Source organism: Delphinus delphis, chromosome 3 (assembly GCF_949987515.2).
Source record: "Delphinus delphis chromosome 3, mDelDel1.2, whole genome shotgun sequence".
Classification (NCBI taxonomy): domain Eukaryota; kingdom Metazoa; phylum Chordata; class Mammalia; order Artiodactyla; family Delphinidae; genus Delphinus; species Delphinus delphis.
In genome coordinates, this window is record NC_082685.1 from 107003586 (window position 1) to 107580301 (window position 576716).

General features: G+C 37.3%; 2 protein-coding genes, 1 long non-coding RNA gene and 2 other non-coding genes across 6 annotated transcripts; 2 read left to right on the plus strand and 3 right to left on the minus strand.

Annotated features, from left to right (window-relative positions):
- Positions 1-94079: 94079 nt before the first annotated feature.
- On the minus strand, positions 94080-355208 carry XRCC4 (X-ray repair cross complementing 4). 2 transcript variants are annotated; one of them, XM_060009195.1, is made up of 8 exons: positions 355171-355208; positions 327979-328127; positions 321020-321195; positions 239779-239945; positions 232425-232577; positions 231442-231539; positions 188654-188801; positions 94080-95086 (listed from the first exon to the last, which is right to left on the minus strand). In XM_060009195.1, the coding sequence occupies exons 2-8, from the start codon at positions 328115-328117 to the stop codon at positions 94975-94977; spliced, it is 993 nt and encodes a 330-aa protein (XP_059865178.1). In that variant the 5' UTR covers positions 328118-328127; positions 355171-355208; the 3' UTR covers positions 94080-94974. The 2 variants fall into 2 exon arrangements, with proteins under 2 accessions (XP_059865178.1, XP_059865177.1); XM_060009194.1 differs by lacking the exon at positions 94080-95086 and adding an exon at positions 132365-132930.
- Positions 355209-355357: 149 nt separating this feature from the next.
- Positions 355358-391759, plus strand: TMEM167A (transmembrane protein 167A). Its single transcript, XM_060009196.1, has 4 exons — positions 355358-355464; positions 375395-375504; positions 379888-379922; positions 387557-391759. Exons 1-4 carry the CDS (start codon positions 355462-355464, stop codon positions 387625-387627), a joined length of 219 nt encoding a protein of 72 aa, XP_059865179.1. The 5' UTR covers positions 355358-355461; the 3' UTR covers positions 387628-391759.
- LOC132423788 (small nucleolar RNA U109) lies at positions 377136-377270 on the plus strand. The gene has a single exon (XR_009519098.1). It is a non-coding gene; the product is annotated as a small nucleolar RNA U109 (small nucleolar RNA).
- LOC132423447 (uncharacterized) lies at positions 379932-384671 on the minus strand. The gene is made up of 3 exons (XR_009518995.1): positions 384646-384671; positions 384041-384151; positions 379932-383144 (listed from the first exon to the last, which is right to left on the minus strand). It is a non-coding gene; the product is annotated as an uncharacterized lncRNA (long non-coding RNA).
- A 129688-nt stretch (positions 391760-521447) lies between the features above and the next one.
- On the minus strand, positions 521448-521554 carry LOC132423728 (U6 spliceosomal RNA). Its single transcript, XR_009519050.1, has one exon. It is a non-coding gene; the product is annotated as a U6 spliceosomal RNA (small nuclear RNA).
- Between the last annotated feature and the right edge of the window lie 55162 nt (positions 521555-576716).

The window sequence follows — 576716 nt, forward strand, 5'->3', positions numbered from 1 at the left end:
GTGCTTCTTTCACCCTCCTCCATTTGATCTCAGTTGATATGCCCCATATCCCCTAGTGTGGTGGTCCCCTAGTCTGACAGGCCACCCTTGGGACACCAGCAAGGCAGCTTAGTGCAGCTACTTCCTGCTCTGTTACTTAGCCCATCAAAATACTCCAAACCCTGGTTCTTCCCAGACCACACAGTGGGAACACAGGCTACCCATGCCCTCTGTCCTTCCAATCACTTCTCTCCAAATATCTTTGCTCCTGTTCAGGTAGGTACAAGGATGAGCAACAAATCCACTTCCTATGCTGAGTTCCACTTCCTACAGACATCCTGAATTTCTGTGAATTATTCTCTTGTAGCCTCCTTTTTATTTCTCCCTTGAGGAGAAGAGAGAAAATAGACAACCCTCTACACACACACACACACACACACACACACACACACACACACACACACAGTGAAACACAGTATAGGTGGAAAGCAGTGTGAGAGATATCAGTGAGGTGAACAACAAGTTGTCAGGTTGTCCAGAGATGCAGCCATATGTATCTCATGGGTGAAAAAAAGATTTGCCTGCAAAGAAAGGAATTATAAAAGCCTTTCCTCCAGTCTCCTCTGCCATAGCCCCTTGGTTTTCTTTCTGTGCCCTTGTGTACCTGTGTGTGTTCATGAGCTTCATATCCCAGACCTTTATGTCTCATTTGAATAAAAACCTTCTAGGCATTCCAGAGATTAGGTAATCCCATACCAAATTCCAGAATTTCTTCTGATTCACAGCATTTTGGCAACTCCATGAAAGTAGAAGAGCTCTTCCTCTGGTTCAGCAGTACAGGAAGAGGAACACTGCCAAGCTCCTGAATTCAAAGGGCAGGTGTTTGATGTAGGGAAGCAACGGGAAGGTAGTAGTGATCTCAGTTCAGACTCAGGCAAGGTAAATAGGTTCCCGACATGTCAAGTAGTTTCTGATCTGTTTCAGATAGAGGAATTTACTAAGCTTTAAGGTCTTAAAAGTTGAGTGACACATAGAATACAAGAAAGTTGCATAATGGAAAGACCATTAGAATCGAAGTCACCAGATGGGGGTGTACATCTCAGTTCTACTACTACGTACAAGTTTTGTAAACTTAAGGAAGCCAATTGACCTGCCCGAGTATTTTCACTGGCCATATGGGGATAACAATATCTATATAACAGAGGTGTTAACAAAAAGATTTGATGAGATAACAAAATAAAGCACCCAATAAAGTGGCCAGGCCACCACGTACAGCTGTGCACTATACAAGTGTCCAGCCAAGCGAATAAGCAGGGCTTGAAATAGCTCCCAAGGTCTGTTAGTTAAGCCACTGACCCAGCACAGGGCTACACAGGACAGGAGAAAGGGGCAAACTGTCTTCCACATCTGACACAAGCCTACCACTGAGACTTGTACCAAAGATTCTATCTTCCCACAGCTGGCACCTCTTTCTAATTTTCATAATGTCTGTAATACTTTAATAGCTACTAGATGAATGACTAAATGGAAGACTGTCTTGTAACGGGGGTGCTTAGGCTAATCTTCCCAGCCCTCCTTGAGAATAGCTCTCAATACATCCACAAGAGCAGGCTCCAAAAGAATGAATTAGGACTTCTGTGGTGGCGCAGTGGTTAAGAATCCGCCTGCCAATACAGGGGACACGGGTTCGAGCCCTGGTCCGGGAAGATCCCACATGCTGCGGAGCAACTAAGCCCATGTGCCACAACTACTGCGCCTGTGTGCTGCAACTACTGAAGGCTGCACACTTAGAGCCCGTGCTCCGCAACAAGAGAAGCCACCGCAATGAGAAGCCCACGCACCACAACGAAGAGTAGCCCCCGCTCGCCACAACTAAAGAAAGCCCACACGCAGCAACGAAGACCCAATGCAGCCAAAATTAATTAATTAATTAATTATTTTAAAAAAAGAATGAACTAGTCAAGGACCAGCTGCAGCTAGGTCAGCGTTTCTCAAGCTATATCTTGTGTCACTGCAAAAAATCATTTGGAATTTATAGCTCTGACACCAAAATCACAAGCAATAGCAGGAAGATGAAAACATGGAGCTGCACGACAATTGTGCTTAAAGAAAGTGAAAAGACAAGCCACAAATAGGAGACGATTTTTGCAAATCATCTGTCTTAGGGAACTTGTATCTAGAGTCTATAAAGTACTTTTACAACTCAATAAGAAAAAGACGAATAACCTAATTTTTAAAAATGAGCAGTGTCTGAATGGGTATTTCTCCAAAGAAGATATACAAATAATCAGCAAACACATGAAAAGATGCTGATTAACTATCAGGAAAATATTATTCAAAACCACAGTGAGATACTACTTCACACCCACTAAGATGGCTGGAATCAAAATGTCAGATAACAGGGCTTCCCTGGTGGCGCAGTGGTTGAGAGTCCGCCTGCCGATGAAGGGGACATGGGTTCGTGCCCCGGTTCGGAAAGATCCCACATGCCGCGGAGCGGCTGGGCCCGTGAGCCATGGCCGCTGAGCCTGCGCGTCCGGAGCCTGTGCTCCGCAACGGGAGAGGCCACAGCGGTGGAGAGGCCCGTGTACCGCAAAAAAAAAAAAAGAAAAAAGGAAAAAAAAATGTCACATAACAAGTGTTGGTGATATGTGCTGAAATTCAGAACCCTCACATTCCGGCACTGGGAATGTGAGATGGTGCAACCACTTTGGGAAATGGTCTGACTATTCCTCGGAAGGTTCAACATAAAGTTACTCATTTGCCCCAGAAACTTCACTCCTAGGTATATATCTGAGAGAAATGAAAACGTATGTCCACACAGAAACTTATAATCAAATGTTCGTAGAAGCATTATTCACAGTAGCCGGAAGTGGTAACAACCTACATGCCCATCAGCTGATGAGTGGATAAATGGTATATCCATTGGTATATCCATATAAAAGAATAGTATTCAAAAATAAAAAGGACTGAAGTACTGATATATGCATGTTACAACATGGATGGACTTTGAAAACATTACTCTAAGGGAAACAAGCCAGACACAAAAGATCACATAATGTATGCTTCCACTTACATGAAATGTCCAGAATAGGCAAATGTATATAGAGAGACTATAGACTAGTGCTTTGCCTAGGGCTGGGGAGTACGGGGAAATGGGGTTGACTGCTAATGGGTGTGGTGTTTCTTGTGGTAATGAAAATGTTATGGATTATGTTAGCACTGATGGATGCATAACTCTGTGAATACAATAAAAAGCATTTAATTGTACACTTTAAATGGGTGAGTTGTATGGTATATGAATTATATCTCAAAAGGTATTAACAAAAATGTATATTAAAAAATTACTTGTGATGCTTGTAAAATTGCAGGTGCCTGAGCCCTTCTTCAAACGCACTAAATTGGAATTTCTGTGAGTGAAATTCAGGAATGTCCAATATAAACAAGTACACTGGGTCATTCTCATTTGTATCAAGTTTGTCAACCACACAAAAAGTTTGTCCTACAGATGAATTGTATTATATCTGTGTTGCAGCTTTTGCTGGGAGATTTTTCCTTGTAATACACATACATTTGAAGTCCAACAGTTGAAAAATAGTTTGGACAAAATAAATCTCTTTTCTCAGTGTTAATAGTTAAAGGCGACTAAATGGAAGATACTGTCTTTCTAGTTTTCTTATTAGAGTGCTCAGTGATAAAAATTAAAGGTAATACAAGGAAAACCAAGGAAAATTTCAGTAATTCATGGAAGAAATTTCTATTACCATTGTCCCCACAATCAACCAAAATAAAGACAAGAAGGCTCTATAGAAGGTGTCCAAAGCTTGGGGGATCTAGCTTCTACTTGCCCCTGCACCATCAAGCACTGGGATGAGATTTCATCTCCCACATCTCAAATCTGGCCATTCTTTTTACAGTGTTTGCCAAATCAGAATAAAAGTTAGTGGTGAGGGATGTTAGTTTCAACTGCATGACACAATAAATATTAATATTAAAATTTTTCATATTAAAGATCTTTTACTCTTGGATTGTATAACTGTCTTTATATTTGTATAGAATGTTAGTATTTACAAAGTTACAAAGTTAGTGTTCACTAGTGACTTAATCCTTGAACTATCCCTGTGTAGTATATATGAAAGATAGTAACAGGCCCTCTGGCAGAGACTCCCAGTTGCTCCCTATGTTAAAAATGTACCCAGAATAAAAAAAGAAGAATTAAAAAAAGAGAAGAAAATGGTCAGAAGAACCTAGGGGCAAGACGGGAATAAAGATGCAGACCTACTAGAGAATGCACTTGAGGGTACGGGGAGGGGGAAGGGTAAGCTGGGACAAAGTGAGAGAGTGGCATGGACATATATACACTACCAAACGTAAAATAGATAGCTAGTGGGAAGTAGCCGCATAGCACAGGGAGATCAGCTTGGTGCTTTGTGACCACCTAGAGGGGTGGGATAGGGAGGGTGGGAGGGAGGGAGACGCAAGAGGGAGGACATATGTGAACATATGTATATGTATAACTGATTCACTTTGTTATAAAGCAGAAACTGACACACCATTGTAAAGCAATTATACTCTAATAAAGCTGTTAAAAAAAAAATGTACCCAGAATTAGTTTTAGTCAGGTATGGTAAGACTGCAGACATGGAAATGATTGTCATGAAGGAAGAAGTTTGTACTCACAGATCCCTAGAAATAGATGAACGGCATGCCCCACAGGGTCACCTGGAGAAGGACCAGGGATGGTCAAAAGCCAGAAGAGAAGCGAGAGCAGAACATGATCCAGAGCCTTTTATTATTATTATTATTATTATTATTATTATTATTATTATCATTATTATCATTATTTTGTGGGAGGTATGGACAAGACGGGGTAGGTTCACTGAGTAACTTTGGGGTTGGATGGTTTGAATAGTTTGACAGGCCCTGGGCTGTAGAGGTGGTCCCTAATTGTCCAGCCCCTGGCTCCGGGAAGATGTAGGGATTGTGTTAGCTTGGTGTGTGAGCATTTGATAAAAGAGATGGTTGAGGGTATGGGCTCTGGATTGGTTGGCTTCTGAATGGGAGGCGTGCTCTTTTTTAGGAATTAGCTAGCTCCAGGAGGAGTAGTCCCTCCAGGATCAAGGCCCCAAATACCAGAGTGTCAAGAACATAGAAAACAAGGAAATATAGTTGGTGTACTTCCTCCCCATCTAACTGTCCAATAAGTCACTCCTTCTTGCATAGCATACTTGGATTATCACTACTGGGAAAATGACAACATTTCCCAGAATCTCTTGCAATCACAAAGGACCGCATGACCAAATTCTGGCCAATGTGACAGGAGGGGAAATGATGTGAGCAAATTCTAGGACATGTCCTTCAAGGATGGCAACATGGCCCCTCTTCCCTCCTCCCTTCATCCTGCCGCCTGAAATGCAGATGTTGCAGTTAGCCTTCTTGGATCATGTGTATAGGACAACAGCCTAGGGATGGCAGAGAAGCAATGGAGAAGGAGCCTAGGACCTGTGACTCTGCTGTGACAGTGTTGATCTGCTTACATTCAGTTAATCAGATTGACCCATGAGAGAGAAATCAACTGATAGCTTGTTAAGTCACTAATTTTGAGCCTCTGTTACAAAGATTAAACCTGTATCCTAACGTAGATAGTTGAGCTGTGGTGTCCAGTTGTGCAAGCATCTTTCACACTGCACAGCGTACAGCCTCTGTGCTGCACATGGCACTCTAAATACAGTTCCATTTCTCCAATGAGGACAGCAAAGCTCAAGGAGGTTAGGGCACACCATTAGCAAATCTTAGACCCAAAGCCCTACAAGGATTATAGAATTGACAGAGGACAATGTGGTAGTTTCATTATAAAATAAAATATAGTAACACATCAACTTTCTTAGTCAAAAGATAAAAATATGTTAAGTACTAGAATTCACCATTTACCTACTTAGAAATAAAAGTAAGACATTTAAACAAAAATAGAGTTGGAGACAATTCTGCTGAATGTTGTTCAGCATGTTCAGAGGAGCAGGGTTATCTCCTTAAATTCGACAGCCAACATGACCGGCTGTGCACGGGGGCAGTTACGATGCCTGGATGTGTGGGTCTATCATTTGTATGCATTAAGATGGAAATTGAGCAGCCATATTTTACTTACATGTGTCAGTAAAGTGATTGCACTTCCCAAGATCCCTTTGTACTCATAATTACGTGATTTGTGAACCAAATGAGTGGTTTGAGGATGGAAATAGGTACATAGGAACTCCATTGGGGAGGTCCAATTTTGACATAAATGACTAGAGACTTTTTTATGAAAGAAAGATTAGATGTTGGATTCAAATTTAGTTTATTTAGAACATGTGATATTTGGGGATTCATTTATTTGAAGGGTTCAATTTGATTTTCAGTACTTAAAATTGTGCTTTAATTGGGAGATGTAGTTAAGTGATGATTGAAATAATTAATTTGTAACAAGAAAACAAGTATAAAATATTTTCATCAGTAGGATATATCATATCAACTCTGCAGCTGTAAGAAAAATAGTGTCAAAATTTTATATGCACTGTAACAATATTCTGCAATTATCTGCCAGTTGCTCTAAAACACACGTGTATAATAGTAGCAATTACAAAACTGAATTTTGGGGCTTCCCTGGTGGCGCAGTGGTTGAGAGTCCGCCTGCCGATGCAAAGGACATGGGTTCGTGTCCCGGTCCGCGAAGATCCCTCATGCCGCAGAGAGGCTGGGCCTGTGAGCCATGGCCGCTGGGCCTGTGCGTCTGGAGCCTGTGCTCCGCAATGGGAGAGGCCACAAGAGTGAGAGGTCCGCGTACCGCAAAACAAACAAACAAACAAAGAAACAAACTGAATTTCGCCTCCACAGACCTAAGAGATACTTTTCTAAAAACACCCTAAAATTCATAGTTTAATTTACAAGTTTTCCCCTTCCTTGAAAAGTCATATTTTTTTCCCTCTTGTTCAAGTACGTTTCATAGGAAATGAAATAGTCTTAAAAGCAAGCATTCTTTATTGATTCAGAACTTTTCCTACTCTAACTAGTTCTGTATTACTATAAGCAAAATACTACTATATCTCCTATGTCATAAGTTGTAATTAGTAGAAGTGCTTTCATATACTCTCATATTACTTGAAAATTAGCTTTGCGTTTTGTATGGCTGACATGGTTTCCAGTTCTTCCTGAGAGCAAGAAGCGAAGCAGGAGGGCCTGTGGCCTGAGGTGAAATCCCCTGGGAGTGCTGGCTTCATGTGGCTGGCATGGGGCAGTACTGTTAGCCATCTTGAAATAATGATTTTAGAACAATTTTAACCTAAAATGCTGGCTAAAGTTACATTCAAAAAGTTTGCAGCCAGAAGTAGTTTTTAAACTGAATGGGGCAACCACCATTAAGTTTGAAAAAGGATGTTCTTCTTGGTTAAGGTAAATGTACAAGGCTGGCATTGATTTCTTACTTCTGTTTTGGTGATAAGTCTAATCATTATACTATCTTCCTGTTATGGAAACCAAAATATTTTGTTTCCAGGAAAGTGTTTGGCTAAAAGATACAAAAGGTACTACAATCTCAGATGAGCTCTAAATTTCTTTCATTCATTCTCCAAACATGATTATGGTAGCGATAAAGAATAATAATGACAATAATAAAAATAACAGTAATAATGACCACCAACTGCTGAGTATTTAATATAAGCCAAGCATATCTTCATAATAATCTTGAAGAGTAGATATGATTACTCTAGCTTTACAGAAGGGAAACCTGAAGTTCAGAGGAAAAAGACACTACCTCAAGCAGTCAAGATACGACTGATCCCCCCCTGCTATGTCCATGTACAACATACCATATATGTCTCTATACAGTTTTTGGAGGAGATAGAGAAAGGGACTGAGGGCAGAGAGAGAAAGAGTGAGATTACAGCAAGCAAGCTCATATATGTCTTATGAGAGCATGACAGTGTGGATTTATTGTGACAAATTTTTTTTTATTCTCAGACCTGAGATACCATCAGGTCCAAAGCAAAACTTAATCTAGGAAAAGGTTACAACTGAATTTCCAAAGAATAAGTATTCTTTAACTTTCCCAGGAAGCTCTTACGGTCTAGATAGAGGGCCACTTTTTTCCCCTTTTTCTTTTCTAAACTGAAGCTGAACAGAACAGGGACTGCCCTATTCCCACCCTCTTAAAAAAAAAAAAAAAAGAGAGAGAAAGAAAAAAGAGAAAAAGGGAGGGAAGTGTGTGGCAAAACTGCTTATCACATTTAAGTGGCCTCAGACTTAGTTAAGTGCTCTGTAAATCCTTACCATCCCGGACGTAATGATAAACTCTATTCTGGGGACATATTATTTTGATTTTGATAATTTGTCTTCTGCCTCATTCAGTTTTATGCAAGAACACAGAAAAATCAATTGGTGTTTTGTTCCATTGCTTTTAGTCAATTAAATGCTTCTTTTTACCTTTTTTTTTTCTCCCTACCAAGCTTCAAAGTAACATGACGTGATAGCATCAGCCTTGGGTATTAGCCCTCACAGATAGAAATGTTCTTGAAATAAGCTCAATAGGACTTTCTGTAATAACTTATCCGTGTTCTCAGACTCCTATCAGTCCCTGAGGTAGTCATAATAAACATGAACTGAAGTTTCAAAATCTTCAGGAAATTCTGGCCTTAAAAAAAAACAAAAATAAAAAAACTGTCTTTGGAGGTTTCTTTAAAGTTAATGCAATGTTTACAAATTCAGGCAATAATCTATAAAAATAAAACCAGAAATTCTTTAAGAAGATAACTAAGAGACGTCCGTTTATATGGTACTAAAAATGATAGACTTAAAATTTTCCAACAAAAGTAAGACAGCAACTTCATAAGAATAAGACTCTGTAAGGGGAAAATGAGCATTAAAAGTTTGAGCATTTCAAGTGCTCCATTTTCCTAAAGAGAAAGTGGGATTTAGAAAAGTAGTTTATGACATTTTCATAAAAGTGTAAAGTTTGTAAAGCAGGTTTAATAAACATTAGTTCATTTATTAAAATATCTTTGAGGTGGTCTTGTTGCCATGTAAAATTTAGTTTACCAGAAAAAGTTTAGTCCAGACCCAAATTATTTTCATTTTACTGATATACCACTTAGAGATACCACGCACTGAGCAATCCTAGGTCACACATTGTGACCTGAAGTGTCTATCACAGCTAAACTCCTCAAGTTCATCTTTTTTTTTTTTTTCACATCTTGGCCACAAAGCACAATGGGTTTCATGTTTATTTCTGGAATTACTATAGCCTAATGGACACTCTTCATGTTCCAGAAATTTCCAACTCTAATATGGATGATTTTTCTTACAACAAATTGACTTAAAAATTAATTTCCTTGTGGCTTCTACCTTTGAAAACATCTGCTCTTTTATACCATTCTGCCTGCCTCATATGTTGTTTCTATAGCCTGTAAACTTCTTTTTCTGCTTCCCACCTTGGTTTATCTGGAAAAAACTGACCAAAATTTCAAGACCTAGATTAAGTTGATAGTGCTCCATGAAGTTTTTCTGAGGTAGTCCCACGCTCACCCCTACCCCACCCCTGCTGCCTCTCAGAAGAGGTAGCTACTATAAATTTTTTTAATTAATTAATTAATTAATTTATTTATTTATTTTCGGCTGCGTTGGGTCTTCGTTGCTGTGTGCAGGCTTTCTCTAGTTGCAGCGAGCGAGAGCTACTCTTTGTTGCAGTGCGCGGGCTTCTAATTGCGGTGGCATCTCTTGTTGTGGAGCACGGGCTCTAGGAGCACAGGCTTCAGTAGTTGTGGCACGGGGGCTCAGTAGTTGTGGCATGCGAGCTCTAGAGCACAGGCTCAGTAGTTGTGGTGCACGGGCTTAGTTGCTCCGCGGCATGTGGGATCTTCCCGGACCAGGGTTCGAACCTGTGTCCCCTGCATTGGCAGGCGGATTCTTAACCAGGGAATCTGCTACTATAAATTGTATGTACTTCCATTATTACATTTATCCCAGAAGGCTAAAATTCATGGGTTACATAACTATAAAGCAAGGATCATGGTTTTTTTGGTTGTTTGTTTTGTTTTATTTTGTTTTATACCTGTGTCCCAGATTTCTGGAGCAGCGTTTGACATCTAGATAACCTGAAAAATTATTTGGTGAAAAAAATGAATGATGAGAAAGAACATCTGATTTCTATTTCAGAGATTCTTTTGTTTCCTTCTCAGTTCTCAAAATGAAATAAATTCTTTAGTGCACCTATTTTGTCATTATTAAAAAATTATTCATAGACATATAAAGGTTGAAACAGCATAGACATATAAAGGTTGAAATGGGACTTCACCACTTTACTAGCCAAATAAACCTGGAAAAGTAAATTAATTCTACCGTCTCCCCAAAAGAGAAGTCTTCAATGTATTCATCTGTAAAATAGGGATTATAACCCTACTTACCTCATAGGGTTCTTGTGGGTATTGGAGGATATAACGTACACAAAGGACTTTGCCCAAGGCCCAGAACATGGGAACAATGACCAATTATCAGGCTAGCGTCTAACAATCTATTTTCATTTTTAAAATCTGAGAAGAAAATCCCTGCTTTCTGGCGACTCCCCTCTCCCTTCTCTCCCCCTCCTTCTCCTCCCCCTCCTCCAACAGCTTTATTGAAATATGAGTGACAAACATATTAATGTGTCCAGAATTGAAAAAGTGCTGCACCCAGTCAACTGTAAGGACTTACTAAATGAAGATGGGTAGCTTAGAAACCCAGTTACACATCAGCTAAACTGCAAGAGAGACCTCTAAGGACTTTTTCACTTTATTATGCTTTACATCTGATGCAGTTTATCAAGCAACTCTCATTAAATAGGGTTTGTAAAGAACCTTCTTGCCCTAGGTACTCTGGTGGCTGATTAACAGATCACATTATGCTTCGTGACTTTTCTGGTGTCAGCAGGGTGTTTTGTCTGTGAAGAGTAGATTTCCTAGCTTTGGGGAGTTAGGGCAAGTTAAATGCCACTCTCTGACAACTCAAAAGGAAGGTCAGCCCTGAGACGCTGTAATCTGAGTCACTGGTTATCATTTTCTGGGAAGTCACAGAGTGGAGAGTTCACGGACTTGTGGATCTGAGGGTTCTCGTTAGTGCACATTTTAAGTATCCATTCCCCTCATGTTATTCTTCCATCTTTATATTGTTTCAAATGAAAGCCAATTCAGAGGAGAAAATTATTCTAGCCTTTGGGTGAAACCACTGACATGCACATATCGGAGGTGGTGGCATGGAAAGTGGCAGCCTTCTGGGGCAAGTAAAATGGTTCCCAGAGGCTGAGCAACCTCTGGGGGAGCCTCTCAAGATGGTGAGTGTCCTGAAGCAAAGAGGAGGCCCTGACTACAAGGTGTTCATTTGTAATAAATCCCTCTAGTGCAGGTTCAGACTGGTGGTGGAACTGGGCAAGTGAAACACCCTCACTGTGTGTAAAAGGCCTGTAAATAAATGTGCCCACATTTCAAGAGTTTCGAACATGAACTTTTTGGATCCAAAGGCCCTGAGGTGAAGCAAAACAAAAACAATAGTGAAGAGTGAGAAAGAAGAGAAAGCTCAAGTGGTGTAGGCTGAAGTCTTTAAAAACTACAAAGTCAATGTTTTATCATAATTATTGAAAAATCAATTTACTATTTTCCCCCAATTTTTGTATTGTGGTAAGATACACATAACATAAAATTTACTATTTTAAATAACCATTTTAAGTGTACAGTTCAGTGGCATCAAGTACATTCACATTATTGTGCAACCATCACCACCATCCATCCCTAAAGCTCTTTTCATCTTCCAAAACCGAAATACTATACCTATTAAACAGTAACTTCTCATTCTTCTGTCCACCTTCCCCCTCCCCCCTGCCCTCCCGCCCCTGGAATCACCACTTTACTTTCTGTCTCTATGAATTTGACTATTCTGTGTATTTCACGTAAGTGAATGTCTGTCTTTATGCCAACTCCACACTATTTTGATTACTGTAGCTTTGTAGTAAGTTTTGAAAACAGGAAATATGATTCCTCTAGCTTTGTTCTTCCTTTTCAAGATTTTTTGGCTTCTTGGAGTCCTTGAGATTCTGTATGAATTTTACGATGGGTTTTTCTATTTTTGCAGAAAAAGGCATTGGGATTTTGATAGGGATTGCATTAAATCTGTAGGTTTCTTTGAGTAGCATTGACATCTTAGCAATATTAAGTTTTCCAATCTATGAACAAGGGATGTCTTTCCATTTATCTATCTTTCCTTTATTTCAGTAATGTTTTGTAGATTTCATTATACGAGTCCTTCACCTCCTTGGTTAAATTAATTCTTCAGTATTTTATTCTTTTTGATGCTATCATAAATAGAATTGCTTTCTTAATTTTTCTAGGATTGTTGTTAGTTTAGATACCAATGTTAACACCAAATATAGAAATAAAATAAGTATCTCTGGCCACAGAAATAACTTGAATCTAAAATAAGAGTCAATTCACAGAGCCAAGTAAAAGAAAACACCCTTAGATCCTCAGGTATTCCAGGTGGAAATAATCCAAGGTGATTAGTCTCTGTGTTGAGTGCCCCCTTCTTTCTTTACTTCTGAGGGTTATAATGATGGCTGGCTGGATGAATGGTTGGATGGAGGAAAAAGTATCTCTATATTTAGTAGATAGCACTCTTCAAAGTTTTTTTCCTAAGCCTGCTTTATCAACTTGAAATTGACCAAACTAATCTAATCATTTCCTCTAAAGATTTTAAGTCGTGTAAGCAGAGGTGGTTCACCATAAGAGATACATGTGTGGTAGGTAGCAGTAAGAAAAGCATACTTGTGGGGACTTCCCTGGTGGTGCAATGGTTAAGAATCTGCCTGCCAATGCAGGGGATACTGGTTCAACCCCTGGTCCGGGAAGATTCCACATGCCATGGAGCAACTAAGCCTGTGCACCACAACTACTGCTCCTGTGCTCTAGAGCCTGCAAGCCACAACTACTGAGCCCGCATGCCACAACTACTGAAGCCCACACACCTAGAGCCCATGCTCTGCAACAAGAGAAGCCACTGGAATGAGAAGCTTACGCACCACAACAAAGAGTAGCCCCCACTCGCTGCAGCTAGTGAAAGCCTGTGCACAGCAATGAAGATACACCCAAAAGTAAATAAATAAAATTAATAAATTTATTAAAAAGAAAAGCATACTTTAGGTGCATGAACAACTTGCATATAACCAGTACTGTGATGGTAAGTGTTTAACAATTGGCTCTCTGCAGAGGTGCAGGATCCCTGATTTATAGTGTTTCCCAATTTTCATGGCTTAAATACTCTCACTGTGGCCGATTTCGAGTTATCAGTGTGGTATCACTGAATGAGTTCCTGGGAAGAGGTGCACACAATTGGCCCTGTGATGATGGTACAAGCCAGATCCAGCTCACACATGGATACAACTGAACCACTGTTCCAATGTGAATAAGTTATACATTTTCTGCAAGAGATACAGCTTTCCCCTCTGACACGCTCCTGTTAAGGCACCTGCCTTCCTAATGCCCCCTATCTTGTTCTTATGGGTCTCCTAATGCTCTGCTATAAATCTCAAGTTTAAGCCCATACTCCTCACCTTCCTAATCTTTATATGCTATACTCTTGAAACAATCATTTAAAGAACATAAATAATAAATTATTATCTCGATACATATACTTTACAGGAAAATATTAATATAATTAAGAAAAGAAATATTACTAGTTATGCCACTCTTCAGAGATAAGCACTGCAAATTCTTTGATGCATAGCTTTCTAGACATTTTTATTTACATATATATGTATATATACATATTTTTTCATATGTACTTCATATATTTTAAGTGCATTAAATAACAATAATACTACACCTTATACAATGTTTTATGATTTTCTTACCTTCAAAAATATTGTAATTTTTAAAATGTTGAAATAACAGGGATATAGAATTAAAAGAAGAGGTTATATGGTAGAAAGCAGAGAATATAGTTTCCTAGAGCACTAATTCCGTTACCTATGTCTTGGAAAAAGGATTCTCTGATCCCATAAACATTAAATACTAACCTTCCTTTTGAAAATCCGTAATGTACTTTAGCATCTTAAGTATTCTGTAGTATGTTTTACTCAGTTTTCACCGAGTAAAATTATTTAAATACTAACATCATTAATATAAGAATATTTAGTAATACTAAATAACTAAAATAATTTGAAAAGAACTTATTTTTCATGCAAAACCAATTTCACTGAACATTTTTAAAAATGCTTTAAGCTTCTGTCTGGATGTACAGTGATTTAGTACTCAAGTCCTCTGCTATTGGTTATTTGCATAGTTCCAACTGGTGTCTGCTGAAACCAAAGCTGGGATGGACATTTCAGTACCAGGTAGCAAAGATGCACACATTTTACATTTCCCTCCAGAAGTTTACTTACTTAGTGCAACTGTTTCTCTGTGCCCTCAGAAACATCAGATAAAATATTACTTTTAATCGACACTAATCTGTCAGGTGATAAATAATGTTTATTCTCCTTTTAATAAGCACATCTTTGATTACTAGTCTCATACGTCACCTTTAGGCTCAACAGGTGAAAACTTTGTTACTGTTGTTGTTTAGGTTTGGTTTGATTTGTGGATTTGTTTGTTTTATGTATTTATTTATGTATTGGCAATTACCATTTTTACTACTAACATTTGTTAAGCGGGAATAAAAACCTGCTGGCTGCCTTACTAGAAACCTACATCACTGATATGGAGATAGCTAGAGCAAAGAGCTTGCAGTTATAGGAAAAGTAGAGACAAAAATGACTGCATTCCTGCATTCTGCTTTCAAACAAGATAGTTTCTTAAAGGAATTTAAAGAGAATACTACTATGCTTCAAAGTAGCTTAAATTACTGAAGAAATTATAAAGCTTTCTATTTAAAATTAATTAAAAAATTTTTTTTAATTTTCAAAAAATGTTAGAGTTTAGTAAACTAAACTCAATTAGTACTTGTGTTAATGGATAAAGGTTAATGTAAAAAAAAGCAGCTGAATTTTACCTTAAATGTTATAATATATAATTTATCTTCAAGAAACCTAGATGCCTTTTGAAAAACTTCGCAAAATATTTTTTTGGAAAACAATTTTGCTTGAAAATCATTGGTTCAGGCTGCTTATGTTTTATGCCTATTTTTTCTCTGTATTTTTCCTTAGGGTCTGTTTTTCTTAAATCTAACTTACTTTTCTACTTTAAAAACACTATCACTTAAAAGCTTCTTTATTTAATCCCTCAAAAATGGAGAGATACTTGGCATTTTTTATAAAAAACAAAGTCATGAAGTTGAAATTAGAGCAAACAAGTAGAAAGCTTATTTTAAAATGCATGGTCTTATTGAAATAAAGCTACCTTGAAGCTTGGTACTCTTTGCACATACTAGGTGCTTGTTTATTGGTGATTGCATGGGATAATGAATGAATTATGGATTTAGAGAAGAATGAAACAATAGTTTCATTCAAAATCTCTCACAGAAATCCCATGTTTCAAAATTTAAGTTATTGGTAAGATATAGACCTGCCACTGTAGTCAGCTTTATATGAGACCAATATTTTTTCAAATAAATTTTGAAGCTCCTAAAGTTGAGGTTTTATTTTAGTAAGAAAACAGTAGAACAAAATAAACTACACAAGTATTGTAATGTGTCTGTAAGACTGGTGGTAATATATGTCAGAGAATCCTATTCTAAAATAAAATTTAAAAATTGAGCGCAACTCCATGATAGACATCCTAAAAATTGACAAAGTACATGATAACAATATGACTGAACAATTTTAAATGGTTTTGTATTTTGCTGATCACAGTGGTCATACATATGTACAAGCCCTATTAACCAGCGACACTAGATGAGTTCCTAGATACCTCACTATAGATGAGTTCCTGGATACCTTCAAATATCTCTGTAATCTACAAATTGGCTATTATTATACATGCAGGAAACAGAAGATCAATTTATGTTTGAAGAGTCTAATATTATGTTTTCAAATGATACTCACAATATTTTTCTTCAACCTCTAGACAATTTTTCAGGTGGCTAAACGCCGGGTCCAATTGCTAATCTGTAAAATAACTCTCAATACACCATTTTCTATATATTTTCAGACTCAAGGATATCAAAAGATCTGAAAATTCTTCAGTTAAACACACACATATATATATATGCATACACATACACACAGTAACCTCACCCAAAAAGGTTTTATCTTGATTAACCTAGCATTTTCCAAACTTCTTGATGGTAAGCTCCCCAAGGACACAGACAATGTGTTCCTAGCACCTATCAAAGTTCCTGGCACATATAGATGTCAATAAGTATCAGCAGAATGAATGAATGGATGGATGGATGGATGAACAAATGAATGAAGTTTGGGAAACCGACAATTAAATTTGTTTGGTGCTCTACATAGGATATATTCATAAAAACATAATTCTAAAGTAAAATTTGTTTTGACATCTGAAACAACCCAATAATATTATGAGTATCCTTTGCAGCCTTCAAAGTCTAGTATAAGTCTGGCTTCCTTGAGGACTCTTTCTCCTATTACTCTAGTTGTCATCAATCTTCTCTGAAATTTTATAGCACTTTTAGTCTCTACCACATAATTTAGCACTGAATTATACACTGTCTTGTAGAATTCACTACAGCATGTTTGATTTATGACTATCTGACTTTGGCTGCCCACATTTCTGGTGCTTTGTGAATATAACCATCATATGATAACGAACATGCAGCACATAAATATGCCTCTCATTGCTAGTAACTACTGTATGATTACTAGCTGTACAGCCCTATATATTGATGCGGCTCATTTAAAACTATTATCTCATTTGGTTTCACAATAATGGTGCAGTTGACATGGGTGCAATTATCCCCATTTTACTGATGGAGAAACTAAGAACCAAAGAATTAATGTTCCAGTGATTAGATATTCATTAGATTATGGACTAAACCCCAGCATTTATGACATCTAAAGCCCATTTACTTGCTTCCTGGTCTGTTTTCTGACTTGCACAAGGTAAGCCTTGTTCTGACATTCAGAACCCATCCAGTTCTCCGGTCTTTTTGCCCTGCACAACTTTTATCGGAGACATTAGTTTCTAGACAATTAGTGGTTCAAGAGGCTGAGGAGAGAAAGCGAAAGAAAGAGGAAATAGAGAGAAACCCGAGGGAGGTAGAGAAAGGGAAAGATGCTGGGAAGCAGAGACCCAGACTGGAGGACTCTAGCCCTATCTGGCCAGCAGATGTTTTGCTTGGTCGTCACAGAGCATTTTTTTAAAAAGTGAATTCATTGCCAACTTTTAAAATGGCAAGTGTTCTCATCTATATTTCTGGCTTCTCTTGAAAATACAGACGAATGGCTAATTAGTTTCAAATTTCTGCATGGCGACAACTGGCTACAGCTGAGTAGTGGCTGCTGCCTCAAGACAGTGTGTGTGCCCTCTAGCTACCCCAGTCCCAACTCCTCTCTTATCTCACTCCAGGCAGCGTCACTCTTCCAGCCTCTTCAGGGATTTGCAGCTGTTTCTTCTATATTGTATTATCTTATCACTGTCTCTGATTTTCTATAGGTATCCTCAACTTTAATGGGTTTATTTTAATTATGCAATTCTAACCAGAGGACTACCTGAAGTCAAACTCTTTTTTAGCGGAATAAATCCATTCACTGAACAAATATTTATTGAGTGCCTACTATATACCTGGCATTGTTTAGGATTCAATGTCATTACTTCAGGATTGTATCTTGGATTTCCCTTAAATTGACTAATGATTATGATTACAAACAGTATCTGATAAAGAGTTAGTCTTATGACTAGGATACAAACGCTTTTAATTATACACATTCAGGATCAAATTTCGACAACGATTTGGTCATCAAATACAAGCATAGCTTTAAGGATTCCAAAATAATGAAGTAATGCTGTGGTAAATTAAAGGATTGGTTCGAATATTTTAAAGATTTGTGATCTGGTTTTCTCAACTGTGTTACAGATAATAAAAACAATACAATTTTTAAAATTAGGTTTGCCTCAAGAAGCCAGGCACACTTGGGTTTGAGAGTGACAGATGAGCCAAAGCTTACTCCCTAATTCCTTTAGGTGTTACCCAGAACTTAGAAAAAAAGAAAAGGTGAGAGCAAAGCAGATACACATGGATAAGTTTCTGTAAATCTTTTTTATCATCCCCACACGTCTCTTCAAAGATGCCATCACACTCCCCAGAGAAAATCTACTGAATTTCATTAATCCTATATGGCCATACCTTTAATTTCTGACTAATTATAGTAAAGGTCAGGCAGAATTTATGGTAAGTAAAATAAGACCATCGAAAGGTTTTATGTACTTGGTTACCATGTGTATTAAAATCTTGTGTCTGTCACAACAAATTACTACAAACTTAGTGGCTTAAAATAATAGAAATTTATTTTCTCACAATTATGGACGACAAGTCTGCAATCAAGTTGTTAGCCAGGCATCTCTCCCTCTGAAGGCTCTAGGAAGGGACCTTCCTTGCCTCTTCTAGCTTCTTGTGGTACCAGGGGTTCCTTGGTTTGTGGCTGTAAAATTTGAATATCTGCTTCTGTGTTCACATAAGCTTTTCCTCTGTGTCTGTGTCTTCTCTTCTTTCTCTTATAAGGATACTTGTCATAGGATTTAAGGCCCACCAGGGTAATCCAGGGTAATCTCACTTTAAGGTCCTTAAGTTAATTACACATGCAAAGACCCTTTTCTCCAAATAAGGTCACATTTCCAGGTTCTGGGGGTTAAGATGTGAACATATTTTTTTTTGTCAGTCCACCATCTGACAGAATATACCACATTTCACTGTTTGATCTCCTGATACACCTCTTAGAAACATTTATACCATACAGATATACTATTTATCCTTAATGTGGCTCTCATTTTAAATTCCATGAAGGGCTGAGCATCAAGTCCTTGGTCAACAACACAAGGCTTAATTCTGCCATGATTTCTATAGAAAAAATTAGATGTGATTTATGACATGGCTGCTCATCTGTCTTCCATGAATATTTAAATGTTAGTTCAACATTCAAATAATATTGTAAGCTCTGGGAATCCAAGCACAGTGCTTTATATTTATTTCTCTTTTCTACTCAACACCTAAGACAGCCTAACGCACACTGACAGATATTTATTGATTTCTTATCAATTAGTATATTCATTTTGACATCAGTCTTTTTCCCTGATCTCTGTAGAGATTTTGCTAAGAGTATGAATGTAGCAGAGGAACAAGAATAGCTTTTGTAGGACAGTATATTTTCCTTCGGGGGTCGGGTGTGAAAGCATGACCAAGACTAGCTCTAGGCTGATGATTTCTTCATTCCTCCCTCCACCCCCTACTGAGTCCTTTCTATTTGGTTATTTGGATTGACTTACATACCTGCTTCTAGAAAATACAGGTAAAAAGAGCAAGCCTGTAAAGTCTGTTCAAGAGCAAGTTACACGATCATGGCTTAGAAATTTTGACAAAATCATTTGATTGATTTAGTTAGGACTGAAGCTCTACAGGATTGCCACTGGGCAATATGTCTGTAGAACTCAGGGAGACTATTAATACCTTGGTTAGAACTGTTTGGAACGATTACCTTGAAAGGAAGGAAGGAAGTGGGTAAGGAGGGAGGGTGGAGAGAACTTTAGTTTGGATAGATATTAGGATCAATAGATAAGTTATTTTTAGGTTCAAAGAACTTCCAAGGTTTTTTTGAGACATAGTAAGAGATAAAAGAGAGAGAAATTAAACAAAAGTCTGTGGAGAAGTGAAGAAATTTTGCACTGGGTGGTTGGTTGTAGGAAACAGGAGTTAAATTCTCAGAAGGTCATGAGCTGGCTGGAGGTACTTAGTGGCAAAGAAAAACTAATGAAAAGGGGGAAAATGTGTTTGTGGAGAAATGTAGAGCCTTGTGTTGCAATTACAGTATGAATAGCTGGACAATCTGGGGCTGCTGGAAGAAATCATTAGCACTGGCTAAATGAATATGTTTCTGTTGCTAAAATAATTAAGTACCTTAGAGGCATCAGAAGCTGTGTTGAAGAGCTGTAGCAATTCTCTTGCTATTGCATTAATTAACTCAGACCACCCTCTCCTAAGCTTCTTTGAACCTCCACTGACAGAACTCATGGCTAATTTTTCCTAGATGGAGAAAGAAAAACTAGTGCAGTTGTATCCTTTTGTTCATTCTAAGCAGTGGTCACTTAGATTTCCTTAAGCTCAGTGAAAACATTATCCAGGTGAAGATTCCACTCCACACAGAAATAACTACTAATCCAAAGCCCTAAATTAGCCTCTGAATGGTCTTCCTTTAAACAAAAAAGCCTGTAAAACTCTGAGGCTTTGGTGATGAACTGGATGAAAAGTTGGGCTACCTATATAGTCCTTCTGCTTGGGAGACGTGTGAATTCTACTACCCCTTTTCTGCGTGTCTAGCCAAGGTGTCTTTGAATGCTCAAGGACTGTTTTCAAACCAAACTGATAAGGGACTAAAAAGATTCAGTCTGAGCTTGCTGGACATTATCTTTTTTCCCTAAAATGCCTACCACACTGTAACTATGAAACACAAATAGGTAAAAATTAAATCAAATATGGTCAAAATAAATACATTTTTCTTACCAAAATGAACGTGTCTTTTACTTTTTATTTTTAGAAAGCAAAAGCAGTTACAAGGTTGAGATGCATGTCAGGTGGAGGAAGGAGAAGCTATGGGTAGGATCCATCAGCCACAGAGAACAAAGCTCCCTCTTGTTCTGGTGGGGAGTGCACAGGCGAGGGACATGTCCACTAGGTGGCGATTCATCTCTTACATTAGTCCTAGGATGGAAGAACCTGTCTGCTAAGCACTGTGATGGGCGTGAGAAAGGTAAATATGGATTGTTTGCCATAAAAATCACTTTTCTATGAAAATCAGTTTTGAAGAATGGTGAGAACAATGCAGTTCCCCCTTTTAGGATGAAAATTGAGTACTATCATTATGGAAGATTTCATAATTAAGGTTCTGAGTATCAAGCACAGTTGAAGAATTTTGAAGCTGGACATCCCGATCATCATCCTCGTTTTGCAAGTGAAGACACTGAGAACCAAGGATATCAAATCTCTTGCCTAAGGTTATAGTATTAGATAGGGATTAGGCATGTCACTTGCAACATCCTGGTCCCGGTTAAAAGCTTTCGTCAACAAATGTACATATAGGCACATTAAGCTCTAGGCACAAAGCTAGATGCTGAGGGTGCAGAAATGGCACCTGTCTTAAATCAGCCCTTATAGTATAGCTGGAGAAACAAATAATCTCATGGCCATAAGAATACAGAGAGTGCGTTAAACAATGACCAGTGCCTGGTGCTTCGAACAGAATGTGTCATGTGACAAGGCAAAGGCAGGCCTTGAGAAAAGTGAGGCAAGGCTGAGGGTGTGGGAGAGGAGGTGAGTTCAGAAGTTGGTCAAGGACTCAAACAAAGGCAAAGGTAAGGCAGTTTGGTTAGAAATGTAAAACATAAGTGCCAGGGGTTAACAGCAAGGCTGTGCCGTAACTAGGCTAGCTGCAGGATCCATGTGGGAGTCAGATGCCACACAAGCCAAAGCCCAGGCAAGTGAGTAGAGACCAGGAAGATGGCATGAGGCAATCATGAAGGAAGCCAGAGGTTAGGCAAGGTGATGAGGAAAACACAAAAGCGAAGACGGGCAGCAGTTGATCAGGTAACCAGTAAGGATACAAGAATCTGGTGTGCAAATCAATTTTGTCCTAGTCAGGAAGCTTCTAATATGCTTTCTGCTGGGACAAGAAATAGTTCCAAGACGTGAGCAGCCCAGAATCTGCTGGAAAGCACACACAAGTAGGACTCCATTCATTCATTCATTCACTTATTCATTTATTCTTTCTGTTGTTCTTGATGAAGCTACATATACAGAGAGAGATTGAGTTTACTCCCCTAACAATTGCACCCAGCTACGGAGTTATCCTTATCAAAATTTAACAAACTTGGTATGCAAAATTTCAGAAATCTATGCTCATCTCAAAACATACAGGAGAAGATCTGGTAAAGAAGACGTGAGGAAAAGATATTATAGTAGGCACATGGCCTCTTTTGAAGAGAAGCTATCTTGGAATGCATTTGTGAAGAATCTCTAGCTGTGCGTGACCACATACCTGCTGCTAGAAACAATTTCCAATTGAGAGGAAGCATTGGGTCTGGGAAAGATGGAAGCAAGAACACCAAGTAAATTGTCTGTGAGAAAGACAAGTTCTTCCTTTACTCTAGAAAGTGAATGCCAGATCAGGCCAATATTAACCTACTCCTACACAAATTTTGCCTCCAGGCCTTATGATATTTACCTGTTTTCTCAGGCGCCCCTCCCCCCCAAAAGCTGTAGGTGGGTCTCAGATCCTAACAGCATAATTTCATCGTGAAGCAAAGTACCAGGAGGGTAGAGCTGAGTTTTCTGTTGGACGCTGACTGTATTCATTATCTCTAACTCCTAACTTGACATGTTTCACTCAAACCAAATACAAATCTTGGCTTATTGTTGGTTTGAATTTACCGTGTTCAAGTGAGTCTGGAATATGCCTCTTATCTGGGACGTGAATTTTTGAAGACATGATTTATGATGTTTTTATCCTCTGAAAACCTTATGGGATTATTTTAACGAACAACTCAATGTGTCACAAACCTTGGGAAGGGCCGGTGGGTTGCTGACATCGTTCTATTTCTTGACGTATGTGGTGGTTCCATGTTATTTTGTTTGTTTTATAATAATGTTATTTTATATATTATACTTTTCTTTATGTGTATTATATTTCATAGTAAAAGAAAAAGCTTAAAAAATGTTATGCTCTGTGTTTTTGAATCTGTGAGGCCCTTTAAGAAACAGAGAAGTGCTAATGAACCCAATAGACTTATTCACTGAGAACCACTGACAATGAAAAACTGGCTTCCAGCTGTATAATAACAATTTCTTTTATAGTTGCACTTTAAAAGTAAAGCATTTTAATGTATATTTCCACTTTCTTTTTAGTGACTCAAAAACACTTCACGAATATCTTTTTGCTTTTCTTGGCCTCCCGGTAACCAGATGAGGGGATGCTGGCCCAGTTAACTACATCATATAAATTAAGAAAATGAGAATTCTGAAATTAATTTTTTCATGTTTAAACTCTATCTTTGAACTCTCATTTCTTAGCTTTGCTTTCTCTCTGAGGAGGAGGGTGTACTTGGCATAGTGCTGCATGTCATTCATTCACCTCAGAAAAGTTAGCTGATGTCTCCAAAAGCATTTGTCCTTCTGTTAACTTACTCCAGGTGTGTTAGTGACAGAACATGAGACTTGGGGCTCAGGTGTATGTTCATTACAACACACTTGAGTTTTCAATCCTTCCCTGAACATTCTGCTAGATTAAACTGGCCTTCCTGTCTCCCTTTGTTAGACTGTGTATATATATCTCCTCTATATAATACTGGAAACAATCCTTGCGAGTCTTACACTGCCATGTTTAGATCCAATCAAAATTTGTGGTTTCTGTTTCAAACTGACCTGGAACCTTTGGTGTTTGGTCTTGTTTAATCTTGGCAAAGTTTTGTTTCCTGTTTCTAAGAATGAACTATTATTAGGCTCAAAGGCTTCTTGCCCATCTAATAGTTCTTAGAAAGCCAATTGTCATTGTGTGACTGAATCTAGTAGGTTAAACATTCATTTTAAGGAAATACAGCCTGGAAGAATCCAAAAAGAAACACAAAGCAAATGTACTTGACAAAAATCACTTGTATTTAACAAAAGTCTAAAACACTCAAAAATAGTTTATAATTTTACATACTTAAAATACTAGAGAAAACCCTAGTCCCTAATACTTACTTATAAAGTGTTTCACTGTCATAAAACTTTATGAAATAACTTTTATTTAGTTTATATAAAAAAGCTCAGGGTGGAAATCAGGATACATAGATCAAATTTTCTTCTGCCAATAATCAACTACTATGTAAAATTTGTTAACCTCTGCTACAAATTTGTTTAACATTTTTTGTACAGTAAGTTAGTAGATTTTTTTTTTCATTTGCACTTATTTAGTTACTTATTTAACATCTTTTTTGGAGTATAATTGCTTTACATTGTTGTGTTAGTTTCTGCTGTATAACAAAGTGAATCAGCTATACGTATATTTATATCCCCGTATCTCCTCTCTCTTACATCTCCCTCCCACCCTCCCTATCCCACCCCTCTAGGTGGTCACAAAGCACCAAGCTGATCTCCCTGTGCTATGCGGCTGCTTCCCACTAGCTATCTATTTTACATTTGGTAGTGTATATGTGTCCATGTCACTCCCTCACTTTGTCCCAGCTTACCCTTCCCCCTCCCCATGTCCTCAAGTCCATTCTCTACCTCTGCATCTTTATTCCTGTCCTGCCCCTAGGTTCTTCAGAACCATTTTTTTTATTTTTAATTTTTTTAGATTCCATATATATCTGTTAGCATAAGGTATTTGTTTTTCTCTTTCCGACTTACTTCACTCTGTATGACAGACTCTAGGTCCATCCACCTCACTACAAATAAATCAATTTCATTTCTTTTTAGAGCTGAGCAATATTCCATTGTATATATGTGCCACATCTTCTTTATCCATTCATCCGTCGATGGACACTTAGGTTGCTTCCATGTCCTGGCTATTGTAAACAGAGCTGCAATGAACATTGTGGTACATGACTCTTTTAGAATTATGGTTTTCTTAGGGTATATGCCCAGTAGTGGGATTGCTGGGTCATATGGTAGTTCTATTTTTAGTTTTTTAAGGAACCTCCATACTGTTCTCCATAGTGGCTGTATCAACTTACATTTCCACCAACAGTGCAAGATAGTTCCCTTTTCTCCACACCCTCTCCAGCATTTATTGTTTGTAGATTTTTTGATGATGGCCATTCTGACTGGTGTGAGGTGATACCTCATTGTAGTTTTGATTTGCATTTCTCCAGTGATTAGTATTGTTGAGCATCCTTTCATGTGTTTGCTGGCAATCTGTATAACTTCTTTGGAGAAATGTCCAGTTAGGTCTTCTGCACATTTTTTAACTGGATTGTTTTGGATTTTTTTTTTTTTTTTGATATTGAGCTTTATGAGCTGCTTGTATATTTTGGAGATGAATCCTTTGTCAGTTGCTTCATTTGCAAATATTTTCTCCCATTCTGAGAGTTGTCTTTTCGTCTTGTTTATGGTTTCCTCTGCTGTGCAAAAGCTTTTAAGTTTCATTAGGTCCCATTTTTTAATTTTTATTTTTATTTCCATTTCTCTAGGAGGTGGATGAAAAAGGACCTTGCTGTGATTTATGTCATAGAGTGTTCTGCCTATGTTTTCCTCTAAGAGATTTATAGTGCCTGACCTTACATTTAGGTCTTTAATCCATTTTTAGTTTATTTTTGTGTATGGTGTTAGGGAGTGTTCTACTTCATTCTTTTACATGTAGCTGTCCAGTTTTCCACTGGACAATAAGAACCACTTATTGAACAGGCGGCCTTTTCTCCATTGTATATTCTTGCCTCCTTTATCAAAAATAAGGTGACAATATGTGCATGGATTTATCTCTGGGCTTTCTATCCTGTTCCATTAATCTATATTTCCATTTTTGTGCCAGTACCATACAGTCTTGATTACTGTAGCTTTGTAGTATAGTCTGAAGTCTGGGAGCCTGATTCCTCCAGCTCCGTTTTTTTCCCTCAATATTGCTTTGGATATTTGGGGTCTTTGTGCTTCCATACAAATTGTAAAATTTCTTGTTCTAGTTCTATGAGAAATGACACTGGTAGCTTGATAGGGATTGCATTGAATCTGTAGATTGCTTTCGGTAGTATAGTCATTTTCACAATATTGATTTTTCCAATCCAAGAACATGGTATATCTAGCCATCTGTTTGTATCATATTTAATTTCTTTCATCAGTGTCTTATAGTTTTTTGCATACAGGTCTTTTGTCCCCTTAGGTAGGTTTATTCCTAGGTATTTTATTCTTTTTGCTGCAATGGTAAATGCAGATTTGTCTTTCAGATTTTTTATCATTCGTGTATAGGAATGAAAGAGATTTCTGTGCATTAATTTTGTATCCTGATACTTTACCAAAATCATTGATTAGCTCAAGTAGTTTTCTGGTAGAGTCTTTAGGATTCTCTATGTATAGTATCATGTCATCTGCAAACAGTGGCAGCTTTACTTCTTCTTTTCCAATTTGGATTCCTTTTATTTCTTTTTCTTCTCTGATTGCTGTGGCTAAAACTTCCGAAACTATGTTGAATAATAGTGGTGAGAGTGGGAATCTTGTCTTGTTCCTGATCTTAGAGGAAATGGTTTCAGTTTTTCACCATTGAGAACGATGTAGACTGTGGGTTTATCATATACGGCCTTTATTATGTTGGAGTAAGTTCCCTCTATGCCTACTTTCTGGAGCATTTTTATCATAAATGGGTGTTGAATTTGTCGAAAGATTTTCTGCATCTATTGAGATGATCATATGGTTTTTCTCCTTCAATTTGTTAATATGATTTATCACATTGATTGATTTGTGTAAAGAATCCTTGCATTCCTGGGATAAACCCCACTTGATCATGGTGTACTATCCTTGTAAGTTGCTGTTGGATTCTGTTTGCTAGTATTTTGTTTGCATCTATGTTCATCAGTGATATTGGCCTGTAGTTTTCCTTCTTTGTGACATCTTTGTCTGGTTTTGGTATCAGGGTGATGGTGGCCTCATAGAATGAGTTTGGGAGTGTTCCTCCCTCTGCTATATTTTGGAAGAGTTTGAGAAGGATAGCTGTTAGCTCTTCTGTAAATGTTTGAAAGAATTCACCTGTTAAGCCATCTGGTTCTGGGCTTTTGTTTGTTGAGAGATTTTTAATCACCATTCCAATTTCAGTGCTTGTGATTGGTCTGTTTATATTTTCTATTTCTTCCTGGTTCAGTCTCAGAAAGTTGTGCTTTTCTAAGAATTTGTCCATTTCTTCCAGGTTGTCCATTTTATTGGCATACAGTTGTTTGTAGTAATCTCTCATGATCCTCTGTATTTCTGCAGTGTCAGTTGTTACTTATCCTTTTTCTTTTCTAATTGTTGATTTGTCTTCTCCCTTTTTTCTTGATGAGTCTGGCTAATCGTTTATCATTTTTTTTATCTTCTCAAAGAACCACCTTTTAGTTTTATTCTCTTTGCAATCATTTCCTTCATTTCCTTTTCATTTATTTCTGATCTGATCTTTATGATTTCTTTCCTTCTGCTAACTTTGGGGTTTTTTGTTCTTCTTTCTCTAATTGCTTTAGGAGTAGATTAGGTTGTTTATCTGAGAGTTTTCTTGTTTCTTGAGGTAGGATTTTATTGCTATAAACTTCCCTCTTAGAACTGCTTTTGCTGCATCCCATAGCTTTTGGGTCGTTGTGTTGTCATTGTCATTTGTTTCTAGGTATTTCTTTACTTCCTCTTTGATTTCTTCAGTGACCTCTTGGTTATTTAGTAGTGTATTGTTTAGCCTCCATGTATTTGTATTTTTTACAGTTATTTTCCTATAATTGATATGTACTCTCATAGCGTTCTGGTCAGAAAAGATACTTGATATGATTTCAGTTTCCTTAAATTTACCAAGGCTTGACTTGTGACCCAAGGTATGATCTATCCTGGAGAATGTTCCATGAGCACTTGAGAAGAAAGTGTATTCTGTTGTTTTTGGATGGAATGTCATATAAATATCAGTTAAAGCCATCTTGTTTAATGTGTCATTTGAAGCTTGTGTTTCCTTATTTATTTTCATTTTGGTTGATCTGTCCATTGGTGAAAGTGGGGTGTTAAAGTCCCCTACTATGATTGTGTTACTGTCAATTTCCTCTTTTATGGCTGTTAGCATTTGTCTTATGTATTGAGGTGCTCCTATGTTGGGTGCATAAATATTTACTATTGTTATATCATCTTCTTGGATTGATCCTTTGATCATTATGTAGTGTCCTTCTTTGTCTCTTGCAATAGTCTTTATTTTAAATCTATTTTGTCTGATATAAGAATTGCTACTCCAGCTTTCTTTTGATTTCCATTTGCATGGAGTATCGTTTTCCACCCCCTCACTTTCAGTCTGTATGTGTCCCTAGGTCTGATGTGGGTCTCTTGTAGACAGCATATATACAGGTCTTGTTTTTGAATCCATTCAGCCAGTCTATGTCTCTTGGTTGGAGCATTTAATCCATTTACATTTGAGGTAATTATCAATATGTATGTTCCTATTACCATTTTCTTAATTGTTTTGGGTTTCTTATTGTAGGTCTTTTCCTTCCCTTGTGCTTCCTGCCTAGAGAAGTTCCATTAGCATTTGTTGTAAAGCTGGTCTGGTGGTGCTGAATTCTCTCAGCTTTTGCTTGACTGTAAAGTTTTAAATTTCTGTGTCAGATCTGAATGAGATCCTTGCTGGGTAGAGTAAACTTGGTTGTAGGTTTTTCCCTTTCATCACTTTAAATATGTCCTGCCACTCCCTTTTGGCTTGCAGAGTTTCTGCTGAAAGATCACCTGTTAACCTTATGGGGATGCCCTTGTATGTTATTTGTTGCTTTTCCCTTGTTGTTTTCAATATTTTTTCTTTGTATCTAATTTTTGATAGTTTGATTAATATGTGTCTTGTGTATTTTTCCTTGGATTTATCCTGTATGGGACTCTCTGTCATTCCTGAACTTGATTATTTCCTTTCCCATATTAGGGAAGTTTTCAACTATAATCTCTTCAAATATTTTCTCATTCCCTTTCTTTTTGTCTTCTTCTTCTGGGACCCCTATAATTCAAATGTTGGGGCATTTAATGTTGTCCTAGAAGTCTCTGAGACTTTCCTCAATTCTTTTCATTCCTTTTTCTTTATTCTGCTCTGTGGTAGTTATTTCCATTATTTTATGTTTCGGGTCACTTATCCATTCTTCTGCCTCAGTTATTCTGCAATTGATTCTTTCTAGAGAATTTTCAATTTCACTTATTGTGTTGTTCACCATTGTTTGTTTGCTCTTTAGTTCTTCTAGGTCCTTGTTAAATATTTCTTGTATTTTCATCATTCTATTTCCAAGATTTTGGATATCTTTACTATCATTATTCTGAATTCTTTTTCAGGTAGACTGCCTATTTCCTCTTCATTTGTTTGGTCTGGTGGGTCTTTAACTTGCTCCTTCATCTGCTGTGTATGTCTCTGTCTTCTCATTTTGCATAACTTACTGTCTTTGGGGTCTCCTTTTCGCAGGCTGTAAGTTCATAGTTCCCGTTGTTTTTTGTGTCTGCCCCCAGTGGTTAAGGTTGGTTCAGTGGGTTGTGTAGGCTTCCTGGTGGAGGGGACTGGTGCCTGTGTTCTGGTGGATGAGGTTGGATCTTGTCTTTCTGGTGGGTGGGACCACATCTGGTGGTGTGATTTGGGGTCTGTGGACTTATTATTTGGACATAATAAGTCTGTGGACTTATTATGATTTTAGGCAGCCTGTCTGTTAATGGGTGGGGTTGTGTTCCTGTCTTGTTAGTTGTTTGGTATGGGGTGTCTAGCACTGGAGCTTGCTGGTTATTGAGTGGAGCTGGGTCCTAGTGTTGAGTTGGAGATCTCTGGGAGCACTCTCACCAATTGATATTACATGGGGCTCGGAAATCTCTGGTGGTCCCATGTCCTGAACTTGCCTCTCCCACCTCAGAGGCTCAGGCCTGACAGCCAGCTGGAGCACCAAGACCCTGTCAGCCACATGGTTAGAGTTTGTCCTGTGGTTGTGGCTGCTGCAGTCCCTTCAGGAGCTCCCTGGCACCACGGGCATTCTGTGCATGTACCCGCAGGTGTTGGAATGGGGGATCATCCCCTGCCACACAGTTGGGACCCATCAGGACATTTTTTTTTTGTACCATAATTCTTTATTGAAAAGACTCATCCAATTTTTCCAATTTCTTCCAACATGAGAAGAAAGCAGAGGTGGTCCCTTTGGTAAAGCTCACAGAAAGTGTAAAGATGGCACAAATGTGAATGCACGGCATTATTCACCATGGAAAGTCATCCCCATTAGCCGTAAGAAGCCAGCCTGAGGCTTCATGCTTATTGTCACTGTCTCCCAGGGTGTGCTTGTCAAAGGTACATACTGTGATGCCAGATTCCTGAACCCCTGTCTTACACAAGTTTATTATATAATCATTCATTTTTAAAATGGATTTCATCTGCTTGAAATGAGTCTCAAGGAAGTCAAACAAATGGGTGTCACTCTTGTCTGTAGCCAGTTTTGTAGTTCCAGCAATAATAGATTCACACATTGTCTGGGTGTTATGCACAGTCCATTGTGATCAACCTGCTCTCCCATCATCAGGGCTGGCTTTATTGATATCTTGAGGCAAATGTGTCCACTTTTTGGTTCTGCAGTCCTGTGGTGCTTTGGGGCACCTGCAAGGAGGATGTGGTCACAATGGCAGGTAACTGAGAAGAGGTGGCTGCTGCTTAATCTGGGAGGTGTGGGCCCTTGGGGCAATTTGCAGAGAATGTAGTGGTAAAATGGGAGCATGGCTTGGAGTAGCTGATCAGGAGCAAGATCTAGGTTCCAGACACATACACTTGAAGAAGGAAACTACAGTCATCCTAGGCGTTTAGCATCTGTCAACTCACTAAATTTTTATGCTGTAGTTTCAATTGTCAGAAGACAATAATAGACTTCGTCTTCTGGTCATGATAGGGTACAAGAACCAAATAAATCCTTTCTTCTTAAACAATCAGAGAACATGACAAAACATGTGAAACAATAATTTTAAGACATTGGACAACAGGAATCAACATACCATTATCCCAGAGAAGGGCAAGAAAGGGGAGAGCTTATTTCCTGGAGGTAGTTTACAGGTTACAGCACAGTACAATGTGCAATGTGCAAAGCATGTTGGTTTCACTGAGTTCAGGAGATAGAGATCAGAGTTTAGGAAAGCCAAGGAGTTAGAATTCATGTGACAGAGTTAGTAGAGGAAGGAACTGCACAGAGAGAAAGCTCTGGATCTGCAGAAGGGTCCCCTTGAGTCTTAGGCTGAGGACCAATCTATATATAGCCATGGAAGGAAAACAAGATTCTAATTGTAAGGAAACATGAGACAACCAAAATTAAGGGACATTCTATGAAATAACATGCCTGTATTTTTCAAAGAGTCAAGGTCAAGAAAATGAAAGGAAGAGTGAAGAACTATTCGAGATGGAAGAAGTCTATAAAGAGATATAACAACTAAATGCAATGAATGATCCTGAACTGGATCCTGGAGCTCTGTGATGGTAAAAGGAAAAGTGGCAGGTGATACAGTCTCCTGGCACAAAGAGCCAACCATTCACCACTAGATTATCAATGACAAAAAGGCAGGAAGCATGTCAATCTTGTTCACTACTATATACCTGGTGACTAGCACCCCAAATGCTTTACATATATGTATAGGTCCTCAAGAAATAGTTTCTAAAATAAAGAATGAACAGCATATGTGAATGAATAGCATGTTATTGGCAGATTTTTAGATCTCTTGGTTGCCATTCCCATTTTCTGAACTTGGTTGGTCTCTCAGCCAGTTGTCATTTCCATGTCTTGAGCTGCTTGGTTCCCATAGAATTACAAGTGGGGAGAGTGTGTACTTGACCATTGCTACTCCTGCCACAGCCCTCTGCTTTCTCTCCCCCTAATGACTAAGCTTCTGACTTTCTTGCTCATAGTCACCCATGGACACACCCATAAGACTAAGAAATTCAATACAGTTCACAACCAGAAGAAAGTTCATTATCCCAAAAATAGCTGAGGTTTTTTCCATTGAGCCACTCTAGTTGCCATTCCTCCAAATTCCAATGCCTGCACTTTTCAAAGCCTTAGCCTGAAGAGCTGCATAATGACTTTTTTTTTGTTTGTTAAACAATAAGCCAGTTTGTTGGTACCTGATAAGGGCTACTGTTTCCTATAGCTGGTGGGACCATTTTGATTAACCTTAGTATCCTCTACCAGCACTGAACAGAGTGTCTTATACATGGTAGGCTCTTTTATTTATTTATTTTTTTCATATTTTAAAATAGACTTCATTTTTAGAGCAGTCATATGTTCACAACAAAATTGAGTGGAATATACAAAGAATTCCTTTTTATCCACTGAACCTACATGTTCAACCTCCCCCCACTATCCTCCCGCATATCCCCCACCAGAGTGGTACATTTTGTCATGGTACACTCTTTTTTTTTTTTTTGAATTAATTAATTTATTTTTGGCTGCGTTGGGTCTTCATTGTTGCTTGTGGGCTTTCTCTAGTTGCGGTGAGCGGGAGCTACTCTTCCTTGTGGTGCATGGGCTCCTCATTGCAGTGGCTTCTCTTGTTGGGGAGCATGGGCTCTAGGCACGCGGGCTTCAGTAGTTGTGGCTCACGGGCTCTAGAGCGCAGGCTCAGTAGTTGTGACACACAGGCTTAGTTGCTCCGTGGCATCTTCCCAGGCCAGGGATCGAACCCGTGTCCCCTGCATTGGCAGGCAGATTCTTAACCACTGCGCCACCAGGGAAGCCCAAAGTACACTCTTGATTATAAACACACACACACACACACACACACACACACACACGCACACGCACACACGCACGCACACACACACACACACACACACACACACACAGAATACATTTACTGTCCATGCATCACACTTCATAATAAAGACATTAATTGATCTTGTAGGTTTCGTGTCTGCAAAACAGAAGGTGGCTGGGGTTGATTAATGGAAGCCTTCACTATGCTTTATTTAATTGTGCTATGGTAAAGGAGTCTGTATCTCCAAGCGAACAGACAATTTATGCTTCATTAAATTCTCCTCTCGTCTTTGCACTTCAGGTACTTCGATTAGATGGCAGCTCTACTTTGAATGGCTCATTCAAGCATGACAAGATGCCAGTGAATATCTGGAGAAGCAATAGAATTAAAAGCACCCTTTACATCTGGAAGACACTACCTCTCACTTCTTATAACACTCCGTTGAACCCAGTAGTTCATAAATATTCATGAGTCTGAAAAAAAATACCTTAGATAAATGAACAAACACCACAGAATTTCTTGATGGGAGGCTCAACTAATGCTTCAAAATTAGAAAGTTATTTTTACAGAAGTGAAATGTTTGCCTCATCTGGCACATTTGAGAACAAGGTGGCTTAGAAATCTATTGATTTTTAATTACAGTATGCATAGAATATTAACCCTTCAGTGATTAAGTATGATCCACTAACATATAAAGCCTGCAATATGTAAAGTCTGAAGACTTTCTATTTTCTGAAATTGAATGATACATTGTATATTTGAATATTTTCTTTGAAATAAGTTTAATTTCAGTCCAAATATGAGCTATGTTTTAACTTTCATATATTGACTTGAATTTACAACAATAAGAAAGGTTTAAATATGTGGGGATAAAATTTTATATAAGTTCCTTTATCATCTTCATAGAGAACCGGATAGCCTGTAATTTTATCAGTGAAAAACTGAGAATCTTAAACTTGTTTCTCTTTGAAGACAAATAATAAAAGTATTACTGGTTCCTTTCAAAGTAAAAGCTTACAATATATTTAAGTTGTTTATATTCATGAGCCAACAAAGTCATGTAAAATGATTCTTCCAACTCTTTTCATTTCAGCAGACATAATCTTTAACCAAAATGTAGCCTTTATAACTGGATGTTCGTGCTCCTTTAAAAAAAAAAAGTTGCCATCTTCTCTGGGATTTCTGCATCACTTTCCATAGTGTCTGATAAAATGCCTTCCTTACTTTATTCTCCAACTTGCTGACATCCAAATGCCTTGGAAATAGAGCTAGGAGCTATTGCACTCTCTTTGCATTTATATTTTCTCTTTCCTGATGGAAACCAGGGGCTTTTAAAAGCAGCTTAATCACATTTCTCAGAGGTACAGGTTAATTCCAGAAGAAATTCAATGGAAATATGGAGACTTTCAGAGAAAAAAACGGAAAAAGCCAGAGACCAACTGAGATGGATATCAGTGATGTTCACGAGTTGAGCCCTACATGATGGATTTAATTATTCAGCAGCAACCTTACAATTTCACTGTCTTCCCTCTATGGCTGGGCAAATATTTTTTACGAAAATTGCCTTTTTAGTTTATTTACTATCTTCATGCCAAGAAGTCCTTTGAACTACTGCTGGTATTTGTCTCACCAAGACTCATCTCTTTCACTGGAGCCATGGCTCTCCCCCTTCCTGCCCCCACGCATACTTTCCTTAAACAAACATCCTTTAAAAAAAATAAATAAGCAAAGAAAATCTCTGCTCTCCATTTTTGTTTGACTTCCCACATATTGCTTTTAACTGTTCCCCAAACACAGATGGAAGACCTGTTTGGACTCTTCCACTGATGGCTTTTTCCAAGATCTCCCCTTTTTAAATATTATGATTTATTCTCCTGAAAAGAAATTGTCCCTTTCAGCGGTTTTCCCCCTCCCCAGGAATCGGTTATTTGTAACTTGCCATTTTGGAAGTAATAGCTCTCTGGGGACAAAGTGTACAAGGATGGAATGGCCAAGTGTATGGTTAAGAAACTTCACAATTTATGTTTCTCTCATTTGGCATCTCCTGAGTAAAGAGAAAGGGCTGAAGATGGAAGGAGACAAACCCACCAATAACCTCTGGTTGAAGGAAGGACACATACATGAAGAGGAAAAAAATGATTCCTTCACTTCTTTATCACCCCAAATTTTCTTGCTTTGCCACTGAGCCAGGAAGGGTGTGGCCACTGTGCTCTCAGGTGTGGGATTATTTCAGAGCACAGTTTGACCTTGTGCATGCAGGCATGTAGTAAGGACACTGTCAATTCACAATGACTCTTGGAAACCAAGATTGTTCTTCGCTGCGTGTGTGGGGAGGGCGGGGGTTGGGGGTAGGCAGACTTCTCTTTGTCACACAGAGCAAATACTTCCAACATGAGACCATATAAAAATCTATCTAGCATGATTTCAAAATGATATAAGGTTTTACTTAGAAAAGGAGAAGTATAATGTACAGGAAGAAGTACTCAAGAGATTATCGGGAACCTAAAAATTGATAAGAGTCTTGCACTTTGGATCTGTCACTATTAACCTCACCTGTCTTTATAAAATAAAAAGTTTCCTTAGAATCAGCTGTAGGTTTCCTTCTAATGTTAATATGTCAACAGATAGATACATAGGTCTACCTATATAAAGAGATAACTATTATATGTTGAGATATATATATAGAATTATACATAGGATAAGAATTATATATAATAGAGATTTCTATATATATAATAGAGATAGCTACACACATACATATATGTATGTGTATATATATATATATATATAGAGAGAGAGAGAGAGAGATGATCAATAAATCTAGTTTCACAGGATATAGTTTCTTGAATTAGCTTTCTACACACATGTGTGTGTGCAAGTATGTGTACCCTGTATTAGTGCGATTGTTCACCAAATATTTTTAGATTTCCTTCTTGTACACACAAGGTAGGACAGCATTTCCCCGTCCCTTTGAAGTGAGATGACACCATGTGACTTGCTTGGCCGGTGAAACGTGAGCAGAAGTGGTATGTTTCACGCCCAGGTGGAAATTTTGAGAGCCAGTGTTCACCTCATCATATTCCCTTCCAGCGGCTGTGGCAGCCGTAGAAGCATATAATGACACCAGGTCTCTGTCAGTCTGGCTTCCTGAGTGATCTGGAAGCAGACACTCCCAGCAGCCTGTGTTGGACATGCAGTGTCAGCAAGAAATGCATTTTTGCCTGACAAAACCACTGAGATATAAGTATTGTTTGTTACCACAGCATAACTTAGTCCAGAGGTTGGCATACTTTTTTGGTAAAAGGCCAGATAGCAAATATTCCACTTTTTATTTTTCTTAACAAGCCTTTAAAACAATTCTTAGTTCCAGACTACACAAAAATAAGCTGCAAACCAGATTTGGCCCTAGTTTTCCAATGCCCTTACCTAGCCTATGTTAAGTGTAAAAGGCATTTACTTCTCTCTGCATCAGTTTCTTCAACTGTAAAATAGAATACAACTGTCCTAACTATCCTCTCAGAGTTTCCTTAAGAGTAAAAAGAAGAAATGGAGAGGGGTTTATTTAGAAAAAAGTAGTATTTACACTATACAAAATGCTATTATTTCAATGAAAAGATTCAAAGTAAAACTTCCAAACAAAAATAGTTAAAAAGAAATAAGTTTTCTCCATTGTATCCTCTTTATTTTCATGTAGTTAACCTCTTTCAAATGGAGCCCTTTTGTACGGTGTGTTTTACATTTCCCCATGTGTGTTTTACAGAGCACTGGTCTGCTAAGATGCTACACACAGACACACACACACACACACACACACACACACACAGACACACAGACACACAGACACACAGGTTCTTCGGATAAATAAATTTAGGCAATCCTACATCCTGTGTCCATGGAATACTTATTATCCATAGAGTATTTACTATCCATGGAATACATATGACCTATCAATATCCAATGGAATTTCTATTCAGCCCAGCACACTCTGGGCAGCCTTACAATGCCTGTTAGTTCGTACTGAGCTCCTTGAAGTTAAGTCAGGGATTCCCCAACCCCCGGGCCATGGACTGGTACTGGTCCGTGGCCTGTTGGAATGGGGCTGCGCAGCAGGAGGCGAGCGGCAGCAAGCAAGGGAAGCTTCAGCTGCCGCTCCCCATGGCTCCCCATCTCTCCCCATCGCTCGCATTACTGCCTGAACCATCCCCCCTCCCCCATCCGTGGAACAATTGTCTTCCAGGAAACCGGTCTCTGGTTCCAAAAAGGTTAGGGACCGCTGAGTTAAATCATTGCTAGTATGACTGGTCAAAGCCTGAACTTATCCTGCTTCCCCAAGTTCTATGTTTCCCCAGCCTTATGGTTGAGATCTAGGTTTACAACATCTCTGGACAATTTGCATGCCACACTTGGGCTTGAACACCAGTTGTTGGCTATGGTAAAAATTAATTTCATGCTAAAGTCCAAAACTGCAACAAATGCAAGTTATCTTGGCTTTAAAAGAAACACTCAAGAGAAAGTGCTGGATGGGAGAGGAAGAGGAAAATTTTTGATTATTTGAGTTTTTATCTTTCCAGACAAATTATTTTATAAGAATCAAGAGAATCTGCAGTAGCACTTTCTGAAGAACTTCAGGCTTTTAAAAGCAGAGCTCTACAGAGATCTTGTCATCTGAGATTGACACCGGGTTGTTTCACTCTCTTGTGTGATAATCATCTTTATTTACTATGTTATTCAAACCTAATTCAGCATGCGGCCCTAGAATGAATAAGGAATATTTCCCATTTAGAATGGCATTAGAATGTTTTAAGTTAGCAAATCCAAGAAAGGGAGAATCGTGAGACAATAAAGAAATTTAAAGCTAAATTAAATATGCTTCAGATATACCATCTCTCTCTCTCTCTATATTATATATATATATTCATACATATATATACACATAATTTTATTATGTGACTGCAAAGAAACTTCAGAAATGTGTTAGTTATGCCAGAATAGATATTTCTACTTCAATTTTCATAGAATTATAGAATGTTACACACACGATGATTTTGGTAATTTTCCACAAGATACAACAGGGGAAAAAACGTGTTAGAGTATAAGGTTCACGGTAGTAAGTAGGGGTCTATCCTATGAAAAGAAATTGCCTCCAAATGATACAATGTGGAGTTCTTCATGCATCCCAATCTTTCCTGCACTGAATCAAAGTGCCAGGGTAATGGAAACTGGATTTGAAAGACCTGAACTCAAGTAAGAATTTTCCAACAAGTAATAGTGTGATGGGAGGAAAGTAACATAACCACTCTGAATTCTACTTATTCACCTAAAAATGCAGATAATGATCTCTCTCTCCCTGAGCCTGTTGCGAAGGTACTTCTAGATAATGTATACGGAAGTGTCTACATTGTTTTATTGGCATGTGTTACATTATGTGCTTAATAAATATAGATATGAATCTGGGTCAGTTCATATGTTTGAACCAAATTATCAATGATGTAAAATGCACAGATCCAACTTCCCCTTTCAAACCAAGACTATCGGGCAGGTGCTAAGGGGTGAAAATGTGTTTCCTAGCTGTGCTTGAGCTGCAAAAATTAACAGAAAGCCAGACTTAAACTTAAACTGTAATAAAAAATGTATTTTTTCCTTCAAGATGAAGTTCAAGGTGGTGTGGCCTTCAGGGCTGGTGGATTTAGCAACTTAAGAATGTCATCAGCGCTTCCCTGGTGGCGCAGTGGTTGAGAGTCCGCCTGCCGATGCAGGGGACACGGGTTCGTGCCCCGGTCCGGGAAGATCCCACATGCCGCGGAGCGGCTGGTCCCGTGAGCCATGGCCGCTGAGCCTGCGCGTCCGGAGCCTGTGCTCCGCAACAGGAGAGGCCACTACAGTGAGAGGCCCGCATACCGCAAAAAAAAAAAAAAAAAAAAAGAATGTCATCAAACATCCAGGTTCTTTCTCGTTCTTCTATCTTGTCCACAGTATTAACTTCATCCCACATCTCTTTCTCCAGTGGGAGTAAAGGCAGCTCCTCTCAACTGTAAGTCCCTCCATTGAGTCTGACTGGGCCAACTTAGGTCACTCATTCTTCAGCAAATGACAGCCAGGGGAATGCTGTATTCTGATTGGTTTAAGCACTGGTTCCTCAAGAAATGCTGGCAAGGAAGATGGGATTATTATAATTGGCTTAGTCAAATCAGAACCTGCCTCCAGAATTAGGGTCAGCTCCCAAACCACATGGCTGCTGCATGTAAGAGGGTCAATTACACTATCCCTGTAACCAGCTTTTTCTAAAAGACCTATATCGTTTTTTGATTAGCTTGATACAGTCACCATGCTGCTTTCAAATGCCAATAAACGATTCAATTTTGAGTTAGAAATTTATACTAATGTGATTTTTAACAGTATCTTCTCTTACTTGCTTTATCTAAACTAGTCATGTAAATTAGCCCAGATCATGCAAACAGGAAAGAAATTTAGCTTAGTTTGAGAGAAACCAGGCCATAGAAAAGAAGGAATTTTTCTTCCTAGTTAGGAATTATATACGAGTACTGCATTCCAAGACAGGGCTCTTCATCACCAACTGATGTGCCACAAGTGACACTGATGAGTAAGTTTTGACCACATAACAATTTTAGCCAGATGATATTTTAGGGTAAAAATCTGATATCTGAGTCATGGTTCTTCCACTTTCTGTGTGACCTTCAGCAAGTTACTTTACTCCTCTGGGCTCACTTTCCTGCAATGTAAAATGGAGTCAAAAATAGTACCTACCTCATAGGGTTGCTATGAGGATTAAATGACTTAATATGTGTAAGCGGCTTATGCAGGATGTAGAAGTAGGGAAGAAGTATTTGCTATTATTACCATATTACTATTATTATTATTATTCTAATTTAAGATGGTGAGCTATCTATTAAGGATGTTTTAGTCTAGACAAGAAAAATAAAAGTGGAGATAACTCTTTATATGTATTTTCAAGATTGTTATGAAGAATTTGCTTTTAACCAAACTATACTGCATTTTAGAAAACTATGATAAGATTTGTGGGAAACACAAATCTGGAAAGACATATTTCATGCAGAATGACGGAAACTCAGCACCTCATTTTGTATGCACCATGCGGCTATAAAACTCCCCAGAACATTCTCATGCCAAGTCCCAAAGTGCAGGAAAGAATCTGGTTTGTTTTAAATAGCATTTGAGTACAATTTTAATTGCCAGTTGTTCATGAATTTAGCTTGACTCTGAAAAATACAAAATTATCAAATCTCTTCTTCAACCTATTATGTTATAGAATAATTGTCCTTATGTGATTGATACTTTTGGAATATCCTTTTAATTCCAGTAGTTTTGAAAGCCTGTGAGTGATTTATGTTGTTCACCGATTATATGAATACAAATGTTATTCTAAAACATTTAAAAATAGTACTTAATCCAATTAATGATATAATGATAAAACAACTAGGACACTAACATAGGCTACTTTGTATAGTTTGCTCTAATGTTGAGCAAATGAGGCCAAAATTATCGATTCTATTTAAGTATGACATGGTCTAGTTTGAAAAGCTCTGTTCTATAATAAGTGCACTTCCAGGCAGCCTCCTGGGACTGCTGGCTTTGGAGGACACAAGAGAGACTAGGCAAGGGTGGGGACGCTAGAGCCTGAATCTATGCAACTGTTAGAAAGTAATTCAGAACTGTTCTTACAGATGATGGGTCAGTGAGTGGCATTATGAGTAATAATAATCATTACAATTGCAGGTTATTGAATACTTACACCTGCTAGACACAGTGATAGATGTTTTACAAAGTGTGTTTAATTTGATTTAATCTTCATAGCAATACAATGAAGGAGGTATTATTATCCCCTTTCCAAAGAAGAAGAACATGAAGCTTGGAGATTTAAAGAAGCTTGCTCATAATCACACAGCTAATAACTGGTAGAGCCATAGCAATACGTGGAAGAAATGCTTTTCTTCAGAGAACGATGTTGGAGGATGGACCTGCAGGGCAACTGCTGGGGCCACTGAGCTTACTAAAGCATTGATGCTGCTTTCCAATATTTTTTTAACTACACTCGATAGTTTTCAGACAACTGCATCAAAAGAAAAATTTTAAATATAGCAAAAATGCAAAAAAATCTCTGATTTTTTCTTTAAGGAGGAAGACTGGATAATGATAATAATAATTGGTATTATTCAGTACTTACTGTGGGTCAAGCACTGTTTAAACACATTTAATCCTCTTAATGACCTCAGGTATGAGATAGATATTATTTTACTCTCATCTTACAGATGAAGTAAATGAGGATAAAAAAGCTAAGTAATTTCCTCTAAGATCACACAACCAACCACCAAAAGGAAAAGCCAGGACTTAAGTAACCTCCATATAAGGACAAAAGCCCATGCTCTTACTGAGATATTACAATGACAAAAATAAACAGCAAAGAAATGCTTACATAATTTGGCGAGTTTGTGATAAAAATTGTACCAACTCTCTATTACTCCATCCAAAATTACCCTCCCTAATTTAGCTCTCAGAATCATTTATCAATGGTTTCATGGTATTATGCCTATAACGAAAGCCTCTGAGAAAATATAAATACTTCCTGGGATACAAACATGCAGGGAATGGAGTATACGAGTTCCTCACACATTTTGAATGGGATGCAGAGTCTCATCTAACTTGTTTTTCATCTAATTGGTGAAAAGTCATAATTGTGTTGATGCTTCCCTAAGGTACAGATGATCTGTATAAAATGCTTACATTTACTTACAGCATGTGTGCACTCAGCCATAAAAACAAAATGGAGAACAAATCAAATTAAATCTCATCATTTGTGCAAATACATGTCTCTTTGGTCGCACCTTCTTAATGAATAGTAGCTGACAAGCAACACAGCTAATAAGTTATTTTAATAGGGTGATGTAATGGCGTGTGAACTGTTACCTCCTGGGAGAGTGAGTGACAGATACCAGTTCTCATTACTGTGTAGATTAGTCTCAGAGAATTCATTAGTGCCCAGTGTGGCAGCTCTGTTGAGTGCCCTTAATTTGGAAAGAGAGACAGGAAGCCTCTGTGGCCAAGAAACTAAAGACGGATGATCTGGAATTGAAGGCTTTTAGGGCAAAGGACACTCCTGAGAAGGTGGCAGTTATTCACCTAGTTTTTCAGGCGATTGGTGACAGCTCTCTTCCCTGTAGTCTACATGGCTAAACACAAGGAACAACAGAGGACTGCTGGATTTCCCCTCGCATCTGAGAAGGCAGGTTTAATGCAGAATGTTTCAATGGTATCATACATTCATATGACTTATCTCCATGATAAATGACTTTTTAAATTTTACAGAATGACAGTGGGCAGAAGTAGCACATAAAAATGCAATTTATCAATAATCCTGATTTTTCCTTTTTAGGTAATGGTTTTAATCCTTTCCACCAAACCAAGCAAGCTTGGCATTGACTGAGTTAAAAATTCTATATGTGCAGTTTCTGCCACATGCTGCTAAAGATATTTCTTCGAACTAGCTTCATAACAAACACAATCTTCTGACTTCTGGGCAATTAAAGGTACCAACATAGCACTGTCATATATTGTTAAAAAGCTTTCAAAGTTTCTTGACTGCAACCCATAGTAAGAAATACGTTTTGCACACAATCAACATCCATATACATGTAGGCATTGCATAGGTAAAATTAATGTTTCAGGACATGTGATAAACTGTTATCTGTATTGCTCTATATGAACCTCTTCCTTTCATGTATACTATTCTATAGTACCCTAGTCTATTTTTTTAAATATTGTTTTTGTTTTTAACATCTTTATTGGAGTATAATTGCTTTACAGTGTTGTGTCAGTTTCTGCTGTATAACAAAGTGAATCAGCTATATGCATATGTATATCCCCATATCCCCTCCATCTTGCGTCTCCCTCCCACTCTCCTTATCCCACCCCTCTAGTTGGTCAAAAAGCACTGAGCTGATTTCCCTGTGCCATGCAGCTGCTTCCCACTAGCTACCTATTTTACATTTGGTAGTGTATATATGTCAATGTTACTCTCTTAGTTTGTCCCAGCTTACCCTTCCCCCTCCCGGTGTCCTCAAGTCCATTCTCTACGTCTGTGTCTTTATTCCTGTCCTGCGCCTAGGTTATTCAGAACCAAATTTTTTTTTAGATTCCATTTATATGTGTTAGTATATGGCATTTGTTTTTCTCTTTCTGACTTACTTCACTCTGTATGACAGACTCTAGGTCCATCCACCTCACTACAAATAACTCAATTTCGTTTCTTTTTAGAGCTGAGCAATATTCCATTGTATATATTGTGCCACATGTTCTTTAGCCATTCATCTGTCAATGGACACTTAGGTTGCTTCTATGTCCTGGTTATTGTAAATAGAGCTGCAATGAACATTGTGGTACATGACTCTTTTTGAATTATGGTTTTCTTAGGGTATATGCCCAGTAGTGGGATTGCTGGGTCATATGGTACTTCTATTTTTAGTTTTTTAAGGAACCTCCATACTGTTCTCCATAGTGACTGTATCAATTTACATTCCCACCAACAGTGCAAGAGGGTTCCCTTTTCTTCACACCCTCCAGCATTTACTGTTTGTGGATTTTTGGATGATGGCCATTCTGACTGGTGTGAGGTGATACCTCATTGTAGCTTTGATTTGCATTTCTCTAATAATTAGTGATGTTGAGCATTCTTTCATATGTTTGTTGGCCATCTGTATGTCTTCTTTGGAGAAATGTCTATTTAGGTCTTCTGCCCATTTTTGGATTGGGTTGTTTGTTTTTTTGATATTGAGCTGCATGCGCTGCTTGTAAATTTTGAAGATTAATCCTTTGTCAGTTGCTTCGTTTGCAAGTATTTTCTCCTATTCTTAGCATTGTCTTTTCGTCTTGTTTATGGTGTCCTTTACTGTGCAAAAGCTTTTAAGTTTCACTAGGTCCCATTTGTTTATTTTTGTTTTTACTTCCCTTTCTCTAAGAGGTGGGTCAAAAAGGATCTTGCTGTGATTTATGTCATAGAGTGTTCGGCCTATATTTTCCTCTAAGAGTTTTATAGTGTCTGGCCTTACATTTAGTCTTTAATCCATTTTGAGTTTATTTTTCTGTATGGTGTTAGGGAGTGTGCAAATTTCATCCTTTTACATGTACCTGTCCAGTTTTCCCAGAACCACTTATTGAAGAGACTGTCTTTTCTCCACTGTATATTCTTGCCTCCTTTATCAAAAATAAGGTGACCATAGGTGCATGGGTTTATCTCTGGGCTTTCTTTCCTGTTCCATTTATCTGTATTTCTATTTTTGTGCCAGTACCATACTGTCTTGATTACTATAGCTTTGTAGTATAGTCTGAAGTCCGGGAGCCTGATTCCTCCAGCTCCGTTTTTCTTTCTCAAGATTGTTTTGGCTATTCAGGGCCTTTTGTGTTTCCATACAAATTGTGCAATTTTTTTTTCTAGGTCTGTGAAAAATGCAATTGGGAGTTTGATAGGGATTGCATTGAATCTGTAGATTGCTTTGGGTAGTATAGTCATTTTCACAATGTTCATTCTTCCAATCCAAGAACATGGTATATCTCTCCATCTGTTTGTATCATCTTTAATTTCTTTCATCAGTGTCTTATATTTTTCCACATACAGGTCTTTTGTCATCTTTACTGTCATCACTCTGAATTGTTTTTCAGGTAGATTGCCTATTTCATCTTCATTTATTTGGTCTTGTAGGTTTTTACCTTGCTCCTTTGTCCGTAACAATTTTTTTTGTCATTTCATTGTTTTTTTTGATGGGTGGTGCTGTATTCCTGTCTTACTGGTTGTTTGGCCTGAGATGTCCAGCACTGGAGTTTGCAGGCAGTTGGATAGGCAGCTGGATAGGCAGTTGGTCTTAGTGCTGAGATGAAGACCTCCGGGAGGCCTCACTCTGATTGATATTCCCTGGGGCCTGAGGTTCTCAGTCTAGCAGTTTGGACTCAAGCTCCCACCATAGGAGCTTGGGCCTGACCTCCGGCCTGGGAACAAAGATCCCGCAAGCTTCATGGCACCATAAAAGAAAAAAAAAAAGGAAGAAAGAAAAAAAGGAGCAGTACAATATTAAAGAATAAAAAACAAAATAAAATTAGAAAGATAAAAAATATATTAGGAAATATAAAACTATAATTGAAACAATTGCAACAAGGTAAAATAAAACCACAACAGGAAAAAGAAAAAAAAAGGGGGGGGGGTGTGTGGAACAAGCCAGAAGGAGAGATCACTAACAAAGTATAAAAATAAAATAAAATTAGAAAAATGAAAGATTTATTAGGAAAAATAAAAATATTAAAGAATCAACAACAATGAATCAACAAGGTAAAACAGAACCCCAATCTAAAAGAGGAAAAAAGAAAAGAAAAAAAAAAAGCTTTGGCTATGGGGGCAGAGTTTAGGCAGGGGGTGGAACTTAGGCAGGGGCGGGGATTTGGGAGGGATGGGACCTAGGCAGGTGGGGGCGTGACGTTCAAGCATGGGGCGGGGCCTCTGCTTAGGACCTACACAGAAGGGGAGAGGTCGCGTGTTGAAAGAAGGATCTCTGGAGTGTGGAGTTCCGGAGTTTGGAGGTAGGGCCCTGAGTGAGGGTGTGTGGGTGGGGTTTAGTCCCAGCGTTGGAGGGTGTCTCCGAGTGTAGAGGTAGGGCCCTGGGTGGGTGGGTGTAGGGGCGGGACTTGGGCTCTGTGTGGCAGGAGGGAGGCTCCGAGGGCAGAGGATTAGGCCCGGGAGCCTAATAGGCGTCCCGTTGCCTAAGTGGACAGGGAAAGCACAGGCCTCATTCCCTTCCGTTCCTCCGCACCCCTCCCCCACTGTCTCCCCCAGGGTCTCCCCATCGCCGCTGGACCCCTAACCGTGGGTGGGTCCCGCTGGGTGTAGGAACTCCTTCCCTAACCCAGCCGCCCCTCAGGGGTGCCAGTCCTAGGGGTCCGGCCTTTACTTTTGCTCCCCCTCCCCTCCCTCCCACTCCCTCAGGACCTGTTCGGCTGGAGGGGGCCTAGGGGGGCAGAGGATCAGGCCCGGGATCTCAGCAGGTTCCTGGGGGTCCAAGTGGGCAGGGGAAACCTGGCCACGCTCCCTTTTGATCCTCTGACCTCCCAATGGTTCCCCAGTTTCCCCCTTCGGGTGTGGGATCCCTTCCCCTCTCCCAGCCGCCCGTCAGGGGCTCCAGTCCCGTCCCGCCTCCACTTCTCCTCCCCCTTCACTCCCCCCACGCCCCACGTCCTACCCGGGCTCTGGGGGTTCCTCCCATCCCCTTAGGTGTCCATGGTCCCCCACCGGTGCCTGGTATGTGCCCTAGTTGTGAGGAGATGTGAATTCTGTGTCCTCCTAGTACGCCATCTTGACTCTGCCCCCAAAGTTTGTTTTTTAAAAGTGCTGATTTTATGTTAAAAATTGATTTTACCACCTACCAATGGATCAAGATCTTCACTTTGAAAAACTGTATGAAAGAACCATATCTCAGGACAAAAGACCTTTTCATATTAATTTTTGTAAAAATAATAATTTATTTTTTGAGTGCTTATTAGAGGCCAGGCACTATGCCAGTGCTTCATAAAATTTCTTACTTAATTTACTCTCCACAACAGAGATAAAAGTAGATATTATTATTCTACTTCTCAGATGAAAAAAATCAAGCTCAGAGAGGTAATGAAAGTTGCTCCAGTTCACATAGCTGCTAAGTGGCAGAGCTATAATATTGACACATTGTAGAAATGCAATAAGTATTGATTGAATGAATAAACGAATGAATAAATTATGGTTGAGAATGAGGGCTCAAGCTGGCTGACTATTGACCATTGGGTGTATTAACAACTAATCCTCAGTGCAGTATTTCTTCTGGACCACAGTCTAATACTTTGGCTCTCAACTATCTCAAAATAAAAATAAAGCTTTTATCTAAAAATGCAAAAATTATTTCTTGATTGGGAGGGGTAATAATAAATAATAATAATGATACTACTGATGATGATTGTGGCTAACATTTATTGGTTACTTCGTATGGGCCAAGCACTACTCTAAGTGCTTTCACATGTTGGTATAAAATAATAGTAGCCACCCCACTAGGTTGTTATGAGGATTGAATTTATTTAATTCTTACATCAACCCTATGGGGTAAGTACTATTCTTATCTCTGTTTTATAGCTGAGGAGACTGAGGCACAGAAAGGTTAGGGACTTGCCCCAGAACATGAGCTAATAAAACTCAAGAAGTCTGTCACCAGAGTCTAAGCTCTTAACCTTTACTCCCTCCTGTAATCACTGGAGATCAGCTAAGTTCTTTCATCGCGAAAGCAAGGTTGATACTTTCCAAAGCAAATATAACAAGAAATGCTAAATGCTTTAATGGAGTGACCCATCCATTATGAGTCATTCTGCTCTCCTAACATATTCATGATTTCTTAATTTTAGAGAATTTTTCTGAAGGTTTGGATATGGCCCATATCACTCAGCACAAATATTAAAAATTATGATTTCAGAATATCTTATATTGTCATGCATTGGTATTTTATAAAGTTAGTGATAAAATATACCTTTTAAGGAATCAGTCATATTTTATTTTTAATAAAATCAAAATAAGAAATATTTGTGTAGTTAATAGCAATTCACTCTAAGACAGTGTTGGGGAGACAAAAACACACAGTCTCAAATATAATCATGGGTACTTTACTGGTGGAGAAATCTATGGTGGGACATTTCATTGACAGAATTTAAGGGATTAATATGAGCTTGAAGAACAAACCATTGTAAAGCCAGAAGCCAGGTCATAAGCTGATCCCATGAGCAAACAAGAGAACATAGCAAAGAAGAGTGGTCAGAAGACAAGTGTGCACTGCAGATCCTTCAAGCTATTTTGCAGTGAGAGTTTCTCCCTTTGGTTCCCAGATAATCTCCTAAATTAGTTGAAGCCTATGCACCCTACCACATAAACACAGTGGTAAAATCGGTTAGAAATTTTGTAGCACAGAATGCCAGTGCCTATACATACACACAACTTTCCTCTTCTACCTGGAACCAACACTAAACCGTACTTCCTGGCCTCTTGACATTCTGACCAATGAAACATGAGTAGAAGCCATGTGCCTGGTCTCTAACAACCTCTCTTGGGATCCTCCATTCTCATTCTCTTTCCTCATCCACCTGCTAGATGACACTAGGCAAGCTTGTGTTGAGGAAGGAAGCAAATTAGGTCCCTGATCAAGTGGGTGGGGCAGGGGCTCCCTGACAACCTGCATCAGAGAATGGCGAGAGTGAGAATAAGCTTTTACTTTATTAGGTCACTGGGATTTTAACAGCACCTAACATTATTTATCTGAACTAAAACAGTCCTGGAGTATGCACACTGGGGCGAATGCTGCATTTTAAATAAAGATAATGATTGGTATTTAGTGATGTGTGTTGGGGAAAATGGGTGTGTTATTTGTACACGTGACCTCACCTGCAAAGGGCTGGTTGATCCTGTTAAGAGTCATGACTGCTCCCAGCAACCACTCTGGCCCAGTAGTAGTCAGATTGGTTCTCTCTCCACTAAATCTGCTGGAACCTGCTGAGGGACCTGCTGCCCTCCTCTCAAGTCCCATGGACCTGTGACTCCTTAAAGACTCACGCGGTGGAGTCTGGGTAAACTACCTGAGTTCAATCCTGCTTTCACCTCTTAGTGGCTGTGTCACTTGGCAATTTGATTAACATCTCTGTGCTCATCTTTCTTATCTGTTAAGTCATTAAAATAATAATACCTATATCATAGAGTTGTTTTGAGGACTAAACAAGTTAAACAATATAAAGCATTTAAAAGAGTATCTGGCACATGGTATGCACTCAATCAATGTTAGTTATTACTGTTATTGTTTTTATCATAATACTTGAGTCATTCTTCCCCTCCTGCTTGGAATATTAAGCCTTATAACTCTTACATCTTTTCTAGGCAAAGGACCTTCTCTCACCTTTTCTTCTTCTCTCCATGTCTAGGGATGCTGGGAGGCAGTAATAAAGTTTTTCTTTTACTATAATTCTATTCTTTGAGTTCACTCTTCTATGTTCTCACACAGTCAGAAGGGAAGAATCTTGGTTTTTTTACTTTCAGACTTCTAAAAAAGAAACCTTTTTATTATTTTTTAAAATTTATTTTTGGCTGCTTTGGGTCTTCGTTGCTACGTGTGGGCTGTCTCTAGTTGTGGCAAGCAGGGGCTACTCTTCATTGCGGTATGTGGGCTTCTCATTGCAGTGGCTTCTCTTGTGGAGCACGGGCTCTAGGCGCACAGGCTTCAGTAGTTGTGGCGCACAGGCTTAGTTGCTCCACGGCATGTGGGATCTTCCCGGACCAGGGATCGAACCCGTGTCCCCTGCATTGGCAGGTGGATTCTTAACCACTGTGCCACCAAGGAAATCCCAAGAAAACTTTTAAATTTGAATTGGCTTAAGACACTCACAGGCAACAATAACTTGGAGGTGAGATCTGGGTCCAGGTGGATGTGTCTGTCCCCTTCCTGCTGCTGAAAGGGCATTTTTACAAGGCCCTGAGTCTGAGTTCAGATTTCTGTTGCCCAAGCCTACCCAGTCTTTGCCACATTTTTCAGTGTGCCTAGTTACAGTGGGAAGTTCAAGGCCAGTTTTCCTATCATGGTTGTAAGGAATGGGTAGCTCCATCATGAGCCAAGATTTTGGTTGAGGGGAGTGGCATTTATAATGAATTTTCACATATTAAGACATTCTTAATTTTTTTTCCAAATCCCTGGCAATAGGTAATGATTAATGCTTGAAAGGACATTGCTGCCCTTTCTCTTTCATTGGACACTTTATCATGGAGGCAGCCAGACTCGCTTATGAAGGTTAAAAAGTAATTATTGGCCAGAGTGTTTCAGTTCCATTTCTCTCCATTTCAAAAGTCAGTTAACTGTCCATAAGTTTAAAAACAGAACAGATGGGGTAGAAGCAGAGACCATGAATGTGACCAAAGGTACATGGTAACAACAAAGGGAACCTTGTCGATATTGGGATGACGATAATTGCTCAGACTTGCCCACACTGTCTGCACTGAGTCCATTGCTCACAGAAGATTAAAAAAAAAAAGAAAGAAAAAGAAAAGGAAAAGAAAAAAGAAAGCATAGATGCTCACTTGATTTTTAAAGCTTGAGTACAAATCATTATCTATTTGGTTTGTTTCATAAATTAAATCCCTGAAATATTTTATTAGTGATTTATAAGTGATGCATATTTTAAAATTAAGAACTTTTGTGAAAAAAAACTTGTCTTCAATGAGAGAGGAATAAATATTTTCACTTGGAAACACGATGCAGAGCTTTTTGTTTGCACTTCCCCCCCCAACCTTTTTTTTTTAAAGTGAAGGGGCAGGATTGCCAATAAAGAAAAATGATGAGTTGTAGGAGACTGAATACTAGGAAGTTAAATCAAAATACATATCTTTCAAAGCTTAAACAAAACACTTCTGTTTACCTTGTCTTTCTACCTAGTTTTCTGTTTTATACAATTAGACATGCTGAATCGAATTGCTCTTAGACTTCTTTTATAATAGCTTGAATGTTCTAATTGTACCAACATTATATTCACAAAATATAGCAGGTTTTTTTCATTATCCTTGGCTGCCAAGTATCTGAACTCCCTTCCTATATTCATCTATTATCTATTCATCATTAGACAAACTGAAAAAAGGCCAGACTCTCACTTTCCCAGTTTCTCTAAGCAAGATATAGGCATAAGACCTGACATCCACTAATCACATACATATGCCATATTTTGAATAGAAGGCTATTGATACAAAGCAGGAGCTCAGGGAATTCTTTCTAGAGTCAGTGACTATCGCAACAAGACTCCACTCCCAGGGCAGCAGGGACCATGGCTCCCTCTGGGTGAATCAGTGCCAGTGGTGTTGGCAGTTCAAACAGCAGAGAGAGCTATATGCTGGGGAGGTCAGTTTCACCACACCATTTGGGACAGTGCTTCTGGTTGTGTGGCCTTTAAGCCTGTTACTCCTATGATCTCAGCAAATCAATGAACTATCTGGTATCCTTTTTAAATCTTTTTCCTTGGAATTATCTTAGATTTACAAAGAGTTGCAAAAACAGTAAACAGAGCTTCCATATACCCTTCACTCAGCTTCCTCTAATATTAACATCTTACATAACAATGGTACATCTATCAACATTAACAATGGTGCAATACTATTACCTAACCTCTATTCGGGTTGCCTCCGTTTTTCCACTAGCGACTTTTTCTGTTTCAGGATACAATTCATGACACCACACTACATGCACTCATCCTGTCTCCTCAGTCTCCTCCAGTCTGTCACGGTTTCTTGGTCTTTCCTCATCTCTATGGCTGTGACACATTTGTGGTCAGGTATTTTGCAATATGCCCCTCTATCTGGCTTTGTCTGGTGTTTTTCTCTCATGATTAGACTGAGCTTATGGATCCTGGAAGAGGAGTCCACAGAAGTGATGTGCCTTCTCAATACATCACGTCAAGAGGTACAGGATTTGGGGACTTCCCTGGCGGTCCAGTGGTTAAGACTCCGTGCTTCCAATGCAAAGGGTGTGGGTTCAATCCCTGGTTGGGGAACCAAGATCCCACATGCTGCATGGCGCGGCCAAGAAAATATTTTTTAAAAAACGAGGCAGGGGCTTCCCTAGTGGCGCAGTGGTTGAGAGTCCGCCTGCTGATGCAGGGGACAAGGGTTTGTGCCCCGGTCCGGGAAGATCCCACATGCCGCGGAGCGGCTGGGCCCGTGAGCCATGGCCGCTGAGCCTGTGCGTCCGGAGCCTTAAAAAAAAAAAAAAAAAAAAAACGAGGTACAGGATTTTGATAGGTCTTATCACTGGCGATGTTGTTGACTGTGACATGCAGGTTAACCTAGTGTTTGTTACATATCTCCAATGTGAAGTTACTATTTTTCCCTTTCCATATTCTGTTTGTTAGAAGCAAGTCACCATGTTCAGCCAGAGGAGGATATTAAGTTTCAACTTCTTGAATTTGTGGACATATGTTAAAACCACCACAGTAATTAATAAATAAAGGAGATACTTTAAACTGATGCAAACATTTCATTCCTCCTTAAAGTTTCCACCCACTAATTTCGGCATTTGTCACTGGATCCTGCCTGCAGTGCAGGTACTGTGGTGTTCTAATGGTTAGATTCATTTGTCACACTCTGCATCCCATCCTGGGTTCTCTCAACATCCTGATTAATCCTTTTACACTTGCATACAGGTTGCACAGTGTACAGGTCTATGATTTTTGACAAATGCATGGAGTCATGCATCCAGCTCCACAGTGCCGCACCGACCGACTCCATGACCCTAAATTTCCCCGGGCTGCCACTTTACAGTTTCCCCATCCGTCCACCCAGAACCCCTGGAGATGGCTGATCTATCTCCTGATCCTATAGTTTTGCTTTTCCCAGAATGACATATAAGTGAAATCTTGACACTATATGCAGCCTTTTATGTATGGCTTCTTTCACTTAACAAAATGCAATTAAGATTCATACATGCTGTTGTGTGAATCAATAGTTTACATAAGAATTCTATTTTTCAACAGCGACCTGTCTTATGCTTTCTTCTGCAGGTCTGGAGTAGAGACATATTTTATTTGCTCAGTATTAGAAAATGCAGTATTCATTCATCTACTTGTTAAACTCCTCCTTTGGGCTCAGCACACTATGCTAAGACCTGGGAATTCATCAGTGAACAGGAAGGACTATGATATATTGTGATAACTGTATCAAGACAGCAAAACTATGCAGAGCCATGGAAGCATACTGAAGAGCTACCTCAGCCAGTCACGGCCCCAGCAGATTTCACAAAGGAAGTGACATCTTGGCTGAAGGATAAAGAAACGATAATAAGTAGGAGTTAAGAGGAGAAGTCACACAGAACAGGTAAGGGTGCAAATAGTTCCAGGCAATAGGGATTGCACTTTGAAAGGCCTATAAAACATGTGAGGAAATGAAGTATGTTCAGAAAAGTCAAAACCTGAAATTAGAATGAAGTGTCAGGGGCCCATCAGGAATAGCTGTGTATGCCACGTTAAAGTTTGTGGACTTTGTCCTCAGGTAAACTGCCTACAATAAGGCCTGGGAGTCCCAGCAGCTTTTGTCTCACCTGCTCCCAATCTTACCTCCATTTATCTTCCAATTTTTTAGTGTGAACCACAGGGAAATAGTAAACTTTGGAAATGTAGTAATTTTAATTTTCCTATTTTGAGGTTGAAGTGAACTTAGGAAGTTCCTTTGAAGCTCTGCTTTCCTTATACAGATGCAGACTCGCTTGTCCTAAGGGAGGAGATGATCAAGAGTTTGGATTCAGAACTGAAAACATGTTTTTCTTCGGGAAGGAAAGTAAACAAAAAACATGATGACAAAAGGTAAAACTCTGAATAAGATTAATGAGTTCATTGTGCTTCTGATAATAAGATTGGCTCGGAGAGCTGACTTATTTAGATTTTTTTTTTTTTCTGAAGCCAGTTCTATGGCCAAAGTCTGAATGTTTTCACTGTACACTGATAGACAGAGAGCTACAACTGAAAATGGAGTTTAAATATTGGATGTAGAGAGTTGATCTTGTTGTGCTTGAAATGTTTGTCTCTCTTCTTTTGTTTACTGACATGTAATTAACAGTATTAATGATTTAAAAGGAAAAAAAAGGCATTGTCAGACAGCTCTTCCTCCCTTGAAAAAGGTATTTCATGAACATTTTCCTCATTCAGTAAAAGAATCTGATTGGAGGTCCATTGACTATGCCATATAAAGAAGCACTCGGACTGCTAAGTAAAAAACATACAGTTGTTAGTAAAATTTAAAATTTCTACCAGAAATAGTCTTTTGAAAAAGAATCTGAGGAGGAAACCTTCAAGATGATGGAGGAGTGAGACATGGAGATCACCTTCCTCCCCACAAATACATCAGAAATACATCTACACGTGGAGCAACTCCTACGGAACACCTACTGAACGCTGGCAGAAGACCTCAGACCTCCCAAAAGGCAAGAAAGTCCCCACGTACCTGGGTAGGGCAAAAGAAAAAAGAATAAACAGAGACAAAACAATAGGGACGGGACCTGCACCAGTGGGAGGGAGCTGTGAAGGAGGAAAGGTTTCCACACACTAGGAGCCCTTTCGCAGGCGGAGACTGCGGGTGGCGGAGCGGGGAAGCTTCAGAGCCACAGAGGAGAGCGTAGCAACAGGGGTGCGGAGGGCAAAGCGGAGAGATTCCCGCACAGAGGAACGGTGCCGACCGACACTCATCAGCCCGAGAGGCTTGTCTGCTCACCCGCCGGGACAGGTGGGGGCTGGGAGCTGAGGCTCGGGCTTCGGAGCTTAGATCCCAGGGAGAGGACTGGGGTTGGTGGCGTGAACACAGCCTGAAGGGGGCTAGTGCACCACAGCTATATGGGAGGGAGTCCAGGAAGAAGTCTGGACCTGCCAAAGAGGCAAGAGACCATTGTTTCAGAGTGCACGAGGAGAGGGGATTCAGAGCACCGCCTAAATGACCTCCAGAGTTGGGCATGAGCCGCGGCTATCAGCGCAGACCCCAGAGATGGGCATGAGACGCTAAGCTGCTGCTGCTGCCACCAAGAAGCCTGTGAGCAAACACAGGTCACTATCCACACCTCCCCTCCCGGGAGCCTGTGCATCCTGCCACTGCCAGGGTCCTGTGATCCAGGGACAACTTCCCCGGGAGAACGCACGGTGCGCCTCAGGCTGGTGCAACGTCATGCCAGCCTCTGCCGCCGCAGGCTCGCCCCGCATCCGTACCCCTCCCGCCCCCCAGCCTGAGTGAGCCAGAGCCCCCTAATCAGTGGCTACTTTAACCCCGTCCTGTCTGAGTGAAGAACAGACGCCCTCAGGCAACCTACACACAGAGGTGGGGCCAAATCCAAAGCTGAACCCCAGGAGCTGTGCGAACAAAGAGAAAGGGAAATTTCTCCCAGCAGCCTCAGGAGCAGTGGATTAAATCTCCACAATCAACTTGATGTACCCTGCATCTGTGGAATACCTGAGTAGACAACGAATCATCCCAAAGTTGAGGCAGGGGAATTTGAGAGCAACCGTAGACTTGGAGTTTGCTTTCTGCATCTAATTTGTTCCTGGTTTTATGTTTACCTTAGTACTTAGAGTTTATTATCACTGGTAGATTTGTTTTTTCATTGGGTTGCTCTCTTCCTTTCTTTTTTTAATATATAGGCATATATATATATATTTTTTCCTTTTTCTCTTTTTGTGAGTGTGTGTGTGTATGCTTCTTTGTATGATTTTGTCTGTATAGCTTTGCTTTTACCATTTGTCCTAGGGTTCTATCGTTTTTTTTTTTTCTTAGTACACTTTTTAATGCTTGTTATCATTGGTAGATTTGTGTTTTGGTTTCGTTGCTCTCCTCTTCGTGTTTTTTTTTTTTTTCTTTCATTTAATTACATTTTAATCTTTTTATTTTTAATCATTCTTCCTTCCTTCCTTCCTTCCTTCCTTCCTTCCTTTCTTCTTTCTTTCTTTCTTTCTTTCTTTCTTTCTTTCTTTCTTTCTTTCTTTCCTTCCTTCCTCCCTCCCTCCCTCCCTCCCTCCCTCCCTTCCTTCCTTCCTTTCTCCCTTTTCTTCTGAGCCATGTGGCTGACAGGGTCTTGGTCCTCTGTCCAGGTGTCAGGCCTGTGACTCTGAGGTGGGAGAACCAAGTGGTGGACCAATGTCCGAGTTCAGGACATTGGTCCACCAGAGACCTCCCGGCTCCATGAAATATCAAACGGTGAAAGCTCTCCCAGGGATCTCCAGCTCTACTCAACAATGAGCAAGCTCCAATGCTGAACACCCCATGCAAAACAACTAGCAAGACAGGAACACAACCCCACCCACTAGCAGAGAGGCTGCCTAAAATCATAATAAGGTCACAGACCCCCCCAAAACACACCACTGGACGTGGTCCTGCCCACCAGAAAGACAAGATCCAGCCTCATCCACCAGAAGACAGGCACCAGTCCCCTCCACCAGGAAGCCTACACAACCCACTGAACCAACCTTAACCACTGGGGGCAGACACAAAAAACAATGGGAACTATGAACCTGCAGGCTGTGAAAAGGAGACCCAAAACACAGTAAGTTAAGCAAAATGAGAAGACAGAGAAATACGCAGCAGATGAAGGAGCAAGGTAAAAACCCACCAGACCAAACAAATGAGGAAATAGGCAGTCTACCTCAGGTAGACTTTTTCAAAAAGAATTCAGAGTAATGATAGTAAAGATGATCCAAAATCTTGGAAATAGAATGGAGAAAATACAAGAAACGTTTAACAAGGACCTAGAAGAACTAAAGAGCAAACAAATGATGATGAACAACACAATAAATGAAATTTAAAATTCTCTAGGGCTTCCCTGGTGGTGCAGTGGTTGAGAGTCTGCCTGCCGACGCAGGGGGCATGAGTTGGAGCCCTGGTCTGGGAAGATCCCACATGCCACGGAGCAACTGGGCCCGTGGGCCATGGCTGCTAAGCCTGCGCGTCCGGAGCCTGTGCTTCGCAGCGGGGGAGGCCACAACAGTGAGAGGCCCGTGTACCGCAAAAAAAAAAAAAAAAAAAAAATTCTCTAGAAGGAATCAATAGCAGAATAACTGAGGCAGAAGAATGGACAAGTGACCTGGACGATAAAATAGTGGAAATAACTACTGCAGAGCAGAATAAAGAAAAAAGAATGAAAAGAATTAAGGACAGTCTCAGAGACCTCTGGGACAATGTTAAACGCACCAACATTCAAATTATAGGGGTCCCAGAAGAAGAAGAGAAAAAGAAAGGGACTGAGAAAATATTTGAAGAGATTATAGTTGAAAACTTCCCTGATATGGGAAAAGAAATAGTCAATCAAGTCCAGGAAGCACAGAGAGTCTCATACAGGATAAATCAAAGGAAAAACATGCCAAAACACATATTAATCAAATTATCAAAAATTAAATACAAAGAAAAAATATTAAAAGCAGCAAGGGAGGAACAACAAATAATATACAAGGGAATCCCCATAAGGTCAACAGCTGATCTTTCAGCAGAAACTCTGCAAGCCAGAAGGGAGTGGCAGGACATATTTAAAGTGATGAAAGGGAAAAACCTACAACCAAGATTACTCTACCCAGCAAGGATCTCATTCAGATTTGATGGAGAAATTAAAACCTTTACAGACAAGCAAAAGCTAAGGGAATTCAGCACCACCAAACCAGCTTTACCACAAATGCTACAGAAACTTCTCTAGGCAGGAAGCACAAGAGAAGGAAAAGACCTACAATAAGAAACCCAAAACAATTAAGAAAATGGGAATAGGAACACACATATCGATAACTACCTTAAATGTAACTGGATTAAGTGCTCCAACCAAGAGACGTAGACTGGCTGAATGGATACAAAAACAAGACCCGTATATATGCTGTCTACAAGAGATCCACTTTAGACCTAGGGACACAAGCAGGCTGAAACTGAGAGGATAGAAAAAGATATTCCATGCAAATGGAAATCACAAGCAAGCTGGAGTAGCAATTCTCATGTAAGACAAAATAGACTTTAAAATAAAGACTATTGCAAGAGACAAAGAAGGACACTACATAATGATCAAGGGATCAATCCAAGAAGTTATAACAATAGTAAATATTTATGAACCCAACATAGGAGCACCTCAATACACAAGACAAATGCTAACAGCCATAAAAGGGGAAATTGACAGTAACACATTCATAGTAGGGGACTTTAACACCCCACTTTCACCAATGGACAGATCATCCATAATGAAATAAATAAGGAAACACAAGCTTTAAATGATACATTAAACAAGATGGACTTAATTGATATTTTTAGGGCATTCCATCCAAAACAACAGAATACACTTTCTTCACAAGTGCTCATGGAACATTCTCCAGGATAGATCATATCCTGGGTCACAAATCAAGCCTTGGTAAATTTAAGAAAACTGAAATTGTATCAAATATCTTTTCCGACCACAATGCTATGAGACTAGATATCAATTACAGGAAAACACCTGTAAGAAATACAAAAACACGGAGGCTAAACAACACACTACTAAATAACCAAGAGATCACTGAAGAAATCAAAGAGGAAATCAAACAATTCTTATAAACAAATGACAATGAAAACATGATGACCCAAAACCTATGGGATGGAGCAAAAGCAGTTCTAAGAGGGAAGTTTATAGCAATAAAATCCTACCTCAAGAACAAGAGACAACTCAAATAAACAACCTAACCTTACACCTAAAGCAATTAGAGAAAAAAGAACAAAAACCCCCAAAGTTAGCAGAAGGAAAGAAATCATAAAGATCAGATCAGAAATAAATGAAAAAGAAATGAAGGAAACAATAGCAAAGATCTATAAAACCAAAAGCTGGTTCTTTGAGAAGACAAAATAAATTGATAAACCATTAGCCAGACTCATCAAGAAAAAAAGGAAGAAGACTCAAATCAATAGAATTAGAAATGCAAAAGGAGAAGTAACAATTACACTGCAGAAATACAAAGAATCATGAGAGATTACTACAAGCATCTATATGCCAATAAAATGGACAACCTGGAAGAAATGGACAAATTCTTAGAAAAGCACAACCTTCCAAGACCAGGATGAAACAGAAAGTATAAGCAGACCAATTACAAGCACTGAAATTGAGACTGTGTTTAAAAATCTTCCAACAAACAAAAGCCCAGGACCAGAAGGCTTCACAGGCGAATTCTATCAAACATTTAGAGAAGAGATAACATCTATCCTTCTCAAACTCTTCCAAAATATAGCAGAGGGAGGAACATTTCCAAACTCATTCTATTAGGCCACCATCACCCTAATACCAAAACTAGACAAAGATGTCACAAAGAAAGAAAACTACAGGCCAATATCACTGATGAACATAGATGCAAAAATCCTCAACAAAACACTAGCATACAGAATCCAACAGCACATTAAAAGGATCATACACCATACGATCAAGTGGTGTTTATCCCAGGAATGCAAGGATTCTTTAATATATGCAAATCAACCAATGTGATAAACCATATTAACAAATTGAAGGAGAAAAACCATATGATCATCTCAATAGATGCAGAAAAAGCTTTCAACAAAATTCCACACCCATTTATGATAAAAACACCCCAGAAAATAGGTATAGAGGGAACTTACCTCAACATATCAAAGGCCATATATGATAAACCCACAGTCAACATTGTTCTCAGTGGTGGGGAAACTGAAATCATTTCCTCTAAGATCAGGAACAAGACAAGGTTGTCCACTCTCACGACTATTATTCAGCATAGTTTTGGAAGTTTTAGCCATAGTAATCAGAGAAGAAAAAGAAAAAATAGGAATTCAAATTGGAAAAGAAGAAGTAAAGCTGCTACTCTTTGCAGATGACATGATACTATACATAGAGAATCCTAAAGACTCTATCAGAAAACTACTAGAGCTAATCAATGAATTTGGTAAAGTAGCAGGATACAAAATTAATGCACAGAAATCTCTTGCATTCCTATACACGAATGATGAAAAATCTGAAAGAGAAATTAAGGAAACACTCTCAAGTACCACCGCAACAAAAAGGATAAAATACCTAGGAATAAACCTACCTAAGGAGACAAAAGACCTGTATGCAGAAAACTATAAGACACTGATGAAAGAAATTAAAGATGATACAAACAGATGGAGAGATAAACCATGTTCTTGGATTGGAAGAATCAACATTGTGAAAATGACTACTACCCAAAGCAATCTACAGATTCAATGCAATCCCTATCAAACTCCCAATGGCATTTTTCACAGACCTAGAAAAAAAAAATTGCACAATTTGTATGGAAACACAAAAGACACCAAATAGCCAAAGCAATCTTGAGAAAGGAAAATGGAGCTGGAGGAATCAGGCTCCTGGACTTCAGACTATACTACAAAGCTACAGAAATCAAGACAGTATGGTACTGGCACAAAAACAGAAACGTAGATTAATGGAACAGGATAGAAAGCCCAGAGATAAACCCATGCACTTTATGACATAAATCACAGCAAGATCCTTTTTGCCCCACGTCTTAGAGAAATGGAAATTTAAAAAAGTAAATAAACAAATGGGACCTAATGAAACTTCACAGCTTTTGCACAGAAAAGGAAACCATAAACAAGACAAAAAGACAACACTAAGAATGGGAGAAAATACTTGCAAAGGAAGCAACTGACAAAGGATTAATCTCCAAAATTTACAAGCAGTGCATGCAGTTCAATATCAAAAAAACAAACAACCCAATCCAAAAATGGGCAGAAGACCTAAGTAGACATTTCTCCAAAGAAGATATACAGATTGCCAACAAACACATGAAAGGATGCTATACACCACTAATTATTAGAGAAATGCAAATCAAAACTACAATGAGGTATCACCTCACACCAGTCAGAAAGGCCATCATCCACAAATCTACAAACAATAAATGCTGGAGAGGGTGTGGAGAAAAGGGGACCCTCTTGCACTGTTGGTGGGAATGTAAATTGTATGGAGATTCCTTAAAAAACTAAAAATACAACTACCACATGACCCAGCAATCCCATTACTGGACATATACCCTGAGAAAACCATAATTCAAAAAGAGTCATGTACCACAACGTTCATTGCAGCTCTATTTACAATAGCCAAGACATGGAAGCAACCTAAGTGTCTATCAAGAGATGAATGGATAAAGAAAATGTGGCACATACAGACAATGGAATATTACTTAGCCATAAAAGGAAATGTAGTGAGGTGGATGGACCTAGAGTCTGTCATACAGAGTGAAGTAAGTCAGAAAGAGAAAAACAAATACCATATGTTAACAGATATATATGGAATCTGAAATAAATAAAAAAGGTTCTGAAGAACTTAGGGGCAGGACAGGAATAAAGACGCAGATGTAGAGAATGGATTTGAGTACACGGGGAGGAGGAAGGGTAAGCTGTGACAAAGTGAGAGAGTGGCATGGACTTATATATACTACCGAACGTAAAATAGATAGCTAGTGAGAAGCAGCTGCATAGCACAGGGAGATCAGCTCAGTGCTTTGTGACCACCTAGAGGAGTGGGATAGGGAGGGTGGGAGGAAGGTGCAAGAGGGAGGGGATATGGGGATATATGTATATGTATAGCTGATTCACTTTGTTATAAAGCAGAAACTAACAGACCATTGTAAAGCGATTATACTGCAATAAAGATGTTTAACAAAATAAATAAAAATAAAAATGAATTTGAGAATGTTGTAACTCTGGCCAGCAATTTGGTCATCTTTCCCTATGATTGCCGTTGGTACTTATCTAGTGATATTGATCCAGATACTTCAAATAATGCAGCGTGGAGACAGAAAAATATATGTTGGATCAGCATTTAAACTCCCTCCCACAACCCCCCACACCTTCTTCCCCAGTGCCATTTACAACTCCATGTGGTAGATACTATTAGCATCCACATTTTACAGATGAAAGAAATGAGGCTTACAAAGGTTAAATAGTTGCCTTGGGTCACACATCTGGTAAGTGGGCATGAGCTGGGATTGAACCCAGATCCACTTGATTCCACATCTGTGGTACCCATGTGCAGTTTGCTATTTTCTTTTTCAAATTTGGAATTTCATTTGTCAGTCTTTTTAATAACTGTGTAGCCATCCACTACACATTCATAATTTGCTTAATCAGACTTCTACTGAGTTGCATTGAGGCTGTTGCCAGTTTCGTGCTATTACGAAAAAACACAACCATTAAATCCTTATACCTACTTCTTTTCCCATTTGTGCAAATGTACTTACAGGATAAATTCCTATGTATTGAGCAGAAAAAGCACAATATGGTCAATCGATTTTAAAATTTCTACATACTATAATAATGGAAACATTTAATCTGTTGATGGAAAACAATACTTCATGAGAGCCTTAATTCTTCTAGAAGTAGAAAATGTAGTTTTTCTTTTCTTTGTAGCTGTAGTCTATGTCTGATCCTAGAGAACATAAAGTCACCATGAAACCACAGTGTGTCGAAGAGAGTGGTACCTACTTGTTAAAAACATGTATGCCTTAGAGCCGAGATGCTGTGAATTTTTACTGAGGCTCCATTTGTTAGCTGTGTAACCTTGAACACATTATTACTATTTTCTAAGCCACAGTTTTTCATGTGAGATAGCCTAACCACCACTTTATATAAGGCTATTTTGATCATTATTTAAGAGAAGACAGGTAGAGCACTTAGCATCATACCTGGCACATAAAAAGTGGCCAATATGTATTCATTACTATTGTGTGTCTATTAATTCTGTATATTTATCTTTTGTGTGTGTGACAACACTTTTAGTATCCAAACCTCCACATGAGTTAATATGTTATTCATATTCATTCATTCAACAATATTTATTGAACACTTACTATGTACCAGGCACTGTTCTAGGTGTTGGGGATACAGTGTGCCCAGAGAAAGATGATTCATATTTAATAGCCATCCAAGTTCTATAGAAATCAGAATGTTTTAATGTACTTTTAACTTAAAAAATAACATCAATTAAAATATCCTGTGAAGCAGAATTTAAGACATTTAATTATAACTCTAAAGATTTGGTATTATTTTAAATTGATTTAGATTCTTCTTTAAAAATGAAAAATGACACTACTGTTTATGGGTCAGTGGCTAGTGGGAATCCTTTTTACACCTGCCTTGTGTCATTTATCTTGATCAGACACTAAATAAGCCATTTTTTAATAATAACGAGATCATTGTTTTATACCATGGTTCCTGGATTACCAAAGAATACAGCTTAACCTTTACTTTCATCTATCCACGTAGAAAAATAATATGTGATAGGGTTTCTGAATCCTATATTTCAATTCATCTGCTTTAAAAATATCAGTTGAACAAAAATATCAGTTACTATTGCAGAAAGTGGGAACTTAAATGTATATTTCACTAGAGATACACATTTTTGAAAATTCAGTAATTCAGTATCAAATAGGATATACGTTTCAGTATGTGTATGTATACATGTATACATTTTTTTACACCACCAGCAGTGGTATTTAGTGGATAAGCAGCAATCCTCTTATTGTTATTTAAGTCTCTGTGTACAGCTTGGAAAAGTTAGTAAGGGATCAAAGTCTGCCCCGAATGATGTCATAACAAGGTAATATGGAGTCTGATTATGTGAAAAGCTGGATATTTACACAAGGAGGTCAGAAACCAGCTGGCTACATATAAACTAAAGAAAAACCAACAAATGTCTTAAGACAGTTCTTATTCTTGATCTGCTAAGGACTTGCAAGCTTAGCAAAATTTTTTTAAGACCCAGATATTGAGAATGTTTTCTAAGTCAGCACAAATCCACTCAAAACTTTTGTTTGGTTTGCTACCCAAATTATCCTGGAGGCAATAAGAAAATTTATTTTCCCTTTGCATGACATTATTTAAAAATTATAATGTTGTTTTGAAAAACTGTAGCAACATTTTACCTCTAAGATTAAAAAAGAATTCTCTTAGATTCAATAAAACAACTTGGGGCTATTTTTGTATGTGTTTTGCTTTTATTCTACAGATCTGAACATTTATTCAAATTGGACTTAGTGCGGAAATTCAATTGATTACTCCGGACTAGCACCAGTATCGGAAGAAACACATATCTGAAAAGTCAGCTCTGATTGTTTGCCTTCTTTCCTCCCTCCCTCTCTCCTTCCTTCTTTCTTTCTTATTTTGCTTTTTTTCCTCATTTCCCTCCTTTCTTTACTTCTGGTCTCTCTCATTTACTTTTATCCCCCCTCCCCTTCTTTTTCATGACTAAAATATCAACAACCAATATCATGAAAGATTACTAAGTATATAAAAACTTGGGTCACTTATACTGCAAAAATCATTACTGAATTATTGAAACTATTTTACCTTCAGCAACTACATTCATTCTCTTCAAAAGATGGAAGCTGTATTCTAAACTGAGTAATGGATTATAGGAAGGAAAAGATGAACCAGAAATGTGATATTTCAGGGTTATTCCTTAAAAATAAAAGTGAGAAAAAATGAGAATGACAAACCAAAGCTGTATATTCAGGCCTAATAACAAGGATAGAAGTCGTCTAGGATCACAATTCTAATGTTAGATTGAAGATAAGATTTGTTAAGTTCTTTGATTCAAATATATCTAACTGCTATATTCATTCTAGGATACCTTTATCAATTTTTTTAAACTCTTGATTGCCAAGATTATTGCATACCATCTGATTTTTATAAGGTTAAAAAGCACTCAGTGTTGGTGTCTGGAGCCATTTGTATTAGAATGCTTAAAACACCACAAGAGAAGTCCCACACAGGTATGATCCATGGATTTTGCTGATTGAGATATACATTGTCTTATTGATGAACTTTAATATCTGGTAGAATATAAAAGCACTACAGAGCCACAGAGAGACTTTGACATTCACAGGAAACTCCTTTTCTGAACATTTGGTTTTAATAAACTTGAACTTTTTAACTTGCTTTAAATCTTTAACTCTTTCTTATACTTTCATAGATACTTCATCTGGCCAATCTTTTAAAATAAAAGAAAAATGATTAACAATCCCCTTTCAGCACAATATAATGTAGCAAAGGACCACAGCCTCAAGCGCCAAAAGCGCAAATACACAAATAGTAGTAAAACAATTGTGATGTAATGACCCACTTGTTTGTCACTGTGGCTCAGGATACACAGGTGGGGTCAAGATAAAACAGCTGTTAACACAAAGCTAAAATGTCAACTTACACTTGGGCTGGGCCATTTTGTCCAAAGCAATTAATGTCCTCCCTAGGCCCCCCACCTCTTATTTTCCCCAATGTCTACCTCTGCTTCCTGGTTCCTTGAAGTTAAAGCAATTTATGAAACACGATTTGTTCTTTGAAGATAATGAGTTTTACTACTTTACGTGAAAAAGGGCTAACTAGCTTTTGCTTCTTTTTCCCAAGACTGGACAGAACTGCAGAAGTCTCAGAAGATCCACACACTATTCAAAGATCTCCTACAGGGTTGTGAAGCCTTGACTTTCTCAGGAGAACGGAATTGCTCCCTTGGAAAATAAGGGATTTGTTTGCAGTACATGAGTCATTCACTCATAGTAAGCCCCAATGGAAGTTTTGTTTTATATTTTCAAATCAAAAGAACTCTGTCTTTTCCTCATAATTACAACAATATTTTGTGCTTACTCTATAAATATTAGAGAATCTAGAAAGGTAAGACGAGGTCTTAACTGTAGCTGTGCTAGGCATTACAACCATTTTGTTGCATACCCTTCTGTAATTTTTAATATGCATTCAAACACACAGAGTTGTTTACCAAAATACATCCTTTATATTGTGATGAAAAACACATAGCACAAAATTTACAATCTTAACCATTTTAAGTGTACAGTTTACTCACATCGTTTTGAAACAGATCTCCAGGACTTTTTCATCTTGCAGAACTAAAACTCTATATCCATGAATCATCAGCTCTCTCCCCAGCCCCTGGTAAGTACCACTCCCTGTTTCTATGAATCTGACTATTTTAGATACCTCATATAAATGCAATCATACAGTGTTTGTCTTTTTGTGAATGGCTTATTTCACTTAGCTTAATGTCTTCAGGTTCATCCATGTTACAGCATGTAAAGGAATTTCCTTCCTTTATAAGGCTGAATTTATTCCATTGTATGTATGTACCACTTTATGTTTATCCATTTACCCACTGATGGACACTTGGGTTGCTTCTACCTCTCAGCTATCATGAATAGTGCTGCTATAAATATGGGTGTGCAGTATTTATAGTTTAAAATTATGAACATTATAATGAACTTCTATGAACATAAATAATTGTATAATTGGTGAATTATTTTCTTAAGAAAATTCCTAGAAGTAGAATTGCTGAGTCAAAGGGTATATGCATGGAAAATTAACGTATATTTCAAAGTAATACATTCACAAGGTACAGCTCAAACATTACAAAATTTCTTACAATCAAAATAGTCGTGCTCTTTCCCATGCTTCCCCATCCTCAGCCCATTGACCAGATAGATCCAGAAGCAAATTTTCGAAATTGTTTTTTTTCCATTCTCTTGGTCAGTTACCACAGTCATTCTAGATCACTAGTTCTCAACCATAACTATACATTACAGCCACCTTAGAGGCTGTTAAAAAATTATTTATTTCTGGACTCTATCCCAGACCATTTAAAGCATAATCTCCTAAGGTGGGGTCTGGGCTTTGCCCCTTATTAAATAATATTTTTATTTTATTTTATTTATTTTTTTTGCAGTACACAGGCCTCTCACTGTTGTGGCCTCTCCCGTTGCGGAGCACAGGCTCCGGACCCGCAGGCTCAGCGGCCATGGCTCACAGGCCTAGCCGCTCCGCGGCATGTGGGATCTTCCCGGACCAGGACGCGAACCCGTGTCCCCTGCATCGGCAGGCGGACTCTCAACCACTGCACCACCAGGGAAGCCCTTAAATAATATTTAAAAAATCTTCCTAGGCAATTCTAATAATGCATAGACAAACCTGAGACTCACTGTTTTGGAGGAGTGCTATTCAAACTCTAACGTGCATATGAAACACTGATGGAACTTGTTAAAATGCAGATTCCATTTCAGTAGTTCTGCAGGAGGTCGGGGGTGGGAGGAGCTGAGGTTCGGCTTTTCTAATAGGTGATGTCAAAACCTCGGGTCTGAGCTTCCCTGGTGGCGCAGTGGTTGAGAGTCCGCCTGCCGATACAGGGGACACGGGTTCGTGCCCCGGTCCGCGAAGATCCCACATGCTGCGGAGCGGCTGGGCCCGTGAGCCATGGCCGCTGAGCCTGCGCTCCGCAACGGAAGAGACCACAACAGTGAGAGGCTCACGTACCGCAAAAAAAAAAAGCACACAAAAAAATACCTCTGGTCTGCAGACCACACTTCGGTGTATTGAGGAGCTAGATAATACGGATGTTCTTCTATTTAACTCCTTTCGACAATAGGCAGTGACTCCCTGAGTTAAAGACAGAGTTTGCTTCTTTTCATTCTCCCCTCTCACTTCCTTCTTTCAATGTTTGTTATATTATTACTTCTACTTCTACTATTGATTACTTCTGTAATTTTATTAGATAATATAACTAAATTCCAATTTCTTTCTCCTATATTGACAGTATTTCTTGATACTCAACCCCCCATTAAAAAACGAGATGATTAGAATCCTATTTTTCCTTCCATCTTTCCTCTCAGAAAAATTTTGTTCCATCTTTTGTTAGCTTTGCTTTGACATATAAATAATCCAGGTAGTTACTATTCTGTTCTCTCCTGGAACCACAGATAAATCTGCAGTTTTATGTCCTTAGGTTGTTTCTTAAAGCAGAAAACCAACAAACAGATTTGCTGGTGTCAGGCTTTAATGCAAAAACAGATCTACGCCATGTCAAGTGATGCACTAGGCTTCCAATGCCTTCTCCACGGGTCCTCGTTCAGGAATCTGGGCCACCCAAAGAATACTGTTCCTAGCATGAAGGTCCACTGATTCCTTAAAATCACAGCATTTAGGTTACTTCCTACTTTGATCAAGTACAATTTTTCCCCTGGAATTCCTATTATTTCCACCCCGACCCCATCCCTTTTGTTATTTGTCCTTTAGTTTTTCCACACTCTAAGTCATATTCGCTATTCCATGGATCGTCCCAGAAGCCTATCCCTGGGCTATGGTCTCACTCCCTGTGGCAACCTGGGACATCCCTTTACTCCTTTCCTGGGTCAGATCTATTGTTCCCCCCTTCCTAGGTTGCTGATCTGTTCTGCTGAAGCACTCTCAAGCAGCTTTGTAATAACTCATGACCTTTTTCTTCCTAGAAGCTTTTAGATTCTTCTTTTTAAGTATATTGTTCTGAAATTTCACCACAATGTGGCTAGGTGGGGGTCTTTTTTCATTCATTGGGTTAAACATTCAGTGGGCCATTTCAAACTAAAGAGTCTATCCTTCTTTGGCTCTGGTACGTATCTTTTTTATCATTTGCTTGGATCATTTCAACACTTCTTTGCCTCTCTCTCTCTTTCCAGGTGTTTATTGGTTGAACATAGGTCCTCTCAATTTGTTCCTCATGTTCTCCCTCTTTTGCTTGTTGTTTAATATTTTGCAAGATTTCTTTGATTTTTATTTTTCTAGTATCTCTACTAAATTTTTAATTTTGGCAATTACATTTTAAATTGCTAATACCTCTTCTCGTTCCCTCATTGTTCTATTTCTTGTTTTATAGATGTAATGCTTCCTTGAATCTTTTTGAGGACATAAGGATGATTTTTAAAGTCCTTTTTTGCTTTTGTGTTTTATAGAATTTGGTATTTCTCTTTTTATATTGCTAGTTCTCCTTACATTCTAGTGATTCCTCTCCGTCATTAAAAAAGGAGGCTTGGGTAGATGGAATAGATGTTTCTGCTTCTGTGTGAATAACACTGTTTTCCTAATGGGTGTCTTCCCTTCTGAAATTTCTTCCTAGGATGGCTCAGGCAGTGTTGACTGGTGAACTCTGATTGAGGATCAATGGAGTGAGGACTGGCTGTCAGGCTGAGTGCCTGCAAAATGCCCCAATGACAATGGCTTCCCTTTGAGGCACCAACAAATTTAGAAATGTTATCTTACACAGTTTGTTTAATTTTAGAGAGGAGTAATCATGTTTTGCCTGGGGGTAAAATGCTGGCCGCCTGCTCATGGTGTACATGTTGGAGATGGGGTGCTGACTGGAAGAATTCAGAACATATTCAGACCTTTAAGTAATCTCTCTCTTTTTAGCTCCATCTTTCACTCTCTCCTTCTGTTATGTCTGCTGACTCTGTACCAAAGGCATCTGGGGTTCCACGGCGCAGATTAGCTTTCTTCCTCTACGTACAGAGCTGACAGAGTCTCCTCCAAGCTGATGATTTCTCTGCCCTTTTCTTCTAATGGCCCCTGTGTATATTTTGTAGTCCTGAAGTTATTAAATATCTCACCCTTTAGTAACACAGACACACCCACATGCTCTCCTGTCTGTTGTGCCAGGCAGCTGCCTTTTTGCTTTGCTTTCAGCCATTATTCACCACTCCTCTGCTCTGCTCTCCATCACAGGGAAATGACTCCTGCAAATGACGTGTCCATGCCAACTGGCTTCCACCTAGGTTCAGCCAGCGGGAGACTGATGGGATGGATATTGGAGAGGAGGAAGAAGAGAGAAGGCAGGATATTTCTCTCTTCTCTTTCTGCCTTGGGCAATATCTCTAGAAGTGGCTACATATTTCCATCTTGTCCAATATGTCCTGACCCCAAGCAGCCCCTTTTCGCATGGTTCCAGCTCCTGCCACATAGTCCTGGCTCCTGGGCTCCAGGGGTAATAACTTCTTCTCTGGTCTTTCTAGTCCTGGTGCTGATAGTAGCACCCAATGTTGCTAATTTATCTGTTTTTTAAACATGTTCCTACACCTTCATAAATAGTTCCCCATGGTGAGTTCTCTCTATTGAACTCTTTGGCTCAACGTTTTCTGGCTGAATTCTGAGAGATACAGATATAAAGGGGATATTCTATTCTATATTTCCATACTTTTAATTCAATGAGGTCTTTGAAGAAATGGGAGACCAATGCATGTGTTCAGTCTGCCACCTTGAATTGGAAAATATACGCATTTTGAGGTTTTTGATACATATTGCTAATCTGCCTACTAAAGTGTATGAATCAAGTTACATTTCCACTAACAGTGTTATGACACCTGTATCCTGTCACCCTCAAAACACAGGGGATTGACACTTCCTTTTAATCATTGCATCCAACCTTTGTATGGGGGATCCAATAAAAATTTCAAGTTTACTTGGCTTAGAAGATCTCATATTCGTGTTGTGCTAACAGCTGGAAATGATCTCTGAGTAGATAGAGCCAATAATACTTGTCTAACATTTGATTCAAGATGGCTGGCCAAGTTATCAAGGAGCCCAGAATCCCTGCACTATGAGAAAGACACAGAAAGCAGCTTTTCCAGTGTCTGCTTCTTATATCTACAAGGGAGGAATTATTCTGGCTGTCTAGCAAAGTAAAATTCCCCTAAATAAATAAAATCATTGCTGAGATCCAAATTATCAATGCATGACTCAGAGAAGAGCGTGTCTCACAAAAGACTGAGTCAAAATCAACTCCTAATGTTCCTGCTTCCTAGCTTAGACATTTACTGGAAAAAGCTGTCTCCTCTCCACACAGGGATCTCACATAGATTCCCAACCAGAGGACTAAAAACAGAGTAAGAGTATTAGAAATAAGGGACTTCTGGGTTCCACTCACGGAGCAGCATCACAACTACAGCACTCACCGAAATTGTGTGGATATTTAAATCTGGAGTCTTGATTAGCCACATCTGGCCATGACTCAGTCCATTTTATAGCGCCTTTGAGGAATATTTTTATCTTCCCTGCAGTAATGCCCTCAATACGCGTCACCTGATCAGTTGCTGGTAGTCACTCCACCCAAGCAAGACCTCCTCTTGTGCCTCCCGTCTACATACAGAGCACACCGAGATATGATGTCATCAACTAACTGTGCTGCAAAGCACATAACTTACACTCTTTGGCCTCAGTTTTCTTATCAAATGAGGCTAAATGATCCTGTAACTTCTATCCAGATCAGAGCAGGAGCCATGATGGCTGGGAAATAGGTGTCTTCAGGAGAGCCATTCAGCCAGGGCCTTATATTCACAAAGGGCCTCAAATCTGGCCTTTTGATCTGCATTCCAAAAAAGGTTAGTTTATTTTTTATGTGTTTAAAGCATGCTTTTAAGTACTTAAAATGTGATACAATTTCTGCTATCCTGTTCTGGCATTTCTTCTTCTTCTTTTTTAATATTCCAGGAGACTCAAAAAAATGAAAGTGGCTCAGATCTCTCTTGACGCCTCAGAGGCCTGGGCCCTATTATTCAATGAGTCTGTTCACATCTCTCTCACTCTCCCTATGGTCTATGAACAGGTTACTGAAGGATGGAGAAGAGATTTGGTTTTAGGAAGTGATGAATTGGTGTTCTGACTAAACCCAAATGTTCTGGTGACTGCTGGGGTGGATCCCAGTAATTCTGCCAAGTTGGGATTAGCACCAGTGCTACTTTCCCTTGGTGGAAATTCAGCCCAAAACCATGGTTAATGAGAAATAAAGGGAATCCAGTGTGCAAGTGGACTTCAATGATAATAATCACCAGAAAGTTGTTTTCAGAGCTTCGAAGAAAGAAAAATGAAAAACCTCATCAAACACATTAACACACCATTTGTAATTTGCCTAATGGACATATTTGTTGAAAACTATTTCCAGTGAGACAGATGAAAAGCCAAAGTGGTCAATAGATTGGGCCAAATCAGGTACAAAAAATGTCTCTGAGGCCTCTTTTATTTCATTTCACCAAGATCTTCTACACATGTGGTTTCTCATCAGTCTTGTCCATTATAACCTGTTCTTTTGAACCCTGGGCATCAAGGTTAGGTTCACAAATTGGTTTACAAAATAACCATTTATTGCTTTCTATAGTCACAAAAGTTGTAAAAATGCTCTAAATGTATGTCTTACTTTATACCTGAGAGATTTAAATTTAATCCAGTTAGCTCCTTATTAAAGATGAGACACCAAAGCATTTAGTGTGACTAAAACATTCCATGTATGTTGTGCTTTTATGCAAACATAGGGTAAATTTTGGAAGTCACTTGGCTTTTTCAGTACACTAGAGTATCATGTAGGAAACAGCTACCAGGAGTCAACAGCCTATGGGGCAGGGTTCTGAAAAACTGGGTGCCTCTTGCTCTCTGCTAACTATTTGGCTCAAGCACGCAAACTAATTTGTCCATGCAAGACACCACTTCTAGCTTGCCACTTTTAAATAAAATCTGTTCTCTCAGTGTTCCTTACTGCTCAGCAAATACCTATCCCAACCCAATCCAATTCTTTGGTAATGGCTGAGGTGAAAGATAACAGTGACATCTTTATGTATTTCCAAGATCAACTTTGGCTATCTATTCTCAGCCCAAGTAGACACATGAGTACATCTTCTCAACGTTCCAGGTTATGTCAAAAGGCAAAGCATGTTTCGTGGATAACAAATGACATCTCTGTTTGTTTGTTTGTTTTTGGCCATGGTGTGTGGCATGTGGGATCTTAGTTCCCAGACCAGGGATGGAAACTGCACCCCCTGTAGTGGAAAAACGAAGTCTTAACCACTGGACCGCCAGGGAAGTCCTAGACATCTCTGTTTTATAAAAACTATTTCTCTGGGAAGTAAGGCATATTTTTTCCGGTTTCTGCAGATATCTGGAAATTCAGAGTCTCAAAGCACAAACAAAAGCAAAGACAAAAAACACAACAAACAACAACAAAAAAACTGAAAAATTTTCCACTTAGATGATATCCACCAACATAGAGATAGTAAGAAAAGCAAGTCCACTCTTTCTATAAGTGTATCATGCTATGTGGTTAATGAGCCCACAACCAGGCAAAGAGATGCTCTTCAGTACAAGCAAGGGTTTTCTGTCTGGCTGGAGTCTTGGACACTGGTGGGGAGTATTTGAAATTAAGTGATCTAAGAAATCACTTAGAAAATAAAAACTTCTGGAAAGCACTTTTGCACTGTGGATTAGGCTGTGACTACTGCCTCTGTACAGCATCTGCCTTATCCATGCTCAGACAAGAAGTACATATGAGCAGGTCTCGTTCTGGAGGAAGCTGCCTTCCAAAAAGAGGTTAAGTGGCTGGCTGGAGAGGAGAGAGCTAGGAAGCGGGAGAGCCAGGATTGGAACGTCAAAGTTAGTGGCTCCAGCCCATTTGATCCCACTGTGACGCTACCTCCACTCTGCTGAAAAAAAATTGTTGCTGGAATTATGGAACAGGCACTCACGCTATTTGCGATCATTCGGGGGAAATGTTCCCAGTTAGCAGTAAGAAACATTTACTTCTGCTGTGGAGGTCATCACGAATGGGGTATGGGATTAATTCGTTTTGGCAGCCATATCCTGGAGGGAAAGGGAGAGCCAGAATTATCTCACAGACAAATAGAAAGGAACAGTAAGTTTTACACCCACTGGCTTGAAAACGATAGCCAATTCCCCTTGTGACGTCTGCCTTGAGCTGAGTAATGCACTTGAGAACTGTTTTGCCAGCCACTCAGATCATAATCTTTAACCCCTTATATTAATGGAGCCTGTGACACTGTGGCATGGGAAAAATGATACACTGCCAGGTTAAAAACATGATGAAAAACTGCTTTTATCATTCTTCGTCACTTTCAGAGATGCTAGGGCCAATGCAAGTGGTAACAGCGTCTGCTAATGTGGCAGAAAGGGTCAAGTCAGAACTCACAGCCTTATGGCCATAACACTGACTTATTCTGGGTCCTCTTATTAAGGACGCTGGGTGATGAGTGGATTTTCTACCTTGTTAAACTGCTTCGTGCTCACAGATTAGTGTTCTGTGTCTCCTAGTAATCTATTTGCTTTGTGATAGGACAGGATCTCACAAACTTTGCTCTTGAATAACTCACATGGTTTTTGCTGTACTGTGAAACCACCAATATCTATATAATACTTTTCTTTAAATTGACCCACTTTTTCTACTATTTTAAAAGATTACATCACTACTGTAAATGGTTAGAGTATATTATTTGCCTTAAATAGGAGGTAGCTATAAAATATATAATGAATATAAAACAATGCTTTAAAGTTTAGGTAAATATTGTTACCTCGTGCTAAAAACGCTGAATGTGAGCCCTAGATACTCTCTCTGTCAAAAAGAAAGAAAGAAAAAGAAAGAAAGAAAGAAAGAAAGAAAGAAAGAAAGAAAGAAAGAAAGAAAGAAAGAAAGAAAAGAAAAGTGGAGAGAGGGCAGGGGACACTGTAAGGAAAGTCAAACACATGCCAGCACTAACTTAAGATCTCTTTTGTGTGATCAGAGGATTGAGAGAAAATTGATAAAGAAATCAGTTTTTCATTATAGGATTCAGAGTAATGATGCTGGTTCACTGTGCCATCTTGTGTGCTCTCTCAACTTGGGAAATACTGTAGGGAAGAGTTTTTCTAAAACTTGCCTTGATTGAAAGAGCATTTCTGCTGCTCAATTAGATGCTCGTGAGGAAGAGAATTTGAGACAACGTTGGGTGTTGCTTTTCCTCCACAGTCAATGCCACTTGACACACAATATGAATTATGTGCTCAGCTATTCGAGTAGTTTGTTCTCTTGGTGAGGAGGGGCAAATATATTTGAAACAAATAATGACTAAACAAATCAACGCTCAATGAAGGGTTCTTATCCAAGTATCTGGCCAGATGAAAGCACATAAGAAGTCCCTGGGCTCCTCTGCATGAATAATACACAAAACAGTGCTTCTTCTGGGAAAATCAGAAATGAGTCATGTCTGATAGAAGCAGCCCAGTGGGACCCAGGGCATGGCAAGCAGAAGGCAAGTAAAAGGAAGGTGGGATTTCTGATCCTACTTTTCTGCCCCTGGAAGTACTATCTGTGGTCAAAGGAGAGAAACCCTACTCAGACTCCTAAAGAATTGGCCTTTGGATGCTCTGATGGTGCAAGATCTGATGGTGTTTGCTGTGTTGAGTATGGACTAAGGTGGGCTTTAGCACAAAAGCATCCTGCAGAAGCAAAGACTGAATAAAACAATTTTTTTTGAATTTTATTTTATTTACTTTTTATATATACAGCGGTTCTTATTAGTTATCTATGTTATACATATTAGTGTATGTATGTCAATCCCAATCTCCCAATTCATCCCACCACCACCACCACTCCGCCCCGCCACTTTCCCCCCTTGGTGTCCATACGTTTGTGAATAAAACAAGTTTGTGTGTTGAAACATACTGCAAGTATTTTGAAGAACAGATTTTTATAAGGCCAACAATTTTTAAAATATTAAAGAACACATTTTGTCTCCTGTTTAAATCATCACCCAGTGGCTTTCTAGCAAATAACTATAACAAGAGGCCAACCTTTTTGAGTATGAGAACTGTATCATGCTATACATTATATTTTCAATGTCTACGATTTGAGAAAACACACAGTGATCAAAGGCTGCTATTAATTTAGCAAAGCAAGTAAGCAAATTGGTATTTTATTCAAAATTTCATCTATAGACATCTAAAAAAATAGTAGTGTGTGTGTATATGACATATTATTTATTTAGTCTACTATACTAACTGTGCATATGGATATATAGGCCCCTTACAATAAATTCTGCTACACCCAGGGGCCCAAGACCTACTGGTTGGGAACCACAGGGTAGGACAGGCTTATGACTGATGACAATGAGGAAAGCCTGGGGCACATCTGCCGGACTTCCATTGGTTTTATCATCATGACCCTCACACTTTCTTCCTGAAACCCTGTACTTGGATTTGTTTACTGAAAATATTTTTTGTATAAACTTCAACAAGTTGGTTATGACTTTCGCAGTGGAAACTTTTTTCTTTCATGCTAAAAAATGATTTGCGCTTTGAATAGAGACTTGAACAACTAGGAGAAAAGTTGTTTTAAATTCAAGATGTACCAGTCCACTACTGCATTTAACGATATGTTCTTCCTTAAGGCAGGTGGTGATACACGGTTGTTTGCTGCACGACTTTCCATACCTTTGTAGCATCTGTATTTAATAATAAATGAAAGCACAAGGATTTCCTGCATCTCAGTTAAAAAAAAAGAAAAAAAAAAGGGCTTCCCTGGTGGCGCAGTGGTTAAGAATCTGCCTGCCAATGCAGGGGACACAGTTCCAGCCTTGCTCTGGGAAGATCCCACATGCCGCGAAGCAACTAAGCCCGTGCACCACAGCTACTGAGCCTGCGCTCTGGATCCCGTGAGCCACAACTACTGAGCCTGCATGCCACAACTACTGAAGCCCGTGCGCCTACAGACTGTGCTCGGTAGCAAGAGAAGCCATTGCAATGAGAAGCCCGCGCACCACAACAAAGAGTAGCCCCCGCTCGCCGCAACCAGAGAAAGCCCGCGCGGCAACGAAGACCCAACGCAGCCAAGAATAAATTAATAAAATAAATAAATAAATAAATATATATATATATTATCACCACAGGCCAACAAAGTCTACCAATAACGTTCTTACTTGCTATACAAAGCAGCGCTAAGCAACACTGTAAACCTCTTTCTGAGTGCTTTATGGAATTTCAACTCATTTGTCTTAGCAAATGGCATCAGAACTTGGGATTCAAAATGTGCTTGTAGACTTTAGCTCAGTTGTGCTTCCATTCTTTTGTGGCTGCCTTGTGTGTGACCCTAAGGACAGTTCTGACTTTCTCACAGGCAGTTTATCCAGTCTTTCATGGGTATCTTCCTGCAGGTGCCCCCTCTCCCTCCTGCATCAACAGTGTCTCCTTACCATGGCACGACTTTCCAATAAACTTGTCTATATTTGCTGTCTACATGAATTCACGTCTTAGCCGGTTTCAACCCATTCTACTCTGACTTCTGTCCCTGTTGTCCCACTGAAAGTGCCCTTGTCATGATCACAAGCCACTTCCATATGAGCCCAAAGGTCACTTTTTGGTTCTCAGCTCACTTGCTTTCTAAGACTCATCTGACATGTTGACACTCTTTTGAATACCTAAGTTTGTATCAACTATACTCATTCATTTATTCATTCAGGAAGACTTGTTCTAAGTACAATGAATAGAACAGTGAGAAAGAAGGAGTGGGTTCTTGTCTTTATGAATGACAATGTGAGAGAGACAGAGAGGGAAATACACAGTTACAATAAAGTGTGCTCGATATTAATATTAGGGTGGGGAAAACACTGCGTTAAGAAAGGACTTATGGGCTTCCCTGGTGGCGCAGTGGTTGAGAGTCCGCCTGCCGATGCAGGGCTCACGGGTTCGTGCCCCGATCTGGGAAGATCACACATGCCGCGGAGTGGCTGGGCCCATGAGCCATGGCCGCTGAGCCTGTGCGTCCGGAGCCTGTGCTCCTCAACGGGAGAGGCCACAACAGTGAGAGGCCCGCGTACAGCAAAAAAAAAAAAAAAAAAAAAAAAAAAAAGAAAGGACTTATGAGGAATGCCTAATCAGGATGTAGATGGGCATGGAAACTTTCCTGAGGAAGTGAAATCTAATTCAGGACTTGAAAGATGAACAGGAGGGGAAGAGAATGGAGAAAGCGAAGTGAGAAAGGGGACCCAAGAGAAACAAAAGAGCAGATGAAGGGGCTTGGAGGTGAAGAGAGATTGTGGAGAGATGGAGTAGTTTAATGCCAGTCAAATGTAGGGTATTTTGGGGGAAAGGGTAACAAAGGCGGAATGATAAAAATGTCACCAGAGGGAAGAGGAATCATATGACAGCCCTTGTAAGACAATTTAAGAAGACTGGACTCTTTCATTTAAGGCAGTGGGGAGACACTGAAGAATGTTGAGCTGGAAAATGACTGAAGTGGAAGAAAGGATTGGAACGCGGCAAGGTTAGAGGAAGGAAGACTTGTTAGGAGTCTGTCGCATTGATCCAGGCAACAGATGGTGGTAGTATTCATGGAACAGAAAAAACATTACAAAGGAAGAAACAGCAAAATCTGGTGATTGGCTGGGGTCTAGGATAGGGAACAACATCTGGTCAGGGAGATGTAAGAGTCAATAATAATCCTGATAAGGTTGGTGCCTTTCACCCATCTGGAAAACACCCAAGTAGGAACAAGATGTGGCTAAAGGCAGAAGGGAGATTATGAGTTCCGTTGACACTCTTCACAAGCAGAGACACAGATAGGCAGTGGGGACCCTGAAAGATACTGGCTCTCCTCTGTCTCTTTCAAGTATAAGTAAAGGAAGGAGGAAATAATGATGATGTCTCTGTTCCTGGGACCCATCTCAGGGAGTACATCTGAGGGACCCAGGATGCATGATGTGGAGAGTGGGCATGACATGCTTCTAGGGGGAATCTACCTTTCTTCTAAGTGGGAGGACACTTCCCATGACAGTCAGACAGAAGCCACCGCTCAAGAGCCATGGCTTTGAGAATTGGGGTATCAGGACTCTGCAATGAGAATCAGATACTTAGTGCCAAAGCTCACATGACCTCATTGCCAAGTTCTCAGCAATATGCTTTAATAGGCTTCAGTGGTCATAGAGGGTAAGGAGTTTGGGGAAGTAGAAGCAGCCCTGAAATAGCTATAACCTGAGTGGGGGCTCTTGTCCTTTCTCAGGATCCTGGCAAGGTCTAAGCAATATATCCAGGTTTGGGATCAGCAAATCAGACCAAGGTGAAATGAGTCTAGACAGATTGGATGTATGGGAAGAAAAATATTAACTTTTCTCATCTTAGCTTTGTTGGCTTGTGAATTTTCTTTTGTATTTTAATGGCACAAACCATTTGCAGTGGAGGTCTTATTTCTTGCAAGATCATCGCTTGTGCAATCCTATCTGGAGCAATATGTAGAAGTGAAAGAAAAAATGAGGAAATGTATTTCAGTCACTTTGAAGAAATCATTCAAATTGCTAGATATTTGTTTAATGCCAATACCTTTCTAACACACTTAGTTGAAATACTGTGCTTTTCTGTGCTGTTAGCAGGACGAAAATGAAAGAATTCAAATATTGTGGTGCAAGGGGACCATTTTTCTGTTTTCAACATGAGTTTTCCAGTTCATGTTCCCATTACTTATCATCTATCACATCCTCTGTCTCTCTCCATGCTAATATTTTACACATAAAATATTTATTTATAATTATAAATATTTATATAAATATAAAATATTTTATAAATAAATATTTGTAATTTTATAAAATAAATATAAATATTTTAATAATATAAATATAAATATTTATAATTTTTACACATAAAATATTTCCAACATAACCTGCCTCGTCAACAGGCTATCAATACACCATTAATTGAGTGTATTTCACTCTTGGAAGTCTGTTAGGAACGCCCAGAAAAATTCTATTTAGCGTATGTTAAGAGTTGAAATTTCTTCTACAAATGAGCAAATTTCTTCTAAGTTAAGAACTGTGGCAGGAGCTACGGGATATGGGCTCATGGGTGACCTGAATTTCTATACACAGAGTCCGGTCAACTTCCTGACAAGGGTGGCCAACTCCCTTCTGCTGAATTACTCATTGTCAGCCACACCAGAGAGTGATTTAACTCAGTTTATAAGACTGTTCCACTATGCTCAGTGTTTAGTTAGTCACCAGGATCAGCTTTTGTTGGTCCCACATCATACAGTCTCCATCCTTCCTCTGTAACAGTTTTGGCCGCAATGGAAGTGGCATTTTAACACTAATAACCTGTACCCCTAATGCACCTATTCTTGTGCACCAGGCGCTGTTCTAAACGCTGTTTTACATGATCTCATTTAATCCTTAGAACCACCTGCAATGTGGGATTATTAGCTGCATTTTAGAAATAACAAAACTGAAGTTCAGGGAGAGGAAGACATTTCCCAAGGGTCATCCAGAACTGGGGTTTGAACTCAACTGTTTGACTCTTGAATCTGTCCCCTTAATCACTGGACCAATGGCTTGCAAATTTGTTCCCAAAGGATGAAAGGGCAGAGCTCCAGGATCCTATGCCAACCAAGCAACTCTTCTTTTGTTGTTTTATATACTGAGGTTCAATGTAGAGCTTATTGAAATAAGGGTCCACAGCCATGTTTTAAAAACAGTTTGAAGGGCCTGCATTGGCTCCGTTGTCTCTGGGCAGCATTTGAAGCAGTTCTACTGCACATGGAACCCAGAAGTGCCCGCATTGTGCACTTGAGGGCCACTAAATGATTGATGAAAAGAAAAACCCTACTGATTGGCTACAAAGCCTAAAATCTTACGTCAGTGACTCTGGGTTAGATCAACGAAGGCCTGTCAAACTGATCATATGACAAGACAAAGGGTAGCCCAGTACAAATTAACTCCCATCTATCTTTGGCATCAATTTATTAGCCACCTTGTCATTCAGGAATGTCCCAGGACAGGAGACATGGGCCGGTATATTTTGTTAGTGGGAAGGCCAGAGACAGTTACAACAGTGGGGACCCACTGAAGAGCTCATGAGAGATCAAGTGGGACAAATGAGGGAAAAGCTTTTTTTTTTTCTCTCCATAATGGGCTAGTCCCACATAGCAGAAATTAAAAAAAAAAAAAAAAAAGGTGGCTCTGATGCATTGCAGTTTATTTGAAAGGCAATTAATCAGATTTAATTTCTTAGTGGCCACTCTAAGAAACTACATGGCAAGTCTCTTTATAATTTTTCCTAATGACAGTTCTACAATTAGAAAAACATTATTGTCTTCCTTCTAGAGACAGCTATCATTTCCCAGTTCAGAAAAGATGTTGTGAGAATTTATTGTATGGCATGAAAACTTTTTGGAAGCAAAGCATCACTATTATCTAATAGATAAAGGAAGCCCAGATTATAGAGAAGTAATGTGTATAAACCACAAACACTCAGCAAATCAAATGCAATGGGATTTCCTGTATGTCTGTACTTCAAAGTTCTTGTACACCAAAAGGCAGAAGCTGAGGAATCTGCCACTTTGATGCTGCAAGTAATTTTTTATATCCCAAGAAGTGAGACCTAGAGCAGACAGATTTTTGATTCTGTGAAAAGCGATCCAATACGGCTTTCAGTTCTGAAAAGTAAAGGAAGTAACTACCCTCTGTTCTTCTTGGGGGAGAAATAATAACCTGGACTCAGACACTTAAACCCAGAGGTCCATTTAGTCACATAAATCAAATATAATCTAACAGACTTCTCTTTCTCTGAAGATACTTTTTGTGGTGGAGGAGGGCAGAATCCAGGGCAGAAAACTTTTCTTTTTCTTTATATAGATTTATGCTGCTTTACAATAGCATATTGTTTATTGTTAAGAAGACCCTCTCAGAGCATGCAGGTGTGTATGTGTGTGTGTGTGTTTGTGTACATAAATGCATGTGTTTATGTTTATGTTTATGTTTATGTTTATGTTACTGTTCCCATACAAGATCTTGTATCAGAGAATCTGAAGACTGCAGGGAAGTTGGGTATGTCTGAACGTGACATTTTATAAAAGATTTTTGATTGGGTTACAGATGTCCATACTTGGTGTAATAAACGACTCAACAGTCACAGTTTGGGAGAAATATACTGATATTGAAAAATTTGTCTGCTGAAGTATATAGATTAAGGCTGGTTTGGGTAGAGTATGGAGCTTCCCTTGGAGAATTAACACAATCATCCTGGAAAGAAACAGATCCTGGGATATGCAGTGATGGGCCAGGAAGCTGACATAAGATGACGAGATAAGACTAGGCACTTCTTTTTCCTTTGGGGCCTCAAGGTAATTGGGCCAGGAGGGGAGACATGTTAGAGGAGACTCCCATTGAGGGGGGTGCATATGTGTGTGCTGGAGGGTATGTGATGATAAGCTGGTTCTTGCAACATGGCCGCATGTCACTGGTGACTCCCTATAGGTCTGGCTATGGTAACTAAATTAGTCAGTGTGGTGTACTTCCCTTGCATAGTTGCCAACTTTTTAGGTTTTCAAGTAATCAGGGTTGTAGCATGGAATGACCACGAAATTTACCAGTATGGAATTCACTGGGGTCCTTGATAAAGACTTATTTAAAGTAACAGCCTGGTCTCTGCTGCACTGTGGGGAATCAAAGAAGGCTTGATGCCCCTTTTGGGGATGAAGCAATATGGTGGGGCAGTGGCAGTTTAAGGAAACTCATTCTAGGGAGATAAAGGAATGATCAGTGGCCCACAGAAAGAAGTGGGACCTAAAGCATGAGCCAGATAGTTGGCTGAAATGATAAATGGTGACCAGGGAGAACCTGTAGAGAGAAGAGCCCAACAGTCACATAAGGTGAAGGCTCAGATCTTTACTTTGGATATTTAAAGTTAATATGAACATGGCAGTGCAAATATCTCTTCAAGATAATGATTTCATTTTCTTTGGATACATACAGAAGTGGGATTCCTGGATCGTATGGCAGTTGTATTTATAATGTTTTGAAGAACCTCCATACTGTTTTCCATAATGGCCGAACCAGTTTACATTCTCACCAACAGTGCACAAAAGTTTCCTTTTTTCCACATGCTCACCAATACTTGTTATCTTTTACTTTTTTAAAAAAGAAATATTTATTTATTTGGCTGCACTGGGTCTTAGTTGAGGCACGTGGGATCTTCGTTGCTGCATGCAGGATTTTTAGTTGCGGCATGTGGGATCTAGTTCCCTGACCAGGGATTGAACCCCGGCCCCCTGCATTGGGAGGATGGACTCTTAGCCACTGGACCACCAGGGAAGTCCCTATCTTTTACTTTTTGATGATAGTCATTGTAATAGGTGTGAGGTGACATCTCATTACGGTTTTGATTTGCCTTTCTCTGATCATTAGTGTCGTTGAGCATCTCTTCTTATACCTGTTGGGCGTCTTACTTCTTGTTTGGAAAAATGTCTATTCAAGACCTTTGCCCATTTTAAAATATGGTTATTTGTTGTTTTTGCTATTGAGTTGTAGAAATTCCTTATATATTTTGGATATTAATCCCTTATCAGATGTATGACTTGCAAATACTTTCTCCCATTCCACAGGTTGCCTTTTCATTTTGTTGATGGTTCCCTTTGCTGTGCAGAAACTTTTTAGTTTGATGCAGTTCCACTTGTTTATTTTTGCTGTCTGTGCTATGATGTCAATTCCAAAAAAAAATTTCATTTCCAAGTCCAACATCAAGGAGCTTACCCCCTGTTTTCTTCTAGGAGTTTTATGGTCTCAGGGCATACTTTAAGTCTTTAATCCATTTTGAGTTGATTTTTGTGTATGGTGCAAGATAAGACTCCTTTCATTCTTTTGCATGTGGTAATCCAGTTTTCCCAACACCATTTATTAAAGAGACTATCTTTTCCCCATTGTGTATTCTTGGCATCTTTGTTGAAAATTAGTTCATTGAAGCATTATTAGTCACAGTAGCCAAAATATGGAAATAAAGTGTCTGTCAAAAGATGAATGAGTAAATAAAATGTGGTATATATATATACATATATATATATAGAATGGACTATTATTCAGCTTTTAAAAAGAAGGAAATGCTGCCATTTGCAACAATATGGATGAAACTGGAGGGCATTATGCTAAGTGAAATAAGCCAGACACAGAAAGATAAATATCATATGATCTTATTTATATGTGCAATCTAAAAAAAAAAGCCAAACTCACAGTAACAGAGAGTACGATGGTGGTTATAATAGGCTGGTGGGGGGCATGGAAGATATTGATCAAAAGGCACAAACTTTCAGTTTATAAGATATATAGTTCTAGAGACCTAATATACAGTTTGGTGACTATGGTTAATAATAGTTTTATATACTTGAAATTTGCTGAGAGTAGATCTTAAGTGTTCTCACTTGAGTTATTTTTTCTTAAGTTTAAGTTAGTTATAAGGAATCCAGTTACTCAGTTTTATTCTATTCAGATTTTTGTTATTATCTTGGCACTTTGGGTTATTTCTGAATAAAGCAATTGGTAATGAGTCTAGGAGATGGAGTTTATTGTTTTTGATGGGCACATTTCTCTAGTTTGTGAATTATGGACCAAAAATGGAATGGTAGCTCTGAAAATAAAATTCAGGCATAAAGAAGTTTGTTTTTAATCTTCATGTAGGACCCTATAACAGTGTAAGTGTCTCTACCTTCTTGGATTAAAGACATCATGCTTTCCCATGACACAAAATGGAAAATCATTCCACTGTTCCTGGCACAGCTTGGAACACACACCATGTGAAGGAGTCATAAAATATTTTACTTGTTTTATCTTACTTTTTCCTCTTGCTAGTTCCCTTTATTTTGGCAGGAGGTGGGATGTGATGACCTAAATTAGGCTTTTCCACATCTAATTCCCAGATTCTTGGACACCAGTTTTACTTTCCTACTTAAAGATATATGAACTTCCAAAAGTTACCCAGAAAGAGTTTCACCGAAGGCAAATGTCCTATCAGTTATAGCATGGTCTGAAACAATTTATTTGAATGGGATTTCCATTGCCTTTTAAGCAGATTGGTCACATGAAGCAAATTTACAGTACGGTAAGTGGTATTTCCTGAGGTGATGGATATCCCGTCTAATGGCCTCTGAGCACAATTCGCATAAACCATAATGCTTTTTGCACACAAGCCTGTAAATGCCCAGTGCAGATTTTACCAAATAAGCTTCCTTCTGCGTACAGGGTTCTAAAAGTCTAGGCAAGCAATTCAAACAAAATTGTGTTTGCCTCTCTTCACTTTTTTCTAAGTTTATACCCCTGGGTTTTTGTTAACATTTAAAAAAAGATATTTAAAACTGCACTTCAGCCACCTTGTAAAATGAAAGAGTACATTGTACAGGCACCAAAGGTACACATCAGTGCTTTTATCACATTCAGGGTCCTGCTCGGCTACACTAATTGGAAACATGTGTTGAAAATGCAAGACAGGATTTTCAGCTGTTCTCTAATTAAATGGAATAAAATAAGGACTAAGCCTCACATTTCTTTATAACAGGCTGCTGGGTTGTTCCATTAGCAGGACTGATGTGGGGACGCTGATACTTGCTTTAATATTTAAGACATTCTCAATGATTCTATGGTATGATTTAGCCACATTCATAGAAGGCCTGGTTGCAAATGCTTCTCTGATAAGGCGATAAAGGAAAGTGATAGAACACCTAATTATTTTCAAGTGCACTGGAAGATTGACTTGTGAAGATTTTCTATATTCTTATAAAGTTCAGTTACTGAGAACATCATCAGTGAGGTGGAAAAAGTACCTCTTCACGCACTTGCCCACTGAAATCTGTGCAGAAATAGTGGCCAAAATATGTATCTACTAGAAAGACAGTGAGAAATATTGTCTCAAGTTTTCTGTTGAAATTTGAAAACTAAATATAATTTGATTTTTCAAAAAGTGTTATTTCTGCCACTTTATATTTAGGGAAAAGGTACTCTATAGCTCTTCACTGTCCTGAGATCAGAATCCCAGGGAATAAAGGGTTAGTTCACAATGTCTCCTTCCAAGATTTAAGCCCCTCTTTCATGATGCTTTATGTTATTTAACATCCATTGAATGGCACCAGTGTATTGAAATCCACGCCCTCCTTCCCCCAGTGAGGTTTGGATCCAGAACAGGTACAAAGTGCTGAAGCCTTAGGAAATAAATGCGAATATTGCTTCCAATAGCGTGGTTACACCTACAGCCTCCAGGAAGAGGTGCAAGAAGTGAATTAATGAGGACAGCAACGGCAGCTCCTCCAAAGTTGTATACGAGCCGCATTCTGCAGGAAATGGGGATGTCAAAGCAGGGCTGGGAATGTTCAAGAAAGAGGCTAGTTGCACAAGAGGCTTAAAAATATCCTGAAATCACTCTGAGAGGAAATGATGAAACCATTTCTGCTTGTACCAAAGGCCTGGGCCCAGGCACTAGAAAGGGGTTCACTCTGTTGTGAGCGCGTCGTGTCGCTCTAACAGGAGACTCGCAACTTCCAAAGATTATCGGAAAGGTTTAATCTGTGGCGGTATGCAGTGGGTTTTGACAATTTTCCAGACAGACTGGGAATAGCATCATGGAGTTATACAAACCGCAAAGAGATGGGAGACCTCTGGGTGCCTGTGGTTATGCCCTTATGTGCTCCCTTTCAAAGTACAAATCTAATCAGGTCATCCCTTACTTCCCTTAAGATCCTTCTATAGCCGTTCACTCAAGTCAAAATCAATAGGTAGCCTGCACTACCCTCTCAGCCTCGTGCTTCATTTTTTCTCTCTCCCTTCACTGAAGTCTCAAGGCACAGAAGATGCCACACTCACCCGTTCCTCAGAGCCTCAGCCTCTGGATCCCTCAGCCAACTGGCAAGGCCAGAGTCATCCCAGAATTCAGCTCAAACTTCTTCTGTCTCCTCTTTCAAGTTTCCCTTGGCTACAGCCTCTTCTCCCTGTACTCTCCCAACAAAATAAGATCAGGCTGATTCTCCCTGTGCACTGAGCACACGGGGCACAGCTCTTTCACAGCACTTACCACACCCTGATTGTCTGTGTACAGCTCTGCCCCTTTTCTTAGTCTTGCCTTCCAGACACTGAGAGACAAAAGTGATGTCTTATTTATTTTTCTAGCCCCAGTACCTGGCAGAGTGCTTGGCACAAAGTGTTGAGTAGACATTTGATGAGTGAATGAACACATAACACGTTAGGACTTGTGTTCTAACTATAAGTGAGAACTGTGTGTAAACTTAAGGTACCATATCCTTGTTCAGAATCCAAATTTCAAATTCTTGAGTTTAATAAGATGACTGATACAAAGGATAGTAAAAGTGAAAGTACCACTGGGTTACTATCAGCAAAAGAAATTCAACACTGGCTGATTGTAGGCAGTTAGAAAGTTACTAAATGGTAGAAATGAACTTATTTACAAAACAGAAATAGAATTACAGATGTAGAAAACAATCTTAAGGTTACCCGGGGGGAAAGGGGAGGGAGGGATAAATTGGGAGACTGGGATTGACATATACACACTACTATATATAAAACATAACTAGTAAGGACGTACTGTATAGCACAGGGAACTCTACTCAGTACCCTGTAATGATCTATATGGGAAAAGAATCTAAAAAAGAGTGTGTGTATATATATATATATATATATATATATATATATATGTATAACTGATTCACTTTGCTGTACAGCAAAAAGTAACAAACATTGTAAATCAACTATACTCCAATAAAAATTTTTTTTAAATTATGAAAGTTACTGATGTCATGTATGACAGGTTAGAGCTGTAATAGGAAAAACAAAGAAATGCCTTTCAGGGACTTCCCTGGTGGCACAGTGGTTAAGAATCCACCTGCCAATGCAGGGGACATGGGTTCGAGCCCTGGTCCAGGAGGATCCCACATGCCTCAGAGCAACTAAGCCCATGCGCCACAACTACTGAGCCTGCGCTCTAGAGCATGCGAGCCACAACTACTTAGTCCATGTGCCACAACTACTGAAGCCCGCGTGCCTAGAGCCTGTGCTCCACAACAAGAGAAGCCACCGCAATGAGAAACCCGTGCACCACAACAGAGTAGCCCCTGCTCGCCACAACTAGAGAAAGCCCGCGCACAGCAATGAAGACCCAATGCAGCCAAAAATAAATAAATTAAATAAATAAATTTTAAAAAAAGAAATGCCCTTCAGAAATGTCAATATTTTATATAAAATTTCTCAAGAAAATACTAGTATTTGTTTTATTATATACTTTTTTTTCTCTCTCACCTTCCTCAAATGCCATAATTCTTACAGAATATAAAATTCTTATTAAACAAACATGGCCTTCAGATGATATATTGTTAAGTATGAAAATCTGTCTCCAAGTCAGAATTTTGACATTCTAATCATAAGGAAAGATAACCAGTTATGGCCGATACAGAAGAACTGCAATTTTATCTTTTGAGGGAGAGTATGAATAAATGAATTAATGAGTGAATACATGAACATACTTAAAGCTCTGGGATAGATTTTCTCTTCCTTAGAAAGCACTTGTACAGACACCTAAAGTGTTTTCCTCTGGAGTTCTTCATTTTTTATATTTCAGTGGCCACTCCACCTCCCTTCTGACAGTTACATTATTTCTTTAGATAGGTCAATACCTTCAATCAGGTCTTGCTTTGCCTAGAAGTCATGCCATCTTTTAAAAATGACATTGCAGGTATGGTACACAGTATTATTTTAACATTTAACACTAGGGAAAATGTAATATGAAAACATGTTCCCCGACTGATAGAAACAAGGAACAATTAAAAAAAAGAGATAATAGCTGAGTGGTTCTGCATGAGAAAATAAGAGGAATTGGGGGAAAGCTGAGAGGAGAGGAGAGGAGGGAGGAGAGAGGGAAGGGATGGATGGACAACGTGGCAGGAGGCTGGATCCAATGGAGACAAGTTGCCAATGGGAGATTCATGAGTGGGAAAGCCAGAAGACTTTAAAGAATAGAGTTATGGTAAAATCAAATGTAAGTGCTCATTTTGAGGTAAACTGCCTCTCTCTGACCCACACCTTCAATAAATTCTGCTATACACAGAGATTTCTCAGTCCTTTTGTCATGTAAATCAAAGGAAATGAAGTGAGTTCCATGGCTGAGTTGGCATGGATGGGAGAAAAAAGAAAATTGGGGTTGATAAAACATGAGGCTCAGCCCCACAGAATTCAGAGCAGAGGTAGCCATGAAAATAAATCCCGCAGGAATTCACAAAATTCTTGGGAAGAGCATCAGACTTTAGAACGGATCAGGGACAAGGAGCTTGAGCTAATAAATTTCAAAGAGAGGGTCAGTGTAACTGATAATCTGGTGGTGCATAACTGTGCTGATTCATTATGTGCAACACAACCATCATAAGACAGAACAACAGTAACAATCATACGATCTTCCATATGTGCTTCACTTACTGTGAAGCAGGCACTGTGCTAAATGCTTTATCTGCATTATCTTACTTAATTCTCAATGTATGGATAAGAAAGCTCAAGTTCAGAGAATTTGCCCAAGGTTAGACAGTTAACAGCTGGCAGACACAGAGGAGAAACCTGGCTCGAGTCCCCAAATTCACATTACTAATTCCTATTTATTCTATTATCAGGTTCTAGCCAGAAGACACCAGATTTTTGTTCCATGTATATACTGAAAGCTATTACAAATGCAAAATTGTCTTTGTTATTCTATGTGATTAGCTGTTTTAGTCAGCGCTTATCAAAATACAGTTATATAACAAACTATCCCAAATCTCAGTGGCTTTGAGTAGAAAGCAATTATTCTCATGCTCACAATCAGCATGGTTGACTATAGTTCAGTTTATCTAGATTGGGCTCAGATGGAAGGCTCTTCTCTAGGTTTCAGGGTAGTGAGCTTGGCTCCAGCTTGGCAATGAGTTCAATTCCACTCTGTATCTCATGAGGGGCCCAGGCAGGAAGGGTGGCAGCTACCCGGGGCGTGTCTGTCTCATGGCGGAGATCAGCATCTCCCAAAGCGAAAAGCAGAAACAATGTAATGCCTCTTAACTCCCAGGCTCAAAAACGTGTATATTGTTATTTCATCCACATTTTATCAGCCAAAGCAAGTCAACTGAGTGGTGGTGGTGAAGAGCAAAAATTTATTGACAATATTTTAACCTTTCATAGTAATCTAACTACTCCTCTGTAAACTTAGTTCCTCAGACAGATACATTATATCTCTTAGGGGAGTGGAACAAGATTGTTTCCAATATTATTTAGTAGGGGCTCTGGAAATTTTCACATGCTTGAATTCCCTAAATGTTTGCAAAGCATAAGGACAAAACGATCTCTTTCAAGCCTACTTCTCTCATCATCTCTACCACCATTTTGTCCCAGTAGGGATTCTAGAAGTCTCATGAGGTTTTCAATCGGATCACTTAATTTAGGAGAGGCCGGGAGGGAGGGAGAGAGAGAGAGAAAGAGAGAAAGAGAAAGAGAAAGGGGGGGGGAGGGAGAGGGAGAGAGGGAGAGAGAGGGAGAAGCCACTTTGCTGTACACCAGAAACTAACACAACATTGTAAATCAACTATACTTCAATAAAAAATAAATTTTAAAAAAAGTGTTTCAGGACTAACCTACATTCTATTTACTGGAACAGTGGCCACCAAAATTGCTCCTGCCATTAACAGGAACATCTACTGTCAAGAAGGAAATCTCTCTCTTTTTTCTGTAGAACCAAGAGCCTTTAGGGACAAAGAGACCCTTACTCAGAAAGCATAGCTCTCAGTGAGATTGTGAGATGAGAGTTTAGGATGAAGGGCCTCCAAAAGGGAGAAGAAAAACCAACATATGAACAATAAAATTCATATTGAATTTTATTCAAATAGAGGAGAGGAAAATCAAAAAGTGAGGATCATAGCTGGTAAATGAGAGGGTATGTGTATATTTGAAAGGGAGAAAATGAGTAAAAGGGAGGCTGGAGAGTGTTTTAGGTTGAGTAGGTAGAAGAGAGCTGGGAGACAGGACAGGAGATGGTGCTTGCCTGTCATGTATTTTCCAAGGTATCCTTTTCCAGTTATTAAAATAGAGGAAATCATTTCAGGTTTGAGCACAGAACACTTGCAAATGAAATCTGCCCTCCTGAGAAGCATTTACTAGAAGCTGTCAGATCAGCAGTGAAAAGTTTTAATTCAGACAATAGCTACACATGGATGCATGAATAGTTCTTTTGTGACTATATCATTCTCCCTTACAAAATGTGTTAACTACATACTTTTTTAAATTTCCTGATTTAAAGGTAAGTTCATGAGGGCTTTCATGAATTTAGATGTCAGCTATTTAATTTCATTTTATTAAAAAAGGATTCTATACAAATATAACTGAGTAAAAGAATGAGAGAGACACAAAAGAATGAGGGTTGGCTGCACCTCTGGGAAATGTCTGCTAAGGGGCCTACTGACTGGCCTTCCTTTCCCATTCCCAGATGCCCAGGAAGGGTTCCATGACCTGAAGTTTTCTGGAAGCCCATACCTTCCCAAGGAGGTGCCAGTTAGAACTGTGGAGCTCAATTCTCTCCGTATCTCTATTATATAACTTAGTTTCACACTCCTAAATGCTCCGGGCCGACATTCCTCCTGGGATACCTTTTAACTTGTCTTCTTCATTCGGATGATTCACAATTACAGACTTGGAAATTAACCTCACACCTGATCCCCCAGGACCCTCTGTACTCTCCTCTGACCTGGAAGACAGCTTCACCCTCAGCTGACTTTCCCCCAACCCCTACCCATTTCTCTTAAGCCCCCAACTGGATCCTTTATCTTCTATGGATCCTCACCCACAACTTTAAATTTTTTATCCTTCTCTTTAAGCCACTTATCCTACTACTCCTTGATATTATAGTTCACCATACAGCGGTTTCGAGCCCCAATCTCAACCCCACTCTCATATACTCACTCATATACTCCACTCTTGGAGAGCAGACCCCAAATTTCATGTCACTATAAACTCCACAGTAACAGAGCAGTTGTACTATTCATTGCCTCATCTAGTGCCCAGAACAGAGATTGACGCAAGCGCTTAACAAATATCTGGTGAATGGATGGATTTATCCTTAAATTCTCCACGTGGCTCAGTTCTGTATTCTGTGCATAACTAATCCCTTAAAAACATTTGTTGAAACAAACTTACCCAAGAGCTGCTTGGCTCCAAAACATGGGATCTAGTATTTTATAAATTTGAGTTATGCACCACTAAGAAAAAAGTTTTAAATAGTTTCTTGACCTTTTTTAAAACTACATAATAAAGATGTCTCTTCCTGGGATGGGATTTTTTTCTTCCATGAACTTCCCTAATGAAGCCTGACGCATACCATCTGATGCCAGGGTCAATCATTATAAATCTTAAGCTGAAAAAACCTTCAGAAATGCAATCACCTTGTTTTAGAAGTGAGGGCACCAAGATCAAAAAAGCCATGCTGCTAGTGGGAAGCTGCTGCGTAGCACAGGGAGATCAGCTCGATGCTCTGTGATGACCTAGAGGAGTGGGATAGGGAGGGTGGGAGGGAGGCTCAAGAGGGAGGGGATATGGGGATATATGTGTACGTATGGCTGATTCACTTTGTTGTGCAGCGGAAACTAACAGAATATTGTGAAGCAATTATATTCCAATGAAGGTATTAAATAAATAAATGAGAATAAAATCATATTCATAATCATTATCATCATCAAGAAAATAATTTAGAAAACAAAAAATGAATTGGTAGACTGAAACAAAATCATAACCATCACATCAAACTAATTGCTAATGGCCTAAACACCATCTACGGATAGAGATTAACAGAATGTGTTTTAAAAAAAAACTTAACTTTATGCTTACCACAATAGAACATAAAATATAGGTTAAAACTAAATTGACAGAAAAAGATGTACAATTCAAATAGTAATAATAATAATAAGGCTAGAGTCTTTATATTAACATCAAATAAAATCAATTTCAAAACAAAATACATTTCCAGAAATAATAATGCTGAAGATGTCAAAGGTATCTTAACTGAACAAATGTTTGAAATACAAGAAGCACCTGTCTGGTGGCAAGCCAGCATGTGTGCAGTCCTTAATAAGGAGTCCAGGCTTCTCCAGCCTTTCTATCTGTTCCAGAGGTTCTTCAACCAGCCAAGGGTGCTGGTCTCCTACCTAGGACCCAGGAACTGACACACCGGGTCTGTGGCTCTCAACCCACCCACTACCCAGAGAGGGTGCCCACCCAAACAATCTCCCTTTTTCTCTGAATCCCCTCACAGGAGCACAAGTCCTGACCCAATTGCTTTTCTTTCCATTTTTCCCAATTATGTGCATATCCATCTTATAGCCTTGGTTGTACAGGAGTCCTTATGCCAGCATAAGGACAATATGGCATAGTCTTTATGCCATCCTAGTATGTGTGATCTGGTTTCAATATAGTTTTTTTTTAATTGGAGTATGGTTGATTTAAAATGTGTGTTGGTTTATGCTGTGCAACAAAATGAGTCAGTTATATGTATACGTATATCCACTCTTTTTTAGATTCTGTTCCCATGTAGGTCATTACAGAGTATTTAGTAGAGTTCCCTGTGCTATGGGTAGATCTTTATTAGTTATCTATTTTATGTATGCGGGTTTCAATATAGTTTTGATTTGCATTTCCCTAATGAGTGATGAAGTTGTGCTTCTTTTCATGTGTTTCTTACAATTTTTTTATCTTCTTTGTAAACAAAACTATTCAAATCCTTTGGTAATTTTCCCACTTTACCAAGGTATAACTGGCAAATAAAATTGTATATATGTTAAAAAAAAAAAAGCCATGCTGCATTATAACTCAATTCTTGTGCCTTCCATTTCAGTGTCTTCCACAACAATCTATTTTAGACTATAGACAATGGAAAAATGTGGGAAAAAAATCATGGCATGGAATGATAGAATCTGGACATCTTAACCAAATCTATAGATATCTGTCTATAGAGGACAAGAACTTTAAAACCACAAGAGATAGAAAAGAGGAAACTACGATTATGGGCTTATTCTGTTCTGTTCTAACCAGCTGAATTAATCTGACACATAGCAGTGGTTGAAAAGATCCACTGCCCTGAAAAAATACAACTGACCCCTGAACAACATGGGGGATAGGGGTGCTGACCCTTCAGATAGTCGAAAATCTGAGTGTAATTTATAGTCAGCTCTTCTTATCTGTGGCTCCTCCATATCTTCAGATCCTCCATATCTGTAATTCTGCATCTGAAGACTCAACCAACTGCAGATTGTGTAGTACAATATTATTTACTATTGAAAAAAATCCGCTTATAAGTGGACCTGCATAGTTCAAACCTATGCTGTTCAAGGATCAACTGTACCATGAACTTTATAGATTCTCTTGTTATGATTACTTAGGAAACACTTTCCATATATCCCTTTCTCACCACTAGTGAGTTAACAGCCAAAATTCTGTTTTCTTCTTCTTCTCTTTCACTTAAAAAAAAATATATATATATACATATATATAACATATACATATATACATACATATATACACTGATGTATGCTAATTTTGGTTAGTCATTTGTGGTCTATTCATATGTGGTAGCATTATCTTGAGATTCTGGTACTTTATGTACACAATCTCCTTGGAAAGATCCAAGGTAAATCTTGGATTATATTAATTCATTATTATAGTGCATTTCCTAGGTGACTGAGTAGAATTTTATAATTATATTTCACATATTTATATTTACATTTAATTAAAATTTTTCCTCTTAAATGGAAGCTAGTATAGAAATAAAAATGCAGTAAAATTTCTATTTAAAATATTTTGTTGTTCTATTGACTTAATAAAATCCTATTTCTGATATAAACAATAATGTATAATTTCCTCCTCATTCTCTCTCTGTAGTCAAGCCTATGTGTAAACATTATGTATATTTATTTATAATTAATCACAAAAGGTAGTTGAGCTTTCTGAACAACTATTTCTTTGTATCAAATCATCAAGCTAAATTTCAATCTTTTAATGAGTTTCTTTTCAAAGTGATCTAGTAACTTAAAGAAACTAGATGATTTGAGGGGCTACTACGTGATAGACATGCATTTATTCCTTCAACAAACACTTACTAAGTCTCTATGAATCCGGCCCTGTCCTAGGTACTGGAAGGTAGAGAGATAAACCAGAGGGCCATGCCTCTGCTATGATGGGGCTTACTTTCTATAGGGAGACAGAGAAACGGGGGTGGGGGGGAGGGGGGAGTTGGGGAGAGAGAGAGAAAGAAAGAGAGAGAGGGAGAGGAGGGAAGGGAAGAGAAGAAAGGGAAGTATTTAAAGTTTGGAGATATTAGCATATAGATGGTATTTAAAACCACAGATAATCTAGGGAGACAATGTAAGTAATGAAAAGAAAAGTCTAAAGATTAAGCCCAGGACACTGAAACTTTTAACTGTTGGACAAGGAGAAGGACTCAGCCAAGAAGTCTAAAAAATTAGTGGCCAGAATGGAAGAGAAATACAAACAGCATATGTTACTGCAAAAGCCAAGTGAAGAAAATGTTTCTTAAGGAGAAGTGATTGGCTGTCAAATGTTTCCCTGAGAGGCTTAGTAAAATGAGGACTGAGAAAGGACCAACTAGCAACATGGTGGTCACTGTTAACTTGAGTGGCATGGAGGGAATGGATGTTCAGCTGGATAGAAGTGAATGAGAGGTCAGGAAGTAGAAACGATGAATATTTAAAAAACAAATCTGTGCCAGATGTAAATGGGGATAGATAAGTGGATATGAAAAGGTCCTTATCTTCAAAGAGGGCCCTTGTACCTATAAGATAAACCTTTTATCAACAATCTCTGAAAAACACTCTTTGATACAAAACAGGGTTACATTTATATTAATATATACTCTATAAAGACCTGTTACTATATTGCAGGAAAAAGTTTAACTAAATAACATCTTTTATTAAGGACACAAAATCTTCAATCAAAAGTTTTATCATCAGATTTTCAGGTTGTTTGTGTACAAACTAAAAATAGATTTTACACATCATTCCACAAATTAAAATGCTCAAACATCAGTGTTCAGAATATGACTATTCAAAAAAGAATTTGTAGACATTTTCTTTGTCCTATTTTCAAAATCTTCTGAGACAGAATAGATAGCTACTACATATAATATGTGTGAACTGAATAAGGTAAATGTGACCTTTGCAACAAAAAGGTCTGAGATTTTATCTAATTCTAGGCATGCTGAATGAATAGTTTAGAATAATGCACTACTGTCATCAAATCATATCTTCATATACATGTGTAATCCATTTTGCATAATGGTTTCAGCTCAGTGTGTATGTAATTACATTGTAAAGCACACTAAGAGCTGCTGCTGAGTTGAAATTTTTCTTTTGTCATTTAAGGAAATGAATAGAAAACACAGTCTTGTGAACATCAAAGTACTTTTTGAGACAATTAAATCTCATCAAAGAGGTCTCCTGGACTACTGTTTCTTAGAGTTTCTAAAGACATGTTTTCAGCTGGGCTGTGATCCTTTTTCAGCATCTCAGGTAGTGGAGGATCAAGCCTGGAGTAAAAAGAAAAATCAAGACAATTTTATTTTGAAAAACTACATACAGAGTAAAAGAAAATTAAGAGATACATAAGTGAAATAAAAGTTAAACCCTGCTTCCAAACTGCTGCATTAACATAAAGAGAGATGAAAGGCATTTAATTTCTTTAACTGCTTTGGAATTAATCTGCCTCTATTCTGAGCTAACGAAAATTCAAGGGCCTACAACAATATTCATAATTAAGGTCAAGAAATAAAATATCCTCTGTGCTGTACTTTTATGCCAAGATACTGAAGATTTCTCAAGCCATTTCTTTAATAATTCTATCACAATTTACACTTTCCTTCGGCTCCCTTAAGTTCTAACTATTAACATTCATTTGAATCTCAACAGCGGGAAGTTCTATCACATAAATTACTTTTAGTGGTCATTTGATTGTAAGTGTGTATATAATGACTTCACGTTTTTAGCAGTTGCTGATGAAATGCTGTTGGTCCATTCTTTTACTGAATCTACATATCTTCATTTAGTAAGTAAATTTATTCAGTTTCAGTACTGTAGTTACTACATCAATGGACTGATCTCTATATTCATGTAAATGTTCTCTGAGTCCTAGGATAAAAGGCATGATCACTAACGGATAATTGGTGTTTCAAAACTGGTGAGCTGGAGGGTAACAGAGCTCAGTCAGAAGAAGACCCTAGGAATGTATATTTATACCCTTGTATAAACCTGGTCTGAATCAACCCAGTAATACTCAGTAAAATGCCCATATTTCCAACTACAAAGGCAGAAGCATCATAGCAGTTTGGTACAGCTAAAAAAGAATAGGACTTGAGGGACCTCCCTGGTGGGTCAGTGGTTAAGAAACCACCTGCCAATGCAGGGGACACGGGTTTGATCCCTGGTCTGGGAAGACCCCACATGCCGTGGAACGACTAAGCCCGTGTGCCACAACTACTGAGCCTGTGCTCTAGAGTCCGTGAGCCACAACTACTGAGCCCGCATGCCACAACTACTGAAGCCCATGCGCCTAGAGCCCATGCTCCGCAACAAGAGAAGCCACCACAATGCACCGCCTGTGCACCACAACGAAGAGTAGTCTCTGCTCGACGCAACTAGAGAAAGCCTGCGCGCAGGGATGAAGACCCAACACAGCCACACACACACACAAAAAGAATAGGACTTGAAGTCAGGACACATAGGGTTTAAATCTAGGTCTACTTCTTATTAGCCATGTGACTTTAGGCAAGTCATTTAACCTAACCGGACTTCTGTTCTCTCACCTCAGAGGTGGTCTAAAGATTAAATGAGATGTTATAAATGAAAGTGCTTGTAAATTCCCATAAAACATTTGGAAAATATTATTATTAGCTCCTAATATTGCATAAATTACAAAAGAGCTCCTGCTAATAGTTTCTTTAATTTAAAAGACTAATCAACTAAAGATCCCCAAATGTTATGTTCAGATTATGAGTACTTCCAAAAGCCTGCACCCATACTTAGTTGCACAGATTATTAAAAATGAATCCACCACAGGGTCCTCCTTGGCCTCATGACTGCATACAATTAACCATGGTTGGCTGCTACTAGGCCTGGGACATGTTCTGTCTTATCCTGAGCAGGCCAAGTTCAGATAACATAACCCTCACAGGAATGCGGAGGTGCTATGCATTAATGCATTGTCAAGATGACAAGTACTACCCTCTGGGAGTTTCAATGCTAAAATTAACAATAAATACTGACATAATTACTGTAACATGTAATTAAATATCTAAAAATATATTCCATAGAAGGAGAAAATGATACAGTACAGAAGTATAATTATTACATGTATAAGTTTTCAATGTCAACTCAAAACACATTATACATCTTAGAATTGCTTTTTCTCCTCCTAGCAAAAGACAGAATTGAATTATTTCAATTAAAAAGCCAGATATGGAAAAACCTCTGTAATTTCATTCGTCGTCTAGACACTGTACAACCAGAACACAAAGAGTAATCAATTTAGTTAAAAAAAAATCAGCATATGACAAAAGGACCACTCTGAAGTGACAAGTCTGAAGGGAATAGATCCCTGGTTCTCCATTTAAGATTCCCATCTTTTTCTAAAGTCATGGGGAGCCTAAGATATAGATTTTGACTCTTTTGTTCTTAGTGTCTAGTACATAATAGGTGTTCAATGAAAGCTGTTCCATGAATGGAGATCATTGTTCTACAGCTTTCATATCTGTGGTAAGTCAACAGAGTAAATTTAAAACTCTCCCCACAACCAAAAAAATAGTTTAATCATTTTTATAAGTAATAAATGTTTATTGTAAGACTTTATAAAACTCCTGAAAAACATGAAGAAAGTTAAAATGTCCATCATCCTACTTTATATCATCTGTATTTTCATGTCTTATTTTTTACAAATATGAGATTATATATATAATTTTGCAGCTTGATGTCTTTACTCTAAAATATATTAGAAATGTCTTTGCATGTTGAAAAATATATTTAGATCTATACTCATTAATTTTAATTTGTTTATACTAAGAATACACTGATGACTATTTGGGTTGGTTCCATTTCTTAATGCTCTTATAAACAGCACAATGATCAATAACCTTATACCTATATCTTAGTATATTTATCATATTATTTTTTCACGAGCATGCTTATTCCAAGCATTCACGCTTAGAGGTGAAATTTGAAAGCAAATAACTCAGAAACCTGTACCTGAAGTCTTAATAGAAAGTGAGCTAAAGAAGCAACTTGAAACTTGGGAGTTCCTCTCTTTCTAACTAAGTTACAACCACTAGTTATGGACCACTATAAATTCTAAATCTTCCATGAAGACTTTTTTTTTTCCATTTTTTTTAAACTTTCCACATTGAAGCTGATTTTCATTTTCTCTAATCATTTAAAGTACCGAATGTCTGCACCCAATATTTCAATACTAGTTTTGCCTTTAATCAATATTTAAGTATGTACTATGATCAGGTCATTGTGTTAGGGAAATATAACAAATGTGATAAAGGTAACACATAATTTCTGCCCTAAGGAATCTTTCAGCCAAGCTTTTTACTTTCTCTAATTTTTTTCAAATATGTTTTTTCACCCTAAACATTTTATAAGTAGCTTTAAGGCAATGACTGTGTAATATAATTTGTTCACAGTGATATATCCCTTTAGGAATTTCTATAAGTATTACATCAGTATATAGGATTCAAGTAGACTTTTAGATAGTTTTTATGGACAACATGGTTCAAAAGGAAGAATCCTGAATCCAAGGTTAGGCAATCTTTATTTATGCTTCACAACATTAAGATTTTGGTCAGGTGGCAGCACCTTTCTGGATCTCTGTCTTGATTTAAGCTGTAGAAAGTTAAGGTTACTATAAATGATCTTGGAAGTTCTTTCAGTCCCTAAATTCTGAGACAGTTATACTCAAATAGACTACTTTGCAAAATACAGGCTCTCAATAAATACCTGTGGAATAAATGAAAAAAGGTGAATTAAAAAGGAAAGGTTAATGAGAGAATAAGAAATTGTCTTTGTAGAGTTAAAGGCTAAAGTATAAGGATTTTTCAAATAAAGTGAATAAATGAAACTTCTCCAGATGACAGCCTTATTAAAAAATGGCTTATAGTCTCGATAATTTGCAGAGAGTTTTATGTTTTATTACTCGATTTCACACTGCATTAAAACACACACACACACACACACACACACACACACACACACACTCTATAACTTGAATCAAAATTGCATTACCACCATCTAATTAACAGTAAATAGTGTAGATCAGAAGTTAGATTTGTCAAAAGTAATATCTCACCCTGGGAAAGTTTCTCTAAAATGTTAGAATGAATGATTGACTTCTAACTTACTGAGAGTTAAATTATCAGCATCTTTTACAATGATTATTTCCAGTTATTGGCTCATTTTGTAAAGACATTTTCTCAGCCACGTTTAATATTGGTATTACCATGGCTGGAGTATCAACCTTTTCTTATTTAAATGAGAATCATTAGTATTGTTTGGAGTGAATTACTTGCATTTTATAACATATTCTGAAAATAATATTTCTGAAAAATGTCAAGGTGCCAGTCTGAGCAGACTGAGAGGTCCAGGAAAAGGTGTAATGATTGATGGCACTGTGACACTTGAAAAATCATTTTCCTTTGACTATGACACAAACAATGGTTCTAAAGTCAAAAACCAAAAGTCAATTTGTATGTGGCTTAACTATATCTCTACCTACACATACAATTCAATTCCAGGTGAATTAAACATTTAAATGAGAAAAGGCAAAATTTTAAAGCATTTAGAAGAAAATGGAGGAGAATTTCTTTAGGATCTTAGGATAGAAAGTTTTTTTAAGGCGGAAAGTGAAACCATAAAGGTAAAGATAGATAAATTCAATTACATTAGAAGGATTAGAAGTAAGTACTCCTATTCATCAATAGACATCTTAAAGACAGTGAAAAGACAAGTCCCAAACTGAGAGGAAATACTGCAACATATGCTACTAACAAAGGATTATCTAAAGAATTCCTACAAACGATTTTTAAAACCCCAACATTATTAAAAAATATATGCCAAAGACTTCAGGAACTTCCAAGAAGAGGGAACAGTGAGGGCAAATAAGCATATGATAATTAGCTCAACTTCATTAGAAACCAAGAAAGTGCAAATAAAAACCAGTATGAAGTATTTTATACCAGATTAGCAAAAATGAAAATGTCCAACAATAGCAAAGATCACAGAGAACATGAAATGACAAGATGAATTACTACTGGCTGGAGTATAAACATTTGAAACTACTTTAGATAACAATTTGGCAATAACTGTCCATGTACATGAAGATTTATGTACTTATAACTAGGAATTCCACTTCTAGTTACATACTCCAGGAAATATTTGCATATGTGTGTCAGGAGATATGTGCACAAATGTTCACAGGTGCATTATTTATAATAGTGAAAAACTGAAAACTACCCAAATGTCTCTCCACAGGATGGGCAAGTAAATTATGGAATTTTCACACCATGGACTATGATGCAGCTACACACATGCACGAATCTCAAACATGATGGTGAGCAAAAAAGCAAGGCACAGGGCTTCCCTGGTGGCACAGTGGCTGAGAGTCCGCCTGCCGATGCAGGGGACACGGGTTCGTGCCCCGGTCCGGGAAGATCCCACATGCCGCAGAGCGGCTGGGCCCGTGAGCCATGGCCACTGAGCCTGCACGTCCGGAGCCTGTGCCCCGCAACGGGAGAGACCACAGCAGTGACAGGCCCACGTACCACAAAAAACAAAAACACAAACAAACAAACAAAAAAGCAAGGCACAAAATAATACACAATATGATTCTATTTACTTAAAGTCAAAAACATGCAAAACTATATAATATTACTCTTTGAACACTGATGTGTGTGTGTGTGTGTGTGTATCTGTGTATGTACATAATAGTTCTGGATCTTATTTGCTCTTCCAAGACAATGCTCTCAGATTTCTGAGTCTTGTAACTTTGGCAACTGTGAAGATGGTTTTACAGAAGGGGCAGGTTGAGTACTATGCATAAAGGGTTCCATTTCAGATATAACGGGTGACACTGAAGTGACCGCAGGATATCTAAATGGAGATAGATGTTGAGTAGGTAAATGCTTGTATAGATGTAGAGCTCAGGAGAGATGACTGGACTACATGTACAGAGATAGCAGTCACTACCATTACTACTGGCCACTAAAGACAAATGAGTTGAAGAGATCTTCAAATGAGTTGAAGAAACTCCCAGAGAGAGTCTACCAGAGAAAAAACGTTTAATATAGAATCCTGGGAAATGTTAAAATTACAGGGGCAGATGGAAAGAGAGAGAAATGAATAAAAGGAGACTGAAATAGAACGATTCAAGAGATATGGGGAGAACCAGGGAAGAGAGTTGTTGTGGCAGCCAAGAACCAAGTTTATTTTGTGTGCCCACAGCTTGTGCTACTCCCATTTGCCACCCAAATGCTGGCTTTCTATACAACTTTGACTGCTGAATCTGTAAACGCATGTTAGGTAAATTATTTTCACCCACTAAGAATTATCTGGAGCTGAGAAGAATAAGCTAGAAGGATGCTGCTATGCTTGTGATTCGTTACAGACAAGAAGAACAGGGAATGTTTTCTTTGGGAGGAAGAAAGTCTTAAACCCTTGGACTGCAGCCGTCAGAGCAAAAATCTAGCAAAATGGTCAATGGTCAACTCCTGCCTGGCCACCAAAGCAGAGCATTTTTAAGTAGCTCTTTCTCTCACATTAGGATAAAATATATTTTTTATATATATATATGTATATAGATAGATAGAGAGACAGAGTGGGAGAGAGAGACAGAGACAGATAGAGACAAAAAGAGAGAGAGAAAGAGAGCTTTGTTTTACTAGCAACTTCCCTGGCATCTATCCACCTCACCTCTGACTTTCCCCTGGGACTGGGGTAGAGGTCAGATGTGTGGCAAGAGATGAAGATGAGAGATGAGGTAAGGGCAATGTATTAGGAGAGAAACAGACCTGAACATTGGTTGAGACATACATTATTTGGTAATAATAAAAGCCAAATATCTAATGGTTTGTTTTTTAGGATGTAACAAATCAAACCTTCATCAAAATGACCACAAAAACAGCCAAGTCAGAGTATTATGTGCTTGTTACTATTAAATAACTAGACAGCTATCGAACTGGCCTTAACAGAGTTCTCATTATGGAACAAACTCAATTAGAGAAACACCTTTTAAATGGAAAAGTTATAAATAATGGGCTTAAAGATTTGACATCACCAACATTACCATTGTATTTTCAAATTAAATTTTAGTATTTAAAAAAATATTTGAACTTTGAATAAATGGGAAAATAGCTACACATTTCTAGTTGACCATATAAAAACCAAAAGCATCTCCTAAATAAATTAACAGACTGAAGTCATCAGGATTCAGTAAACAAGTGAATTCTAAACATTGTCTGGAATTCAATAGGCCTAGACAGCATTTCACTAGTCTGAGAAAATGAAAAGAAGTTGAAACTTTCTTTCTGGTAACCAAAATGGCAAATAAATAAATTGTGTTAGTTATTTTCAACTAAATTCCTAAATTTTTTTTAATGACTATTCTTTTGCTGTTTAACTTTATCAAGAACAAGAATAAAATAGAAATAGGCTTTTGAAATAAGTAATTTTGAATAAAACATAGAATAGAGAATTATGAAGAGTAAATATACAATGTTAAAATGCACTTACATGCTTTATAGATATTGGGAAAGAATAATTATAAAATTTCCCTGTAAAATATTCATATTATGGGTTTGAAAATAAGATTCTCTAGTTCTATCCAAGTTAACATTTAAAGTTACAAACATTAGGATCAATATGTCCATAATCCACAAGGATGCCAGAATTTATGTAGGAATTTCATAATAATAAATTGGAAGATTTTGTCATTCTTACTCTACTTTATTTAGATAAATAACATTACTGTGGTAATTCATTAGATCAGCAATATCAAAGCCCATACATGCTTTAAAAACTCAATACCTGAAAAACCCTATGTTAAACTTCCCGCATCCCTTACAAGTTTTGAAACGGTATAGGTGACATTTGCTACTGGTGATCTGTGCGCATAAAAGCAGAAAACTGTCATCTTAATAAAAAATTATTTTCCACAACTTTATTTTTAAGATAGGCCATTGCTCTTTGCTACTTGGTGTGCTACAAATGAAGCCTCCCTCACTAGATTAGAAGCTTCTCAAGTAGAATGACTCTGCTTTATACGACCTGGCTCATAAACGTTCCAATGATTGCATGTATTAATTAATGAACAAATGATTGAATGAATGAAGTAGACAGTATTAACAAGAAGCCTCAATAAAGTTAAGCAACCTGCCCAAAGCCACACAGCCAGTAAACATGAACGTGAGCAGGCAGGCAAGTCAACAGTGAAGCCAGGGTATTAGCCTAGGTTTCCCTCACTCCGAAATCCATACCCTTCTTACTATAGCAGTATATGGGAGTCACTAATTCTTATTTCTACTGCAGAGAAAGGTAACTTGGTGCTGTGCAGTGTGTCTGAAAAAGTAATTCCATGAGGCACTCTAAAAAATAAAATCTGCAGTCTAAAATGTTTGGAAAGTATTTATTTTTCTCCATTAAGTCCTCTAAGTGTTTCATGTGCATATTATACATTTAAAGCTATTAAAGTCATTCCATAAACTTGTTAAATTATTAAGTAAAACAAAAGCAAGGTGCAGGAGAGCGTGTGTAGAAAATTAGAGTGTATATATATATATATATATATACACACACACACACACACACACATAAATATATGTACAAATTTATATGTGTGTGTGTATGTGTGCATTTATATGTATATAGAATATCAGAATATCTCTGGAAGGATTCACAAGAAACCAGCAATGGCCGACTCTGGAGAGAGGAGTTTTGGCTGAAGGCCAGGGATAATTTTTGCTGGATAGTCTCTTAAACTGTTGAGATTAAAAAAACAATTTATACACAGATTATATCTTTTTAAAGTGCTTTAAGAAAAAAATAGCTTGTTTATCCTCAGTTTTACAAATGAATTTGGCAGTCAAAGCCTCTTTTCTCACTATCTCTCAATTACTAATATCCCAAGAAACAAGTGTTTCTAGAACAGCCTGCATTGCTTGCTTTCCTGAGAATATAATACCTACTAGCCTGCACCCAAAAATGTAGTGGTCCAATGAAGGAAAATAAAAACACAGAAAAAAAAAAAAAAAGAACTCTACTTCAGGCTACCAAGAGAAGTATAAAAAACATGGGCAGAAAATAATACCCAGCCATGGAGGTTAGTGACTTCTAATGAACCAGGAACCAGGAGTGATAGTTTCACCACAATGTGGAACCAGCTGTTGGTTTCCTGCTGCTGCTGTAACAAATTACCATAACATAGCAGCTTAAAACAACACAAATTCATTATCTTACAGTTCTGGAGGTCGGCAATCTGACCCACATCTCACTGGGCTAAAATGCAGGTGTTGGCAGAGCTGTGCTCCTCTCTGGAAGCTCTAGCGGAGAAACTTCCAGAGGCTACTCCCATCCTCTATCTTCAAAGCCAGCAATGGCAGGTGGACACCTTCTCACATCACATCACTCTGAGCCGGCTTCCTTTGTCACATCTTTCTCTGACTCTCCTTCTGCCTCTCTCTTCCTTTGTGATACAATGCACCCACCCGGATAATCTAGGATAATTTAGCTACTTTTATGGTCAGCTAATTAGCAACTTTAATCCATCTGCAACCTTAATGTCCTTTTGCCATGTGCTCTAACATAGTCTCAGGTTCCAGGAATTAAGACTTTGACATCCTTTTTTTGGTGGCAGGGGGTGGGGAATGCAGTATTCTGCCTACTGCTCCAGGCTTAACTTGGTTAGGGCTCAACTGTAATCTATCAGTTTAAATGTTTCAGGATCACTTAACAGAGAAACAGGCTTTGAGTAAGAGCAGGACCCACAAGGCCCAGAGTTAAAAGAAACCTTCAAGCTGGCTGGAGGAGGCATCTGCAAAGTCTGTGCAATATGACCTGAAACTCAAAAGAATCCACACTGGGGCTTCTTATCTAGAGAAGAACTGAACCAGAATCATTGAGATAGGCTGTCAACTACATCATCCATCACCTACCGTGTCTACTATTTACTGAGTGCTTACCGAGGGTCAGAGACTGTGCAAGATGCTTGGGATATAAAGTGAACAAACAAACGGTCCAAGGCAGAGGTAACCCTGAGCGGCTGAGCTCCCCTGAACATACACTAACTACAACCCTTGTCTAGGGGATAACACAGAGACTGTTTCACTATGACAGCTCTAACGAGTGAGGCTCCACAGACAATGCTACCTTCATGGGTGTGTTACTGTGCTGTCAGTCACCCAAGGCCACAAGCTTAGAGGGGCCTCATCCCTGCTTTAATGTTCTGTTGTCACTGTCTTGAAATTCTTAATAATTTTGAACAAAAGGGCTCTGCATTTTCATTTTACACTGGTCCTGCAAATTATTGTAGTGTGTCCAGACCACGCACTTTCAGTGACCTTCATACACCAGACCCAAACTGAACCTAAACAATTGCTCAATTGCTCACACTTATTCTGGACCAATAAACAATGGGATTTTTTTTTAAACTAATTATGTACTGATGTATGGACTCATTCTGTCCTATTCAGAATGGAGTTTTGATCCTTAATTAGCCTAACCACCAGTAAACCTCCTTCTTAACACTTGAAAAGCACTTGCTTTTTCTCTTCAGGGAAATACTTGGTGAATTTTTTCACTGGTAATTTTTTTTTTGACCTGTAAATAAATAAGAATGAATGTAGTTTCCCGGCAAATAAATACTCTGCTTTGTTAGGCTTCTCCTTCTCCTCCCTTGCCTTCTCTCTCTCTCTCTCTCTCTCTTAAAGCTCCACTGTCTTTTGTTTTATAGTAAAAGAATTCAGTTTCTATTTTAATTAACAGATTTTTCCATTATTTTAGTCCTTGCTAGTGGACTTGATTCTTAGTGTTCTCAAAACTACCCACTCTAATTAATTCCTTGGCTCGCAAAGCAGCAAACCTCTCATCAGTGCCATCCTGTGCTGTGGCCTACCTATCTCTTTCCCTTTTGATTTGTTGAGTATCAGTCTGCCCCAAATCCTTCCTGAATATTTTCCTAGCTTTTCATGGAATGGGTGACCAAGGATCATGTGGCAGTCAGACATTTTAAAGAAGACAGACTACTTTGTAACACCACCAACATCACAGAACTTTTAGATAAAATGAGTATCATATAACTGATACATAAAATGAACAAACAAAAAACATCTCTTCACAAAGCATACTAACTCAATGTGGTATTATTGGCAAATGTAAAGACAGTCTCTGCTCAAATTCTGGGAGATGTTCTGTCTTAAAGAAACATGCCAGAAAGGAGTCAGAGCACTGCAAGAAGGCAGATGGAAACAATCTACAAAATTCTGTGGATTTTGATTTTGAATTAAAAAGATTACATTTTTCAGTTGACTTTAAAAATATAACCAAAGTGTAAAGTAAAACCAAGTTGTATAGAATGTTTTTAAAACAAATCACTATACCTCACAACTGGTGGCAAGTCACTGTGAGATAAGGCAGTATAAGCCATGGAGGATTCAGTCTATATGCTCAGAATGACTGGAGAAAGACCTATCTAACCTTTTTGCCCTGGAAAAGTTTATTACATGTATGGTTTTATGATTTCAATAAAAGTTCAAATGTCACTACTAAACTGCAATCCAATCTACACAAAAAGATGTTGACTGCAGTTGTGTGTTATGTCTAGATAACTATCTTTACTAAGTGCACTATATACCTTTCTCATTGTGATATCTTTATGATTACATAAATTACCATTTTTTTCAAGATTTTTTACTGAACTAATGTTTATTTTGAGGAAGTAGAGTAAGTGCTACATATGGTTCCATTAGTGTATTAACTGGTACAGTTTGTTCTCATTCGTTTAAATGTCCCATTGCAATCTATGTCTTAAAAATAATATTATTTAGTCATAATTCTCCAAAATTCATAGTGGAGGAAGCTTTTACATGGCACTGAACTATAATTAACAAATGTAATGAGATCAGTGTCTTGTAAAGGCATTGGTTTGATTTGCCAAAATGCAGGACTGGCTGTAGCACTTAATTATTAAGGCTGGAACAGACACATTCAGTAAATAACTGATCAGCAATTTAAATAACCACTGTTACCTAACTGATCTTATTTTGCTACTATAAGAAGGCTATATATCTCAGCTTTGATCATCTGCCATCTGAACTGTACAATTATTGACATTTCTCCTTGCCTTTTATTGTTTTCTCCTTCAGCCCATCTTCCAACTGCTGCAAATGCTTTCTACAACACAAGTCTGATTATTACTTTGTACTCCTACAAGGCTGTAGTTGAAACTCCCTTGGCATAGCAAAAAAAAAAAAAAAAAAAAAAATCACAAAATTTCTAGCTTCATGTCTGCCTTTCTGGTTCTAGCTATCCAATGCTCTTCCACACCAAACTTCTTGTCATCCACCAAATGCATCATTCTGTCTTCATTGCCATTCTTTTCCATACAGTTCCCTCAGCTTGAGGACTCTTTCTCCTGCCTTCTTTACTTAGCAGGCTCCTACTCATCATTAAAAGCCAAGTTCAGATGTCACTGCTTCTGGGAAACCCTCCTAGGCAGAGGAATTAATTATCTCCTATTCTCCCATAGTACATCTTAAATCAAGCAGCTCTTTGTTCCTATACCTATTGCTGTGTAATAAACGACCCTAAACTTAGTGGCACAAAACAATGACAATTTTATTATGTTCATACTTTCCATGAATCTCACAGGGCACAGTGAGGATGGTTTGTCATTGTGCCATGGTATCCGGGCCTTAACTGGGGATACCAGAAAAACTGGGGCTGACATGATGGCTGGGAGCTGGAATCCTCTGAAAAGCTCATTCACTCATATCTGGTGCTTGGTTGGGAACCTTGAAAGAGTAGGACTGGCTCCTGGAGACTCTTCAGTGGCTTGGCTTCCTTACAGCCTGGCAGCCTAGGATAGTCAGACTTTTTACATGAAAGCTTAGGGCTGTAAGCATGAGGTGCCTTTGTTGACTTAGCCTCTCTGCAAATCACAGAGCATCACTTCTCCTGCATTCTACTGTTTACAAAAGAGTCAAAAGCCCACCTAGATACAAGGGGAGGGGATATAGAAACCACTTCTCAAAGGAAGGAATATCAACCTCAGACTTTAATTCTGCACATCTTTGTCACTTATATTGTAAGCAATCAGAGAACAAGGACTATGATTTAGAATTACCGCTTCTTTCAGAATCTGGCACAATTCCTAGAATAATGAACTATGTGCACTGAAACTGACTAAGAAGTGTCTTATTGAGGGTGTTTGCCTTTTTTCTCTAAGAGCTGAGTATGAAAAAGCTATAGCTAGTTTCATATACAATTTACACAGAATAAAAACCATTCCAGATCAGAAGGGCAACTATATAGATTTTTAGAAATACAATCACATAAAATTTATACTTCAGCAAGGAAATTTTAATTTCTGACAACTTTTGCTGGCCACTAGTTAGCTCACTTTCCATCATGAAGTAACTTATTTACTTTTCCAAGTAGTTTTGGATGTTTATAAATTTATATGCTTACAAGTTCACACAATACCATTAGTTTAGTTATACTCCACTTCACTGGAATGTTTGGGAAGGGAGATCTATGGTTAAATGAATGGTGTTTCAATCCTCATGGCTAAAAGCCTCACTAGCAAATGCTGGTCAACTTCTAAATAAACACACACTCAGAATCCAACTACTAGAAGGATCTAGGTAGTTGGATTTTCTATTAACTTAAGTTTCATTAAGTTATTATTATTATTACTTAAGCTTTAGGAGTGTTAGTTAATTTAAACCTCTTCTATCTGGTTATTGAGAAACAACAACAGTAAGAAGCAATCACACTTTCATTACTAATGCAAGTAAAAGTCAGAAGTGAAATAAAATCTTCATCTCCAAACATCCTTTATTCTGAGAAGAAACGTGACCCCTGTTAGCAACACGGAATTACCACCAACAATCTCACCTTCAATGACCAATGAAGAAAAAGAATCAGATTTCAAAAATCAGAAACCATAAACAGAAATTAAATGTTAAACCAAGAAATTCTAACACTTGTTTGGAATTAGGAAAGCTGTCACCCATAAATTCACATGCAGCCCCAAAAGACAACCATGAAAATTGAACAGGCTATAACCATGCATGGAAAATATTCAGCTAGATTCTACAGTCTGATCATAATTTCCCTTAAAATATATATAACCTCCAAAGTCCCCTCAAAATGTTACTAGGCCTCTGCGGATGGGTAATCAGAGAAAATCTTAAATCTTAATTCATTTAAATTGCTGTCTACAGTGCATTCTTTTACTGCTTTCTGTAAAAATAGGCCCACTTATCATACTGCAAAAGAAGAAAGATATTTGACATTTCCTAATCTATCACTGGACACTTTTCTATAACTAAGAAATTTGGAAGTGACTAGAAGGACCACCTAAAAATTCCATTTTTAAGAGTATTAAGTTTCCAGAAGGCAGGAACCATGCTTATCTTTGTATAGTTTAACCACATATAGGAGATTTACAACTTAGGAAAGAATTGTTCTTAATAGAGTTTGTTTTTAAACAAACTCAGGATACATTTTTTAGAAATGTTATACATAACAGATTTTCTCAGATCGTTCCACTAAGACTATTTAGCCTATGATATAGACAAACTATTAGAAAGTATTAATGATGAGAACTAGTGGTCAACATAATTATAAGAATCTGTTTTTCATACATTCCTTATTTCAAGCAATATTTTCTCAGTATAAGGCACTGTGCCAGCTTCTGAGATGAACAAATAAAACATAATCCCAGACTTTGAAAATCTCACAGTCCAGTTGAACAAAAATGTATTTGAATAATTAAATATAACATGTGTGATGAAGTATGTACAAAGTATTGATTTATAAGATTAAAAAAATATTTTACTTTCCAAATGTAGATGTCAGGAACACATCTGTGCTTATGGAAGGTTTATTTGTATTTGCAGTTGTACGCATAAAAATTAACATGTTACACATTTTGATGTTTACTACATGGTAATTTCCCATAACTCTTGAAGAGATACTTGATTATTAACGATTAAAAGTAATTTTTACTCACAATAGCAATAACTGTTTTCTTTCCTTAAGCAACTTTTCTCATAAAGAAAATGGAATTGATTGCTGTATCAGAACACTGAATATTTTTTTTTTTCTTTTTTCTTTTGTTTTTTGCAGTACGCGGGCCTCTCACGGTTGTGGCCTCTCCCGTTGCGGAGCACAGGCTCCAGACGCACAGGCCCAGCGGCCATGGCTCACGGGCCCAGCCGCTCTGCGGCATGTGGGATCTTCCCGGACTGGGGCACGAACCCGTGTCCCCTGAATCGGCAGGCGGGCTCTCAACTACTGCGCCACCAGGGAAGCCCAGAACACTGAATATTTAAGGGAAACATTTATTTATACTCATGAGAATTTTATTAAAATAATGATAGACACTATCCAGACAAACCCAATCCAAATAGCCAACATTTAGGTCGGATGGGGTTAAAAGGTTATTTCCACATCTGAATTTCCCTTATAGGTCCAAAATTCTAGTATTGTATTTTCAGGATAGAAGAGACTAGTGTAACTTTTAGGTTTCATCCAAAGTTATGAATCTAAATTTTCTGTATAACCTTCTCTCCCTAACTTATTTTGGGTGTTGAATCATAATAAAAAAAAATTCCTTAGCATGAAATTGTTACTTCTTAAACATTTGGTAAAAAGAAATAATGAAGTTTCCTAATCATTTCTTAAGAAGACTTAGACTTCAAATATAGAAATTCTAAAATCCTGTTAACAATCCTAGTAGATGCAAGCAACAAAAAATTATTTATTTGGGGGTATATAAAGTAATATGTATGCCTATTACAAAGACTTCAAAAATTTCATCAAAATAGAATAAAATAAAGATTATCCTCTGTCTATTCACCTGTTGATATTTTAGAATAAAATAAAGATATCCTCTGTCTATTCACCTGTTGATATTTAGTATATCTTTTTTGAATTTATATACATGATATTATATATACAAAGTCTTTTTAAAATAACTATACTATGAAAAGTACTTTTTATTATATTTTTCTTAAAAATTAATTGAGGAATACCTCTCTTTGTCAAGAATTATGGGTCCACATAATCATTTTTAATGGCCTCATAGTATTCCATCACACTGAGCTACCTTAAAATTATAACTAATCTTGATCCATAGACAAATACTAGAAATAATTTAAATACTTGTTATAAATTACATTTCAATGAACATCCTTAAATATACTCTTTCTAAGTAATGTTAAGACAACAGGTCTATTTAATTCTAATTGAAAATGGTTGACTATAGTTCCTGAAATTTCCTACTCTTAGGAATGCTCAGGGGAAAAGTACAGCTCACAACGAAGAAAGTAGCATATATGTGTTTTAACTACCTGGAAATTAAATTAATTTTAGATAAAAGTTCTATGTTAAGAACAAACACAGTAACAACACATATAAACCTGGAAAAAAATAGTGATTAAAACCTGGGAAAGTGGGACTTCCCTGGTGGCGCAGTGGTTAAGAATCCGCCTGCTGATACAGGGAACATGGGTTCGAGCCCTGGTCTGGTAAGATCCCACATGCCACGGAGCAACTAAGCCCATGTGCCACAACTACTGAGCCTGCACTCTAGAGCCCATGAGCCACAACTACTGAAGCCCATGCTCCTAAAGCCTGTGCTCTGCAACAAGAGAAGCCACCACAATGAGAAGCCCCTCACACTACAATGAAGAGTGGCCCCCGCTCACCGCAACTAGAGAAAGCCTGCGCGCGGCAATGAAGACACAATGCAGCCAAAAATAAATAAATAAATAAATTTATTAAAAAAAGAAAAAAAAAACCTGGGAAAGTGAAGAGAGTACTCATTAAAATAAAATAAATAAAATATTACCAACATAGAAAATAGTTAGAAATTCTTTATGTTTTTCATTGAAGACCACCCTCACTTTGCTTCTAAGTCAAAAGGTTTTGCTATTGGACTTCAGAGGTGGACTGCATAAATATTATATACTGACTGCTATTTTTATTTATTTTCCTTGGGGAAATTAGATTAGGTCATCTGACCTATTACAGAAGATAAGTGTTTTGTGTCTGCTAGTTGACGTGTGGGCCAAACTCTCTTTCTTAAACATGAAATAAATGGTTATTATCAATTTGGAGATAAGGCAAAGAGTTTTTTCACAGAATTCAGGGAGAGTCAGAGCATACAATGTTTCTGAGCCTCGTGTGCAGAGGATAAGTAAAAGGATAAAAAACAAAGGTGACAACTCATTGAAAAGTTTTTTATTCATTGAGATATTGATATTTTAATTCAAGTATACATAATCATGCTCTGATGTCACTCTGCCACATACGTAACTGAAGAGAATAATTTAAGACAGAAAAAGATAACTTTTTTAGAAGAGAAACTTGACCTTTCTTGGTACAAATAAGAATCCCACCTGGAAGTTTTAGATCTTCCAACACAGTCTGAAGCTGCCCTCCCTGTCTTGTTTTTTTTCAAATTCAATATTCAAAATTCTGTTGAAAGTCTATTCAAAGTTGCTAATCTATCACTGAGAAGAACAGCTAACACTTGTTAAATGTTCTCCTTATGCCAGGTACTGTGTTAAACTCCTGATTCATGTAATTGTCACGATAATCTTATGTCCTGTATGGTCTCTGTTTTCCAGATGGGAAACCAAAAGTTTAGATATTTGAGCAACTCACCCAAGTTCTCACAATTCATAAATGGCCAATGCAAGACTTGAACCCAGGCCTGCTGGCCTCCTCCATGCTTTTAACCAGTGCCTCTTTCCCTTTTTCCCTTTGCCTCAGATGTCTTTTCCTTCATTATTACATGCCCACATTCTACTTAATGTTGAAGGCTCAGCTAAAATTCTACACCTTCATGAAACTTGCCCTGAACTCTGCCTCTTTGAAATCTCATATCACGCATCACTACAGAATTATTCTAACATAAAGTAAACTAATTCTGCTCAAAAAAACATAGCTTTATGTGTTACCTGGTTAATTATAATGTGTGAAATTGAAAGCAGGGCCATTTACAGCAAATATTTCTTAAAGCGCAAAAAGGTGTTTACAGTCAGATTATAAGCTCTATTTTTCCTTAAAGTCCTTAACATCACCATCTTAATGGACAAATACTTAATAAACATTTGAGAGTGAATTATGCTTTACTGGACATTGTCTGCATAATAGTCAATTGACATGGTCACTGCCCTCTTTGACCTTAAAATCTAAAACAGATGTCATGGTATAAACAAACATAGAAAGAGATAAAGGTGCTCACATACATCTGTTCAACAATTGAAATACACTGCATGAAATATTTACATTATGTTCTAGTCACAGTGCAAGTGGGGTGTGTGTGTGTGTGTGTGTGTGTGTGTGTGTGTGTGTGTAGAAGGCTGAAGTGTTCATATTCAGGGTTGAGGTAAGGATTTTTCAAACGCAGGTTTTGTCTGTATAAGAAAGAAGGCAATGGCTCACATCTGGGAGACTGGGACTTTATTAGAAGAATACAGATGTCAATCACCACAGAATAACCACTGTACACATGTGAACCAGATGCTTCCATGTAAAATAACCCAGGGTGTTTCACAGATGAATCACTGAAAATGTAATTACACATTGGTCCTAGTTTATTGGTAACAGGTTCACTTATGTGGAAGCCATATGGTACTATCCATCCTGAAGTAGTGGAAAATACAAAAATGGGTACTTTGAGATGTTAAAATATAAACTCTTCTTCTGCTGCTTTGCTATATTATCCTTGTGGTGAGGTAAGTGATGATTATATGTGTTCAGTCAAATATCTTTGGGACAGATGTCTATTGCTGCATTTTATTAGTAAAGATTGTGCCAATAAAGTTTACATTATATCCTCTCCTTTTCAAAGGATTTTACTTCAACAGAAAATAAAATGTTTAGTGGCCGTACAACTCCTATAGATCTAATTAATGATTGTTAGGGTAAGTATTCATGTACAGTACCTCAGAATGTGAGCTCAGTATTAAACTACTACAAATGTTTTCTTTTGCATATAGTTTAAATGTTGATTCAATATATATGGATTCGTTGCAGATAAACAAAACCCATGTAAAAGCTGTCAGGAATCATCTATGTTTTACAACATTGATTCTCTGAGCTCCAAGGGTCACTAGTCTGTGTTTCATAAAGCTGTCTACCTATTTACATAATCGATTGCTTGTTTTCTTCATGTGTCAGAGCACCATCTGACAAGTAGAGATGGACCTCTCTAGTTAACAGCAAAGCCTTTTAAGAGTTTAATTTTCTTTTTCGAGGAGACACTTTAAAACAAAGAAAATCAGCATGCCAAAGTCTACTTCTATGGAACACTTTGGTTAGGAAACTATATACGAGGTGGGCACACAGCATCAAAGGTATCTAGAATATTGTACCCAACCATCCCTGTTGTAGTTTAAGGCTGAGGTAGAAACAGTTGTAAGTATTCTCAAATAACCTGGGCCCTTGGGACATAATACTGAGCTGTATTTTAATGCTTTAGCCCCAGGGTTTTCTTTTATTGTTTGACTACATAGTCAAAAATGTTCTGGCAGATTGATTTGCTTTGTCTTCCCCTTTCTCTCCAGCATCAAAAGGGAAAACTCAAACCTGTTACCTTAAATTACTCAGTGTTTTCAATAACTTAAAAATAGTTTTATGTAATATTTGATACATACTATATAAATACATATAAAAATCATCATAACAAATCAAACTAATGCATTGATACAGCTTAATTTAAGAATACAAAATTACCAATATTGTTACATCCAACATGCTCCTTCCCCAACCTTATCCCCTGGCCTCCCCACAGAGTTATAACTGTATCCTATATTATGTGTTAATCATTCCTTTGCCATAAAAGGAGAGTTTTATTACACATGTACAGATTCCTAAATAATGTATAAATCCTACTTTATTTTTGAGCTTTATAAAAATGGAATCACACTATTGCTAGCCTTCTGTGACTTGCTTCTTTCACTCAACATTAAGTAACTATGATTCCTCCATCTCATTCATTTCACTGTTGTATATTATATTGTGTGATTTTATATACATATGTATACATATTATAGTTGTGTATGTACACACATTATCTATCTATCTATCTATCTATCTATGTATCTAATACAAACAACACTGCTATGAACATTCGTATATGAAATTTTTAGAGCACATAATACTAGAATTTCTCTTTGGTAATATGTCTAGAATCTAAATTTCTAGGTCATACTGTATGTGAACGTTTTAACCTTTTTACAGAACAAATTGTTTTTCCAAGTGTTTGATCTAATTTTCATTCCTATTAGCAGTGTTTAAGAGTTCCTGTTGATCAATTCCTCTCCAACACTTGATACCGTCAGAACTTTAAATTTTTGCCAAAACGATGTTAAATGGTACCTCTCTGTAGCATGTTAAAAGAATTTTATTTTTGAGGTTGAAAGAAAAAGTTGAAGGAACAGTATTATTTGAAAATAAGTTGCCAATGTGTTGCCTCTGCTACCTCACTACTTTAGTGAGTATTTGGTGAGCACAAATGTCCTTGTAAACATTTTCCTACTTAACCACAATATAACCATAAAAATCAGAAAATCAGCACTGACACATTACTGCCATCTAATCCTCAGTCTCTATTTAGGTTCCAAGAGTCCCAACAATATCCTTTCTAACAAAAGGATCCAGTCCAAAATCACACATTACTTTAGTAATCACATCTCTTTAGACTCCTTTCTCAGTACCTCAGTCATTTCTTGAGGTAATTTTGACAATTATTGGCCAGTTATATTGTAGAATGTACTCAATTTGAATTTGCCTGATTTTTTTCTCGTGGTTTGATTCAAGTTATGGACCTTTGGCAGGACAATGACAGAAGTGCTGCTGTGCTCTTCTTATCGCATCTGCTCAGGTGGTGTATAATTTCAGTTTGTACCATTACTGATGCTGTTCACTTTGATCACAAGGTATTGTCTGCCATGCTTCTCTACTATAAAGTTTCTTGTTCCCCCTTTGTCATTAATGTGTTTTATGAAGCAATAATGAAGGTGACCATATTTTCATGTTTGAAAGCTATTTGTGCATATCTTCTCTGGAATGCTTGCTTAAGTCTTTGGTCCATTTTTCTAATGCTGCCTGCCTTTTACTTTGCTGATTTAGGAGGAGAACACAAATTCTTTTCCAATTATATAGGTTACAAATATTTTATCTCGGTATGTAGTTTGTCATTTTCCTTATGATATCTTTTGAACAGAAGCTCTTTATTTTAATGTGGTGAAATTAATATAGCTTTTCTTCTATGGGTTACACTCTTTCAGCCTTATTTAAGAAACTCTTCCTCCAGACCTTAAAAATATTCTCCTGTGTTTTCTTCCAAAATTTTAAACTATTGCCCTTTATATTCACATTTTTAATCCATTGGAAATTTATTTTCATGGAGGTGTGATGAGGGTATTAAATTTCATTATTTTTCAAAGAGAAAACCAACTGTCCTAGTAAATAGTTGATCTTTTCCCTAGTGAACTATATTACTACTTAGTCACATACAAAATCTGTATATAAGCATGAGTGTACTGTTAGACTCTAGTTTACACAACTGTCTATGTCAGTGTCAATATCATACTTTACTACTTACTCTTCTTCTATTACAAGTCACGATATTTGGTATAGAAAGTTCCCCCATTTTATTCTTCTTCAGCACTACTTTTGGCAATTCTTAGCCTTTTGTTCTTCTATGTAAATTTCAGAAACAACTTGCCAAAATTTTGTTGGGATATTAATTATAAATGTAGTGAATCTACAGGCAATTTTGAGAGAACTGAAATTTTTATGATAGTGAATCTTCCTATCCTTCAAAGTTTAAAATTTGCTCCACCTTTTAATAATTTAATCCTTGTTTTTTTTTTTTTTTTTTTTTTTTTTTTTTGCGGCACACGGGCCTCTCACTGTTGTGGCCTCTCCCGTTGCGGAGCACAGGCTCCGGACGCGCAGGCTCAGCGGCCATGGCTCACGGGACTAGCCGCTCCGCGGCATGTGGGATCTTCCCGGACCGGGGCACGAACCCGTGTCCCCTGCATTGCCAGGCGGACTCTCAACCACTGCGCCACCAGGGAAGCCCCTAATCATTGTGTTTTGAATTACATTTTCTAATTATTTTTTTTCTAATTATTTGATGCTAGTGTATAAAATTCAATTGTAGATTGCTTTTAGATTGTCTATGTAGTCAGTCATAGGAACTATGAGTATTGAAAACTTTCTTTCCAAGATTTATACATTTTATTTCTTTTTGTGCTCTACATGCACTGGCTAGGATCTCCAATACAATATTGAATTGAAGTAGTGATCGTGGGAATCTTGATCTGAAAAAATGCTTCTATTTCTCATGAGCTCTTGTTTAGGTATGTAAGGAAATTCCTATAAATCCTAATTTTCAAGGAAATGTTATGCTTGGGTGGTGAATTTCATTAAATTTCTATGCACCAATTGAGTTGATCATGTGTTTTTTCTCCTTTTATCTACTAATGTGATACATTATAATTATTCCTTCTGGAAATAAACCCAACTTTTTCATCATATATTTTTTATGCTTAAAATATGCATTGCTAGATTTAGTTTTCTAATACCAGTCAGGATTTTTCTTTTCCACCTATATTCAGCAATAATATGGGTCTGTAATTTTCTGTGTCGAGCTGTTACTTTTTTTTTTTGGTTCCAGAACTGAGGTTATCTTAGCTTTATAGAATGAGTTGGGAGTGTTCTCCCATTCACTTTGCCAGAAAAGTTTGATAATATTAAAATGACTCGTTCCTTGCAAAATCTGAGGACCTTCCTCCAGAGAAGATTTGTGTTTATTTCTAATGAGAGCAGGGGGTACCACCCCTGGGTGCTCAGGGCCTAATGTAGTCCTTCAGTGGCTGCATTCAATCAGCATGTTTATCTCAGGGCAGCACAGTTTTTCAGTTTGTTTACTGCTTGTAGCAAGGTGCCTGCTTTGGCTTCAGCTTGCTGTTTTGGTCTTGAAGATTCTTATAATTTTCATCTCATTTTTGCGTGCACTAGAAAAAATATGTATATTCATAATTCAGCATTTTACATTTTAGTGGATCTCAGAATGTCTAGTTTGCCATAATATCAGAGAAAGATCCAGCGATTTCAATTTGACAATAAGTAATGTCTTGTCATGGAAGAGGTACCTAGTTTGGAGTCAGATAAAGCTGGATTAAAATCTTGGATCTTCCACTTTAGTTATCATGTGATTTTGAGGAAGTCTGAACTTTTCTGAGCTTGTCTCCTCTTCAAATTGGGGACTAACCCCTACAAAATATAAATATAACTGATATTTACTGAACACTAGGAGTCAAACACTCTTACAGGTACTTATAGGTATTAACCCATTTAATCTTTACAACAGCCCTGTGAAGTAGTAGTATTATCATCACCTTTGCATAGTTGTGTAAAATTAAAGGGTGTTAAGTAACTTCCCAAGGCCATAAAACTAATAAGTGGAGGAGATAGGAGTCAAACCTAAAGTCTGACTCTGTTGTTAAAAAAAACACTGTGCTATAATTTGAAGCATTAAATCATGCAAATTACGTAAAAAGTTTGCCATGGTACTTGGCACATAATAAGTACTTTAAAATAATAGCCAAATAATAACAACAACAATAATAATATAATTAATAGTGGGAGAATTTATAAGGTGAATAGATAAATAATCATGATACATCCACATATGGAGTGCTACTTATTAAAAGCAATGAAATATTGACACAGTTCTACATGGAAGAATCTCAAAGGCATTATGCTACGTGAAAGAAGACAGACTCAAAAATGGCTACATACCACATGATTTTATATGACATTCCAGAAAAAGCAAATATTGGGACGGATCAGTGTTGCCAGGGCTAAGTGTGGGAAGACAGTACAGACTACAAACAGGCGTGAAGATACTTTTTGGGATGATGGAAATATTTCCTAGCTTTATTGTTTGTTTGTCAAAATTCATAGCACTATACAACTAAGAATCATGAATTTTACTTTATGGTAATTTTACCTCAATAAGCAAAACATACAAATTAAAAACAAGTAGCAATCTTTCCCCTGAAAGAGCATTTTCAAGCTATATTCACGATGAGCTTTTCATCTCTGATTAACATACAGAGTTATGCTGTTAATTATTTTAAAAATCTACTGATTAAAAAAATACAGTGTATTGTTAGTTGTGAAACACATATCCATGGAATAGCAATAAGAGTTCCTTACCAAGCCTCTGGTAATGGAGGAAAGTGATTAAGGAAAGGGGCTTGTTAGTTTCAAACTGTCAAGGGATGTTTAATATGTTTCTTCTTAAGATTTTCTATTTCTTTCTATACTCTTTAAGACATAGATTATGAGATGCTTTCTGGCAAGAATTACTTGCTATAAGACCAAACGAAATGTACAGTACTAAAAACTAATGTTATGCAATGACAAAATTACACTTGTCAAAGCCAAACTTCAAGAAATAAACCATATTGTAGTTCAAAATGGAAGAGTGGAAAACGTGGTATTAATAGAATATATAGATACAAAACGGATTTTCCCATAAAGAATATTAAATGTGAAATGGCTCACGCCTGGTTAGAAGGATTACTTAATTTATTTCAATCATACTTAAAAAATTAGACACAGATTCTATCATGAATAAATAAAATGGAATTTGGAGGAAAACTGCCTATTAGTAACAAGAGAATCTGGCTGAAAGCAAGTAAAGTCACAATTTCTAAAAGTACAATAAGCTCAACTATGTGGTAGTTTGATTATGAGGCAGAAACATTTCCAGCCTCACTGCAAAAAGGGAATATTGACTTTGGAATTAGATCGTAGTAGGGAATAGAATAGGAAATGCCTACATGTCAAGAAAGACTATTCTGTTCTACATTGTTCTAGGAAGCAACTTCATAAAAAAATCACCTGAAGGGCTCCCATCTTATCTGTGAAAGTAGCAAAAAGTGGGGAGAGATCCCATTATAGTTGATGACCCGGGACCAAATCAATCTTGTGAGTTCCCAATAATTCTATTTTCAAATGATTTTTAGTCTGTTTTTACAGAGTGGGTTTGTTTTTGAATTTAAATGGTGACAGTAGGTATATTATCTTGAGTCAATCAAAATCTTTACCATCTTAAGGTGACTACCTCATGTCAAATAGATCCCATTTACTAGAGCGTATTTTATTCTTCCTAGAATAATAAAAACTGTATTTTCCTTCTTCCAGCTGCATAAAAAGCTGCAGGGATAGCAAAAGCCAACCCCATCTTATGTACTTAAAAAAAAAAAAGCATTGATGCAGACATCTTACTGTTTCTCTCTTACATCTGTTAGGCTGGGGCAAGGATAAGACCTGTTAACATTCTAAATAAATTAACACAGTATCCCAAGTACAACTGTGACTTTTGTAAAATTCACATTGGTATATTGGCTGATTAAACTGGTAGTTACTTTTCAGCTTAGTTTCCCTATTATTGTCAAATGGTAACTAACTGAAATAATTTGTTGTCTAGAGACTAGCAGACTAAATAATTTTGGAATGACTGGTTTCCAGGCTTAGGTTGATGTGGATAGAAACCAGAGAGATAGAGACAGCATAAGACGATATTTTTTGTTAACAGAGTAGCTGACAGACATAACTTATGAAAAATCCTTGAAAATTAATGGAAAGGTATATGCCTTTGTAAACAGAGGATACTACCAATGTACATGAAACACTTGGGTATCTCATTACAAAACTAAGGGATAAGTATATTTTTAGGATAATCATAGAAGTCTTTTGTTTTGCAGTAAAATGAGAAGTAGAAATTGTAAAATATTTAAAATAAATTTTTTCTATAAGTGAATTTTAGCATATGTACTGTTCCTATAGGTTATCATACTATTATACTATTATCTTGATTATTTTTATAGGATATAGAGGAAAAAATGATACATACAGGAAAAAAATGAAACTATGCTCACAGAAATAATGAGAAAGAGGATTTCCTAGACTAAGCGCCATCCATTATTCTAGTTACTGTGCATATGATTAAAGTATTTTTAAAGTTGTATCAATGGGAAAGCTCTCTTGGACCACTGATTAAACAAAACAAAACAGAATATTGCCATCTAAATGAATTCTAATCTCCTTCTCAGTTCTGCTTCGATTTCCATTAATAGCAAAGTTGTTTAGACTGTATTGGAGGCAATTATCCCAGAAAACCCTCTGCCAAAATGAAATGTGAAATTAGACCTCCCTGAGTGGCTGAGTTTACAAATCTATTTTTGAGTGGGGTGTAGACATGTTTCATTTTACCTAGGGTTTGGGTCAGAGTCCCAGGAAGGTCTGGGGAGGGGTTGTGAGCTCCACGGCCCTCAGGTGAGCTGGAGATGCTGAGGAGGGGAGCAAACCTAGTGAATACGGCCAAACACTATTAAAAAAAATGTTTTCCCTAGTGTTTTGGGAAGTGCCAGTGTTTGGCTTCTTTCCCTACAGAATTAAAAAGTTTGATAATGCCTAATGCTGTGAAGGGTGTGGGAATGAAATTCTCAGTATCTAGTGATCAGCTAATCCAGTTTCTTGGCTCTGGGAAAATAACTAAAACCAACAGCTGCTTTTTAAATTTTACTTTTCTTGTCATCCCTGGATAATCTAATTGTCCTTTATATTATAATTTATCTGTCTTTACCTTGTTCTCACAGCCAAATCACTGATACCTGATGCACACTATAATAAATATCCACTTGATTTATGATCTCTTTTTGTTACCATTCTAATACTTAATCCAACTTTGAAAATAGATTTCAAAACTCATGCAGAGTCTGTTCAGTTTGCACAATTTCTAGAGGTCCGCAACACAGTATCAGGTGTTTTGTTCAGTCATCATCACTACTTCTATTGTTTAATTTTGACAAGAGAATACAAAGAAATGACCTCTCTCTACTTTTTACTTGGCCCAAAACTTCTAGGCAAACTTAATAATCCAAATAAAATGAAAGAAGATAAGAGAAAGATTTAATTAAAATTGTTGTTTTATTTTTACTACGATTTGAGTGGCTGGTGATTATTTGTATAACTAGAATAAATGATCTCTCTCTCCAACTGATCACACTACAACACTGTTGAGATGACTTTAATCAAAATTTCCATCTAATAACCTCTCTAAAACACCCAGCTACTAGCAATGACAGGAAATAATAATTATTCTTTACTTCTGTAACACTGGATTATTCCTTTATCTTATTTGTAGTATATATATTACTCTTTCCAAGAATGCTTCATACAGCCTTACGGCTCTTCTTTGATAAATATGACAACTAATCAAAATATTAAAAGTCAATGAAAATTACGTTAGCGCTTAGTATTTCCTGAAATAAAATATGCAATTCAAAATACGGTCTTGTATTATACAACTCACTGCACTTTTTTTGTTTTGCCATTTTGCACTCCTCTCTTTGTTTGGAAAACTCTTATTTTTACTTCAAGCCTCAGTCCAGATCTTCTAAGTAGCTTTATAAGAACTTGATCTGTCAGAGTTAGTGCTCCATGCCTGTCCTCCCACTTCCTTTCTCCCACATACCTCCCATAGCGCTCTCACTGCACAATAATTACTAGTTTTTGTGTCTGTCTCTCACTAAATGTTGAGTACCTCAGTATATTCATTTCTGGTGATTACTGCAACAAATTATCACAAACTTGATGATTAAAAACAATACACAATGGGGACTTCCCTGGTAGCACAGTGGTTAAGAATCCACCTGCCAATGCAGGGGACAGGGATTCGAGCCCTGGTCCGGGAGAATTCCACATGCCGTGGAGCAACTAAGCCCGTGCACCACAACTACTGAGCCTGCGCTCTAGAGCCCGTGAGCTGCAACTACTGAGCCCGCGTGCCACAACTACCGAATCCCACGTGCCTAGAGCCCCTGCTCTGCAACAAGAGAAGCCACTGCAATAAGTCCGCGCACCGCAACGAAGAGCAGCCCCTGCTCGCCACAACTAGAGAAAGCCCGTGCACTGCAATGAAGACCCAACGCAGCCAAAAACAAAACAAAACACAACACATTTATTCTCTCACAGTTCTGGAGTCGATAAGTCTAAAATCAGTATCACTGGGCCAAAATCAAGGGGTCAGGAGGGCTTAGCTCCCTCCATACTCACTAGGGAAGAATCTGGTCTTTGCTCCTTCCAGCTTATACGTGTTGCAGCATCCACTGGCTTGGAGGCACATCACCCCAGTCTCTGTCTCCACCGTCACACTGCTCTCTCTCCTTCTTTCTGTGTCAAATCTCCCTGTACTTCTATCTAAAAGAATATGTGTAATTGCATTTGGGTCCACCTCAATACTGTAGGATAATCGTTGGATAATCCCAAGATCCTTAACTTGATCACATGCACAAAGTCTGTGCCATGCTATATATGGTAACAGTCACATGTTCCAGGGATTAATATATGGACATCTTAGGGGGCAATTATTCAGTCTATCACACTCAGTGAGGGAGAGGTATCTTATTCATGTTGATACCTTCAGTCCTTAGTATATTACCTGGCGCAGAGTAAATGCTATATAATTGTTGCATAAACACATAATTTCACTGAGGTTTTAACTGTATATAAAGTCATGCAAAATTGTGAGTTTATAGTGTTCAGTAGAATTCAGTATTGAGAAAAACTGACTAGAGGCTTTCACAGGCTAATAGTAATGTTATTAGTGGCATTATATATTGAATAGCTGAATTTGTTTTATAATTAGGTTCCCATTTAATGTCTAACAACACTCAAAAACTATGCTGACATCAAATAGGAAAAAATTCTTCAACCAGAAAAATTTACAAATAATTAAATAACTGTTAAGTGTGACAGCACCAAACATATGATAAGAAATAGCTTACCAGTACAAGCTCACTATTTTTCTAATTAAAAATACAGTTCACATATTTGCAATTATTATCCTTAAAAGGGTTGTTTTATTTAAAAATCATACATACTAGGTAATGAACTATTAACTAACTCATAGAAGTCAATTGGATCTCTCAGAGATTAAATATGAATGCCACTGGTGAACATCTAATTGGTTTCCTGGTCTTCGTGCCATTTTGGTGTGACTTAATCATGAGTAATAAGGGAAAATATCACAACACATTACAGTTTCTTTACACCTTGATCAAGGATGATAAATGTCATGATAGAGGCCATTCTTCAGGGATCACTACATCTCTGCAATTACATTAATGTTCCTACCTGTATTCCACAATTCCAGTTAATGCCATGAAATAAGCCCTCTATACTTGTGCCTGTAAGGTAGACAGATCTAACTTACCCACATACTTTATACTATGAGGTATCAAGTTGTTTGTATGTTTGTTCTCCAAAGTGTACTTGAGATTAACAGCAATTTGAAAAATAAAAAAGTGAATATTGTTAACAAATATTTAATTATTGTTAACCTTATTAACAAATATTTGCTGTGGCTTAATAGAACATACCAAGCTACCAAGAAAATAATTTAATCTAAGTTTCTCTTTGTTAATAATATAAAAGTTTCCATGAAGGAGAAGGATCTAAAATCTCTGAAAGCACTTACTTTCAAAAGATTTGGGTATTTTGTTATACCCAAATTTTATATTTATTTGTTAAATATCTGATGAAATTTGTGGCAAATTCTGCAACTTGAAAAAAATGAAGTGAAACTGATATAAACTTATAGCACCCATAATGCTCAAAACTATTGTTTACTGAATATTGGAACAACAGTGTCCATTGAAAGCTGTTATCATTTACATCATTTAAATTGCTCCCTCTTTCAATTTTGGGTACAGAGAATCCAGACTATTACGCATAACAATCTTATCTGCAATTAAAACTCTTTTGTGCAATCAAATGATTTTCTTTCACTAGGTCAGATATTACCTAAAAATGGTGGTAACGGATAATTATCAGAGTATGGGACTATATTACTTTTATCCCTTTATTAGAGCAAGGGGTATGATTTATTTATTTGACTAATACAGTTTTTTTTTTGTTTTTAAACTGGTGTCTGCTATGTGCTAAGATCATCCTCTTTAAAGGAATATATATTAAAGTAACATCTACTAAAAGGAAAAGTCTACAGTGTTAGGAGATATTTGAAAATCAAAAGAGAGATATGTGGAGCAAAGATGTGATTAAACAATAATAATTTGATTGAGAATAGGATTTTATTTAAGATTATATTCTTGTCTAGACATAAGATGTCTAGCAATTCTTAACTCCTAAAGGTATTAGTAACAAATAACATACAAAAATCACTCTCCTTATGAAACTTAAATTTTAGGGAAAAAAAGAGGCAAATAAAATAAATTAGCATATGATATTTTAGAGAGTGAAATGTTCTATGGAGAAAAATTTAAAAAGGAAGTAGATTGGAAGTGTGATGGAATTACAATATCATATAGCACAATCAAAGATGAAGTTGAGATATGAGCTAAGGTGTGAAGGAGGAAGCAAGTCGATATGTAAAGGAAGAGCATTCTAGGCAGAGGAATGCTTGTGCAAAACGAAGCTACAACTGATGTGTCTGACGAATATGCAGGAGGCTGGTGTGGCTGGAGCAGAGTGAGCCCTAGAGAGAAGAGTAGATGAGCTCAGAGAGGTAAATGGGACAGACAGGTAAAAACTGGGGGGAAAACCAACATAAATATCCTGCAGTAGTAGACTTATTATATGTATCATGAGAACTCTGTACAATGAGATACTTTTAGAGTCTTACCAAGAATAGGTTAGATCTAAATGTGTTGGTATTAAAAGATCTCAATGGCCAGGGTAAGCACTGTACAATACCATGATCCTATTTGTGTATATTTACATGTGGTCTTTATGTCAGAAAAATGCTTTCCAAAAGGATACATAGGAAACGGTTAATAGCAGGAACCTTTAGACAGAAGATCCAGAAGTGGAGTGGAGTATGAGAGAGGTTTTTACTTTTCATTTTACACTTTTCTGTACTTTAAAAAAAACCATCTCTACATATTACTTTTACTCTAAAAATACAAGAAAAAGAGCTATTTGTGTATCTGCAGCATGGTCTCTTTTCAGTCAAACCTCATCAGCAGTTGAGGTAAGAGTTTTGCCTTTTGTAGTTTGGATGCCATCTCAGCATCCTTAAATGAATTTCACAAGTGTTCTTGTTTCCTAACTTCCTTTCTCAGAGCTTATTCCGATGATTTTACCAGGTCATAATAACTTCACTAAGAAAAATCAGTTCCTCAATTTCCTCTTGGCTACTTAGCAACAATGTCAGCCTTAGCACTTTCATTTCCATAACTTCTCCATGCTTACCTGTGTGCCAGCCAACTAGAATCACACATATGACTACATTCCCTCCTGCCTGCATCCTACAGATAAGCTAAGTCCTCAATCATCCAGAGGTGCATTTTCTACTCTTCTCAGAGAAAGTCTCTTCTTTCAAAACTCTCCTCCCACATGACGACTCTCTGAATTCATTCAGAACTTCCAAACACAATTTATCCTGTATTAACTATATGTACACATCAGTTCTGTTTCACATTAAGCATGCACTCTCTGAAAGAACAGGGACCAAGTCTTTCCTTTCCTTAGTATCTTCCTATCTTGACCTCATATGATACTCTGCACACAGATGTTCTGTTCATGTTGCTGCATTAATTGGCAATTTTATTAATTCACATTGCTTAGAAAGTACAGTTGACCCTTGAACAATGGGGAGTTAGGGGCGCAGACCCTCTGCATAGTCAAAATCCACCCCACAAATGCAGTTTTTCTCTATCTGCAAATTCAACCAACTGCGGATCACATAGTATTTACCATTGGAAAAAAACCCACATTTAAATGGACCCACGCAGTTTTAACTCATGCTGTTCAAAGGTCAACTGTAATTTTATAAAAGCATAGGGAATGATGGAGCCCAGAGTGGTCATGTAAATAATCTCAAAGCCTTTGTGGTAAATTCTGTGGATTTTTCTGCTCATCTTTCATTCATTCTCTTTCTAGGATAACTTTTTACTACTGCAGGAGCTGGAAAGCTAAAAACTGTATTTCTGTCTCCTTTGTAAAACTACTGAGATATCTAGAAGGTGAAAAGGCGGCAAAGGACACCGTCTTGACTTATTTTACTGTCCCCCCATACCCCCAAAAGCAAAGTCTTAATGGAAAGTTAAGGGGTGGTTTTTTTTTGTTTGTTTTTTTCCTGCAGCAGATTCCTGTGCCCATTTTTCGGCTGTGTGTCAAGAGGCAGTTGTGGCTGAGGTGACGGTCAGAATACAAGTTCCAGTGGCCATTCACCAATTTTAGGGTGTCATGCAGAGGAGGTTCCTGGCAACTGGATTAGAGTTATGGTAATGACTTCTTGTGTTCTCATGGCAGCGTGAGGTAGACCATTCTTGTAAGTCCACTAGAGCACAGTCCAGGTTTTCCAATGACTTTGTGTGTATTAATTTTCTGTGGCTAAATTATGACAAACTTGGTGGCCCACACAAGAGAAATTTATTCTCTTACAGTGTTAGAGGCCACAAGTCTGAAAGGAGTCTTACGGGGCTCAAATTAAGGTGTTGGCAGGACTAAGCTTCCTCCAGAGGCTCTAGAATAAATCCATTTCCTTGTCTTTTCCAGTGTATAGAAATACATTTCTTGTATTCCTTGGCTCATGTCCGCTTCCTGTGTGTTCAAAGTCAGCACCTTAGCATCTTCTCTGACTCTGCTTCCGTCACATAGCCTCCTTCTCCTCTGTCTGAAATATCCCTCTTCCTCCTCCTAAATAAGGACACTTGTAATTGTATTTAGGGCTCATCTGGACAATCCAGAATAATTTCTGCATCTAATTATCCTTAATTTAATCACAACTGCAAAATTCACTTGTCATATAGGATAATGTTCATGGGTTCTAGGGATTAGGACTTGGATGCCTTTGGGGACTATTATTCAGCCTACCACACTACGCCTTCCTCTTTCACATGTCACCACATGGGATAACACAGTCACAGGTTCCAGGCATTAGGAAGCTGACATCTTGGGATGGTGAGTGGGAAAAAGCATTATCCTACCTACCACAGAAAGGTATAGAACACATGTGAAAACATGATATAAAAATAATAAACTTTTGGGCTTCCCTGGTGGTACAGTGGTTGAGAATCTGCCTGCCAATGCAGGGGACACGGGTTTGAGCCCTGGTCTGGGAGGATCCCACATGCCGCGGAGCAACTGGGCCCGTGAGCCACAATTACTGAGTCTGCGCGTCTGGAGCCTATGCTCCGCAACAAGAGAGGCCGTGATAGTGAGAGGCCCATGCACCGTGATGAAGAGTGGCCCCCGCTTGCCACAACTGGAGAAAGCCCTCGTACAGAAACGAAGGCCCAACACAGCCAAAAATAAATTAATTAATTAAAAAAATAAAATAAAATAAAATAATAAACTTTTTAATGCTGCCAGGAGAATTTTTTTCTTTTACCACCTTCCCCACATCTGGCCCATCCTTCCTATTTAGCTTGGACTCCTGCTGCTCTACTAGATAAACCTCCTGCTAGAGCACATCAAGCGTCCACAGGTGGCCACATGAACTTCCCCCCTCTGGAAGGAGGTGGAATGGCCTCCTCCTTCCTCTCCCTAAAGCTCAATTCTCCCTCATTATTGCCAGGACCAACAGAAATCCTTCCCACTCCCTAAAATCTTCCCCCATCACTTCAGTTAGAGACAGTTTTAGGATCCTGTAATATTGCCTTTACCATGATAAGATTTATGACTGTGTGCAGTTATCTTCACATATGACCACATCTTTATCCTCAGAAGGAATGTGAGCTCCTGGACATCAGATACTCTAGTTTGCATTCACAGGCAGTTAATTATTTGTCATTCCTGAATACAGCAAAAGGAAATTCATGCTACTAAGCTTAAAAAACATGTTTACCTTTTTTAAACAGTGATTCCTCTCCCGTTGCGGAGCACAGGCTCCGGATGCATAGGCTCAGCGGCCATGGCTCACGGGCCTAGGCGCTCCGTGGCATGTCGGATCTTCCCGGACCGGGGCACAAACCCGTGTCCCCTGCATCGGCAGGTGGACTCTCAACCACTGCGCCACCAGGGAAGCCCAACAGTGATTTTTTTTTTAAACTGAGACATAACTGAATGTAACAGTGTATAAATTTGAGGTGTACAACATGGAGGTTTAATACATTTATTTATTAGCATATTCCTATTTTTATGTATACAGAATATGTGTATTTGTTCTCTAAACTTCCTATTACATAAACATTAGTTTTAAAATTCTTATTAATTTCCTGTGCTTTCACTTTGTACTTAGACCAGTCACCAACTGCAAAGAGATGACAGTAGATGAAATGTAAAAGTTCCTTTTTCCTAAATCCTTAATCCATTTGTGAAAAGACCCAAAATAATTCTTTCTGTTCAAAAAGCACAGAAAATCACATTCCTCTAAATATTAACAAAAGTAGCTTAACAGAGCATGGATAAAATTTCAATTTTAATATTTCAATGTTTGTAATTTAATGTGATCGCCATAAATAGCCATCTCAAAAGGGCAAATTACATTTTCTACGGATAATACTCTCTTAAGAGTTGATCTTACTATGCAAGAAATGAAAAGGATGGTTTCCATATCATGAATTCCTAAACATGGAACTTTGGACAACTCAAATCAGATTTGAGTATTGGGATAAAAATATTAATTGAAATAATTATGAATCAAGACTAAGCTACACAAAGATTTAATGATTATGAAAGTTAAAATTTAAAGAATGGCTTGTGGATTATACAAGAAGTAAAAGTCAGTTAGAAACATTTCATTTAAAAAACACAACTAGGATTCTATTTACTATTATTTTAAGTTTAGGAGATATTATTTAATAAGAACCTTTTTCTATTAGGTAACAAACATGCCAAATATTACAAGTACTTACATTTTCTCAGGATGTAAATAATTTTCAAAGAGAACTTTTGAATTAAGGACAAAAAACATGTTCAAAAGTGTGGAGGACTTTTGGCACTGACCCTTCTAAGGAAACCAGGTAATTATTCTGTAAAATGCCTGTATCCATATATTAAACAAGATCTCTATGTTCTCCAAAAGATAAATGGTTAAAAGTTGTCTATTTCTAGGGCTTCCCTGGTGGCGCAGTGGTTGAGAGTCCGCCTGCCGATGCAGGGGACACGGGTTTGTGCCCCGGTCCGGGAAGATCCCACATGCCGCGGAGTGGCTGGGCCCGTGAGCCGTGGCCGCTGAGCCTGCGCGTCCGGAGCCTCTGCTCCGCAACGGGAGAGGCCACAACAGTGAGAGGCCCGTGTACCGGAAAAAAAAAAAAGAAAAAGTTGTCTATTTCTATAATATATTAACTTCTTCCCACATACATATTTTTTCATTCAAATATCCCCTACCATATACTACTACTTCCATCCATGTGCCTATGCTTCTATCTATTCATCTATCCATGACATTTATGTCTATTACATTAAAGGAAATAAACTGCTTACAATAAGTCAATGCTTTCTTAGTAATCTGACTACACAAGGGTTTCTCACTGGACTCAAACTTCATTTTATTGGTGGAACTCCTTCTTCAAATGAAATCTTGTAGAAGTAATCTAACAAGAAAAACAGTAAAAAGTTAAACTGCTCTGGGAATGAGGGAGAGGAGGTAGGAGGAAGACCGTCTCATTTACCACCAGCTCCCTTGGTCCTCCAAAATATATCTGACAAATTTTTAGGGCTTCATGAAACACAGTTGGAAAGGGGGGAATATATAACATGCTTTAGTGAGACGCAAAGCATACTGTGTGTTTCATAAGGGCTTTCTTCACAAAAGTTAAAATATAAGGTTCAACCATTTATAGTTATTTGATCTGGAATTTTCTATCTGTAATTCCACATGGTTCTAGACAGGCAATCCTTTATAGCATGTACATGTAGTAAAGAACTGAATACATAACCACATAATGCCTCCTGGCCTTCACCTTACTTACACAGTTCTCTCAATCTTCCTGCTATGCCCTACATTTCAACTAAAAAAGAACTGCTAACTGCTTTCTGCCCCTCATGCATAGTTTTTGTTTTTCTATTCCTGTGCTTCTACATCTGTCATTCTCTGTTGGGATTCTGACTTGCCTTCACCATTCACAAACCCAGCTCTTTAACACTTTGGTATAAAGCTTCCTGATAGTCATGACTTTCAGTGTGCCCTCCACCCGGTCTATGACACCCTGCTTATGATTCTCTTAACAAATAAAAATATTTTCTTATAGTTTTCTTAAGATGTATGTTCTATTTTGCCTTGAAGTATAGATTTTGTGTACTTGTTCATCTCTCAGCTAAATTATAGCTATGTCCAGGGAGTTACATTAAGGAAAGCTGGTAGCCCCTCAGTGTTGAGTATAGTGTGAGATCTTTCAGAATTGCTTATGGAAGGGCCATAGATAGAAAAATTACCTATTCTCTACAACTCCTCCACTGCCCCCAAATGCCAAACAACTGGCAGAAACCATGTATAACCACTTTTTAGAAAAAAGTGAGTAAACATTACTAGTTTGAATTAATAAAATTAAAAATCCCATCCGAATTCCCTGAGTGCTTTTCGAATTCTTCCATTAGCAAAAAAGTGTGCTGGACTGAAATACTTTGGGAAAAAGTCTTGTACCTCTGTTCAATATCTGGCCAGGGTGAGGCTAGAATACATAACAGGGGGAGCGGGAATAAAGGAAACTGTGCTCTCCCTCTGGTGTAGTAATAGCCTTGAATCCCCAACACGAGTAATTCTGACTACTTACTGCCGCAGAAATAAGGTCTGACCAAAGCGTTGAACAATGAAATATTTTAGAGTTACAAAATTTCCCTTTCTCCTTTCCTCTGTTTTTTGTTGTGCTCTCTTCTCTGTTCTCTATTTTGTGCCTCACAATGGAAGAAAAGAAGGCACAAAGATGAGTCAGGATTTCCAGCCTCTGTGATAGAAACACTGGCTGAGCTGAAGCACTTCAGTGATGCAGATTCCTGTTGCCTAATCGGCCCTCTCACAGGAGTTGGGGAGGAATATTGCTGCTGTGGCTTTGCACGCATCATCCACTCGCCACCAGTGCCAGGTATTGTTGAAAATTCTAAACTATACAAAGTCTAAAACAACAATGGCTGGGAACTGTATCACTCCATTTCTATGACACTGACACTCTTTTGATCATAAAATTATTTTTGTTAACATAAAATCTTAAACATTTGGCACCCGAAGTCAATCTTAAGAGTCCACAATCTTAAGAGATTTACCTGATTACCTGAATGTTTTTAAGTTTGGCTCCGCTTTAAATTGTGACTATAAAGCCTAACATGGGAATTCAATAATCTGTGATTTCGTCTACTGAAATATTTTTCTTTACATGTCTAAAATGAGATGAACACAGAATGACAAATTAATCTTAAATAAATTTTAATGTGATGACAAATTCCATGGTTTTTAATAACTACTCATTTTCCTACTTCTTGGTCCTCATGAATATTTACTGATGTATAGATACAAGCACTGATTATGCAACAGCACATATAGGTATCATAACAACTCTTGATGAGGACCACATGGTTTCTGCTCACTAAGAATTTGCAGTCTTCTGTAGAAAATTCACTGGACTGTTCAGGGATAAAATTGGTATGGTTAATAGTTTTGAGTTTTTTCGGGATAACTGAGCACTAATGCAAAAGATGTTCGCTGAAAACTTTTGTGAAATACATCCTACTTTCCTGATTTAATTAATAGAGCCTGCAGATTAAAGTTTAATATCTCCATCATGTGATGATCCTGAGAATCAGTTCTCACTGCGTTGTGATCCTGAGAGATTATTCTGAAGCTCCTTGGACACTGTTATTTTAAAAATACTTAATATCATCTTTCTCTTTTTTAATTAATTCTGCTTGAATTTCTAATTATTAAGGCTTTGTATAATTAAGCTGTAGTTACAGTCAGGGAGTATAATATAAAGAGGGGGTACCTTGACCTGGGTCAAGAAAGTAGAGTTGACAATGCTCTGAGATCTCTGGGTAACCTAGAAAAAAGACCTTTGATTGCTGTGTCCATCCCCTGCTTTGGAAAGTGGCATCAACAGTATACTTCCCAGGACTATTGAAAGGGTAAAATAATAATAATGATAATAACAGTATAAATATATGGAAAATAAATGAAAGTAGGTTATAATTTTATTATTGTAAATCAGAATAATATGCTATAGTACAGACCCCACTAGCCAAGTATTTTACAACAATTTTATTTAGATAGACATTTCCCAATGAAATGGCTGAGAAAGTTGCTGTTTGCATAGAGGCTAAATTATGATGAATCCCTCCTTGCAGAACATATTGTTTAATGAACTTTTATTTTGATTTTCTTTGACAAATTTGGGTTAATTTCTCCAGAATAACCAACTTTTAAAAACGTATTACTCATATTAAGTTAAAAACTAAAATCAATAAGGCATACTATACTACTTATTTTATTAAATTATAGACATGCATGTCTTGTGAGTATAATTCTCTGATTTCTCACTATCTTATCTAAGAACATCGTGTGTTAGTTATTTTCTAAAATACTCCTATACTGATTGCTTTATGTTAAACAATTTACCATCTTATATTTGAGAACAGGTTGTATGTGTATGATTTTAGTTAGCAACAATGTTTTATTGCTGTGGACATGTATTATAAAAGTTATGGTAACAAAATCCATATTTACACAGTAAACCGTTTTTTCCAGGACAGACTGAATTACAGAGTAATCAAATTTATAGCATTTTGTTAATTTTTGTTAAGTTTTAAATAGGTAATATATATACTTGGTAAAAACTTTAAAAGGTACACAGTGGTACACAAGAAACAGATCTTCTCTTCATTTTTATACCTTCAGCCAATAACTCTCTCTAAGAACTAACTGCTATTATCAATTTCTTAGCTACACTTCCAGAGATAATTCTAATGAAACTGAGTTTTAATGCTTTTAGATTTATATATTAAACCAGTCTAAGTTAATGTGGTAGGCCATGGTATGTTGTAGGACAGAATTTTCCAAAGGGTGATTTTCAGAATTAAACTATAGACTTAGTTCACAATAAAGGTTTCAGTATTGGTGTGTTACCTGTAATAAATGTATCATACTAAAGCAAGATGTGAATAATAGAAGATGAGGGGGGGTATATATGGAAATACTCTGTACTATTTTCTCAATTTTTCTGTAAATCTAAATTAAAACTATTCTAAAAAATATAGTCCATCATAAAAAAAAAGTTCATTTGGGAGCTGAAGATTCCGTTCTAATAGGTTGCTGTTGTGAGGTCTTGGTCAGCTCAGTATAATGGTCTTCTCAGCTGCAAAATGATTAGTAAGGTTTGGGTTTTTTTCTTTTTTCCCCAATCACTATAAAATGTTCTCAGGATATGAATTAGTTAGAATTAGTTTATTTCCATGTTTGTTATTAATTCAGAAATTCAACTTCAGTTCAGTAATTCAATTTAATAAATATTTTTAGGTTGCTATATCATACCAACCAATCTGAGTGTGTCTTTAAAGGAAACAAAGTTTTTGTTTTCTGAAACAAAGGAAACATTACTCCTAGAGTTTTATCTAAATATCAATTTATGCAAAAATCTATAGTTTATGTGAAATTTTTACAGCAAAAAAGCAAAGGTAAATTTTCTCTAGACAATATCTAAATGATTATATATTTGGGAGGGCACTCAACTCTTGATTATCTGGTAGAAGATTAACTAAAGTAATAATTAATCATAAAGAGTACATTTGTAAAGAAATGAAAATTACTATGAATAAAACAACTATATACCAAAAGATATTTGTAGTAATAAATAAACGGTACAGAGCTATCTAAGATAGCCTGATAGACTAGGCCCTATCCCTCAGTTCATACAGCAGTATTTGTGGGGTACAGGCATACTTCAGAGATAATTGTGGACTGGGGTCCAGACCACTGCAATAAAGCGAATATCACAATAAAGCGAGTCACATGAAATTTTTGGTTTCCCAGTGCATATAAAAGTATGTTTACACTATATTGTAATGCTATTGCACACTACAATATAGTGTGCAACATTAAGTGTGCAATAGCATTATGTCTAAAAAATGCATATACTTTAATTAAAAATGCTTTATTATTAAAAAATGTTAACCATCATCTGAGCCTTCAGAGAGTCACAATCTTTTTGCTGGTGGAGTGTCTTGCCTTGATGCTGATGGCTGCTGACTCATCGGGTGGTGGTCACTGAAGGTTGGGGTGGCTGTGGCTATTTCTTAAAATAAGACAACAATGAAGCTTGCCACATCAATGACTCTTCCTTTCATGAACAATTTTTCTGTAGTATGCAATGCTATTTGATAGCATTTTACCCAGAGTAGAACTGCTTTCAAAGTTGGAGTCAATCCTCTCAAACCCTGCCATTGCTTTATTAAATAAGTTTGTGCAATATTTATTCTAAATCCTTTGTTGTCATTTCAACAATTTTCACAGCATCATCACTAGCACTAGATTCTATTTCAAAACACTTTCTTGCTCATCCATAATAAACAATTTCTCATCTGCTCAAGTTTTATCATGAGATTGCAACAATTCAGTCACATCTTCCACTTCTAGTTCTAGTTCTCTTGCTGTTTCCACTACACCAGCAGTTTCCTCCTCCACTGAAGTCTTTTGCCCCACAAAGTCATCCATGAGGGTTGGAATCAACCTGTTCCAAACTCCTGTGAATGTTGATATTTTGACCTCTTCCCATGAAACACAAATATGCTTAATGACATCTAGAATGGTGAATCCTTTCTAGAAGGTTTGCAACTTACTTTACCCAGATCCATCATAGGAATTACTCTTTATGGCAGCTATTGTCTTATGAAATGTATTTCTTAAATAATAAGACTCAAAAGTCAAAATGACTCCTTGATCCATGGGCTGCAGAATGGATGTTGTGTGAGCAGGCATGAATACAACATTAATCTCATTGTACATCTCCATCAGAGCTCTTGAACGACCAGGAGCATTGTCAACGACCAGTAATATTTTGAAAGGAATTTTTTTCTGAGCAGTAGGTCTCATCAGTGGGCTTAAAACAGTAAACCATATTGTCAGCAGATGTGCTATTATCCAGGCTTTGTTGTCCCATTTACAGAGCACAGGCAGAGTAGATTTAGCATAATTCTTAAGGGCCTTAGGATTTTCGGAATGGTAAATGAGCACTGGTTTCAAGTTAGTCACCAGCTGCACCAGCCTCTACCTAACAAGAGTCAGCCAATCCTTTGAAGCTTCGAAGCCAGGCATTGACTTCTCTTCTCTAGCTATGAAAGTCCGAATAGCATATTCTTCCAGTATAAGGCTATTTGGTCTACAATTAAAAATCTGTTGTTTAGTGTATACCCCATCATTAATCTTAACTAGATCTTCTGGATAACTTGTTGTAGCTTCTACATCAGCACTTGCTGCTTCACCTTGTACTTTTATGTTATGTAGGTGGCTTCTTTCCTTCAACCTCATGAACCAACTTCTGCTAGCTTCAAACTTTTCTTCTGCAGCTTCTTCACCTCTCTCGGCCTTCACAGAATTGAAGAGAGTTAGGGCCTTGCTCTGGATTAGGCTTTGGCTTAAGGGAATGTTGTGGCTGGTTTGATCTATCCAGACCACAAAAACCTTCTCCATATCAGCAGTAAGGCTGTTTTGCTTTCTTATCTTTCGTGTGTTTACTGGCATAGTGATTTTAATTTCCTTCAGGAACTTTCCCCTTTGCATTCACAGTGTGGCTAACTGTTTGGTACAGGAATCCTAGCTATCAGCCTATCTCTGCTTTTGACATGCCTTCCTCACTAAGCTTAATCATTTCTAGCTTCTGATTTACAGAAAGAGTAAGACTCTTTCTTTCACTTGAACACTTAGAGGCCATTGTAGGGTTATTAATTGGCCTAATTTCAACACTGTATTGTATCTCAGGGAATAGGGAGGCACAAGGAGAAGGAGAACGATGGGGGAATGGTTGGTGGGTGGAGCAGTGAGAACACACACAACACTTATCGATTAAGTTTGCTGTCTTACATAGGTGTGGTTCATGGCAGCCCCAAACAACTACTATAGTAACATCAAAGATCACTGATCATAGATCACAGTAACAAATATAATGATAATGAAAAAGTTCGAAATATTCTGAGAATTACCAAAATGTGACACAGAGTCATGAAGTGAGAAAATGCTATTGGAAAATGACTTGCTTGACACAGGGTTGGCACAAACCTTCGATTTGTAAAAAACAAAACAAAACAAAACAACAAAAAAACCCCACAATACTTGAGAAGTGTAATAAAGTGAAGCTCAATAAAACAAGGTATGCCTGTATTCTAACACCACTGAGCAAGAATTTTAGTTGAACTTCTAATTAAGGGTAGTAATGAAAGAGAAAGGAGGCATGTGTCTGCTTAATTCAAGACTCATAAATACAAGGATCTTTACTAAGAGTTGTTTAACAGCCCAGTACTTTTTTGGCAGATAATTTACATGGTCTTGAATCCAAGTACTTGTATTTCTTTTACACTTTTGGGTAACATCTGTGGACTGTGTTGAACTACTAGATTATTCATAAATTTGTTTTATGTCATATTGTTATTAGTTTTACAGTTTTGTATTAACCATGATTCTGGGTAGTCTGTGGTTTCCTTTCTATCTATTCGTCACCCCATTTATGCCAGTTAAACAAGGGTTGAATGTAGTTGAGTTCCAAGTAATTAGTTTTACTATATTCTCAAATTGTTTCCTGATTTGCCATGTGTCATCTGCAAATATTATCAGAGTTTTCCCTAATTATATTTGTAACCATTTTTTAACTTGAAGCTGCACTCAGTTGAATCATTCCCTCAAATCCTTTATTCATAGTTTACTCCACATAATATTAATTAAATATAAGTAGGGTATGTGGTATTCTTTGTCTCTCTAATTGAATTTTCTATTGTGTTATTTGTAGGTTTTTTTGCTGGATTATACTTGATTTTCACAAGTTATTGCAGTATAAAATTAAAGTTATTTTAATTGACCCATTCTTTAAAATTTGCCATGAAAATAATCTCTCTTTTTTACAATTTGGAAGTATAGTAGATTATTGCTGTTACTTATTTTCCTTATACTTTATATTATACTACCACAATAATAATCAAAGCTTTCTTATAAGAACATTCAGTCACCAGCCAACATTTATGTGATGTCTCCTATACTATGTAATAACTGTTCTTTCAAATGCATGTTTTGCTTTAATTTTACCCACAATGAGATATAGTTGAAACCTTTCTTCACACATAAATTTAAAAATATATATCCATCATTTTCCTTTACTGTTAGGGCAGCAATATATCAATAGATAAAGCATGGATTTTAGACTGTTACTCCCCAGGTTTGACTCCCTTTTATACCACTTATAATCTGTGATTCTCTGCATCTCAGTCTTCTCATGTATAACATGGGGATAAAAATACTAGGTATGTCATAGATTTAATGGAAGGATTAACTAAGGTAATGCATGTAAAGCACTTTGAAAAATTGCTACATTTTAAGTCCTTAATAGTATTAGCTATTATTATTTCTGCTGGTGTTATTTTTCAGCCTCCCAAGAACCCTTATGAGCTATTTCTCCTTGAATTAGGTCTTCCACAATTTGTTTTCTATTAAAGATGAAATTTGTGTGTCACAATAAGCTGCCTTATAGCCATCTGATTAACTTTACCCATTAAGTTATTCTGCTTATACCTTTAGTATAAATCTTGCTAAATTTTAGCTTATGAATTTGAACGATTGTTTCCAATATTTGAAAGGCTAGGTGTTTGCATAATATCTCTTGCTTAAAAGAACTAAACATGCTGGAGTGTGTGTGCGTGTGTGTGTGTGTGTGTGTGTGTGTGTGTATACACATATACATACATTTGTTATTTTTCTTAATAGCATTGGAGAGCTGATAAAGTACTAGGGAAATTATTAGAATACAATCTAAGGAAGGCAGGACCCTAGAGGGTTAAAATGCACTAAAGCCTTTTTTTGCCTGAGGACATTTACTGGAACTTTGTGACCCTAAGCTGCAGTTTTCACACAGTTGCGGGGCACAGGGGTACAGAGACAAAGCTTAGGGCTTGCCCAAAGAGGAGACCCTCCCCCATAGAAGTGGGTCACCCGAGATTCATTTAGTAACCACAAACCTACCCTTGGGTATATTTGCAGCTCAAATTAATGTGACTTGGGTAGTTTAAAAAACAAACAAACCAAACCAGACCCTCAATGGTGAATGTGTTAGCTGGATTGTGGTAATTCTTTCACAATATACACATATCATCATGTTGTACACTTTAAATACATTACACTTTCATTTGTCAATTATACCTCAATAAAACTGAAAAACAAACAAACAAAAACACCTCAAACCAGGTAGTTTAAAGTAGTTGAAGACCATTAGTGCCTCTTTGTGGCAGAAGCAATGACAAATATTTTTCAGAGAAAACACCTTTATACTAGGTCTCAAAGAACTCCTACCAGTAATTTTCTACGGAAAAATGAGTATCACACAGTAAAAAATTACTTCACTCATAAAGAAACAACACTTATGAACAAGAACAGTAGAAACAAGAACAACAGAAACTGGTTGCAAAGATTTCAAATATTAGAACTAACAGCAATAAAATAACAATGCTTACTAAATTTCAAGAAATAAAAGATACTCTTAAGAATAGTAACAGGAAACTATAAACAATGATAAAGCATGTTTGAAAGAGAACCACATACAATTTCTAGAAAGAAAAAATATAATACCTGAAATTCAAAATTCAATGGTCAGGCTTAACAGAGATTAGGCTTTCAGATATGAAGAGAGAATTAGTAACCTGAAACATGACTAGAAGGAATTATGCAGAATTCAGCATAGGAAGTCAAAGAAAGGTTAAGAGACATAGAAAATAGAGTAAGATGGCCTTACCTAAGTGTAATTTGAGTTCCAAAAGAAAGGGACAGAGAGAATAAGGCAGAAGAGATATTTGAAGAAATAATGACTGAGAAATTTTCGGAACCAATGAAAGTGACCAATCATTCTCCTTAAAAATCACAAATCACAAGCAAAATAACCAAAAAGAAATTCACACTTGGATGTACCAGAGTGAAACTTCAGAACACCAAAGACAAAGAGGTAATCTTAAAAGTAGCCAGTGAGAAAAGGCAGATTACCTCCCAAAGAGTGATTGTGAGACTGTCAGCAAATGTTCAGTTTCCCATGAAATTAAATCTTTAGCATGTTGAAAGAAAATAACTGCTAACCCAAATTCTAGCTCCAGTAGAATTTTCACAAGAGCAAAAGTCAAAGACATTTTTCAACCCACTAAAAACTGAGAAAATTTGCCTCTAGTAGAGTTTCATTAAAGGCAATTCTGAAGAATGTCTTTCAGATAAATGGAAAATAATCCCAGATAGTAGTTCTAAAATGCAAGTAGTTCTAAATCCAAGAAGGAAAATAAGAACAGTGACAGTTATAAATTTGTAGATAAATTTAAATGAGCACTGGCTATATAGATGAAATAATAAGAAGACTGTCTTTAAAAAAAAAAAGACAGAATTTAACTATCCTCAAATACATTAAAATAACATATAACTTTGTGGGATTTGGGTATTAAAGGAATTAAAGTTTAAAGGAATTCAAGTGTTCCAAATATTGTGTTCTCTGATGGGAGCAAAAGGGTATGTGATTGACTTCTACACTTTAGTAAGTTAAGAAAACATGTTGGAATTGTAGAGTAGCCACTAAAAGAAGAGAAACAGTATATTTACTCCAAAACAGTAAAAAGACAAAAGTTGAAAGACAAAAACTATCAGATGAGATTAAAAAAAAAAACAAAAACAAACAAAAAATGCAGTTAAATGCAGTATACCAGAGAGATTTCCAAAACATAAGGATATCTAAAGGTAGAAAGTAACAAAGATGGAAAAACATGTATACCAGGTAAATGCTAACAAAAAGAAAACTCGTGTGGTTATATTAATATCTTTTATTGAGATAAACAGCATTACTAGAAATAATGAGAGTGATTTTACAATAATTTAAAGATTCCATTTTTCAGGAAGATAAAACTATTTTATCTAATAACATAGACTCAGATTAACAACTACATAAGATATAGACAAGCTTATTATGGTAGTGAAAGATTTTAACACATCTCTTTTCATAGAATAACCAGAGGAAAATGGATGTGGATATAGATTTTAATAAGAAGATTAACAAGTTTGACCCACTGAACATATATAGAACACTTCACCCAACAAATGCAGACATATTCTCTTCTAGCACATATAGAACATTTATGGTGCCTAAGAAAATTTTCAACAAACTTCAAAGGACTGAATCCATATAACATGTGACCTAAACTCTGTCACTTATTAGCTTTGTGACATTGCTGAAGTTCTTTAGCCTTTCTGAGCTTCAGTCTCCTAACTTCAAAATGGGGTAACAATGGTATACGTCAGCTGTGTAACCAGAAACAGAAAGAGATGATGCACTGACGGGTCCTACACGCAATGAGAGATGGTTTAGATTTTAAAATAATGAACTTAAACAAGGAATGGCATGATTAGATATGTTTTAGAAAGATCATTTTGGCAGCAAGATGGAGAATGGCTTAGAGAAAGGGAAAACTAGAAGCAAGGTGATATGTTAGGAAAAATTATAATACATCAGATGAGAAATAATGAGGGCTTGAAGAGCGTGTGAAAGGACATATCTTCACAGATATTTATCTTCCTGTTTACAATTTCAGTGCCAAAGAGAACTAACAGAAACTAGGTCTACTAAATGTATAGCTATTACTTTAAAATTCTTTGGTGAATAACTGAAAATGTTAAAGCACATAATTTTTTCATTCATTATAAAGAGAGAATTTAAGACACAATCTTTAAGGCAAATGTCTCTATGACCTACACGGAAAAGCAACTGAGCTATGGTATATTTTATTTGTGTGTATATACATATATTATATAGATAACAGATATAGATTTATTTTTTAAGTAAGTCTCTTTTTAAAGTATTCTCTGATCTCACTCTTTAATATCGTCTAAAGTTTAATAATCCTCACTGTTAGGTATTTCTTCACAGCCAATCCCCCAAAGCAAACACTGCATATTTCTGTTACCTGCTATTAACAGATACTTAAAATACTTGCCTATTAATGTATTCGCTAAATAATCTTAGAAAACTCAAGAGAAAATATTTCTATGCACAGATTTTTGAGGCCATTCAGTTTGTTAACACAAATGAAGCGAATATTAAAGAAAACTCTATTTTCTTTATAATTTTCATTTACTTGGAATTTGGCTAACATATAAAAGTATATGTAATTTAAATTTGAGTAAGTGAAGTTAAAATTAGTCTGAATAATATGTCTGTGTAGCATAAGCATTCTATATGGAAGAGGTCCCCCCCAACTTAGTTTTGCTTTTGCTTTTTCTATCATGGACTCAAAGGCCATAAGTGGTAGGAAGCAAGATTTAAATTTAGGGGGAATAACAGTTGGCTAGTGTAAATGATAGTGCTGATATGGACAGCTATTGCAGAGAATGCCATTGTGGCATATCCTTGCTAGAAGAGTTCTCATTTCTCATAGTACCAAATTAATTTTCATCTGCATGTCCTATACAAGAGTGTCATAAAAGAAAATGAGATTCATTCAAAATGAAAGGGTGTGCTGAAATAAAGTGTCAGAATACGATGGATGGAACAGGCAAAGAGGTAGATGTGATTCCAAGCGATTTTACACATTGGTTCTGCCAATCATTTTGGAACTCTTCCAAACGTTACATCGAATAAAGTCAATCTCAAGAGAGATTTGTAATTTATATAATTTACACTTTGGCAAAAAGTAATGCTAAGTATCACTGCTGCTGCTATCTGGAAAGAAGAGCAGAGGGGCAAAAGGAGATCAAGGTCATGTTTATTTGCTACTTCTCTCTTATCTTCCACTGCAAAGCATCAAACTGTATCTTGAATCTGACAATACATCACCCCTTTCATCTTTCATCTGGATTAGAGCAGCCTTTTAACTGGTCTTCCAGAGTTCCACTTGGGACCACTTTCAATCAATCTACCATAGAGCAGAAAAAGTGATCTCACAATGTAAATCAAATAACAAAATTCACTGTTTAAAACCCTGCAAGTTTCCCAAAGCACAAAGAATAAAATCCAACCTCCCTTACTTTGGGCTCTAAGCTCTGCATGATCTGGCCTGCCTACCTCTCCGTGTGTGTGTGTGTGTGTGTGTGTGTGTGTGTGTGTGTGTGTGTGTTAAACTCCTGTGTATGTTACTACCCAACCGTGCGAGTTTCTATCCACCTTAGAACATTTGCATATACCCTTCTTTCTTCACGGAATACCTTACTTCTAAAAGCCTATTCCTATGTAAACAGATTATGTGCCTATGTAAACAGATTACATGAAGCTTAAATATTACCTGCCTCGAGTCTTTCCTGACCACGTATCTCAACTCCCTGTTTTTAGCATACATCATAATGTACGATTAGTTTTTATATTTGTCAACTTTTTACAAAGTTACTTTCCTAACATGGAAGCTCTATGATGACAGAGTGGTGTGTATCTTTTCTAATGGCATCTTTTTATGTACAATTTTTTATTACAGAAATGTAAGGTAGATTATTCTATAATAATCTTACATTATTCTAATGTAAGGCACATCATTGTTTTTTTTACTTTGAAATAATAGCACAGTGTATTAAAAAGTGTGTTCCATACTAATACATGACGTTTGATGAAAAAGTGGTCCTAAGTCAAACAATTCTTTGCAAGTGCTACAAACTATATGTTCTTCTTGAGGGTCCCCAATGCACATTAGGATATTGAAAGCTTCAAGAAGTAAAGGAATCCTTTTAGTTTTACTCAATCCATTGATTACTGTATTTGTAGATTCTGCAAATTCCTTTTTCATTTTCTTACTTAGTAGCATTTATTAACCTCTTGAGGTATTAGTGTTCAACATAAGAAACTTTGAGAAATGATCCTATAGAGTTCCAGGGAAGAACAGTTTGTTCATCGTCTTTTCTATTTACCTACCTAAATGTATTCAAGGATTTCATCATAGCACCAAATGGTTCTCCCCCAAACCCTCCTATTCTATAAAAATGTCTTTAAATGTCCTAAAAATGCCTTTAAAAGTTCTAAAACAATGTCAAGAGGTGGAAGAAAAGCATGATCACTAAAGCTAAGTAAATTTAGATGAACTAGTAATAAATCACTAATAATTTACGCATACCTAAAATTCAGGCCTAGATCCAGACTTTCCATTTTGTGTGTTTTATTTTCAAAACATGGTCCTTTAACCATAATTATGCAAGTTTTATTGTTATTGTTCTTCTTATTATTTTATTTATTTTTGTTTGTTTGTTTGTTTTCTTGTGATCCAATAAGGCAACCAGAAGTCCTCTCAGTTAATTCCTACAAAGCTATTCAGGTAGAATTTGCTGCTACTGGTAATCTCTGGGTATGGTTTTTATAGGCCACACATATTCTTTGAAGTAATGTAAGTGTTACTTGGATGTCCACTGCTCCTAAAACATTTTTGTTTAGCCAGTTCACTAGAAGTTTCACTGGTAGTCATAAATACTTGGAGTACATGACTTTTTATAGCATAATATAGTGAAGATAAATTTCCATTGGTGAAGCTATTTTTATTACTCCTTGAACTATTTTGGTTCAAAACACCAAAAATTTAAACCTTGAATTCAGTTATACTGAATCTTTGTTTTTGTTGTTCCCATTATCTTTTGATTATTTCTTTGGCACAAAATACTATTTGAGTAGAAAAAAATCTCTAAGTTTTGTCTCTGTAGTTAGGAACTTTTGTAGATATACATGCCATTGGTTAAGCACAAGTATGTCTGTTAGCCTAACAACAGATGGTGTAAATAGTCATGGTCATTTTTTTGTTGTTGTTATATTTTATTCTTTAGTCCACAGAGTGTTTAAAGTGTTATTTATACCTATTTATGATAAAAAGAGAAAAAGACAAAAGTTAAACATCTTTGACCATTTTGGAAAAGAGATATAAAGAGTTAAAGTTAGATACTAATGACATTATTAATATCTACAATTTTATAAGTGAAACCAACTTTAAAATATCTATACATTGGTTGCTTTTACAGTGTTAATTTAAAAGAAACTTTTGTAACCTACTCTGTTCAAAATAGCTTCTGTAGTTATAAATTCTTGTATATTCTAACCTTTTTCTTAGGTAATCTGATGTAAAATCACATTCATTCACTCATTTATTAATTCAAGAAATATCTCATGTTTGTCTAACACTCAAAGTACAAGTATCTTGCTAAGTGCCATGGAATACAGAAGGTGCCAGGGCACTATCTCAGCATTCAAGCAGCTTAAAAACCTAGTATGGAGGTAATTCACATACATAAATACCAGGCAAAATGGATTAAAAATTAGATGATGTACTTAATAGCCTACAAGCTCAAAGAGGAAAGATTGTACTCAGGATTTCCAGGAAAGTCTGGTAGAAGAGGTGACTTTTAAAGGCTAGAACTATAAAAGAAGTAGGAAATAAGAATTTTCAAGCAGAGAGTTTAGGCAAAACAAAAACATAAAAGTGAAGGGATGAGAAATATTTGCAGAATTTCAGTAAGTCTGATTTGAGAACAGTAACTGATAATAAATCATAGGGTAGTATTAGGAGATAAGATTGTGGAGGTTTGGTCATGAAAAAGGACATCATTTTCTTTGGGAGAGGAGGGAAGAAGCTATGGTGATATATAAGACAAATATGACTGGTGACAAATAATAAGGAGTGGAGAAGATCTTCTACTGGGTCCATGACTAGAGACAAAGTCGCTGATGTGGTGGGAATGTATCCATGGAAAGAACAGCTTAGTCAGATGACAAAAATGGAGATCCATATCTTTATTTACATTTTAAATTATAACTGTTAAATAAAATTACATTGAGCAAGAAATGGGCCAGTAATAAATCTCACTATTATTTCTATTGTTTATGACAATAGGAACTAATTCCAGTTCCTATAATATACTATATACTGAGTTTAAAAAGATCACTTTATCCTGTCACTAAATCTACAATAAAATAAAGACTTAAGTTCCTCTCTTTTCTAGTGAACTAAGAAAAATCCAAAATATACTTTTTGTCAGCTAGTCTAGAAAATAAACAAAAGACACACATTTGATGAAATTGTGAATTTATGAAAAAATAATTTCATTAATATGCAATTGATCAAACAACTAAACCAAAAATATAAAAGGTGGGGGGGAGGAAAGAAAGAATTGCTGGTCCATTAAGTTCACTGGGATGTTAACTAACCTGTAAGTATGAGAATAAAGAAAGAGTCCTGCTGTGTTTAACTTGCAGAGCTATAAATTATTTTATCTACAAAAATAAATCATTTCATTAACTTTGGAAATATGGTACAATTCAAACTTTCATTTCTATGAAATAAAATAATGCCACTTCATTACCATAAGGCAAACAGTGGGAAAGTCGAATACATATTTAAAGATTTACTTCAAATTAGATACTAGAGCTTAAGTTTGTGTCTAATGAATACCACAAAACACTCTGAATTCTTCAGCAGAAAAACATTTAGTCAATCCCAATTATTCTGGAGGATACTTACTAGAATTGGTAATAATTGTAAACAGAAAGCGCTCTCTGCAAGTGTTTTCCAAAATCCCATGAGACACTCCAGTAAAAGGTGTTTTAAATTCAAACACATTTGGGAAATGCTGATTCAATAAAGCTAACACGTAAACGTTCACTGTGAATCTCAGGGAAGGGCTATAGCCTGCAAAGTTTCCCCAAAGCAGATGACTAGGGAACCTCTTACTTGCCGGACAGTTCTTTTTTACTATTTCAAGGAACAAACTCTGAGATGCTGCTTTATGAGAAATGATGGGATTCAGTTTTCCCTACAAACTTTGGTAGTTTCGCTTAACCTTTCTTTACGTCTTATTCACAGAATGTCCTCAAGTCCCACATCTTGCCCTATACCTCAAATATATATAAATACACACACATACACACAATATATATGCCGCAGTTATACAAATACAAAATTTTAAATATGTATCTTTCATATCTATCTACCTATCAAAATTTACCCTCTCTGAGCAATGCCCCAGGATCCAGTTGTTTTCTCCTTCCCTTTCTCCCAAATCAAGTCTTAACACATAGTGCCTCTGAATCAGGTGTCATAGAAAAGCACGTAATTTGGCAGATAAAGTTGGCAATAATCAGGTGTACAGAAATTTTAAAAGCATAGGGCTATCTGTCTTAACCTAAAGAAATAAACCATAAACAGTAAATGAAGTTTGAAGGTGGATTAAGTCAGAGGGAAGATGTTCTATTCTGCTGATTCAACAACTATGCTACATAAGCATCTATCCACCTTGTTACGTGTAAGTCCAGTAACAAATTTTTATCCAAGGAAAGCACTGCTATTATTCTTTGGGAAAAGTATTTAAATTTCTCAATGTTCTTCTTCTACCCTTCCCAACACAAAAGAAAAAAACAGAGAAAGAAACAGAAAATACAGAAAGAAAGAAATAGAGAAAGAAAATTCAGGCACATTTTATAGGAAAATGACAAAACTTTTTTTTTTTTTTTGCGGTACGCGGGCCTCTCACTGTTGTGGCCTCTCCCGTTGAGGAGCACAGGCTCCGGACACACAGGCTCAGCAGCCGTGGCTCACGGGCCTAGCCGTTCCACAGCACGTGGGATCTTCCCGGACCGGGGCACGAACCTGTGTCCCCTGCATCGGCAGGTGGACTCTCAACCACTGCGCCACCAGGGAAGCCCCAAAACATTTTTTATACATATTTTATAAATTGTATAATTGCATAATCCTAGTGTGAACTGTGACGTAGAATTATATAATTTATGAGCTGAAACTACTCTTACTGATGACCTGATCCAAAAGTCTCACTTATGTATGAAATTTTAGAAGGAAGGAGAGGTGATAAATGAACTCAAAGTCACACAAACACATGGCCTAACCAGAGTTTAAAACCCAAATCTTTCAACTCTTTGTCCCCTAGGCTTTCCAATTCACCAGAGTGCCTCCCACATTTTTGTTTTGTTTTGCTTTTGAAAATCTTCACACATTGCAGAAAAATAAGATATAGTAATACATTTTGTGCTTGTATTCTATGTACTTACATATCTAAATATTAAAAGTTACCAACAATGTTTATTTTATTTCCTTTCTAAATTTATTCATATTCATCTGCTGATTTTGAAGTCTTGACAACACATGCATAACCTACCTAAGCTGAAACATGACAAAGTAATGATTTTTGTGAGTGTACATTTCTCCTTCAAAAGTGATACTATTATTGGGACTTCCCTGGTGGTCCAGTGGTAAAGAATCCGCCTTCCAGTGCAGGGGACGTGGGTTTGATCCCTGGTTGGGGAACTAGGATCCCACATGCTGCGGGGCAGCTAGGCCCGCATGCCACAACTGCTGAACTTGCATGCCACAACAGGAGAGACTGCGTACCGCAAACTACAGAGCCCGTGCACTCTGGAGCCTGCGTGCCACAACTAGAGAGAGAAAAACCACATGCCACAACTAGAGAGTAACCTGCACATCGCAACGAAGAGCCCGGGAGCCGCAACAAAAGATCCCGCGTGCCGCATCAAAGATCACAGGTGCTGCAGCTAAGACCCAACACAGCACCCCCCCCCGCAAAAAAGTGATACTGTTATTATCATGTCCAAAGAAAAGCACATCTTTACCGGCCAATATTCACAAGGGGTGGTAATTTTGTAGCATTCTACAAATTTCTGAATAGTGACTATTGACAAAAGGATAAAAATTCAATTTATTTAGATTAGAGAAAAGAAAACTGTAGAGAACTTAGACTTCTTTGTATTAATTTAGAAAATCCCTGAGCTCTCTAAGTTACTACATGAGCTCTTAAACAAGAAGTCACAAATAATGAAAAATTTCCTTTTATGCAAATAATAAGGTGAAACAGATTCTTCCCAACTATTTTTCAGTCAAGAAACTGCTAGCTTGAGCCTTAATAATGTGCTTTTTAAGTGTCCAAGTAATGAAGATTTATTTTTAGCAGAGAATCCTTATAAATCATATAGTACAGAATATAATCAGAGTACTTGTAATGTAGTTATCATGCAGTAAGTATTTATAAAATGAATGAAATACAGATAGACATTTAAGTTTTGACTTTCTTAAACAGAATTAATAAAAGTATCCACTTTATATATCATTCTTATATAATGTATACATAACCACATTTTTATAATTTCTCAATTGTTAAAGCTGAATTTAGTCAACAATATTTCAGTTCTCTGTTTTGGATTAAGTAAATTTAATGTATTACATAAGGGAGATGTCCAGTTTCATTTCTGATATGTAATGAGCTTGGAAGTCATCACTCCTATCCTTACAAATAAAGCTGAACAAACTGAAAATCAGTTTGTTGGACCAATCAGATAATTGAGATTGGAGAGCAAACCACCACCTCAAAATCTGGAGAGATAGGTTAATCCAGATTATCAAGGCTGAGATCTGTTTCCCTGGAGTTGAGGACCTGGGAGCCATAAATTGGTTAAATGGCAATACATTGCTGGAGGCTGAATGTAGACTAGCTGGAGATTAAGAAACTCCTGGGGGAGGGGGGGGGGCACAGTTTTGGGGAATCCCCACCCTTTCCTGGATTTTGCCTCCAGGAATCCCACCAGGTTCTCATAGTAAAGATCCAAGAAAGATCCTCTCCTGATTCTAGCAGGGGGGAGGGAATGAGTCATCTTTGTGAAATACACCCAGAGACTCTCTGTAGCAAAGGCCTACTCTCCAGGGAAAAAGACCTGATCTGAATTTCTTCCCACCTGGGGTAAGGATATTTCTCATGCTCCAGCCTCCCTCCCTTTCTTATTTCACTTAAGAGGAGAGGGGAAAAAAGAGCTATAACACCAGATAAACACTTGTGAAACTCACAGCCCCAAGACACAGGCCTGCTGAAAGACTGATATTTAATCATAAAAAGGTAGAATGCCTTTCTCCTACACCATACCATCACACCAATAGGGTTTCAGTAAAACACAGTTGATTAGAGTCGAAAGAGCTGGAAGATGCAGACTCTCTTTGAGGAGAAGTATTCAGGGAAGTCCAAAGATAAGAGGAGAGACAAAAACAAGGGCACCGGGGGAATCTGAAGCTTCTGACAATAAACATTAGATACTGCACAACTCCTAGCACAGTAACATAAATCCTCACATTAAAGTCCTCTTCAGCTCCTATTACTCAATACATGTTCAGCTTTCAACAAAAAATTACATGGCATGATAGACAGCAAGGAAAAAAAAACCGTGTTAAGAGTAAAAGCAAGCATCAGAACCTGACTGAGACATGGAATGGATGTTGGAATCATCACACAGAGAATTTAAAATAATTACAATGAACATGTTAAGGGTGCTAATGGAAAAAGTAGACAATTCGCAAGAACAGATGAACAATGTAAGCAGAGAGATGAAGACTCTAAGAAAAAAATCAAAATGTAATGCTAGAAATCAAAAGCACTATAATAGAAATGAAGAATATATTTGATGGGCTCATCAACAGACTGCACACAGCCAAGGGAAAAAAAAATCAGTGAGCTTGAAAACAGGTAAGCAGAAAGTACCAAAACTGAAATACGAAACATTAAAAGAATGAAGAATGACAGGATATCCAAGAACTATGGGACGATTTCAAAAAGTATAACATATAGAGGAAGCAGAGTAGAAGAAATATCTGAAGTACTAACGTCTGAGAATTTTTCAAAATTAAAGACAGAAAACAAGCCACATATCCAGGAAGCTCAGGAAATTCCAAACTAGACAAACACCAGAAAAAAAAAATAAAACAAAAAACATACACCTAGGCATATCATATTCAAATTGCAGAAAACTAAAGACAAAGAAAAAATCTTGAAAGAGGCAAAAGCAGGTAAGATATCTTACCTAGAGAGGAACAAGTAAAGAATTACAGTGGACTTCTCATCAGAAACCATGCAAACAAAAAGAAAGTGGAGTGAAATACTTAAAGTGTTGAAGAAAAAGCCAAAAACCTAAAAGTCTATATCTAGTGAAATTATCCTTCAAAATCAGAGAAAGAATGCTTTTCTCAGAAAACCATCAAAAAGATATAATAGACAACAAAACGTAATAATCCTAAGTGTGTATGCAGCTAATAACAGGGTCAAAATACAAGAAGCAAAACTGATAGACCTGAAAGGTGTAAAAGACAAATCCACTATTAGAGTTGGAGATTCAATACCCTTATTTGAGTAATTGACAGATCAAGCAGGCAGAAAATCAGTAAGGATACAGTGGGCCTGAATAGCACTATCAATCACCTTGATTTAAATGACATTTATAGAATCCTTCATCCAACAACAGCAGGATACACACTCTTCTCAAGCTCACAAGTAATATTCACAAAGATAGACCATCCACTGGGCTATAAAACATAGCCTAACACATTTAAAAGAACAGAAATCATACAAAGTATGTTCTTAAACCATAATGGAAATAAACTGGAAACCAGTAACAGAAACGTTACAGCTGGAAAATTCCAAAGTATTTGGAGGTTAAACAACATATTTCTAATTACTTCCAAACAACATACTTCTAAACACATAGGTCAAATAAAAAATCTCAAGAGAAATTTTAAAACTCTGAAGTAAATGAAAAGGAAAATACAACTTATTAAAATTTGTGGGAGGGATGAAAAGCAGTACTTAGAGGGAAATTTATAGCTTTGAATGCATATATTTGAAAAGAAGAAATATCTAAAATCAATAACCTAAGCTTCCATTTGAGGAGACAGAAGACTAACTTAAGCTTAAAACAACCAGAAGAAAGAAACAGTAAATATTAGAGCAAAAAACAATAAAATTGGAAACAAAATAGCAATAGAGAAAATCAATTAAACCAAAAGCTGTTTCGTGAAAAGATGAATAAAAATTATTACATTAGACAATGTATATGGAAGTACCTTGTAAACTGTAAATATTTTATATAATACTGAATTTATTCATTAATTTAAAATATGTCCAAATAAGAAAATTAAACATTTGGGGGAAAACTGAACATAGTACAGATGGTGAAAACACTGACAGCAATCCACAGTCTTTTGCGTTATTTATGGATGAGATATATCACAAGGATTTTATGATTAGATTCTAGACACCTGCCTGCACTTCCATCCTGAATCATCTATAAGATTAGCAAAGAAAACTATTTGCATTATAAAATGGTGTTGTAAGTTGTCAGGCTGAAATAATCAAACATCAACATTAATAAAATTTAACTCACCTTTATTTTACAACCCTTTGGATTAACTTTTGCAGAATAAGGTCTAGAGAGCTGTGCTATCTTCTCCCTGTTACCCTGGGATGTTGAGTTGTACATTGTTTGAAAACAGATTTCCTTGTCAGATGGATAAGCTTCTGCCAATAATTTTGCACTGAAGATTTTTCTTTTTCTTCCTCATATTGTCCCTGAAACCTTATGAATGGACTAAATACCAAATCCACTGACAGATCTAGTATGTATGCCTTTCATTTCCAATTGCCTATCTAAGAATGTGTTGACTAGAACTGTGTGTGTATACATACATATATTATGTATATACACACACAATTCATATATATACATATATATACATATGTGTGTATATATGTATGAATGAAAGTGTATATGTGTATGTATATGTGTACACACACACACACACACACACACACACACACACACGCACACCCCTCTCCAGTTGGTTCTGTTCCTCTGGAGAAGCTTGACTGACACAAAATTTTCTATTTGTTCATTTCTGCCTTAAGCTTCCCAGTGACACTGATGCAATGCTTAGGTCTTTGACATTTAGGACCAAGAAGATGGCTCATGTTCCTGGAATAATGATGTTCAATAACTTTTTATTTTCATCTGATCTAAGCAGCAATGGGAAAATACGTTTTCACATGATAAAAGCCCAAACAACGAATTCTGTTCTTAATTCCATCTTTACTACCAATTAAGAAATTTTTAAGGAAGCCGTCTTATAAGGGCTTCAAGATATATACTACACATTAGTATGTATTTGCAGTCTAGCTAAGAATAATAAAAACTTTCACCAAAACCTTGCAATGTTTTATGATCTAAATCAACAAATTTTTACAGTATGTGTTAAGTCGTTATGCTACATAGCTACAAATGTTAAACAATTATTTTCAAATAAAAATTACATAATAATAAAGAGAAACATTTATTATCATAAGATATACACTATGCTATGTGTTTTACATGGATTATCTCATTCAACATCAAAACAAGAGGAAAGAAACAAACAAAAAACTATAAGCTATGACCTCTTAATATGACCTTTAACAGAGACGAAAAAAGTTTAGTGATATGAAGTAATCTGCCTGAGGTCAAAAACGCTGGGAGCTCATGATTCTAAAGCCTGGGTTCTTAACTGCTATTTAACCAAGAAATGATTTTGAATGAATAGAATTCATTCCACCTTTCCAAACCAGTGACTGACTATGTGTTGACTTTGTTGTAGTTACTGAAGAACAGAGGTCAGTGGTACGCAATTCTTTTGAACAATTTCTAGGATAGGAATGTGACTAGCAGATAATCAGATTAGTATAAGTATCTGAAAATAGCATTTAATACAGTCTTTGAAGCAGAAAATGCCAGGAAAAGGTAATAGCAACTATCTTTCAACAGTTTAACTCATATCTGTTTAATTTATAGCAAACATCAAAATTAACAAGAAACTGATACGTGGCAAAAAACTGATTTTGATAGCAATATGTGTTCATTGGAACCTCATAGTTACCACTATAGAGTGAGATCTGCTATTAGGCAAGCTTATTTTGGAGTATACTATTTAGACATGGATCTATATCCTTACTTTGCCATATCCTTGGGAAAGTTCGCTTGGGAAAGCTCCCTGTACCTCAGTTTCTTCATGAGTTGAATGAGGATAACAAGACCTACCTTGCAAGACTGTTGTAAAGACTAGAGAGAATCTATGTAGTGAATGGTGAAAACACAGTAGGTGCTAAATAAATTATGGCTGCTGTTATTATTGCTATCATTATTACTGTTATCACAAATAAATGTAGAGGGTTGCCTGTATTATAAAGAGCAGATCTTGGAGAATCACTTCAGAGAGCCACTAAGTGAGGGTGAAGACCACAGTTGGCTGCTTTGGGCGTGGAATAGAGGTGACATGCTGTCAGACGGAAAAGCGAATGTGTGAGTCAGAAAGGTCAAAGAAGAACTGTAACAGGGAGCTTCTTTTAGAGATTTTAGGCATGAAGTTGATTAGTGGAGAAAGGATACTGAAATTCACACAGACAGACCAAGTCATAGTCCATTGGTCCCAAGAGTCACATTTAGGTTTCAGTCAGAGATGTGTGGTGGGCGCTAAATTATTCTAGAACCTCACCCAGCTATGGATATTCTCTTACTAACCAAGCATTAAGGGCTGGATCTGCTGCCTTTTCTGAAGGAACCCATGACAAGGTCAGGGGATATTTTTACATGAATCCCACTTCTGATTCAAGCAAACCTTGAAAAAGGTAATAGCGAGCTCCTGTGAAAAGTCATGTTTTTAAGTTCTTGTAAATCAGACGCTACATCCCAGGAGGGTGGAGAGAAGCGGAGGTAACCACAGTCCATGCCTCCGCCCCTCTGAATAAAGCCCAAAGGAATTACCCACAGGACCAGAAAAAGTTATACAGTGCAGAATTACAAGAACATACTCATGGTTCTCAGTGGGATTTATTACTTTCAATTTACCAAAGCTCTTGTGATGAAACAAACATCCCCCCTCACTTTGATTGATATTAATTTGTTGCACAATATAGCACCACAGCCAGTTTCTCTTTGTAGAGTATTTCCCAAAACTATGAACAAATCAGAATGATTCTGAAAAGATAGTTACTTTCCATTCCTTTGTTTTACAAAGAGATTCCAAAGAGAGCTTGATGACCTGTTTTTATTTACAAAACGTAGTAACTCCCCCACTTACCTCTCAATCTATCCCTTCTCTTTTCTGGTATAGTCCAATAACTCCCAGAATCCAACTCTACATTCTTTACAGTTTTTAACAATTATTTTAAATTCTACAAGTCATACACGAATGTACTTAGACTGTACTTTAGATAAGGCTAAAATCTCCTTTTAGATACTCACCCCCGCCCCCAATTCCAATCCCCATCTGCATCAGAGGTAGCCATTATTAACAGTGTATATGTAACCTTTCAAAACCTTTATTCATCAATAGAAAATACTTGCTATTTTCTGTTCTGTTTTTTACCAATTGCCATTATAAGGTATGCACAATCTTGCAACTTGCTTTTATTAAGTTGTAAGAAATTCTAGGGTACACATATTCATTTATGGAGGCTAAAAGATTAGTGGAAACAATGGTGGACACACAGCAGGTTCTAAGAACCTGTGCACAACCATGAAATTTTGGGTATGTTACTAACTCCACTATCCTCATTTCTGAATAATCTTCCATCTCCCTCTCTTACAGGTTTTGTGTAAAAACTAAATGAAGTAATATGTGTGTGTGCTTTAAAAGCTGTACAGTTTTATATATAAATAAAATGTGATTTCTTAAATATTATCTGGAAAATAAAATCAGGTAGTGCTACTATTCTAAAACTATACACTATAGGTATTTAACTCAAAATTTTAACCAAGAAGTGCCACAATACTGAAACATTTAGCTAGTGGCATAGCATTCCTAGCTTTGAATGCTCCATTGGAAGCATTACATCAAAGGTTTAATCATGAGAAAATAAATTTGCATGTAAGCTCAAGTTATTAAACTGTTTACAAATTTGATTCAATTTTTAATTCTGTGAGCTTCTGTGCTTGATTCCTAGAGTAAATGAACAGCAGCCCTAATGTATTAAAACAGTTAGAATAACTAAATCAGAAAACAGATTTGCAAAACTATGACATTTAAAAATATTTTAAAATTTATCCCAAATCTACTATTTTAGTAAAAACAACTGTGTAAATTATTTCAGTTTAAGTTTCAACTCTTTTTAGCAAAATACTCTTTATAAGATATAAGCCTGGAAGGTCTGCATTTTAAGCAAATTCAGACATTAAGATTCTTGGGGGAAATAGTTAAAAAAGAATGCACTACAAAGTCCCCCTCATTTCTAGTTTTTTTCAATAACAAACAATATCACCTTCACCTAAACTGAAAACTGCCATGTATTTGTTCTGTTTGCTTTTCATTATGAATTACTCACTTTTAGTGGGGAGGAGGGAGCTGGGGGTTCAGAGAAGGTTTTGGGGGAGTGATATGTTTTTCAACCTTTCCAATTTCCTTTATTTGAAGCACATTACTTCACACTATTTCTTCAGCATCTCCAAGTTCAAAGGGCTACCTAATTTTCACTGCTTAATATTAAAACAAAAAAGAACCATGGGCTCAACATCATTAATCATTAGAGAAGTGCAAATCAAAACTACAATGAGATATCATCTCACACCGGTCAGAATGGCCATCATCAAAAAATCTAGAAACAATAAATGCTGGAGAGGGTGTGGAGAAAAGGGAACACTCTTGCACTGTTGATGGAAATGTAAATTGATACAGCCACTATGGAGAACAGTATGGAGGTTCCTTAAAAAACTAAAAACAGAACTACCATATGACCCAGCAATCTCACTACTGGGCATATACCCTGAGAAAACCAGAATTCAAAAAGAGTCACGTACCAAAATGTTCATTGCAGCTCTATTTACAATAGCCAGGACAATGGAAGCAACCTAAGTGTCCATCAACAGATCAATGGATAAAGAAGATGTGGCACATATATACAATGGAATATTACTCAGCCATAAAAAGAAACGAAATTGAGTTATTTGTAGTGAGGTGGATGGACCTAGTGTGCGTCATACAGAGTGAAGTAAGTCAGAAAGAGAAAAAGAAATACTGTATGCTAACACATATATGGAGTCTAAGAAAAAAAAAATGGTCATGAAGAACCTAGGGGTAAGACGGGAATAAAGACACAGACCTACTAGAGAAGGGACTTGAGGATATGGGGAGGGGGAAGGGTAAGCTGTGACAAAGTGAGAGAGTGGCATGGACATATATGCACTACCAAATGTAAAACAGATAGCTAGTGGGAAGCAGCCGCATACCACAGGGAGATCAGCTCGGTGCTTTGTGACCACCTAGAGGGGTGGGATAGGGAGGGTGGGAGGGAGGGAGATGCAAGAGGGAAGAGATATGGGAACATATGTATATGTATAACTGATTCACTTTGTTATAAAGCAGAAACTAACATACCATTGTAAAGCAATTATACTCTAATAAAGATGTTAAAATAAATAAATAAATAATAAATAAATAAATAAAAGAATCACAAAGGGCTCCCAGAGGCACCTGGTTTGATTTGGAAAATGACTAAATTGGCAAACACACCTCTCAATGGGAGGTGTCACTATTGTCTCCAGCAGCCCTAGAAACGAAGTCCCAAACACACGGAGTCATAAAAAAAAAAAAAAAAGAACGGGAAAGTACCGACGTATATACATATATGTAAAAAATATTACATAAAGCCATAACATTTTGGGGGGTGTCAATGTGATCATAGCAAGATAACTCAGAGCTGAGTTAAGATCCTGAAACACAACTAAGTCAGAGTGATTTCCAAGTACATTCATGTCTGAGAAGGAAGGCAGGGCAGATGGAACATGTATCTAATGTCTACCTTTTAGATGCCAAGAGTGAAGGTGAACTGTAAGAATTATTTGAGGTCAATTTAATCCAACTCTAAATTATAAATCTAAGTGAGCATACACATTTAATGAGTTAGTGGAATAAAGTAGATTATAAAACTCTAATTGTATAAATCAGAACAATGAGTCATATGACAGTTTTAGGACCCATTTTAATGTTTTATAGTTTGTGCCAATTTTTCTAAATAGAGAAATTCTGACCACTGGTACTTCAAATTTTCACTCATAGGAAAAAGTAAGCAATAAAACAATGACAGATGCTCAGACTAGGTACACAAAAATGAGAGAAATGAAAATTATAACTATCCATTCTACAAATTAGGTGAACAGCAGAAAAAGCACATGGAATCTCAGAAGACCACAGGCTCCCAGCCCTAGCTTCAATATACTAAAACATTTTGGATCACAGTTTCTTCAAATATAAAATGAGGAGGTTGGACTATATCTTCAATGTTCTCTACAGCCTATGATATTTCATGGGAAAAATTTCATAATGGTAGTGGGTTTATAAAACCTATGATTTGAATGCCAAAAATGGTAACCTGGGAAATTTTAATGGCTTGTGGAATATTTATTGCTGTCAACTAATTCTTTTTTTCAAAAACCATTTTTTGGGGGTCTGGCTACAGAAATAATTACACGTTATCTGTAGGCAATGTGGAAAATAGAGACAAACCCAACTAAGAAAAAGAATGACCTATAATCACTACCCAAAGATAACCTGATCTGTTAACATACCTGTTTCCGTATCTATTGTTATATCAATTACTGTAATGTATTGAATCCAGTGGTTTTCAAATTTTTTTATGCGCAGAATCATTTTTTTCTAAAGAAAATCTCACATGTAACTTTAATATGTACAAGAAATGAAAGTGAAAATACTCTGAAATGGTGATGAAGGGCCAGGGTTTTTCTGAGGTGATTGTCAACACACTTCTATGGAGCCCTGTACTCAAACAAGTACTGCTTTAAAACCATTGACTTAATTTCCTAATGCTGGACATTTACACTATTTCTGTGGTTTTGTTTGTGTGTTTGTTTTTGCTTTTATAAATAACATTCAGATCTTTGTGCACAGTCATGGTTATTTCCTTAGGATAATTCCTGGAGGCTAAATTTCTGGATCAACTGGTTTTAAGGTATTTATTGTCATACCAGCTTATCCTAAGGATCACCCATTGTATATAGTATAATCGTAGGGATAATAAATTTTAGCATTGGAGGAGGTTAAGGTTTTGTACGTAGTCGGTGCTGTATGTATTTGATACTATTCCTAACAAGGATAATCGGCTTCGCAGGCTGCGAACAGCAGTAGGATGGTTGGTATTATGCTGGCTAAGGTAAAGTCTGAGTTTAGGATTATTAGGGTTGCCATGATGAATAGCGATAATATTATGCCTTCTAGACATAACAGTGAGGACATTAAGTGGGATCGATATATTAGCAGCCCTACAAGGGATATTGTGAAAGCCATAATAATATTTATGTACACTAAAGACACTTGGTAGTTATGAGTTTAGTCATAATCTAATGAGTCGAAATCATTTGTTTTATTTTAAACTAAATACCATATTCAATTCATTCTAGCCCCTTTTGAGTTCATTCATAGGCTGGGCTAATTGCCAATAATGAGATTAGAAGTAGAGCTATGGTAAGTATTGTTTTTAGATTATTTGTTTGAGTTGCCCAAGGGAGGGGCAGTAGGAGGGCAATTTCTTGGTCAAAGAGGGGGAATGTGGGCTTCCCTGGTGGCGCAGTGGTTGAGAGTCCGCCTGCCGATGCAGGGGACACGGGTTCGTGCCCCGGTCCGGGAGGATCCCACACGCCGCGGAGCGGCTGGGCCCGTGAGCCATGGCCGCTGAGCCTGCGCTCCGCAAAGGGAGAGGCCACAACGGTGAGAGGCCCGTGTACCGCAAAAAAAAAAAAAAGAGGGGTAATGTGATTGCTACTAGGAAAAATTTTATAGAAAAGGGCAGGTGGGCGTATCCTGTGGGGTCAAATCCACATTCATAGGGACTTATTTTTTCTGTTTTAAGTGTTTAGCTGAAGGAGTCAGAAGGCGATGAGTAAGAGCAACGAGGCGAGTGCTGTATTTGTTAGTAGCGTTATTATTAAGTTTCTTATTCTTTTTCGGAGTGTACCAAAACTAACTGATTGGAATTCAGTTGTACTAATTAATACTAAAAGAATTATGAGCCTCATCAATAGATGGATACGTAAAGGAATAGTCACACAACATCTACAAAATGTCAGTATCAAGCAGCGGCTTCAAAGCCGAAGTGGGGGTTGGATGTGAAGTGGAATTTTAATTGGCGCAGAAAACAGACAATAAGGAAGGTGGACCCAATGATTATGTGCAGTCCATGGAACCCTGTGGCATGAGGAAAGTTGATCCATATACTCCATCTGAGATTGTAAGTGGAGCTTCATAATACTCTGAGGCTTGTAGGAGTGTAAAATATACGCCCAGGGCAATTGTAATAAAGAGGGCTTGGAGTATGTGCTTGCGATTTCCTTCCGTAAGGCTGTGGCGGACTCAAGTAATAGACACGCCAGAGGCTAGTAGCACGGAAGTGTTGAGAAGCAGTACCTCTAGGGGGTTTAGAGGGCAAATGCCTGTTGGTGGCCAGCACCCACCTAATTCAGGAGTAGGGGCGAGGTTTGAGTAATAAAAGGCTCAAAAGAAGCTGGTAAAAAAGAGGACTTCTGAGACGATAAATAAGATTATCCCATATCGAAGCCCTTTTTGGACAATTGGTGTATGGTGGCCTTGGAAAGTGCTCTCTCGAATAACACCTCGCCACCACTGATATGTTGCTAGAGTATTAGTTAGTAGGTCTAATATTAGTAGTATTATTGAGTTGAAGTGGAATCACATGATTAGGCCCGATGTTATTAGGAGGGCTGAAAGGGCTCCTGTAAGGGGTCAAGGACTGGGCTTTACTATGTGGCATGTGTGGGTCTGGTGGGTCATTATTATTGTCATGCAGATAAAGGCTTACTAGGAGGGTAAACACATAGGCTTGAATTATAGCAACGGCAAATTCAAGGATAGTTAAGTAGGGTAAGAATGATGAATGTAATAAAAGCTGTGGTAGTGCTGATGCTGTGCTAAAGTTGTCCCTCCAATTAGATGTATTAATAAATGTCCTGCTGTAATATTGGCTGTTAATCGCACGACTAGTGCTACTGGTTGGATAAACAGGCTAATAGTTTCGATAATCACTAGTATGGGGATGGGGGGGAGGGTGTGCCTTGCGGCAAGAAGTGAGCTAGAGATATTTTTGTTCTGTTATGAAAACCTGTAATCACGGTGCCCGCTCATAGGGGAACTGCTACTCCTACATTTACTCAGAGTTGCGTGGTGGGTGGAAACGAGCGGGGAAGTAGTCCTAGAAGGTTGGTTGACCCAATAAATAAAATGAGTGATATTAGAATTAATGATCAAGCCTGTCCCTTGTGATTATGGGTGCTTATTATTTGTTTTGATGTAAGTTGGACTAGTCATTGTTGAAGGGAAATTATGTGATTATTAGTCATTTTGATGTTGGAAATAAAATACTTTTAAACATAATAATTAAAATAACTACAGGGAGGCCTATTATTGTTGGGGTTATGAAAGAGGCAAATAGATTTTCATTCATTTTGTTTCTCAAGAGGTGGACTGTTTTTATACTTTGGTGCGTGTTGATTCTGGGTTGGGGTAATAAGTGTACTTTGTGACTTTTAGTTGAAATATAATAAACAGTGTTAGAAACATAGATGAAATGGTAAGGAATCATGTTGATGTATCTAACTGTGGCATGCCATTAAGGAGAGTCTCAGCTCTCGGTTTTTAACTTAAAAGGTTAACGCTACCTAGCTTCTTAATGAGTTTAGAATATTGATGCGGATCATTTTTCGAAGTATTTTAAGGGTACTAATTCAAGGACAATTGGCATGAAGCTAAGGTTTGATACACAAATCTCTGAACACTGTCCGTAATACAAACCTGGTCGTATTGATATTAGGGTTGTTTGATTTAGGCGCCCTGGGATTGTGTCTGTTTTCAGGCCTAGGGAAGGTACGGCTCATGAGTGTAATACATCTTCAGAGGAGATCAGTATTCGGATTGTTATTTCTATGGGCAACACTACTGGGTTATCTACTTCTAGCAGTTGTAACTCCCCTGGTTTTAAATCTGATGCTGGGATTATATAGGAGTCAAAATTTAAGTCTCTGTAGTCAGTGTACTCATAACTTCAGTATCATTCGTGGCCTATAGTTTTTACAGTAAGAGACGGGTTGTTGATCTCATCTATCACGTACAGGATTCGCAACGATGGCAGGGCAATTAAAATCAAGATAATGGCCGGTAAGATGGTTCAGATGGTTTCTACTTCTTGTGCATCTATTGTGCTGGTATATGTTAGCTTAGCTGTTAGCACTAGTGAGATGATACAAAGAACCAGAGAGCTAATTAAGAAGACAATTATTAGTGTGTGGTTGTGAAAGTGTAGTAATTCTTCCATGATGGGTGATGTTGCGTCTTGAAACCCTAGTTGGAAAGGATATGCCATAGAGATATACAGAATTTCCACCTGTGACTTAACTTTGACAAAGTTACATAAAATTTTACTAATATCTCAATTATGGAGAAAGACATAGTGGTTATGATGTTGGCTTGAAACTGATAAAAGAGGGTTTGACTCCTTCCTTTCTTGACTATTTTAGACTGACGTTAAGTTGGCTCCTCAAATGTATGATATGGTGGAGGACATCCATTTAACCACTCTAAGTTTGTAGTAGTAAGTTCTACTGCTAGGACTTCTCGTTTGGATACGAATTCCTCTCAGATAATGAAAATTATCACCATGACAGCTGTTAATAAGATGAATGAGCCTATTGATGAGATAGTGTTTCATGTTGTATAGGCATCTGGGTAGTCGGAGTATCGTCGAGGTAAGCCAGATAGACCTAAAAAATGTTGTGGGAAGAAAGTTATGTTGACACTCACAAATATGATTACAAAGTGAATTTCTGCTCATGTTGAGTTGAATGTATATCCTAAGAATAGTGAGAATCAGTGCAGAAACCCTCCTGTGATAGCGAAAACAGCCCCCATTGAAAGTACATAGTGAAAATATGCGACTACATAGTAAGTATCATGAAAGACAATATCTAATGATGAGTTAGCTAGGACAATACCTGTTGGCCCACCGACTGTGAAAAGGAAGATGAAACCCAGGGCTCACATCATGGCTGGGGACCATTTAATGTTACCTCCATGGAGTGTTGCCAGTCAACTAAACACTTTCTCTCCTGTTGGGACAGCGATGATTATAGTGGCTGATGTAAACTATGCTCGTGTGTCAACATCTATACCCACTGTGAATATGTGGTGGGCTCATACAATGAACCCTAAGTATCCAATTGACATTATAGCTCATACCATACCCATGTACCTGAAAGGCTCTTTTTTTCCTGAGTAATAGGTTACAATGTGTGAAATCATTCCAAATCCGAGCAGGATTAAAATATATACTTCAGGGTGTCCAAAGAATCAAAACAGGTGTTGATATAAGATGGGATCTCCCCCTCCTGCAGGGTCAAAAAAGGTTGTGTTTAAGTTTCGGTCAATTAGCAGTATAGTGATTCCGGCTGCTAGTACAGGTAAGGATAATAGAAGTAATACTGCTGTGATTAATACTGATCATACAATAATGGTGTTTGATATTGGTTTATAGTGGTGGGTTTATATTAATAATAGTGGTGATAAAATTGATAGCCCCTAGAATTGAGGACACACCAGCTAAATGTAGGGAAAAAATAGTAAGGTCAACTGAAGCTCCTGCATGTGCTAAATTTCCAGCCAAGGGCGGATATACGGTTCAGCCTGTACCTGCACCAGCTTCAACTATTGACAATGCCAGCAACAATAAGAAAGGAGGAGGGAGTAGTCAAAAACTCATGTTATTCATATGGGGGAAAGCCATATCAGGTGCTCCAATTATTAGAGGCGTAGCCAGTTTCCGAAGCCACTGATCATAACGGGTATGACCATAAAGAAAATTATTACGAGTGCATGGGCTGTTACTACCACATTATAAATTTGGTCGTCTCCGAGCAGTGTTCCAGGCTGACCTAATTCAGCACGAATTAGTAGGCTCAGGCCTATACCTACTATTCCAGCTCAGGCACCAAATAGCAAATATAAACTACCAATGTCTTTGTGGTTGGTTGAGAATAATCAGCGGTTTTTGAACATAGGTAAAATGGCCAGAGTAGGCATTAGACTGTAAATCTAAAGACAGAGGTGATGTCCTCTTTTTGCCAAGCCCTGTGGTGTATTGTTCATATTGAATTGCAAATTCGAAGAAGCAGCTTCAACCCTGCAGGGGCTTCTCCCGCTGTTTTTTTTCCTGCTGCGGGAGAAGTAGATTGAAGCCAGTTGACTAGGGTATTTAGCTGTTAACTAAAAATTCTTGGGAGATGTATCCCTCCAATCTAGTGAGGATTAGCTTCATTAAAGTGTTTGATTTGCATTCAGTTGATGTAGGATATAGTCTTGCAATCCTTATTAGGCAGGAATTAAGTAAATTATACTTGCTTAGGGTTTTGAAGGCTCTTGGTCTGTTTTAACCTAAATTCCTATTCCAACACTGATAGTATTGGTGTGAGGGGCAGAAGTATTATGGATATTATGATCATAGTTGGTAGGAGGATTATTTGTTTTGTAGAGTCAAACTGTCATTTTATTTTCACGTTTTTTATGGAGGGGAACGTGGTCAGCACTGTGGAGTATGTGAGTCGCATGTAGAAGTACAGGTTAAGTAGTGCTGTGATGGCTATAAGTGTGGGTAAAATAATATTATTGTTTTTTGTTATTTCTTGAATAATTATTCATTTAGGCATGAATCCTGATAGTGGTGGCAGTCCCCCTATTGATAGTAGAGTGCCTAGGGTAAGGGTTGTGATAACAGGTGTTTTGTTTCATGTGTGTGACAGTGTAGTAGTGGCCGAGCTGTGAATAAATAATATGAATATAGTGAGGGTTATTATAGTGTAGATTACTAGGTTTAGAGTTGTTATAGTTGGGTTGTATAGTAAGACAGCTGTTATTCAACCTATGTGGGCGATTGATGAGTAAGCCATGATTTTTCGGAGTTGGGTTCGATTTAATCTACCTCACCCTCCGATTAGAATGGACGGTATGGATAGGGATAGTATTAGGTTTAGGTTGATTGATAGTGAGATTTGCTAAAGGATTGATAGAGGTGCAAGTTTTGGTCATGTCAATAGAATTAGTCCTGCCATTAACGGGATGCCTTGTGTTACCTCGGACACTGAAAAGTGAAAAGGGGATAGTCCTAGTTTTATGGCCAGGGCTACTGTTACTACTGTTGATGCTGTTGGGTTGAATATTTTTGTAATAGTTCATTGGCCGGAATATAGTAAGTTAATGATGACTGCTATTATAAGTAGCATGGATGTGGTAGCTTGTGTTAAGAAATATTTAGTGGAGGTTTCAATGGCTAATGGGTTAAAGTTTTTTTTTATTATAATGGGGATAATGGCTAGTATATTTATTTCGATCCAATTCAGGCTAGCAATACACCCAAACCAGTTGACACCAGGAGGAGGTACCCATTTTCTGTTCTGCTTTTAACAGTCACTAACCCATGTGTAACATTTGAATCAGATTCTATTTCTCTCTGACATAGTTCCTCTTCTTCCCTGTCTCTTCCTCATGATACCAAACAGGTTGCTGTTAAGGTTAAATAAGTGCCCTCTTCGAAGCACCAATAATTCGTTTTTGTTAAATGCCACCAGAGGCCCAATGGATTAGTCTTTTGCTTTCTTCGAACAATGATCAGTCAAGCAGTCAGCTTCTATATAGGAATGACCAACCAAAGCATACAGACCCCTCTGGAGGGGAATATCTTTGTTACTTGGTGCCTTAGGGCACAACATGCCTTACTTTAAGTCTTATTTGTTATATCTAAGCTTTGGTTAAAATCTATTCAAAGCAGCCTCTGACCCCAGATTCCCAAAAATGAACAGTATAAAGCAGATTTTCAAATAAGAAGAGAACCTGGCGATTATCTATGTTCTTCATTTTATAGATGATGATACTAAGGCCCACAGTGGCTTCCTAGAGCCCAAATTATGACACAAAGACAAATTATGCATTATCTCTGTCCCCAAGGAGTCGACCGCCTAGCGGGAATACCAACAAACAAATCAACAACACTATCCTGTGTGATAGATACTATGGGAGAATAAGGTAACGCAGGTACCTCAGAAGGATAGGTTGGAAGACTTTTCTGAAGAAGGCAACAGTTTTACTGTACTTTGAAGGAAGTGAATGGGCCAGTGAGATAAAGAAATAGAAAGGCAGTAGGGCCTTCTAGGCAAGGGTAAGCATAAAACTTTGGAAGAACTGGGAATAATTCAGTACTCTAAAGGATAAACCTTAAAAAGTGGCTGGAGAGGAGGACACTAGGGGGTCAAAATTTGAATGCACACAAGTTACATAAATGGGTGAAACTTCATGGATGAGGTCTCTGGTAAATTAATATCCTCTCTAAAGAGCAAATGTCAGTATAGCCAATTGTCACCATGTGAGGGGATAATCTTATAATCTGAAGAGAAGCCAGAAATCTTTTAATTTTTAAATCAGTGTTGGTACCAAATTTTAAAGAAAACATGGTACAAACAAGACCAAACACATATGTGAGTTGAATTTTGCTAATAGCCTGCCAGTTTACAACCTCAGGGCTAGAGAGTTAGGCCAGGAGCAGCTCATGAAAGGCTCTGTGTACTAAGCTGAGGGGTTTGGACTTTATCCTGAAAACTGTAGGGACTCATTAAAAGACTTGAAGTGATTAACATCTTAGAAGGGTCACTCTGGCAGCTGTGTGAAGTCTGGAAGGTTGCTATGTAACAAGTGCTTAAACCAAGGTGGTGACAGGGACACGGAAAGGAGGAGGCAGATTTGAAAGATGTTAAACAAGGCAAACAGTTTAGTAAATTACAGTTGAAACTTGAATGTAGGTCTCCTACTCCCTTGCTTGATATTCTTATAACTATACCAACATTGTAGGATGCCTTTTTGAGTAGAATACTATTTGGTTTGCAATTAATAAGTTACAGGGGAGATTCTTTGCAAACATTACCTTGAAACACCAGAATTTTTTCCTATAGATACTATTAGTATAGTGTAGGCAAACTCTACACTAAAGTAAACTCCAGGAAAGAGGATATACAGAGAAATCACGAGGAGATAGACAGTGGGCATAGACACTGACCGTGAATAAAGCCCATCTACCATGCTTCACTGGCTAACATTCTATGCCAGTTTACAACTGAACAATGGATGAAGATATTATTAAGTATTTGGTAAAGGAAAAGAAGGGACTATCTTACTGCATTCCTGCCTCAAAAATTCTATGACTAACAATTACTCAATTAATGAGTTTCTGGATCATCAGCATTGTGGTTAATCCCTGCACACTGAGTGCAAGTGAAGACTACAGCTTTAATTTGGTTAGTACATTTTTTAGTTCAATGAATAACGGAGCCAGACAACAAGCAAGTCAAGTGGAAAGTGAAGTCATTAGGTGGGGTGAAGTGATGTCAAATCTCTGAGTGTTTTCTCTCTTAACCTTCTGGATGGGAGCTGGACTCCATTTGTCTGACTGGCACAGATGAGTTTATAGAAGAGCATTTGTTAAATAGCTCTGTGAATAATAAAATCTACCCCTACTACCTGCTTGACAAAAAGCTGAAAATGCTGTATTTTTCTTTATTAAACAAGATATTAATTTGCAAAGCTGTTGAAGAATTTGATGTTTCCTAAAGTTTCCATATTACGCAATTACATTGGTACAGAGAGAAAATAAAACTTCCAAATCATAACATCTGGAATGATGTTATATATCTTTGAGTTTGTAATAATGTAGCTAAACAGTGGCTTATTGTGACCCTCTACTCTGTTCATGGCAAGGGTGTCAAAGTTTACTTCATGGGAGTGGTATTGAACTTTCAACCAATGTTGTCTTATGGTTATTTTTTTAAGCAGTACTGTGATGGTACTAAGAATATGCTATATGTAGACTAGACTCTGTATTCTATCGGTTGGAATAGGTTAGGTTACACCACAGTAGCAAATATCCCAATAAATCAGTGGCTTGAAACAACAAAGCTTTGATTTCTCGTTAGTGCCATACGTTCATCACGGGTAGCTTGGGGGCTCCACTCTGTGCTGTCCTCATTCTAGGACCTTGGATGACAGGGCAGTTAGCAGCATTGCCAGTCACCATGGCAGAAGGAAAGAAAGTTCTCCGGCTCAGAAATTACACATGACGCTCACTTTTAATCAAAACTTGCCAGTGAGAACTAGAATCACAGCTGCACTCAGCTATAGCTATGAAGTTCAATTTTACCATGTGCCCAGATGACAGAGAACTGGAAATATTTAGTGAACAGAACTAATGACTATCACAGTCACCCAAATAATTGGTCTATTATGGTTTCATGTATCTTTTTTTTCTCTACTTGGCTGGACTGTGAAGTTAGAACCTATGACTTAAAAGGCTCCCAACAAATTCTTTTGATCCAGTACATGAAGAGAACAGCTTGATTAAAGTGTGATTTCAATAAAGTAATTATGGCCTTTTGGAACTTTTCCCCCAATACTATATTTTAAAGTTCAGTTCTGATACAGTAAAGTTGCCAGAAATAGATAACAAAATTATTCAGATGAATTGCAAGCCCAGAAAGTAATCACCTGGCTATGCAAGCCAGGTGTAATCATAAAATAGATAATCAAAAATGGACTGAATTCATTTTTCCACAGATGTTACAATCTATTAAAGAATAAAGCCTGGAACTCTGACACTACAATATTATCTCTCTTTACCTTTACTGTATTTACTGTTTAAAGCTTCACATTAGGAACCACTCAAGCACTGCTGAAGAGAAACACTCTCTCATGCCAAGTGTTCTCACTTTAAGATCATAGCCATAAATCCCAAATATTTAGGACTCTCAAATCTTTATCTCCAGACCTCACTTCTTCCAGGAACTCCAGAATCATATATCTTGCTATCTCTGCTTTGATGTCTACTAAGTATTTTAAACATAACCTAGCCAAAACAGAACTTTTCATTTTTCTGCTCTGCAAATCTGCTTTCTTAGTCCTTCCTGTGTCTGAAAACAGCACCACTAACCTAGTTCCTCAAGCTAAAAGCATAGGAATCCTCCTGATTCCTCTCCATCCCTTATTCTTCTAAGTCAAACCTAGAAGCAAGTCCTGGCAACTTTACTGCTAAAGCATACCTGCGGTCTAAGAACGCCTCGCTCTTCCCCCAAATAGCCTGAGCCGTGACCGACTTTCTCCTGGACTACTGTAAAACGTCCTAGCTGATCTTCTGTTTTCACTAACCCCCACCTCTACATCCGTTTTCAACATAGTGGTCATAGCAATCTTTTAAACAAACATCAGACCATGACATTTCCCTCCTTAAAATCTCCCATTACACTGTGAATAAAATTTAAAGAATATCGGCCCTCAAAGCCCTGCATGATCTAACTGAATCCATTTGACTGACCACACAGTTATATTATCAATACATACCACTCCCTCGCTTTCGCCCTACATGGGCCCTCTTTTCTTCAGCATGCCAGGTTTGGCTCACCTTAGGGCCTTTGCATTACTTGTTTCCTCCCAGTCTTTGCAGCAATGTCTGCTTGTCATTCAGGTTCCGTTTTAAATATCAATTCCTCAGAAAGACCTTCCATGACCTCTTTATATAAAGAGGAACCATTTAATCACTATCTTTTACGTCACCCTCTTTTTTTTTTAAGACACCAATTGTACTTGAACATTTGTTACTTTTTTTTTTTTTTTTTGGCTGTGTTGGGTCTTCGTTGCTGTGCGTGAGCTTTCTCTAGTTGCGGCAAGCAGGGGCCACTCTTCACGTGGTGCGCGGGACTCTCACTATCGCGGCCTCTCTTGTTGCAGAGCACAGGCTCCAGACGCGCAGGCTCAGTAGTTGTGGCTCACCGGCCCAGCTGCTCCGCAGCATGTGGGATCTTCCCAGACCAGGGCTCGAACCCCTGTCCCCTGCATTAGCAGGCAGATTCTCAACCACTGTGCCACCAGGGAAGCCCACGTCACCCTCTTTTAATTATCTGCATATCTCTTGATTATTATCTGATGTGTCCTTGTTTGTTTATTGTTTGCTTATTTCACACCACTAGAATGTAACGTCAGCTATTTTGTGCTGTGCCATATCCTCTGTGACGAGACCAGTGCCTGGCTCATGCTAGGTACTGAGCAAATATCTGTTGAAAAGGTATTTATGATTTGAGTATGTACAAGGTACATGGTATCAGCAAGCAAGATACAAATGTTACATAACATAACACTTCTAAATTCATCTTTGGCCACTTTATAATTATTCTGGAATTTCCAGCGATAAAAATTATTAATTATAAATTATTAAACCTACTAATACATAAATTAAATGCTTTCATAGTATAATTTTATCACAAGTAGTTAACTTGGAAGACAATTTGTATTCAAACCTAGACAGTCAGACACTGAAAGGGAAAAAGAAAATGAACAAGAACCGAGTAGCAGTAGTAACCAATGCTGAGCATCTACCACGTGACTGGCACATTATATTAGTCCCCTCATCAATTTTAATGAGGTGGGTATTACTATTCCCACTTTAGGAATTAGAATATTAAGGCTCAGAATGATAAAGTATCTTGCCCCAAATCACACAGCATGGAACAGAGTTAGGATATTAATCTATCTCTAATTCTTTACTCCATGGCATGCCCTCAGAAGGCAGTTGCCTGGGGAGTCCTGACTGAGGAGCAGCAGCTGCTACAGCTGTAAAATTAGTGATCTCTCTCTCAAAGAGCTGATGGCTGGTAGACCTTTGTTGTTGTTGTTGTTGTTGTTTTTGCGGTACGCGGGCCTCTCACTGTTGTGGCCTCTCCCGTTGCGGAGCAACAGGCTCCAGACGCGCAGGCTCAGCGGCCATGGCTCACGGGCGCAGCCGCTCCGCGGCATGTGGGATCTTCCCGGACCGGGGCGCGAACCCGTGTCCCCTGCATCGGCAGGCGGACTCTCAACCACTGCGCCACCAGGGAAGCCCTGGTAGACCTTTTAATAGAGAGGGAACCACAGACGGGTGCAGAGCCTTCAGATAACGATCACATTTTACTGTATTCATTAACTTTATATTGTATGAAATTTTACATTTACGTTCAAGTGATACTGGTTCTCCATTTAAGATAAAGTGTAGCTTCTTCTTTAAATAAGCTTATTTAATTTAAAAAGTAAAGTGATTTAATCAATAATTAACTCATAGTGAAAGTGTTACCAAGAAGTGGCAAAACTCGTGGAAGGAGGCAGTGAAACTCAGATACAATGCAAATCCAAATGGTGGCCCATGCACAACTGAAGTTTAGGAAAGTCAAGGCATTCATACTTATCTTTTTAAATAGGTTTTCAAAAAAAAAATTAGTGACATCTGAAGAATAAAAGGTGTAACAGCAACGGAACATCCTATATTAACAGAAGTGTGGTGTCTCATTCTTCTCTGTATAGATCACACCACATCTGAAATATAAGGGGACTCTGGGAACACGACTTTAATGGAACACTGGCAAACTATACACGTTCAGTGAAAGGCAACCCCAACCAAGAGACTGCCCATGTAAAACCACGCTATACTTGGGGAGTGCTGATAAACTTAGGCTCTTCCAGTGTGCAGAGGAGAAAACTCAGAAGATGAAATGGTCTCCAAATTAAATGGAGTGATAGTTAGGGGTATGGGTTTTAATGGTATCTTAATGTGAAAATCATATTATCCTGAAAAACTCTTCGGAAAATATTATACTCCATCACGATATACCAATTTCAATTGGTCCAGCACCACGGGGTTCTCCTGCTATTTTGATAAATGGCTTTTTGTGAAGTAGTTATCTTGTGTTTAGTGGTCAGTTGTATGAAAAAGGTTTCTCTTTAGATGTGCTCCTCATATTATGGAAGGATAATGAGAAAACAGGGGATAAGAAGATATGTTTCCCACTTGACATCCACTCCTGGGCATGTTTGAGTAGAATGCCCCGAACTATTTAAATTGTTCTTTTTCCTCTCTCTCTCCTCCTCCCCTTTTTATGGTGGGAGAGGGGAATGGAGAGTGTATGTTGAATGTGCATAAGCTGTCATATAGTTGGAGAACACAACTCCACTATACTATATGAGTGACTTTAATGTAGAATATCTCATATGACACAGAAGGCAGAAGAAGTAGGGCTAACAGGTAGACATTGGCATGTGAAACAGGCTTTCATTTAAAGCAGTAAGACTTTTGTCCCACAAAATATTTATATAAAGGTTATGTGACCATATATTTTGGATTAGATAATAAATTCTATTCCAATACTAATACAATAATTATCTGAAGCAAGTGGGCAAAATGAAAATAAAATAGTAGGAAGAAAAGAATTACAGTCTGCTACTTTAGATCATGCACAATAGCGTCCCCTTCATTGCCTGAAATCCAAATGGGAGTGTAATAAGTAATAAATTTAAGAATCTTAGAGTAAATCAGTGATCTATGATATCTCTAAAGTTCAGACTGAATGAGTCACTGGATTGGATGTCTTATGGTTATAAATTATTTTAAATAAAGAACAGAATTACAATAACTATAAAGTTTAAAGAAAAGTGCAAAAGACAGTAGAAAACGAAATAAAATAATGTAAATGCCAAAAGAAACAAGATTTTTCAAAGTTTCAGGTGACTTTAACAAAAAGAAAATTTCAGGTGGGCTCACTGAAAAGACAAGGTATAATACTACCTCTGAAACATAATTCAGGAATACATTTGAGTCAGCAGTTGATTATAAAGGGCTAAATAAAATTCCTTCTGTTTTCCTATATGTAGCCTGTGTATATCTGTATTTTAAAAGTTGTTATATTATGTAGAAATTATCTTTTTAACTATATGACTTGGCTGCTAGCTCCTTGAGAAAAAGGAATGGTACAGTGCCTGGTACTCAATAAATGTGGGCCTGAATTCTGAGATGAGATATATATGACATATTAGCGAACACCACTGACCGGGTAACTTTAAGATTAGAGTTAGAAGATGATTTTTTTTAAATGACAGCATGTTTAAAGCATGAAAAATAATTATTAATAGCAAACTTCTGAAGGAGGATTTGGCAGATAAACACAAGACTCCAGACAACCAGAAAAATAAACTTTTAACCTTTACATATTATCATACTGAGATTCTTTCCCTCCCTTTTTCTTTTCTTCCCTTTTACTCCCTCTCCTTCTTCCTCTGACATTTGTTTCTTTCCAAAAATCTTTCCTTTCCTTTCCTTTTTTTTTTTAAGACATGCTTTTCTAAATTTTCAAAGACACATGCTATAGGACTTCAAAAAGGAATTGAAATTTGTGATGAGTTCAAGATTTCTCTTTTTCAACTAAGACTTCAGCCCCATGAAAGCAAGGACTCTGTTTTGTTCACTATTATATCACTGAAGACAGTGCCTGGCAAATATTAGGCCTTCAAATATTTGCGGAATAATTTTTTTATTAGAAAAACTATCTCCTCCAAAGAGTCCTGCTTTAAATATGGGACTTCCTACTGGTTCACTAATAGAAATTATCATTGTTTATAAATGTATTATAGAAAATGGTGGAAGACATTTCCACACTATGTATATACTATAGAGTATGTGCAGAGAGTTGAAAGAACAAGTGATATAAACATGAAATTCACAGATGATAGCATATTAGAGATAGATGATAAAAATGATGATAAATAGAAAAGAGTTAACATGTACTGAGTGCTAGTATTTGTGCCAGGCACTGTGCTAAGCATTTTACACGCACTATCTAAAAATTCTCACAAATCTAGGTAGGCACTATGATTACCCCTTTTTTTTACTGATAAGGAAATCAAAGCATATAAAGGTTGAGTGCGACGTCCACAAGCTGACAGGTAGTAAGTTGTGAAGCTAAAACACAGACCCAGGCAGTTGGATTTCAGAATCCATACTCTAAATCACTATAATATGGTGTTTCACTACATATAAAGTAAATCAAGATAATTTTGTCTGGTTAAGTCCTACATTTTTTAGAAAGAAAAACTAAGGCCAAGAAATGTTGAATAACTTGGTCAAGATCACTATTTTCTACTTGATTTGGTCATTAACAAAAGCATAACAACACATTCTCTTACTCCCTATATTAAATAAGCAAGCAAGCAAGCCTACAGCCCTCTCTGGCTACATCTCTACTAGTCTGCTCATTTTTAGAGCAAAACTCCTTCAAAGTTTTACCCATATTCTGTGTGTCTAATTCTCACCTCATTCCACTCTAATTAGTCATCTGTCTCAAAACTCCCCCTGAGACCCTGGTAGAGTCTCTGTCCTTATTGATTACTCAGTAGCAGTTGAGAGTTGATCTTTTCTTTTTGAAACATATTTTTAGCTTCTATTAAATCATAATCACCTCATCTTCTTCCTACGTAATAGTCCCCCTTTCTCAGAGCTTGGCCTCTCATTGGTGATATATGTAGAACCTAATCCCCAAATTCTGAAACAAACGTTCTAAAGGCTCAGTCATGGGTATCCTTTGTTCAGAATTTTCTCTGATCCCATGGTTTAAATACTAATTACAGTCAATCCTCATTATCCATGAATTCCAAATTCACCTACTAGCTAAAATTTACTTCCAACCTTCAAATCAATACTTAAAGTGTTCTCTCAGTCATTTGCAGACATGCACATGCATGGATCAGTGAAAAATTTGAGTCCCTGAAGTACATGTGCCCAGCTGAGGTGGAACAAGGTTAGCATCTTCCAGTTTCACCGCTCATACTTGTAAACACAAGTGTCCTTTTTGCAGTGTATTTAGTGCCTTTTTTTGCATTTTTGCGCTTTTTATTGCAGATTTTGCTTTTTTAAATGGCCCCCAAGCATAGAACTGGAGTGCTACCTAATGTTCCCAATCACAAGAAGGCTATGATGTTCCTTATAGGAGAAAATATGTGTGTTAGATAAGCTTCATTCAAGCATGAGTTATAGTGCTGTTGGCCATGAGTTCAATGTTAATAAATCAACAATATATATCAAATATGGTGTCTTTAAACAGAAATGTACATAAAACCAGGTTATGTATTGATTGGTTGGCAAAAATGTGACCAGAGGCTCCAGGAACTTAACCCTGTATTACCCCTAGAGACAATGACACAGTATTTGTTAATTCAGTGTCCCCAGCAACTTTATAGAACATAACTACTGTGAATGAGAATTGACTGTATATGCCTGTGTCCCCCAAATCTTTGTTAAACAAATGAATGAATCACACAATTAGTTCAAGTGGCAGGGGCAAGGTCATTCAGAGCATGATACTATTAAATGTAATATATTTTCTTATTTGCAGTCACTTATCTGCATGTCCATCCTGGGTTAACGGAAAAAAGGTAATAATTTTTCCTTTGTGTTACTGGTGCCTACCTCTAGTATTCATTTTAATTACGCATTCCAAATGTATCTGGACCTCATATCACATGGCCTCATTATCACACTGGATTGTAATTATTTACTGATCTGTTTCTGCAACTATATCATATCCTTCCAAAGGCGAAGTACCTGTTCTATCTTGTTTGGTGCTGTAGCCCTGCACCAGGCACAGTGCTTGATATATAATAGGTACTCCATTCCTATATTAAGGAGGATATAAAAGACAGAGGCCTATAACCATATCTAATGATAATCTGTAATGGTCAGTTTTCTTTCCTGTGCTGGGTTATTTTCCTCCTTTAGAAGTTACTGGTGTATGTTCCTAACAGTTTATATGGAAGACTCCAAAAGTATACTTTAGACCGAAAGACCATCTTATTACTCAGTAAGAATATGGAGATGTTCATTTGTCTTACTTGCACACATAGCAGTTGAAAACAAATGAAATATTTTCTTTAACGGTTTCTGTGCTTTATATGGTGCTATTTATTGCTTAACCAAAAATAAACCTCAATAAATTAAAAAGTATTATTTTCATGGTTTCTGAATATATAGGTCTGTTTGGCTTTATATCATTATCTCGTAACTTCATTAGTTTGCCAAATTCACTTGTGAGTACAATTCCTATTTTATCCCCTATAGTCTGGAAATTCCTACAAAGTCATATATCTTGGCCCTAGGCAAAACACTTTATAAAATCAGCACTATATCCATAACAGATTGTGACAGTGAAAAAGTTGATTTTCTCTGTCGTCCATAAGTAGAATATATCTCCAAGCAAGAAAAATCCCGTAACTTCAGACTGCAATGAAAGTACATGTCCAAAAGGAATACTTCCTGGGATTGGAGCTAACAAGAACCCCACCTACATCAAGGAAGGCTTTCAGAGGCTATAGTACACATTCCAGAATGACAACTTTTTTAAAAATGGGACTTGGACAACAACAAAAATAAATAATTTTTTAAAATGTGACTTGGACATAGTTTACTGATTAAAATACTTCCCTATATGCTAAAAATTAATTTTAAAAAAATTGAATAAAAAGAAGTAAATAATATAAAATTAGTGTAGTATATGTCTATATATTTGAGTGTACAAATATCCCAGCCTGACAAAGAAAACTTTTCCAGTCTTCTGGGAAGTCAATGCCCATGACCACCAAGTTTTGTTTATCCAGCTTTTGCGGTAGGCTGATTTTCTAAAGTAAGACAGATGACTTACTTTTATAAAGACAATGTTTAACAAATAGCTTTCAATAACTGATGAGGTTTCCCAGTTCTTCCATAGTAAGAGGATAGCAACCTTAAGTGTTTCTCAATCCATCCCTTCCCTTTTTTTCAATCACGCTCACACCTATAATCATTATTCTTCTTCAGATCATTCTTCCTGGACTACCGTAATATCCTAGCTTCACTGCCAATCTGTAAACATTCCCTCCATCAAATGTATGGTTTCCAAAGAAATGTTCCTAATATACTGTTCATTATGATATTCTTTGGCTAAAAATGTTTAACAGGTCCTTGCTGCTTTCATAAAAGAAGTCCAAATAAATCAGCTTAGCATTTAAGTACCAAATTCCATCTACCTCGCTAGTTTTATTCACATTTCTCTGCATCTCATGATAAGGTCACTGGTTCCCTATCTTCCAGACTCTTCCTCCACACATTTATTTATGCACTCTGTTCCTCTGACAGGAAGGCCCTTCTTAGTCAGGAGATATTTCATTTCTGTAACAAACAGACCCCAAAAGCACCATGGCTCAATCCAGCTAGACATTTATTTCTCTTTCACACAATAGTCTAAAGGTAGTGGGTAGTCCGTGGTGGATATGCTGCCCTGCCCCATGAGATTGTCCAGGGACCACAATTCTTCCTCTTTTTTTACTCTACCATCTCCTAGGATGTTTTCTTTAAATGCTTGGTAGAAGATGGGCTGAGAAGGGAGAAAGAGACAGGGTTGTCAAGAATGTATGTCAAATCATTTTATGGGCAAGATCCCCAAATTGTACATATCATTCCCATTCACATCCTATTGGCAAGGACTGTGTCACATGGCCATAACTCACTGCCAGGGAGGCTGGGAAATGTATCCTCTAGGCTGGGAGCCATGTGCCCTGTTAAAACATGCAGATGCATGGGATGGCAGAACGGGTTCTATTACTAAAAGAAAGAAGGGGAATTGGGAGCCTGGATTCAATTATCAGTTTCTGCATTATCTTTCTTCAGTTTTTGTCTATAGACACCCCCATTTACTTTACAAAGCTAAACTCAAATATCACCTTCCTCTAGCCAGTCTTCTCTGATCTTATCACATCAGCTTATTCCATTGTCCTCTGAATGGAATATCAACTCTCCCTTCTCTGAAATTTCAAACTTCTTGTACCTATTATGGAGTTTAGCACATTTTAGCTATATACATATTAAAGATAGTCTGTCAGGAAATATAATGTGGCCAAAAAGGAAAAGATAAATGTATACTATTGATTAATCTTCCTTCATTCTTTTATTTCCTATACAAAGATTGTAGAAGACACAGTCTTTATTCTGTATTTCTAGAAGTGGTGTATGCAGAAGACAGCATTCAATAATGCTGGTAATGATAACACTGCCTTATTCAATTCACTGATAAATTATAATTTAAGGAATTACTTAGAAACAAAATTATTGTAAAAGATTTTCAAGTAAACAATGTCTTAAAATTTTACTGAAAAAACTTTTAATAATGATGTTTAAACAAAGCATGTCTGTATTCTTTGTCCTTTCATAATGATTTACCAAAACTGAACAAAATCCTTGAATAATACTTATGAATAGTTATATACTTTTAGTTTATTTAGGTTTTCTGTTTGTTCATTTCTTGTTTCTTTATCCTCATATTCGATTTCCTTCACACAAGTTTAGAACATGAAACAGCCATTTTATTTCATTTCAGGATGTTTAATACAGAACAAATACCTACTTAACATTTAGTTATATATCATAGTAGATGATTTAAGTTATAGAATTTCACTGTTAAAATGTAAATTTTGAATACAGTATGCCAAATAATAAAAAATAAATGCACCTCTATTTCTTTCTTTGAATATTAAACTATAAATTATGAACAGGGAGTCACTTCCTTTGATTAATAACTCCTCTGACCAGGTATAATGAATATTTACACATTATTCTGTGTTGGTAGAGTACTTAAAATGCCTGAAATAATAATGATTATCAAGTGAAATTTGGAAAAATTTTATGTGAGAAAGTCTTTCAAGTGACAGAAATATAATATATATGAAATATGTGATAAATTCCCTTTACCTAAAACACAGAAAGATTATAACAGCTTCTTATTAAAATTGTTTTAAAACAGAAATCCAAGTCTGTCAGTAATTTGAAATCTAAATGCATGTAATAGCCTGAGGGAATTGTAGTACAGGTTGTTCCCAGGGTGAGCTATAAACATGGAAATACTCTATTTAAACATCTATGTAATCTCCATTGAAACATATTATTTTGAAATTATGTTAAAAAAGAACTTAAAATGCATGTACTTATAAGCCTAAACTTTGGACACATTTAATAATCATGCTTTAAAAGGCCATAAAGCTGTGGTTGATATTGAATATGTTTTTTAAAAATATTAATATTTTGTCCTTTCTGTATAGCTAAAAAAGTCCACTCAGGCAACCTGTATCTTAAAGTGTAACTGCTGATTTTATTGGCAAACCTATAATAATGCATATGATCAATCTTTACTTAATTATTTTGAGTTGCAAACACAACTAATAAATCATCTTTGAAATGCACTGACCATAATCAGTATATTCTGGAACAAGTCCAGGGGGCCATTAATCAAAACATGCAGCAAGGAAAGTGAGAGCCGCAGCCTGAAGAGTTAGGTAAACACACAGTGAAGTTAATAAAAACCTATCTCATTTTAAAACCACCACTGTGTTTACTTTTGCAACTAAGATAAACATTATGATAAAATTAAAGTTGTATAAAAAATGAGGTTTGCTAATGATGACCAAAGCAAATATATAGCAATTGCACATACATTTTATGTCCCTAATTTGACACTAGAGAAGTTTAAAGTTCAGTTACTAAAAACCTTCAAGAATTAGATATTTAAATCTGATAAATTATATTATCCATGAAAATTAAATACACACACGCACAGACACACACACACACACACACACACACACACACACACATCAAGTATGTTGCGGTTTAAATTAGAAAAAAAAAGCAATCAAGGTATAAACATGAAAATAGGTTCTTTTTGAAAGAAGAGGATGGTCAACTACCATATTCTAAATTGGCAGATGCAAATGAATAAACTGTAAAAAACGAGTAAATGTTTGAATGAGTTTGAAATTAAATTTTAAATGAAACAAAATGATAGAATACAAATGCATATATATAATGTAAATATCTATCTATTTATTTACTTACTTATTATCAACTGCTTTTAAAACCCGGTCTTCCAATTGTGTTATTTTCCTTCAATATAATCTTATTGACTGCTAATTGGAAGGAAAGAAGATTTGCTGAGAAAGGTATGGGCAATCCTCATTTCCATAAGAATTATGAGGAAAGGAAACACTACAGGTTTAAAAACTCCATAAACAAAGTTTCCTTTTCAGGAAGAGATTTCCAAGATTTAGCCAAAAGCCCTGGGAAAACAGTGCTTTAAAAATAACAGTGTATCACAGTCTTAGAGCTTCCTACTTCGATGGTGCTTTCATTCATGTGATCTCATCTGACCCTCACATACATGTTGAAAGGCAGGCAGGAGGTATTATTAAACCAGTCCTTGTACTCACAGAGCTGCAGTTCTATCTCTACTGTGATATTGTAGAAATTTTGAACAAACAGTCGAAAGTCACTGAATCTGATATTTACTCAGCTCTTAATTCACTGAGTTTCTGTAAGAATTGAATGAATTAAATGAATGAATTAAAGGAATTTAAGTGCTTAACACAACCCCTGGCGCACACTAATCGTATTAAATATTAGTTATTGAAGCAGTATAATAAAGTAGCTAAAAAGTATGGTTTTTGGAATAAGATGATCCTAGATTCAAAATCACAGATGTAGCATTGTCTTTGGGCAAGTTATCTAATCTCTCTAGAACTGAGCTTCCTAATCTATAAAATGGGTATAGTTTAGTGAGACATATAAAGGGCATATATAAAGGGTTTAGCACAGTATCTAGGACATAAGTATTCAGTGAATGTTAAATATTATCATTATTATTGATAGACGGATTTGATTAACTAATAACTTATGTAAATACAAAATATCATTAACAAAAATTAAAAGGCAAATGATAGTCTGGGTAAAACAAAATTAATACTCTTAGATATAAAGCAATAGGAGACAAAGACCTCCACTGAAAATCAGCTGAGGTTATGGATAGGTAATAAACAAAAGATGAAATGTCAATAATCAATAAATGCCAGAGAAGAAGGATGTCTCTAAAGGTTAGGTACAAAAATTAAACAATGAGATACTATTTATTGATTAAACGATTAAAATGACCTGGCAATGATCAGAATGAATTGGAAAATAAAAGAACAAAAGGCAAACACTGCTTGTGGGAGTACCAGCTATGATAGCTTTCTGGAGGAACTCTGTCAAAACATAACAAAGGACTAACAAGTACATATACCTAATAAGTACATTACTAACCTAGTAATTTCACTTTGGGGAATTCATACTAAGGAAACAATCAGTCATATGTGCAAATTTATGTACAAGTATATACAACATTCTTTGTGATAGTACAAATGTGGATAAGGCCTAAATGTACAGCATGGGAAATGGTTAAAGAAATTATGATACATTTACACAATGGGACACTATAAATATAAAATGATGTTGAAGCAATGTATCTATTAAAGTAGAAATATATATTTAAATATTAAAATAGCAGGCTACATCATAAACAGTATGAGCCTTGTTTTGCACGTAAAGTGTGGAAGAGAAGAGATCTGCAAATATACAGAATACCATGGTGTTAATAGCGGTGGTCTCCGTGTGGGTGGGATTATGCATTTCCTAGCTACCATTTTGTTTCTGTATACTTTCTGCTTTGGCGGGGGAGATAAGCATGCGGTGCTTTTACAATTGGGAAACAAAGAAAATGAACCTCATTTTATTGAGAAATAAATGGATTCCTTTAGTAGGTAAGTGGATAAACTGTGGTACATCCAGACAATGGATTACTATTCAGCTCCAGAAAGAAATGAGCTGTCAAACCATCAAATGATATGTAGGAAATTTAAGTGTATATTATTATTATTATTATTTTTTGCTGTACGCGGGCCTCTCACTGCTGTGGCCTCTCCCGTTGCAGAGCACAGGCTCCGGACGCGCAGCCTCAGCGGCCATGGCTCATGGGCCCAGCCGCTCTGCGGCATGTGGGATCTTCCCGGACCGGGGCACGAACCCATATCCCCGTGATCAGCAGGCGGACTCTCAACCACTGCGCCACCAGGGAAGCCCAGGTGTATATTAAGTGAAAGAATGCAATCTGAAAAGGCTGCATACTGTATGATTCCAACTATAACACATTCTGGTTAAGGCAAAACTATGGGGATATTTCAAAGATTGGTAGCTGCCAGAGGTTAAGGGGAAAGAGGGATAAATCGGTGGAGCACAGAGGACTTTTAGGGTAATGAAACAATTCAGTATAATACTACAATGGTGGATACTTGTCATTATATATATGTCCAAATCCATAGAATGTACAACACCAAGAGTGAACCTGTAAAATACGGATCTTGGGTGATAATGATTTGTCGAGGTAGGTTCATCAATTGTAATAAATGTACTATTTTGATGGGGGTTGCTGAGAGTGGGGAAGTTGTGCATGTGTGGGGACAGAGGTACATGGGTACTCTCTGTACTTTCCACTCAATTTTGCTGTGAACCTAAAACTACTCCAAAACATATATACAATGGAATATTACTCAGCCATAACAAGAAACAAAATTGAGTTATTTGTAGTGAGGTGGATGGACCTAGAGTCTGTCCTACAGACTGAAGTCAGAAAGAGAAAAACAAATACCGTATGCTAACACATATATATGGAATCTAAAAAAAAATGGTTCTGATGAACCTAGGGGCAGGACAGGAATAAAGACACAGATGAAGAGAATGGACTTGAGGACACGGGGAGGGGGAAGGGTAAGCTGGGATGAAGTGAGAGAGTAACACTGACATATATACACTATCAAATGTAAAATAGATAGCTAGTAGGAAGCAGCTATAGCACAGGGAGATCAGCTCCGTGCTTTGCAACCACCTAGAGGGGTGGGATAAGGAGGGTGGGAGGGAGACGCAAAAGGGAGGGGATATGGGGATATACATATGCATATAGCTGATTTAAACTCTATTTAAACTCTATTTGACTGCAATTGGGCTACAGTGGGGAAGTGGACTCTCTAGGACCCTGGAAGGCTCTGATAGACATGAGAACTTTGGTGCAGAGCCAGGAGAGCCTGATGTGTATAATTATTCCTCTAAACAAAAGTGCATGGATTGTGCAATTTCATCCAGGATGATGCTGTAAGCTTCTAGAATAAAAAGGAAAGACTGAGCTTTTCTGAGTCGAGGAAGATTATATCTTAAACAAATTGTATCAGTGGTGGCTGTGTAGTACCTCACCCCACTCCAAGGAGGTGAAGAAATACTATGCTAAGATGTGCTGCACCTTTTCCTGCTCTGTGTAGCCACATGGACTATAAGATTGTGCAACCTTGGCTAATTAAATCATGAACAACGTAGGGGTGCGTGAGTCCACATGTGCGTGCGGATTCACGTGTTGATTTACAACCTAACACTCACCTAAAATATTGCAGCTACACAACTACTTAATGGGACCATTTAAAGGTTGATTCAGAACACAGAGTTAAAACTTCTTCCTTACAGTTCAAGAAGCAACATCTGTGAAAAGTTATAATTTGATATTATTTTTAAGGTTGTTTGGAACAATGTGTTAGAACTCTGTGTTTTCAGAAGACATCCATCACAAAGAAGACTAAATCATGTCTGTGTGCCTCACACAAGAGATGTGAACCTATATATTTTTACTTGCTATCCTGCAGAAAGAAGGACTACATAAAAGTGTCTAAAGACTATACAAGTATTTTTTTGTACTTTTGGCCCAAACTATTTTAATGATTTTATCCTGTAGCTGAGATGATGTTGAACTCCTTCTTTTAGGGCTGTCGAATGTGTTCCAATCACTAGAATTCTCTTAGAAAATGACCCTGCTGCTCCCAGAAGGGCAGTTGGTCGGACAAGTAGGAGGTTTTCTAAGCAGTAGTATTGTGGGGAGATGGGGAGGAAGGTCCTATATACAAACTAACATTTTGTTCTTGAGATACATTTAATGCCTAAAACTCTATAATTATGGTTGAAAGGATCTTATATACTTAAAATCACTAATGTTTGAGAATTTTGAGAGTTCGTATCCCAAACTACGGCCCTAAAGAATGCTATCCCTTGGAATGTCACTAATCCCTTTTTGGGAGGGAGGAAAGCAGACTGCATGACAGTGCTATGCTTGAGTACTTTTGAAAAATGATTAAACAAGTCAAATGAATTATTTACTATGGATTTTTTTAGATCCTTTAACATATAAATCTCCAAGTTTTAGGGTTTGGAGCATAAGGGAGCGTGGTAGCTGTGGTATGCAGCAATTTCTTTTTTTGTTGAGAGGGCAATTTAGTTTTATTTATTTATTTTTAATTGGAGTATAGTTGCTTTACAATATTGTGTTAGTTTATACTGTACAGCAAAGTGAATCAGCTACACGTATACATATATTCCCTCTTTTTTGGATTTCCTTCTCATTCACAGACTGCATTCTACAGAATTATGTAAAAGGAGATCCTAATAGGTATCCCACAGAGGGTTTCATATTCAAATAAGTTTAGAAATTCCAATTGAATTTAAAAATTGCAATTTCTAAACTTATTTGAATATGAAATCCTCTGTGGGGTACCTATTAAGATCTCCTTCTATATAATTCTGTAGAATGCAGTCTGTGAATGTTACCATAAAGAATAAATTCTGTACTCAATATCATTTAACTTCAATAAACGTCTGAGCTTTCTTGCCCCCCACTATTCAAATCTCAGAGCTAGAGGCATTTTGTTCCACCTATATATTTAGCAGCTCCTTTGACCACAGAAGCTAATGCTTTTTCTAGTCAAGAGTCATTTAAGGAGGAGCTCAGAATTAAGTTAGAGTTGCTTGAGATTTGCGATAACCCTTGTTCCTGCTCCAATAAGAACTTCATATCCCGGTTTTGGTAACTAGGTCTGCACGGTGTAGCCCTGTGTTTGGCTCCTTGTCTTGGTCTCCAGTACAAACATGATTTGGTTGTAACTTGGGTTTGGCTCTCTTCTTGGCCACCTCTCCCAGGGTCTGGAGCCTTGATTCTAAGAGAAAGTTTTCATTTATAGGTCCCTTGTTCAGATACAAATTTCAGTATCTCTTAAAAAAGTAGTTTGCTTTTGATAAAGAAAATCTACAGAAATGAGAAACAGAACAGCCAAAAGAAGGTAAAGCAGAATTTGCAGGTAGGGAGAAATGAGCTGAAATAGTTGAAGGAGTAACAGACATTAAAGTATTGATTAAATCACTTAAACTGAGCATTTTGTTTATTGGCTGACTTTGTTAACTGGTTGCTAATTTCAACAGACTGGGACGTTGATTCAATTTAGACAAATAAGTAAATAATGACTGGATTAATCATTTTGTTAAAATAATCCAACTAGTCTCCCTAACCATAATGATTTCATGTCATACCAACAAAATGGTATTAATAGACTTTTATTATATTAGCTTTCTGAGGATGTTGAAAGAATTAATAAGAGCTCTTAAATTTAAAAAATTGAAATGAAAATTCTTCCTCAATTATTATGTTATATGATAAAGCATTAAAACTTTAAGCTGGGTGTCTAATAAAGCCCAAATATAGTGTTATTTAATTTAAATACATATTGTGTCATTGTATATATATATATATTTTTTTTTAAATTTACTTTTATTTGTTTATTTATTTTTGGCTGCATTGGGTCTTCATTGCTGCGCATGGGCTTTCTCTAGCTGCAGCCAGCAGGGACTACTGTTCGTTGCAGTGTACAGGCTCCTCACTGCAGTGACTTCTCTTGCTGCAGAGCATGGGCTCTAGGCACATGGGCTTCAGTAGTTGTGGCACATGGGCTCAGTAGTTGTGGCTCACGGGCTTTAAAGTGCAGGCTCAGTAGTTGTGGCGCCCAGGCTTAGCTGCTCCACAGCATGTGGGATCTTCCCGGACCAGGGCTTGAACCCGTGTCCCCTGCATTGGCCGGCGGATTCTTTTTTTTTCAATTTTTTTTTTTTTTTTTTTTTTTTTTTTGCGGTACGCGGGCCTCTCACTGTTGTGGCCTCTCCCGTTGCGGAGCACAGGCTCCAGACGTGCAGGCTCAGCAGCCCTGGCTCACGGGCCTAGCCACTCCGCGGCATGTGGGATCTTCCCGGACCGGGGCATGAACCCGTGTCCCCTCAACCACTGCGCCACCAGGGAAGCCCTGGCAGGCGGATTCTTAACCACTGCGCCACCAGGGAAGTCCATGCCATTGTATATTTATAGAAAGTGATTTTACATTGTTTACACTCAGAATTTTACTTGATGATATTAATAAAGTATATAAGGATGAAAATAAGTTCACAGTTTCTGTAGTCTTTGTCAGCTGGTTCATTTTGTTTAATATGTAGAATTAAAAGGACATACCAAACAACTCTGCAAATCATAATTTCAAGTAATGTAAGATAGTAAATAGCAAGGAATGTATAGTACATTGTTATGTTGAATAATAACTCTTAGTGTTGATGCTAGTTGACAGACAGGATGAGGGTTCCCCAAGTATAATCATATTGTGTGGATTGGTCACACTGAAATTTTTAATGAATATTTATCAATAGGTACCAGATTCAAGGATTTCAGAGTCTTACTAAAAGTGGGAGATCATCAAAGATCTAAAAATATTCCTGAAAAAAATTTATATTTACCAAAGAAAAAGGCAAAATGTCAGTACAATTCTGCACCCCAGGACTGCTAACACATGCCAATTTAGGCTATTATCCTTGTGAGTACTCTACGTAAGTTTCAGTATGTTTTCAATTTTCTAGTTTCCTGTATTTCAAAAGAATGAAAGTTTTACTACTGGGAATCCAAAACTGTACAACATTCAGCAGTTTGAAAGCAGAATTAAAAAATGAAAAAGAAAGGAAGGACGATAGTATTAGATAATTTTAAATGACTATATCTAAGAAGACACAATAATGACTAAAATATCAGAGATTTCTAGTCAATCTAATATTTTGATAACCCTTAAGAAGAGTCAAAAAGCAATATCAAAGGGTAGGGAAAACAAGAAGAAAAGTCCTCTGCGATGTGAGAACCAGAAATGCTATCATATACATGAGAAAAGGCTGAATTTTTAACAAGGGTCACACAGCCCAGCTTGGACTGGCCTCTGAGCAGCCTTCAGCCTCATCGCAAGCCCTCCCTTCCTTGCTCCCTCCACTGCCATCACCCTCACACAGTCCACCTCAGCGCATGTTTACAGGCTGTTTCCTCTGCCTAAATCTCTGCTCTCTACTCCACTACTGTACTCCTCATATCTATGTAATCGTATGAGTAATGTTTGTCTTCTCTCACGTAGACTAAGCTTTATGACATCAGGGACTGTGTCAAGTCTGCTCAGCATGTAAACATATGTTAAAAGAATGATACATGAATGAATGAATGAGGGAAAGCCATAGCTACAATTATTTTGTTCTCAACAAACAACAGTAACTACTGGGCATTTCCTTAGACAATGTGAAATCATGTGGTAGTCATACAATGAATGTAAATTCTACTGAGAGGCTACTGCAGGAGATACAGAGGAAATACCATTGTGAGCGACTGACAGAAATGTTTGAAATCCAGCATATGCTTAGAATTGAAAACAAGTAATGAAGTCAGGCTTCCTAGCTAAATTTAATGGGATATAATGGTTAATAAGCCATGGTAATGCAACTATAAACTCAAAACCCAATGATAAACAGACAACAAAACAATGCCACTATTAACTGTACAATGCAAACTTTTATGCAAGAAACTTGAAAACTCCCTCCTATCAGGTTCAGTTTCCTGAATGCATGGATTGTGCCTGTCTTGGCATCCTCATTGTCTATAACAGAATCCTAAAACTTCTTGCTCTCAGGATCCCTTTACACTTTCAAAAGTTCTTGAGGACCTCAAGAACTTTTATTCATGTGGACTGTATTTGCCATATTCAAAATAAAAACTGAGAAAAAACTTAAAATATGTATTAAATATTTTAAAAATAATAATAAACCGAGTATATGATAACATGAATAACATATTCTTTACAAAAATCATTATATTTCCCAAACAAAAAATCTTGCGAGGTCAATGTTTTGCAAATCTGTTGATGGCTGGCTTGAATGAAAACAGTTAGATTCTCATTAGCTTCTGCACTCAAACAGATATGACCTATTATTTTAATTAAAATATACGAAGAAAATCTGGCCTCACATAGCTATGGAACTGAAGAAGGGATGACCCTGTGGATCGTCACAAAGGGCCTTGGGAACCCTCAGATCCTCATTCCATACTTTGAATACCAGTGGTCTGTAATATCATCTGTCACAAGGCTATTGTTCAACTACCATTTGCTAAATTAATCAAAAGTTTAGAGAAAAAGAAATAAAATCTTAGGGTATATAGATATATATCTCACACACACGTACAAATGATTTGTACATTCATTTTGGATTCAACTGATAATATTCCGTATAAATGCAGACTGTTTTACTGCAATGAAATGTTAGTTATCCCAACACCTCAACATATGACAACTAAATTGGGATGTATACTGAAGGAGGGCAGTCTGAAGCAAAAAGTGAAAAACAGTGAAAATACAGTTTATAATTCCAAAATCTAATAGAAATAAATAGATTACTACAAAGAGATATTTTACTTGAAAAAATACCAAGCATAATCAAATCAAGTGGCTAAGTTGAATGTTCTATGAGTCTCTTTAAAGCAGTAAATTCGATCGAAGTTCTTTACTGAACACAAGCTGGATTCTAATGTTTTTAGTATCCTACATGCCATTTCTAATTAATCCATAAAAACCACAAGAAAAAAAATTTACTTATATTTTTAGCACTTCTGCTTTAAATATTAATAGGAATTACCCAAAAACCAGAGAATAAATTGATTCAAACATTTTACAATTTCCAAAATCATAATTTTTGTTCTTAAAAATAGCTGTAAGTAAATTCAGAAATAAAAATATAATTTTAAGATTATATATTAGATTTTTAAATGTCATCTCACTATTTGACAAAGAATAAAATGACTTACTTTTCCTTTTCTTGAAGCCGATGCTCCTGAGAAGCCACTTTAGGCTCTGTCCCAAGATTTTTTTGCATCCGCTGCCTCCTCTTTCTAGTTGGTGCAATATCAGTGACATCAGGACTTGAAATAATGGAATCATCTCTTCTTACAGCAGCTAAAATAAAATCACATAAAAATGTGACCAAACGAAATTATGCATATTTTGCATAATTTTTGAGCACGGTATCAACATTTGAAATATAGCAAAATTATTTTTTTTATTTATTCAGGTTTGGTGAAGTGAGCTAGTTAGATAGTATATAATACTTTAATACCAATATAAAATCTGAAGTATATTGTACACACGGAACAACTTGATCAAAATGGTCTTTGCCTATCTTGAGCAACAACCTTCTCAAATGCATAGATAAAACTGAATTAGAGGCACCTCTAAAAGGTGTTTGGTGGGGGGGATACTGCTATGGGAATAATGAATCAAACTGACAGCAAAACAGTAATTGTTAGCAGGAATGGGGACTTCTAGTGATCCAGAGATAATTTTCATAAACTTTTTAGCCAACTGTAGGGAATAAGCACAAGAAAAATGTAAGAAAATACTATCAGATGTCTCTAATGTGGCTAAACCATTAAATTACCCTGAAAAATGTTTGATATACATGAAACAGAAGCAACAATAGAAACAGGCTTGATTTATATTCCTTTATTCTCTATGAAAAACTTAATTGCCAAGAGCTTTAGGAGAGTTCAGAATATTCATTGTTCCATCCAATACACAGTATATTCTCTATAACACATGTTTCTGTAAAAGAGAAGAGCTCCTTTGCTATTGGTAAATCATGAACAATATCAGTATAATTTGGACTCTGGATGTCCTGTTGGTTCATATGATTTTTTTCCAGCTTGTTAATGTTTAAAAGTGATCAGGGGCAAGCTTTCACCCCAATTAAAGAGAAAAACCTTAGCAATGTATAAAGGCCTTAAAAAGTGGAGATGAGTGTCTAAAAATCCTATACAAGTCCATCCCGTTAGCACAAACAGGGGCTGGTTTAGTGGAGTCAAGAACCCTATACTTTTCAAAAGTTAAGCTCTCTGCTGAAGCTGCAATTATACCTAAAGAGCTGTGAAGACATTTCTCCCTGTATCTCAAATCAGATGTTTAATTTTGATGAAACTAGTGCAATCAAATGCATTCAATACCTCCTATCTCCTCCGTTTAAGAGGAAGTATGATGATGCAAAGGGTTGCCGACTGTGATGCTTGGTGCAAATGTTGTTAGAGATTTAATGGAGTTAATGTTTTGATTAGGATTGTAACTGGAGAAACTAACAACAACAATGTAAAGCTGCATAGACTTTAAGTGCTCTGCCCAAAACTTAACTTTTTTTCCCCATAAGCTCTATTAATTTTAGTGTGCTAATTTGCAGAGTGAGTAGTTGTTCAGGCACACATGTATCACATTCTAGAAGAAAAGTCTGCATTTTGAGTTCTCATTCTGTGCAGTCCAGGCTTCTCTGAGTGACCTGATATCACTTGGACACTACTGACCACTCTCTTGAAATGCTTCTTTTGATTTTTTTTCCCTGGAAATAACTACCATTTTTGAGAATGTATGTGCTAGACACTTTGCTATGGGTTTTATAAATATTATCTTATTAATCTTTAACCTTGTGAAGTACTTACTAACTTCATTTTATTTACAAGGAAACCAAGACTTTAGAGAGGTTAAGTAACTTGCCCAAATCACACAGCTTTTGCTTTTATATTTTATCATTATGACAATTAAAAAATATTTCTGCCTGGTAGGCAAATTACTTATTGATAAAATATTAACTGAATGTTCATCAAAGCATATTTTACTTTCCAAAGCTGCTTAAGTTATTAAGACATGTAAGTTCCATTAGATTTCTTATACATTATTTTATTAACCTCTAAAAATGTATTGGGAGTAAAGAAAGGTAAATAAAAAGGGGTTTTTTCTCTGAACGTATTCCAGCTGAATGATTCCCTGATTTTTATTAAGCTATGAGGTGACTAAGGAAGATAATTCTGATTTCTTACCCAGTCAGCTCTTACACGGGGTTTACTCAATCACATAAGCAATCAACAAAGTACAATCTTGTCTATGAATAAAACTAGCAAAATTATCAGAGTTAGAGGATGCTTCAACTGTAGATAGACTTGTAAAATGGAGAAAGATTGCATTTAATGACATGTTGGACATTTATGAGGGAAGAATGTTAAGTTTAAATTAAAAGGTAAGGTGAACTTTTAAAAAATAAAGTTACATAAAAGTTCTGCCATTCATTTCAAAACTCCGGATAACAACTTACGCATTGGCACCCAACAGGATATTTTATACATCAAATGGTTATATTATTTGTTATAATGCCTAGAATTTACTTTAAAATGCAATGTGATTAAAGGTGTGTATTAGTAAGAGTGTGGCATCTACTCAAGAATTACGGACCAGGAGTAGTTTTCTGGGATTCTAATAATAAAGTCTATATACTTGAGGGGGCTACTAGAGGCACTTATTTTATTTGCATCTCAATAACTGATGATTTACTAATTAGTATACTGAACGACAAAAATGTGTATCTATTGGTGAAAACAAGGTATGAAAATGTGCATGATGAATATTGCATATGAGCTCTCATGAGTAAAATTAAAGGCATTTAAGATACAAAAATTGGCTAAAGTATTTTAGAGATACTCCCCACCATTTTATGAACAGGCTATAAGAATCCAGCGAGGTTTGTTTACTCTTAGAGATGATGCCCTGTGCTAAATCTTCAAGTAGTTCTGTGTCTAGTTGTGAACTCTGGATGATTACTGTTGCCTGATGCCAGGAAAAATTGCCATTCCTACCTCAGGAATCTTTATATTTGTCAAAAGTGAACATTTTATATGAGGGGGTGACTGGAACACCTAAAAGGACACACAGCTGGAACTTCTTCAAGCTTATAGAACAAGTTCATGAATTATTTTGTCTTTACTTGTTAATAAATATTTAGCTGATAATTGTATATGTAGGAAAACCTAATCTGATAATTTATTATTATTCCTACAGTTTAAACTTCTTGGTGGCTACCATTATGTACCACAAAGAACTTAAGAGTTTTGTATAACCAAGAGTTTCACGTCAGTTTACGGCACCATTTTTATTCCTTTCTCTTTACAGTTACAGTGTAGCTCTCTGTAACACTGCCGTAAGGAAAAATGACTACCATATAAGCTTAATTACTGGTTAAACCAAATATATCTTTTCTGGTTTGTGTTTGCACCATGAGAAACAGTTTTCCCTTCAGTTTACTACATACATGCAATAGCGAATCATATTGTAATAGCTTCACTTAATATATATGTCTTTAACATGAAGTTTTGATAATAATTATACAGCCTTTTAAAAAAGGAAAACATTCCATCTTATCCTTTCCTCTTCACACTGCAATGCCAGTAACCAGGAAAATGAGGCGCTACTCCAAACATCTGGTACCTACGTGTTAAATTGCTCAGCTCGAGCATTCCTCAAATTTCAAGCCATCCCACCTCTCTCCACTACTTCTGCTGATGTTTGGTCCTCACATTCTATTTGGTCTCAAGGCTGTATACTTTATTTCTATTCTGACTCTGGATACCTTGAACAATGATTCTGGATCTTGAAACAAGCAAAGCTGTTTTATATACAAAAGAAGAGATCTGAACTATATCTACACAAAGCCAAATATGGAACTTCCAAAATGTCTATATTATTCATAACCCTAGATATTTTTAATGGTGACAAAGTTTTCACTTTCAAGTTTTGTATGCCATTTTTAAGGGAAAAAACCAATTCATATTAAGTTTACCAGGTAATACATACTCATTTTAGCTGTGAGGAAGAGTTTGAATATAGTTGGAAAGAATAACAAATGTTCAAAGGGTAATGAGAAGGAGTGTGGCCTGATTGGAGGAGTGTTCATGAGAGAAAAAGATGCAGGAAATGAGACTGGATAAGTATGGGCAGCAGGTAAAGAGAGGAAGGAAATTGAAGATAGAGAGACATGTTAAATAAATTTGCAAGCTTTCAAATCCAGGCAGAAGAGTATGAATCTGATATTGACAGGGGAGATTTTTTCTGAGATTCCACAACCAGAATTCTCAGTTTTTAATATTATCATCAGTCTCTTTGTCATAACAATGTGTCTTTCACCATTTCCAGGAAATTAAAAAAAGAAAAGAAAAGAGAAGAGAAGAAAAGAAAAGAAAGGAAAAGAAAAAAGAAAGAAAAGAAAAAACTATTGCCAATTAACTTACTACAGCTGAAATACTGATTGGCAGAGCTGTGGGATGAATTTCAAGTTCTAATTAGCTTCACTGCCTCTAGAAAATGGGGAATCTTCACACAAGCCTTGTTATTGTAAAACAAGGCTCCACAGAAAGCCACACTTCTTCTCATCTGACAGAAGAACTGTAGGAGTTTGGCAGCAGTAGTTCAGACATGAGAGGGGCAGAGTGTTGGCCTTCCTGGGTGCTCTCAATGTTGAAGTGAAATGACACTGTTGGCTAAACTGCCTAAGCCCCATGAGTTGAACTACCTGGTAAACTTAAGTCTCTGATGATTAAACACCTAAATATTGATATTTTAAAAAATCATTTTTCAGATTTATAATTAATTTTATTAGGAATTCTTTATTATCTCATATCTATGGATTTTTTTTCCTTCTTCATAATATACATATCTTCATATACACGAAGAGTCTATGGAACTGTAATGGAGATTGTCACCATTCTCCTTCTGGTCCCCCGCCAAACATATACACCTATCTCCAGCCCCCGAACCCACCTCCCTCCCACACAAAAAAATTAATGTCCTGAGACATGTTATTCATGGCAATGGCTCCTTAGCTCTTAAATTACTGAAAGAAGAAGGCTCTGATCTTCAGGTCCTTAGACCAGAAAAAAAATGTATGCTATTTACAACATGCCATATCGAAACAAAAAACTTTGAGTGGTTCCCCATCACCTATAAAATAAGGTCCTAAGATCCTAGTCCTACATTCAAATCTCCCTACAACATGACCCTCACCTGCCTCTCTGACCATACCTCCCACAAACCTTCTACCATAGAATATAAACTATTCCAAGGGCTCCAGGCTTCCTACATCTTCCTTTTTTGTTCCTTACTTTCCTTGTCTTAAATGTCTTCCAATCAGCACAGCCCATTTCAGTCATTTCAGTCACCCCTAGTAGTTCCAATCCATAGCAATCTCTCCTTTCTCTATAGGGCTTATAGCTTGAACCACTCATTTTCCACATACTATCTTGTATTGTTATTCTTTTTATATGTATCTCCTATTTCCCAAATAGATTATGAACACCCAACAGCTAGAGGCCATGCCTTATAGTTTGCTATATTCCTAATGTATTACCCAATAGTGTTATACATGAGAAATGTGATGACTTGAACTCTTATTTTGAAATGTGTATCTTATTTTTTTAATCAAAACTTATTTACTTATGGAACTCAAAAGAAGTATAGGGAAAAATCCAATCAGAAGACCTGGGTTGGGATCTTTATTTCTGCCATTTACCTTTGATGTATTACAGAATCTCTAAGTTCCTCTGTGAAAAAATGTATATTAACCATGATTACATGGGATAATATAAACTGTTTTATAAATCATAGTGTCAGAAATATTTGATATTGTCAGAAATATTTGATATTTTCAGAAATATTTGATATCAGCAATAAGTATTATTAACAAAATGTGTGTGTCCTTACAAAAGATCAAACTGAGATTCATTTTTTTTTTAATTTTAAATGTTTATTATTATTATTTTCTATTATATAAGTTTCAGGTATATAGCATTATAATTCAACACCTGTGTACTGAGATTCATTTAGGTGAATCTGAAGAACTTCCAGGCTATCTTCTATAGCTTCTTAGGCACATAAAAATTAAATTTAAAAAATTAAGATAAATTCATGGTTTTCCAAATTCAAAATAACCCAACTGTCACAGAACTATCATCTGTTATGAATATAGATCAGCCAGTCTGCTGTGGCTGTTTTTTGCTATTTTATTCATTTCATAAATGTTTATTAAGTGTTAGAATCAATAAGTCATTGTGTTTTCTTTTGAAAGATGTAAAATATTGAGGGGAAAAACCAAAATCCAAACCTTAAAATACTACCCTAAGTAAATCTGAAACTTCAAAAAACATACTCTTTCTTTCACCAAGGAAAATAACCAACCAATGTGCCTCTGTAGTTTGTCTTACTGACAGGTATAAAGATAAGCAAAAAAAGCTTAGATAAGGTTAGTCACACCATACTTCAATAAGCAGTATCTTAAAGTGACTTATCTTGAGGTAGTAAATTTCTAATCTGACCAAACAAGCAAACATTATTTTTCCCTCACCGTTCGTCAAACAGCCCTTTTCTAAATCTGTAATCAGTTTCTACCCAGCTTTCACAATCTAACCTGAATAACTGATGACCATCTTACACGGAAGGTCAATGCTCTAACCTATTATTAGCAATCACCAAATAAACTGATAATTAACATCGCACTAAACACTTAAAAGTGTATGTATGTGCGCACATCCATGTGCATACACTTTTCCAAAAGTCAGCACAGATGGGAGTCAGACTTAATGACAAACACTTACTGACACTAGGGTAACCCAAAAGGTCATCTTTGGAAATCCAATACTTTCAATGTCAGAGGCAGGGTGGGCCACTAAAGATAAAATACAGGCTTCAGAAGTGTTCACAGTGTAGAAAAAAATATAAGTTGAATGTACTAAGTTTTGTTCCATATCTACAAAACAATCCACTTAAAAATATATTTCTAAGAATTCTAATATCAAATGAACTCAGTTCTTGAAATCTTAAGGATTCATTTATTCTTTCACTTATTCAACAAATATTTATTGAGTAGTTTCTATGTGTCAGGCACTATCCCAAAGACACCATCACCATGTACTCAAAAAGTGTATAATTGAAAGGCAGAAAGACACAACTATTTTTGCAAGAAAACCATAACTTACACAAGCAATTATAAAGGCACGGATTTGAAAGTTCTAAGGTAGGCAGAACTTTCCAGCCTTTTACTATTTTTTCCAAATTAATCTGTGAAGCTTTAATTCCTCTTTTTTCATGATGAAACACCAATTATAACTTGATTTCTTATTCCAGGTTTTTGGTTTTATTATTTTTTTTCTTGTATAGGTATTTCTTTTGAAAGCATAATCGTTAGTATCAACCAGCTCTGAAGTAGGTTTCCCAAAGGAGAAAATCAAAAGACTAGCTCACTCTGAGCAACCTGATAAGAAAAGACTGGGTTTCAAAATTAAGTTTTAAGGATGTTCCAAAATGAACTCGAACAACATATCTGAACTGAAACTGTAAAATTACCTTTATAGGTAGTCCTTCATAAGTCCCCACAACATCCTTAGTAGATTTCATCATACTTTTAATAATTTATCTAATATTTATAAAACTCCATGAAGGCAGGGGCTGAGCTTGTCTAATTCACTGTTGGTATAAGACGGACGAGCATGGTCTCTAATACATAATAATTCCTCAATAAATATTAGTTGATAGGCATAAATTCTAAAGTATGAATAGAGTTAATAATAACTTTAAAAATATTATTTTAAATCTACATAAAATACTACACTATCGATTAGCTATGCCTGCTGCTGCCAGTCCAGTTAACATTAAGAAAATAAAAATATTAGTAGGGAAAAGCAGTTTATGAAAGAGCAACATTAGCCTTCAATTTATATTATTTTATGAATCAAAATAACAAACACTGGAAAGTCATTTTAATGGTTAATAAGCTTTCAGAAAACAAAACCACAATTTTTCAGCTTTCACCAGCTTTATGAAGGGGTCTCTGCCTATGACCTACATCATGCAATGTTTGGAGCCAACATAAAGCTTTCATTGTTGTACATGAGTCAGGTATGGACTTCTGTCAACTTAAGACATTTTTTTCCAGCATTTTCTTAATAGATTTAAAGCTTTTTAAAATTTTCATCCTCTTTTATGTTGGCCAACTTTTAATAAAACCTGGACATTTTACATAGCTTCAAGAGGATTTTATTGAACTAGTATAACTGAAAAAAATGGACAAAAATAAGTGAAATACAAAAACTAATGAAATGATACAGGGAATCTTCCAGTTTGTTTCTATTTTAATAATGTGTTACCATTATATTATCTTCAGTGACTCTAGGTGAACTGGTTAGAACTAGGACAAGATCACTAGTGTAACTAGCAAGTCAAAATAAAAAATGTTGACATTTTCTCTCTATTAATACCAACTTAATTTGCCTATTTCTGAGTAATTATTTGACTCTTTACAGTCATTATGAGTCAGGATGGAACTCAAAACCTTACCCTTGCCATTCCTGTTTCTGCTGAATCTGTACTCATCCTGAAAAATCATTCTTATACAATACTCGTAAGAAGTTTTTACTAAACTATTAGAGTTAGCATCAAAGCTGATATCCAAAAAAAGTAAGGATTTTTTTTGTGTTTCTATTGAATCAGTACCTGAACCAGAAGTTTTAAACAAACATTTTGTGCTGAGTCCACTCTAAGACAATAACATCAGCTTTTACTCAAATGATTTATGAACTCATTAAATTTACCTCTTTTTCCTCTGCTGGTGAACGGGATAGGTAAGAGTCATTAACCTGCAGCACAAACCCTTTCTTTGAATATTCACAGGGGTAAGAAGAAGAACTTGACTGTGGTTCTGTGACATGACAGACTTTCCCACTTCATTTTGCTAGTATTTGCTTAATCTTAGATTTAGAATAACTTTGATATTTGCACTTATTTAAACTCCTTTACAATAAGGTAAATGCCTCTCTGGTATCACTTAGCCAGTTTGGAGTAGTTGTATGAAGAAGCAAATATGAAGTTAAATTTCTGAGGTGTCCCTTGACAACTGTGGGATGCTTTTCAAAAGGGAGATCCCCAGATCTGTGGTGCTAGGCATGTTGTGCCAACTATCTTTCAAACCAAATGTGATTAAAGTAATACTTTCACTAAGAAGGATTAAGAAAAAATATGTGCCAAATGGTCAAATAACTAAGATAACGTTTACATGGAATTAGCAAAATACTTCACAAGGATCCTAAACCTGACTCTGTTAATCAACATCTTAATGATTTAGTGTAAATCCCGTAACAATTCTGTGAAGGTTTTTATTTTTAATCCACAAAATCAGGTGTGGAGAAGTTAGACCAAATAGTTATTTCCGGTGGAAAAAAAAATGCCCTGATTCTACAATTTAAGTTGTTATGCTTTTTAAAAATGATTACCTTAATATTATTTGGTAAGAAAAAGAAATGTGCTTTCAGACCATTTTGAAGCACTTTTAAGTTAGTTTGGGGTTAAATGTTTTAACCAAATGAGAAAGTTTTTCTTCAGAAATTTCATTTCCAAACATTTTACACTGTTTCATAATGCTTACAGAGTTTTAATTTTTCAATAAAAACCCTGTAAAGTGTTTATTTTTAAACAAATAATTTGTATATTCTTTCATCTTAATACTCAAAAGTAAACAAATAAGAGCAAAAAATATTTTAGGCATTGATTTGACAAAGAGAATAATACTTCAGAAATTTATTAGTTTATTATGAATCTATACTCCTCACGTTAGAATGTATACTCTTCACATGTTTATGAAGTTTGTCTTGCAATCATTTTCAACATGTTGCTCAGTAATGTGCAGTCTCAGGACAAAGCCTTCATAATGCCATTATCCCTACAACTTGCCAATAGCCAAACAATCATTCTTGATGCCTTCCAAAACTTCATCTTACACATCCAATCAGCACCTCCTAAAAAGTTCTTAAATTTGTCTAATAATTCTCTGCATCCCCAGTACGTCCATAATCTCTTACCTAGATTATTGCTATAGCTTATAAATGGCCAAAGCAGTTACACTTCATTCCCTACAAAACATCTAGGAGAATTGTTCTAAAAATACAAATTTGATCAAGTCATGTAATCTTCTACTGCCTTGAAGACAAAGATAAAATTCCTAATAAACTTTATTGTCTCCTACTTTTCCTGATTCAGCTTACTTTTACAGCCTTATTGAATTTTGTTTGATGTTCCATTCTACCTCTCTCTCTACTCCTGAATTCTGCACATGTGATCTTCTTCTAGGAATAGTGTTCCACCATCTACCACCCACTGGCTAACTCACACCCATCCTTGATATCTCAGTAAAGATATTACTCTGTCAGGAGGCCTTAGAAGTGTCAATTAGATATCCCTTCTATGTGCCTTCATAGTACGTTTTACTCCTTCTGTCACTGCAGTATAGAAGAGTGGTTAAGGTCACAGATGAAGGAAAATAGAGAAAAACTGTTTTGGGTTTTCCTAAGGAGAAGTAGATAAAGTGGGGTTAAATTTTATTGTAAAGTCAGTGAATAAGGCAAACAATCACAATTAAGCAAAACTACCCTTGAAAATTCCTTAAATTGTCCAATAAGTACAATAATACACAGTATATATAACTCTGTATGGTAATGTTCATGCAAAACTACTTAATGAATACCATAGTACATAGTTTCATAGAGAAATTACATTCAGAAAGAAAATTACCCCAGGTTTTCAATAATCTAAACACATCATCAATACAGAAAGATTCAATTCCTAGTTATTCTAGTTTAATGTCATTATCTTAACCTTCTATGAAAGATGTATCAGTTCTTCTGATGCTTCCTTATTCAGATTTCTTTATGGTTCCAAATTAATTTTTCATTGTTTTCTTTCCTGGGTCACATTATCACCTTATTTGCTTGGCTACCTAAATCAGTAATTACGGTTTCCTTGTCAATAGCCCCAAACTTTAAAGTTAGTCATACTTGTTCCTAGGTTTTTCACAATGGTATTTACTCTTGTCAGGCTTAATTATATCCACTACTGTAGACATATACTTGTTAAGTAGAATAGCAGGCAGGCAGCAGAACTATTTAAAAATGTGATTTTCTTCATTTGTAAAATCTATATTTATCTAGAAAATTTAGTTAAATAAGGTTAAATTAAGTATATATATGATGCCACTTCACTATAATTCATAAACGACTAGTCCAAATTTCAATCTTTCAAGGTATTTTAATCATGAAATGGGAAGTAGGGACATCATACCATAGTGGGCCTCACAGAGTTATGCGTCTTACTCTCCCTGAAATTCATAAAACAAGCTTTTGCACAGATGCACTTACCATAATGTTTAGTCAAAAATGAAAATGGACAAACTGTTACTATGAAGAGCTAGAAATTTTTAGGTATTATAATTTTGTATAAAATGAAAAAAATGATAAAACTACCAATATAAGTAATGTCTTTCCAATGATGTAAATGCTGTGTATTCCCACATTTTTTATGTTTATAATTAATGCAAAATAAACTGACATTTAGGAAAATAGTTCATCATGTTGCCTGGTATGTTGTAGGTGCTCAAAGTATCATTGTTGAATGAAAATATCACCAAGGAAAATACTGAAGATTTTATAAATAAACTCTAAAAGAGAGCAAACCTTTTGTAGTTAAACATAAACAAAGATAGCAAAATAAGCCATTACAGAATATTGAGTAGAGTTCCCTGTGCTATATGGGAAAAGAATCTAAAAAAGAGTGGATATATGCATAACTGATTCACTTTTCCATATACCTGAAACTAACACAGCATTGTAAATCAACTATACTCCAATAAAAATAATTTAAAAAAAATAACATAAAAGTTTGACTGATTTGTTTATCCATAAACATAACTTCTAAAAAAAAAAGCCTGTAATATTCATTATAAAGCAAACCCTGAATTCAAAACCTAATACATTAAACTACGGTTGGCATTTAATGCCCTTGTGGAGAATATTCTAACCTTGTACAAAAGAGTATATTATTTGTAAATAATGGTTACCAGACATCTTAGCCAAGAAACACAGTTACAGAGGGAAGTTACCATAACACAGCCGAGAAAGTACAGAAGCAGAAAAAAAGTCTGTACTTGTGTTGGTGTTTATTCAGATAGATAAATGGATCCATATCTATATAAATACATGTAGATTATACATAAATTAGAAAACCAAAAACTGTAAATGCCCTAAATAAAAGTGAGAAGTATTATGCCTAACCAAGGCCAAAGATAAAAAAAAAAATAACTGGGCAGAAACTTAGACAAATAACTTGATAGAGAAAATATAGAAACACGAGGGTGAAAGAAATGGAGACTTTCAAGAATGAGTATTCAACAGACAGTAACACATTTCTTGTTGGTCATATGATTATTGTAGATGACTATACAAAGAGGTTTAAACTCACTGTCTAAATAATTGCCATTGGATTTATTTTACCAATTCAAAGAGCAGAGGAAAAAAAGGTAAATGTAATGAGTTCATAAATCATTTGAGTAAAAGCTGATGTTTACTGTCTTAGAGTGGACTCAGCACAAAATGGTTGTTTAAACTTCTGGTTCAGGTACTGATTCAACAGAAACATAAAAAAAAATACTTACTATTTTTGGATATCATCTTTAATGCCAACTCTAATAGTTTAGTAAAAGTATCTTAGAGTATTGTATAAGAATGATTTTTCAGGATGAGTACAGATTCAGCAGAAACAGGAATGGCAAGGGTAAGGTTTTGAGTTCCATCCTGACTCATCATGACTGAAAAGAGTCAAATAATTACTCAGAAGTAGGCAAATTAAGTTGGTATTAATAGAGAGAAAATGTCAACATTTTTTATTCAGTAACCTTAATGCGTCCCCCTGCCCACAGTCATCCCTCTGGTGGGAATATTTCTCAGAATTAATGTAGTTTTAAGTCTGAATATTCCCACGCTTTTTTGTTTTATGTTTTTCTGGTATGTAGAATATACAAAAGAGTCCACCATAAAAGAATCCATAAATGAATTGGGAAACAACTCTATTTTAACATTCTGAAGATCTTAAACATATGAAGCTTGTATTTTCTGAAACTTGTAATTCTAAAACTTTATAGACTACATCCCCAACTTCCCTACTAAAACCTATTAACATATTGAGAAACTGGTGTTCTTTACAACATATTTGGAATGATATTATTGGAAGATTCCTATACAGGTGTAGCAATAGTATAAAAGATTACCTAGGGACCATACTTTCTTTAGGTGGTGGGTTGTTTTAAATCGTTTCCCATAACCACCAAAACTATCTTTTATAGCAGTAGCTCTCAACAGGAGGTGCATTTTATAATCCTCAGCACGTAAAAAATGTAAAACCCCAGCTCTCACCTGTTAAAAATTCTGATGCAATAAGTCATAGGTTATTACTTATGTTTTTGAAAAGTTTCAACAGGTGTTAATCCATTAGCACAATAGTGCTAATGATGAGTAACTCAAATACCAGTTACCAATGATAACTTCAGAGTAGAGTCAAAGAACCAAAGTTCGGGTGCTTTAAATCTTCTAGCAGATTTGTTATTGTCAATTCATAAATATTTCACATCTTAAAAAGAGTACATTTTTACACAGCAAAAGCAATTAGGCATGTGTTTCTTTGCTCACAATATACAATTCTTTCTTAGATATGTATGGTAATCTGTGAGCTATTAGAAGGGTAGTGACACAGAGAGTAGTTACCAGGCAGGAGAAAGATACATACCCACAAACTTTATCATCCAAATCAGATGTCTTAGACAATTTGAAATATATTTCTGTTCAAATATTTGGACAGCAAAGACCTTCTCCCCCTTTTTTGAGCCCTATAATATCAGCACAGAGTAGTTAAAAGTACACTAGATGTGAATTAGGAGATCACAGTTTAATCCTCAGCTAAGACACCATCTAATAGTGAAATTTAAAAAAATAACTCCACTAGTCCTAAATTTCCTAAGCTCAAAAATTATTGGGTTAGACTAGATCATTGTGTTCTAAGTGATCTAATTTCTAAGTCTAGGTCACTTTGTGTACTAACATTTAAATATATTGCAATATATATTGCAATAAATTCAAAAGTAGAAAACCAACTTTGAAAGGTCACATTTCTAAATTCTAATAAGACTATTAAATGAAAATGCATTATTGTTTTTAATCAAACAGAAACAAAATAATATTATGTAAGAAAATGGGAATGTATCTTAGTCTGTTAGGGCTGCTATAACAAAGTATGACAAACTGGGTAGCTCATAACAACAGATTTATTTCACACAGTTCTGGAGGCTAGTCAGATTGGTGAAGACTGCATTTTGCCAGTGTATCTGAATAATTGCCTCTAAATTCTGATTTTGCAAGATTGGTCAGATTCTGGTGAAGGCCCTGTTCTGGGTTGCATATTGCTGACTTTTTTCTCCTTCTTCACATGGTAGAAGGGGCAAGGGAGTTTTCTTGGGCCTCTTTTATAAGGGCACTAATCCCATTCATGAAGACTTCACCCTCATGACTTAATCAATTCCCAAAGCTCTCACTTCCAAACATTGGGCATTAGAATTTCAACATATGAATTTGGGGGGGACAAACATTGTGATCATAGCAGAATGCATATACTTTGCATTTACTGTTTATATAAGGAAGCACATAGGATCTACGATTGCTTACATAGAACACTGATAACAGTAGACTTTAAGACATATTAGCATATGAATAAATTAGCTATTATTTTAATAATAATGGCAAATACCTAGCTACATTATTCTAGTGTTTCATTTAGATTAACTCATTGAATCTCAACAACTCTATGAGATAGGCACTATTATCATCTTTATATTCCATATGAGAAATCACTCAAGAGACATTAAGTACCCAAGATCACAAAGCTAATAAATGGCTGAGCCAGTATACAGACTCCTGTAATTGTTCTTTATGGGTAAACTAATATAGATCATTAGTTAAATGTATATGTCATGAAAACCATGCATTAAATAGATACCAGCCTTTTATAAAATTGCCCTTAAAAAAAATTAATAGACACAATCTCTACCCATAAGGGATAATAATCTAGGAACAATGGAATAGAAAATAGAGATAAAAAAAAAAATCACCTTCCTTTCTTAACAGTTGGTACATTTTTTAAATGGTTTAAGCAGCAACTAGAAATTCTGTAAGGTTTAAAGTTTTCTCTTTTTTTTAAAGTGCATTCATATTGTATGTTGTCAAAACTTTTATGTTTTACTATTATTTTTTAATAGATCTTTATTGGAGTATAATTGCTTCACAATACTGTGTTAGTTTCTGTTGTACAACAAAGTGAATCAGTCATATGCATACATATATCCCCATATCCCCTCCCTCTTGAGCCTCCCTCCCACCCTCCCTATCCCACCCCTCTAGGTCATCGCAAAGCAATGAGCTGATCTCCCTGTGCTATGCTGCTGCTTCCCACTATAATCATTCAGGATTTAAGACCTTGCCAAGAGCTGGACCTTGGCTGCCAGTGTAACAACATAGATGTCAAGTCCATCATGACACTCAAAACAATTGCCTTGAATCCTGAATTTAGGGAAGTAGAAAGAACACAAGGAAAAATAAGAAATTAAATCATAAAGTATCAAAGTTGGGAAGGAGGATGGTATGAACACACCCTCATGCCATGCCTCTACAGTTACAGAAAATCAGGCTTTAGAGGCAATTATCCAGATACACTGGCAAAATGCAAATGTTATCTCTCAGGGAAGTAACTGGAACTTCTGCCTGATTACCCAGATCACTATCTCACCACTTTGGGAGACCTGGCCTCAAGGCTTTTTTTTTTCAGTAGATCACGGTAACACACAATAATATTAGATCCAAATTTATGTATTTATTTTTAAAATAAAGTCAGAAAGCAGGGAGGGGGAGAGAGAAACACAAAGGGTGAAGAGAGGATGGAGGAGAACGATCGGGAGGGAGAGAAGACAGACCAAGAAGGAAATATTTATTGAACCTCTATCTAAAATTAATTTATATGTTTTTCTTCACTGATCACATGAAATATTTTTAAATATCTCTCAATTATTTATTCTATCCATGTAATTTTAAGGTAAACAATCATTCATTTTAAATACAGATATCACCTAACATTTTAAAATTGGAAATTTAAATAAACTGGCACATTTTGACATTCATGAAAAAAACTTATACAGTCTTTCAAAAAGTAATTTGTGTAACTTTTCCTTATTTATTTTATATTTATTAATATGTTATTTCTATGATGACAATACAAATGATATTCTTAAGTTTCTAGTAGCTACATGTTTCTGTTTTGTTTACGTTTTTTGGACAATAAATTATTTTAAAATCTACTAACTCTAAGTTGTTATACTAAACATGATAGGTCCAAAGATCAATAAGGTCACTTCCTAGACTCCCTTCTTCAAGTCTACACGGCAACAGTTTAATTTCAAAATCTCTTGTTTCAGTAATTATAATAAAGAAAACAGGGCACCCTAATGATTTAAGCCATGAATAGTTTTTTATTACCAAAACACCTGTTGCTATTTCCAAACCTATTTTCCTTAAATACAGAAGAATGTTGACTTTGTTACCCAAGGACATCAAAAGCTAAGATAACAAACTTTCTTTAGTAGAACCATTCTCAGAACACTTCTCTCAACACAAGTGATTTTTACATGCTGCTCCTTCTCAGGATGGGGTTCCTATAAAGTGGTTTACATTAATGTTTCAAACTGGTGTGATTTATCTTTGATATGTTGCTAACATATAGCCATGTTTAACTTCTTCAACACAGTAGTAATATTAGTATTAATATATGAAACTGACCTCAGCAAAAAAATAACCTCTACAAAGCTGAATTTAATTTTATCATAACTCAGGTTAAAGGTGTTTTCAATTCCTTAGAAAGAAATAATTGGTTTCCATATTGGACAGTAGTTAATGCAGGACTATCCTTCCAGAAAAAAGGGAAATACAAGAGGTGAGCCCAGGACCACTCTGTCTTTCTGACTGGTGGCACTTTCCAGGCCGCAGCACAGGGAGGTAGATGGAACTCAAGTCGGGCATAATGATTTCACTCAACTGAAGAGGCAGAAATCAGAGTCTGGTGTCATTTAAATAGTTGGAACCTGCGGGGCTGGGTACTGAAAAAGAAATAACTGCCCCAAAAATGAGCCCCCACAAGGGTCACCTTAAGTTATTGGATGAATAACAAGCTGCAAGTGCAGACAGCAAGACTGTTGAGGCCCAGCAGAAAATAGCTGATGAGCCAAAGCTGTGAGCTGAATAGATACTCCAGATGTTAAACATATACTGAGAGATGTAGAACTTCTGACAGGCAGAGTAAAACACCACACTGAAAATGCTGAGCATTCAACGATACTCCTGAAATGTTTAAACCCACCTTAAGAAAGCTTAAAAAGAAAAGAGAAGGGTGAAACTTGTTTGCCAGAAAATTAACTGCCTGCCAGAACAAAACTCAACACTCTTTAAAGGAAGACAACAGATTCTAGACTCCCAACAACATAAAGATCGCAGCGCCTAGTATATAATAAAAAAAATTACTAAACATGTACAATAGGAAAATTTAATCCATAATAAGGAAGAAATAACTAATACTTAAAGTACATGATGAGGAGAGTTATATTCAGTTTTCTACTATATTCACCATCGTAAAATAGTACAATCTTTGGAATTTTAGAAAAATAATATCTTCAAATTACACCCATATTCCAAACATTTTAACTTTAGGTATTATCTCAAAAAGATACACTCTGAGAGCCTGCCTCCATCTGCCACATCCCTACTATCACGTACTCCCTGCTCTATTAATTTAGACTTTCTCAGTGTCTGGCATGAAGCAAGATGTAAGCTTTGCAGAGCTCTGAACATCAACTTTATGCTTGCATCTAGGGAGGCTGGTTAGGCTAACAAATTTAGCACATCCTCCTGTCTTGTTATTCCTTTCTCCACATCATTAAAATGTGCTTCCAATTTCCTAACTTATTGCTTCCTTTATCCTGCTGACATCAGTATTCAGGATCAATGCCCTATCTGTCAATATCTCTTTGCTAGCTCTCATTTTCATTAAATTGATCCACAATCCAGGTAACTATGTGCAGGAGATTACCTTTTTTTCATGATAAGAAACTCCTTGTTATGTACTGAATTGTGTCCCCCCCCAAATCCATATTTTTAGAGCCCTAATCCCCAATACATCTCAGAATGCTACTGATTTTAGAGATCAGCATTTAAAGAGGTAATTAAGGTTAAATGAGATTGTATGAGTGGCCCTAATACAAAATGACTGTTGTCCTTACAAGAAGAGAGATACCAGGGATACGCACACATAGAAAAAAGCCCACATGAGGACACAGCGAGATGGAAGCCACCTGCAAACAAGAGAGTAGAAACTAAACCTGCCGACACCTTGATCTGGGGCTTCCAGCCTCCAGAAATGTAAGAAAATAAATTTCTGTTGTTTAAGCCACCAGGCTTGCTATGGCAACCCTAGCAAACCAATACACTCCTGAATATATTTTCATTTTTTGCTGGAACATTCACTCAACCTTCTCATCATTGCAAAACTAACTTAATGACACTACATCCCTTAAAACATCATTCTTATCCCTCGAAGACAAGTGTATAACCAGAACACTTACCAACTACTGCTACTTCTAGACTATTACTCGAATACAACATCTCAGACTTTAAAGATAAGTTTGATTTTGAATGGAAACAATATACAAAGGTGGCGGGGGAGAGAGAGAGAGAGAGAGAGAGAGAGAGGTGTCTTGTTTGCAAATACAAACAGCCATGTGGTGTTACAGAAATTACTTTTTTTTTTTTTTTTTGCGGTACGGGGGCCTCTCACTGTTGTGGCCTCTTCTGTTGCGGAGCACAGGCTCCGGACGCGCAGGCCCAGCGGCCATGGCTCACGGGCCCAGCTGCTCCGCGGCATGTGAGATATTCCCAGACCGGGGCACGAACCCGTGTCCCCTGCATCGGCAGGCGAATTCTCAACCCCTGCGCCACCAGGGAAGCCCCAGAAATTACTTTAAGATACCCAGTTTCCTTGCTGACTGTCTGTGTAACCTTGGCAAACTACTTAATCTCACTGTGGATAATAACAGTACCTACTTCATACTGTTGTTGTAAGTTAAATATGTTAATATTTGTAAAGCACCTAGCCTGGCACATTAACTGTTATATAAGTGTTTGATATTATCAAAGGAAATGATTTTGGATGGGACTGCTAAGGGACTAAGTGTAGTGTGTGTGTGTGTGTGTGTGTGTGTGTGTGTGTGTGTGTGTGTCTACACACGTATACCGGTAAGTATAGTGTATGTATATATATGTAAATGTCTCACATATATATGAGACACTTGGAGGTAAATGAAGGTTGGATTCAAAAATAATTTTAAAAATAAGTAGAGCAAAACTGAAGGGTTTTTTGTTTGTTTGTTTGTTTTGCGGTACGTGGGCTTCTCATTGTTGTGGCTTCTCCCGTTGCGGAGCACAGGCTCCGGACGCGCAGGCTCAGCGGCCATGGCTCACGGACCCAGCCGCTCCGCGGCATGTGGGATCCTCCCGGACCGGGGCACGAACCCGTGTCCCCTGCATCGGCAGGCGGACTCTCAACCACTGCACCACCAGGGAAGCCCAACTGAAGGGTTTTTTAATTTATTTTCAGGTAAATGAGGATCAAACATTTTTACAATCTCAGAAGAAACTTAGTACAGGTGAGAGGAGAAGCATGAATGAAGCAAGACACTGAAAGAGATTAAGGAGGGCAAGTGTGTCTGGAGCAGAGTTTTTCAAACTGCAGGTTGTGACCCATTAGTAAGTTATAAAATAAATTAAGTGGGTGGTGTTCTGAATTTTTTTTTTTTTTTTTTTTTTTTTTTTGTGGCACGCAGGCCTCTCACTGTTGTGGCCTCTCTCTTTGCAGAGCACAGGCTCCGGACGCGCAGGCTCAGCAGCCATGGCTCACGGGCCTAGCCGCTCCGCGGCATGTGGAATCTTCCCAGATCGGGGCACGAACCCGTGTCCCTTGCATCAGCAGGCGGACTCTCAACCACTGCGCCACCAGGGAAGCCCGGTACTCAGATTTTTTACAACAAAATATCTTAGAGAATATCAGAGATCATAAGATATAACAAGCGTAAGTAGTGTTTCATAAAGTGTGTGTCAGCTTTACACACACATACAGACAAATGTGTTTACTCAGTTGAAATGTGAAATATATTCTTATTGTATAAGTAAAAGTTGAAAGACTTATTTTAGAGCATAAGGCATCTTTGAAAGAGATAGACTTTTCTTCTGAGGTGAGAAGAAAAAAGGGTCAGTGAACTGGCACTGGGAAAGTATTACTCTATTTCACAGAATTAATTCACATGTATATTATATTCATTACAAGAAAAACAGACTTGTGCTGTTTGGATTTTAAAATAAATAATATGAATCCAATGATTTAACAAATGTATTAACTTAAAAATCTTACAACTCAAATTTTTATTTTCTTTATTTTTTATTGCTGAATTTTAAACACAGTGAATGAATCACTCTTTGAAAGTCCTGTGGGACATTAACCAGATGTCAAATATAAAGATTGGTTTTCACACATCTGTATTACTTATTTTGGGTTACTTTAGAAACCCCTCAAAAATAATCTTTGTTTTTTCTGACAGTGCCCTTAGAGGGTAAGTTTCAGAGCTCTCAGTATCTCATGGTACTGGTTATCCCTAGAGACCTTGCCCACTTTCACAGCTTCAGAAACCACCTACACACAAAGGCACAAGCATCTACCATTGTGTGCTTTCTGGATACAGGATTCCAACTGTTTCCAGTATATTTTTGAAAAATCTGAGGTCTCGGGACTTCCCTGGTGGCACAGTGGTTAAGAATCCACCTATCAATGCAGGGGACACAGGTTTGATCCCTGGTCCAGGAAGATCCCACATGCCGTGGAGCAACTAAGCCCATGCGCCACAACTACTGAACCTGTGTTCTAGAGCCCATGAGCCACAACCGCTGAGCCTGCATGCCACAATTACTGAAGCCTAGAGCTCACGTGCCACAACTACTGATCCCATGCACCACAACTACTGAAGCCTGCGTGCTCTAGGGCCTGTGTGCCGCAACTACTGAGCCCGCGTGCTGCAACTACTGAAGCCCGTGTGCCTAGAACCTGTGCTCCACAATAAGAGAAGCCGCCACAAAGAGAAGCCCCCGCACCGCAACGAAAAGTAGCCCCCACTCACCACAACTGGAGAAAGCCCATGCGCGACAACGAAGACCCAACACAGCCAAAATATATATATATATATATATGAGGTCTCCCAAACATAAATTTAGTATGTGAAAATTTTAATTCATTAGTTTTGATTTCTAGCTTTACCATCTACCTACTAAATTACGATGGAAACCTAAAAGTCAGGATGCTCCCATTCGTGTGGAAGAAATCACCAAGTTCTGTCAAATTTTATCTCTGACAGCCTGCTGTCTCTCCCCCCTCTATTTTGGAGGACACCATTTTCTCTTGTTTTTATTCAGTACCCTTTTAATTCATCTCTGCCTTCTGGGTTTCCTCCTTCCGGTCCATCCTCCACACCACTCTAACCAGAGTTTTCTTTCTAAAATGTCAGTCTAATCCTAACACTCTCAGACTTTCTGTCCAGCTCACCTCTCACCACTCTGCCACACATGTTCGGAGCCAGTCACATACAACTTGTCTCCCTTCCTTGAATTTGTCCTACTCTTTTATTCTTCTTAAAACAAACAAGCAAAAAACAAAGTACCTTCATGCCTTTGCATATGTTGTTTTCTCTACCTGGAATGTCCTGTACTACCTTCTCAACCTTCTCACTCTTTAGTTTTACTCCTCACTCTTCAATATACAGCTCAAACCTCACCATCTCTGTAAACCATCCTCTTTACCTCAGGGCACTTTCTACATAGCATTTTAAACATTCATTCATTAATCATTCATTCACTTACCATATACTAAGTACCTTCTATGATGTACACTTGTTACTTTACATTGTAATTAACTGTTCCTTTCCTCAAATAGAAGTTAAACTCCTAAAAGGCAGAAACAACATCTTGTTCAATGTGGCATCCCTGGAGCCAGACATCAGGCCCAACACCTAACAGGCACTTTAACAAATGTTGAAGTAAATAAATTAATTTGATGCTTTCTAACACACTATTTTCTTCTCCCCAACAAAATTTAAAATTTTCTGAGAACAGAATCATTAGGCATTTAATTATTAATGACATAGTCTAGTGTGAACAGGAATTAAACAACTTTTATAAAGAGATACAAGCCTACTTAAGAGATGCCTGAAACTTGGAATCATTACATCTATTGGTGGTCTCTTAGCAACTAACTATTTCTGAAAGAAAAAGTTAACCCTATTTTGCCTAGTTTCTGTGCTTCAAAAATTCTGTATCTTAAAAAATTTTACATTTCCTAAGAAAATGGTTTAATTTTTTTTTTATTACTAATGAACCTGGGAGCCATATAGCTAAAAGGTATGATGTAAGCTTGCTTCTTTTATGAAGAATAAATTGACTCATGGAAAAATCAAACTTACTTCAACATCAGCAAAATCTCTCATGTAAATACAATTCTCTCTTATTTGCTCATATACACACATAGATGAATGCTTTGTGTCTACTGGCATTTATTAGTGTATATTATTTTATTTCATAGCTCATCCTTTAATATTTATCTTTGTGTTATTTAAAATCAATCTGCAAATTACAGAATTTGCTCAAGAAAGAGCTTTGTGAGCATTTAATAACATCTACTGATACAAATAAGCACTAAAAGATTATTAGCACACAGCAGCTTTGTCCAAATTCTGAAAGGCCCACAGGGATGAAGGCTCATTGTTTATCCTAACAATTTACATTTCTCTGAAGCCTGGCAGATCCTTTCCCAAAATCAAAAGTATTTGTTCAAGAGGCAAACTCTTATTTTCTGAGTACTGCCACTATAACTCTTCATAAATCTCATCAAATTCTACTAAGATTAAATTCCAGGAATATTTTTAATAAATATTTGAATTTCTAGAATGAATGCTATTGGCAACATTTTTTTTAGATATTTTTTGAAAATTTAAATAAAATATAATATTTAACAGTGGTACATCTTACCGTGACCACTACCAATAGTAATAGCGATATTAATAATAATGCTAGCTTCAGCTATTTTTTATTGAGTATTGATGGATACTATATTAAAGGTATAATAAATACTATATAAATATGTAAATCATAAAGATTTATTTAAAGAGGTTTAAATTTAAACCTTTTTGAACTTATAGTAGTCTCCATTAATCCCCTGCCCCGACTTAGCAATACAAATAAGGTAAAACATACATTTTCCTAGTGACATAGGAGAAACGTTCTAGCCCAGACTGATAAATTTTATACATTTTAAGTTTCCCCTTGATTATATTTCTAGATTATAATTTCTGATGGGAAGAATTATCAAATACCTTAGGACTTTCCAAAAATCAGATGGAGGGAAATAAAGCTGTGATTTCAGCAGTGAGTCACTTATATAATTCTTTTCAGAATTATTGGGATGGCAATAGGTAGAAGAAAACTTAGGAATACCCTTCTACCAAATGGCATTACATAGTTATCTCCTAGGCCACCACAGACTTTCCCTGACCTCATTATATTGTAGAACAAACAGTAGACTTTAAATGCATTGGAAAACCATAAATTTAGAGCTGGCTGAACTTCAGAGATTATCTAATTTTCTCCTTAAATTTTATAGAGGAGAAAAATGAGATGCAAGAGGCTAGCAAAAAATGCCTTGATGAGAGAACTAAGGTATTGGTAGCACTACAGTGGAATCCTAGGTTTCATAGTGCTGTAAATAATTGCGGTATAAATCACTCAATAATTATTATTGGTAACTAAAATTTTTTTTAATGGAAGTTATAGGAAATAAACGTTTCTCGATAATATATAAATTCAAGAGAGATCTGTGCTTTTCTGGGGAAGAATGAGTTGCCCCTAATGCAGCAGTCAGTAAGCAAAAAACCAATTATACTATACTAAATTAATGCTTCAAAAGTGATGTACAGTTGGTCTCACAGATTCAACCAACTGTGGATTAAAAATATTTGGCAAAACAATCCCAGAAAGCTCCAAAAAGCAAAACTTATTTGCTGCACCCTGGCGACTATTTATATAGCATTTATACTGCATTAGGCATTGTAAGTAATCCAGAGATGACTTATGGTATATGGGAGGATGTGCATAGGTTATACGCAAATACTATACCATTTTATATAAGGGACTGAGCATCCTTGGATTTTGGTATCCACCGGGGTCCTAGAACCAATACCCCACAGATACCGAGGAAGGACTCTAGTCAATTATTAACAACAGCAATAGTGCTGAAGATTAAGGAAGAGTAGAGGAGGCTTTTATTCTTTCTCTGGATTCACGTCCAGAGAAAATCAGAATTGAATCGGTTGGGTACTTCCATTTGCCTATTGCACAGACAGACACAGAACACATGGGTATGCAGGTCAAAGTTAGAGAAATAAGATTTATATTGACAATGGAATTATTCAACTATAAAGGGTTCTTTACAGATTGATCCTTTTATGCATCAAATTAAATAATAAATAATGTCTAAGTAACTGTTTATTTTCCAGTATAATAAATGTCAAAATAGCTTTCTGACTTCAATATTCTTTACATTAAATCTTGTCAGTTCACCCATATAAAATAAGATTTAACAACCAAATCTAGTTATTACTTGACAATAAAAGAACCTGAATAACAGAGTTAGTAATTAAAAAGCATAGACTTTGTTGTCAGCCACAAGTGAGTTCAAATTTTAGCTGTTTATCTTACTAAGTGAATGACCTTGGACAAATTACTTAACCTCTCTTGAATTGAGAGCTCTAAGGCCTAATATTGATTGTGGTCAAGATTAAATGAGATAAATTACGTAAAGCACACAGCATGGCATCCCAACAGAGCAGCACAAAATCAATGTTAGTTCACTTTCCCATTACTCTTTTGACCAGAAACTTACCAGACTCATTGACCTTGCTCTTGAACAGAATTTGATTAAAATAATCCTAGGTATCCTAATTTAGATATTAGAATGAAAGGGGCATAAAAGAGGTTATCTAGATGAATGTGGACAAAACTCCACATATTCAACCTCAAACTGTACGAGTAGTTTCAGATGAAAGTCCTAATGCTCTAATACCTAGTCTTTTGCACAACCACCTAAGAAACGGAACAGCTCAGCTACTGTTTGAATTTTTGGTTTGAGGCAATAGTTCTACTAAAGACTTTTGTGGAGCTCTCCCTAGTAAGATTTTTCATAGACCTTTTACAGAAATATTAGGACAATTCAGTGTGACAAAAAAATGTTGGTTACCCCTTAGGTACAAAGCACTATGCTGATGCTGGGAAGCAAGAGTAAACCATGGTATTATCCCTTTTCTTTAGGAGCTCATGTTCAGGCAAGTAGACCACTGATTAAATTGGTGGCATTGCTGAACATTTTAAAATTGATCAGGAATGCAGAAAATGTAAAAGGCTGATGTAGAATATTGCAACTTTTATGTGAAAATATTTTATGGAAGCATAATTAGTTTGCACTTTGGCTTTTAAAACATTTTAGGAAAGAACATATTTCATGGAAAGAAAAGAATAATGAAGAATAAAAGTTTTCTTTGGGGTGATGTCCAACAAAATAGAGATTTAAACCAAGCTGACCTGCAGATGAAAGAAGTGTATTTTGCAGGGAAAGTCATTAAAAACACCTTATAACACGTTGTAAAATCCAATAGCAGAGGGAATTGTGACTCATTTAAACTCTAACAAATGACGAATCCATGTAAGTGGGTCTCACAGGCAGTTTATAATCAATCATAGTCAATGAATCTGTGAGTAAGTGGCACAACAGCCAAAGAACAGAAAATGAATGGAGTCTTTTAGCTAAATTGATATAACACAATGTTTAAATAAGTGTTATGAAGCGTAGAGAAAAACAACTGAATAAACCATACTTTATCCTTCTGAAATAGGTAGGAAATTGCGCCAAATAAAAGTCATAACTGCTGGGCTTTGTTTAGCAATATTACGATGCTAAAATAAACTCTGAGGCAGTCCTGATATTATGCCAGGTAACAACAATAAAAGACCAAATTTGTGAAATTTTACTAATGACGTTTAAACAACATGACAGGTAAAATGAATTAAAAATAATAATCCAATGTAAACTGCATTTATTGTGTTCATGTCAAATATATTCAATTATACTGTAAAGGATGCATTCACCACTTTATAAACAAATTTAAAAATTCTATTTTGAGCAAGGCTCTGTGTTAGGTGATGCAGGAATAACAGAAAATTAACTCATCTACCTCTTAGAACACAGAACAAAGAGTATGGGAAACAAAGAAAAACGCTATCTCCTAAATGAAAGAGTAACATTGACAAGAATAATACTAGTCCATGTGCTCTAGAGAGTGCAAACACTTTCATATATATTATTGATACACGGCTTCCAGAATCCCTGCCTGATACAGAAGTAAGGGACATGTATCCTTATCCACAATAATAAAGGGAAGATTAGACATGAGCTCTCAGCTCACTGTCTAAATCTTTTCCATTAAAATAGGCTATGCTTCTCCTTATGAACATGTATTTTATTTACATGATGCTGACAATCAAATAAAGAAGTAGCACTAAAATGAGGTACCATCTAAAACATGTGGGTTGTTACCACTTATGTGATATTTAAATAAGCAGACAGAACAATACACAAGCAACCTTAGGCAAAAAGGAATTCTTACACGAGGGTGAATTTTCAGAATTCAAATGTCAAAATTTCCTTCTAAGTGAGCCACACAGATTAGTTCTTAAAGTATTTAATTTTTGGTTTTTAATTCTCTGGTCCTAAATAAGCATGAAGTGAATGAAGCAACACAAAGATGCTAATAAAGTGGCAGCACCTTCATCTTATGTTTTTAAAGCGACACACTTCTTATTCTGAGTTACCAAGTGACTGAGCTGCCAATCACACTATTTGTAACTTGAGCTATAAGAAACTGGCTTGAAAATAAAGGCTTTCCAACTGACAGCATGACTATGGGAGGTTCTCCATTTAACTATCAGATGCTATTTTTTTGTTTTGTTTATCTTTGAGTTTAAAATAAAATGTAAAAGAAAGGCTGTCACTTAAAAAGCAATTAAATTTTTTAAAGAAATGACTCATTATTGCTGATCTCCTTTGTAAGGGAAATTACAGCAAGTATAAAATACTTTGCACACCATGTTTTAAAGATATTGTTCACGTGAATTCTGACTCTAATGGTAGCAAAGTCTAATTTTATTTCGCTTTGGAAAGCTATACCATAATATAGCAGAGAAAGATCTCCTGTGATGTCTTGATCTGCAGTTGAAAAGTCATGAAAAGAAGCCTTCAGAGTTTTCAAGAAGAAAGTCACATTAATTAGCCTTTGAAATTAGTCTTTTTTATTAAGGAAAGTGCCAAGTGTTTTGTCAGGTAAACTAAACCTATTTGATATTTTTTAATCTCTCAAAAATTGATACTATTAAACTTTTTATTTTAAAAAGTAATATTACCTAACTTCATAATTTTGCACTTCCAAATCAAGTATGCTACAAATATGTCTATGAAAAAGAAAACCAATAAAAGTAAATAAAGATAAATGTACAGATCCTCTATTTCAGTAAACACATTAAAAACTTAATCTAGTATCAATGAAATTAATCCCAGTATAGGAAGGCAAATTAAAAAGTATATCAAATATTGTTATGCACTTTATTTAATTTTCAATAATCTCACGTTCTGTTGGAAATAAATTAACTTTCTAATCATTCAAATGGTAAAATGTGGAAAATAGTGCATGCTGTATTAAAAAGTGCATACTAATTACCATATTAAAGACTGAACAATTTAGAAGACACATGTTTAATTTTTATTAACTCAGTGTTTTCCAAACTTATCTGGTCACAAAACTCATTTTTAGCAAAAAATATGTTAATATTTCTTGCTAGAATAGTTTTAAGGGAATGAAGATCATTTGTCAGAAGATATTTCTCTAGTTCAAATTCATCTGCCTGTTAGTACTCAATTGCACCATTTCTTCCAAATAAAAACCATTACAAATGTATTCAAAGGAAGGCACTCTTCAGAATCCGTCACTGGCCTTTTGGGTCAACAATAATAGAATTATCCCTGAAATCCTATCACCAATTGTTAACACTACTGGCCTCAGCAGTTTTAATAACCTTGGAGTCACCAAAGTGATATATTGAAGAAAGAGTTCAGCCTGACTTGTATAATGTTAGTTAATGCATCTTGTAGTCATCACAATATTTGCCATCATAATGCCTAAGAGTATCATGGTATATGTCAAAGCCTCATATCAAGGCCAGCTCACACACCAAATTTTTTAAAAATTCCCATTTACATTGCAACACCATTCCTAGTTCCCTCCCAATGCCATAAAGCCCACCTCCAATGATAAAGAGTGGAGCATTACATCAAGAGACATGGAAAGGATGAACAATAGTGTTTAAATTCTGGAGTTGTTTCTGTTGATTTTAATTATCTTTTGCTGGGATTCAGTTAAGGTGCTAATTTGCACTTGACAAATCCTCTGCAAATCAAGCTGGTCTCTGTTTTTCTGCACCAAGGGAGCTGTAATATTTGGTTGAAACACACAGAATTGCCAGTATTTGGCTATTATTGACACACATAAATCCCATATTGCTAATATAGGGATGGTAAGGTGTATTGTGCCTAAATATATCTTAATCAAAAAAAGAGACTGTAAATGTTTAAGGTAAAGGAAAAAGCAGAATATCATAAAGGGCCTCATGGAAAAGAATGTAGCCAAAACTGATGACCTGAAAAACCAGCATCTAGGGCACTTCAGTTCTGAACATTTTTTTCTTTTTTTTAATGAAGGAAGTTAACCACCAAAGTTTACATGCTATAAATGAAAAATAAAACAACAATGAAAATCTTTCAAAATAGTGTTTTTTAAAATAGTGAAATGTAGATATCTATTATGAATGGATGCTCATTAATTATTGGCCAGCATCTAAAACCCTAGATGTGGACTCAACTTTTTAGCAACTGAGCACTGGTGATTTTATTATTCTTGAAAATATTATCAATAATTGCTTTTCAAGTGTTGGCTTAGACTAGAGATTAGTTTTACCTCTTTAAAACCTTTATTCAAGTCCTACTTCAGAAAGAAACTTTGGAAGCAGAAAAGTCCCTGGTTTTTGCTCTCGAGTTATTTATAATCAAGATGACATATCTAAAAGTAGTATCACAATGAGATTCAACATGAAACCAACGTTTGGTCTACCACATACATTCAAAATTATGAACAACAGACATACTTCATTGCAAAAATTGTTATACATTATTTCAATGATCACAGAACTGAGATTAAATAAAGAACTTTTTAATAAATAAAGCGCAGAGTTGTAAAGTATAGATACCCAGTTTCTTTCCTAGGAAATCCCTTGACCAATCCACTTCACCAAGCATGAAGGATTCCTGACAGTGGCATGGAAAATATAACGTTTTCAGGGATGACTCTTAGTTTTGCTTTTTTCCACGTCTAGCCAATAGCCATTCCACCATCCCTTCTTATCTGATTACAGATACACTTTTTGCTCACCTTCCACAGGGGAGCCTTAGGGATGAAGGCTTGACTAGTTAAGCCAATCATTGAAGGTATGTCATTCTCCCTACAAGTGATGGTTTCAGAAAAGGGTTTGTGGCAATTCTTTAAGAAGCCCTGAGAAGAAATGTACATAAACATATGATAGATATGCTGAAGCAATGACAGCCGTCTTGTATTTTACCACATGAAAGAAAAAGCCTGAAGAGAATAGAGTAGAAAGATAAAAAGAACTTGAGTTCTTGATGACAGTGTGGACATACTGAATTATCCAACCATGGAAATTCTTTATGTTCAAACTTGCTATTGAGATAATAAACTCCTTGTTGCTACCTAAAACTGAGTCTTTGTAATACTTGCAGCTGAAATCATCCCAACTGGAAAACAAGCTAATATCTGTTAGATTGTTAGACAACAATCTTGAAAATGCATGTCACAGAGCACAGTATTAACCAGAGAAAACCATATAGATAATTTAAGACAATTACTTCTTAATTATATGAACAGTTTACTACAAACCCATTTAGTATATGACAACAACATGCTTACTACTAGTTTCGGCACTTTTATATCATCAACGGAAAAAAAACACTTTCAAAGTACATTGCATACATCTTTCCTCAGTAAAACAATATGGGGCACACACATAATTGAATTTACTAAACAAATTATTTTTTAAAAATTACTACATTTGTTTTAGTTGCAAGACACTGAATGAACTAGGCGCCATGACGGACCACCACCTTCGAACAGCTAACAACCAAATGGAGAGAAACATATCTTCATAGTAGATTAAAATACCTCCCTAATTGACTCCTGATATAAAAGGGAGATAAGTAAAGAAGAAATTAACAAATATTGGAAATATTAATAAACAAAAGTGGATCAGTTGAAAATATTTAGGCTGGAGCACAGAAATCTGAAAGGATTGAAATTATGGAAAAGAACATAAGAAACGTGTGAAACATGGTGAAAACTCTAACATGTGGAAAACTCTAATATCAGTGTAATCGTATTCTCAGAAAGGGAGAAGGGAAAGAACAGGATAGGGTCAATATCTGAAAAATTACCAGCCAATAATTTTCTAAAACTGACAAAAGATGCCAAGCTGCCAATTCAAGAAGCTCTACGACTTCAAGCAGGAAAAATAAAAAGAAGACCACACACTTAGGTACATCGGAGAAAACTTGCTAAACACCAGAGCCATAGGATAAAATCAGCAAGAATAAAAAAAAAGATGTTAACTTCATAGGAGCATCAATATAACTAAGAGCTGACTCGTTTTACAAGGAGCAAAAGAAGCCAGAAGACAATGGAGCGGCATCTTCAAAGTGCTGAAGGAAAATCAACTGTCAACCTAGAAATCCATAACAGCAAAAATTCCTTAAAAAACTGAAGGCTTTCACAAAAACCACAACCAAGAGAATTTGTCAAAATCTGAAGTACACTAAAAGAAATATTAAAGGCAATTCTCTAAGTTGAAGAAAAATAATCTGGAATGAAAACAGAAAGCATAGAAAAGAATAAAGAACAAAGTAAAAGGTAAAGATATGGATAAACATAAATGAATATTAACTTTTCAAAGCTACAATAATACTTCATGAGGTCTAGAATATATGACAAATTCAAATACATGTTACAATAATGCAAAATAGTGATGCGGCTAAGTGGTAAAAGTGCCCTAAGTCCTAGCATTATCTAGGAAGTATGAAAGTTAAATTTACACTAGAATGTAATAGGTCAGAGATGTATGTTGCCACCTCTAGAGTAACCACTAAGACAAAGATACAAAAAAAAAAAATACAAGAATGCATAATTAACAAGTTAATGCACAATTAACAAGGGGGGAAGGTTAAATAATAAAAATAAACAAATAGTGTCTTAGTAGATCTAAATCTAAATATATAAGTAACTACTTGAACTATAAAGGGAGTAAACAAACCAATTTAAAAGACAAAGATTATCTGGGTAGATTTAAAAAACAACTATATATTGCTAACAAATGACAGATTTTAAATATATGAAAGGTTGAAAAAAATGGAAAAACATGAAAAAGATAAACCATTGTAAACAGCAAGGAAAAGAAAGTTATAGCTATACTATTATCAGACAAAGACAACTTTAAGGAAAGAAACATTACTAGACATAAGGAGAGATATTTCATAATGATAAGAAAAAGTCAATTCATCAGAGAGATAAAACAATTCTAAAATTTCTATCCACCAAATAATATATAAACAGCATATAGAATAAGTTTATACTTAAAACTATAAATCTATGTTTTTTTTAATGTCCATATGGACATTTGATAGTGTTACTTAATATTTATTTAGCACCTCTTTACCCAAGGCTTTTAAACAAGGACTGAGTATAAATCACCATTCTCCTGCCTTATTTGCTTTGCCATCAAATCATAACACAACTTCCAACAGAGACATGAACATTCCCATTCATCTTAATGGTGCATTAATGTCACCAAGCTATAGCTTTTCTAGTAGAATGTGTGCCCACTCTATTAAGTAAGAAGGAGGCCAAATATTCCATGCTTCCATTTTTAGGAGCCTTAAATTATTTTATAAAAATGAAGGCATCAAATATACTTGAATTTAAAATATGAAATCATACTCACAGAACTCTAAAATTTTAATTAGTGTTCTATTTACTGAACATGAAGAATTTTAGCACGGGAAGCGTTCTCAGAGATGAGCTCTGTGGTTAGATGCCTGTGTTAGAACCTCAGCTCCATAACTTATTAGGCTTGTTACACTGGGCAAGTTCTCTAATCTTTCTGTGCCTCAGTTCTCTCAGCTATGAAATGGTCATAATCACAGTACACACTCTGTAGGATTGTTATTAGATGTAAATGAAACAATGCATCTAAGAAACCTAGAATAGACTCTGGCACCCATTTATAAGGGCTATGAGTAAAATAACTATGAGTCTGTAGTCGTTGTGGTGGTGGTGATGATGCTACCAGTAATAATGGTAGTGGAGCCATAACAGAACAGTAATAGTAATAGAAGTAGATGTAGTAATGGTAGTGGTGGTGGTAGTGGTGATAGTAGTAGTAGTAGTAATGATATGATAGTTATGATAGATAGAAGAACTATTGTGATAGTCTTCATTGTCAGTATAACCACCAACTTCCAGGGGTCACACACTCAAATACTTCCAGAAATCATGCAAGTGATATCAATGAATGAACTAAGCCAGATCTAAGAGAAGTGTTGAGGACTACAGAAAACAGGAAACCTATGCCCTGTTTAAATGCATTCAAATTTATTATTTGAAACACTGACATCACTGAGGAAAAACAAAGTATGAGACCTAGATTGTAACAAGGATCAACAGTTTACAACCTCTGACTTAGTCCAAGTTATGCATTTAAATTTTTTTAAAAATATGGTTGTTAATATAGCTAGTCATTGTGCTTGAAAGTACCCTAAGTTTTTTTTGTTCTGTCATCCCCCAAGTTATAACCCTTCCCCTCTCCCCACAAAATCCTGAGTGCCAATAGGTATATATTTGCAGCTACTATTTCTCAGCATTCTTGAGCTTTACAAGGCTTGAATTTGGCACTTAGGGTCTCAGTTTGAGTATTTCTTTTGCCTACCCTACTTGTAACTGTTCTCTTTCACTGCATCATGCATTCAGACTCTGCTTAGCAAGCCTGCTGATATCCATCCTTCACACATCCCCAGGCCCTCAGAGTTAAGTCGCAGCAAATATCATTGTCAATGCTGGTGGGCTGGCAACATTCCAGAACCTCATCACTGGTAACCTTCTCTATCCTTTTGATCTTAAATATGGCTTATAGGTGATATTGATGAAATGGCTAAAGGAACCAGATGTGCTGTCTGTGGTAGAGATCCCTGTCACAGTCACAGAGAGACGAGAATCCTACATATTACAGTATAGACATTCAGCTGATTTAGAGATTGCTGATGCATTACACCCATTTGTCTTAACAGGGGTTTGCAGTTTTACAGCGCCAGTGAAAATGTTTAGCTTCATTTTTCTCGGTCAAATTGATAAATGTAATAAAATAGATTTCTGAAATCTGTTTTACTACAATGAATCCAAAAAACAGTGTAACACCTTTTGCGTTTATTAGGTGTTACAATACTCAATTACACCCACAATCATCTACACCCACCCAAAGGTCTCATGACTTACATTAAGAGCATCATAAAAACTTGGTAGTAAAATCTGACTTCTTTTTCACAATATTCTAAATCTGTTCTAGAGCCACAGAATCAGCCTGAGATGGAAGGTTTCTAAACATTAAGATCAAATAGATCTTACGTGTGTAAAATAGAGATACAATGTGAGTCACATAGAGAATTTTAAATTTCTTATTAGCCTTATTTTAAAAAGTAAAAAAGAAACAGATGAAGTTAAAAGTAATATTATATTTAACTAAATATATCTAAAATATTATTTTAATATATAATATCAAAATTTATTAGACATGTTACATTCTTTTTTCATACTAAATTTTTGAAATCCAGTGTGTGGTTTATCCTTACAGAACATTTCAGTTTGGACTAGCCACATTTCCACTGTTCGAAAGCTTCATGTGACTGATGGCTATTTTATTGAACAACGCAGCTCTAGACAAACCTCCAGTCCAATGTATTAATAGATGATGACTTAGCTTCTGTCTGAACACTGCTATTTTCTCTTCTTTTCATCTCAATTTCTCATTTATTCTAAGCTTAAGTTTCCTTTTAATGAGTCTTATTCCATCTTTTCTGGTTTAAACTCCGTTCTCCTAGGTCAATGGTTCTGAATCTTTTTTGGAACATGGTCCCCATTGAAAAGATAAAAAGTTTGGATCCTTGCTCCAGAAAAACGTACATTTCCATTGTTATGAGTTGAATTGTATCCCCCCCCAAGAAAGATATTTTAGAGTCCTAATCCCCAGTACCTAAGAATGTGACCTCACTTGGAGATAAGAGTATTTAGAGGTAATAAAGTCATGAGCTCAACTGTTTGGGCCCTAATCCAATATGATTGGTGTTCTTATTAAAAGAAGAAATTTAGACACAGGTATACATAGAGGGAAGATGATGTGAAGAGACACAGGGAGAAGATGGCCATTGACAAGCCAAGGAGAGAATTTTGGAATAGATTCTTCTCCCTCATGGCCCTCAGAAGGAACCAACCCTGTTGACATCTTGATTTCAGACTGCTAGTCTCCAGAACTTTAAGACAATTTATTTCTATTGTATAAGCTACCTAGTTTGTGGTACTTTGTTACAGTAGCCTTAGCAAACTAATACATGCATACATACATATAATTTTACATATAATTCCAAACGGCTCAAAGATCTCCCCACTAAACATTCTTTAAGAACCAGAGGTTGGGCTTCCCTGGTGGAGCCCTGGTTAAGAATCCGCCTGCCAATGCAGGGGACATGGGTTCGAGCCCTGGCCCGGGAAGATCCCACATGCTGCAGAGCAACTAAGCCCGTGCGCCACAACTACTGAGCCTGAGCTCTAGAGCCTGCGAGCCACAACTACTGAGCCCACGTGCCACAACTACTGAAGCCTACGTGCCTAGAGCCTGTGCTCCACAACAAGAGAAGCCACGACAATGACAAGCCCATGCACTGCAACGAAAAGTAGCCCCCGCTCACCACAACTAGAGAAAGCCCGCGCACAGCAACAAAGACCCAACACAGCCAAAAATAAATAAATTTATAAAAACAAAACAAAAACAAACAAGAAAAAGAACCAGAGGTTAAGAACTCACTTTGGATTGAACAAATTAAAAAGCATTTATGTAGTGTTTCTGTCACTTATTAACATTAATTATATCAACCAACATTTGTCCTAAGTTCATTCTCAGATCAGGCTTCTTATCACAAGAATGGTAAAATAACATTTTTAAACTACTCTCAGAATTCCTGCAAGTCACTGCATGTTCTAAGGTTTAATATGATTCTCATGGGTTATGCTACACTTTGAGACTATAACCTTATTTACATGATCTTCTGCTCATGTTTAGTACATGTCCTCTTAAAATTGGGACATACAGAAATATGGGAAAATATTTATTTTCTTTAGATACTTCCTTTTTTCTCACCTAATTCATATACGAGTCAAAACCATATAAAGCAGGGTTTCTCACTTGGGTTCCATAGAATAATAAAGCCCATTTTAAAAGTTCCTAAGGTTTTATAATTTTGCGATCTGTTTCACAATACATTCTATCCTTCATTGTTATGCATACTAACATATTAAAGACTAGGAGAGATTATGCAGGAAAGAAAAAAATTGTTTAAGTTAAATAAGTGACCACATAGTTTTCTCTCACATATGTATCACCCATTCACACATCATGTAGATGACTACTTACGTCAAGTTGCCATACTCTGTAAAATCCTAGTCATACATACTTGGAGAAAGATGGTATAAATGTAGCCACAGAGCAGGCTAACCTCACGTTATTTAGATTCACTGGCCCAACCCAGTTAGCCACTGTTGGCAAGATCATTACTGCCACCAACAACACTGTTGGATGTGGGTATCACCTTCCACTGATAATTAGGTGAGACCGATTTGGTCCAGGCATAACAGTTTCCAGTCCTCATGGCCTCCCAGGTCCTGACAGAACTCCATACCTATCAAGTTCAGGAAACAGAGGATGGGGGAACAGCAATGATAGTAGCTGGGGCAAGAACTCCACAGACTCCCAATTCTTACCTAAATTTCAGCAATTTTTTTAAGCATAAATACTTCTAATATTGCTGTTTGCTTTTTGCTCATTTCCAGAGCAATGAAGTATATGTTTATTTCTTTTTTGACAATTTTAGATACATAATTACTTTCGGAGGAGAGATTCTGCCAACCTTCTCATCACCCATAGCCAGAGACAAATATTCTTAACAGTATTTATTTTTGTCTCTCCAAGAACATAAAAAAATATAGAAATAGTTGCCTAGGAGGTTATATCAAAGTTATATTTTAATAGTGGGGTATAGAGAAGTTATCACAAATTTGCTAAGTACCTTTGGTACATTTGAGAGTTCTCGGGTAAATAAAATACTAAGTCAAAAACTAAAGCAATTAATATACACAGGGAGTGAGGTAAGTCAGACAGAGAAAGACAAATACTGTATGATCTCACTTATATGTGGAATCTAAAAAAGCCGAACTCATAAAAACAGAGTGGAATGATGGTTACTGGGGGCTGGGGGTAGGGAAATTGGGGAGTTGTTTAAGAGTACAAACTTGCAACTAGTAGATCAATAAATCCTGCAGATCTAATGCACAGCAGAGTGATTACAGTCAATAATACTGTATTATAAACTTCAAAGTTGCTAAGAGACTAGATCTTAAGTGTTCTCACCACAAAAAAGAAATGATAAATATGTGATGTGATAGAGGTGTTAGCTAACTCTTCGGTGGTAATCACATTGCAATTATAAATGTACCAAATCAACACATTGTACACCTTATACAATGTTATATGTCAATTATATCTTAATTTAAAAAAATATACAGAGGGATGACCTCAATAGAAATATGTACATTCTGGAATTTTCTCCACAAGCTTTACATCATAAAGCCTAGCTTGTTTAATCTAATGATATTGACTACCTCTATGGAAAATTTATGTATAAATAGGATCTTTCTTCTCTTTAGAAGAAAAAAATGTTCCCATTATTATATTGCATCAGTGGCAGTCTCTTTAGTGCTAGCAAAGTCCCAAGGGTTTTTACAATACCTCAAAAAGAAATGTGCAAATGTGGGCAATCTATTGTTACAGAAGGCAAATACTTTCTCATTCTTTTCTCCTGTGTGGCCAACAGTAATGTACTTAACATTTCTAGGCCTCTGTTTCCTCATCTGAAAAATGATGGGCTTGTACTAGAAGATCTAGAACTATATTAGATCTAGATTTCTCAAATATATGCCATCATTTCTCTGCAACGTTGCTTATGTATAAGAGCCCATGATCGCGGGGAAATACACTCAAATTGCTTTTCCAGTCTTGTGATAGGTTCTACTAAATCAAGCTTTTACTTAGAATTTGTAAACAAATGTGCCTATGATAAACAAGCTGGATAATATTTAGGGCATAGTCTGTGATTCCAAAGCTGAATTCTGAGTAATCTCTTTGGCAGGACATGCTGTTATCCCCTCTGTGAGTAGACATTCAGTGTTCAAAGCAACGAGCTCTTTGATACTTTGAAATTTTGGATTCTGTTCTATTTTTAAAAGCGACTATATCAGTATTCATCAACTGTTTGACATGGCCATTCATTTATATTCAAAAAGGCTATTCTATAATTACCCTTCCTTTCAGGAAGCCTACCAACTAAGAGAAGCCTGAATTACTGATAGCAGTTATACAGGGACCTTCCTGTTGGTTAAGAAGGAGGACTAATTAAACTAATGTGCTAAGTCTCGGGCTAATAATTATGCAGAAAAGTGGTAAGAAAGCTTATTTTATCAGTTTTTAGTGGTTGTGCACCTTTAATATGAAGCTAAGAAGGCTAAAACATTCTAGAATAAGTATATTTCTTATTTGAACTTTTGGTAAGGCTGATTTAATTGTTCTCTAAATGTTATAAATCTGTCAACTTCTAATAGAAATAACTATAATTTTAAAATACTGGTTATTCATTAAAATAATTTTAAATAATATTAAAAATAATTAATGACACGTTAAAATAAGTCCTCTTGTGGTGGCTAAGTAGGAGCCAATTAACCATATCTTTTCAAAATGCTTCACATAAAGATCCTATTTCTATAAAATAAACCCAATTTTTCCCTAAATATTCACATGCATTTTGAATTCTGTTAAGACTAAGAAGTGCTTTGTAATAATTGCCAAAATTCTTAGAACATTCATATAAATTTAAAAATTGTTTTCACATAATTCTACTTTTATTGCAGTATCAAAATGGTTATGAAACAATATAAAAATCTGCATAATCCTAAGTTATTTCTTAGGTTAGATCAGCTATTGTTGGGGCAAATGAAAGGCCACTTGCATGCACTGCTGCTTAGTGGCCTTTTGTCACTAAAATGCTATACCAATTACACTTATATCTCTGTATATTTTGGTGAGGTTCTGTTATTCAGTGGACCTAGCTCAACTTGAAGTTTCTCCACAGCGATGGACCTCAGGTATTACCTTGAATTGTAACTAAAGAAACAGAGGATTTCCTGTAGAGAAGGTTGTTTAATAATATCTATAATAACCCAATACGTTTCCATTGAATTAAAAAACAAAAACAACTTTGGAGGTAGGAGGAGTCCAGACTAACCAGGAAATCCTTAAAGCCACAAGGAGTTAATACCAACTAGATGAGAATGATAAGTGACCCATCCCCCTTTGTAATCCAGGAATTGAGCTATAAATAGGGAACACAGCAACTAGTTTATCTATCATAATCTTAATCTGAAACAAAGTGAATATCTATGAACTCTAGGGCTTTAGTATTCAGTCACAGTTTAGGAAATAAAGTCTGTAAAACAAGTGCTACCTCTCTAGAAATTCTGGAAATTAAGACATAGAGAAAGCAAATCTTACTAGAGAAAAACATAAAATGTAGTCGTGGGGTGGTATCGACTGCGATGTTCAAGTTTTGGAATACTTCAGAGATCTACTTTTAGCTAATAAACTGTTAGTGAATACTTCAAAGGTTTTTCTTAAACCTCTGAATATGGTGTAGTACATATGAACATGATGTCACTTATTGGACTGAACTACTTGTCATTAGTTATTTCCTCAACAATCCTAACGATGAGGGAAATTTAAAAACTTTGGAGGAAAAAGTAATAAAACAGATTGCTTATTCATAAAAATGTTACCTATCAGTGTCCTACAAACTACAATATCCCTTCCCTACTTCTGGGTATATGCATAAAAATTGTTTAGTGGTTCCACAATATTCATTCTAATCTTTTACTTGAATGAATATTGTGGAACCACTAAATGATTCTGGGCTCACTAAACCTCTTCATCATGCAGGAATGAGGTAATAATGTAAACAACTCATGAGGAAATCTGGTGATTTTAATAATTAATGATGAAAATATATTTATATAATAAAAATTACTATCAAGTTACAGATCTAGCCATTTAAAGAAATGGCTTTCTGAAAGATAAATGTATTAAATCCCATCGATTTGTTTTCCTCTAGTTTTTATTGTACAGAAAGCACACATGAACCCGCAGTATCTAAAATAAATTCATGTATTTACTTGTACTCTAAGAAGTTATTGTCAAGACAGCAGAATAAGGAAGAAATTCTCACTGCTGTACCCCAAACACATAGTAGTAATATATAAAATACCAAAAGACTAAACTGTGATTAAAAAAAAAAAAATCTCATGGACTAAGAATATATTTTGTCACCATAAAAGAATAGATTACAGAATCTGGTAAATTATGAGGCTGATTTTGTTGTTTAACATATATTTTTCCTCAGATCTATGGAATCTAGTGCTTAATGCAAAATTAAGCATTTTAGATCTAAGATTCACTTTTTTTTCCTTTAGCAAACCAGTTTCATGAACACTTCTTGCTGAAGCAGAGAGAAAAGAATAGTTAAAACTTCTAATAAAAATGCTCTTAATTCTTGACATAGAAAACTTGCCAAAAGCAAGTTAAATGGAAAAAAAAAAATTAGAATCAGAGACCTATGGTCAAATATGTTGTGAACTAGATATGAGTTAAAGAAAAAATTCCATGTAAAATATAGAAAAAATACGCAATGACTTAAACATTTTTGAAGAGAAATTTTGCCAAATTTAAAAGAGTACAATTATAACGTAAAGCTTTGCTTAAAAGAGACAACACATAAAGGACCCCATTCTCATATACCCATGTTTAACCGTATACTTTCTCTTCAAAAATAATTTTCATCTACATCAAAGTTTCGTGAGATACTCTGAATAGGGAACAAAATCAAAGGCCATTGTGTTTAATAAAAATTCAGAATGTTCAAATTGGAAAGAGTACAGATTCTCTTTCTTTGTGAACTTTCAATTACATCTGATTATTTTAAAAAAGGATTTCATTTTAAATGGGCCACAAATGTAAACCAAGCATAGCCTCCAAATGAAATTTTACTCTCACGTGCAAAATGAGAGTCTGTGTATGACTGACCCAATTCAAATCTAATTAGAATCAGATTAATCAATCAACTAATTTAATCAACAACAGAACGTTTCCATGAATGTAATTAGACACTTTCCTGTGTCTTTGCTCATTTATTCTACCTTCTTTCCTGTCATTAGGGGAAGTGCCCATGCTCCTAGCTAAATGAATCCTGCCGTTTGTGCATCTGATCCCATCTTATCTACTTAGAGACAGTATTCTAGCAATTCTTACCTCTGTCTACTGCCTGGACATTTTTTTCTCTCTCTCCTTATGTACTCCCATCAGTATGCAAACATGGCAGTATTTCTCTCATCTAAGAGAAAAAAAAAACCCTCTTGACCTCACTTCCCCATCGAGCTCTTGACCTGGGTCTTTCCTTTTTTTTTTTTTTTTTACAGTAAAACTTGTTAAAAGCATTGCTTATATTTGCTATCTCTTCTCCAATTCTCTCTTCTCATTCTTTTTGAGGCTCCTATTCTATTCCCCACCATTCCACTGAAAATGTTTTATTAAGAGCCCCAATAACATTTATATTGCTAAATACAGCAGTCAGTGCTCATCCTCATCTTCCTTGACCAATGTGCAGCATTCAACTCAGCTGATCACAGTCTCCTCCTTGAAACACTTTGTCGACTGGCTTTCAGGATACCACACCTACAATATTTGCTGCTCCCTCAGTCTTCTGCGTTGGTCTCCTCATCTTCCTGACCTCTGTGCACTCAAGTGCATCAGGGCTGAGTCCCTGGACCACTGCTCTTTTCGGTCTTCTCAAACTCCCTTGAGATCTCAGCCAGCTCTAAATACCATCTTATTTGTCAGCAGGAGCCCTCCCCCAAAGTCCCAATTTGTATATCCATCTCTCTACTCAATATCTCAGAATTAATGTTTCCAAAACTGAGTTCCAGCCCTTCCCCTCGCAGTCTCCCCCACCTTGCTAGGTCAACTGCACCTTTCAATAGTTCATTCCAAAAAGCTTACCATCACCGCTGTCTTTCTCTGATGACCCATACCCACTTCATCAGCAAATCCTGCTGCCTCTAAACATTTCTAGAATCTGCCCTTTGTTTACCACCTTCACTACTTTCACTCTCGTCTAAGGCCCTCTCATCCTTCAATCACTGTTGAACTAGCTTTCTGTCTATCTTCTGCAGTTATCATCCTATATTCTCAACACAACAGATTAATCCTGTTAAAACTTAAATCACATCATGCCACTTGACTAGTTAAAATTCTGTAACAGTTTCCAGTATCACTCAAATTGAAAACTGAAATCCATACAATGGCCTAGAAGACCTTATACATTATCTGGCCTCTTTGACCTCATCTCCTAATACTCCCTATCTTCATCTTTCCACTTTATGCATACTGCTCTCCATGCTATTACTTGAACACATCAGGCAAACTTCCACATCAGGGCGTTTGTACTTAACTGCTTTTTCTGCTTTCCCACAGGTAGACTTACACCTTTTCACCGAGGTCTTTTCTGGTGCCTTAGCTAAAATCACAACCCTCATCCCTATTCCCACCCTGACATTTTTTATCATCCTTCCCTGGTTTATTTTTCTCCTCAGCATTTATCACTAACATACTTTAATTTACTCATCTTGTTATTGTCTGTTTCCCTGGCTAGAATTTAAACTCCACAAAAGAGGAAATTTTCGTGTTTTGCTCTCTACTGCACAGAAGAGTTCCTGGTACATATCTGACATGAAGACATATCTTGCTTATCGTTTATGCATCTTTGTTTAATGAGGAATAGTATACCTTGATGTACGTGTGTGTGTATGTATATACATGTGCATGCTTGCTTGTTTTGTTGTTGCCAACGAGTTGCTGGATTTTATAATAAATATTAATTTTTAACATTAAGTAGTTGAGGTTTTAGACTAAAAACCCTAAAGAATGTGTGTAGAAAAAATTATTTTTGTAACATTTTTCTTTAAGGTTTATTATCATAATAAGTAATAAATAATAAGCCCAAGTGAGATGTTCAACAAAGGAAATAAATGTATTTACTTTACCTGGACTGGGATTAGGTGGGATTTCACTTTCCTCATCAGTACTTTCATCATAGATTGCATCTCTGTCAGTAGTCATTTCAGAACATGTTGGAGTTTCCCTAGAAACAGAGAGAGGCAGACTTATAAATTATTGGTTCATTCCTGGCTAGGTATCAAATTCACCAGTAAGTAATTATAGAAAATATCCCTGGAAAAACATTATAATTAAACAAATATATATTGAAATAGATATAATTAAGATGAAAGCACTTTAAAGACTATATGTTAACTCCTTAAGAACAAGTTTCTCTTTTACCTTATATAAATGTGGTTTAGTGCTCACTATAATTAATTCTTGAGTCAGTTTATTATCATTTATTATTTATCTATCAAATCACAATACTATTCTAAATTACCTTCTGTGGGTCACAGAGTAATCAGTACTTTACTGATCTCAAAGCAGTTCTGCCTTTCATTTGGTCTCCCCAAAACTCTGAGATGGGTACCTTTATTCTTATTACGAAGATATCCAAGTAAGGCACAGAGAGTTTAAGGATTGTCCAAGCCATACCACAGTCATAAGTCACCTATGATTCTTCCTTAAAAATCAAGTACATATTCACACTTAGAGTCACCTGATTCTAAAATTAAGCATTGCTTAGACATCGAGATTACAAATGTGTGCCCAACTCTATGGTTCTGCAGAAGATGAAAGCTTTTAATTAATATATTTCTTAGTGATGCCTAAGAATTAAATTAGTATTATTTAGGTAAATCTCATGGCAGTTTTATGATTTAAGTCTAGGTGTGACAGTTGGGCAGGCATGGAGAGATCATGTTGAGTATTCTCTAGTCCACTGCATCTAACAACCAGAGCATCCAACCCCAGACTATCAAATGATCTCATATTACTAAAAAGTTGGCATCTAACTTTCATTAAGTTTGGGAAGAAATTGCACTAAAATGTCTGCATCTGCCATCCCAAAACAGAAAGGTCAAAATACCTTTTATGCTCGATGTTCTTTTCCAGTTCTTGAACTTCATTTAACAATTTATTTAAGCTTCTGATCTTTGCTTTCTTCTCATTCAGCACCAGAATGAACCGTTTATAAAGATCAGTCTCCAAAGCTTCCTTAGCACTCACACATTTTTCAAATCTAAAATATAAACAAACAAATAAATAAATCATGCAGGTTTTGTTTTAGTATTCAATCTAATACTGAAGACAATTTCAAGAAAATTTTTCAAGAAAAATACAATTAAAACCATTTAAACATGTTTTCATTTATTTAAAGTTTTATATAGGTAAACAAATAATTAGAACTTATTGTTCATTAGCGTTTGTAGTTTACATACTGAGAAAAGGATAGAAATTGGAAACTGACAGCAAAAAAGCTTTTAAAACATCTAAATGCCTAAATGTAATAACTTATTCACATCTATGGTTTATTTCCAAAAGCACATATTTGTGGGAGAAATTTCAAACAAGAGTTACTATAGCCTATGTTTCTTGTACTTTGTTAATATTACTATAATAGCAACCATGATCTTGTTTTGTGATTAAGTGATTTACTTAATCAGTTCTCCCCAAATAGATTATGAACTGCTCCACAACAAGAACATGACATACCCAGTTGTATCTTATAACCCAGCAAACACACACACACACATACATATATTTATCCAACTTGAAATTTCCAAGGAGATTAATGAAACAGCAAATGTGAAACACTATACATTTTAAAGTTTAGATATATAAGACAAAACATAAAATTCTCTATCATTTATAATTCTTCCTACAATGTTCAAATGAGCTAACAAGAGACTGTACTAATTTTAATCTCTCAGATATATATAAAATAAAGAAGGCAAACTAGCAGAGGTTGTATATACTTGATATGTGCATACACACACACCATGAATAAACCTCTATTTTAAAGATTCAAATATAAATTATTTCATGTAATATATTCTTTTAAAAGGAGTTTAGCTCTGCCTGGTTTTCTCTTTACCATACTGTTAATTATACTTGTTGTTCTATACAGGTATTCTAGTATTTTCATTATATATATTATTTAACTATATATATTTTTCAGTGAAATAGAAACAAAAATGTCAAAATTTGATATACACGTCCTTATACTTTCAAGAGACTACCTAGCTAGAAATGCAAAGAATTAGGGCCTCTCATGGGATGAAAGGGAACATATGGCATTATATTTTCTGGGACCAATTACAGCAGTCTTATACCATAGTCATTGCCAAGGCTGTGAACTCCGTAAGGGCAGAGAGCATGTATGTTTTATTGGCTGCTTTATCCTCTGTGCCTAGCATAGTGTTTGGCATTCAACAGATGTTGAATAGCTATTTATCAGATAAATGAATGAAGTGAGCAAGTTAATATGGACATCTTATGAAGAAATGTAAAACCAGTGATTCTGAATATTATATTTTTCACTCCTTTAATAGCTATTCACTATTGTAACAGTAATATTTTTCATCTTCTTCAAGCTTCTAAAAAATTGTGATATTTAAGTGATGCACATAATGGTACAGCTAAAAGAGTTTAGGAATAGAAAGGAAGAAAATAAATGAAAGAGCGTAGGGATGCTTAATGCTTATGTTTTATAAAGAGGGAATCAATTACATTGCCTAAAAGGCTAATGGATTTAAAAATAAATAAATGTGACCAAAAGATGCATGAAAGTAAAATTAAAATGAAACCTGGGATGTGGGTCAGGGGAGAAAAACAAGACCAGGGGAAGTGATCAAAATTCCTCATCTTATAGCAGGGAGCACACAAGTAAATCTTAAATTTCAGAACATTAAGAAGCAGAGTGAATAAGTATATGTAGCAAATCACCAAAAGAATGAAAATAGAAATTCTAAAAATTAATTACCTCCAAGGGTAGGCTAAGGATAGAGGATTTTTAATTTCATACTCATCTGTACTTGATGAACATTTTATACAGGCTTAACTTTAATTTAAAAAATTGTTTATCCACTTGCAAAAAAAACTGTGATAAATATTAATATAGCAGTACCTCTATCATAAGCAAAGCTCTCTGAGAAAGAAGTACTCCAAAAGGTGTGGGGAAAAAAATAGAGCCAAAGTTGAGGAGAAGCTGCCAATATTGATCGCTTATTTTAAGCTGGGATATGTTACTGCATTTATATTTCAGATGCAAAGTGTTTGTAAACATTATATTCTTATTTTCTTGTACTATTTTCCAATGTAACACAAGTTTAAAAGATAACTAGAGGGCTTCCCTGGTGGCGCAGTGGTTGAGAGTCCGCCTGCCGATGCAGAAGACGCGGGTTCGTGCCCCGGTCCGGGAGGATCCCGCATGCCGAGGAGCGGCTGGGCCCGTGGGCCGTGGCCGCTGGGCCTGTGCGTCCGGAGCCTGTGCTCCGCGGCGGGAGAGGCCACGGCAGTGAGAGGCCCGCGTACCGCAAAAAAAAAAAAAAAGATAACTAGAACATACACCTGAGTGTACAATAATAAAATACTTTAAACATATACAAAGTAAAAATCAGTTATAAAAATTTACAATAAAAATCTTGTATAATAATTCAATATGTAAATCCATAACTATAGTAACCAATTAGTAACTTATCTGATTTAAAGGCATATTTAATTTCTATATAAATCACTTCAATAATTCTTGATTGAAAGATTATGTGTACTTATCAACTATCAAGCAAATTTCCAAACCTTTATTAAAATTAACATTTGGTATAACTCATGAATTAAAAATAGATATCAAAATGAAATACATCTTTTTTGTCTAAAGAATATTATTAATCTAAATAGATAGTGTCACGGCTACACTGTCAAAGGTAACAACATTTCTGTGATAGGAAAGCAAACTCAGTAGAATGCATGGCATTCTGTGAGTTAACCTTGCTTGGTTTTAGCAAAGCTTTAGGATTTTGTTACAACCAAACCTCTAATCATTAAACTGAATAACACTTCCTAGACAAAGCTGGGGAGTGGGGGTTGGCTAGGAAATAGTATTATTGTGAATAGTTTCAGGATATGAATTTACTCTTGATTATTAATGATTAACAAATTCAGAGAACTCTATCTTTTTATTTAATATTCAGTAACTAACAGGTACATACCATCCTCCCATCACATTTGTAATGCCATTCCTCCCTTACAGCATTATGATGTTACTATGCCTTCCATATTATTGATACTTGCCTCCTGCCAACCCTCCACGTCAAGAACTGAACAGGTATTAGTAAGTGAGACATACGGGATTCATTCCTAAGTTTAGCAATACTAAAGGAGAACTCACATACAACCAGATCAGACCACAGCTGGTCCAAGGATCATCTCTAAAGCAAAGCTCAAACCTGATGAAACCATAAATAACATCAAACAGGAAAGGCCTAATGATGCTTTATCCTTTTAACAGTGACTGGGACAACAGAACAATAAAGTTTAATTAGCAGCCTAGGACTGAGGTATCTAGGAACTCAGACCAAATGACAGTACTTAAAAAAAAAACAAAACACTAAACTAAAAGAGTAAAAACTAAATATGGAAAACACTGAATATTCAAATAAAATATTTCTGGATGGGAAAACAAAGAATTTAAGAATAAATGTCAAAAAAAAAACAACAAAAATGAGAGCAGAAACAAGGTAATTTCGTGGAGAAATAACATCCAAAATAAAAGAGTAAATGATAACCCAAAATAAAACAACAGCTATGTAAATGTGAACATGTGGTACTTAGAAACAGTGCAGTAATCCTTGTATTTACAGCTCTGATCAAATTTATATCCAGGTCAGGGTTGTGCAGCAAAAGAAAATCTTCACAGAGTTCAGAGGACAAAGAATGCTAAAAAGAAATGGAAAAGCAAGCAGTGGTAAAGAGATTTAATAAGCCTCTAAGTACTGAAGAAGATGGTAAACAGCTGTTCCTCATCCTTTCTGATGACAGAACAAGAGGAAATGGCCTTCAGTACACCATGAAGGACTCAGATTACCAATAGATGGAAGGAAGAATTTTCTGCCTGTGACTGTTCTTAAACAATGTAATGGGCTACCAACAGGAGTTGAAGATATCTCTTGAGGTCTTTAAAAATTGGACTAAATTCATCTGGCTATAATGTGATCCTAGCTTGAAGGCAGAGAGATGAAGTAGAAGAGCTTTCAAGGTCTCTTCTATTCTAATGATTCCATGAGTGTCAACCCAATTCAAAATGCTGAAAACTGCCTTCAATTATAGGTTTAATAACTATAACTCAGAGTAAAGCTAGAGAGTTTCTAACTTGATGTCTGAGTGCAAACAAAAGACCTATTCAGTAACGTGGAACTTGAGAGTTGTTATTTGAAACTAAATAGGAAAAACCAGTGAAATAAATATAGCTAATGACCTAAGGATTTACATACAATATTTCTAATGTCTTCTCCTTTATCTAAACTATACAGAATTAAATTAATCCAGTAATGTCACTTGTTTAAAATGGAGCTAAGACTGCAATTATTAAATAGCAAATAAAAGAATAACAGCAAATATATATGTTAAAAGTCTACATGTTAAAGCTCGTTCTTTTTACTCTTACTGTAATTCCTCACTCCTTACTCAAACCTTATTTATTCTCCACTGTCATCCCAAATGGAAACAGCTTTAGATTTGGCTCTGATTATAATAATGATACATATTTAAACACAAAAATATATGCAAAAAATACTCCCAAGAAGTAAAGGAAAATTTAATTCACAATTCTAGACACACACTATTATCATTTAATTTTCTCTTTCTAGATACTCTCTATCTGAAGACATATTTTACAAAAAAAAATGAGACACTCTTCATATTTTTGGAAATTCACATTTTGCCTCAACACATCATAAACATTTTCCATGGTATAAGCACCATGTATATGATTGCTTTTTGCTCATATAATATCCTAGTGTGTATTAAATATATTTCAGACCTATCTACCATAGCTTCTAAGGGAATTCTCAGCACCTATTTTGTGACCCACACCCCCACTCTCCCAGGCACACACAGTCTTGAAAAACGATAAGGAAGAAATGATTGGATCATGAATGGACACTGATATAAGACTAATCAGAACCAGCACGGAAACTGAACTGTGACCAGGCCTAATGAGAAGACCTCAACTCTACTATCTATGTGGTCAGTTACCTAACTCAGTATGTTTGTATCCTATTTCTAATCTCTCTAAAGACTCTTGATCAGTACTACTGCCTTATGGAAGCAGGAGCTGTAAATCCTTTGCTCATTTCCCAGTGTACTAAGGCTCTGGAGAGGGAACACTTCAGGAAATACTGCTTGGCCATGACCAAGGTGTATTTACAGCTCTTTAAAATGGCCACTTTCTGTATGATAGGAAAGAAAACCAAATTTGGAAAATAGATAAATCTACTAATCCAACATCTAGAATACAACCAAGAGCCTAGAATTCTCTGGAGTGGACTTTGTTTCCTCTGTTTGAAGGGCCACTCCAAGGGCACACATCTTCAATTCCTGAAGAAGATATGTGATCCAGTATTTACAAAAAAAAAAAGAATAGCTGGAGCATAATAAGACTGGTGATAAGCTACATGGCTATGCTTTTGATCAAATAGGTAACTTTTTGCCACAATAATACAAAAGAATTTTCTGGGTAATTCCGAAACAGTAAATCAAGCATCCGTGGGGCACATATTATATATACCCTCATACGCTGTTTTACAGCACAAGGTATATTTGTCTCCACTGTCTCATCTTTGTTCCCGGCTGCTTTCCATCCTATGGCAGTGGTGTTGAATACTGATGAGATAATACCTCTTTCAACCTCTTGCAGACATTTTAAAGCAATTTGCTCAAGTACCAAGTACCCAGTCTGCATTTTTGTGGGCAATTTGTGAATCAAATTTCCGATCATCCTGAGGGTATTTTGAGTTTTTAATATAATGGCTTATCACGACCAGGGTACGTCTCATTTCATTTGATTTATTTTGTATATAAAATAGAAAAACACACTCAAACTACTGATATGAGCCCCAAAACATGCTTTCTAGACCAAATATTTGGTATTAATTCATAAGAACATGAATTTTAAAGAGAAACGTTAAATTATTTTTCTGTATGGTTTCCTAACATTTATATAATTTTGATTTGGTCTAATTACTTTATATAATTGGAGATAAAAATTAATTCAGAACTAAAAGAAAATAAGATATTTTATTAATATAATAAATGAGAGCCAAATAGAACCAAGTTTTAGGTGATAGGTGTTAAGTTGATGCCTTGCATTAATTAATAAATATAAGTAAATGTATAGAAACAATATCCTCTAGTCAACCTCATTTTCACATACATATATTGATGATGAAAAAACCCTTCACGTTTTTCATGCACTCCCCCATATACTTACTAATGTCCATAAAGAACAATCTTAGTGAGTGCCCTAAAAAGATCCTAAATTGGATAAATGTTCTTATGTTTTAGAGCAACTGGTTTGAATGAAAGATAAAAAATCTACTTTACATACTGGATGTAATAATAATTATTATTATTTTATATATTCTACATAATTATTTCAAATGCTGCAATGTATATATATACAAATGCATGCATATTATATTAATATATCTTTATAGAGATACAAATATTCACAACATATATTTTATTTCCTTCAAACATCTTTTACATAATAGAGTAATACAGGCTACACCCTGGACCAGCCTAGGTTATGATATAGTTGAGAAAAATGCATAATTGAGAAGATAGGTCACTTTCTTCTTCATCGTTTAAAAGATAAGGAGCAAAATCAGGAAAATAAAGGCTTTTCAATGTCTTATCCAGTAGTAACAATTACTTCTTTTTAAAATGCTGATAGTATGAATTTTCAATCAATCAGCAAAAATAAGTCTTTATTAGGAACCAAAACACAAACTTCACCTGAAATAGATGCCATTCATAAAAAGATTCCAAATAAGGAATCAACTATGCTTATTTATATTTCATGTCTTTTTTATTCATTATTAATCTTATAATTTGAAGTCAATTAATCCTTATAAACATCAACTTCCTAAACTTTGATTAATATTAATGAGTTCTGATTCTCACTGTCCAATTACTCCTTATTGTTATTAGTTTGCCGGGGCCACCAAATACTAAGGACCTAAAAGTGTTAATGTACTCATATAATGTACAATAATGACCAATAATTTAGTTTAATCACATTAAGTAAAGGTACAATTAATGACAGATTTCATTTTAAATATATGCTAGTCTACATATATTATAAATGTATAAATCATTAACTTATAGCTACAATGATATAAAGAGCTTAGTGTTTTTATGATACAAGCACATTATGCACACACCGTCCTTGGACATCATTCCAGTCTCTCAGAAGCCTTTCATTTTCTTTCTGTAGGTGCTCATTTTTGGCTTGGTTTTCTGCAATGGTGTCCAGGCAACGACAAATAAGTTCTCTAATGACCTCAGCTGGGTTTGCAACTTTCTCTAGGTTGAAGGAACCAAGTCTGAACTAGGATGAAAGGAAAACATGATTAGCTTTGGGGGAGAATATCAAAATTGAGTGGTCCAGTTTTAAATACACATATTTTCTTCTGAGGGGAAAAAAGTTTAAGATTTAAATATAGCTCATTTACCAGATATAAATACAATGAACAAAATTACTGGGCAGCTTCCTACTTTTTTACTAAAGCTTATCAGATAAATCAACATATAACCTAAGAATAATTCTTTTTAAGTGGTAAGTCATTCTCCCACCTCCTAGCAGAAAAGAAAACAACATAAATACCATATAAGCATACTACCATCTGTTTGCTACTACCTAATTTAAGTCACTATGCTCAGAATAAGGAAAGAAATTATACATGAAGACTCTTTTTTTTTTTTTTTTGGCCATGTGGCATGCATGCAGGATCTTAGTTCCCTGACCAGGGATCAAACCCGTGCCCCCTGCAGTGGAAGCGCAGAGTCTTAACCACTGGACTGCCAGGGAAGTCCCTACATGAAGATTCTTAACTCTGGTTTCTGTTAGTACTGATAGTAAAATCAAATAACTGACAGAAGCTACCTGTGAAGAAAGAGAAAAATTTTTGTAATACCTAAGAAAAATACAGGGTTTTAAAAAACAGATAAAGGAGTAATGACTGTTACCAGGTTTATCAAAAACCAACAATTTATTACTATAAATTATAAATAATAATGTCACATGTCAAACTTGAGTACTTTTGCATAAAGGTAAGACATAAAAATATCTTAATTCCTCTGTGAGAGGGCACTACAAAATAAAACCGTGTAATAAAATTTTATTATAGTTAAGGAATTCTGAAAGGAACATAGGCTCTCCTCATTTGGTAGATAAAGATACTGAAACACAATGATTTACTAATAACTATAATATCCTTATTATTAAAATTAGAATTATTGTAACTAAAATAAGCTTTTAAATGACAATTATAATTATATAGCCACCATACCTTACAATTGAAGTATAACTCAAGCATAGCACAAATACAAATTAATCTAATCATCACCAAAATGGAACTATTATATCCATTTTATAGATTAGTAAAGTGAGGTTCAGAGTAGCTATCTAATATACTGAAGGAATAAAATCAAGATCCTACTATACTATCCTGTTACACTGTTTCCTGACATAAATGAGTATGGTAAACAAACAAGTAAGAGGAAGAATTAGGTTCAGAACCTACACATAATTCTGAAGAGAGATTTTAAAGGCATTAAGTAGGTAGCAAAATTGAGGGTACAAAAGGGTTTTTTTGGTTTTGTGTTGTTGTTTGTCTCCTGGATCAGTAATTTCTATTATGGCATTCACTAATAGGAATATTTCTAAAGTGTCTTGCCTGTAAAGGAGTATTTCTATAAATATGTTACATACAGATTGAGAAATATTTAATAGTGATTGATAATTCTGAGACAAATCACTGTTAGTCGATTTACAAATAAAACTAAAAGTCACTACAGTAAAAATCCAATGTTTGCAATCTGAGTGGCAATTTATAAAACATTTCAGTTAATTCCTATAATTTAGAATCATTTAGTTGTTTAACCCCACAGAGTAAACTTTTCTGGATGAATTATGTTTACCAATTTATTTTAAATTTTCAGATCGAAAACACAGGTAGATATTTTACTTAATATTTTAGAAACCCTGTGAAAAGACCTAAACACTGACAATTCCTAGGTGTTGAAAAACATTTATATATACTTGCTTAAAATGTAAAGGAAAACAAAGGATATTTATATTCTTGTATTATAGGCACACTTTAGAGGACTGAATAGTACTGGTTTAGTCACAAAGAAATTGAGTATGTATTTGTGTATTTTTTTTTTGAAATCTGAGGAGGTCACAATGTCTTCTTAATCCTTTAATTTGTTTTATCTGTTTTATCTCACCTCTTTCTCTTTCTTAACAAAAGAATGGGAATCAGATTAAGAAAAATTGTCCTTTATTTCAATATTTCAATGAGTACATCCAGTTGTGTAGATAGATATATAAAACCTAAATTAGAGCTTAATTCTAATTTTAATAGTAAAATTATTATTTTAAAATAGTATAATTATTATTATTAAACCTTTACCCAAAAAAGACTTGGAAAAATTCTAAGAATTTTGAACTTATTTCAGACTATTTGTCACATCTGATTTATTTCTCTTATACTTAGAATCAAATGGCCAAAAACATTTGCATATAAGTGCATATAATGAGTCCATTTAACAAGTATAAGTTTAAATAGGAAAGTTTTATCTATGTAAAGAATATATAAATTGAAAGTAAATTTGAGCACTAACCTTTTAAAGCTTCTCTTATGCAAACAAACATACAAAAATTAAGATTAGCTGTAGAATATTACTTCCTTGAGTCCATGCAGAAGAAAAATTAAGCTTATTTTATTTTTAGACAATAGATTACATTATCAGTAAAACATAAACCCACACTGTGATTTTGTATTCTCGCATTATCACAATTGTCAGGAAGCTTTGACTAAGATGGACATTTTTAGAAAGAAAAGAGTTTTTCATCACTTGGAAGTTTCAAAAATGCCAAATGGATAATGATCCATTATCCATTTCAAAGTGTGATATTCAGGATCACACGCTGATCCTGAATACAGTAATCAGTAAAATACAAATGCACAGATAAACACAAGTCTAGCCTCCTAACATTCTATTTTAGATGGCAAAAGAAAAAGGGAACAATTTTAAATCACTAATAACAAGAAACTTTTTTTTCAAAATATCATTCAAATCCTTACATCCGGACTTCCGGGAAGATGGCGGAAGAGTAAGACGCGGAGATCACCTTCCTCTCCACAGATACACCAGAAATACATCTACGCGTGGAACAACTCCTACGGAGCACCTACTGAACGCTGGCAGAAGACCTCAGACCTCCCAAAAGGCAAGGAACCCCCCACGTACCTGGTTAGGGCAAAAGAAAAAACTAAACAGAGACAAAAGGATAGGGACGGGTCCTGCACCAGCAGGAGAGAGCTGTGAAGGAGGAAAAGTGTCCACACACTAGGAAGCCCCTTCGCGGGTGGAGACTTCGGGAGGCGGAGTGGGGGAGCTTGGGAGCCGCGGAGGAGAGCACAGCAACAGGGGTGCGGAGGGCAAAGCGGGGAGATTCCAGCGCAGAGGATCGGGCCGACCGGCACTCACCAGCCAAGAGGCTTGTCTGCTCACCCGCTGGGGCGGGCGGGACTGGGAGCTGAGGCTCCGGCTTTTGTCGGAGCGCCGGGAGGGGACTGGGGTTGGCGGCGTGAACACAGCCTGCAGGGCGTTGGTGCGACGCGGCTGGCCGGGAGAGAGTCCGGGGAGGGGTCTGGACCTGCCGAAGAGGCAAGAGACTTTTACGTCCCTCTTTGTTACCTGGTGCACGAGGAGAGGGGATTAAGAACGCTGCTTGAGAGAGCTCCAGGGACGGGCGCGAGCCGCGGCTAAGAGTGCGGAGCCCAGAGACGGACATGGGACGCTAAGGCCGCTGCTGCCGCCGCCAGGAGGCCTGTGTGCGAACACAGGTCATTAGCCACACGCCCTTCCGGGGAGCCTGTGCAGCCCGCCACTGCCAGGGTCCCGGGATCCAGGGACGGCTCCCCCGGGAGAACGCACGGCGCGCCTCAGGCTGCAACGTCACGCCGGCCTCTGCCGCTGCAGGCCCACCTCGCACTCCGTGACCCTCCCTACCCCCCGGCCTGGGTGAGCCAGAGCCTCCGAATCAGCGGCTCCTTTAACCCCGTCCTGTCTGAGCAAAGAACAGACGCCCTCCGGCGACCTACACGCACAGGCGGGGCCAAATCCAAAGCTGAGCCCCTGGGAACTGTGAGAACAAAGAAGAGAAAGGGAAATCTCTCCCAGCAGCCTCAGAAGCAGCGGATTAAAGCTCCACAATCAACTTGATATACCCTGCATCTGTGGAATACCTGAATAGACAACGAATCATCCCAAATTAAGGAGCCCTGTGGATGAAAGGCTCTTGGTGCTGCAGCCAGGAGTCAGTGCTGTGCCTCTGAGGTGGGAGAGCCAACTTCAGGCCACTGGTCCACAAGAGGCCTCCCAGCTGCACATAATATCAAACAGCAAAAATCTCCGAGAGATCTCCATCTCAATGCCAGCACCCAGCTTCACTCAACGACCAGCAAGCTACAGTGCTGGACATCCTATGCCAAACAATTAGCAAGACAGGAACACAACCCCACCCATTAGCAGAGAGGCTGCCCAAAATCATAATAAGTCTACAGACACCCCAAAACACACCACCAGACGTGGACCTGCCCACCAGAAAGACAAGATCCAGCCTCATCCACCAGAACACAGGCACTAGTACCCTCCACCAGGAAGCCTACACAACCCACTGAACCAACCTTAGCCACTGGGGACAGACAAAAAACAACAGGAACTACGAACCTTCAGCCTGCAAAAAAGGAGACCCCAAACACAGTAAGATAAGCAAAATGAAAAGACAGAAAAACACACAGCAGATGAAGGAGCAAGATAAAAACCCACCAGACCTAACAAATGAAGAGGAAATAGGCAGTCTACCTGAAAAAGAATTCAGAATAATGATAGTAAGGTTGATCCGAAATCTTGGAGATAGAATGGACAATAGAATGGACAAATTGCAAGAATCAGTTAACAAGGACCTAGAAGAACTAAAGATGAAACAAGCAACGATGAACAACACAATAAATGAAATTAAAAGTACTCTAGATGGGATCAATAGCAGAATAACTGAGGCAGAAGAACGGATAAGTGACCTGGAAGATAAAATAGTGGAAATAACTACTGCAGAGCAGAATAAAGAAAAAAGAATGAAAAGAACTGAGGACAGTCTCAGAGACCTCTGGGACAACATTAAATGCACCAACATTCGAATTATAGGGGTTCCAGAAGAAGAAGAGAAAAAGAAAGGGACTGAGAAAATATTTGAAGAGATTATAGTTGAAAACTTCCCTAATATGGGAAAGGAATCAAGTCCAGGAAGCACAGAGAGTCCCATACAGGATAAATCCAAGGAGAAATACGCCAAGACACATATTAATCAAACTGTCAAAAATTAAATACAAAGGAAACATATTAAAAGCAGCAAGGGAAAAACAACAAATAACACACAAGGGAATCCCCATAAGGTTAACAGCTGATCTTTCAGCAGAAACTCTGCAAGCCAGAAGGGAGTGGCAGGACATATTGAAAGTGTTGAAGGAGAAAAACCTGCAACCAAGATTACTCTACCCAGCAAGGATCTCATTCAGATTTGATGGAGAAATTAAAACCTTTACAGACAAGCAAAAGCTGAGAGAGTTCAGCACCACCAAACCAGCTCTACAACAACTGCTAAAGGAACTTCTCTAGGCAAGAAACACAAAAGAAGGAAAGGACCTACAATAATGAACCCAAAACAATTAAGAAAATGGGAATAGGAACACACATATCGATAATTACCTTAAATGTAAATGGACTAAATGCTCCCACCAAAAGACACAGATTGGCTGAATGGATACAAATCCTTACATCCAAAATTCCAAAGGAGAATTCTTAAATTTCTTCTTGGCTATTTAGTATAGAATAAACTTAAAATGTCATTTCTTCTTAAGAGTAGGCAAGTATTTTTCAGTTTCTATTTTTTCTAATTATATTCACTAGTTTGGGGTCCTTTAACAGGCGTGAACATCTGTTATTCCAAACAATAAAAATAATCAAGAAGTATTTAAAACTCAATCCAAGAAAAATATTTAACTTGAGATATTCTGCTTATTTTGTAGAAAAATTCTGGAATGTATGAGAGAGTGAGTCTGCTGGACCATCCTGTCTGTATACACATGGTTCAGAGCCAAGGCAGGAAGCACCCTTCCACTCTCACTACCTCTGTTCCAGCCTGTCTACCTCATAGATGCAAGGGACCACACGCCCATGTGAACTGGACTTAGAGAAGGGCCTCAAATCAGGCCTAATGAATTGAGAAGCATGAAATATTTCTGTGCTCTAACTCTATATTCAGCCCATCTTTATACCATCCCTCAAATGAAGTGGCAACTTTAGAAAAGTATTGTTTTTAAAACTAGCAAATTCCAACAAAAGTTACACTGTATGTTTTTATCAATTTAAAAATCTTTTGCTTTAGTTTTTTGTTGGACATGTAAGGCTATTAACACAGATGTTCTTTATTAGTTCTGTAATTTCAAAATAATCTGCAATATGAAATCAGGACTTCAAATGGTACACCAGAGTCAGAAACCACAAATTAAAGACATTTTGAAAGTATATCTCTTCTTTAGAGACATGGGCAAAAATAAATTTCTCTTTTGTAGTTAGTTCTCAAGATCGTATGGAGAATTCAGTGTACACAAACCTATACTAAGCATCTCATTCAGTCTATAATCTAAGGTTTTAAGCTATGTTTTTATTTTTCCATGTAAAAAAAAGTTGAAAACAATTAACTTCTTAAATACTGGTAATCATAGTAGGTTGCACTAGTTGACTCTAAACTGTCATTATTTTAGCTAGCAAAACAGATAGCATCTTTGATCTGATCTGCATTAAAAATTCTCAATTTCAGAAAACTTATCCATTTTCTTTAGCCAGGCTTTTATTCTGGATACCTATCTGTCAATTCTTTAAATCCAAGATTAAATGCCACACCCCCTTACTCATCACTTCAAAGTCCAGAGCAAATTCTCTTAAAACTACTTTAGCCTACATTGGCTTCTCTGTTCTTGATACTTCAGAGTTTGTCTCACACAATTTTTCACTCAGTTTCATCCTCCCTATATTTTTCTCTTGTTTCAGAAATGCAGTCTTTTCCTTTAAATTTCTAGCTCTTTGAGGTCAGAGACCCTATCTTATGTCTTCCTTAGTCTCCACAGTGTCTTATACAGTTCTAGACATATATTAAGTGCTCAATAAAGACTTGAATTTTTTAAAATTGCAATGATCCTTATTAATAAGAGAATACAATTATAATGTGGCAGGGTAAAGGAAATAATTGGGACAGTGATTCTCTGAATACAAATTAAGAAATATTTTAATCTGTTTAAGGATGTAACCGTTTTATTTTATTGAATAGTATAATTTCAACCAAAAGGGCATGGTTTAAATATTGCATAATAGCTCTCAATACTGTGATAATATATAAGTTTAATAAAACCTAAAAAGATACTTTTTTTTTAAAGAATGTATAAAGTTATATATGTACTCAGTTATCAGGTTCTTTGGAGTGGCCAAACAGATAAAAGAGAATATATAGTATTGGTAAAATACACTAAATAAACACTAATTCCAGGGGAATTGTTTATGGCCATTCCACATGTTTCTGGGGATAGGAGGATTATCAAGGTGTGAGTTGATACTCTGCTTAGAATATATCAACTAACGAGCTGCATTTTGATACGTTATCAAAGTAGTCTAAATAACCTTACAAAATTAGTATTTGTTACTGTCCTGGGAACCAAGATGTAAAGGTAAAGGAAAAGGAGGAATAAAGATATCTTGATGTGATTCCTAGGCAATAATGGTCACACAGGAACTCCGTTCTTTTCAGTATGTGTTTTTAAATTTATTAGTATTAAAAAAAAGTTTAGCTGTGCCTAGATATGTATACACTAAAAAAGTAAAGCCTATTCATTATAGTGTGTAATACAGGATATTTTGTCTATTGTAGACAAATACATAGTTGTAAATATACCATTGTTGTAATACATAGTTGTAAAATTCTAGTAATAAAGGAAATCAGTCAAGTTATGTAGTAAAAAAGAAACTAAACTGTATTACTTTGGCCTAGTTATGTTAATCATCAACTGTAAGTATTCTGAATCAACTATTTCTTACTAAGGTCTTAGTATCATGAACTCTTTGGTTTTGTGACCTGCTGAAATGTTATTTTAGATTTAAATAAAAAATATTACAAATGAATCTTCTAAAACAGTGACATACCTAGGTTGATAACTGGTCACATTTAACTTCCAAGGTAGCTAGAACTGAGAAAAGAATACTGATAAGGACTTTCTAAGCAGATAAGAGAGCTTTATTGTGAGGCTATTAATCTCACCTTTCCAACTATTTTCTTGACCAAATTTCTTAAAGCTTATTTAAAAATGTTTAAATATCTCAAGATGATTATATGATCAAACAAGGCTCTGCATATGCAGAGTTGTAGATCTGTAGATCCTATAGGTTCTTACAATTAAAATGCAATCTTCTAAAAGTGAAAATACACTGAGCTCTAAATATAGGGCTAAAAATTATTAGATTTTAAGGACATGCTATATGCTTTAATATATTAAGTACCATCTAAGAATTATTTGGTATTCATAATTGCAAAATTCATTGGTGGGAGTCAGAGAACCCTTGAGAATGAAACACCCAAAGGTCCATGTGATAAGACTATCTCAGAAGTTACTTTTACTTTGAATGACTGTAAATGTTCTCCATTATGTCTTGAAATAGAGATGATGAGCCTTTTGGTTCATGGAAAATATAGTAAAAACTAGAAGACTTATCTGGTCTAATTAGGAGTTATAATTAACAATGAAAATTTTTACTATACATGGATTTAGAATCAACTAAAAGGCTTTTCCCACAGTTAACTGAATTGGGGGTAGTGGGGTAGGTAGAAGGCAGGGGTTGCCTATTATTTGCCTGTTACTTTAATTTTGATATTAGAAAAAGAAATATTGCCTTGGATTTCCTGACACTCTACTAGATCTCATAATACTCATCTAATCATATCTTCATAGTATGCTTCTCTGTCTTCCACTTACAGCCTAAATGGTAATATTTCTTGGAATGGTCCCTTGACCTACTTCTCTTTTTTCTCTGTAGAGTTTTAGGGTTATCCACAATCACAGCTTCCATTACAGATAAGCTGAAAACTGCCAAATGTGTATCTACGGGTGGTACCTCTCCTAAAGTCCAGACTTCTATAAACATTTAACTCATTTTTGGAGTGATGTCACCAGTATGTCCTATACAGACCTGAAACTTCAAATGCTAAGACAGAATTCATTGTCCATCCCTCTCACTACTAAACTAACTCCTCTCTGTACTTTCCATTAGACATTCATTCAGTTACACTTGGGTAGTCTAGTGGGTGAACATGGACAATTATCATAGCATTACAATATTAACTTTTTTTTCTCATACTAGTCTGAAAGCTGCAAAGGGATAGGGGCTACATATTACTCAAATTAGTATTCCCATTCTTACATGGTTAAACATAGAATGTATTCATTTATCAGACTTTCTGAGTATGACTATATGTTAAGCATTGGAGATACTGTTGTGAACAAGAAAATGTGTACACTCTCTTGGACCTTATATCTTAGTAGAGGAGGTTGATGATGCCAAATGATCAAATAATAATTTCACACAGTTGTAAATTCAATGAAGAAAATAAAATGAGTCATAAGATAGCTATTAGAGGGCAGAGTATGCTTAGATATAGTGGTCAGGGAACAAGTCCTTGCAAAATCTGAGGTAGAGAACAGAGATGAGATTGGAAAGGTAGACAGGAGAGTAGATCATATAGGATTTTGTAGGCCACAGTAACAAGTTCAGAACTTACTCTAACAAAAAGCCATCAGAAGATTACAGGCAGGAAAACAAGTGTTTACAGAGTACTCAGCATTTCCTCTAAGATTGCCCCCAATTATCCCAACCTCCTGGTACTCAGGCCCCATGTAATTCCCTCTCCTTGAGTGTGGGCAGGTCTCTGACTTGCTTCTAACCAAGAGAATATGGCAAAAGTGACACATATCAGAATTTCAGACAAACTAAAAACAAACAAAGAAGCATAAAAAATATACTAGGAATCTGGTTTGGAATTACACTCATTTTCAAGTTATTTTATAAGGAATTAACTTATTTCCAACATGAATTACAGTGTAATTTCTCCATTCAGGACCACTGGATTTCTTTATATAATCAAGAGGTTTTTTTATATCCTTTGGTTAAGTTTCTCATTGTTAATTTTTTGTTTCTTTTTTCATTTTTAAAAAAATTTTATTGAAGCATAGTTGATTTACAATGTCATATTAGTTCCAGATGTATAACATAGTGATTTGATATTTTTACAGATTATACTCCACTTAAAGTTATAATAAAATATTGACTGTATTCCCTGTGCTGTACATTATATCCTTGTATCTTATTTATTTTATACCTAGTAGTTTGTATCTCTTAATCCCATCTCCTGTCTTGCTCCTTCCCTCAATCCCTCTCTCCACTGGCAACCACTAGTTTGTTATCTGTATCTGTGAGTCTGTTTCTGTTTTGTTACATTCATTCATCTGTTTTATTTCTTAAATTCCACATTTAAGTGAACACATTTGGTATTTGTTTTTCTCTGTCTGATTTACTTCACTAAGCATAACATCCTCCAAGTCCATCCATGGTGTTGCAAATGGCAAAAATTCACTCTTTTTATGGCTGAGTAATATTCCTGTGTGTGTGTGTGTGTGTGTGTGTACCATATCTCCTTTACCCATTCATCTCTTGATGGAAACTTAAATTGCTTCCATATCCTGGTTATTGTAAATAATGCTGCTGTGAACACTGGGGTGCATATATCTTTTCAAATTAGTGTTTTCGTTTTCTTTGGATATACATCCAAGAGTAGAATTGCTGAATCAGATGGTAGGTCCATTTTTAGTTTATTGAGGAATGTATATACTCTTATATCCATAGTAGCTGTACCAATTGCTTATTTTTAAATCAAACTCCCTACACTGTAGCTGATAAGACTCCCAAATGATGTGTAGGTAGAAATATGAATGTAACTGCCTACTTAGTAGTCTTATTTTTTGTTATTTTGAATTCCTTGGTCATACCAAAAGGATTATATGGTATTTGGGAAAGTTAGCAATCTCTATTTCAGAATCTCAATACTGACATTTATTTGAAAGTGGGTCGTGAACAAGCAATTATAACCACTGTATTCAAAATAATGACTTATCCTATAAGACATTCATGAACACAATCTAAGGGCTGGGCATGAAGGATTTTAAAAATAAGCCACAACAGAAATAATACCAAACGGCACAAAAAACTCCACTCTCGAGTCAGTTTGAAATTGACTTGTCTTCTAAAAACGGTTGATTACTTTAACACAGTAGCATTCCAGAGTGGCTATGACAGAGAAAAATCTCACTGGGGCTGGGATCACTGTGTGCTGTTGCTTAGCTCCTAAGGCCTCATAGAAACAATAAGCAAGCCAACACTGGGGAAAAAAACACTTACAATATGATAAAATATCTACTATGAGAAACTTAGGAAATATATCTTAATAGGACATAGTACAAAATATCATGGACTATTTATTTCTGAATTTAAACCAGTTTACACTGTTTAGTAACAACTGCTTAGGTCTCTCTAACATTCTCTAGGAAAATTAAACGAAAACAACAGAATCTTACATTTTTTTCTGATTATGAATCCTGGACTTTCGTAGTTAAAAATTACAGAAACTTAAAGCCAACCTCCAACCTCCCAATCCCAAAGCACTGAACTATATATGTTTGATGAAACAGCTTGACTGGTTATAAGGCATTATATTGACATTAGAAATTTTTGGAAACAAACAAAGAAAATCATAAACACTTATTGTGTTAACTATAACTGCATTTCCTTAAAATCAGTTATCATAAACTAGTAAACTCAAAAGGGGTGATCTTTAAAAAGCCATAGAAGTACCAAGTATTTTAAAATCCTAGTTTAAATGAAATGATAAAATATAGGAATCCAGAAAAAATATGTCCATTTTTTGTTTGGTATATGAATTTCTTTCAAAAAAATTTCACAAAGTTTAATAACTGTCTTTTTAAACTATGGATTAAAAAATTCCATCTTGGCAGAATCAAGATGGCATACTAGGAGGACACGGAATTCGCGCCTCCTCACAACTAGGGCACCTACCAGGCACCAGTGGGGGACCACAGACATCTAAGGGGACGGGAAGAACTCCCAGAGTAGGTCCCCGGGTAGGACGTGGGGTGTGGGGGGAGTGAAGGGGGAGAAGAAGTGGAGGCGGGACGGGACTGGAGGCCCTGGGGGGTCGGCTGCGGGAAGGGAAGGGATCCCACACCCGAAGGGGGGAAATTGGGGAACAACTGGGAGGTCAGAGGATCAAAAGGGAGCGTGGCCAGGTTTCCCCTGCCCACTTGGACCCCCAGGAACCTGCTGAGATCCCGGGCCTGATCCTCTGCCCACCTAGGCTCCCTCCAGCCAAATGGGTCCTGAGGGAGTGGGAGGGAGGGGAAGGGGAGCAAAAGTAAAGGCCGGACCCCTAGGACTAGCACCTCTGAGGGGCGGCTGGGTTAGGGAAGGAGTTCCTACACCCAGCGGGACCCACCCACGGTTAGGGGTCCAGCGGCGACAGGGAGACCCTGGGGGAGACAGTGGGGGAGGGGTGCGGAGGAACGGAAGGGAATGGGGCCTGTGCTTTCCCTGTCCACTTAGGCAACGGGAAGCCTATTAGGCTCCCGGGCCTAATCCTCTGCCCTCGGAGCCTCCCTCCTGCCACACAGAGCCCAAGCCCCGCCCCTACAGCCACCCACCCAGGGCCCTACCTCTACACTCGGAGACACCCTCCAACGCTGGGCCTAAACCCCACCCACACACCCCCACCCGGGGCCCTACCTCCAAACTCCAGAACTCGGAACTCCACACTCCAAAGGCCCTCCTTTCAACATGCCACCTCTCCCCTTCTGTGTAGGTCCTAAGCAGAGACCCCACCCCACGGTCAACCATCACCCCTCCACCCGCCTAGGTCCTTTGCCACCCAAAACCCTGCCCCTGCCTAAGTTCCACCCCCTGCCTAAACTCTGCCCCTATAGCCAAGGCTTTTTTTTTTTCTTTCTTTTTTCCTCTTTTAGATTGGGGATCTGTTTTACCTTGTTGATTCATTGTTGTTGATTCTTTTATAAACCTTTCATTTTTCTAATTTTATTTTATTTTTATACTTTGTTAGTGATCTCTCCTTCTGGCTTGTTCTCCGCCCCCCACCCCCCACCTTATTTTTCTTTTTCCTGTTGTGGTTTTATCTTACCTTGTTGCAATCGTTTCAATTATAGTTTTACTTTTCTAATTTATTTTTTATCTTTCTAATTTTATTTTGTTTTTTATTCTTTGATATTGTACTGATCCTTTTTTTCTTCCTTTTTTTTTTTTTTTTTATGGTGCCATGAAGTTTGTGGGATCTTGGTTCCCAGGCCACAGGTGGGGCCCAGGCTCCTGTGGTGGGAGCTCGAGTCCAAACTGCTGGACTGAGAACCTCAGACCCCAGGGAATATCAATCAGAGTGAGGCCTCCCGGAGGCCCGCATCTCAGCACGAAGAGCCAGCTCTATACAACTGTCTGCAAACTCCAGCGCTGGATGTGTCAGGCCAAACAACCAGTAAGACAGGAATACAGCACCACCCATAAAAAAAAAGAAAGAAACGACAAAAAATTTTGTTTAGGACGAAGGAGCAAGATAAAAACCTATATGACCAAATAAATGAAGACAAAATAGGCAAACGGCCTGAAAAACAATTCAGAGTAATGATAGTAAAGATAATCCAAAATCTCAGAAACACAATATAGAAAACACAAGAAACTTTTAAGAAGGATCTAGTAGAACTAAAAAGCAAACAAGCAGTGATGAGCAACACAATTACTAAAATTAAAAATACTCTAGAAGGAATCAATAACAGAATAACTGAGCCAGAAGAACGGATAAGTGACCTGGAAGATAAAATGGTGGAAATAATTGCCAAGGAGCAGAATAAAGAAAAAAGAATGAAAAGAATTAAGGTCAGTCTCAGAGACGTCTGGGACAACATTAAATGCACCAACATTCAAATTCTAGGGGTCCCAGAACAAGAAGAGAAAAACAAAGGGTCTGAGAAAATACTTGAAGAGATTATAGTCGAAAACTCCCCTAATGTGGGAAAGGAAAGAGTCAATCAAGTCCAGGAAGCACAGAGAGTACCATACAGGATAAACCCAAACAGAAACACACCAAGACACATATTAATCAAACTATCAAAAATTAAATACAAAGGAAAAATATTAAAAGCAGCAAGGGAAAAGCAACAAATAACATACAAGGGAATCCCCATAATGTTAACAGCTGATCGTTCAGCAGAAACTCTGCAAGCCAGAAGCGAGTGGCAGGACATATTAAAAGTGATGAAAGGGAAAAACCTACAACCAAGATTACTCTACCCAGCAAGCATCTCATTCAGATTTGATGGAGAAATTAAAACCTTTACAGATAAGCAAAAACTAAGAGAACTCAGCATCACCAAACCAGCTTTACAGCAAATGCTGTAAATGAAATTAGAACACTCCCTAACATCATACACAAAAATAATCTCAAAACGGATTAAAGACCTAAATGTAAGGCCAGACACAATAAAACTCTTAGAGGAAAACACAGGCAGAACACTCTATGACATAAATCACACCAAGATCCTTTTTGACCCACCTCCCAGAGAAATGGTAATAAAAAAATAAACAAATGGGCCCTAATGAAACTTCAAAGCATTTCCACAGCAAAGGAAACCATAAACAAGACAAAAAGACAACCCTCAGAATGGGAGAAAATATTTGCAAATGAAGCAACCAACAGAGGATTAATCTCCAAAATATACAAGCAGCTCATGCAGCTTAATATCAAAAAAAAAAAAACAACAATGCAATCCAAAAATGGGCAGAAGACCTAAACAGACATTTCTGCAAAGAAGATATACAGATTGCCAACAAACACACAAAAAGATGCTCAACATCACCAGTTATTAGAGAAATGCAAATCAAAACTACAATGAGGTATCACCTCACACCAGTCAGAATGGCCATCATCAGAAAATAAACAAATAAATTGTGGAAAGGGTGTGGAGTAAAGGGAACCCTCTTGCACTGTTGGTGGAAATGTAAATTGGTACAGCCACTATGGAAAACAGTATGGAGGTTCCTTAAAAAATTAAAAATATAACTACCATATGACCCAGCAATCCCACTACTGGGCATATACCCTGAGAAAACCATAATTCAAAAAGAGTCATGTACCACAATGTTCATTGCAGCACTATCTGCAATAGCCAGGACGTGGAAGCAACCTAAGTGTCCATCGACAGTTGAATGGATAAAGAAGATTTGGCATACATATACAATGGAATATTACTCAGCCATAAAAGGAAACGAAATTGAGTTATTTGTAGGGAGGTGGATGGACCTAGAGTCTGTCATACACAGTGAAGTAAGGCAGAAAGAGAAAAACAAATACCATACGCTAGCACATATATATGGAATCTAAAAAAAAAAAAAAAAGGTTCTCACGAACCTAGGGGCAAGACAGGAATAAAGACACAGACGTAGATAATGGAGTTGAGGACACGGGGAGAGGGAAGGATAAGCTGGGACGAAGTGAGAGAGTGGCATGGACATATATACACTACCAAATGTAAAACAGATAGCCAGTGGGAAGCAGCTGCATGGTACAGGGAGATCAGCTCCGTGCTTTGCTACCACCTAGAGGGGTGGGATAAGGAGGGTGGGAGGGAGATGCAAGAGGGAGGGGATATGGGGATATATGTCTGCATATAGCTGATGCATTTTGTTATACAGCAGAAACTAACACAACATTGTAAAGCAATTATACTCCAATAAAGATGTTTAAAAAATAATAATAAAATAATTCTTCTGTCAGAATTTTCATCCAAATATATTTACTAAGAATCCTAACAAGCATACTTATTATAATTTAATGGCCAATTTCTAAAAACCAAATTCCAATCTAAAATATTTATATAGAAAACTAGTAATATTTACTTTGATTTATTTCTTTATTGACCTACAGACAAGATAAAAAGAAATTATTGGTCTAAAAAACATTTTAAATTTTTCAAGGTAGTTTTTTTTAGGTGATAATTACCTAATAGGAAAACTGCCTGTACAGTATAAAAATTAACAACTATTTTTAATGAGATTGAGAAGAACTGGAGAGTACAATGGATGGTAACCATGCATTTAATTGAATTTTCTCACAAAGAAAAATGTAATTAAAAGTTAACATTGAGATAGTTCTAGTTCAGCTAATAGCAAAGTAAGCTGTATTAGACTAAGCCCTCCTGGAGATAACAATTATAAACTCTGACGCCCCCCCCCCACCCTTCAGGAAAAAAAAAAAAGAACACCCAAGAAACAAAACTCTATTTCAAAGACTGAAGAATGACAGAAAGCAGGCAGCAACTAGAAAGTACTCAAATAGGGTGAGATCCATGTTTGTATGACTGTTCCTCACATGGCACTGTCCAGTCCTAGAGCTCATGTAGAACAAGTAGAGTCCTCTCTTCCTGACTTGAGGTGTCAAAGGATGGAATTCTGGGCTAAACAAACACACATACACACACATACACACACAAATAAGTAAACAGATGGAAAATAGGAGAGAAAATGAGAGGATCAGTACAGTACAGGATGAGTTAACATCCACATAATAGAATTAGCCAAAAGAGACAACAAAACAGAGAAGGAATTTAAAAAGCAGAAGAAATACATGAACTGAAAGATTTAAATTTCCAAATGGAAAGGGTCTACTAAGGTCCCAGCACATTTAATCAAAAGAGGACTCATAGCAAGGCACGGCATCATCAAATTTCAGAACATATGGGACAAAAAGAGAATCCTAAGAGATTACAGAGCAATAAAATAGGTTACTTGTGAATGAGTTATAAGGAATTAGAATGGCACCGGATTTCCATGGCAATGTTGGATACCAGAAGTCAATGAATTAATGTCCTCAAAATAATAAAGACATGTTCAGAGAATATGTTTCACCACTCAATGTGATGAAATAAATCAAATTATATTTCTCTGGGCTAATTGTAATAAATTCAGATTTTGAGCTCTGGATCTAAGACTAAAGTAGTACAAGGAATATATGAAATACAGTCAATAAGTTTCTGTAGAATTCTACATGAAAACTTGAAATTCAATTAAATATTCTTTCTTTAGTTCCTACCATGTATATGTACAAGGCAATCTACATTATGGAAAGATGAATCAGATAGAATATCTGCTTTACATAAATGTAAAGAGGGTAGTAGTATTTTATAAGGCCTACAATGTTAGTAGATTAATTTTAGAAAAATTGATACAAACTATAATACTACAACCATGAATTTTCAGCCATTAAAAGCTCAAAGTGTAAATGTAGCCAGACAAAAATGTCGAAATACTGCAGTAGTAAAATTACTGTTTTCAATGAAGTAATGTCATTACTAGATGAAATACCAAGTGTTTTGTGGTAATTATGTAAATAAGTCATGTTACATATAATAGCACCTAGCTGTTAGCAAATATTAAAACCAGAAACTTAGTTAAGTCCAAAAGAAATCAACTGCTTTGGCATATTGTAGTTCCACTTCTGTGAACTGTTTCTTATGAAGCAATCTCAAATGAGAACACTTACCCATTGCCAAAAATGTCCAAATGGTATCGCAGTTATTGTATTTTGACAATGTAGTAATCTCTATTCATTCAATGGGGTGCTAAGGGATGAATCTCTACAACTCAAGTGAGGGAGCAATGGAAGGGAGGGTGGCATTCTGAAAATACCGTGTATACTGAGATATATGGTTACATGAAAAGTCATAGCCAATGGGGAAATAATGTCAGACACAAAATGAATATTTCATAAAATTTTTAAAGAATAGTTTTTCTTTGTATGACTCAAAAGGTCAGATCAAAGGTTTATGTTTAGCTATGAGAAATGCTTTGGCACTTATTGTCATGGTTACAACATATTAAGGGAGAAAAAAAGCACTCCCCTTAATAAGCCAGTTCAGAAAACCACAGAACGTAGACTCTTTAAAAATTATCATGACTTAATTTTATAAATCAGTGTTTGGTTATAAATTGAAGAAGGAGGCCATAATGCCTGGTGTGCACATACAGAGCTCCTCATTGGAAAGGGAGCTCTGACAGGTTTATTTAATTTTTAAACTGGGTAAGTACACTTCTCAAGTTCATGACAAGCTTTTACAAGTTCATGCTTTGGATAAACTCAAATTTGCCACTGAAATATTGCTATCTGGGCCAATGCATAAGCCAAAGAAAGTTATATGGGGATGGCCAACTGCTTTTGAAATGACTTGACCTAAACTCTTCCCAAAGGGATTCTATATATTAAGTGACAGCAATCGTCACATTCCATGTTCCTTAGAATCACTACGGAAGTAGTAACTTTAAGCAAATAAATAGAAGATGTCTCCCATAAGGTTAGGTTGTTTTCCTAAACTGGACAGAGCTAATATTTCAGTTCATTGTACATTAGTCTCATAGGAAATAGAAACCAGGCATTATTGGGGGGCTAAAAAAGGCTATTTTTTATTCTGTCCTTGTCTTACCCTTAACCAAAATACTCTCATCCATATGGATATACCTAATATACTTCCACCCTCAAAGGTCATCTGTGTAGATCTCCTCTTAATGATTTTAAGTAATCTGGCCAACTTGACTCTGCAATCTAGAAAGATTTTCTGAACTTGAATAGCTACTGGAATAGCTATCTGAAATGTAAATTCCTATTTGTTTAGCATTTGTTTAACTGAGATTTTTACTTTTAACAACTCTGTATCTTAGCAGCAACTGTTTTTATTGAGTATAAATTCAAAGTCTACTTTACAATTTTGACGTTGTCAAATGTAACAATTAAATTGGTTTTAATAGCCATTTCTTAGACCCAAATGTGATATCAAAGATTGACAATTAGATGTGAATTCTGGTTTTTCTTAACACACTTCTTTCTTCCTATGTATATTTTCCTTTTGGCTGAAGCTAAAAATATGAAGAAAAACGGGATGTGTCACAAAATGGCTCTAAAATTTGAAATTCTCTTCTTTATGTTATCCGCATTCTTGGTACTTAAATTCCAGAACAAGATATACAAAATATAAATATTACTGTCTAGGATGAGGTTGCTTTACCAACAAGCTGTGACCTTGATCTTTGAACTTCAAAAATTTGAAATAATACTATCATCCAACCTGTTTACCCTAATTCCCAGGTAATTTATGAGTGACATTCAAAAAGAAAAAGAAAAACTACTATGTAACTTCAAAGAATTGTTCATTCTCACACTTTTAATCCAACAAACAGTTTAAAGGAATTTTTCACCAAATACTAATACATATATCAAAGGTACAAAGAAATAATACAGTGCTCCTGCCCACAAAGTGACTCTTATAAAAAGGTACCTGTTATATAGTATGAGAAGTGTTATTAAAGATGCTCATTAAGGGCTTCCCTGGTGGCACAGTGGTTGAGAGTCTGCCTGCCGATGCAGGGGACACGGGTTCATGCCCCGGTCCGGAAAGATCCCACATGCCGCGGAGCGGCTGGGCCCGTGAGCCATGGCCGCTGAGCCTGCGGGTCCGGAGCCTGTGCTCAGCAACAGGAGAGGCCACAACAGTGAGAGGCCCACGTACCGCAAAAAAAAAAAAAAAAATGCTCATTAAGATGCAAACTATCATATATAGAATGGATAAACAACAAGGTCCTACTATATAGCACAGGGAACTATATTCAATATCCTGTGATAAACCATAATGAAAAAGAATATAAAAAAGAATATATATATATATATATATATATATATACTGAATCACTTTGCTGTACAACAGAAATTAACACAACACTGTAAATCAACTATACTTCAATTTTTTTAAATGCTCATTATATTCAATGTTTTTCACAAGTTCATCAATCTCAGAATAGATGAGCACATTTTGGGGATTATAGTAGCAGTGTGAAATTTTAAGTATGATATCAATATATAGGACCATAATCAGACTCTCAATATCAAGATTGGCAACAGCTAGTGTGATGGTTAATTTTATGTGTCAATTTTATTTGGATGCCCAGAGAGCTGGTTAAACATTATTTCTGGGTGTGTCTCTAAGGGTGTTTCTGGAAGAGATTAGCATTTGAATTACTGAACTAAGTAAAATAGATTGCCCTCCCCATTGTGGGCGGGCACCATCCATACAGTTGCGGGCCAGAATAGAACAAAAAGGCAGAGGAAAGTTAAATTCACTCTCTACCTGACAACTTGAACTGCAACATGGATCTTTTCCTGCCCTTGATTCTCCTGGTTCTTAGGGCTTCAGACCTGGACTGGAAATTCAATATCAGCTCTCCAGCTATCAGGCCTTTAAACTACACCACCAGCTTTCCTGGGTGTCCAGAGAGTGAGACTTTTCAGCCTCCATACTTGTGTGACCCAATACCTTATGATATCTGTATCTATATAGATAGATACTTTATATAGGATATATATTTTTTTTCTCTGGAAAACTCTAATATAGGTAGTATTTCAGTCTTATAGTGCCTATGGTTATGTCCTAAAGATAACTCATTTCCTAAATTCCCCCACTGTGCCCTGATTATCTTTTGGCCAATTCAATTAAAAAAAAGAAAAACGTGAAGTGGGTAAGAACTACCTTTATCCAGGTTTTTGTTTTTTTTAATGAGTGTTGATTGAACATTATAAATAACAAAATAAAGAAATACTGAAACAATATCTAAAAATAAAACCAGAGAATATCGCAAATAATGACTGTTTTTGGAACATATGCAGAAAACAATTTCTTGTAGACAATTCACGTCATCACTGTGAACTACCATTGAAATAGGGAACGGTCCAGAATGTTTTCAACTTGTGAGATCAACACAAAAACAGGATCACAAAAAGAATTTGTTCACAATTTTACTGAGAGGGAGAAAAAGAGCAATGATGCAAATTTTTCCATTGTTTTTGTCTCATCAGTGAGTAACCTAGAGGAACCACCCTGTCTTGGATTAAATATGATTTCCCTCTCACTGCCAACAACAATCTATGATTCTTTTTAACATGAGTATCTACCTCTAATTCCATGCAAGTATGCTTCTGTGGGATACTGGAGAGAAAGATTTTTTTAAAGTAGTTCAATATGACATTTCTGAAAAACAGAACTAAAATCTGCAGAGACAAACTCTAACAAGAAAATTTAAGTACACAAAGCACTACAAACTTCATCCTTCTAGATTTATGTATGTTCAATAATCCCATTTACATTTCATGTTTTAATCAGTGGAAATTCTATTAATCACCTCCAATAACCAAAACCATCATTCTCAAAACACCTTAAAAAATCATAGTTTAAAATGCTCTTTAATGAATAGCAATGGTTAAGAAACCTACTTCGAAAAATTATAAATATTTATTGATGGATGTAAACAAAGAGAAAGCCTTTCAGTATCTTACAGAGAAAGGAACAAGAGCTAACTGGAAGCCCTATTTTCTCTATGTTCCGAACATAAAACACCGTCAGGGGAGTCCAAATTCCTATACTCCAATGAAAGTATAAAAGGAACAAGACATTGAAAATGTTGAAGGGTTTCCACCATCACTGCCACTATAACAGTATTACAATGGATTATTCTTTGTCAATCAAAATGACTCTACTGATTCACTTTTGGTAGACCATAAAGGTATGCTTTAAGATTTTCCAATAGTGCTAGAGAGCTGATACCTACTTTTGTCTGTATTGCCTTTTTAGCAATTTATATGGACACACAAAATCAGTATGTGTGAAACTACAAACAGCACCATTTAAATCAATTTCACTGAGTTTCTGGTATGTGTTAGAAATTGTTAGGGGCTGAGAGTGAAAGCATAAACAAAGCATACTTCCTGTCCTTATGGAAATCATAATCTGGCAGGAGAAACTGAAACGTAATCAGTCAACTAAGATTCAACATGATTTGAAAATTATGAATGGGATGATGTTACAAAAAATGATAAATACTAAGACATTTAGTCTTTATTCTCTAGGTCAGGGCTTGTAAAGTCACTGTCTTCAGGGGCTAGGCAGGTAAAGTAAATGAATAAAGTTGATGGGTTGGCAAAACTATACAGAGCATTTCCCACCTACAGGGGCAGCTACTAGTAATAATAGTGGAAGGAGTAGTTGCCTTGTAGAAATGTAGGCCAGACTACGCAGATTTCTAATTTTTCAAGAGATGCCAGAAATCCGTATTTTTAGGTATAAGCTCCTGATTTAAATTCTTGGAAACTCGTTTAAAGTGTTTTCTGCATATAAGGGCCAAACATAACCTGTCCATAGTCCATATGTGGTCCTCTGGTAAAGGCAACAAGGTGGGACTTCCACTGATTTTTAAGCAGAATAGTGTGATTAGATTTGCATTTTAGAATGTCCCTCTGGTAGTAGATGAGAGTAGGGAGGACCAGAGACAGAAAAATCAGCTGTTTGGACAAGTTCCTTCAAAAAAGATAGTGGACTTATACCTGAGCCACAGAAAAGTGCAGTCAGATTCACTTGAGTGAAGAGAACTGAGGACCAGGCAACATATAAGTTGAAGGGAAGGAGCAAATAGACAGGGAGAAATGAAAATACAAGAGTAAAGCTGAGTGTGAGGGTGAGAACACATGCAGGTCTAATAGAGTAAATTCAAGGAGGGGTGGGAAAGACCAGGAAGGAAGAATTTAAACTTCAAATAAAAAGTCTTCCTTTTCTGAAACTAGAGGAAGAAAAGAATACAGACACATATGAAGATGGAAAAAAGAAACTGAAGAAATACATACCTAACAGCCTCTATTATTTTAATGGTAGGCAGAATTCTAAGATGCACCTCAAGATTCCAGTCCTCTGGTGTACATGTTCTGTGTAATCCTCTCCTTTTGTATGTGAGAACTCGAGAATTTAATGAGATAGTCTCACCCATGATTAGGTTAGGTTATATAGCACAGCTGACTTTTAAAAAGACAGATTATGGGCTTCCCTGGTGGCGCGGTGGTTGGGAGTCTGCCTGCCGATGCGGGGGGCGCGGGTTCGTGCCCCGGTCCGGGAAGATCCCACGTGCCGCGGAGTGACTGGGCCCGTGAGCCACGGCCGCTGAGCCTGTGCGTCCGGAGCCTGTGCTCCGCAACGGGAGAGGCCGCGGCGGTGAGAGGCCCGCGTACCGCAAAATAAATAAATAAATAAATAAAATTAAAATAAATTAATTAAAAGACAGATTATTCTGGTGGGCCTGAGCAAAGCACATGAGCCCTCAAAATGGACTGGGATCTTTGTGAAGAGCAAGGAGTCAACTTGAAGGAAGTTCTCTGTTGCTGGATTTGAAGATGGAGGGAGCCATAAGAGTGGCTTCCTGGGGCTGAGAACAACCCTTGGCTAACAGCCAGCAAGGAAATAAATGCTGCCATCAACCACGTGAGCTTGGAAGAGGAATCTAAGCTCCAGGTGAAAATGCAGTTTGGCTGACACTGTGATTTCAGACTTGTGAGATCCTGAGCAGAGAACCCACTTGTGCCATGGCTGGACTTCTGACCTATAGAAACTGGGAGATAATGGATGGTGCTTTAAGCTGCTAAATTTGTGACAATCTGTTATATAACAATAGAAAACTAATGTACTTAGTATATAGAAAATACAGTGTTTTTGAATGAAACAACAGGGACTGCTTCAAGATAAGGCTGGTGCAACTACCATGAGTGAGTCAAGCTGAATTCATTTTCTAGCAACTTTGCTTTCATTGAGCTTTACCCAAATGTCCTATCAGGCACAAAATGATTCACTAGAATGAGAAATAACCTATGTTATATAAAATCTTAAGTTATATATCAGAGGAGTTGGACAGTTACAACTAGGTTTTCAGAATGCATTCCCATGAAAAGACTGGAGAAGAAAGCAGATGGATGCAGCAAACTCACAAGATACAAAATCACTATTTCACTGGTGGTTAACAAACATGAAAAATGTTATCAAGTGATTCCTGAGAATTTAACACTTTCAGAAGAGTCTAGCCATCATACTTGCTGAAAACAAGTATACCTTCAATTTTCTCCATTCAGTAAAATAAATGACGGTTCTAATAAAACTCTTTAAAAAATCATGTATGTATGACAAAAGATTAACATAAGTTTCATAAAATTATTTCAGAAAGCATTTCAATAATTACGGTAGAAATAACAGTTATGAAAGAATGATAGCATTATTGCAGTCCTGTTGGCATTTAATCACTTAGTCTTTTGAAATCACTCTGTTTACAGTCATACTTACTGTCTGGTTTCCACAGTAATAAACACACAGCCTGTTTATTTTAAATATTTCATCCTGAAATGAGAAAGATTTTTTTTTTCTCAAGCTTATCCTGCACACTAACCAAGATCCCAAGCCAAAAAGAACACAGGAGACCAAAAGTGGGAAAGACAAGTAAGATCCAATATGAACATTATCCAGTCTTTAGATGTAGAGAAGAAAAATGTCAAACTCCAGCTGTTCTGACTTCATAGAAGGATAGCCCAGATTGGCCTAGTCTTTGTCTCTTGAGGGAGACAAGCAGCCTGTGACACGATGTGTCCATTTTGTTCATTTTATGTTAGCAAGTACAGCACTCGCTTTGTGTTTCATAATCCTCTTGTAAAAGTTCAACTCTCTTTCCCTAAAGAGAACAAAACAATTCTCTCTAGATTAAAGGTGAAAGTCTACTCCAAATCAAGGAATATAAGAAAATCAATCTTTGAGAAAATAGTATTTAAAATTTAGAGTTGTCCTCATATGAACAGTTTCAAGGAGGTATTCTTTGCTATCCAGTCAGCATATATTCTAAACCACATTTAAACTTAGCCAAACAACATAAAATCATCCATAATTTTAAAAAGGAAATGAACTATGAAAAAATGACTATTTTACAAAAAATTAGAACATAAATCTGAAACATATTCTTTAAAAAAATGGAAGGATAAAACAGATGTTAAATGATAATGGGGAAATATTAAAAACAACTTACGTTTGGCAAATTTCAACTCTTAACTCAAAACAATCCAACACATCAAATAATCACACCCACTACCAGCCCCCTCAGATTCATCCCTCTTGGCTCTCTGACCAACCCCTACTCCAAGATGGACCTATGCTCTCTAAGTCAACTGTAGTGCAGTCATCCTGGATCTCCCTTCACCATCATCTTGAGGATTCTCTTTGTTGTACACCCTGCTTCTCAGATCATGTGGCATGAGTTGAAAGCTTGGCTCATCAATCTTCAATCATTGCTAAAATATGCGTTTAAAAACTATGCTAACTCTTTAGCTTCAAGTTCTGATATGCAGTGTTTTGGCTGCTGTTCAATTCTAAATATTACATAATCTTTCTTTAAATTGCTTCTCTGGCCCATGAATTTTCTTATATGTGTATGCTTTATATTTGTGGCAGAGACAATCTTTTCGTAATTAACTATTTATAGAAAACTAGAACTGCATGTTGATTCTCTAGTTTACCAGAGTCCTTTGTGGACTAGTACGTACTTAAATATTGTCATGCTTTAGTAAGATTGAAAAAAAGTGGGCTTCCCTGGTGGCGCAGTGGTTGAGAGTCCGCCTGCCGATGCAGGGGACACGGGTTCGTGCCCCGGTCCGGGAAGATCCCACATGCTGCGGAGCGGCTGGGTCCGTGAGCCATGGCCGCTGTGCCTGTGCCTCCAGAGCCTGTGCTCCGCAACGGGAGAGGCCACAACAGTGAAAGGCCCGTGTAACGCGGAAAAAAAAAAAAAAAGAAGAAAAAAAGTGTATATTCTCTAATGTTAGATAAAGGGATCTATTTATCCATCTACCCATTTAGATAGATCTATTTATCCATCTATCCATTTATCTATCTACTTATCTGCTTATCTATCCATCCACCCATCCACCCACCCATCCATCCATCCATCCATCCATCCATCCATCCGAGTAATCTTGTTAAAATACACTGTTCACGTCTTCTATTTTCTTGCTGTTTTCTCATATGCTTAATATATTGATTTTTGAGAGAGATGTTTTAGAAACTTTCAATATGATTTTGGATTTTTAAATTTCAACTTGTAACTGAGTCAATTGTTGCTTTATGTATTTTGAGATTATGTTGTCTGGTGAATATAGGTTCTCAGAATTATTATGTTTTCCTAGTTCTTCCCTATTCACAGCAACACTTATTGGCTTCAGGCACATTTTTGGTATAATAATAAAATTCCCTCATAAATTATATTTTGATTAATATTTGTCTAGTGTATTAATTTTATCATTCTTCTCAATCATTTTGATCCTTATGTTTTAGATGTCTTTCTTATAAACAGCATAAAGTTGGATTTTGCATTTTGTAGAATCTAAAATCTCTTTCAATAAGAGTTTATATTCACATAATTGATTTACCAATTTATTTCTACCATCTTACTTTGTTCCTCTATTTTCTATGTCTTTACGTTTCCTTTGCTCCATTTTATTATGTTTCATATTCCTTTAAAATATGCTTAATCACTTAAAATATGCTTAGTTTATATTACTTTTTTATATTATTTCATACTTCATGGTAATAACTGTCCTTTTTATTGTGGTTGCTGACTGTATCATGTTAGTCATGTTAGATGATTCATGTGGGCTGGAATTTTTTATTTTGAACTTGTCTTCAGAAGGGGTATTCTCTTCATAAGAGTCCCATCTGCATGGGCTTTGCACTAGCTTCTATATAGCTTAGCATTTGCTTTTGCAAGAGTTTGAGAAATTATTTATGACAATCTCTTGGCCTGAGATCCCTGTGCTGTGGGGACAGTATAAACTGATTCCATTCAGACATGTGCACAAGAGGCTCCCTCCCTTTTCACCCTTGCCCTGCCTCCCACAGTGAATTCCTAGTATCCTATCACCATGTAGACATTAAATTCAAGCCTCTAGAACTATACTGGCCAAATGACCTCTCTGGCCAATGCAGCATAACTCCAGCTTCAAGTTATCTTTTCATTTCTGTCCCCTGGAGATTTCACCCCTCTTTTCATGTCTCAGCATTTCTATGTACCTGGAATGGGATGGAGGCTCATATCATAGGTCAGTCCTAGAAATCCATATAACAATTTTCTGATCACTCACATTACTTTCATGAATATCATTCGGTATTTTATTGAGTGCTCAGCTCAGCACAAATGTGAATGACAAGAAGGTCATGTTCTCTGTCCACTTGTATTTACAAAAGGCCTATGGATTATGCATCATTGTCCTCAGCAATTTCAACATGCAGTATTACCACGATTCCAGTTTTTCTATCCAGGACATAAAATCCTCTAGTTCCATAGTGTCTTCTTCATAATATTTTAAGATAAATCTAATAAAATCAATTATGTCTAGAGATTGCCCTAATCATAAACATGTATATCACCTCAAGAAATGCTAGAGACTTCAAAAAGAATATCTCCTCACAGAAACTAATTTTACTTTCAGAGGTTATACCTATTTAGAAAGGAGGGTTATTTCATTATTCCCTGGATCAGGAAACTTTCACATTTGTTTTCATTTTGAATTGAAAAATGATAACTAATTCTGCATGTTTGTTCAAAGTTTTAAAGCTCTAGGATGTTATTTTATTGTATAATAGGATTATCTTAAACCCTTACCTAATCAGGTCATAGTTTCTTTAACATTTCACATTATTTAGAGCATTGAGAGAAAAACAATTTTAATTACTATTTAAAATTAATTAAACATATCAAAATAAACAGATCAGACGATACACTATCATAACTTATACGTCCTCCATAAAGCAAATTCATATTCCTAACAAGTTTTATATTGCTAGCTATAATTATGAGTTTACTCCTAATAATTTCTTACAGTCTTTAACAAAATAAAATCAATGTGATTCATAGATGCAGTCTTATTTAGCTTGGGAGAAGATATGAGAGATTGAAAGAATTTTTTTTTAACGGAAATACTTTAATATAATATGTTACATGCCCAAAATATATTCCAAAATGTAAAATTTTAAAATTTCCTGTCCTTAATCTCAGTACTATCTAAAAAGTAATGACTTTTGACTTTTCCAAAGAATAATCTATTGAAAATGTTACTGTAAAACATGTGTAACAAAAATTTCTCTGAAGAACAGCTTAAATATGTGAAATTCACTCACAGGCTCTGCTGACAGAATAAAATTAATTACTATATATTCTAGAATTTCAAATTCTACTTTAGAAAGTATAAAACTGAGATTTTTTTTTTTCTGTTTAGTAAATTCTTATATAGAGGTCACTAGAGTGGATAAGACTTCCAAACAGTTCAAATTTCTTTCTAAGAATCAGGTAATTTTTTAAAATTATCCTTTAAGTTAACCATCAGTAACTTTTGGTTTTGTCTCTGTTTTTGCTTTGTTTTGTTTAAGAACCTTAATGCCCTCTATTATACCATTTATTTACAAATTTCATACAAGACGACCTTTGACATGATGGTTAGATTTTCTAAGACCTTAGGAATTCACATTTACAAAACATAAACCTTTCTAATAGCTCCTAACATTTTCAAAGCCACACTGCTCTCAGGAGATGTGTTTCAGATATGTTTTGTTACAAGTTAAGAGCATTTTCAATATTCACCAAAATTTTCCTTCTGGTCTGATGACCATTTTTCCATAAAGACACAATGTTTTGGACACTTCAAAGGCTACCGTAACAAAATATCATATTATATGTGGATAAGTAGGCAACTCTCCCATCTAAGAATCTGTGATGCAAAATTAAAATTCATAGTTACAGAAAATTACTGATCATTTCTGTCCTGTCATAGACCCTTAGGGATTGCTCATGATTTGGATATTAAAGTTATAAATATTGGAAGCCTACTGATATAATTCATGATTTAACTTTTACCTTTGGTCTTCTCCCTGAGTTAATCTAAATTGCAATGCTTTATTTTGTTTTACAGTGCTCTGTCCACAGGTATACAAGTATAGCAATGTGTCCATTAAGATCATTTCATTAATGAAACGATCCCAAATTTGGCAATGCTGATGAGTAATGAGATATCAGTCAACATTAACAAATCAGTTTGCACAACTACAGGACAATCTAAAGAAAAATAACTTTATTTGGGACACTTCCTAACTCTATTTATTCAGTTATCTTTCTTTTTTTCACACTAATAAACAACTGAGAAACCCAATTGCTTGAAAATAAGCTACTATAAAAAGGACTGACACAGACCTGAGAGACTCCACAACAGCAGCACGGACTATTTCAAACAGTCACAGGTGTCCACCACATGACAGCTAGCATGTTGACCATGACGTGATGAAAGTCCTCTGTCCCCATTGTATTCGTCGTAAGGTGTGAGTGGCCATCTGTTCTCTATTTATGTTTCTAGAAACCCAGTAACTTTAGAGATGTCTTCACATGGGGAAAAAAGTGTATTAAAAACAAAAAGGAGAAAGCTATAAAATGTCCCAGTGGCAAAATGTGTGATACATTTTAGTAGGGATATAACCAAGAGTTAATCAAAAACCTTCCATATATTTCTTCCTTCGTCAATAAGCAAAGCAGCTGAAGAGGTGGTTGTGAGTTTACTGAAACTGGTAAACTCCATAAACTCCACTATTACAAATTGATTGTCATTAAAATAGAAATCCAAAGATAAGACAGGAAATAAAATGCAATTTAATTTAATTTTTTCCCCTAATTAACTAATGCTTAGCCAAGCAAAGTTCATATAGTTCATAGCTATTTAGTTAAAAATGACAACAGCAGGCAGGGTAACCCAACATAAGAGGGAATTAGCATCCTCACTGCAGAAAATAAATGAACTTAAATTATACATAAGCATTGGACTTCAATATCTACTCATAAAGACTGAATAAGATTTAAAGGCATATGCCAAACTAGAATTTAAGGTAAGAGTACAAAACAGTTGCTGGTATAAGTAAGCCAAAAGTAGCAAATTCATATGAAATTATGAGTCCACATTCAAGGACAATATAGAAAATATAGTCTACTTATTAAAGTTCTTTATACTTCTAATAGAAAAGAAAAATGAACAAATATGCTTAGTGAAGGAAAGAACAGTACTTCATGAGTAACCTGGAGCAATCCAGTGCTCTACTAGCATATAATTCTACTGAGGTTTAAAAAATTGCAACTGATTTGAATTGAAATAAAATAAATGGAAGTTGAGTATATTAATAAGTATTAAAGGGATTCCCTAGACTTCTTTAATCAGATACTGTTTTTATTCTTATCTATTAAAAGGTATAATTTGTAATCATAGGGACACTTTTTAAGGTCAAAAATTTCTTATTATTCATCCAATAAAAATAAAAATAACTGAGGGCACAATGGTCATTTACTAGCTATGTGCCTCTCTGTGTATCAGCTTCCTCATCTGTAAAATGGGGATGATAACAGTATCAACCAAGGGACTTCCCTGGTGGTCCAGTGGTTAAGATTCTGTGTCCCCAATGCAGGGGGCCCGGGTTCGATCCCTGGTCAGAGAACTAGATCCCACATGCCACAACTAAAAGCCCGCATGCTAAAAGATCCCGTGTGCCTCAACTAAGACCCCGTGCAGTCAAATAAATAAATAAATAAACAGTATCAACTGCATACAGTTGTTGTTATTTTTAAATTAGCTGACATAGCACTTATAACAATCCTAGCTCATATAAATGCTATATTAAGTGCCTGAAAAATGACAACTTATAGACTACCATGTGACAAATTTTAAAAATAACTGTTTCCAAGTAATCAAATTTATATTTGGTCTTCTTAAGTGGGGGGACAAAAGACATAGAGGTCTACACTATCTCTTATGCCACTGAGGTGATAGCAGTCTGTAAACAACCAAAAGATAAGACATGAAGATACCTTGAGAAGAAAAGCAGGAACACTCTAATGACAGGCAATCTGACTTCCTACATGAAAATGCCATCTGATTAGAATTCTGAAAGAACACTATCTGAAGTAATAATAAACAAAAGAACTTCACAGCATAATATAAACAAAAGTTATCAATCATCCTATATGGTACACTGGTGATAGCTGACTACACATACATAATATCTAATTTTGGTTATAAAAAATTTGATAACTTGGAACAAAGAGGCTATTACTAGAACATTTCAAGGAAGATACAAGTAAATGAAACAGAATTGATTAGACTACTTGCCAAATAGACACTGCACATACATAATTATAATTAATAATAATGCATCAAAGATCTATAGAATATGATTTATGTATTTGATCATGAATTTGAAAGCTGACTGCTGTACAATCACAAGCATAGGCTCCTTGAGCTTTTTCTTTTGTGTTCCCTGAAATAATTTAATATTCTCTGATTGATACAATTCAAATGGCATAGCCTATCATTAAAAGTTAGTCTTTTACAGGGCTCTCAGAAATGTAATTATTTAATAAGCTTAATTTTTTTCTTTAATTTCAGAAATAGGGTAAAATTTGGAAGATTCAGAGCCACTTCCACTTCTTTTTTATTTTTAAAATTTTAGCTCATGACATATTGAAAATGAGAAATATCAAACACAGTCTTAAATATAAGGAACTCTTCTAAATGTTTACATTTAACAAATTATTGATTTAACATAAAATTATGTGCCTTTATAACAGTTTAATATAAAATTCTATGCACTTCTAATCATAATAAAATCATGCATTTACAATAATAAACAGAAGCTCTGCAATATTCATAGTGCAATATAGGTGATATAATCTGACAATGGGACTCAAATTTTAAGAATTAAAAGAATATTATTTTTTTATCCTGTCAGGGTGTCTATGGAACTGTAGGTAAACTCTTATTTGAAAATGTCATCAAAAAGTCTAAGTTTGTCTAAAAATAGAGCTACCATACAACCCAGCAATACCACTACAGGGCATATACCCTGAGAAAACCATAATTCAAAATGAGTCATGTACCACAATGTTCACTACAGCTCTATTTACAATAGCCAGGACATGGAAGCAACCTAAGTGTCCATCCACAGATGAATGGATGAAGAAGATATGGAACATATACACAATGGAATATTACTCAGCCATAAAAAGAAACGAAATTGAGTTATTTGTAGTGAGGTGGATGGACCTAAAGTGGACCTAGAGACCGTCATACAGAGTGAAGTCAGTCAGAAAGAGAAAAACAAATACCATATGCTAACACATATATATGGAATCTAAAAAAAAACAAAAAATGGTTCTGAAGAACCCAGGGGCAGGACAGGAATAAAGACGCAGACGTAGAGAACAGACTTGAGGACACGGGGAGATGGAAGGGTAAGCTGGGATGAAGTGAGAGAGTGGCATGGACATATATACACTACCAAATGTAAAATAGATAGCTAGTGGGAAGCAACCGCATAGCACAGGGAGATCAGCTCAGTGCTTTGTGACCACCTAGAGGGGTGGGATAGGAAGGGTGGAAGGTAGATGCAAGAGAGAGGAAATATGGGGATGTATGTATATGTATAGCTGATTCACTTTGTTATAGAGTAGAAACTAACACCATTGTAAAGCAATTATACTCCAATAAAGATGTTAAAAAAAAATCTAAGTTTGTGACATATATACACTACTATATATAAAATAGATAACTAATAAGGACCTACTGTATAGCACAGGGAACTCTACTCAATACTTTGTCTTCTTCTCTTAATTTGGATGTCTGTGTCATATATCTTGGAGAAGTATATCTTTACTTGGAGAACTATATATATCTTTACTTGGAGAAGTAATGCAATTTGGTGAGCGGTATAAGAAAACTATGAAAGGAATGAACATAACTATATGAATTAAAAAATAAATACTTTATACTTTTTGCTCCATGTTGTACACACAAGATTAGTTCTTTATGATTATCATATTTTCTATTTCATAACTAAAGAAAAAAGCACAGTTTCTTTCAGCAAAACTGGGCAACATCCCCTTCTGTCTCCTACAATTAAAATCTATTACAGTTCTCCAGCTTAATATGCCAGTCTTATGAAAAAAAAAAATTGTGATATTCATTATGAGTCATAAAAGACAAACACCTAGTTGTCTTTGCCCATTCATAAATTACTTCCCCCTACCTTCCTCTTTTGTTTCTCAAAATTCATGATGACTTTACAGTAGTTGACATTACTATCATCTTTGCATGAAATAACTGTTATTTTGTGTATATTAGGTAAATTTCATTGGTTTATTTTTTTAAATACATTCAAGATAAAGTCTCTTTCACAGATTGGCAATGATTTTACATTAATTATCAATATAAAATCCTCATATTGCTTCTAGAATATAGATAATAATTCTTTCACAGTCTAGAAGATCTAATCCCTGTCATATGAGGGGTGGTTGTTTTTCTTAATTTATTAAAAAGAAAACAAGAATTCTTTTTAAATGGAAAAATAACTATTAGATCATCTAATCCATCTCCTGTCATGGATTTATTCCTAGCCCTGAAGCATGACAGATCGTTACAGAAGATGATGTCCTAGTCCTTTACTTGATAGAAATCCCATGGTTTCACAAATTTGAAGTTATTGAATAGTCAGCTTTTCTCAAGTTGTTTTCAAGAGATAAAAATCCCACATAAGCATTTAGATTTAGGGAGTGCTTCCTCAATACAATGAGATTATTATAGAGCAGTCATATCTTTATTTACAAAAACTTCCAAATTGCATTTGAATAAGCAAACTCTTCACCATACAATGTACTATCTACCTAAATGTAGGTTCTTGATAAACAGCTGATTGGATGGACAACAAATTTCAAAACAAAGATTGGTGTTTTCAATCACAGAATATCCAAAGTTTGGGGGTGTTGTGTTTTTCTTAACAGCTTTCATTCATGCACTAGTGGCCATTATCATAACTTTATTTATTAAAAATGTATTCATGTTCTTAAGTGTTCACAGCACAACTTTTATGTAAAAAAAATTTTAAATCTATACTTCTCAGACTAGGTTTTATATCGTATTAGAAGTATGTGGCTATGTCCAAGGAAGTGGGCACAGCAATCCACATATTCAACTGGCACATCAAGTGAACACTTAACTCAGGCATTCTGAGAGGTGGAATTTTTTATAAATATTTAAACTATCACAAGTACAATATGGAAGAGAATATTGAAGTCATGGGTATATTTTAATTCCATTTTTAACGAAAATAATGCACACATGTAATTTAAAAAGTCAAAGAGTTCTACAAGATTTATTCTGAAAAAGCCCCATTCCACTCCCACACCCAGATTCCAGCTCCACAGAAGCATCCCTTTTCATGCTTTTAGCTACTTTTCACAACTTGTCAATTTTAGCCATTCACTAATTATTTCCTTTATAGTCTTTCTTCAATCTCCTCACTATGCAAGATGTGAATTTAACTCTTTTTACCACTCTTCACCCCTAATTCATTTTCTCTGCTTCCACTCATTCACCACAGTTAAACTTTTCAATAAATCATTTCAGTGTTTACATAATGATGCAATGTATAAAACTGTTCACGGCTGAACTACATAATACACTATGTTTTATTATTTTCTTCCTTGTACAGCAACAGTTAACATGAACAACACAGGTTTGAAGTGCATGGGTCCACTTATATAGTACTATACAATCCAAGATTGGTTGAATCCAGGGATGCACAGCTGCAGATACAGAGGAACCAGGAATACAGAGGAACTGTGGATATAAAGGGCCAACTGTAAAATTCCGGGCAAATTTTTTGACTGGGCAGGAGGTCAGTGCCCCTGACTACCACACTGTTCAAGGGTCAACTTTATTTGTTTTCTCTGAATTAATTATTGCCTCATTTTTGCACCCGTATTCTACATGCTTATCACTAATTCATCCCCAAAGTCTCCAACAGAGTTATAAATGTCTCTCAACATGGACAACCATTAATTAGGCAATACATTTTCCCCTGGGTAAAACCTTCCTAAAGCCCACCATCATCTTGTCAACTCTCAGGTGGTTACTCCCTAAGGCTGAAACAAAGCAGTTATCCTGGGATTTCACCCCATCACCATCAACCTATCTTTCCCTTTGCTTCTCTCCTTGGATATCTATTTATGTAATTACCTGTATTTTCCTTCTTCCTTGGTGTACTCCCCTGTTTTAGTGAAACACACTCTTAAGAAACTTAATGAGAAGGAATTTTTGTTGGATAAAATTTCTGAGAGCTTGAATATCTGCAAGTATCCTTATTGACAACTGACAGTTTGGTTGGTTATGAAAGAATTCCCGGTTAAATATTATTGTCCCCCAAAATTTGGTCTACTTCTTGCTAGCTTCCAGTATTGCTATTGAGAATTACAAATATTTTCTCATTCCCAATGTTTAGTGTGTATTTATTCTATCTATTTTCTTCCTTTTCCAGATTTTTGGGAGTTCATCAATATATTACCAGTGCTTTGAAATTTCACAATGATATGTGAGCTGGTATGGGTCTTTTTACATTCATTGTGCTGGACACTTTCATATATGTTACATATGTCCCATGTATCCAACAAATATTCTTGTATTTTGTCTTTTAAAAATTAAATTCTTCTTTATCATTTTCCTCTTTATTTCTTTCTGGAACGCTTACTAGAGAATGCAATTTCTGGATTGATGATCAAATTTTCTTTCCTCTCCCATTTCATTCTCTTTTTCTTATAATTTTACTTCCTAGAAGACTGCCTTTGTTTATCTTCCACTATTCTAATATTTTTCTAAACTTATTTTAATTTCCCAGACCTTTGCCCTTTCTCTGACAGCTCTGTTTTAATAGCATATATCCTATCTTTGCCTTACTAATGCAAACTTCTCTTATTTATCTGAACATATTAATTATAAGTTATTAGAAATTTATTCTTTCCCCTTCAGTATCTCTGTTTATTCAAAGTTGTTTTATATTTTTTATTTGATTTGATCACTATGTTTTATATTACAGGATTTCCCCCAATATCTGGCAATCTTTGCTAGCCATCTGTATTTGACAGTGAAAAACTAAATCTCTGTATGGGGAGGTCTCTGTATAGTGTGGTCATGCAGAGACACTGTATTCAAAGACCGCCCCCCTACCTGCTGATATCTGAGAGTCTTTACTCTTGATCAGCTCATCCTTGTCCTTAGGAGTTATAAGACTGGCTGCTTACATTCTTGCAATTAAGCATGGGAAGGGAGCCTGTTCCCATTGTTCATTATGGAGACTTTCATTTAATCCTCATGTTTTTAGTAAAGTCACTCAACCTTTCTTCAGCTTTGTTTGGTATCTGTAAACCCAGATTTTTTTTTTTCTTCTGAGAATGAGAAGAGGGAAAATTAGGTGCATGGCTACCTGGGTGGTCTAAGGGTCCCTTATTAGCCTTAAACAAATTATCATGGTTTTAACACTGTTCTATACCCTTAGCTTTGGAGGTATATAACTGGTACCTCCAATTCCTGAGGCTTTCTGTTTAGGAGTCTGTTTGCCTCTGTAGCAACCTCTCCTAAAAGAATTAGACTCTTTTTCCATTCCACTTACTGAGTTACAAATCGTTTGTCTCCCATCTTCAAAAATTGTATAGATATTTCTCTTTTTTTAACATCTTTATTGCAGTATAATTGCTTTACATTGTTGTGTTAGTTTCTGCTGTATAACAAAGTGAATCAGCTATACATATACATATATCCCCATATCCCCTCCCTCTTGCATCTCCCTTCCACCCTCCCTACCCTACCCCTCTAGGTGGTCACAAAGCACTGAGCTGATCTATTTCTTACATATTCTCTGCTATTCTTCTTATCTTTGTGAATTTATACTGAGTTTCTGCCATGTTAACAGAAAGCATCATATGAAATATTTAAAGCAATACACTTCAAGGAAATTTTGCATTTATGCTAGCTAATAGGCCATACACCCAGTTCACTCCCTTTAGCCAAAAAGAATAATTGAATGGAAATGTTTGAGGAACAGTGGTTAAATAAACATAGTCTCTGACATTGAAAAACTAATGAAAAACATCTTTGGCAAAAGAGCAAAGGCAAAACAATGGAGCACAGACAGTTGGTTTCAACAAATCATGCTAGAATAACTGGATGTCCATATGAAAAAAAAAAAAAAAAAAACCTAGGCACAAACCTTATACACATCAGAAAAATTAACTCAAAGTGTGGATCATAGAACTATATGTATAGTGCAAAACTATAAAACTCCTAGAAGATAATATAGAAGAAAATTTAGATGACCTTAGGTACAGCAGGGAGTTTTTAGATACAACACCAAAGACACAATCCACCAAAGAAATAACTGATAAACTGAACTTCATTACAAAAAATTCTGTTCTGCAAAAGATAATTTCAAGAGAATAAAAAAACAAGCTACAGACTGGGAGAAAACATTTGCAAAGACAAATACGATGAAAGACTGTTAACCAAAATATACAATGAACCCTTAAAACTCAGTAATAAGAAAACAAACAACCCAATTTAAAAATAAGGGAAAGACCTTAACAGACACCTCACCAAAGAAGATATACAGATGGCAAATAAGCATATAAAAGATGTTCCACACCATATGTCATCAGGCAACCACAAAATAAAACAACAATGAGGTACCGCTACATACTTATCAGAAAGGACAAAATCTGGAACACTGACAATACCTAATGCTGACAGGACATAGAGCAACAGAAACTTTTTCATGAATGGTGGAATTGCAAAATGGTACCATCACCTTGGAAGAGAGTTTGGGGGTTTCTTACAAAACTAAACATACTCTTACCACACAATCTAGCAATTGCACTTTTTGGTATTTATTCAAAGGACTTGAAAACTTTATCTACAAAAAAACCCTGCACATAGATGTGTATAGCAACTTTATTCATAACTGCCAAAACTTGGAAACAACTAAGATGTCCTTCAGTAGGTGAATGAACAAACTGTAGTACATCCAGACAATGGAATAATATTTGGTGCTAAAAAGAAATGAGCTATCAAGCTGTGTAAAAGACATGAAGGAATCTTAAATGCATATTACTTAATTTAAAAAGCCAATCTGAAAGTCTACATACTGTATTATTCCAACTATGTGACATTCTGTAAAAAGCAAAACCATGGAAATAATAAAAAGATCAGTGGTTGCCAGGGACTGAAGTGGAGAGAAGGATAAGTAGGCAGAGGAACAGAGGATTTTAAGGCAGTGAAAACACTCTACATGATACTGTAATTGATGGATACATGTCATTATACATTAGTCCAAACCCACAAAATGTATAACACCAAGACTAAACCCTAACATAAACTATGGACTTTGGATGATAAATGATGTGTCAATGAAGGTTCATTGATGGTAACAAATGGCGTTGATCACTGAAGAGGCTGTACATGCGTGGGAATAGGGCTGTACATATAAGGAAAATCTCTAATTTCCTCTCAGTTTTGCTGTGACCCTACAGCTTCTCTAAAAATATTGATTAGAAAAATAAACAATTAAAGAAATAAGATAAACCAAATCTAGTTGTAACTGTAACCATGTAAAAGTCCAACAACTGGTTAATGGATAATCAAATTGTGGTATATGAAAGCAATAGAGTATTGTTCAACGATGAGATGGAATGAACTTCTGATACAGGCACCAATTGGATAAATCTCACAGATGGTATGCTGAGCAAAAGAAGCTGGTCGTATCAGGTTACATACTGTATGATTCTATTTACGTGAAGTGCAAGAACAAGCAAAATTGTTCCACCTTGAGAGAAATCAGAAGGGTGGCTGCCTGTAGGGGCTGGGGATTGACTGGATAGGGGCACAAGAAAACATTCTGAGGTGATGTTAAGGTTCTGTACTTTGATTGAGGTGGTGGTTACATAGGTGTATACATCTTCAAAAGGCATCAAACTGTACATTTAAAATCGGTGCATTTCACTGCATATAAATTTTATTAGAAAGAAAGGAAGAAAGAGAGAAAATACATATGTGTGTATATATATCTCCAGCTAGTTAAATAACCAAAAGTTTTGTCATAAGATTAGTGATATATTTCATATTGAAGATTATATCTACCTTAAAATAGGTTGTTTTACAATAATTAATATTTTACCAAATAAATACTGAGGATTTCGATTTTAGATATGTTTAAGACATAAATCTGAGAGATACTCCCTAGTTTCAACATTTCCTTGTTCAACTAATAAAAACTAATTTTTAAGTAAGATTCATCAATTTCTTAGACCTTTTCACTACCTAAAAGTATTATCTCACTAAGGAAATTAATTTGATGTATATGATAGTATTTCTCAGTTATGACTTTTGATTATTTTAAAAGTATATCATAATTCAAAAAGAGTCATGTACCAAAATGTTCATTGCAGCTCTATTTGCAATAGCCAGGAGATGGAAGCAACCTAAGTGTCCATCAACAGATGAATGGATAAAGAAGATGTGGCACATATACACAATGGAATATTACTCAGCCATAAAAAGAAACGAAATTGATTTATTTGTAATGAGGTGGATGGACCTAGAGTCTGGCATACAGAGTGAAGTAAGTCAGAAAGAGAAAAACAAATACGGTATGCTAACACATATATATGGAATCTAAGAAAAAAAAAGGTCATGAAGAACCTAGGGGTAAGATGGGAATAAAGACACAGACCTACTAGAGAATGGACTTGAGGATATGGGGAGGGGGAAGGGTAAGCTGTGACAAAGTGAGAGAGTGGCATGGACATATATACACTATCAAACGTAAAATAGATAGCTAGTGGGAAGCAGCCACATAGCACAGGGAGATCAGCTCGGTCGTTTGTGGCCACCTAGAGGGGTGGGATAGGGAGGGTGGGAGGGAGGGAGACACAAGAGGGAAGAGATATGGGAACATATGTATATGTATAACTGATTCACTTTGTTATAAAGCAGAAACTAACACATCATTGTAAAGCAATTATACTCCAATAAAGATGTAAAAAAAAAAGATGTTAAAAAAAAGTATATCACTGAGAATATATTAATATTTTAATGCTCACGAAATATTGTAACCTTTTAAAGAATAACTACCTAGCCTAAGTAATAAATGGCATGTTCACATGGTGGTGCTCAGTTTGCCTAACTTTTATTTTTTACATTTTATATGTTATTTCTTAATGCCAGTTCAGCACATTTTCATTTCCTTGTGAATAACCATTTTCACAAAGAAATAGTTTTATTACTTCATAATAGTTTTTGTTTATAACATTGTGGGTCGCAAAAAAACAAAATTGTTTTGAGTTATCAATTTATCAATTTTAGTCTCTCACTTAGTGACTTAACTTCCACAGAAAATCCTTTGCGGTATACAGGATTTGAATTTGTGCCTTGGGAAAGAAATTATTTTACATCACAAATTTGGGAAGCACAACAATGTAAATTCTTGAATACCAAGGATACACTCAGAGCTATAGGCCTTTAGTCAGTCTTCATCGAGAATTTTATCATTTAGTTTTAATGTTTTTATTAAGTTTTTCTAATTACACTAAAAACACTAAGATAATAGAATACACAGTTAGTTTTTTTAAACTACTCGTACCCCATATTATCCACGAAAAGAACAACGTTTAGAAAGATGAGACAAAAAGAAATCAAAGTGCATAAAACCCTCAGCCAGAAATAAGCTACTACATGAAATACATAATGTAAAGACATATACAGTAACTAGGACTGAGATGTCTGTTATGTAATTATTATTTACTCAACTATACAAAATGTACATTTCACACAAGCAAAAATACAACGGTAACTTATTTGTTCATTTATTTTAGATGATATTAGCACAAACTCATAATATAATTATATAATATAGTAATAATATGATTTCACAATACATACTCAAAATTAAATAACATTATGTATGCCTGTTTAGGAAACTTTCAGTAATTCTGCCGTAATCCCTTCTCTTCCATGTTTGTATTCCATGTATCAAAATAAGTATGAGTATTCCTAAATATAAAACATTCAAATAATTCAAAAAATAAAAGTTCTTACTTATTAAATAGCTGAAAAAGATCTATGAAACATACTATAAGTATACATAATTTAAAAACAATAATATGTACAAATTACTATTACTAGCATTTAGGTCCTCTAGAAACCTAAATTCAGTTCCTAAGACTCACATGTACTATGTGAATCATTCCATAAGACATTTTTTTGCTTTCTATACAATGAATAAATCACCTTGAAACAAATGTAAATATAGCAGTAGGGGCAAAAAAGAGGATGAGTAAAAGGAAAAAATAGAAGTGGCTTAAAGGGCATGACTAAAATAACAATATAAATCTGAACAAAGCAAAACATTTTCTTAAAGTGAAGTCTATCAAATGATGCAATAATCTCCCTAGGTATGCAATGAACGCCCCTTCACTTAAGCCTGATCACATCTGAGAACTAGCCCAGACAAAGCACTTGAGAAAATCCCATCTGGACCAGACCATTATTGGCCGGGGAATTGCTTTGATGAATGTCTTAAATTTTCAACTGTTTGTCATTCAAAAGGCAAAGAAGATAGGTTACATTCCCTGAAGAATATACTTGTAAATAAATGATGCTTGAAGACCTCATTTCAGAATGAAAGGTTATATCCTTTTCAGTTTGCCCTTCTAAAAATTTTGAAATAAAATAGTTAACAGTTCTCTGGCACTGAACATATTTCATTCACAACTGACCTATCAGTTATAATAACTTGTTTAATTTACTCTTCCATTTTAAAGCTACCAATTTCCAGAAAGCATTTAACTAATGAGAGTAAAATTAACATGTAAAAAAAATGAAGATTACAGTTCATATTGCCTGTATAAAGCTAGAGAAAAAACAGCTAAAAGTTTCAAACAAAATATCCTGTAAGTTCCTAGTTTTTAAATAATTTTTGAAAGAAATCGTTGTGTTAAAAACGAATTTTCTTAAGTTTTTCTTGGTACCAAAATGAATATTGACATTCAAATTGTGTAAATGATTTTAAAGCATTCTACATGCTAAATTACTATTAGTTAATCATATTCTAATCATGTCTATTCTTACAGCTTCAACAGCATTTTTAGGTGCATTTTTTGATGTATTAGAAAAAGGCCTAAACTATGATCATCTAAGAGCTGCTTCCTGATTTCAACTCTAAATAATTCTAGAATAGGCTAATTTAAAATGAATCTTCACCTGCTGGAATGAAATCCACTGAGGACAGAGTTAGAGACTCAATAAACATTTATTTTGTACTTTACATATAACTTATTAGTTTCCAATTTCACATCATGTAAGATCACATGAAACTAGTAAACTAGTAACTAGGCTAGTAAATACAACTGGCAGGTGACTGGTATGTATGGAGCAATGAATAGTTTTGTATACTACTTGCTTGAATATAAGAACTGAGGGAAAGGTGACAAAAGTAATATTCTGTTAACTGTCTAAAGGTGACAAAAGTAATATTTGTTAAAGTATTTTAATCCTTTCCCTCTTTAGAAATACATCAAAGTTCTCTTCAGAGTTTAATGAGGACTCCCCCAAGGAGGTCTGATCGAGAATCAAATCTTGAGCATACTTTTAGCAAGCAAGATCTGACAAGCTTTGTTTTTAGAAATTAAATTTTGAAGACTTTCTTTTTTAGAGCAATTTTAGGTTCACAGCAAAATTAAGAGGAAGGTACAGAAATTTCCCATTTACCCCCCCACACACATGCATCGCCTCCCCCATTATCAACATATTCAATTATCTGATGTACCACAGCTAATTTATCTATTCACCTACTGAGGGACATCTTGGTTGCTTCCAAGTTTTGGCAATTATAGATAAAACTGCTATAAACATCCCTGTTCACGTCTTTGTGTGGACATAAGTTTATAGCAGCTTTATTTATAGTTGCCAAGACTTGGAAGCAGCCAAGATGTCCTTCAGTAGGTGACTGGATAAATAAACTGTGGTAATTTAAATTTAAAACAAAGAAACAAACTGTTACTTTTCCAAATGTGTGATTATTATAATACTGGATATGCTTGTTTAAATTATATCCATTTTCTTCCTTGTTTCTCAGCCCTAAAGCTAAGAATTATTTGTTTTAAAGAATGCATGAAGGGCTAAAAAAGAGAATTCTGGATAAGTTGAGAACATCAGCAAGAGTACAGAATAAAATAACAGAGTGGTTTCTGGGTAGACCACATGCATCTGTCTGGATATATAAGAATCCATAAGACTGGGAATGATTAGAGATGAAGGGGGATGAAGACACAAGCCAAGTAACAGGCACCTTAAAGATTATGTGAAGAAGTTTGAGCCATATCCTGTAGGGGACCAAGAGGCACTTTGTAGTTACCTCGTGACTTATCCAGTTGATTTGTAAAGTTGGTACGTAAAGAAATCACTTACATAAAATAATCCTAGGGCTTCCCTGGTGGCGCAGTGGTTGGGAGTCTGCCTGCCGATGCAGGGGACACGGGTTCGTGCCCCGGTCCTGGAAGATCCCACATGCCGCGGAGTGGCTAGGCCCGTGAGCCATGGCCGCTGAGCCTGCGCGTCCAGAGCCTGCGCATCCGGAGCCTGTGCTCCGCACAGGAGAGGCCACAGCTGTGAAAGGCCAGCGTACAGCAAATAATAATAATAATAATCCTAAAAGTAACTCCATATTTTGTCTATAATTAAATATTTAATGAATATCTACTGTGACAGTCTCAAATAATGGGCTCCCCCAAATATATTCACTTCCTGATCCCTGGAACCTGTAAATATTAATTTATATGGCAAAATACGTGATTAAGTTAGAGGTCTTGAGAGAAAGAGCTTATCCTCCTTATAAGTGAGAGAGGGAGTTTACACACATACACATACACACACACACACACACACACACACACACACACACACGCACAAAGAAGGTAATATGAAGATGAGGCAGAAACTACAGTGATGTGGCCACAAGACAAGGAACAGCAGCTATAAAAGCAAGAAAAGGCAGATAAAATAATGTGAATGTATGTGAATGTCATTTAACTGCACACGTAAAAATGGTTAAGATGGTACATTTTATGTTACATGTATTTCACCATTTTTTTGTTGTTTTTGTTAACTCCTGCAATGTGATAATTCAGAACAGCCATATTCAGCACTCAGTGGTTTTCTCTGTGTAATTCCTTGTAAAGCATATTGGTTATCACATAGGGAACTAAGGCAGGGGACCATGCCAATGTTTGAGAAACTTTCTCTAGGAAGCTGCAGGAGGGGAAGCTAGTGGGACTAAGGCTTCCTGTGGTCAAGCAGGACACTTGAGAAGGGAAATGCCAGCTAGAGAGAGACATCTGAATTAAAGTCAGTTGTTCTTAACTGCAGCAATTTTGACCCTCAGGGACATTTAGCGATGCCTGGGGACATTTTTGGTTGTCATAACTGGGAAGTTGCTACTGGCATCTAGTGAGTAGACGTCAAAGATACTGCTAAACATCCTACAACAACAGCTCCCACCACCCCCACAGCAAAGAACTGTTTAGCCCAAAATGTCAGCAGTGCTTACTTAGGCTGAGAAACTCTGACACAGATGGAGGTAGTAAATGTATTTAGATGTTCATATGCAGATACAATAAAAGTTAAATTTCAAAAATATTAATGTTGATTTTAAAAGAATAGGTTTGCTGGCAAAAGACAACATAACAAGGTGTGTTTATTGAGGGTCTAGTGTGTGTCAGGTTTTGTTCTAGCTTCTGGAGTACCAACAAGACAAATTTCTTGTCCTCGTGGTATTTATGTTCTAGTTGGGAGGGTAGACCCCTAAGAACTGTGTACATTTCAGATAATAATTATAATAATAGCTCATAGTTAATTATGAACTAACTCATTTAATTCTCCCTATTAGCCTAAGAGATATGTGCTACTATAATCCCCACCTTATAAGACACTGAGGCATATAGAGGTAAGTAGCTCATCCAAGGTCCTAGAGCTGACAAACCCAATCTGACTTCTTTGAAGCATTTAAAATTGATCGTACAGTCAAACAGACTTTAGAGGTTAACTATGCTACATGATTTTTCACCACAAGTTTTTTTTCAACTGGAAAAACGAACAAACAAACAAAAAAACCCTGGGAGAGGCAAGGAAAGATTTTCCCCCAGAACCTCTAGAGGGAGTATGGCCCTGTCTACACAGACACCTTGATTTGGGGCCTCTGGCCTCCAGAACTGTGAGAGAATAAATTTGATTTAAGCCATCCAGCTTGTGGTAATTTGTTACAGCAGCCATAGGAAATTAATACCTACTATATGCAAAAACCTTGTATTGTAAAGTAGCAAGAAGATATCTACATATCTATATCTATGTATCTACCTATCTAACTATAAATTTTAGACACAGGCAAACGTGGAAAAGATAACAATTGTCTTCATAAAATTAAAACAATCATTAATGTGTATTTTACTTTTAAGAATAAACATAGTGTCTTGAAATTAGATTCAGAACTCTATGGAAAACATATATCATAATCATGACAGTATTTTCTTCACAAGGTAGCATTTTATGAGAATAGTATAGCCACTGACTGTCACAATTAGAGAAAATAAGATGAGAGACCAGAATGATATTTAGCATGCAGGTGGCTTTCTTCCTGGTATACCAGGTTTACCTGCTGTCAAAAAAGTGATATGTCAAGAACAAGAACTGTCACTGAACTGAATCCAAAAGTAATTATCTTTTCCTTTGTAGAAGGTTTACAGAAAATTTCATCAATGAAAAGTTTTTAAATGTATATTATTTTTTATCAAACTCTAAAAGCTGATGAACAGACATTATTCCCAAGAAAGCTATAAAGTCTTCAGTTAATATAAAAATGAAGGAAGCTATTTTCATTTTAGTTGTGCTTCTATTAACAACAATAAAAAAAACTTCATTTAAAACCAGTGACACACATTTTTCCATTTTGATTACCAAGGGTCTATGTGCACTGTTATTTCCGATTAATACATTTCTGCTGAAATTGCACCACTAGGGAAAAGTCAGGAACCCACTCAGAGAAAAAATTAAATGTCAGTACATAATAATGTAACCTGAATATGTGGTTTAATGTGGAATAAAAACAGTAAAGCTTTATAATACATATTCAGTTCAGTAGAAATTATCCAAACCCATACATAACTACAATATTTTCTATATGCATCGTTTCCCTTGCTAAAGCACTTTGTCACTACAGACACTAGGACTGATCCCAAGGAGTACTCCAAAATGGAGCTATAGTTAGCCAGGTAGTCACAGAACTACTTATAATTCCATAAGAATGGCTTAAAATTATTATTTTCTAAGCCTATATAGTACAAAACATACTAACTTATAACTAATATTTTATAGAAATTTTTATATGATATAATAGTTCTTGGTAACTAAAGTAATGAATTAGCTGTTACCAAACTATAAAAGATTGAAAATGTTAATTTCACTGCTGTTAATGATAGTTAAATATTGATTTCTAATTATTCAAATTAAAAAATATATATCCACGTTTAATTTTCAAGGAACTAAGAGATTCCCCCCCTTCCTAATTTAAACTTAATACCTAAGAATATTTACCTGTATATAGAAGTACAATTGTTCTAGGGCTTCAAACATATTTATTTTAAATGTTTTAAGTTTAAAAGAATGTTCTGGAAAGATCCATGTTCTTTTCTTCTTATTCAATTTTTAATGTTGAGAGAATTGTGGATTCGTATGCAGTTGTAGGAGTAGTACAAAGAGATCCTCTGTAGATTTTACCCAGTTTCCCAAATGGTAACATCTTGGAAAACCATTGTGCAACATCACAACCAGAAAACTGACACTGCTATACTCTACTCATCCAGATATCTACAGTTTTACATGTATTCATTTTTGTGTGTATATTAAGTTCTAAATATTGGTATTTATGTGTAGGTTCCTGTATCCATCACCAGAATCAAGAACACATTCCATTACCACAGTTTCTTCAACTATAAGAATCCTTCATGTTGCTCTGTCCCTAAACCCTGGCAACCACTAATCTGTTCTCCATCTCTATATTTTGTCATTTCAAGAATTTGATATAAATGGCATCATTTTGCAATTGGCCTTTTTCACTCAGCATAATTCCCTTTAGATTCATCCAAGTTGCTGTGTATAGGAATAGTTCATTCACTTTTATTGTTGAGTAGTACTCCATTTTAGATGTACCACAGTTTGTACAACCATTCACCAGTTGATGGACATATGGGCTGTTTCCAGTTTCTGGCTAAGAACATAGCTACTAGGACCATTATTGAACAGTTTTTGTGTAAAGATAAGTCTTCATCTCTCTGGGATAAATGTCCAGGAGTATCATTGGTAGGTCATGTGATAAGTGTATGTTTTGTTTTATAATAACCAGCCAAATTGTTTTCCAGAGTGACTGTGACAATTTATATGCACACAAGCCATGCACCTGATTGTTTTTCCACATCTTCTCCAGCATCAGCTACTGTCACTATTTCTTATTTGAGTCATTCTTATAGGTGTGCAGTGATATTTCATTGTGGTTTTAATTTGCATTTCCCTAATGGCTAATGATGTTGAACATCTTTTCATGTGCTTATTTACCACTTAAATATTTTCTTCAGTGAACAAAACAGTGAAATGTCTGTTCATATCTTTTATCCATTGTTATAATTTAATCATTTGGTTTTTTTTCTAATGCATTTTCAGAGTTCCTTATATATTCTAGACACTAGTCCTCTGTGGGAAATGTGGTTTGCAAATATTTTCTCCAGTCTATAGTTTGTCTTTTCATCCTCTTCACAGGTCTTTTGCAAAGCAAGTATTTTAAATTTTTTTAAGTTCCATTTTATCAATTTCTCCTTTCATGAATCATGCTTTTGGCACCAAGATTAAGAGCTTTTTACCTATACCTAGATCCCAAAAATATCCCAAAGATTTTTCCTTATGTCACCTTTTCTAAATATATATAGTCTTATGTTTTACATTTAAACCTGTGATCCATTTTGAGTTAATTTTTGTATAAGGTATGAGGTTTAGGTTGGGCTTCATTTTCTTGCCTATGGATGCTCCAGCACCATTTGTTGAAAAGGCTATCCTACCTCCATTTACGTGCTTTTGCACTTCTATCAAAATCAGTTGGGAAAAAAAAAAAAAAAAGGTGGGGGAGCAGTCCCAGGTGGCTGTAGTAGTTGCCACTTCACTTCTTTTCACCATCTTCCTCAAGGAGAGCCAGAGCAAAAAAAAAAAGTCTAATTTATGCTAATTTTAGATTAGCATAAATCTTAAACAATGATGCAAAGTGGAGCAAAGCCATCTTAATTACTATGCTCACCTCTTGAGGCACTTCCTGGTTCCCTGACCCACAGTTGACCGTTCCCTGATAATTCCTGCCTCAGGACTTTATATCTACTTTGATTACAACACTTAATGAATTAAAGTAAAATCATTTCTTGAAAACATCAATTATCATAATTGTGTGGGTCTTTCAGTGGTTCTCAATTCTGTTCCATTGATCTGTGTCTATGTCTCTGCCAATACCATACTGTATTGATTAGTGTAGCCTATAGCAAGCCTTCATATCAAGTAGAGTGATTCCTCTCACTTTATTCTTCCTTGTCAAGATTGTTTAGATATTCTAGGGTCTGTGCCTTTCCATTTGAATAAAATTTATAAATTTGACAGTGTCTATAGAAAACTTACTGCAATTTGATAGAAAGTGAATTAAATCTATGGATCAATTTGGGGAGAAATGAAATCTTTACTACGTAGAGTCTTCCAATCCATGAACATAATATATCTCTCCACTGATTTAGATCTTCTTTGATTTCTGATATAGATTCTATACATGTTTTAGTAAGTTTATACCTGAGTATTTCATTTTCTTTGGAACAACAGTGAATAGCATTATTTTTTATTTTAGTTCCTACATTTTTATTGTTTCAAAGTATTTTTTAACTGGCTTACATTTGATTGGGAAAATTGTTAAAGACTTTGAAATAGGCAAAGAGATACCTCCCAGTCTTTTCAATGGAATGCTGGATGTTCTCTAGAGAGCCTTCCAAGTTATCTGATTCTATAGAGGTGTACAAACATAACTGTCTTAGACAGGCTCTTTTATAATTTGGTAAGTTATAGAAAACTGACGGTGCTAATGATTTTGTACACAGAAATGAATTTTGTCTGGAACAAATACACTCATTTTCACCCACAGAAAATATGAATCTAAATATTACATTGCCCTATAAAATATTATGCAGTGTTATGTGGATTAGTAAATTTATTTCAGAATTACTGATTAAATATACATATATATAAAATATTCTCCTTTGAAATAGTTTTAACATAGGCTCCCTCATTAATTAATGAGTTAAGTAGAAATTTTTATGGGTTCATTTTATATTTATAGGAGAGTCATGATTTTTACATTTTGAAGGTATACTTTTAATAGATATAATAAAAACCAAAAGTATGTTTCATTTTACTAACCTGCATCTGAGGGAGTTTACTTTCCTTGCTAGAGTACGTAGATATAAATTTTTCACTCTACAATTGTCAAACTGTAAAACTGGCAAAATACCTAATGCAAAGGTCAGCAAACTTTTTCAGCTAAGGGTCAGATAGTAATATTTTAGCCTTTGAGGACAATGCAGTTCTCTGTTGCAATGATTTGTCTCAGCCATGTAGCACAAAAGCAGCCATAGACAATATGGAAACAAATCAGCATGGCTATATTACAATAAAACTTTATTTACAAAAACAGCAGACAGGCTGGATCTGGCCAACAGACTAGTTTAGCCACCCTGGCCTAGAGCATTGATTTAGAAAAGCAGTTCTCAATTTTTTTTTTCTAAAATAGCACCCATATTTACAAGCAAACCACTCTGCAGATCTATCACGGTTGAAATCTCTTGACTGTGGCATTGCCAGCTGCTTCCATGCAACACCCAGTTAGTTAATTACAGCGGTGCATCGGTTTCTCACAAGTGCTTCTGACTAATATGTCTAGATGCTCTGACAAAAACTGACTACTGATGATGATTATTTCATCTTCTGATGCCAATACAATTAAAAGGGTGATAAATCCTCTGAGTAAAGCATAGAAGACATTTTCAAGCCCACTGTATTGTTCATGGGAAACCACCAGTTCTCAAAAAGCAACAATGTTGTTTGTAACATAAAAATATGACATAGTTGGAATCCTGACTGTCCATGAAAAAATTCACAGTTTAGTGTGCAACTGAAAACTGTGGGTCTCAAAAACTATTTCAAAGGAACAGAGCAGTGCTCAAATAAACACTTCTCTATTTTTCAAAATTCCACATTTTAATTGAGCCAAAGATTGGTTAATGATCTCACATACTTATGCTACATATTGTGTATACATGGTCCACAACCTCAAATAAAGTAAAGCACAGCATTTTAGGAGGTAGGTTAAATATTTACAATACCTATGTCAACATACAGGGTGTTGTGGAAATACACAGAAGGAATAGAATTCAGACCTGTAAGAGAAGACGGGGTGGAGGTAAGATGGCTTGAGAAACCAAGGGGCATATGTTGATAAGTGTCAAAGTGCTGGCAGTTAGTCAGGATAAGGATAGTGAGAGAACTAGCAGCACCAGCAGAAAGAGTTTCTTCGTGAAAGTGGACAGGGAAAGTTGGAGAACACCAGATCATGAAGGGCCTCATATGCCATGATAAAAACTTTAGTTTTATCAGAAAACTTTGGAGAATTGTTAAAATATTTTAAGCAGGAAGGGGATACAGAATGTGTTACGACTAATAACAAATTATTTGGCTTTAAAAAGTCTTTATAAATTAGATGCACTTTAAATAACCAATGTAATTCTAGTTACTTTTCAAAAGTGTTTGTAGTTACATTCATGGGGAAATAGAAAAAGAAAACAGAAATGTAGCTATTGTTAACTTATTACTAGACCACTTTCACACACTATCAGAGAAATATTACTGTTCCCATTATAAGTAGGCTGAGGCATAGAAGTTTAGGAAAATGCCCTAGGCCACACACTGAGTGAATGGGCTGGTTTTGGTGACAGATAACAGGAGTTATCTATCACCAAAGCCCAAGCTCTTCTGATTACATATTGGCAACATTTTACACTTCTAGGTTCTCATTTCTCTTCCCTTAATCTACATGTATGTTTTTGTACCCGTACCATACCATTTTGATTACTGTACCTTTGTAGTGTAGTTTGAAATCACAGAATGTGATACCTTCAACTTTGTTCTTTCTGAAGATTACTTTAGCTATTCAGGATCTTTTTGTGGTTCCATACAAATTTTAGAATTATTTGTTCTAGTTCTGTGAAAAATGTTATGGGTATTTTGATAGGGACTATATTGAATCTGTAGACTGCTTTGGGTAGTATAAACATTTTAACAATATTGATTCATCCAATCCATGATCACAGTATATATTTCCATTTATCTGTGTCACCTCCAATTCCTTTCATCAATGTCTTATAGTTATCAGGGTACAGGTCTTTCACCTTCTTGGTTAAATTTATTCCTAGGCATTTTATTCTTTCGTTTTTTGTTTTTTGTGGGTTTTTTGCGGTACGCGGTCCTCTCACTGTTGTGGCCTCTCCCGTTGCGGAGCACAGGCTCCAGATGCACAGGCTCAGCAGCCATGGCTCACGGGCCTAGCCGCTCCGCGGCATGTGGGATCCTCCCAGACTGGGGCACGAACCCGTGTCCCCTGCATTGGCAGGCGGACTCTCAACCACTGCGTCACCAGGGAAGCCCCATTTTATTCTTTCTGATGCAATTATAAATGGGATTGTTTTCTGCATTTCTCATTCTAATAATTGTTAGTATATAGAAATGCAAGTTTTCTGTATCTTAATTTTAAACCCTTCAATTTTACTAAATTAATTTATTAGTTCAAATCATATCTTTGGTAGAGTCTTTGGTGTTTTTATGTACAGTGTCATGCCACCTGTAAACAGTAATAGTTTTACTTCTTCCTTTTCAATTTGGATGACTTTTACTTCTTTTACTTGCCTAACTGCTATGGTTAGGACTTCCAATACTATGTTGAATAAAAGTGGCAAGAGTGGGCATCTGCATCTTCTTCCTGATGTTAGAGGAAAACCTTAAAGCTTTTTACCACTGAGTGTATTAGCTATGGGTTTGTCATGTATGGCCTTTATTATCTTGAGTTATGTTTCTTCTATATCCACTTCGTTGAGAGTTTTTACCATGAATAGATGTTAAATTTTATCAAATGCTTTTTCTGCATCTATTCAGATGATGATATGACTTTTATCCTTCGTTTTGTTAATGTGGTATATCACGTTGACTGATTTGTGGATGTTGAACCATGCTTGCCTCCCTGGAATAAATCCCACTTGATCATGGTGGATGAGCTTTTTAATATATTGTTGAATTTGGTCTGCTAATATTTTGTTGAAGATTTTTGCATTCATTTCCATCAAGGATATTGGCCTGTAATTTTCTTTTTTTGTAGTGTCTTTGTCTGGTATTGGTATCAGGAATAATGCTGGCCTCATAAAATGAGTTTGGAAGTGTTCCTTCTTCTTCAATTTTTTGAAATAATTTGAGAAGGACAGATATTAACTCTTCTTTCAATGTTTGGTAAAATTCACCTGTGAAGCCATGTGAATCCGGACTTTGTTGGAGTTTTATTGATTACTGATTCAATTTCATTACTAATAATTGGTCTATTTGGATTTTTTACGTCTTCATGATTCAGTCTTGGAAACGTGTATGTTTCTAGGAATTTATCCATTTCTTTTAGGTTGTCTAATTTGTTGGCATATAATTGTTCATAGTATTCTCTTATGACCCTTTATATTTCTGTGGTGCTGACTGTAATTTCTTCTCTTTCATTTCTGATTTTATTTATTTGCATCTCTCTCTTTTTTTCTTGATAAGTCTGGCTAAAGGTCTGTCGATTTTATTTATCTTTTTAGACAACCAGCTCTTAGTTTCATTGATCTCTTTATTTTTTACTTTTAGTTTCTATTTCACTTATTCCACTCTGATCTTTATTATTTCCTTCCTTCTACTAACTTTGGGCTCTATCTGCTCTTCTTTTTCTAGTTCCTTTAAATATAAAGTTAGATTATTTCAGATTTTTCTTGTTTCTTGGGGTAGGCCAATATCACTATGAACTTCCTTCTTAGAACTGCTTTTACTGTGTCTCATAGATTTTGGAAAGTTGTGGTTCCATTTTCATTTGTCTCAAGGTATTCTTGATCTCTTTTATATCTTTGTTTACCCATTGACTATTCAGTGGCATGTTGCTTAGTCTCCATATTTTGTGTTTTTTCCAGTTTTTGTCTTGTAATTAATTTCTAGTTTCAAAGTGTTGTGGTTGGAAAAGATGCTTGATATGATTTCAGTCTTCTTAAATGTACTGAGACTTTTTTTGTGTGTGGCCTAAAGTGTGATCTATCCTGGAGAATACTCCACGTGCACTTGGAAAAAAATGAGTATTCTGCTGCTTTTGGATGGAATGCTCTGCATATATCTATTAAGTTAATCCCCTATAATGTGTTGATTAAGGCCAGTGCTTCCGTACTGATTTTCTGTCAGGATGATCTATCCATTGATGTAAAAGGGGTACTGAAGTTTCCTACTATTATATTGTTGTCTATTTCTTCCTTTATTTCTGTTCACACTTGCTTTATATGTTTAGTTCCTCCTATGTTGGGTGTATAAATGTTTACAAATTTTATATCCTCTTGTTGGACTGACCTCTTTATCATTATGCTGCTCTTCTATGTCTTTTCTTGCAGTCTTTGTTTTCAAGTCTATTTTCTATGACATAAGTATTAGCAAAGCAGCTTTCTTTTCATTTCCGTTTTTATGGAATACCTTTTTCTATCCCTTTACTTTCAGTCTGTTAGTGTCTTTAGGTTTGAAGCAAATCCCTTGTAGGCAGCAAATAGCAGGATCTTTTTTTTTTTAATCCATTCAACTACCCTATGTCTTTTGACTGGAGAATTTAGTCCATTTATATTTAAAGTAATTAGTGATAGGTTTGTACTTATTGCCATTTTATTAATTGTTTTCTGGCTGTTTTTTTAGCTCCTCTATGTTCCTTTCTTCTTGGAAACTTTTTATAAATACTTACCTTAGGCTATCACCACAAGCAATACTGTGAAGTTACATCATACACATACTTAAGATACACAAAATCAACTCTATGTGCTTATGTAAAAAAATACAAACAAATATTTTTGGTACAAAGCACCTAAACTAAAGGTAGCTTTTACTATTTTACCTGGTGGCCAGTGAAAGAAGCAGTAATATCTTTTATCACTAGAGGAAAAAACTGCCTATGCTGCACTTATTTTAGATAGTGCCATAGATGTTATACTTAAGACGAATTTAAAGGACTTTCAAGGGTAATTTTTACTACATTCAATTATTACCTTAGGAACTGACTTTAAAACTTAGCCCTCATTCAAGACTCCACTATAATTGTAACATAAATTACAATAATTTACACTAACTCATTTTCACTTAACTTACCACTCTCTACATTGAGGGCCATAGACAAACAAACCACTTAAAAAGTGCTATATGCGGGGCTTCCCTGGTGGCGCGTGGTTGAGAATCTTCCTGCCAATGCAGGGGACACGGGTTCGAGCCCTGGTCTGGGAAGATCCCACATGCTGCGGAGCAACTAGGCCCGTGAGCCACAACTACTGAGCCTGCGCGTCTGGAGCCTGTGCTCCGCAACAAGAGAGGCCGCGACAGCGAGAGGCCCGTGCACTGCGATGAAGAGTGGCCCCCGGGCTTCCCTGGTGGCACAATGGTTGAGTCCACCTGCCGATGCAGGGGACACGGGTTCGTACCCCGGTCTGGGAAGAGCCCACATGCCGTGGAGAGGCTGGGCCTGTGAGCCATGGCCGCTGAGCCTGTGCGTCCGGAGCCTGTGCTCCGCAATGGGAGAGGCCACAACAGTGAGAGGCCGTGTACCACAAAAAAAAAAAAAAAAAAAAGTGTGGCCCCCACTTGCCACAACTAGAGAAAGCCCTCGCACAGAAACGAAGACCCAACACAGCCAAAAGTAAATTAATTAATTTTTAAAAAATTAAAAATAAAAAAGTGCTATATGCTTATGTTTACATAAGAATGTTTATGTAGGAATTTTGTTTTTATTTTAAACAAATCTTATTTTAAAACTTCCTATATTAAAAAAACACACAAGCTCTATTTATATAATGACATATATTTCAATATAAAAAAATTCTCTTGACCAGCAGACTATGAATTATACAAACACCTAATTCCCTGAATAATTAGGTTTATGTTTATCATGAAAGTAACAATTCCAACCACACTAAATCCTAGAAATACTTCACACTAGTTTATAGCTGTGTGACAGAGCACAGAATAATTTTTGGAAAAAAATCATAGCACACAAGTCCAATAATCTTTCTCACTGTTCATATACCATCAGTGCGAGGACTTGTGTGTGTGTGTGTGTGTGTGTGTATGTATGTATTTATTGATTTTTTGCGGCACGCGGGCCTCTCACTGTTGTCGCCTCTCCCGTTGCAGAGCACAGGCTCCGGAGGTGCAGGCTCAGCGGCCATGGCTCACGGGCCCAGCTGCTCCGCGGCACGTGGGATCTTCCTGAACCGGGGCACGAACCTGTGTCCCCTGCATCGGCAGGCGGACTCCCAACCACTGCACCACCAGGGAAGCCCTTGTGTGTGTGTGTATTTATGTTAAACCCTCAGTAAGTAGTAATACTCACAAATATCTTCATTGTACCTATTTTTCTGTGACTAACGAAAACAAGTTCATCTTACAGCATGCCTTTTTCCCTTAATTGAGCAGTTAGTTAAATTACCTGAGAAACACTCTGAACTCCAAGTGACCTCTGCTATTCCAAACACTATATCCTTAGACCAGTTATACTACCACTCAAACCCTGACCTACCACATCATCCTTAGGAAGATTTAACACCAAGAGGATTCCCCTGCAAAGTAGAACACTTACTTCATTATGATAGATTGCTATGAATGTGCATCACTCAAGGACACCAAATAAAATTGTTATCAGAGAGACAACTGCTTTTTTAATATTCTCAAAAATCCCACTGTAGTGGCAAAACACAGAGACAGACAATACAAATATAATATTTTATGAAGAATGATAGCATTACATAGAAAGCTAGACATTATTTAAAATAATAAGATGTTTTCCATGCTAATATTTAAGAGAATAGCCACAATTTGAAGATTCAATTTACTTATCAGATTTTAGATTTATACGAAAGAAGATTCTTCCTATATTTTTTAATATAGAATATTAGCAGCTCAGGCACTTGGAAAGATTCATTTCTAAGTAATCACTAACTTAGATCAAGCACTAAGTCACAGAATCAGCAATGCTATTTGGGTAAGTGGCAGCAGTTTAAGCAGCCAATCCTCAATAAGCCCTCACTGGACTCTCTGTGGGTGGTCCATTTTGACACTGCCGTCAGTTTAGCCACAGTATACCAAACAAACTGTTACATTAATAGAAATAACAACATCCTCTGCTCACTCTACTCAAAACCCAAAAAAAGTGCTGCTATATAGAACATTTACAACCTGCCAGATAGCAGCTTAGAGGATTAGCATATCAGTGCATTTATAAATCAGTTCTAACAACATCTCTTTTGATGAAATATTACTTTGGTTGGGACTAAATATTTCAAAATACTGAATCACACAGAAATGCAACTTCTTTGATCACTGCTTCAAAAAATTAAAAGGAGAACAAGAATTATAATCAAGAATACTAAAAAATATTTGGAGTTTCTTGTTGTATTGAATAAATTATTCATTTTGCTTTCAAGCCGCCTTTAATCATTACACTGCTATTAAAGTATAACATGTGGGGCTTCCCTGGTGGCGCAGTGGTTGGGAGTCTGCCTGCTAATGCAGGGGACATGGGTTCGAGCCCTGGTCCGGGAGGATCCCACATGCCGCGGAGCAGCTAGGCCCACGAGCCACAGCTACTGAGCCTGCGCATCTGGAGCCTGTGCTCCGAAACAAGAGAGGCCGTGATAGTGACAGGCCCACGCACCGCGATGAAGAGTGGCCCCAACTTGCCACAACTAGAGAAAGCCCTCACACAGAAACGAAGACCCAACACAAAATAATTAATTAAAGTATAACATGTAACACAATGTAACATGCAATGACACATTCATTACACGTTTCCTATATCTCAAAAATAATAAAAATAAAAATATTGTAGACCAAGAATAAGGTAATATAACACATTTCAATGTGGTTCAGTCATTTGAAGAATACATGCTAACCCTGATTAACTAAACAGAACAAGAGCCCAACATAAACTCTATGAATACCAGAATACTATGTAAAGTGGATACTTTTCTCACATTTCAAGATCCATTAAAAAGAACCATCAATGGGTTGATCCAAATCTCTGCCTGGCTGCAGAAACCATTAGGAAATAAAAATATAAATCAATATGGTCATATTGATGTATCAACTATACGATCTGATAATTAAATACAAAATGCACTATATTTTAGTATTCTGATAATAGTAAATTTCTTGTTTTAGATAGGGCTATTCACTGTACAACACTGCAAAAATAAAATATCATAAACTCTTGTTTTTGCTGGTAGGAATTAAAGTTCTTACAGCTTGTTAAATATTCTGTTAAAAAGCATATCTATTTAGAGTACATTTAATACAATTTCGTTGCTATTTTCTTGTGTCTTTACTACAATTTCTTTATTATTATTGTACTGAATGTCCTAATTAAGCTATCTATTCCAGGGAAAGTCATTTATTCACTGATATCTTCACCCCTCACAGACCCAAAGTAAGTACCTAACACAAGGCATTATATAAAGCAGGCACTCAATAAGTATTTGTTTTTAAAAATGTAAAGTTACGGGCTTCCCTGGTGGCACAGTGGTTGAGTTCGCCTGCCGATGCAGGGGACACGGGTTCGTGCCCCGGTCTGGGAAGATCCCACATGCCGCGGAGCGGCTGGGCCAGTGGGCCCATGAGCCATGGCCGCTGAGCCTGTGCATCCGGAGCCTGTGCTCCGCAACGGGAGAGGCCACAACAGTGAGAGGCCCGCAAAAAAAAAAAAAAAAAAAAAAGTAAAGTTACATAAACATGTCTTTAAGGACTTGTTTTACATTCTCCTTTACTGGAAGCTGAAGATTGAGGCTATGAATAGATAAGTGATGTCAAATCTGGTTCAGATTCATATCATTACAGGATGTCCTCTAGTGAACCATGAAAGTAGCTCCAGAAGTATTCTGAAGAATAGAGCTCCAAGAAGCTCCCATCAATCAGAGATGGCACAAGGGAAGAGACTTTGAGTTAATTCAATTCCTCATTTCATAAACATTTAACTGAGGATCAAAAGTAAGCCAAAAAGGTTCAAGGCCACAGAGCAAGTAAGTGGTCCCATGTTAAAATATAAAATTACCTAAAAAGCAAGAAAGAAGAAACTACAAAGAAGATTAAGATGAACAGAAGAATTGCCACAAAATAGCAGCTTTTACTGAGTGCCTATCGTGTATCTGGTACGATGCTAAATAATTTTATACAATAATCTCATCTTAAACTCCCATCTGCCACATGAAATACGTATTAATTATCCACATTTTTTAAAGATAATGAAACTGAGATTCAGAGAGGTTAAGGAAGTTTTCAAAGGTCACAAGCGAGTGTAATATGTAGCCAGAATTTAAAGTCAGAACTATGTGACTTCATATCTGCTACCGTTAACCACTTTGTTTAATACTCTCTCTTCCAGCAAAAAAACTTTGATTTTCTGTTTTCCTGCAGTGCATTTCACAGTTACAACAAAATTAACCTTTTGTTTTTTCCTGTGACCAAAACTACAAAGCACACCTAAACATCTTAAATTCAGGCCTCTGGACTTAGGGTTGGAAACAGAAACAGAGAAGACTAAGAGAAATAATAGAAAACATCAAATTTAATTGTCACTTTCAATAACTGACATTCATTTGAAATTAGTTTGTTTTTTAGTAAGCATAATAAAAACACAAAGGATACTAATACTTATTGAATTCCTTCTATGAGCCAGGCACTATCCTGGGTGTTGGGAATACAATGATAAACAGTTCAAGTCCTTGATATCAAAAAATTATATAAAGAACATATAAAATTAATATCATAGTGTTTCCTCCTTTCCAGGAGTATTTTTACTATCAATTATAAACTTTTTAGAGGAATCCATTTTGTCACCCCAATGCAGACACGCATGTTAATAAAATAAAACCTAAAAGGCTTTCTTGATAATGACCACACAGTCAAATAGCCACTAGGAAAGGTAACTATGAGATCATATAAACTGTCCATCAGCCAATACATGACCTGGGCTGATTACTTGTTTTTCCTCTGACTTTTCCAATTCAGTTTGAAACAGCTCAGAGAAAGTCCCCTTGCCAGATTGTTTAGTCTCACAAATCTCACCATTAGATATTTTTTCCTGAGGTTCAGCCGAACTGGCCCTTTGCTTACTTTCATTTCATAACTCTTTTGAGTGTCAATACCAGCTGCTCACTTTCCCTGGAAATTGTCCACTTTTCAAATACAGGCATGACTTTAATTAGACAAGGCATAAACTAGGACAGCAGAGAGACTGATTCTAAGAAATTAGGCCAGAGCACCAATTTCTGAACAAGCGTAAAGTTCAACAATATAAACATACTTCTTTTGAAATATGGAGAAAAGCCACAAGACCATAAGGGACTGGAGAGCTCAAAAGCTAAGTACAGATCTCTACTTCTAGTCATGGTCAAATAGTTCCCATAAAACCAAACCTACCCTAGATAACAATTACACTCTGAATAAAATAGTTTAGGAAAAAGAAAAACAAAACTGAAGGCACAGGAAAGTGAACAAAAGCAGGCTGAATCTGGAAAAAAAGGGAATTGCACTGAATAAGATTCTCATTTTTATGGCCTGAGTTAGGACCCCAATCCCTGCCATGAAGAGCAGTTAAAATTTAATAGAAAACAGTAGTCTTACTCTCCTATAGAATTGAAGACAGAATCCAGGGAAACCACAGCAAGAAAGTAAGGGGAAGAATTCTGTAAAGGAGAGAACCAGAGAAGGGAAGCTCTAAATTCTATGGATAAACTGTTCAAGTCTCTTGCTAATCCTCAAAACAAGTATGTAAGAGAAAGATTCCAAGCAGCCTTCCTAAGGTTAAAAGAACTGACCTGAAATTTCAGCTAACACCCACCACATGGGAAACAGAATTTGAAGTTGGAGTACAGCCAAGTTAAATGACTTAAAAAACAAACAGGCAAAAAAAAATTCAATATTCTTCAAATGAGTCTAACAGAATCCACTTTCTATAATATATTGTTCACAATGTCCAGGACAAAATCTGAAAGTTCTCAACAAATGAAGAAACAAAAACATATTAAAAATAGAATACATACAATCAATGAAGATTGACATGAGTTTATCCAGATGTTGCAATTAGCAGACAAGGGTTTTAAGTCAGCCAATATAACTATGATCAAGGATTTAAAGTAAAATATGATGATAATAAATGAAAAAGCAGAGAATCTTAGCAGAGAAATAAAAGTTATAAAGAAGAACCTAAAGGAAATATTACAAATAAAAAATATTAAATTCAAAAACTACTGGATTGAATTGAAAAATGAGACAATGTACTTGAAGAAAGATCAATATAGATGACTGAATCTGAAGAACAGAAAGAAAAAGGATTTTTTAAATAAATAGAGCCTCAAGACCCTTTAACTGAAGTCTCAGAAGGAAAGAAGAAAGAGAATGACAGTAAATGAAACTTTTTTGAGAAATAATGGCCAGAATTTCTCAATTTTAGTGAAAGACATAAATTTACAGATTCAAGAAACTCAGGAACCCCTGTGAAGTAATTTTAAACTCCACTCCTAGGCATATCATGGTCAAATTGTTTAAAACCAAATATAAAGAGAAACTATTAAAAGAAGCCAGGAAAAAAACACATTATAAACAGGAGAACAATAATGCAAATGAATGCTAAATTCTCATCAGAAACAACAGATTGAAAAACAGAAAATTAACACACTGAAATTTCTAAAACAACAACAAAAGTCTATCTAGAATTCTTTGCCCAACGAAAAGATCTTCCAAAATTGAAGGCAAAATAAAGGCAACTGCAGATAAAATAAAACTAAGAGAACTCATTGTCAACAAACCTACACTACAAAAAATGCTACAGCAACATCTTTAGGCTAAAAGGAAATGATACCAGATAAGAATACAGATCAGCAGGAAGGAATAAGGAGCAAAAAGAAATGGTAAATATCTATCCCACAGTATAATGTTAAAATTTTTGCTTTTAGCAGTCTTATTTTTTTTTAATTAAGAGGAAAAGTTAATCAAGTTGAGTGAACTTGTAATATTAACTTATACTGAATATCTTTAGAACTAAGTAACAGCTATTCCCCCCCCAAAAAATTAAGTAACAGCTGTTTTACATTACATTTCTATATTTTCATTTAATTTAAATGTTCAACAGACTTTACTATACTTAAGTATAATGGTAAATTAAAAAAAAAAAAACACTAATAAAAGTGATTCTCCAAAACTCAAAACAGCACTGGAATAGGTAAACCATTTAATCTCTGAATCACCTTAACAAATAATCATACCTATTCCACAGGGTTATAAGGAGGCTGTAAAATGACATAAAAAAAGGTTGTCACTTTTCATCAAAAAGTATTCTGTCACCGATAACTATTTGAATCTCTATATTTAAGTGGCATGAAGTGTAAAAGATCACATGATATAAATGAAGTTGCATCCCAAATAGACAAACAAACCTATTGAAAAACAGTTACGTTAAACAGGATTTGTAAAAATTATTTGAACAAGTAATTTATCTGAAGGAGATTTTAATAATGTCTAACATTTAGCACTTAGAAATAAAAATAAAATCACAGCTGGGATCTCTAAATAACAATTTTGAAATAACATACAAGGGAAATGGGCATCTCAGGGATGTCATCTACCCAGTTGCCATGTACAGAATGAGCTATTTTACCAGTGTAATCAAAATTAATGATAATTTCTTTAAAAATATGGAAGCTTACCCAGACAAAACTTCAAAGATCCTTACAAACTTGGCAACATAAGCTCAGTATATACTGGCTGCATGTGGATGTGCAATTTGTCTTGCCATGACTCTTTCCATTTACTGCTGCTCCTTTAGCCAAGGCCCTCCCAACTTTACACCTGGAATATAGTGAATGCCTTAGAACTTTAATAAATCAATTCAATAAAAATTTGAGCACATTAACTACATCCAAAATTAAGAGACATTATATAGAGCATGGTAATTAGCCCACATGCTTTTGAAGTCACTAGCTCTGCCACTCACTAGCTATTTGGCTCCGAATTAAGTTATACACCACTGAACATTAGTTTCCTCATCCATAATAGTGAGAGAATAACAGGACCTATTTCATAAAATCATCAGGGTTGCATGTGGCATAATGTATGGCATACAGAGGTTATTCTCATTATTAAGCACAGTAAAAGAATGAAATATGACAATTACAATGTCCCAGACCTTATGCAGCTATAAACTGAACTCAATTCAGTGTAAATCGAATTACGAAATAATTCGATGACCTATAGGAATAACAAGAAAGGTGACACCAGTTTTGAAAAAAAAGGAGAAGGTAAGTGAAAACTTCTTGAAGAATAAGGCATTTCCACATACCCACAAAAATATGCACTTTTCATAAGATAGTATACGTAAGAGATATTTAGAGAATAACAAGGGCCTTACAGAGGTGATCAAAATATCTGATTCATTTCTGTCACAAAGAGATTGAAATAGCATTATTTTTTCAGCACAAGGCTATTAATATATTTATCTGTTTCAGATTAGTATTTTGGGAAGTTTAACACCAAAGAAGCACACTGACTGAATAAATCTCATTGCAACACTTTAAAAGAATACCCATACAAAGGGCTAATGCCTCTAACGCAGAAAGACTTCTTAACATTTCAAGTACAAAGGACCAAAATCCAACAGAAAAAAATGTAAAATACATGAACAGACCATATATTAAAAAAAGATATAAAAATGACCCATAAACATATAAAAAGGTGTTCGAATTCATTCAAAATTAGAGAAATGCAAATTAACACTGAGGTACCACTTTGTACCTATCAGACTGGAAAAAATTAAAAAGTTTAGCAGTACGTTCTGTTAGTGAGGCTCTGGGGAATTAGACATTTCATATGTTGCTGATGGTAATACAAACTGGTCCAACTCTTCTGGAGGGGAATTTGGCAATATCTAAGAAAACAATATATGCATTTATTTTCTAGCAATCACACATCTGGGAATTTACCCTGAAGAGAAACCCCCAACAATGCAAAAATACATAGATAATTCACTGCAGCACTGTCTGAATTGCAGAATACTGGAAACAACTTAGATGCTCATACATAGGAGAGAAGTTGAAAATTTTATATTACCACACTATGGAATACGAAGTGCCTGTAAAGATGAAAGAGGAAAATCTTTATGAATTGATGTGGAGTGATTTCCAGGACACGCTGTTATGTGAAAAAATAAAAAAATGCAAAAAAAAAAAGTGTTTACAGCATACTACACTTCATATAAGAAAGAATAAAATGTGAAAAAATATACATGCTCATTTGTACTAAAGAAATACGGGACATATAAACCAGAAACTAATGAGCTTGGTTACCTAGAGGAGCTACTGGGAACTTAATGAAAAAAGTATAGGAATGGGAAGAGGGTAGTAGGGATGAGGGAGAAGTAGCCCTTTTCTGAATATACCTTTGTATATAGCTGATTCTTGGCAATTGTTCACATCCCAAAAACCAAATAAATAATATCAATCAGAATGTGAGTTGAACCCAAAATGGAATAGGAACACTGAAGGGATGGGAAGGAACAAAACTAATTTAAGACATTCTGGAAAATCATATTTTAAATGTACATTGTAAGGATAAAGACAAAAAGAACTATATACAAATAGTGCACTATATTTAGAAAATTTGTTTTTCACTGGGATACAAGTAAACAATTCTGAAACTACTTTACATTTACACTAGGACTGAGTAAATAAGTAAACATATTGTGGATAATGAAAGCCAGACTTTTCACTGCCAGAGGAAGTGGCAAATAAGCAAGAGGGGAAGGCTAGAATAAACTCTGTGACACTGGGTTGAACGAAAGGTTTTTAACATATATACAAATGGAGAAATGCAGATGTGTGCACATATATTTATAAGTTTACACATGTATTTGCTAGCTCTGCTAGTCCACTGAGGGGACCCAGAAGCAATGGCACCGCAGTAGCAAGAAGCCCACCTAGTACCCACATGTTGATTATAAAATATAATCTTAAATAAAAGGAACTATTGCTCTTTGGATAAATGGTTGATTCCAGGGCTGAGTCAGGAAAGACAAGATGAGCCTGGTACATCTTGCGGTGCCAGAAAGTCAGGAAGGGCTCAAGGTAATGGAGACATATCTAAAAGACCTGAAAGTTGAAGAAGTTCCTAATGGCAAAATCGAGGACAATTTGAGCAATAAAATAAATAATGAGAGCAATTTAACCCATAGAATAAAATAAATGTACTGATAAGAGTACACACTCATATAAATAAATAATTGAATAAATAAATGGAAGAGAAGAAACAGCTTTTCCTTACAGTAGAATTCCAATTAATGAAGAATTCCAATTAATGAAGTAAGGGAATGATGAAACTAGAAAATCATAATTAGATATATCAGACTAATAACTGTTGGAGACAAAAATCATCAATGCATGTTAAAATTAGTGGGAAAAATTATGATGAAAAATAGGGTATTTGTATACTCTCAAAATTATTTAAACACAAGATACTTATTAACAACAAAAGGAAAAAATAGCAAGTTTACAGTGGAAAGAAACCTGGCAGACACTCCCTTAATCAAGTATTCAAAGTTAATATCACTAGTAATAATGCAGATAGATAACATGTACCTCATAATATGTTTCACTGAGAAGGATAGAGCATCATTTCTTTGATATTCTTGTAAAAATCCATAAATTCAACCTAACCATGAGAAAACATAAGACAAAATAACCAGCCAGTGTTCTTCAAAGGTAGGAAAACCAAGACTGAAGAACTTTCACAGACTAAAAGATAATGGAGACCATCAAATGCAATGTGAGACACTTGTATTCTGGACCAGGAAAAAAACTTTAGTGAGCATAATGAACTGAAATGTTCGTTTCTCCCCAAAATTCATACATTGAGGCCCTAACCCCTTCTAATGTGATGGTATTTGGAGGTGGGGTGTTTGGGAGGTAATTTGGTTTAGATGAATTCACAAGGGCAGGGCCCCCCTGATAGGATTAGTAACTTTATAAGAAGAGGAAGACATGTATACTCTAATATGTATAAAATAGATAACTAATAAGAACCTGCTGTATAAAAAAATAAAATAAAATAAAATTCGAAAAAAAAAAAAAAAGAAGAGGAAGAGATTAGAGCTAGCTCTCTGTCCACCACATAAGAATACAGCAAGAAGGCAGCCGACTGCAAGCCAGGAGGCAGGTTCTTCCCAAGAACTGAATCGGATGGTTCCTTGATCTTGGACTTCCCATCCTACAGAACTGTAAGAAATAAATTCCTGCTATGTAAGCCACCAGTCTATGGTATTTTGTTACAGAAGCCACGGCAGACTAAGAGTGGTAAAAATGGGAAAATTCAAATAAGATCTGTAGATTACTGTGTCAATGTTAATGTCCTGATTGTTAATAATTGTACCATGATTACATAAAATGTGAATATTAGGGAATATAGGATAAAGGATATACAGGAATTCTCCTTAGTATTTTTCCACTTTCTCTATAAGTCTAAAATTAAAGTATTAAAAAAGATAGCTGTCAAAAGATATAAACTGATCAAGAACCATAACAAATCAGGAAAAACATCATTATAATCCACCATTATGGTTCTAGTCACATGGGCATATCTCCACTATTGGACTGGTTTTGGATCATTTGTAGCCAGAAATATCACATCCTCTCCAGAAGTTGCACAAATAAAGCAATTAATCTTTAATTGTTATAATGGTATACCTTTTTAAACAATTATTTTTTTGCATGCTTCCAGTTTTGAATAAAATTATTTACTATGTGGCCAATTTTAATCAATGTATGTTATGCTACTATACCAGAAAATTCAACAGAGAAAATGAAGCTCTGGATCCACCAGTAAACTTACATCTGATAGAGCATACAGTATAACAATAACATGTGTTTAACAAGGCTTCTCTGAGGTCAAGGGAGTTCTAAGTCACTCCCAATTTTTTAATCTCCAGACACATTAAAAGTGAAATCAAGATTACAAAAATTATATAATCATATTTAAATTGATTTTATTTATAGTGTGCTTCAAATGATATAGCTTGAAATGGGATAAAATTTTAAACTGGCATAAAGAATGTCTGCTAAGACAATGTATAAACCCATTTATAGATAATATCAGAAGTATATGCTGGAGACCCTTCTGAATACAAGGCATCAACCTGATGGCCTCTTGGGACAGGTCACAAACCATACAATTCACAGTTAACAAAGATCTGCACACACGCATCAGTCTTACTGCCCACAGCCATAAACTCTGGGTGTTCTCATTATTAGCCTATTTGAACTCAGTTTTTTCATCATTTTTTTTTTAAATAAAGACAAATGACTTGCTGAAACCCATATAATTAGAAATAGATACAAGACTCAAGACAAGATCTCAAGTTCTTTCCATTATGCCACATTTCCTCTCAACAAAAAGGTCACTCCCAAGACACCCAGATTTGCTGGAATTTCAAACTCAGCTAAGACATGGTCACTGCCCTCAAGGATTTTACCGTATAATGGAAGAGACACCCAAGTAAATAATTAATAACAACGAATATTTATAAAGTGCCTATTATAAGCAAGAACTGTCCTAGAAAAAGTATACACACACACACACCTATACACTAATTCATTAAATCCTTACAATCACTAAGTCAGGTATTAGTATTATTTCTGAACTATAAGAGAAAAACTGAGGACAAACAACTGAATAAGCTGCCCACAGTCTGACACCTGAGATCCAAATCAAGTCATCAGGCAATGGGACGGTAGCATGTCCAGAATGGGTTACACAGGTGCAGTAGGCTATAAACTGTTTTAGTAGTGAATTTTTAAAGTATAAAAGTATAGCCTTTAAAAAATGTATAATAGTTTCAATGTCATTTGAACAGTATTTCTCTCTCTATAAACTTCCTAAATTCAATATTTTTTGAAGAGGTACATACAGCTATACTATACTGCATCTCTTCCAAACTTAACCACTGAAATATCCTAGGTGGTCTAATTATTACATTAGTTATGATTTTTTATCAACATTAAAGATTTCTGTTCTGCATTCATTTTTAAAATACCTAGTTTTAATATCAACTTAATTAGCAATTATGTTCCACAATTTTTCCTGCTAATACAAAAGTATGTACCGCCTTCACCATCATCATCACCACCTGATTTTAGATGTTCCTCAAATATTTTAGATTCTATTAATCTTCTCAATTGGTTATTTACCTACAATTTCAGGATAGTAACAGTCAATGAAAATCTGATTCTTGACTGAATTTCATAATAAACAGTTTTCTTCTAGAAATAAAAAAGCAATGCCTATCTAAGAAAACAAACAACTGAACGTAATTTGATTAAATTGATAAAGAAGACTGTAGGTCTTTATAGCTTCAGAAAATCAAGTTGTCAAAGTATAACTAATTTTAATTTTTTCTATGCAATAATTTAAAACAGTATTGAGAATGTAGGTGATTATAAAGCAATTATACTCCAATAAAGATGTTAAAAAAAAGAATGTAGGTGATCTAAAAATATTTTGCAAATTTAAAATTCTAAAGTGAGAATGTCAAAGGCCTAGAATCACCTTAAGTACTTTATCCTTAGTAGACTCAAATTTTAAATGATGATAACTTAATGACTTAGTTAAAGCTGGAGCATCATGAGAATTAAAAGAAAATCCAAATTCAAAAAAAGTAACTAAATAATGAAGATTATCACAACTCGGGTGCCTTGATAATCTTCTTCCTAACCTTAGTGTCTTAAGTGCATGGCATGAAGCAATGATACCTAGAAGACCATGCCATCCTACTCAGGAGGGAAATACCATCTCAAATTTTAAAAGTTTCTGTAGGGGCAAAATAAGTAACAAATCTAAGAGACATTATCACTACATGTGATCTAACTCAAGGTACTGTAATTGACAGACAAAGCTAACATGCTACACATAATCGCAAAATTCTTCATTTTATTACCCTGTGTAGAAAGAATGGGAATCAGATAAGGGAGTTGGAAGTATTTTACCTCAATAGGGTATAAAATTGGACCTAAAATAAATGTTCTGGTCCTCTTTAACAGAGCTTTAAAAGGCAAGACCCTAAGGATTACACTGTTCCAAAGTAACTTAAACTGTGTCCCAGAACAAAACAAAAGTTTATAGAAATACAAAAATATGCAGCACCAAGTAAGATTTACAATATTTGGCATCCAATCAAAGATTAGCAGCATGCAACAAAAAGAGAAAATATAACACAGAAAATATGATAGGGCAGAAAAATCTATCAATACCTATGCCAAAATAATACAGGTTACCAAATTAATGGACAAGGTCATTGAAAGTGACTATAATTTTATTCCATATATTCAAGAATGTAAAAGAAAGATTGTACATGGTAAGAAGAGTTAGAAAAGACATTAAATAGATGTGAATCAAACTTTGATGAAAATCACAATTTCTGAGATAAAAGATACAGTGAATGAAATTAACAGCATATTACACATAGCAAAAGAAACAGTGAATATGAAGACAGAGCAATAGAAACTATTCAAAAATAAAAATGGGGAGAAAAAAAAGAAAGGAAGAAAGAAAAGAGGATCAAGGAGCTACAGGACAAATTCAAGCAACATAATATACATGTATTGATATATATAATTGGAGTCTCCAAACAGGAAGGAAGGGAAACAGAAAAACTATTTGGATAATGACCAAATTTTGCCAAAACTGACTAAAAATATAAACTAACAGATCAAAGAGGCTCAATAAAGATAAAAAACTACACTAAGGCATATCATAATCAAATTGTTCAAAGACAGTGATAAAGAGAAAAATTTTAAAAGAAGCTGGAGAAAGAAGGCACATTGCTTAGATACGAACAATGACAACTGACTAGCCAGAAGACAATAGAGCAACATTTTTAAAGTACTGAAAGAAAAAGCTGTCAACTTAGAATTTTCTACTCAGTGAAAATATCTTTTAAAAAGAAGGGTGAAATACAGACTTTTGCAGATTCACAAAACCTGAAAGAATCCATCACAAGCAGACCTGCATGAAAAGAAACATTAAACAAAGTCCTTCTGACAGAACATAAATAATATTACATGGAAAACTGGATCTACGCAGAAAAATGAATTGCTCCAGAAGAGGTAAATTTGTGGGTAAATATAAAAGACTTTCAAAATATTTAAATCACTTTAAAAGACAACTCAGAATTCTGATTCTGGACAAGATGGAGATAGCTCATTACATTCTATTACTCTCACTAATTACAAACAAAAATCCTGAAAGACTTAAAGCAACTATTAAAAGATTCTTTAAGGTAGAGAAAAGAAAGCAGATTTACTAGGAACCTTGGAACTTGAGGAAAGACTTGGCAGAAAGTTCCCTGGTTGGTTTTGTTTTGTTGACTTTCATATATCCAACCTGGATATTAAAGAAGCCTGCAACATGAAAACACCAGTGGGTACAAATAAACAAAAAGAAAAACTACTTCTGTCTGGCCGTGGTAAGTAGAAGAGGGTAGCCAGGAAAGACAGAAGCCTTTTGCCTAAAACCCTTCCCCTCTCAGTTCAGGCTAAGAACCCAGAAGAAACATGCCTATCCCCATCCTGATCCCAATCCTGTACTAAAGACAGGAGGCTGTAGGTGGAGCCTCGTCTACCACCCTCACCCTGAACTCAGAAGGTGAAGTCCCTTCCTCTCTCTACTTGGGGCTGTGGCCATGGAAATGGTGGGCAGGGACTTAACATCCAGCCATTCTCACCCTGCACTAATCAGGTGGCACTCTTCTCTCCAGTACCACAGACATACACCATGATCAAGTATATTCCAGGAATGCAAGGCAAAAGCTCAATCTTTGTAATCCACCATATTAACAGTCTAAAAAAGGAAACTCATATGACCACGACTTGATACAGAAAAAAGCATTTAAGACAATTCAATATCTATCCATAATAAAACCATCAGCAAACTAAGAATAGAAAGAAATTTCCATAATCTGATAAAGAGCATTTGAAAAATAAAACTACAGCTAACAGCATACTTAATGGTGAAAGCCTGAATGCTTTCCCCCTAAAATGGGGCATAAGGCAAGGATTTCTGTTCTCACCACTAAAATTCCACATAGTAGTTTCATATCCTAGCCAGTGAAATAAGGCAAAGAGAGGAAATAAAAGGCATAAAGATTGGGGGGAAAAAAGGAAATAAAACTATACCCACTGGCAGACATTATTATATAAGTAAAAGATACCAACAAAACTACACACACACAATAAAACAACAACAACAAAACACTCCGGAACAAATAAGGAAATTTAGCAAGGTTGGGGATTATAAGGTCAACACAGAAAAATAAACTATATTTATATATGAGTAATGGAACTATTGGAAACTCAAATTTAAAAAAACAAAACCACTTATAATAATTCCAGAAAGACTGAAATAACTAGAAATAAATCTAACAAAACACGTACAGGATCTGTGTGCTAATAAACACTACAAAATACTGATGAAAGATATCAAAGAAAACCTAAAAAATACTGTGTTTATGGACAAGAAGACTCAATTGTTGTTTTTTTGTAAATAGAGTAAAGCTGCTTTTAAAATGTATTCGGAAAGGCAAAGAAACTAAATTATCTAAAACAACATTGAAAAAAAGAATAAAGTTAGAGGAATTACACAACCTAATTTTAAGGCTTATAATGTAGCTACAGTAATTATGCCAGTGTGGTACTGGTGGAGGGATATATACATAGATTCATGAAACAGAATACAGAGTCCAGAAATAGACCCACACAAGTACAGCCAATGAGTTTTAATAAAGGGGCAAAAGCAATTCAATGGAGAAAGGAGAGTCTTTTCAACTAATGGTCTTAGTTCAACTGGACATTCATATCCAAGAAAATGAACCTTAACCTAAACAAAAGTAACTCAAAACACATGATAGATCTAAATGTAAAACATGAAACTATAAAACTTTTTTAAAGAAAATCATGGAAAATCTTCATGACCTAGGGATAGGTAAAGAGTCCTTACACATGACACCAAAGAATAATCCATAAAAATTTTAAAAATCCAGAAATTGGACCATTCATCAAAAATAAAAACTTCTGCTCTACAAAAGACCCTATTAATAAAATGAACATACCAGGCTTCCCTGGTGGTGCAGCGGTTGAGAATCCGCCTGTCAATGCAGGGGACATGGGTTCGAGTTCTGGTCCGGGAAGATCCCACATGCCGTGGAGCAACTGGGCCTGTGCGCCACAACTACTGAGCCTGCGCTCTAGAGCCCATGAGCCACAACTACTGAAGCCTTCGCGCCCTAGGGCCGTGCTCTGCAACAGGAGAAGCTACCTCAGTGAGAGGCCCACGCACAGTAACGAAGACCCAATGCAGCCAAAAATAAATAAATAAATAAATTTTAAAAGAAAAAAAAAACCAAAAAAAACTCATTTCAACCTCCTAGAAACTTCTGGTTTCTTCTGCAATTTCTCTAAAAAAAAAAAAAAAGTGAACATACCAGTGATAGACTAGAAGATATTTGCAAATCACATATCTGATAAATAAATACAAACAATGCAACTAAAAACATGGGTAAAATTTGAAAAGACTCTTCACCAAGATGGTTATACAGATGTCAAATAAGCACATGAAACCAACATCCCCAGCCATTAGGGAAATAGAAATTAAAGCCACAATAAGATACCATACATACCATGCCTATTAGAATGGCTAAAATAAAAAATACGGACAACACTAAGTGCTGGAAAGAGTGTGGATCTTTCATACATTTCAGGTAGGAATATAAAATGGTACACCCACTTTGGAAAACAGTTTAGCAGTTTCTTTATAAAGGTAAACACATACTTGTCATACAAGCCAGTATTCCCAATCTTAGATATTTATCTTAAAGCAGAGACCAGCAAACTCTAAGAGGACCAAAAGTAAATATTTCAGTCATTGCACACCACAATGTCCTGTTGCAGCTATTCAACTTTGCCATTATAACACAAAAGCAGCCACAGACAATACACAAACAAATGGGCACACTTATGTCCCAGTAAAACTTTACCAAAATGGGCAGCCGATTTACAGGATATAGTTTGCCAATCTCTGCACTAGAGAAATGAGGACTTATATTCACACAGAAACCTATGCATGAATGTTTAAAGCAGCTTTGTAATAGCCAAAAAGTGGAAATGACACAAATGTTCTTAAGTCATTAATGGATGAACAAACTGATACAGTCATACAATGGACTACTCAGAAATAAATAAAAATAAATTATGATATTTGCAACAACTTGAATGTCTCTCAAGGGCATTATTATGCTCAGTGGGTGGGGGAAGCTAATCTCAAAAGGCTACATACTATATGATTTCATTAATGTAATATTCTTGAAATAACAAAAGCGCAGTGATGAAGAACAGATAAGTGGTTGCTGAGGGTTACCTTGGAGAGCCGGTACAACTATAAAGGGGTAGCACAAAGGAACAAAGAGGTTTCTTTGTGATAATAGAACAGTTCTGCACCCTGATTGTGGTAGTGGTTATATGAATCCATACATGTAATAAAATTCATATAATTATAAACACACAAAAATGAAACAAAAAAGCATAACAACAAAAAAACAGATTACTTGTAAAAAGTAGCAAAATCTGTATAAGGTTTGTAGTTTATAATATTGTGCCAATGTCAATTTCCTGCTCTTAATAATGTACTATGGTTATATATTGTTATCATTGGGGAACCCAGGTGCAGGGTATCCTGAACTCTATGTCTTATTTTTGAAACTTTTTGTGAGTCTAAAATTATTTCAAAATAGATTTTAAAAGTTAATTGGCTGTTAAAAACAAAAAGTATTACAATATATTGTGGAGTTTATAACATACATATCAACAGAAGTAAAATGTATGACCAAAATAACATAAAGGCTAAGAGAGGAAAAATGGATGCATAATGTGTGTGTGTATATATAATGTATATTGCTATAAGAGTTTTAAACTATCTGTAAAGCAGTATATCACTTCAAGGTAGACTGTGATAAGGTAAAGATACATGCTATAAACTCTAAAGCAAGTATTAAAATAGCGTAAAAATGAGTTATAAGCCAACCAAAAAGATTAGATAGTATCATAAAAAAATACTAAAGTAGGCCAAAAAAAGACACAATAAGAGAAACAAGGAAATAAGGTGAAACAGAAAGAGACAGCAGATTTTAAAACCATCATCAATAATTACATAAACTGTAAATGCCCTAAACACCCCAATTAAAAGACACAGATTGCCAGATTGGATTAAAAAAGCAAAATCCAACTATATATTTCTTAAAAGAAACCCAATTTAAATAAAGATAAAAATAGTCAAAAGCAGAAGGATGGAAAAAGATATGTCATGCTAACTCCTATCAAAAGAAAGCTGGAAGTGGATTTTAGATCAAAGAATTTTAAGTGTTAGAGGGTCATTTCATAATGATAAAGGGATCAAATCATCACGAGGACAAGACAAACCTTAATGTTTTGCACTTTATAACAAAGATTCAAAAATACATGAAGCAAGACCTGATTATGCTTCAAGGAGAATAAACCAATCCATAATTACAGTTACAGATTTGAATACATTCTCTGTCATTGGTGCAACAAGTAGATAGAAAATAAGCAAAAATATAGAAAACTTAAACAACAAGCTCAACCAACTTGATCTGACATTTATAGAACAATCCACCAAACAACAGCAGAATAAACATTTCTTTCAAGTGGTCAAAGACCACTGAACAAGAGAGACCATATTTGGAGCCTCAGTATAAGTCCAAATAAATTTAAAAGTTTAGTGGGTGCCTGGAACCTGGAGAGTAAGCAGGGTGAGGAAGAAAGGGGCTAATTGGGGATTGACCTCAAAGAGGCACAAAGGAACTGTCTAGAGTAATGAAAACTGAATTTTACATAGGTACATTCTATTTTATGTACACTACACCTAAACAACAAGAAAAATTTTACTTGATTTTGACAGAGACCTGGATTCTACCCTACCTGACTTACTACCTGTGCTTTCCTTAGGAACTTGCTTATGCTTTTAGCAACTGTTTCCTCACATACAGAGAGTGACGATGCCAACACCACATGATGAAGTGAGAGTACATGTTAACTGAAAAGGAGATTAACTGGAAAATAATAAGCAAATATTAATACTCAAAAGTTCTCTTAGAGCATAGTTTTTACATGCTACTTCCTACTTCTGTTTTTGCTCTAAGTTGTTTATTTTCTGAAAAATCCTGGAATAACTGAAAAAATTAAAATATAATGACTGAGGTGTTTCTTATAAAAGAAGAAAACACTTTAAATCAAAGCAGAGCAATATGAAAAAAGAAAAGGAAAATGAGTTCTCAAATACAAAACTGTATAACTAAAAATTAATTTTTTAAAGTAATAATTCTGAAGTCTTTTCCATGGCTTAACTACAAAACATATACTTTGAGCAGGACTTCTGCACCACTTACATTACTGATTTAGTTCCCACATTCCAAAAGGTCAGGAATTATAAAGCGTTTAATACAAAAATGGCAGACGTATACAAATATTTTTATCATAGAAATAAAGAATACTGCAATTTCTTTTTGAGGCATTCAAGCAACACATTTGCAACCCATACTCCCACAAACCTGAAAATCATTACTATTTTTGACAAACTCTTTGGCAGAGTACCATAACAAATGCTCCAATTCTGATATTTCATCTGGAAATACCCATTTGATTTCAAAGTCCCCCAAACCACAGGGACACATGGCAATAATATAGGATTTTAGACTGCTGTTTTTAAAAACAACTTTGAATGTTTGAGCTAACTTATTTTACTTCATTTTTATATATCTAAGAAATGTAAGTTAAATAAATATAGAGAGGTTGTTTGAACTTTTTTAACTTCCACTTAAAAAAAGTTATGACATATAGTAAGATACAAACTAACCTATACCTTACTATATGTTGGAACATTTTTTAAACAACTGAAACAATTATTTATAATGAAAATTCTAGAGAAAGACCCTTGTAACAATAAAAGTGAATCCTTCTAAATGACTGAATGACACTTCAATCTCTCCTAAAATGTAACATGCAGAGATTGCTCCTTGTTCCTCAATATCCACCTTCCCCTTTTTACACAGTAATGAAAATTTCTGGGCATAGGACACAGCTGAAGATCACACTTCACAGATTCCCTTGCAGCTAGGTGAACCCATGTGACAGTTCTGGACAATGGGATGCAAGCAAAAGTAATGCTTGCAATTTTACAGTGATAGTCAAAGAAAATGCATGTGTGCTTTATTTTCTCTTTAACTCAGTCTTGTTGCCTGAAAGGTGAGCATAACAGTAACAATGAGATAAAAACTCCCTGGGCCCCTGCATCATAAAACCATTGTATTAACCCAGGCCTGCCTATTCGGATCATTACATAAGAGAAAAGCAAACTTCCATGCTTTTTAAGTCATCAAATTTTCAGGCTAACTGTATCCGAAGCCAATATCTGCTGGTGGGGCAGGAGAGAGGAAGGGAAAGAAAATGCAAAAAGACTTTATTTTAATTCTAACAGAAACCTAAAGCAAATTTTCATGTATGCTTCTAGTGTGTGGGGGAGGGTGTGTATGTGTGCTTATCATGTTTAATTTTCTTTCAAACCTCATGGCTTTCCTTCATTAGGACTATTTTTAGAAACATAAAACTGCAGTATGTTAGATGACCTGGAATGAATCAAGAAATCACTTCAAAACTTTATAGATGAGAAAACAGATGTATGAGCAAGCTAAACTATGAACCCATGGTTACTCTTTTTTTTTTTTAATTTTTGAATTTTATTTTATTTATTTTTTGATACAGCAGGTTCTTATTAATCATCAATTTTATACACATCACTGTATACATGTCAATCCCAATCACCCAATTCAGCACACCACCACCACCACCCGACCCGTGGCTTACCCCCCTTGGTGTCCATACGTTTGTTCTCTACATCTGTGTCTCAAATTCTGCCCTGCAAACCAGTTCATCTGTACCATTTTTCTAGGTTCCACATACATGTGTTAATATACGATATTCGTTTTTCTCTCTCTGACTTTCTTCACTCTGTATGACAGTCTCTAGATCCATCCACGTCTCAACAAATGACTCAATTTCATTCTTTTTTATGGCTGAGTAATATTCCATTGTATATATGTACCACATCTTCTTTATCCATTCGTCTGTCCATGGGCATTTAGGTTGCTTCCATGACCTGGCTATTGTAAATAGTGCTGCAATGAACATTGGGGTGCATGTGTCTTTTTGAATTATGGTTTTCTCTGGGTATATGCCCAGTAGTGGGATTGCTGGGTCAGATGGTAATTCTATTTTTAGTTTTTTAAGGAACCTCCATACTGTTCTCCATAGTGGCTGTATCAATTTACATTCCCACCAACAGTGCAAGAGGGTTCCCTTTTCTCCACACCCTCTCCAGCATTTGTTGTCTGTAGATTTCTGATCATGCCCATTCTAACTGGTGTGAGGTGATACCTCATTGTAGTTTTGTTTGTTTGTTTGTTTTTGCGGTACGCAGGCCTCTCACTGTTGTGGCCTCTCCCGTTGCGGAGCACAGGCTCCGGACGCGCAGGTTCAGCGGCCATGGCTCACAGGCCTAGCTGCTCCGCGGCATGTGGGATCCTCCCAGACCGCGGCACGAACCCATGTCCCATGCATCGGCAGGCGGACTCTCAACCACCGCGCCACCAGGGAAGCCCCTCATTGTAGTTTTGATTTGCATTTCTCTAATAATTAGTGATGTTGAGCAGTTTTTCACGTGCTTCTTGGCCATCTGTATGTCTTCTTTGGAGAAATGTCTATTTAGGTCTTCTGCCCATTTTCGGATTGGGTTGTTTGTTTCTTTAATATTGAGCTGCATGAGCTGTTTATATATTTTGGAGATTAATCCCTTGTCCATTGATTTGTTTGCAAATATTTTCTCCCATTCTGAGGGTTGCCTTTTCATCTTGTTTATGGTTTCCTTTGCTGTGCAAAAGCTTTTAAGTTTCATAAGGTCCCATTTGTTTATTTTTGTTTTTATTTCCATTACTCTAGGAGGTGGGTCAAAAAAGATCTTGCTGTCATTATGTCAAAGAGTGTTCTTTCTATCTTTTCCTCTAAGAGTTTTATAGTGTCTGGTCTTAACATTTAGGTCTCGAATCCATTTTGAGTTTATTTTTGTGTATGGTGTTAGGGAGTGTTCTAATTTCATGCTTTTACATGTAGCTGTCCAGTTTTCCCAGCACCACTTATTGAAGAGACTGTCTTTTCTCCATTGTATATCTTTGCCTCCTTTGTCATAGATTAGTTGACCATAGGTGCATGGATTTATCTCTGGGCTTTCTATCTTGTTCCATTGATCTATGTTTCTGTTTTTGTACCAGTACCATATTGTCTTGATTACTGTAGCTTTGTAGTATAGTCTGAAGTCAGGGAGTCTGATTCCTCCAGCTCCATGTTTTTCCCTCAAGACTGTTTGGCTATTCGGGGTCTTTTTTGTCTCCATACAAATTTTAAGATTTTTTGTTCTAGTTCTGTAAAAATGCCATTGGTAATTTGATGGGGATTGCATTGAATCTGTAGATTGCTTTGGATAGCATAGTCATTTTCACAATATTGATTCTTCCAATCCAAGAACATGGTATATCTCTCCATCTGTTTGTATCATCTTTAATTTCTTTCATCAGTGTCTTATAGTTTTCTGCATACAGGTATTTTGTCTCCCCCCAGGGTTACTCTTATAAAAAAAAATTAGGTCTTTTTTACATGGCTTATGAATGAAAATGTTTTCTGAAGGAACAGAGCAAATTATGAGAGAAGAAGAGGAAGACTTTTTTTTTTTTTTTTTTTTTTTGCGGTACACGGGCCTCTCACTGTTGTGGCCTCTCCCGTTGCTGAGCACAGGCTCCGGACGCGCAGGCTCAGTGGCCATGGCTCACGGGCCCAGCAGCTCCGCGGCATGTGGGATCTTCCCGGACCGGGGCACGAACCCGTGTCCCCTGCATCGGCAGGCGGACTCTCAATCACTGCGCCACCAGGGAAGCCCAGGAAGACATTTTTAATTAAGATGTATTATTTGCATGACAAAGTATATACTGCAAAATCCATATGAACTGTAAAAGGCAGAGCGAAAAGAGTGACACAAAGTACATGATAATCTCTTGAGTAGGCAACAGTACTTATAGTGAAGAGATAATGAGTTCTAAATGCTTGTACTAGAGTATGCTGTCATCCAGAACAATCTACTGCCAACTGAAGTGTCCTGGTGATGGAGCAGGAAGGGTCCCAGAGGTTTGTACTGTACGGAGAAAAAGAGTTAGCGTCCAACTGGCCATTCAACATTTATCCCAATGAGAATTAAGCTAAAATTAGAAGTCTATGTTATCTGTAAGGAAAAGCCAATGAGAGCAAAAATGAAATTTTGAGTATTATGAGCTCAAAAGCAATCTCATGAAAATTATGGATCCATCCCTCAAAAAGAATGTATATAAACATCAACATACACATTATACATATTAAATATTTCATTGCTTTGGAAATGGACAATTAAAACACAAGGTAATATTTCAAAAAAAACAGGTCTTCTTGAATATAAAAATTAGTAGTTATTTCCTTTTTAAAAATAGGAAAAAAAGGAGAAAATTTGATAGAAATGTAAATTTCAAATAAGTCATATGACTTGAATACTCAAAATGTTCAAATTATGCAGTGATCTTCAACACAGAATTAGACACATAAAACTTTTTGAATTGATGACAACAAATGCCCAAAAACCCTGACTCTAAGAGGTATGAAACTGGTAGCTAATGTACTTAGAACTCATGGAATATTCTTTGTCATGGGAGAGTAACCTTATGTCAACAACAGAACAGAATTCACTATAACCTTTTGAGGTGAATCTATGTTCATTCTTTTCTTCTAAGTGTAGGAGGTCATTTTTGGCAACAATCAGACATCTGTGTCATCAAGGAATGGATTACAAACTGCTTTTAAAGTTTTAGGTCATCCAAAGCAAAATTAGCCTTAAAAAGTATTCTGCCATGTTTCCAATTGTCTGCATATTTTTGCCAGCAGATGACTTTAAAAGATACTGTCACTCTGAAATTCAATTTGCAGAAGCACATCCTACAGCACTAGAAGATTCCCACGGAAATTTGGCCAAATAAACTTGTGATTTTCATCTGCATCCGTAAGGCTGACTGTAGCACCTCATACTGAAAGTTTTATCTCATTCAAACATCCAAAAATATCTCTCAAGTAAGCCAAGTCATGAATTCCTCCTCAACAAACCATTCTGAAAGTACTCTTTCTTTTTCTCATACGCAAATTAATAAATGAATAAATAGTGAGGCAGGAATCTAAACTGCACTGTAGTGCTTTAGGGCATATTTGTTAGGGAACCAACACTCATCTGCCTTACTAGGAATCTCTTAATCTGTTTCTATTTTTTTGAGAAAACCTGTTGAAAAGCTAGTGGTTCAAGCCTTTGGCTCTGATAAAGTTGATTAATATCAGGGTAGTAAGCAAGCTATCTTTCAGGATTATTGTCACGGTTTTTGAGTCTGATACATGCCAAGCCAACTGTAAACAACTGAAGTCATGAGGACTTTCTTCACAAAGGCAGCAAGATCCGATGTATCGCTAAGCATGTCAAGTACTCCATCCAAACCCTCCTTTTCACCATGTCAAAGATACCAAAAGCCTTTCAGGTACCCAAAAGTACTCTCACACTCTTAATTTGTTATGCACCAGTGTAACACAACACATATGAAAACCAGAAACTGGAGGCATGAAATAACGTTAGTCATTACATACATATGCTTGTTGAGTGGGAAATGGTATTATAACCAATTCGACAATGATCTGCTTCAAAATATTAGAAGAAACAGTCAGCAGTTCCATAGTATATAACATCATTTGATTGTACTTGAGCCACAGGAAAGAGTATTTTGCGATAAATAACAAAATTTCAGTAGTCAGTTCAAACCTTACCCTAATTTAAATTATCATCTTAAGAACCTCAGCTTATTGAAACTTACATAAATTGGCAGCTAAGTACTATAAGTATGTATCTTCTAAACAATTCAGAATAATTCTAAATTTTTCAGAAACAATTACTGAAGCCAGGCTCTGTATTATTCTATACAGGATAATATATATTTCAAATTAATGATTCCATCTGTTGCTTCAAATGTTTCTCTAATTGGTGAAATCCCTTTAATCATTCTGAATTAAAGATTTTTTTTAAAAGAATTTTTTAAACTCAATTTAGTTCCGGCACAAACTGTTCAATAACTGTCTCTAAATTTAAGAAAGCTTGGGTTGAAAGTTATTTCTTTCTATTTTAATACTTCTAAGTTTGATAATATAAATAAAATACCTTAATTTCTAATCAAATGTCTTACTACACTTATCTATATAATTTTGTAATTGCAAATACATGCTAATAAAGAAGAAAATAGGTTATAATTATTAAATATTCAAAGAAAAATATATTATTTTCTTTCTCAAAAATCAGTATTTCCCCAAACTCATTTCAGTAAGCCTTGTCTCATGGTCTAAAACTTCTGACGCCACTTTTCATACTGCTCATTCGTGTAATTATCTCAATAATACTTAGTCTTAAAGCATTAAAAATGAAATATATTTTCCAATAGTTTTTTTCACAATTCATTAACATAAAGCACTTAATGACTATAACTTTGAAGCATTTTTCCAACTTGGAAACCAAGTACTTTTTAAACTTTTGTTTCTAAGCTATTCTGGGAATAATATGCTAGTTACTTAAATAATTTCTCAATAAGTATTCTCTAACATTTTACCAATTATAACATTATGGAAAGTTTTACTTACTGAAACATCTTTCAAGTTTTTCTCAAAGGAGAAATGACAAGACTCTTTCGAAAAATTAAACTTGTATGTGTCAGTTGGTCCTGCTCCTGACACCAGTGCTTTTCTCAGTTCATCAACATACTTCTCTTTTTCCATTGCCATGTCATCAGCTTCTTGGGAAATCTCTGATTCACAAACTATGAGAAACAGTAATAAAAGCCTTATTTACTTGAAGATAAATTCTAAACCTAAGAATAAACATATTTACCTGTTGCTACTGATTTATTACTTATGTAACAGAAATTTAAACAAAAAGTAAAATCAATGTCTGCACCACACATTTTTAAGTCAAATTATACCTTTTAACTGAACTAGCAATTTTTGAGACATTAATTTAGTCTCAAATCTCACTGGAAAGCATTAGACTCCTTGTGTTCTTTCTCTGTCCTCAGATCAAATACATGGATTATAAGTTACCACAGAAACAACCGTCTTATGTACCTGCTCCTAGGTCATAGCAATTATTTCCTATAATGATTAATAAGCTCAATATTTTAAAACATCTTTCTTCCTTGCCTCAATTATTAAAGAGATTAAATAGTCTATAGTCTATTTCTCACTCACATGGGCAGGGTCAAATTAAAGTAAAAATGGAGTTCATTCTTCTCATCTCATTATGTGCCAACAATAAAAATGGTAGATGAAGGGAGTCGATGAGGAAGGAAAGGAAGGGAATTAATATTTATTGTCTCCTCTATGGCTTGCGTTATATTATATATCTGGCTTCCAATTCTCTCATCTAGGTACGTTTAAAGCTGATGTTTTACTCATCCGTAGAGATTTTTACTTCAATGATTACATGTTCAATTTTAGATATCCTGTTTCTTTTTCATAACATCTTGTTCTTGCCACACGCTTCTTTTCAATATTTGAAGGATTTAAATATATTCAAGATCTCATTCAGATCACTCTCTTTGCGTGGTTCCTAGGGTATGAATGCCATTTCTTCTAGCTGCTGACACATTCTTGCTCTGCCTTTTTTCCTTTCCTGCTTTGTGAGGTGTGAACATGACTCTCCTCTAGCCAGAGTATCAAGTGCTCTGGACAGCAGAAAGTCTTCATTTAAGACTTTACTTATTTATTTTTTTTAATAAATTTATTTATTTTATTTATTTTATTTTTGGCTGCGTTGGGTCTTCACTGCACGTGGGCTGTTCTCTGGTTGTGGTGAGTGGGGGTTACTCTTCGTTGTGGTGTGTGGCCTTCTCATTGCAGTGGCTTCTCTTGTTGTGGAGCACAGGCTCTAGGCGTGCGGGCTTCAGTAGTTGTGGCACGTGGGCTCAGTAGCTGTGGCTCATGAGCTCTAGAGCGCAGGCTCAGTAGTTGTGGCGCATGGGCTTAGTTGCTCCGCGGCATGTGGGATCTTCCCGCACCAGGGATCGAACCCGTGTCCCCTGCGTTGGCAGGCGGATTCTTAACCACTGTGCCACCAGGGAAGCCCTTCATTTAAGGCTTTAAATGAAGGTTGCTGGTTGGCCTTTCTTGTAGTCCCTACAGGTTTCACCAGTTCTGGACCAGTTTTGAAAGTTAATTTCTTCACTTGGTTTTTATACTTGTGGCAAATTTAAGACAGCTCAAATTTAAACCCCCCACCCTCACACTTATAAAACACAGACAGGATTCTGATTTCTGTTAGGACTTTTAATTTACTCATAACCCTTAGTGACTACTCTGATTCTACAACTCCAAGCCAGAGTAATTTTTTTGTCTGTTTTTTTAAATATTTTATTAACAGGATCACTTCCAGGTTACTTTCTTTATCTTTAGAGATAAAGAAATTCCTTAAGAGGCCTGCAGTCTCAACAGGCCACTCCACTCAGGTATTACAACCACAGTCGCTTAGATGTGCATCTAGTTCAGATATTCCATGAACTTATAGTTCTTTAGTTCCCATTAACCACTTCGGTTTTCAGATACCTCTTCACACATGGCACCTGGGGATTCCCTTTCTTACATTCAAAGGCTGCAATGTGTCTGTTTATTTGCTTTTAAAATTACAAGATTTAATCTAATATTTATTTGGAATGTACGTATGGTTGGGTGGTTTCCTGTATCAACTCAGGATACCACAATGATGAAAGACTCATACGGTTCTATACTTTTTTACTTAAAGGTTACATTTATCTATTTTATTCCTTACAACACTGAAAGACAGATATTCTCATTTTACAAATGACAAAAGTGAGGCTCAGAGAGATCAAGTAATGGTCTAGGGTCATGAAGTAGGTAAGTGGTAAAACTGGGGTCATACTTATATCTCTCTGGTTGTTCTGGTTTGAGGTGAAGCAGAGATATGGGACATTAGCTAAATTATTTACTTCCATAATATTAAAAAAACACACTGGTATGAAATAATATAGAAACAATAAAATCTTGATTAAAGAATCCCTAAAAATATAACAGCTTTGCATAACGTTGGTCCATGTGCTATCAAGGGTCTGGAAGCCCCATGACAGGCAATGAGGAAGAGAGTCCAGGAATGCATCCATATATTTTTCCTGATCAGTTTTTGATAAATTCTAATATTGAAATATGAGACTCAACACAGCCTTTGAAAAAAGGTAAGAATAAAAATATGCTTGTGTAATTTTACAGCTTCTAAAATATTTCAACATATTTTTTTCTCTCTCTGAAGCATATGCATATTTAAGATGATCACCACTATCAAATCTATTGACCTTTCAAATACCCTATTAGCTCTTCTGAAAAAACATAAAAGTAAGAAGGCAAATGCATCTTATCTGAGGAATAATTTCATATTCTGTGTTTGGATAATTTTGAAGAGTTATAAGTACCTAGAGAGAGAAATTATTTCTCAGAGAAATAGGAAATAATCTGTAGAAACTATCTTTAATGCAACTATAGAAAAACTTATAAGAAAACATGCAAAAAAATAAATATACAAATGAACTTCTTTACAAAATAGAAAGAGACTCACAGACTTCAAAAACAAATTTATTGTTACCAAAGGGGAAAGGTAGGATGGGGGGGATAAATTAGGAGTTTGGGATTAACATATACACACTACTATATATAAAATAGCTAACCAACAAGGCCTTACTGTACGGCACAGGGAACTCAATATTCTGTAATAACCTATATGGGAAAAGAATCTGAAAAAGAATGGATATATGTATATGTATAACTGAATCACTTTGTAGTACACCTGAAACTAACACAACATTGTAAATCAACTATACTCCAATATAAAATAAATATATTAAAAAAATAATAAAGTATGTCTACTGATAAAACATCTAGTAAAAAGTATTCTAAATTTCATTACAATGAAAAGATGCCTGTCTGAAAATATTTAATAGAATTTATTGATTCAATTCATTTAGTCCAAAAATGCTTAATGCGCATTTACTATGTGCCAGGCACTATTCTAGGCACGAGGGATACAACCATTAGACAAAAATGCCAGCCTTATGGAGCCTTGATTCAAGTGCTGACATCTTAGATAACCTTTCAGATACCCTCTTAGTATGTTACTCCATCTGTGAATGCTGCATTGGTTAGTGTTTCAAAATATTTCATTCTTGAGAGGAAAAAAACATGTGAAAGGAAATTATTTCTATTTGTGCCTCTCCTTTAAAAAATATGTTTTGTAAAAAAAAAGGTATTAGTTTAAGAAGAAAAATTTACTTGAACATTTCCTATAACAGTCAATGTGAAATTCTGACTGCCTATTTAGAACTTCAATCCTAGAAAAACAATTTGGTCACCGGTTTTGAATTTTGTGCTGCAGGAAGCACAGCTGTAAGCAGTCAATGCTCCTTTAAAAACTTCAGTGACCAGGGATAAAAGCCATGAAAATAATAAAATTCAGCAAGGATACAGATGAGCAACATAATATGGCATAAAAAGTGAGCAGGCCAACATGACCAAAAAGCAAGGAATTGTTCTCAGACAGGTAGAATCCAAGAAAGCATCACTTTAACACCATTTATGGGTAGGTGAAGATGTAAGTAAGGAAAGAAAATTCTTTACTTTGGATCCTTATGTATAATGAACCAAAAGACTGCATATCCTAAGTTTGTGTCAGAGCTGAGAAGACACACAGACGTAATAAGTCATCATATCACGGACCCACTTTTCCACTTCATTCTTTAAAAATCATTTTTCTACTGAGCTCTGTCACATAATCTCCATATAGGTCACCAAACATATCAGCGTTTAGAACAAATATAGGTGGATATAATTATTTGATAATAAATGCATTAAAAAGTTTAATTTACTCTTCAATGAACTTTACCCCAGAGATGGGTGATATAAGTTTCTTACCGCTGACTGCAATTCTTATGAAAGTCAAATAACAGTCATCGATCATTAACCCACTTTGTGACTTAACCCTGTGATATAATCCTCTATAATGTTGAAGTGATGATAGACCACATGATAATTAGACCCCAAAACATTCATTAGATAAAACACTGCTAATGGAAAAGAAATCAGTGAGTTTAGTGTGTGGGAGATTAAAAGGAACCCCACATCCTTTTAATTTCACTCAAATGAAAAGAGAAAAAAAAATATCCAAATTGAAGGTTGCAGAAATCAAAAAGTTGTACAAAAAACAGGATGAGGTATAGGAAGGAAATTCATTTTCATGTTTCAATTATTTAATTGTTTCAATTTCTTAATTATCTTATTGTCTATCTGTAAAGTGCCAAACCAAATTATATTTATGTATAAGACAACTAAACATGGAAACAATGTTATATTATTTGATTACGTATTTTGTCCCTGAAATTCACACGTGAGTAATAAAAGGCATTAAACATTTGTGAGATTTAAAACTTCAATATCTTTGAAAATAAATGACCAGATCCAGTGCACTATAAAATTTTCTGTTTGAAAGCTTGTTCAGTACAGGAAGCCAAAAGATTAACAATCCACCAAGGGATACAGAAGTTTGATATCACATTTTTGTCACACTAAATTTCATTAGCTGAAAAACAAATGGTAAAACATACTGCATTTATGATCAACGCCAACAAGTAAATATGAAACTGGAGTTTTCATTAAAATATATGCTAACTCTAAAATGAGTAGTTTCCTTTCTTCTTTTTCCTAACCAATTTTATATATTTCAGGCATCCTTTCATTCTTTCTTTCAGAGAATATCCATCAAGGCATGTATGTCCTATGTACTGATAGAAATACTTATGAACAGTGGTTGGCAAATCAGATGTGTACTTTGCTCTCAATGAATGTAGGCTAGTGAAACAATATTCATGTTAACAATATTAAGAACAACTGCCAGCACATTTTGTATGACATAAACAAAATGTTCCATAAATGTAAAGTTAACTTAAATTTCTGGTTAAATTAAGATTTAACCACGGTATTCTTTTTCTTTTCCCAGTCCTTAATGATATAAAAAAAAGTTCAAACAACGTATTATTGTTCTTTGTCCTGGTGAATGAGGTTTACTGACTACATCAAAATTTAATATTTTTCTTTGATAATTAAGGTTCTTAAAATACCTCAAGGTCATTCGTCTGACCACAACTTCTTGTTATACAGAATAAACCATTTGTTAATTGGAAATATCTAAGTTATAAATTCCTTACATACAACCAACCACATCACCTAGGACCTGCCTCCTGGGCTGTGCTGTTGGAATTGCTCTTTTCTCCCTGAAAACTGGCATTAGACTACTGCCATGGTCTTCAACCCTGTGTACCATTTACCCCAAAACAGAGTTATTGTCACTTGGGTATACCTTCACCAGCATACATAGAGCTAACCTGACAAATTTTCCTCCAGTCCTGCACTGCAATAACCAACCAACCACTGAATTCTCTTACATAGAAATTTACAGCTTAAATAGATACCATAACAGGTACTACAAACATTATCCTTGAAATTTCTTTATTTTACAGTAATACTTATATTACCATTCCTCATTCTCTGTCATAAAAAAATGAGTAATAAAAACCAAAACCCTGTAAATACAAATTCAGTTTGACTACGTTGTATAACAGAATTTGTAACACTCAAGAAGAAAACAAAACTTCACAATGTATTGTGATTTTAAAAGGTGATATAATAATTATTACAGTAATAAATTTTAGGGGAATATTTCAAAAGTTGATAGAAGATACAAATAGCACATAAATTAACATGACAAAATTATTTTACCTAAAACATCATTTACAACATAACTCTAGAAATGACTATTTCATAACTGTAGAAATAGCTTTTTAAATCTTTCAATGAAACACTTTAGAAGTATATTATCAACAAAATTTTGCTATATGAGTAAAACATAATTCTAGATATTTTGACTTTACACCTGCAATGTTCCATAAATGATTTCAGGGTCATTAACCTCTTTAAAAAGATTATTACCAAAGATAAAAAAAAGCAAAAGTCTATTTCATAAAATAACAGCCAAAATCCCATAAATGGGTTTGAACTTTGGTTTACAAAGTTTTAGGCTATTAGTTCTGCTTCATTTTGTTACAAATGTAGTACATGTTCACTGGAAAATAATTCAACAATATAAGTATATGAAATAAAAAGAACACCACCACCACCCCACTCTCCCAAGCCTTGGCCCAGCCAATCCACCTTCCTGTGCCTCCCAGTATTTCCCTGGGGTCCTAAGAAAAGATACATATAAAAAGTACTATTTATGTTTTGTATAAAGAGATCATTTTAAAAACTCTGACCAACTCCAAGAACTAAGACTCAAATGGTTATTTCTCTATCCTTCTATTAATATTACTTACAGAAAATAATATTAATATTACAAATCTGTGTGTAAATCAGACAGCAATAACAAGTAAAAGCAATCATGTTCATTTTAACCAATATCTATTAAAGAAACACTTTAATTTGAAGTATCACTGAGGACTGAAGAATAGCACATTATTGAAATTTTTCTTTAAAAAATTTGCTTTTAACATTACCTGTCCCAGTCCATGCTGACTGACCATCAGTAAGTGTAATAACAAAACCAGATCCTAGTGTTTTTTCCCAAGCAACTTGTAGAAAATGAATTATATCAGGTTCAGAAGCAAGATAGATTCTGTTTACTTTTCTCTCCATTTCTGATCACCTGTTATAAAAGAAAAAAAATATTTTTGCAAGAAACTGTGACTATCAAATAATGATGCTTTCTGTACTGGTCTCTCAGCTATACAAAGCACCAAGGAAACAAGTAAAACAAAAAGCTATATAATAGCCAACCATCAAACTCAGTAAATCACAGTTCTGTTCAATACTGATTCACAGTTTTTACAGATAAAAGCAGAGGCTCATAAATGATTTGCCCAAGTTGTGTAGCTGAATAAAAATTACCACCTCCAACAATATGAAGATCACATTTTCCCCAAAGCCTCTTTCTCTACGACAAATAGTCACAAGAACTTGTGTGAGTGATCTGGGAATAATCGCAGGACTGGAATCTGATTATAATTAGTGAGGATAAACTGGATCAAGTTCTTAGTCTCTGTCTGGAGAAAGACTGTGTAAATGAAAAAGGAGAGTAGCATAAAGATTTGGAAAAGAAAATCTCAGAACCCAAGAGTTGGCCATATCTATCACATCTTCTCTAAGAAAGGGGCTCCCAGGACTCACTCTGTCCACTGAGATAGAAGTACCCTGTAATGGAGATGGATTATATCAAGCTATTACAGCCTGAGGCTAATAAACTTTTTGCATTTTTAAAACTTTATATTGAAGTATTATACCCAGGCAAAAGTACAGATATCTAAAACCTAACTTGGAAGTTTTATAATTGAGCAAATCCATGTAAGCAGTACCTAGATCAGGAATCAGAACATTACCACCCCAGAACTCATTCTCACAACACCCCTTTTCCAGTCACTGTGTCCCCAAATAACCACTTTCCTAACAGATTAGAATTTTGAGTATCTTTGTACTTTCATGTAGATATAATCATACAGCACATTTTATTTTGTGTCTGGCTTCTTTTATGGAACATTACGTTTCAGAAATGCTTCTTAGAATTGTAGATCATGCTCATAGTTGTATAATATTCCATTATGTGGGTATAGTACAATTTATTTATCCATTCGACAGGCATTTGAGTACTTTCCAGGTTTTGACTAGCATAAATAGTGCTTCCATAAATATGCTAGCAATATCCAGGCTTTTCTGTTGGGCATATACCTATGAGTACATAACCATGAGTGAAATTTCTGGACCAGAGGATATGCATATGTTCAGTTTTAGTAGTACACAACCAAAAACTTTCTAAAAGGTTTGTACCAATTTAAACACTTGGTATGTCAGTTCTGATCACTCCATATCCTTACAAACATTTCTCATCTTTTTTTTTTTTTTTTTTTTTTTGCGGTACACGGGCCTCTCACTGTTGTGGCCTCTCCCGTTGCAGAGCACAGGCTCCGGACGCGCAGGCTCAGCGGCCATGGCTCACGGGCCCAGTCGCTCCACAGCATGTGGGATCTTCCTGGACCGGGACACGAACCCGTGTCCCCTGCATGGACAGGCGGACTCTCATCTTTTTAATTTTAGCCATTTTGGTGGGTATGTAGTATTACACAATGGTTTATTCACATTTCCCTGATAATTAATGATGCTGAGTCCTTTTCATATCTTGATTGTGCATTTGAACATCCTGTTTTGTGGAGTATCTGTTAAATCTTGCTAATGTTTTTATTCAGTTGTATTTTTCTTATTGATGTTCTTACTGATATATTATTTTCTTTTTGTTTTGTTCTTTACTTTTTGGATTATGAATCCTTTTACAGATATATGTACAGTTCTACCATTCTGTAAGTTATCTTTTCACTCTCATAATGGTAACTTTGGATGAAAAGAAGTTCTTAATTTTCATGAAGTTAAAATTTATCAAAATCTGTGTGTTATAGTTATACTTTTTCTGTACTACTTAAGAACTCTTTGGTCACCAAGATGTTCTCCTACGTTTATCTAAGAGCTTTATAATTGTACCTCTCACACTTAGATCTACAATCCATCTGGAATTGATTTTTGTACATCAATTGTCAGGAGGGGTCAAAATATATTTTTTCCACATGGATATCAAATTGACCAAGTATTATTTATTAAAGACTACCCTTTCCTACTGCAATGCTGTTACTTTTGTCATAAATCATTTGACCGAATATGTGTACAAGGTTCAATTTTTGTTTTGTTCATTCCTTGCAGGTGTGCAATTTCAAATATTATACACTTGGCTTGTCAAGGTTACACTGAATAGTGATTCTGTTACTGTGATCCAGCACATTTATAATCTCTTGCTGACCCTGCCATTTAAAAGTTTAATAAACCTTGCTTCTGAGTATTAAAATCATTTATGTAAAATGTTGAGCAGAACAAGCTCAAGCATAAACTTCTGTGGCTTGCCATTAGAAACAAGCCTCTCTTAGACATCAATCACTACTACTAGGCGGGTGTACTGCTGACACCTCCATTTAAGTCACAAGGATATCAAGATGGTCCTTCGTAAAACCTACTTACTCTGCAAGTCTAGGAGTGCTATTAAAAAAAAGAAAAGAAGGGGCTTCCCTGGTGGCGCAGTGGTTGAGAGTCCGCCTGCCCATGCAGGGGACATCGGTTCATGCCCCGGTGCGGGAAGATCCCACATGCCACGGAGCGGCTGGGCCCGTAAGCCATGGCTGCTGAGCCTGTGCGTCCAGAGCCTGTGCTCCGCAACGGGAGAGGCCACAACAGTGAGAGGCCCTCGTACAGAAAAGAAAAGAAAAGAAAAGAAGAGGAGGGGAGGGGAGGGGAAAGAAATTAAGACAGACATTTTTCTTAGTGATCCCACTCTCATTTCTACTGATTACAAGTTATTTTCCTATTAATTCGAAAACTATTCTTCCAGTAATTCACTCTAGAATCTTGCCCAGATTGACCTCAAACTTACCAGACTACGATATGCCACATACTATTTAGTTCAAAGCAAAAAACTATATTTTTTCTAATACTGGAATATCCTTTGCCCATGTACACTTCATTAAGAGATACTTAAGCTATAGATGCTAACAAAACTAAAGGAATACCCTAAAAATTACAAATATGCAAAGAAAAAACATTATAAAAAGTCAAAATGAGGAACAAAGCACACATTTCAAAGATGAAAAACTAGAGAGAATTATTCTTTAATCACATAGCATGAATCTCTTACTAGGTGACCCTAAAAAAGGTAAGAGTATAAAATTGCCTCAAATTTTTATGACCAATATAAATACTATGTTGTGACAATCCAAAGGTAAATTATTAATTGACATTTCATTGATAACTAATAAGTTTTAATAAAAGCCAAATTTTTAAATCATTTTAATTTGCTTTCTCAATTTAAAACTATTATGTTCTCCTAAATAAAGCATCATATTTTTCTCAATTAACGAATGAATATGAAAATCAAAACAACTCATTCTGTCAGAACTCTTCACAAAACAAAACTAACTTCTCTATCTTCTGGGGGATGAGAGGCATGCTTAATTATAGAAGGCTAGAGCTGTACTATCTTACAGAAAAAAGCACAAGGAAGCAGAGAAACTTCCAGAATGATAGAAAAAAATCTAAAATTAACAGTGTAATGAGATTGCCTCAAGATGGTGGAGTAGAAGGACATGCTCTTACTGCCTCTTGCGAGAGCACCAGAATCACAACTAAATGCTGAACAATCATCGACAGGAAGACACTGGAATTCACCAAAAAAGATACCACACATCCAAAGACAAAGGAAAAGCCACAGTGAGAAGGTAGGAGGGGCACAATCACAATAAAATCAAATCCAATAACTGCTGGGTAGATGACTCACAAACTGGAGAACACTTATACCACAGAAGTCCACCCACTGAAATGAAGGTTCTGAGCCCCATGTCAGGCTTCCCAACCTGGGGGTCCAGCAATGGGAGGAGGAATTCCTAGAGAATCAGACTTTGAAGGCAGGTGGGATTTGATTGCAGGACTTTGACAGGACTGGGGGAAACAGAGACTCCACTCTTGGAGGGCACACACAAAGTAGTGTGCGCATCGGGGTGCAGGGGAAGGAGCAGTGACCCCACAGGAGATTGAAACAGACCTACCTGCTAGTGTTGGAAAGTCTCCTGCAGAGGCAGGGCGTGGCTGTGTCCTACCGTGAGGACAAGGACACTGGCAGCAGAAGTTCTGGGAAGTACTCCTTGGCATGAGACCTCCCAGAGTCTGCCATTAGCCCCACCAGAGAGCCCAGGTAGGCTCCAGTGTTGGGTCGCCCCAGGCCAAACAACCAACAGGAAGGGAACCCAGCCCCACCTATCAGCAGACAAGTGGATTAAAGTCTTACTGAGCACTGCCCACCTGAGCAACAGCCAGCTCTACCTACCACCAGTCCCTCCCATCAGTAAACTTGCACAAGCTTCTTAGATAGCCTCATCCACCAGAGGGCAGCGAGCAGAAGCAAGAAGAACCACAATCCTGCAGCATGTGGAACAAAAACCACATTCACAGAAACATAGACAACATGAACAGTCAGACAGATTTGTACTGCATGAAGGAAAAATATAAAACCCAAGAAAAACAACTAAATGAAGTAGAGATAGGCAACCATCCAGAAAAAGAATTCAGAACAATGATGGTGAAGATGAGCCAGGACCTCGGAAAAAGAATGGAGGCAAAGATCGAGAAGATGCAAGAAATGTTTAACAAAGATCGAGAAGAATTAAAAAACAAACAAACAGAGATCAACAATACAATAACTGAAATGAAAACTACACTAGAAGGAATCAATATTAGAATAACTGAGGCAGAAGAACGGATAAGTGACCTGGAAGACAGAATGGTGGAATTCACTGCTGCAGAATAGAATAAAGAAAGAAGAATGAAAAGAAATGAAGACAGCCTAAGAGACCTCTGGGACAACATTAAATGCAACAACATTCACATTATAGGGGTCCCAGAAGGAGAAGAGAGAGAGAAAGGGCCCGAGAAAATATCTGAAGAGATTATAGTCGAAAACTTCCCTAACATGGGAAAGGAAATAGCCACCAAAGTCCAGGAAGTGCATAGAGTCCCATACAGGATAAACCCAAGGAGAAACATGCCAAGACACATAGTAATCAAACTGGCAAAAATTAAAGACAAAGAAAAATTATTAAAAGCAGCAAGGGAAAAACGACAAATAACATACAAGGGAACTCCCATAAGGTTAAGAGCTGATTTCTCAGCAGAAACTCTACAAGCCAGAAGGGAGTGGCATGATACACTTAAAGTGATGAAAGGGAAGAATCTACAACCAAGATTACTCTACCCGGCAAGGATCTCATTCAGATTCAATGGAGAAATCAAAAGCTTTACAGACAAGCAAAAGCTAAGAAAATTCAGCACTGCCAAATCAGCTCTACAACAAATGCTAAAAGGAACTTCTCTAAGTGGGAAACACAACAGAAGAAAAGGACCTACAAAAACAAACCCAAAACAATTAAGAAAAATGCTAATGGGAACATACATATCGATAATTACCTTAAACGTGAGTGGATTAAATGCGCAAACCAAAAGAAACAGGCTCGCTGAATGGATACAAAAACAAGACCCATCTATATGCTGTCTACAAGAGACCCACTTCAGATCTAGGGACACATACAGACTGAAAGTGAGGGGATGGAAAATGATATTCCATGCAAATGGAAATCAAAGAAAGCTGGAGTAGCAAAACTCATATCAGATAAAATAGACTTTAAAATAAAGAATGTTACAAGAGACAAGGAAGGACACTACATAAAGATCAAGGGATCAATCCAAGAAGAAGATATAACAATTATAAAAATATATGCACCCAACATAGGAGCACCTCAATATATAAGGCAACTGCTAACATCTATAAAATAGGAAATCAACAGTAACACAGTAATAGTGGGGGACTTTAACACCTCACTTACAACAATGGACAGATCACCCAAACAGAAAATTAATAAGGAAACACAAGGTTTAAATGACACAACAGACCAGATAGATTTCATTGATATTTATAGGACATTCCATCCAAAAACAACAGATTACACTTTCTTCTCAAGTACACACGGAACATTCTCCAGGATAGATCACATCTTGGGTCACAAATCAAGCCTCAGTAAATTTAAGAAAACTGAAATCATATCAAGCATCTCTTCTGACCACAATGCTATGAGATTAGAAATCAATTACAGGGGAAAAAAAACGTAAAAGACACAAACATATGGAGGCTAAACAATACGTTACTAAATAACCAAGAGATCACTGAAGAAATCAAAGAGGAAATTAAAACATACCTAGAGATAAATGACAATGAAAACACGATGATCCAAAACCTATGGGATGCAGCAAAAGCAGTTCTAAGAGGGAAGTTTATAGCAATACAAGCCTACCTCAAGAAACAAGAAGAATCTTAAATAATCTAACCTTACACCTAAAGGAACTAGAGAAACAACACACAAAACCCAGTTAGCATAAGGAAAGAAATCATAAAGGTAAGAGCAGAAATAAATAAATAGAAACAATAGCAAAGATCAATACAATTAAATGCTGGTTCTTTGAGAAGATAAACAAAATTGATAAGCCATTAGCCAGACTCATCAAGAAAAAGAGGGAGAGGACTCAAATCAATAAAATTAGAAATGAAAAAGGAGAAGTTACAATAGACACCACAGAAATACAAAGCATCCTAAGAGACTACTACAAGCAACTCTATGCCAATAAAATGGACAACCTGGAAGAAATGGGCAAATTCTTAGAAAGGTATAACCTTCGAAGTCTGAACCAGGAAGAAATACAAAATATGAACAGACCAATCACAAGTAATGAAATTGAAACTGTGATTAAAAATCTTCCAACAAACAAAAGTCCAGGACCAGATGGCTTCACAGGTGAATTCTATCAAACATTTAGAGAAGAGCTAACACCAATCCTTCTCAAACTCTTCCAAAATATTGCAGAGGAAGGAACACTCCCAAATTCATTCTATGAGGCCAACATCACTCTGATACCAAAACCAGACAAAGGTATCACAAAAAAGAGAAAATTATAGACCAATATCAATGATGAACATAGATGCAAAAATCCTCAACAAAATACTAGCAAACAGAATCCACCAACACATTAAAAGGATCATACACCATGATCAAGTGGGATTTATCCCAGGGATGCAAGGATTCTTCAACAGACGCAAGTCAATCAAAGTGATACACCATATTAACAAATTGAAGAAGAAAAACCATATGATCATCTCAATAGATGCAGAAAAAGCTTTCAAAAGAATTCAACACCCATTTATGATAAAAACTCTCCAGAAAGTGGAAACAGAGGGAACCTACCTCAACATAATAAAGGTTGTATACGACAAACCCACAGCAAATATCATTGTCAATGGTGAAAAACTGAAAGCATTTCCTCGAAGATGAGTAACAAGACAAGGATGTCTACTCTTGCCACTATTATTCAACATAGTTTTGGAAGTCCTAGCCATGGCATTCAGAGAAGAAAAAGAAATAAAAGGAATAAAAATTGGAAAAGAAGAAGTAATACTGTCACTGTTTGCATATGACATGATACATAGAGAAACCTACAGATGCCACCAGAAAACTACTAGAGCTAATCAATGAATTTGGTAAAGTTACAGGATACAAAATTAATGCACAGAAATCTCTTGCACTCCTATACACTAATGACGAAAAATCTGAAAGAGAAATTGAGGAAACATTCCCATTTACCACTGCAACAAAAAGAATAAAATACCTAGGAATAAACCTACCTAGGGAGACAAAAGACCTGTATGCAGAAAACTATAAGACACTGATGAAAGAAATTAAAGATGATACAAACAGATGGAGAGATATACCATGTTCTTGGATTGGAAGAATCAATATTGTGAAAATGACTATACTGCCCAAAGCAATCTACAGATTCAATGCAATCCCCATCAAATTACCAATAGCATTTTTACAGAACTAGAAAAAAAATCTTCAAATTTGTATTGAGACACAAAAGACTCCGAATAGCCAAAGCAGTCTTGAGGGGAAAAAACAGAGCAGGAGGAATCAGACTCCCTGGCTTCAGACTACACTACAAAGCTACAGTAATCAAGACAATATGGTACTGGCACAAAAACAGAAATAGAGATCAATAGAACAAGATAGAAAGCCCAGAGATAAACCCATGCACCTATGATCAACTAATCTATGACAAAGGAGGCAAGGATATACAATGGAGAAAAGACAGTCTCTTCAATGAGTGGTGCTGGGAAAACTGGACAGCTGCATGTAAAAGAATGAAATTAGAACACTCCCTAACACCATACACAAAAATAAACTCAAAATGGATTCGAGGGCTTCCCTGGTGGCGCAGTGGTTGAGAGTCTGCCTGCCGATGCAGGGGACACGGGTTCGTGTCCCGGTCCGGGAAGATCCCACATGCTGCGGAGTGGCTAGGCCCATGATCCATGGCCACTGAGCCTGCACGTCCGGAGCCTGTGCTCCACAACAGGAGAGGCCACGACAGTGAGAGGCCCACGTAACCCAAAAAAAAAAAAAAAAATGGAAATGGATTCGAGACCTAAATGTAAGACCAGACACTATAAAACTCTTAGAGGAAAAGATAGAAAGAACACTCTTTGACATAAATCACAGCAAGATCTTTTTTGACCCACTTCCTAGAGTAATGGAAATAAAAACAAAAATAAACAAATGGGACCTAATGAAACTTCAAAGCTTTTGCACAGCAAAGCAAACTATAAACAAGACGAAAAGACAACCCTCAGAATGGGAGAAAATATTTGCAAATGAATCAATGGACAAAGGATTAATCTCCAAAATACATAAACAGCTCATGCAGCTCAATATTAAAAACACAAACCCAATCCAAAAATGTGCAGAAGACCTAAATAGACATTTCTCAAAAGAAGACATACAGATGGCCAGGAAGCACATGAAAAGCTTCTCAACATCACTAATTATTAGAGAAATGCAAATCAAAACTACAAGGAGGTATCACCTCACACCAGTTAGAATGGGCATGATCAGAAAATCTACAAACAACAAATGCTGGAGAGGGTGTGGAGAAAAGGGAACCCTGTTGCACTGTTGATGGGAATGTAAATTGATAGAGCCACTATGGAGAACAGTATGGAGGTTCCTTAAAAACCTAAAAATAGAATTACCATATAACCCAGCAATCCTGCTACTGGGCATATACCCAGAAAAAACCATAATTCAAAAAGACACGTGCATCCCAATGTTCACTGCAGCACTATTTACAATAGCTAGGTCATGGTAGTAACCTAAATGCCCATCGACAGATGAATGGATAAAGAAGATGTGGTACATATACACAATGGAATATTACTCAGCCATAAAAAGGAACGAAATTGGGTTATTTGTAGAGACGTGGATGAATCTAGAGACTGTCATACAGAGTGAAGTAAGTCAGAAAGAGAAAAAAATATCGTATATTAACGCCTATATGTGGAAACTCGAAAAATGGTACAGATGCACGGGTTTGCAGGGCAAAAACTGAGACACAGATGTAGAGCACAAATGTATGGACACGAAAGGGGGAAAGCAGCGTGGGGTGGGGGTGGGGGTGTGATGAACTGGCAGATTGGGACTGACATGTATACACTAAAATGTATAAAATGGACAACTAATAAGAACCTGCTGTATAAAAAAATAAATAAAATAAAATTCCAAAATTCCAAAAAAAAAAAAACAGTGTAAGATACCTCTAAATTGGTAAGTTAGCAATAATTCTAATATCTACCTAACGTTTACTCAGAAAATTATTCTTCTTCCCAGAAGAAAAAGACAGTTATAAAATAACCATACTTGTAGCCACATCAATTATATTAATAGTTTTTAAATATGAAATTTGTAGATTTTACATCATAATTACTGAAAAAATATAATTATTTTTAAATATTTCACTTAATCAAAAATTTTTCCTACATTGAGGTCTTCTTTGCCTAGATGTACTTAATTCTGAAATGCTTCATCCACTTGTAAATATTTTCTTTAGATCAATTAGTCAATACACTTAACATGCAGTAAATTATCCACATGGTCTGCAATTCTTAAATTCGAAAATTACTGGAAAATATGTGTTACTGTTTTTCTATGCCAATCATTGAAAAAGACATACTTAGAGGCTTACATAATTCTAAGGGGCCCAAAACCACAATTCTGGGAGGGAAGAAGGTAATGGAAACTACTGATGAAGTTTTTTGCCTGTATAGAATTTATATGCACACACAAAGATACACACACACTTACACAGATTATTTTTTCTTAAATGTGGCGGAAGAACCCTGGCTATTTTTAGCATTAATGAAACTTAGAATTACTCTAAAACAGCAATTGGTTTCACTGTTATTTCTTAGCACGTTTGAAACAAGTGACAAATTTCTAATTATAGAAACAAGTTAATTTGAAATTCAATATTCCAGATGCCTATCAGTAAATCCTACTTTCACAATGATATAAAAGGCTTTAATCATAATAATGTTAAAAAAGACATTTAGGGGTCAGATTAGTTCTAACATCTTTGAATTATTCATGTTTCAAATATTTTCCAATTTTCTGATTAACTCTAGATACTCATCACAGAAACTAAACGATTTTATTTTAAAGATTCTATTCTAGTTAACTCAGATTTGAAATTTTGGATGCTACCTGTGGGCCACGCTTAGGGACTTAACATATTAATAGCTCAAATGTGACAACTCAGTATCCTATAAGTATTTTATGCCTCAATAGCCTTATAAATGTTTTTTTTATATCAACTGAGTCTTAATTTCCTGATAATATACTATTTGAACCAGTTTTGAAAGCACTTCATTCTTTTACTTACTGAGGTCACCCTCTCATTAAATATCAAATACAAAACATCTAAGACTCCACCATAGAAACAGGAAAAAGGATGACTTGTAATGTCTTTTAAGATTCCGTAAGAGCGAATCAAGGATCTCTTTGCTTTCACCAGCACTGTAAATGGGAATAGTCAGCCATGGGTTTTTTGCCCCAAGACTAGTACTTGAAGAAAGGGGATGGAATTTTCAGAAGGAATGATTGATTAGGGCCATAAGAAAGCCTGTGTTTTGTTTTCTAAGGGCACTAAAGGTCAGACTAGTATCAGCACCTCTCCCAGCCAGAGCCAAGGATCTAAGACAAGCCTGCAGGTGGAAACAGTTGGGTCCCACCCCAATTTGTACATCAGTAGCTTTATTGAGAGCTCAGAACAGTTGAGAATTGAGAAGCTTATCTTTAGTACTTTGTGTCTTTGATACTTGGCTTCTCTCTTAGAAGAGAAATAAGTTGTTGGCTGATGTGATCTAGACTCTGAACAAATACCATTCACAGTTGCTTCTGAATAAACAAGACACTTTTTAAATTAGTTTACAAAGAATTTTGTATGCCCTTTTGGATGCTGATAAGAAGCAATGCAGAAGCCAATTCTCTTAGGTCAGCTCAAGTTAGTGACAACACTGTATCATTGATAACACCATTTTGAACTTGAGCTTCTTTTATTTTCCTTTATAGTGAGTTATGGCTTCCTTTCAAGCTGCTTGGGCTGCAGGTGTTCAAACTTCTGCAGCTCTGCCAAGGAGTCCTACTTATGGATCAGAAAGGGCTAAAAGCATGTTTCTAATGAAGCAATTAACTTAAGTGCCCCCTTGTTGAGAAAAGTAGGCTGATAACTAAAGTGAGTTCAGAATAAAGATTAGCACACAGCACATGCTGTTAATAGTCTGTAATTAGATTCCTGATCACATTATTTTGTTTGACCTTCCTTTTTTTAAAAATGAGGAAAAGAAAAAAATATAAATTGTAAACCAAAAGTGTGGTGATAAATTTTTTTAAAGTTTATCATGTTACAAAAATTCAAGGATATATAAAAAGGAAAGAAAGGTTTATACAACAGCCACTGACTGGGCTACTTAAAGACAAACATCACGTAACAATTTCAGAAAAGAAGACTATTTTATTTGTTCAGAACTTCTTTAAAAGCAGTGACAATTCCTGTTTATCTTATCAGAATTCCCACACTGAGTATTTTTTAATTAATAATTTATTCCTAGCATTTTCATTATTAATAGCATGTCGATTTGCTGGTTGTTATCTATGTGACCAAAGGGTAAATTAAGGTCTTTTTGAAAAATGACCACAAAATCAATTTACCTTTAAATTTCCAAAGCAATTAAAACAAAACTAACCTTCTATAGAAGAAATGCTTTCCTGAAATAATGTTTTCAAGTTAGAATTTTCTAAACTTTAAGGGTAAAGAATTTACAGGATTCTTAAATACCTTTCTAATTATGTCAGGATTTTCTCCATTCGATTAAATTTGAAATGAAAGTAAGGTGACCATCTGTCCAGGCTTGCCTGAGATTTTCCCGGTTTTAACACTGAAAGTCCCATGTCCTAGGAAATCTCTCAACAACCCCAGGCAAACTAGGATGGTTGGTTAACCTAAGTAAGAGCAAAATATAATTAAGACTGTTGGTATAATCTTGTTCAAACACTTGTAATATACAGCTGATATTCAAGGAAGACATTAAATAAACAATCTGATGCTTCAGGAATAAAGCATTAGAACAATAAAATAAGTCTAAACCTAAAGTATCTTTGCCATGGTTACAGACTATTCTCAATTATCTCTTATGAGTATGGAATGCCAGCTGCTGGCATTCCAAATATATTACTGTTCATTTCCTCTGCTTATCTTTTACAAACACCATTAATAATCATTAGTTTCAGTGATTCGTTCAAATTCCACTTCCTCTCCTTTCTTTTCTCTTACCCAATGAAGTGAGTATTAAAAAACAATAAAATGGCCTGAATAAATTTCCCACATAAAATCTAACACCTAGAATTGGACTCAAAGTTCCAAGACTATGATTTCCTTTATATTCATCAAATGGACACTCTTGATTACAAACAACCTTGGCAGAAAGAATGAGAGTATACTTAACATTTTGGAAACTTTCTAAATGTTCACAACAATACTTCCATTCTGATTGCAGTTTCATATGAGAAAGAAACTTAACAGAAATGAAGAAGTAAGATAGTACCTCAAATATAGTATTAGCTTAAGCAACAGTATTTTTTCATTAAGAATTTAACAATTATGATTTCTTAAGCCTCAAAACTTTGACCCTCTCTCATATTTTAATTTCAGAAAGAGTGAAGAGGTTCCTATGAAACACCATCAGTTAAGCTTACACACAGTTGTTGGGCTACACCATGCAGGCCTGCAAGGCCTGTACTTGCCCAGCTTCAAGACCGAAGACAGAGCCTGGAGTCAGTAACAGAGACATGAGTGGTTTAATGTATAAGGGGAGCTTACATGTCTGAAGCAAGATCCTGGAGCAACACCTCACCAAGTGTGGCAGACAGCAGGTAGGATGTGATGGCAGGCTTCGCTCCAGGGGGGTGGGAAGGGGGAGGTTCCCAGTTATAGGGGAAACTGACATCAGGTGGGCTCCTCAACTACCAGGGAAACTAGCAGAGGGGCACCGGCCCCTCACTGCCCCTTGATGTAAACAATCACTAGCTGGGGCAGGGGCACGTATGTAAGAAGGTTAGTCCTGTGAGGAGGGTGTAGGTGAAGCAGGCACTGGTTAAGCAGGGGATGTACAAATCAAGAGAATAGACATCTTGGGTGGCCTGATCAAAAAGATCAAAAGATTCAAGCCTTTTCTACTAGAAAAATGTGCTGCTCAGAACTGAAATGTAACTAAAAGCACTTGCATGGAAAAGAAACAAGACTTGTACTATACGTTTCCCCCACTCACAAATCCACCATTTACTTAAAACTACACCCATTTATCTGCCTATTTTCTAATGGCAAACAAGGGGATGAATGGTAAGACTGGGGTACAAATGAGAGTTAACCCTGAAAAAAAAACCTACAACATATCCTCAATTGGTGACCCTACCTAATTCAGCCAAACAAAAATATTAGGAACCATATGAAATTGCACATTTTTTAACCTATAAAAAAATGGCAATTTCACATGGTTCAAATAATACTAAGTTATAAATGGCACATGATTACTTAACATACCTAACTGGACGAATAATTACATACTTATCTCCCATGCTGTAATTGCTGAGTCTGAGTCATTTTCAAGCACATCCCTGAACATATTGTGGATAACTCTAGTGGGAGGAGATTCCAAGATCAAAGAAAAGATTCAATTCTGAGTCCCCTTATGTGATGCATTCTCAAATTGAATTGAAACTTTGTACCGCTAAAATTTAAATCAAGCCTTGTACAATTTAGAAGAGTACAAGTCCTAACACCAGGAGTGTCTTTTGTTTTTCATGAAGAGCCCCTTTCAATCATACCAGTGCTTATGCTAATGAGTGGACTTAGGGTGGGGTCACTAGATAGCCTCAGGATGTGGCTGGTCACCAGAAAGGCCAAAAGATTAAAGGGTTGGCACTTTCAGCCTCACCCCCACCTCAACTCCAGAGAGGGGTGTGGAGCTGGAGATTGAGCTCTATTAAAACTCTGGAACAAAGAAATTGGGGGAGGGGTGCTTCTGGGTTGGTGAACATATCAAAGTACTGGGAGAGCAGCTTGCCCAGTCAATGCACTGAAGCTCTGCACCCTAACCTATACCTTGTCCTATGCATCTCTTCCAGCTGTTCCTCAGTCGTATCTTTTTTACTGAACCAGTAAATAAAAGTAAAGTGTTTTAGTGTTTTCCTGAGTTCTGTAAGCCATTCTAGTAAATTATCAAACCTGAGGAGATGGTCATGGGAACCCCCAATTTATGGCAGGTCAGAAGTATGGATGACCCGGGACTTGCAACTGGCATCTGAAGTGAAGGCAGTCTTGTGGGACTGAACCCTTTAACCTATGAAAACTGACACTAACTCCAGGTAGGCAGTGTAAGAATTAAATTGAATTTTTGGACACCTAGTTGGTATTGGAGAACTGGAGAATTGGTTACTGGTGCTGGAAAACACCCTAATGTGCCAAACAAAATAGCCTTAGTCCAGCTTTATTTAAGGCTATTGGTGTATATCCTCTACTAAATCGGAAATCAAGTCTTTTGTCCCCAAGCTCTTGGAATAGGGAAACTTTACCTGAGAAATCTGGTCTTTTCTAACGTCACTGGATAAAGAGGCCCAGATTGGCCTCTCACAAAATAAGTGACTTTTGAAATATGACAAGTCATGCATAAATATTTATTTAGATCCTGCCAGACAACAGGTACTATGCTAGGTGCTGGGAATAGACCTATGAATAAAATAGCCATATCCCCTGACCTCAGAACATTTATACTCTCATGAATAGAAAGTCAAATAAACACATGTTACAAAACATTGAGGTTAAGAGCCATAAAGAGGTAGTAAGAGGCAACAGGGGAACCCAGATCAGACACACCCAGACTGCCAGTCATGGGAAGCTTTCTAGAGGAAATGAGATCTAAGACCTAAAGGCTGAGTAGGAATTCTGAATCCACCCTTGCAACTGCCCTTTTGCTTATGCTATTCCCTCTCCTAAAATATCTACCTCTAGTCTATACCTGTGAATATCTATCCATCCTTTCAAGGTCCAGAAGCATTGAAAGCAGTTATGATCAGCCTCCAAGGATCCCAGCTGTCAATCATCTTATTCCCCAACTGGAGAAAAAAGAAAGAAGGTCTAATATAGGGAAGGTATCAGGATCATCATGTTCAGAGAGATTCTTCCAGCTCTTCCTCCCGATGGAAGAGGGCCTGAGCTGAATTATGCCCATTGAATCACTCAACAGTGAGTTTAGAGTATATAGCTTCTGACTCTGAAATGGAATTTTGATAGCTTCAGAATTCTAGTACCACTCTGCTGACTTCCTATGGTTTGACCTCTACAACATTTGAATAAAGCAAGCAATGAAGTTGACCTAGATTAAAAGTCATTTGTTATTAAGGTATCAGAATTTTGGAGGCTGTGCTCCTACAGTGTGGAATGGCAGTGTCTGGCAGCCAATATCTGTAGCAGGCAGCAAAAAAATAAGGTCACATAGCTAAGAAAGAGCCTCTTTGCATTACCATATTAATCAGAAAGATTAATCAATCCATTGTCTTTTTCTGACTACAACAAAACATCAATTTTGAAACTAAATCCTAAAAAGATTCTGAAATAGCACTGAATCAGAGATGTTCATCCTATAAAACAATGAAAGTCATCAACAAAATTCAAACTACAGAGTCATCAGTGATGATTTTTCTCATTAGGAAGAAGTTGGAAATATCACATTCTTTAGAAAATAAAAGAAATAATTATTTTTTAAACAAACACTTTTCCCAAAGAATTAATAAAATAGTAACAAATGAAGCTACTTTGTGGAAGAGAAGTTTAATTTTGCAATGAAGAATTTAAAAAGCTGATCTGAAAAGCCATTCAAAGTTAGTTTCAGAGTCACTTAGTACATAGAACAAAACCAAAACTTTTCCATAAATTGAAATAATGAACTGACATCAATTTGAGGGAAGCCAGTTAAAAAAAGTCCATTCCATTACCAGTCAAACATTCACTGAGGAAGCCAAATAAGAACTCCAGCAGATTAAAAAAAAAAAAAAAAAAAAAGGAATGATGCCTTCCCTCAGAAGCTTTTAATCCAGTTACAAGAACACGATAAAATAGAGTTCTACAAAATTATAACTAAAATACAAGGTAGTATATAATTTTGCTAGATGGGAACTAAAGTAATAATAAAAAAGTGAGGAAGAGATACCTTAAATACATGGAAGATGATATATGAAGTTGCTACATTTTATAATGTAAAAAAAAAAAATTACAGGCCCAGAATAAACAAAAACAAGAGATATTAAGAATATGTCCATATGAGGAATCCAATGTTTATAAAATAAAATTCCAATAATAAACTAGTAGATTCACTAAAAACAACAACAATGTAATCCAATGCCTTGAAAATTATCTTTAATTGACAAGTGAAACACATATTAGTAAATTCATTTCTTCCTGCATGAATACTCCTCTTTGGCCAAGATACAAGAATGTCCAATGAAACATAACAGAAAATATCCACGAAGATGCCCACTGATATAAATGCTTTTGATTTTAAAAAGGGACCTAGCTCCAAACTAAATAAAGATGTACATCAAAATAAATGATCAAATTTTCAAAAACAAAATCATATTAAATTTTTTGTGTCTTTTAGTATGGTATCTTGCTTGCTCAGAAAACACAGACAAATGATGACCATGACCAATTTTACAGAACTGCTGTTATTTGGAAATGCCTAATTTTTGGTTAAACCTTGTTTGGAAATTATCTGTAATAGAGATATCTATTTAACTGATGGCCAATAAGATTCAATCAAGTTAGACTATTCTAGGACATGAAGATCATGGTTAGAGAGTTAGATGAAAACATTCAGTTCAGGTATATCTGGTTTAATATCTAAGGAGGTTCTTAGACTCAGGACAAAATGAAAAAGAAGGTGGTAATAATCTGAGAACAAAAACAACTAGGTAAACACAGAAAAATTAAGGTACATATATAGCTAATTAAAATGTACGATACAGATAGCGCTTTATTAAGTCATTAATTTATCCTAAAAACTCAAGGTATATGGTTGTCAGTGAGGGAGTGGAACAAAAATGAACTAAGCATATGTCATGAACTGTGCTGAGAATTTTACATATATTGTTTTACTCTTCAGAACCATTCTAAAAACAAGAAAACTGAAATTCAGCAGGTGTAGTAAAGATAGAAGTGTATTCAAAACTAGGTCTATCCAACACACTGCCTTAAAAGTGTCTCAACCCTAGACAGCCTCTTTATGAGTCTCATATTTAACTCTACTTCTTAGCTCTCAGCCTCTCTCTGAATTTTCTCATTTTATACTATCAAGGTACTGAATTGCTTTTCCTTAACCTATGAACAAAGTATCACAATGTATTAACACAAATCTAAATCATGACCCGATGTATAACCCAAAATAACCCAGGTACAGACTTCAAATAGTAGAGGGAAAGTTCTTTATACAACTTTACTATACCTTCTCTACAAACAACTGCCTTATTTTAGATTATTCTAACCACAAACAGAATTTTCAAAGTATAGAGCCAATCCTTCTTCTACTAATGAGAACTCATGAAATTCTAAAGAAAAACATTCTTTGAGTCTATATGGTTCAAGACAGGAACTCCTAACATCACTTGTTTTAAAATTAGAGAAGTGAAGAGTTACTAGGGTAATGACAAATTTATGGCCAGTAAACATATCTATATATATAAGTGTTCCTCTTCCCTTTCCCCACATTCTGACTTCTTTTATTACCTAATACAAATTCTGTCTTAAAGCCAAATTTTGAGATATAAATAGAAAAGAATTCATAACCCCCTGGCTTAACCAATACAAAAAACAACTCATAGCCCATTGGTTGCCTTGGTAAAAGCCATAAACCTCTACATAGGATTACCTATGATATATTCATGCTAAAAAAAAAAACAATTCAACAGAATCAGATCAAACCTCCGATTTATAGGAAACACAAGGGATGAAGGAACATGTTAAATGGCACTAAAGGGATGCAATCAGCAAAATCTAAACAGTGGGACACTTCATGGGGCAACTGACAGTTTTTTCAACAAATAAACTTCAGTGCAAAAGGGAGAGGAGCGTTGGACTATTTAAGTTAAAAGAGACTTAAAAGCCACAAGCAACTGCAATTTAAAGATCTTATTTAAATCTTGACTCAACCAACAAACTATTAAAATTTATGAAGTAGTAATTTGAGGAATTTGAAGACAGATTAGGTACTTGGTAGTACTAGGGAACTACTGTTAATTTTTTAAGCTATGTTAATAGAATTGTGGTTATGTTTTCTACAATGTCCTTACTTTTTAAAGATACATGTTAGAATATTTACAGGTGATATGATGTCAGGGATTGTTTAAAAATAATTTAGAAAAGAAGAGTGAAGTTTGAGTAAGATATAAATGAAATGAGATGGGCCATGAGTTGATAATTGTTGTGCTAGATAATAGGAACCCATTATTCTCTCTACTGTTACATATGTTTGAAATTTTCCATAATAAAATGTATAAAAAGAAAATTGGTAAGCTGGGACAAAGTGAGAGAGTGGCATGGACATATATACACTACCAAACATAAAATAGATAGCTAGTAGGAAGCAGCCACATAGCACAAAGAGATCAGCTCGGTGCTTTGTGACCACCTAGAGGGGTGGGATAGGGAGGGTGGGAGGGAGGGAGACGCAAGAGGAAAGAGATATGGGAACATATGTATATATATAATTGATTCACTTTCTTATAAATCAGAAACTAACACCATTGTAAAGCAATTATACTCCAATAAAGATATTATAAAATAAAAGAAAAAGAGGGAAAAAGAAAAGTGTTTTCAAAAAAGTGTTCTTTGATCATCAGGATAATTGTTTGTATAGGGTACTTCTGTAAAAAAGAAAAAGTCATCTATTAGAAATTTATTCTTACATATATAATTTAATACTTCAAAATTTAGGAGCCTATCTAAAGAAGTATGGAACTCATTACTGGTCCTAGTAAATACTCCTATCTGATAAACATTACACTAGGGATACTAGTGCATAATGCATTGTTGAATTTTATTATACAATAATGAATCAAAGATACTAAGGATAAAAAATCTGTTTTGCATAATCAACTGAAAAGCTGATAATAAAAATACCTGAATTATTTCAATATTTATCGGCTATACATTAATAATTTGGTCTTTGGACTTCCCTGGTGGTCCAGTGGTAAAGAATCTGCTTTCCAATGCAGGAGACGTGAGTTCGATCCCTGGTCGGGAAACTAAGATGCCGCATGCCGCAGGGTAACTAAGGCCATACACCACAACTACTGAGCTCGCACGCCTCAACTAGAGCCCGAGCCCGCGTGCAGCAAACTACAGAGCCCATGCACTCTGGAGCCCATGCACCACAACCAGAGAGAAAACCCGCACGCCACAACGAAAAAGATCCTGCGTGCCTCAACGAAGATCCCGCGTGCCGCAATTAAGACCCAACGCAGCCAAAAAATAAAAAGAAAATAAATAATAAAATAAAATAAACAAATATTTTAAAAAATAGTAATTTGGTCTTAAGGCCAAAATGTGTAAAAAATTTTAATTGAACAAAATATTCAATATGAATCATAAATATATTCCAAGATTGCACAGAATATCCACAATAAAGAAACCAGAAGTAATAATTGTACTGAAACTTTCCAAAATTTCCCATCCTATGGCACATCATTAGACTCATGACATCTTTGATTTTTTTATCTAAACAATATAAGTCAAATACCTATTATAGTTCCTGGCTCGTAATCAATAAACGATTCTAACTTAAATGGCTGAATTCATTTAATCTGTAGCAATTTGAATGACTCTAGTTTATACTTTTCCTCCTCCATTCTCAACTGAAGAGTTCTGTATTATTAGCTGTCACTAAACATTGGTCAGAGAATGCCATCAGTGTCTTGGTCCATGCCCCACCACAATTCAGGTTAAAAGTGTTCATTCACACAACATTTAGAGAGAATTTGTTGATTTTTGTTACCCAATACAGACTCCCTACTGGTAGCAATAAAACTTCGAGTGACCCCCCTCACATCTGCTATTCTTATCCACAGGCTATGAGCAAGCTGACTTTTGGCCCCAAGTTCCAGCAGAACACAGACCCGGGCTAAACCAACATTACATTTTAATCCCCAGTAACTGATTCAAAGATGAGCACGTGATTCAAGTTAGGACAACTAAGGCCAGTAAGGCTCAATTTCAGGACTTTTATTTGCATATAAAGGATAGATACTCTTCTCTACTGGATTTGGTGTTATGATGCTGTAAGACTGGAGCTGTTGGGAACAAAACCAAGAGAGCAGAAAGTAGAACTGAGGGGTGGTCAGATCTGATTTCAGCATCACCAGAATCTAGATCTAACTGTGAATGTTTTAGGTGTGAGGCCAAGAAATTCCTTTTTCCTTAAGCTACCTGTGTCAGTCTTTGGAATCAGGCATATTTCAGGACAAATCTTCATTGTCATTCATTGGTTATGTGAATTATCTCAAAGTACGTGCAAAACAGTTGTAAGTAAGCAAATGTATATACTCCATCAGTGGTATAAGTACACACTTTGGGAAACACTCTATTAAACATAATATTCAATACCAAACAGGAAGTTTTACATTTTCAGCTTTATATGCTTCCATTCTTATCAAATCCAAAACACATGGCATTTCAAAAACACTGGGACTTTGTTGTCACTACATAAGAAATAACCAGTAAACAGGTGGTTCAAGAAGACAACTGGTAAATATTTTGCATAAGGCGCTAATGATTCTAGAAAAAAAAAATCATAATATGTCTATTCAAAACAAAGGTTCAAGTCTTGGTTACAGGGCAAAAAATGTTTCCCAAGTTTTAAAAATCACTAATTAATATTCTAATGTTTTCTCCTTAAAACTCAACATCTTACCTCAAAATATTGGCAAAGCCCCCCCAAAAGAGGGATCCAATCAATTTAAATTTTAAAATTGTGTTTTTGCTTCTGTCTTTAATGCACTGAAATTAGATCAAAAGCCTTTTATGAACCTCTAAGTAAAGCTGTTTCTTCATGTTTATCAAGTTATTTATAGAAACAAACGTAGCTTCTGCAAGAATATATGACCTCAATTGTACTTTGGATTCACTGTTCACAATATAAACATAACATTACAATATGGTAAAATGATTAGATTACTGTACAAAAGCCATCAATCTTTGCTATCAGAAAAGAGAAGCAATGAGAGGACCAGTTCCAATACCCATGGTTTATGCTCTTCTAGGACTGCTTGGACTATTATTATTCTAAGAATGTTAAGTTTAACCTTCTAAAAGTCTGCAAAATAGATGTAACATTGTTTGTGTGGTTCCAATGACTTGATATAAAGGTTTCAAGCATCTATCTTTCACCGAGTGCTCTGTTATATTACAGTGATATTCATATGGGAATTAACAGCAGTGACCTGTGATACTCAATCAAACATACTGACTTTACTTGCTCATTACCCTACAGATTTTCTTCTGAGACATAGTTTTCAGATAATAACCAGGACAAATTTCTTCATTACAGTTAAACTTCAGAAGCTCATGTTTTCTCTATTGCTAAATTCTCAGAGCACAAACTTTCTGTTCCCAAAAGTAATACCTAAGGCGTGACGAGCCAATTTCTGTAAGAATAATGCTTAAAATGAAGAGGTTGGTTCCTAAACACAATATTATGGCAAGATTTTTTTTTATTCATTTTAGAGATGAGTATCACAGCACCATTAATTTACAAAGTTATAAATTGCAACCATGCTGTAATTTTTAAAAAAACACTTGTTAAACCTACATATAGAACTATATTAATATACTATATTATACATGTATCTACCTACAAATTATCAAAGAAGCATCAATAAATTTTTTAAATTTAACTTTTGAAGTGCCCTAAAGTTTAGACAGATGTTATCCTATTTTCTCTGAGATTTTCTCTGAGCAGCTGTTCATTTGGACATGCTCCTTATTTATTGATATACTGTGTTCAATGCTAGTGTCACATTTCTTAAACAGGAACTTGGCAACTTCCAAATTCTATGGTAAATATTGACATATCTCAGCATGTCAATATTTATACTGTCAGGACACTTTGATGAGCCTCTTCAACAATGGCTGCATCTTATTTCTTGGCAGCCACTTGTTTCTGTTCCAACTGAGCAAGATCTTTCTTTATTCAATAAAATTCTCACTAACTGTTCAGACAAAATTACAAGTAAGCTAATAGCATCCTCTCACACAAAGACCAGATTGAACTCCTTGCTTATTTCAACATTTTGGTCACTTCTGCAGGGTTAGTAAAGCTCAAAGAAACAAGGCACAAATTCAGGAGTGTACTCCAAGTAATACTTGTTTTTGACTGCAGCAATTCCAAGCCTAATCATCATTTTCAACCCCATTGCTAAGGGTGAAAGCTGCCGAAGCCTTTTCAGAATTTATAGAATTAAATTATTTCCTTTTTTGTTAGTCCTAAAAGCTAGACAAATTTATAAAAGATTGGTTTACAGACTGCAACAATGATGATGAGATTCAGAGAGAAGTTTGAATCCAGAATGCCTGCCATAAAAGGTAGTTGGAAAGTCTGGCTCATTATCTAGAATTAAACAGTGTTTTATATGCAAAATCAGTGTACCTAACTTTTGTGCCAAGTATCAGAAATCATGTTAACAAACTAACCATCATTAACTCAATCTTAAGAGCAAATTTCCATCATTGGGAGAAAATCTGTGCACTACCTTGTAAATACCCTGGGATTTCCCAATAGCACAAAAGCAAAAGTTTAATTTAAAGCTATTGGCAATACTGGCATCTAGTAAAAGCATGAATGCCTCATAAACAGTTAGGAATTCTCACACAGATTTTTTCTTTTGGCAACGAAAGTCTCAGTGGTGTTTTTCTTCTAGAAAGAGCCCAATTTTATCAATATTAAAAATTTGCTGGGCTTCCCTCGTGGCGCAGTGGTTGAGAGTCCGCCTGCCGATGCAGGGGACATGGGTTCGTGTCCCGGTCCGGGAAGACCTCACATGCCGCGGAGCGGCTAGGCCCGTGAGCCACGGCCGCTGAGCCTGCGCGTCTGGAGCCTGTGCTCCGCAACGGGAGATGCCACAACAGTGAGAGGCCCGCGTACCGCGGAAAAAAAAAAAAAAAATTGCTGACTATAATAACCCTCTGTTCACTGATTTCTGCCAGTGTTTTAGAAAAAGACACAACTCACTTTCTCATCAGCTTCACAAAGGACAAGGAACAAACTGCCCAGGGCTATAAAATGCATTAATTACCTCCTACTAGTACAAAAAGAACTAGCTTGAAGATAGCCACCTTCTTTCTTGAAAACAAGGTATTGCAAATAAAGCACTGATTTTATACTCAGAAGACTCAGATTGAAATCAAAACTCTAGGGCTTCGTAGCTGAGTGACTTTGGGCATGCCATCAATGCATTAAAATGTTCACTGACTACATCCTATGTACCAGGCTTTCATATCTCAAAGATGAGTAAGACATATCCCCAGCTCTCTGGTGAGATAGAAACACCCAAAGAGAATTATTATACAAGCTTGTAAAGTGCAGAGGCAGGGTGGGAGCTCATCTGAAAAGTAGCACGTTAACCTGCCTGAAATTTCAGGGGAGGCTTCCTTGAGTTATATCTGATGTAAATCTTAAAAGGTGGAAAAGGTTTAGGAGTGGAAGGAAAAAGATAAGGAAACACATTCCAGGCAGAAGAAGCTGCAGGAGCAAAGGCTTGGAGACAAGAAATAGCAATGATATATGGAAATGAACAATTCACAGTTTCAGACTGACTGCTGACACTAACAAGAGCATTTGGGGGAGCAATAGCCATGTTGAAGGGATCTCAAGAAAGAACAGTAGAAGGGAAATTGGGACTTGGAGCATAGAAACTCCTTAAAGGATTTTTGCTCAGAGGAGCAAATAAATGGGGTTGGAAGTAGAGAAAAGTTAAAAGAAGCATTTCTTAAGGTGAAAGAAAGAACATGCAGGTCAATCAAAATTTTATGGGTCTTAATCTAAGAGCCATGGGGAAAGAGAATTTAAAAAGAGGGAAGGCCTTCCTGGTGGTGCAGTGGTTGAGAGTTCGCCTGCCGATGCAGGGGACACGAACCCGTGTCCCGGTCTGGGAAGATCCCACATGCCGTGGAGGGGCTAGGCCCGTGAGCCATGGCCGCTGAGCCTGCGCTCCACAACTGGAGAGGCCACAACAGTGAGAGGCCCACGTACCACAAAAAAAAAAAAAAAAAAGAGGGAGGAAAAAAAGGACAAAGACGAACACTAGGTAACAAAGAACTTCAACCTCAGTCTATGGAGACTAGTTGAGGATCAAAGAAAACGAGTTAAGTAAAACCATTGTCTTTTAATATATGTGAATATCATTGAATGAGGGAAAAATAGGAAGTCAGATAAAAGGAAATAATCAACGCTATCAATACTAGACACAAAGTAAAAAGAGAAGAGGGAAGAAAGTGGTCTGGTGGTATAAAAGTGATACCAATTTAATTTTAAAAACCATTAATTTAAAAAACCTTTTATTGAGTGCCTAACATGAAAGTCAATCAGCCCTCCACCATTATCCCTCCCTTCAAAGAGTTTTTAATTTAGTGAAGAAAGCAAGCCAGGCACACAACAGGCAACCCTTACTGAGTGCTTAGTGTATGTCCAATACCTGGCTAGATGACTTACTTGTAATAACTCATTTAATCCTTACAATACTGGGGAAGCCTATGCATTCTCTCCACAAAAAAACATAAATACATACTATTTTTGCATACAATCCTACTGAACCCATGAAACCAAAGTTAAAAATACTCTTCTGGATGCAGGAGAGACAATAATTTTTGAAGAAGGAAATGATAGAGTCAGATTTCATTTTTAGTAAGTAAGAAAATGATCCAAGATAGTTTGAAATGAGAATCCACAGCACAGCTATGGAAAGTAGACTTTTGAAACAGCAGTGTAAGATAGTACTTACATTAGTTCACTGGCAGTGAAAACCAAGAGCAGGGAGTTCATGTGCTTAACGACCATATAGCTCAATTACCACCGCCAGTAGAGATCTTGCCACACATCAGATTAACTTTGTTTGCTGTGATACATGAAAAACAAACTACACATTTATGTATGTTCAACCTTATCTATTGCTATTTAGGCTCCTCTATGGGTAACTTTAAAATAACTGACATTGTTCTTTCCTGTTTCGAAGCTGAAGTACATAAGAGCCCATGGCCTAAAATTAATTCAAATCCATAAATATAGTACATCAATTGTGATCTCTAACAACTTCAGTTTCCTGGTGCACTTCAGGTATTACATATCACCCTAAGCGTTCCTAAAGATGAAGACAATCTTCACATGAAAGCAAAACGTCTGCAGACACAGTTACTACTTTAGAAGCCAAGCTTGATGAGTTGCACAACATAATTTCCATAACTAAGCCAAGGTTATTTAATTTGAATGGCAAGACTTGCAAGATATACTCTAAAGCAATCACAAGCCAGAGCATTATGGCTTGTTTTTTGATAGGAGGAGGGTACAGTACGTTTTTATACATTTCTTATTCCCCTCTTTCCCATGCCCATTAAATTTCTGGAAGGAACAGGCCATCTTTATTCCTCTGCTGCACTCTCATGATCCCTTGAATAAAGCTCAGTTAAATATTTGCTAAATTTGTGTTTGGACCAACTCTTCACAATTCAATAGATTCAAAAGTAAAGTTAGTTATGGTTAAAAAAAGAAAAGAAAAGAAAACGTGTTGGGCTGTGGCCAACGATGTAATCACAGGAGAAACCCAAATGTTCTAATCACTGTGTTGCCCTAAATATAGAAGGGTCTCATAGTTTGGCCAAGAACAGCACATAAATCAACACCTCATGTGAGTTTCCTTTCCTCTTTTTCTCTATCCCACTTTAAGTCAAAGCATTAAAAAACTGATAACATTTTAAAAAGAATCTCGGGGTGGGGGGGAATAAAGCCTTATCTAATGGGATTATTAAAATTAGAGAAAGCTAAAGAATAATACTACTGATTAAAAGAAAAAGTTGGCATGTTATTGATCTTGCAGCTGGACTCCTTCTCTGGAGTACCTAATCAACTACTGAACTCAGGAAACGCAGTTCCTTTCCATTTGTTACCACAGAAAGTTCTTTCCTGACCCCAACGGGCCTAGTACGTTTCAGCCCCAGATGGAACCCATTTACAAAACGCCAATGTTAGAGAAATGATCCAACACCTTCTCAACACAACCCACCGAATTCAAGTGTCCTCCTAATCCCACAACTTTACAGGGCATTTCAAAGGCGCTTTACATTCCAAAGAATCTCTCAGGTGCAAAGGGAGAAACTGAAAAGGGAGCCCAGGAGATGAACGCCCTGCGTGTAAGCCCAGGGGACCCAGGTGTTCCCAAAGAGTCCATAAACAGAAGGGCCAAAAGCTTACACATCGTGGGGGGGGAATCCAAGCAGGAATAAATTTGCGCGCTGCGGAGTTCTACAAAGCTAAAAAAGAAAAGAACTGAACTACCGAGGCAATCGCCACTTCCGGACCCTACCTGTCAGTAACTCCACTTCCGGTCTCCTCCAGAAGGCCCGCTCCACAGGCAGACATCCAGCAGCCAATGAGAGTGTCATTTACTTCCGCGGGGCTGAATGACGTCATTTACACCCCGCCCTTTCCTGTAGAGAGGAGCCTATCGTAGAGTCTGAGACGTGCGACTCCGGAGGAGGTACCCTGACAGGCCCAACCAGACCGCGGAAGGAGCGAGAAAGGCAAGTCGGGCCTGCACGCCTCTTCCGCCCAGGGCCCGGAAGGGTGATGTGGCTGGGGTTTCGCCGGCCTCACTATGGTAAGAACTGGGGCTTCGGGGTCGCGGCTGAGCTTTGTGAAGGGGCTGCGGGCCCGCACAAGGGCTGGAGGGTTGGGCGGCGATCCCGGGTCCCCGGCTAGGGAACCCTGTCACTAACTTGATTTTCCCGGGCCTCGGAGGATGCACAGGCCCGGGAGCCATGTGGCTCCTCCACGTCCAAACAGGGAGAACCAGGGCCGGCAGCCCAAGAAAGACCCCGGGGCCGCGGAACCCCTCCTCACAAGCCGAGGCCACTTTCCTGACTTGTTTCGAAGAAGTGCGCTGGTTGGTTTAACCCATCAGTTACTTAGACTCTTTGTGGTCATTTTGAGGCATTAGAGCTGCCCGGGTTTGCGCTTGTTATGTTGCGGCGCCTTATCTCTCTGCGGGCCTGATCCAGGTTTTTATTTCCCTGCTGTCAAATAAACCCCAAGTGCTACACCTTAATTTTCACATGTTGAATTAGTGGCCTTTTAGGTTCCTCCAACTCCATTCTCTCAACTTTAGAGATGCTACTTTACTTTATGAGCTATATTTTAATGATTGGAGTTGTCTGCGGAGGTGGCTTCTCTTCCAGGAGCTTAATGTGCTTGGAGTGTGTCTGGCCTCGGGCCTTCCTCCCCTTCCACACATTAAGAAGGTTTTATGTGTTACTTCGTCTTATTGCAGATTCCTTTAATAGTTTGGGTCTTTTAGAAAAGCTTGAAATACGTCACAAAAGTTCGCAAAATGCTTACGTCTCCAGGTTGAGAAAAATAAAGCCGGCATAGGCAGAGGACAGATGTAATAATCAGTAGTAACAGCAAAAAGCTCCCAAGCTATGTCTGCAGGCATTTCACCTTTGTTACGGTAAATGCCAACAGCCTCTACACCAGGCCTTGCGGTGAATGTATGAGGTCCATGTGCCAGATTTGCGTTTATGAGCATATTTATGGGGAAAAGACGCATGCCTTTTATTATGGTATCAAAAGCAACCATGACAAAAAAGCTCTTCTACAGTGAAAAGTTGCTGAGCTTGTGCTCCCAGAAGTTCCTGCAGAATCCCATACAGCACAAAACCCTTAGACATTTAATCGAAAACTCATTAATTGTTGTTTGCTTTATGCCAGCTACTTTGGGTATAGCTGGGGCATAAGTCACAATGTCTTCCCAGGAGAAGTTTACCATTTATAGAGGAGATGGCAGTTTATTACCGGGTTATTCCTTCCTTGGCCAGCTTCTTTCTCCACCTACCACATGATAGGACGGATACACTTGTGTCATGAGTGAGCGGTTATTTAACTTAGAAAATATGGTTCCTTTTTCAATTCAAAAAGAGTAGAGAGACTGTTACTCTTAATTCTTGCATATGCTCTTCGAGGCTGAAGTTGGGTTATTTTGCTCATAGTACAGTCAGAGATAGATTATTCTTTTCATCACCTTACTGTCTTATGTACTATCTAGAAGCAAGACATACTGTGTTTAAGATTATTAGTATTTGAATCATCTGGCCATACTTGTTTTTTCAAATTAACTATAATAGCTCTCGTTTATTAGCACTTGCTATGTGCCAGGCTGCATTTGAAAAATCAGTTTATAAGCATTGTCTTATTTCAGGCTCGAAACTGAATATATGTTTGCAGGCAATGGAAGTCAGGCACAAGGAGACTGACGTGCTTGGGGGTTATACACCTAGTAGGTAGTGAAGCCAGAACTCAAACTTATTTTAATGTCCAGATGCCAGAAGTCCTCATGCTGTTGTTAATAAAAACAACATAACTGAGGATAAAATATGTCGTAATGATTTGTTGCTCTCAAATATAACAAGTCAATCAGACATGGGGGAAAATAGAAACAACTGCCCGGTGGTTAATTTTTCATTCCTGCCCTGTTCCTGTGAGCTTAAGTTGTCCACATTTCAGAAAATGTACATTGTAGTTGGAAGAGCTACACAATGAGGTTTCTTTCTGAGTTTGTACCTACACTTGGTATATTTGTGAGGTAGCCCCGTGATAATGACTTAAATCTGAATTACTGCATTTTAATGAATCCATTTTTTAAAATGCATTTGCAGACCATAAAATGTTTATCAGCAATAATAATTTACAACTATCAAAGCATAAACAGTCTGATAATTATATCATTTATGAATTAATACTTTTAATTTCGTCTCTTCCCAAGAGGCCTTCCCTGTACCTTCTGTTTACTTCTACTCCTTTTAGGTATCTATTTGGACATCTGTACTCCACGTATATACCCCCAGTGTTTCTCTTGCATAGAAAACAGCAGTAAGGTGTTGCCTATATTCTTCCCTTCTCTAGGCAGAGCTCTTAAGTAGAAACTACGTCTTTTAATCTCTACATCACAGTGTCAGAGTTGATACTCAAATGAATGAGAGGCTGGGGATACAAAGTCATGTAAAACGTGCTCATTGTCTTAAAGGATTTTACAGTACAGTGGGGGAGAGTATTAAATAAGTAAATTTTATGTGTTAGCTGCTAGGACGTAGAGAGACTACATGTGTGGTGGAAAGAACATGGGCTTTAGCCTGAGCCAAACAGGGTTAGAATCATTCCCAGTGCCCAGCCTTTGCTTGATCAACCTGAGGAAGTTTGTCTTCATTTCTTCCTCTGTTGATGTGTTACGTGACTTACAGATATATTCATTTAATGCTCATAAACCGTGCAAAGTAGGACCTATTGCCCCCATTTTATAGTTAAATCAAATATCAGAGAAAGGGTGTGAGATAGTTTCCCTCATCTTGTAGCTGAGATACATAGGAAATATGTTAGAAACAGAGGAAAGAGTAATTGTGGCTCAGAACTGCTGGGGAGACATCCCCAAAGAGGTAACACTCTGACCTGTATATTAAGGAGTGAGTAGGGATTAGGGAAGGAATCATTAGCTAGAGCTGGGAAAGCATTTTCTATCCTTCAGACAGATAAAGGAAATGGTAGTTATGGACACAAAGTGCGTGAAGTTGAATAGTTGCTTGGGGACTGGCAGGAATAGAAGTTAAGCAGTGAAATGATGAGAGATGAGACAAGGAAGATTGGGGCCAGATCTTGAAGTCATTTCAAGGCCTTTATATTTTGATGATGTTTGTGTACCTGATAAAGACTTAGAGCAGGGAAAAGAATGGTGTGCATTTTGGAAAACCAACTGGTAACAATGCAGGGTCTATTTACATAGAAGATTAAAATCTGGAAGACTAGTTTAGAAACAAATACAGTGATAGTAGATGATTGAATGCCTTAACTCTTGACAATAGTAGTTAGGTTTGAAAGATAAAGATAAATAAAATCATTTTGATGGTGCTTAGTAAGGAGTGGTGAAGCACAACTCCAGTTTAGATAATTGTTTGGATTGCAAGGAAATATTGATTAAGCACCTACTCTGCCATGTGTTTTACATACAGAGCTTTATTGAAAACTTGCATTATTGGCCACAGTGTACACATGAAGAAAAAGGCGCAGAATGATTTAAGTGTCTTGCCCAAGACCATACTGCTGATAAATAGTGAAGCTCAAATTTAAACTTAACAGCTCTGTTTGTCACCAAATCTTGAGCCCTTTTTATTATACAACAATGCTGATAATTCCACAGGAAATTCAAGAGGAAAAGCAGTGTTTGTATGCCTCAGTGGTTGAGGGTGGAGAGAGTTTGTTAAGATGATAATTCTGTAGCTACTATTGCTTTTGCACCATCAATACAAATGGCATCACAGTAGAAAGGCAGGTATTTTCTTAGCATTATAAAAGTAGTTTTGACTGCATAAACCCATGAAAACATTCCATAAACTACACTTTGAAAACTACTACCTCAGGCTAATTAGGTAGGTATCTGAAGTAGATTCTGGTCTTCTGTAGCATAGTGACTTGTAACCTTGACTGCAAGTAAAAACTCCCAGGGAACTTTGAGAAACTATATGCCCACCCAATTCAGTCCAAATTTCTGGGCATTGATTGTTTTTAAAAGCTCTAGGTGATTCTAATGAGTAGCCAGTACCCTGACTCGATATTTTTGCAGGTTTTTCCATTTTGTCATTCTTTCTTACCTGACTGCATGATCAGAGTACTTTTTTCATAGCAGAATTTGCACTTTTCCTTCAGAATAGTTTCTCTTATCAATCATTTATCAAGGACATGTGAAGCATTTACATCTTCATCTTCTTAAGTCTATTAATCATAGTTATATGTATACTTTCTCTTGTTAATACCTGTGACACTCTTGTTGCTTCATATTTAGATGTGAGGTGTCCATAAAATAGCTCAAATTAAGCAGCACAAATATAGCAAATGCACTCTAGGTACCATCACAATGAGATGAAAATAGGCACAAATGACCACTAATGTTGCCAGTGGAGAACAGAGTTGAGGTGCAAAAGAAAATGTTATTATTTCTGTGTGTTATTAGAAATCTTTTCAGTCACCTGTGGTCACTTATCTTGGGCACACGGGGTGTTGGGTGTCTTTGCACATTCACATATTACCTTACATTTGTCCCTGTATTTCCACGTTCTCCATTTTAAGAGATAATAGTGGTGCATATGAATTTACAAGTAGAAACTAGTTGGGAAATGCTGACCTGACCTAGATTTGTAAATGATAAAATGCTGACCCACATTTCCAGTGCTGTATAATTTCTATCACAATTAGGTCAGGAATGTCATTTCTGGGTTTCCTTCCACCTCCAGAAAGGGATCAATGACCTTAGTTTTGTGTAAAAACAGTAGGTTTTTAAAAAAGTAAAATTGTTAGTGTTTGGAGTTTTAAAAAATTTTGGTATTCAGTTAAACTGGAAGAATTAGTTAATATGTCAGTAAAAATGTATTTCCCACGTAGTCAACATTTGAAGCTCCCAGACATATGCATAAAAACAGGCCTTAATCAATACATTGGTTAAATAATTTGTGTTGCTAATCCTAAAAATAAGTAAATAAGCTCCGTGAAGCTCAAGTGATCCAGGACTAATGAATATACTGGAGGCTTAGTCGAAGTCTTTTCTGCAGATTAACTACAGTTAGCAACCAGTAATTTAGCCTCTTGGGCAGAGCACTGTTTAGCATATCAATATGTGTATTTCTTCTGTTTTTCTCAATGTTTCCTTCTTTGTTATGTTCTGTTGCTTGGATCTTTTCCCTGTTTCTTCCTCTATTCCTAATGTTTTGGGTATTCTTTTACTTAGACGCATTTTTATTTATACAGCTAAAAACAAAACTGTATTGAATTCTTGCCCTTATATCCATACTTAATATAGTTTTAATGTTCAGGAATGACTCTGAAAATAAGAAATTATATCTTTATAGATAAAATGATAGAAATTGAATCTGAAATAAATATTCCTAACTTTTCAAATTGACTTGAGAATAGAGAATTTTAAAGAGATGTGTCAACACTAGAGGTTATTTCATGTTTGGAAACTAAGCTTTGCAGTGACCAGTCTCTATCTTTCATTGATGAACAGTTTGATCTAGTGGTGACCAACTGAAAGTCTGAATTATTTTTATTTCAGTGGCCTAACAAATTGCGATTTACTTCAGATTGATTATACAAAATGACTAAGTCATTAAGTGTATTTCCTCTGGTTTGGATAAGTTAGTTTAGTACAATGATTTGAAGCATATCATAAGCTCTAATCAGCTAGGAGTAGTATAATGGGTCTGGAATATGGAGGGATAGTAAAAGGGGCCTTTGGAGAAAAAAAGTTTGGGATTTTCATTTCCAGTTAGGGTCAGGGCAGGGCTTCTGTATTCCAGGACCCCAAAGGTTACCATTCTGATTGTATTTGAGGATGTGCTCCAGATGTTGCTACAGGCAGCCCTGAGTCTAGGGAATGTTATTGGATACCTCTTTATAAAAAGGAAATGTAGGTGTGGTAGACAATGCCCCTCTCCCCAACCCCGTTTAAAAAAAAAAAAAACACACTGTGAATATGTTATCTTACTTGACACAAGGGACTTTGCATGTGTGATTAAGTTAAGAATTTTGGAATGGGAAGATTATCTTGAATTATGGGGAGACAGGGCAGTTTATTCACAAGGATCCTTGTAAGAGGGAGGCGGGACAGTCATTAACAAAAGTTGTCAAGGTCAGAGTGATCAGGAAGTCACAAAGCTAAGGAATCAGGCAGCCTTTAGAAACTGGAAAAGGCAAGAAAAGAGATTCTTCCCTACAGCCTCCAGAAGAAACAAGTTGTCTTGTGTTTTATAACTCCTTAGTTCCAATGTGTGTTATTTAATGTTTAATAGTTAGCTAAATTTATTAAACTGAATAGCGTGCCATTGTATACTCCCTGGCATTGTCACAGGGCATTGTCACAGGGTGTACTCGATGAAAATTAGGTAAACCTTAGGTTTGAGAACTATTTGAGGTCCAAGAATTTTCTGCCAGCCAGCTTGCCTACTCAGGCATCCAGAACTCTTGAGGATGTCTCTCTTACAAATTAAGTGGACTCAGAAAAACACACACTGTCCCATATGCAGGCATCTCGAGGCTGGCTGCTCAATTGAACTTTCTCCGAATTCCAGTTAGTGATAAAAGATTTGGATGCTGAGGAGAAATTCTCTCAGACCTTTATTTTACCCTACAGCCCGGTCCTTTACCATAAACATAAATATATTTGCTTCTTCATTCTTAATTTTCCAAAATATCATTGATAAGTAAATATAAATACAAAGCAATGTGTGGCGGTTTCTCTTAAATAAAGAAAACATAGCATGCATTTTTAATTTGTAATCTAAGTGTGCTTTTGAATTTGTTAAAATGTTCTCTTGTATTTGTTAAAATGCTCATTATTTGTAATTGTTGTCAAGTTCCTGTTATTTCAGCATTTTTCAGTGACTACTGTGCACTATTTTGTTTAATAGGCACAGGGGACTGATAAGAACCTCAGTAAAATAGAGGAGACAATTACACTACAATTTGGTGGGTGGCAGGTATGTGTGTAACACATAGGTGTACAAAGATCCAGACTCTGCTTGGTGTGGAGAGTAGGGACAAGGAACACTTTTCAGAAGAGATGACTCTTGTGTTGAGACCAGAAGGTTGAAAAAAATAGATAGCATGTACAAAAACACAGAGTACCTTGAAAAAGGTTGCATGATTTGAAGGATCTGAGAAAAAAACATAGTAAATGAATTTTACTTTCCTTATCACCTTTGTTTTAATCATCTTTCCCTCTATATTGTGATCGAATATGTTTGCTTGCTTCTTAGCTTCCTCCCTTCCCTTTAATAACATTTTCATATTGAAAATCTCAATTATTTTTCTAAAGAACAGTAACATCTGTTTCCTTTAACTCTGAGACTAAAATTTTATCAGTCGGCAACAGATGCTAAGCATTAAGAGGAATGCTTAGGTAGGCTAAGCAGTGGTAGGCTAATGTCCGTGAGTTTGAAACACTCTTGACCAGAGACTGAGTATAAAAGACTGTACCACCTAAGATTATTTGTTTAAATTTAAGGGTCTATAAACCCCAGGAACAAAGTTGTATGTATCATATAGTGCATACTTGTAAATGGTTTTCAGTTGTAAACGGTTTCACACACAGATAGATGTATATATACATACCTCACTTCTTTAATAATAGTATGTTTTTAAGTGCCTCTTAAAAATCTTTTATTTTGAAAAAATTCAAACATACAAAGGAAGAAAGAAGAGTGTAACTAAGTCTCAGATACTTAGCGTTTCATCATCAGCCCCACGCCTCCCACCATACACACTGGATTATTTAGAAACCAATCCCAGACATTTCATTTAAGCATGTTTCTTTAACAAGACATTCAAGGAATAAAAAAAGTATACGTTGCAAAATCATGAATTTAGATACTCCATTAGGAAGATGATAAACCTACTTTGCAAATTTCTTTTCCAACCACTTAACTAAGTGAATCCTTTGCTTAAAACAATAAGTCTGCTCATTATTCCCTGAACTTGCTAATTCCTGATTCTGTGGGGACGTTTTCCATGCTTTTGTCTCCTCTGGAGCCTGCTCTCTATTCTTTGCCATGTGATTGAGCCCTTTAAGGCTTGACTTAGTTCCTGCCTTCTCCTTGAAGATTCTCCTGACTTTTCTTTGGGAAAATGGCCGTTTTTTCTTTCTTTTTCTTTTTTTGTGAGCATTGCTGAGTTATCATTTACATATGCTATGAGTTGCTATTGAGTTTTTAAAGTTTAATATTCTAACTCAATTATAACTGCTGTGTGCTACAGTTGTCCCATGTATAAAAGAAGGATATTAATAACAACTGCCTCAAATATGAGGATAAATAGGATAACCAAAAAAAAGAATTCCGTGAATATCAGTTGTTTTTGTTGTCAGCTATAAAACTGAAAAGAAGGAATCATGCTATGTCCTTTTTTAAAATTTAATATTTATTTTATATTGGGGTACAGTTGATTTACAATGTTGTGTTAGTTTCAGGTGTACAGCAAAGTGATTCAGTTATACATGTACATATATCCATTCTTCTCAGATTCTTTTCCCATATAGATTATTACAGAATATTGAGTAGAGTTCCTAGTGCTTTACAGTAGGTCTTTCTTGATTATCTATTTTATACATAGTAGTGTGTATATATTAATCCCCAACTCCTAATTTATCCCTCCCCCCGACCTCTCCCCTTTAGTAACCATAAGTTTGTTTTCAAAGTCTGTGAGTCTGTTTCTGTTTTGTAAATAAGTTCATTTGTATCATCTTTTTAGATTCCATGTATAAGTGATATTATAATATTTTTGTTTCTCTGTCTGAATTACTTCACTTAGTATGATAATCTCTAGGCCCATCTATGTTGCTGCAAATGGCATTATTTCATTCTTTTTTTATGGCTGAGTAATATTCCATTATATCTATGTACCACATCTTCTTTATCCATTCTTCTGTTGGTGGATGTTTAGGTTGGGAGATTAATCCCTTGTCAGTCACTTGGTTTGCAAATATTTTCTGCCATTCTGTGGGTTGTCTTTTCGTTTTGTTTATGGTTTCCTTTGCTGTGCAAAACCTTTTAAGTTTAATTAGGTCCCGTTTGCTTATTTTTGTATTTATTTGCATTACTCTAGGAGTTGGATCCAAAAAGATATTGCTGTGATTTATGTCAGAGTGTTTTGCCTATGTTTTCCTCTAAGACTTTATAGTGTCTGGGCTTACCTTTAGGTCTTTAATCCATTTTGAGTTTATTTTTGTGTATGGTGTTAGGGAATGTTCTAATTTCATTCTTTTACATGTAGTTGTCCAGTTTTCCCAGCACCACTTATTGAAGAGACTGTCTTTTCTCCATTGTGTATTCTTGCCTCCTTTGTCATAGATTAGGTGACCATAGGTGCATGAGTTTATCTCTGGGCTTTCTATCCTTCCTGTTCCATTGATCTATATTTCTGTGTTTGTGCCAGTACCATACTGTTTTGTTGACTAGCTTTGTAGTAGAGTGAAGTTAGGGAGCCTCATTCCTCCAGCTCTGTTTCTTTCTCAAGATTGCTTTGAATATTCAGGGTCTTTGTGTCTCCATACATATTTTAAGATTTTTTGTTCTAGTTCTGTGAAAAATGCCATTGGTAATTTGATAGGGATTGCATTGAATCTATAGATGGCCTTGGGTATTATAGTCATTTTGAAAATATTGATTCTTCCAATCCAAGAACATAGTATATCTTTCCATTTGTTTGTGTCACCTTTAGTTTCTTTCATCAGTCTTGTAGGTTTCAGAATACAGGTCTTTTGCCTCCTTAGCTAGGTTTAATCCTAGGTGTTTTATTCTTTTGGAAGCGATGGTAAATGGGACTGTTTCCTTAATTTCTCTTTCTGATCTTTCGTTATTAGTGTATAGGAATGCACCTGGTGGGTAAGGTTGGTCCAGGGGTCTGTGCAGGCCTTCTGGTTGAAGGGACTGGTGCCTGCCTACTGTTGTGTGGAGCCGGGTCTTGTCCCTCTGGTGGGCAGGGCCGTGTCGAGGGATGTGTTTAGAGGTGGCTGTGAGCTCAGTAAGGCTTTAGGCAGCCTGTGTGTTGATGGGTGGGGCTGTGTTCCCACCCTGTTGGTTGTTTGGCCTGAGGCATCCCAGCTCTGGAGCCTGCAGGCCATTGGGTGAGGCCAACATGGCAGCCAGTGGGTATTCCCTGGGCCTTCACCAGCAGTGTCCTTGCCCCCACAGCCACTCCCTGCCTCCCCAGGAGACCCTCCAATCCCCATAAGTAGGTCTGACCCAGGCTCCTACGGAGTCACTGCTTTGTCCAGGGTCCCAGTGCACGTGAAACCTTGTGTTTGCCCTCCAAGAGTCGAGTCCTGTCCCCCAGTCCTGTGGAGCTCCTACATTAGAGCCGCACTGGCCTTCAGAGCCAAGTGCTCTGGGGGCTGCTCTTCCCACTCTTGAGTTGGGGAGCCTGACGTGGGGCTCAGAACTCTCACTCCTGTGGGAGAACCTCTGCAATATAAGTATTTTCCTGTTTGTGGGTCGCCCACCTGCCAAAAGCACCTCTCCTACTGTCTCGTTGTGGCTTCTTCATCTTTGAATATAGAATATCTTTTTTGGTAGATTGGAGTCTTTTCTGTCGATGGTTGTTCAACAGTTTGTTGCGATTTTGGTGTTTTCGTGAGAGTACATGAGCTCAAGTCCTTCTACTCCGCCATCTTGTCTCCTGTCTTGCTATGTACTTTTTTTAATCCAGTGTCTACCCTCATGCTCCAGACAAAGTAGATATCAAATACATGTTTAGTTATGTTGGCTAGGAGGAAACCTGTGCTTTATATTTCATTAGATTATTATCAAATACTATTCATCGACGAATTCATATACATGTTCAAAATATGACCTTTAAAAATAAGCATTGTGAGATACTATGATTTCTCTCTAGAGTTGATCACCATTTCTTTTATTGATTTATTTCAGGTTTCAAAATATATATTACTTGCTTTCACAGATGCAAGGTTAAAATCCAGTTCAATTAAAAACAAGACATATTAAACTTTATCCTTATTATATCCATGAAGAAATGATTTTCACAGAGAACAGCTATTAAAATAGTAATTACAAATCAATTTTACCTTGTTCAGACCATATTCGTAACACTTAGAAAATTTGAGAAATCCAGAAAAGTTGATAATTAGGTTGAAAACCTTCCAGTGATAATCACTTCATTGTCTTCTCTTTGCATAAAGGTTTACATAGCTACAGATATACCGATTGTGAAATTATGTTTTTCCATCACTTAGCATTGTACAGAAGCATTTTTTGGTTCTTAAAATATTGGCAAATAACATGTATAATTTTTTAATGTTTTGAATAGTTAGTAAATAAAAATCATTAAATGTGTAAAAGGTTAAAAAATATGACAGTTTCTGATAGCTAATTCTTTTTTTAGGATCTCTTGGCTATTCTTGCTTACTTATTTTTCCATATGAATTTCAGTATCAGTTGTCAATTTCAACAAAAGTAACTTGTTGCAGTTGGGTTCATTTTAAATTTATAGATTAGCTTTACAGTATTGCCTTTCAATATAAGAACCTGGCATACACTCCATTCTACTATTGTATGCTTCCGTATGTTTTAAGGCTTTGTCAATTGGTCTTTGATGCCAATATTACAGATTTCTTGTTAAGATTATTCCTATATATTTTAGCGTTTTGTTCTAATTGCTGTTATAAATGGAGTCCTTTTTTTCCATTTTGTTTCTCAGCTGGTTGATATTGTAATTTTGATGATTGTTGATTTAAGTATTTTAAATATGTGCCTAGCCACCTTACTCAGTTTTAATTCCGTTATGGTCTGTAATCATTTTTCACTAGATTCTTTTGGGCTTTTCAGGTAACGCTTTATATGTGCAAGTAACAATTTCACCTTAAAATAGTTTTTTTATAACTCTTATTTTTTGTCTAACTCCTGACTTTACAAGAAATACTTTTTTTTTAATTGAAGCATAGTTGATTTACAATATTCTGTTAGTTTCTGGTGTTCAGCAAAGTGATTCAGATATATTTTTTTCAGATTCTTTTCCATTACAGGTTATTACAAGATATTGAATATAGTTCCCTTTGCTATACAATAAACCCTTATCGCTTATGTCTTTTATGTATAATAGTTTACATCTGCTAATCCCATACTCCTAATTTATCCCTCCCCATGTCCCTTTGCCCTTTGGTAACCATAAGTTTGTTTTCTGTGTCTCTGAGTCTATCTCTGTTTTGTATATAGATTCATTTGTATTATGTTTTAGATTCCACGTATAAGTGATGTCATATGATATTTGTCTTTAACTTACTTCACTTAGTGTGATATTCTCTAGGTTCATCCATGTTGCTGCAAATGGCAGTATTTCATTCTTTTTGTGGCTGAGTGATATTCCATTGTGTGTTTGTGTGTGTGTGTGTGTGTATGTGTATGTATGACATCTTCTTAAACCAATCCACTGTTGTTGGGCACTTGACTAGTTTTCATTGCTTGGCTATTGTAAATAGTGCTGCTATGAACACTGGGGTGCATCTATCTTTTCAAATTGGAGTTTCCATCTTTTCCAGATATATGCCTAGGGGTGGGATTGCTGGATCATATGATAGCTCTATTTTTCCTTCTTTAAGGAACCTCCATACTGTTTTCCATAGTGGCTGCACCAATTTACATTCCCACAAACAGAATAGGAGGGTTCCCTTTTCTCCACACCCTCTCCAGCATTTGTTATTTGTAGACTTTTTGATGACAGCCATTCTGATGGGCGTGAGGTGATATCTCATTGTGGTTTGGATTTGCATTTTTCTAATTAGTGATGTTGAGCATTTTTTCAAATGCCTATTGGCCATCTGAATGTCTTCTTTGGAGAGATGTCTATTTAGTTTTAGGTCTTCTGCTCATTTTTTGATTGGGTTGTTTTTTTCATATTGAGTTGTATGAGCTGTTTGTGTATTTCGGATATTATCCCCTTGTAGGTCTCATCCATTGCAAATATTTTCTCCTATTCCATAAGTGGTCTTTTCATTTTGTTGATGGTTTCCTTGTCTGTGTAATAACTTTTAAGTTTGATTAAGTCCCATTTGTTTTGCTTTTATTTCTTTTGCCGTGGGAAACTGATATAAAAAAAATATTGCTACAATTTATATCTGAGAATGTTTTGCCAATGTTTTCTTCTTGGAGTTATGGTGTCATGTCTTGTATTTAGGTCTTTAATCCATTTGGAGTTTGTATGTGGTGTGAGGGAACATTCTAGTTTCATTGATTTATGTGTAGCTATCTGGCTTTCCCAACAACACTTGTTGAAGAGACTGTCTTTTCTCCATTATATATTCTTGCTTCCTTTGTTCTGGATTAATTGACCGTAGGTGTGTGGTTTTATTTGTGGGCTCTCTGTTCTATCCATTGATCTGTATGTTTGTTTTTGTGCCAGTACCATGCTGTTTTGATTACTGTAGCTTTGTGTACTATTGTCTGAAGTCTGGATGTGTTATGTCTCCAGTTTTGTCCTTTTTCCTCAGTATTGCTTTGGCAATTCTGGGAATTATGTGGTTCTACGTAAATTTTAGGGTTATTTGTTCTAGTTCTGTGAAAAATGGCATGGGTGTTTTGATAGGGATTGCATTAAATTTGTAGATTGCTTTGGGTAGTATGGCCATTTTAACAGTGTTAATTCTTCAAGTCCAAGAGCATGGGACATCTTTCCATTTCTTTGAGTTATCTTCAGTTTTCTTCATCAGTGTTTTATAGTTTTCAGCATATAGGTCTTTCACCTCCTTGGATAAATTTATTTTTAGGGTTTTCTTTTTTTTTTTTTCTTTTTGAGATGATTTTAAACGAGATTGTTTTTTTACTTTCTCTTTCTGATAGTTCATTGTTAGTGTAAAGAAAAGCAACGAAGAGAAGAAAAAGCAACGGCTTTCTGTATATTAATCTTGTATCCTGCTACCTTGCTGAATTCATTTATTCTGCTTTTTTTTTTTTTTTTTTGCGGTATCCGGGCCTCTCACTGTTGTGGCCTCTCGCATTGCAGAGCACAGGCTCCGGACGTGCACGCTTAGCAGCTATGGCTCACAGGCCTAGCCACTTCGCGGTATGTGGGATCTTCCCGGACCGGGGCACGAACCTGTGTCCCGGACCTGCATTGGCAGGCGGACTCTCAACTACTGCGCCACCAGAGAAGCCTCATTTATTCTGCTAATTTTTGTGTGGAGACTTTAGGGTTCTCTGAATAGAGAATCATATCATCTGCAAACAGAGACAGTTTTACTCTTCCTTTTCAATTTGGATACCTTTTCTTTTCCTTGTCTGATTTCTGTGGCTAAGATTTTCAATACTGTGCTGAATAGAATTGGTGAGAGTGTGCACCCTTGTCTTGTTCCTGAATTTAGTGGGAAGGCTTTTAGCTTTTCAGGGTTGAGTATTGTTGGCTGTGAGTTTGTCATAAATGGCTTTTATTGTGTTGAGATATGTTTCATCTGTATCTACTTTCACAAGAGTTTTTATTATGAATGGATGTTGAATTTGTTTGCTTTTTCTGTATGTATTGAGATGATCATGTGATTTTTATTCATCCATTTGCTAATGTGGTATATCACATTGAGTGATTTGTGGATATTGATAAATACTTGCATCCTTGCGATAAATCCCCCTTGATCATGGTGTATGATCCTTTTAATGTATTGTTGGATTCGGTTTGCTAACATTTTGAGTATTTCTGTATCTATATTCATCAAAGGTATTGGCCTATAGTTTTCTGTTTTTGTAGTGTCTTTGGCTTTGGTAACAAGGTGATAGTGGCTTCATAGAATGAATTTGGTAGAGTTCCCTCCTCTTCAACCTTTTGGACCAGTTTGAGAAGGATAGGTTTAAGTTCTTTCTAGGTTAGGTAGAAATTCCTAGTGAAGCCACCCAGTCCTGGACTTTTGTTTGCAGGGAGTATTTTCTTACAGGTTCTATTTCACTTTGATCATTCTGTTAAAATTATGTTTCTTCTTGACTCAATTTTGGCAGGCTGTGTGTTTCTAGAAACTAGTCCATTTCTTCTGGGTTGTCCAATTTCTTGGCATATAATTGTTCATAGTATTCTCTTATGATTTTTTATATTTCTGTGGTATCAATTGTTATTTCTCTTTTTTCATTTCTTATTTTGTTTATTTGGGCCCACTCTTTTCTTCTTGGTGAGCCTGGCTAGAGTTTGTAGATTTTGTTTATCTTTTCAGAAGACCAGCTCTTTGTTTTACTGATATTTTCTGTTAGTTTGGGGGTTTTTTAATCTTTATTTCTTCTCTCATCTTTATTTCCTTCCTTCTGCTCACTTTGAGTTTTGTTTGTTCTTTTCTAATTCCTTTAGGTAGTAGGTTAGGTTGTTTATTTGAGATTTTTCTTGTTTCTTGAGGAAGACCTGTACTGCTATGAACTTCTTCTTAGAACCACTTTTGCTGCATCCCATAGATTGTGTAAGGTTATGTTTTTATTGTCATTTGTCTCAAGGTATTTTCTGTTTTTTTTCTTTTATTTCATCCTTTACCCATTGGTTTTTTTAGTAGCATGTTGTTTAGTCTCCATATGTTTGTTCTTTTCCCATTTTTCTTCCTGTGGTTGATGTCTAGTTTCATACCATTGTGGTCAGAAAAGATACTTAAAATAATTACTATGCTCTTAAATTTGTTGAGGCTTGTTTTGTGACCCAGTATGTGGTCTATCCTAGAGAATGTTCCATGTATGCTTGAAAAAAAATGTGTATTCTGGTTTTCTGGGATGTAGTGTCTTGTAGATGTCAATTAAGTCCAACTGGTCTATTGTGTCATTTAGGACATCTGTTTTCTTACTGATTTTCTGTCTGGAAGATCTGTCCATTGATGTCAGTGGGATATTAAAGTCTCCTACTATTACTGTATTTCTGCCAGTTTCTCCCTCTATGTCTGTTAGTATTCTATTGATATATGTTTAGGTGCTTATACCGGGTGCATATATGTTAATGAGTGTAATATCCTCTAATTGTATTGATCCCTTTATCATTGTCTAATGTCCTTCTTTTTCTTTATGGACTTTAAGTCTACTTTGTCTGATATGATTATTGCTACCACCACTTTACTGTCATTTCCATTTGCCTGAAATATTTTTTTCCATCTCCTCACTTTCAGTCTATGTGTCACCTTAGCCCTGAAGTGAGTCTCTTGTAGGTAGCATATTATAGGTTCTTATTTTTTATCTAATCTGCCACTCTGTGTCTTTTGATCAGGTCATTTAGTCTATTGACATTTAAAGTAGTTATTGATGGGTATGTGCTTATTGCCAGTTAATTTTGTACTTTGTTAGTTTCTTCTTCTTTTTCCTTTTGTGGTTTGATGGTTTTCTTTCATATTATGCTTGAGTTCCTTTCTTTTTGAATCTATCGTATGTTTTTTATTTTGTGGTTAACTGGGTTTTCAAGTATGTTGACCATAACTATCTCTACTTGCTTTTACAATTTTTGTTGTTGTTTTTGTTTTTGTCTTTGCTGCATCGCATCTTCATTGCTGCACATGGGCTTTCTCTAGTTGCAGTGAGCAGGGGCTACTCTTTGTTGCGGTGTATGGGCTTCTCATTGCGGTGGATTCTCTTGTTACGGAGCACAGGCTCTAGGTGCGTGGGCTTTGGTAGTTGTGGCATGCAGGCTCAGTAGTTGTGCCTCGTGGGCTCTAGAGCACAGGCTGAGTAGTTATGGCACACAGACTTAGTTGCTCCGCATGTAGGATCTTCCTGGATCAGGGATTAAACCTGTGTCCCCTGCGTTGGCAGGTGGATTCTTAACCACTTTGCCACCAGGGAAGTCCCTTCTTGTTTTTAATCAATGTAATGTCTTATTTAAATGATCTTCAATCCTTTTATATATTTGCTTTTCCTATTGTAATTTTCACTTTCGTATAAATTCTTGCTCCTTTTCTCTTTTGAGGAGACCTTAGGGTAGGTTTAGTATTGCTGTATTCTTTTAGTTTTTACTTGTCTGAGAAATTCTTTATCTCTCCTTCTATTCTAAATGATATTCTTGCTGGGTAAAGTATGTTGCAGGTTTTTCCCTTTCAGGACTTTGAGTATATCATGCCGCTTCCTTCTGGTTTGCAATTTTCTGCAGAGAATTCATCCAGCTGATAGCCTGATAGGGATTCCCTTGTATATAGCTCTTTGTTTTTCTCTTGCTGCCTTTAGAGTTCTCTCTTTGTTTTTAACTTTTGCCATTTTAATTATGATATGTCTTGGGATAGGTCTGTTTGGGTTCATCTTTTGGGGGACCTTCTGTGCTTCCTGTACCAGGATATCTATTTCTTTCTTTTGGCTTGGGAAATTTTTAGCCCTAATTTCCTCAAATAAATTTTCAATCCCCTTTTACCTCTCTTCTTCTGAGACCACTGGAATGTGAACATTGGTATGGTTAATGTTATACCAGAAATCTTGTAAGTTGTTTTCATTTTTTAATTTTGTTTTTCTTTAGCTGTTCTGATTGATTTCCATCGTTCTGTTCTCCAGATCACTTATTTGTTCTTAAGTGTTATTTAGTTTGCTGTTGATTGCTCTAGATTGGTTGTTATCTCAGCACTTGAGTTGTCTAATTTTGATTGCTTCATCTTAGTAGTTTCTAGTTCCTTGTTACAGTGATCTGCATTTCTATTGATAATCTTAATTCCTTTAGCATTTTCCTTATCTTCTTTTTGAACTCAGGGTCTAGGAGACTGGTGAGGTCTGCTTCATTTCTTTTAGGGGATGTCTGTCATTCTTTTAATTGGGAGTAGCTCCTCTCCTTTTTCATTTTGCTTAACTTCTTCTGTCTGAGTTTAGGAGAAACGTTTTCTACTGTGGTCTTGAGGGGGTGTTTTCAACGTGGGAGCATCATGTGTACTCTGTGTGAGTCCAGTATTTTTGGTGTGAGGGCTGGTTTTGGTATGAATGCCAGCCACCTCTTCTCCCCAGAGTCTGCTGGCTGTTATCCCCTTGATGGGGATGTGATTGGTGTTTTGGTGTCCAGGGCCTGCACTGGGTGTTAGGCAGAACCCCCTCATTGCTCCATGGCCTGTTGGAGTCAGGGCCTCCTCCCCAGTTGTTGGAGTAGAAGCCCTGAGGGTTGGATTTGATGAGGCTCCATTGCCCTTGAGTGCGTGCCCTGTCCCAAAGGAGGTGACCGCTGAAGCAGGTGAGGCTCATGTGGTCACGGTGAACCTATATGCCTCCCATGCAGTCCAGAGTTGCTTCCCTTTTTCCATTGTGTTCGTCCTAGATGTAGTGCTAGGCAGTGATATGGAGTAGGCTGGCGCTGGGGGCCAGGGTGCTGTGGCTGCATGAATCGAGATGGTTGGCTGCTGCCTGGGACCTTGACTGCTTCTGGCAGGCCTCTCCCAGGACCTGTCCACCCCAGATCCAACTCCAAGCAGAGGTGTGGGGTGGGCAGAACTGGAGCACTGAGTACTCCTCCCTAGAGGCTTTGTACCAGATACATGCCTTTCTGTGCTCCACCAGGTGCTGCTGACAAAGCCCAGACCCACCCCCTTTCCCCCCACCCCCACCTTAGGAGTGCTGACATTGGAACAGTGCCTCTGTTGTTAGACCTGGACCACACCCCAGACCCTCAGGACTAGCTCCTTGCAGCTAAATGGAGTCTTTCCCTAGGGTTTGTCTGCCAAGATTCACTGCTTAGCTGCTGTAGGTATTTGTAGCCCCACCAGATGCACACTTTGATTGGGAAGTGTGGTGAGGTACAGGTGCCAGCACCAGTCTCCCTTCACTGTGACTGTTAGCAAGCCAGTCTGCGCACACTCCTCTCAAGTAAAGTCCAGGCTTCTCTAGCCCCTCTGTCTGTCCCAGCAGGCAAGAGGGCTCCCTAAGCCTGCCTGTGTGGACCTTTTCTCCTTTACACATCCCCCCCAGAGGCTCAGGTCCCATCCTGATGCCTTTTTTTTTCTTTTCCTGTCCTACCTACTTACATGGAGGTCTTTCGTGCAGCTTTGGTTATATAGGAGATCTTCTGCCCATTTCCTATTGGTTTTCTGTGAGAATTGTTCCACATGTAGATGTATTTTCGATGTGTTTGTTGGGGGAGGTGAGCTTCACATCCTCCTACTCTGCCATCGTGATCCCCCTCGGGAAGTACTTCTGAATTTACTAAATAAGCATATTGCTGGCTACTGTGTTAGATTGATATATTTTAGCTACCTGTATATAATGGAAATGTTATTCTTTCTTATATGTACAGTACTATTCCTGCACTTTTTAAAAATTGTTTTATTTTATTCAATCATCTCTTATTGGGCTCCCACTGTGCGGCTGGCACATAGGTGCTGGAGAGTCAGAGTTGATAGACAATGTCCACTCTTCAGGGATGAGTATTGTGATAAACATGTAAGAGTTTTCTTCAGGAACAGAATCCTGTGTTAAATTTTATTTTAATGACTTTTAAAAAATCAGCAGTGAATGAGCAAGTGCTTTTCTTTCACCAAAATCTAATAGGCTAGTAGTATTAGTCAATAAATGGAACATGATTACTTAAATTTAAAGCATTCTTATTCTAAAAGAATTTCAGAATTGAAAGAAACTTGAGCCAGCATTGAGTCTGTCTCCCCATTCTCCACCCAGTTTTACTGATGTGAAACAGAGATTTAGAGAAGCCAATATTCAACTGAGGTCATATAACCAGCTTACTTGCAGAGCTTGGAGACCCCATGTCCTGCCTAGTAGTCTGGGATCCTAGAATATCTCTATTAATTACTGGTTAAGCTTTGGTGAGCTGTTTTGGATTCATGACATTTTTGGTAGTGTTTTTAAGTTCTTGAATTTAGAATTTTTGTTGCATCTTCTGAATTCCTTAGCCCAAAGAATGGAGAGGAAAGTATGCTCTCAAAATACCTTGTGATTTTGCTTTTAAAGTGTTCTCAGACACATCTGTTTGCCTTTTTGAAGAAAAAAGTATGATTCTTAATATGAATTTGACATTTTTTACCTGTGCAGTTTATCTTCTGACATTAATTTTTCTTTTTCTCTTTTTAGTCTGCCATTTTCAATTTTCAGAGTCTGTTGACTGTAATCTTGCTGCTTATATGTACCTGTGCTTATATCCGATCCTTGGCACCCAGCCTCCTGGACAGGAATAAAACTGGGTATGTCACTAATAATGTCTAATCACCCAAATTAGTTCTTAGAGATATTGAATGTCAGTTACTGAAAGTCATTAAATAATTTAATTCCTATATGTAATTTAGTTTATAATAACTTTTTACATTATTTTTTCCCTATTTTTAAAAATCCAAATCTTTATATTCACAGAAGCTTACTAAATAAAAATATAAATATCAGAAGTGACCTGAAATGTGTTGGACTGAAAAAAAAAGTGTATTTTAAAAGATGTGATAGATTTTTTTCTGAGATTGAAGCTACAATTTAGTACTTTCAAAGACAGTGTTTGGCCTTAGTATTTAATAGAATATTAGTAAAATTGGTTATCATATTTTGAAAGCATTAAACATCTTATAAGCACTGTGTCCATAAAAATAATAATATAGACATTGCCTCTTCATTCCCAGACTGGTCTAATCATACAGGCTCCTCATCTGTATCATAAAGCAAACATCTTTGGAGAAATTTATTTAGCTTACTTAAAAAAGTAATGAAAATTCAGTCTTGGGCATGTCACATCACTTTTAATTATATGTTCACACCCAAAAAACATTTAAGCTTAATATGATACCACAAAGACTTAAAATTTTTAAGTGCCATGTTCCTAATACAGAAATACATATTGAGTTCAACCAGGACAAGTATGTAAAAAAACAGAGACCATGTGGTGAAAACTATGCAGACTTTCTTTGCCTTACAGATTTATTAATTTCTTGAATTCACAATTGTCTTTAATTCTTTTGTGGTAAGATCCTGTACCTCACTTAATCATCTTAAGAAATAATAGGATGAAATAGTAGAATACTTCACATAGGAATAATTAATTATCTCCAGCACCTTTTTTGTTTTTGATGAAAGGAAAAGGGCCAAATCAAGATCCTGCAAGGTCAAACTCTGCTTTTCCACTAATAAAAAGCCCCTACAAGAGTCCAGGTAGTAGATACTCAAGCATGAGAGGAAATAATTCTCTTTTCTTCAACTCCATTATATCTTTGGGGTCATAATTAACATTTATTCAAACATCCTATTATCTAAATCATTTGGCTTTTGTTACTATTCCTTTCTTTTTATTACATAGGTTTGTTTGAACATCTATAAAGATATAAATAGAACCCCTAACCAGTTTTGAATAATGAAAATCTATAATCCTGTTCCAATAAACTGATTGTCTGTCTCTATTGGCATGAGGGATTTTATTTAACCTACTGAAGGTGAAAATAGATGTTATTTGTCCATCAGTTTTTCTGACAATGCCTCACTTCCTTTGTAGACATTATCTTCTCATCAGTCCACCTTTTTCTCTGAACTCAGCACTCAATACTTTGTCCCTTTGTTGAAATTATATAATCTTATTTGTTGCTTAGTTGTGCCTGAAGCCTTTCTAGCCAGCCAGTTTTATTTCCTCCTACCCTTCTTCTGCAACCCCCAACGATTAACTTATAATTAAAGCATATGGAAGAATCCAGTAAACAGTATCATTGATCATTAGTTTAGATTTCTAATGTAATACATAATGTCTAATAAGAAATTTAAGTGTTTATGTCATTGAAGAATAATCTCATAGTGGCAGAACAGTGTATTTGTACTTTTCTGATGCTACGACAAAAAAAGTAGATTGCATGTGGAAATGTCTGCTCCTCATTCCTTTGGAAGCAGGAACACATCCATAACATGCTACATTAAAAAAGGAGTTCTCAGGGCTGCCAACCTTACAGTAGAGGTTGAGTAGTAGTATATTTCTCCTACATAAAAACCAAAGAAATAACACGCCTATTTTCACATTTTAAAATATATAATGATATAGTCAACTGTTTCAAAGCTTTTTTTTTTAAAACTTTGCTTCTATTTATATAAATGTTAAGCCCCTTTTATTTTGACTTGTACATATGAAGTATTTTCTGTAGAAGAAATTTTTACTGGTCATTGTTCTGTTGTAATACGTATTTTTATGAGACTCAAAATAAGCTTTCCAGGCTTCCCTGGTGGCGCAGTGATTGAGAGTCCACCTGCCGATGCAGGGGACACGGGTTCATGCCCCGGTCCAGGAGGATCCCACATGCCACGGAGCGGCTGGGCCCGTGAGCCATGGCCGCTGGGCCTGCACATCTGGAGCCTGTGCTCCTCAGCAGGAGAGGCCACAACAGTGAGAGGCCTGCGTACCGCTAAAAAAAAAAAAAAAAAAAAAGCTTTCCTTTCATTATAGTGAGTATTCCATGCTAAAGTGAAGATAATCTGGACCAATTAGATAAAATGAGTTCTTGATAACTTCACTGTTGAAAATAACAAATTAATTTTTTGCTGCTTCAAATAATATAGAACTAAAAAGCAGCAAAGAAAGATTGCTACTTTGTCTTGCTTCATATTTTCATAGACTTAATAGTTTTATCAGCAGATAGACTTATTGGCTTATATCCTTAGAAACTAAGCAGCATATCTGCATTGGTTTTTACCAGCTAATAAAGTTCCTTTTAGCATTTGGGATATTACAGAAATGTCTAGGTAGGGAAATATGTGAAAAAGGCCAAAGCAGTACCAATTAATCTCTTAAGTTGCCAAGTTGGGAAATTTTTTTCATTTAAATAGCTTTCAGTATGCTAAGTGTGTTATACCAATTTCCTAATGAGGCTTTTAGTTATTTCTAGACTATAAGACCTGAAAAGACCTTGACTATGGTCATGTGGTTTCAGATTATTCTGTGGGGCCCTAAGCTTTCCATAGAGGAACTTCAGGTGTCCTGCCTCTGAGTACCTCAGCCAGAGGAGCTTTAAGTCAGTAATGCATTTTATAATCAATAGACTTTTAGAATCAAGCATCCAGGGCTTTGCAGATCACTAACCAGTTGTCTTTCATTTTTTGATGAAATGTAAGCCAATGTAAGTGATACCTGGAGTCATGTCACATACACCTTTAGCCTGTGTAATACTGAACACAGCGCATGTTAATCACTATTCTAAAGACTTTCTGTGTAATAACTCATTTAATCCTTGTAACAACCCTATGAGGATGAGATAAAGAGAAAAGAGGTAAAATAACTTGCCCACAGTTATGCAACCAATTAAGTAGGATTGAACTTAGGCACAATCTAGCCCTGATCCTTTGCTTTCAAGAGTGCTTATGATTTTGGTCCTTTTTATTCCTATAAGAAGAAAATTGTTTCACCTGTCAGAATGCCCATCCCTCACAATAAACTTGTATTTTTGCCCATTTCATTTAATCTGTACTAAGAGACTTCTTGCTTTGATGTCAGGAATTCACTGTATACTTCAAAGGAGGAAAGTGTATAGAACTTGATTGAATCAGCATTTTCTTTCAGTCTTAACCATTCAAATACAGTGATTCATTGCCAGCCATCTCTTTGGGAAAAAAAAAAAAATTATAAATTTCCCTGTAATTTAAACATTATGATTTTCTTATCCCAATCCTAATAAGTAATGTTAATTTATCTTGATTTGTAACCATGTGTAACACTATTTATAATTCTATTCTTTTGTCACACCAACAAAATAGTTGTCTACAATGTGTGTTTTTTCCCAAATGTCTCTATTCATTGAATGACTTGTCCTTTTTTTTGAGCTGGTATTTTTTAATGCATGCAAAATAAGTGATATATCCATATAATATGTATTCATAATATATTCATTCATAGAATTGAAATGGACATATTAGTCTAATTTTTCTTATTTCCAGAGTATATGTGTTTTAAATGGCATATTTAGTTAATTGCATATACAATTATATGAAACTAGGGTTTTCCACTTACATTGAAATATATATGTTGAAATATATTGAATATATTACACTGAAATATAGGCTCATATTTTTGTATTCCTCCTTATTTAATGTTATAGTTATGTAAATGCTATCATTGGAGTTCATGATTATAGATCATTTAAATAAAGAACTATATTCAGTAAGAAGTAAGTTTATTCAGTATGAGAGTTTTATTTTTTAATGTAAAAATTTATCCAGAACCAACTGTTCCCATTTACTGTTTTCTCAAAGTTAACATTTATTTAAATGGGCATATGTATTTTCTGCTTTTGAAGGCAAAGCACTTGAAGTTGACGGAATCAATCTTCTAATAGTAAGCCCTGGTGCAAATTTTTGCCACTGTCACATTAATTTACTTTGGGCTTAACCTGTGAGACAACATATGTTCAGTTTCTGACAGTTTCTATACATTGATGGTTGATAAGCTATTACTGTGTCCTACTTTTCTCCATAAGTGGTGGCTCAACATCAACTACATTTCAGTTTAAAGCAAAGCATCAGCAGTTAAAATACTAGTATATAATAAATTCTCCATATAGTTCTGAATAATTCACCTTTCCCAGTAAACAGTAGATACTTTTTTTTATTCTATGCAGGTTGTTGGGTATATTTTGGAAGTGTGCCAGAATTGGTGAGTAGCTATCTATAATCTCTCTCCACTTCTTCATCTGTAAATTGTTGGCCAATTTACTTGTTGTGTTCAAACAAATCAAATGTCAGTTTTTAAAGTGCAGCCTTCTCAACTATGTGCATTTTGCAGTAGTTTGTAGAGTTCCACCTAACTCTTTTCCTGACACTATTTAAAACTAGACTTCATAGATAGCTAATAATACTTCATTAGCAGGGAGATGGAAAATATGACAAAAGTCTCTCTAATTCAGATATCAAATACTATGCATTCCTGGTTTTGGGGAGATTTCAGACAAATGTGTATAGTTTTATGCACACATACTTTAGTATAGAGCATGCAATTCTGTATAATGTGTACCATTTTGATAACTGAGGATGATTTTTCCATTTAATGAAAGGCTTGCTGAGCAACTATCTAATTGCCCTCTGCTAGGTCATAGAATCTTATTGGTTGCTTTTAGAAAACATGAACTATTTCATCTTTTGAATCCATGTATGTGGTCATACTTGAGCTTTGTGTAAATGTGGATATCTTCTAACTTTTCATAATAAGATTAGTAGCACCTTAAGTGTGTTTATGGTTAGATAACAGTATATACTATACATTGTCCCATAACACTACGTATACAATAACATTTAACACAGTGCCCAGCACATAGTAGACTCTCAAATGATTGGTAAGTAAATGAATTAAAATGCATTTTATTTGCCAGTATTCTTTTTTTATTGCAGTATAGTTGATGTAGAATATTACATAAGATACAGGTGTACAACGTAGTGATTCATAATTTTTAAAGGTTATATTCCATTTATAGTTATTATAAAATAGTGGCTATATTCCCTGTGTGTACTATATATTCTTGTGGCTTATTTATTTTATACATTACAGTTTGTACTTCTGAACCCCCTACTCCTGTCTTTCCCCTCCCCCCTTCCCTCTCACCACTGGTAACCACTAGTTTGTTCTCTAGATCTGTGAATCTGTTTACTTTTTCCTATATTCACTACTTGGTTTTATTTTTTAGATTCTACATATAAGTGATATCATACAGTGTTTGTCTTTCTCTGACTGACTTATTTCACTTAGCATAAAAACCTTCAAGTCTATCCATGTGGTTGCAAATGGCAAAATTTCATTCTTTTTTATGGCTGAGTAGTATTCCAGAGAGAGAGAATGAGAGTGAGTGAGTGTATGCCACATCTTTATCGATTCACCTGTTGATGGACACTTAGGTTGCTTCCATATCATGGCAATTGTAAGTAATACTAAGTAATACTACTTTGAACATTACGGTGCATGTATCTTTTCAAAATAATGTTTTTGTTTTAGTCGGATATGTACCCAGGAGTGGGATTTCTGGGTCATATGGTAGCTCTATTTTTACTGTTTGGAGAAACCTCCATCCTGTTTCCCACAGTGGCTGCACCAATTTACATTCCCACCACCATCCACATCCTCAGCAACATTTGTTGTGTTCTTTCTGATGACAGGTGTTCTGACAGGTGTGAGATAACATCTCATTTTTGCATTTCTCTGATGATTAGTAGTGTTGAGCATCTTTTCATCTGCCTGTTGGTCATCTCTATATCTTCTTTGAAAAAATTTCTATTTAGGTCTTCTGCCCAGTTTTAATTGGGTTGTTTGTTTTTTTGATGTTGAGTTGTATGAGCTGTTTATAGATTTTGTATATTAATCCCTTATCAGTCATATCATTAGCAAATATTTTCTCCCATTGTGTAGGTTGTCTTTTTGTTTTGCTGATGGCTTCCTTTGCTGTGCGAAAGCTTTTATGTTTAATTAGGTCTGATTTGTTTATTTTTGCTTTTGTTTCCTTTGCTTTAGGAGACAGATCAAAAAAAATATGATTTAATGTCAAAGAGTGTTCCATTTATGTTTTCTTCTGGGAGTTTTATGGTTTCCAGTCCTACATTTAGGTCTTCAGTCCATTTTGAGATTATTTTTATATGTGGTATGAGAAACTATTCTGACTTCATTCTTTTAGCTGTTTTCATTCTTTGTAGCTGTTTTCTCAGCACCACTGAGAGGGGTGGGGAGCAGTTCCTGACACAGTTTTGTATGGAGTCCAGGGTGTCCTGAAACTTGTGTTGGCCTGCTAGTGGGCAGGACCATGTCCCAACTGGTCCCAGGGCAGGGTCTGGCCTACTGGGAGGTGTGGGCAGGCTGGGTCTGCAGATTGCAGGATTGTGGTTTTCTTGCATTTGGTGTCTGCCACCTGATGGGTGAGGCTGGTCCAGAGGCTAGAACAGGCTTCCTTGAGGGCAGGGCTGGGCTCCAGGAGTTTCTGGGGCTGGTGCCTGCCCACTGGTTGGGGAACTGGGTGCTGGGACCCTGCTGGACAGGGCCATGTCCAGAGGCAGCTGTGGGCTCAGGGGGTCTTAAGGCAGCCTGTCTGCTGATGGGTGGGGCTCTGTCCCCACTGAGTGAGTTGCTTGGCCTGAGGTGTCCCAGTACTGGCACCTATAGACTGTTGGGCCAGGGCACGGTTGGGTCCTAGCACTAATAAGCTAGAGGGAAGATTCCACAATGGCGCCTGCTAGCACCAGTGTCCCCATGGTAGAAGTAGCTCTATGAATGGCTGCCACCAGTGTCTATGTCCCCAGGGTGCGTTGCAGTTGCCTCCTGTTCCTCCGGGAGATTCTCCAAGACCAGCAAGTAGGTCTGACCCAGGCTCCTATCAAATTACTGCTTTTGCCCTGAGTCCTGGAATGTGTGAAACTTTGTGGGTGCCCTTTAAGAGTGAAGTCTCTCTCCCCGAAGTCCTATGGGACTCCTGAAATTAAGGCCCACTGGCCTTCAAAGCCAGTGCTCTGGGGGCTCGTCTTCCCAGTGCAGGACCTCCAGGCTGGAGAGCCTTATGTTCAGGTCAGACCTTTCACTCCTTTGAGAGAATCTCTACAACGTAATTATTCTCCAGTTTGTGGGTTGTCCACCCAGTGGTATGGGACTTGACTATACAGCTAGTCTTCCCCACCTACCTGTCTCCTTGTGGTTCTTTCTTTGTGTCTTTGGTTGTAGAAGATCTTTTCTGGTAGGTTCCAGTCTTTTTCATCGATGGTTGTTCTGCAACTAGTTGTGATTTTGGTGTGCTTGTGAGAGGAGGTGAGCTCAGGGTGTTTCTACTCCACCATCTTGGCCAGTCTCCCCAAGAGATAGTATTTTCTGATGCTTTTAGATCACATTTGCAGAGTCCCAACGCAAACCCTGAAACAACAGAAGAAATCTTAAGCCCTTCAAAAGTAACCAAGAAGAGGAAGAGAAAGAGACAAAAAAGCACCCTCAAGGGCTAATGCTGATAGCTAATGGTAAATGTAAATATATATACACCAAACTCCTTGCTTCAAGATCCAGGTCACTCAAGGAAAAAGGTAATCTCGCTAAGGAACAGGCTGGTAAGAATACCTCACATAAACTACAAAGAGAGAACATAATGGGATTGTCTCCATAATTTCACTTTCTGATATTTCATTGTTTGTTAGTGTATAGAAATGCAACAGATTTCTGTATATTAATTTTGTATCCTGCGACTTTACCAAATTCATTGATGAGCTCTAATAGTTTCCCCATTTATCATCTCATCAAAAAGAATCGAATACCTAGCAATAAAGCTAAGGAGGTTAGAGACCTGTACTCCAAAAACTAGAAGACACTGATGAAAGAAATTGAAGATAACACAAACGGATGGAAAGATACACTGTGTTCTTGGATTAGAAGAATCAATATTGTTAAAATGACCATAGTATCCAAGGAAATCTACAGATTCAGCTGCATTCCCTATCAAATTACCAATGGTGTTTTTCACAGAACTAGAACAGATAATTTAAAAATTTGTATAGAAACACAAAAATTCCGATTAGCCAGAATAATCTTGAGAACAGTATGGTACCGGCACAAAAACAGACATAGATCAGTGGGACAGGATAGAAAGCCCAGAACTAAACCCCACGCACTTATGGTCAATTAATCTAGGACAGTGGAGGCAAGAATATACAATGGAGAAAAGACAGTCTCTTCAGTAAGTGGTGCTGGGGAAACTGGACAGCTATATGTAAAAGAATGAAATTAGAAGATTCTCTAACACCATACAAAAATAAACTCACATCTAGGTGTTTAATCCATTTTAAGACTGGATACTGTGAAACTCCTAGAGGAAAACATAGGCGGAACACTCTTTGACATAAATCGCAGCAATATTTTTTTGGATCCGACTCCTAGAGTAATGGAAACAAAAACAAAAATAAACAAATGGGACCTAATCACACTTACATGCTTTTGCACAGCAAAGGAAACCATAAACAAAACAAAAAGACAGTCTATGGAATGGGAGAAAATATTTGCAAATGATGTGACCAACAGGGAATTAATGTCCAAAATACACAAACAGTTTGTACAGCTCAATATCAAAGAGATAACCCAATCAAAAAATGGGTAGAAGCTCTAAATAGACATTTCTTCAAAGAAGACATACAGATGGCCAACAGGCACATGAAAAGAAGCGCAACATCGCTAATTATTAGAGAAATGCTAATCGGAACTACAATGAGGTATCACCTCACTCTGGTCAGAATGGCCAACGTCAAAAAGTCTGCAAATAATAAATGTTGGAGAGGGTGTGGAGAAAAGGGAACCCTCCTACACTGTTGTTGAGAATGTAAATTGGTGCAGCCACTATGGAGAACCCTTAAAAAACTAAAAATAGAGTTACCATATGATTCAGCAATCACACTCCTGGGCATATATCCAGAGAAAACCATAATTCGAAACGATATATGCACCCCAATGTTCATTGCAGTCGTAGAATATCACTCAACCATAAAAAAGAGTAAAATAATGCCATTTGCAGCAACATGGATGGATCTAGAGATTAAGGCAGAGAAAGACAAATATCATATGATCTCACTTATATGTGGAATCTAAAAAAAATGATACAAATGAATTTATTTACAAAACAAATAGACTCATAGATATTGAAAGCAAACTTATGGTTACCAAAGGGGAAAGGCAGGGGCAAGGGAAGGGGATAAATTAGGAAATTGGGATTAACAGATATGTACTACTATATATAAAATAGATAAATAGCAGGGACCTACTATATAGCACAGGGACCTATATTCAATATCTTGTAATAACCTGTAATGGAAAAGAATCTGGAAAAAGAGTATATGTATAAATATATGTGTGTGTGTATCTATCTGAATCGCTTTGCTGAACACCTGAAACATTGAGTCAACTATTCAATAAAAAAAGAGAGAGAACATATGGAAGAGCAAGACAGTTTGAGGAAGTAGAGAATATCACTGGATTAGAGTCATACTAACATTAAAGTTGCTAGCTCATGAATAAAATATTAAGGTATTTTAAATCCATCTTTTGTGTAATAAATTAGAAAACGATGTACAACTCCATTTAGTAGCCAATCCAGGTGATCCTTTTGTTCACAATTTTTACTTGAAAGTATAGCTAAAGTTTTCAGACATCTAGTTTATAGCTTTCTTCATGTTATCCTATAGTACTACCTATTTTTATGTCTAATTATAAACTGTGCCTTTTTTTGCTTGCCCATGTATTTCCATTTTCCTGTCTTGACTATATGAATACCATAGGTTAAATGGTTCAATTATTCATTTTTGCCAATTATGTGGAAAGCATTAGCTTTTCATTTTGGCAAAGTGGTTTAGAAAATGTTGATGGTGATATGCTGCTTTCTCAACCACATGCTCCTCTCTTATCTTGACACAGAATATATCCACAAAGAAAGGAAACAGTTTTAATGGGAAAAGGCCCAGCCAAATCATCTTATCATGTTACACATCACATTACAGCAACTGTTTCACATTCACTTATAGAGACCTAAGACCAGACAAGAAGTAACATTCTTACCCAAGTTCAACCAAAGATGTTTAGCCTCTACCACATGGCAGTCTCTTTTAAGAAAATTAAAAACGGGAAAATGAAACCCATATGTAAATTATAGCATTCTAAGTTGGAGGATGAGGAAGAGAAGAACTTCCTCAAAAATTAATTTCCAGCAGATGGAAAATTTAGGACAATATTAGTTTCTTCTTTTAGTGTTTAAGAAGACTATATTAGACAGTGAGAGTATCTAGCCCTGTGGTGAGTGACAGGCTTCCTTATGAGATCTACCAGAAATTTTGGTCTGATTGTTTTGTTGGATAACTTGAGTTTTTTACCCTGAAAGAATCAGCATGGCTAAAAAATGAGGAACCACGGTATTTTTTAGTTTCAAAAGATTTTTTTTTCCAGTTGAGATAATATTGTAAAAACACTGTATTTTCTCACTTTCTAGATTTTCCTTTAGCTGGAATGCAGTCCATCAAATGTCTACGGATAGAAAAAACTTTCAGAAAAACACCAAATGTTTATTTTATTTGTATGTGTGTAATGTCTTCTGTGAATATTGCCATTGAACAAATATATAAACTTTTTGACTGTATCACTATGATCTCAGTGAGGAAGCTCTGAAAATGAAGATGACCTTCAAGGTTTTAGTTGATAAGAGTGGTCAAGATTGACATTTTCCAGAAGTAGTTAACTGAACTTGCTAGTGAAATATGGAACTTAGTTACTAGAAAAGATTATTTTAAACATCACAGAAAAACACAAGTGAGGTGAGTATAAACCATCTCTGTAAAGGAACCAGGTACATACCCAGGATTATTCCTAGAAGTAGCACATCACTCTTTCTCCTTCTTCCTTTCTTATGTGCCCTCAAGGCAGCATAAAAATGCCTGGTGCTTTGTGCAGCCTTGCAATTACTGAAGAAACAGGAAAGAACAAGATGAGTTTGAGTTAGCTCACAATTACAGGATCTCTGTTTATAGGAGTTTCACAAGCCAACTCCAGATCTACTTCATGCAAAGGAAAGTCTCCAAGTATAAACAAACACTCCTTAAACACATGTGAAAATTGACTAATACAGAAGTGGTTGTTCTAAGTTCTACATCTCTAACCCAGAGTAATTATACTATAAAAGATTTGATATGAAATCCATTTCAGAAATAGTTTAGTTTTCTCTGATATGTTTTTATTAAGCATTCTACGTTATGTTGATTTTTTAAATGCAGTTTGATTGAACACCCTCTGTTTATTTTCATCTAGGAATGCTTATTTTTTACCCCTTATAATTGTCATGAATTGCTATCAATGAAGAAAAAAAGTATGGCTAGAAACTGTATGTTGAATTTCTTTTTATAGGTGGAAATTTCCTTTTTATAGGGAAAAAACAAGCAATACTTCTTTGGTTTTAATTGAGTTTTTGAGATAATTTCATTTGGATCTTTAGCCTACATTCTGTGTTATATTTTTTAGTATCTGGGTTTATGCAGTGACACTGAAGTGGCTCATGAAAGGTTTTCTAAAGGCATGAAAAGGAGGTAGTCTTAGAAATAGATCAGTATAGTTTAGCTCATTCTGGAGTATACTCACTTTTATGTTGCATGTAGTTTGTTTTGCCCACCCCTGCCCCTAAATATATGGGCTTCATAGGCAAGAATTTTATCTTGGTTTTTTACATGCCCCTCTCCTGTAGTAAGTAATAGCCTTACTGCTAACCACTCAGTTAATCAACATGAATATATCTACCTTTTTTCCAACAGGTGAACGGAAGAGTCCTTATGTTGCGGTATGCTGTATTGTGATGGCCTTCAGCATCCTCTTCATACAGTAGCTTGGAAAAATGCCAGAATTCAGTTGCAATCAGATTTAAATATGAAAAAAGGACTTATCTGCAGAAAATAATGGAAAGAATGGTTAACCCTTTTATCTTTGAACATTGAATGAGATAAATTTTCAGCTGCTGTTCTCTATTTTTGTTATTGGACCAATGTTCTATATAAATAATTAGGATGTAACCATTTAATACTCAGAGCTTAAATATGTCTGTAACATCAACCTCAGTACTGTCACTACAATATTACATTCTGCATATGTCATTCTATTATGTCAGATACCAGTTTTTAGTGAGGTATCTTTAAGGCACATAGGAGAAAACAAAATTGGTAAATTACTTAAGTTCCTTTCACCGTGATTTGGAAACGATAAATCTTTATAGAATGAGACTTTTTGGACTAGCTTTTTTATTGGAAAAAAAAAAAAGGTTCAATTCGTGTTGGTAAGGACTGCATTCATATTTAATAATGCTTGCTTTTCCTCTGGCCACATCATTTTGAGCATTAACCAGAGTACCTCTACTGTTAGCAAACTGTAGTTTATTACAGGTATTTAAACTATTTAAAACAAGCCTATGCAGTTCTTAAGGAGGAAGATAAATGAGAAGTGACTTAAGAGTGCTATTGAGAAAATGTTCCTATTTAACATAAAAGAATTCAGAATACCTGACTGGTGTTATCGTCTCTGAAACCTCTGGTTAAGTATGGATAAATGTCTTAAGCATAAATTTGACCAGCTAACTGTTGTTTTTGGAATAAGGCTACATGCTTAGAGTAAAAAAGAGCTAAATGGAATGATAATCTTACACACGTTTTTCATTCTTTTTAGTGTTAGGTCTCTACATTTTAATTACCCCAAAATGCAAACTGTGTTTTTGTTTTTTAATACAGCACTTTAAATCTAGTTTATGTTTTGCCTATAAACTTGAACTGGAATCTTGTGTAACTTACTACATGATGATAAACAGTTTTCACATCTACTTACCATATGCCATGGCATAAATGTCTTTGAGCTTTGATGATAAAGGAGGACCTTCAGTAATTTTCATTGAGGCAAGAGGAACATTGGAAATGTGACATAAATTTTGTAGTAGAGCAGTTATTACACATTTATGGTTAACATTTCAAAATTCAGTTAAAGTTTCAAAGCGAAGGAAAACTTCTTAACTAAAAATTGCCCATTATACATAGTATTAATTTGATATTGTTGTCGGCTGTTAATTCCCCATAAAGATAAAAAGAATAAACTTTTTTTTTAAGAAAAAAAATTGTTTAGAATTATTTTTAAATGAGCCTGCCAGTAGCTGTTTCTGCAGAAACAAAGTATGGAACTGAAAGTTACCTATTTTTAGGACCACTTTAAAGTACTTAGAATTCTAGGAAACGTAAGAAAATCTTGTTACACATTGCCTGCTTTTTTTTTGCAAAAGATAAAAGCTGCTGTTTGGCTGTCAGTATATTTGTTTATTGTACATTTCTGGCTTATCTATAGCTGGTTTAAAATGGTATATTTTGCCTTAAACAGGTTAATCAGGTTATAATTGTTCCTACTCTGCACTATCTCTTGGGCTTTGCATTAGGTCAAGGATTTTCAGGGTATCCCCAAAATAGGACTCTTATCAGAATATACATGCAGAGTAAGTCACCTTTCTGGGTCTAGTTTCTTGAATGGCCATCTGTTGTCCAACTCTGCTGCCAACTAGACTTTCCAAAAGCTATATCAACTAATTTTTTATATACTAACAAACACAAATCTAATATGAAAAAGGGAGGACTATTCTAGATAATCAGTTCTAGGACATTTCTTTTAAGTTGGCATTTCAGAGGAGGTAGGTGGAAAGTAGAGGAAGAAATAATTTTTTGGAAAATTTGTGGCAACATATAAACATTTTACTGTGTGTAGATGCTGAACAGAATAGGAAGCAGCTTATTTCTTATTTCACGAACCCATGTCCCCTGCATCGGCAGGCAGACTCTCAACCACTGCACCACCAGGGAAGCCCAATGAGCATTTTCTTTAATGTATTTTTTTTTTCAAAGAATTACCACTCAATCCTATTCTCTAACCCAAAGGGCGGCGTAGGTAGTTTTAAGCCCACAGAATATTCAGATATTCCTTTTGTGGTCTTGGCGAGGTGGTAAGATGCAGAAGAGGATTAAGGATCAATTTAAACATCAGATGGACTGCCTCTGTCACACAGTCTTGGTGCAAGGCCAGATGGGATGATGGGCACTAAAGTCCACAGCTTGCTAGATTCAAATACCCTCCCTAAGCTCCTTCCTGGCTCCAAAATCTTTTGATTCCATCTTGCCTGGAATTTGTTTTGTGCTGATGTTTAGTTCCTGATTGGCCTCAGCTGTGCCAATGGCAGGAGCATGCCTTCTTTCCAGGCAGTCTTAAAAGATGTTCAATCAAAAGAAGACATAGTCTGCTGAATTCCCTCTGTGGCTTAAAAAAGTTTAGATTCAAGTCCAGTATTTTGTTAATGCCTATGCTGCTGTGCCAGACACTACTATCCTGAATGTTCTTACATCGTCAGATTCAAAACAGTCCTATGCTGGGAAAAGTAGTAATATGTAACTTGTAACAGACACCATCATCTTAGTAAAATGCAGATCAGTCTAGTTCTAACCTAGGACAAAATTGAGATTTCAGTGACGTAACTTCTTCAAGTTCACAAAGTCAAAAATGAACAGATCTCTGCCTGGTTTTGTGAAAAAGACCTACCACTTACAAATAGAATATTTATATTTCAGCATTTTAAAGAGGCATTAAGAGAGTGCATTCAATCTATTATCACTGAACACAAGTACACAGTTTCTTCCCTCTAGTGGTTCATAATATTGTGGGTGAGAGAGAAATTAGGTTATTTTATATGAAGGGCAGTGTGATAGCATTTATTATTGAGATAACACCAGGATTCTAGAAGAAAATAAAAAGGTGACAGCTCAGTCAGGGATATGAACTTCCTTCCAGAGAAGCAAGGCTTAAGCTGAATTTAAGAGCAATATGCAAAAGCACCAGGGGTATATTATGGACCGTCAGTACCTAGCTTGTCGTGCCAGCCACTTGGGGAGTACCCCTGAGCCTTGAACAACACAGGTTTGAACTGTGCAGCTCCACTTATATGTTGGGTTTTTTTCAGTGGTAAATGCTACAGTACTGCACAATCCCAAGTTGGTCGAATCTGTGGCTACGGAACCTCGCTTATGGATGGCTGACTGTAGGATATCCCTGGAGTGTGGACTGCGCAGACGGTCAGCGCCCCTAACCCCCACATTGTTCAAGGGTCAACTACACTACGATATAAGCCTAGAAAGGTGGAGAGAGGTTAGATCCTAAAGGGTCTTGTATTTTTCTCATTGCTGTCTATTATCTACCTCAGAATTGAAGTTCAATATGTTTCCTCCTGCCTGACAAAAAAATTCAAGAATAAAAATAAAATTCTCCCTTGGTGTATGTGTAAACAAGGTTAAATATATCCATGCCAACCTTATTTTGGACCAAGAATAATACATTACTGTCCTCTCCAGAGGCAAGCCAAGGTAACTTACCAGTCAGGTCAAATATTTTCAGGAACTCTGAGTAGCTCATACTCTTATCAGTGCCAAAAGTAGTCAGGATTGTTAAAGCACACATGTGCATAAGAAGCGAAAGTGGTTGCAATTTCTACATTTCCTGGGTGCACAGAAAAGATTTCTAATAAACAAGGACATGTGCTCCTTTCAAAGCCTTTGAGAAGTACTGGATCCTAGGAAACTGAAAACAAGAACGGAAGATTCTTGGGGACGCCTCTACTTTCTTTGGTATCCAGTAACAGTAGATGTACAAAATATAAGTACTTGTGTAATATCAGCATTGTGAGTATTGCACAGCCCTGTTATTCTCAATCAGCAAGTTACTAGCTTCCAAAAATAGCTTCATGATGATGTAATCTATACATTGCCTTCCACAGTTTCTTTTACTTTGCCCTCAACCAGTCCCAAAATGGTAATCTGAAATGCCACTCCAATATCAGAAAAAAAAGGGTAGGTGGAAATATATTTCCTGTGGTTTTGAGAGTACAAAAAATCATCCTACTCTGTGGTTAGTGCATATGTCTGTGGTATGTAATAAAAATCAAAATGAACTTGCAAGAGCCTCCTAGTTTTGTCTTATTGTCAGATGAGTGAAAGGTTTTTTAGGGGTTGGTTAGAGTATTGAAATGGCCATGTTTTGAGTAAGATGGGAATAGAGAAATATTTCTATTTGTTTTACCTGCGTTTTAAGTCATGGCTGGTCGAGGTTGGTTTGGGGAAGTTTTATTTTTATATTGTTTTGCATCTTAAAGCTGTTCAATCTATTATATTGCTGTTTCTTTGAGCCTTCAAGAGTCTAATGAGCTTTAGATGTGAAGTCATGAATTCCCTCCAGAGATGGTGGAAATCTGATTCTGAGTGAAAGTGACAATTAATTATTGACAGTGACTTTCAACTTGTCCTCAACTGACAGCCTTCAGATGCCCAAGCCTTCTGGCAAGTAGCTATCAAAATCTGTGAGCAGTGACCATCAGAGTGAGATTATTTAGCCAGTTTATACCATTTATTGAGAAATATGAAAAAAAACATATGTACTGTGTACCTTGCTTTGGGTAGCATGGTCTTTCTACTGTTATCTTCCCAGCACCCAGTTAACACAGACAAACCTTCGTTAGACCTGTTACCGGAAATAATTGACTTAACCAAGTGAATTGCAACAACTATATTTTTAGTTGAGTTTTGAATTCAAAAAGTACTTCATATACGAATAGAAAAACAGTATCTTAGTTGTATCCTCAGTGTATATTATAAACCTCCCTCACTGCTCCATTGTAACTACGAGTTGATGTGAGACTATAGAGAAAAATTACTAAGTTTCTGATTTCTAACTTAGATCAAAAGAATTCAAAATGGCTTTGCTTGAGACCATTAGTTTAACACAGTAGGAAAGCAAAATCTGTTTTCTATTCGGAGGGTTTGCATTAATATCCTGAACCATAACAGATTTGCTGGGAGAAAAAAAAAGAGAGAAACATAAATATTGGAAATAGGGTACGTCACTTCACACACACCCTGTAGAGGATGAGAGCACTTAGGAATTTCAAAATACCCAGACACCACTACTGTTTGAGCTTTATTTGGCAAGGGAAGTAGCCTGGGAGCAAATGTGTAGTAATTGAAGGTTTGTACCCAAATTGCCAAAAACGTCTAATTTATGAGCCACTTCAACACTTTTGATCACATAGTATGTGTAGGCTAAATGCTGGAAAAGTAATGTGCAAAGATATTAGACTGCTTAAAAAGAAATAAGGACACATTTAAGGCATGAAGGATTTCAAGAAGGCTGGCCTCAAAGAAGGAATATTTGCAGTAGTGAAGTTTTAAAGAAAAATGATCTGCAGACTCAGGGTAACACCAAAAGATTTGATCTTGGAGATTGAAAGGAAGATAGAACACTCTTTCAATAACATTTCATTAGGGCCTTAGAAAAACAAGATAGGATTTTCCTTTTGATTTTATTTAATAAAAGTATTGTTTATTCTTTGCTTGCTTTTTCGCTAATGTTATTCACAAATGGAGGAACCTCTATTAAATCTTGGAAAGTGATGAGAGTACTTTTATAAAATATGTTTAAGAGGTTTACAGTATGAAATTAAGAGAGCTGTAGAACACAAAATATAGGGTAATAAAGTTAGATGAGTTTTCAGAAAAGTTAGTTTTATGAGTATGTAATCTAAACCTCATTCAGATCTCTATTAATGGGTCACTGTTATGAGCTCTAAGTGAATCAAAGCCAAAATAACATACAGTAACAGAATTTAAAACCCATAACTTAAAACTGCATTCATACTACTGGCAACTCCAATCCTAGTTGTTTTTATTTTTAAGTATTACCATCACAGGCATCCTTTCAAAGAGGCGTAATTGAATCTGTTAAGAGAAATTGGACATAGGAAACTATTGAGATGGTTCCTGAATCCCTAGGCAATTATTTGACTTGCCATGAATAACAGAAATAAGGGTAGAATTCAGGATAATCTTTATGCCTCCAAGGAATGGAAAATTAGTCCCTCTGACATGGCTGTCCCACAAAGTAGGTTCCTCCACATCTTCCTTTCTATTTCTAGAAGAATCCTTTGAGAACTGGCTGTGTGCCAGACACAGTGCCAGCATCAGCGTATACAATGTGGAACAAGACAGCTCCTCCTGTCACAGAACCTCGATTCTAATGAAGACCAACTAGCCAAAATAGATAGGCATACACAACCTCTAGTAAGGACCTTGAAGACACCAAACAAACGATGATTTTAGATGGAGTGGTCTGAGATGGCCAGTCCATAAAGTTGATGGGTTAGGCTAAGACCTGCAGACGAAAAGAGCCTGAGCCAGGAGGCAGAAGGAACAGCATACTTGAGGACCCAGAGATGGGAAAGAGCTTGGGACTTGCTCTGGAGCAAGTGGAGAAGTTGATAGGAAACTAGCATGAACTAAATGAGATAAAGAATGGTATAAGTTGGATAGAAAAATGAGCCAAATTATGCAGTGCTTTGAGCCATAGAGAAGACTGGCAGACTCATGCAAAGGATGAGTCAATACCTGCTTGCAAAATTGGAGCAGGTATAGTGTCTATCAGGCTGTCCTTGGATCTCGTATTGGAACTGAAATCCACAGGGCAGGTAATTGGGAAGGAAAGGCTAGAAGCTTCAGGATGGACTGAAACCCATCAGTTATTATTGCTCTGATCTTGGTGCTGTAGACGTCCTGCAGAAAGAAGCCAGTGCCCTTCACCTTGGAGCTAAACACACATCTGGCCAAGGGTTAGAGAAAAACTGAAGGAGAAAGTGGAATAGTTATAGACCCAGCCATTGCCTCATGCTAAAAAGTTTAGCACACCTGGGACAACATGTGTGAGCTAACAAAACGGTGGTTGCTGCACCTCTGCCCTCAAACTTCACACGAGACTCTCCTGTGGCCCACTCTAACCAAACCTTAGAGGAAATGGAGTTCTGGGAAATGTAGGACGGCCTAACCAATCTGACACATTACAGGGGCCTCACATCCTCTTAAAGACCCACTTGGATCGCCTCCCAGCAAGTCAAAAACATGCCAAACAAAACTGTTTATCCCTTCTAAATTTGCTTCTGTCTGGGTCTCCTTATTTTTGTAAACAGTACAACTTTCCTTCTATGATAGAAACTTTCTAACCCCCTAAACTCCTTTTTTCTCTCTCTCTCATATCCCTCCCTTGCTCCCGCCAATCTGTAGTTTAGTTCTATCATTTTTACCTCTGCAGTGCCCACCCCAGGCATATGAGTTCAGACTCACCAGGTGACTATACCATCCCACACATTGATTTCAGATTCAGTTTTATAAAAGCCTCATTCTGGAACCCCAGAAGTACAAGGGCATTCTCCCCTCCAAAGACACGTACAGGAGAGTGAGTTATGGCAGAGGTGCTAGCATGCTGTTATCATTATTTAAACCAAGAAAAACACACTGTAGACAAGATGAAAGATCTAATAAAAATCTGTTCTTATTCCCGATTCTAAAACTTTAACAGCTGGGCTTTCCCATGTGGAATAATGTTACATAAATAACTCAGCTAGGAAGCAGAGGGGCTGTGAAGAAGTCCAACGAAATGATAGATGATCTTGGTCAATCTGAATCATACCCAATGGAGTTACAAGGAAAGAAGTGGTCATTGGAATGTACTGGTGAGCTGGTGCTGGTACAATCAGCAGACTTCACAGAACCTTAGTCATGTACACTAATTCTTCTATAGAGGTTTTCTTTCTACTTAAGCATATTAACACTCTCTAATCTATTCCATAGGGACTTTTTCTGCTCCATCCAAAAATGTCACGGAAATCTAGAGAAACTGGCTCTCAGAGAATAAACCTGTTGAGATTTAAAACTGAAACTGAATTCTTATGCTTAATTTTCTTTGAAAGGGGACAAATATCTCTGAGTACATTCTATTTAATATTCTCGTCGACATAATCTAGGTATAGCTCATGTTACAAATCCTACTCCCACTTCTTCCATCAACTGAAGCATATGTAGTTGCAGTTGTGGCACAAATGCCAAAAGGCATAATGAGAAAATATGAGTAAGGAATAGAGCTTCAGCCTAAGAAACTGAATGCAGTCCTCCTTTTCCACTTATATAATGGGAAAGTGGTGAGAAGGGAGCCGCCATCTGTATGATAGATACAAAACTTTGGGGCGAGTCTCCTCATCTTTCTCAGATTTGAGTTAGATGATCTCTAAAAGCCTGTCCAGCTCTAAAAACCGATGACTATCCTGTATTCATAGTACAAGTTGTTCTTCACTGGCTCCCACTTATATTTCTCAGCAGTTGGTTAAACAAAGAAAAAGAGCTCTTAGAGAATGAAGATTCATTTGTTTTCTTCTAGGCATATTCTTGGAAATCCCACTGTGGTTGGAAATTCTACTTTGTGAAATGTACCCAGGAATTTCACCTTGCCAGAAATTCTATAAAGACTCACTTCGATCATTTTAAAGACTTACAGCAGACATTCTGTGATTTGAACAGTGGTTATTTCAGTAGGAAATATTCAAGGAGCATGTGCTTGTTGCTCCTTTTTTTTTTTTAACCTAATCCTGAGATTAACCTATTCTATGAATATCAGCAAGAATCAGCTCACCCATTAGCTACACCATGCAAAGGGAAATGTCCTCATCAACTTGAAAGAAAAGAAGGAGGAAAAAAATAGAAAGAAAATAACTTTTAGGCCTTGAATTGCTAATCACTTCCCCCTACTCTCTGCTGTCCAAATGTTTTTACTCATGATAATCCAAGGAAACATGCTAATGTAGCTGCCCCTTACCTCTCATCACCCTAGCACAGTATGAGTCACTCAGCAGGAGATACTTATAATTTCTGCTATTGATTCTGCCTTTTAAGAGAATGGCAACCTCTGAATGACAAGCCATCTGCTTGAGAGATGGTATAATAAGCCCCTTCAAATTTTTTTATCTCACTACAAAGTTGAAATCTATGAATTACAGAAAACTTAAAAAATATAAATACACAAAAAGAAAAAACATAGAAGTTTCCAATAATCCTATCAGTCTAAAACAACCACCATTAACAATTCATGTAAAGATATTCATGCAAAGATAGCCATGTAAAGATAAAGCATGCAATTTATTTTTATAAAATAGCACATGTTATTTTGTAGCCTCCCCATTTATCAATACATCATGGGAGATTCCTGGACAATATGTCGGAGTAGAAGGATTTGAGCTCACCTCCTCTCATGAAAACACCAAAGTCACAAATAACTGCTGAACGACCATCAACAAAAAAGCTTGAACATACAAAAATGATATTCTACACCCAAAGACACAGAAGAAGCCACAGCGAGATGGTAGGAGGGGTGCTTTTGCAATATAATCAAATCCCATACCCACTGGGTGGGTGGCCCACACACTGGAAAATAATTGTGTCACAGAGGTTGTCCCACAGGAGTGAGAGTTCTAAGCCCCATGTCAGGCTCCCCAGCCTAAGGATCTGCTATCAGGAGGAGGAGCCCCCAGAGCATTTGGCTTTGAAGGCCAGCAGGGCTTGAGTAAAGGAGCTCCACAGGACTGGGGGAAACAAAGAATACACTCTTGAAGGGTGCACACAAGGATTCATGTGCACTGGGGCCCAGCAAAAAGAAGTAACTCCATAGGATCCTGGGCCAGACCTACCTATAAGTCTTGGAGGGTCGCTTGGAGACGAGGGAATCAGCTGTGGCTTACTGGGGCAGCAAGGACACTGGTGACAGAGGCCCCAGAGAATATTGATGGGCGTAAGCTCTCCCAGAGGTCGCAGTTTTGGCATCAAGACCTGGCCCTACCCAGCAGCCTACAGGCTCCAGTGCTGGAATACCTCAGACCAAACAACTAGCAGGATAAGATCACAGCCCCACCCATCAGCAGACAGGCTGTCTAGAGCCTTACTGACCTCACAGCTCACTACCTGACATGGCCCTGCCCACCAGAAATTGAAGAGTGATTTTAAAGCTTCCAACAAACAAAAGTCCAGGACCAGATGGCTCAGAGGCCAATTCTATCAAACATTTAGAGAAGAGATAAATGTTTGATATCCTATCCTTCTGAAACTATCCTATCCTATCCTTCTGGCCTATCCTTCTGAAGCTCTTCCAAAAGACTGCAGGAGGAACACTCCCAAGCTCAGTCTATGAGGCCACAATCACCCTGATACCAAAAGCAGACAAAGATACCACAAAAAAAGAAAATTACAGGCCAATTTCACTGATGAACATAGACACAAAACTCCTCAACAAAAACTAGCAAACCAAATCCAAGAATGTATTAAAAGGATCATACACCATGATCAAGTGGGATTTAGTCCAGGGATGCAAGGATTCTTCAATATGCGCAAATCAATCAATGTGATACACCATATTAACAAACTGAAGAATAAAAACAATACGATCATCTCAATAGATGCAGAAAAAGCTTTTGACAAAATTCAACACCCATTTATGAGAAAAACTCTCTAGAAGGTGAGCATAGAGGGAATTTACCTCAATATAATATAGGCCATATATGACAAACCCACAGCTAACATCATTCACAATGGTGAAGAGCTGAAAGCATACCCAAGGATGTCCCCTCCACCACTTTTATTCAACATAGTTTTGGAAGTCCTAGCCACAGCAATCAGAGAAGAAAAAGTAATAAAAGGAACCCAAATTGGAAAAGAAGAGGTAAAACTGTTACTGTTTGCAGATGATATGATACTATACATAGAAAATCCTAAAGATGCTACCAGAAAGCTACTAGAGCTAATCAATGAATTTGGTAAAGTTAGCAGGATACAAAATTAATGCACAGAAATCTCTTGCATTCCTATACACTAACAATTAAAGTTCAGAAAGAGAAATTAAGGAAACAATCCCATTTACCATCACATCAAAAAGAATGAAATACCTAGGAATAAACCTACCTAAGGAGACAAAAGATCTGTCCTCTGAAAACTGTAAGATGCTGATGAAAGAAATCAAAGATGACACAAACAAATTAAAAGATATACCATGTTCTTGAATTGGCAGAATCAATATTGTCAAAATGACTATACTATGCAAGACAATCTACAAATTCAATGCAGTCCCTATTAAATTACCAATGGCATTTTTCACAGAACTAGAACAAAAAATTTTTAAATTTTTATGAAAACACTAAAGACCCCAAATAGCCAAAGTAATTCTGAGAAAGAAAAATAGAGCTGGAGGAATGAGGCTCCCTGACTTCAGACTATGCTACAAAGCTACAGTCATCAAAACAGTATGGTACTGGCACAAAACAGAAATATAGATCAGGGTTTCCCTGGTGGCGCAGTGGTTGAGGGTCCGCCTGCCAATGGAGGGGACGCAGGTTCGTGCCCCGGTCCGGGAGGATCCCGCATGCCGCAGAGCGGCTGGTCCCGTGAGCCGTGGCCGCTGGGCCTGCGCGTCCGGAGCCTGTGCTCCGCAACGGGAGAGGCCACAGCAGTGAGAGGCCCGCGTGCCGCAAAAAAAAAAAAAAAAAAAAAAAAAGAAATATAGATCAATGGAAGAGGACAGAAAGCCGAGAAATAAACTCACGCACCTATGTCAATTAATCTATGACAAAGGAGGTAAGAATACACAATGGAGAAAAGACAGTCTCTTTAATAAGTTGTGCTGGGAAAACTGGACAGCTACATGTAACAGAATGAAATTAGGACAATTTTCTTACACTACACACAAAAATAAACTCAAAATGGATCAAAGATCTAAATGTAAGGCCAGACACTATAAAACTCTTAGAAGAAAACTTAGGCAAAAAACTCTTTGACATAAATCTCAGCAACATCTTCCTTGATCCACCTCCTGGAGTAATGAAAATAAGAACAAAAGTAAACAAATGGGATCTAATTAAACTTAAAGCTTCTGCACAGCAAAGAAACCATAAAGAAGATCAAAAGACAACTCTCAGAAAGGGAGAAAATAGTTGCTAATGAAGCCACCAACAAGGGATTAATCTCTGAAATATACAAATGGCTCAAGCAGCTCTATGTCAAAAAAACAAAAACCTAATCAAAACATGGGGAGAAGTCCTAAATAGATTTTTCTCCAAAGAAGACATACAGGTGACCAAAAAGCACATGAAAAGATGCTCAACATTGCTAATTATTAGAGAAATGCAAATCAAAAGTGCAATGAAATATCACCTCACACTGGTCAAAATTGCCATCATCAAAAAGTCTATATGAGGGCTTCCCTGGTGGCGCAGTGGTTGGGAGTCCGCCTGCCGATGCAGGGGACACGGGTTCGTGCCCCGGTCCGGGAAGATCCCACATGCCACGGAGCGGCTGGGCCCATGAGCCATGGCTGCTGAGCCTGTGCGTCCAGAGCCTGTGCTCCGCAACGGGAGAGGCCACAACAGTGAGAGGCCCGCGTACCGCCAAAAAAAAAAAAAGTCTACAGTGAATGCTGGAGAGGGTGCGGAGAAAAGGGAACCCTCCTACATTGTTGTGGGGAATGTAAATTGGTACAACCACTATGGAGAACAGTATGGAGATTCCTTAAAAAACTAAAAATAGAACTACCATATGATCCATCAGTCCCACTCCTGGGCATATATCTGAAGAAATCCATAATTTGAAAAGATCCATGCAACCCAATGTTCATTGCAGCACTATTTACAATAGCCAAGATAGGGAAGCAACCTAAATGTCAATCAACAGAAGAATAGATAAAGAAGATGTTGTACATATATATAATGGAATATTACTCAGCCATAAAAAAGAATGAAATAATTCCATTTGCAGCAACATGGATGGACTTAGAGATTATCATACAAAGTGAAGTAAGTCAGACAGAGACAAATACCATATGATATCATTTATATGTGGAATCTAAAAAAAATGATACAAATGAACTTATTTACAAAACAGAAACAGACTCACAGACTTTGAAAACAAACTTACGGCTACTAAAGGGAAAAGGTGGGGGGAGGGACAAATTAGGGGTTTGGGATTTACATATGCACATTACTATATATAAAATAGATAACCAACAAGGACCTACTATATAGCACAGGGAACTCTACTCAATATTCTGTAATATCCTATATAGGAAAAGAATCTAAAAAAAGAATAAATATATGTATACGTATAACTGAATTACTTTGTTGTACACCTGAAACTAACACAACATTGTAAATCAACTATAATATAAAATGAAAATTCAATTTAAAAAATTTTAATAATAAAAAATTAAAACATAAAAAAATACATCATGAACATCTTTACATAAATTATAGATTTTTGCTATTATACCATTTAAAAATAATTGGAGAGTATTCTGCTATAGAATACAACATAATTTATCTAACCCATAGACTGTTATTGGATTGTTTCCACTTTGGTAATGACATATTTAAAAGGACAGCATGGCACAAATCATATCAGTGTCCTCTAAGATTAATGTATATTACACAGGTACCTAAGTTAAATGGATATTCCAAAGTTCCACTTAGGTCTGCATGAACAGGTCTCTTATTCAAGATAAGAGGCACATGTATGCAAAAGAGTTGACTGCTTACTTCTGATTATTTCAGGTCACTTGGAAGTATCTCCCCACTTCACCTCTACCTGCAAACTGAAATCACACCGTTAAAAAGCTTAACATTCATATTTTATCAGTTTTCTCTAGAGTTGGACAGGATGGATTTTAAATTATTCCCTCCCCCAAGACCATGGGTCTTCAGTGAAGTACGTGCATGCATTAGATGGGGGAATCAGCCACTGAAGTACCATATTTGAATCCAGTTCTATCAAACATTGCAGGACACTGAGAAAAACGGAGATGTTCCCCAGGCTGGGCAAAAGAAATTAGGCATCTGGGAAGTGAGAGAGACTGAATAACATCAGACACAGGAAACTGAACAGTGAGTTGAGGCTGTGGGAGTGCTGTAGATCCTTCAGACTAAGCAAAGCACTCCTGGCTGCAACAGCACTCTAGCCTACTGATGCCTCTGCTTCCACAGTTTTTCAGTCATTCAGGGTGTAGGGGGGCTGTAGCTCCATTTTAATAATGGAAGTTGTGAGGGATCAATTTACAGAATATTTTGATAGAATTCATTTATTTGTTTATTCTACAAAATGGAATATTTATGCAGCCATTAAGTGTATTTATATTGAAGTCGATTTTTGACATGAAAGGATGCACACAATATATTAAGTGATGAAATATGTTACAAAACACTTGATAGAATGAGATTCCTTAGTGTAAAAAGTCCTCTATGTGTGTGTATGTGCATGTGTGCTCTCTCTCTCTCTCTCTCACACACACACACACACACACACACACACACACACACACACACACATTTTTAGGAAAAGACTGTAAAAATATATACCAACATGCTAAGAATGACTTTCTCTAGGGGTAGGAATGACAGTGTTTTTTTCTTTCCTTTTATTTTTTAAATATGCATTTTTATGGTAAACATACATGATAAAATAAATGACAACAAATGTACATTTGAATTTCATGCTCTACTTTTTTTCTTCATGCCTTTATTTTCAGGCCATCAAACTTTTTTTGCAACTTGCTTTATTGATATTTTTCCCCTCTTTGTTTCATTCCCATGAGAATATAAAAGGTCTTTGTCATTTTATCTCCAAATCTGTTGCTCTAATCTTCCCTTTTTCCCACTTCCTCCCACGCTCATTTTCTCAAACTAGATGTTACATATGAATTTAATGTATTTAAGGATGAGCACTCCTATTTGCCTCTCTAAATCCAGAATGTGAACAGTATTTAGTAACCTTTCATCTATCATGTAAATTCTAAATTCTTTGAAGAAGCACAAATGGCCTGAATTTACCCCCTAATGCCCCAACTTCAAGCATTTTCAACCATCAAGAAAAGTAAATCATTTAAATTTAGAACTGACAAGAAACAGACTCAGTTATCTCCAACATGTATGCATTAAGACTAGTCTGCCAAGGGTTTTGTGTAAAGGCAAAAGATAATAAACTTAAAATGTATATACTAGTCAATGAAGGTTTTACATATACAACACAGTGAGTGTGATCCAAGTTCCAGAAATAAATGCCTTGCATTGAATGTAAAATTCATGCTAAGTAAATGAATTTATTTTTTTAAGTGATGAAACTCAATTCTTTTTTATCTTAAATGGAATTATATGCATCTATCTGCAATTACATGACACAAAGATGTCAACTTTATAAAATTTCCTGACTCTCTGGTTTATGAAAATAATGGCAAACATATCTCCATCTACATTACATACTTAATACAATACTAGAGAATTTAGTATTTATTACACCACTCAATTATGTATACTTTCAGGCTTTTGAAAAAATGAAGCACTTGACAAGTCTTAGTAAGAAAATCTGAGCATGAATGATTTTGTAGCAGTTATGTATAGCTTTGGACATTTAAAACATTTTTCTATAATTCTGTTAATTACTGAAACCAGGTTAATGAATGGCATGTTGAAGAAGCCTATTATACAGAAGTTGTGGCTAATGATTGAAGCCTTCCTTCTCACTTAATGATTTATTCCACCTTCCTCGCTAGGAGTTCTTAGCATATCAAAAAGGCATCTAAGTATTAACAATTAGATAAGGGGCCTGCTTGGCCGCCCACGGGGTGAGGCAGGGATTCCAGTGCCAGGAGCACAGTTAGAAGAAGCGATACATTTCCTCAATGCCTTCCTGTTCTCTTTGTGAGCAACAACATGCATTTTCCAAGAAGTTAAGTGAAACTAAGGATCCAGTTGGTGGCCACTGAACAGAGTGAAGGACATCTCAATCTGAACTAGCCACCTTTCAATGCTGAATAGCTCCATGTGGCTAGTAGCTGGCATATTGGACAATAAGTTATACTTCCAGTGGAGAAAAATTATTCACACCGTTTCTTATCAGTTTGAGGGATCTTGGTTCCCAGGCTGGAGATCAGGCCCGAGCTCCTATGGTGGGAGCGCTGAGTCCAAACCACTGGACTAACAGAGAACCTCAGACCCCAGAGAATATTAATCAGAGTGAGACCTCCTGGAGGTCCTCATCTCGGCACCAAGATCTGGCTCTACTCAACTGCCTTCAAACTCCAGTGCTGGAGGCCTCAGGTCAAACAACAAATAAGACAGGAATACAGCCCCACCATCAAAAAAAAAAAAAAAGAAACGACAAAAACATATGTTACAGACAAAGAAGCAAGGTAAAAACCTACAAGACCAAATAAATGAAGATGAAATAGGCAACATATCTGAAAAAGAATTCAGAGTAATGATAGTAAAGATGATCCATAGTCTCAGAAACAGAATGGAGAAAATACAAGAAACGTTTAACAAGGATCTCGAAGAATGAAAGAGCAAACAGTGATGATCAACAAAATAACTGAAATTAAAACTACTCTAGAAGGAATCAATAGCAGAATAACTAAGGCAGAGGAACGGAAAAGTGAGCTGGAAGATAAAATGGTGGAAATAACTGCCAGGGAGCAGAATAAAGTAAAAAGAATGAAAATAATTGAGGACAGTCTCAGAGACCCCTGGGACAACATTAAATGCACAAACATTCGAATTATAGGGATCCCAGAAGAAGAAAAGAAGAAAGGGCCTGAGAAAATATTTGAAGAGATTATAGATGAAAACTTCCCTAACATGGGAAAGGAAATAGTCAATTAAGTCCAGGAAGCACAGAGAGTCCCATACAGGAAAAACCCAAGGAGAAAGACACTGAGACACATGTTAATCAAACTACCAAAAATTAAACACAAAGAAAAAAATATTAAAAGCAGCAAGGGAAAAGCAACAAATAACATACAAGGAAATCCCCATATGGTTAACAGCTGATCTTTCAGTAGGAACTCTGCGAGCCAGAAGGGAGTGGCAGGACATATTTAAAGTGATGAAAGGGGAAAACCTACACCCAAGATTCCTCCACCCAGCAAGGATCTCATTCAGATTCAATGGAGAAATCAAAAGCTTTACAGATAAGCAAAATCTATAAGAATTCAGCACCACCAAACCAACTTTACAACAAATACTAAAGGAACTTCTCTAAGCAGGAATCAGAAGAGAAAAAAAGACCCGTAAAAACAAACACAAATCAATTAAGAAAATGGTAATAGGAACACACATATCGATAATCACCTTGAATGTAAATGGATTAAATGCTCCAACCAAAAGACAAGACTGGCTGAATGGATACAAAAACAAGACCCAGATATAGGCTGTCTACAAGGAACCCACTTCAGACCTAGGAACACATACAGACTGAAAGTGCGAGGATGCAAAAAGATATTCCATGCAAATGGAAATCACAAGAAAGCTGGAATAGCAATAGTCATATCAGATAAAATAGACTTTAAAATAAGGAATGTTACAAGAGATAAGGAAGGACACTACATAATGATCAAGAGACAAATCCAAGAAGAAAACATAACAATTACAAGTATTTATGTACCCAACATAGGAGCACCTCAGTACATAAGGCAAATGATAACAGCCATAAAAGGAGAAATCTACAGTAACACAATAATAGTGGGGGACTTTAGCACCCCACTTACACCAACAGACAGATCATCCAGACAGAAAATAAATAAGGAAACACAAGCTTTAAATGACACAATAGACCAGATAGACCTAATTGATATTTTTAGGACATTCCACCAGAAAGCACAAGAATACACTTTCTTCCCAAGTGCACATGGAATGTTCTCCAGAATAGATCATATCCTGGGTCACAAATCAACCTTTGTGATTTAAGAAAATTTAAGAAAATTGAAGCTGTATCAAGCATCTTCTCCGACCACAATACTATGAGATTAGAAATCAGTTATGGTAAAAAAAAAACAGTAAAAAACACAAATACATGGAGCCTAAACAATGTATTGCTAAATAACCAAGAGATCACTGAAGAAATCAAAGAAGAAATTAAAAAATACCTAGAAACAAATGACAACGAAAAGACAACGCTCCAGAACCGATGGGATGCAGCAAAGGCAGTTCTAAGAGGGAAGTTCATAGCAATTGAAACTCACCTCAAGAAACAACAAAAATCTCACATAAACAATCTAAGCTTACACCTAAAGCAACTAGAAAAAGAAGAACAAAGAAACCCCAAAGTTAGTAGAAGGAAGAAATCGTAAAGATCAGAGTGGAAATAAATGAAATAGAAATGAAGAAAACAATAGCAAAGATCAATAAAACTAAAAGTTGATTCCTTGAGAAGATAAACAAAATTGATAAACGTTTAGCCAGCTTATCAAGAAAAAAAGAGAGAAGGCTCAAATCAACAAAATTAGAAATAAAAAAGGAGAACTTACAACAGACACCACAGAAATACAAAAGATCATAAGAGACTATGACAAGCAACTATATGCAATAAAATGGACAACTTGGAAGAAGTGGACAAATTCTTGGAAAAGTACACCCTTCCAAGAATGAACCAGGAAGAATTAGAAAATATAAACAGACCAATCACAGGTAATGAAATTGAAACTGAAATTTAAAATTTTCCAACAAACAAAAGTCCAGGGCCAGATGGCTTCACAGGCAAATTCTATCAAACATTTAGAGAAGAGTTAACACCTATCCTTACCAAACTCTTCCAAAAAATTGCAGAGGGAGGAACACTCTCAAACTCATTCTATGAGGCCACCATCACCCTGACACCAAAACCAGACAAAGGTATCACAAAAATGAGAAAATTATAGACCAACATCACTGATGAACACAGATGCAAAAATCCTCAACAAAATAATAGCAAACAGAATCCAACAACACATTAAAAGGATCACACACTGTGATTAAGTGGGATTTATCCCAGGGATGCAAGGATTCTTCAATATATGCAAAACAATCAATGTTATATGCCATATTAACAAATTAAAGAAAAAAATCATACTGATCATCTCAATAGATGCAGAAAAAGCTTTTGACAAAATTCAACACCCGTTTGTGATAAAAACTCTCCAGAAAGTGGGCATAGAGGGAACCTACCTCAACATAATAAAAGCCATATATGACAAACCACCAGCAAACATCATTCTCAATGGTGAAAAACTGAAAATATTTCCTCTAAGATCAGGAACAGGACAAGGATGTCCACTCTCATCACTATTATTCAACACAGTATTGGAAGTCCTAGCCACAGTGATCAGAGAAGAAAAAGAAATAAAAGGAACAGAAATTGGAAAAGAAGAAGTAAAACTGTCACTGTTTGCCAATGACATGATACTATATGTAGAAAATCCTAAAGATGCCCCCAGAAAACTACTAGAATGAATCAATGAACTTGGTAAGGTTGCAGGATACAAAATTAATGCACAGAAATCTCTTGCATTCCTATACAGTAAAAGGAAAATATCAAAAAGAGAAAATAAGCAAACAATACCATTTACTACGGCAACAAAAAGAATAAAATACATAGGGATAAACTTGCCTAAGGAGGCAAAAGACCTGTACTCAGAAAACTATAAAACAGTGATGAAAGAAATCAAAGATAACATAAACAGATGGAGAGATATACTATGCTCCTGGATTGGAAGAATCAATATTGTGAAAATGACTGTACTACCCAAAGCAATCTACAAGTTCAATGCAATTCCTATCAAATTACCAATGGCATTTTTCACAGAACTAGAACAAGAAATTTTACAATTTGTATGGAAACACAAAAGACTCCGAATAGCCAAAGCAATCTTAAGAAAGAAAAACAGAGCTGGAGGAATCAGGCTCCCTGATTTCAGACTACATTAAAAAGCTACAGTAATCAAGACAGTATGGTACTGGCACAAAAACAGAAATATAGATCAATGGAACAGGATACAAAGCCCAGAGGTAAACCCCCACACATATGGTCATCTTATCTTTGACAAAGGATGCAAGAATATGCAACGGAGAAAAGACAGCCTCTTCAATAAGTGGTGTGGGGGAAACTGGACAGCTACATGTAAAAGAATGAAATTAGAACACTCCCTAACACCATACACAAAAATAAACTCAAAATGGATTAAAGACCTAAAGGTAAGGCCAGACACTATAAAACCCTTAGAGGAAAACATAGACAGAACCCTCTATGACATAACTCACAGCAAGATCCTTTTTGACCCACTTCCTAGAGTAAGGGAAGTAAAAACAAAAATAAACAAGTGGGACCTAATGAAACTTAAAAGCTTTTGCACAGCAAAGACAAGACAAAAAGACAACCCTCAGAATGGGAGAAAATATTTGCAACTGAAGCAACCGACAAAGGATTAATCTCCAAAATATACAAGCAGCTCATGCAGCTCAATATCACACAAACACCCCAATCCAAAAATGGACATCTAAATAGACATTTAGATGACCTAAGACCTAAATAGACATTTCTCCAGAGAAGACATACAGATGGCCAACAAATAAATGAAAAGATGCTCAACATCACTGATCATTAGAGAAATGCAAATCAAAACAACAATGAGGTATCACCTCTCACCAGTCAGAATGGCCATCATCAAAAAATCTACAAATATAAACGCTGGAGAGGGTGTGGAGAAAAGGGAACCCTCCTGCACTGTTGGTGGGAATGTAAATTGATAGAGCCACTACGGAGAATAGTACGGAGGTTCCTTAAAAAACTAAAAATAGAAGTACCATATGACCCAGCAATCCCACTACTGGGCACATACCCTGAGAAAACCATAATTCAAAAAGATACATATACCACAATGTTCACTGCAACACTATTTACAATAGCCAGGACATGGAAGGAACATAAATGTCCATCAAAAAATGAATGGATAAAGATCTGGCACATATATACAATGTAGTATTAGCCATAAAAAGGAACAAAATTGAGTTATTTGCAGTGAGGTGGATGGACCTAGAATCTGTCATACACAGCGAAGGAAGTCAGAAAGGGAAAAGCAAATATTGTATGCTAACGCATATATATGGAATTTTAAAAAGCAGTACTGATGAACTTAGTGGCAGGGCAAGAATAAAGACGTAGACATAGAGAAAGGAATTGAGGGCATGGGGGGGAAGGGGAAGCTGGGATGAAGTGAGAGTAGCATTGACATATATACACTACCAAATGTAAAATGGATGGCTAGTGGGAAGCTGCTGCATAGCACAAGGAGATCAATTCAATGCTCTGTTACGACCTAGATGCATGGGATAGGGAGGGTGGGAGGGAGGCTCAAGAGGGTGGAGATATGGGGATATATGTATACATATAGCTGATTCACTTTGTTGTACAGCAGAAACTGACAGAACATTGTAAAGCATTTATAGTCCAATAAAGATGTGAAAAAAACACAATTAGATAAGGAATAGAAGTGTCAGTGAGACATAATTTATTAGTTTTAGGATTGTTGATGAACATAGTTTACTGACTGAAAAAGTTTGATCACTCCTTTTGAAAGAAAGCCTACTCACTGACTCTACTACTCACATGCTCTATGTGAAAGTAGGAATAATTGAAAGTTCTCAGAAACATAAAATAAAAACTCCACCTTACACTATGCAGAAATTCTCCACACCCTGCCATCAGAACTGTGGACCCATGAACTAATGTCCCTGCTTCCTCCACTCTTGGCCAGTTCCACTCTCTGCTCTTCCATATCCTCCACTTCCAGTGAAATATAAGGGCTGATTCAGACAGGTTCTTATTTGCAAACACTACATACTGACCCAAACCAAGTTAAGCAGAAAATAAATTCACTGAGAGGATATTTGTTATCTCATAGAATAACCCAGAAGACCAACAAACCAGGGAAGGAAATCAAACAAGAACACAGGGAAGCTGGGTAGCCAAAATCTCAGCCAAGTTAATGCCCTGGTTGCACACTGAGCCTTGTCCTCAGCACTTCATCGCTTGTCCCTGAATACAGTCTCTCTGTGGAGGAGATAAATTTTTCAGTGTCTGTCCCTATGCATCATGGGCTATAGATTCAAAGTGCCAAGCTGAGTGTATTGGTCAACTCTTCCCACACCAGAGCTGCATAACAAAGCACTCCGAAATTCAGTGGCTTAAAAAAGCAGTATTTTATTTTTGTTCATTTGTGGGTGAGGTAGGGGTTAGCTGATCTAAGCTATACTTGGCTGTACTTGGCTCCAAACCTCAAGTTGGGTGCCACTAAAACTTCTTATCTCTCATTTTTTTTGCATCAGTCAGCTGCCTGACATCTCTTCTCACGGTGATGGCAGAAGTTCAAGATGGCAAGCCAAACTGTATGTTTCAAATTTCTGCAACATCAAATCTACTAACATTCTGTTGGCAAATCCAAGTCACATGGCAAGCCCAAAGTCAAGGGGACAACGAAAAACATTCCACCTCTAATGAGAAGAGCTGTGAAGTGACATAGCAGAAGTCACACACACAGGATGGGATGAAGAATTGGGGCTAATATTTCAATTTATTCCAGTGACAATTACTACTGGTCAAGTTTAGGCCTTCTGATAGTGCCCTGGCTGCCATGCAGATGAGTAGAGCAAGTATCTGGTCCTTTCTACTTCTGTAGGGGAGTAAGGGCCCTACCGGGAGGGGGTTCAAATGCTAAGCAGGTATCAAAGCAACAAATATCTATGAAAAGTGCCCAGTCATTACGCTTTCCCATTCCCTTCCATGGAGTTTCAGGAGACAGTAAAGAAGTGGCATACCTGGAAAGTGGAGACTAAATCAGAGTAGGAATTTGGAGATTTGGGCTACATGAAGGAAAATAATAATGATAGAATAATAACAATGAGATGATCATGCTTGTAAGACCTTTGCCCTGTCTTTACATAGAACCCGAATCAATATGCTAGTCTTCTCTCATCCTCACACCCCAAGTGATTTACTGGAAGTAAATATATGTGAAAAGGAAAGAAAGGAACACTTTCATTTATGAAGGTGTTCAATTCTCTGCACATGCACATATCCCAGGAGCAAAAGTTAAACTCCTTAAAAAAAAAAACGCCAAACACCACTTTTCTCTTAAGAATTTTAACAATCATTAGGTTGATAGCATCGCTATAGAAACGAAAACAGATCTGGGGCAAATCTAGTCTGATTTTACCTCTAGTCTCTTGACTTCTACAACTTTCTTGAATGTAACTTCAGGCATATCTATGTGTTGGGAAAAAAGTTTAGAGTTAACTCGAGTGGTATTACTTGGTGAAGACAAGAATGTAGAGGCAGAAAGGTGAGCTGGTCCATGGGTAACTAGTTACCCCACATCCTTCAGGGGGGCATGTTTGGGCTGGTGCATAGCTAATATAAAGGGTGCTCCAGGAAAGGGACCTTGACCCCTGTTGCTCTTCCTTCTCATAGGTCAGGTTTGAAAGTAACATTGGTTGGAGAATCACATGATTTGGACTCAGCTGCCAAGCAAAAAAAGCCGTTAGTTGTTTAGGATCTAAGAGATACTAGCTGCTCAGCTCCTGGAGACTTTGCAGATCCAAGTTCCCACGGGAAGTTGAGTTCAGATCATTTCCCCACCATCAGGATTAGGTCCACCTAGCTTGTTGCTGGAGAGAGTTACAGGGTCATTCACTGGAAAATACTGCTAGGCTTAGGGATGGGCCAGGTATTATACTGTTACTGGTATGGCAAAAGTGACTCATGGAGAGGTCAATTTGTAAATAAGTAGCCGTTGCTATTGCTACTGATGACCATACATTATACTGATTTCTCTAGGTAGGAAATAGGCTCAAAACTTTCATTAACATCACCCACTTCCTAAGGAGCATCTTAAACAGCTTCTATCTTTCTGCCAGTTCAATGGACATGAGGTACCGAACACCAAGGCAATGAGGAACAGGCTGTGGCCTGGCCATCAAAATGCAGATGTATGCCTAATACTGAATTTTTCCTTAGCAAAATAAACAAAAACAAACAAACAAAAACACCCCCACAGAAAACCAAACATGTTAAGTCTGATTGAATTCGACAAGAAATAGACTTGTTCCTTCTATGGAATTTAGACCTTTGCCCCCAACTCGGGCATTTTCCTGAAGATCAGGTGAGTTTGAGTGATGTGTACTTGACACAAGTTACCTGAGCTAGACCCTATCTGGTTGCCAGCCTAGCTTAGTTTTCCTGCTTCTCTGGGAATACTCCACAAAGGGCTGAATTTTCCAGGTACGGATGACACCTGGCCAGGAGAGACTTCCAGATTCTTTTCCCCCAGGTATCTGAAATCTAGTTTGGAGAAACAGTGAGTCTTGGAGTAAGTGGAGTTAAAGTGCATTAATGGCAGCATTCCGGTGAGATCCTCATGAAAACCCTCAAAAGCTTTCTAGTAACTTTCCTACTCCTTTTATTTTAATATTATTATTATTTTTGCTTAAATTAGCTATATTTTGTTCTGTTGTTTGAAACTAAAGTAACTATTCCAACACATTCCTCTTGGGGTTCAAGGACATGCAAGTTACCCACAGACTCTCACAATTACACAGTGTTATTTTATACCCACTAAAGAATCCAGGAAGAGCTCATTGTCAAGTGCTCCTTCTAATAACATCCTCCAGAATACGTGGCTGGTTGAACGCTTCCCATCTTCTAACTAGGACAGGGACACTCAGATGAAGTCAAACAACAGCTAACTTATCTTTTTAAACACTGGAAAACATAAGACATGACTGAAGTGGTATCTACGCTACTTATGACTCTAGTCATAATTATGCTTCTTATTTCTCAAGCACTTTGTATATATTCAGTCCTTCTAAGAGAGTTCTTAGAAGATGCCTCAAGATACCCAGGTGTTTCTAAATAAGTCATAGGTCATCTTTCTATAATGAGAAACAAATGAGAAAAGGAATCAAAGGATACTTATAATTCCTGCCAGCTTTGCCTTGACTATCCATCCACTCCATCAAATAGCCTTTTGATATAAAAGACTGCAAGAAACAATCTTATTCTGCCACACCAAGGGTTCATTCAATTAGCGGTAATTAAGATTATAGCAATGGTTTAATTACTTGTTCTTTTATCCCTTACCCCTGGGTGTAACGCCTAATTGAAGTATATCCCATAAGAGAAAAGAGGAGGGGAAAAATTGATGAAGTTTTTCAATGGCTGCTTAAATCAGAGAATCTTATAAAAAACCTTAATCAGGGGGCTTCCCTGGTGGCGCAGTGGTTGAGAGTCCGCCTGCCGATGCAGGGGACACGGGTTCGTGCTCCGGTCCGGGAAGATACCACATGCCGCGGAGCGGCTGGGCCCGTGAGCCATGGCCGCTGAGCCTGCGCGTCCGGAGCCCGTGCTCTGCAACGGGAGAGGCCACAATAGTGAGAGGCCCGCGTACCGCAAAAAAAAAAAAAAAAAACCTTAATCACAGTTAATAAGTAATCCAATTGATTCAGATGTGGCTTGATCCAGAAGTGTGATCTAGAACTGTGAATAAGACTCTGGTTGTTTACATATAGTTTTCTCAGCTCTATCCTCCATATTTTTGCTTTTGCCTCACCCTTATTTCTTTCATAATAACATTAATGGCTACAGCAATTACAGAATTTGCTTCCTTACCATGCAGTCCACAGCGAAAGAAAGAACCTCTTCCTTAGCTCCTGATGAAGAGAGGATAGACTCCTTTCCCATGATTCCCCAGCAAAAGTCCTTTCACGTTTCATTGGCCAGAATGAGGTCCTAAACCAATGACCATGACCAGGGGAAATCAGATGCTCTGATTGGCCTAACCTACCCAGATCACAGGACCATTACCAGTGGAGGAAATTAAGCACACACCCTAAAGGACATTAGTGTAAACTTGTTAAAAGACGAGGGATATCAGTGCTGGAGAGACAACCGATTCCTCTACACGTACTGAAGTATATGCGCTGAGAGGCCAAAGCTGCAGCTAATAAGCTAGAGTAATAGGAGTAGCACTTTCTAGGAAGGGCAGTAGTGAGCAGGCTAAAACACCAGATTTTATCCAACCTGCTGGTGAGATGCCAACTGGTAGTGAGTAAACCACCAGGCTCAGGCTGAGCCAGGGAGGAAGGTCGATGACTCTGCCTCAGACTGGGCAGGTAAAGAGCACATGGGTCTCCATAGAATAAGGACTGACAAACTATGGCCCACAGGCGAAAAATGGCCCCCAGCCTATTTCCATATGACCCACAAGTTAAGAATGTTTTTTAATTTTTTTAATGACTCAAACATTTTTAAAAGAACGATATTTCATGAAATAAAAATTATATAAAATTCAAGTACAGTCATCCCTTGTATCCACGGGGGAATTAGTTCCAGGAAACCGCCCCCCCCTCAAGATCCCAAAATCCACAGATGCTCAAGTTCCTTGTATAAAATGCAGGGTATCACTGTGCCTAAATAAACTTTGACCAAAACACAGTCACACTCATTTATCTATGGATTGTCCAGTGTTGCTTTTGAAATATTTACTGCCTGGTGCTTTATAGAAAAAGTTTGCCAACCCCGATATAGAAGCATTGGTGCTTAAAGTATGATTCAGGACTAGCAGCATCATTACCACCTGGAAACTTGTTCGAAATGCTAAGCCTTGGGCTTACCCAGGCTTTCTGAATTAGAAACAATGAGAATAGAGCCCAGCAATCTGTGTTTTTAAACAAGCCAGATAGGTGACTCTGATTCAGGCTGAAGTTTGAGAACCACTGGTATAGAAGGATGTTAAGATGAAAATGATCTGAATGACGGAATCCCAACAAGAAGGGCACTGTGGCTTGTTTTCTGAAATAAGAGCACAAGGCACGGAACTTAATAATAATAAAAATAACAGTACTAATAATGGTAATGATTATGGCAAACTTGAGTGCATCAGACATTTTGCTTTACATTCATGATCTTATTAAAACCTCACAAAAAGTCTGTGAAGTAGTTGCTATTATTATCCCCATTTTGTAGCTAAATATATGAAGGTTTCAGGAGATTAAGAGATGAGTTACAGTGTTAGTAAGTGGTGGCTCTAGTCTGAGACTTAGATGGTTTGACACCAGGGTTAGACACTTTCATGTGATATGACTCTGAATTCTGTAAGCTAGATAAATGGAAGTGTTACTGAAAAAGTAAAGTGACACATGAACACCATCAGTTTTGGAATCAGTGTATACATTTATACAAAGTAGAGGCACTTATAACTCCATTCTCTTCTTGCCAGGGAACTAGCTTCAGCTAAACCAGACATGTAGCCTTTTCTTGAGTAAATCTAGAGGGAACCACCACCATTTGTGACCACCAGTTAAAATCTATTTCTCTGTCTTCCTACATTTCACATAAATTTAAAAAGTAAGATTTTCCCTCCCTTTCATTTTCAGGTGCCTGGGAGTCTTTGACTTTGACTTTACTATATAGATTGTAATGACTTATGATTTTGTTGTTTTTCACATAATTGTCAGGATAGTTCATTTTGGTCTACTTTTACATGACATTACAAGTTTTATTTTCTTTTTCTGGTCGGTAAGGCTGAGTAAGAAGGGGAGAATACATGCCATGCGGAAGGTGGGGAAGAGATGAGGAGTAAACTAACACCAGGAAAAGTAGAAGTAGGAAAACAAAACAAAAAAAGATTCTTGGTGCTGCAGGATGTCAAATCTAGGCAAAAGACACCTCATACCAGGGATCTGACCTTTTTATGTTAGAAAAACAAAGCCATGTTGAGATGTGAGAGACACTTGAAAGGGACAATTTGAATTTTGAACAATGTTTTCCATATGGTGCACATGTCATCCATAATCTTTACAGGTTTCCAGTTCACTCCTCAATGAAATTCACATTTCCGGTTTCAGTCCATCAAGACTAGAAATTATAGCTCGGCATACCTTTAAAAGGCTTTGAAAAAATATGAAAAAGGTACAAAAATTAGTTTTTATTGTATTTTATAGAGAGATTGAATAAGTACCAGCAATGATTTCTGAAGAAAGAAAATTGTCGGATTAATCTATACGACTATAATAAAGCTCTTGACCTAGGAGACCAAGGGCAAGTTAGAGAACATTTTGCTTTGTGTTGCAACGTTTCTGATTCTGTTCATTAAATGCACTGAACCAACAACTGTATGTGGAGAATATTACACAATTCTGGCTGACGGCATGCAGATTGATCATCAATCATGGATTAGCCTAGAACATTAGAAAAAAATACAGCCTTACTATATAGCAAGTTCTTGCAGAGATGGAGAATGAACTAGATTAATAATTTTTACATTTCCTTGGGTCATAAATCTTTTAAGAAAGCTGACCCAAGGATCCTCTTCCCAAAAGTATGCACATACCTATAAACTATTATGCTTATATATTCAGGAGGTTATGAGCTCCAGGTTAGCAATTTCCAAACTATATGGGTTTTGGGGGTTTTTTCTGCTTAAAAAATTCTAGCATGATGTGATTTCATTTTTAAAATCATCTGAGTTAATATCAATCAGGAAGAGCTGATGGCTTATCTCATAGCTCACAGAACTCTGGGGAGTCAGGATATGGATGACCTTGGTGGAAAACCATTGAAAACCACTTCCCTATAGACCTAACAGATAATTTTCAGGATATTTTGCACTTTCAATTAATTGTAACTTTTAGTTTCTTAAACAAAGGACGGTTGATTAGAAGTAATTAATTGATTGAGCTTGGTTTTCATGTGCTAATGTAATACTGGATTTCTGATTGCACCTGCAGGAGATGCATTTTATAACTTTTATCGGTCATATCTGCAGTCCACGGAGACTTGCAGCCCTTTAGAGTTATCAAACTTAAATCCCTTTTATTCTGTGTCATAGGGAAAACCTGGCTCATCAAAATACTTCACCTTAGTTGAAGGGAAAAGACAATAAACAAAGTGACAATGATATTCAGGGGGATTTGGTTTATTTAGGGTTGAATAGCATCCTGGCACTTACTTGGTGTTAACTGCCTGGTACTAGAACTACTTTGGTTTCTGAAGGAGTGTTTTTTTTAAAATTTTGTTACTGCTTAGTCTTTGTTTTCTAAATGATGAGCTTTCCTTAGAAATATTCTGAAAGGAAAAAAAAGGTAGTGGAAAAGTGTAGACCCCATTAGGGAAATAAATGGTGTAATTATATATGGCACTGAAATAAATGAAGGCTTTCCTTCTTCCAATCCTGCTTCCTCCTAATGACTCTGATAGCTGAAGTGTTGGGTTTTATTAAATAGAGCAGAATTGAACTCTCGGGAGATGAAAGTGGCTATTGAGATTCAGACCTGCTGAAATAGGAGTCTCCTCCCTTTTGTAGCTGGCAGACAGGCCCGTAATGAGCACATTTTGTAGCTGGAGAGAAAGCAAAAGAAGATGAAAGTAAAATCTTTTGAAGACTAGGAAAAAAAAGGGAAAATTCCACTAATATAGTGAAACCCCTTAAATTGTTTTCTAAGAGACAGAAAAAAATACTATTTAAAGGTCACATTGGCTGTTGGAATTTGTTTGGCTTTGAGAAGATAAATATTGTGTATGGGAATATAAGAATATCTGCTAGAAACCACTTTTATACAGTGAACAAAGGAATCATCCCTAATATGTGATTAACTGATGTTCCCTGTTAACCACAAATGCTGGCTTTCCAAATACTTCAAGTGAAGGGGCTCCTTATTAATTGGCTCAAGCATCCCTTAGGACTTCTAAGAGGTTAAGGCCAGGATGATTCAAGGTTCTTTCTTTCTTGAAAAAATATGCATACAGATGTTCAAAACATGGTGACTGCAATAGCATTGTCATCTATCTTAAATTACGGAATTAACTTATCGTTAGTATTCAAAAACTTTTCAGCAACACGCCAGGTTAGCTCACTGTCGATTAAATAATGATTTTATTTTTCCTTGTACCTTCAAAAAAAAAGTCTAATTGTAATACAATTGGCTTTTAAACCCAAATAGAGTCTGTGACTTTAAATGCAAATTACCAAATGGTTCCTGAAGCAAGTGGAAAGAAGGATTGCATCCATCATGCTGTAATTTAAAATGAATTTTAACCCCTTAGGCTGACAACGAACACAAACCCAGACTGCCACAAACAGAAGCCAGGGGGTCTGTTGAAATAAGAGCTGCCACTTCCAATAAAAACAGAGTGCTGCAATAATGCCGCCACGAACAGGACTTGATGTTGAAATCACAGATCTGATCTAGATGAGATTGGCGGTGAAAAACTAGGGAAGATATGAATGAGATTTTCCATTGGGCAGTGGTAATTCGAGGAGCCTTTCACACACTGCCGAGGCAGCCATTGTTTCATAAACCCTACTTCCCACATACACACTCCTATCCATTGATTATCTTATGTTTGGAATGATTGATGCCCCTTTGACTCCGAGGAACCACCCTGGGATCTGACAGGAAATGGTGGATTGTTTATTTTTTAATTATAAAACCAGTTGAGCTCCAGAATCCATGTAAACAAAATTGGATCTTACCTTAGAAGCCACCCTGTAAGCTGGGGCTCTAAATCATGTTCTGCTTATTATAATCCGTTTATTTAGAACTTTTTACATTTTTACTGACTCTACAATTCTTTAAATGAATCATTCCCTGTATCCTCTTAGTTATGGCTAATAGCTCAATTCTTCAGCACTGTTAATGGTGCAGGCTGGTTCATAGCCGTTACTTGTTCAGGGGGCTGTGCGTCTGTGCTGTCCCAGCCATCACCAGTCCTGCTCTCTCTGAAATGTGGCTGGGTGCCCAGGAAATGAACTAGCTACTGCCTGGTAGAGAGGAGAATCAAAGACTGGCACTTGGCAGGGACCCCTGCTCTTGCAGCTGCTGAGTGCTAAATTATTACTGATGTGCTTCTCCAGCCGTGCACGGCAGGGCTGGCCTAATGCAGCACGGAGCCCCCCTCCTCTGGCCCTTAACACAGGACTTGGGTTTCAGAGCTGGAATCGAGGGGCCACGCTGAGCTGGCTTCTGCCAGAGGTAGTGAGCGTATCCGTCCCTCACAGATGCTGAGATGCGCAGGACACGTTTCCTGCTCTTCGTGTGCATCAGAACATGCCTAGACTCCCTCGTGTGATTGCTTCAGAAGCTTGGTGGGGTTTGCATAGGTATATGAGCTGATCAAATTGAACTTCTGAGGCAGAGTGACACCATTCAGACAGAGCTTTCCTAACTCTGAGGTCTCAGTGAGAGACACAGTGAAAGGGTAGAAGCATCTTTTCTTCCTTCTGCTTTAAGAAAAGAATCAGGATCGGGGCTTCCCTGGTGGCGCAGTGGTTGAGAATATGCCTGCTAATGCAGGGGACACGGGTTCGAGCCCTGGTCTGGGAGGATCCCACATGCCGTGGAGCAACTAGGCCCGTGAGCCACAACTACTGAGCCTGCGCGTCTGGAGCCTGTGCTCCACAAGAGAGGCCGCGATAGTGAGAGGCCCGCGCACCGCGATGAAGAGTGGCCCCCGCTTGCCACAACTAGAGAAAGCCCTCACACAGAAACGAAGACCCAACACAGCAAAAATAAATTAATTAATTAATAAACTCCTACCTCCAACATCTTCTTAAAAAAAAAAAAAAAAGTAATAGTCTCCCCAGCTGTAAACCAGGGACAATAGCGCCTACCTCATAAAGTCACTGCACTCAATAAAAAAAAAAAAAAAAAAAAATCAGCCTTCTACTGGCGTTTGAAAAAGTACACCTTCATTAAAAAAAAAAAAAAAAAAAGCATCAGGATCAATCAACCTGAACTTTGTGAGCAGGTTTTTATTAACCTGACATTAGGTGTTCTGTAGTCTCCCAGAACACTAGTTAGGTCTATCTGCTGAGGTTGATATTTGTAAAAGAGGCAGGGATCATTCCTAGGAAGAACCCAAGGTCACAGAGCCCCAGTCCAGGACCCCCTGCATGACTGTATGATTGCAAATAACTTGGGCTTTTCTGTGCCTGTTTTCTCACCTGTGTGTGTTAGGTACACAGACTGCTAGTCTTGGTGACTGGGTTCCTGCCTACAATTTCAAGATGAATCTCCTGCAGTGCCAGTGTAGATGCCATTGTATGAATAGTCAGGTTATAAATTGTAACATAAATTATGTTTTTATGCTGTCCCCTTCTCACGTCTCATGCTCAGTTCTACCCATCAGAGTAAGACAAATTCTTCACTGAACCTCTTTTCCCAAGGCTCTTCCACAAAAAGACAGGGCCTTCTCTCCTTTTGGATAATTTTCTTCTAAGAGCCGCTCAGAGCAGAGGGTGACCATATTTACTGGCAACTGATTTATCTTGCTTACAGTGATAAACTTTAATTAAATTTAGAAATTTTATGATCAGATCTACCTATGTTGCTATGTAAAACTGAAACATTCTGTGTGGCTCTCATTTCTTTCTTCTCAAGAGAATGCACTCAAGGAAGAATAATTTGAAAGCCAAAATTTTGTTCAAAATGAAAAAGCACACGCATTTGCCTTCCATACCAGCTGAAGCCTGTTCTTCGCTCATCTTTCAAGAAGAAATTTACATTTAGCAAACTAAGCTGGCTCTTGTTAATTGTTTGCCCTGGTTGTCTGATAGCTGCTACAGTCCAAACAATTGATATGTCACTATTTTATTTTTCGACAGGTTGCTTTGCTGTAATATGGATACTACTGCCTTAGAACACTTTCATGCTTTTAAAAATGTTGCAAGTGGAATATGAAAGAAGCTACAGCTCCACTTCAGAGGTAAACCCATAAAAGCACTGGTATAAGTGCTCTACACAGTGGCACATATTTCATTATACATTTAAATTTTCTCACTGACAAGTCCTTCAAGAAGTGGGTCTCCAGCGTCCCTTTTTACATGTAATCTTCAAGTTAATAAGCGTGAAAAGTCAAGAAAGCTTCTTATCTCTGTAGGTGGTTTTTCATGGCAGCAAAAATCATCTCAGAGAAATTGCTTTAGTGTAGCACAATTCCAGCTATTTGGGGTGTATTTTTAGATTTATAGAAAAATTGTAAAGATAGTACAGAGAGCTTCCATTCACCTCGAACCCAGTTTCCCCAAATATTAATATCTTATATTAGTATGGTACACTTGTCATAATTACTAGACCAATGGTGATACATTGTTATGAAGTGAAGTCCATGCTTTATTCAGATTTCCTTAGTTCTTTCCTAATGTCCTTTTTCTGTGCCAGTCTACCACATTACATTTAGACTTCATGTCTCTTTAGGCTCCTGTTGGCTGTGACAGTTTCTCAGGCTTTTCTTGTTCCTAAAAATATTCACAATTCAGAGGAGCACTAGTCAGGCATTTTGTAGAATGGCTCTCAACTGGGATTTCTTTGATTTTTTTTTTTTTTCATCATTAGACTGAGGTTATGAGTTTGGGGGAGGAAGAGCACAGATGTAAAGTGCCCTTCTCATCACACACTATGCATATGACTTATGACTGTGATGTTAACCTTGACCACTTGGTTCAGGCGGTGTTTGTCAGATTTCTACACTCTAAAGCTTCTCTTTTTTACCTTTTCCATACAGTACACTTGGGCAGGAAGTTAGTTACTATGTGTAGTCCAAACTAAAATAGTAGGGAATTATGCTCCACCTCCCTGAGGGCAGAATAGCTTCATAAATTATTTGGAATTATTTTTGCATGAAAGATTTGTCTCTTTACCCAATTTATCATTATTATTATTTTTTATTTTATTTTATTTTATTTTTTTTGCGGTACGCGGGCCTCTCACTGTTGGCGGCTTCTCCCGTTGCGGAGCACAGGCTCCAGACACGCAGGCTCAGCGGCCATGGCTCACGGGCCCAGCCGCTCCGCGGCATGTGGGATCTTCCCGGACCGGGGCACGAATCCGCATGCCCTGCATCGGCAGGCGGACTCTCAACCACTGCGCCACCAGAGAAGCCCCTATTATTATTTTTTAACCAACCCTATTTTCTTATAGCTGTCTGGACTCATGAATATTTATTTTATACTTTGGGTTATTACCCAATACAACTTTATTTACTTGGCTGCTCAAATCATTTCTGCTTTGGCTGGGCTATTGGGAGAGCTTTCAGTTGGTGTCTGTATTTCTTTGACATCTCCCACATCATTGTGGTCTTTTTAGATTCTTTTTGTTTTGTTGTTTTGTTTTGTTTTGTTTTTGAGAACTTTCTTACTTTCTGGCACTGTGTTCCAGGATCATTTTATATATTTCCTGTCCTAGTCCTAGAATCAGATGTTCCTCTGAGAAGCCCTGGTTTCTTTTATTGGAGAATGGTAAAACACAAAACAAAAACAACAAGATCTGATTGCTAGGTACTTATCATTTTATAAAGCATTGTTAGTAATTTATAATCAGTTTCCCCTGAAAAAAGTGAGCAACTATCCTGAACGTTTTCCAAGTTACACATTTACACATGGTAAAATTTGAAGAGCATCTTTAGCCTGGCATTCCTGTCAATGGCAATCCAGGTGTAGGATAGAAAATGTACCCAAGCCAAGCAAATAACACTTTTCATAATCTTTTTGTGTGTGTGATGTGAGTCAGATATGAAAGACAGCAAGTGATTTGAATTTAATGTTATTTATGTTACATTACATTATATTACACCCCCAAAAAAATCACCTCAGTAAAATAGAAAGGAAAATGTGTTGGTCCCTTGCCCTACCTGCCCATCCCAGTACCACACAATCATTAAGAACTTTTTTCTAAGAACTTACAAAAAGATTTTTTTCTTAAGGTAACGTTGGACTAGGCCAAGTGAATATTTTACTAAAACATTCCACTGGAGCTGGTCTTGGAGGAAAGAAGGGAGGCATTTCTTCCAACTATGGAAGCACTAATGCAAACCAGTTCTGCTGTTTGTTTGATTCCTTTGCTTCTAATTCAAAAGGGCAGTGACCTCATTCTAGCCCTGCCCTATGTTGGGTTGGTAATTCTACACTCTTCGTTTTGGCCACCCCAGCATTTTCCACAGCCAGCTGCCCTTCCCACCCCCATCCTTCTATCTGTACCCGGGCAGTGTCTTTCGTCTTCACATGCATCTTGCTCCCACTTACACTTAACCCTTCAGATATTCCCATTAACTCTTCAGTTTTAGGTCATTTTGGTCTGAGGAGAAGTAAATCACACATCCCTGTTGTAATCCTGAGACCATGATTTAAGCTTATACTATTTCAGATTCTTATTGAACTTTTGAAACAAAACCTAAAAAATGATGAATTGCTCAACGACATGTGCTATATTAAAGCTGTATTTGGGAGTTCTATAATCTAGCAAAGATTTTAAGAAAACTGTAGCCTGTGTTCTCATTTTTTTCTCTCTCCCGAGACAATATATTTGAATTAATATGTATCTCCTCTCATTTTCTCTCTTTCTCATCATAGTGTCATTTAATCCAAGATTTCACCCAAACCAAGGATCTTTTTACAAAATCCCTGAAAGTTGACTGTTTACCATCTACTCAAACATTTCCACTGTCTGGAATTCATTTCTTTGTGAAGCTTGCTGTTTCATTTTTGGACAGGTCAATTTATGGAAAGCTGTCTTTCATACTGAACTGAAATTTATCTTATCGTCTGCACCCATCCTTCCTAGAATCCAATGAGATACTATATGCAGAAACTTTTTAAAACAGCAAAGCCCTGAATAAATATAAAGAATATTAATATCAATTCTACCATGTAGAGTTTGAAATTTTGACAAGCATAATGTCTTATCCAAGCCATTGGAATAGGTGAATATGACAATAGGGCAAAGGATACTCTGCACAGGTTTCTGAAAAACTCCCTCCAGTTTCACATTAATCCATTACTCAGTGTTCTTTAAACAGCTCTATTTAAGCAATAAAAAACAAGGGCCAAGCTAAGCTGAGAGCTAGGAAATAGAAACAAAGCCCAAACAAGAAAGAAACCAGAACACAAGACTAAAGCCGATCAGAGGCCAGAAGAGGTAGGAAGAGATTGGTGTGGCTGAATCATCTCTGCTGGTTAGAATACTTCTGTCTTTGAGATCAGTGGAGGCAGTGGTTTCATTTCTGCTTCTCTCCTCATGGTCAAAGACAGCCTCAGAGTACTTGAGAAATTGTTCCAATTCGAGCGCACCAAATAAGCAGCGGCAGCAGTTTGGAAAAGAGTCCCAGCTGAAGGCCTCAGATGATTCCCAAATTTACTCTCAAAATGTCATTTTGAAAGCAGTCCTTAAGGCTTGGATGGGTGTGCTCCACTTCCAAGCTGAGCTATGTATGAACTACCCTGCCAGCAATCCTGGATTTGGGGGTCAAGGGAGGGCAAGGACAGAGCAGGACTGGACCCCACGTCTAGGGGGTGTCCACTAGACAGATTTGACAAGTACTCCCATATCCAAACTTCCACAGAAGGTCAGAAATCACTGGAAGCTGTGTGGTATTCCAAAGGCTGTAAATAGAGCACCTTGATCCAAGTAACACAGAACACTTGGATATACACTAGATGGCCTATGGGGGAATTTCAGGCTCATAAAACATCCCAGGCAGTTCTCATAGAGGGTGAGAAATTGGTTCAATATATAACATAAATGATTAAATATGAGTAACTTCTAGATCCTTTGGAATTGAAATTAGCACTATATATCACTTGAGACATAAATTCAGAGTTCATGGTAAGGTCTAGGATATGGCACATGACCTTATACCATGATAATTAGACCCTTATACCCAGGGACCTTATATGCTTTTACAAAGACAGAATCTCAATACTTTCTTAATCTCATCATGATCTTTCCATAAATGTTAGCTTTGATAGCAATCTTAACTTTAGGATAAGAGGCCTAAACTAGCTGGAAAATTTCTAAGATATTTATTGTACATACTACTATTCAATGTAATGAATATAAATCTATAAAATGCTCTTGGCTCAACTAAAAGATCACGCTGATAAATTTTCTCTAAAGAATATTAAAAATAAATGGTAAAAACCCTGCTTGGAATGTTTAGTCAATAAGAAGAGTTATATCTTATACTGTACCCTCCTCTCCAAACTGGAATATAATACAACAAACCAAATTCTAAGTGGAAGTATATTAGCCATTCTTTCCATTATTTTTTTCAACCTTATGTAGGTATAATTGACAAACTAAAATTGTATGTATTTAAGGGGTACGATGTGCTGTTTTGATAAATGTATACATTGTGAAATGTTTACCACACTCAAGCTAATTAACATACCTATCACCTCACATTGTTATCTTTTTTTTTTGATGAGAAAGATTAAGATCTATTCTCTTAGCTGATTTTAAGCGTACAATACAGTATTGTTAACAATAGTTAACAATAGTTACCATGCTGTACATTCAATCTCCAGAATGTACTCATTCTGCATAACTGAAGCTTTGTACCTTCTGACCAACATTTCTGCATTTCTCCCACCCCCATCCTCTGGTAACTACCATTCTAACCTCTGCTTCTAAGAGTTTGACTTTTTAAAATTCCACATATAAGTGAGATCATGCAGTATTTATTTTTCGGTGTCTGGCTTATTTCACTTAGCATAATGTCCTCCAGTTTTATCCATATTATTGCAAACAATAAGGATTTTCTTCTTTTTAGGACTACATGATATTTCTAGTTTGTTGAAGATTTTTATCCTGAAAGGGTGTTGAATCCTATCATCTTGTCAGATGATTTTCTGCATCTATTGAGCTAATTATATGATCTTTTAAATTAGGCATTATTGAATGCTAACTGAATGATACCATTTAGTAAACAGAAAAACGGACTCAGTGTACAATTTAGAATAAAAACTGAGATCCACCTTTCATGAGAAAATTTGACCACAGTACTGAAGTGACAGTCTGTGTATCACGTTCCAAGTCCATTTTAACTATCTCTATTTTGTTTTTTAAACAATAGAATATAGAGAGTGCTTAGTGATAGTCTTAGCTGAGTTGAAGCAAAGTCCTAGAATCAACTTGATCTCTGCCCGTTACTGCTGCTCAAGCACTCTTCATTGCAGTATGGATTTGGTCCAAGAAAAGGAACTTCCTGTTTTCTCATAATACAGAGCATAATAGACATCCACGGTTTAACTAGCTACTTAAAAATACTTTCCATGGAAGGTGATGTAAAGAAAAACCTTTCATCATATCCACCTACTTGTAGCCTCACTTTTCTTTTTCTTTCAAATTAAACTCTCAAGGAGCTTGTCCTGAGCACCAAAAACTCCTGAAGTACTTTCATTGACTCCCGAAGACAGAATTGGAGGGCAGACCTTAAAGGTGACCTTAAAGGTCACATAGTTCAGCCACCCCCACAAACACTCTCACTTCTGAGCTTCTTCTGGGTTATGTCACCTCCCTTAGTTCCCAATGGAATGAGACGTTTAAATTACAACAGCTCATTCAGAAACAGAGCAGCTGCTGATTTGACTTGGCCTCAGTATTTGTGTTTGAGAGAGGGTCTTGGTTGTCTGTTTCACTCCAGAAAATTATTATAGATGGTGCAGTTGGGTGACATGACACAAGGTTTAAAAAATAAGCAACCCTCTTATTGACACATGACCTAGAACTAAGACAGAGGCTTTAGTTCTTGTGATGAAATATTTGGCTCTGTGGAAATGTTTTTCTCAGCATGGGAAGCCAATTTATATTTTCATATTAGGACTGATTTTCAACTGTGTCAGCCTTGTGGTATCTCAATAAATGGGACCACTCAAAAGTTGCTTTCTCCTCTGCAAGAATAAGCTACAAAAGCTTTTTGAAATAAGAGACTTTAAGAGCCATTCTCTCTCCTTTCTGTGCTCTTCCTGGCTGCTGGCTTGCTGACCTGAGGCTTTTTACCTGGTGGTCTGATGAGTCATGGCATTTAAAAAAAAAAAAAAAAAAAAGAGAAGATAAGGAGGATATTTGGGTGGTTAGATGTAGAGGTAATTAAAAACCTGCTGGGTGGGCTTTTTCCTGTAAGGCCTGGATGCTGATTTGGAAGATAGTAGTGGATTCTCTTTGTGGTGCCTACAAATATTCTAGAAAATGGAGTAGGAAGGGAATGTGAAGCCAGACCCATCAGAACAGACTGTCCACAAATTCTTAGTCTCCATGGATTTTATACTCTTTGAAAGATCTCCAAGAAAGTTACATTTAAAAAAAAATTTTCAGCTATAAGATTGACTTGGAAGAACAATCTGGACCAAGCAAGCTTGATCATGGAGGGAAGTGTGTCTGGTGGTGGGCTGTAATACAACTCCTTATCCTGTCTCTTAAACCAGTTCCTTCTGTGTTCTCTCTCTTTGTTGATACTGTTCACAGCCACCAATAGCCAGCTAGATGAAAGACTTTGGAATGCTCTTTGATTCCCCTTCCTCAACCATTCACACATGGTAAGCTACTTCTCAAATATTTCTTGTCACTTCCTTTTGCCATGGCTACCATACAAGTTGAGGGCCTCATTTCATCACCATGGGGTCCTGCAGCACTCTTTGAACTCTCTCCGTTCTCTCTATCCTATCCTATGTCCCCAGAATGATCTTTTCTAAAATTCAAGTCTAAACACACCCCTGCTTAAAAACCTTCAATGGCTCATTGCATAAGAATCAAATTCAGATTTTTAATGAAGCACGAAATGGGGTTTTACAAGCTAACCTGATCTACATTTGGGAGGCATATAGCTTAAGAGTGTGGGTTCTGGAGTGTGGGTGAGCTTGACTGTTTCTTCACCATTTGTGTGATTTTCAGGAATTACTGAACCACTCTGAACTTCAGTCACTTCGTGTGTAAAATAGGGAAAGTAACAGGATTTACCTTATGAAATTGTTGTGAGGATTAAATCAGATAACACAAAAATTCTTGACATGACAGATAGCTACTGCTCAATGCTTGAAAAATTTTATTACTGTTGTTGTTTTTACTTTTCTAGCTCTAGTATTTGTTTTTTCCCAAACATTTTCTAGCCATATTCAACTTTTGTCTGTCTCTGGAGGATATCCTGTGATTTCCCACCATTTTTCAGGTCCTGCCCAGGAGGAAGAGGCAGACTTGATAGAGAAGTGATTTAAGGAGCTATGGATCATTGGAAGGTGCTAGACTTGGGGTTGAATGGAGGTGGTGTTGTCCAAGAATTTTCCACAATTATGCTGAGATATGAACCATTGCTAGGGTCAAAGTGTAAGACAGATTGGCTCCTTTATCGAGCCAACGGGGTAGAGGTCAAGGTACAGAATAGTAGCAGATGGGTCATACAAAGCTGGCGAAAAGTGGAGTTTCAAGAAGAAAAGTTTAGTAAAATTGAGCATGCAATGGGAAATTCTACATTGTGGGACACATCACATTCTGCCAGAAAGGGGCAGGTTCTTAAAAGTGCCACACCAGGTTGGGCAACTCTCTTCTTCACCTGGATTGGCCTTCTTTGCTCATTCCTTTTCATCTTTCAATGACCCTTCTCTATTAACCTTCCCTAACTCCCCCTGTGTTACATATCCACTCCTGGAAGCTCTCTAACTCGTTGCTTCTATTAGAGTACACACCATGGTACATGTAGTCATCTTTGGCTTATTATATGTCTTCCTTGTTAGGTACTGACTGCCTCAATCATTGTCAGATATGGTAGGAATCAAGTGAGTACTTGGTAAATGGCAGTACACAAAGCAAATTTCTTCTTAAGATATGTTTTTGACCTGGCTGAATTTTATTTCTGCTCTTCTAATTTTTCTCAGGTACAGGGTACTTTGAAAGGTAGAAAAACTTATAAGACCTTTTATTGACAACCTAAAAAAAACCCAAAACTGTGTAAGGATACCAACACTTGAGTCCAAGGACAACGGAAAATAGAAATCTGACTGGAATAAATGGATCACATACAGAAGACATGCTACTATATGCGTAGAGTAGAAACAAATTAGGTTGATCCATAGGAAAGCAAATGAGGGTTCTTGGAAAAAATATAGGAAATGAAGAGCTAGTGGTTATGGCTGACCTGAATGCAAAATGCTTCATTAATTTCTGCTGGCAAATTCTTTCCCCAGCAATCTGGCTCTCTGGGTCTGCTGTTTACCAACTGTGTGATCTTCCAAGTCTCAAATTTCTCATATGTTAAATGGAGTGAGAATGCCTGTTCTGCCTACTTTATTGGTTTTAATTTTCAAAAAAGAGGGAATATGTGATAGTGTAGTTTTGGCCTGGTCATAGCATTTCCATGAATAAGTGAGGGTAGAAAAGAAACGCTGATTTGTGGTTGTTTGTCATGTTTTAACTAACGTAACACTTTGGAACCTATGATTAAGCTTGAACTCATCATGGAGGTAGTCACTTTGTGTCTTCAGGTGAAAAATTAATGATTACCTAAAATACTGAGTGAATGATTTCCTTATCAGAATTTTGAAACTGTTTTACTGTATTAGTCCAAATCAGAAATGTAATTATGCAGGCCTTTGTAGTTTGTATCTGAAAATTAGAATGCATCCTATGAGTAGCTTGCTAGAATGCATATCATACACAAAGCAGAACATTTTAAAGTAAAATAAGTGACTAAACTGAATAAATTTGTTTGTACTCTCACCTTTTTGGTAATTGATGTTGTAAAATTTTAGTTTGAGAATGTGATATTAAATATGCTTTAAGTGACTTTATAGGAGCTTGATTGCTACAGTTATAAATAGTAACAACCCAGGTAACACAGAGAGCTTTTGGGACTAGCTTTCTTTATAATAAGGAAATAAGAATAACTGGTAGTTCATTGGATGTAATTTGGTTATAATGTAATAATGTTAATTTTCATATTATTGGATTTAAACAGCTTTTGGCTGTACTTGCTTCATTTAATATTAGTGATTGAGAAATGTTTCCTGGCTAGGTAGTTGATATATGAATGATATTTATTAAATTGTTAAAGGTATTTGAGGTATTGACATATCTTAAACTCTTTCTTTATAATCTCATTTATACCTTTCATTTTCACTAACCAGGTAAAGTTTGTTAAATAACGGTAAACTTTCCCTTTCACTTCTAATGAAATCATATCAGGGAAGAATCCATTTAAAGTCATTTGTGGGAGGGACCTTCAAGATGGCAGAGGAGTAAGACATGGATATCACCTTCCTCCCCACAAATACATCAGAAATACATCTACACGTGGAACAACTCCTACAGAACACCTACTGAACACTGGCAGAAGACCTCAGACTTCCCAGAAGGCAAGAAACTCCCCACGTACCTGGGTAGGGCAAAAGAAAAAAGAAAAACAGAGACAAAACAATAGGGACGGAACTTGCCCCTCTGGGAGGGAGCTGTGAAGGAGGAAAGGTTTCCACACACTAGGAAGCCGCTTTGCGGGCGGAGACTGCGGGTGGCGGAGGGGGGAAGCTTTGGAGCCATGGAGGAGAGCGCAGCAACAGGGGTGCGGAGGGCAAAGAGGAGAGATTCCTACACAGAGGATCGGTGCCAACCAGCACTCACCAGCCCGAGAGGCTTGTCTGCTCACTCACTGGGGCGGGCGGGGGCTGGGAGCTGAGGCTTGGGCTTCAGAGGTCAGATCCCAGGGAGGGTACTGGGGTTGGCTGCATGAACACAGCCTGAAGGGGGCTAGTGTGCCACAGCCAGCTGGGAGGGAGTCCGTGAAAAAGGCTGGACCTGCCTAAGAGGCAGGAGGTCATTGTTTCGGGGGGCACAAAGACAGGGGATTCAGAGCACCACCTAAATGAGTTCCAGAGACTGGCATGAGCCACGGCTATCAGCGCAGACTCCAGAAATGCTAAGGCTGCTGCTGCAGCCACCAAGAAGCCTGTGTGCAAACACAGATCACTATCCACATCTCCGCTCCTGGGAACCTGTGCAGCCCACCAATGCCAGGGTCCCGTGATACAGCGACAACTTCCCTGGGAGAACACGTGGCACGTCTCAGGCTGTTGCAACATCACATTGGCCTCTACCGCTGCAGCATTGCCCTGCATACAGTACCCCTCCCTCCCCCCAGTCTGAGTGAGTCACAGCCCCCTAATCAGCTGCTACTTTAACCCTGTAGTGTCTGGGCGGGGAACAGACATCCTCAGGTGACCTACATGCAGAGGTGGGGCCAAATCCAAAGCTGAACCCCAGGAGCTGTGAGAACAAAGAAGAGAAAGGGAAATCTCTCCCAGCAGCCTCAGGAGCAGCCGATTAAATCTCCACAATCACCTTGATGTACCCTGTAGCTGTGGAATACCTCAATAGACAGCGAATCATCCCAAAATTGAGGTGGTGGACTTTGGTAGCAACTGTAGACTTGGTGTTTGCTTTCTGCATCTAATTTGTTTCTGGTTTTACCTTTATTTTAGTTTAGTATTTAGAGCTTATTATCATTGGTAGATTTGTTTATTGATTTGGCTGTATGTGTATGCTTCCTTGCGTGATTTCGTCTGTATAGCTTTGCTTTTACCATTTGTCCTAGGGTTCTGTCTGTTCATTTTTTTGTTTCTGGGTTTTTTTGGTATAGTTTTTAGTGCTTGTTATCATTGTTGGATTGGTTTTTTGGTTTGGTTGTTCTTTCTTCCTTTTATTAATTACTTTTATATATTTTTATTTTTAATAATATTTTTTATTTTAATTATTATATTTTATTTTATTAAGTTTTTTTTTTCTTTCTTTCTTTCTTTTTCTCACTTTTCTTCTGAGCCAAGTGGCTGACAGGGTCTTGGGGCTCTGGCCAGGTGTCAGGCATGAGCCTCTGAGGTGGGAGAGCCAAATTCAGGACACTGATCCACCAGAGACCTCCCAGTCCCAGGTAATATCAAACAGCAAAAGCTCTCCTAGAGATCTCCATCTCAACACTAAGACCGAGCTCCACTCAACAACCAGCAAGCTACAGTGCTGGACACTGTATGCCAAACAACTAGCAAGACAGGAACACAACCCCACCCATTAGCAGGGAGGCTACCTAAAATCATAATAAGGTCACAGACACCCCAAAACACATGACCGGATGTGATCCTGCCCAGCAGAAAGACAAGATCCAGCCTCATCGACCAGAACACAGGCACCAGTCCACTCCACCAGGAAGCCTACACAACCCACTGAACAAACCTTAGCCACTGGGGGCAGACACCAAAAACAATGGGAACTACAAACCTGCAGCCTGTGGAAAGGAGACCCCAAACACAGTAAGATAAGCAAAATGAGGCAACAGAGAAATATGCAGCAGATGAAAGAGCAAGGCAAAAACCCACCAGACCAAACAAATGAAGAAGAAATAGGCAGTCTACCTGAAAAAGAATTCAGAGTAATGATAGTATAGATGATCCAAAATCTTGGAAATAGAATGGAGAAAATACACAAAACACTTAACAAGGACCTGGAAGAACTAAAGAGCAAACAAACAATGAGGAACAACACAATAAATGAAATTAAAAATTCTCTAGAAGGAATCAGTAGCAGAATAACTGAGGCAGAAAAACGGATAAATGACTTGGAAGATAAAATAGTGGAAATAACTACTGCAGAGCAGAATAAAGAAAAAAGATTGAAAAGAATTGAGGACAGTCTCAGAGACCTCTGGGACAACATTAAACGCACCAACATTCAAATAATAGGGGTCCCAGAAGAAGAAGAGAATAAAAAAGGGACTGAGAAAATATTTGAAGAGATTTGTAGTTGAAAACTTCCCTAATATGTGAAAGGAAATAGTTAATGAAGTCCAGGAAGCACAGAGAGTCCCATACAGGATAAATACAAGGAGAAACATGCCAAGACATATATTAATCAAACTATCAAAAATTAAATACAAAGAAAAATATTAAAAGCGGCAAGGGAAAAACAATAATTAACATACATGGGAACACCCATAAGGTTAATTGCTGATCATTCAGCAGAAACTCTGCAAGTCAGAAGGGAGTGGCAGGACATATTTAAAGAGATGAAAGGGAAAAACGTACAACCAAGATTACTCTACCCAGCAAGCATCTCATTCAGATTCAACGGAGAAATTAAAACCTTTACAGACAAGCAAAAGTTAAGAGAATTCAGCACCACCAAACCAGCTTCACAACAAATGTTAAAGGAACTGCTCTATGCAGGAAACACAGGAAGGAAAAGACCTACAAGGACAACCCCAAAACAATTAAGAAAATGGTAATAGGAACATACATATCAATAACTACCTTAAATGTAAATGGATTAAATGCTCCAACCAAAAGACATATACTGGCTGAATGGATACAGAAACAGGACCCGTATATAAGCAGTCTATGAGAGACCCACTTTAGACCTAGGGACACATACAGACTGAAAGTGAGGGGATGGAAAAACATATTCCATGCAAATGGAAATCAAAGGAAAGCTGGAGGAGGAATTCTCGTACCAGACAAAATAGACTTTAAAATAAAGACTGTTACAAGAGACGAAGAAGGACACTACATAATGATCAAGGAATCAATCCAAGCAGAAAATATAACAATTATAAATATACATGCACCCGACATAGGAGCACCTCAATACATAAGGCAAATGCTAACAGCCATAAAAGGGGAAATTGACAGTAACACAATCATAGTACGGAACTTTAACACCCCACTTTCACTAATGGACAGATCATCCAAAATGAAAATAAATAAGGAAACACAAGCTTTAATGACAGATTAAACAAGAGGGACTTAATTGATATTTATAGGACATTTCATCCAAAAACAGCAGATTACACTTTCTTCTCAAGTGCTCATGGAATATTCTCCAGGATAGATCATAGCTTTGGTCACAAATCAAGTCTTGGTAAATTTAAGAAAATTGAAATCGTATCAAGTATCTTTTCCAACCACTACGCTATGAGACTAGATATAAATTACAGGAAAAAATCTGTAAAAAATACAAACACATGGAGGCTAAACAATACACTACTAAATAACCAAGAGATCACTGAATAAATCCAAAAATACCTAGAAACAAATGGCAATGAAAACATGACAACCAAAAACCTATGGGATGCAGCAAAAGCAGTTCTAAGAGAGAAGTTTATAGCAATACAATCCTACCTCAAGAAACAAGAAACAACTCAAATAAACAACCTAACCTTACACCTAAAGCAATTAGAAAAGGAAGAACAAAAAAACCCCAAAGTTAGCAGAAGGAAGGAAATCATATAGATCAGATTAGAAATAAATGAAAAGAAATGAAGGAAACAATAGCAAAGATCAATAAAACTAAAAGCAGTTTCTTTGAGAAGATAAACAAAATTGATAAACCATTAGCCAGACTCACTAAGAAAAAAGGGAGAAAACTCAAATCAATAGAATAGAAAATAGAAAAAGGAGAGGTAACAACTGACACTGCAGAAATACAAAGGATCATGAGAGATTACTACAAGCAACTATATGCCAATAAAATGGACAACCTGGAAGAAATGGACGAATTCTTAGAAAAGCACAACCTTCTGAGACTGAACAAGGAAGAAATAGAAAATATGAACAGACCAATCACAAGCACTGAAATGGAAACTGATTAAAAATCTTCCAACAAACAAAAGTCCAGGAATGGATGGCTTAACAGGTGAATTCTATCAAACATTTAGAGAAGAGCTAACACCTATCCTTCTCAAACTCTTCCAAAATATAGCAGATGGAGGACCACTCCCAAACTCATTCTGTGAGGCCACCATCACCCTGATACCAAAACCAGACAAAGATGTCACAAAAAAAGAAAACTACAGGCCAATATCACTGATTAACATAGATGCAAAAATCCTCAACAAAATACTAGCAAACAGAATCCAACAGCACATTAAAAGGATCATACACCATGATCAGGTGGGGTTTATCCCAGGAATGCAAGGATTCTTCAATATATGCAAATCAATCAACGTGATACACCATATTAATAAACTGAAGGATAAAACCATATGATCATCTCAATAGATGCAGAAAAAGGTTTTGACAAAATTCAACATGCATTTATCATAAAAACGCTCCAGAAAGTAGGCACAGAGTGAACTTACCTCAACATAATAAAGGCCATATATGACAAACCCACAGCCAACATTATCCTCAATGGTGAAAAACTGAAACCATTTCCACTATGATCAGAAGAAGACAAGGTTGCCCACTCTCACCACTGCTATTCAACATAGTTTTGGAAGTTTTAGCCACAGCAATCAGAGAAGAAAAAGAAATAAAAGGAATCCAAATCAAAGAAGAAGAAGTAAAACTGTCACTGTTTGCAGATGACATGATACTGTACATGGAGAATCCTAAAGATGCTACCAGAAAACTACTAGAGCTAATCAATGAATTTGGTAAAGTAGCAGGATACAAAATTAATGTAGAGAAATCTCTTGCATTCCTATACATTAATGATGAAAAATCTGAAAGTGAAATCAAGAAAACACTCCCATTTACCATTGCAACAAAAAGAATAAAATACCTAGGAATAAACCTACCTAAGGAGACAAAAGACCTGTATGCAGAAAACTATAAGACACTGCTGAAAGAAATTAAAGATGATACCAACAGATGGAGAGATATTCCATGTTCTTGAACTGGAAGAATCAACATTGTGAAAATGACTATACTACCCAAAGCAGTCTACAGATTCAATGCAATCCCTGTCAAACTACCAATAGACTTTTTCACAGAAGTAGAGCAAAAAATTTCACAGTTTGTATGGAAACACAAAGAACCCCGAATAGCCAAAGCAATCTTGAGAAAGAAAAACAGAGGTGGAGGAATCAGGCTCCCTGACTTCAGACTATACTATGAAGCTACAGTAATCAAGACAGTATGGTACTGGCACAAAAACAGAAACAAAAATCAATGGAACAGGATAGAAAGCCCAGAGATAACCCCCCGCACATATGGTCACCTTATATTTGATAAAGGAGGGAAGTATATACAATGGAGAAAAGACAGCCTCTTCAATAAGTGGTGCAGGGAAAACTGGAGAGCTACATGTAAAAGAATGAAATTTGCACACTCCCTAACACCATACAGAAAAATAAACTCAAAATGGATTAAAGACCTAAATGTAAGGCCACACACTATAAAACTCTTACAGGAAAACATAGGCAGAACTCTCTATGACATAAATCACAGCAAGATCCTTTTGACCCACCTCCTAGAGAAATGGAAATAAAAACAAAAATAAACAAATGGGAACTAATGAAACTTCAAAGCTTTTGCACAGCAAAGGAATCCATAAAGAAGACAAAAAGACAACCCTCAGAATGGGAGAAAATATTTGCATATTAAGCAAGTGAAAGAGGATTAATCTCCAAAATATAGAAGCAGCTCATGCAGCTCAATATCAAAAAAACAAACAACCCAATCCAAAAATGGGCAGAAGACGTAAACAGACATTTCTCCAAAGAAGATACACAGATTGCCAACACACACATGAAAGGACAGTCATCATCACTAATCATCAGAGAATCAATAGAGAAATGCAAATCAAAACTACTATGAGGTATCACCTCACACCAGTCAGAATGGCCATCATCAAAATATTTACAAACAATAAATGCTGGAGAAGGTGTGGAGAAAAGGGAACCCTCTTGCACTGTTGGTGGGAATGTAAATTGATGCAGTATGGAGAACAGTAGGAGGTTCCTTAAAAAACTAAAAATAGAACTACCATATGACCCAGCAATCCCACTACTGGGCATATACCCTGAGAAAGCCGTAATTCAAGAGTCGTGTACCACAATGTTCATTGCATCTCTATTTACAATAGCCAGGACATGGAAGCAACCTAAGTGTCAATTGACAGACGAATGGACAAAGAAGATGTGGCACATACATACAATGGAATATTACTCAGCCATAAAAAAGAAACACAATTGAGTTATTTGCAGTGAGGTAGATGGAAGTAGAGACTGTCATACAGAGTGAAGTAAGTCAGAAAGACAAAAACATATACCATATACTAACACATATGTATGGAATCTGAAAAAAAAAAAAAGGTTCTGAAGAACCTAGGGGCAGAACAGGAATAAAGATGCAGATGTAGAGAATGGACTTGAGGACACGGGTAGGAGGAAGGGTAAGCTGGGAGGAAATGAGAGAATGGCATGGACATATATATACTACCAAATGTAAAATAGATAGCTAGCGGAAAGCAGCCTCATAGCACAGGGAGATCAGCTTGGTGCTTTGTGTCCACCTAGAGGTGTGGGATAGGGAGGGTGGGAGGGAGATACAAGAGGGAGGAGACATGGGGATAAATGTATATGTATAGCTGATTCACTTTGTTATAAAGCAGACACTAACACACCACTGTAAAGCAATTACACTCCAATAAAGATGTTAAAAAAAAATAAAGTCATTTGTGGAAAGAGGTCTGAATAGCTAGTTCAATAAATAAATAAAGGTTTTGCATATTTTGAAATAGGATATGATACCAAAATAAGCAGTTAGTTGTTTTACAAAGTTCATTCAAACACCTTTCTTCATCACTTCATGAATAAGCACCAGCCACCAGGTAATTTTCTGTAGATCTTTTCCAGCTAATATTCAATTGTAAGTGCAGAACTAAATGAATTTGTTTATGTTGTCAGTTTTGGGTACCTGATGTTATAAACCTGGAAACATGATGTCAACATGCTCTCTTTACGAGTTTGATTATATGACTTATTTTATGAAGCAAGAAATAATAAAATTTTTAGTTATTTTAATCAAGAAACATTTGAATGCTCATAAATTAAAGATATTTAGGTGACAAGGCAATAAAGCCTATGAAATGAAATGGACCAGATAACTGTTTAAAAGAATACCCATGTGTCAAGTTGCATAAATAACATGGCCTAGATGTGAGGATTAATTTTCTCTCAGATAACATGTTATCTTGTTTTAATGTGATTAAAAATCCCCACTGGGCTTGATGCTAATCTTTCCTCCAAAGGCTTGGATCTTATCAAATTTGGAGCTACTCTGGAAATAAGAGAGTGCTCTACAGAAGAACTCTCAAGAGCCGGTATCAGTTTTTTTAATCTGTTTCTGGGCTAATGAGAGAGTGGTTGAGTTTACACAGATTATCATTTGTGGCTGTCTCATCAACTTGACATTGAACAGGGGGAGAACTGAAAGCTCAAGGAGGCTCAGACAAGGTCAGACAGGTAAAAATTGGGAAAACATTTTTAGTTTTTTGCCTTAAGATGCTTTAGGTTTCTTCTTTCTTTTTTTTTTTAAATCTTCTCCTTCTGATGTCCCTAAAATTTCTCTTTCTAGCCCAGAGGCTTACATTATATAAAGAGTCTTTGCTTTTAAAAATTCAACATGTTATTCATTGAAAAAAACTTTTTTTTTTTTTTTTCTTCCTGCGGTACGTGGGCCTCTCACTATTGTGGCCTCTCCCATTGCGGAGCACAGGCTCCAGACGCGCAGGCTCAGTGGCCATGGCTCACGGGCCCAGCCGCTCCGCAGCATGTGGGATCTTCCCGGACCAGGGCACGAACCCGCGTCCCCTGCATCGGCAGGCGGACTCTCAACCACTGCGCCACCAGGGAAGCCCCAAAAAAAACATTTATTGAGTGTCTGTTATATGCCAGTTACTGGGCATAGGGACTGGGGATGTAGCTTTGAATGAGGACCATGAGGTGCTTGTCCTTCTGAGGCTCACAGTGGTGGTGACATTGGCACTAACTTGACACTACACAAGAACAGTGAGGGCCCTGAAAATGTCTTTCCTCTTTAAATACTTTTTATCACTGCAACCTTCTCTTACGATACTTATTGCCTGTATTTAAGTCCTCCTGTCACTTTATATTTGAATATAATGAATATTCATCTATCCATTCATTATTCTTTCAACAAATCATTTGAGTGACTCTATCATCTTTCTAACAATTGAGTGATAGGAAGATGAATTAGTACTGCCCTCGAAGACCTTAATAGACATCTCTCCAAAGAAGACATACAGATGGCCAGTAGGCATGTGAAAAGCTGCTCAACATCACTAATTATTAGAGAAATGCAAATCAAAACTACAATGAGGTACCACCTCACACCAGTCAGAATGGCCATCATCAAAAAGTCTACAAACAATAAATGCTGGAGAGGGAGTGGAGAAAAGGGAGCCCTCCTACACAGTTGGTGGGAATGTAAGTTGGTACAGCCACTATAGAAAACAGTATGAAGATTCCTCAGAACACTAAAAATAGCATTACCATATGATCCAGCAATCCCACTCCTGGGAATATACCCAGACAAAACTATAATTCAAAAAGATACACGCACCCCTATGTTCATAGCAGCACTGTTCACAACAGCCAAAACATGGAAACAACCTAAATGTCCATCGACAGATGAATGGATAAAGAAGATGTGGTACATATATACAATGGAATACTACTCAGCCATACAAAAGAATGAAATAATGCCATTTGCAGCAACGTGGATGCAACGAGAGATTATCATACTAAGTGAAGTAAGTCAGAAAGAGAAAGACAAATACCATATGATATCACTTATATGTGGAATCTAAAATATGGTACAAATCAAACTATCTACAAAACAGAAAGTCTCACAGACACAGAGAACAGACTTGTGGTTGCCAAGGGGAAGGGGGGAGAGAGAGGGATGGACTAGGAGTTTGGGGTTAGCAGATGCAAACTATTACATATAGGATGGATAAACAACAAGGTCCTACTGTATAGCACAGGGAGCTACACTCAAAATCCTGTGATAAACCATAATGGAAAAGAATAAAAAAAAAAAGAATGTGTGTATGTGCATAACTGGATCACTTTGCTGTACAGCAGAGATTGGCACAGCATTGTAAATCAACTATACTTCAATTAAAAAAAATTTAAAAATTGGTCCTGCCCTCAAGCATCTTATAGTCTAGTGTGGGAGATAATATATGTATATACATGATGATGATGATACCACTCCATCCGAGTTATGGAAGTTCATATAAAGGAGGGATTATTTCCAGTTGACAGGATCAGGAAAGTCTTCATGGATGAAGAGGGCTGTAAATGTAGCCTTATGATTAGTGAGGTTATGAACACATGGCAAAAAGAGAATACCTTTCTCTTTTTGCCATGTGTTCATAACCTCACTAATGCCCATGTAAAGGACAGGAGAACAAAGGCATAAAATTGGGAACTCAGAGACAATCAACAAAGCAAGAGCAAGCATTCAGTTTGGCTGACTTATCTCAGTTTTGATGGGTCAGTTGGGAACAGTAAAGAGGTATAAAGAGAAATAGAGGAGCATTAAAAGCAACTAGTAGATACTTGTCATGGACCACCACAAAATCCTCACGTATTTGGAAGCTTCTTTAATGAGACACACATTGAAACTGTAAGTGTTCTACAACCACCCATTCCATGGTGCTGGTCCTCTAAGTTCCAATTCTCTTACACTGTCTAGATATTCAGGAATGTACAATATTAAACATGATGGATACTGGGGCCAAATAATCAACAATAGTTGGAAACACGTACCTTGGAAAGACGTCCTCACTTTGAAATTGAATCCCAGACAAAACTGGGATTTCAGGTCTGTTCTGAAGGTCGAACTTGTACAAAGTTCACCAAAGTTCACTTCTAGGGATCCTGTAGAGAATTAGGTGTAAATCAGAACCAGCTGAGGTGGAAGCCTGCATACATACATTCATAGGTACAGACAGACATCCTTCAGTACTCAGGTGGAAACCATATGAAATGCCATGGCAATGCACAGCTTTGGCCAGAAGCCCAGTCAGTTCAGTGTGTTCCATCTGAACCTGAACTTACTGCAGGGTGCATATCCTGCCCACAGAAAACAAGAAGCTTGAAGAAATAGATGGGTCCAAACTATTGGATTGTCCTTACTGCCCAAACCTACATTCTGTAAAATTTATGACATAGGTGATCACCTCACATTTCCATGTAAATTAGAGCATGAAAGGGGAAGCTGAACCTGCTGGGGCTTCCATTATTGGATTTTTCCAGCTGGCATCAATGTCTGTGCCTAGGTGGAATTATGACAAAAAGAAAAGAATGAGAGGGAGACGATATCGTCTTATCTTAATTTCACAGGATCTGTTTCACTGTAGGTTATCAATTATGTTAGCATTTTGATTCACCTGTAAAATGTGTACATTTAACCACAATTTTGAATTGTTTGGTGAGTGGTATTTAACTTACAAAAGAATAAAACTGTGACAACTGATGCCTTTAGTGTACTTTTCCTGGCTAAATAAATCTTAAAAAAGTTCAGCATTGCCTCTATTGGGACTTTTCTCCTTTATACAAGCCAAAGGTGCAAATTTTAGAAACAAAACAGATGCTAATGTTTCTTATTTGAATATGCTTGAATAACTGAGATGATGCTTTGGTACTTTGTTTAAGAACATTAGACAGAAAGTTGTGTGCAGTATGGCTTAATGTGTATTTATCACATCAACTGAAAACGTATTTGAGCTTTGTATCTTCACCCCCTGCATAGTACAATAAAAAGTTACTGAGTCCTAAAATGGTGCTAAAAAATTTTAAAAAGCACTCCATCATCACGAGTGAGTGAAATGTACAAACGAGCGCGATGTGTTTTGATGTTGTAAAACAAGCTTGAAAGGCAGGCATCAAAATGAATCTATTTTTAAAGGCCCGAATTTCATACAGAGTGATAATGTGCATTTTATTGCTCATTTGCAAGGTCCGGTACAAAGGAGTACGGTATCCCTCTCCAACCAGGCTGTAGTCATTCAGTACATTTCAGACATGTTGGCTCCAATAGGAAAAAGGAAAGTGCATGTGTTCTAATACACATTATTTCCATATCTAAGATGTCTATCACCATAACAACAAAGTTTATTTATATTTTTCCAAGTGACTTGCCTTCTTAGTTTAAGCCATCAGGTTAAAATGAAAAAAAAAAAAAATGAGGAAAAGAAAGACCACATTTCCTTTCAAAGAAAGGTGTAATCACTGATTTTTCTTGCAATGTTCCACAAGAAAGTGGCACCACTGAGTGATATGTGTACCCCAGGGCTAGCAGCTGGAGGGCAAAAACCACTTTTTATCCATGATTGACAAATAATACATAATGAGAAGAGAGAGGCAATTCAAGTTTTAAATTTCACTCTCTCTGGATTTTCAGGGCAGCTGGGCACTGCTGTTCTCACTTGGTAACCTTTGAGGTGCTGCCAGGAAAGGGGACCTGAGTGACAATTGTTTCGCTCCTCCTACAATCCCCCAAAGCTCTATAAATATGTGTGGCTTGCTCCTTCAAAGAGGATCCAGCTGCTAACAATTCCACCGTTTCTCCCCGAAATGAAAATCCTGGGGGTCTGGAAATGTATTGCATGGTTATAATGACCACAGTAGAGTAAGGCTGAGATTTAAAATCCCTACAAGTGGCCTCACAAGTGGGGAGTCCATTGCTAACTGATGCCTAAGCAGTTGGAGAGGGAGGAGTAGAGTCTACTGAAAAGAAAAATCACATCAGAGCTCTGTCGCTTTCATAAATGAGTGCTGTAGATATTCAAAATTTTTACATTTCACAAAATTAAGACATGCTTAATGTAAATAATCTAGGAAACATGTAAGAGAAAAATCTTCATAAGAAGTAAAAAGCTAGAGATAGCTGGTGTTAACATTTTTGGTCTCTTTTAGATTTCTTCCTACATCCCCATCTCTATATTATTTCCATGTCAGTACTCATATCTGTATCTTTATCTCTCTGTAACCGTATCTACGTACAATACAAATCCTTACATACTTGCATTCATCCATCAGTCTAAGTGGCTACGCCATATGGCCTTTCTTCCTAATCCCTCCGCCTCCAACCAAAATTGTGTTCTCTCTGAGTTTTCCATCACAACCACAAATGACGATTCTATCCTTCCAAACAATAGATACTAATCAGGCCAATAATCTTGGATTCATCCTCTACTTTTCTTTTTCTCTCACACCCCTTCTACTGCATCAGCATACCTGTTGACTCAATCTTAAGTATTTATTCAGAATCCAACCAGTTGTCATGTCCTCCTTTCTACCACCCTGGTTCAGCCATCATCATCTTTTACATGGATTATTGAGACAGCCTCTTAACTGGTCTCTGTGCTTCTGCTGTGGTCTTCTTCACCTCCAACACGACGGCTAGGCTGAGCCTTGATAAATATGTTAGACCACTCACTCTCCTGCACTGAGATCTCTAATGGCTTCCCATCTCATTCGGAGTAAAGGCCATTGTTGCCAATGGGCAAAACAGTTTTCCACCATACAAAAGAGTCCTACAGAGTGTCTCTGCTCTCCTTAAGTGCCAGTAGGGTCCCGGAGTCCTTGTGACAACTAAAAAAACCTCTCTCCCACATTTCCAGCTGCACCCTAAGGGGGAACTCCCTCCACGTCGGAAAAATATTTTGGCTTCCCTACACACAATCCTCTCCTAAATCATCTCTACTATTTCCCCTGGCTTACTCTGTTGCAGTTTTGCTGTTCGTTGGGTAGACTAAGAATTTTGCTAACAGGGTGCCTTGCACTTGCTGCTGTATTTACACAAATGTCATCTTCTCAGTGAGGCAGCCTTCTCACTCAACACTTCATATCCCCTCACTCTATATTATTTTTGTTCCTTAGCACTAATCACTATTAAACATACTATTGGCTTCCTTATTAATCTTGGTCATTATGGCCAACGTTCTGCCTCACTAGAATATAAACTCCATGAGGGCAGAGGATTGGTCTATTATGTTCACAATGATATCTCAATATTTAGAGCTTTCCTGGCACAACGTAGGCACTCAATAAATAATGATCATCAGAGATTTAAAAAATAGAACTATTTTAATATATTGTGTATCTGGAGAATTAATAAGTTAATGGTTCTTAATCTTTTTTAGGTCAGGAAACTTTCTGACGATCCAGTGGAAGCTATGAATCCTCTCCCGAGGAAAGTATATATTTATGTGTATGCATGTGCACTTGAGGGATTCAACATTTCTTTTCCCACAGTATTCTTAAAGACAGATAAAAAAAACTAACAATAGAGTTGGGTGGATCACTGACAGGTAAATGACTCTTCTCAAAACATACGGAGGGACCAGCTTGAATCTGGAAACCAGGAAGAAGGACCTGAAGCAAAGTCCTTCCCTCCTCTGCTTGTTTTCTAGTGACTTGGAGGAAATAATTGACTACACATGAAATTTGCAGAGACAGAAATCAAGGAGAGAGCATAAGTGGAGGCTTCCGGGAAGATGGCGGAAGAGTAAGACGTGGAGATCACCTTCCTCCTCACAGATACACCAGAAATACATCTACACGTGGAACAACTCCTACAGAACACCTACTGAACGCTGGCAGAAGACCTCAGACCTCCCAAAAGGCAAGAAACCCCCACGTACCTGGAGGGGATTCAGAGCGCTGCTTAAAGGAGCTCCAGAGACAGGCGCGAGCCGCGGCTAAAAGCGCGGACCCCAGAGACAGGCATGAGACGCTAAGGCTGCTGCTGCCGCCACCAAGAAGCCTGTGTGCGAGCACAGGTCACTATCCACACCCCACTTCCGGGGAGCCTGTGCAGCCCACCACTGCCAGGGTCCCAGGATCCGGGAACAACTTCCCCGGGAGAACGTACGGTGCACCTCAGGCTGGTGCAACATCACACCGGCCTCTGCTGCCGCAGGCTCGCCCAGCACTCCGTGCCCCTCCCTCCCCGCGGCCTGAGTGAGCCACAGCCGCCGAATCAGCTGCTCCTTTAACCCCGTCCTGTCTGAGCGAAGAACAGACGCCCTCCGGCGACCTACATGCAGAGGCGGGGCCAAATCCAAAGCTGAGCCCCTGGGAGCTGTGAGAACAAAGAAGAGAAAGGGAAATCTCTCCCAGCAGTCTCAGAAGCAGCGGATTAAAGCTCCACAATCAATTTGATGTACGCTGCGTCTGTGGAATACATGAATAGACAACGAATCATCCCAAATAAAGGAGGTGGTCTTTGAGAGCAAGATTTATGATTTTTTTCCCTTTTCCTTTTCTTGTGAGTGTGTATGTGTATGCTTCTGTGTGAGATTTTGTCTGTATAGCTTTGCTTCCACCATTTGTCCGAGGGTTCTGTCCGTCAGTTTTTTTTTCTTAAAAATTACTTTTTATTTTAATAACTTTCTTTTATTTTACTTTATCATCGTTCTTCCTTTCCTTCCTTCCCTCCTTCAGACAACAAATCATCACAAATTGAGGAGGTGGACTTTGAGAGCAAGATTTATGATTTTTTCCCCTTTTCCTCTTTTTGTGAGTGTGTATGTGTATGCTTCTATGTGAGATTTTGTCTGTATACCTTTGCACCCACCATTTGTCCTAGGGCTCTATCCGTCCGTTTTTTTTTTCTCTTAATAATTATTTTATTTTAATAACTTTATTATATTTTATCTTTATGTTATTTTACTTTATCTTCTTTCTTTCTTTTTTCCTTCCTTCCCTCCTTCCTTCCATCCTTCCTCCCTCCCTCCCTCCTTTCTTTCTTTCTTTCTTTATTTCTACTTCTACTAATTCTTTCTTTCTACTTTTTCTCCCTTTTATTCTGAGCCGTGTGGATGAAAAGCTCTTGGGGCTGCAGCCAGGAGTCAGTGCTGTGCCTCTGAGGTGGGAGAGCCAACTTCAGGATACTGGTCCACAAGAGACCTCCCAGCTCCACATAATATCAAACGGCGAAAATCTCCCAGAGATCTCCATCTCAACGCCAGCACCCAGCTTCACTCAACGAGCAGCAAGCTACAGTGCTGGACACCCTATGCCGAACAACTAGCAAAACAGGAACACAAACCCACCCATTAGCAGAGAGGCTGCCTAAAATCATAAGTCCACAGACACCCCAAAACACACCACCAGACGTGGACCTGCCCACCGGAAAGACAAGTTCCAGCCTTATCCATCAGAACACAGGCACTAGTCCCCTCCACCAGGAAGCCTACACAACCCACTGAACAAACCTTAGCCACTGGGGACAGACACCAAAAACACCAGAAGTATGAACCTGCAGCCTGCAAAAAGGAGACCCCAAACACAGTAAGATAAGCAAAATGAGAAGACAGAAAAACACACAGCAGATGAAGGAGCAAGATAAAAACCCATCAGACCTAACAAATGAAGAGGAAATAGGCAGTCTACCTGAAAAAGAATTCAGAATAATGATAGTAAATATGATCCAAAATCTTGGAAATAGAATAGACAAATTGCAAGAAACATTCAACAAGGACCTAGAAGAACTAAAGATGAAACAAACAACGATGAACAACACAATAAATGGAATGAAAAATACTCTAGATTGTATCAATAGCAGAATAACTGAGGCAGAAGAACAGATAAGTGACCTGGAAGATAAAATAGTGGAGATAACTACTGCAGAGCAGAATAAAGAAAAAAGAATGAAAAGAACTGAGGACAGTCTCAGAGACCCCTGGGACAACATTAAATGCACCAACATTCGAATTATAGGGGTTCCAGAAGAAGAAGAGAAAAAGAAAGGGACTGAGAAAATATTTGAAGAGATTATAGTTGAAAACTTCCCTAATATGGGAAAGGAAATAGTTAATCAAGTCCAGGAAGCACAGAGAGTCCCATACAGGGTAAATCCAAGGAGAAATACACCAAGACACATATTAATCAAACTGTCAAAAATTAAATACAAAGGAAACATATTAAAAGCAGCAAGGGAAAAACAACAAATAACACACAAGGGAATCTCCATAAGGTTAACAGCTGATCTTTCAGCAGAAACTCTGCAAGCCAGAAGGGAGTGGCAGGACAGATTGAAAGTGATGAAGGAGAAAAACCTGCAACCAAGATTACTCTACCCAGCAAGGATCTCATTCAGATTTGATGGAGAAATTAAAACCTTTACAGACAAGCAAAAGCTGAGAGAGTTCAGCACCACCAAACCAGCTCTACAACAACTGCTAAAGGAACTTCTCTAGGCAAGAAACACAAGAGAAGGAAAAGACCTACAATAAGGAACCCAAAACAATTAAGAAAATAGGAATGGGAACATACATATCGATAATTACCTTAAATGTAAATGGACTAAATGCTCCCACCAAAAGACACAGATTGGCTGAATGGATACAAAAACAAGACCCATATATTTGCTGTCTATAAGAGACCCACTTCAGACCTAGAGACACATACAGACTGAAAGTGAGGGGATGGAAAAAGATATTTCATGCAAATGGAAACCAAAAGAAAGCTGGAGTAGCAATTCTCATATCAGACAAAATAGACTTAAAAATAAAGACTATTAGAAGAGACAAAGAAGGACACTATATAATGATCAAGGAATCGATCCAAGAAGAAGATATAACAATTGTAAATATTCATGCACTCAACATAAGAGTACCTCAATACATAAGGCAAATATTAACAGCCATAAAAGGGGAAATTGACAGTAACACATTCATAGTAGGGGACTTTAACACCCCACTTTCACCAATGGACAGATCCAAAATGAAAATAAATAAGGAAACACAAGCTTTAAATGACACATTAAACAAGATGGACTTAATTGATATTTATAGGACATTCCATCCAAAAACAACAGAATACGCATTTTTCTCAAGTGCTCATGGAACATTCTCCAGGATAGATCATATCTTGGGTCACAAATCAAGCCTTGGTGAATTTAAGAAAATTGAAATTGTATCAAGTATCTTTTCCGACCACAATGCTATGAGCCTAGCTATCAATTACAGGGAAAGATCTGTAAAAAATACAAACACATGGAGGCTAAACAATACACTACTTAATAACGAAGTGATCCCTGAAGAAATCAAAGAGGAAATAAAAAAATACCTAGAAACAAATGACAATGGAGACACGACGACCCAAAACCTATGGGATGCAGCAAAAGCAGTTCTAAAAGGGAAGTTTATAGCAATACAAGCCCACCTTAAGAAACAGGAAACATCTCGAATAAACAACCTAACCTTGCACCTAAAGCAATTAGAGAAAGAAGAACAAAAAAAAACCCAAAGTTAGCAGAAGGAAAGAAATCATAAAAATCAGATCAGAAATAAATGAAAAAGAAATGAAGGAAACGATAGCAAAGATCAATAAAACTAAAAGCTGGTTCTTTGAGAAGATAAACAAAATAGATAAACCATTAGCCAGACTCATCAAGAAAAAAAGGGAGAAGACTCAAATCAATAGAATTAGAAATGAAAAAGGAGAAGTAACAACTGACACTGCAGAAATACAAAAGATCATGAGAGATTACTACAAGCAACTCTATGCCAATAAAATGGACAAATTCTTAGAAATGCGCAACCTGCCAAGACTGAATCAGGAAGAAATAGAAAATATGAACAGACCAATCAGAAGCACTGAAATTGAAACTGTGTTTAAAAATCTTCCAACAAACAAAAGCCCAGGACCAGATGGCTTCACAGGCAAATTCTATCAAACATTTAGAGAAGAGCTAACACCTACCCTTCTCAAACTCTTCCAAAATATAGCAGATGGAGGAACACTCCCAAACTCATTCTACGAGGTCACCATCACCCTGATACCAAAACCAGAGAAGGATGTCACAAAGAAAGAAAACTACATGCCAATATTACTAATGAACATAGATGCAAAAAATCCTCAACAAAATACTAGCAAACAGAATCCAACAGCACATTAAAAGGATCATACACCATGATCAAGTGGGGTTTATTCCAGGAATGCAAGGATTCTTCAATATATGCAAATCAAACAACATGATACACCATATTGGCAAACTGAAGGAGAAAAACCATATGATCATCTCAATAGATGCAGAGAAAGCTTTCGACAAAATTCAATACCAATTTATGATAAAAACCCTGCAGAAAGTAGGCATAGAGGGAACATAATAAAGGCCTCAACATAATAAAGGCCATATATGACAAACCCACAGCCAACGTCATCCTCAATGGTGAAAAACTGAAAGCATTTCCACTAAGATCAGGAACAAGACAAGGTTGCCCACTCTCACCACTCTTATTCAACATAGTTTTGGAAGTTTTAGCCATAGCAATCAGAGAAGAAAAGGAAATAAAAGGAATCCAAATAGGAAAAGAAGAAGTAAAGCTGTCACTGTTTGCAGATGACATGATACTATACATAGAGTATCCTAAAGATGCTACCAGAGAACTATTAGAGCTAATCAATGAATTTGGTAAAGTAGCAGGATACAAAATTAATGCACAGAAATCTCTGGCATTCCTATCCATTAATGATGAAAAATCTGAAAGTGAAATCAAGAAAACACTCCCATTTACCATTGCACCAAAAAGAATAAAATACCTAGGAATAAACCTACCTAAGGAGACAAAAGACCTGTATGCAGAAAACTATAAGACACTGATGAAAGAAATTAAAGATGATACAAATAGATGGAGAGATATACCATGTTCTTGGATTGGAAGAATCAACATTGTGAAAATGACTCTACTACCCAAAGCAATCTACAGATTCAATGTAATCCCTATCAAACTACCACTGGCATTTTTCACAGAACTAGAACGAAAAATTTCACAATTTGTATGGAAACACAAAAGACCCCGAATAGCCAAAGCAATCTTGAGAACGAAAAATGGAGCTGGAGGAATCAGGCTCCCTGACTTCAGAATATACTACAAAGCTACAGTAATCAAGACAGTATGGTACTGGCACAAAAACAGAAAGATAGATCAATGGAACAGGATAGAAAGCCCAGAGATAAACCCATGCACATATGGTCACCTTATCTTTGATAAAGGAGGCAGGAATGTACAGTGGAGAAAGGACAGCTTCTTCAATAAGTGGTGCTGGGAAAAGTGGACAGGTACATGTAAAAGTATGAGATTAGATCACTCCCTAACACCATACACCAAAATAAGCTCAAAATGGATTAAAGACCTAAATGTAAGGCCAGAAACTATCAAACTCTTAGAGGAAAACATAGGCAGAACACTCTATGACATAAATCACAGCAAGATCCTTTCTGACCCACCTCCTAGAGAAATGGAAATAAAAAGAAAAATAAACAAATGGGACCTAATGAAACTTCAAAGCTTTTGCACAGCAAAGGAAACCATAAACAAGACCAAAAGACAACCCTCAGAATGGGAGAAAATATTTGCAAATGAAGCAACAGACAAAGGATTAATCTCCAAAATTTATAAGCAGCTCATGCAGCTTAATAACAAAAAAACAAACAACCCAATCCAAAAATGGGCAGAAGACCTAAAGAGACATTTCTCCAAAGAAGATATACAGACTGCCAACAAACACATGAAAGAATGCTCAACATCACTAATCATTAGAGAAATGCAAATCAAAACTACAATGAGATATCATCTCACACGAGTCAGAATGGCCATCATCAAAAAATCTGCAAACAATAAATTTTGGAGAGGGTGTGGAGAAAAGGGAACCCTCTTGCACTGTTGGTGGGAATGTAAATTGATACAGCCACCGCAGAGAACAGTATGGAGGTTCCTTAAAAAACTACAAATAGAACTACCATATGACCCAGCAATCCCACTACTGGGCATATACCCTGAGAAAACCCTAATTCAAGAAGAGTCATGTACCAAAATGTTCATTGCAGCTCTATTTACAATAGCCTGTAGATGGAAACAACCTAAGTGTCCATCATCTGATGAATGGATAAAGAAGATGTGGCACATATATACAATGGAATATTACTCAGCCATAAAAAGAAGCGAAATTGAGCTATTTGTAATGAGGTGGATAGACCTAGAGTCTGTCATACAGAGTGAAGTAAGTCAGAAAGAGAGAGACAAATACCAAATGCTAACGCATATATATGGAATTTAAGGGGAAAAAAATGTCATGAAGAACCTAGGGGTAAGACAGGAATAAAGACAGAGACCTACTAGAGAATGGACTTGAGGATATGGGGAGGGGGAAGGGCAAGCTGTGACAAAGCGAGAGAGAGGCATGGACATATATACACTACCAAACATAAGGTAGATAGCTAGTGTGAAGCAGTGGCATAGCACAGGGAGATCAGCTCGGTGCTTTTTGACCACCTAGAAGGGTGGGATAGGGAGGGTGGGAGGGAGGGAGATGCAAGAGGGAAGAGATATGGAAACATATGTATATATATATAACTGATTCATTTTGTTGTAGAGCAAAAACTAACACGCCACTGTAAAGCAATTATACTCCAATAAAGATGTTTAAAACAAAAAAGAAATCAAGGAGAGAGAGTTCTAGAATCAAATCCAAGAAAACCTTGAGAGGTTGGAATAATGGGCCAATATAGACATGATGAGATTTAATGGGGATAAATATGAAGTCCAGAAGGCTAATTGTGGAAGCACACGATGGTGAAGATGAGCTTTAACAGAACTTGGTGGTGCAACTCGGTTCCAGTCGACTGCAACCACATGTGAGTCAACAGAGATTTGTAGCTGCCAAAACAACTAATTAAACTTCAAGACTGCATAAATAAAGTTATTGTAACAAAGTGATTCAGTATTCTCTGCTATGCTCTGTTGGACCAGAAAATACCTGTAATGTTCTGGCCAGTTTGGGGCGCCAAGAATTTTGATGGAATATAATGAACCAGAGAAGAAATAACCAGAGGGTGAAGAGAGTCTTACTAACCAGAAACCAAATGTGTTTCACCTGAAGAATGGAAGACTTTGAGGAAACTATGATCATTGTCTTTAAATATGAAAAAAGTTTGTCAGATGTGATTATTGTTACCCCAGAGGGAAGCTGAAGGACCAATGGGGGAAAGTTACAATAAATCATCTTTTCCTTACATGCAAAAAAGAATGCTTATGAAGTACAAATTGTGAAAATTTAAATGGGCTTGCCCTCATCAGACAGTTGAAGATATAAAAAATCAACTTGGTAGGAATATCATAAAAATAAAGCACTGGATTGCCTTTCTTTAGATCCCTTCTTGCTATGGGATTCCATCACCTGCATTGTATTTTGGTCCCCCCGATTGTGGGACACTAGTAAATAGCTTCCCTGGCAATGTCTCAGTGTGACATCCTGTAGTTCAAACGACAGTTTTCTTTCTGTGTATAGAATTTCTCTGTATTTCCATTAATACACCTGAATGCAACAACTGACTTAACTTCTCCTTGAGGTTTTCGTACATGAGGAGGGCAAGCTACTTTTTCAAAGACGGTTGAGAACATTGCTTTCACAAGGCCATTGTTGAAATAGGTGTAGAGCTCTGGGTAGAGGTAATGAGACTTAGGGACTTTTTTCTGAAGGAAAAAGGATCAACATTTCTGGTAGGAATTGCAAACGTAAATGTATAGCATCCAACAGGTATCACAAATCAGTATAGCCCCCTCGGTGTGAGACAACCATGAATGGTGGGCTGTGGCACACCAGACAGCCTGCATCTTACTGAAAACGGGCAGGTTTTACCAACTGTAGCCAATTTTGTCATGTGGTAGGGCAGGCTCAGTGTTGCTAGATTTTCCCATTTTCAAGAAGAGCTAGAAATTTAGATTTTTACATGAGATATTCTGATTTTAAATGCTGGCAAATAATTCAAATTAAAAATTAAACCCCCAAAGAAACAAACCCTGTGCTAACAACACACATGTCTTTCAGAGTGTCACAAACTACCAGTTTGTGATCCTTACTGTAAAATCAGTTTCTAGGTTCTCTCCAAAGTTTGGTTCATCTTACAACGCACCCCTGGTGTTCCAGAAAAATCAGTTATCAAACTGAATTCAACAAATGTTTCTGAGCCTCTAATAAGTGAAAATAGTTTCCTAGATATTTGGAAAAATGAACGTGGATAGCAATGATCTTTGTTCTCAACGTTTACAGTTTTGTAGTGAGGTTAAGACAAACACCAATTCAACTACAATTTAAGACTAACATGTAGTTTTGTGGGAGATATAATAAAGTATTGAGAAGAGAATAATTGAAAACTGGGGGAATCTGGGAAAGGTTCATTAAGGGGGACCATTTGTGGTTAACTGGAAGATTTTCAGTGACAAATGAAGTGGGGAGACATTCTAAGGGGAAAGAGAGAACATGAGAAAAGATACAGTGATAGAAGAGTGAGAGGTTATTTGGGGAACCAGTGTTTAAGTACTAGTTTACCTGGAGCAAAGGATAGGTGTTGGGGATTTGCGTGAGAAAACTTCCAAGGAAGGTTAGAAATCAATGGTAGGCTAAAGAGGTTTGATCTGATTATGCTGTATGTGAGAGGCTGCATGATATCACAGAAAGTGGCATGTATTAAAAGCTCAAGTCTCAGCAGCATTTACCGGTTAGCTGTGTAACCCTGAACAAATCTTTTAAATTCACTACATGCCATTTTACTACTTGTCATATGAGGCATAACCTACTTCAAAATGTGGTGTGAAACATAAAAGATGTCAGAAAATCAATTCTTGTGAACCTTGTGAGTTAGTTATTATTAGTAATGGGCATGCACTGAAGGTTTGGGATAGGAGCAGGATGTGATGGGAACTGTGCTTTTGGGAATTTGGCTGGCAATGGTGCTTTGAATGCATTGTGAGACAGGCAAAAAGGCCACTAAAAAGTTAATTCATTTGCAATAGACATATTGCATAAACATGTATAGCCTTCAAAATTGAAAAAGTCCAAGGTGTTGGTAGAGAGAAGGAAAGCAAGTCTCTTCTCCTTGAATGTTCCCCAACCATCCAGCTATTTTTCCCTGAGGCAATCACAATGGCCAGTTTTTATCCCAGAGGTTAACCACGTATTTATAAACACACAGGTATAAGCTATTCCAGTTGTAGAGCTATTTCCATTTCAGTTTAGGAGACCCTCCGCTCTGACACGGTGTGAGCCTGCATTCCATTTCGAACTGACAAGGCAAGGCTAGACTGAAAAATATGTGGAATGTGGAGGAGCTCCCTGGAAGGTCACCTGGGGGCCTGGGGGCTTTCCAGGTCACCAGGATGTCTCTTGCTTTCTCCCTGGGGTAGGCTGACCCAGGATTTGAAAAGTATTAACCTTTTAGCTATTATGAACACTTCTATGCTTTTGAGTTTAATCTAAATGTCTGAAAGATGTTGGGTGGTCTCTGGTGATTCATTTCAAGTCTTTTGGAATTTGAAGATGCAGCTGAGGAAGAGAAAGAGAGGGGAGGAAAGAGTTCAAAAGTTATTTTTTATTTATAAATTTATTTATTTATTTATATTTTTGGCTGCATTGGGTCTTCGTTGCTGTGTGTGGGCTTTCTCTAGTTGCGCGAGCGGGGGCTACTCTTCATTGCGGTGTGCGGGCTTCTCATTGCAGTGGCGTCTCTTGTTGTGGAGCACGGGCTCTAGGCACGTGGGCTTCAGGAGATGTGGCGCTCAGGCTCAGTAGTTGTGGCGCATGGGCTTAGTTGCTCTGCGGCATGTGGGATCTTCCTGGACCAGGGCTTGGACCCGTGTCCCCTGCATTGGCAGGCGGATTCTTAATCACTGCGCCACCAGGGAATTCCTTCAAACGGTTAATTTATATTGAGAAATTGTTTTGTAAAACTCATCAATGCCTCTGTTAATCTCTGTAACCCAACTCCACTGAATTTGTCCAATCTTTTCTTCTCTTTGACTTGGTTCAAACTTTAGACTCAGTCTGTGCAGTTTCTTTTAAGGGCCCTAATATATACCATGGACACTCCGGCAACTATGCCTTCATTGGTATTGGTCCTCCTTCCTAAAATACCTCTCTCTATCCTCCTTGATTTAGAAGGACCTCTAAGTCTTGAAAGTGCTCACCAAGTTTGTCATATTCCATGGAGGCAGAATACCTTAGTAACTAAGTAACCACATGGTAGGATTTGACTATATGGGCTCAATTCCCAATTCTGCTTTTTACTAAATTTTCAACTTGGGCAAGTTAATCTCTCTAAGCCTCAATTTCTTTGTCTGTAAAATATTGATGCTAATGATTGGAATGTATAGGGTTGTAGTGGGATTAAATGATATGTTATTAAACATATCTGATACATGGTGAGTATTCAATAGATGTTAGTATGATGTTAATAAGGCTTCTGTAATTTCTCTGAAGTACATGATTTTCCTCGTCTGGTCTTTTCTATATGACTATGCCTTGATTCACAATTTAGTGGTCAATTAAATGCTATCATTTCTTGTTTATTAATTGTTTCTTATATTTTTGGATTGATGTCCTCAAACAGATTTTAAATTCTTGAGGGCAGGACTATGCATTTTAATTCTTTCTGGGTATAGTACCCGTTTTATAAATACTTAATCAATTAATATAAACAATAATTTTTCAAAGTTAAATTAGTTTTAAAGAAAAGCCCAGGGCTTCTCTGGTGGTGCAGTGGTTAAGAATCCGCCTGCCAATGCAGGTGACACAGATTTGAGCCCTGGTCTGGGAAGGTCCCACATGCTGCGGAGCAACTAAGCATGTGTGCCACAACTACTGAGCCTGAGCTCTAGAGCCCGTGAACCACAACTACTGAGCCCAAGCACCACATCTACTGAAGCCCGTGCGCCTAGAGCCCATGCTCCGCAACGAGAGAAGCCACTGCAATGAGAAATCCGTGCACCGCAAGGAAGAGTAGCCTCTGCTCGCCACAACTAGAGAAAGCCTGAGTGCAGCAACGAAGACCCAATGCAGCCAAAAATAAATAAATTAAATAAATTAAAAGACCCTATTTCCAAATAAAGTCACATTAAAAAATATATATATATATATAAAGAAAAGCCCAAAATTATTTGGGGAAGAGATTTGTAAGTGCTTTAAGAACAATTATAGGGCATGAATAAAAAGAAATTCTAAAATAAAAAAAATATTTCCTACTTTGACACAGTCAACACTATCCAAAATACCATTTCCAGAAAGTCTTTATTTTCCTCTTGGCTTCATTAGACCTCTGAAAATCTTCATTTTTCATTTTTAAAAATCGTGGTAAACATTAACAGTCACATATAACTCTTTTTGTAAGTAAAATCTCATTTCCAGGGAAGTATTTTTGTTACTGGGTTCTGGACAGATCACTGGTTAAAATTAATTTGTGGATCATAGTAGCATCTGGCATTATATGAATCTTAATACCATCCCACTCCTGAATGCCTATCCCAAAGCTGAGGGCTTTCTATGAGAAAATGTGTTTTTCCTCTTTAATGCTAGTTTGCATGAAATCTTCTGGTTTACATTTTTAAGAGGTGATATGCACCATTGTATGAGCATGAAACATATTTGCAGAGTGCTCCTTTCTTATACTTGGATTTATCCCAGCCATTAAACTTAAAGTTTAATCTTGTCCATGACTTGTGACATGGTTGCTTGCCAGCAATATAAGAATTTCATAGCTCAAGCCAATTTATTTAATACTTAAAATATTTGTACTTTTCTTCCAAGAGTATATCAGAAGGAGTATTTGTGTTTCAGGATCTTAACTATCTCAGTTAATACCTCTTAGAAAAATGAATGGGTAGATATTGTTAACTATCTCAGTTAATACCTCTTAGAAAAATGAATGGGTAGATATTGAAAGAGGCAGAAGACACTGATCGTTGCCTATGTAGAGGTACATATTCTCCATTTATTCCTACCCAAGAGAATCTCAGTTTTGTTTCATTCATTACCCTTTTATTACGCAGCCAAGTACCTCAGGGAAAGTTGACCTTGAGTGGCCATAATTCCATCACTCTACCACCTCAAACACTGGAACAAAAATGAGCATGCAACTCAATTTCAACCAAACACATTTGAGGGGGAATTTGCTGGGGGATTCAGAAAGAAGTTCTCTCTCTTTTATGAGAGAGTACTGAAAGCTACTTTTTTCTTCTCTTGGCTGTGGTCATTTGCTGTTGTGGTGTTTGTATCTTCTGAAACTATTCTGCTCCATCCTGAGGAGTGGGACAGAGCTGAGAAAACTGTCAGAGAGCCCAACCAGAACCACTGGATAATGCCTCCTCCAAAGTTCACCTTACCTCTGAATTTCCAGCTATGAAAGCCAATAGTTTCCTTAATGTTTAATCCATTTTGAGCTTCCTATTACTTGTGACTGAGAACATGGTAAATGATGCAGAAATACTCTGAATTTATGTACATAAGTATATTCATGCAGTTATCAACATCTAATATTTGTGTAAAGATTTTGGGGTGTCTTTGAATGAGTCCCTTGGAATTATAATTGAGTTTCTCACCTTTACATTTATTACTACTGTATTCCAATCCTACATTTTTGGAACGGTAACAGAATTAAAAGGAGACAAGGAAAAAACAGGGCATTCATTGTTAACTATGATTATTTCATCAAACATGATCTTTTTTTAGTCGTTGGGATACATTCAAGGAAACGAATCCAAGCCATAAATTAAAAGGAATCCTCTCGCCTCTAGGAATCAGTATCAAATTGTACCATCTGATTTTAGAAATACTTATGAATTCATGCTGATTGAGGTTTGAAAGCTAACATTGATTCCCATCCCTTTTGAATAATGTCAGATATTTTCACAAAGCAATGCTTTCCTACCCCATCTACAATTATGGTAATACTCTAACCATCTGTTGATCAAGAAAATCTATACTGGAATTCAATAAACCTTTTTAGTAAATTTTCAGTTTATTTATTATGAGATCAAAACCCTAGAGATAAAAGAAATAGAGTCACATAGCTCTGTAAGACATACTACTTATTCAGTTCAAAGAAATTATTCTTGTACATCTGGATTCAAGAACCTTTGCAATACTTCCAAGGTGTCCAAGGTAGAACGTAAGTGCCTGGGGGAGGGCTCTCTGTGTGTGGTCAGCATTTTGTGTGTGATGAAACCTATATGGGTTTTCACTTTCTTTCCTCCAAGAAATACATGTATTAATGGGAAAAGAGAAATCAGCATAAAGTGAAGGGCTAGTAGCAATGATTTATCCAATACTTATTGTGGCCAAGACTTTTACATTTCTTATATTTAAGTTTCATAACAATTTTTGTTTTACAGATGAGGAAATCAAATCTTGGAGAAACTAACTTGTGAAGCTTCCTTGAGATGCTAAGTGGAGGAATGGGGATGTAAGGCCAGGTCTGGGTGCCTCTGGAGCCCATGCACTTAACTGTGATGTCATGCTACTTGAGAATACTAAATCAGGCCAAATGGTGTGGAGACAGGAATTCAGAGCTCCTGAATTTCAGACCGGTCTGCACTTGTCTCATCTGGCTATTCAAAGTGAATGTAGCTTCAGAATTAGAGAACTTGGTAGCATAAACACTGCAAATCAGTAGCAGAGCAGAGCTGCTTGGATTCTTAATCCACCTCTGCCATTTACCGAGCATATCAACTTGCACACCTTATTTATCTTCTCTGAGCCCCTACTTATCTCTTGAGCATGGAGAGAATAAAAATTTCACTGTCTACATCATAGATTTTGAGGAGTCAGCCAAATTGTATTAACTGTAAAGTACAAAAAAAGTATGCATTATCATTATTATTTTGTAATTTTCTCATCCCTTCTTACTGTTTTTCCACACCTGGAAACACTAAATTTTATAATGAAAGACATCTATTATTGTTGTTGTTGTTGCTATTAATCACATATAAAGAGACGGATTGACTATCCATTATTTGGGGAGGGAGTAAGAAAAAGGCAAAATGTTCCAGGGTTCATGCTCATTTTGGGAAACCCGATAATCTAGTGCTGGAATAAGACTTTGACCTCAACAGAATAGCCAAAGGGCTATGCCACCAAGAAAAACCTATTTTAAAAAAGGGAAACATTCCATTTCAATTTTCTCATTTGTAAGATGTAGAGCAGAATTTAAAAGATGCCTTTTCACCCCCACCCCACCAAAAAAGGAAAATAAATCTTATTGATGTAGCAAATGCATTAGACAATGTTATACCCTTTCTACACTTGGATGAACAAAGGACATATTTTCATGATGTAGAATTGCTTGAAATGGAAAGATTATGGAGAAACTTACATGTAAAACAATTGAAAAAAGTAGAAGATAAAAATCATACTTACAAAGTCAATTAGAACAATTCATTAATAGAGATATCCTGTCAAAGTAATGAGTTCTGGATCTAATGGATTCCTTACCACACAGATATTCCAAGTGCAATGTTAGTATGTCTGTTTTTTAATGCTGATGTTTCGCTCAGATTGATTTTTCTAGAATTGAGTGCAGTTAAAACCTAGGTTTCAAATACCAGCCAATAAGGGATACAGTTTGTTGGATTATCATCATGCAGAAAGCTATTATGAAATAATAGAAAAAGCTCTAAGATACAGACGATCTAGGTTCTAGTACTTACTGGATCTACGAAAGTAACTATGTAACACATTATGTTTGAAGATTTCAATTTTAACATCTGTTAAATGGAAATAACAATTTATGCTTGGTTTACTTTAAGCTTATTATAAATGCAAAATAAAATAGGCTCTGTAGTGCTTGGTAAATTATAAACACCAAATTAGAATTCTATTAATCACCATCCCCAACATTTCTGTGCATACCTTTAGTTATTGTTGAAGTTTTAGAAAACAAAAATTCTAGTTGCTCTTTCATGTTGGCATTCTGAATGGGATGTATACTAATGCTCGAAATATAGCTGAATCAAATAGTTATTAGCTGTCTCAGTTTTCTTGGGGAACACATATACCATAAATTATTTGGAAAACTGGTTTTAAAAGCAATCTATGAGGCCTTTGTACTGTCTAGCTCTTGTTACTTAGAGGAAACCCTTGGCGAATCCTTTGAATGTGAATTGTTACAATGCTAACTATTACCTAAAATTTATATTAATTCTAATATTTCTTTATGTATATTCAGGGATGTTCTGTATACTTAAAAAGACCCATAACTACTTTGAGCATAAAAATATTTCTATTATTTCTTTAAAAACAAGACAAAAATTAAATTAGCAAACCTTTTCCCTTTCACCATTCTGGCAGCCTACTCATGTGAACCGAAATATGGATAAGGAAGCATATCTGGTTCTAATTTCTGAACTCAACACCAGATGTTGTTTTCAAGGTTTGCCTTTAAAAAAAAAAACCTAACTTTCATGAAGCCATCTCAGTCCAAGGGGTAGGGCGAATCACTGCAGATTAAAATTTTGAATTTATATTTTACTATTAAACCATGCTTATGAGGAACATCTCCAGTGAATCATCCATAATGACCAAAGAGACCTTTTCAATATAAATATATACACTGCTCATACATTGTCAAATCTTTTAAAATAGAATATGGGATGTGCAGTTTTTCTGAAATAGAAACACCATGTTCCTTATGGAGGCCCTCACACACTGCAGCAGGAGAGAGAGGACCTTGGGAAAAGTTTGTATCACAGGAGCCTTGTGAGACAGTCAGTTTTGTGATCTGTATTTACTCTACAAGTTTGTGCCATGGACAAATGTGAGTCATATGTTACTGCTGAGTATAGGGAATCTCCAGCCATTCATGAAATTAAAACATATTTACCTTTTTCTTTTTTTTTCTTTTTCAGCTCGTGACTAAGTTATTTATTTAAGCCATCTCCTGCTATAAGCAAAGGGATGGAAGATCAGTATAATGGTCATCACTGGATACAAGGAGGTGAGCTTAAGGTCCCGTACAATTTTCTGGTCCATGTGTGCAGAGTAATGGTTCAAACCAGTGCTGTGGTCTTCACTGGGTAGTGGTCCAGGTTCTCTTTGTTCGTCTTCATAGCCAATTGGAAGCGGATTCACATGAGGGTTATGGAAAGTGTATGGTTACCATCTCCCCAGGGAAAGGGCTTGGACCTGATGCGGATATAGGGGTAGGCGACGAACTCGGGTCTCTCCTCCTCTCCGTGGTGCGACTTCAGGAAGACATTCAGCATGCTCACTCCCACCCCGGGGAGCGCCACGAAGAAGGTGAGGGCCTTCCACAGGCGATCTGAGCCCTCCTCGCTGTGGGTGCCACTGTGGGCACCACTCGACATAGGCTGGCTCGACAGCCGGGAACGACCTAGCAGCCCAGAAACCTGGGCTCCAGCTGCCGCTGCCATCTTCAACCAGGACCCATATTTACCTTTTAAATAATCTTTTCCAGGTTGTTGCCCAACAGTCTTTTTCAGGCTCTTTGTAGTTGAAAGGAAATGTAATATCTGACAACTTCAAGTAGGCTCTTAACCAAACAGAATAACCAAATGTTGAAATGCTGATGGTTATTTACGTAGTTATACTTGTAGTTACTTATATGTGTTGCTCTTTCCTTAAACTAAGTATTAGGGATATGTATATTTCTCTATTTATATTAATATGGCATTTAGTGAATTTTATCTTATTTGAATATGCTAAAAGCAGATGAGAATTGTAAATGGGGTTGTACATAAACTACGACTAAAGAGCATCTACTAACATTAATTCAACAAACAAGGGTTGAGGGCACTCAGAAATGGAGATCTAAGATGCATGTGTATAAAGCAGAATCTATAAATAAAGAGAAACAAGCATGAAAAACTGTAATCATGTATCATAAGAACTCAGAGTATTGGGTAGACTTTCAGCCATTCTTCATTTATTCAGCAGTGTTTATTGATCACCTGTTATATGCTGGGCTTCAGAGATACCATGGGGCAAAGGGAGCAAGACAGACACAGGCCTTTCCTCTTGGAGCTTACATTTCCATTTGTCCACGGGACATTCTCACCCAGATGTACATAAAAAACAATGTATGTAAAATTGACCTAATGGTGTCTGCCCTGAAGTCAGCTTTTCCTTCCGGTAGCCTCACTTTTCTTAATGGCACTTCTATTCCCTCAATTTCTGTGGCCTCAAACTTGAAATTGTCATCTCTTTTCCTTTTCCTCTCATAATGGTACTGTTGAGCTTGCTTTCCAAATACCTTGCCATCTTCTCTTCTCTGTCCTCACTCTCCCCTTTTAGTTCCTCACTCCCTTTAACCTGGCATATTGCAAAGTCTATCTGATTTTACTTGTCTTCAATTTTTTTCCTCTCTCATTTATGTGGATAAAGCTGTTAGATAATTCTTCCTAAAGAAGAATACTAATCACATCACCACCTTGTTCAGGAGCCCTCAATGTCTCCATAGTCTTTGTCTAATTAAGCAAAATCTCCCCAGTCTGTTATTTATGCCTACCATAATAGCCCTGATCCCACTAACCAATGAATATAATTTATATTTATGTCCAAATTACAATGGTGCTGAGCTACCCCCTGCAGAGGATATTCCTTAAACTTCTGGTTCTTATTATCTAACTTTGCTTTGGATTTAAAAAAAACAAGAAAAAGAAAAAGAAAGCTGTTTTCAGCTTGTGTATGGGGTTTTCCTGAAGATTGCTGTATTCCTTTATATTCCAATAACAATAGCACAGGCCTTCTTCTGCTCTCTGATTATGTGCTCTTTTGTCTATTTTCCATTCTTGATTGTGAGAACCTACAGAATGAAACTGACAAGACAAGGGCCTCCTAGGTGGCTGGAGAAAGGGAAGAAATGGCATAGAAAAGCAAGACTCCTCTTGAGCCAGTTGGTGGATGGGAAAGGCTGGCAACAGTCATACATTAATAATTTTGAGCCCAATCACACCCATTTGCCAGCTGTAGTCAACACTTAGCATCTTCCAACTTCTTCCTTTCTGCTTTCCTCTTGTCAACGCCTGCTTCATAAAAAGCTCAATGAAGGAGCTGACCACTGTTCAATCACGAGAACACTGACACTCCTGCCAAGAGCTGGCTCCCAAGGCTGACTCCTGAACCTCACCCTACAGATGAATGGGACTGTAGGCTCTTCCCCCAAACACATCTGATTTCTTGTCCCCATGTCTTCCCTCTTTCTAAATGATATCTTCTCATTTCTGCCTGTTATAGTCCTGTCATTCAAGTTCCATATCTCATGCCAGCTACTCTTTGATGCTTCTTCCAATCTCTTTAACAGCAGGGTGATCATACTCTATGCCAAAGAAACATTCCCAACTACCCTGAATAATCTGCATTATTCAAGACTAATTTCCCCATATCATTCAAAAACGGTGACAAGCATTTCTCTTTATCAGCCCCTATGTGGGGATTTCCACATGGTAATAGCATAAAGAGAATTTTTAATTTACTTCACCTTCATACTTTGAAAATATGTAATTCATGATAAATTCTAAACATTTTGAAAGATGTACATTATTTTGAAATCTGTGTGTAAAAGGACACCTGAAATACCTCTATTTGTCCGTAACTCTGCTGTAATCTAACTGAAGAATATCAGGATTATAGGCATAAAAGTTAAGTCTATATGATATAGGAATATTCAGTAAAGAAGTTCATATGAGACTAGGGCAAACGGCAGTGTCCTTCAGGAGATAGTTTTCTATATACAGTATGAGACTATTTATTGTGCTTGGGAAGTTCAATGTGCAGTGTTTGGAAAGGTCTGGAAAAACCGTATGCAACCCATACTCCATTTGGGGCCTATTTTCCCCTTGGGGTATTAGTAAAATTTGATTTAAAGTTTATCTCCTCTTTCTTTGTCTACTTCACTTCTCTGTTAAAACCTGCAGTCCCAGCTGCCCTCCTGTCACCTGTTTTAATAACTAAGTTAAAAAGTGAATAAATTTACTGATTCATCTACATGAACTGAAGCAGCTTGGGGTTCTGTAACTTTATGGAAGATATTAGGTGAATGGGGTCTCACTGTGGAGTGACAGACTTTTGTTAGCACTCTTTTTTCTCCTCTTCTTCCGTTTTCCTTTAATTTCCACTCCTGTCCATACCACTCTGATATAACCAGGAAATTCTTCCACTTGGTCTTGCAGAACAGTTTGAAGAGCAGCCTTACTTGTACCTTTAATCCCAAGAGTCTATGAAAGTTTTTTCTGAAGAATTTCAGTGTCTTCCCTGAAAAGAATTCTGGTCAACACAATTTTTTTTTTCATTTTTTTTCTTATACTAAGGCAGACTAGAAATCAGGACTCAAATCACATTGATGGAATTAACATACATTATATGTGATAACATGAAGACACAGTCATTTTTATTTCTGGAGCTAGTGGCAGGAACAGATTGTGTCTATTGCACATGATTGTGTGGTGCCTAATCCAGTAACATAAAGTGAAGGTTTGGCTTTCTTCTTTATAATTACAGTTTTAAAACTGAGGTATACTTAATTTGCAATGTTGTGTTAGTTTCAAGTGTACAGCAAAGTGATTCAGTTATACACATCTATCTATCTATTCTTTTTCAGATTCTTTTCCATTATAGGTTATTACAAGATACCGAGTAGAGTTCCCTGTGCTATATAGTAGGTCCTTGTTGTCTACCTCTCTTATATATAGTACTGTGTATATGTTAATCCCAAACCCCTAATTTATCTCCCCCCGCCCCATCCCCTTTGGTAACCATGTTTGTTTTCTATGTCTGTGAGTCCATTTCTGTTTTGTAAATAAGTTCATTTGTATGCTACTGGTGGAGGTTACCAATAACTTAGATATCAGACAATTATATCAGTTACTTCTGTGAATGGGGCCCACACTCTAGAGATTGTCCACTGCAATGACCAGGCAAGTCTGTTTCTTAGGATACATTTTAAAACATGAGGGCAATATATATTTAACATTTTCAGAACAGTGAGCCAATAATTCAAGGTATTTAGATTATCTCCCTGGGTTGATATAAAAATATTATTTGTCACTAGTTGCTTAATAAAACTGTAGTGAAGCAGTTCTATGGGCAAGTTCTTCCCCTGAAAGGAAAGGCTAAAGGTGTTAGGTGTTTGATGTGCCAGAAAATTTCAAAGACTCCCACGTATACTGCCAGCCCTTTGGGGGAAAATGGTTCTAAACTGATATCCAGTTACTGTTTAATAAGTAAGGTTTTCTAATTAAATTTTGGAATTTGAAAATAAAATTCTTCTGAGTCTAAGCTTTGTGTCATGTTTTTTTAAAAAGCAAGAAAAATGAGGAATTATAGAGAAAAAAACTGAAAAATGGTCCAAATTGATTTCAAGAAATTTAACATTTCTGTCTTTATTGAATTTTTATCTTCAAGAATTTGCCAGAAAAGAACATACCAAGTTTCTTAGTGGTGCCATAGAAGGAGGACAATGTATTAATCATGAAGGCATGAAATAAATAAAATAATGGCAGTTTTCTACTTTGAACAAAAGACTTGCTATTTTAGTGGCAAGAGTAAGTGTGCGAATACACAAATAAATCTAATATAAACAGTAAGAAGCCTTTGACTGCGTTTGGAGTGATTATTTTTGGAGTGATTATTGATCCAAATGCTATCTGCTGACTGAGGCTATCCTAGCTAACGTCTCCAAGTACTCAACTCGTCCGCAGTAGTTTTGTAGCTGAGGCTTTTTGAGTGCCTGTGGGAATAGCTGGGTTGGTGGCACTTACCAAGACATTTTTCTTAGTTTACACATTTGTTTTGACTTGAAAAACTTATAGCTTGGGATTCAGCCCTGAGCTCATGGGCTAACCACATCGGTTTACTTCTGTCTCATTCCTAGTATTTGCACCTAACTTCTGCTTTAAGAACAAAGAAACAACTTTCACAGAGAATCACAGATTCAAAGAGCATGAAGATACATAATAAATTGCAATGGATCAAAAATCAGGAGATCAAGAAGACTGTTCTCCATGTTCTACTAATTTCCTCATGGGCTGCCCTCACACTGTGTTTCCTTAGCTTTGTTTGTTGAAATTGCCATGGCGTCTATCATTTTTATTCAACAAAGTGAAATGAACACATCATTGTGATTTCCGAGACCTCTTGTTCCTTCACTTAAGATGAGTTAGCTGACAAATCCACTCTGTACTTTTCTTAATATTTATATTACATGGATCCTTTGAGAAAAGCAAACTTTTCTTTAGACCTACTTAATTAGATAACCTAGAAGATGACCAATCATTGGGTTTTCCTTAGAGAGTCAAATTGTGAGTGAATTTTATTAATTAAAAAATTGTCGAATGAAAACAACCTAATATACCATATGTACACATTTATGGGCATATAAGCATATATGTTTAAGCAGATGCATTTGATTTTAGTAGTGCCCACGTCATTGTTTATCTTTGCAGGAAATTCACCTGGAGCAACTGAGTGTTGGTGTGCTGTGCTCCGTTTGTAAGGCAATTATTAATCTGCGTGAGAATGTAGCAGGATCTCACCCATCCCAAGGTTTGCCTTTATTGCTTAACGAAGAGGTCTGTTTAAACAGTAATTTTAACTTTCTGGTAAACAGTTCTTCACACCTATGCCCTTTCTTTAAAATTTCACCCATTAACTTCAAAATGGAAAATTTCCTTCCAGACTAAGGTGTGGGACATATCTGGGTATAAGTGGCTGTGCTTTATGGCACATTTCACATGATTCTGTAAAGGACTAGTCCAAAGATACTCTGAAAGAATGATTAAAGATCACATCAGTCGCAGTCAGTGTGGCCATAAAAGAGCAAGGAGAGATACTAATAGTGGTGGAACTGTTCAGTATCATGACTGGAGGTGGATACACAAACCTATGCAGGTGATAAAACTGCATAGAATTTAGTACATACAGAGACAGAGACACAGACCCATAGAAATGACAGGTGAAACTGGGGAAATCTAATGATCAGTGAATTGTATCAATGTGACTGTCTTGGCTGTGATATTATACTGTAATTTTTCAAAATGTTACCACTGGTGGATACAGAGAAAAGTATACAAGGGATCATTCTATATTTAAAAAAAAAAAAAAAAAAGATCACATCAGTGATTTTGTCAGAAGGACAAGCACAGATACCTGCTGGTCGATACCTGTCTTCTGTAAGGTGCAGAGGGGAAGGAGAAAGGGATTGACGTCAAAAAGACCAGCGTTGGGACCTGGCTTTACCACCATGGGCATGTTACTCTGCCCTGACATCTCTTTTTCCTTAAAGAATTGCTTCAAAGATTAAAGGTAATATACATAAAGTGTCTAGCAAAAGGTGCCTGGCATATAGTATATATGATTGTTTTATAGGTTCAAAGATCGCATATTTCAAGCCACTCAGGAGCCGACGATTAACACTGTGTTAGAGGAAAAAGACTGGAAGAACTCACTGTACAGAGTTGGGCTATAGTTCTCAACCTGCGTTTATTTATGGTTATTTGGTAGCTAGCGATCCTGTGGATATTAGTATTCCTTTCTTAATAGGGTCCTTTATCAGGGAAAACAAATAGAACAGTCTTTACAACTAGTGCCCCTTTCCCCCTAGGGTACTAGAAAAGTTACAGTTCCCAACATTTTGAAAAGAAAGAAAGATACTAAACATTAATTATGCATAGTTACAAAATAGACTGCTCCTTGATGGAAAAGTTTTAAAAAATGAATTAGAAGCGGGGGAGGAAATGAACAGCAGAAAGGAAACTATATTTTGGCAAGCTCTGAAACATGGAAACATTATTCTTTCCTGGTTTTCCGTGAATTTGAATCTCTTGACAGTTTCTCAATTATAGCTTGTAACTGTGGGCTTCAAAGCAATTCTGCAGTTCAGTTCACCTCAGCTAGTCAGTCAGTAATGTTTATTGAATTCCCATGGAGGGAAGAATACTGAGTAAAGGACCCATTTTCCTTTTCCTCAGCATGGATGCCTTGATCCAGAGACTCTGTCATTCAGCCAGTCAGACCTGCTAATGTTCTCTTACTTTGAATCCTCCCCGACCGTGTTTACCCAGAGACCCTCGGAGGCTGGAGCTGACCTCCTCCCATCTGCCATCCTACATCGTGTCTCTTCCTGCCTGTACCAGATGAAAACCCTTTAGGCCGGAAGCTTTCCCAGATTAATACCAGACCCTTAATCTCATACCACCCCTCCCCACCGCCACCCAAATTTATTTTATAAATATGTGTATTGTTTGGGTTGAACTGAACCAAACTATAATCTCTACACGTTTAAAGCTTAGGCTCAATTATAGGATCATATGGTATCCATGTTCAAAGGGGTTTTTAAGTTTTAGTCCAATCATCTTATTTTTTCAGATTAAAATAAATGAAAACTAAAACCCAGCAAAGGAAAATTACTTGTCATAGTATAGTGAAGCGGCAGTAGGCTTTGTTGTCTCAAAAATCAAACCCAGGGCTAGCTCCTGGCTCTGCAAATTGCTAGCTAGCTATTAGTACTTGAGCAGGTCACTGAACCTCTCTGTGCCTTATTTCATTTTAGTCTATAAAATGGGGGGGGGGGGGTTAATCATTATTGTAGCATTACTGACATTTTTAAAAGGGATGGAAAATACCTGGCAAATTTGAGCTGTTCAGTAAAGGATGACTGTTCTTCTCCAAGGTCAGAACGGATATAAATGGCAGACCAGAACTGGAACCCAGAGCCTCCAAGTGCAGTGCTTAATCTTTCCTGACCTGCTGCTTATTTCCAGAGGAGTACCACCCGCTGAGGGCATTCAGTAAACAGCTCTTGGGGATGGCTGTTTCCCAGACAGATTATAATTCTTTTGAGACAGGAAGGTAGGAGGGATTTTGTTATTGTTTCTTGCCTTGGGGGAAAGATTCCATCAGTAAAGTAGCAATAAAAGGGTTCCTTCTATTAGTGGAAATGATTAACACTCCTTTAGTTAGCCAATATGTTCCCACCCATTTCTGAATTTGGCCTCACATGAACCAAGCCACACAGATGGGGGAATCAGAAACCTAAGAAAACAGCAACAAATTGGTTTGATGAGTGGATGTGGTTGAAATCTTTCATCTGGTTTGTCTCAATTGGTTGTGGAAGTTATATGGGTTTTGAATAAAGTCAAAAATCCAAGCAAAATGTTATGAATATTAAGCCACAGGTATCAAAGCTTGGAGAATCTGATGAAAAATGAACCAATGTAAACCAAAACATAAGGATATTACACACCTCCTTTCCCGACAATTTCTGGCAGGAAGAGACTCAACTTGCTGTAGGAGAAGAATATGCAGGCTTTCTAATGAATTATCGCCTCAGTGTTTATTTTTCAATGAATCAGTGTGCTGGAATGATTAAAGTATATGTGGCTCAGAAACTCAGGCGGGAAGGAATGAGCCAGGACTAAAAGCCAATGCTAAATGTGCCCACGTTGGCTGTCCCAGTGGAATCCAGCCTTGCCATGAATAAAAGGGTTTTCTGAGGCATAAGTACTTACACAGCCAGCCAATTTGGCTCTCCACATATCTGTGATGCTTGCTTGAAAATGGTGCTTCCAGATGGAAATCTGGGGAAGGGTGAGTAAACCAGTATAGAGGTGATATATATTGTCTACTTCCTCTGTAGAGAGTTCATGGTGCCTTATTTTAGCTTGTTTGAGAAGTAAGACATTGACCATCAGAACAAATATCTGAGATACAGCCTATGACTTATTTTGCCTCAGTCAGACCAGTGGGTGAGATTGTGCAGAACGAAGAAGCAGCTATTCTAAGTTCCAGAAGAAATGAAAACTTTGTTTTCTTGCCTTGTAGCTGTTCTTCATCCATCTTCAAAGGGTCTACACTTATGAAATATTTTAGACTGAGGTTTTCTTTTTTTGTGTGTGTGTGATTTCACAAAGAAATGATGGTCCTCTTAAAACTCTAGCGAAACTGTGCTTGGAATCTGCTTTATCAGAGGCCTATTTTTCAAAAGCTGCTATGTGGTTATCAAACTGCATTTTCTCAGGGCCTATAAAAAAAATCTGAGTTGCTTTAGAAATTTAGAGAAGGAAGATCCAAACTGAAAATTTTAGCTGTCCTATTTAATTATAATGAATGTTTATAATTCAGGTACAAGATGTGTCCACATATGGAAGGTCACTTTAACATAGATTTGCTTTAGGGCTTCCCTGGTGGCGCAGTGGTTGAGAGTCCGCCTGCCGATGAAGGGGACAAGGGTTCGTGCCCCAGTCCGGGAAGATCCCACATGCCGCGGAGCGGCTGGGCCCGTGAGCCATGGCCGCTGAGCCTGCGCGTCCAGAGCCTGTGCTCCGCAACGGGAGAGGCCACAGCAGTGAGAGGCCTGCGTACCACAAAAAACAAAATAAAAATAGATTTGCTTTAATTACAACTACCTGTGAACAAACCATCACCTGGATGACTTAAAGCTCTTGTGTTTAGTTCAGAGGTATAAATATTCATGAGAAAAAAAGAAGTTAGGCCTTGTAAAAATCTCTTGTTAAAAAACATCATGCTGAACTTGTTAATGGGTAATCTTAAATCATTCTATATAAAATAATATGTAATTACTGATCTAAACCTAAAATTTTAATTGAAAGCAAGGAATACATTGGGAGAAGAGCTACTGATGGCACCTGAGAAGAACAGGGCCTTGGAGAAATATGAGTTGCATACAGTGGCTCCTTGGTAACTGTCTCTTCCTCACTTGTCATGAGACAAGGACAATGCAGGGAGGAAATTCTCGTTGGACAAAGAAAATACAAGAATTTTGATTTCTTGGGTTAAATGGGCAAAGTGCTTTGCCAAAGAAATTAAAATATGTAGACAATTAAAGGCTTTTGGTGGCTGAAGAAATGTCTTTCATGGCAAGCATGGCAACACCAAACTGCATCAGCTGGCTGGAGTTGACATCAAAATTCTTTTGAACATAAAAACAGGTGCAGTGCAGGTTGAAAACAGTTTTTCTGGTTGCAAATTAAAAATGGAAGTAAACAGTATTAGATAAACAATAATCATTGTCACTAAAGCACAGTTGCAGGTATGCCTGGAAATGGCGGACTATGTAATGACCAGAATGGTCCCAACTGCTCTGTCAAATTACTCAGCTAGGGAATTGTGGACCTGGTACAGAAAATAGATCTGTGGTTTCCTAGATGATTTTAAATAGCATTTCAACTGTGCTCTTAAAATATTATTAACATTTCTAAATGTTTATTTTAATATGGTGATTGAGAATGTGCTTTGGTCTTCCACTCTATCATTTAGGGACTAGCAAGAAAACAAACCATTCTAGGCATTTTATTTATTTTTAATAAATTTATTTATTTTTTGATTTTTGGCAGCGTTGGGTCTTCGTTACTGCTTGTAGGCTTCCTCTAATTGCGGTGAGCGAGGGCTACTCTTGGTTGCTGTGAGCGGGCTTCTCAATGCAGTGGCTTCTCTTGTTGCAGAGCATGGGCTCTAGGCGCACAGGCTTCAGTAGTTGTGGCATGCGGGCTCAGCAGTTGTGGCTCGTGGGCTCTAGAGCACAGGCTCAGTAGTTGTGGCTCACGGGCTTAGTTGCTCCGTGGCATGTAGGATCTTCCCAGACCAGGGTTTGAACCCGTGTCCCCTGTGTTGGCAGGCAGATTCTTAACCACTGCACCACCAGGAAAGTCCCAGGCATTTTAAATGAAAGGAATTTAATACAGGTGATTGGTTACCACACAATCAAAATGTAGACAAGGAAAAGAGGAGATGGCAAGAGAAATAAAAGGCATATGATAGCAGGAAACCACTATTTACAAGCTCTGGGAACAGAGCTTAGAGGGTAGAACCATATAGCTATTGGTCTAGCCTTGGTCTGGGATCCTTAAACGTGGGGTAAATGGGTATTGAAGCCACAGAGTAAACAGAACTATTGCTAGAGATGCCCCAAAAAACTCAGAGGAAACGGAAGGGAAATACCCTGACTTTTCCCCTCCTCCAATCTTCCAATCTGGCAAACTAACATTCAACCCTCCTTTACCAAACCTCTAAAATTACACATACAACATGCATAAATATATAACTGCTCATGAAAATAAGACATAAAACTCAGATGACTGAAACCTGTGATGAACCCATGAATGTTAGAAAGCAGATGACATCAAGTTAAATAGAGAAATTGTGGGCCAGGATGCGTGCAGGGGAGCACTTAGTGGTGGGTCACAGACAGAGTGAGAGGAAGCCAAGCGTAGTTGGGACATTGGATAGGATCATTATTTGGAGTCAGTCGTAAGGAGTAGAAATGAATGTTGAGCTCTATTCACGTTCCTACCTTGGACCACAAAATCTAAACATAAAGTCTGCCTCCAGTCAGGGACAACGAAAACGGGCACTCTGATTACAGGAGGAATCACTGCAGATCACGAAAACAGCTTCTGCCTAGTGGCATATCTTGCCCTACCCCCTTTCTCACTAAAAGCAGTGTGGCATGCAAACTGCAACAGCAGTGCCCACATTCTCCCAAAGAAACTACATGAATAGATGTGTCAAGACAATCTAATAAGGACTCGCAATGGTAAACATAAAGGCACAATCCAAAAAAATCCTTTCTTAAGGCACACTTAAGAAAAGCCAACAGCATAAAGGGAGGCGGTATTCTCAGGACCAAAGGAAACCGAGTCAGCAGGGCAGCCAGAGGGAATGCTAAAATATATGACATTAATATTATAAACAAGGAAGGATATTATGTCCATGAAATTAGTATAGGTAGTTTTGAAACAAAGAAGACAGATAAATCCAAATGCATCATTCTTTACAATGAATATCAAGGAGGGAGAAGGATAAGAGGTTTACTTTGGTTAGAATATAAGTTCAGTCCATATTTTTCAGTCACTATTCACCTATTAACACCAAAAACTTTCAATAAATCTTGGCTTTTCTTTTGTGAGACAAACTAAAAGCATTTCTAGAGTTGGCTATAGGAACCAAGTTGAGCAGCCTAACAGAAAATACAACTACAATTTTGGTGCAAGCAACAATAATATGAAACCCTTTAAAATTAGATTCTCTCACCTCCATGAACAATAAAAATTGAGTGCCACCCTTATGAAAAGTCACTTTCTTTTTCTTTTGCATGTTCTGCTTTCAGTGCTTTGCTTCTCTGTGCCCCTCTGAGAAGAATGTGGGGGGCAGGGTGTGGGTGGAGGTGGTGTGCATCGAGTCAGATCTGTAGATGAAGGGCCTTGTCCCACCATCAATTTTAACCAAAGCTCCCTAAGACGTCATGCGAGCTCATAGCTCAGCAGGATGGATTTCTGGTTATCAGAAAAGCCTTGGAAGTTGATGCATATAAGATCCACAGAGATTTCTTAGTAGCATTGCTAGGATCATTAATATGGTTTCCCCTTATCCTAATATTCTAGAAGTTAATCTCCCTCTTTTGTTCACTTTCAACCTGGCAGGCACCATTATAACTCCAATTACAAGAGTAGAACTTACTGTACTTCATCCACTTTAAGATGCATGTTTTTTATCATCTCTGAAATCACAAGGCATGTTACAACTGATGGCATGTCAGCTTAGTAACTTTCCTTTCCCCCAAGTGGTACATAAATAATGGTGCATCTTGCAGTCAATGGTATCTTGGAGTCAATGAAATTTGGCTTTGTTTTGCATGCTTATTTTCACCAACACAGAAGATGTGACTATTTATCTTGTTAAGTACTGTAGTCATCATCCACTGTTCACAGAATGAGTGTGTGTGTTTGTACACTGGAGTATTTTTGTTTGTTTTTACAGTAAAACATTTCTAGACACATATTTTATAGAATGCTATAGAGCTGTGCTTCCTAAACTTGACCAACTAGCAGAATCACCAGAGGAACTTTGAAAACAATACAGATATCTGAGCTCTCCTTCTGAGTTTCTGGTTCTAGATGCATCTGAGAGTCTGTAATTTTAGAACTCTCCTAGGCTGATTCTGATGAGAGCCATGCTACAGATGAGGAGAACAACAGAGGAATGTATCTGCTCTATAGGAAGTATGTGAAAAATAATTTTAATATATAAATATCGCTGTCTTCAAGTAGGGAAAGAAGAGTCCACCCAAAGTCATGTTCTTTCATACTTAAAATTTCTGTTGTTTTATGAAAACAATCTACATTGTATCTTAGTGAAATTTTTTAGCATTAAGAGGTCAACTTTATGATCCAAAATGTATTAAAAATCAATCTTCAGTGATTGTCAAATTTCAAATAGAGTTTTAACCACAGAAAATTATATTAATTTCCACTGAGACTTGAAAATCAATTCAATTCAGTGCCCTTTTTATGTTGCTTCCAAGGTTTATGGCACACTGGTTACACGAGACATTATGGAATTATACTAGTCTCCTGAAATACTGGGTTATATTTATATAATTTTGGTAGGCTTCATTGTACATGGGGAGGCATGATTTAATGGAAAGAACCAGGAATCACAGGAGACCTACCATTAGCTGTGTGACCTTAGGCAGGTCATTTAATTTCTTTTGGCTCTAATTTTCCAATCTGTAAAATAATTAAGCAGGAGTAGATGCCTTCTAAGGTTCCTTCCACCACTAAGATTATATGGTTTTTGTGGTCTGAATGGATGCAAAGCCATATTGTATCCACAGCTGATTGACAGGAATATTTATAGTATATTTACAGCTTACTGGCAGGAACTAATTGATTGGCAATGTGAAGTTAAGAGGCAACTTTGCTACGGTGACCTTGAACTGTGATAATTCAGTACACTAATAAATGGGCTTCAGGGCAATAATTTCCAGTGAATAAAGCACCAAAAAAGGAAATGACTATGAAATTAGAGAAATCTAGAAACTAATTTAAATGAGTTTTTAAAATTTATGTTATTCCAAGGACAAAGTTCAACACAGAATATAACCTTCAAAAGTAGAAATTTGAGAGAAACTTCTTGGTCAAGTAAAAGAAAAGGAAAATTAAGAAGAAATAAAAATGAGAGTAGTTCTATCCGTTTGGATGATGTCAGTTCCAAGCAACAAAAGACAGAAGAAATTTATTGGCATATATAACTATTAGTTCATCTGTACAGAGTGGGCTTCAGTCATGGTTTAACCAGGAAGTTGGCTGAAATTCCCATCAGTTCACCTGGCTCAGTCTCACTCTATGCATTGGTTTATCTAGACTGGCCTCCATCATGATAACCAAACAGTTGCAGCAATTCCAGGTCTCATTGGCATTCATGACACTATCCAAAGCAAGAGAGAGGGCTTTTCTTCCCTCCACCATATCATAAACACCTGAATTTCACCCTGGACCAAGCTAAACCAGTCTCTGAAGTCAAATGAATGTCATGTTCTGATTGACTTTAACCTAAATGACTGTTCCTTCCTCAACCATCAGGGATTGGATGAACAGGTGGATTGATATCACAGTCCACACCTAGAGCAGGAAGTGGGGTCAATTTCATTCAAACCATATGCTTGCTGCACAATGGGGGAAGATTGATCCCCCAGAGGAAAATCTGGCTGCTCTTAGGAAGGGGAAAGACAGGAATGGATACCTGATAGGCTACCAATAAACATCTACTTCCAAATTGAACGTGTATTATTGTACCGAGTGTGGAGAAAAATAAGAACCTTTCCATCCCAAGATTTTGTCCTGAGATATAGACCAACAATAAGCAGAGAAGTTTGAATATTAAACCAAAAGTAGTTAAGTGTAAATAAACTCGATCTAACATGTGACAACAATAGCAGAGTGGTTAAGAGTTTGAGTCACAACAGACAGATTCAAATCTCAGTTCAATATAGCTATGTGACCCCATCCTCCACCTATATCGTGGCCATAATAATAATATTTATGTCACTGAGATTTTATTGTGAGAATTACATGAGAAAATGTAGGTAAAATGACTCTCAAAGTTAGCTGTAGAAGTTTTTTAGATATTAGCTTTAGTAATATGCTGATGAAAACACAAAAGACAGTCATCCTGAAAAAGTTCCAAATGAAGGGAAAAAAAGAAAGGTAATTCTCAGTAGCAATTATATCAATAAAAATATAAAAATTGAATGCCACAAAAAACTACACTTAATTATTGTGCTTAACAGAGAACTGATAGCTCCTTGCAAAATGACTCAAGAGTTCACATCTGGAACATGATGCTTCGTTTAGCACGAGTCCTACAGTGCAGAAAAGATGCTGCACACAGGTCAGTAAAGATCACCTGAGAAGGAAATTGAAGGATTGAGCTGTGTGAAAGAATAAAAAGAAAAATAAAATATTTAATTGTCAGGGAAAGCTTCCTAACTATAAGAGCTGTTAATCTCTCTAAGAAAGTGATGGAAGTTTCAATATTTGGGGACCTTAAAAATAAAATTGGGGCTTCCCTAGTGGCTCAGTGGTTGAGAGTCCACCTGCTGATGAAGGGGACATGGGTTCGTGCCTCGGTCCGGGAAGATCCCACATGCTGCAGAGTGGCTGGGCCCTTGAGCCATGGCCACTGAGCCTGCGCGTCCAGGGCCTGTGCTCCACAACAGGAGAGGCCACAACAGTGAGAGGCCCGCGTAGAGCAAAAATAAATAAATAAAATAAAATAAAATAAAATTGGATAAATTGAAAGTCTAATTCACCTAGAAGCAGCCATGCATAAAATAGGCACATAATAAATGTAAGTTGGATAAATGAAGTTCTATAAATTATTACATGTTAATTAATTTTTCCAAAGTGAAGTGAGTTCCTGCCAGATGCTATTCTATGAGCTTGGGATACTTTAGTGAACAAAAGTTCCTGCCTTCCTGGAGTTTATATTTATTATTAACTTTCTAAGTAAATACTTCTGTAATCTGAGAGTTATCTTCTCTTGGAAACACAGATAATTTGAAGGAATCTTAATCTCTTATAGAACAGAAAATCACGTTCTTTGTCTTAGTTGCAATCCCCAGAGTTTAATGAAATAAATACAAATTATACAAAATATCAGCATTGAAAATAGAGATAAAAGTAAGTCTGCAATTATAAACACTTACATAGTCATAATAATTTGGAGTTTTAAACATAGTAATATTTCGTTTTAAAATTCTTGCAGATTCATTACACTCCTGGTGTTCATTATTGGTACAGTGTGATGTAATGTTATTTCATTTGTGGTAGATTAGGTAGTAGCATTTCTGCTCAAGGTCTCACTCCTGGGAATTCCCTGGTGGTCCAGTGGTTAGGACTCCACGCTTCCACTGCAGGGTGCATGGGTTCGATCCCGCATGCCAAGCGGTGTGGCCAAAAAAAAAAGGTCTCACTCCTGCACTATAACTTTTATGAAGAATGGGCACAATTTCTGTCTCCTGAATGGGAGTATATAATGGAGCCTAACTGAATGTCATGGGCTTAAAAATATTATTTGTCTAACATTTGCAATAGAATTCCTCAATAAGAAAACTACATTTGCTTGGAAAATATATCTTGATAATTGTACTTGAAAGTAAAAAGTTCATTCCAAGGGATATGAGTAAGGATTGCTTATTACTCTAGAGAGGCTGGAGCAAAGGAAGGAGAGAATGAACAGGGTAGGTCTAGCAAAATGGCAGAGTGAGATGTGACCTCTTCCCATGACCTTGTGAAACTTTAGGAAAGTTTTAGAATGCATGAAATTGTTAGCTCAAATTGATCTTTTGTGGACATCAGCTAAGAAATTGAATTTTGGATCTAGGTCAGCAGAGGCTGAAACAAGGCATCCTATACAGTTTCAGGGAAAATATTAGAATTCAAATTGTTACAAATTGGTAGAAAGTATGGGGAGGGCTCTGGACCCTTCTGGATCATGAAAATTAGGAGTTTATGTCAAGTATTCCTAAATCTTGTGATGAGAACATATAGGTGAGGGCAGGGAGACTTCTTGATTGGTAGATGGCTGCAGGTGGAGGTAGGAAGGCATCCAGCTGACAACTGGGTTACAATAAATACAAACGAAATTTGTAATATTCCTCTTTTCCACTGCTTGGCAAATCTGTCCTTCAATAATTCAACTAATTGTACCTTTTGGTCTTTTGGCCAAGCATCTTGCACTGATGTTTGAAATATGGGGATGGATATACTCTGACCTTTTCATGCTTTCTTTGGGATTAATAATAGTAACTGACATTAAAGAGCAGTTACTACATGTCAAGTATTAACACTTAATGAGGAGTAGCTTTTTTAATCCTTATATCAACCTGTGAGGTAGGTACTGCTTTTTTCATCATTTTACAGAGGAGGAACTGAGACTTACAAAGGTTAATTAGAACAACCAAACAGAAGATCAATAAGGAAATAGAGGACTTAAACAATAGGAAAGACCAATTAGACCAAATATACAGAACACTCCATTCAACAACAGGATACACATTCTTCTTCAGTGCACATGGAACATCCCCGAGGATAGACCACATGTTAGGCCACAAAACAAATCTTAACAAACTCAAGAAGATTAAAATCACACAAAGTATTTTTTTCAATCACAAATGGAATGAAACTAGAAAGTAAAATTGTGGTTACCAGGGGCTGGGAGGAGGAAAAGAGGAGTTTTTGTTTAATGGGTATAGTTTCAGAGTTGTAAAATGAAAAAGTTCTGGAGATCTGTTTCACAACAGTGTGTTTATGCATAATACTGCTGAAGTGGATCTGGAATTTACTTTCCAACCCAGAGCTCACAGGCTCCTAGAGTGTCATAGTTTTGTCAAAGATGGCATGAGTCCATATGCTCTAAGTACTTTCTGTTTCCTGAATAATATGGGTGGTCACATAAATCTTAGTCATCAAATACCAAGCACCCAACATACTAGGCTGATGGGAAATTCTGTCATAATCATCACTGGGTTTCCTTCCCCTTGGTTGTATCAGAGTCCTCAGTCTTTGGTGTAGCACCAAAGCCTGAGGAGGCCCCTGCATTTCTAACTGGTCTCCCTGCAAGGCTTACTGCTCTCTGGCTTCCAGGCTGCCTGGATCCCTAAGGGCTCAGGAATGTGGTCTTCAAGCAACATCTGCTTTCATCTCTGTAAAAATTCCTGAGACAGGGAGATTTGAATATATTTGCTTTTGTCTGCCCTGTAACTTTTCCTTATTTTGGTAACAGCACCTTGGTTTCCTTGGGGAATACAACTCTTCCCCAATATTCGTTTGTTTGGCTTATATGGGAAGAATTTTTGCTGAGCTGGACACATAACCCAATCCTGACCAATAAGAGTATTTTATCTCTTTAACTACAGTGATTGGTAAGAGATGCACAGAAGACCCAAGCCAGGCCAGTAAGACCCAATCTAGGATAGATGAAACTATGGGGATAGAGGCTTTTTTTCTGGAGCTGCTGAGAGCTGGGGTGCGAGCCCACAAGACAATGGAAACAGTCCAAAGAAAAGCAGAGCAGAGATAGGCAGAGATAGGTAGCAACATCTGAGCTTTGGTTCTAGCCATGCTTGGACTTTCTAGGGAAGCCAATCTGTAAGCTTTTGTGGTGATTTCACTTTGCACTGTGACTGAGAGTCCTTACTCATGGTCTTTACTGATACACTGTGCTTCATGATCACAATGCAGGGGAGGGAAAGATCAAAGAGTAAACAAAACAGATGCTAAGATCTCAAAAAATTACCCTTCCACATACATCTTCCCAGTAGAAGGGTGTTTATTCAGACTAAATGTAAATAACCACTTTCAAATTAATGACATTTCCAAAATTTAGATACGTCAATTCAAAACAAGTATACCCCAAATTTTCTGGATGTATTCTTTTGGGTTTTCTTTCTGTTATATAGGTTAAGAAAGAAGATGCATAAAAATAAGCATTTTAACCATTGCAGTTTAAATCTTTAAAACATCTGTTACTTGCCAAAATATACAAACAGCAAGACCAATGTGTGGGCATTTCACCTGTTTGAATCATACCACATTTGTCAATATTGCTCATTTGCTCCTACAGCATGATGTCTTCCTTGCATATTATGCATTATAACAAATTGTCCTTCAATTATTATAATGGAGATTTAAAAAAATTATGGTCATAGAGAAAAATTGGAAATTTCCATTTTTGATGCTTTCTTTGTTTAGACTCCCAGATAAATGACTTATATATTCGAATGTGTGTGGATGCTGATGGAATTTTAAAAAATAAAACATTTATTTCAAAGACATAATGAATTTATAATAGCTCTCTGACATTATATATTTCCCTAATCAGCAACTATTACAGAGAGTTTTGTCTTTTTTTAGTTTTGGTAGAATGAGGTCTTAACCTTGGGGAGCTGGAAACCACTGATGGAAGGGATTTGGTGCCCTGCACAGTAAACCAGATAGACTCTTATTGCCCTCAGGGTTCACCCAACACCAAATCTTTAGCAGGGTTCAAAGTTATGTCTTTGGAGATGCAAGTTGTTTCTTATATATTAAAGCCTTTTGCTGAAGAATTTTCCTTCTTATAATCAATTTTATATACTCCAAACCCTCAAAAGAGAAAACATTTCAGGTTCCTATCAGAGAAAAACCAGCTTCTGTTGAATCCATTCAGTATTTCAAATGATAGCATGAAAGTTGACACATCTGTTAGCCTAAAGAAATGAAATTAAACAACCAAAAACCCAAAATAAATCCAACCATCACTTTCTAAGGAGAATACCTCTGATTCAGAATTAGGTAGTTTTAGGATTAAATTTTGTGAGTTTCCCTTCACACCTCTCCTTAAAGGGGAAAATTAATACACAGTTGATGTCCCAGATATTTACAATAAAGAGTAATATCTTTTAACCCACAGACAACAAGAGCTGCATTAGTGTGCAGTTTTCCTGCCTTGATCTATTTGCACTAAGCCAGCAGGGAGACATTTCTGTACCACTTTAACTTCCATCTACAGGTAACTGCTTTGGAAGAAAACCCCATTTATCTGGGCTGCAAATAGAAGAGTTGACAACATATTGAAGATGAGATGGTTTAAGTAGCCAACAATTTATGAAGGAAATATTTTTTACATAATTCAATTTAGGTTAAAATTTTTTTGATAGTTTTTGTATTAATTCTAAGAGAAAAACATACCCTTCCCACAAATCTCAGAAAATAAATAAAAATATTTTTTAAAACTAAAAAATTCCAGTAATCCCAACACCCAATGATTGCCACTGTTATGTTGGCATATGTTTTTCCAAACTTTTTAAATGCACACACACACACACACACACACATACACCATGTAGGATTGCAGCAAATGCTTTTAAGAAGAAAACTAATAATCTTAAAAAATTATTTTGCTATGGTATTCTAGATCATTTTATGGTTATCCAGATAGGATGATAAGCTCCCTGGACAACTGGCATTTTATTTTGTAAAGGATACTCAGGAAAATACATAGAGATACCCACTGTGAAGTGTGTTTTTCAGTTTGAGGCTATAGGAGGTCACAATTAGAAACTCATCTACCAGCCACTGGGAAGAAGCACTGGAATTGTCTGTGTGCTCATGTGCTATACTCTGTAGTGCAACAGAAACCAAACATGTGTCCAGTATAGCACACTGTTTCCCCTTTCTGTATCTTTCCTACTTTTCTTTAGTCTTTCATGTTGGGCATCTTGGAACACAGCACTGAACCAGGTGGAAAATGGCTCCTTGTAGAAATTCTTTTCTTGGCCTCCATGACTACCTTCTTCTGGTTTTCTTACTTCCCTGACTATTCTTTCTCTTTTTCTTTTGCTAGATATTTTTCCTTTATGTCTCTTGTTGATGTTCTTCCCTACTGTTCTGTCTGTAGCTCTTCTCTCTTTTCAGGATTCTCCCTCTTCTTTCTCTTCTTCTGCCATGTACTCCTAAGGCTTTACACACTATTTTTTTTTTTTTTTGGACAAGATGCGCATCTTGCGGGATCTTAGTTCCCCCGACCAGGGATTGATCCCGAGCCCTCGGCAGTGAAAGCACAGAGTCCTAACCACTGGACAGCTAGGGAATTCCCTACATACTATTTTTAAACAATTATTTCCAACTACGTATCTCAAATGTCTACTCCTCCCTTGAGGTCCAAAACCGTACTACTTCCCACTACCTACTCTGACTATGTAGGTGATTATTTTAACTTGAATCCTCTCTGGAGAGTAGAGTCTGAGACAGGGTAGTTTATTTGGGGATGTGAACAGAAGTTGGAGACCAGGCAGAGGGGAAATGGAAGGAGAAAATGCTATTTTAAGGGTGTTGGAGAATGCTATGTTGCGTTGGTCTTCTCAGGAGCCTTATAAAGGCTCACACAAAACTCCTTCTAAAAGGCTTCTCAGAATTGTCCACACAGAGCATGAAAGGAAGAGGCTTTATCCATTGTCTGCCTTACCCCATTTGTTGAGAATTGCCCCACTTGGTGTTTATTCCCTCATGCTTCTGGTGGTTCAACTCAATGCTGGGTGGACTCCCTTGAAACTGACATCCCACATGAGTCAGAGGAGCCCCTGGAAGGAAGCTAGCATTCAGGAGCTTATATCTGATGATGGGCACTGGCAGAAGGAAGTGGGTCAAAATCTATACTCAAGTGTTCACCATGACTTGGCTGGAATCAGAGGCATGGCTGAGAGTTGCATAAACCTGGACAGGTAACTAATTTGGGCATCAGTCTCCCAATCTGGAAAATGATGACTTGCACTGTCTGTCTTATGAAGCTATTATGAAGATAGAAAAGGTAATATATCTGAAGGTGTTTTGCAAACTCAAAAAGCACTACAGAAAGTTAATATTATTATGATGCCCAGTTTCCAAATATAACTTTCTTTTTAAACTTCAGGAAGCTAAAACCTATCCTATTTTGACTTAATTTCCCAAGAAAATATGATTATTTCTTTGGCTTCTATTATGGCTAGAAATATTTACTATTGAGCAAGGTCATTCAAAATATTTTATATTTTTATATAAATTGCTTTTAGCAGGATAATTTATTTCTTAAAACCTCCTTTTACAGTATTTGGTTATGCTTAGAACAGCTCAGTAATTAAAAAACAAAACTCTCAGACCTGTAATATAACTATATATATATGTATCTACGCTAAGCTACCCTCAGATATTGAAACATTTCATGAATAGCAGTGACACTCATTTATACTAATGAGTATAAATTAAAAATCATTGCAGAAAGGACAGATAGAAGATAGGACAGAGCTGCATCATGATGCTAGCTGAAAACATGAAGAATGATAAGATTTCCAAAGTTCTGATATATAGGATCTGGGCTCATATATATAAATTATATATATATATATATATATAAAATAGCCTATAATTATTAAGTTCCTGGGAACTTTGACCAAGAGATTTTTTTTTGCTTGTTTTCTTCATAAAACATAATATGATTTTTCATTAAGGTCTATATTTTTACAAAATCCTTACTTTGTTGAAGAATTTTCTTCTTCCCCAACAAAACAGTAATAAACAAAACATTTTAAACAAGGAAGCTACAGTTGCTTTGTAATGTTGAAAACAATCACCCACCTTTGCAAAAGAAAATACATTTTCAAATGTCTTTGAGGGCTAACTTTATGTTAAATGTGTTGAAAGAAAGAAAGCAAGCTTATGGGCTCCTATTTCTTTGAAGAGGTACAGTTTATCACTCTTTCTTTGACATGTAGTCATTATGTTGTATATGAAAGTCGACTGTAGCTCCACGGGAGGTGTCCAGGAGATTTCATCCTGAGGTATAAAAGCTTCTTCCTTAGGAAATTACCTCAAAAGCATGCAATTTACTAACCCCTAGAGACATTGCATTCTGTAAATAGCTTCAAGAGAGCTCTCCTTATGTTAATTACAACAGAAAATGGACTTAAGCATATCTGGAAAATAGTGTAAAATTACTCTAAAGTTCTCTTTCTTAAGAGAAATATATATGCTCAAAGGCATATATATTTGATCAATTTACAACATTTACAATATACAGTGTAATAAGATTACCTTCAAATTCCCAGTTAAACCCAGTGAATCCACATTATGTTACAGACACAATGCCAGTTGAGAATAATGGGCAGATAACAGTAAGAGAAACGTTTAATTTTTTTTCTCTAATTGGCATAGGCCTTTGCTAGACCCATTCGATTGATTTCATACATAGGTTTATTATGCTGGAACAAAATTAAAAGTCCAAGGTTAAAATATTTTTGGCTTCTAATATCCACACTTTATCAACGGAGACTTTGACCTATGGTTGATGTAATGAAACTGAGACCTTTTTCCAACCCCTTATACTAGGAAATGATTACAAATGCTACGAGCAGACCAGACGGAAGTTGGTGACAAAAGTGTTGATAGAGGAGATGTCTACCCAAGTTGACAGACAGCTCAGTCTCCATCTTTGAACCAGTGCCTGTGGATCCACTGCAGTTTAAAGGACATGAAATGCATTCTTTTTGTCCCTCTTGCTCTTACTTTATCCTTCAAGAAAACAAATATATAACCCTAAAGACAGAGCTATTCCAAACAACGTCTAATATTGGGTGACAACTGAAGAGCTGGGGTGAACTTTTGCTCCAAAAAACTTTTCTTCAGTTGATTTTTTTTTTTTTTTCTTTGCAGATGTTGAAAATACTTTCAGGTCAGATGCAAATACAGATGCATTACTGCTTGACAAACCTGTCAGTCTTCTGTTTAAATGCTTTTTGGCACTTAGGGTTTAGAGACTCATAATCATGCCTTTTCACCTTAAATTATCAAGTCCTTTCATAGCTGTTACTGGCCTTTCAGGGGAGGCCTGATGGCAGTGAAGCCTGAAGTTCCCACTTAAGGTTCAGAACATAGAGTGTCTCTCACAAAAGGTACTCAGACCCACTGCAAAATAGATTACTTCCATTCAGGGAATAGTCCAGGAAGAATGAGTAACCAACCAGACCACACCGAAGTAAACCTAGTGTTTCTCTAGTTAGGCTGTGCTTATCTGCTCCCCAAACGGCTTCCATGGATCTCAAACAGTTGTCTAGCGCAATAAATCTCAGCAAGCTGTGTTGTTGAAGCTGACTCTGTCACGGAGGAAGTAAATGAGCACGATTTATATTTATGATTCAGGTCTTTTTTTTTTTTAATGGAAGAAAAACTGGGACTATTTCTATTGTGCATAAAAACTGCAGCAATGTTACAAGTAGCTATAAGGTAATTATTTACGTCTTTCCTCATTGTTTCCTTCTTTTCTTGTCTTGCTAATGTTTGTTTTGACTACTGGGCAAAGGGACTGACTTCATTCAGGATGAGAACAAGGCTGAATGAAGGGTGCCACCCAGGTAGTTCCTAATAACCAAACTGTTGAGTGGGGCTTCTTTCTTTCAGTATTTCTCATTTGCACATTATGAACACAGAGCAGCATTTACATAATTTGAGCTATGAACTGCTAGTTTCTAAGGACACTTGCTATGTAGTCACAAGATCAACTGCATTTACAAACATTTTATTGTATTTTCCAAGTACCCTAGGATTTGGAATTAGATTTGACAGTCTGGCTGGGAGTCACTTGAGGCTCACCTGGATGAAGAGACTTTGCTGAAAAGAGGCAAAGTGAAATTGTCCACAATCATTTTCTCCAGACACTTGAAAAATCCAAATCTGATTCTTGCTAAATGGTCTGTGTCTGAGGTTGCTTGTGTGTTAAGGTGTCTCTTTACACCAACATAAAGAAAGAATTTCAGACTTGTATTGGTATAAATCAGTGGTTCTCAAAGTGTGCAGGACTAGCCTTTCCAGGAAGCTTCTTACAAATGAAAATTCTCAGATATCACATAGTCCTACTGAATCAGAAAATCTGGGGATGGGGGCCTAGCAATCTGTGTTTAACAAGCCCTCTCAGTGACCCTGATGCTCACTACATTTGAGAACCACTGGTCTAAATAAATCACAAAGAATTCCATCATAGTTGTTTTAAGCTTATGAGTAATATTAAGAGTACAGTGTTATAATTCTGAATAAAATCTACACAACTACTTGATTTACAGCTTTCATTAGGTAACATGGAGATGTGAAGTCAAATTTAGAAAGTATAATTTAAAAGTGTGACGGTGATATAAACAAAAGACTTTATTAACTGTATTACACCATCACATTGCTTTCTTTTCACTTGTTTTCAATTTAGTCAAAGAATAAAAAGTTGACTCTGGCTGAAAACAGGGTGAATCATATATGTATACTAAATATTTAGATTCCTATTTTACTTTATTTTTCTTTCTATACAATTTCCTGGTCTCCATGTTTGTTATTTTGTCAACATCCTGCCAAGTTACACAATTTAAAGGTGAAAGGAGAATTTACCTACACAGAGAGACATATACTAGAAATCAGTATTTCTATGAAAGTCAATCTCTTTCTAGAAAATTCCTTTTATTTTCTATGTAAAGAGAGAGAAGAAGTCTACAAGGAACAGGCACTGTTCTTGAAGTACCCACAGACATTAGGAGAGGCTGGTTGGTGTTTTATCCATGAAAGACAACCTTGGGATCATTGCTCACAGAGAATGGTGTGGTTTAGGATTCTGAGAGGAAGAAAGGGGAACTAATGAGGCAAAGAAAGAAAAATTTGAAATGTAAATTTCAATAAGCTTTAAGGGAAAAGTAAAGGCTTTCGATGGGAATCAAAAAAAAAAAAAAGTGTTCTCTAGATTTGGCCATTCCCTAAGGGAAACAATGCATTCCATTGTCTCTTTTACATCTGGAGGCAGGTTAGTTATGTGTTCTTCACATTCAGGACGTAGCCAGAAAATAATTTTTCTCAGGCTCAGGCTGGGGCTACAAGCATGCCCTCTCCCTAGTTTGGTAGAAAGAACCATAAACCAAGAGTCAGAGAAATCAAGTTCTATTCTCCGCTCTGTACTTCTGATTTAGAGACATTGGGGAAATAATCGAGTAATCCCTGCCCCTGTCCCTGCTCTTGAATTTTAATTTGTTTTCTTATCTGTCAAATGAAGGGATTGTACCAGATAGATCTGCCGGTAGCATCCAGCTCAACCATTCTCTGGTTTTTCCATTGCCTGGCTACTAGAGTGAAAACTATTAATGATTTCCTAGCTTAAAGGTAACTTATTGTTGTTTTTGGAAAAAGAGGACGATTTTGGCTATTCATCAGGAAACATGTTTTCTGAGTACTGCTTCCTGCATTTGTGATGGAATTATACTAAGCCACCCACCCTTCACTCTGTCCTCCTTGTGAATAACAGTATATGTTGACTGCCTAGGGTTAAATGTTGAACTTTCAGTTATGAATCACAGGAAAGCCTGCACTTAAACTTCCCGTTTATGACTTTCAACTCATTAGCACTGAACTTTAACCTCTAACCAGCTGTTAGGTAACCAGTCACAAATACTTTACCAGCCAAGACAAAAGAAAGTTCCCTGGTTGTTCAGTCCAGTAGTATTTATAGGATGCATGAATTTGGATAAACCACTTAAACTCTCAGTTTCCTCAAGTGTAAAAGGGCCACCACGATTTGACCTTGCAGGACACTTGTGAGCTGCTTCATTTAAACCACGTAGGTCAGATTCCAGTTCTAAGCAAGTGCCCAATAATCGACAGTTGGAAGTGGTGGTGGAGATTGAACTGAAAAATTAAGTTTGCTGTTTAATGTATAGGAAACTTAAAATAGCAAAACAGATCATGTTAAAATACAAATGTGGAGACAGGTATCTTTCATATTTGCAGTTGGAAGAAATGAACCTAAAGGCAAATTGACACTGCCCTTTCCTCTCCCGGCCCCATATGTAAGCAAATGCAAACCAGTCAGAATGTAAATAATATGAGAGTAATGTGGCCAGGATTCTCAAAATCTTTATTTCCATCCCCCTATGGAATGAATCTCAATCTGTGAAGGTAGACATAAACCATTGAGAAAAGATCTATATAACATAAAATAAGAAATAAACCAATTTTTAAAAACTGGGTTTTTTTGGGTTTTTTTTTTTTTTTTGCAGTACGCGGGCCTCTTACTGTTGTGGCCTCTCCCGTTGCGGAGCACAGGCTCCGCGGCCATGGCTCACGGGCCCAGCCTCTCCGCGGCATGTGGGATCTTCCCGCACCGGGGCACGAGCCTGCATCCCCTGCATCGGCAGGCGGACTCAACCACTGCGCCACCAGGGAAGCCCTAAAAACTGTTTCGAGGGAGGACTTTTAGCTATCTCCTTCTTCCCCCTATCTCCTTCTTCAGAGTACCCATCATAACAATGATCTATAAAGAGGAAATGAATGCAAGAGTGTACGTTGTCCATACCTAGAAGGAAAAGCTGGATAGAATACTCTCCAGGGATACTTAAATTCTATACCTGCAGAATAACTCCTTTGAATGTATATTATTTGTTAATATGCAATATATACCAAGTCTCCATGTTTGCACACAAAAAATGGAAACTTCTGCTCCCACTGCTGATTGGGTGCAGGTAGCTGGAGCAGAGTGAGTGAATGGGGAGAAGAATGAAAGGACTTTGGGCAGGTAAGCAGGGTCTAGAATACGAAAAACTTCTAAAGCTACAATAAGGAGTTTGGGTTTTATTTTGAATGTAATGGAAACCTTTTGGAGGATCTTGAGCAGAAGTAAGATACGAATTGTTTCCGTTTCAAAAAGATAATTCTGTTTTTTTGTTTTGTTTTGTTTTGGTTTTTTTTGCGATACGTGGGCCTCTCACTGTTGCGACCTCTCCCGCTGTGGAGCACAGGCTCCGGACGTGCAGGCTCAGCGGCCATGGCTCACGGGACCAGCCGCTCCGCGGCACGTGGGATCTTCCCGGACCGGGGCACGAACCCGTGTCCCCTGCATCGGCAGGCGGACTCCCAACCACTGCGCCACCAGGGAAGCCCCTGACTGTTTTTGTTTGGAGAATCAATTGTCAGGGAGCAGTGGTGGAAACTGAGAGATGAGGGATGAGCTACAAGTTCAAGGGTCAGTGGTCCACACACAGTTACTGCTCAGTACATTTGTCATGATTTGGCAGTATAAAACTGATAACAGAAAGCCTTCTTCTTAACAAAATTATAGAGTCACACAAAGAATGTTTCATCTAAACCTAATAATACACACAAAATTCATAGTAGACAAGATATAATTCACAGAAAGTTTCTCATAGGATTAAGTCTTTGCCATTTCAATGTGTTTGTATCTATTATAATCTTTTATTTAACAAGCACCTATAGAGCCATTAAACTCTTCTTTAAGGAAAAAAATCTTCAAAAATTTTTTGAAGATTTACATCATCCAAAAAAGTCTGGATTTTCCCATTTTTCATACATAAGCTTAGAGAAAACTTCTCATTCTTTTGAATTGTGATAAATTAACATCATGAATGAAATAGCAGCAGAATCTATAATAAATTGATATTATATACCTCTAGATTCCTTGGAGATGTTCCAATTTCTCCGATAACCTGCCTGCACCATGGTCCTGTTCGGTGTATTGACATTACCTGACAGGGTAAATAAACCCTCTTCCATCAAGCTGCAACTACTGAAGAGATTGAGTTATTTGGTTTTGAAAGGAAATTTATCCTCCTGAGCTTCTCATACCATGAAAGACATAAGGCCTTCCATGGAAGCCAAGGTCTTCAAGGCCATAGCATCTGGAACTCATTCCTGAACAACTGCCCAGCTTCCCTGTATAAACATCGCCTTTCTTCCCTTCATCTTTCTTTCTGATGTTAAAAGCAAAATGCTGGTGAGAAATCTCATTTTGATAATCAAGGAATATTTACTTGAGAAATTTACATCACAAGCTTCTTCCATCCTCACAAAGCCCAAAAGACGGAAATAAACCCTAAACAGATTGCCTGTTATTTAACTAATCTCAGAGGATTTCTTTTCTTTTCTTTTTTTATTTGGAGCAATCAAATACAGATAGAAATGTTTAGAGCACAGTTAGAAGATGTACAGGTCAATCTTCAAGATCAGAGGAAAATGTGGACATATTTTTATACTTGAGGTCTGAGCACTTAAAGACTTTCTTCAATTCATAGTAACGTGTCATAGGTTTTTGAGGTAAAGCATATGTACACTCAAAGAAAAATCAGGTTTCAACTACTGTCACTTGATGAAGAGCAATTATTTTTTGAAATGATGGTGGTCATAAGCAGTTTCATTTTCAGACATAATCTCCTGGTGCTGGGAGATTTCAGTTTCTTTGATAAGACAATCTGTTATATATTTTAAATGTTTTTAGTACACACAAACGTAAAGACATTTCTGTTTTCAATAAGAGGCAAGACAAGTAGGAAAATACTTGTGTTCAAAGATCATTTAGCATTTACTACCATGTAAGAAGTAACAGTTTCACTGAAAAAAAGAGCAAATCTTGTCAGAATATTGGTAATATCTGTATCAGTAATATCTATATTTTCTTTTTTTCCCTAATCAGTCTGGATAGAAGTTCACTTTTCTTGATCTTCCTAAAAAAACAAACAAACTGGGGCTTCGCTGGTGGTGCAGTGGTTGAGAGTCCGCCTGCCGATACAGGGGACACGGGTTCATTCCCCGGTCTGGGAAGATCCCACATGTCGCAGAGCGGCTGGGCCCGTAAGCCATGGCCGCTGAGCCTGCGTGTCCGGAGCCTGTGCTCCGCAATGGGAGAGGCCACAACAGTGAGAGGCCCGCGTACTGCAAAAAACAAACAAACAAACAAACAAACACCTTAAAAACCTAGCTTTGGGTTTTCATTGATTTCCACTCTCATACTCTCTTATCATTTTCTTTCAGTTTCATTTGCTTTTCTTTTTCCAAGATGGAACTCTCTTCTTTTCTAATGTAGGCATTTAAGTGTATATATTTTCCTTAGCAACATCTCACATATATTAATTAGGTCAAGTTGGTGTTTGACGTTAGACATTTTTATATTTCTATGAATATTCTTTTTTTTTTGCGGTACGCGGGCCACTCACTGTTGTGGCCTCTCCCGTTGCGGAGCACAGGCTCCGGACGCGCAGGCTCAGCGGCCATGGCTCACGGGCCCAGCCGCTCCGCGGCATGTGGGATCTTCCCGGACCGGGGCACGAACCCGTGTCCCCTGCATCGGCAGGCGGACTCTCGACCACTGCGCCACCAGGGAAACCCCCTATGAATATTCTTGAAGTTTGTTCTGGGGTGCTGTTAAGTTACTTAGGAAATAGTATGATCCCTTTGGGTCTTGATTTTAAGATTTGTTAACAGGACTAGATCCATGTTTAAACTAGGACTAATTGTTCACTCATTTAGTAAGACTATTCTAAGTATTCTGTGATGCCCTCTGAATTATGAGTTTTTTCTGTCTGACTGGTGGGACAGACAATACTTCTTGCCCTGTGTGAGTGCCATGTACTATTCTTTTTTATTTTGGGGGTAGTTTTTTCCCTAGCTCTGGGTGGTTTCCTCATGCATGCACTTATCAATACTCTGTTGAATACTCAATGGAGACACTCTGAAGAGCCTCCGGAGTTCTTTTTCTGTGCAATTTTCTCCTTTGTTTTTCTGTCCTTCAAGGTCTTGCTGCTTTTATTTCCCCAGACTCTCATTATTTCCTCAACTCAGGGAATCTGCAGTACTCCGCCCAAGTTCTCCTTCTCTGTGCTGTGGTCCCTGGCAGTAAACTGGGGCAATTTGCTCACTTTGTTTCTTTCCCATCTCTCAGGAATCATTGTATTTTATTGATAGATGTTCAGTGTCTTCAACACCATTGTTTCAGGTATTTTCTGATTTTTGGTTGTTTCAGGCAGGAGGGTAGATCCAGTCCCTGTTATTCCATTTTGACCTGAAGCAAAAATCCTACTCATAATTTTTAAAATAAAGAACAGATACATCCTAATTTTCAAATAAAATAATTTACTATTTGTGAAATCTTTATGATTGCAAGGACTGTTTCTTTTGAATCTGTCATAGTCTTCATCCACATGAATGAAGCAGTCCAAAACTTATCCACCTTTCAATTTTTACCTCAGATGTTCTCACGTTTCCTGCAACCAGAAGATTCTCCTCTGATTTGTCATTACTCTTTTTACTTTATCTATGTGTATATTTTCTTCCTTCTACTAAAGTTTGAACAGTTAGAAGGGAGGGTTCAGATTCTTATTTTTTGCTTCTGCCACAGTAATATACACAGTGCTTAGTACATTGTAGTTATATCATTTTCAAGGGGGAAGAGTGGTGTCTGATGTGGAATAAAATAGCCAGTTGAAACATTAGATGGTTATGACACCCTTCACAAATCTGATGTTTTAATTGCTTCAAGTTGTTAATTAGAATAGAGACCTGGGGCTTCCCTGGTGGCGCAGTGGTTGAGAGTCCGCCTGCCGATGCAGGGGACACGGGTTCGTGCCCCGGTCCGGGAAGATCCCACATGCCGTGGAGCGGCTGGGCCCGTGAGCCATGGCCGCTGAACCTGCGCGTCCGGAGCCTGTGCTCCGCGACGGGAGAGGCCACAACAGTGAGTGGCCCGCGTACCGCAAAAAAAAAAAAAAAAGAATAGAGAACTGTGTTTGTTTCCTAAAATATGAAAATAATTAATAGATGCCCTATTAATAAATGACTAATATATTTCTAAACGCTTTATATTAATAGAAGGAGGAAAACATTTAACCTTAAAGATCAAGACACATAAAACAAAAGTGAGATCACTGTCTTTGGCCCCGACTCTTAATTTTAATTTGCTCAATATGTTTTTATAGCTCAGTTCCCTAAATTCAGTGATCACAATAACATAGCATATGTTCTGTAAGCAAAAAGAGGCAACTGTCAGTAAAAATGAATCTCCTTGGAGTTCCTTGAACTTCAATCATAAAGATTATTGAAATTTCTTCTTAGCCTAAACTTGCTTTGCATTTGCCAGCAGGTCTACATTATAATAGAATAAACTGTACTACCAATAGAATGATACACATATATATCACATACCATACACAAATGTGGATTTCTTAGCATTTAAGCCTTTGGACACATTTGGAGCCAATAAATATATTTTCTTGCCTTTCTTTCCCCCAATCATTTTGTGCGATGGTAATGAAGCAGATGTCAACATTATTTTTATTGAAATGGAAAATAATTTGAAGGCAGAAATCAAACTTTTTTTTTTTTTACTGATTGAATTAATTTTCTATTTTTTTTTCAATGGCAACAGAAAGAAAAGCTGATTTCCATTTTTTTCTCCCAGCTAACAAGCATTTGTTGAGCAACGTGAGATTTTTTCCTCTTGTTTGGGGTTAAGCCATGAAGAAGTATTCTCTCCTTGCCCACAAGGAACTTGTACCTCTAGTAGGAGAATACGGACATGAAATACTGTACTGTGTTTTAAGTGTTACAATAGCGATGCACAGAAGTAACAATGAGGGCAAAGAAGGGGAAGAATTATGATCCAAAAAAGGCTCCACAAAGGAGATGATTAAGCTGAATCTTCAAGAATAAGTAGGACTTTATGAAAGGAGTATTCTAGGCAGAGCAAATAATCTAAACCAAATGAAAGCTGAGAAGCATAATACTTCTTGGCACTCTATGAGAATTGCCAGAAATTTGATATGGTTAAGGCATGGGACAGAGGAAAAAGGAATTAAAGTGGGACAGAGCAGGGTATAAAACAGGAAGGGAAGCTGGGAGAGAGGAGATTAGAAAAATAGGCAGGGGTTAGTGAGTGAAGGCCTTGGATTTTATTCAGAGAGGTTTAGTTTAGCAGGGTTTCTCAGTGGAGGGTGTGATTGACATTTGAGCAGGACAAGTCTTTCTTGTTCTGGATTTTCCGAGCCTTGTAAAGGGTAGCCAGCCTCTCTCCCCTTGACCCACTAAATGTCAGTCATTCTCACTAGTCCCTGGACAACCAAAAATGTCCTCTGCCCAATATCTCCCAACAGCCCCTAGGAGTGGTACCACCCCTGCTGGAGAACCATGGAAGGATGGAGAGCTGACAAAGGTGTTAAAGGGAGAAGTTTTTTCCTTAGATCTCTGTGCACTTTTTCTTTATTCTCACCCTCCTTCTCCTATTTTTGAATGCTGACTATGAAATTAATATACAGAGGGCTACATAGCATAGTCTCTATAACTATGAGAGCTGCCCTTTCTGTTTTTTGAAGAAGGATGTACAAACATTTATTTCTAATGCTGGGGTAACATTTATGTGTTGAAAAAACTTGTATCACTAGTGTGATTTTTCAAAAGCTTAAAAAAATATTATACAAGTGACATGATTTTTGAGGACAAATTAGAAAACATAAATAAACCAATCTGGAGAAAATATATAGAAATCAACTATACTTGCTCAACCTGAAATGACTATTTAACTTTGTGCTGTGTGTTCTGTTCTGTTTCATATCTATTATTATACACAACCATCTTTCCAGGTCAATAAATATACTGTATGTTTAGATGGATGTTATAGTCCATGATACGAATGTGCTATAATTTATCCAACTACTATAACACTTTAACATCATATCAATTTTCCACTATAAACAATTTCATTATGTGATAAACCTCTACATATATCTGTCTGTTTTCTTAGATAAATTTCCAGAAATGGGTTGAAAGATCTTTGCATTTTAAGGCTCTTAAATACCTATTTCCAAATTTTCTTCCAGAAAGGTTTTTCACCAATCAGCAGTATCAAAGGTCACATCTTCAGTAAATATTGCTTTCATTTAAAAAAAAAATCTCTTTTAAAACTGCTCAGCAATTGGATCAGATGAGCAATGCAGAGCAGAGTTTTGCATGAGCCCAGCAGCTCACTCTGGGGCCACGGGGCAGGGTGGCCATACCCAGACGGCAGTCTCTTTCCCCCGAAGCTGTCTTCTGCTGTCAGCATAGCTCTGCTCATCCCCTTCTCTGGGAACTACTCTCCCACCCACCTAGCCACAAGGCCATTGCAAGGTCACATATCCTTGTCACCATTGCCACAGTGAGCAAACAAAGGTGAGTACTCTCTTCAAGCTGTGACTATCAGCTCTCAATCCCTTCCCCAGAAATTCAGAATTGGGACACAGAAATATTTTTCAGTCTCTTTCCAGGTAGCTGGATGCACATAATATAAACCTGGGAGCCCTCAGTTGTCTTTATTTTCTGTTACTGAGTTGGATCAGCAGGAGAAGCTGAGAGAGAGAGAGGAAGAGAGGGGTTGGGGGCAGGGGAGGGAGAGAGAGCGAGAGGGAGAGAGAGAGAATATTAGGCAGCAAGAAACAGAGATGAGGGAACATCCTGATGACACTGGAATCTCTGGTTCCAGTCTTTTCTGAGGCAAGGATGCATTCTTGCCCTTAGGTTCTACGGGTCATGTCCTAATGCTTGTAATAAATTTGTTTTTCTTTGCTTAAACTAACACACTTGGTTTCTTCTACTTAAAAATCGATGAATGTAAACACATGTGATTCCCCCTGAGGGATACGCAGAAATGCTTGGAGCATGGGGTCTTCTCTGCAATGGGTTGAGGCTCATCAGCCAGTAGTATTTGGGAGTTAATCTTAATGTGACTCACTTGTGCCCCTAGGCTAGTGTGATCTAGGGACATCTAGGTTACATATTTTAAATAATATAAAACCCAGAAACAGGCCTTATTGGAAAATCCACATTGTCCATAATGTAAAAACAAATCAATTGCTCAGGTGCTTTCATCTGTTCTTGAGACCAGAAGGAAATTTCTCCCTGGAGTCTTCATAGAGGAGACGCTGTGCAATGTACCAGAAACATGCACAATGCCAAGAAATCATACTTTTTAGTATATATGTCCTCACATGCAGGTCCCCAGTTGGGACCTTTGCTTTAAATGAGCTCTTAGAAAGATCAAAGGAAATAAACAAAGATTTCCCTCCACTGGGTCCAGGCATTACCCTGGAATAAGAAAGAACCCAAAAGTAGGCTGTAGAAATCAAACTTCTCAGGGAATTTACTGGGCCTTCTGTTCATTAGAGTCATTAGTTAGGTTGGCCACAAAAAAACAATGCTTTGTATTAGAGTTATCCCTCCCTGTCATGGAGAGTACATGAATAAAGCAAGATCGGGCAGCTCACGATGAAAACACATCTCAGAGGACGAGAGGGGTGTCGATTTGGTTTGTACCAAAGCTAATGCTTTGCACTGGGAGTTTGGATAAAATTTTAGTGCTTATGGACTTTTCTAGAAGTAGCCAAAGATTTAATAGATTAAATATTTGATCTTTCATTATTTTTTTAGTACAAAAATCACAACCAATCAACTTGGGTTGTTTTTCTATTTTATCCTTTTAAATTTAGACTTTCTCTTTTTCTCTTTCTTGCTCACTTGCTTTTCTAGCTTTCTATGATAAAAATAATTCATGGCTATAAATAAAACTTTAATAATTTAAAAGAAAACAAAATGGAGAATTAAAAGTCTTGCGGTCACTGTCCTCATCTCTACTTTCACTTTGTAGAGCAAAGCAGTTTATAGTTTCCTGTGTTTGTTCCAAAAACTTTCTTTTTTTTTTTTTTAACTTTTGTTGCGGTACGCAGGCCTCTCACTGTTGTGGCCTCTCCTGTTGCGGAGCACAGGCTCCGGACGCGCAGGCTCAGCGACCGTGGCTCACGGGCCCAGCCGCTCCGCGGCATGTGGGATCTTCCCGGACCAGGGCACAAACCCGTGTCCCCTGCCTTGGCAGGCGGACTCTCGACCACTGCGCCACCAGGGAAGCCCATCCAAAAACTTTTAATGTATTTATTAGTACATGTCTGTGATTTGTACATTTCTCTCTCATCAAATGACATAGAAAGTCACCCATGATACGTTTAGTGACAAAATATCACAGAGCAACATGTACTATATATACTCCCATTCTTACAGCAATAGTAATATGATAGTATATACATAAAATAAATTTGAAAAAATAACACACTGCACTGTTAATAGTGCTTCTCTCTCAGAGGCTGAGATAACAAGGACTTTTCCCCTAGCTTTGTTGTGTATGAATATCACAACATGTATGTATTTTTTTTTTATTATTTTAAAAGGTAGGGACAAAAGGGAGATGCACTGTCAATTTGGGGAAAATATAACAGGCCACACCTATTCTGTTTTTCAAAACAAATGTTCCGTACTTTTCACTGATTTGCTCCTTGTGACTCTAATTTCTAATCTGATTCTTTGTGACTCCCGATTTCAATTATCATAATAATCCTCTTTATCATCTAATGAAGATATATAACAACTCTTTGCCATCGATATACATTCATTCAAATGTCTGCAGGTGAAGATAAGAGCAAATTAACTGTCAGAATTATGCCTTGTGACAAGCGAATTTTAGTCTTGATCTTCTATCATACATTTGCCTATAAATCATGTCTTTATAGTAGCACCCCTACGTACCCCCTTCTTGCAGAAAAATGGGTTACGCAAACACTTGTAAGACGGATTGCTCCTAAAGTAATGAGCTCTTACAACTGATCTATCATAGAGTATCTCTCATTTTGTAGCAGAGATTTTGAGAACTGTGAATGTGAACTACCCTCAAAGAAAGAAAAAGTTAAGTATCTCCTCCTTAGGAAGTGAAGCTCATAATTTTCTACTTAAATATAGGTCTTGAGCAAGTTCCTTAAGACCCTGCATTTCCTTTAAGGAAACAGTGAAAGGCTAACAAATTGGCAATCCCCAAATTAAAATTAGAGCCCTCACGAGTACACCCTGTCCCTCCCATTGTTCCAAATTGTTCAGTGTAACAGCTAAATAGCAGCTTTAGCATGCACATCGTGTTATTTAGGGTCCAACCATAATTCTATTCCTAATTTCAATTACCATAATAATCCTTTGGTAGAACAACTTTCTAAAAGTCAAAAATCAAAGCAGTTTCTACTGAGAGCTCTCAGGACTGCCTAAGTACACCAAATCAACATTCAGCCTACTGGTCTGTGTGATTTTATTTGCACTCACGGTCTTATGTGGCTCTTTTCTGATTCAGAGAACTGAGGAGGGAATCAGGCTGAGATCTGAAGAGTCACCGACAATGGTGAAATTGTTTTGGAGGAGGTTCCTCTTCTCTTCTACTTCAAAATGAAACTCAGGTGGTTAATAAAGAGGAACTGAAGTCTTGCCTTTGTTCTTTTCTGTTTTCCTGACCTGTTCTGTCCACTGTGTATCTTCCAGTGGACTTTGATAAGGGATAGAAGGAGTCTACAGAGTTTACATTTTTTTGGTACTCAGAGAAAATTTTTTATTTTAGAGCACAGATTTCTTCTCCTGACTTCAGTCAGGCTACTGAGTGATTTCATCCTTGTCTTCATGTTTTACCCAGTCCCTGCCCTCTAGAACAAGTGGATTAACTCTACCATGTTATGAAAATTTAATAATCCCAGCAAACTTTCCATTTTCACAAGAGGAGACTTTCCAGTTCTAACTTAAAGGACACTTGTTAGGACAGTGCTATTATAACACCCTCATAATTAGAGATGCTCTGTCTGCTTGCCTGAGCATTCCTTCCATCAGAGATCATGCTGTCAAGTGGTCTATAGCCTCTAACCTGAGTAGTTTCAACTTCCTTTGCTTGTTTGTTTGTTTCATGAGGCCGTATTTTAATTTTTGGTTAGACCAAATGATACCAGTTGAAATAACTCCAGCCACTTACGCATTGATCCAGTTGGAGCACAGAACAGAATTATTTCTCCAATCTCTGGCATGAAAAGGGCTCATGAATCCAGCTCTAGGCTGATTCAGCCAGCAGTGAACACCTGGAAGTGTTTGTGTCCATTATAACGTTGGTTGGAAAGACACATGACGTGATGCGGTACCCTGGGGTTAAGATTATACATATCATGAAAAGATCTGGAGACTTTAGAGGAGAAATGTGTGGCTGTTTTTATCTATTACTGAGACACCTGCCCATTATCTCTTTAAGGTTATGAACCGTTATGAACTGAATTGTATGCCCCCAGCAATTCACATGTTGAAGCCCTAACCCTCAATGTGACTGTATTTGGAGATAAAGCTTTTAAAGAGGTAATTAAGGTTAAATCAGGTCATAAGGGTGGGGCCCTAATCCAACAGGACTGGTGTCTTTACAGAAAGAGGAAGAGACACCAGAGATGCACAGAGAAGACCACTCGAGGACACAGCAGGAGGATGTCCATCTGCCAGCCAAGGAAAAGGGCCAAAGGATAACCCAATACTGCAGACACCTTGATCTTAAACTTCCAACCCCCAGAACTGTGAGAAAGTCAATTTTTGCTGTTTAAGCTACCTAGTCTGTGTATTTTGTTATGGCAGCCCTAGCAGACTAATACATGAACCAAAGCTATTTTCTTAGTTAGCAAGGACCACTTCCAAGAGTAAAGTGCAGGGGTAGTATACCATCCAGACAGTTAAAATGATTGTGGCGATGAGAAATATATGTGTGTACTTATGCATCTGAAAACACCTGTGTCATACAATATCTCCTCATCTAGGATAGGAAAAGAAGAAAACTTGCAGTTCATAGTAAAATTTCTTGAGACATCATGATGAAAAAACTTAAAGTAGAACAAAAGGTAACAGGATACTATTTGCTCCCATGTGTGATCCATAACTATTCAACATGCATGGTGCTAAGTTGCTACATTGCTTCAAGAACACAGCCAGTAGAATTCTCCAGGATATTAGCAGTACATCACATGTTATTGCTAGTGTATTATAGGCTGGGTATAGCACTGAACTAAATACCATAATTTGGAGATAAAGCCCAAAGGGAGTAAACCTATTTTGATACACCATTAAAAAAAACAAAAAGCTAAGTTAGTGTAGCAAATTTAAGCAAATGCAGGGATAAATCCTCACTTCTGTTAGTTATAGTGCATTATGACTAGGAAACCTAGATTCTGGATCTAGACGTGATAGTTTTGTTGAGGTTTTCCTTCAATAAACCAGAGTCGCATGATAACATTTGTATAGTTATTTCACTTTTACTGCACTGGCTCTGTTTTTACCATATTTTTATGATAAAAACAATATGGTTTGGGATCAGTATTTTTATCTGTTCTCATTGCTTAAAAGTGCTCTCCATGACAAAGCATGGAAAGCAGTGACTAACCAGTTCCTGGAACTCTTAACCTGAGCACACTTTTTTCTTTTTTATAGTCAGTTACAAGCACATGTAGAATATGGTCAAGAACTAGTTGATTCTGCCTATAGCTCTTAGTCACGCCTTAAATGTTAACTTAATTCTATTATAGTTTTGAAGAGAGACCTGGAATATTTCCCGTCTATTCTCATGGGGAAAACACCTCTCAAGCACCTGCTGCTATCCATTTTCCTTCAGAAAAGACAGTACCTTGAAGGGACTTCCAGAACAGTTCTTTCTAGAACAAGTGGACAGAGAAAGTATGGGAGGTAAAGAAGAGGGCATGATAATTCTCATAAAGAGGCATCTTTGAAAACTTAACGGTGACCAGCAAGTGATTTGTGAGTTCCTGTATGCAGGGGAATTTTCTATGTGGAGGGCACCTTGTGAAAGCTTAGAGGCTTTATAGCCTCAGTGCTTGGAGAAGAGACTGGTGGAATCTCAATCTATTTTGGGGGGTGACTCTGAGTCTACCACTGATTATTTGCATATCTCCCCTTCTACATCTATAGTATGTAATATGTACTGAAGATAAAACTATATGTCTTTATAGTTCTTAACGTTCTCATTCTTTCCCAGCTCCAAAGTTCTCCATCTGTCCACTGGGTTCAGACTCTGACCCCTAACTACGCATTCTGGAATCTTGAAGTCTTCTAATTGACTCCCCCTTAAATCTAAAGAATCATACCCTGAGTTTTTGGAGTCTTTATTAGTCTCAGAAAAGGTGAAACATTAAGTTCCTGAGATTTCCACACTGATGTTAAGTCTTATAACAAGCCACAAAACAGTACTCTTGTGTGTAATGTGAGACTCAGGCAGCAAGAATTCTGGGATGTTATAAAATCACACTTGGATTGCCAAGAACATACCAAGTATGGTTATCTAGAGGTGGTTATATGGAATTTTTAGGTTTCTAAAAAATTTAGAATAATGTTTCTCAAACAGGGGTTTGAAAGAACACTAAAAATAACTTTCAAAGTTCTGTTTTGTATTCAACAAAAAACTAAAATAAAATTAGTAGAAGCTTAGTTTGCTATTCTGAATGATTATAGTTGACTAGCACCATCTGATTTTAGTGCTTACAGTTGCATTCTTTTCAACCTTCTTATTGGCACCAAAAAGTACCTTGTCATTGTTGTGTGCTAGTTAGAAAAAGAACAAAAGATAACTTAATTTAGAAATGATGGCTTCCCACTAAGTAAAGAACAAATTACAGCATTAGGCATAATTTGAAATTGAAAAAGACTTGGAAGGAAACTTAAATCTTCAAAAGGCGCGCAGAGGTGTTGGCATGTGAACTCTCTATTGGTCTTGTGAATGGTGACTTCATTTCCACACAACGTACTTTATCACATAATCTGTTAATTTCAATTTTGACTTTTTCATTTTTGTAATTTTGTTTACATTGATTTGTCTGCTTTGGTTTTATAGTTGTAGCACAACTGTGAGACAACAAGCTTACAGTTCATTTTTTGGTATATGTACAATTAAAGAATACAATAAAAATTATAGTTAACATTAATGCTTCAAGAACTTTTCTCTTCATTTAAAATGTTATATTACTGAAATTCAAGAAACACTGACCTAGGTGCACCAAATTCCTCAAAGTGATGGTAAACCAAACAGAAATATTAACTATTTAAAAATAATTCTCTTTGTTGAGAAAACTAAATAATCTAATGAATAAAACAAATGTTTGAAAAAATGTTTAAATGATATAAAGAAAGGTTAGTCATTTGTTTACCATAGTCAGAAATTTCTTCTTGCATATAGCACTTTATCAGTTGATTTGACGAGATGTCTTATTCATCATGTTACTTCAGTCTTCCATATCTTTATTATTTACTTATTTATTTCTGCTTTATGATTTTCTTTCATAGAGAAAACTGATTTATTAAATTTTTAAATTCACAATGAAGCATTTGGCTACAACTTTCATTTGCTTTGTGGCAACATTTTCTGGTGAATGTTACTCGTACTTGAAGGTTTTAGTACTATTTTCCATATCTTCTCTTATGTAACCTTTGTATGAATACTGTATCAATTCCTTTTATTAATGAACCATTTGAATTTTCCTGAGCAACTTTCATAGAAAGCTCCTATAGGAGAAGAAACACAACTGTAGCTTTTCAGGCTTCCTAATGCAGTGCTCTCTCCTATTCTGCTTCCTCAGAGACAGACTTCTTCCTTCTAATATGGCTTAGCTGGTTGTTTTTTATGTAACCCTGCCTTCTCTGCTTCTCTCTAATTAACCGTGTTCATGAAGACTTCTGCTGCCAGCCCTACTCACACAGGTCCTACATCCAATTCTGCCAACATGGATACAGCTTCCTCACCTCTCAATGAACCTCTCGCCTGCAGGAAGTGTTTTTTGAAATCTGCTGCCATTGGATCATCTTGTGACTCTCTTTGCTATTTTCCTCATGTTTTATGTGTGGCTTCTGCCTGGTCTTGGCTGCTTTTGGTAGCCTTCACATTTATTTTTGAGACTGTAATTTAAATCTGCTACCTAGTGTTGCCAAAATGGAGTTTGTGGGTTCTTTTTATATTTCTTGTCTCTTTGATTTCCAAGAGTAGAAGGGGGAAAATATGACTAACACTTCCATGTTAATACAGAAGTGCTTCTAATTCAAATTTAATCTGCTTCAACTTGACCTTACACAGTGGTTTTTTTGTTTTAGGACATTGAGACCAAACTGAACATGCATGGCTAGGAGGATGTTGTCCAGAGGGAATCTGTCTATAACATTACATGTATGGATTTGCAGGGAAAAAAAAGTTAAAAACAACCTTGAAAATGATTGTTTGGAAATGACTCCATTAAATGTAAAAATAGAGAATTTGGTTATTTAAAATAATTTTAACTGGTGACACTAATGATTAGAAACCATTTTAGTGAGAACAAAAATAATATACATGTGAAAACTAGAAGAAATTACACAAAGACCACTGTCTTTGAGTTTTCTTAAAGAATAAGACAAAGTTGTTTTTGCTCTGTCTTTAATAAAATCTGCTGTAGGTCAATTTGGTCATACTTAAGATTGTAGCAAAAGTTGTGGCTTTCAGATGCAGTCTCGCTAAGCTTATACATCAAAACATTTCATTTTAGAAAAATTTACTTTAATGAGATCTACATTTCCTCATAAGGAAGGAAGAACATATGCTTATAAAAATTCTAAGGATGCTTAAGTCTTCTCTATGTAATACGTAATGTAATAAAAACATCCAAAGGGCTTTGAGTATAATGTGTATAACAGACGGTGGTGACTTTGACTAGTAAAACAGAGACTACAAGGAATGAGTTCTTCCAATATTTTGACAAAGCCAGTTTTTGCTAGGTCTTTTCTCTCTGACTGGAAGGGAAAATTAAAAAAAATGATTTGAAGAAATGTTTCCTCTGGCTTTATGCTATGGTGTGAATGTGTGTGTCCCCCCAAACTTCACATGTTGAAATTCGAATCCCCAAAAGTGATGTGATGGTATTACCAGATGGGGCCTTTGGGAGATGCTTAAGTCATGAGGGTGGAATCCTCATGAATAGGAGCAGTGTCTTATAAAAGAGGTTCCAGAGAATCTCTGGCCCCTTCTGCCATGTGAGGATATGATGATAAATCAGCCACTCAGAAGGGGGCCCTCACCTGACCATGCTGGCTCCTTGATCTCAGACTTCTAGCTTCCACAACTGTAAGAAATACATTTCTGTTGTTTATAAGCCACCCATTCTGTGGCAATTTGTTAGAGCAACTCGAATGGACTAAGACAGTCTATATATGTCAATAATCAGCTAAATGGGAAACAATATTCATTCCTCTTACAGCCATTTTCAGGTATTTTGGAAAGGACGTGTATTAGGATACAGTTGTTTTATAAGTAATACAAAGTATAATAAGTATCTAATACATAACATACCTTGTTATGAACTGAATGTTTGTGTACCGCTCCCAAATTCATAATTTCAAATCTTAACCCCTAATGACATAGTATTAGGAGGAGAGGCCTTTGGGAGGTAATAAGGTCATGAAGGCAGAGGCTTCATGGATGGGGTTAGGGCCCTTATTAAAGAGATGCCAGTGAGCTCTCTCTTCTCTCTTTCCACTGTGTGAGCAGACAATGGGAAGACGGACAGCCTACAGCCTGGAAGATGGTTCTCACCAGAACCCAACCGTGCTGGTACTCTGACCGTAGACTTCTAGTTTCCAGAAATGTGAGAAATAAGTTTCTGTTGTTTATAAGCCACCCAGACTACGATATTTTTGTTATAGCAGCCTGAAGGACTAAAACAGACATGTTACTAGTTATATTAAACGACACAATTCAGAAATCTTCCCGTGCCGGTATATTTGAGAAATATTTTACACACACACACATACACACGCACCCACTCAAATTCGTTGTCACATAGTACTTTGTTTTATGAACCTACATTAATTTATTTAACCAAATCTCTAGTTAGGAACATTTAGGTTGTTTCCAAGTTTTTTTAGTTACACTTTTGTAATATAACCTCATTGTGTAAATATTTATGAAAGTTAAATTCCTATAAGTGCATTGCTAGGTCAAATGGTATATAGATTTGAGTTTTAGTAGATATTGCAAGGTTGTTTTATTACAGTGTGTGAAAGGGCATCTTTTTTTGGTTGGAGCAAACAAGTGAGGTGGAGATGAGAAGGAGATCAGATCAGAGAGAGGGACAGGAGGCAGATCATGCGGGTCTTGTAGGCCACTGTAAAGATTATTTTCACCTATCTTTTTAATCTTGCCAATCTGAGAAGTAAAACAGGATTTCTTATTATATATGCATTTTCTATTTGTGTGTTTTATTATGTAAATTGTTCATTTTATCCATGTCTTCTATTGTGTTGTTCATCCCATTCTTTTTTTTTTTTGCGGTACACGGGCCTCTCACTGTTGTGGCCTCTCCCGTTGCGGAGCACAGGCTCTGGAGGCGCAGGCTCAGCGGCCATGGCTCACGGGCCCAGCCGCTCCGTGGCATGTGGGATCTTCCCAGACCGGGGCACGAACCCGCGTGCCCTGCATCGGCAGGCGGACTCTCAACCACTGCGCCACCAGGGAAGCCCCATCCCATTCTTTTTGATTTGTAAGATCATTTTTTAAAATATTGGGATTATGAGGTCTTTGTTTCCTATATGTCAGCACAGTTTTATTCTTAATTTTTTTTTTCTTTCTAAGGATCTTAAGAAGGCTTCTCTACTTGCGAATTACATTTAAAATATACCTTTGCAAAGTAAATAAAGAGAATTTCAGGTCTATTATTTGCTTTGCCATGTTTGTCAATCACAGTATTCTAGATCTAGTAAATAATTATTAAACTTTTTAAAACAAAATTAACACATGTATTTGCTAGATCCTTAGTCACTAATGAGGTTTAGACTTTTTGGTTGCTATTTGTGGTAGGCAGAATAATATCCTGCCTCCCCCCCGACCCCCACCCCATATACTCAAAATCTGTGAATATACTTCCTTACACAGTGAAAGAAACTTTGCGTTCATGATTAAGTTAAAGATCTTGAGTCGGGAAATTATTAACCCTAAGGGTCGTTGTAAGAGGATGACTCAGAGAAGGGGAGGTGACAAGAGATGCAGAGGTCAGAGAGGAAAGATACCTGATAATGCTGCGTAGCTGGCTTTGAAGAGGGACTGTGGGGTTATGAGCCAAAGAATGCCAGTAGCCTCTAAAAGTTCCTGTAGAGATTCCAAAAGGCACACAACGCTGCCAGCTCAGTTTAGACTTCTGACCTCCAGAACTCTAAGAAAATAAATTTGTATTTTAAGCTCATGGTAATAAGAAGCTAATACATTATTCCACCACTGACCTACATTAATCACTTTGCTAACTTCTTGGTTTATCAGTTTCTTCATTTATAGGGTGGAATTTTAAGATATTTCCTTAGTCTTTAGATTCCTTTCAGATAAAGCCCTTGGGGATTGTATATTTTGCGTAATGAAGCAGAACTCAGATTTGTCACTCTCCTGACTTTGTCTCTCAGAGGGAGGGGGCAGCATGTTCACCTTAATCCCTCAGGGAATTTCTACCACATATTAGTTTGGCTGTAATGCAAGTTGCTTTTCTCTGCTCTGCTCAGTTAATAAAAGCTGTGTAGAAAAATAATCACAGGGGATGAGAAACTCTGCCATCCCAGCCTAAGTTCAAAAAGGGTACCCAGTCCAGGCCAGGACAGAGGAGTGGTGCAGCCAGTGAAGATGGCTCTTTGTGGAAGCTCTGGACCCACACTGATTTCCTGGTCCCTCCAAGGGCCTTCCTTGTGAGGTCACTGGCTGTGGGAAATGGGCAAACATTTCAATGGCTACACAAGCAGATTAGAAGGTTACAGATGAACATAATAGAACAAAATCCACATTTAGTGGATCCCAAGAGCTCATTTTTCATTGGCAGGCAATAGGTCTTGGAATGAACCATCCAAAGATGCCCAATTCCCTCTGTGGTCTGTTCAAGGGTGACCAAGCAGGAGTTTGTCACTGTGTAAAATGCATGAATGACTCTTAGAGGGACCAAACATACTACCTGGCCTTATTTATACCATGAACTAAGAGAAATGAATGCCTTGATACACTGTGTAGACAGATTATAACTACTGACGCCCTGAGCAAATAAGACTGAATATTCTTCAGACATATATGAGATGGAGAACGTAGGTCCACAAACCACCATAAACACTATCATCTCATGATTGACGTTTTAAGCCTACAGTAATCAGAATACATGAAGAACATTTGTACAGAATAAGGAATATCATTTAGAGAAGTTATATTCCTAGGACCAAGAATATATTTTTGATTAAAATGGCAGAACTATGAAGTCAAATACAAAACAAAAAAATTCTGTACTATTCCATGGATAGCCTCATGGGATTTAGAATGAGTTTTCTATTCTATTGCTCATAGTTATACTTCCATGGTTGGTTCCAAGATGTCTAATAGCTGTTCTTTCTGATTGGTCAGGAAGAGCTGGATCTGGCCACCTATATGACTGCCCTGTGGAGCAGGGACCAGATGTATCTGTCTTGCTCTTTACTGGCGGTTGCATGTGGTCTAATTGACCTGTACAGGCCGAACGTTTCCATGTTTCTGTAAGAGTATTGAATGAATAAACAACTGAGCACACTAAGCTAGTCATTAATTTACATTGGGAAGCATCACAAAATATGGTAAAAATAAAAAGAGATATTGTGTAATGTGACTTAACGGCCGCTGCTTTATGAGAAATTTCACACTATAATTGGGATAGTTGGATTTACTAATTTACTACGTGTTACAAACTAGGGTTTTCTACTTTCTCTCATCTGTTGGACAAACTATGTATTTCTCAAAGGAACAGTATCAGTTTCTTTGGTGCCTGGGCTTGGAGGCCACATTTGTGGCTGTTAACATTTTGCCAAAAGCTTTGTTAAAATAAAATAGACCATTCTCTAATCTGTGTGGAAACTCTGGGAGTGGGAAGAAGAAGCCCTTTCTTACCGTGGGAAAAAAAAAACTAATTTTGCTTTGGTTTCAACACAGTATTCAGTTCTTACTTGACTGATGAACAATTCAATGTACACAGTTTACCCTGACGGGGATAATGTTTGGTTTTAGGGTATTGTGAATAGGAAATAACGTTAATAATTCTTTGAATATATTCTTTTACATGATTAAAGAGCACATGTATTTAAAGAACTTGTCTTCTTTCTGTTCAGTGTTTATTCACCAAGGAGTATAACAGTGGTTAAGGTAGCTTCGTCCAATCCTGAACCAGAGTAAACGGTGTCCCCTGATGGTAATCAGTTGTTTGGGGGGAGTCTACAGGCTGCCATTCAACGTGCCAATGAAACAACTACCTCCTCCTTGCCATTTCATCATATTAATTATTACCTCCTTTCAGTGTTTATGGAGCATGCCCTTTGTACATCTTGGGTTCAGGTACCGGAAGTCTTTAGCTAATTAAGTGGCACCCTCTTCCTTACAGAAGAATCTCAACAAAATGCTCACTGATACCTGCCCTGAGAACTCTCGCAGGAAAGGTAGGGTGGTGTGCAGCAAACAGCACCAGAGTAGGAGGCAAAAAGGCAAGGGGCTTTCCTCACTTTTTTTCTGGTCATGTGATCATGCGTGCCTCTCTTTCCCAGTAGAGCGGTGATAATATGTGTGGCCTGTTAACATCACAGGGCGAAGTGTGACATAAATCAAGAATGTGGAAGTGCTTTGTTGGCCATCCTGTGCTGGGCAAACACAGGTGTTACTGGTCCTGGATTCCACGGAGGCCCTTGCCTGGCTGATCCCAGTCTCTCCACACCACCACCGTCTACACCTGCTCTCACCCCAACAGAGGAGCAGAGCCCTCTCCTTGGCAGCCGGAAGACAGAGTCATCCTCAGAACTGGTGTTCCCCATTCAAATGGCTCATTCATCCCACCTCTGCCAGCTCCCATCTGCTGTGAGCAGATGCTATCACCCCAGGGAAGTGACCCAGTTGTCTCACCACACACAGAGCTTCCCTCCCTAAGCACACACACCCAGGACATAGGAGTGTAGCTCTGCTCCCACTTTCAGCAGAGCCCCATCCAACACAACTCATTGTCCTTGCTCTACACCCACGGTTTGCTCTTTCCTGCTGCCCTCTTGTCCGTTTTGCCCCTTAATAATGTTCCCATGTCCTGGAGGCGTCAGTATAATTTCTCTTTCATTATCCGTGTTCTCAGGATGTAACTTACTCACTATGACTCAGTGTGAATTCAAGTACTTCTAACAGTGTTGTTTACAAATTAGAAATTGGTGTTGATAATGCTGAAAAAGGACTGAGTTAATTTTTTCGCATTGCTCAATTCCCAGATGGGCCCTAAAGGTGAATCGAAAATGCAGAGAAGATGGAAGGGGGATTCAGAAGAGATCTAAGAAAATGGAATAAAGGGATAGAGAGCACAGCCTTCCAGGAAGAGTTAAAACAACTGTCATTATTTTGGCCTAAAGGTGAAATAAGCAAAATGCTGGCCAGCTGTTCTCCATCTCCACCAAATAAGGAAACAAGGAAATGTTTAAAAATGTAGCGAGAGGGATTTAGGTTAGATATAAAGAAGAATTTCTTAATAATGTGGGTTGTTAAATATTGCAAAGGTTTACAAAGGAAATTTGTGGAATTTCCTTCTGTGGCAACCTTTCCATATTAGGATGGATTCCACTTGTGTAGGATGGTTTAAATAGAGTACTTCATAATTTTTCTAAAATGTCTGTACATTCATTTTGTGAATATAATTGGGCAAATAGATTGGAGCTGCAGTATCTCTTGCTCATGACTGCCTCTGTATCTTTAGACAACTTTTGGGGAGATTCCTTTAAAATATTGCATTCTATTGTTATTACATGAATATAATGTCTTCTCACATCACAGTAGGATATTAATTAGAATGGGCAGACTGATTAAGAGAGCAAACTCTGGGACCAGGCTCCCCTGTTAGAATCATGCCTCCACCACGTACCAGCTGGGTGCCCTTGGGGAACTCCTCACCCCACTTCTCTGTGCCTCAGTTTCCTTATCTGTAAAATGAGGATGGTGATGATACATACTTGGCAAGGTAGTTGTGAGGAATACGTAAGTTAATATATATAAGGTCCTTAAAACAATGCCTGACATCAAACAAGTGCTATACAAGTGCTGTTATTAAACTCTCTTCTGTTTTCTGCCAAGTTGATTTTTCTGTTTTATTATTTTGTCCTTTTACTTCTGTGCTTCTAGTTTTCCTACATTTTTTGTTATTCAACCACTTTAAGAATAAAGAATGAGGCTCTTGGACTTCTCTGGTGGTGCAGTGGTTAAGAATCCTCCTGCCAATACAGGGACATGGGTTCAATCCCTGGTTCAGGAAGATCCCACATGCCTCAGAGCAACTAAGCCCATGAACCACAACTACTGAGCCCACATGCCACAACTACTGAAGTCCGTGCACCTAGAGCCCATGTTCCGCAACAAGAGAAGCCACCGCAATGAGAAGCCTGCGCACCACAACGAAGAGTAGCCTCCACTCGCCACAACTAGAGAAAGCTCGTGTGCAGCAATGAAGACCCAATGCAGACAAAAATAAATAAATAAAATAAATAAATAAATTTATTTAAAAAAAAAAAGAATGAGGCTCTTTAAGTGATTGGTATAAGTGTCATCTGCTGGTGTGTGAATAGGTTTTTTTCCCAAAAAGCACCCTCCACTACATTGAAATTTGACTGACAGTTTTATGTATGTGGACAAGGGTGTGTCAAATAAAATGATTTGGTGATTCAGGGTGAGTGAGCTGGACATCAGCTGATAGGTTGCAGTTTCTCTAAATGCTAGGACAAAGAGGTTTCAAACTTGTATACCACAACACAAGCCTTAGCAGTTCAAGCAATTTAGGTCGCTTGACCTTCTATTTCTGGTGCGAGGAAGGAGAGACGAGAGGTACACTGGGCAGTGATTTGGTTCACAGACCTCCAGATAATCTTTGTTTGCTCTGTTTCTCTCTTCCACACTCTTCCTTATTTGCCACCTTCAGCCTGGGGCCTCCAATGGGAAAACTGACTCCCACTTCCATCTCCACTGCAGTCTGGGATTAGTGGATTTGGACCTGCATTTTGCTGTGTTCTATTTCATATGTCAATTGCCTTTTATACCCTTTCAGATTTTCAAAAATTTGTTAGAGTCTCTGTTCTGATGTTACCACCTCTAACCCCTCACTATCTTCTCTGTTAATAAGATTATTTTTTTTTTGTACTGCTGTATTATATCTTAAAATCACTGGGATTTCCATCGAGTCAGAGCAATGGCAGGTTTGCTGCTCCTTCTGCCCTCCTGATCTGCAACTAACATCACAAGTATTATTGTTGGGAATCCCTGGAGATTACCAGTTAATTATGCATCCCCTCTTCTTGATTCTGAAACAATTGAAAACAAAGATAATAGTCTTCCACCTTGAAAAAGTGGCCACATTTAAACAGAAAAAAATAAGGCATTATCCCTTCCAAAAACGGAACCAAGGCTAATAGATATTAGACTCTCCCTAATTGCATCAATCAATTACATCTCTTCTTCGTCTCAGGGGAAGGAAAAGTAAAATGCAGAGAAAATAGTTGTGTTTGGCCTCAAAGAATTGCCTATGAGTTGAGAAGTACTGGTCAATTTCCACCTTATGAGCTGAGATAGGAACATAGGGAGTGGAATGGTAGGGATATCTTTAAAAATTATTGTATAGGGGCTTCCCTGGTGGTGCAGTGGTTGAGAATCCGCCTGCCAATGCAGGGGACACTGGTTCGAGCCCTAGTCGGGGAAGATCCCACATGCCGCAGAGCAACTAAGCCTGTGCGCCACTTCTACTGAGCCTGTGCTCTAGAGCCCGCGAGCCACAACTACTGAAGACCGCGTGCCTAGAGCCCGTGCTCCGCAACAGGAGAAGCCACCGCAATGAGAAGCCCGCGCAATGCAGCGAAGAGTAGCCCCCGCTTGCAGCAGCTAGAGAAAGCCCGTGAACAGCAACGAAGACCCAGTGCAGCCAGAAATGACTAAATTAAATAAATTAATTTAAAAACACTATTAAAAAATTATTTTATAGATGAAGTAACTGAAACTTTGCGGGTTTCAGTTGCTCAAGGTCTTGCTCAAGGTCACAGAATTTGCAAATGATAAAGCCAGACTCTAGCATTTCTTACTTGGAGCCCTTTAATACTTCTTCTGTGCTACACTCCTTCTCTATAATATGCTATGGAGACCTCAAACATCAAAACACTAAACCTTCGAAGATATATTCAATGAAATTAACAATATTTATTTAGAATGATACTCTTTTACACAGTCACAATATTGTAATTCCCCAGGCAAAAAAGCAAACTAATACAGCTTAGATATTTCAAAAATATACTGGAAACAAAAGGATTTTCAGACTCTCATTACTCTACATCTTATTAAGCAGAGTTATTTTTTTTCTACTTTTCAAGCTTTCTGATATATATTTTTCTAACATAGAAAATATTTTGATTTTCTGACTTTCTCATTTCAGTCTTTAGATTTCCTAGGAAATAGGTGACTTCATCCCTATAACTGCCCTGTAGTAAATCACAAGGGTCTGATTTCTGAGCATCAGAAAAAGCACAAAACTGAAAAGGCTCCCTCAGGAGATGTGTTGTGAGGCTTCCTAAGCCTGCAGATCGCTGGAATTCAGCAGAAGTCCATTCTACCTGGGGATGGCTTCTGACACAGCTCCTCTCACAAAATAGCTGTTGATAACATTTGGCCATTTTCATGAAGCAACTAATTTTTTCCTCTGCTCAGCTTGAGATCAGTTCCCGAATTATACTCTCTGGCAGGACAGCTGAAGCAGGAAAATCTTAAGCTGCTGGCACACGGAAACTCCTTCCCTTCATCCTCAGATTCCATTAAAGCATCTCTGGCCCTTCACTGGCACTTTTTATAATAGGTATTCACATGTTATTTGAGGAAAAAGGACAACTAGCTGAAATAAAGCTTTCTGGTGTTTTCTCCTTCGTAGCATAAAAATGATAAATTCAAAGAGAATGTGCTATACAGGTCATTTCAGCCAAAACAACACATTTGTGACCTGATTCACTAAATAGTTTAGAAACAGTGTATCTTCCTCCATTCCGGTATTTATGGGGCATCTACAATATGTTATTCAGTATGCTTGGAATTGCTATATAAACATGACCAGAGCAAAGACCCTACTTTTAAGGAGCTCCCGGTCTAGTGAGGGAGACATAAGAATGAACGATTACGATGTTCTGTGGAACACTGTAATCGAATTTGATTTAGGTGAGTATATGAACACAGTATAGGGGAGAATAGTAGCTTATCTATGCAGTGCAAAGTGTAGGCGAGGCACTGGAGATGATCTTTGAGTGAAACCCTAAAAAACAAAAACACACCTTCCAGAAAGACAAGAAAGGGCCGTCTAGGCAGAGGAGATAGAATCTTTAGGCGGGGAGGCATGAAGGAGGAATATGTGCTCAGACATAACATCCTTACAGCTGGAGCAGAGTTTGGGGTGAAGGGAGAAGTGGGGTGATGGTAGATGGGACCAGAGAATAGACAAATGGCATTGTCGATGTGAGAAGGACTTTAAACTTTATCCTCTAGACTTGCTTTTCCTAACAGGTCTGAGTTTCTCACATCTGTTTGTACACTGGATTTCTGGTGGCACCTGAGAGAAATGAACTTGCATCCATATTTACAGCAGATCTTTTCTGTCAACTGTTTGAGTAGAACTGCATCCTGCCTTGATTATACAAAGATGGCAAAGTTCCCTCGTGTTCCGTGGACATGTGCTTTCCTTGGCCCAACTTAACATTTCTCTAGGCTACTTAGCAACGCACATCCCTTCTCCATCATTTCATCATCACCTCAATTCAGTGTTCTGTGTGACAGATGTCACTGCCACAGTATTAGCCCTGGTGAACCAATAAGGCAAAATATGTGCATGTTGCCTCAAATTCAGCAACACATCTGTGAGAATGACCAGTTGAGAAAATGATTGAGAATCATTCCTAAGGATCCATTGAGATTAAGCAGGAGTGTGGCACATTTGTGGTTTAGGAACTTAACTCTGGAGGAGGAATCATTCAGATACATTATGGTCAGAGCTTTATCTAAGTGGTGAGGATGGAGAGGAGGGTGTATATGTAAATACATATGTATATAATGTATATAATAGATAATTTGAGAAGGCAGAACAGCACTGGGATTGAGAGCATAGGCCCTGGCGTTACTCACTTGGGTCTGAGCCCTTCCTCCTTTAGTTACCTGTTGTATGATATTATATGGCAAGTTATATAACATCTTTGTACCTCAGTTTCCTCAGCTGTAAAATAGGCATTAAAATAGTACTTGCTTCTTAGAGTCATTGTGAGGGTTAAATGAATTAATACATACAAAGCAATTAGAATAGTATCTGGAACAACACAAGTGCTAAGTAAGTGTTAGTATTATTATACAGGAAAGTATGATTTTACCAGAAGGAGAAAATTGATGGGATATAGGAAATGCTAGGATAAAGGGAAATGAAAAAAGGAGAGAAGGATACCTTGAACAACTGGATTATTGATTGAGTGCATGATAAATAAGGAAAGAATACAGAAGGAGGTGAGGATTTGGGGAAGGTCATGAAAGAAGAAAGAATTTCAGTGTCTCAGGTGTTAAGTTTGAGGAAGCTGTGATATATTTATATATTGAGACAACAAACAGTCAGTTGGATACATATGAGTTTGGGGTTCATATGAAAGACTGGGCTGAGGATATAGATTTGGGGAACCATCAGCCTATGGGTGAATGTTGGGGCCATGGGGGTAGAGGATATTGCCAAGGAGAGAGTAAGGAAAAGAGAGCAATTTATCTTTTGGGCAATTACTGAAAATATTCAGATGATTTTCTCTTTTTGCCTCTTTTAAATGAATCCTGTTTTACTTTTCTGACGATGCAAGTAATACATGCCTTCTGTACAAAATTCTGAGCATTTTCTTAATGCGATTTTTCACTAGGAGCCTTTGCTCTGAGAAGAAAATGTTCTTGAGTCTTCCTGCATTGGGGCTTCGAATACAAGGCAAATGTAAAATGCCTCCTGCTCTGTTGTCTTCAGTGAAGGCCAAACAAAAGTAATCAGCTTGAATCCGCCCCTTATTAGATGAAAGCCCAGCTGTGTTCCTGTCCAGACAGGGAGCTGGGAGCCAAGCGGCAGGGGGATGTGCCATGTACTCTGTGATGGAGGAAGAATACTGGGGCCCTTTGTGCTGCTGACACTCTGGCAGGACAGGCTGGTATTAGAGGAGAAAGCCTATGATTACTTCAAGTACAGACATTTTCCCTTCAGTGGCTTGACTCTGCAGTCTGGAAGTTCAACTGCTAAGTGACCACCATGGCACTATCAGGGCTCTCCCCTCGCTCACCCCACCTCAGATGCAGCAGCCCAGCCCATGTGGGGAAGAGGACTGCTTCACACCCTCCTCACTGGCCAGGAGGGCTGAGGCCTGGGACCAGCGGCCACTTCAGAGGGAAGATGATTCTGGAAGGCTTTCCACAGTTATCCAGTGTAAGCTCTGTTCCTGTGCCCCGGTCCTCTCCCTCTGCCTTCTCCAGCCCCTGTTTGGATCTGGAAGGAGTCCAGGGGTGGGTCAACCAACAAGCAGACTCACTGTGGGCCCAGGGCACCAACAAAGCTGAGCCACCAGCCCCACACCAATAAGAGAAGTCAAGCTCCAGTGAACTCAGCCAGATTCTGCAATCAAAACATCTGGTTTGGGCTTCCCTGGTGGCGCAGTGGTTAAGAGTCCGCCTGCCGATGCAGGGGACACGAGTTCGTGCCCCGGTCTGGGAAAATCCCACATGCCGCGGAGCGGCTGGGCCCGTGAGCCATGGCCGCTGAGCCTGCGCGTCCGGAGCCTGTGCTCCGCAACGGGAGAGGCCACAACAGTGAGACGCCCGCGTACCGCAAAAAACAAAACAAAACAAAACAAGAAAAAAACCACATCTGGTTTATTGTATGTCAGTTACACCTCAATAAAGCTATTTTTCTTATAAAAAAAGATCTAGAAAGAGGCTATTTTAATTTCAGCATTCCTGCAAGTTGTGTTTCACTCTTTAGGTATTGTTTTAAATTGCCAGTGGGAAGGACCTCATAATATTTTCCATGTTAAGAGCTTCTAAAGATATTCATCTGACCCTGAGCAAATCATCAGTGTCAGTACAATGGGTTGGTATGTGGGGAGCTGGGAATATCTATTCCTCACTTATTTCTATTAAAACTACATCCATTTCCCTTGCATGTGGGGAGAAGGAAAGGACCCACTGTTCTCTTTCCAAATCCTTAGTTGTTTTTATACATCTGGTTGACCTCCTCTGCTGAGACAAGAGATAGAGATCTATGACCTGCTTCTTTTGACATTGTATCCCCTGCTGCCTGCCTTACATCCAGCGTTAGGTTTAGCCACTTATCTTCAGTAACTGTTTTTCTGCTACTCTGCTCTGCCATTGTTCACAGACCTAACATTGCATGGACTTTTATGTCGATGACTCCTTAATACTATATGAAGTTACCCTGTATTCTTTACAGTGTGCTTTGTCCCACTGTTGTTAAATCCTGCAGAAGGTTACTGTTTATCACAAATCATTGAAGCCAAGGCCAATATATTGTGAACTCTCTCCTTGAACTTCCAGAAAATCTGCATGAGTGTAAAGTTAAAACAAAAAAGAAACATGACCAGTCTGAAAATGACTGCAAAACCCTCAAAGCTTCTGGCTCTTGGCCAGAATTTATTGTATAGGAAACCTCAAATTTCCCCCTGTTTTTCCTTGCCTTTCCTGGGTTTCAGATTGCAGGACCCTTATAATGTCACCACACAGAGCTCATGGAAGGTTAGTTAGATGAAGCTACTTAAATCCTGACAATTTCACTTTACACTTAACATCTTCAATCTTAGATCCTTCTCTTCCCACACTTCGCTTCCTCCTTCCTGTTTTTCTACAATTCCTCCCCTACCAACACATTCCCCTTAGGGAGACCAAGAAGGAAAAACAAACAAACAAACAAACCCTGACCTGTAAGAAACAACGTCTTAGGGTTTTCTCACTAATCTACATTGAAGGGAAAAAAGAAATCCAACGGAACACCTTCTCCATTCTTTTAAATCCTCCACTACTACTGGGATCGGACTGATTTTCAACTGAAAAGTCTTCACAGAATACTCAGAAACTCTGTGAACAGGAGTAGGAGAATTTTGATATATTAAGAACAAATGTTAACAGTCAAGCCATTCCAAGATTGTTCTGCTCTCTTTCTCCAGGAGAATTTCAGTTGAGCTGTCTTTAAAAGACACAATTGGATGTGTAACATTTCTGACCCTTGACCTCTTGGGTTTGGGGTGTTTTTAACGAGGGGAGCAGTGCTAAGGCTTTTATAGTCACTTTCCAGAATGAGCCTCTTCTTTAACCATAAAGGGGTACCTCCTGCAGCTAACGGAAAAAACTAATCTTTGGAAAACAAACACCTTGGAAAGAAAAGCTTTAATGCCTGTAATTAATTCATGTTGTTTGTTGTAATCTGAGCGGGAGCTAACTGAACACTGTGTGTGTGTGTGTGTGTGTGTGTGTGTGTGTGTGTATGTGTGTCTACAAGAGAAGGATTGGGTAGAACGTAGCCCCCTCCTTTTTTAAGAGGAGTTAAAATGAATTATAGGAAGAATTTTTACACTCCCAAAAAAGATTAATTTCGGAAACATGTCTTTTGACACATTGTTCATAATTAAAGTAATTCTTCATTTTCTCTATTTTCTTTAAGTAAAAACTTGTGGCTTTATTTGACCTTCCATCAGTTAACTCTCTCAAAAGAAAATAACCTTGAGCCCCATAAACACACACTTAATTCTCTACTGACGGAGAAAAGAGAAGCAATGACTGTCCCTCCACTGCAGGAATCCAGCATTATTGCAGCTCCAAAGTCTGTTGCCCTGTGTGCACCAACCTCCAGTTTCCTGCTCTCACTGACAGAGGGTTTGACTTTGAAGTGCTCTTCCACATTTCACCAATGCCCACGGCCATATAATTCTATCAGAACCACGCTGTTAGAAACGTTTGCACCAGAACAGTCTTAACAAATATGTCTTGAACTCCTTCATGCTAGGAACTGAGGGCATGATAGTGAGCAAAATAAACATGATTGTTTCTTTCATGGGGCTTATAAACTGGTGGGGAAGAGGGAAATTAACCAAGTAATCCAAATAACGATGAGTAGTAAAAATGTATTACAAAGAAAACCACCAAGTGCTATGAGAGTGCCTCATCAGGGGAACTGATTGATCTATATCTATCTATCTATCTATCTATTTACATGGCAATGAGGTGTTGGGGGGAGTTTGTCAGATCTGAAAAGTCCTTCCTGAAGAAATGTGTGAACTAAGATCCAAAGGATGACTGGTATGTTCCTACAATGGGATTCAATATAGCAAATAAAAATAAATGAGCAAAAACAACATGTATCAGAATGGATGGCCCTCTAAATCATATTGCTTGGGGAAAAAAAAATCTCTCCTTGAGTGTGGGTGGGTCAGATGTAATCAGATGAGCCGTATTAATAGAGGTTCTAGAAGACAGGGAGACACATCAGAGAGATTTTCCTGGTGGATTCGAAAACACAAACTGTGGCTGTGGAGAGGCCACATGTCAGGCAAGTGCAGGTGGCCTCTGGAAGCTGAGTGTGATCCCCGACCACAGGCCAGCAAGAAAACAGGGACTTTACAACCACAAGGAACGGAATTCTGCCAACAACTGGTGAGCTTGGGAGAGGACCCGAGCCTCCGATGAGCTCACAGCCCCAGGTGACTCTTGATTTCAGTCTTGTAAGGCCCTGAACAGAGCATCCAGTTACATTTTGCCAAAATTCCTGACCCGCAGAAACTGAGATGATAACTTTGTGTTGTAGTAAGCCTCTAAGTTTGTGGTGATTTGTTACGCAGTGAAAGAAAACAAGTACAGCTACTGAAATAAATGTTAGGCAAATGCACAGGCTCACAAGATGAGGGGCAAGAAGGGGCACAGAGGCCAAGATAGCCTCACATTGTAGAATGAGACGGCGAGGTCTGCATGGCTGATGTGAATTGCCCGAGGATGAGCATCTAGTTAGTGACACGGGCTCACTAGAGTCCAGGAAGAAGACTGAGGACAGGATAACACGTGAGCAAGATATTGTAGAGGGGAAGGGAAGAAGAATAAGGTAGTGATTCTAGATTATTCTACCTTAGTGTCCAAGTTAAATATACAAAGAGGTAAGTGGAGTGATAAAGCAGATCTGGTTTCCAGGACCACATCGCCACTTAGTTGTTATATGGTCTTAGATAATTTGTTTCAACTTTATACGTTTCAGTTTCCTCATCTCTAAAATAACGCTAACTAGTGTGCTTATCTCATAATTACTGTGAAATTGAAATGCGGTAATGCACTTGGAGTGCTTAACATAGAGCCTGACATAGACAAAACACTTGTTATTGTTAGCTGTTAATATCACTGTTGCTACCAATGTCATCACCATTAACACTGTTACTATTATTTATTTTTATCATCTGAAGTATAACCTTAAGAACAGAGCTTAACCTTAAGTACATCCTAAGGAAATGGGATACTGCATATAACGAAACACTCCCTCTGCTTTATTAATGCCCTGTGAATGGGTTAAGCATTTTAGAAAAATTTCACTAATGTTTTTAATCTATCAGAGATTACATATATTTATTCAGATAATTCAATCAGAAATCCTCAATTTTACCTTCTGACCATGACTTTCTGTGTTTCCTTCCAGCTCACCTATTGTGTTAGTCAGGATTCTCCAGGGAAACCAAATAGACAGAACCTGGATACATAGATAGATAGATAGATAGATAGATAGATAGATAGATAGATAGGTATAAGAGAGAGAGAGAGAGATTTTATGGAACTGGCTCCTGCAATTATGGAGACTGGCTAGTCTCAAATCTTCAGGGTAGGCTGGCAGATTTGAGACCCAGGGCAGAGCTGATGTTGCAATTCAAGTCCAAAGGCCTCCAACTGCTTGGATGAGGCCGACAGACATTACAGAGGGCAATCTGCTTTACTCAAATCTGCTTTTCTTAAATTTACCAATTTAAATGTTAATGTCATCCAAAAACACTCTCACAGAAACATCTAGAATAACATTTGACCAAATATCTGGGTATCATGGGCCAGTCAAATGGACACATAAAATTAACAATCAAACCTCCTCTGTATGCCCACTCCATCTATCGTTTGACCTTGTCAAGAAGTCCAATCCATTGATCCTACCACTTTCAAACTCTCATCACCCCCCTTTTGTCCACCCTTCACTCCTTGCTCAGATTAATCACTCACTGTAAAAACCCTGAACTCCTTTATCTCTTTCATTGTTTAAATTCCATAACCTACCTACTTGGTGTTAGATCAATATGTTCTGCTGACTTTTCATCAGCAACACTGAATGCAAGAAAATAGTGAAACAATTTCTTCAAGATTTCTGTGGGAAAATAATTTTGAATCAAGAATGCAAACTAATGCTAAGACCTATAAGTCATGAAGTTTACCACCCACAGAATTTCTCAGAAAGAATTTCTAGAGGATAGGTTACAGCAAAATAAAAAAATGAGTCTAAGAAAAACTATGAGTTAAAAAAATAATAAGTGAGCAAGGAAAACTATAGAACTTATAGTTAAATGTAAATAGTATTTGATTACTTTAAAAAAGAATAATTGGCAATTAAAATTCCAGATATTCTCAAGAAAGAAGTGAGAAGAAGAAAGGAAATATTGTGGGGATTTACATGTTTGTATAGACTATACTTATTAATTCACTCTAGCTGTTGTTCAACAAACATGCTTCTAAATAGTATCCTTGTATCTTTTATTCTAAGGGAAACATAATAACTGAAGTGGAGAAATTTATAGCAATTACGTTTAGATAATTCAAGCCAAAACAAAATCAAAAATCTTTTTGGCTTTGCATTTTCTGAATACCTCAAATCAAAGGTAACTTTGGATTTCTCTTTACTTTCTTTCAATTATCCCCACAGAATGTTCTCAGTTTCCCACATCATTTGGCAAAGACAAAGACTTTACATTTTAAGCATATTTATAACAAGATGCTGTGGCTTTGGTTCAAATTTAACTGTACCCTCTGGCCTGCACTGCTTTGCATTTCAATCCTCACCCACCACACCCTTGCCAATTTAATTTCAAATTATTTTTAATTGAGACTGAACACTTTACAAATTTGGGGTGGTGTGAATATAATTTATGGGGACCAGCTGGAGAGCCAAAACTTTGATCAGATTGTAAATGTTAATGGAAATACCTAGATGTAAATGATTGATAGCTTAATTTGACCCATCTAATTGATTGTTTTTCACAGAAATACCTCTACTTCTTGAAGTTCTGAGACTGTCATCCTTCATTTCCAGAAAAGGAGAAAAATGTGTTAAATAGCACTTACCTTCTTTGAATGGTGTGTTTTCTGTGATTTCTATTATTAATTGTAAAAACTCAATTTCTGACCTCCCTATTACATTGTTAGTTTTATCAACTAATTACTGATGTGTTTTTATAATAATATCTGAAAGCAATTTTTAAAGTTGTGTTTAAATTGTGTCGGGTTTTGTCATGAGATTTCTCATATGACTGTTAGAAAATGACTTAGAAAAATAATTGATCAGCTTAGCGTCTCTCTTCACCTACAGCTGTTTCTAAACCCCGTGGCTGAATCCAGAGATCAAAGATTACAATCATTCTGGTTTTCAGATTGGATGGGTACTGAAAGGAAGAGCAGTGCTTTTGTGAATATCCAGCCATTCTACAAGTGCTGCCTCTGACTTCTGATTCTGAAATGAGAGTCAAGGGAACATTTTGGCCTGGGGCAGGACAGGGGAGAAGAAAGAGACAATCCTTACCCCTCCCACCACTGCCTCGCCCTGTGCCCATGCCCTTGTTTCTGCTGAGAACTCGCTCTTTTTGACAGCTGCTCACACTTGAATCTTGAAGACTAAAGCTAAAGGATTCTGCTGGGCATTCCAGAACAGATCATTATTTGCCTTTATGTCCTATAAGAAAGTCCCTTTCAGCAAGATATCTCTTGCTGACGATCAGGCTATTGTATATGGTAGTGAAAAAACATTGCCTTAGGAGTCAGAATCCTAGGTATTAGTCTCAGACCTCCTATGGCTAATCTAATCCCTGAGCTACTTTTTAAAAGCCTAGACCAGCAATAGACATTTTTAATGCTACACATGTAATTTATGGGTACTAGAAGGAGACAGCCAAAACTCCCCTTTCGTCTAATTTTTAAATATTAATGAAAAAAGGCTAGAATTAAATTATTTACTTGACACTACTTGGTTCACTCTCATAGGCCTAATTATCTCCTCAATTCCTCTTCTCAGCTTCACTTGCTGTGGTGCTCTCAGCTGTCTGCACAGGGTAGCCTGTTTCTACTCCTGGGCCCAGAAAACTCAATCACAGAGCCAGGGAGAACCACCTGCTTTCATTCATTAGATGTATTATAATTTAAAGTATTGTGAAATGAAGAAAGCTAAACCTATGTTCTACTGTAATTAAAAGAAAAAAATTAAAATCTAATGGAGATATTTTGAGTGTTTTGTGTTATTGTACTAATACAGCATCTCTCTAAAGTTGACCATTAATACCCAGGAAAAAAATGAGGAAATAATTATTGTTATTACTTATTAGGTGAAATCTCAACTTAGGATCACAGACATGGTTACTGCGTTAGATCATCATATTTTGATTAATCTCTCTCGCCAACCAGACTCTAAGCCCCTGGATGGCAGTTCCATCCCAGTGTGTACCAACCACAGTCTGATGACATATGAACCATCATAGAAGATTTTGAAAACACTGAAAATATTCTTTAGTGATAATAAAGGGCAAGAAATGAAAAACTTTTATAAAAATTAAAATAAATAAACTCAAGTGGCATGTAGAAATTAAGACTGCATTTTTTTTTTTTAAGTTTGGGTGATATGTACGTAATGATCAGTGGGACCGCTTTTTTTTTTTTTAATATGGAATGCTTCACAAATTTGTATGCCATTCTTGCACAGTGGCCATGCTAATCATCTTTGTTTCCTTCCAATTTTAGTATATGTGCTGCCAAAGCGAGCACAGTGGGACCTTTATTTCAACTCAGTGCCTGGCACAGAATGGGCCATCAGTACATGCAGTTTTAATTAATGAAGATGGTTGATACACTGATACTCACTTGGCATAAGGCATAGTATATTCTCATCACCCTATAAAATATAAGTCAACTAGCAAACTTCTCTTGATTTTAGTTTTATTTTTGGTCACAATATGTTATAGGTAAACTGATCCTTTTTTAAAAAAAAATATGAATCACAAGGTAAATAATAGAATGGAAAGACTTGTACCAATTTCCAAACCCTATTGAAGGAGGAGGGTGAAGGGTTCATAGGCAGAACCAGTGCTGGCTCACAGCAGACATCTTCCAGGGACCCCTTTATTTTCCCTTTACCTCCTCTCTTTTCTCCTCCCTCTTGTGTGACAAGCCTAGTAATTGAGGACATTTCTATGTATAAAAAGAAGCTAATCATTTTGGGAATCAAAATATCTTTAAAACTGCAAGATGAGCAGATCTGAGCTTTGCTAAGTCCGTCCACAGGTCAGCCACTAAATACTGGCCACAAACTTACAGCCAGATGAGAAATGCAGGCTAGAAGGGACAATTTAGGGGACTGGGAAGGTAAGTCAAGGACTTTTGCTCTAACCAGTAGAGGGATGGGGTGGGGGGTGAATCGATTTGAAGCAACCCTTGTCTGGGATTGTGGAAATGGGCAAGACAGTCATGTTTAGGGGAAATTTCACTTGGCATCTGGCCATGGTTATTTTGGGCCCCATCATGCTAGGCTTTTCAATCAGAATGAGTCACTTTCCTGCAGAATTTAATATCTGTAAAGCAATCATAACTGCTTGTCTGGTGGATATACACTAGAGGAAGATGGGCCAAGCTACTTAAGTATCTAACAAATACTTCTGTCACTTTTACTTCCCTCACAGTTTGAGTCTGCAGGTTTCTACCTGCCTACATTTATGATAACATAGTGAAAAATAGCTCAGGTTCTTTAAAAAAAGAATAGAGCGGCCTGAATGTAATACTGACTTCATCTGAATACTTGTCTTCAACCATTTAGCCCCCTTTGGTGATCTTTCCTCCGAGTGAAATAGTTGACAGCAAAGAAAGGCCTCCAGTTTCAACATGTTCACCTGTTCACTTTTGTCTTTGAGTCTGAGGTTTGCCCTGACACAACGAGCAAACACATAGAGGTTCAGAGACTAAGAGATATTCTTAGGAAGAGACAAGTATGAAAACTGCTATTTATTTTAAAAGGGCAGGTTGAGGTCGTGTGTCTTCTGTGTTTGGGAGACACACGTCAATCCTGCATGCAGAAGAAGCATGATTCTGTAGAATTAGGGTTTCACAAAGCGAATGAAAATACTGTCATTTCAAAGTTTGGCATTTTGATAACTAAAAGTTCTTTACTTAAGTAAATGAGTTTTTCTTTAAAAAATGAAATTAACCTGATAATGATTTCCGTATCTTTTTCGTTCATTTACATGTATAATGTGAAGAATTACCATCTATTTAGCTCTAGTGGGACTCAGGTCCTTTAGAGACCTTTACATACTGATTTTCTCTGCTCTGTTTCCTCTTCAAGTATTTATCAAAAGACACTGGCTTGTTCATTAATCTGCCTCTTTCTCCTCTATGCCTCAGAGTGTGATTCTTAAAGGAAGGTTCAATATCTCCTGCATTTGAATAACCTGCACAATTTATTCAATGCAGATTCCTGGGCCACATCTACTGAATCAGTTTTTCTGAGCTCAAGGCCCAGAATTTTGTATTTTAAATAAACTCATCAGGTGATACACACTAGAATTTCAAAATTCTTTCATATTGGGAAAACGTATCTTCCAAGGAGTGGCAGCTTTAATGTAAAAGTGGGGCATGGGCAGGGAACTCAGAGCTTTTTGGCCAAGGGGACACAATCACGCTTCAAGAAGTTTTATAAACTTGCACATTAAAAATGGACAGTTCTAATAGTATCTGGGGGGCACTTATCATACTGGTAACTTACTGGCAGGATTAATTGAACTGGGATAGATGCTTAACTTAGGAATACATACTTTTCCTTATGGGAAGTTTAAAAGTGACATAACATGACTTTATTGCATGAGCGCCCACAGAGACCTGCATTCTAGTGGACGTGCGTCACAGGAGGCGTTTCTGTCCCATTGCACCACAGAGAAGTAGGAGTCGGCAACGTCCTGATCCTATAACTATTACATACACAGTTACTTGCACGTGACAAGTAGCAGAACTTGATGATAACACTTCAGTAGCTTGATACGGCACTCTCTCAACTTTAGTTAATGACTTAAGATATTATCAAGTAAGTCTTTCAAAAATGTCTTCCAAACCAGGAAATTTGAAATAGGTCACGCAGAGACACCTATCAGCACTGAGATGGACTACAGCTTGCCTCCTCTGTGCTTCCAGCAAGAGCAGTCCTTCCAGCCCCAGCTGCATGTTCTGGTCACTCAGAGCTTCCTAAAAACACCCAAAACTAAGGCTCACTCCAGAACTTCTGGTTTCATTACACTGTGGTGGAAGAACCAGAAAGGAATATCTTCAGTCCTGCAAGGCTGAAGAGAGGTATATTTTGAGAAAAAAGGGCCGACATAAAATGTCTTAATAGCCAAACCACAACATTTAGCACATTCTGTTAGTGAAGACTGCAGGGTCTGAACATTAATAGTGAAAGTATAAACTCTCAACATTGAAGAGAATGGGAAGGGAGCCATCATCATCGGAACAGACATTTCAATACTTTCCTGGAAGGGCAAGGATGACTGAGATTTGTTGATGTGGAAGAGAGGAGGCTGAAGGCTGAAAGGGGAGGGAGAGCTGCAGGTCAGATGGAAACTCATCAGCTCTCCCAGCACTAGAGAATGTGGCTCGTAGAATCACAGGGACAGTGGAGAGTAGGGGTGAAGCAGGGGGCACTGAATAGGGAGTGAATTGAAGTACAGAATATAGACTACCCTGCTGCAGCCTTCCCTTCCCCTGCACACAGCACTCCTGGAAGCTAGGCACACACTCCTTAAACAAACAAACCCACCAATGAAAAAAGGAGGAAGATCTTTTCTCATCGTATTGAATGAACAATCTAAGGAGAACCAGGACAGCCAGGAAGGGCACTGGAGCAAATGCCTCTGTTCTGTCATTTTAGAGTCCTCTGGTGTGAGAGCTGGCCAGTTGACTAGCCCCACTCACCCCAGAGAGACTGACTCTTCTGTGGCCTCGTGTTTAACTATAAATGAAAAACAAGGGACACTGAACATGAGAAAACCCTGCAACAAAAAAAGAGAAAGGTCAAAATTAACAAACAGGAAAACATGATCCTAGAGGAGATAGAGTTAATTCAGAAAAAAACCCCAAAACATTTCTAATTAATATAGAGAAATCAGAGAAGATTCTGCATCCATAAAACAAAACAGGATGCAATGAAAAAGAAAAATCAGAGACCAAAGACATCCCTAGATACTTAAAAATATGTTGTCTGAAGCTAAAAAATAGAAAAGCAAAAAAAATGGAAGGGTTAAAAGAGAGTATTGAGTGAACTTTCTAGAATAAAAATCAAAAGGCTAAAAGAAAATATGAGAAAAAAGCTTTAAGATATATATTCACATATATAATTATTCAAAAGCTCAACAGCCTGTTCATAGGAATTTTAGAAAGAGAACAGAAAAGATAGAAGAGAGGAAACAAAAACAGAGATATCCTAGAGTAGAAGACAAAAGTCTTCAGACTAAATAAGTCCAGTGAATCCAGAAGTGCCTCACGTATTAGAGCCCAGATTAATTGTCATATTGTCATAGATTTTCAGAATATCATGGCGAAAGACTATCCTGGTAGTTTTCAAGGAGAAGAAACAGCATATCAACAAAAATAATAAGTTTAAGCTTGGCATTGGTTATCCAGTCAACCATTTTGAATGCTAGAAGGTAATGGAGCCTTCAAAGCTTTGAATGGAAATTATTTTCAACTTAGAATCCTAAAAGCAGTCAAATCAACTGTCCAAAGAAGGACACATTTTTAAAACCTTCAAAAATGTACATCCCCTGAAAGATACTATCCTATTTCTTAGGATATTACTTGAGAATATGCTATAGCACAATGAGACAGTAAACCAAGAAAGAGGAAAATGTGATATCTAGCAAACAGATGATCCAGTCATCTGTGAGAGGGCTGTGATGATCCATCCCAGAGAGAAATCAGAACAACTTGGAGCAGAATAATGGAAGGCTTGGGAAAAGGTATCAAAGGAAAAAAAGATTTAATACTACTCTCGAGATCCTAAAACAGTTTAAGAGACAGAAAAGGAAGGTAAAGTAAGAAAAAAAAAAAGCACTTAGGAACTCTAAGAAAACAGACCAGATAAGAAACTAAGTATAATCCTAGCACACTACTTGGCATTGCCATGGATTCCGTTTGATTTCTTACTAGAACGTAAATAGTGGTTAATGACTTTCAACTTGAACAGACAACCTAAAGAGATAGTATTACACAGCTGTTATGAGCACCATCTCTAAATTTCTTACTGGCTATATGAATCTAGAAATTTTCTTGATTTCTATACTACCCAATTTCCTTTCTGTAAGATAGAAATAATAAGTTATCTATTTTATAGTCACGTGAGGCTTGAGTTAATTTACACAAAGCACTTGTAACAGTGCTGAACACATAGAAAGTCCTCAACAGGTATTAGCCAAACAATAACAAACCATAAATTAAAAAAATAGAAGTATTTCTTGACACAGAACAAAATGAAATGTTATTAAATGTGACGATATACATGTATAAGTACAGATGGTTGAAAGTGGGGAAGAACAGTAGTGAAGCAGAGTCAAGAATACTGTTCGTAGTTGATAGAAACAAAAATAAACAACAAAGGCAAACTAAAAGAAAAATAAAATTTGGCAATATAATTATGTAAATGTGTTAAATCATAATGCATCATAGCAGGAAGCTAATAGCAGATTATGACTATAATGAACAAATGAAAAGCTAGCAGGTAAATTTATAATCTAGAGATACAGGAAGAAACAATAGAAGAACCAAAAAATAGATAAAAGTGTTTCTATTCAGGAATCAAGGAAGGTAAATATCTTCACCTTTCAATATCCTAAAATTTTGTCTATTAAAACCAAAAACTCAATAAAACAAACAAGTAAAAAACGGAATGTGAAGGGGATTTGGGATGGATGGTGGGAGCAAAATATTTTTAACAAGAAGTAAAATTAACACTATGATATCTAGAATTCTTGGTAGGAATTTCAGGAAACTCCAAGAGTTTGGAAAATATGGAAATCGTAGGAAAAGAATGCCAGTTTCTGGACAAAATTTGATCAGTTTAAAATAGTCTAGGAATTGACCATAAAAGACCATAAAAGGTAATGCGTACTTTTACTGATGAGTCAAGCAAAAATCACAGTACATCTGAAAAACGAGTGAGGCTCAATGTCTGTTACTCTTTTTTTTCCCCCACCCCTTGAAATCATCAAGCATAGTTTGAGGAGGTGTTTGATTGCTATCTTCAAGCTCTTTGGGTGTAGCTTTTGCCATCCAGTCCATGCTTCTCCTTCTGGTCTCTTTCTTTCCTGGCTGCTCTATGACTATTTCTGCATCATTAGATGTCCTTTCCTGTTTTCCCAAAGGATGAACATATTTGCAGTCAGTGCTGGAAACCTGAGATGAATCATGTGGACAGTCTTATTTTATTAAGAAAATGTGTAATACGTACTAAAATAGCAAGGCTTGCTTTGTCAATTTCATCAATGTTTCTTAATCTGGACCTCATAGAACATGCATTTCTTTTGCTTTTTGATTTCCTTTATTCTTCGGTCAGTGTCTAGGACCTTAAAATTCATAATCTTAATTCAGTTGTTTGCCTAGGTTAGAGGTATCAATGATGAAATATTTCTATCTTCCAAAGCTGACCAGTGTTTCTCAGAATCTGGAAGAGAACCCACTCTGGCAGCTTTAGTCGGGTGCCTAGGAACCACAGTCTACACAGTTACATATTCATGTCTCTCTTCTAAATGGTACAGAAATGTTCATATGAAATTTCTGGTTTTAATGAGAGGTAAGAATATAAAATAATATGAAGTACTTTGGGAATTAATCTCAGCTGTGGCTTAAGGCTCCATTCTCATAAATTTATAGTTCCATGAGGTCTCCTCATCTTCCCTTTCTTTTCTTTCCATCACATATGATTTAGCTGTTCTTCATACTTAGAGTAAACATGTGACTTCAATAGAAGAAATTTAAAGGAGTACGGTAGGATCCGTTTTCTCCTGATGACTGTCCACTGCTAGCTTCAAGGCTGGAGTTCTTATGCAGGGGATGCATCTCCTATGGGGTCAGGAACAGAAAACTCACGTTGGAGGGAAGAGTCCCAGAGGCTACCACTAGCACCTTGAGAATGGAAGAAGGGCGGGGAAGATAATGTGGCTGAAGCTCAGCAGGGGAGAGAGTCCCAGGAGGTGAGGTCAGAGAGGTAAACAGGATATGAGCTAAGGGGGTAGGTTTCGCAGGGCCTTGGAGGTTCTGAGAGACTTTGAAGGATCTTTACTTTGGGAGAAATGGGAGAATATTGAAAAGTTTTAAGCAGAAGAATATGAGATTTTAGAGGATCACTCTGGCTGCCCTTTTGAGAGTAGACTATATGGAAGAGTGAAGCAGGAAAGCCGAAAGAAGGATAAGGCTACGGCAACAAACAGTAGATGATGGTTGCTTAGACCAGGAAGGTGGTGATGAAGGACATGAGGAGTGATTGATTGGATTCTGGATCTATTGTGAAGATAGAATCAATGGAATATGCTGATCACATGAATGTTGGGATATAAAAAAGAGAGAAGTCAGGGGTGACTCCAAGATCATGGCCTGAACAACTGGAAGGATGGAGTCGCCATTTACTGAGCTGGACATGTATGTATTTAGGTAGATCAGGCTGGTGGAGGGAGATCAGGAGTTCAGTGTAAGAAATACCAAATTTGAGAAATCTGTCACAACTACAAATGGAAAGTTGATATGAATAATCAAGAAATAAACTTCTAACTTTTCTATATTTATTTTCCAAAATTGAGTTCACATAGACTAAATATCACAAGACAAATTTATAGCTTGATAATTTTTCATATAAAAATTCTATAGCAGATCTATTTTTTGTTGTTTTTATTGAATAACAATTATAAACATTTCTAAAAAGACCCCAATATAAAGCGTAACAGCAAAGCTTGAAGATTAAATCTTTTACCCTTGTTCCCCAAATTGACACCAATGAGCTTCAAAAGCCCGAGGGTCCTTTACTCTCAGATCATTCATTATTATAATGAAGCATATCATGTCATAATTCATCAGGCATTTTCACAAAGCATATTTTACACTTGACTTGCCCCTAAGCATTTAGATATTTATTCCTCCCTGTAGCCACCTGTAAAGTTAGACTAGATAATTCTTAGGAGTTTGATTTTACTCAGGTGTGCTGACAAGCACAAACAATAAGTCCTTGGGAAGTTTCCAGATTTCAGTTGTCCTTTGTGCAAGTTAAATGAACCACACACACAAAGAAGGGTAGAGTTTAATTTATTCATCTTTCTCTTTACTGAAAATTTTGTAGCCAGTTTATGTGATTCAGAGGAGGCCGTATTAGCTCTCAGATCTAGGGCAAATCCACAGTGGAGTAGATATGAGTCTACTGGGAGAGACCCGGAAGGACCTGAGGCTTGAGAATTTTCCACGGCAGCTCTCACATGTCCTGGGTCCCTGCAGCTGTTCCTCCCCACCCTTATATCCCCTGGCAAATGACTGTATCCTCTAACTCATCTTCCCCACAGCTCTTGATATCAAAACTCCAGACTGTCCAAACACCCAGACTCCAAGATCAGTCCCTCTATTCCCACTTCTGAAAGTAGCATATGCTGACTGTCGTCCTACTCCTCAAGCCCCATAAAATTTTTGTCCGTTTTCCCTCCCTGAATTACAATACTTCTTCGTAGCTTTTCATGCCTGGCATTTTCAAACAAAGGTTTATATTAACTGGTGCACGAAGCCACAGTTATCCTATGCCCTGTGGAATTCCATTACTCCCATGTTAGGGCCTCTCCTCCTGGCAGAGTTCAATTGTTGGTCACAAGGAGAGAGACATGAAGGGACAGACTGGGAGACGTGTGTTCCAGGACAAAGGAAACGCATGCGTGACGAGGCTCTTCAATGTGGCTGTGAAGGAACAGTGAACAATTCCAGTTGCCCAATGCACAGAAAAATCGAAGGCAAATAAGTATGAAAAATAGACAAGGGGTAGAACTTATAGGGCCTCAAATGTCCAGTCCAAGAGTTTAGAATTTGAGAAGCGTAGGTAGTTGTTGAAAACTCCTCAGCTGAGTAGTAACATGATAACGAACATGGAAAACAACTAACACGGTACACTTTTGTAACTTACTAAGTTCTTTCCTATATGTGATCAGAGATAATGATTGGTTTTTAGTCATGAATTTTCCTCTGACATCAAAATTTAATCTGGATCAAAGAAAGAGGAAATATTGGGAGCAAAAGACCTGTTAAACCCACTGCAATGACGTTTGGGATTTTAAGTCTGAGTGATGGGGTGGGAATACGGGGACTGAAATGATCAGAAGTGGAGGAAGGAGGACACTGAAGGCAGATGGCGATGATTCATTTTTCAGGACATATTCAATGTGAGGTGGTAAAAAGAAACACAGACAAGTTTTACGTGCCATTAGATCTATGGGACTCTATTTAATACACAAAGCTATAGATTCGGAAGTTATACAACTGCAACATTACGTGTGATGATCAAAGGAGATCAAGTAAAAAGAGAAATTCAAGGACAGAACTTTGATGGCAGGAGGAAGAAGAGAAACTGGAGAATATTATGCACTTTATGAAGATTGGTCCTTATCCTGATTGTTCAGTGCTGTAACCCAGCACCTAGTACTGTCGCTGGGACCGAGTAGGCTTTCAATAAGTGTCTGTAGATTGCATGGCTGAAGTATTGCCAAATTGCCCTCTGGTGGAAAATGTCCCTCTGCCTATCAAGACAGACCCTTTCTGCAAGTATGCATTCAAAGATGGATTCTGGGAAAAGGGAAGCAAGAAGTGTATGCAGAGATAACTGGTTTGTTCAGTTTCCAACAGTGCATTTTGCTCTAAAGCCATCTAAATAAGAGCAAAAGGGGAAGAAAATGGGAAAAATATCTTGCTAGTGAGGCCAATGCTCAAAGCCAGGGTGGCTTTGGTTTCTTTTTGTTTGTGTTTTTAATGAGTAATCATTTGTTAAATTTATCCATTGACTGTCAAAAATTCCATCCTTTCTATTAATTTACAACCAGAGGAAATTCCTGGGAGATTTCTGAAGTTTTCCTTTGTCCAATATTTGGATGAGCCATGGGCTGCACAATGCTTACATAACCTTTAAAGTCAGAAGAAAATAAAAAGTAACTCAAATGGCAGTTTTATGAGACTTCTAAAGGGTGGTTTTCTGGATAACGCTTTGATTCTGCGATTGAAATCATAGTTTATTTTCAGCACTGGCTATGTGGAAAATTTGTTTTACTTTCGGCATATCACACACAATGGAAGGAGTCTGAATGTGTTTCCTTTAACCCACTTCAAACTCCTTTGTGGATGCAGGATCAACCAATCAGCTGACAAATTCATGAAGTAAAAAGTTGAATTTAATCGGATAACTTATCTCACAATACAAAAAAGATCTTAATTATTGTTAAGTACACACAAATAAGCCTATTTTCCCCACATACTGCAAAGGGGGACAATCTAATCTTGGGAGTGAATGTGAGGCAGTGACAGATAAACATATGTCAGTTTACTCCAATAAGGAAAAGGAATAACCTTGTGTCCATACAGCTATACCACATATCTCAAATGGGCATATACTGTTTCCTTTCTGTGGATACCATGCACCCTTACTCCCTTTCTTTCTGGGGGACTTGTTCCTCCTCCTTCCTTCCCTCCCCGTCTAACCCGTGGTTCCCATGGAAACCACCAAATTCTTACAAAGCAGTACTGTTGATTAGTCCTTTGATTAGTCCAGGGGTGGGCACCTTCCCAGCTAAGCCATTCCGAACTCTTCCCTGAGCAATGTTAACCACCAAGAAGAGACTCAGTACCCCTCTCTGGTATATAGGAACCACACAGGGAAATGAAAAGCCATCAGTGGTTTCTTGCCCCATGGAGAAGACTTCCATGAAAGAGAATGAAGGCAACTCCCTGAGAAGAGCCAGGGTGAGTCATGGAGAGGGAAAGGGGGAGAGAGAGAATGAGAATGAGAGAGACCTTGCAAAATCCAGATGGAGGTTTCCTGTTGACTTAAGACCCAGATGCATTTGTATCCTTTCTGTTTCTTCAGTCTTTAGTCTCCATGAACCAATAAATCCCCTTTCCTATTATGGTTGTCTGGCTTAGTTCAAGTTGATTTTCTGTTAGTTGCAACCAAAAAACAAAAACAAAAAACAGACCTTCCCAGCCCTCCAAAACAAGACAAAAATAAAAACTAATATAATTGATGTTGTATAGCTGTGCCTGATTGAGTTAGGTTCAATAATTGTAACTTCATGTAGACTTCTGAAAGCCAAATTGACTTTAGCTCCGAAGAGTCCATGAGACTTAAGAGTGTAGAAGTCACAAAATCAGGATGAGCTGAGAACAATCTAAGAAGTTGACAAAGGCTGGTGTTCCCCTGTCAGAGGGTGCATAACAAATACCCATTTAAAGGAGTAGAGGTGAACAACTCAGCTCTAGGTTATTCTTTCAAAGTAGGCTTATATTTGACTCATGTAAAGAATAAATGAACTGAAAACTGATATTCTCCACAGCTTTGAGCCAATCAGTCTTCCTAAGTTGCTTCCTAAACTAAAAAGAGAATAGGATCTCTTCTGGGAGAGGTGAAGGGCAAGCAGAACTACCCTGGTCTGGAAAAGATACAGACATTACAAGGCCAATTCCCAGCCTGACCCAAGCTATGCTCCTTTGATATCACTGGACTTGAAAATTGTGCACCTCCCAAATGGAGAGGAATTTTCCCCAATTATCAATCTGCAGAGAGTTCCTTGAGGAGTTTACACACTCTTTATCTGCTTTACAGAGGAAAACAAAAGATACCAAAAAAAAAAAAAAACCTTCAAAATTCAAGTAAAAGCAAGAATGGAAGTGGGGAAGCAAATTTTAGCTGCAAACCACCAAACCCATAATTTTACACTCTATACAAGCATCTAAATAAACAAAATCATGCAGTATAAACACTGCTGATAAAGGACTAGCACACAGTGTTTAATAGCCCTAGGGGAAATAAAAAGACAGCGTAAGTACTTTTTTTCACAAAAGACACATTCTCTATAGTTTCAGAAAAATTATTATTTTTAAAGAAACTAAGTGATGCCTCTCTAATTTCCCATTTAAAATAAGTATCATATACAAGAACATGAATTTAGGGAGATAACGATGTTTATCAATCAAGAGTGCCTGTAATTCGCAGTAAAGAGTTTAGTTTGAGTAACTTTCTAAAACTTTAAAGTATGATATCGTCAGTAAGTATAGTGTACACTTACTCAATATTATACAGAAAACTAATACTGTGTCCAACACTAAACATGAGGATGGATTTCCCTGCAGAGTCCCAAATTTATTAATGCTCAAAGTGAATGTATTTAATAGTCCACAAGAATGTCTTGATGAACACAGAAGTAGAGCAAAGACTTGAATAACCTTGAGGAAGTATTGATATTTTACTCAGGCTATGGTGAAGAAGAAGATATTTTTATGCTAAAATAGACTATGCATTCATAATAATTGGGATATCTTTGTCAGATTCAGTGTCTTCTTCCTTTGAAAGACGTTGAATAAAGGCAAAAATTCTGCATCTTGGTCTTCCCATTTCTGTAATGCAGGGAGACCACCTACCTTCTCTTTCTTTCTTTAGACTGGGAAGAATACAGCTGATGAAATTCGAATTCTTGTTCACATCAATCATATATGTTAAGATATCCCTAATCTCCTTAAACACATGCTTATAGACTATATCTTTTAGTCTGGGTGATCTCTAAATTACTTAATCACATAACAAGGTATAGCTAATTCCTCTGAAGTGGCTAATTACTCTGCAGCTTGTGGGCTGCCTGAGGCCGATCATACTCCAATACACATGAGGCACCAAGAAGTTTGTGGGAAAGAGCTCATCCCAAAGCAATGAGCAGATGGAGAGGAGCCAGTGAGCTGACACTGGAAGGGAGGGATGATTCTGGACACAATCTGTCACCTAGATTATGCCCTGGCCCAGCTCCTATGGACTCATGGCCAAGTTTATGGAGGATAAAATTTGAATGTAAAAGTAAAAGTTACTTTTACTTAACAAGTAAAAGTTAAGAAGCTATTTTTTCTTACATCTCTCTGGGACGTTAAGAGTGCAAGGCATCTGGCCCATAGACACCAAGAGTGGCACTGGTGGTGGTGACAACATTGCTGGCAATGAAAGCAGCAACATTAGTGGAAGTGGAGTTTGCTGCAGCTGTGGCTGTTTGTCACGACTTTACAGTGGGCAGAGTTACATTTGGTGTAGATGTAGTGACGTCTTTTTCTGCAGGCAGGAGCAGTTTCTGTTTGGGAGGCAGTGGCAGCAGCAGAAGCAGCTGCAATGGTGTTTTTGGCAGGCGGCACAGCTGCTACTCTTGGCATCAGCTGCAGTTAGGGTCTTCATCACAAGGAGTCACGACAAAAGAGGGACAGAATTCAAATACGCCACAGTAGTCCAGAGGCTTATTTCTGCTAGCACATGGGAGAAACCCTCCGGGAAATGCAAGCTCCATTGGTGAAAAATACAGTTCCTTCTGAGCACAAAACGATGGACTCTGACAAATGCTATTTGGCTACTGGTATTGATGTCTTTTCCCTAGGCTGGTATGATTGGGGAAATCTAGATCACATACCATACTCCCCACCAGCTACGCCTTTCTGGCTGGAGTCACTCACTGCTGTATTTGAGTGGTAAAGGCCAAGAAATCTTTGCTGCCAACATGTGCGACTTTGAGCTGCATTCGTGGTGCTCTATCAGTTCAATGGCCAATGTCAAGACCTGTATTTGTGGCCGTATAAGTGTTGACCCCTTTAGTGAGCATGAATAAAAATCTAAAATTTTCCCATACTAATCAGGCCCTTCCACTCTGAAGGCCTGTCATACGCATGATGTCTTTCAGAGAAAAGCAGCTGCAGGGGGATTCCCTGGGCATGGAGACTCATGCTTTCTGCCAGGTGACCCTGCCCTGGTCACAGTTAACTGGGCCAGGGACTGATGCCTGATACAAAAGCAGTCCGTTTAGAGGCTACTACAAAAGCTTTTTAGTAAGGATGGTGACAGGCTGAACTAATCAGATTCTCCCTCTGGGTGAATTTGAACGCCAGATATCCAGAGAGACTTGGCAGTGTAGAGTAGCGTGGGTTGAGGAAGACAGAGAAAGGAGGCAATAGGGAGATGCCATGTACCAGGAGTAGGAAGGTGCTCACAAGCAAAGAGGATAAGAGTAGAGAGCACTGGGCTTCCCTGGTGGCACAGTGGTTGAGAGTCTGCCTGCCAATACAGGGGACACGGGTTTATGCCCCGGTCTGGGAAGATCCCACATGCCACGGAGCGGCTGGGCCCGTGAGCCATGGCCGCTGGGCCTGCGCGTCCGGAGCCTGTGCTCCGCAACGGGAGAGGCCATAACAATGAAAGGCCCGCGCACCATAAAAAAAAAAAAAAAAAAAAAAAAATAGAGAGCGCTGGTCTGAAGTGGTGAAGTTGTCTCAGAAGAAGTGAAAGCAGAGATAACTTGAGACCTATTAGAAGGACATATGAGAGTAGGAAGCATTATATTCTGAGGCCATTTTAGAACCTGTTCTAGCTCCTTGAGGCCTGAATGGGTAGCTGCTATTAGTAAACATTCAAACAATTTATTAGTTGAGTAAAAATGAATAAAACCATGGTAAAATCAAGAGAGAAATCAAAGTATTTGAGAGGCAGATCATTTAATAAACAAATGAATTCTCAGAAAATTCATGCTTTTGTTTGCTTGCTTTGCTTATGCAGCAAAATATTCATAGGTAGGACAGCTAACGCACACTTCAAAATATGTCATATATGCCGATATAAAACTCTTTTTTTTTTCCCCCTGTTATTCTTACTTCAGTGGGCATCCTTATATTTAACCCCCATGGCAAGGTTCTCTGTTCCTTGTAACCTGAAAGAGCTTAAAGAGTCCTCCTTTTCCCATATATCTTTAAAATAAAATCCCATAACCTGAGTACTTTGAGTGGGTCTCTGATCATCGCAACCTACAAGAACATAAGATAAAGGAGAAGAGGAAGGGGAATGGGTGAAACGTTTGTGTTGCCACCTAGAAACTGTGCGTATAGATACATTTGAATAAATTTTCTGAAGTTACAAAGAGCAAGCCGCGGGAAAAACAAAATTAGCCTTCAAGAGACCACTTCCCACTTTGTAATGTGAAGTTTCTTCCTCCTCTTTTCCCCAGCAACAGTTTATAACCAACGATTCCTGTTAAGAGAGCTGCAGTCGACTTATGTGCCAATAAAGTGCTAATTGATCAGGACAACGCACTCACTCCTTTCAAACCTTCCCAGGGGGAAAAACAGTGTGAAACTAGAATGAACCACCAACTGTGTTCACAAATTCTAATTTATCATGAGGACAAATGTTAAGCATTAAAGGTCAAGATAGTTTCTGGTGATGCTCACAGAAGCAAAATGCTTATAGCCTATAATAGAGCTGCATTGAAAGACTAGGACTTTATTGTCATTTCTCTTAGCTGCTAAAAATGCTATTTCTATAAAGTCAAAGTTTAATTCAATTCTTAGCCAAATGATTCTAAATGAACAATAAACAAGTAAGAGTCATCACTAAAATCCTGAGGGCGGGGGGATGGGGGGCAAGAGTAATTTAGTGGGTCTTTGACCTGGTACATATTGAATCATATTATAAAGCTACAGCAATGAAAACTGTGTGGTTTTGGTGTAGACCTCCAATCTGAAATATTCTTGCATAATCACACCAAAATGATCCTACAAAAGTGATCCTACTTTTTTTCTTTTATTTCCAAGAAATTTGTACCAAAGACACGTTTTCCCCTTATTCTATCTCTAACCCTTACACCAAAAATGGAGAACTTTTACTTTACTCAGTGCTACACTGTTGGGATTTTAAAAATTACATATGCATTAATTTTACAGTCATATCAATTCAATAAAATATTTCAAAAGCCTGTTATAAGTAAGCCAGCCTCCCCAAATATATTAATCCTATTCTTCTAACCACATTTATAAATTTCATATATTTCACATATATCATTGAGGCATTGTATAAATGTTAGTGTTAGGTCTGAGTCCCCCTCCGCCCCTTCTCATACCTACTCTCTTGTATCTACTTTATGTTGATTTAGATAGATTTAGAATAAGGAGGAAGTCTACAAAAAGAGGTGTATATCTTTTAGATCTTCAAATAAGTGCCATTAGTAAACAGTTCAATAACTTATTAATTGAATGTACATGAAGAAGGCCATAGTAAATAGAGAAATGAAAGTATTGAAAGGCAGACCATTTAATATACAAATAAATTCTCAGAAAATGTACAAACTTTTTGCTTACTTTGCTTACGTGACGAAGTAGTCATGGGTAGGACAGATAACCCACACTTTAAATATATAATATATACCAATGTAAAACTTGTCTGTTATTTTCCTTCTTGGTCATGAGGCAAGGCCACATCCTGGTTGATAAAAGTGGGTTCTTTCCTACTCTCAGTAATCCTGGGAAACGGTTACTCTTGGGGCAGAAGTGAGACATTGAGAGGTTACATTGGCAAGTGCAGGAATGTGAGGGGGGAGGGTATGACAACGGGGTTGGTGAGCTGTCCCTGGCCTATGAAGACAGACAAAGAGCAACTGGGGCCCTGTAGTCCCATCTGTGCATGGAGGCAGTTACTACAGCAAGAAAACTAGTGTATCAGGTGGGTAGTCCCCGGGTAGCAAGTCAGGTTCAGCCACTGTGGAGGCCTCTAGTCCTATGGGGTGTGTCCAACTTTCACACCACCACGAATGGGAAGGGAGAGCAGCTAGGAATGAATAGAGACCTTGTGAGAACTCTTCTTTCCCTGGGATGGAGAGAGGCACCAACAGGGGACATCAGAAAAGGACAACCGCGCCCAGGGATGGCTCAGGAATTTGGCGAGGATGTCTATTTCACACAGTACTCACTGATGAGTTATCCACGGAATGATTGCTTTTTAGGCCACAGAGAAACATCCTCACTTCAAAATCGTCACATCAATGCAGTCACACCAAAATGACTGCTAGTAAAGCATAGTATCAAAGTCTACCCTGATGGGAAAATGGAGCAGAATATGTGAAGTCTGAATTTGATTTTGCCACGTAATTGTTTATTCTAACAAAATCTCACACACAAGCCCAAATGTCTGGGAAAAAAAAAATCGGTCTGGTAAAAGGGGACTGGGAGACCCAGAACCTCCAGCTCTCAGCAGACGGATCTGCTTCCTGCCCACACCCCAAGGGCTCTGAAGAGCCCTCAGAACTCTGAGTCAGTACAAAAAAATCACTGGGACGGAGTCTAGAAAACACACTGACAAATCGTTGGGAATTTGCTATGTAATATAATTAGCATTTCAAATAAGCAGGGGAAGAAAATGGATAGAGAATAAATAAATAAGGAAGGGGAGGTAGGGAAAAATCTGGAAGAAAGTACATCAAAATGTTGCTTGTGGTTTTTTTTTTTCTTTTTTTTTTTTTGCGGTACGCGGGCCTCTCACTGTCGTGGCCTCTCCCGTTGCGGAGCACAGGCTCCGGACGCGCAGGCTCAGCGGCCATGGCTCACGGGCCCAGCCGCTCGGCTGCACGTGGGATCCTCCTGGACCAGGGCACGAACCCGTGTCCCCTGCATCGGCAGGAGGACTCTCAACCACTGCGCCACCAGGGAAGCCCTTTTGTGATTATTTTTTGATGATGAGATTATCAGTGATTTTTTCCACTTTTTTCTTTCCATCTTTCTATATTGGAATAGCTTATAGCACATAGATTGCCTTCGTAAAGAGAATAAATAATAAAGGAATTGGAATTAAAATGTAAACAAGCAAATGCAGAACACAGCACCATCTTGTAGTGCACTTTATCTTTACTGCACACCAAGAGAAAAAAGCAGATCGAAGAAAAGCCAGAGTGTAAAATGAGTCCGATTGAGGCAAATCTGAGAGCTCCATAGTGACTCAGAAGTGAGAGAGAGACGGTTCCGAGTGAGAATGAAATCAGCAGCTAACATTTATCTCACATTTGTTCATTCTCTGCTTACAGAGCCTTCGGCATCCGGGGCAGACAAAGTGTGATAACTGTTGGTGATGGGCTGTCCTCTGAGGAAACAAGGTGAAATGGGAAAGAGCATATTTTACTATTTAGGCTGCAAATGCATCAGAAGCGAGAAGGCCTGTGTTGTGTCTAGATATTACTTTTTGTCAAGGCCTTCCTTTGGTAAGCGCTTTCTCTTGATGCTTAAAATTTTTTCAGTATTGAATAGGTTGACTTTTTCTTTTTTTTCCCTCTCTGCAAACAACCCAGGGAATGAAAAGTTAAAGTACCTATTTGTTTGCCTTCTTAAGCTGGAAGTAGCATATCGCAAAATTACCCAGGAACTGTTTGGCTAGACACCACGTTAGAGAATAAGTGGAGGTAGTTAGAGGCAGTCAGTGTGCAAATTTTCCAGTGTGTGTTGAATGTAACTGCACACTGGTGCTTTTACAATGCTTTCCATCAAATCCCCCCAAAATATATTCTCAGAGGCAGAGGTAAGTGATGTTTTGCGTCGGTTTGTTTTCTGCAGCTTTCACGCCATCCGAAGGGAAGTGGTTGGACAGGAGAGCTGTTGAGTTGCTGCCCCTGCTGAGGAAGAAGAGGCCCAGTGCTGCCAACAGGGAAGGCTTCGGGGCAGACTCCTAGCAGGGAGTTGTTCCTCCTGCCAAAGGGGGATTTAAAATCCCCAGGTCTGCCACTGAGACCCAATATTGGGCCAGAGAGCAGAGTTCCCTAGCTGGAGAGACAGAAGGCCTACAGCAGAGTCAAGCAGGCCGTCTGCATTCTGCTGAATGTGAAGGAGAGAAGCAGAGCTTTTCATAGACGTCTACTGGTAAACTCAGTACTTAAGACTATTTTGGGTGCAAAGACTGAGAGCTCTCTGAGTGTAATCATTACGGTGTAAAGTGACAGGTGTGCATGCAGCTTGGGATCCACAAGAGATTCCCCAGAACCTAAGAGAAATCCCAGCTGGTCCAAACCCCGTCTCCTGCAGGTTCTGGTTAAGAATCATCAACACTTCCGTGATGAGCAGCGTCTGGGGGCTGATCGCAGAACTCACTGACCATCTTCTCAAGGCTGTTGACTAAGCTGCAGGTTCTCACACTGCTGCTTCAGGGACTCCCAGCCAATGTGTCCTGTGATAGCTACAAGAGTCTCTGCAGGTCTTGTGGAAATACAGTCACAATGGCTACTCTTTTTAAGTACTGATTTTGTGAAGGTATTTCACAGTCTTTACTCCGAATTATAATAGTCCTTCAAAGTCCCTATTTTCAGGACCACGATGAGGCAGGTGATGTACTCACTACAGAAGCAAAATTTAAGGGGGCATCAAAAAACTCAGTACTTAACAAAATATTTTCATGTAATATTTTTTTAAAAATCAAAACTAATGCAAAAACTCCACGAAGAATAAAACATAATTTGAAATAAAAAATTTTAATTTAAAAAAAATTCAAAAAAAAATTTTTTTAAATAAAAATTTCAGGTTGTGTCTCACAACCCTGTACTATTATGCAATAGGAACAGTCATTCCCGGTCAGCACATCCTCCACCAGCCACTTGATTAGAGTTAGTAATGGCGTGAGTGGACTGGGCAACACAGAGCTTTATAAAAAGGCATGTTTTTTCGCTGGAGAGCTTCTGCTAACTTTTTCTACTTGATTCAAAATATGGAAGGGTATTTTGATAAGTGTATGTAGGAGGGTATATTCTTCCTTTTGTTTCAGGCCCCAACATGGCTCAACAGGGCACTACATATTATTTTCCTAAATTTAGACATTTTCCTAAATTTAGAGATGTGAGCTAACTTGCCCAAGGTCATGTAAACTAGTGAGTGTTCAGGCTGGGGTTCCATCCCAGCTCAGTTTGCCTTGCTAAGCTAATGTTGTCCCCACAGACCATAGTTAGCTCTGTAGGGACAACATTCCTTCATGTTATGCTGAAGATTCTGGCTCCCCAGTGGGCAAAGCCATGTAAGCAGCATGTCTTGAATATGCAGGGCTTCCCATGGGTATGTCTGGCTCCAGAGGTGACCTGGAAGCAGCTGGATAAGACCTGGGTCATTGGTGCCTCATTCTCCTCCAACACAAGTCCTTTTGCCGCGATCCGTTGTAAAAATGAAATTATGTTTTTTTTTGTTTTTTGTTTGTTTTTTTTTATGTAATATACCATGATGTGAAAAAGGTCAGAAGGTACAGCCTGCTGTCAGGCCCAGGCTCATTTCTACTTGGGAGTTCTAATTCTCTCCCACTGCCTCTGTACTGCTCTCCTGCCCAATCCTGGGAAAGGTTAGAACAGTGATGCTATCACTTGGCTATTTGAAGCTAGGAATTTCAATTACTATGCCATAAGTAAGAGCTTTCTCCTTCCTCTTCCCACCACCTCTTGCTTTATCTATGCATGAGTCTATTTGTTCCATTGAAATGTACACTTCCTAGAGTGGCTGGACCTTATGTCATTACATGGTGTCTCTTCTTCCTTTTCCCACTTCAACCCTAGAGTCCAGCACAGTGCTCTGCACACATCAATGCTTAATAAACGCTAATCAAAGTGAGAATTAGAACACAAAAATGTTTCATTGTGTCCTCCTAAGGGGGTATGTAGGGAACATGCAAATATGTACAGATCTATTTATAATTCTTAAAATAAGCTCATGATCCAGTCAACTATTCATTGTTATCATCTGTGCATTAACTACTTTAAATGTAATAATTTTTGCCATAAGCATGTATGACTTGGATAATACACACACACACACACACAAATAGAGCAATTTTAAGTCCAAAAGTAAAAACTGGCTAATTGAGTTGCTAAAACTATTATTCAGACGATAGTTGCTTTTCATTCAGGCACCCAATTGAGAGATGAGGCATATGATATAATTCACTAGAAGAGGTTCCACTTTAAAATAAAATTTATTAGCAGTAATTTAGGACAGTGCTTGAAGTTACTTTGTAAAATTGCAGCTTGCTTTCTAACTCGATTTCCCCGGGAGGTTGTGCTATCTGGTAAAGGTACAATATAGAGGATTAATTTACTTAAAGGAGAAGGGTGTGTGTGTGTATTATTAAGTCTGCTCAGCAGGGCTTTTTGGTTTTCTTTTGTTTTTAAAATCAAGACTTTCTCTCCTGGAATGTCGAAGTGGGAAAGAGTTGCTTGCTAACCCCAACACTGACTGGGGGCTATTACTCTCAAGAGCTACCACCGGGAGGAAGCTGCCCATGAATGAGATGCCTGGCGGCAACACTGCACTCAGAGGATTTCTTGTGCAGAGAGCTGCAACTCCAGAGCCCCTGGTCTTCTGGCTCACTTGAATCTGTCCTCCAGCCTATTACATATTTTTTTCACACATATAATCATTTGTTTGCAGTCTGGAAATATAAAACCACTCAAGAAATGGAGGCCAAACTGTTGGTAAGAAACTTCTAATCCACACTGAATATCTCACGATGTGTGTGGTAGGCAACTGAGTGATTTATCTTGTTCTCCTCTGTCTGCTTCTCAAGTTCTGTGTACTTCCCTTCGGATGGAAGTCATCTGTTGTCCAGCTCACAGTGAGTAACGAGCATTTGAAATTCAATGCGAAGAGAGTGGAAACACCTTTCTCATTGTTTCTCTTTTCCTTATGTTTTTCTGCTGATTTTTGTCCAGAGATGGGATTAAAATATCAAATATTAATAATTCAGGGAAAACAAGTTGAATGATGGAGGCAAACACTGTGGGTTTATTGTGAAAGAGGAAGAATATCTTAAATATATTGTCTCATCTGGTGGTCACAACAATCCACTGCGCGCGCTCGCCTGTGTGTTTTGGGAGTGGGGTCCTATTATTATCTCAGTTTTACAGATTAGTACCTGCAACTTAGATATGTAAAGTAATCTTCAATGTCACACAGCCAGGGATTTGCAGGGCTAGGAATGAAGCCAGGCAATCTTAATCACTATGCTACACTATATTGCTGAAATGGCTTTAAATTACTCAGTTCAGGGAAAGGGAAGTTGCCTACATTGTTAACGCATGTCATATACTGCTCAGATATTAAAATCAAAATAACTCAATTGATCTCTTGAAAAGATGCTCAGAATAAAAAAGCCTCTGCCTGGTGTTCATCTGCAAAACAATGTGATTCAGAGAGAAGGTTAAAACGTCCCCGGCTTTGCTGCTGCAATAGCACAACATGACTTTATGGCAGAATTCTGGGCCATCGGAATTTTTCCCTGTATAATTATAAAGCTGTGCTTGTCCAGACAACCTGCATTTATTGGTCCCTGGGAGGGAGAAAAGAAAAAAGAGGGGAAAGGTCTTGGACAGAGATGGTGTGAAAGAGGACCTTGGGGAAAGGGACCAATCAGGGCTTCTCTCCATGCTGGTGGAAATGAGCCCTGCTCCTCTTTTGTTCCTGCTCCAAGTTATTTGGCATCCTTTTCTTCTCTCTTCTTGATTCTATTAAACTCCCTTGGGGCAGAACGATAGTCACAACAGCCAATTAGGGGGACACTGAAGGAAGAAGGGTCTCCAGTGACAGGTCCTTCTCTGTCAGCAGGGAAACAATCACCTCCCTGGAAGTGCTTGTAATTGCCCTACTCCTTTCTTCTCCTTTCCGTCCTCCCCATCCCTGCCCTCTCAATCAACGTCCTTGGCCTAAAGCTAGCGAATTACAGGACCAGAACAGCACGAATATGCTCCCTTGCAGGTGGTTTGAATTAATGTGCAGGCAAACCCAAGTCTTCTTCTGGGATCAGCTAGTGCTTGTTCCCAAGCCCTGCATATACCAGAGTGTTTCTCAAGGTGTGCGCTTGGACCACCTGCATCAGGCTCACGTGGGAGCTTGTTAAAAAGGCAGATTCCTGGGAGCCTCCCAGATCCTCTGATTCAGAAGCTCTTAGGGTAATGCTGGGAAATCAGCATTTTTAACAAACTCCCCCGGTAATTCTTGAACATGCTATAGTTTGAAAACCACTGCCCTGCCACTTGTGAAGTGCTTTTCCATAGATTGCCAGGCTCAAACCCCAGATTCTTCAGAGGTTTGTTTCCTTATGTCCTTTTCCGTGCTGTTGCTGTTTTCCTCTCCAGTTAGTCAAGCACCTCAAACCAGTAGGTCCCCTCCGTTAAGAAGACCTGAGAAACCAGAGTTAATTTCCCTGCCAAAAGTGACGATGAAAAGAAAATCACACAAGCTTAAAAAAAAAAAATTAAGACCAGAAGTGAGATACTTGTAGTGGAGGGTGGAGAGACTTAGTCGTAGCTGAATCTTTGTCATGACGCCTGGAGCAAGACTGGGTTCGAACCCGGCTTTGTCAGTTTGGTTCAGTTTCCTCATCTGTCAAAGAGGGGTAATAAATTATTTACCTTATAGGGTTGTGGTGAGGATTAAATGAGTTAATACAGGTAAAGTGCTTAAAATAGCACCTGGCTCAATGATAGCAGCTAGTTAACCAAGGTGGCAGAGAATGCCATGTTGACAATCTACAATTCAATAAATCCAGCGTGTCTCCAAGTTACAGGTGGTAAAACTTAAGTACTATTGTCATCCTTTGTTGTCTTTAATAAAGATGTAAGAAAAAATATTAACAGAACCAAATGTTAAGAAATGTCACAGTGCCCCTTACACAGAGATTTCCCAACTTTAGCGCTAGTGTTATTTGGGGCCTGGTAATTATTTCTTGAGGGTCCGGGGACTGTCCTGCGAATTGTGGATTTTTTTTTTTTTTTACCAGCATCAGTGACCACTGCCAGTAACAGTTGCAACAACCAGAAATGTCTCCACACGTTACCAAAGATCCTCTGGGGGGTGGGGCAAGATCACTCCTTGCTAGGAATTGCCTTACTTACATTTTCAGAAATGTCCACCAAAATTATATTCTCTCATTTTCTAACACCTCCACTTAAGGTGGGGAATGCTAATAGTCTATCATTGCTCCCAGTTTACAGATTAGATGATGCTGAGATTAAGCAGCTTGCCCAAGGTCACTTAGCTGGTTCTCAGGATGGTTATGCTCCCAGTTTAGTTCTTGATTAATTGATACCCTCCACATCCATGTCCATGAAGGGCAAAACAGTTGTATGCCAGCTAAAGTCCTGTAGTTTCTGATGACCTTTTATCATTTACTTTGGCACAAAGTGAGTAAGCAAGTATCGCAAATTCAAAGTCTAGCCCTCAATCATCTTCTTTCTAGAAACTATCCAATAATAATGAAAGTGTCTACAGGCTTCTATACCTCAGGAACATGATTCCTTATTCTTTCATTAGACGTTCACAGAACATCAACCATGTATGTACTGGTTACCCTGCTACCCACTGAGGAGTATAAGGCAATTAGGAGGGAGGACCATCCCTTACAGAGCTCACCAGCTAGAAGAGGATCAGTCACACACAAACACACATGGTAATAATGTGGGTAAGATAAACAAGGCTGATAAAGCATGCAGGTATGAAATAGCTCTGAGCAGGGGAAATCGCAAGAGTCTGGGTTTGATGGAATATTCTATGTGAGAAGTGGCAGGACATAAAGCTAGTCAGGCAAGGAGACACTAGAACATAAAGGGAATCTGAAGTTCCCCTAGGAGGCTGGATTTTATTTTGTGGGTGATGGGGAGACTCTGAAAAGGGAGACCCAATCAGACTCTGTTTTAATATAATCAGTCTGGCCTAGATCAAAAAGGGGGAAAGACCAGAAAAGAGCAACATTTTGGTTTTGTATGAAATTAAAACCCCCAATATTTACTGCAAAGTTTTTTCCCCCAAAGATCCCAAGAAAAAGAACAAATCTTAAATAGAAGAAAAGATACAGCTGCTCTGGCCTAAGTGCAGAATCCTTTAATACTATCTTCTGGATGATACACATGTGTGTTTACTCAAGTCTCAGACTTAATTGGATTTAAATAAGAATCTGAGCACAATCACCCAGAAGGCCTGACATAAATAGGAGAGTAGCAAGAGGTCAGAGAAGATACATCCTGTCTGTTCCTATTGAAAGCAGATTCAAGCCTTCCCCACCTGCATCCTCCTCCCCCTCTAGTAAAAAGCTGCTCCTTATATTACTAAGCAACAAACATGCATTTGGAAAGTCTACATTCAACAACTTCCATCCTCACCCCCACTCCAAAAAAGGTCAACCAAATGCTATAATTTGGATTTATTTCTTTTGTTATCTACGTCAAGCATGATTAAAAAAATGCTTTGAAAAAAAAATTGCTTTGTTCTACTTTGGCTTTAACAAAAAGCTGCTTCATTCTCAATCCAACTTTAAAGCTAAAGTATGGTTGGGACGCTGGCCATCATTTTGCAGGCTTAGGTTGGCATGCACACTTGTAGAACTTGATTCTTTTCCTTCTAATTACAGCTGTCTGCCTGCTCTATGATGAAGCTCTTATGGCCTCATGACCTGAGTCTACAGCATTCATATGCTCATGGTTAACTAGGTCTCTTTTAATCTTGGAAGTTAATTATGTTTTTTGAAAAAAAACACGGTTGCAGGGGAGAGGCCAGGAGAGTCAGGCTGGCAAAAAGGGCATCTGGGGGCTTGAGGCCATGGTTACTTACTGATTACTACACAAATACTTCAGTATTGTAGCTCATGGAATAGCCTGTGCTGTATTCTGCACCAGCTGAATGTCAGCTCTGGGTATAGTTGACTCTAAAATAGAATGTTGTTCTGCTCCATGTGCACTTCTTGAATGAAGAGAGAGGGGAAAATTTCTCAAAGGAAGTGTCTTCACTTTATGACTGAGAATCTTGACCATAACATGTAATTTGTTGAGAATTTACACTGATTTTTCTTTGCCAATTTCTAAAGTTCTCCTGATTACAAATTCTTTTGAATCCTTGTTCTTAGAACAGTTGTGCAATTAGCTGTCAGAGAGACAAGGGTAACCTCATAATAAGGTAAGTGTGGAAAAGAACCCTTCTACCTATGAGTGTGAGAAAGAAAACAGAAGGGGAGAAAGAGAAATAGTGCCGAGGAGAAAAGCAGGAAGCAATACCCATCAATGATTTTCCTGTCCCCACAGCATTTTAATCAATGTTATGCATTTGGTGCTGCTGTTACATATAGCTTTAGTAACAATAAATACTGCATATGAACAAAATAAAATTGTTTAGGCCTAAGTAGTGAAACCGAGCAGGATCCTGTGGGGCTCCTGGGCTTGGGAGCCTTTCTTTGTCTCCTGTTTCTTGTTTGTAGGGAATAGACTCCAGCCTCCATGATCTTCCCTGAGTTCCAAAAGGCAGATTCCAACTGTTGCAAATCAGGGAAGGGAGGGGATGCAGAGACAAGGCAAGGCAGGAGCAGTCAAGAAACAATAGTGCAACCTTGCGGCAGGGTCCTGGTTATGCCTCAAGGGATACACATAACAATATCTCTGAGCTCTTCTACAAAACTTAAACCCCAAAGAAATGGAAGATGTTAGCATTCTTCATTCCAGAGAAGGCCACAGTTTGATAACTTCAAGAAGCTTAGCAGGAGATCACCTGAGATCAGATTAAAGGAACCAGAGAAGCTCATCAGGAGACCACCTGAGGCCAGATTAAAGGAGTGCAGGCCCTGCTCACACCCTGATCCTTATCAGAAACCCTACCCTGGAACCATCGTGATAAAACTCTTCACCAAATACCCTCTGGGTTGGGACACCCAATTTTGAGGGGCACAAGCCCGCTGTGTCCCCCATTTGCCTGGCAAAGAATAAAGATATTCTTTGCTACTTCACCCTAAACTCTATCTCCGAGATTCAGTTCAGCACTGGTGCACAAAAGGCCGAGTTTTCGGCATCAGTAGTCAAAGAGAACTCAAGCCTATGAGTTCAGTCCAGTTTTGTTCCCATGTGTAAGTGGTTTTGCAGGTAAATGAGGAAGAGTATTCGAAATCTCTGCTCTCTCGGAACTCCCGGACAGGACAGTGGTTGTAGGTTTGGAATGCTTAGAGAAAACTGTCATGTCCCAAATGAAACCCACCTTTGGCTACTGATTTTCCTATATCCTCTAGCCACCAATTAGCAATTAGAATAAAAATAGTGAGAGTAATTAAAGAAATAGTTCTCCAGATGTAGTAGGCCATATGTTTACTGAACACCAATTCGCTCTCTTTCTAAAAAACCCCTGAATTTTGTTTTAATGTATACCTGCCCACCTCCCTACCCCCCAGGCGGAATCCAGATTAGTTAGCACTGTCCAAAAGAAATACAGAGAGTCATATATGTACCTTAAAATATTCTAGTAGTCACTTTTTTTTTTTTTTTGCGGTACGCAAGCCTCTCATTGCTGCGGCCTCTCCCATTGTGGAGCACAGGCTCCGGACACGCAGGCTCAGCGGCCATGGCCCATGGGCCCAGCCGCTCCACGGCATGTGGGATCCTCCCGGACCAGGGCACGAACCCGCATCCCCTGCATCAGCAGGCGGACTCCCAACCACTGCGCCACCAGGGAAGCCCTAGTAGTCACATTTTTTAAAAAAGTAAAAATAGGGCTGCCCCGGTCTGGGAGGATCCCACATGCCGTGGAGCGGCTGGGCCCGTGGGCCATGGCCGCTGAGGCTGCGTGTCCGGAGCCTGTGCTCCGCAACGGGAGAGGCCGCAGCAGTGAGAGGCTCGCGTACTGCAAAAAAAAAAAAAAAAAAAAAAAAAAAAAAGTAAAAATAAACAGGTAAGATTAACTTTAATAATATATTTTATCTTATCTAACATTATTTTAATATATAATCAATATAGAACTTATTGAGATATGTGATATAATTTTGATATTAAGTCTTTGAAATCCAGGGTATGTTTTTCACTTACAGTACATATCATCTTAGACCAGCCACATTTCAAAGTGCCCAGTAGCCATATGTGACTAGCAGCCACCATATTGGTCACTGAAGTTCTAAGTTGACTACATTTCCTTGGAAACTATAATTCGTCTGGAGCCTAAGATTGCCCAGCCAGGCTGACAGCAGAGACCTTGCTTGTGGGTAGAGATTCTCTTTTCTCTCTCCTGCTGGACAAGAATAAGAAAGAATAAAGTCCTGATTAACACTGTCAACCTTCTTGGTACTACAAGAGGAACCAGCCTTTGGATGACATTGACACTGAATTAAGTAGAGAGGAGAGAAAGAAAGAACCTAGGGCTTTGGTGACATTGTTGGGCTGCTTATCAAACTCGGAGTTTGCCCTGACTCTGGACTTCCCATTTAATGAGACAGTATTTGTCCTAATGGTTTAACCTGTCTTGTGTTACTTGCAGCCAAAAGAGTCTTAACTATATACAATTTGCAGCTGGTATGTGGTTGTTCTTTGGCCTATTAATATATCCCTCAAGGTTATGAAATAGTAGAGGAAGAACTAACCCACATGGAGTTGGAGGGAAAAAAAATATATGGAAAGCACTTGAATTTACTGCATTAAATATAATGTTTAGAATGTACAACATCATAGCCATATGTATAAGTAAAAATCATCTGCAAAGCACTCATGTTCACTTTCTGTTCCAGAGCCGGGCATCTGAATTCTGAGAGAGAACAAATCCTAAGGAAAAAAAATCCCACCTTAGATTTATCTTTATAAAATAAAGTTATCTTTATAAAATCTATGTGAACTACAAAGTTATGAAGATGAAGGGAAAGCTGTTCAATAAAACGAAAGCCAGGCTTCCTCAAAGAGGTACCTTTAGAAGTGTGGTTCTATTTTAGGTTTCTCACGAAGTGCTAATTAGAACATACACTTCAATTAAAATTAGATTGCACTTCAGGAAGTGAATTATTAAATGACCTAGCACATTTTGATGTTTTCAAATGCTGAAACTGCCAGCTTTGGAGGACAATGAGTCTTTAATGATAATTTATTCCCCTCTTGTCCCCATTATTGCTAGATAGCTGGGAGCCCTAGATACTTACAGGGCTCCTGGGACCCAGAGGAGGGTACCAATTAGGCAGTTTGGTTTCACAAAGAAGCAAAGATTGCCCTGAGGTGAAAGACTCTGCCTCAGACGGCACACCCTTGAACTTTAACTGTCTTTATTGCTTATCATTAGAAGCCAGCAAAGAATTTGGCCTTTTCCTCACCATTTCATTATCTCTAGTCTTCAGCCTAAAAAGCACATACTTTCTCTTATTCTGAAGGCAACACTAGAGACAGCAAATTTACCATATACATAAAAGAGAGCAACCACTCTCTACTAGTTTTAGTAGCTACTGCTTCCAAAAATTGCCTTAGGTCACCTAAAGTTGACTGCCCCTAGAGATAAACATCTGAAGATTTTACATAAGTAATGGGTGTTTTCAGGACAGCATAATTACCTGGGGCTCCATGAAAGTGACAAGCAGCAGCCTCAAGGTTACTGAATAATATATGGTTGCATGTTTGACTCATACATAGATAGAAAAAAGAACAGAAAGTTCAATCATCATGTAAATGACAATTTTATTCCTTTTTTTCCCCATTCATTTAATTACTTCATTCAAAACAACTTTGAGACTCTATTTTGTGCCAGGCCCCGTACTAGGTACCTAGGATTTTATGAGGAAGACAGCAGATTTCTACCTTCTCAGATGCCCCCATTCTGGAGGGGCAGGGTGGATGCAGCAGGTGCAGAGGGGCATGGAGAATGGTGAATGAGCAGATTATTAATTCCCATAAAATGCTACCTCCATGTACCTGGGGAGGCCAAGGAAGGTTTCTCTATTGTCTTAGAGAGTTTTGTTTTATCTAAACATCAGGGGTCTGTACATTCTACATTTCTTTTGACTCTCTCAACACTTAACCACCTTTCTGGCTACACAGTGAATTCAGTGACTTCAGATTGCCTGGTGAGAAGACACTTTTCCTTTGCTTGGGAGAAAGTAACCATTTTTGAGTTTGCAAAAGTCAGTACTTAATCATAAAAGCATTCAGAGAGTAGTATATCCTAGTCTTCTGGAAGTTCAGACTCCAGAGCCAGACTCCCTGGGTCTGAAACCCAAACTCTGCTATTACCACATGTGTAACACTGGTAAGTTGCTAAACCTCTCTGTTCCTCAGTTCCTTCATAAGTAAAATGAAAACTTTATAGGATTTTTATGTATGTGTATAGGGATGCATGCATATAAGTTTATAGAGTTATTATGAGGATTAAATAAATTAACTTACTTAATAGTACCTGAAATACAGTGTTAGCAGCATTATGTCTCCATACAAATGGAATTGTATGTTACCTGGTGATAAGGTTTGAAAATCAGTAAGTAAAGTGATATTTAAATATAATCAAATTTTCCATGAAAATCCTCAAGAAGTTACCTTTTTGGAGACCCACGGCCCATCTCTCAATATGTCTAACACTGTCAATTTTTCTTTCAATATTGGAATAGATTCCTGTTTCTCTGATTAAACACCAAGTAGTGTAGTAAGTTTGCATGTAAGAACCATGTCATTAAAAAGTCCATGTTTTTAAACATTAACCTCCTGCTGAGAAGAACTCAGGAACTGATCTAGGGAAGAGTGAACTCCTTTTTCATCCCTTCTTAGTACTGCCTCCAGTTACTCGCTTGGCCAACTCTCTAGCTTTCTTATCTTTGCTCAAATGTCATCTTCTCAATGGGATCTACTCTGTCCAATTGTCCACCACATGATACTGTCTACCCATCAATTCGTTAGGATCTCAGAGATTAAAAAGACAAAGCTCAATTGTTTTGCTTACTATGGTCAGAGAGAGCTATGCAGATCACCCACAGCTCCTCCAAGCAAAGCAGAGAGCAGACTGTTACGTTCATCTTACATAAAGTTTTGGGAAACATGAAGTTTAAGGATTGGCAGAATTTCAGAGGCATGAATTCATTGGTAGAAGAAAGATTACTCCAAGAGACTGCTGTTGATTGGTGGGTTGGCACTCAGAGGTATGTTTTTTTGGAAGGAGTTCCTTTCTGATTGGCTGACTTTTGGAAGAAAGGGATTGACACTGATTGCTTGGCTTGTAAAAGTGTGTTCACAGAGGTGAGTTGCCCTGATTCACTGAAGTTGTCTTGTTACTAGAGCTACAAAAATAACCAGTCTTTTCCTATCAGTGTGGAACTTTTTTTCTCACTCTACACTCTCAGTCTCCCTTATCCTGCTCTACCTTTCCCCCCTGTTGTATTTATTACCTTCTAAGGTAATAGATGTTTACTTATTATGCTTACTGTTTATTGTCTGTCTTCCCTTGCTAGATCGTAAGCTCTACAAGTCAGGTATTATTATTTGTTTCATTTTCCTGATAAATCCCACTTTTCTAGGACAGTGCCTGGCACAGAGTGAGCACACAATAACTATTTGTTGAATTATTGAATGTTTGAACAGTGTCCGTCCCAAGAAAGAGTAAAGAAGACCAGTAAAGTTTATTTCTATACCTTTTCCTCCCTCCCTGGACAGTCCTGGCCCACCTGCAAATACGTCTTTTATTGTGATGCCCCGTTGATATGATAGGAATATACTTTGTCAACATTTTTTATTCTCAGGGGCATATAGTTTTTTAGTTTGAATCTTGTTTGAGGGTGGATCCAGGTTTTGGGGACACTCTTCAAGAAAAAAGAATACACAAATACAAAAAGTTGCTTGGAAGGGCCCATGCATATGGAGCTCTGACTCTTCAACTTCACTCATTCCAGCCCTGCTTCTGGGATACAAGACACCACTCCTTTCTCTTATCATTTTGGAAGGAATTTCAGACAGTAGCAAATTGGAGAAACAGTGATGTCTCCTAGCATGATCTATGATGTCAACAACAGACAAGATTAAACTAAAAGGTAAAGAGAAAAATAGTAAAAAAAGTAGTTTGAGTCTGTCAGCATAATACAAGTTAAAGTGATTTACCTGAACCATTTAGGTTAATTACCATGAAGCACAATAGGTAGTACGCATGTCATTAGTTTGACGGCTTAACTTTGGCTGCCGCGAGGGAACCTGCACTTGATTCTATGATGAGCCAAGGAGCTTCTTCGGTTTCTGACATGCAACCGAAACCTTTCAGATTTTTTTGTTAAAAGCAAAGGAAGGCTGGAACAGAGTCACAGTGTGTGAGGCAAATAGCAATCGGAGGGAAAGGGGATGCTATAGACATTAACAGCATCCACAGCCTCAAATGACCTTTCATTCATCTCCAACCAACACTGCATTGTCTGTCCAGTTAGGTGATGCTTTGTTTAATTGCTTGATTGATCTAAGTCTTCCCAACTATACTGTGAACTTCATAAGAGCAGGGGCCCCTTCCAAGTTCTTCCTGCTCTCTCCCCAGAGACATGTCAACATGTCTGGCACATAAAAGGGCTCAATTAATAATTGTAGTGTAATTTGTTTTATGAATGGATACATGCTTTCAAGAAAAGTTGTCTCCCTTTAGAATCTTTGACTTGGAAGGGCATCTCCCTATTCTTTTGTTTCATTTATTTCTACATCAATAACTTCTTTTCTCCTTAAGCCCAAGGCTGGAAGACTTAAGTCCCTTTATGGGAAATTCCCTAATAGCAGTTGCCTTAATCAGAACTAAATTTGACCATCAAGACATCTAGTCTGTATTTTGTCAACTTATCACCTTCATTTTCCTTGTAATTATTAACAATAAATGGATAGCAAGAGAAATGAAAAATATTATAACACACTCTCTTTACCTAACTTGAGCATATGTTTGGCCCAGTAAGTCTAAAACATTTGATATTCTTCATGGGGAAATTGGGAACTTACGTTGTCTGAAGTTGGTGCTTTCGTTTGACACGTTTTCCATAGTCATGTTACCAGTAATTTTAGAGGTCCCAGGGTAAGAAATGTATCTCCTCCCTGAGTTCAGTAATTCTGTCATCCAAAGGTCTGAGAGTTTTAACACTTGCTTTTGATTGTTTGGCTAGAGAGGAAGTTTTATGAAATGTCCTTTCTATTTTCAGAATGTATACTTAACACTAGAAAACCTCCTGGTAATTGTGCCAACAGTTAAGCTATTATTTCTTTTAAAGGGCCTATTCTACTGCATGTGCCTTTTAAATGTAACTTTAAAACTTAAGTTCAAAGGACCACCTGTCCTTTCACCAGATTGCAGGGACTTTGGAATGCTGTGAATTCATGACCCATTCTATTGCCAGTGATTCTGGCCCAGGACAATTTTCCTCTTCAACAGCCCCTGTCCTCAGTTGTCATCCATCTCCGCAGTGTCCCTCTGATGCCCAGCTTTGTATTTCCTGCTGTGGACATTTCCTATGATCACCTAAGCATATGTTCCATCACTGAGAGGAAGCTGATGAGAAGTAATTATCCATAAATTTGATTCTGGATTAACTCTTCTCAGTTAAGATGTTGCAGCTTAGCAGGAGGCTTTTAAAATATTATCATTTTGCAGATATAGCATTTTAATAATCACACGTATGGTTTCACTCAATACTGACAACCCCATGAAAGACAAGACGGCTAGAAATATTGGGTTGGCCAAAAAGTTCGTTCGGGGTTTTCTATAACATCTTATGGGAAAACCCAAATGAACTTTTTTGCCAACCCAATAGTATCCTGATTTTTGTAGATGACCACACTATGGTTCTGAGGGGCTAAATGATTTGCTGGTGGTGACACAATAAGTAGCAAAGTCTGAACTGAAACTAAGCCGAGTCAAGATACTCTTGTCTCTTTCCACCACCAGGTTGCCATCATTTGGGATGATCAATGATGAAATTTTAAGCAACAAGGCCAGCCAATAGGAGGCACTAGGGGGGTACATCAATTTCTTAGTGCTTCCTGAATAGCCCTTCCCCATCCTTGGAATTCTCTTTTGCTTCTTTGACTCTGCATTCCCATTCTCCTCCTCCCTCTCTGACAGAGTGTTATGGAATCCTAAGCAGACTCCTCTTTCCCTGTCTGCACCTTGGAGCTGCCGTGGTTTTTGACCCTCTTCTTTATTCACTCTATATTTCTTATCTGTAGCATCATAGTGCTTCCCTGGCTTTAACTGTCACCTTTAGGTTGATGACTTTACAAACCGAATCTTGAACCTAGCTGAGTCTCTGCAGTGTACCTTGCTGGTATACATAGTTGCCTACTGGACAGCTCTTTTGGATGTACAGTTACTACTCTAATAAGATATGGCCAACTCATGAGCTATGTTATGGACAGAATGTTTGGAGATACATTTGTGCCCCCCACCCCCATTCATGTGTAAAGTCCTGACCCCCAATGTGATTGTATTAGGAGGTGGGGCCTTTGGGAGATGAGATAATGAGGATGGACCCCCCCCTTAATGGGATCAGTGCCCTTAGCTTCCTCTGTCTGCCACGTAGAGACACAGTGAGAAGGTGGTGGTCTGCAAGCCAGGAAGAAAGCTATTACCAAGAACCAAATCTGCTAGCACCTTGATCTTGGACTTCCTAGCCTCCAGAACTGTGAGAAATAAACATCTGTTGTTTAAGCCATCCAGCCTATAGTAATTTGCTATGGTAGCCCAAGCAGACTAAGACAAGCTATATTTCCTAGCTGCTACCCTCACACATTGCCTTCAATATGAAATTCAAACTTAGGTATAAGGCCGTTTTCCAATTTCATCTTGGTAATTTCCCCTGCCCCCCAACCCAGCACCCATGCTAACCATGCTGAAATATTTGCAGTTCTCTGAGAGCACCTTGCTGTCTGATGACTCTCTACCTTGGTATAAGCGCTTCTTCTTTCCTGCAATGCCTTTCTTCCCTCTCCTGACTGACAAATCTATTTATCTTTGAGGTTTCTCCTGAAGAATCATCTCCTCTGGGAGGTTTACCCTGACTCTCCAGGGAAAGTTTATAGTGCGTCCCACATCTCTCTTTTAGAACAGAATTTCGCAAGGTATCAGTGGTGAAGGACTAGTATTTTCTTTAGCTCCAATCTATCATGGACTAATAATTTTGTAAAATACAATACAAATAAATTCATAGAAAAATGAAATAAAAAGATGTAAAATACAATCACAATTATTAATCATTAGATTCAACAGATACAAAATTACTCTGTCAATGTACAATAAAATTTTAAACACTTACTTTCAATTTCTGTACTTATCTTGAAACAATAAACATCTGTGGACTAGCAGTGGTGTTCAGATCACACTCTGAGTAGCACTGAACTTGAGCACCATTAATGCTATATTTGCATTTTAAACACAGATCAGCTATTTCCTTAATAGCAGAGACCATCTTTTATTGATCTTCATGCCAAAACATGGATCAAGGCGTTAAACACTTTGTAGTTGCCCAGTGAATATGGCTGGATGGGCAGGCCAGGGTGTACCGGCTCAAACCCGGTCTTTTGGCAGGGACTTGGGTCATTCTCTGTACGTGACATGCTGCACATTGAATTCTTACAAGTCCTTACTCAAGATCAGACCAGAAATAATCACAATTGGTCCATAGGGTAAGAAACATATAAGCTTAATATTTTCAGTTTTACTCTTTGTTGACTCATAGGAGGCCCTATTACCATCTCTTCTGAGAAGAAAGATGAGCAGAACACAGACTGGGAAATGCAGGGGTCCTCCTGATACAGTCAAGATATCCCCTCATCAGGTATATCTCCTGCTTTTTACACATCCCTACTCTCTCACCTCATTACATGTGCAGTTCATTTGCAACCCACACACTGCCTCACCTGCATACTGGAGTCTCTCCCTGAGCCCTGGCTTTTATTCACCCCTTACACTACCACATGCACAAGGCTGTGCATTCAGCAGACTTTGAGGGAAAGCAAGTGGTATTTACTATAGCACCACTCAGAAAGTGACTTTCAATAGTATTAGAGAATCCTGTTCTTAAAAAGTCCCTCCGCATTCTCAATGGCTAATCCCTGCCGTGGAGCTGGACATCTCACCATTTTATTGGGACCCTGTCTTTTAAATAGATTCTCCCACCCCTCCTTAGGCTGTTTTAATTGCTTGTCTCTCACCCATGAGTTTCCTGTTTCTTTCTTATGCAAAGCAGTTTATTTCTCTCTGGTTTATTTCTCTCCTTCCAAACTACTGGCTATGTAACTCAACAGCTACAAACGAATATTGCAGAATGTTTTATGGAAGGTACTATAACACGCTCTGCAGCCAAAATGCCTAATCTCAAGAAGGTGTTGGAGAAAACCAGCAGTAGCTTCAAAGCACGAAGCCAGAAAGCTTAGTTTCGGGGATGCACGTTGATGACTCTCTCCTCTCCTTTTCTTTTTTGATCTCTTTTCCTTCTCCCTCTGCTTATTCTCCTCCTTCCCCTCCTTCTCCTTTTTTTCCCCTTTCCTGGATAACATAAAGCTTGAGAGAAGCACAGGTGAGATAAGCTATGTACCTGAGAAGATGTGTGTATCTCTGATAATGTGATGCAGAAAAGGTTTATTCACGCATATTAGTTCCCTGTGTCTTTTCTATTGATTATTTAAGGATGACAAATCCTTAAAAGCTTAATGTAAGGTGAGGTATAGCGACTGGGAAAAGAGAAGGGATTCTGATGGTGTACTTGTTTGAAATATTAACACTCAGTATTTCTATTTTAGTCTCATAATGAATATTCATTTTCAACACTCAGACATACACACATCACAAACACACACGAGGCAAGTTCATTTAGAAGATGATTCTTCCTCACTGCTTTTTAAAATATGCTTCAAAAAATTGAAATATAATCCATATACTGTAAAGTTCACATTCTTAAAGTGTAAAATTCTGTGGCCTTTAGTATATTCACAAGATTGTGCAATCATTAACACTATCTAACTCCAGGGAATTTACAGGATCCTGAAAAGAAACCTTGTACCTATTAGCAGTCAGTCCCCAATCCCCTCCTCCCTCAGCCCTGACAGCCATTCATCTCCTTTCTGTCTCTATGGATTCTTCTGGACATTCATATAAATGGAATTATATGATACATAGCCTTATATACCTGGCTTCTTTTACTAAGCAAAATGTCTTCATATCATCCACGTTTTAACATCTATTAGTACTACATCACCCATTTACATGGGTGACCGCTATTCCATTGCATGGATATACTACATTTTGTTTTTCCACTCATCAGTTGATAGACATTTGAGTTGTTTCTGTTTTCTGGCTATTATGAATATGCTATGAACATTTGTGTGCAAATTATTTTTGTGAAGGTGTCTTTTCAGTTCTCTTGGATATGTACCTAGGGATGGAATTGCTGGGTAACTCTATATTTAACCTCTTGAGGAACCGCCAAACTGTTTTCAAAATAGCTGCACCACTTTACATTTTCACCATTGTCATATAAAAATTGCACTGGATGGAGTTAAATAGGCAAGGAAGACTTATTCAAAATTATTGCAACAGGAGAGAGAGATTGAACTCAACTCCAGATATAACAGGAACAGCTGAGAATTTACAGCCAGCTGGCAGGGTGAGAGAGTGGGTGGATGGAAAATCATTAAGAGGATCTGTGTTGGGTATCAAGGTGGGTAATTCTTGCTAAACTGTCTTGGCAGGATTCTTGCTGAACTGGGCTCATCAATCCAAGAATGGGCAGGCCAAGGATGATGTCTAGTGGAGATGAGGGCTCAGAGAAGCCTGACTTAAGTCTGATCAAGGAGGGAGTCACTGTCACCCACAATACGTAAGGGTTCCGATTTCTTCATGTCCTCACCAACACTTGTTATTGTTCATCTTTTTTATTTTAGTACCCTAATGAGTGTGAAGTAGTATCTCATTGAGGTTCTGATTTGCATTTTCCTAATGACTAATAATGTTGAGTATCTTCACATGCCTATGGAAAGATTCTTATATCTTCTTTGGAGATTTGAATTCTCTGCCCCTTTTTTATTGGGTTATTTGTCTTCTTGAGTTGTAAGAATATATTCTGGAAAATCGATCCTTATTAGGTACATTATTCATTTTGTGAATTGTCTTTTCACTTTCTTGACAGTGTCCTTTGAAACATAAAAGTTTTTATTTTAATGAAGTCCAATTTATTTTTTCTTTGGTATCCTCATTGCCTTTTAAAGGTTACTTTTCCACAATTAACTTACAGAATCATAGGAATCATCATGTCCCCAAACGTTAATATGCACCAGAATAACCTGGGAGCTTGTGAAAAACGAGGATTCCCTCAACCTGTTGCAAGACATTCTGATTCAGCAGGTATGGCTTTGGACCTAGTAATCTGCATTTTTAGAAAGCAGTTCAGGAGATTCTCACGTATGAGGTCTAGGGACCATATTTCAAGCCACACTATTTTCTAAGTAAATAACTTACTCAAGAGATCATCTAGTTGACACCACTGAAGTGGACCCACTCGTGGTGACCCACATGATTCATGCCTCTAGTAGAATTCCTTCCGCTTGAGCGGATAAAGCCTATGATTTGCTTCTAATCAGCAGAATATAGCAAAGGTGCTGGATGTCACTCCTTGATTGTTTTGTTATATGACACTCCATCTTAGTGAACTGGAGAGAGAAATTCTCCTGCTGGCCTTGAAAAAGCAAATGGCCATGGTGTAAACGGCCAATGGAGAGGGCTGGGAATTGTGGGTGGCCTCCAGCTGACGACCAGTAAGAAGCAAAAGCCCTCAGTCCTATAACCAAAGCAAAATAAATTCTCCCAGCAATGTGAATGAGCTTAGAAACAGATTCTTCCCTATTCAAGGCTCTAAACCAATCCAGCATTACAGACTGATGAGATCCTGAGCAGAAGAGCCAGCTAAGCTATATCTGGACTTCTGATCCATAGAAGCTAGGACATAAAGTGTGTTTTTTGAAGCTGCTAAGTTTGTGATAATTTGCTACACAGCAATAGAAAACAAATGCACTGCTTAAACCTATACTTAACCTGTTTTAATCCATGCCCCCCATTTTATAACAGTAAACTTACACATTTACCACTCTTTTAATGTTACCTAAAATACAAAGTAAAAATAAATACTTTGACCAAATAAAGTAAAAACAATGACATAGCGCTACTTTGTTTTCAAAGTATATGCGACTCCATTTCTAATTTTGATATTTGCCTTTGTGGCCAAATATAAATTTCAAAAACATGAAGTAACTTGTCCAAAATCACAAAGCTAGTTTGTGGCTGTCACCATCATATTACATCCCCTGTCTCAACAGCTTCTTCAATCTTCTTGAAGAAAAAGACCATACTTATGGTCTTTTTGTCCATACTTATGGTCATTATGTTGATCATTTTTCCAAAGGAAAAATTGAGACAAGTGGTCTGATACAGGAAATCTTCCAGTTCATAAATATAGTAATAGGAAAGGTCTTATGATATATAAATACTAAATCACATATAATTGTACATTTAAAATGTAATCTTCATTGAAAAGTTTAAAATGACCCCAAATCAAGGCCTTTTGAGAACTTCTGTTTCATAGCAGCATAATTAACTGCATAGTGTCTGTGGGGACCAGACTGTCAAGAATCACTCTGGGGCATTGTTTAAACATACCCATTCCGCAGCTTCCAGAGCAGGGACCTAGGATTCTGTGTGTTAAGGAAGTGCTCAAGTAAGTCCTATGATAAGGCACATTTGGGAGACTGGATAATATGAAATATTTCTTAACTGATTAATTAACAGATAGATTGATGTGTAGATATTCAGCTGTTCAATTGCTAATATGCACACTTAGCTTCTGTATTGGGTTTTAGGGAATGTTTAAGTGGAGAACATCTAGACTGAAACACACCATCAGTTAAGTATGGAAGAAACTCAAAGCACATGTGCTGAATTTACTATACAGTTGACTTCAAATAACTTTTTTCTTTTTGAAAATAAGAATCAAGGGGGATGAAAGCATTCATGTTCATAATACACATTTTGGGGATTTATCATTGTTAATATTGTTAATGGACATGTCCCACCTATCCTGAGAGCAAAGCAAACAATAGGAGAATTGGGGACCTCTTAGAATAGCAAAGGAGATAAGATAGGAAAAATAAAGTGGAACTTCCCTGGTGGTCCAGTGGGTAAGACTCCACAATCCCAATGCAGGGGGCCTGGGTTCGATCTCTGGTCAGGGAAATAGATCCCACATGCATGTCGCAACTAAGAGTTCGCATGCTGCAACTAAGGAGCCAACGAGCAGCAATTAAGAAGCCCTCGAGCCACAACTAAAGGAGCCCATGAGCCACAACTAAGGAACCTGCCTGCCACAACTAAGACCTGGCGCGAGCAAATAAATAATTTTTTTTAAAGTTTGAAAAAAAATAAAGTGAAAAGAAACATGCAATGGCTTCTCAACTTTTAATAAACTCTCATAATCAGAGTTTGAATCCCCTCTGGATTAACTGAATCCAAAAGGAAGATTTTAAAAGACTTTCTTTTTTTTTTTTCATGGACTCCCTAGACCTTGTGCTTAGCAAATAGGTCTTGCCAATTTTGATAAATTAGTTGCAAGTTAATCAGAAACATATGGACTATATGTATTCATATTTATAAATAGGGGAAAGGTACTTGGAAAGTACATTTGGTTAATGCCAAAGTCTAAACATTTCAGAAATAGTCTGTGGTGTTTTCAGAAAACAAAACATTTCTACTTTGTCAGCAGTCTAATGTCAACGTATTTATATAATGCTTCTTTAGCCTTAAACCCAAAGTAACAGAAAGGTTCATGTTGCAAAATAACTAAGATTTTTACTATCTCATGAGCACTGACTTGGCTGGTCTCTACTGTTCTCAGTCAATCACATACTCTTTAATGTTCAGTCCTTTTTTCCCCACATGGCACGTACAGGAGTAACACAAAGGTAAGTGGTTCCAAGGTCAGCACGTACCCATTCTGACATCTTCCCAATGGTTGGTGGATCTTTAAGAGATGCAAACAATATATAGAATTCTGCATATATTCTCCAATGTATGTTCTTGAAAGAACAATCAGTAACACACAAAGTTAATACAATACTGAAATATAATATGCAACTCAAATCTTAATTGTAGTTGGACAGCTTAGGTAACATTATATAAAGAGGAATAGTATTTTATGTGGTGAATAGCAGACTCAGTTTTTCCACTTTTAATTTGTTATATAATGTCACTTTTACATCCCACTCAGATAATCCATTATTAACATTTGAGCATTTCCCTGAATTATCAGTTATTTTACCTATATAACATATGCACTTTAAAAGACTGGTAAATTGATGCCAAAATAATCTAGTAATTCTGAATATTTAATCACATGATACAAACACTTCAGGAACTTCAGTTACTGATGTTTAAAACAATAAAGTACAGGCCCATTTTATATGGAGATTAGGTTTTAAATGACTACATAAGATAAAAATTTCATGAAGTCAAACCCACCCTTAAATTTCCTCACTAGGCCATCGAGGCCAAGATGTATATTATTGCATAAGATTGCTGTACAGTAATTCTTCAGCACATTAGAGTTTGTGAACTGCTGAGCTAAATTCAAGGAAGGAGCAAAGGAGAGTTATTGCGCAGAAATTGCAGTAGCCAGATCCTTCTGCCTTTAAGATACCTGCGAAATCCCCTTGGACCAAAGGAGGAATGAGTAGAACATTCTGAAGCACTCCTCCTTCCTGCAGGCGTTCTTTCCTTGACCCACTTTTACTGTTTGGTTTTTATAACTTTAACATCTGTTAACAGACGTGTTTGAGGTGAGCTTTGAGTTGCTAGTGAGGCCACATCTCAGAGAAGGTCAGTTCCTAAAGATGGAACTTCAGGTAAAGAGCATTTAAATGGGACTCTACTGATTTAATTAACTTGGGGGAGAAAGTCAATGTGTTTGCTTTTGTGTTACTGCTTACAGTGAAAAAGAGGTCCACAGAAATAAACAGTATTGCTGGTGGGGTTATAATCATTTTCATTAAGCAACAAACAAGTAATTCATCCCAGAAGCTGAAGTCATGTTAGGAACATGAATGCAAGGAGAAGCCAGTTAGAAGGTCAAAGCTGTCAAGTGCACGCAAAGCATCTGGAGAGTCTATTCAAGTGCATATTGGGGCTTGAGTCTGCACAACCAAAAAACAACAGCAGATGCTGATGTTGCTGGCCCCCAGACCACACTGAGTAGCAGGGACATAAATGAGCCACATGGAACCAACACCCAGCGACTCCTAAATTACACTGCACTGCAGGTGGAGATTAAAGGATGACAGCAATTACAAACCCAAAATCTCCAAAACAAACCAATAACAATAAACTGATCTATTATTTTAATACACCATAAGCAGCCCTTATGTTCTGTTTCAGGCAATAGTTATTTTTCTATTCACATTACCAAATCCAATGGCCCACAGAAACCATAGAGAGGATTTTCTTTAGGAATGGAGGCCAATATCATGTGGATAGATGAAAGAGCTTGTGCAGTGTGATATTTTTATGTCAGTGATGCTAATGGCCAAAGAAGACAATGAAAACAACTTCTGAACATGGGAGATTTGTAAACTGTTTACATGAAGAAGGAACTTTCATTTATCAAGTTACAATTATTGTTTAATTTTAATCTTTACTTTTTTTTTTTTTTTTTTTTTTTGCGGTACGCGGGCCTCTCACTGTTGTGGCCTCTCCCGTTGCGGAGCACAGGCTCCGGATGCGCAGGCTCAGCGGCCATGGCTCACGGGCCCAGCCGCTCCGCGGCATGTGGGGTCTTCCCAGACCGGGGCACGAACCCGTGTCCCCTGCATCGGCAGGCGGACTCTCAACCACTGCGCCACCAGGGAAGCCCGATATAGTTAGTTTTTGATTATGGACTAGAATGAGGCAAAAACATAACAAACAAAAATTCTGTTTTGGTAAACTCATGAAGGCAGCCACTCAATATATGAAAAGAACAACAAAACAATCCCATAATCATCAAACTTCTTATCAGAATTCTCTGGTTATGTGACTGAATTTGTCAACTAGTTCAATCAAAACAGTTCATACTCCTCAAAGTTCTAACACTCCCCTTTTTAGAAACTTTTCAAATGAAGTGAGTCACAAACCCCAAGTAACATGTTAGAAAATTGTCAAAAAGATTTTGCAGATTCAGTTTTTCTGAAAATAGAATTCTAGAGCTACTTTATTTAATAAAGCTTTTAAAATTGGAGATAACTCAATAGATCTTTAAAAAATGACTCAAGAAACAAAGGAAACAATACAAAGAAAAAACAATAGAAGGATTTATGTATAAAAGGTATTAAATGTATAGTGTCATAGAAATTTTAGGGAAGAAAATCTGCTCTGACAACTTACAAAGTTAGATTGATTAGAAAAGTTTTGGAACATTACCAAGGTCCATGAAAGGCATGGGAAATCATTTCAAACAAAAGTGGAAAAAGTTTTTTAAAAAGTTTTCCTCTGTATTGAAGAATATTACAATATAATAGCAGACCAAGAGTTTCTGGAGAGTAGCAGACCAAGAGTTTCTGGAGAGTTGCCATTTGTTCCATGGAATAAGAAATAACATACATCAGCATGCATAATTATAATAGATACCAGCTCAGCTAATGTTTTATTGCCAATGTCAAGTGATTTGAAGACATACTAAACAAACTAATTTCTTGGATTTGCTTTTTATTCTTGTGTGAAAAGGAATGGTATATTGTTTTTGTAACATCTGATTAATAAAACTGATTTTTCCCCTTTTACACCTTGCCTGCCATGAAAGTAAGTAAAAAAAAAAAAAAAAAAAAGAAAGAAAGGCAATGGCTTTTATTGTGAATCGTTTGTTTGCATGCTTTCCTGGCAAAATGAGTATTGCTGTTTTGTGTGCCTGTGTGTAGAGTGCTTTGTGTTTTACTTTTGTCCTTAAGCACCATTGTTTTAAGATACATCCATGTTGACACGTGTATATTGAATCCATTTCTTCTGACAGTTACACTCCCAGTGATAGACACCCACGTTGCCCCAACTCTCTGCCACCACATGTAATGCTGCAGTGGACATCCTTGCACGAGTCCTCTTGGATCTGTGTGAGCACCTCCTTGGGATATATACCAAGAATGGAATAGCTGGAGGTTTCCAATTAAGAGAATGTCTTCTCCAGGTCACCCAAGACCACTCCAGCTGTATTTATCACTTAAGGTTTTATTTCTATGGCTTTAAAGAAGATCATGGTCTAGTCTGGCTGGGACAGGGATGTTTAGGAATTTATTTACTTATTCTTCCATACACTCAACAGTTTACTGAATTCTTCCTATATGTATTTGACGGTGTCAAGATGAATATCCTATCTTTCACCATAAGCCATTTTTACTGATGGGTAAAATACAGCTTGAGGTCATGCGATTAGTAAATACAGAGTTAGGATTTGGAAAAAGTCTATGTAATTTCAAATCCCTTAGAGAGAACGAAATAGAGGAAATACTGTCTGTACAGGAAAAATATTACCTTGCTCTCTTGAGAATGGGAAATGAGGGAAAATAGATGTCCTTCCTCAGAAAATTCACACATGTGGTTCTTGATTTGTCAGTGGAAAATCGTTCCTTGGCAAGATGGGTCTCCAACCCAAGAGTTCTGACAGAGCACTTTTGTGTCCAGAAAGAAGAGTGGATGTTCTGAAGCCCAGGCCAGAGTGAGTGGGATCTGGTAGCAGAAGCTTATAAAAGTGTCAGGTTCTCCTGCCAGGCACATCTCTCCCTTTCCTCAGTACTTTCTTTAATACAAACTCCAGCAGAAAGTTCACGGGGCACAGAACATTTGACAAGAATGAAGTAGCCCGTATGATCCCCAGAGGAAGACAAGGAACATGTGCTGGGAGGAGGAGGGTAAAACAACTAAGGTAAAAGCAACTAAGAACTCCTAAATCAGGGGTCTCAACTTTTTCCAGTTTGATATCTCAAAAGCATGAAAAGCACTTCAGGGATGTGTTACAACAATGGTTGTTCATTTAATATTAGTTTCTTTTTTTTTTTTTTTTTGCAGTACGCGGGCCTCTCACTGTTGTGGCCTCTCCCGTTGCGGAGCACAGGCTCCAGACGCGCAGGCTCAGCGGCCATGGCTCACGGGCCCAGCCGCTCCACGGCATGTGGGATCTTCCCGGAACGGGACACGAACCCATGTCTCCTGCAACGGCAGGCGGACTCTCAACCACTGCGCCACCAGGGAAGCCCCATTTTTGGTGTTTTGATGCAAAAAGAAACCCAACTGCTTCTGTGCTCACTGCAGCCTGCCTAGCTAGGGCTCTGTTGCCTCTGACACGGAGGCTGGTGACTGCAGTTGTGCCCTGCCAGCCACCCAATTGCTTCCTCTTGGCTTCCCCAGGCAGTTCACAGAGGATCACGCCACTAGAGCCTTGGGGAGAGTCTGAGAGCTCTGGGGACTCCAACACCATGGCCAGGAGGGGAGAGTGAGCTGGCTCACCAGGGCCTGCCTTGGGGGGAACTGGGTGGTGAGGGATGGCTCCCCAGGGTACTTGTCACTTCTGCAGGAGCTTTTACTGGAAAGGGGATCCAGGCAGCACCAGCACTGGTCTAAGGAGTAGCCAGGAGCCAGCTGCTGGAGGTCATGGCTGCCACGCTCCGCTTGTGGCTAACAGAAGCCCCGGTGTGTAAGGGACTGGTGGTGCTAGACCACCCAACCCATTTGCAGGGGAGACTGCTGAAGGCTGCTCTACCACCAAGAAAAGTGAGTGCACTCGGGGTGTATATTTATTCTATTAACACATACAGCCTGGAACCTAGGGTTAATGCTCGATGAGCATTTGGATTCCCAAACTCTTGTAATGCTTTACTCTTTCCACCCCTCTACAAGAGACCATGTCACGGAAACCACTATTCTAAATGCCCCAAATCAGTGCCCCCAGGCGAGCACTTAATATACCACTTTGCACTGATATTCTTCGGTTACATATTTTTTATGTTCATATTCCTCATCTCCTTCCTGTGGATCGCCAATCCTCTGAAAAGAGAAATTATGTATCACATTCTAATGCCCAGAATGTTTAGGAGCAAGAAAAGTGCTTGGCAGAGGGCCTTGCCCAGCAGGAAGAAAAAAAAATGATTAAGCACCCAGTCAGTGCCAGGAATTGTAGGGGTGCCTTACATCTATAGTAGACGCTGAGATTAACTCTCTGACCTCCGTTCCAACCCCTTCCTTTGTGCAGCAGCAAAGGAATGGTTTCTGAACAGGCTAATCCCTTCATAGTAATTCCATTCTCTCTCCTGTAGGGGTTTCTGAAAACCCAGGTTTAAGCCCATCAGAGCACTGCACTCACCTAATGGGTCATTGGATTTAGGCCGGGCATGAGACCTAATCTGGGAAATCTGACTGAAAGGAATGAATTTTTCCATTTTTGGGGGGAAGAAGCCAAAGTTCTGGGTGGCAGACGAATGGAAGGATCTAGATCCTTGATGTCACAGTCATTAAATCAATCAACCAAACCTAGACTGAGCTGGGCAGATATCCTCCTTTCACCCTGCATAGCCATCATCTACTTTTCTCACCCTTCTCTTTGCTGTGAAAGGCCGACTTGTCTGGACCTGTATGGATGGGCTGTCTTGTCCTCTGGCTTCCGGTTGGCTCTAACCAACGGGAACACGGGCAGGACACGAAAAGAGGGAGTAGAGTAAGTTCCGCATATTTATTCTGAGACAATATCCTGATCTGGAACACCTTCTTCTGTGAGATAATAAATTCCCTTACTATTTAAACTAGTTTGAGTTATGTTTTTAGTTACAGTAAAACATGTACACCGATACATATGTTATCTCATGTAAACTTTAGAAGAAGTCGAGGTAGCATTTTTTTCCATGTTATTCTAAGGAAACCACGGCCCAGAAAGGTTGAGTATCTTGGACAAGAAGCTTTAGAGGCTGCTTTTTTTCTTTAAGTTTAGAAACTGATTTATGTTTACTAAATGCTCTATTATAGTATTGTTGATTTGTTTAAAAAAATTATTAAATGTCTTTCAAATACCTTCTTAACCAAATATCATAATCAGAAAATAGACTCACTTAACCTTTCATATAGGTTTTAGCTAATGCCTGGATGCCATGTATGTCTTCCTTCATCATTCAATCACCCTTAATCTGAGAAGATTCTGAAATAAACTAGAACACACAGAGGAACCAATCTGCCTTCTCTTAAAGGACACCTTTGTATACATCCTAAAAGCTTTTTAAAAAACCTATTTATTTAGAATGAATTTCAATTTATAGGAAAGTGGCATGAATGGTACAAAGAACATCGCTATATGATTTACCAAGATTCTCCTATTGTTCATATTCTGCTCCAGTTACTTTTTCCCTTCTTCCTGTCCTCCTATCCTTCCTTTCTCTCTTCTTCCTTCCTTAATTCCTTCCTTCCTCCCTCCCTCCCTTCCTTCCTTTCTCATTCTCTCTTTCTCTTCCACTCTGTCCCATCTTCTCTCTCTCTTTCATATATATATATTTTTTCTGAACTATTTGAGAATATATTGCATATATTATGCCTCTTTACTTCTAAATACTTCAGTGTGTATCTCCTAAGAACAAGGACGTTCTCTCACATAACCAGAATAGGGCATTTAACATTGGATACTTTAATCTCTAATTAATATTTCGATGTTTCAATTAGCCCAACAGTGTTCTTTATAGCGTTTCCCCCTCCATCCAGGAGCCAGTCTAAGATCACATGTTACCCTTTCATTGCCTTTTATCACATTGTCATTTGTGAAGCCTCCAGCCTCACTCCTCCCGTTTAAATAAAGTGCTCCAAAATTATTTTTCTGATGTTTCCTTATGATTAGAGTCAACTTTATGCATGTCCTGTTCAGACGACTACCGAGATGAGGTCGTGTGCTTCTCAGGATATGACACCCAGAGGCACCAAAGTCTGTCTGCCCTTCCTTGATATTTTAATTGTGACCACCTGGTCAATATGCTGTCCGACCTCTCCACTATGTAGGAGAGGCCTGATTTTTAAAACCAGGATTTGTCAGACTGCAGAGCACTGCTATCGGCTGTCTCCTGTTGACTTTGATTCATCTGACCTTACTGAGAACCTTCGTGGAGCCATTATTTGGTGAGTCTAATTGAGGAGCGTTTTCTTTCTCATGAGACCAAAGTCTGGGCAAGGGAGGTTACAATCAAAGGATTTCTACAGCTTCTGAATTGTTTTCAAACCCTAACAATTGGCCTCTCACTATTCAACCAAATAACTCTTAAGGGAAAACAATTCAATCAATTTTCCAAACCTCTTCCCTTGCTGGCTCACATTGCTTTTAGGGTATCTCACCTTCTCCGTAAAAGAAATGTGTGTTCTGTCTGTTCAGACCTGGGGTGATTTGTTTCCAAACAGCAGGCAAATTGCTTTGCTCCCAGAAGCAGCTTTGGGAGGAGGAAGTCCGGGGGTGGGACGGCAATCAGAGGGGTTTATACAATGGTCGGCTCCTCTTCTACATCACTGGGATCCCAGGGGCCTGGTTCTGGTCCACCCTGACAGCGCTAAAGGTCACATCTCCAGTATCGTTCATTTCATCTTTCCCGAAGGATTTTTCCCTGCCCCAGAAGGTAGTTGGAAGACAGTACACTCTGGGCAGGCTCTGCGGGTGGGTCTCTTGGCTTTTGTAAAATCTGGATGTTACAGATTTAAGTAAACAACTGATCCTAAAACCAGCTGAATTGGTATTGAGTCAAAATTTATCCCAGGCCTCAAAGACCTTTCAAGGGAGTAAAGCCCAACTCTTCACCTGTAATTCCATGCTGTTGATTTGTCCAAAGTCACTCCCTTTTGTCACTTCAGTTCTGGACAAGGCTCTCAGAAGACAGTGATGGGCATTGTCTGTGTGCCTAGTGCTGGTGGAACTGTGTGTGCAGAGGAGAGAACCTGTGGTCTGTGTGTTTCCCTGCAGGATACAAATCCTGCAGCAGAATCTGGCAACTATTATAAGGCTGAAATAAGCACATATAGTCACAGAACAAAGCCACCAAATTATGTGTTTAACATAATAATAATTATAAAAGGTTTATAGGCATCATTTTGAACTATCTGCTGCCATGAGTCCCGAGGGCTTCCTTCGACTACGGGGAACACTGAAAAATGAACAGTGACAGGAAGCTGGGGTGGAGAGCGGGCTCAGACATTAGTTTTCTTTTGTGTGTGAGTGATTGTTTCAAAGTTCAAACGCAACACTCAGTGTATCATTTGTTCCCACAAATTAGCCCTCGGATGGTTTACTCCCAGTGCCAGTTTCTCTGGTGTACCTTCTGGATTTTACAAGTGGTCCCATCAAACAGTGATTATTATTCTTCAAGAAATTATCCAGAGTGGCTTGTTACATGACAGACATGTGGTTTGAGTTTTACTGTACACGCAGAACAAAGGGTCTGAGAGTGTTTCTTTTCATTATCTGAGCTACGTGGCTCTGAGGAAACATGAGATAGTTCGTTATTCAAATGAGAATTTTTCTTGCCTTTCATTTTCGGTTTTATTTCTGTATATCCATGACATTTCAGCAAGCAAGCTGCCTCGTCCAGAAGCACCATCTGCTTTTCTTTTCAACTGTGACACCATCTGAGAGAATACCTTCTTACTTGTAAAAATACATGTGGGGTGAGGGGAATGGTGTTGTTAATTATATTGATATATATGATTATGTATGAATATATACTTATATAGGCATACATCTCAGTGTGTGTGTGTGCTTTTTTATTTGTTTTAACACTAGAGCATAGATGTACAATTAAGAAATTTGGTCTCAGTAAGAACAGTAAGCAAACATTTCCAACCAAACTTTCTCTTATGTCTCAAATTCCTTCTCAGTGCAATAGGATGTCAGTTCCACGAGTATGGGGATTTTTGTCCATTTGTTTATTGGAACATTCCCAGCATCTGGAAGAGTGCTTTGTATTGGTATATAGTAGGTGCTAAATTAATAGATATTGAATGAAACGGTGTGAATAACAGCGTTCCTCCTGAGTAATTTTTGTGTACTCAGCATATAACAGTCAGAAATTTCTCTTCCTGGCTGTAGATGTTCCATGCCATCCAAACCCGGTGTGGTTGTGATCCTCTTTTGTCCTGCACTGTGTTAGGGGATGGTCTTGAGTGAGGATATCTTCTCTGACTTGCTACATTTTCGTACCAGATAAAGCAAAGATGCTTTGAGGCCCTCTCCTATGAGTTGTCTGGCTGCCCTGCTAACTCTCTAGAGTAGCTTAAATTATTACCAGTGAGCAACCAGTTTGGGCCGTGGCCTTTGGTCTTTTGCTGCATGAATATATGGACAGTAAAATAAATCAGAATCTACCATCTATTGAGATATCTAATATTAAACTGTTACCATAACTCAGGAAATCTGTGAAAAAGACCCTCCTAGGTACAAGTTAAAATACTGCAGTCTAACAGGGCCACGAAACAACAACTATCAGAGAGGCCTGATGTCCTGCAACTGCAACTGGATAATCTCATTTTAGCAGAGATTTCAGAAAAAGGCAGGGAGCCCGAGCAGCTGGTCTTCAGGTTTCCATGGGGGAAAGGATTCGTGTTCACATATTGAATATTTTCAGCGCACTCAGAGAAAATCTGACAGCAGGAAGCTCTTTGATTGTTCTTGAAAGAGATACACAGAAGACAGAGAAAGAGACTGAGGTCATCCATGATATCATTAGAGTCTAACAGCTGACACGGGAGCTAGAAACATGTGATCACAATTTTAGGTGCTGCTCTAATCGGAAATTTTCAATGATTCCCCCATTCCCTAGGGAATGGAATTCAGAATTATAAGCAAGGTTTATAAAAATCTGAGCCAAATCTACCTTCTTGGATTGAAGTCTCTTTGCCCACCGTGTGCTGGAACTGAGCCGGAGAATGGTCACCATTCAACACACACACCCCAACCCCCCGTTCCGTCCCATGTTGCCCATGTTGTTTTGAATAGAATGGCTTCATCTCTGGTGGTTAAAGTTCTGTGAAGGGGCTGATGAGTTCCTCTGTGGACATATTAAATTTGAGGTACTGATAGCATTGGGTTGGCCAAAAAGTTCGTTTGGGATTTCCACAATACAAACAAGGGGGATTGTACAGTAAAGACTTGGAGATATGCTTGGAGCTTCAGAGTCCTGGCTGGAGACTGAGATCGAAGGGCCTTTCACCTCTTGATTGTATGTGAAGGTTTGGGGTGAATGAGATCGTGTAAGGTGAGAGTGTGGAGCAAGAATGACAAGGATGCTAATTTTATGGGATTAGGTGAAGGAATTAGTTCCCCTGAAGGAGACCGTGAGACAATGATCAGAACAGGAAGAACGCTAAGAAAAATAGTGTTATCAGTAATGAAGCTAATATTTATTGAATCTACTACGTGGGAGAGCTCTTTTTAAGCATTGTGCTTCAGTTAACTCAACCAACACAATAACCTTATAAAGTAAGCTCTATTATTTCCATTTTTAAGATGGGAACACCGAGGCACAGAGAGGCCCGGTAACATGCCTAAGAGTACCAGCTAGTAGTGGAGTTGGCATCTGATTCCAGACTTGGTACCCTTGTCTCTTCTATAATATCTCTCCAAAGTAAAAAGAAGAAAAGAGTCAAGATAAAGAGAGTGGTCCACGTTTTCACAGTGCCACATGCTCCAGAGAGGTCACTTAAGATATTGAATGGGAATAGCTTGGCTTTCCATTGGATTTGATAATTAGGAAGATACTGGTTTTACCACAAGTCATTTTGGTGAACTTGGGGTGAAGTTTGAAGTGAAGTGAAGTTTGAAGCAAATGGGCTGTAAAGTAGTATTACCTGTACCATGGTATAGGTGTATTACCTATACCATGGTATAGGTGTATTACCTATACCATCTACTTCTCTCTTTACCACAGGGCCTAGTTTCAGGGCACTTAAACAGCTATTCAAAAGACAGTCATTCTCCGAGTGTTGCAAGAGTGATACTGGGCATGAGACTTCAATTCTTCATACTACTTTCAATTCTCTGTTACACTTTAGTTGTGTAGAAATAGCCTATGTTGAAGATACAAAGCTGTACAGCTCGAGTAACAAGCAGGACTGATATTTTTGTTTGGGTATGTGAGAGATGGTGGAGGAGGTAAGCTATACAGCTTTCAAAGATGAGGAAACTGAGGCAGAGATTAAGTAACTTTCTATGGTGGGGAGGGAGCAACTGCCTAGTGATTATTTCTAGGAGATCTGAAAGGCCTTCACTCTAACCGAAACTAAAAATTCAACTCAGATTTAATGTTAGACTTTTTTTTTTAATTCCCTCTTGTTGATTCTGGTGGGAAGGAGAGGGCTTGTAGGATGAGAAAGAAAGATCTCATCCCTACCTTCAGGAACCTTCTCACTGGTTTCTCTTAGGTTCCAGAAATTAAGGAGCCTCTGTTTCTTACAATTATCACTGCCCTCATCCCACATCATGAAGGATCTTCCTGACCCCTTTGGCAGCCACAGAAACTAGTGTGAAACATGACTGCCCCTTTTCTGATGTTCAGACCAATGGAAGAAGAGTTCCTTATTTGAGATTGCCTCAGTAATTCATGCTGGACAATAGCATGAAATTCTTCTCATTATAGTGCAAATTTAAGTCACCAACTAATGAACAAGTAATTCTGATTTGGTTTTATGTGTTTAAAAAAATATGTAACACACTGAATAATAGTTGATATCTTTTTAGTCATGCAGTTCAAATACTCTCTACTAATGATAAACAACATCCAGGTTTTAGAAAAGCATTGAAAAGAGCAAAAATTGTTTTTAAACATCTTTGGAGTATAATTGCTTTACAATGGTGTGTTAGTTGCTGCTGTATAACGAAGTGAATCAGCTGTATGTGTACATATATCTCCATATCCCCTCCCTTTCGCGTCTCCCTCCCTCCCTCCCTATCCCACCCCTCTAGGTGGTCACAAAGCACCGAGCTGATCTCCCTGTGCTATGCGGCTGCTTCCCACTAGCTATCTATTTTACATTTGGTAGTGTATATAAGTCCATGCCACTCTCTCACTTCGTCCCAGCTTACCCTTCCCCCTCCCTGTGTCCTCAAGTCCATTCTCTACATCTGCGTCTTTATTCCTGTCCTGCCCCTACGTTCTTCAGAACCATTTTTTTTTGATTCCATATATACATGTTAGCATATGGTATTTGTTTTTCTCTTTCTGACTTACTTCACTCTGTATGACAGACTCTAGGTCCATCCACCTCACTACAAATAACTCAATTTTGTTTCTTTTTATGGCTGAGTAATAGTCCATTGTATATATGTGCCACATCTTCTTTATCCATTCATTTGTTGATGGACACTTAGGTTGCTTCCATGTCCTGGCTATTGAAAATAGAGCTTCAATGAACATTGTGGTACATGACTGAAAAGAGCAAAATTTAAAAGCAAAAATCATTAAAGCCCTTCACTCGAAAAACCCATTTGTTTTAAAACTTTAGTCCAAAGTTCAATTCTCACCTGGTTCAAAATCAATTGAGTTCACCTTATCATGTGAGGGGTTTAGAACAGAGTAGGCAGAGAAACAAAGGGAAAACAGCAACATGTGTAAGTGATCACCAAAAACCCTACCTCATTTCAAACTAAAAAGACATGCCTTGTACACAGGTCACAGAACAAATGAGATGAAACCAAAGTGCCAGGAAAAGTCACAACTTAAAGAAAAAAAAAGTACAAGAGAGGTCTTTTGCCAGTAGATGGAAAGAAAGGGTATGTTTCACTCTTATGGACCGGAGAGTAGGCTGTCTGAAATAGCATGTTAATAACATTAATAATAATAACAAGATCACTCTGGAAACTAACATAAAGGGATTAGGCCGAATGGGGAGGTAAAGGACTAAATAAGAGAAGGCATTTTCCAAAAAGTTCATGAAAAAACAATCTGGTAGCTTGGGGGTTGATTCTTCCCACTGGAGTGAAATTCCTCTACAAGGGTTTTCTTTTGTGGCTGAATTTTTTAGCACTGGAAACAGTTCCTCTGGAGAGAATGAAGTCAATTCACTATCGAATTTGTATTCAAAGGTGCAATGAATAGGTGAGAATAAAGGTATTTTGTACTTGGACCACATAAGAATGTGTGGAAAGGAGTCTATCCCAGTGAATTTGAATTTTTCATCCATTATTTCATTCACATGGTGGAGCATTTCTCATAAACACACCTTTATGGACTGTCTCCCCCACTGTTGTAGCCAAAGTTGCTACAATCAAAATCAATGTTTCTCATATTGGCTTCTATTGATTTTTTGGTGAAAATTTTGTATTGCCTTCCAATGTTATCAGCCTGCCTGCCCATAAGCAACTCACCAGTAGCCCACAAATGACATGACCCAGGACACAAATATGTCCAAAAAATCTCTGCCCCTTCTTCCATCTAAAGAGCAAAAGTTCTGGCAAGGATCACATATTTGGTTACTGATGTGTTAAGTTCCCCATTGCTTTATGCTTCACAGGCTCTGTAACCCCTCGCAGATCAAAACACACACGGTGTGGAAGAGAATGAAGAGTGGAACGCTGCCATAATCAGCCTTGGACAATGGGAGAGAAAGAAACAGAAAAAAATATCAACAAAAAATAAATATGGAGCTCTTACTCTGTGTGACATACTGTGTTAGACATGGTGGGTAATACAAAGAAATTTAGGATAGAGTTTGTGTCCTTAGGAATCTCTCAATCTAAGTTATAATCTGGAGATTGTAGAAATAGAGTCATCACTTGAAGCCTGTCATTTGAACAAGTATACGATAAAAGGATAAGGACTCAGCACTAAGAATCCCAAATTAAGAGGCATCTCCCTACTACTCTCAGCTGATACGGGACAAGATTTACTAGGACACATCAGAACATCTCTAAATCTGGAAGAAAAAAAAAAGAACTATTAATTGATGAGTACACATCAAGTGCTGGGCACTAAGTGCTTTACATGTATTAACTCATTTAATCTCCCCAACAGCCTTTTGAACTGGTACTATCGCTGTTTCCATTTTATAAATTTGTAAACTTGAGATATCAAAGCTAAATAATGTGACCAAAATACAGCTGGAATTATCCTATGTTATGTCTGAGTGCACAGAGACCCCAGATGAGTCATCAGCAGTTCTACAGTGAAGAGGAACTGGGGGTTAGCACTGGAACTCATTGTAGAGCCTGTCCCTTTTATACAAACAAATGCATCTGTAATACTCAAATACATAAAGAAAGGTTCTTTGTGCTCCCCGAATAAGGAGGCCAGATAATCTGTACAGATACTCCTCTAGAGATGATCAACTAGGGTTCTGGAAGATCTTTTCCCTTGTATTCTTATAATGCAAAATACTATTAGATAAATAGATACTGTGCTTTTGCTCTGATGCATAGTTACTTTGAAAATCTATACACTGAAAATTTTTTAAGTAGCAAATTTTGGACCCAGGAGACTTTAGAGTAGGGAACCATTAGATGGAAAGGGCTGAGGGAAAAGCTTAGATCAGAAGAAAGTGAAGGCAGTGTTTACCTAAGTGACGGGGGTATTCCCATTTCCAAATAAAAATTTTGTTTAGGTGAGGAGCCACAAATAGACCCATCGAGACGTAGTTTTCAAGAACCAATGATCCATCTAAGCACTCTTTTAGATGCTGTGGGGACATGTCATCATCCTGCCTTTGTGTAGTCTCCATTATTATCGAGGAAAGAAAACTAAAGCACTCGAAATGATGAGCAAGAAGCTCTGACCACAAGTCTGAAAGTTCAAGAAGAGTGTAAGAGAATAAACACCTTCCTGCCTGCCCTGAGTTTTCTGAGAAAGCAGAGCTGACATTCTGAGCTTGGAAACACCCCTCAAGAGCCTGAAGATGGACTTTTGGGACTTGGCCTGAAGAGCCCTGTGGAGAAAATCAGGCCCTGGGCTAGATGGCTTCCTCTCAACCAGCTTCACTGCCTACCTCCCCTGCACGTGCAGAAGGCAAATAGCTCTGTGACCTACTTGATTAAATGCTTCATCAGGCAGGCCTTCCTTCCCCTGGGAACTGTATGCAACATTTTATTGCCTTTCTA

What these genes read in the sequence shown, in the direction of transcription:
- TMEM167A (XM_060009196.1), top strand. An exon ending in CTGGACAGGAATAAAACTGG is followed by an intron (nt 375,505 to 379,887) that starts GTATGTCACTAA and finishes TATTCTATGCAG; the next exon opens with GTTGTTGGGTATATTTTGGA. An exon ending in TTGGAAGTGTGCCAGAATTG is followed by an intron (nt 379,923 to 387,556) that starts GTGAGTAGCTAT and finishes TTTTTCCAACAG; the next exon opens with GTGAACGGAAGAGTCCTTAT.
- XRCC4 (XM_060009194.1), bottom strand. Translation starts at nt 328,117, where the DNA reads ATGGAGAGAAAAGTAAACAGAATCTATCTTGCTTCTGAACCTGATATA. An exon ending in AAAACTTGAAAGATGTTTCA is followed by an intron (nt 239,946 to 321,019) that starts GTAAGTAAAACT and finishes CTTTCATCCTAG; the next exon opens with TTCAGACTTGGTTCCTTCAA. An exon ending in AAGAACATCGAGCATAAAAG is followed by an intron (nt 231,540 to 232,424) that starts GTATTTTGACCT and finishes CTCTGTTTCTAG; the next exon opens with GGAAACTCCAACATGTTCTG.